This window comes from Pelmatolapia mariae, linkage group LG14 (assembly GCF_036321145.2).
Source record: "Pelmatolapia mariae isolate MD_Pm_ZW linkage group LG14, Pm_UMD_F_2, whole genome shotgun sequence".
NCBI classification, from domain to species: domain Eukaryota; kingdom Metazoa; phylum Chordata; class Actinopteri; order Cichliformes; family Cichlidae; genus Pelmatolapia; species Pelmatolapia mariae.
In genome coordinates, this window is record NC_086239.1 from 20,588,393 (window position 1) to 21,079,859 (window position 491,467).

General features: G+C 40.2%; 6 protein-coding genes across 16 annotated transcripts; 3 read left to right on the plus strand and 3 right to left on the minus strand.

Annotated features, from left to right (window-relative positions):
• The first annotated feature begins 4,158 nt into the window (after positions 1-4,158).
• Positions 4,159-10,671, plus strand: c1qtnf5 (C1q and TNF related 5). Its single transcript, XM_063493247.1, has 3 exons — positions 4,159-4,385; positions 7,173-7,417; positions 7,503-10,671. The coding sequence occupies exons 2-3, from the start codon at positions 7,186-7,188 to the stop codon at positions 8,021-8,023; spliced, it is 753 nt and encodes a 250-aa protein (XP_063349317.1). The 5' UTR covers positions 4,159-4,385; positions 7,173-7,185; the 3' UTR covers positions 8,024-10,671.
• Positions 10,672-17,201: 6,530 nt separating this feature from the next.
• rnf26 (ring finger protein 26) lies at positions 17,202-21,688 on the minus strand. Its single transcript, XM_063493244.1, has one exon. The coding sequence runs from the start codon at positions 21,253-21,255 to the stop codon at positions 19,897-19,899; it is 1,359 nt and encodes a 452-aa protein (XP_063349314.1). The 5' UTR covers positions 21,256-21,688; the 3' UTR covers positions 17,202-19,896.
• A 16,026-nt stretch (positions 21,689-37,714) lies between these two features.
• Positions 37,715-84,153, plus strand: mcamb (melanoma cell adhesion molecule b). Of its 8 annotated transcripts, XM_063493383.2 has the most exons (21): positions 37,715-37,959; positions 66,012-66,136; positions 66,241-66,466; positions 66,987-67,057; positions 67,162-67,249; positions 67,346-67,525; positions 67,823-67,953; positions 68,060-68,195; positions 68,301-68,416; positions 68,627-68,768; positions 68,880-69,004; positions 71,530-71,668; positions 72,734-72,820; positions 73,531-73,593; positions 74,518-74,586; positions 77,032-77,100; positions 78,140-78,178; positions 79,719-79,754; positions 80,159-80,282; positions 82,431-82,542; positions 82,657-84,153. In XM_063493383.2, the coding sequence occupies exons 1-21, from the start codon at positions 37,896-37,898 to the stop codon at positions 82,657-82,659; spliced, it is 2,145 nt and encodes a 714-aa protein (XP_063349453.1). In that variant the 5' UTR covers positions 37,715-37,895; the 3' UTR covers positions 82,660-84,153. The 8 variants fall into 8 exon arrangements, with proteins under 8 accessions (XP_063349453.1, XP_063349454.1, XP_063349455.1 ...); XM_063493384.1 differs by lacking the exon at positions 78,140-78,178 and having other exon boundaries at positions 37,716-37,959; XM_063493385.1 differs by lacking the exon at positions 72,734-72,820 and having other exon boundaries at positions 37,719-37,959.
• Positions 84,154-85,592: 1,439 nt separating this feature from the next.
• cbl (Cbl proto-oncogene, E3 ubiquitin protein ligase) lies at positions 85,593-121,191 on the minus strand. 2 transcript variants are annotated; one of them, XM_063493206.1, is made up of 17 exons: positions 120,521-121,191; positions 120,085-120,353; positions 115,104-115,351; positions 101,682-101,828; positions 100,070-100,226; positions 97,588-97,709; positions 95,707-95,844; positions 94,915-95,002; positions 94,281-94,412; positions 93,884-94,102; positions 92,961-93,092; positions 91,958-92,374; positions 91,459-91,547; positions 91,057-91,254; positions 90,882-90,970; positions 90,281-90,520; positions 85,593-88,993 (listed from the first exon to the last, which is right to left on the minus strand). In XM_063493206.1, exons 2-17 carry the CDS (start codon positions 120,229-120,231, stop codon positions 88,704-88,706), a joined length of 2,853 nt encoding a protein of 950 aa, XP_063349276.1. In that variant the 5' UTR covers positions 120,232-120,353; positions 120,521-121,191; the 3' UTR covers positions 85,593-88,703. The 2 variants fall into 2 exon arrangements, with proteins under 2 accessions (XP_063349276.1, XP_063349275.1); XM_063493205.1 differs by having other exon boundaries at positions 120,085-121,191.
• Positions 121,190-125,932, plus strand: drc12 (dynein regulatory complex subunit 12 homolog). Its single transcript, XM_063493207.1, has 6 exons — positions 121,190-121,496; positions 121,571-121,639; positions 122,107-122,226; positions 122,453-122,545; positions 122,621-122,751; positions 125,451-125,932. Exons 1-6 carry the CDS (start codon positions 121,445-121,447, stop codon positions 125,577-125,579), a joined length of 594 nt encoding a protein of 197 aa, XP_063349277.1. The 5' UTR covers positions 121,190-121,444; the 3' UTR covers positions 125,580-125,932.
• Positions 125,933-129,101: 3,169 nt separating this feature from the next.
• On the minus strand, positions 129,102-471,550 carry grik4 (glutamate receptor, ionotropic, kainate 4). Of its 3 annotated transcripts, XM_063492891.1 has the most exons (22): positions 470,827-471,550; positions 422,421-422,485; positions 383,063-383,245; positions 310,066-310,199; positions 268,853-269,017; positions 262,767-262,864; positions 241,306-241,471; positions 228,199-228,377; positions 223,598-223,651; positions 198,642-198,803; positions 194,094-194,246; positions 193,096-193,200; positions 173,525-173,632; positions 154,428-154,631; positions 148,766-148,879; positions 139,432-139,541; positions 138,270-138,443; positions 137,736-137,901; positions 136,800-137,025; positions 135,805-135,933; positions 135,598-135,716; positions 129,103-133,775 (listed from the first exon to the last, which is right to left on the minus strand). In XM_063492891.1, the coding sequence occupies exons 4-22, from the start codon at positions 310,145-310,147 to the stop codon at positions 133,386-133,388; spliced, it is 2,904 nt and encodes a 967-aa protein (XP_063348961.1). In that variant the 5' UTR covers positions 310,148-310,199; positions 383,063-383,245; positions 422,421-422,485; positions 470,827-471,550; the 3' UTR covers positions 129,103-133,385. The 3 variants fall into 3 exon arrangements, with proteins under 3 accessions (XP_063348962.1, XP_063348961.1, XP_063348959.1); XM_063492892.1 differs by lacking the exon at positions 422,421-422,485 and having other exon boundaries at positions 129,102-133,772; XM_063492889.1 differs by lacking the exon at positions 422,421-422,485.
• Between the last annotated feature and the right edge of the window lie 19,917 nt (positions 471,551-491,467).

Here is a 491,467-nt window from a genome sequence, read left to right on the forward strand (position 1 = left end):
TACCTAATTTTTCAGAGCAGACTTTTTAAAAAGTCCACCCACAGATCAGGAATCCCAAAGTGATTCAGTTTACTCCAATGTAACTTTGAGAATCTGCTTTGAACCACAACAAATGCTTCATTGGTATAGTTGCTGTTTACTAAAAAGGGTAACAAGTATCTATTTTGACCTCAAACTCAGAGTGAATTTGTGATCTTCCACTTCGAGCTCATCAGTGTATTCATTTTATAAGGATGAACCAGATTGTTAATTTGGGCATTCCCAAAGGGTTTCCTAGCCCTCTAATACAGGAGTGTCAAACATACGGGGGCCAGAATTCCAGGGCAAAGTCTCCCAAGGCTCATAAAATTTGAAGTAAATGGATTGATTCTTATTTTGAGCTATTCTACTCTATCTTAGCACTCTATACAACGCGCCCCATTCACCAAGTCATACAAGCACTTTTTTCTAACATACACATTCATACTCTGATAAATGGATCGGAGAGCAACTTCAGGTATGTATCTTGGCCATTACTATAGAAATTTCAGGGTGTTTTGTTTTTTCCATTTGCTTTATGTTAATATAAATCTTTTGTTTTAGAATTACAAGGCAGTCTCGGCAACGAGCTGCTGAAACCTTTCTTCAATTGAAACACTTTTTCTTACAATTTAAGCCCAAAGAGTCACACAAGAGTTTGACATCTCTGCTCGAGATGGTTTATTTTGTGTGCGTCAACATCCCTTTGGACCTCATATTGAGAGTTCCAGTGAACATTTGGACTTTGTATCATCATCTGCTTAATTTGTCCTGAAACAATGAGGGAGCCATGAAACAGGTCCTCAGTCAATAGTCCAGTTATTTTTGAGACTCTGAAAATGGGGGACTTTGGATAATTGACCAGTTGTTTTGTTTGTTTGTTTGTTTGTTTGTTTGTTTGTTTGTTTGTTTGTTTGTTTGTTTGTCTGTTTGTTTGTTTTTGCTTAATTTATCTGTCATTTTAAACAGTGTGACTGTGACAGATTTAACCCCAAACTAAAACTGCCCAACACCTTCACACTCTTACTGAAACTTCACCAGCACTCACTGAAAGCTACATTTGTCAGGTGGTCCAAATTAGGAGCAAATCCTCCGAGCAGCAGTTTATGGATTCTTACAGGAAATCGCTGTAGCAGACCCAGAATGTGCTGAATCTGGCCCTGCTAATTAAATACATGTCCCAACTTCAGTTGCAGCTCCACAGGAGCCGCTTAAACTCCTCTTCCTCGCAGCACCCCGATGACTCAAATTCAAAGGAACTGCTGACCACCCCTCCTCACCATCTTCCCATAAAGACCCATGTGTTTTTGTTCTCGTGCTTGTTACAGCAAAATGCTTTGGAGGGTGTGCTTTCTCTGTGCTAAAATAAGAGGTAGCCACCATGATAATAAACAATAAAATATTGATACGTTAATAATAAATAAACAGAATTACATGAATCCCATTTTTACTTGTTTTCATTTGTCCTTTTCTTTGTTACTGCTGTGTTGATTTGAACTAGTTTTTGTGGGAAATGTGTTATAGTTTAAAAAATAGTACACTTTCCAAAGCGTTGAAGCGGGACGGTGTTATAGTGGTTAATGCTGTCACCTCACAGCAGGTTCAAACCCTGGCCTTTCTGAGTGGAGTCCTCCATGAGCCTGCCAACTGTGGGTTTCCTCCCACAGTCCACAGATGAACATGTTGGGTTAATTGGTGATTCTAAATTGGCTGTGGATGAGGGTTAAACGAGGGGCTTGAAGTATATAGGGTAAAGTATGAATGTATGCCTAAATGTGACTTATTTAAGGAACTTTGAGTGGTCAAGTGCAAGTGCATTACATTATACATCAGGACATAGTTATTAAAAAAATGAACAGGTCTTATAATGAACAGATGACCAATAATGCATGACATATTACATGGTGTCATTGTTTATTTAGCAAAAACTCCACCAAAATGCAGAAGCAGTGTGGGAAATACTGAGTACACCCCGTGATTCAATAGCTTGTAGAACCACATTTGGCAGTAATGACTTGAAGTAATCATTTTCTGTGTGACTTTATCAGTCTCTTACATCGTTGTGGAGGAATTTTGGCCCACTCTTGAGGTTTGTCACATTCGTTTATGCACAGCTCTCTTTTGAGATCCCATCACAACATTTCAGTTGGGTTGAGCTCTGGACTTTGCAGCACCTTGATTCTTGTAGATTTGCTGCTGGGCCCATGTGCAGGACCTAATTTCAGCCAAGCTTTATCTGTCAGACAGATGGCCTCACATTTGATTTTAGAATACTTTGGTACAGAGAGGAGTTCAAACACAAATCCTCTCCCCTCCACCCCAAACACCTCATACCAACTGCTTGACATATCAGGTGTTTGTGCTCATATGCTGTGTTTGGTTTTCTCCAAATCAAGGGTTGTGCATTATGGCTAAACATCTTCACTACTCTCTCCTCTGTCCAAAGGACATTGTTCCAAAAGTCTTTTGGTTCGTAGTTTTGCAAACCAAAGGACTTTAACATTTAACATGAGCCCTGTCGAGTCTGAGATGTAGCCTGCTATTTACCCTCTTAGTTGTAATCTGATGTGTTTGATATTTCCACATTGTTTCTGCATTGTGGCTTTGGTTTTGTTAAAGAAACCATGACAAGTTTTGGTCTTGGTAGCCGGGGATCGGTCCACCAGGGCCTGGCCACCGCTCAGCACACAACCGACCCCTACAGTGCCTCCTGTGGGTGGTGGGCCTGCAGGAGGTTGGGCCTATGTCCCTTTTTCGTGCTGTGCCCGGCTGGGCCCCATGGACTAAGGCTCGGCCACCAGACACTCATCCTCGGGCACCCTCCCCGGGCCTGGCTACAGGGCGAGGCCCTGGTAACCCTATCCCGGGCAGGGTGAACTGTTCCCTTGGTGTTCTACTCATAGAACGCCAAGTCTTCAGAATCGCTCTTTGTCTGGTACCTCACCCAGGACCAATTTGCCATGGGAGACCCTACCAGGGGGCAGAAGCCCCCCCGGAAAACATAGCCCCTGGGAACCCTGGGACACACAAACCCCTCCACCAGGATAAGGTAGGGATTCGCGGAGGCGCCTTGGTGTTGCCCCGGACAAGCTGGAATAGGTGGGTGGGGAGAGAGAGGTCTGGGCATCTCTGCTTAGGCTGCTGCCCCCGCGACCTGGCCCCGGATAAGCGGAATAGGATGGATGGATGGACAATGACAAGTTGTAATATGTCATATGTTGTTGTTAATGTGAGACTGTATATAACTACTTTTGGGAAAATGAATTTATGTGCAACTTTTACTGCATTCTATCAAATAGTTTTTCAGGTATTTCACGTGGACCAATATGTTGACCCTCAAAGTGACACTACCATCCCTCTGCAAATGCAAAAGATCAAATACACCATTTATACCTATGTATTCACTTTGCTCGATGTGGAAGCTAACTGCACGTTGCTGAAAGGCTTCATTCTGTTTTCTCCACATAGATTCAGAGTGCTGTGATTTCAAACTCTACCATGTCCAGTTCTGGCACAGGCTCAGTCCTTTTGGGGTCAGTGCTGCATGAAAACAGTAAATCATGTTGTTTTTACCCCTCTGGAAGCTGCAAAAAGTAACCAGCTCAAATTCCACCTCCTTTTGCCAAAAGCATATTAAGACCTCTTCCCTTATCAACTTAACGCTACCAGCAAAGGATTACATGGGAAAAGAGGATTAATGTCAGAGTCTTGCTTGAGTGGAGGCCTGATATTAGAAGATGCTATCTGGATGGAGAAAATTACTTCACCTTGGAAGCAGATAATCACAGAGGAGGGAGACGAAAATCCGTGTATGTGTGCGTGCCCATCTGACTTCCTTGCATCACATTACATGCCTGTGTTTGCCTTTCTTTAAGGCTCTGTCTTTGTAGGCAGCAGCGTTTTTGTATAACGGAGCTTGAGGACAGCTCAGTTTCAGCTGCAGCAATGCATTCTGGGGACATTTGCCTCTTTTGACCGCAGCCCCTCTGAACTTTCTGTGGTTTTGCCTTGGAGAGTTTCCCCCAACACTGTTATGCAACATCCTAAACACTCCTCCGTTTATCACTCCCCTCACGCTGGTTTTGTCACTTGTTTTTCAGCTACATTTTTCTCTTATTTGTGCTGGACTAACATCACATATTTTCCTCTGCATGTCTCCTCCACCCACGGCTCCTCCTCTCCCACACACCCACCCACCCACCGCAGTTTCTAATTGGGCTTCATTACCATTTCCTTTCAGTTTTTCCCAGCAGGACTCTCTGACCAGGAGGAACAGCTTTCACTGGTCACACATATACGAACATCACCGTCGTCGTCATCATCATCATCAGAAGCAGCAGAACTTCAAGACTTCAGTACATCATCTGGTAAAGTTTTGATCCTTTCCTACAATTAAACAATGAAAGCTGCTTGTCAGTGCTTTCATTTCTCAGCAAAAAGCTCTTTTTCTCCACATATTGCGTCGTGTACTGTGCAGCTATAACTATGAGAGAGAATTACGCAGTAAAAATGCTCAAGTATCAAAAGAAGAAGTACACAGCTGCTACACAGTAGAATATAACACAGTTTTTATGTTGCTGTGTTTACAGTACTGGATTATTATCACAGAAAGGAGGTTTTCTTTATACCTCAGCTTTATTTAAATAATCACAGACTGAATCTGAAGCTGTCTGACACTGTAGTACAGTAAAAATAAAACTATGACAATAACAATGGTAACATGCTGAAGGAGTAAAAATAAAGTAACTAGAATTTGTGTCTACTGTCTCTACCTAGTTACAGTACTTCCCACTATGAGAGAGTCATAATAAAACAGGCAGCTTTGCCTTTAACAGCCTGATACTGAGTTACAGTAAATGTGGATAATATCATCAAACTCCAGCTGGCCTGAAGGCAACGTACCAGACTTTTTACCGAATGGCTGTGGTGCTGCAATAAAACCATTAAACTGCTCTGAAATATTCATCTGAACCACCCAGGTAGCAAAACCTAAGTTTCCATCAGAGCTCCAGTGCAGTGAAGTGGATTGGATTAAAAAAATGCTGATTGCATTTAAAAAAGTACAAAAACAAGGCGGTTACAGAGCTGCTTTGGATAGTGTCTGCATGAAAAAAGGAAAAGATGGTAAGTCAGAGGACTGAGCGATCCTCTCCAGTGAACCTTGTGGTTCACATATTAGTGGCCTATAAACAGCAGATTGAGTTTTTCGTGCTTTTATTGAAACCGTAAATGTTTCTAATCATCTGAGGGCTACTGAGGAGTGGCTGCAGACATCTGCTCAGACTCTCCAGTATTTGTCCTCATGTCTGCTCTCTATTTCTGCCAAGAATGCTGACATGTAACTCAGTATCCCTCCTCCTCCTTCTCCTTTTCTTCTTCTTCTTCTTTTTTTTTTTTATTTTTTTTACAGTTTCTCTCTCTTGACTTTCTGCTTTTATCCCCCCTCATCCTTCTTTCTGCCCCCTTCTCTCTGTTCCTGCAGCTGTTGTGGATGTAACTTCCCATTAGGAGACCAACAAGACCCGACTTTTCTCATTATTGTCACACACCGCAAACGGCAGGTTTTCATTACTAAACCTGCTTTCAGACAGCTGTTAGCTTTCCTCCTCCTCCTGCTCTCAGGCAGAGGATCCAACAGTGCAGCTTTTTATCTCCTCTTCTTCTTTGACTGGATCCTGGATGAGAGAAAACCTGGCAGGAAAAGAAAGATAAAGCCTTTGAAGTGCTGTGAGACAAATATATATATATTTTTAAACAATTTCCACACTTTATACAGAGTAGGCAGCAGAAATTAGCACTTTGATAACCTGAGTGTCTGGGCAGAGTCGTCTGAGGGCCGAGGCCGCTTGTGTTCAGGGACGGGCAGGAAGCAGAGGGAGAGAAAGAGAGAATTTGAGTGTTAGGTGTGACTGTAAGTCATTTCTGAGTAGGCCAGCTGGTATTCAGCGTGTCAACAAACTTTTATATGAAACATCTGTTTAGAGTATTAGTGTTTTGATTTGTAGAGCTCACTAATCTTTGCTAAACGAGTAGTTGAAGATGTTTTCTTTTCCACCTCCTGAGCTGGAAATTGTCTATGATGCCTATCATATTACAGCCTGTGTGTCATACAAACGACCTGTTTAGAAATGACTGTTGCTGTAAATCTGTAAACTAGGCTGTTATGTAAATGCAAAGGGTCAAAGAGTTCAAATTACTTCCCTCTGGTCCGGTCTAATCTCCCTGCACCCTGCATGCTCATGTGGCTTTTTTGCACTGTATACACAAACATGCTCAATTAAGTGTTTTAATATTTTGTTATACAGCTGTGACTTTGTTTTCTGTTGTACATATGAGAACAAAAAAAAAAGTACTTTCTGATCAAACATGATATTTAGTTTGTTTGATAATCAGGTCCAACTAATCCCAAAGGGATTATTTTTATGATTGGAGCGCTGCCTGAAGGGCATTCAGTGAACCCCTCACCATCTTTACTCTAAATCTAAGACGCTGACATGTTGTCCATAAATCAAACTGTGAGGTGGTGAGTGGCAAAATATTATACTTTTTAACAAAAGCCTCTGTTTTGCATTATTGTTTATAATACTCAAGGTCAAAAAGATTTACAAGTCATTGCATTATATTGTTATTGAAGAAGATAGGGTGAAATAAGTTTGGAGCATGTAACTTATGTGTTCTATAGAGATATTCATGGCAACCTGATGTCTTTTACTTTTACTCTGTTTACAGTTTGTTTTGTTGTTATTTGAGTTATAGTTTTGTGACTGATATAAAACTGTCAATCAGTCAGTTAGGTTCAGTTTTAAACGAGAGCTTCCACTCAGTAGAGGATGAGACTGTTTGAATCTACTTGACAGATTTCTGTCAGAGCCTGTCTGATGAAAAAATAAATAAATTTTTACTGTAAGGGCATAAATTGTGTGTAAATTACCCATTTGGTGTTTATGTATGCTGCAGTTTCCAGAAATTACATGTGCCCTTTATCCCTCTGTTATTTTCACAATGTTTTGTTTTAATTTAGTGGGAGTTGTGGTTTTCTTTTGTTTAGTCAGGTCAATATTTCCCATTGTCTGTAATGCAGTGTTACTCCTCCACAGATCTGTTTGTGCTTGTTCATCTGTTTTTTTTTTTTCCCATTTCTCGTTTTCTCTCAGCCTTGAGACTGCAATGACCTCACTCAGACTCTTGTCCCTGTTCCACTCCCTCCTCGTCCTACAAGTCCATCTTTCCAACCAGTTAGAGGACAATAAGATCCCCCCCAGTCTGTGTACTGGCCACCCTGGTATCCCAGGCTCTCCTGGGGTTCATGGCAGTCCTGGTCAGCCAGGGAGAGACGGGAGGGATGGGAGGGATGCTGCTCCTGGGGAAAAGGGGGAGAAAGGGGAGAGAGGGACCCCAGGTACGTACGTATATGGATTTGTGTGTGAGCATGTGATAAATCGGTGCAGGATTCTCATATTTGTGCACCTCCTCCTCCTCTCCAGGTGAGACAGGAGTGCGAGGCCTGACCGGAGACAGGGGTGACCCTGGAGAAAAGGGGGAAAGGGGACAGCCGGGCGAGTGTGCAGTGGCTCCTAAATCTGCCTTCAGTGTCAAACTCTCTCAGGGCCAAACCTCACCCCTGAATGTGGGTGACGCAGTCCGCTTTGACACCATCCTGATCAATGAACAGGGCGACTACAACTCAGAGACGGGACGCTTCACCTGCAAAGTCCCTGGAGTCTACTACTTTGCCGTCCACGCCACGGTGTACCGCGCCAGCCTGCAGTTTGACCTGATGAAGAACGGACACGCTGTGGCTTCTTATTTTCAGTTTTATGGCAACTGGCCCAAACCGGCATCTCTGTCAGGCGGCTCCCTGCTTCACCTCATCCCTGGTGATCAGGTGTGGGTGCAGATGGCTCTCTCAGAGTACAATGGATTTTACTCCAGCACCAAGACAGACAGCAGCTTCACCGGCTTCTTGGTGTACTCGGACTGGAAAAACTCTGCTGTGTTTGCCTGACATGTGCCGCTTTTATTTCCTTACTGAGACATTCTGGACAGACAAGTGAATCATCCGTGACACGATACAGCTGTATTTGTGTAATAAATAAAGAACACATCAGGCAATGTAACCCGAATAGCACATGGTGTACTGAGGCGCACACAATGAACGGTACAGTTTACTCTGTGTCTGTTCTGCACTTTCAGCTTTTAAACTGCTGACAGTTAATTCTTCTAACAGATGTCAGGCCACAAATTCTCAAACAGCTTTTATGCTACTGTTCTATTGCATTTTGTTTTAGTGTCTACAACTCTAACGCGAGACATTAATAAATTTTTAGACTTTTGAAAACACACTAGACTGAAGTATGTCTCTGGCCATGAATGAAAGTGGATCAGGCATTAGGCTGGAGCTGCACAGTTAACTCCAAACAGGAAAGTCGAGACTCTTTCTGATAACATCCCTGCCTGATTTTACGAGGGAAAAGAACTCAAATACTTCACTGAAGACAAAGTGCAAATGGAAAACAGTAAAATTACCCCTGATACTCCCATTTTAAAAAACCAATGCATAAGAATGATTTGAAAAATATACTCTTATAAATGTGTTAAAAGCCCTCGTTCTGCTGTGGATGTAATCTAGTGTAAGATAATAGGGCTGGCAATAATTATAAATGAATGGAAAATCTGGAACCTGTTTTAACTACTTTATATACAGTCTATTCCCTCATTAATAGTTGCAAATAAATGTATGAGGTTGTGAGATGTTTCAAGAAGGTCATAAATACAAAATAAAAGTTTTTTGGGTTTAGTATTCTTAACACAAGTAAACACAAAATGCTGTTTGAAAACGAAGATGTTTATTATAAAGAGGGGAAAAAATTCAGACCATCATGGCCCTGCGTGAAAAAGTGATTGCCCCCTAAACCTAATGACTGGTTGGGCCACTCTTAGCAGCAACAACTGCAATCAAGCATTTGTCATAGCTGGCAGTGAGTGTTTTTCAGCGCTGTGCATTTTGAGCCACTCAACTTTGTAGAATTATGGTCATACAGCCACTTTAGAGGGTTTTCGAGCATTAACCGCATTTTTAAGGTCATGCCACAGCATCTCAGTTGGATTCAGGTCAGGACTTTGACTAGGCCACAAGTCAAAGTTTTCATTTTGATTTTCATAAGCCATTCAGAGGTGAACTTGCTGGTGTGTTTTGAATCAATGTCCTGCTGCAGAACTTAAGTGCGCTTCAGTTTGAGGTCAGGAACAGACAGCTGGACACTCTCCATCAGGATGTTTTGGTAGACAGCAGAATTTATGGTTGCATTTACCACAGCAAGTCGTCCAGGTCCTGAGGCAGCAAAACAGCCCCAGAACATCACACTAACACCACCATATTTTACTGTTGGTATGATGTTTGTTTTATACCAGATGTAATGGGACACAAACCTTCCAAAAAGTTACAATTTTGTCTTCCACAGAGTATTTTCCCAAACATCTGAAGGGATAATCAAGATGTTTTCTAGCAAAACTGAGACAAGCCTTTATCTTCCTTCAGCGTTGGTTTTCGTCTTGGAAATCTGCCCAGTCTCTTTCTAATAGTGGAGTCATGAACACTGACTATAACTGAGGCAAGTGAGGCCTGCAATCTTTTAAATGTTGATCTGGGGTCTTTTGTGACCTCTTGGATGAGTTGTTGCTGTGCTCTCAGTGTAATTTTGGTCGGCCTGCCACTCCTGGGAGGCTCTGACTGTGGTTTGCTGGAGTCCCACAGCTTTAAAAATGACTTTATAACCCTTTCAGACTGAGAGATCTCAGTCACTTTGTTTCTCATTTGTTTGCAAATTTCCTTGAATCACAGCATGGCGTCTGGCTTTTGAGAATCTTGAAGTCTACTTCACTTTGTCAGGCAGGTCCTATTTAAGTGATTTCTTGTTTAAGAAAAGGTGTGGCAGGTGTGCCAGGATGTGGCTATAGAAATTGAACATAGCTTTCCAAAAATGCGATACATACCATGGTTGTCATTTATGTTTTTTACTTGACCTTAATAACACTTGCCTTCATTTAGAAACTACATTTTGTGTTTACTTGTGTTGTCTTTGTCTAATATTTAAATGTGTTTGATGATCTGATACATTTAAGGGTGACAAACATACAAAAAAAAAGGGAAATCAGGAGGGGGCAAACACTTTTTTCACACGACTGTATATTTAATTAAATTTAATGCATTTAATGTAACATCTTAATCTGAAAAGTAAAAACCAAATGTAGTGAAGTCAAAATGTAGTGTTTTCTCTAGTGTAAAGTTGCATAAAGTGCTTTCACATGGCATTTCTATGAATAATGCCCAAGTCCTCTGCTTTAATTCCCAAAGGCAGAAAACTGCTAAAGTAAATACCCAAATGAAAAAGGCTGGAAAATATTCATTTTCCACTGGATTCATGCTGGGTACCTCTGCCTAATGAGTTCACCAAACGCTCTAAGTACCCTGACAGATACACTACGAGCTGGTTGATGTTAGTCAGCATCTCTCTCTCCTCCCAACAATAATCGTGGGTGTGAATTAATCTCATGGTTTACTCAGATGAGCCGCTCCCTCTGTTTGTTGACATCTGGGGCTGAACTGTTTATTTTCTTGAATAAACTCCGACAAGACCAGAGCTCGAGAAAGTCTTGTTAGATGCACTCAGACATGATGAAATGTTATTCTCTTTTTTTCTCTGTCAAACCCCTGCACAATATTAAGCTCCAGATGGGTCCTTCTAACTATTCCCGCTCGGGGAGGGAGAAGGATGCAATGAGTTAATAAGTTTTCCCTTGGCGTACGTCAGTTATTTCCATTAGTTCACAGCCTTCATCGCTATGTTGAGGCTTAAAATTGAGGGTAAAGCAGACAGTGACATCACTCCCTGAAATACAGACTGGGCACTTAAGAAAAAAAAGGTGAGAGTCTGACATTTGGATTAAGATGTAGCTGCAGATAAAGCAGCTACAAATCAAAGCACCCAAGGTCTGATTGATGTCCCAAAAAGAAAAGATCTAAAATTCAATTTTTCTGATTTTATTTGTTCATTGAAGTAAGGTCGTGATTTACTCTTCCTCGTCAGTAGAAGCAGGACAGAATACACGTGTAGGAGGGAGGTGTAAAAGCAAAGAAGAGTAGAGGTAGTTTAAATACCTGGTTTCAGCTATTCAAAGCAATGACAGAGCACAGGAGAGGTAAAGAAGAGAGTGCAGGCAGGATGGAGCAGGTGGAGACTAGAGTCACAAGTAATTTGTAACAGAAAGATAGCAGCAAGAGTAAAAGAGAAGGGTTAACAAGATGGTGCATGATTTGGAGACGGTGGCGGTGAGATGGAGGTGGCAGAGCTGAAGATGTGACCACAACACACAGAGTGCAGGGACAGCTCAAGTGTAACAATTTGGAGACAATTAGAGAGGCAAGACTGAGACGGTTTGGACATGTGGAAAAAAGAGATAGCAGATGTATTGGACAAAGGATGTTGAAGATGGAGCTACTTGGCAGGAGGAAAAGAAAAGGACAGAAGAGGATGTTGCATCTGCTGTGGCAACCCCTAAAGAGAGCAGCTGAAAAAAGAAGAAAAAGAAGAAACGAGTAACATGATTTTAGATTATATTATGCTACACTTTCAGTTGTGTCTTGTTACCCTCTTATGTCCTATTCCCCTGATTACCCCCATGTGTATTTATAGCCCTGCCATTCTTTTGCTCAAAGCTGCGTATTTTGTCTAGAGCTGATGGAAACACTTCATCCAGCAGGGGGCAGTGTTGCACCGCTATTCGGCACCACTGCCTGCAAACTTCATAGTGTCTTACTTCACAGTGTCTGGGCAGTACTCATGATTTCAGCCAGCAGTATTGACACTCCTGAGGTGCCTTTATGATGTGTTCAATAGAAGCTGCTGATGTTAAAATAGATCCACGCCGCACAGGAATGAACATTTTATTAGTTCAGTTTGTGACCCAGTAGCTACTCTCCATCATGTCACAAAGGGACTCCCATAGTTACTAAACATTTCTTCTCATTTTAACAGAATGTACACTTAACAAGCTGGACAAGAGAAATAAAATACTTTATTTCCTGCTCCTGAAACACAAAAACATCATTAGAAACAATGAAATATTTTAAAATTGTAAACATCAGATTATTTAAGACAAAAACACTTGCATGCATGCATACAAATGTATTTATATTGATAGACGGAATCTATATTAGAGTAACTGTTATCACAAAACAAACCCACATCTGTGAAGCAGCTCAGACGTACTTTAGACAGATCAATACGTGAACCTCGCCAATTCACTCTGTGCTCTTCTCTGTTCATTATGAATGTATGAAAGCTGGTGTAACATTAGGACTCTCACTGTGAAAATGTGTGAGTACTAAATGGAGTTTTGAACTGGCTGCATGTCAGCATGTAGACTGAATGATGATTCAACCGCCAGGAGAACTTCATATTTTCACCTGATAACATCCAGGAGTTTATGAGTTTAAATTGCACCGGTGCTTCTCAAAAGTCTCCTGTCATGGTGCAATCTGTCTACCTTGTAAAGAAATTTAGAACTTAAATCCTGTTGTAGAGATTTTCAACTGTAACTGAAGGGGTGAACCAGTGTTGTGTCTACACAATACAGAAAACTTAGCAAACAACCAGTTTTAAATTGTATCTTTAATCATGAATAGTATCTGAAAGTCATGCCCTTAAGAAATGGGAACTAAATCCAGCAAAGACCTGACACAGGATCTGAGAGATGTATTTGACCCTTCGTTTGATCTACTATCTGCTCGATGAAGCCTCATCAGAAATGGTCTCAGTGGAAGGATAGTTGTCAAGAAGCGATTCTTAAGAAAGGGAAACAGGCAGAAAAGGTTTTGTCATGCTATGTTACACAAGAACTGGACTGAAAAATCAGTGGCAACAGGTCTGATGGAGTGATGAAACTTTCCAAATTTGAAAGTTTTGGTTCAAAGTGTCATCACTATGTACAGAGGAGCTGAGGAGAGAGGTACAACAGTGAGTGTCTACAGCCATCTGTAAAACACACTGGAGGCTCTGTCGTTGTTTGGGCATCATTTCAGCCGCCGGTCATGAAAATGTCTGTGAGATTGTGATCCCCCATGCAAAACCATTTGACTGTCAGTGGTTTCACACTTGAACAAAACAATGATCCCAAACACACTGCTAGTGCAGTGAAACACACACAGTGGAGCAGAGTCATTCATGGATTGGCCTCCCCAGAGCTGAACTTCTAAATTATTGACGCAGTGTGGGATCATCTTGACACAAAACAGAACAAAACACAGCCAACATCCAAAGAAGAGCTTCAAATGTCCTTTAAGAAGCCTGGAGAACTACTCCTGAAGACTACTTATATAAATTACAAAAAAAAACTGTCTAAGAGAGTTCAGACTGTGTTGAATAATAAAGACAATCACACCAAAGTCTGCTCAGTCTCACATACTGTATTTCTTTGCATGTTTGCACGTTTCAATAAATCACTGCATCTGTTTTCCCTTTTCCCAGCAACATGTTAAGAAATAAGGAGTGTCTCAAGACTTTTGTACAGTACTGTAATCACATCCTTTATGGCCCTCTTGACCAGAAAGTTTCAATGGGCATAGAAATAACAAACGATTTGAGTGTGTCCCGTCAAAGGGACTTGTACAAACACTTGTACAAACACTTGTACAGAGTCAGTGTTACAAATCGTGGGTCTGGATATTTCTTATAAGAACTACATTTAAATCAGCATCGCTGCCTATTTTTGTTTTCAGTAGTAAGTAAGTGCTTCTCTTTGGTTTTAAGCTCAAGGTATCACAGTATCACAAAGTATCAACAAAACTGCTGGATCTGCTACCATCCAGGTTCCTTCTTCAGGGGTTACCAGCTTCAGCCTCTGTGCTGCCCATACATCACACACTCTGTTTATTAAAGGCTATCGGGATTAGTTGGATTCATTACAACAAATCTCTTAATTACAGTAGAATTAGGGTTAGGATTGAGGCTGAGGCTAATGAGCTGCCCATTTCTTCCTTGTCTCTACACATTACTGCCACACTGGCTCTAAACCTTTATATTCTGTCTCCAACTGTACTCTTTCAGATCATCTACTCAGGAATATTTCCCTGTTGCTCATGAGGGGGTTAAAGGGTCAGGGTCAGCTCCAGATCAGCATGATTACTAGCTCATGTAAATCCCCCCATTTTTGCTACAGTGTGAAAAATGAATTTCCAGTTTTGCAAGACACCAAGATAAGCCCATACTTTATGGAAAAGATGTAGAAGGGAAAGGTCAGAGTGAGGGATGGAGATGGTGCTTAAAATCAGAAGAAGTAGAGCGTGAATGAGTCAAAGATGAGCGTGCTGGAGTTTGAGATTTTCCCACACTGCAAGACCACCGGGGTCAGAAGGAAGAGGTCAGATCCCCGGAGCATTTTGCTCGCCTCGGTTTACTTCTTCTTGCTCCTCTCCTGACATCAAACTTCCTCTCCTCTGTTAACACCACCCTCATTTGCAACAAACATAAACACTGCTGAGGCTGGGCTCACATGTCAGGAGACAACAAATAGCACCCGGATTTGCTTTTGGTGTCTTACAGTGTGTTGAGATTGGGGGTCATATGGTAGCAACCTGCACTCACCTCTCTGTCATTTAAATAATAAGTCTTATTGTCTCCAGCTGAGCCAGAGCCAGAATGATTTAACAGCAACATAGTTTAACTGTGAAAAGAAACATAAGAATTATATTTATGGAGGTCAAGGTGGACTTTAAAAATCTGAGCAGATGTTTAATATGGAGATATTTTTAGAGGGAACATTGGGAATGGGAATGAAGCCTCTGAAGCTGTAAGCCACAAGGCTCTGATGAATTGTAGTAGGATTATAGTAGTATTCCCAGCTGGCCATTAGGACCCCTTTCCCTCCTTAATCCTGCAGCCTTTCTGCAAGCCCCAGACACGCACCCTCATTCACAAAGCAGCTCCCTTATCTTCAGAATCAAAAGATGTGAAAGCTAAACTATCTCTGAACTGTTGCATCATCTTTGCTACCATAAGTAAAATAAATGTGTAACAAGTCTGTATTACTTTATACATACCCTTCCTGTTAAAAGGGAGTTTTTCCTTCTCACTCTCGCCAAAGTGCTTGCTTAAAGGGCTAATATGATTGTTTTGGTTTTCTCTGTTTTCCGGTATTATTATAGGGTCTTTACCTTATAAATAAAGCGCCCAGAGGCAACTGTTGTTGTGATTTGGCGCTAAATAAATAAAATTGAATAGAATTTTCATATAGTGAGAGAAGTACATGTGTGGGTATTAACAGTAATGCTGGCTGTGAAACTTAATGACAGCCACAGTGAACAACACCGCGACTCTCAGTGCTGCGTGTGACTCAGTCATCGATACTTTTATTATTTGCACCTGTGGTTATTCTTTTACGACATGTTTTATTTAATTTTTTTTTAAAGGCCTTTCCTGAGTGTGGCTATTTCCTCTCATGTGCTCCACCTGAATCACAGCTACACTCATTTCCCCAAACCGCCCTTTGTGTCTGATGTGTCACAACAGATATGAATTATTTTTTTCTTGCAGGAAATAACAGTAACCGTCAAGCTTTTTTAGCCTGTCACATTTTCTACAGCCAGTTTTGACCAACTTCATGGTCACAGTACTGAAACATGGAAGAACACAGGATGTTCATTCACAACATTTATTTTCTTTTTAGTTTTAATATATACTAAAAAGAAATACTTTTTTACATCTGTGCTCACTTGGAAACATGTTTACAGAAACAGCATGAGGCATTCAACCAAAGGTGGTACCCTCCTTCCCAAGGCTGGATCTTCCCTCAAAACTCACCTGAAGGGAGATTTAGCCTATTTTAGAGCCTCAGTCCTGAAATGACCGATGTCATCAACTGTCCAGAGTTGCATCCTGTGCAGCTGACTTTGTACAGCTGGCAGATTTTGTGCCTTATGTAACAAGAAATGTATTAAGATCAACGTCAGAGCAAGTTGTCTGTTTCACATTGGTAAATTTAAAAGCAAATCTTATCTTCTATAATTTATCTTACCTATATGTTCTTTCAACTACTGTGTAATAAAAAAGCCCAATGAACAATACTTCAGGTATCACTTATAAGGTATACCTTGGACGACTCATCAGATCAGGCAATGTTTTTTCAATCTTCTGTTGTAGCCTCAGTTTCCCGTTCTTAGCTGATAGGAGTGGCACCCAGTGTGGTCCTCTGCTGCTGTTGCCCATCTGCCTTGACATGTTGTGCATTCAGAGATGCTCCACAGGATACTACACACCTTTCACAGGATGCCTTCCTATCAGTTCAAAAGGGTCTGACCATTCTACTTCAACCTGACTTCAACAAGACATTTTCAGCCCGAGAAACTGCTGTTCACTGGATAATTTTCCCTTTTTCAGACCATTTTCTGTAAATGCTAGAGATAGTTGTATGGGAAAAACTAAGACCGGCTGATCTGGCACCAACAACCATGCTCAGGGTCACCTAAAATGACCTTTTCCTCCATTCTGTTGCTCGTTTTGAACATGGTTGTCAACATGTTTAAACACACTGAGTTGCAGCCATGTGGTTGTCTATAGATATTTGCATTAATGAGGAGCTGAACAGGTGTACCTAATAATGAGTTTTCCATGAAACCACACATCTTTGCACTGCTGGTTGGACAAAACATTTTAAGATGGTCTTGAAACTTCTTTTTGGTGTTCGATGCCATGCTATAGATCAGCGGTCCCCAACCTTTTTTGCGCCACGGACCGGTTTATGCCCGACAATATTTTCACGGACCGGCCTTTAAGGTGTCGCGGATAAATACAACAAAATAAAACTAGTACCGGTACCGAAAAAAAGAAGATTTATTCATAACACACGTGAAAAGACCCAGGAAAACCGAGTTAACGATAAAAACGATAACAAAATAACGCTGAAAACCGATAAAAACCCTGAAAACCATACATTTCGGACCTGAGCCTCAACTCTCGCGGCCCGGTACCAAACAACTCACGGACTGGTACCGGTCCGAGGCCCGGGGGTTGGGGACCGCTGCTATAGATTAATGAATTAATGGGTTGTTTAATAAAATCCTCTGCAGGTAAAATCGTACAAAAACATTCACTTGGATGAAGGAAGATGAAGAGCTTCAGTTTCAGGGATTGTTATTTTATTACAAACACAAGACAGTCACATGGCAATTTAAAAAACATAACACACATTCATGTCGTTAACTCACATTGTCCTTCACTGCTCACATAGTTCATACATTCAGCAATCAGCATGTGTTTCTACCCACTGCAATCTTTAGTTAGGACTGCCATTGGTGCTTTAGAAATACCTGAGAGCGGTCTATTCTAACTACAGGCTCTAGAATCATGAATAATCTTCCAAATTGACACTGAGACCGCTTTCACCCGCAGTAGAAAACGTGACATCATCAGTATTTTACATTACACAACTCGAGCCCCTGCAAATTCTTCAGAAATTGCAATTCAAACTACACAAAATTAGGATTTTTATATGATCTTGTAAGAAGGCAAATCTGATCAAATGACCAGTGGCATTTTCTTCTTTCTCCATATCTGACTCTACACCACCCACCATCAATAACAACACAATAACTGGTGACAAAATATTGTCCTGTAAACTTTTAACATAAATCAATTTTAGTATTTTAAATGAAACAGAGAAAAGGGAGAAACAACCGCAAATTAAATTGCAAAATCCTTATTTGTTTATGGTCCTTTTATACCACAGAAATTTGTTTTACAGCAATGTCAAAAGAAAGAGAAAACCATTTATGGATTACTTGTCAGTTGTGACTGTAACTCACCTCTGGCAGAGGACAGGAAAGACCCTATCAGCTGGAAGAAATAAGATAAAATAAATGGAATCAAGCCTGACTGGAAAGACAAAAATGGTGAAGTGGTTCACAGAGTCTGGTCTAAAGGGTGAAAGCTGCATTTATACATACAACATTCATGCGTACAGCATGTGGAATTATGTGTTCACTAATAAAGTAAAAGCACAGTTTTAGCTTCCTTCCTTCACAGCTTGGCCCACTGGAATCACAACTATTTAAGACATGAGTGGTAGAAAAGCTTTTTGGCAATGCCTGAGGCTCAATGTAGCAACACTGGAACACGAGAGGTGCACTGAAGGTGAAATTTGGACCGATTTTACTTTAATTTAATACTCCATTTGTACCAGGGAAACTTCCAACCCCCCCCAAAATAAAATTTTTTAAGAATATAACAGACTTCTTTACCACCTTGTTTTTGAGCATTCAGTTGACCAAACCTAAGAACTGACTCTGAGTGGTCAAATGCACTGCATCTTAAAAGAAACCCACCAGTAAACTGAAAAGTTCTCACACACAAAACACAGCAGAAACAGAAACAACACTGTTAAAAGAAAACTAAAGGGGAAAAAAAACACTAAAGAAAACTAAAGTGTTTTTGGGAACACAATAACGTGACAGAACAGCTGTGGAAGTGACAAGTTAACAGTAAACGGCTAACAGCAAACATATCTACAGTACTGTATGAATCGTGTGATTAAAACAATTATATTGCCTTGCATTGCTTCTCCTTCACAACATTAATGAATCTTTTGCTTCTGTCGAGTGTGTCTCAGTGCAATCCTTCACGTTTTGGTTTCTGTAACTTCCACAGCTGCTGCATCAAATAGTTGTTTCCCCAGAAACTAAAAACTTTAATTTTGTTTTAGCTTTTGCAATGTTTTTTTTCTATTTTTGTTGTATTTTTGCAGTTTTTTCTTTCTCTATTTGCTGATGTTTCTTTAGTTGCAGTCTGTTTGACCTCTCAGGGCCACTGTAGTTATCATCTTAAATGGGTAGCAGACAGTCAGCAAGGTTAATACTGGCAAACAGCTGATTCGTGGCTGATTAATCAGTGCATCCCTGTGGCAAACAGTAGCAGACACAGCTTACTCTTAAATTAGAGACTTGCCCCCAAACTCAAGACTAACTCTAGGATTTGAGTATGGATTTACACTGGAAAAGCAAAAATTAAAGCAAAGCTCAAAACACACACACACACACAGCTGCACACGTGACTGATATTTAAAGCATTGTAAGCATTGCATCCCTGAACAGAGATCATTTTGATAATTGAATTTTTTCACTTCCAGCTCCTTGGGTATAAAGTTTATATGATGCCTGAAGGAACGGAGTGGAAAATAATGCGTAGAATTAAGCAAGCAAGGCGTACCCACGCTGCTACCTCACCTAAACTAAGGAATATTCTCAGAAGTGAGAACAGAACTAATTCTGATATTTTCCAGGGGGTCATGTGAGAAAAAGAAGCTTGTGTTTACATTTTTGATGCAAAATGCACAAAGAGGTGCTTACAGCTGAAAAAACAAAACATCTGGCTTTCTCTCAAAATGTATACAGCTGTATCACTTTTGTGATGCATCATGGCACAAATATTGTGCACATATAAATATGTTGACTTCTTGCATACTCACAGAAAATGTTTACCATGAGAACTTGTACATACTATGTGTTGTTTACATTTAGTGTATAGTATGGAATCAGGGCACAACATGTGCTGTTAACGTGTGCATGCATCTGACACCAGAAGACAACCTGGTGACTTTTTGTTTTCTTACTATCATTAAATCTCTCAATTCCCAAATAATCCAGAGCTATAGAGTATGTTTAACAAGTCTGGTCTGGTCTTTTCACTTAAGTCCCATTTAAGTGAAAAGACAAAAAAAGAAATCTTTAAATAGTAAAGCTCACTGGCGGTAAAACTTATACATGTAGATACTGATAGGCTGTGAGGCTCCTTGGCATCAGACACCGGTTGATCCACTTTGGCTGGTCCCTCATAGATACACGTCCATGGTGTTGAGGATCATTTGCCGACAGAGCGGGCAGTTCTGCTGGTAAATGGGCTGCCTTAAAAGAATGTGTGTACAGTCTCTACACAAGCAGAGGTGTCTGCAAGGCAGCAGCACCACTGTCTTGGCACAATCCTGACAAATCACACACTTCTTCCTCTCCTCCTGTTCCTTCAGCAGAGTCAGCAGACTCTCAGCTGGCAGAGGTTTACCATCTTCGCCTGAACATGACTTCTTCTTTAGCTGCTTGTCTGTGCTGGAGGAGGGTAAAACTGGATTGAGCACCTCCTGGTGGGCTCCATCTCCTGCTCTACCATCTGGTGGGTCCCGCCTCTCTTCCCCAGGGTCACCGTCACCTCCAGCTCTGTTGTTGCTGTTATTGTTTTGCCTGTGAAGATGTGGTCGGAGCATCAGGCCAATCAGGCTGCTTTGGTGAGACAACTGCTGCCAAAGTCGTCTCTCCAGTCGGTAGATGTGATAGAGGATCCTCTGCAGGTACTGCACGTTACGGCGTATAAAGTGAGGCGTGCACAGTAAGGCTGAAGTGATGCAATTGAGAGCCAAACATAATCTACGGAGAAGTGAAAAGGAGTTTATATAGTCTACAACGCGCACAGCAATCTGTCGGGACAGTCCCGGGTTCAGGTAAGCGGTGGTGGCCAGTGCAATAGTAATGGTGAGCACGAGGCCGTAGATGTTCAGTATGAAGATGCTAATGAACATGTGCACCAGTGAAACCAGGAAGTCCAAAACCATCTTGCAGGGTGTCCATAGCAAAGCTGATGTGCCGGCCAGGCTGCTGTACAGAAAGGTGAAACAGGTCAACGTGAGCTCCAGCGCCTTCTGCAGTGGGCTGGAAACCGTCTGCCACATGCTGACCAACGCCAAGTAGACGTTCTGGGTAGCGATAAGCACAAAGTTTACCACTGTGTTGGTAAAATAGACCACCAGGCTGACGGCGATGCCACAGCCCTCAATCACTGACAGCAGCCCTCGACACAAGTGCTCCTTTCCACGCAGTAGGACGTGCATAGACAGGTAACCCACCATCTTCAAGCTCTCCAGGAGCCCCTCCAGAGCCAGCAACAAGCTCCCCAGATTAGCCACAGTGCTATGAGCTAGGTTTGATGTCGCCTCCGCGGTGGACACAGCGCAAAGCAGGACGAGGTTTCCCAGCTCCAGCACTGAGTTATAAAGGAGGCTGGGCAGGCTGGTTATGAAGGTGATAACTGCCAGGAGAGTCTGCACCACGGTGTGGACGATGACAAAGTTCAGGTCCAGTAGTAAGCAGATAGCATCCAGACATTTTCCTACAGTGGAGATGACAAAGTTCACCAAACCCATGGTAATATTTCTGTAAAGTATTACTGTTTACCACTCGGTGCTCTCAGGTTGTATCCACGTTAAGTCCATTTCTCCTTTCTTTGCTTTGAGTTACATGTTGTTGGTCCTTTAAATCAGCACACCATTCTTCGTGTCGTTGAACCTCAACGTCTTTATTTTTCATGTTTTTCCCATTTTTCATGCACTGAAATAACGACATAACACAGCAAACACGCGCTGCACAGGCGGATGTTTAGTTTCAAAAAAGCTCCATACACTTCCGTTTATATTCCGGGTTTCGTTTTGTTGGGTGTCCGGTCAAACTACCGTCCAAAAACACTTCTTCGGCCCAACGACGACTTTATAAAACGGCCGGACCCATAAACAAAATCAAGAAAAACCGGGGAAAAAACAGACAAAAGGTTTTGGAGTCTTTACCGTCGTTACTGTATCCGCCATATTTGTTTTGGTCGAGTGAGCTGACGTATGTGCGTCGTTCCGCTGAGCATGCGCACAGTGTCCCCGGTGTTTACAAGCGGGAAAAAAGTGGGTTTAGAAAAAAAGTCGCACATTCAAAACATATTATAAAGGTATGCAGGAATAAAATTACGCAATGTCCATAACATTTATAAAAATTGACTTAATTAAACTAAGTGATTCTAAAATCTTTTTAAATGATTTTGTTTCCCTACACTTTTTTTTTGCTTTTTCACACTCGCTTTTATTTTTATTTAATCATTTTTATTTGTTGTTGCTCTTTTTCATTATTTTTAATCTAAACAAAATTTACGACACTGAATATTAATGCAACTTCTAGCATTAGTGAGAACAGTAATAATAATAACTGATAACAGAAAAATAATTAAAAAAAATAAAAATATTTATATATGATATAAATATTAAATATCTGTGGAGTGTATATAAAAGATGGACACATTTCAAGGTCTCATGAGTGAACCTCATGTTCTGCTTTAAATCTACATTCCCTCTCATGTCCAGAAACTTCTCTGCTTTCAAAATGAAGTTATAGTCTACATCTGTGAAAATGACCTGGATCCTCAGGAAGCACATTCCTAATGAGTTTATGGTTTGTCCTGCTAGTTTCAAATCTTACTAAATACAGAATTATTTTAGTCTTGTGATTTATAGTCAGGGGCGTAATTTCCAGGGGGCTTAGGGGGGTTAGGGGGGTTATGACCCCCCCCCCCCCCCCCCCCCCCAAATAAAATTATGAATTATCTTGGATAAATAGGCTGTTGGTTTTCTTTACTCATTTCAGTTATTACCAGCAAAATAGTTGCATGTTTAATCATCTGGGAATTTACCCAGATTTATTTATTTATTTAGGCAGAGATCTTGACCCCCCCAGTGTTCAGCACAAAGTTACGCCCATGTTTATAGTCACATTTAGAGTCAAACAATCAAAATGATTTGTTGGAAGACAGCCTGGAGAGATGAAGGAATATACTGAAGAGGAGAAGAATGAAAGTCTGTGTGAATGAGAGGGAGGCAGGTGCAGCAGTGAAGATGCAAGGAGTAGAGGTAGTGAAGGTAGATGAATTAAAATCTAAAGCATCTAAAGCAACAGGCAATGCGCAGGAGAGGTGAAGAAGAGAGTGCAGACAGAGTGGAATTGGTGGAGATGAGTGATTTGTGACAGAAGGATAACTGTAAGACTGAAAGGGACGGTTTACAAGATGATAGTGAGATCTGCTACGATGTATGGTTTGGAGATGGTGGCACTAACAAAGAGACAGGATGCTGAGCTGAAGATGCTAAGATTTTTGAATGGGAGTGACCAGAATGGACGGGATTAGAAATGAGTACATCAGAGAGACAGCTCAGGTGGAGCAATTCAGAGACAAAGTTGGAAAGGCAAGGCTGAGATGGTTTGGCTATGTGCAAAGAAGGGATAATAGATATATTAGACAGGGTTTTGAATATGGAGATTCATGGAGGTAGTGAAAGACGACAGGCAGAGGTTGGTGTGACGGAGGAGAATGAGAGGGATATTGTGAGATGGAGGCAGATGATCCACTGTGGCAACCCATAAGGAAGCAGCTGTTTATTTAACATGAAAAATGCTTTTTTTTAAAAAAATGTTTTAAAAAGAGTAATTATGAATTAGTATATACGAGCTTTAATTTGCATCATATTTGCTATATCAAATATTCACACTGATGATGTAGAAGTCTCAAAAACTCAAGTATCAAATCCAATAATCCCATCCGGAGCTCAGTGTTTTTCACTTCCACTTGCCAACAGCTTTTGAGCCCTTGAAACAACTTGGTTGAGGTATGGAAAAGATCGTGGACAGGCCTGTTAGCAAAGCAACCCTGCTACTTACAAATGATGCACTGGGATGAAGATCACTTATATCATGATGCAGTGCATCACAGCACACAGGCCAAATGAAACCCTGTGTTTAAATTAGCCACGCCAGCGGCTTTGACAAAGCATAACTAATTGACGCTGCAGGGATTGGGACATGTTGATGATAACACTGGCCACATAGGAGAAGAGGTTTTTTTGAAAGTATTTTTGAATTTGTTTTGTTCAGTTTTTTGGGGTTCCACATTTTTTTAAATAAAATAAAATAATTTTTTTTATATGTGTATCTCTAAAGTTGTGGGGACAAACATTTACAGCCATGCAGTGGAGATCTGTTTCCTTTTCTTGGGACAAAAATAAGTCCTTACAGTATTTTGCATCACACTTTACGTTGAAGATGTGGGTTGTGGTCAGGAAAAGATTTAAGGATTAAGAAAGTCAATTCCAGTTACAGCTGCCTAGGAAATCCACTCTTCAGTACTTTGACCTTTCATCACCATGTCTTGCATTTTCCTCAAGCCATTCCATTTACATTAAGGGATATATCCTCCCATTACATCAGCTACTTCAGTGACAATGAAACAAAAAAAGAATTGCGGTCCTGAACAATATCAAAACAGTTTCCTTCCTTGCCTTTTGCCTCATCCCCTCCATCTGAGCCATTCAGAGCTGGACTTTTTTCCTCGCAAAGGGAAACTCTATCTGATACGATCATGGGAAATCCTGCTCTGAGCCTTTGGACGCCTGACAAACAGCATTTGTTTAAGCATTTAATGATGCAGCAGGGATACACGGGGCAGTGCAAGAAGCTATAAAAGGTCTTGTGCACTACTTTGTCTCTGGCGGAGAGCTTCTAGACCTACTCCTTTTATGGTAGCTAACCTTCCCTCTGGTCCGAAAGCAGACCCTTAGTCAGTTTCCTTTGTTTGTTGACTGGTCAACTAAATCCGTCTCCTCTAAAAGACGAGATGAAACAAAGGGTGGCTTTCATATGGAATTGTATGTAGAATTTCTATAAGTTTTCTTAATGTGCACTACATAGAGTTGCTTCATTTTCTCTCATCAGTCAACAGACACGGTAGATTCCACTTTTTTATATGAGAAAAAAACCCCACTTGCTACCATTTGTCTTCAACTCAGAGCTGTAAGCTGCCTCCTCAGAACTGTTTAGCTAAAATAAACATACAATGTCAAAAAGTACACAAAAAGGTCATGCAGGGACATGGGGTGGGGGGTGGGGCTTGCACAGGATGAACTGGAGACACTAAGACAAACATTTGAGGATCCACAGATATCCAGTCTGGAGCTTCACACCTGCTGGGACATTTCCACCCATTAAAGAAACTCCCACAGAATAACCTTTAACGACATTGTGTAGGTGATATGGATAAAACTATACACATCTATTCACAGATCTATGTGAACTGTCATGAATATCATGTTAATTCTACATTGCCAAAACAAATTAGAAATCAGTGAAAATACTGATGTGGCAGTAAGGATGGACTCGACCACACGTCAACGCTTTTCATCATCTTTATTTACAGTTGCTTGTTCCTTACACTCACAGCTGCAGCTTTCCAGCTGCCAGCCGAACACACACCACCACCACCACCACCACCACCAACAACAACAACAACAACGCTATTCAGGACCCAGTTCACTCTTATAAGCAGGGGAGGCATGATGAGCTGATGCAGCTCAGGTGTGTCAGCATCCCCCGCAGCCACGCCACGAACCAGGCCCCACTGCAACTGACTTCAGAAATATAACCGTATCACAGACAGGAGATAAGTAATCAATGGAGGAATAGTCTGCCTCCTAATCTCTTGTAAAAAATATGTATACAACTGCCAGCCACTTCTTTAGGTACGCCTGTTCAACAGCTTGTTAATGCAAATATCCAATCAGCCAATCATATGACAGCAGAACAACAGTTGTCTCAAGGTGTTTTATATTATAAGGGAAAGACCCTACTATAGTAGAGAGAAAACTCCAACAATTCAGACGATCCCCTGTGAGCAAGGAGGTCAGGAGACAAGGGAGAAGGACAAAACTTTCTCTCCTGTTACTGACGGTGAGTGGTGTGCTTTATTAGATACTAAACTGTTTTGCTTTATTCAGAAAATGTGAACAAAATGTGTGCTGTGTGAGAGTGGTTGTCACTGCCATAGCTGAAAACAAATGAGGCTGGACATGAAAATCTATTACCCATCAATGAACTGTTACAGAATGGACAGGCATGTAGACAAGGCGAAGACGACTTGCTAAAGTTTAAAACAACTAACAGATCGGGGAAGAGTATAGTTGCAGACTGTCATAAGAAGCCTTGATCTGTGGGTGAAAGGCAGCCGTCGTGTCTGCCTTACCTGGGCGGAGGCTACTCATCACCAGTCAATGGCAATACTTAAGGACCAGTGCAGCCATCCAGACTCCACCAGAATATCACTCCCTTAGAGCGGTAAACGGGCTAGTTGTTGGCGATACCACGTCAAGTGTGTAATTCTGTTTCTCCTCTTTTCTCTAGTGACTCAACCAACCTCGGATCACTCCCTGACATTCACCTTTCCAGAAACACCGCTTCTCCTGCCATCACTATGGATCAAACTCTGGATCACCATTCCTGGTCCTCCTGCCTCCCACCTTCACCTCAGTAACTCGCGGATCTAAGGCTTCTCCTCTGCACCTCAGCCCCCACCCACACATGTTTGCACTGAGTAGGAGATGCGCCGTATGTCATTGTACATCTGTATAGTGACAATAAAGGCATTCTATTCTATTCTAAAAATTATTCTACAGCTCACTGTCTTGCCTGAGTCCTGCTCTTGAGTCCAACTAAGTAAGTTGCAAAACATGACAGCAGACCATGTTCATCCCTTTATCACCACACTCTACCATCTTCTGATGGCTGCTTCCAGCAGGATAACACACCTTGTCACAAAGTTGAACTCATCTCAAACCGGTTTCCTGAACATGACAAAGAGTTCACTGTGCTTAAAAGTCCTCTTTTGTCACCAGATCTCAATCTAGTAGAATATATTTGGGATGCGTTGCAGTAAGAGAGCCTTATCATGGATGTAGAGCAACTGTGTGATGCTACGATGTCAATATGGACCAAAATCTCAGAGCAATGTTTACAGCAACTCATTGAATCTATGCCACATAGACCTAATACAGTTCTAGAGGCAAAAGGTGGTCGAGCCCAGCACTAATGATGATAATGATTGTATTTTTCAAACAAAGTACATCATGTCAATGTTTGTCAAAGGCATAACAGACCCTAGCGCCCAGCTTTGAGCATGTCTTCCAAAGTGTTTAGCTAATCTTTGTTTAGTGAAATTACAAAAAGTCATGTGTGCATGATGTGCAGTTTGCTAACCATCACTCCAACCTCTGTCTGCCTCCCACCTACATCACATAGATGAGATGCTACTTGCTGAATGGAAGTTATGACTGCAGAATCATCTAGTATGCGAATGAATGAGAAATCGAATCCTTTTAATTATACCAACAATGGACTATTTTGTAACACTTGTTCACATAGTTTACCCCAGCAGACCGCAGCATAATCACTCTGGTGACCACACACTGTCGTAAAACATCAACAGAAGCTGCCTTTTTTCGTCTCCTGCGTAGTGATTCATCCAAGTGAACTCTCAGGTATTTTTACTGCTGTACCATCGCCACACATCTCCCCTAATGGACAGAGTAGTAGTAGCGTTAATCTTGGACCTCCTGAAGTCCACCACAAGCTTTCTCTGGTGTTGTGCAGCCGACCACCCTAAGGTACTTTTTGCTATCCTGTTCCCTGATGCTTCAACAGCTATGTGGAGAGCATCTGGGAGTAAAACAAAAAACCCCCCCAAAACAAAAAACTATACTGGGGTGTAAATATAGCCTTGTGCAATTCATTCAGATTCCTGTGCTTAATCAGCTTTAACCTATAAGATTTAAATTTATTTCTAAAGTTCAGATTTCTGCATTTTACAGACCTGATCCACTTAGGTTCATTTTAGGAGGCAAACTACATCACTTTCTCCACAGTTTTGAAATGTGCTGTTGTGGCTTTGACTTCAACTTTTGTGTTCCCAGATCCTGTGGTTTATTTTGAGATTCACTGATGTCTTTGGCGGCTGGCCAGTGCACTACACTCACATCAATTTACATTTAGATTACATCTGTTTGTGTCTATGCGTGTGTGTTTTACACAGAGCACAGGGGGTAGGCGGTGGATTTAAGACTTCTCTGGGAAAACACAAACTCCAAACAGTAGAAATCACTGGAGTGCAGACTGGTCGAGACCCAAAGCAGGACCCCACATTCCTCTGTAACCCTCTGCCTCAGGCCTGCTGCCTCTGCAGCTCATTCAATGGGCGAAAGAGGCAGCGAGGGAAAACTGCTAAAGAAGGTGAGACAAAAGAGATGGCAGGAATGTTTCTTATGTGACTCACAGAGACGTGACTGGGATGACCAAGAGTGCAGAGGTCCTTCAGCGTGACGCTGATGGTCTTTCAGTCACATCTTTTCAGGGTCTCTTCTGCACATCTGCAGGATGTCCATCAGTTTGTAGGCAGCAGTAGCAGCTTCCTTCTTCATGACTCATCACTCTGTTCGAGAACTCACTAAGATCCTGCGTGAAATCATACAACTAGTCTTTTAAAAAAAAATCTTTGTATTAGTCATCACTTTAATCATCGAGTCAAGCATCAAATACGTTTTTTTTTTATCACTCCTACCTCACCCAGATGGTCTAATACTTTTAAACACCTCTGCAACTAAGAACAGAAATCCTGTTTAATCTGACTCTTTCTCTGTGTAGGTATCAGGAATTGATTAAAAGATTTTTGAAATTTTTCAGTGTTTCAGTCCATTCAACTTACACAACCAGATCTGATAGGAAAATGCTCGCAGTACAAAATGTACGAAACGTAGCAGCTTCACAAAAACGCTCTCCGACTGTGAGAAGTTTCTGTGTCAGAGCAAAAGACAGATTAGGCATTAACTGACATTAAGACAGATGAGGGGTACCACATGCCCCAAAATTAAACCTCAATTGGAAAAGTACTACATTCTGCACTGATGGAAAAGTGACTGACATCAGCAGAAACAAAGAAGAGCAAAGAACTCAATGGATTCTCCAAAGCTGTAACTAACCAATGTGTGGAGTTTTTTTCTTCTGAGTAACTGAAATGTGATTGATGAGCGATTAAAAGGTGCACCTCTGTGATGGGATCTTCTTTGTGATTAAAGCTGCATCCAGCATTACATCACAGTTTTATGGGATTACTACACAAAGGAGAACAGAAACGATAAAAAGGGTGTCCATAGGCTTGTTTCTCTTTACACAGTGAATCAGCTGTTGAGTATTGGTGAAAGACTATTATCAGCTGTACCCTGACAGAGCTGTGGTCACCACAGCCGGTAGCTCTGCATGTTTGATTTTGGTAGACCTTGTTAAGCAAATGTGTAAAACACTACACTATTGAATCAATCAAAGTATCTTTTGATTCGCGTGTAAGATGCTTCTTTTATCCTCATTTTCATTTCAAATTACTCTATGAAACAACAAACTGAATTTATGTGCCTTCACTTCAAATCAGAAGATGTGAAACACCAGGCCTGAACACTGAAGAAACATGTCAGTGGTGGGTGGATTTATTATGATTAATGCCACCATTACATATAATCACCATGGTGAAGCAATGCTCAGTTCTTGGCCCGTGTGGTTATGAAAGTGGCTCTTTGTCACAATCCCTGTTGTTGTGACGGAGTTTAGAAGAAATTCAGATTACTCTCCCACTCCTTCCCCGAGCCCCCTCGCCATACCAGCCGCTGCCGAAAAGCCCCCCTTCCCGTCCACTGGAGTAACTGACAATAGCTGTCTCTCATGTTGGGCAGACAACCCCCAAAACAACTTGCTCTTGAGTGTGGCCTTCGGAAAGAGTGACTCTTTTTCCTCTCTTTCCTTCCTCTATGGCCGTCTTAGCCCAGCAGCACATCTCTCTATACAAAAGTGATCATCCATCACTGAGGAATGGCGCACACAGGGGTGCAGGGTAAGGGCACGCTCAAGTCAGTGCGTGAGAACAGGAAGTCTTCACAAGCTAGGATCAAGGGTAGAATTAAGCATTAGATAAAGGTGGAGATAAACTGCTTCTACCTTTTAAAGATAAAGCGATAAAGCATCTTATATGTCTACGAAGGAGAACTAGTTTTGACATTTTGGTAAATACATTTTATTCTGTTTTTTTTTTTTTTTTGAATAACACAGCTTTCTTTCTCTCTCTGTACGCAAATAAGGAAATTGTGGCAGCTCATAGAGGGGACGCCAATGGGCTGCCCCTCCATAGGCTGGATCCAACACTTGAGATTTTTTAGTCATGTTTGAAAACACATGTTTTTTTCCAAGGTATTTTAGTATACCAGAGTTAGCCTCTATTCAGCTTTTTTGGTCACTTTTAATATTTTTGTTAACATTTATTGTTAATTTGAATTATCGTATATTATATTGTCTATTATATTTCTAGTTTTCCATTTTTAGTGTTAATTATTTTCTTTACATTTAATAAATTATTTTTGTATTTTATTGACATATTTTAATTGGAGAACCGTTTTAATAATTGATTTAATTTGAAAAAAACAAACAAACAGTAAAACAGAATATTCTCATTCTCTGTAATCAGGTTAAATCCATCCTTATTTTATTTTTCTACAGTTTATTTAAAGGTTAAAAATGACAAACTGAACCATCAAAGACATCACAGTGATATTAAGGTGTGTTGACTGATTCGCATCATCAGCAGATGCTCTGACTAACATGTAAGGAAATATTCCACCCTAAAAGAACTCGGTAGCTGCTGGTCACCTTAAACTCTCCTTTAGTATATGAAAACAGCCAGGTTACCAAGACCAAACTTCACCTGCCAGCATCTCCAAAGAACACAGATTTACACATTTTAACATTTAAACAAACACAAGACAGTAAAAACCAGGCAAGCGTTTTTTCTGTGGAGGTTACGCCAAGTCATTGTTCAAGTCTTGCCACTTGGCAGGCATCTGAGCACTTATTTGGGCTATTTTTTCAAGCATGAACTAAATAAACTTTAGTGATGCCCAGGGCATAAAACTTGCACAAAGACAATTAAAAGAAACACTTAAAATGTTTACCAATATGTCCCATGAGGTTTTTAAATCTTTTCCCAGGTCTAAAAATTATTTTCCCAAAATCTTTGTTGCTGCAAAATTCTGCCATAAACCTCAGCTCGGTATTGTTTCTGTGCCACATTATTATACTGTGATTCAGCATTTAGCTTGTCTGATATATTAACTATTTAACACTGTTTTCACACAAACTCTCTCTGTCTCCCTTTATCTTAAAAAATAATAAATAAAAACAGCTCTATGACTTTCTGTGTTGAGCATTTAAAACATTTTTAACAAGTTATCCATTTCTCAGACCACAGAGGGTTAAATTTTTTCTTTTTAAGAAATAAAGGGCACCAGATGGCCGCTTTGTAAATCAGTATTCACAAATCACACGATAACACATGCCGTCTGTCAATTTTACGTATTTATTAACACAAAAATCAACTGGAGATGTGTTAACGGTTAATTAGCATCATCTAACAGTTACTAGCTGGAGGTTTTTCCCCTGCCAACAACTCTGAAAAATGACCTTATAAACTCTTTTGGGGCTTTTCAGTTGCTGAGAAATTTGTGGGGGAAGGGGTGTGCTTTTTTTTTTCTCCTTCTGTTTGCCTCATTCCCAAACCCAGCGGCCCCCTGATATTCCCAAACGCCCTGTCCAGGATGTATTAAATAAAGGGTGAAGAGGGGACATTCTTGAAATTTGTCCACGAGGAATTTTAAGAGGTTGTTGGGAAAAAAGGGTTTTCCCAATGTTTCTAAGTTTATCTCTTATACTGTACTCGCACTCTTTGTGGCACACCCATGTTGGCAGCCTTAAAGATTCAGTCTTAATGACCTTGACTGGCAAAACAATATAGCTGCTTTGAGAACAGTTAGTTCTCCGTTATCAGTGCAAACCATAAGGATTGTGCCTCACCCTAAAGGAAATGAAAGCATCAACACTGCAGTTTGCATCCTCCTTTACATTAATGTATAACCCTGAACTCTGGCTGGTAATTACTTTAAAAAAAATGACTTTGAATAGATAATAACAGATTTGACTCTCTGATGAAATCCTTATGTTGCAGGAAAAATATTAAGCAACATGCTATAAAGCATATATAGTTGGTCAAACAATTGCAATAGTTTCCTGCTCTGTGGCGGCAATACGACACGTCTGACAGGATGTTGTGCTGAGCTTCCCACAACACAAGACGAAGCTGACACAACATTAGGATCTTACACGGAGAGCGAGAGATGTTGAACTGTGACGTAAAAATCTTTAATTTGTGATGTGCTTTACCTTAAAGCGTTAAAGACGCAGAACTCAGTCTTCACAAAAATGTGAAAAACTGCAGTGGAAGGGACTTTTCTGAGGTCAATTGTTCCCGAAAACCTTATCTGAGAATTTTTTCATTCAGGCAAAGTTACCCTAAGCTCTCTCACGACCTCTTTATTTAGATGCCACCAAATAAAAACAAATAAAACACAAACGCAGCTCGAAATAGATCGCAGACATGGCCGAGAACATAGGAAAACAAATCCCAATTTTGTGAGGCCATGAACACAACCTTGACAAAATGTTCCGGTCCAACTAGAATTCAATAAATCACTTAAAGTCAGTTTTGTGCTGGACAATGGCTTCGTTTCCTCTTTTCGGGTCATATCAAACCACAATAATGTGGTTTGGTGCGACTGCACCATCCTTCTGGGAATGGGAGGATTCTCAGTGTGCTGCAGTGTGTCAGGAGCTTTTTTGAGGCGGCTCTGTCCTGCAGTCAGAGGGAATCTGCTTGGCAGAAGTAACAGCTGGCAGACACGGTGGTATTTTCCAGCAGCAAAGGTTACAGAGATCAGTGTGCACGACATGTCGCACCATCCTTTGATCGGTCTCCAGCTGCAAGGACCGTGATAGTTCACACGGGATCAAATAATACCAAAATTAAACGCCAGTCTGGGCAAGTACTGAAACAAACAGTGATCTGTTAATCAGGTGTTCACTTCTGTATTAAACACCAGGATTAACTGGAACAATATTTTTATTTTGGCTACTCTGGAGGGCGAAGACAATTAGTTTTCTATCATTTTGAAATCATTAGGGGGGCCTTAAACACTTAAGGACATATTTTGTGTTCTTTGTTTTCTGTCTGTTCACATTGTCCATAGTTCTGTTAGGGTTCATAACTTGGCACAGCCTTGTAATTTTAATACTGTGTGATATCAAAGTAATAAGGCACTAGTAGTAAAAGTGACAGGTCAAACCCCATTAAAAACTCGTATAACATCATGAAAATCCTTCACCTGAACGTAGGTTTTAAGACCTGACTTGGAAGTGACCAACTCCGCAAGCCTGACTTTAGTCCAGCAGGTTTTTCCAAGAGCCTCGTGTCCTGTCTGTTCTGTATTAGTTTTCACCTGTAACAGACAAAAGACCTCGAGGCACATACTGGTGCATAAGGTGCATATGGTGCTAAGAGGTCAGAGATGTAGCTGGGAGCAGAGCCATTAAAAGAAATCAATAAAAGCTTAAAATCGATTCTAAAAAAATCCCGGGGTAAAAATGCCAAAACGAGAGTGATGTGATCCCGCCTTGTTACTCCAGCTAAAAGCCTGGCAGCTCACATCTCTACAGTCTGCAGTCGCTTAAGAGTTTTCGTGAAGGCAAGCACAAAGAAAGTTGCAGTGTCTTTAAACGTTAAACTAGAGCTTATTTATAAAATATTTCCAAAATAATAAAAGAAAACATGACATGTGTTTAGTTCATGATGTGAGGTTCAAAGATTAGGTCCCCGTTGAACTGGAGATTTGAAATGTTTGAAATTTTCCAGCACGGATCGAGCGGACTGCGGAATGTGTTCAGCCAGTAACAGTTACAGCAACTTCATGCTTTTTTTGTTTTCGCCCCAGACCTCCCACAGTCCAAAGACCAGGATGTTAGGTTAATTTATGTTTCTGTATTGGCCTTTAGTGTGGATGTGAGTGGCTGGTGTGACTGACGCATGTGACCTGGAACCAATTCAACCCCCCTGAGTCCTTGAATTGGAAATGTGGTAAGGAAAATGGATGGATGGAGTAAAAACATCAGCTACTGTTGTTTCAGCATTATTAGAGCTGAATTTGTACAAACAAACTGGATGTTGACCAATAAACATTCAGACACTGCAGTCCTGAAATGGCTAAGCTACGTGAAGTAATTTGAAAACCACAATAATGGAAACTTTCGACTTCCAACTACTTAAATAACCACATTTATTCAGTCCTGAACAAAAATGTTCCTCTACTTTTTGAAAACAGATGCTGTAGCATAACAAGAGTCACTGATATGAGAGCCTCAAAAATGACCCGAAACCCACTCAAAAGTCAAAGTTTTTACACACATGAGCCGTCCAATGCTTACGTCTGGGACAATCTGGTCAGGCTAAATTCCTAAACTATTTTGTATCATTTTAATCAGGCCAAAACCACATGATAACTTGCCAGTTGTTAGTTTCCCGCTGCCCTCGGTTACTCTGAGAACCTTTTTTGGACTGTGGTCAGTTTGGCAAATGCTCCAAATACCAAAACCACGACACTGAAATGCCTGCATACAGTCCAAATATTTCACCTCATATCGTTTCCATGATACATAATCAGCATCACGGCTGTGATGTCTTCTGACAGACACTTTTTACGTGTTTTTGGGAATCACTCTGATTCATCTTCATTCTTGTGTCCATATTAAGCTCAGGATTGAGGATGCACAAGAGGAGCTCGTACACCTGTGCTGTGTATTTTTGGAAGCATGTGCAATTTTTGTTATTTTAGCTGTGTGCGAAAACTATTTCAAGTTACGGGTATGTGATGAATATGGGCCTAAAGTGCAAAGCTTTAGCTTTAATTTCAGGGGCTTAACAAAAGAAGATGGCATTAACACTAACACTAACATTTATATAATTTTAAAAACATGGGAGCACCGTGCCAAATGTAAATAAAAACAGAAAGCAATGATTTGTAAATCTCATAAACACATTAGAACATAGGAAACATATCAATTTCTTATTTGAACGACAGCCTATAAACATCTGGGATCTGAGGAGAGAAGCTGCAGGACTTTTGGGAGAGAAATATTGTCCCATTTTTGTCTGACCCAGAATTCCAGCTACTCAGCAGTCCTGCATCTTCCTTGTCCAGATGATCCAAATGTTTTCAGTTGGTGAAAAGTCTGGACTGAAAAAAGAAGAAGAAGAAAAAGAAGAATATGTTGAACTTTATGCGTCGCCACTCCTCTCTTGAGCACTGATGGTGCCTTTCCAAGCTGCCAGTTCCAGAGGCACTGATGCACCCACATACCATAAGAAGTGCAGGCCGCTGAACTGAGTGCTGAGCCAGTTTGCCCTCTCGTTTTTGGTCCAGAGGATGTGGCGTCCAAGGCTTCCAAAACAGAATTTCAAATTTCAATTCTTCTGACCACAGAACAGCTTTCCACTTTCTCTCAGTCCACTCTAAATGAGCTTTGGCCCAGAGAGGATGGCAGTGTTTCAGGATCACGTTCACACGCCGCTTCTTGTTTGCATGATAGAGATTTAACCTGCATTTGCGGATGCCACAGTGAACTGTGCTTACAGACAATAATGTCTGGAAGTGACCGTGCGGTTATTTCTATCTTGCCTGTTTTTATGCAGTACCATCTGAGAACCTGAAGATCCAGAATTGATTTTTGGTCTTGTAAATGGCACACAATCTTTTAATGATACTATGCGCTGTAGCTGATTTTAGGTTGAAGAATATTATTCCCTTTTTCTTTTCTTTTTTTCCAATTTATAGACTCTGGGTTTTTTTGTATGTTGATGAATCTCTGCTCATCTTTAATTCAATTTCAATTTTCAATTTTATTTATATAGCGCCAAATCACAACAACAGTTTCCTCAAGGCGCTTTATATTGTAAGGTATACCCTACAGAAATAGATACAGAGAAAAACCCAACAATCATATGACCCCCTATGAGCAAGCACTTTGGCGACAGTGGGAAGGAAAAACTCCCTTTTAACAGGAAGAAACCTCCGGCAGAAACAGGCTCAGGGAGGGGCGTCCATCTGCTGCGACCGGTTGGGGTGAGAGAAGGAAGACAGGATAAAGACATGCTGTGGAAGAGAGACAGAGGTTAATAACAGGTATGATTTAATGCAGAGAGGTCTATTAACACATAGTGAATGACAAAAAAGGGGACTGAAAAGGAAAAACGCAGTGCATTATGGGAATCCCCCGGCAGCCTACACCTATTGCAGCATAACTAAGGGAGGATTCAGGGTCCAGCCCTAACTATGTGCTTTAGCAAAAAGGAAAGTTTTAAGCCTAATCTTAAAAATAGAGATAGTATCTGTCTCCTGAATCCAAACTGGAAGCTGGTTCCACAGAAGAGGGGCCTGAAAACTGAAGGCTCTCCCTCCCATTCTACTTTTAAATACTCTAGGAACAACAAGTAGGCCTGCAGTGCGAGAGCGAAGTGCTCTAATAGGGTGATATGGTACTACAAGGTCATTAAGATAAGATGGGGCCTGATTATTTAAGACCTTGTATGTGAGGAGCAGGATTTTGAATTCAATTTTGGATTTAACAGGAAGCCAATGAAGGGAAGCCAATACAGGAGAAATCTGCTCTCTCTACTGGTCCCTGTCAGTACTCTTGCTGCAGCATTTTGGATTAATTGAAGGCTTTTCAGGGAGTTTTTAGGACATCCTGATAATAATGATTTACAGTAGTCCAGCCTGGAAGTAATAAATGCATGAACTAGTTTTTCAGCGTCACTCTGAGACAGGATATTTCTAATTTTAGAGATGTTGCGCAAATGGAAGCAAGCAGTCTTACATATTTGTTTAATGTGTGCATTGAAGGACATGTCCTGGTCAAAAATCACTCCAAGGTTCCTCACAGTGTTACTGGAGGCCAAGGTAATGCCATCCAGAGTAAGAATCTGGTTAGATACCATATTTCTAAGATTTTCAGAGCCGAGTACAATAACCTCAGTTTTATCTGAATTAAGGAGCAGAAAGTTAGCGGCCATCCAGGTCTTTATGTCTTTAAAACATTCCTGCAGTTTAACTAATTGGTGTGTGTTATCTGGCTTCATAGATCATGTATTACTTCTGAGAAACTTTTTCATGATAAGATGTGGTTTACTTTTGCCATTTTATAATAGCTAAACAGGTTAAAAATGGAGATATTCATTCCAAGGGGGGCATTTTCATTTGGAAAATGTTTCTGGAAAACAGAGAAAGGATTTGTGGACAATTCACCAAAGCACCCGGTGAATACTGTATGTGTGCTGATAGTGCTGGCACCTCCGGTATTATTCAGACTCTGAATTAAACACTTGAGAACTGCTGGGCTTGTGTGGCACTGGCACACAGAAGTTCGGTCTTTATCCTCAGTGTTTATAAAGTGTTAAGAGTTTCGGCTTCTCCACTTGCAGATAAGATGGAGATAAATCCTCATCCTTCTCTCTGCTCCTGCCTCCACACTCAGCTCCACCAGTATCTCCTTTATTACCTCCGCACAACACTGCAAACAGCCCTGATGTCAATCTGAAATGATCACCAAGCCAAAAAACGCACCACATGACCTGAATTCAAACGGCGGGACAACTGCCACACCTTCTCACATCAATTTCCACGCTAAATTATCCTCCACCAGTCACGGTCCCCTATTGAGAAAACATAAGTTATGGCACGCTTGGTGAGGAAATGTATCAAATTTGAGTCTTGGCAACGACAAAAATAGTTGTAAATTATAACTTCACACTGTATTTAACTCCAGACCTCCGCCCTCCTCCTCCGACTGCTGCTCCACTCTCTGAAGGTCCTCCCTTCTATTTGCCCGCTGCAAAAAATAACCAACAGCTCACTGGAGCTGGAGCTCGGATATCGAGTGTATTTATCAAACTTAATGAGTAAAGAAATGACCGAGACAGAGTGATTTAAAGAAAATGAAACAATAAATAATAAAACGTGATGCCTTTCAGAGCAGCTCTCGGATGACTCGTGCGGAAGGACTTTCTTTACAGCGTGTCTCTGCCCCTTTCTGCATCATTTGCCTCTCCACGCTGCGCCGCCACTCCTCTCTTTCACTCTGTACAGTTTTCCAGGAGGACCAGTTCCTGTCAGACTCCTTTCACACACACGCACACACACCTCAGCACGGACATCTGCAGCACCGACCGATAGTCATGGCTTTACCGGACACTGCCCCTCTGCTCGTGGGACTTCTGCTCCTCTGTCATGCTTTTAGAGGTGAGGAACCAAGACATAGTTATCACAGCTGTATGGGATATTATTCGTACATGCAAAGGTGTTTTTTTTTTTTCATGTAAGACAGAAAGGAACTCAAGTAAGATGTTTGTCAGTAAAGCACCAGCTGTTAAACTGTAGTTTGTATTCTGTGGAAATCCATCAGAGAAACCTTCCAAAGAGATTTTAGGGAGCTGAAAAAGTTGCAGCGCAGAAACTTTACTTTCTTGCAGGGCTCCTCATATCGCCTTTTCTTCCAGCTGCAGAGACGTGACGCTGCACAGCCTCCTTCTTTTTGCTTACATTACATTTGGCTAAAAGTAATCAGTCCTTCACACACTTGAGTTGTAGTAACCTGGCTGCAAAGTTTCACATCCCTCATCTTTTGAAAGTCCATACAGAAAGTGCATTTTAGCACAGCTGCATGGCTATAATGGTGCAATGTGTAGTTGAATTGATTTTCCTGTTAATATATGTTTAAATTCATGCGTATACATGTATGTATGTGAGTGAATGGTGAGCACAAACACTGACATTGTGCTCTTGCTGTGAATGAACATGACACTTTTGTCTCACCTATACAGTGAATAAAAATCTATTCTTATAATGAGAGATCATGATTTATATCATGTATGAAGCTATGGTTAGTATGACTTGCTGCTTGCTTCATGTATTTTTAGAGGTGCAGTTGCAGTGAGGTGGCTCTCTGTCTGCTTTCTGTCAGCTCTTGTCTGTTCCCAGCAGTGATTGAGTGGCCCAGTGCCTCTCTGGCAGCGGTGAATGGCTCGGCTGTTTCTCACACAGAAACAAGGAATCAAATATATCCCTAGCATGAGATACAGCTCTCACCACACTGGTTTATAATTTGATATTTGCATGTCAAAGGGACAGCGTACTTATTGTCAGTCGGATTTATTTTAGACCAGTTGTGTGAGAGAACTGTAAAAAGTTGTGAGACCCACAGGGAGGTGCTGATGAATGCTATTTTTAGAGAGCATGAGAGTGTACAGTTGTATGTGGTGTCTCTGGAAGTGAGAAAGGGCAGCTATCTGGGCTTTCCACAGTACGGTTTAGGTTTTAGAGACGTTTCTGATATTCCTGTGTTTTTTACTTGTTTGTTTGTACAAGAAAGCTCTAAGTGTGCTTTCCCCTGAACCCTTCCTCTCTGCAAGCCTCTCACTTCCCTCCTTTAGGAATGTGTTTCTCTCTCGTCTACCCCTTTTCACCTTTCCTTGAACGCCATTTACCTAATGACCTTTCTGTACCTCATCATTGTATTGTGCTGACCTCTTGTTTGACTCCACACCCATTGTTTGTGATCGCTTCAAGCTCTCTGCCCTTATAAAGTCTGTTTCCTGGACTTGCACCTCTCTGACTTTACAAACCTCCAGGAGCCATGCCTGTGCTGGCAGCTCCAATACAATTAAATTGTGCTGATATCTGTTGACAGTAACATGGATGGTGAAAAATAACTGTTGATTCCTAACTATTAATCACAATCATGGATTTATTTTATATAATACTGTAAAATATTGAAAAAAAAGCAGATCATAGTTATCTTTTTGCCCAAGCATCAATAAACTAACCGTGTAGGCCATATTTTATTTACTTATTAACTTACTGCAGGAGAGATGCACAATATGCTTTTTGCCACACCTCTTAATCTTTGATTTCAGGTGTTATCCTATTATCACAGGTCTATAAAATCAAGAACCTGACCATGCAGCCTGCTGTTACAAATGTTTCTGCAAGAATGGGTCGTTCTGAGGAGCTCACTGAATTCAACTGTTGTGCTGTAATAGGATGCCACCGTCAAGTCCATTTGTGAAATTCTTTCCCTTCTAGATAATCCACAATCAACTGTAAGTGATATTAATGCAAAGTGGAAATGTTTAGGAATGACAGCAACTCAGCCATGAAGTGGCAGACTATGTAAAGTTACAAAGCGGGGTCGCTGAATGCTGGGGCACGTTGTGTGTAAAAGTTGTGAATGCTAGCATAACATCAGCACAAAACTGTGTGAAGGGAGCTTCATGGCATCGGCTTTCATGACCGAGCAGCTCCTACAGGTGTAATGTGTAGGTCGCCCAGTACTTTTGTTCATATAGTGTATAATATGATCAAATTGGGCACTTAACACTGACACACACAATAATACTGACTAGCTAACTGACTGAAATAATGGTAAAGAACTGGATCATATGAAGTCAGAAAGAGCTGATTCACTGTAAGAAGATACTGTATAAATGTTGTAAATCTAGCTTTCAAAAAATAAGAATTAACACTACCAGTAGCCAAGGAAATAAAGACTTTTTTATGGTAATGTCACAATAGCAACATGAAATAGCTTACTTTAGCATGTTGCACAGCTAATGTGGCTAATCGCTAGTCAGCTGCTTGCGCACATCCTGGAGCTGCATCAGAATTTTGAAACTGAGGGATATTCAAAAACTGTGGAAGCTTTTAAGACAGATTTGAAAGCAGTAAACAAGAACTAGCTGTGAGTTTTGTTTTCTGTTTTATCTTCTGTTTATCTGCTTCTCTTTTAGCCTCTATAGGTACAAATATCACTACAATATGTAAACAATTTTCTAATTAAGTTATTCTCATATTCATATTTTCTATTGAACAGTCATGAAATATTAAGTGTAAATATTTTTAAAACATCTGTTATGGTCTTCAAAAACTGTGCAGGTGTAAACTGCATTTCAGGGAACTGAAAACTGAGCTTTTGAAAAAACTTCTTCCAGGGTGAAGATTTTCAGAAACTCAGTTTCTGCATGTGGACGAGGAGAGCAAAGACATGATCTTGCAACTAAAAAGATGTGCGCCTTTATCTTCTTTTTTAATGTCATACTGTGATATTTCTAGGGTTCTGATTGGCTGACATTTTTGGATGATTAGGGTTACATTGCCACCTATTGCACTAACATGCTCTCAATCAAGCTTGATATCACTTTTTCATGTGGATCTTTTTCAAAACAGAGATTTTTTTATTGATTTATTTTTTAAAGAAAGAAAGTGGAAAATCCCTGTTTTAAAAAATACACGTGGACACAGTCTGAGAGTCGATCTGTGTTTCAGTGATAAATCTACACCTTTTGGATGTAACTGGAAAAACTCTGAAATCTATGCCATAGCTTGCTTTGCACCGCCTTAGAAATGTTGTGTGAAGTTATCAGTTCTGGCAACAGATTTAGATACTCTACACGGATTCAACAAAGAAGTCTAAACTAAACTTGAATCATAGAGGACCTACTTTAGAGGTTATAATCTCGTGCATTTGAGTTGCTGAGTACGCAGTGATGCCTTGTCTGAATGAATGTGCTTATGGAGATGAATGAGTGCCCGTCCTAAAACTCCATCCAATGACATCAGAGAAAAGTTGCAGTTGTTGCTGGATTTTATCTTTGACTCTTGATAAGGAGAGAGTTCATTTCCTGTGACATCACCTAATCAAGCCAGTTCATGCAGCAGGAAGACCTCTCTCATTTAAAGGTCATCCTTTTCTGCTGCAGCTGAGATGCTGTGCCTCAGTTTCATGCGCTCAAAACAACTTCTGCTCTTCAGTAGAAGAGAGCCGGTCATGTACAATAAACGCCCTTGTTGTGACTTGACCGCAGCATAGAAAATTGAGGCCCAGTAATCTGGCAGAGCATCAGCAGAGTGGAGCACATTAGAAATGGAAGTCTGTAAATTCAGCCTTCTCTGCGAGGACCGTGATTGCTTCATTTCTGTGCATATGGCCAGTTTGTGCAGAGGGACAGGCATTGTATTGTGACATATGGTGCAGTTCGGAGGACCTGGATAGTTTTTTGTTCCTTGCTCCCACTGAGCATTGAATGACTCGTGTTTAATGTCTGAATTTCCTCAGCCATTATTAGTAATTTACAGTAATTTAGTTCTGACATACTATATTGGCAATATATAACACTCCCAATAATTTCAAGCACACCAGTGTCGCATATAATCTTGAAATTTATTTTGGCATACATATTACAACTGATGGAAGAATCACTATGGCCTAAACTCAGGATTGTTGCCTGGAGAAAGTTTGTCATAAGCACATGCTGTCTTATTTTGAGTCTTGAGCTGCACTGTTCCTATGCAACAGACTTATCAGGACACCCCAGAGCAAAGGAGCCATGCACTGCTGGTGCTTGATATGGGCGGTGAGAGTGCAATATTAAACAACATTAAACAACATTAATCCTGCTGAACTTATGGCTGTTAGCAAGAGTGAAAAACAATCTAGATCCTGAAAAAGAAATTATGCAAACAGTAACTTTAAAATGAATATTAGTTTTCAGAGTATTAATGCACAGGGAAATTTTATAGTAAGACATTATATATAATATCCACTGGAATATTCTGCTGAAGATTTCTTCCTGTTAAACGGGAGTTTTTCCTTCCTACTGTCGCCAAAGTGCTCCCTCATAGGGGGGTCATGTGATTGTTGGGGTTTTCTAGGTTTTGTTTGTATCATTTTAAGGGTCTTTACCTTATAATATAATGCGCCTTGAGGCAACTGTCATTTGGTGCTATATAAATAAAATTTAATTGAATTCCCTCAAAGACCAGAACATGCAATGCTCAGAGAAATTGCAACAAACCCCCAAGAGCTGAAAAAGAAAAGACTGAAGGTGCTGCGATGGCCCAAATGCTGTGATGGGAGCTGTGCATAAAAGAAAGCCCCCAAAACCTCAATGAACTAAAGAAGAATGATTAAAAATTCTTCCACAACAATGTTAGAGTCCGATAAACCTAATGTTGTTGAATCATGGCGTGCATTCAGTTCTTTACTGTTCTTTAGCTGAACCCTTGAGTTATTTTTATGCAAAGAAAAACAGTTCAAGAAACAAAATGCATCCACCTTCGATTCTTCGGTAATATTTGTTGGGGTGTAAGCAGTAGCTGATAAACATGACTGTCTATCTCACACCTTTAGGACTTTTTCTTAATGCTTCACTGCATTTTACCATGCCAGTTGGTTTGTTGGTTCCTGTTTTTTTTTTTACTTTCGTTTGCTTTTCAAACGAATATAAAAATATATAGAAATCTTGTGCTACCTTGTAGAGTAACTCAGGCAGCAGTTTCCATTTGTGGCCACAGCTGTTGCACTTGAGCGAAAACTTGTAATACTTTGGCTTTCAGGCGGTGTTAGTAGTAACATGTAGTGCTTGGTGTAAGAGTCAGAAATGTTTTGTTTTCAAGTGTTTTTACGGATCCTGTGTTGATCTGGTGCAGTATTTCCCCGCTGAGCAATATAATGGGTTGAAGCTGTGCACTTGGGAACCTGAATTGTTGAAGCAAAAGGTTTCCTTTTACTGTTTGATCTTCCTATTGATGGGAATAACATCCATTATCACCATTACCTGGGTCAATATAGCAAACCAGCGATGGTGAGGGTGGGGGCCTGTTACTGGTGGAGAAAGCTCCCAGGACTTTGTGCTGTTGTCATCGGGACCATTTTGTGTGTGCTCCTGAGTAGCAGCAAATGATTGTTTGTATAATGTAGCTCCAGCAAAGAAACGTTCTGCAATCCTGCCTTGTTGAATGATATCTTAATATCAACAGTTTTTGTTTCCAGAGCGAGCGGTTTAACTTGTGTTTACTGTGAGAAGCGAAGGGAAGGAAGCAGATATTCTGCTTTGTTCAGGCTTGGCGTGTCAGAACAGGATACAATACAACTTTCTGTCAACATTTTCCCTCAAAGAAGAATGTTTTTTTTTTTCCCTTTTGGAAAATAAGTCTGTAATTAAAGTGATTTCACAACTTCTACTGGTGGATTAATGTTAGACAGCTCAAACGTGCACATTTTCAAAGATTCTTGCAACTTTTTATGTTTCATTTTTATCACATCTGGGGTTTATAAGAAACACACCTTCAGCTATGCCACGCAGAAGGCCTCATAACTCAGCATCGGCCTCATCTGCAGATGTGCAATGAAGCATTTCATGGGATAGCGTTGATGTACCCTGATGTATGGCTCTATATTTGGCTGCGGGGCAAATCCATTCATATCAGGCAGTTTAAAGATCACCTCAGCTAGCACAGCGTTTGAGGAGTCAGCTCTCCTCCAACTATAACCACCTACTGCTGCTCTTATGGGCTTTGAAGTCCAGATCAGATGGACAGCTGCACACACCTGGTCCTGACAACACACTCCTGGACTTGGAGACACATATAAACACACATACACAGAGCCTGCGTGCCCTCTCAGGTTAGCTCACTGCTACCACTTAATGACCTGTTGTCATCGTGTCTTATTTTTGTTAAAGCAGGGTTACTATTTCACACGGGTAACACTGAGTCACTGTGCAGCCTGACTGTCTAAACTCACACCCATGCTGTTTTTAAGCTTTGCAGTTCTTGATCACTATCTGTATCTCTATCACAGTGGGAGCTCAGGCCTTAATTACTTTAGTGTTATAAACATAAAACTGTCCCTGGGGCAGACTGAAGAAATCCTGAAGTGAGCAAACCACTTTTCATTAAGCGGTGAGAAAAGATTAGCTGTTTGTCCTTAAAAGGTTTGTGCTGATACCTCTACTGACCCTATTGGTATTAAAAAGTAACCAGGTAGTTTCCAATTCTTTCAACATGCATAAAAGATGGTTAACTGATGTATTCGGTATATGATACGTGCAAAAATATGACATGTGGGCAAAAACTGGGTTGAAAAAATGCCGATCATTTAACTTGATAAGCTGTGACACGTAACACTCGTTTACCACAGGAAATAAACAAGAAGCTGCGAAACAATATCTTACTTTGTAAAATAGGCCTGTTTTATTCACACATGCTTGCAGCTGTCACAACAGATTAATACATTTGTAATAAAACAAATGTTTTTCTGGAAAAAATCATTTTAGGCTTTGGTAGAATTGCTCATATTTTTGTGACTTCATGTGAAACGGTATGAATAAGTCAGCGCTGGAAGGTGTTTGAGCAAAGACAAGACAGAACAAGCTTTTCATGAAACCCATATTTGTAGCCCGGAACATAAAAACTTTGTAAGTTTGTCTGACTCTTGGAAAGCATGGGAACTGTAAACTCCTCTGATATGATTGATCTCTTTCATTTCTTTAAGTGACCTCTGACCTTTTTTATTGCAGTACGAGGGATTGTGTGGCAGCACTTGAAAAGCCTCGGGATGAAGGGTCGTCTTACATCTTTGACCCTCAGTTTTTTTTGTTTTTTAATTTGCATTCAACTCTGTTGGGAATTAATCTGACCTGTTACACTTAGACTCCAGTTTGAGCACTAGAGAGTAGTTGAGGTACTTTTATATAGCATGCCAACTATACATTAATAACTCATTTATGAAATACTGTTCCTCTTTCTTTCTGTTATGAAGCTTCCTTTCAGTCGGCTCTTTACATAATTATGAAATGGCAGAGTGGGGGTTTTCTTCTTTCTTTCTTTTTTTTATCTTTGTTCCACAGAGCTGAGACATGATTGTGTCTGAGATTACAATCGTGTCTCTGCTCTGTGGAATTATTTCATAGCAAATCAAAGCTTGAAATAAACCCAAAATGTCATGTGGGGATTTTTAGTGATAAATCTTTTTATTGTGATATCTCTTAGCCAAAAACATCAACGCTGATTTTTAGATCACTGAAACTTCTGTAGTTATTGAAAGGTGGGGCAGGAAACCAGTGTGCAGCAGTTAAATTGGGATTTGTTTTCAGATTTCATTGAAAACTGTTTAACTTCTGATTTAGACTGTCTCAACCAGCAGTGCAAACAGTACATTCAAAGTCAACAGTTAATCCTGGAAACACTGTGCTTTCCTTCCCCGCGAGTATGCCGTGTGGATTGTTGGTATGTCTCTTTGGCTGACTTTGATGCACAAATGCATCCAATAATAATTGCGGTTTGCATCGGTTTTTATAGCCTCTGGATGTAAACTGGAAGTATCAGCTGTTTGTCCGAGAATAGACGTGGAGAAGAGAAAAGGTCTTAACTGTTGTATTAGTTGTTCTATCACTCTTCATTAATTATAAGCTCACAGAGAAGGCTTATTAATAGTGTCTGTATGTCAGAAGCATGGAAGCAGCATTATCAGTAAACACTTTAGGAGCATTTTGCCAATGAATTTATTTGTTATAGAAATACATTCACAGAAGCCTGTTTTAATTTGACATATCCTAAATACCCCCCCAAAAAACTCCAGGGTACATAAACATATATCCATTTATATTTTTCACTGTGCTTTTTCTATATACACTTTTTCTCAGGTAGAGTAGCTCAGCTGTTTTTTAACGCAAACATCTAATCGGCCGATCACGTGGCAGCAACTCAGTGCATTTAGGGATATTGACATTGTAAAGATAATCTGCGGAAGTTCAAACCGACCATGAGAATGGGGAAGAAAAGTGATTTAAGTGATTTTGGCTAATTTGGATGTGTCATGGTTGGTGCCAGACGGGCTGGTCTGAGTACGTCTGATCTGGTAATGGTTGTGTGGGATTTTCCCACTCAACCATCTCTAGGGTTTACAGAGAATGGTCTGAAAAAGGGAAAATATCCAGTGAGAGGCACTTCTCTGGGTGAAAATGCCCTGCTGATGTCAGAGGTCAGAGAGAATTACCAGATTGCTTAGAGCTGATAAGATGCTTCCAGCAGGATAACACACCATGTCGCAAAGTTCAGATCATCTCAAACAGGTTTCTTTAACATGAGAGTGAATTCGCTGTAGTCAGCCTCCACTGTCATCAGGTCTCAAACCAACAGAACCTCTGGGATGTGGTGGAACGGGAGATTCACAGCCAACAAATCTGCAGCAGCTGTGTGACGCTGTCATGTCATCACGGACCAAAATGTTTTCAGCACCTTTGCTGAATCACCTGCAGTTCTGAATAAAGTGGCCAGCTTGTACAAATTGCACATTGTGAGCTCTCAGTATTGACCAATCCTGCAAAAACTCTCTTACTTTTGTAAATTCACTTTTTGTGACACTGTAAAGATCTGGTTTAGGAAATTACAAATGTCAAAAACTTTTTTGAGACTATTTAAGAATAAATATATCAATTTCTACTGACAGCTTATTACTTCCAGACTAAAATTCTAGTATGTTTGAATGATTTTTTAAGGTGTGAAGATTGTTGGTGGTCCCCAGACGGCCCAGCTGTTCCTATTTGTCAGTCACACCGACTCTGATGGCAAACTGATGGTTTTAAGCGATCTTCAGGCCTTAAGTAATGATTAAAATTCTCAAGCATTGCAGAAACTTCACCTAAATGTTGAAACTGACACTTTCACAATGTCAGAGAGAATGTGGGATGTGTGATCCGTGGACCATATTGTGAAAGAATTTCTCTCCAACGCTTCATAACGCTGGCGACATTGCAAAACTCACACTTTGCTCATTTTGTAAGGAAATGATTATTATATCATGGTACGCCGCAAAAACCTTTCTACTAATGTGACAACCATGAATCATCCTGTTGTAATGAGTGCACAATCTCTTCTCCACTTTGAGATTCTTGCCTTGTGTATGCACTCCCCATTTCTGCTGTGGGTAACCCAAAACCCGAGAATATGTCTGGGCTACATCCTGGAAACAGCTGGACAAAAATCAGATTGCATGCATGTAGGTTGAACGTATGCATGCTCTTGTCCCTGGATCTGCTTTCATAGAGGAGGATGAGTTGAGCTGATGCTTTGGCCTCGGGCTAAAAATCATGGTGAGACTTTATGAGCCAAATTATATGAGCTGTACTTTATATAAAAATGCAGCATGGCTCTCTGCAGAGTTAGAGAAACTGCACAGTCACTAATGCAAGCACAAGCATGAAGAATCACATGGGTGAATGCCAGTTTAATGTGATGGTGGTAACGATGCTTGGTGCAGAGGAGTCGTTGCTATTAAATGTCTCTTTATGAGTCATAATGATTCTTTTACTACATGAAAACTTTTAGTGCATCTTAAAAATGTGAATATTATGAAAAAGTTCACATTTTTCCAAATGTTATTTTAAAAAGTTTGTTTTTGTGTACATGTGTAAAGAGAAATACTTTAATTATTTTCGTTACTTTAATTTGAACGATTATCTTTTATACTTCATGCAGACCAGAAATCCAGTATCTCCAATTATTGGAATATTTCCTAAGGTCACTCAAAAAGGATTTACAATACAGAGATGTCCAAGTGTGTTCACTCACACAGTCCATACTTTGTTTTGGCTTCTTTATGACAAATCACTACATCATTGGCTTCCTTTGGCCTGCCTCTAATTTTTGAGATGGGTGTTTCTCATCTTTGTGTTGACAGGCCAGGTGGGCTGTTTGGCCAATCAAACACGCTAATAACGAGATCGGCAAACCATTCAGTAGTAATTTGGTAATGTGGGCAGGTGCTAAGTGCTGCTGGAAAAGAAAATTGGCTCGTCCACAGATGGAAACATGATTTTGGACTTGATAGAGCACTACGGACCCACCAGCCACCAACATCATAAGGAGGACATGGCAAATCCTCACTGACTGCAGAAACACCTTGGATTCTGCCCTTCTATACTCTTCCTCCAGACTCTAGGACCTTAATTTCCAAATGAAATGCAAATTTTATTTTTTATTTCTTTTAAAGTTCTCGAATGGATTTTAATTAAAAATTATCTGCAAAAATTCCTGTAGGTGCTTGTGCACTATGTTCTGCTAAAAATTTCCCTTCCAGTCAAATTTTGGTTAATTTGCATTGATACAGCACTCTGCAAACAGCCAGCCTTTGCAGTGCTGACCTTCTGTGGCTTACACTCCTTGTGGAAGGCAGACTTCCAGACCTATGCTGAACAAGAGAGACACTAAAGGTTTAAGGGACATTTTTGAGACACGATCTCAATAACTACCATGAAATAAAAAAACTCAAGAATTCTCTCTTTATAGAGTATAATACCACATTTATATCTCAAAAATCTTATCAAAGAAAAGAAGTTTTAATATGAGCATCCACACAGCTGCAGGCTATCACGCTGCAAATATGTGACCCTGAAAAACATCAATGAGTCATTAAAGCAGGAGAATTAGTAAAACCAGTACCTGCAGAAATGCTGTCAGAGGAGGGTGAGATGGAAACAAGGTGGGTCTATGAGGACGGCCTTTGATTTTCCATTGTTCAAGAGTGAAGTGTGGTTTGCAGACTCCACTGCGGGCACACCTGCAAAGCTGTTGGAGTGCACGTGGAGGAAAACTCTGTGCGACTGATGTAATCTGGCATAATGCACAGTCTAACGTGTTCTTGAAAGCAGTTCATGGCACCCAGGAGAGAGGGGTGGAAAAAAGTGTGCATGTGTTTTAAATTTGAGATCTAAAGTTCAGTTTGAAACCACAGCAGAGATGGAGGCTTCAAACAGCATCAATTTCAATCATATATTGGAGAAATTGTTATGTAATTGGTGAGAATAAAGGTGAGGGAGTAGTAGCAGTGGCTGCAGAGGAATGTGGAATCGTCTCCGTCAAAGGCTGATGCACTGCTGGGGAAACTGTCTCTCTTCCACCCCGATGCTGATTTAGTGCTCCGCCGTCTCTTGTTTCAGCTCTGAGGTCAAACACACACAGTCTCTCTGTGTCTCTGTGCTAAGTGTTGTCGGTGTGTGGGTCATATGTTAGGCTATTGAAAAGGGAAAAACTATAAATCTTTTTTAAATCTTGATTCTTTTTTCTCATGTAGCTCTCATTGGGTGCTGTTACCAAAGGAGTGTGTGTGTGGAGGGTGAGACAGGTGAGACAGGATGATTGGCCTGTGGTGGACAGACTAGTGTGGCCTTCAACTTGGAATTTATTTGGTGAATATCTGGTGGATGAAAGAGATGAAAGAGAATAAGAGCAGCTAAAACTTTAGGTTTGTCCCAAAGATTTGAGCTCTTCAATCTGCACTGAGGAATAAAAACACTCCCCAAGATGTCTCACATTCAGAGACCACAACCAAAGCCAGAAATGCTGTGTGGAACAATAAGAACTAACCGAGCGCGCCCTGACATATAAGATGTTGGTTTGTGGTTCGTGATTTAATTTGCTTGGGTTAAATTAGCCTTTACTTTCTGTGTACCACTGTGCACCTGGTGTCAGTCTGCAATAACACTTAAATCATCTCATTTTCCATGCTTTGTTGTGCTGTTTACAGCACCGACATGATAGCATGTAGAAGCTGCTCACACGCGTGTTGATCCTTGGACCTGAATGTGTCCGCCGGGAGCTGCGCTGGCACAAGTGGAGACTGGAGGCTTGTTGGGGATCTCGGCCTGCTCTCTGTTAGTTCAACACCCTGCTTAATAATGGATGTTGTTTTTGTGCTGATCTAATGCACATTAGGATCCTTTTAACCTAATGCAACCTACGAGCCCTCAGCCCTGACGCCGTGCCGCTGACTCCTCAGAGCAGACTGATGTGTTTGCGGCGGCTTCACAGTGTTTAGTTATGGCAGATAACTGCTGGTTAACGGTTCCACTGTTTGTATTTCCCCCTCTTCTATTAGGCTATGTTTTAAAACTTCATTAGTTTTATCGTTCTAGCTAATTTATTTTTCCAAACAAAGTTCGTTCTCTTCCGATGAAACTGAAATATTTGCCTGTATCTGGGTCACGCTGCACATTCAAGACACTGAAAGTGGTCTGATATGATTCATTCATTTCATTTCAGTCTGCGTTCGAAGTAGAAACAGCTGATGCTCTCAAAAGAGATCATTGTTTTCGCCGCTTGGCTTGCTTCATAATTCAGCACAAACACCGCAGCATGTGGGGCATTTAAAACCGACTTTTTTTTATTTGTCCTGTGATAAGTAGGCAAAGCTTTTGGCGACCGAAGCATGTGAGCAGGAGATGTGTGAGCATCAACGCTGGCGTTGTTTTTGTGAGATCTTGAGATGACGTTAGTGTGAATAACGGCATTAACCAAGAATCCACTTCAGCCCTTTAAAGGCTCGTAATGATATCTTTACCTCTGTTACGACGTACCACCCAGTGAAATGTCTGGATACCGCAGATCGATGAATTACATTTTTATTCGTTCATTCAGGTATAAAGCCGTTGCTGTGTTATATATGCCTTCAAGTGGTAATTCCCATCTATGCAATCTGTCCATGAGATGCAATACATCAGCACTGAAGATGCAGTAACAGAGCACATAAAGGTTTCCCAGTCCATGAGACTTTTAGCTCTTGCAGCATGTGACAAATGACAAAAATCAAACACAGGAATGCTTTTATTATTAGATGCTTTACTTGATGTTCATGTGAAATACAGTAATGTGGAAAAGTCTTGAGCCACCCCTCATTTCTTTATATTTTAGCTTCCAAAGAGCCATTTTTACAGTAGCCTTGAGCAACCCTTCTCCAGGTTTTCTGGGGATCCTTAAAAGTTAAAAGATAAAAGTTTTACAACTTTCAGTAAAACTCTAAACCTGTTTTAAACTTTGTTGCAATATATATAGAAACGAGGGGTGGCAACGACACTCCCCACTTATGTAGATTACATTGCACGCGTGGACCACAGAAGTATAAATTAAGCGTTAAGTGCAGTGAGAAAAATACACTCCTGTCAGTTTTCAGGCTCTAGAAATGGCAGCTGCTAAAGAATTAGTCTTTGTGATACTTGCACTTTAAGAATGTCGTTTTATCTGTTTTACTTATGAATCGTTATTTCTGTCCACCTCAGAGTCAATGGATTGAAAGCTTGAAGTTTGTGTATCAGGGATCTATCTTTAGCCATAATATGCCAGCAGCACACAGCACACATCTCATACTTCTGAAGCCATGTCATGAGACCGCTCTCTGCCCCCCCTGCCCTTCCCTCCTCTCGGTTTCTGTATCGTTACGATCAGCGTAGCACAAAAATATTGTCCCTGTTGGCCTTTCCCATACTTCCAAACTACGTGTGTTATTTTATTGCTGGTTGCTCGCAGAGCGGCTGATTACGGAGACCATTTTTGCAGTCTTGGGACGTGGGAAAGAGGATGAAGGGGGCGCAGACATAAGGAAATGGCCCAGTGAGATTCACTCACTACACTCATAGACAGTAACACAAGTGAGCATCAGTGTGTCAGATTGTGAGAGTAATTGCACAGTGTTTTCTTTTTTTTAATATTATGAGAGTAGTGGAGTTAGACATGGGAAAATGACCTCATCCTACATGAAGTCAAAAGTCACAGAGTGGACACATTTTTAAAAGTCTGTGAGTTTCTGAGTGTGTGGGCATAGCAGAATAGATGAATAAGGAAACTCTGAAAAAGGGGGAGCACGTCTTGTTGAAAAAGTAATTATCAAAGGCCGGGGAAGGGAGTGAACTCTCTTTGGAGCGTAGCTGCGGAGGGAAGACCAAAGAGCTGCTTATCAAAGAGGGGCTGGCCTCAGGTCTTTGAAACCTGCTGCTGAAGGCCTGTCCACAGATCTGTTTATGTTGTGGGACTGCTCAGAAATTTGCGGCACTCTTACACTAATTTAAATGCCCTGATTTTCCTTGGCGTTTATTAAAAAAGCAAAAAATGGGAGTAAAATTTTTCAATGTGACTCGTGTGGGGTTATGAAAGTGTCTCTGGAGCAGCTGGATTGTCAGGGTTATGTTACTAGGCGAAATCATGACAGCAAAATGGGACGAATGACAAAGTAAATGCTGGTGGAAAAAAAAAATGGTGATTCGACGAGTAGGAAAAGAAAACGTTGACTCATTGAACAAACCCACCGGTCATAGCCAGACGATCTTTATGCTTACCTCACCATTGTCAGAGGCCTGGTTGGTAGATTTACGGTGGGGTTATTCCAGGTATATGCAGGTGACATGACAGAAAACATGGATAAAGTAATGGTAGAATCCTCTTTGAATGCTGTGTTATGTGTCATTTTAGTTTTGTGAGGACGAGAGAAGCTGCCTGTGCTGCCTTCACAGTAACAGGGTGGTGATATTCGGGATATTAAAATGCATTTTCACACTTAAACAAGTCTTCGTCTTCTTCTTCTTCTTCTTCTTCTTCTTCTTCTTCTTCTTCTTCTTCTGAGTCACAGCTTTAGTGGACATTGGGCATTAACTTAACATCAACTTTTCAGCTAATTGTTGAGGGAAGAAAGAGCTCTTTGTCTTTTTTAATTTCCTCAGCTCAGTTTAAAACACTTCAAGTGCTGTCAGAGGTGACCTTATAACAGAGCCATTCAAAGGTTTATTAGTGTTCTATTGTAACAGTTGTGAGTCAGCAGAGCCCCCTCTGAAAGACACAGTCTGAGAACCGAGCCAGGTCTAGCTTCGGCTGATCTCTGTAACAGGTGGTCCGCTGAAATGTAATATAAAGTCAGCCTAGTCCCTCGCTATCTCCCCTGATGTGTGGTCTGCTCTGATTCTCTCCACTGTATTTACATTCTTTGTGTACTCCGTCTCCTCTGCCTTTTTGGAAATCGTTAATTCTGATGGCATGTTGAGTGGATCTGGCTGGCATTTGGCTCCAGAACACCCCGGGGATCTGTGTGTGTTGGAGAAAGTGTCTGGCAGGTCAGCGTGACAAGTTGACCTTGTTTTCTCTGAAGCATTGTGAGAACGTGCAATTTGGTTGCTACAGCTGCCACCGTCCATCTCTTTGTCACTGGACTCAACAATTTAAACATCACCTGACCCCGCGCAGGCCCCAGACAGAGGAGTGCTCTGTTCCTACACGCAATGCAGTGCAATATGGCTTCCTCTATCATCTATAATACTTTCAGTTCTTTCTTTGATTAAAAGTCTGTGCAACATCAGAAGGTGGCATCCTGGTGAGCTAAGTCTGCACCTAGTGTGCCTCTGACTTTGTTCAAAAACAAAAAAAACGCCCAGTCTCCTTCTCCACATCCTCTTTTTTTTTATCAGAAGAGCATCTGTCTAGTAAAAGCAGAACCCCCCGCCAAAAATAATCTCATAAAGATGCAATAAAAAAATCACAGGTGCAGTTTCTCTGGACCAAAAGAAGACACATTTTTATATAGAATTAAAGATAAATTGAACTATTCATCATAGTTTACAGTCTGAATGCTGTAAATTGCTAAGGTCTAATTAATGCATTTTAAATGCATTTTCCCCCATTAAAATAGTAGCAAAACCTTTTTTAAAAATAAATATTTTAAAAGTACAATACTTTAATTCTTACTTCCTCTCTCTGTCTTTTTCTATTCTCTTTTTCCAGGCGCATGGCTGTAAATTAATGCAATACTGTGATACTGTCCTTTAGATCAGAGGTGGGCATTTAATTTTCCCAGTGGGCCACATGAGACACTGGGACTGTTGTGGAGGGCCGCACCAGTAATCTTATAAAGAGATTAAAGTAATACTGAGCAGAATTGATTTCAGCTTATTGGTAAATATGTGTCCAGGCACAGCATCCTGTTTCAGTGGATAGAGCATCAATTCTGCTCAATATTACTTTAATCAGTATTAATTAATTTAATTTTTAATATCTCTCGGCTGGCCTGAGAATGCCTTGGTGTTCCCCCGGACAAGCTGGAGGAGGTGGCCGGGGGGAGGGAGGCCTTGTCTGCTTAGGCTGCTGCCCGGCAATAAGTGTAAGAACATGTATGATGTGATTAATTTACTGTCTTTATAAGCTTTATATAACATTATTGGTGCGGTCCTGTATAACAGTCCCAGTATCCCAGGTGATGTTATGTTCTAGGTGTTTATTGCACTTGTTTGTACCTCCTGCGTAGTGTTACTGTTGGTCAAAATCACTCACGGTGCCCTAAAGATTGAATCAGTGCTCAACATTTTGTTAAACAGCAAAATCAATACCTAACCAGATAACTTGTCATCAGCTGATTCAACTCATCTGTTAATGATTGATTTTTGTTAATTGATTGATTGCATATTATCTCATGCATAAAACAATATGCCCAGATGTTTTTTCCATGTCCCAGAAACAAAGGCAGCTTATAAAACCATTTTGCCATCGTCATTACACCAAAACATTTGTAACAACTTGGATATTTTTAACTCAATTAAAAAAAAGAAAAAAGAAATCAGACTGATACTCATTTTCTTCTAACACACACAAGCTGTTATCTTCCTGGATAATTTTCAATCTAATGACTTTAAAGACAAGAAAAAAGACTCTTGTTTGCACCTGTGCAAATAAATCTTTCAGCTGTGTTTCAGATCGAGCAAGTTCCTTCTAAGTGCATTCATCCCGCGTGATTAGCTGGCTATTCAGCATTAATGATCTGAAATGTGTGCTTAGTTTGATACTGATGAGCTACATCTGGTTGAATCTCTCTTGATATGTTCACACTGAGTCCAGTTTTTAGATGCTGCTTCTGTTTGCTGCTGTCGGCAGGTTCTCACAGCTTCATGAGAGCTGCTGTGTGCAGCCAACATGGAGCCATCCGCCTGGCCAAAAGTTGCATCAGTGTCTCCTCTGCATCGGTGTCCTGATTAATTACCTAAAGCCTCACTAACTTGTAACAGCTAATGCAAGCCAACAGGGTAAAAAGGAGCATGCATATTTATGAAGGGAAACCAGAACAATCACCCAGGTCTAAGAGGCTTCTGGTATTGACGCGTTAATGGAGAAATCCTTTACAATTGGCTTCGTGAACTGTGGATAATAAAAATATGAAAGATTATCTGCACGAATACAGCATGCACAATTGTTTGCAAGATATGAGAAATGTGTAACAAAATCCAGTGGTGACACATCATGTATATTTATTAATCTATGCTGGAGAAAAGTCAATCTTTCTTTTATTTGAGTGGATTACTCATGGCATTATGGAGAAATGCGTCTGCTGTGCCAGAGATGTGTGTGTGTGTGTGTGTGTGTGTGTGTGTGTGTGTGTGTGTGTGTGTGTGTGTGTGTGTGTGTGTGTGTGTGTGTGGGGTCTTGGTCTTGCGTGACATGTGTGCATTAAAATGCTTCATGTGACAAGGACTTCACTGTGTGTTTGTAAGAGTTACATTCTTTTGCACCATTTAACTGAGACGAGTTGACCAAACTCAGTTGTCCTACAGTGGATCTGTCCATCTGTCGAATATGTCTGTAGAGAAAGTCAATGTCATTTATTTATTTAGAGATCAAGAATAAATGTGGATGTATTCCTGTTCACTGAGCCCTGTTATTAGCCTGAAAAAGCAGAGAAGAATCTCAGTTATAGACGCATCAATACTTTATTTTTCACATAACATAATCTTGAAATGAAATAGTGCTAATAGTGTAAATAGATACGGATAAGAACTTTTATCCATTTTAAAACTCTTTTTAACGAGATAAGAAGATATTATTGAGCCTCACTAATTCAACCGTGAGTCCTGTGACATGAGCAGGTGCAGTTTAATCTCCAGCTGCACGCGAGATACTTTAGTTGCGTAGCTTATAGCAAGCTATGTCCGAAGAGGGAAAGAGAAAGATGCAGAGGAAGGGGATGGTATCCATAAACAATTAAGGGAACTCGAGGAAGCAATTTTATTTTTAGCTTTTATTTTTTTATTTATAGTCATATCTGCCATTGCAACTAAAGGTAACATCAGAAATTATTTTGTTGCCTCCTTGATCTTAGACAAAGGCACAAGGTCACGCTAACGCAACATTCATTTCTTATTAGTAGAAATATAACTAAAGAGTCTACTGATCCATTCAATGTAATCAGTGTAATCCATCCATCCGCCATCTTCTTTCCCAAATCATTGTTGGGGGCTTTTCTTACCTTTAATCGATGTTTTTAGTGAAGAGGAGACAGGAAAGCGAGGAGAAAGAGAGCACATGGCCTCGGGTCAGAATCAAACCCAGGCTGCTACATTTGGTCTTGCGGCATGCGGGTACATGCTCAGCCACTGAGCTAAAACGTCTTCATTTCTTTGTTTATTTGATAAATAAAAAGATAATCAGTGTTCCTTTTTGGGCCTCTCCAGCTTTCCTCTTGTGTTTATATTAGCCCAGCTGTGACCTTTTAGCTAGCCAACAGGGAGCAAACTATTATAGGTCAGCTATGTCAACTGCATCCGGCAATTTACTTTTCCACTTCAAAAGTTACTTTATCAATGTTTAATAAGAATAAAAAATAATTACAAGCTAAACTAATTTATACAAAGATTTAAAAAAAAAAGACATTTGTGGGGAGTTAGTATTTTTAGTTAGCAGAAAATCTTTTCTTTATGTCAAGATGAACCAAAAATGCACATTATGATCTTCTCATTTAAAGCTGCAATTGTGTGAAATTTCCACCGCTACATGTCATTAGATTGCAGATTCTGTTTTCATATCCCTCAGGATTCAAGGGCGTAATCCCAGCTACGGTAGCTGCTATAGGACAAACGTGTTAGTCAACCAAGAGGGATCAAAAAACATCAGATTTAGCCATGACTGCCAAAACCAAATAATGTCAGCACTTAGAAATAAATCAGGAAGTAAAAAACCAATGCGATAGCTTAATTAAATATTTTGCAGTATTTTATGTTTTCACCCTCAAGTCACCTCAAAAACTCACCGTTCATCAGGAGTGAGTGAACTCCTATTGCTTCAACAACTATTACTTTTTAGCTTTAGCTGCACTTTATACAGTCTATTTGAACAGTAAATGTATTTTATAAACCATATTGAGATCTTAATACGTTGTTAAATATACAAAGATTTAATGTTTAGTGATTTAACTTTAATTCACGGTATCGTCTAAGGTTTTTTTCTCTTTATGTGCGATATCTTCACCTGACGATCTTTTGTTCTTCCGTACTGTGGTAAAAACCTTCAGGACTGCTCACTTTTAAAATTATTAAAAGCCCGACTGCAGCATGAAGGGGAGACAGCTTGTTTGGAAGGTAAAAACATTAAGTAGGCTGATGAAAAATTTACAGAGACTACAGTTCCAACATTTGCAAAGCCATAACTGCCTCTCTGTGATAATGCAGCTACTTTGAATAGCTGTCATTACAAATGCCTGGCTGCTGAGTGGTTTTGAAGCCGTTTCATGACCCGACTGGGAAACTGCACCCTGAAGCTTGTCAGGAGCAAATAAAAGTTCTGGCACTTTGAATGGCTCTCTCCTTTATCTTTAGCCTGATTGCATTTCCTCCGTGTTAGATACAGTAAGTGTGCCGCTGAGTGATTACTGCGTGATAAATGTCAGAGGCCACAGCAACTCTCAGACACCTAAATACAACCTGTACAGCCACCTTGATTCCTCGCTTTCCCTCTTTCTTCCCTCCTCTCTATCTGATCTATCTCATCTATGGTCTATTCACTTTTCTCAGACTTATTTACATCTGTACAAAAAGCAGCCTGGCTGAGGCGCCGTCCTTCCCATGCTCCCTCTCACTCTCTCAGCCTATTTCTGGTGCCAGTCGGGTCAACGCGCCATAATTCTGCTGTATCATATAAGCAAACAAGCTTGATAGGCCATTGTTATTCTTAGATGTGACAGGGCTGGAAACATGTCACCGAGCTGTCGCCTCGTTTCACCAGCACGCATAAGGGAAATTATTTGGTTCACATACACGGGAGGCATGCATCCTGTTCTTCACGACAGAGTCCGGGGCAGTAAATTTAGCATATTAATTATAATTAGATTTAATGTTGTTATTTTTAAGATAATTAAGCTCTCGTGTGCTGTCCTGTTTATTCTGCCTTTATGCCTCTCAGCAGTGCTGTCACCAGACAGGATAGCGCACAGATTATGGCCATTAAAAATAGGACTGACCAGCTCGCAGTACAGATAGATAAGCTCTGCTGCCTCCATGTTACTTCTTCTTCTCTATAACATTCGATGGTCAAATGTCATAGAGTCCGTTCATGTTTTGATCCAGCGGATTCTCAGACTTTTCTTTTGGGCATAAACATGAATCGGGGGAATCCTTGCTATGTAAATATTAATACAGCACCTTAAAAAGTAACCCTGGGACAGAGGAAGCTGATTATACAAGGACACTGTAATGCAAACACAACTGCACTTTCTCTCCTTTAGATAAATGAATTCAGGGCCGTGTCTGCCTGCTGACTGCTGCAGATTCACCGAATTAAGCGTTTGGGGAGCAGCAAATGAGACGTAGCAGAGAAGGAAGTGTGTCATGTGCTAGTTGTCCTCAGATGTTTGCAGTAACATAACGATGTGCTTATTTCATGAGCCGAGGCTCAAGTTCAGGTCAGTAGTTACAGCTTAGTGACGTGTGTGTGCGTCTGTGAGCGCACATCTTACAGACAGACAAAAAAAAACGCCAGGTTTCCTATGTCTGTTTTCCATCGACCTTAGTAATCGTCTCCTCGGCCGCTGCTTGCTTTGATCTGATCTTTTTCTTTCTGTCAAATCTGAGAAAGTGCTTTTGGCCCCTTCTGGGAGCAGACTTAACATCAGCCTGTTCCTCCATATTTGGGATATTTTGACAGATATCGCCCCCATTTCACCTGAAATCTTCTCTTGCTCTTATTTAAAACAGAAAAAACATGCAGTTTTCATGAAGACAGTCAGGAAATATCGGTAATAAATGAATCTGTCAAGTTGCAGGGTTTTGAAAATGAACATGCCAGGCTTTAGTTTCCCTACAATATTTGCTTAGGCACTGACAACACAGGTTAAGGAAGGAAAGCCCGATAGATTATGTTGGCTAAACGTATTCACACGGGCGGGGTGGGGGGGTGTTTTCAGGCTGTTTGTTGGAGTCACGGTCCTGCACTTTATTTCCTGTCAAAAATCTAACTGGAAAACAAAGAAGTAGAATTTCCCTCCTGTGCGGTGTAAGATGAAATCTCCCTGAAACAAATCAGAAGGATGTAATGCAGACTTTTTGTTTTACATTTCTTTAACTCGACAGCAGAGATGTTTTGTTTTCTTTTTTTTACAGAGCTGTTGTTTTAGCTAAAGTTAATTGTGCACTTTTAATGATAATCATCTGAGTTATGTACAGAGGAAAATAAAAAGAGACATTAACTAAGAAAATGAGGAATGGGGGGTGGAGGGTTTCCTGTGGGGCACCGTGATGGTGCACTGTCTGTGGGATTGCATGCGTGTGTTTCAGTTTTCTCCTCTTGGGTAACTGCTGATTTTTTAAATTGGCTGTAGGTGTGGTGAGGTATTTGTTGTCTTTGGCCCGGTGTCAGCTTGGATGAAAAATGAGTGAACGATGGATTTTCCAGCCATCCTTGTGGGGCGCTGTTCCTCACCTAGACCACCATTTTAAAAAGAGCACAGGACAGTTAAGTAGAACGCCAGTGAATGTGCTGAAGGTGTATGTCCTGCCCTCTCCTCTGGCGATCATCTGCGGTCTGGGCTCGTTGCCAGAGAAAACAGGCGGCAGATTCAAGCCTGTCAATGAATCCATCGCGGTGCTAAACGTAAAACAGATTCCGGGCTTTGAACGACCACAAGGACCATTTCTTCTGTGCTCTGTACCTGTCAGATGGAGGCCTGCAGTGTTAAAATGAATGCACCCTGACTTCACTTTGCTTGCTGATTAGCAGCAACTAGACTTTTGTATGTATCCAAAATTGTCTGTACTTGTTATCATAGTCAGAGGCATGAAAGAAAAGAGATTTTGTAGGTGTGGGTAAGCATCCACAGATGCTAAGAGCTCGGCAGGAAACATTTTTTAATCAAATAGTTACAAATAGGAACCAATTGTTTTATTAACAATGAAATCAAAGACTCCTGCGAGTCTTTGATATGACTTCCTCTTGAGCTTATTGTCTCTTGTCCTGTGTGCCTCTGCTGTGTGAGCCTCTTATCTTTAAGTGGGTCTAATTTTGTGTTTGAATACAGTGCACCCTCTTTTGGGATGGACTGTGCTTTGCAGGGACAGTTAAACTGAGACAGCTATCGCTGTAGAGGGAATCACCTGCAGCTTTGACTGGAGCGTCTTTGTAAGAGCTGAAGAGAGATGAGAGCTCTTCGAGGCTTGATTATCAGTGCTGACACACATATGGAGCTCTCATATGCATATGTGTAAGATCCAGAATTCAGTTTTCCTCCTTCTGCAAAGAAGAAAAAGCTTTGAGCTTTGATTTATTGTTGAATTTGAAGTCCAACTCTATTTTTTTCACTCCAAAAACAAATTAGTTTTTATTGTCTGTGACAACTAGTGCAATCACTGATATGATGGCATTTTCAAAAGTAGATTTCAGTCATTCAGGGTTTTTTTTTCTTTTTTAAGTTTTGATTCTGATCTAGTGAAATTATCTGGATGAGCAGTGATCTCATCTTTGGGTTCCTCCTGTTCAGCGGCTTCACACTCGACTTTAAACTGCTCCAATCCCCCATTATTATACATGCTGAGATTGAAGTAGATCAGGTGAGATGAAGGATTGCTGAGAAAGACGGAGAAACATGGTTCTTGTGCAGCACTTTCCTCAAAGAACCTTATGCAACATGCCACATTCACACCTGCTTAAGTGCTTTCTAACATTCCCACTCCAATGGATGCATTGCAGAGCAACTTGTTGCTAGTATCTTGCCCAAGGATACTTTGGCATGCAGACTGGAGCAACCAGTAACTTGCTCTAGCTGATGAGCTACAGCCACCCCGGATGGATGCAGAGACCCCATAGATTCAACAAAGAGCTGGAAACATCCCTCAGTGATTCTGGTCCATGTTGACGTGATAGCATCACACAGTTGCTTCACATCCATGATGCAAATATTCCGTTACATCCCAAAAATGCTCTGTTGGATTGAGAACTGGTGTCTGTGGAGGCCATTTGAGTAAAGTGAACTTATTGTCATGTTCAGAAAAACAGTTTGAGATGGTTTGAGCTTTGTGACATGGTTATATATGATTATTATACTGCAAGCAGCCATGAGAAGATGGAAACACTGTGATCATAGGCTGTGGCACTTAAAAGATGGTCACTTGGTACAAAGGCACCCAAAGTTTGCCAAGAAAATATCCCTCACACCATTACATCAATGCTGGCAGCCTGAACCGTTGATATGAGGAAGGATGGATCCATACTTTCATGTTTTTTATGCCAAATTATGACCCTACCATCCAAAAGTCGAGACTTTTCAGACCAGGCAACATTTTTCAAATCTTCTGCTGGCCAGTTTTGTTGAGGTCAGTTTCCTGTTCTTAGCTGAGAGGAGGGGCACGCTATATGGTCTTCTGCTGCTGTGGTTTCAAGGTTCAGCATGTTGCACCTTAAGAGGCGCTCTACTGCATACCTTGGTTGTAAAAAGTGTTTTTTTTTTTAGTTACTGTTACTGCCTTCCTGTCTGGCTATTCTCCTCTGTTTTCTGATATCAAAAAGACATTTTCACCCAGAAAGTCTGAAACCCTTTTTCAGACTAAAGCCCAAAGATAGTTGTGTTTCATGAACTACCAATAGATCAGCAGTTTGAGAAACACTAAGACCAGCCGATCTGGCACCAACAACCACGCCATGTTCAGCCAACTTCAGCAGGTCATCTTGACCATCTTGCCTAAATGCATTGAGTTACTTCCATGTGATTGGCTGATTAGATTTTTTTAATGAGCAGTTGAACAGCTCTATGTCAGCTTTTGCAGGACTCACTGTTCTTGTTGCTGCAGTATGCAGCATGACAGCAGAGGCCTCCTCAATGGCTTGGTCTGATGCATAAGAGAGAATAAACACCTAATATATCCAAAGTTGACTGACGGTCCTATTGCATGATGGAAAACTGAGTGGATACTGGAATGAAACAAGTCAGGTAAAGTTTCTGACCTTTTCCTCCATCAAGATTTGTGAAAAACATGAAAACACTTTGGTAAGGGAATCGATTTATTTTAGATATAATAATACCAACATCAGTATGTGAAATCATTGTCTCAACACTCGTTAGTGGAAAGAATATAATTTGCAAAGTGGAAACCGTGGAGAGGTCCAGCTTTCTGCTGCGCAGCTTTTTCTCTGTCACGTTTATTTAAGACTGATATCCGCTGCACACCGACTAATATCCGTTCTCTCATCACGAGGAAAGCATCGATCCAATGCCTTGTGGGCAGCTTCTCTGATGGATGCACTGTGGAGATGAATACTGGTCAAGTTACTAATGAGATGTGATTGAGATTCCCATGAGCAAACACTCCAGCTGTCAGACGTGATGGGGAAAGAGTTTTCAAAACATAAAGCTTCAACTGCACAGCAGCAATCTCAATCCCAGTTGTTACTGTAGGTGAGTCCTCAGGTCGGGGATGGGGTACTGCGAGTGAGTCAGCGTTGTCCTTCCGTCGCTAATGGCCAGGAAATGTCTATGTTGGAGAAACTAATTGGATTTCTTTAACAGGAAAGCATCCGTCCAGCTCCATTAGTAAACAGTAACACGCAGCAGAGCGGGAGAAAAGGGGCGGGGGTTGAGAGACAGGAGGTGAGGAAGAGAAGGAAAGTATGTTTGTTGTTGTTGCAGTAGTGAGAGGTTTAGCTCGGGGCAGCTGTTGCTGTAAATGTGCGTTATCCAATGAAATGATGATGAGAAGAAACAACAGGAGTGGAGCAGGGATGTGTGTGGGTGATGAGCTCATCAGTGGACAGTCCTGGTGTTGTGATAATTCACTTTAACTGCCAGACCACACATCTGACACTTTTTCCTGGATGGAGTGTCTTTTGATGTTGAACGCAGGATAATGTCCTTTCTATAATACATATTTGGAGTTTCTCTTCCCCTGTGCTGCGCTGCACACTCATCGTAGGTGTATGTGTTACAGTAGTAGCTCTAGTTGCTTAAGAGTGCCTCAGCAAGTTATGCTCAGATTTGTCATTAATACAAAGAGTGCACAGCCACACGTGTCCACCAATATTTTACTTAAAATGTTTGGGGGGAAAAAAACTGACCGAAATTTCCGGTAATGTATAAAGCTAAAAGCTAAAACCTTTAATATCCTTTTAGTGTCTACGCTTACATCATCTTCTTTGATCATTTGGATCACAGCACATAGATTTTTGTAATGCTAGCGGGGTGAAGCAATGACAGAGCGGAAAGGAAGTGTCATTTCTCTCTAATTTATCACAACTGCCAATAAAATCCATAGCTTCATCAGTCATCGACTTAACTGTGACTTTAAGAATTAATAACAAAGCCATAAAGCTCTGTGTTTTATGTATAAAAGGAAGAAACAGTAGAAAGCTGTGTGATGACAGCTGAACTGTGTCCAGGTTACAGTTATCCGGCTTATCCGGGTAACTTCAGGTTTAACTCTGTGTCTTCACTATTACGAAGGTGATACATCGCCATGGTAACTTATTCTGCAGACTTAACTGGCTCCATAGAAGGTTGTGTTTGAGATTAGAGACCAACAGGAATGAAATCACCACTTAATGACCAATCAGTGCGCCCGAAAATAGCTTCACCAATCCTGTTTGATACCTCAGTAACTGGTGTGCAGAGACTAAAGCGGCTGAAGTCTTTCCGCCATGAGCATCAGTTATAAAAATAGATTATTACAAGCAACTGTATCCCTTATTACAAATGGTTTTAAAACAGTTTCATTTTTCTTAATATATATCCAGAAATATATTAATTAGGTAATTATAGCAATTTATTATGCAGATTTTCTTTTTTCTTTTTTTTAATTCTTTGATCTCAGACCATAGTTTTCCTCACACAGACACACACACACACACACACACACACACACACACACACACACACACACACACACACTTACATTGCTGCTTTGTGCGTGGCTGCTTTGTTGCTTTCATCCTGTATTGTGTACTTGACCACTTCATATGTTTCTTTTAGTATCGTTTTATCTTCATTTGTAAAATCAGCTGCTTTGTGCCAGTGAACTTTTCCAGGTTTGTGTTTGATCAGAACTTGCCAGTGCCACATGCTAAGCTATGCACTTATAGCTAGATTGATAAACTGTTATAAATAACACACAGTATATTAGTAGTATTTTAACTCACATTTAATTTAAGTCTTTTTAAATATGTACTCTCCATGAATCTGGTTATTAACTGTCAGTGGTTCCTGAAGCTCAATCTGCTTATGGCAGGATACTTACCAATCATATTTACATTTTCTTAAGCTTCGGTTGACATAAACTAAGATGTTTCCTGCCATCGCTCACAATACACAGACACTCAGGAAAGATTAAATCAAACCTGGCAGCCTCATGACCTCCAGGCTATATCTCTCATTGGCATCTCAAGCATCCACTGAGACACTGGGATGTAAAGTGTAATTGGGGGTCCCTCCTTTAGATTTAAAGGATGCCTCACATCAGGAGATCCTGGAAGGGGGAAAAACCACTCGGTCTTCAGAGGCAGATCATAAAGGAACAGTGGGGCTACTATGTTGCCTGTAAATTGGGCCTTTCTTCCTGTGAGAGGGTGACATGTTGGAATGCAGCACATTAATGTGGACATGGGTGGGCTTCTCATTCCTGTCATAGCATCTCCCTCTTCCTTTTGACTCGCAACAACTTTCTTCCCTGTTATTTATTTTTGATTCTTTGCCTGTTTGGGTTTGTTGTATCTCCATCTTGTCCGTTTCCATTAGTGGTTAAGCGTTCATTGTTCTTGTTGATATCAGGATGTTATTGCCGAATTTCATATATCTTGGTATGGATGCAAGAAATTCAGGGCCAGAAAAACTTCTTATCCAACACATGCTTTTCTGCCAAGAAGGTATTTGGTGTATCCTCTGGGGAGAGGAAAGAGGACAAGGAGACTTGGTGGTAGAATGAATGTAAGTAGAGGAAAGTATTCAAAGTAAGAACTTAGCAAAGAAAATTGAAAGTAGGCAGGAAAGTGAAGAAAGTACATGGGGGTAGTGGGAGTACTGGGAGGCTAGGCATACAGCAAGGAGAGGGGTAGGCTGGACACTAAAGGAAGGACTCAAATCAACTGGCTAGACAGAGAGAATAAAGTATGTCCTTGTATGAAGTTTGATGGTTCCCTGTTGCATACTGGTTTGCTGAATCAGCCATTTCATTTTAAACTATATTTGCATAAAGACTGACTGTGCCACGAACTGTCATACAGCAGCTGGCTACACAACAGCATGGAAGTCATGTCAGTGAGTCAGAGTGTAACGGTCCTCTTTTAAAAGAGATCAGTTTAAAGCTAAGTAGATAATTAGTTGTATGTGCAGCACCGAATTGCTTAATAATATGGCCAGTTCTTTTAAAAATATATATATGTTGGTGGGTAAGATGTCTCTTTTTTTTCAGCATGGGCCTTAGTGGAGGTGAACATGGAGGACAAAGTGGAGGTAATGGCTGGAGAGACGGCGCAGATCACCTGCATGTTTACAACTGACGAGGGCCTGGGCGGCACCACCATACAGTGGCTCTATGTGAGTTTGGTGAAGCTTAACATGCACAGAAACACACAGATGTGTGATGGGTGTCATGTTTCTCTGTTTGATTGATGTTTGATTCTGTGAACTCTGACCTTTAGGTGCTACCTAATAAGGAGAGAAAGATAATCTACAACAAAGAACCAATGCATGAGGCTGCAGAACAAAACACACCGTTCACGGGCCGGATCAGCTTGAACGTCACTGGAACCGCTGCTGTGCTGGTTATCAGAGATGTAGGAGTGATGGACAACTTGGAGTTTATCTGTGTCATCAAAACTCTCACACCTGAGGAAGCAGAGGGACGAACCCAGCTCCAAGTGTTTAGTAAGACACGGAAAGCTTTTATTGCTTTTTCTATGCTGTCTGCTCTCTCACATTGAAAGTATCAGTATCCTCACTTAATGTATGTTGCTCCATATTTTCCATATATTTCTTACTGCTGCTGCTACAAGCTAACTCTGCGAATCAACTTCAGATATTGTATCTGCTTCATTTGTTTTGGAAGAAAAACACAAGAAGATGGAACAGACCTCACCTGTTCATGAAACTGCTTACTGGTTTTCGTGGCCAATTACCTTTTTTTGTCCAATTTAGGTCCAGTTACTTTGCAAAACCTCTTAAATTAAAAACTGCTTTCAAATCGCATTCAGATTTTTTGATTTAAAGTCCACCGTGTGGCAGAAGTGCAAAGATTGTGTCTTTGTCCAACAAATTATGGAACTCACTGTATTAACATACCTATAGTGTTACAATATTTCTGAAATTTTTAGCTATTAGAATCTATGATTGTTTCTTTATAAATGCTTCCTTTTCTAGTTCTTATCTCTTCTTACGTCTTGTGCAGAATCACCAACCTTTCCTACAATTGAGGCCGTGGAAACAGGGATATCAGTAAATGAAGAAGAACCATCCAAGGTGAAAAGGTTTTGGCGATCACAAATATCAAAGACTAAAATTACAAAATGCCAGGATGAAATTTTATCATTTGAATCTCTTGTCCTGTCCCCCTCTCCCACCAGATTGGGTCTTGTAGGGTCAAAAACGGATACCCAAAGCCGAATATCACTTGGTACAGAAACAACATGCCTCTTCGCAATACTCCACATGGTGAGGCAGATTGATATTTAAAACTGGAATGCCTTAGCTGTTTCAGTTTGTTTCTGTCCTGTTCTTTTATGTTTACAGTATTTTTATTTCTTTCAGAGGTGGATGTAAAGTCCAGCATCACTACTGAATGGAGTGGTCTTTTCTCAGTCCAGAGTGAGCTGACAATGAAAGTTAAGAAAGAGGACAAAGATGCAGAGTTCTACTGCGAAGTCGTCTACTTTGTCCCTGGAGCAACCAAGATGACTGAGACTCAACGCATTAGCATCACTGTATACTGTGAGTTTCACCAATTGAAAGCAAACTGGCTTGCGTTTGGTTTCCAGTTCATCCCATGTTCTTGCACACCAAACTAGAAAAGAAGTCTCAAATTGAATCTTGCTTTTTGAAGTGGAAATGGATGTTATAGTTTCTCATGAAGTTCATGGCGTTAAAATAACACTATTGTTCAAGTATTATAGGATATTATACTAATAACATTTTCCTTAATTTGATTTAACAGACCTCAGAGTTTCCTATTTTTAAGGATAGTTCAGGTTTGCAGTTTAATCTTGAATTCATCTCTCTGTGTTTTAGATCCCCCCACTGAAGTAAATATTTGGGTGGAGTCACCAAAGGGCATAATCAAGGAAGGGGACACGCTTGAGCTTCGCTGTGAAAACAACGGCAACTATCCATCCTCAATCACCACAATCAAGCACCAAAATGTAAGAAAATCAGCACTTCCTTACTCCTCATTCATGTGGAAAGGGTTACAATTCAAGGTTTTCCTGAGCACTTTGAGGACATTAAAGTTAATCTTGAACTTTGCAGAGTGGCTACTCTGTGGAAAACAACAAAATGGTGCGGACTAATGTGACGCGTTTAGACGGTGGAGTTTATAATTGCACCTTTATGGAAACGGATAACTTTGAGGAGATCTTAGGGAGTACTAAGGTGTCGGTTAATTGTAAGTATTTTACTCTGGATGGTTTGTGAGCTTTTCATCAAACACATTTTACCAGTAGGTTCTCTGTTTGACTTGTATGCCTTGTTTCTCTGTCTGTGTGTGCAGACCTTGAATCGGCTGTTATAACGCCTAAAAACAGCATTACGGTGATGGAAGGAGAGGAGCTGAAGGCCAGCTGCAATGCCCTGTCTTCTCTCCAGACATCCACAGCCTGGTTTAAGGTTACATAGATACATACATATATACAATACAACTGCTTGTCTAACAGTAACAAGTAAGATGCACTTGGAAAACAATCATTTCACACTGTGGCAGAGCCGTACCAGCAGTTAGGTTGACTAGCAGACCTCTAACACCTATTTCATCCAGTACTTAGATGCTCATTTAAACGTGTTGAGTCAAACAAGCTTTTTTTGTTCACCTGTGTCTAGAATGAAAAGTTGGTGTCAAAAGGCAACTCTTTGAGTGTGAAGAGCGCAACGTTTGAAACAGCAGGGATGTATAAGTGTGTTGTGACCGTTCCTGAGATGGAGGGGATGAAAACCAGCGGCACACTTCAAGTCAATGTTAAGGGTGAGTCTGACAAATACTTTAAGTTGTATTTTCTTTAAATGAGACCATGTTCAAAGTTTGTGGCTGCATAGTTATTGCATAAGGTTGTATTTCTTGCTGCTCTGTCTGTAGGTTCGCCACAGATTTTCGGGCCAGACGTCCAAGAAGTGGAGACTTATGAGACAACTGTTAATCTGAATTGCAGTGCCAGAGGCTTTCCTGCTCCCACAATTATGTGGTCAACTTCTGATGGGAAGGTACAACAGATTGAAGCTTCTCATTCTGGGCTTAGTCACAGCCACAACAGAGATCTGCTTATTCCAGTTGTGACTTCAACAGGTTGATCCAAAGTCCTCCAGACCTCCAATTTGATAAATGCGTCCAGTGGGACAAATAGTGGAACACAATTTTTAACTTGAATTTTAAACTTAACTTAAATGCATTTTCTTTCCAATACCGTTGTGGTATTTTGCCGTTTACGGCACATGATTAAAAAAGATCTGGCTGGTGGACTGTGGGTGAGACTTCACATTAGTGGAGTATGGTCTTCACTTTTGTACAGTTTTAATAGTCTTAGTAACCACAAATCAGCAAGTCCTGAACAGATTAGCAATACAGATGCAGGAAAATTGAACAAAATGTTTCAACAACTACCGGACATTTTGTGCCTCAAGATATTTTGTGCAGTGATTTGTTTTATGATTAAAAGTGTGTGTTAGATATGTCCATCAGCCTCAGTTATGCAGTTGTTTAGTGCTAAAAGCATTAAAGCATGCTAACTTCCTAGAACAAAATGGTAAAAATGGTTAATTAGCATTAGCATGCTAACATTATCATTTAGCTGACATCACATCAGATTCTCACTGATTTAAGCAGCACTGGTTGGTAGTGGTGCAATGGATCAAAAAACTCACGGTTTGGATCGGATCACGGTTTTAAGTCACGGATCGGATCAATTTTCGGATCAGCAAAGAACGAAACGACAAGAAAAATTAATTTTTTTACCCATTAAAAAACATTCAACTTAATACTCATTCCACGCAATTATATAACAAACAAATTAAGGTGCTATATAGGGCAGTACAGGGCTTTGTATCTACCACTCAGCTGTGATATAATGAGCGGTCACGGTCACGTAGCTTTCCGTTGCCCTGGAGGTCCACCCATCTGTAGTTAGGGCAACAGAAGATGCCTGGGACAGTTCAGCCATAACTTTAGACTTTTCCTGCTCATACATGCTTGGAACGATCTTGTCACTGAAGTGGACGCGCAACGGGATATCATAGCGTGGCTCAAGCACGTTTAAACCCCTTGTTTTGTACAACAGAATAGGACCTCATGTCTGGAGCTATAAACACCCCAATAGCTTTTGTAATAGCTTTAGCCCGGTCAGATTGGGCAGCAAAGGGCTGCTTAAATGCCGCAAACTCCTCTGCTCCTCCACTTGGACCGCTAGCGTTGGCCATGACTTAGAGCTGGGCGATATATCGAGTTTTTTAAAAATATCGATATATTTTTATACGAGATATAAGATGTGACAATATCCTTTATATCGATATAGTGTATGTTACGTTATAATTATAGTTGTGGAGCCACAAGTTTGCGACAAGATGGACACGGCAAATCTCCGTTAACGAGTTACTGCGCATCGCCCCGTGCATGGGGCTGGACGACGTCAATGTGTTAACGAGCTAACCACGCTAACGAGCTAACCACACTAACGCCATGCAGCCAAGAGGGGCTGCACAGCCTAGAATCCTTTCATTTTCTCAAAAGTTGACAGCGCGCCTTATGTATAAATTCTGGTTGTGCTTGATGGCCGCGAACCGATTTTATGTGGTACACAGCGCTCAGCAATCTGTCAATAAATGTTTTAGTACGACTTTGGTAAGCTAGGGAGCTGCACCGCTTGATGGATTGTCGGAGCATTACGGCTACCGAGGAGCCTCACGTAGTAATACGTACTGTGCTTCAACGTAATATTACCGTACTGTGTGTGTATAAGGACCATAAATGGCACCTGTTAAGAGACATGGTTACGAAGCGGATTTCAAACTCCAGGCTGTCAGTCACACAGTAGAAGTTGGGAACAGAGCAGCTGTGAAATCTGTCTGTCTTTGTTATTATGCTCAGCGTCTTTTAGTTTACATTTTGACTGCACAATTGGGAGCTTTTTGTTATGCATAAAAACAACATTGTTTTCTTTTATTTATGGAGCATTATTATTTAATAAATGCTCATAATTTATTTTTGAGTAATTTTTTCATGTACATCTATGCTGTATGTTAATAAAAGTGCCTGTGTGACATCTGGGAAACAGCTTTGACTAAGAACTCTCTTTTTGTTCTTACCTTACGGCTTTAAAAAAAATATCGAGATATATATCTTATATCGCCATCCAGGTAAAAAATATCGAGATATGAATTTTGGGTCATATCGCCCAGCCCTACCATGACTATTGCAGACAGACTGACCACGCCCACCATACACATATTTTTTTTTTCTTTTTCGAATCTTCGGATCACCGAACCATGGAGTGGGATCGGTTCTGATCATGGATCAACAGTGATCCGTTGCACCACTACTGGCTGGTTTTTACTGAGTTAGAAATAAATTTGATTGGACTGACAGAGCTAATGCTAGCTAATGTCTAGTTTACCTGCACGATGATGATGGGCATGCAAACCTTTAGTCTTTGGAAGTCTATATCAATATTGTGCTCAACTGTCTTCTCACCTTGGATCTGCTTTTCTATTTCTGTCTTTAACTGTCCTTATTGCAGAACCTAAATGCATTGCAAACAGAGACTGAAGATGGCGCTCAGAGTGAGGTCACTTTCAAGATCACCTCCAATGTGAAAGTTTTCTGCAATGCCAGCAATGACTTTGGCTCTAAAGTGGTGGAGTTCAACATCAAAGCCAGTGAGTTCTTGCAGCCTGTGCTTCCTTTCTGCAATCTTTGTAGTTAGTAGTTCAGTCAGGTTCGTCACAGAGTTTAGAGTTCATCATAGCGCAGATGGCTCATCATAGATGGCTGATCACAAGATTTTTCTACGGACACTAGAATACACTGTATTCGACGAAATCCACTGCTTTTGTTTGAATCATAGCTTTCTGTTAGTTTTCTGTTCCAGCGATTAATACAAACAAGGATTCTTTCTGACATGGAAAAGTTACTTATGGAGTTCTTCTGTGTCTACATGTCTCTGCTATGCAGATGATGTTGAGTTGTATTTATCAAACGACATGACAAAAATCAGTTAAGCTAGACATAAAGGCCTTCATCTATGAAATATTGGAGAGACAGACTGGGTGGAGTCTCCTGGGTGACTCCACCCAGGAGACAGACTCTGTCTGCTTTTAAGATTTGGCTTCGAGCCTTGTTCATAAAACAGGTGATCCTGGAAAAGCCCTCTGCTGTAGGCTCAGACTGTTGGTGGACTTCATGAGGTCCACTGACCAGTTCTTCTCCACTCCCCTCTTTTCACTCCTGATATGTTCATATGTCAGTACTGTATGTCATTAACTTTAGTCATTTCTCTTCCAAAGTTTTGTCTCCCTATTTTTTTCTCTTCTCTTTCCATTCACCCTCCATCCAGACCACGGGGGAGTTCTTCCTTCCCTCTGTCGCCAAGTGTTTGCTCAAAGGGAATCCTCTCATTGTTGGGTTGTTCTCTCTAATATAAAGGCGACTGTTGTGAAATGGCACTTTACATAAAAATGAACTGAATATGCCTGCATGTTTTTATTCGTTATCCTCACTTGCCACTTTTACTTGTGTCCCTCCCCCCTCATGTCTCTATTCATTTTCATCTAAAGGTCTTGAGTTTTGCTACATGATGTAACGTCTTGTCTGTGATTGTTCAATTTTTATATTTTTTTTGTTGTTTTTCACATTCTTCACCCTGGTAACCCTTATGTTGTTTAATGGGCACCCATGTGTAAGTAACAAAATTACGTCCTTTCTGTGCCTCTACCTGCTTTTAGTTTTAAACACCATATTAACAACAATCACTTCCATGCCAACAATCAGCACTACCACACGATCAACCACTACTATAGCCAGTGACACAGGTAAGACCACAGTTACTCTACTGTGTCTGTTTTTCATCATGCAAATGAAACCAGCTGCTAAATGCAAAATTAAATTTGACTGGGAAAGAGAGATTTTTAACTTGTCAAAAAGCTCCCAGCTCGAATTTGCGAGACAGGCACACTCTCTGTTTTTATGACGAGGCTTCAAACATTTCCTTTTGATAAAGCTCATAATTATAACTGGAACTGGCGACCATGAACCATGCCTTACTTATGCTGCTATCGGCTGAGACTAATGTTACTCCCATGATGCACTGAGCAGTTCTACATTCTTTTCATTCCCTGTGTGTTTATATGTAACTACTGCATGCTATTGATTTTTGTCTGTCTTATATCTTATACTTTGTGTTTTGTTCTTGGCTCTTCATGCTCTCCTTCTTTTCTCTTTCTGTACACTCACTGGCTGCCCCTCCCTGAGCCGGTTTCTGCTGGCAGTCTTCCTGTTAAAAAGGAGTTCTTCTTTCCCACTGTCACCAAATGCTTGCTCATAGGGAATCCTCTTATTGTTGGGTTTTCTCTTCATCTAAATGGCCTAAGCTCTGCCAAGTGCTGTAACCTGTTGTTGTGACTGTGAATATTTCACTCTGTATTGTTGCTGTCATTTTGTCACTGTGTACCTGCGTTGTTTAGTGTGTACCCCTGTGTAGTAACAAACATGACCTCCTGTCTGTGCATCTAACTGTTTTTAGTTGTACACACCACACCAACAACCACCACTACCACATCAACCAATACTATAACTGATGACACAGGTAAGCTCACGATTACTCTGCTCTGCCTGTTTTTTGTTTTTTTTAACATGGAAATCAAATCCGCTGTAGAGCTGTCTTTCATTTTAAGAAGAGGCTTAAAACATTTCTTTTTGATGAAGCTTATAGTTATGGCTGGATCTCGTCATCCTGAACCATCTCTTAGTTATGCTGCAATAATTTTAGGCTGCTGATAGACCTTCTACAATGCACTGAACATTTTTTCTTCAATCCCCTTTTATTATTCCCCATGTCTTTATCTGTCACTGCTGCATGTTATTAATGTTTGTCAACTCTTTTCTGTAGTTTGTGTTTTGTTCTCCCCTTTTCTCTCCTTTTTCCCTCTCACTGGCTGCCTTTCCCTGAGCCTGGTACTGCCAGATGTCACTGTTGCCAAGTATTTATTCATGGAGAATCCTCTGATCACTGGCATTTTTTTGTATAGTATTGTTGTTAAAATTGAACTGAATATGTCTGTGTACACTGCTCTGAAACTGTATTTTGTCCTTCTAGATTTATTTTTAAGTATATTTTTTATCAAATGTTTCAAATCACCAAACAAATTTTAATGTTAGACAAAAATAGTAAGAACAACATGCAGTTTTTAAGAGCAACTGGGTTATACAGCAGGACCATGATCCAGAGCACACCAGCAAGTCCACCTCTGAATGACTCAAAACACAGTGAAGCTTTAGGATTGGACTACTTAAAGTCCAGACTTAATTCAGATGGAGATGCTTTGGCATGACCTTAACATGGCATGTTTAAATACGTTCCAATGTGGCTGAGTTAAAACAATGCTCCAACATGTTGTCTGTGATTGTATTTCACTCTGTGTTGTTTCCTGTTGTCACTGTTAACCCGTGTGATGTTTAATGTGCACCCCTGTGTGATAACAGCAGTCGCCTCCTCTCTACCTGCTTTCAGTTATATACAACACATCAACTACCAATACTACCATACCATCAACAAACATTACCTTTATCAATGACACCGGTAAGATCACAGTCACTCTGCTCTGCCTGTTTTTTGACATGGAAAACAACTCCGCTATGAAGCTCTATTTCATTTTAAGACGAGGCTTCAAACATTTCTTTTTGATGAAGCTTATAGTTATGGCTGGATCTCGTCACCCTGAACCATCTCTTAGTTATGCTGCAATAATTTTAGGCTGCTGATAGACAATGTTCCCTCTAATTTTTCACGTGTCCAAGCGAACACACAAACTCCCTGAGCGGTCCCTTGGAGCTGTGAGCAACAGCAGACGTGTGCACTGTGGTCACGCCAGCATCGAATCCATCCAAGTTACATGGTTTATTAAAATAATCAAATTACAGCATTTACATTTATATTAGACTACTTTTAATTAAGTGCTTTAGCCCACTTACAATGAAAATTTTAAAAAATCTTGTTCATGACCTGTGTAGTATGCTAACACTATTGGAAGTAAAAGCTCCAATTTTGAAAACACATTTTTTTTTTTTTTTTTAATATAAAGCTCTGACTTGTATTATGAGTATGAGTCTGTGGTCTGGGAGAGAGTCCTGTAACTCTCTGTCTGCAAAATACAGTATATAATGACCAATGTTGGGCAATTAATTATATAGTTACTTCTTCAAAAAAGTAACTGAGTTATGCAAACAACAAACTTTTTTGCAGCTGTTTACCTAAAAATGCAGCCAAGGTGTTTTTTTAAATAAACATTTCAAACTCTTTAGAGAACAATCAGGTGTTCTGCATCAAATTTGATGCCACACAAATTATTTGTGCCGCTCCAAAAAATAATTTCTGTCCACTATGAGATAAAGGAGAACAACAGCCTGATACCTGCAGGCCTGACAGCAGATGTATCACTCCTGTAACACCTGTAACATTCAGCAGTCGCCTCATTGTTCTGACACACACAACAAAACTACTGACTACACTACACACTAACTACACAAGATTTGCGCTAAACGTTGCAAATCTCTCACATCTCAAAACACCGCCGTCACTCCTAAAACTTCCCCCTTCCTAAACAACTGAATGCCATGTTGCCATATCATTTTTTGATTGGTCAACATTGTACATTTTTCGACCAATAGGAAAGGGTGGGGTTTTTTTGGTTTCATCTTTGCTCACAGGCAGAGAGTGCATTCGAGCGTTTTCCTTATAAAACGCCGTTTTTACCGTTTCTTCCCGCTGTAAATATAAACAACGATAGTATTCAGGAAGAAAACCAAACATTGCAAATATTTTATCATAACTCTGGTTTTACGTGGCCTATCAACACAATTTAAAAACTGGTATAAAGTCCACACTTTTTCCGTCAATTGTTCCGTCTGTCCTGCTCACATCGCCAATGGTTGTACACGTTGTCATTAACGTGGCTTCACTCCACATCAGCCACGCCGCTTTGCTAGCTAAAACACCGGTGTCGGCACATAAGGACGCTGTCATAGCCTGTCAACCACGTTGATTAGCTGCGTATATATGAATGTGAATCACATTATTGGCTGGACTATGGGATAAGGTGGCATCGTTCTAATCCCATACTGGAGCAGTCACTTACTGACTAACACTGCAAAACAGAATTGTTAAGGCATTTATTTTAATTTCAATTCAGGTTAGATGTTTTTTTTGTGTGTGTGCAACGCAGATTTTCTGTGCGCAGAGACCGTCCCAGCAGTGCGCAATTGTGCACGCGCGCAGCTTAGAGGGAACATTGCTGATAGACCTTCCACAATGCACTGAACATTTTTTCTTCAATCCCCTTTTATTATTCCCCATGTCTTTATCTGTCACTGCTGCATGTTATTAATGTTTGTCAACTCTTTTCTGTAGTTTGTGTTTTGTTCTCCCCTTTTCTCTCCTTTTTCCCTCTCACTGGCTGCCTTTCCCTGAGCCTGGTACTGCCAGATGTCACTGTTGCCAAGTATTTATTCATGGAGAATCCTCTGATCACTGGCATTTTTTTGTATAGTATTGTTGTTAAAATTGAACTGAATATGTCTGTGTACACTGCTCTGAAACTGTATTTTGTCCTTCTAGATTTATTTTTAAGTATATTTTTATCAAATGTTTCAAATCACCAAACAAATTTTAATGTTAGACAAAAATAGTAAGAACAACATGCAGTTTTTAAGAGCAACTGGGTTATACAGCAGGACCATGATCCAGAGCACACCAGCAAGTCCACCTCTGAATGACTCAAAACACAGTGAAGCTTTAGGATTGGACTACTTAAAGTCCAGACTTAATTCAGATGGAGATGTTTTGGCATGACCTTAACATGGCATGTTTAAATACGTTCCAATGTGGCTGAGTTAAAACAACGCTCCAACATGTTGTCTGTGATTGTATTTCACTCTGTTGTTTCCTGTTGTCACTGTTAACCCGTGTGATGTTTAATGTGCACCCCTGTGTGATAACAGCAGTCGCCTCCTCTCTACCTGCTTTCAGTTATATACAACACATCAACTACCAATACTACCATACCATCAACAAACATTACCTTTATCAATGACACCGGTAAGATCACAGTCACTCTGCTCTGCCTGTTTTTTGACATGGAAAACAACTCTGCTATGAAGCTCTATTTCATTTTAAGACGAGGCTTCAAACATTTATTTTTGATAAAGCTTATAGTTATGGCTGGATCTGGTGACCCCTGAGACATCCCTTATTCATGTTGCGATAGATTTAGGCTGCTGGTAGACCTCCCATGATGCACTGAGCATTTCTCCCATAATATGTCTCTAATGCATGTTATTAAGTTTTGTCAGTTCTCTCCTGTAGCTTGTGTTTTGTTCTCTCTTTTTTTCTCTTCTCTTTGTACTTACCGGCTGCACTTGCACCTTTTCCTGTTAAAAAGGAGTTCTTCCTTCCCACTGTTGCCAAGTGCTAATGGGGAATCCTCTGATGTTGAGGTTTTCTCTCTAGCACTGTTGGGTCCTTATCTTTCTACATAAACCACCTCAAAGAACTGTTGCTGTATAAATAAAAATTCAGTTCCCCTCACTTTTCCCTTTTACTCGTGTCCCTCCCGTTCACATCCGTGTCTCTGTGTGTTTTGACTTTCATCTGAAGATGCTGAGCTTTGCCAAGTGTTGTAATGTGTTGTCTGTGATTTTTCATATTCCACTCTGTGTTGTTGTTGTTATTTTTTCACACTGATGTCTTAAGTGCTTAAAAAGAGCAATTGGACTTCTTCAGGTTTGGGAAGACATTTCGTCTCTGATCCAAGAGGCTTCTTCAGTTCTAAATAAACTGGCGGGCAGTCTTGATACCCGTTCCCAGGTATTTCAAATGTGAGTTCCACCTCCAAGGAGACAGTGCACAGTGGGGTTTAAATCTCCGCCAGTTGTTTCAGAACTGAAGAAGCCTCTTGGATGAGATGTGAAGCTACAAAAGTCCATTTGCCTTCTTTTTAAGAAGTCATAGCTGGCATGTCCTTGATGACTGAGAACCTATGCAGACTTTTTGACACTGTTAAACTCTGTGATGTTAAATGTGCGGCCCTGTGTAGTGACCCAAATAACCTCCTCTCTGTGCCTCTGCCTGCTTTCAGTTACACAAAACACATCAACTAACTATGTCAATGACCCAGGTAAGACCACCGTACAATTAAATCAGCTACAAGATGCATAATTAAACTTGGTTGACAGAAATAGGTAGTTCATTTATCAAAAAGCTCCCAGTTTGGATTCAGGAAACAGTCGCCCTCCATCATTTTCACATTAGGTTTAAACTTTTTGTTAAAGTTTAGATAGGGCTTGATCTTCTCCACACACCTTTTTCCACTCCTGATGCATTTATGTGCCGCTGCTGCATGCTGTAACTTTTGTCTACCCTCTTTATGTTCTCCCGTTCTTTTTTCCCCTCTATTCTTCCCGTTCAGCCTACACCCAGTCATGGCAGGTGGCTGTTGCTGATTGTTGGCTCTTTACTTTGCAGAATCAAGTGCCTTGAGATGACCGTTGTTGTGAATTGGCAATATATAAATAAAACTGAATGGAACTGATTGAATTGAAAGCTTATAACCCGCAAATTCAGAGTCTCCAGACTTTCTTTCATTTAGTCTTGTGGGGCAGTTTTTTTTTCTGTAAGTCAGAAAGAAAGAATAAGAGCAAGGAGGCGTGAGGCAAACTCAGAAACACCTGCAGGCCTTATATTCACTGTGGTATGATAGATAGGCCATTAAAAGTGAGGTTTGTTGTTGTTACAGGGTGTCTTAATTATTAATTTATTGTCACGACTGCTGTTCTGCATGTTGGGTTATTATAAATGTAGACGTTTTGTTTTAATGTAGTCTTAAAGTTTGAGATTGAAGTCATGTTTGCAAATGATGTGGAAATAAAAAGAGAAAGGTTCACACACGTACATGCATCATTGTGACTGTCTGGGGAAGCCGATGCTTTAAATGCACTTAGAGCGAATCTCCTGACTCCCATTATGGGTCCTGCTTTGTGTTTTTCTGTGTCTGCTCTCTGTTTATGTCACGCCGGGAAATTTTCAGCCCCTCAGGGGAAAACTGCTCTGAGTCCATGTTTCTCCCAAAGCGTTGATAAACGGGATTAAACAGGGCCGCTCTGGAAAATGACTCTTCTGCTGCTGACCACAGTTTGCATATCAAAGTTGATGTTTAGATTCAAAACACTGATAAGATCCTCTGAAATTAAACATTTATTCAGGACTCTGCTGAACATCAGCAACACAAACCTGGGGTGTCAACCATAAGCCCGTGGGCCAGAGCTGACACAGCAAAGACTCCAATCTGGCCCACTGGACACCTTTGGAAGGAGGACTTAGCTTTTGAACTTTTAACTGTATTTTCATGTTTTACAGCTTTTCCTATTCATAAAGACCTCTTCCATTGCCATTCATATCACTGGGCAATCAGCTGCCAGATCTTTCTCTGTAATTTTAAACATTTGTCATTTAAACGTTTGTCATGTCGAAAATCTGAATGTTGAAACTGCATATATAAGACATCTCGGAGATTAAATGTGACAGAGGCATTTCACTGGTCCGGCCCACTTAAGATCAAAGTGGGCCACGTGTCCCTGATCTAAACTGTGTTTGAGTATTATATGAGGTATTTACATGCATATGCCCACTGATTCCTGTGTTCATTTGGTTTTTCTCAGTTCAAACGCCCACCAAATCACCGAATATCAAGAAAGGTTTGTACATCACTCTGCTGCTGCAGATTCTCTACCGCCTTCCTTCCACTTCTCCTCTGTGAGCACACTTCTCGCTCTCTCGCCTCCTAGCTTTCATGAGAACCCTCCCTGGTGATGAACAAAACATCAAAACGTCATTGGGTTGTTCATCATCTTCACCTCTTCCTGTGCATGTTGTCATGCCATTGTAAAAGCACTGCTGCTACTGCAGCCCTGATAAACTGCCACTTTGTTTCTTTATCTTTCAGGGTCACCTGAGTGATGCTACTGCCACACTCTCTTTAGATGCATTGCAAACTATATCTCCACCTGTATCAGACTCTCCTGTCTCCTGCTGTCATTCTATTCCAAAATCCGGGTGCAGTAAGTAAAGCTGTGGGTGTTTTGTGCTTCTTCTCCAATAGAGAGCAAAGGTTTTGTTATCGCAATCATCATCATCGCCATCCTCCTTCTGGCTATCTTGGGAAGCGTGCTCTATTTCCTGTACAAGAAGGGCAGGATCTGCGGCCGATCTGGCAAGCAAGACTTGTAAGTGCAATGACAGCAGTTCCATGCATAAACACACAATGTGTCCACATAAGGAGACATTAAAATGGGATTTTATGGCTGGACTGTATCACAGTATTGTAGTTCTATAAGATAACAACCATAAACTGAATTTCAATGAGGAGACCATTAGAATGAACTGAACATGATGCATCGATGTAGAAAATTCAGTTATGCTAGTTTGTGATTAGACTCCGATGGCCCTTCACAGTAGAATGAACCCCCCAGAGTCTAGACCAGGGGTGGGCAACTCCTGGTCTCGAGGGCCGGTGTCCTGCAGGTTTTAGATGTGTCCTTGATCAACACAGCTGATTTAAATGGCTAAATTACCTCCTCAACATGTCTTGAAGTTCTACAGAGACCTAGTAATGAACTAATAATTTGATTCAGGTGTGTTGACCCAGGGTAATATCTAAAACCTGCAGGACACCGACCCTCGAGGCCTGGAGTTGCCCACCCCTGGTCTAGACGCTGGTGGTGATGAAGATAGGCTTGGGTTGAGCAGGGCAATTTAAGGTATGCAGAGTGGAGGGTGATTGGCAGAAAGATGATTGGACTAGAACAATGATGTCTGCATTGAGTTTTACAGCAAAAAAAGGAAGTGATGAAAAGAATAGACTATCAGCCAAACACCGGGGAAAGCAGACAGATGATAGATGACCCTTTGATATAAAAGTGTCTAAAAGGAGAAGCCAGTCAGGAAGTGTCTTAAACTGCATTCTCTCTAATGGCCTGCAGGGGGCGACAACTGCCAGTTGGTGTCTATATCCATCTTTTAGATACAGTTTGTGTTCACAGTTGATTCAAAAGTGCACTTAATAACATAAAACATTAACCTAAATGTTAAAGTTGTGAGGTGTGTTGTTCCTAAAGCCAGAGTGTGTAAAGGTTGCTCTCTGGTAAAAGGTGATATTTAATTTAGGGCTGTAGGTAACAATTATTTTAGTAACCGAGTAATCTATCAATTATTCCATTGATTAATCCAGTAATCAGATAAGAAATACTTTTCTGAGCAATAATAAATATGAGCAATAAAAAAAACAGGTTTTTCTAAACAAACTGCTCATTGGTTTCCATTTTAGAAATTGCAATGTTTTAATGCAAACATGTCAGAAAAACACGAAAGAAAACAAGCCTTTGATGACCTGCGATATTAAATTTAATTACTAAAGAAAACATTTTCTTAAATGCAAAAAATATAAATAATCTCAAGTACAGTCGAAGTCAATAAAATAAGATATGTCTGAAATCCAAACTAAGGCATAAAAAAATTTACCTTTACGCTGAGTTTTAATGGCCCATGTACATTTCTGTTGGCTTGTGAAAAAAGCTTTTGTTTTATATTTTTAAATATTAACACAATATTTTATATTATTTCACTTTCAATCTGAAAAATGTTATGAAAGACTTTAAAAAAAAATTTATAGTTCTATTACACCCCATTCCCCCCGTGTAGATTCACCCGTTTGCTGCAGGTATCGCCTCCATGGAAAAAGGGCGGCTGCCGTTCGTTTAAACATGGTATCAGACTAAGTTAATAGATCATCTGCACATTTTAATACAACTTGATGAAGTTTACTGCAGATTTTTCTCTGTGTAAAACAAAGCGGTGGATGGAGCAGCTTCAAAGTTTGCTTTTCTTTTGCTATAATTGAATCACTCGAATTACTCGATCGATGGTTGCAGGCATAATTTGATTTTTTTTTAAAGTGATGTTAGCGATACACCTGACAGAAGTATTTTAGTAATAACACCTGTGTCTTCGTAACACTACCAAAGCCATGCAGTAAAATTACAGTAATACAAACCTGGCATTGTCACAGTTTACACACATGATGCAGAAAATGCTTAAAAACACTGTGGCTGTCAGTCCCAGACCCTTCATTAAATGGATGAAGTTTAAAGTCTTTTTTAATGTGCAGTTGTGATTTTCAGAAATATTCAGCAGCACTGGGAGTACATGGTAAAATCAATACATTTACTGATGAATTTATATATATACTCATTTTATTATTTTTTGTGTGGCTTTAAAGGACACACGAAGTGACGCCCCCTTTTATGTGAGCAGGTACAATGCATAAAGCTTCAGATAGGTTCAGTTATAACTATGGCTTGTTCTTGACCCTGCAGCAGTAAGAGGAAGTCCAGCAAAGATAACATTGTGGTGGAGATGAAAAGCGACAACACAGAGGAGGCGATTCTCCTTGGGGTCAACGGAGAAAAGCAACAACCAAATGACCAAGTACATATCTAATCCTGAACTGAACTCGCCAAATCGAATGGTCTTTCTACTGAATATCAAACTTACCAGTACCCCACCCAAACTGTCTCTTTTGTGTTTGTTTGCTCTCTGCAGTAAAGGCCGATGAGCGTCTGCACGCGTGAAAGTGAGGAGGTGAGACACCGACGGCTGCTCCCGTTCTCCCCTCTCAGCCTCAGGCCCCGCTGCTGCCTTCAAGCACCCACAGCTTTTTATTCCAATCGTGACTATCAGGAGAAATGAAGTTATTCCAAGCTATGGCTTTTTCTCTTTCTGCCCTTTACGTGCCAGCTCCTCTGTTGGAATGCATCTCGAGCTTTAATGAAGAAGGTTTGAAAGTTTCATTTCAGAACTAAGAAATCTCCCTTCAACCCCAAGGAATGCCGTAGATTCTCCTCACAGTGTACTGCTGATAGTCCACAGAACAATAATTAGAGCACAAAGCCAACCAGGGACTATTTTTATACCCAAAAAAAGCATCACCTCAGGCCCCTTCAGTCACCGAAGAGCAGCCTGAAACAGCTCAGCTAATGTACATATTATTATCTATGTATATATTTCTTTATTTAAAGTAACACAATGGGGCGAAAAGAGAAAAAAAAGCAAGACTAGATAGTGTGGTGGGTTTTTGTGTTTTTTTTTAAGAAAGATAGCAAGGAGAGTTTAAGTAGATATTTTGTTTTTATTATTTTGTCTTTACACTGAATTGTTTTTGTAGCTCTAGCGATGCCTCACCTCTACAGCCAGTTCACAGCTTCACCAAATATTGGCTCTGAAAGAAAAATTTGAATCACGTATCTTTCACATTATTTTGATATCTATTCCTCTAACACTCAACTTTCCTTTCCCCAGATTGTGTATTTCACATACACAACCTGCGGAGTGTAAAGTATATTAACCAAAGTCATTTTGTGAGGCAGGTGAACAAATCTATGTTATGCAGTCCAGTTATAAATGACCGATGCCTTAGAATCTACATTCGAAGCCATTTTTGTACTGTTATATTTAATGTTCAGCGCACTGATTTCTTTGGTGATTCATGCAGGCTTCACTTCTGTAATCATTTCTTTTGAAAATTTAAAGTTGGAGGGTAAAACAGAGTATTGGTGTTTGGTGAATACACGTGGGTTCACGGCATGATGTTTCCTTCTTTATAAGAAAAAGACTTTTCTGTGTGATGAATGAAGAAATTCATGTATCGAGCAAAACTTGAAACGCTGTTGAAAACTGTTGGGTCCCAGAGAGACATCAGAATGCCCCTCAGCCTCGATGCCTTAAAACATCAACCACTCCTCATTTAAGTGTAACCAGAGCCTTTCTTTTTCATTTCGGTAACTAGACTAGACTTCACTACTGAGAAGAGGGGACTGACTTTGACTCCGCATATGCAAATCATGTTTGAAGACAGTTAAGCCTCTGTTTTGTTTCTGCTGTTGATGCGAGTGACCACTGTTCAATGTATAATGCCTTTTTAAAGACTGAAGGATAAAATATGTTATAATATCACTGAAGACATTATAACATATTTAACAACAAATCTGATTGTTTGTAGTTTTTTTTGTGAAATTCTACCAAATAAAAATGGACTGTTAAATGAACATAACTGGAAATGTGTCTGCTGACATAAAAATATGACCTTTTTTTATTTAGCCATACTACAAATCACTGCTGTGCCATGATGTGCCTCTACTCTGTAATGCTCAAAACCTTTAAAAACAAGTTAAAACTTGGTTACCTTCCAATTTACACACAGTGTAAAAACATTAGGATGGGTTTGAGCTGTCACTTGAGAAAATATCATGCTTAAAAATAAAAGAAATCAGTTATATAAAAGGTACCACTGGGAAGTATCAAGAAATTCAAAGAGAGCCGCAGAGTACAGAACGAGCGTGGCAGAGGTAGAAAGATAAAGACTCAAAGAAGATGTCATTGGAGCCCTGCACAGCGATGCAGTGTGAGTTTTCAGACCAAGAAAAACTCAACTTATGCATAAATAGACACTTTCAGGCCAGATTGAAGTTTGTCAAGAACAATCTGGAGAATGATTGAATGATACTGGAAGCACATACATTAGTCACATGAGATGAAACTAGAGATGCTGCTTATATTTGGAGAAAGAAGGGAGAGGCATACAACCAAAATAAAGCACGATGGTGGGAGTATAATGCTGTGGGGACGCTTCAGTGTGTCCGAAACTGGAAATCTTGTCTGGTCTGCTAAACATGATAGTGTGGCATTTGTGCACACAACTAAAAACATATAGCTGCTGAACATGGCGTGAATTAAATTTCCAGAATTAAATGAGTAATGTGCGACTCTCTTTTTAAGTCAAGGTGTTCTATCAAAGAAATATATTCTGATTAGTATTTTCTGCATTTTCTGATTAGAATTTAAAAGGGGAGTTCATGGACAGTGTACGCCTATAAAGCGCCTACTTGTAACATCCACACCAAAGCAGGCATGAATAAACGCATTATCCTTAGCAGTCCCTTTACAAACAGTAGGCAAGTTTATTAGGTTATATTAAAGTTTTATTTGATGATTGGTCATGTGATCTACTGGTCGGGCAGCCAAATCACATTTTGGGTTTTAATGCAATCACCAAATGCATCACAATGGAAAATGCAAGAGTATCAACTATAAAAATAGCACCAAAGCACTGAATCGGTCTGCAGTTCTGATCACTCACTGCTCCGCTTTTCAGTTTTCATCTGCTTTGCTGTTAACTTGTTTTAGAGTCTTCTCGGCCACTCCTGCCTGAGCCAAAGGATGAACTTCAAATTTCTATTTAGTTTTACCTTAAAAAGTCATTGCCAAATGGCAGCCAAGTCAAGAAAATCACTGAAGCTCGTGCACTCTGACTGGAGCTACACACAGGAAATGCCTTTTCCCCCAGTTTAAAGATTCTGTCCTTGAATTTTATGTTTTAAGGAATACAAAGCTAAATATGAAAACACACACACACACACACACACACACACACACACGCTTGTGTAAACAGAGGAAAGAGACACCTGAAGGCTTTTGCTTGTCATTTTATTAACAGCACTGTGCATACTTCCAAATCGATATGAGCTTTAAAAACCTTTTTTTTTTTAAAAAAAAAGAAAAAAAGAAAAGGAAAAAAGCTTTTTACTGTTGAGAAGCAATGCAGCCATGTGGAACAGCTGCTCCCTCTTCTGGCAGATAACTGAAATACCCCTGGTTAGCATCAAGCTCAGAGTCTGAGCACTGATCAGGGAAAGGCAAACATACACAGAAAAGCTGAGTCCTTTCACAGATGAGTGCTCTCTACTCATGAATGAGGCCTGATGAGGCTGAAGAAGCATAGCGGACAGATTAATACAAGAAATACCGCATCATTTTGCCTTCGGAGACCAACAGGTACACATCTATACCAACAAACGCTCTTCCAAAAAACATCTAAAAAACAAAAACATATGGCACTGCTCACTGAATTATTCACATAAGTAAACAAATCCTTTGGAACAAAATACATGTACAGGAATGCAAAATGAAATATAACAGCCATTTTTTTTTCCTCTTTTCATATCTAACTCTATACAATTTGCTTTTCTTTAGAGTGACAGTATCAAAGCACAAACTGGTATAATGTGCAAAAACAAAACCAACGGTAAATAATACATGACAATGACATGCCATCCTTAATATATAAACACACACTGGTACAGTATTGATGATATGAGGGGAGCTTCCTGTCCATTTAACATCATTCAAGAAGTTTCTCAAGGCAACTAGGAAGAGTAAAAAAGCCCAAAATGAAATAAAAGAGGGCGAGACAGCACAGACAAAGCTTCCAGTCAACACGCAGAGACACCCAGAATAAGACAGGGCTGACTTACACGATGCACGCACTCCCAGGGTGGGTGAAAACCCCCCAAAAAACATTCTTCATATGCTGGGAGAGGTTCAGTCAGTGTACCTAGAAGCTGCTTGGATGAATTCCTCATAATGCATTTGTAATTAGTACCTGGAAATGAAGCTGCTGTCTTTATAGACCTGCAAACACTGGAAATAATACAAAAAAAAAACAAAAAAACAACTAATGTGCAAGTTATGACAAACAAAAATGAGTAATAGGCTACTTGTGTGACTTCATTACGCGGAAACTTTTGGCTACATGTCACCTGGATGAACAGACAGCTGGACAGGTGAGCTGCTGTCTATGGCAATATGAGTCTCTTCTGGGTTTTTTTTGCTTTTTTTTTTTTTTTTTGGACAGACAAGGTGAACACCACTTGTTCAGACATACATTATTATTCCTGAGTTAGCTCTTACAGTCGGCCCAAACACTGATTTTCTGTAGACTTGGGGGGGTGCGCCAACAAACCCATGAGCCTACGATTAAAAAGCCTCGGCAGTCGCTCCCTTTCAGCAGGACGAACTCCTGCAGAGGAAGGAAACCGATGTGAAAGAGAAGCTTGAATCTGTTGCAAAACGTCTGGTTTCCATGCCCAGAACATTTTGCTTGCGATATTACTGTTCCTCTACAGATTCTACTTACAGAGAGTATATTTTATATTTATATATACACGTTAAGAAAAAAAGAAAAGAAAAAAGAAAAACACTGAAGATTTGCGACCTGATAGAGCTGCATGCTCACAAGTCGCTTGTACTTTCAAGTATGCTACATTACGGACTAGAGAAACACATGATACTGTCACTTTAAAGAAGCAGAATGACGGTTAAACACAATATTCACAATTGTACATTGAAGTCTTAATTGTTTAGCACTAACAACAGTAGCAGCAGTGAAGCACTTCTGAATTAATTATAATAACAATATTTATGATCATATTACAATAATATATTATCAAAGTAAAATCAACGACTTTTTTTGTTGTTGTTTTTGTAACACCGGACTGAGCTGGAGATAGAAATCTGAACCAGTCAGCCTACAAGTTAGTCAAAAAAAAATAAAAAATAAAGAATAAAAAAACAATAATAATAATAATAAAAAAAAAAAAAAAGCGTTCAGCCGCCACGGATCACGCAACACTAGCCTGTCTGGTACTGCAGGGGCGTCAACATTAGTACGTCCTCTAATCTCACTGCCAGGCTCTACAGCTACACTGGGCCCTGACACACAAGTTCGAGCAGTAGTACGTTTACAGAGCACGAGTCTTGAGTACACCGAGTGTAATTCCACATTCATGTTGTACAGGAACAGGGGTTCGTTTTAAGAGCAGGCCATGAGGTGTAGGTCTGGCAGGCACACGCGCGCACACACACACACACGCACACACACATGCAGAGCCAGCAACAGTCCAGACCTGAAACCATCTTCATGCTACTTTGAAAAAAAACAACACGACAAAACAAGCACGGTTTCTAAAACAAAAAAAGTACCAAAGCAACAGTTAATCGAAGGCCATAACAGACTGAATTCCAAATGAAGAAGCTCTGCGGCATGTTTTTTTTTTTTTCCTTTTTTCCTTTCTTTTTTCCCCCCAAACTGCTGCTGACCAACAAACCCGGGTGAGGAAGACACCCCGACTCGTCCTCACCCCGTTACAGAAATCTCCCGACCGACTCTTTAACCTGGTCCCATCTGCCCTTTTTTTGCCTGTACCAACCGTGACCCCCAAAGCTGCGATCATTTTCACATACTATATATGCACGTACTGTATATATTACACACATTTAATATATATTTACTCATATATTAAATTTTCATATAGACATACATTTTAGTTTTATTTGTGAGGTGTTGGTTACATTTTCAGCAAGAGGCTTCAAAATGAAAGGATAAGAATCTATCTCTCCGAGATTCCTACAGAAGCCTTGCAATTATACGGCGTTCCATTATTTGTCGTTGCTCCGCACGGGATGAGTCCTGCAGAGATGTTGTTGAAAACTAAGAGGCCGGCTGCAGCAGTTCAAAGAAGGCCAGACACTGTGAAAGCGCATGGAGTGCAGGGCGAGAGTCCCGAGACACTGCGAGCTTGCTGGAGTAACAGCCAGTTAAAAAATCCACAGGGGCGTAGGGTGTCAGCCAGCACTGGAGCTAGTGCTGCAGGCAGTGGCTTTGGGTTTTGGGCTGGTCTATGCCAGCCTAAACCAAACCAGGCTGGGCCAAGCTAGGCAAAAGAGAGCAAACAGGAGAGAGGCGGGAGGATGTGCTATGTGAGAATGTGCGCGGTAGAGGGAATGGAGACAAATTCGCGCAGGATGTTCTTGGCCATCTCGATATTGTTCTGTGCAATCATCAGTGCTTTCTGGATGTCGTGCTGAGTGTATCCCTGACTCATTAGGTGCTCGATCTCACTACTGATTTGTGGGTTGGCTTCTCCTCCTGTTGCCCCGCCGCCGAACGGAGTGGGGGGGACTGGGCTGGCCCGACGCTCGGAATTGATTCGTCTGGGAAGGGGCTTTGGAGGTCTCTCTGGTGCCTCCATTGGATCTGGGAAGGCTGAGGAAATGGGAAGAGTGAAATCAAAGGGTCTGGCTTTGGTGGAATGAGAACCAACATAAACTAGTTTTAAACATAACAGCCAGTGTGGGTCAAAGACAGAAAATAAAACTGCTGGAAATAATGTGGAAAAAAGATCTTGATCACTGAGGTAAGGTATGAACTTTTTATCTTAACACACATTTGATGTCCTTTCCAGTGTAGTGGCTTTCAATAAACCAGTCATAAGGGTTCAGCTCGAATCTCAAAGTTAATCAGACTGTGTGAGCACTCTTTGATTGATCCTTAGACATGAAGACTGAAGATGGGAACAATCAGTCACTCTGCAATCATCCTCCAGCAGTAAATGTCAAGTCACAACAGAGGCCAGGACATAATGAATACAGTCTCATTCAGCCAACACCTGAACACTTAAACTCAGAGGTGGTGCTTCTAACACGGAGTCTCTCCTAAGTGATCTAAAACACTGCTCCCTTTCGTGAATCTACTCTCTGCTTTAACTTCTTTCTCCAGACCGCGTTGTGTCTGCTGAGGCAAGTACTGCTGTGTTAGCTCCTCGCAGTCTGTGGAGGAAGACGTCTGTGTGGTCACTACGGGTTTCTGATGACACAGCAGGTCATCCCACATCAGGTCGTTTCCACCATTCTGAGGACATCGCTTTGGATTAAAAAAAAAAACTATTTTAAGGTCACTAATGTAACGAAACAGCTCTCTGTAATTACTGGTCTTTACTTTTCTTTGAATCTGCACGCACCCACACATGCAGATGATGTGCAGTAAAAGAAATCAATTCATGACAATCAAAGTCCAGAGCTGAGTCTAATATTAACTTCAGAGCGCTTCTGGAAAATCTGCATGTTTGGCCCCAGACCAGGAAGCAAAATGCTTTAGCTGACTTTTCAGGCTGTGATCTGGTCAAAGAACTTTTGGACGTCGAGTTATTGATTCATCAGCAGTTTTTGCTGATTTTGAGCCAGAAAGGACGTGAAGGCTGTAGTTATAAAATTGCTATATACAAGTGATTTTAAGAGACAGGCACAGTTTCCCTGCAGCTGCTGTCCCAGATGTAAAAAACTCAACACATTTAAAATGTCAAAGCACTTAGCAGAAGTCTATATTTAAGCAGGATAAGCTGAATAACAGATGAAATGCAAATAGAAATACAACATTAAAATCACCTGTGGAAAGCATGGGTATGTTTATTGATAAAGAACCCAAATCATAGTAAAGAGAAAAAAACAAAACAAAAAACTCCACTTTTTTTAATCAATAAACTGTTAAACTTACGCGCTGTCGCTCCAGCGTCCGCATCTAGAGAAAGACGATTGAAAGCTGCTGCAGCACATAATGAGGAGGATGAAGAAGATGAAGACAAAGACCCCCCCATTTCTGAAAGGGTCCGTCGGGCGGGAGGCAAAGGCAGTCGGGGTTTTGGGAAATCGTAGCCGTTCTCCTCCTCTTCCCCGTCGTCAGCCTCATGGTCTCTGGGACCGTTACTCACTGGTTGAGGGGGCAAATCTGAATAGTCTGAAAGGAAATCAGAATATGACAGCACATCAAACAGAGAGATTAAAAGTTTAATACATGCTTGAGACCTTAACCTGTTTAATTTCATATAGTTAAGATTGTCTAAAACAGTTTCAGATAACTCACAAGTGCAGTCAGAAGTATAATTCACATTTATGTCAATACAAAGGTGTTTTTTCCCCAGGATGTGCAATGGTGGTTTTAGCAAATAAATAAAACTTCAGAAAATCCAGATGAGGCTTGTCTGATTAAAACATAAGATTTTTGCATATTCAAAGTATTACGTGAAAGTGAATTGCTCTGAACACTGCACACGGCCCCGCCCCACAAAGCCTAGCTGAGATTAGTGGGTCACAAATACCTGAATCTCTCGCTTGTTGTGACCTGGGCTGGGCGTTGAACATGGCTTCATACATTTGGAGTGAATGAGGTACATCGTCCAGAATCAGCCTGCAAGGCCAAAAGCAAAAATAAATCAACAGTGACAGTTTATTTTTCTTATGTGCTGCGAGAGAGTAATAGAAAGGCCTGAGTACCGTGTGTTCAGTGCAGAGGCCTGGGTCTGTGTCGGGACTGCTGACACGGGCTGTGGGGGTCTTGAGATTGGTGGGGTCTCCCCCATGAGTGGAGTCGGGATGGGGGGCAGAACGGGCCGAGAAGAGGGGATCATGTACTCATCATCACTGTCGTGTCCTTCATCTCCTCCTGCTGGCCTGGCTGTAGCTGGGGACGCTCTGCAATCAGTTCCAAGAATATTATTTATTAAGCACCATTTATATTATGCAAAATGATCCTTAAAAAAGGTACTGAGTATAAATCAACTTCAAACAAGGTAATTTGTACAGCTTTGCGATTGCAAGTAAGCACAGAGCATGTAAGTGATTCAGGAAAGACAAGATCCACTCCACTGAGATGCTTTCAGCAGCACTGAAACGTACCTGTTTGCCAGTGCATAAATGGCGTTGGCTGAGACAGAAGGTTTGACTCTGGGGTTGTCGTAATCTTGACCAACTCCCGTGGAAAAATTCTGAAAAGGAAACAAAAGATGGCATCTTAGAAACACTAAAGACAAATATTTTTATAGGTAAAACTAAGAACCAGAAATAAATTAAACGCATTAAAGGCAGCTCTTAGGATTTAGACCTGCACAGACATGCTAGTAGTAAGGTAGAAGACGTATCAGAATACAGTGGAACCAAAGACTTTAAACTCTCAAAAAAGACTAGGCTGGCTCATCCAAAAAGTAAAAAGCCAACCTTAACTAATGTCATCGTCACTGTTTTTGTGATAGATAACATAATTTACTGGAATCCATGTAAACAGTATTCTGAATAATTTCGGTTTTGTTTGGACAGTTAGTAATAACTTTAGTGATGTGTGTGCCAGCAAATGAATCAAACGGCAGTTGAGTGTGCTGTGTTTTGTGGTTGCTCTGACCAGCTGGTGGTCCAGACTGAGGGAGCTGTTGTTCTGCGAGTCTGAGCGAGCGTCCATGGCGGAGGGCAGTGCCAAGGGGAGGGAGTGCCTATTGGAGAGTTCCCTGACACCTGCTCGGAGGTCCCCGCCCAGACAGGGGAATTGGGTGGACGAAGAGGATACCGAAGAGGATGACGAAGAGGAGGTGGGAGCCTTGGGAACCGGCCTTGAGGTCCAGTCAGACAGGGGCCGGTTTGGGGGTGTAGGAGGGAGTTTATCGCGAGGTGGCTCCCCGGGTGTGCTGGGTAAGGGCCGCCTCTGAAGCCGTCCATCAGGGGCTGCCCCGGCTGTGTGGGGGCGGTCCGGAGGAGGGGGAGGGGGGAGATCACGCAGTGCTGGGGGAAGGGGAAGAGGCTTGTCTTTGTGATGAGATGGTGCCTGGAGGGAAAAACCAAGGAGGAGGGATCTCAATTAGACTACATGCGATATTAATGTGAAACCAAAGAAAGCTCTGTGCTGTTATCTTCTGTGCTGGAAGTAATCCATTTAGCAAGAAAGCCACTGTTTATGCATTAGTCATCATTTCCAACAATACATGCAACTTAGATGAACAACACCGAGCAAAGATGCTGTTTATCATGTGCAGAATAATCAAGCTTTTCATCTGCAGTTTCATTTTATCTACATTTAAAAGATAATAAAAATGTGGAAATATGGCAGTTTCCCAGAGAAGGAAATCTGAACATAAAATGCCCTGATTATTGTGACCGTCATTTTTAAATTCCTTACCTGTATGAACGAGCATTATGCGTAGGTTCTTCCGAGCGCATAGCTAGTCTATTTTTCAATTTTAGGCTTTTCCTCCTCCCCCTTCTTACCTGCTCTGACTCTGGACCCACCACAAAAGTTGAGTAGATTAGGATTAGGCACCCAGTAAGGCATGACACACTCTACTGTACATAGACTGGACATCAATATTAGACTTGTAAGTTTTTAAAATCCCTTCTTGTGTACATTTAGTTACCTTACTGCTGACTCCAGGGCTGGAGGCACCAGGGGGGTTGGGAGGTCTGTGCGGTAATAGGTCTAGTCTGGGAGGCACCGGGGGAAGAGAGGACTGAGGAGTCCCAGACATAGGTGATGGGGGACGCTCCACCTGGATGACGCACAAAAGAGCCAAACACAGATTTCATCTGATCAGCATTATTCAAACACAATCAGACGGAGTCAAATTGCCACTTCTCATTTTGCAAATATCACAAATCTCCTTTCATATCTCTGCAATAACTTCAGGCCAACTGAAAACTCTGATAACCTTATAAGGTTACTTTACAGCACTGTCCAATATTAGAGCTTTATTTTTTCTGCAGTTCCTCAAACGTATCTTGTTTCAACACAGATGAAACAAACAAGTACGCACAAGAAATGAGTAAATATAGAGTAAATGGTCAAAGAGGTCAGGCCAGCAATCAGAGCCAAAGAAATTCCCGGGACCACATCAAAGTGTGTATGATCTCAGGTATTCGCCTGCTCTATAAACAGATTAATGCACACAGAGTTTCTCAGAGGTACATAAAAGATGTAAGACAGGAGAATGCCCCACATATCAAATACAAAGAGGCACAAAAAGCTGCTACCTTGGTGCCATGAAAGATGGAGATGAAAGACTTTAGATAGGAGATGTGAGCTTGAAGCTCACAAGAAGTGAAAAGGCCAGGGCAGGGAGCGTTTCATCTGCACAGGGTCTCTCAGAAAAGCAGGAGATAAGAGGACAGCAGGAACCTGTGAGGTGCACTCTGGGTGTTAAGTGTCTCCACGTTTTATGAATAGAAAAAGACCAGAATAGCTCACCCAGTGCCACGACTGGAAACTTTGAGTGAAGTGAACTTTTTTTTTTCTTCTTCTTTTTTTTTTAAAAGTCAAGTCCAACTCCTGTCACCATCTTACCTTTGTGCAGGCAAGTTTGCTCATTATTAGATGAGGGTCTTCAAGTCTGTCATCATCATCATCGTCGTAGCTGGGTGAGGGTGCACCCTCAGCCCCAAATGTGCTCTTGCAAGACCCTCCGCTGTTGTCCTTTGGGTCAAAAGGATCCACAACTATCGGCTCCGTACCCTTAATCTCACAGCGACAAAAGGGACATCCTGTTCCCTGACCTTCTGACTCCTGCAACACAGGCCAAAAGGTAGATGGTTAGAGCATGCAGAGATGAGAAAAGGTTTTTTTTGTGTCTGACATGTCTGAATAAAAGAGCACTTCAACAGACAGTTCACTTCTCAACAGGTTTGAGTTATGACACATGAACAACCCACACAAACCCCCTTGTATACACCCACTCTTGTACCTGCCAGGCAGTGAGACAGGAGGTGCACATGAGATGACCACAGGGCTCAATCTTCACATCCTTGTCGTTCTCGGCACAGATCTTACAAAGCTGGAAAGTGGAGCCCATCTCACAGTACAGCTCATATTGTTCCTGCGGGGAGAAAAAAAACCCAAAACATGACAAGACAGTAACATCATACAGGAACAACAGCACCTGAGATCCTTTTGAAAGAAAAAAAAAGGAGAAAAAAAAGCCTGGAAGGATCTGGAGCGATAGATAGTTGCGGGGGTGTAGTTTGAGTTTCAGTCCAGTGGCTGCAAAATGAGTCTGTTCATTGTACTTACAAAATTCTGAGAACATTTATGAGTCTGAAAAGATCTTCTACAGTATTTAAAACAAAGTCATGAATAAAGATGTTGATAATACTCAAAATTCTTTAGGACTCCCGCTGAATGCACTGCTGTAAGAGTGTGATCAGTACTGGATCCCATTTATTGGAACCAATCTTATTAACAGATGTATAAATTGTTTAAATACTTTGTTTAGTCATCCAAACGTAACAAACCATTTTAACACTACAATAAAATAAAAAGCACACAAAAAACCCAAATGCACAGGGTTTTCAAGGGTCTTAGAAGAAGGCTGCTCTGACCTGGGTGACTTTGATATGGTCTTGAGGCGAAGGCTCACACAGTCCTGTCAGGTCAGGATTTTGAGTCCGGCCATCAGGGAATAAATAGCTGCAGATGCAGAGACACAACAAATTAGTAAATCTATATAAAGTATCCCTGGGTATTTTGGCAGGTATTTTAATTTAGAAGTAATGATCATTATTAGTTACTGCAATTATGTGGCATGTATACCCAACAGGCTGCAGTAATGAAAACATCTGTTCAGTCCATTCATTCGCTACGAGTTTGTGCATATACAATACGTGAGTGTTTTCTATATGAGTCAGACTCTGTAATTACCATTTGATAAATGTTTCGAAGATAGAGGCGATACAGTTTATAAGCTTTGAAAAGTTTTCAAGATTTCCCACTTGAAATCACCATTTGATTACATGGTGGAACGGACCAACTATAGCTGTTATTAAACAAAGGAATCAGTGCTGGCTTAAAAAGATGAGTTTTACGCCAGTCAGCTAAATCAACAACTCTATTGTGGTTAGAACACTGGAATGATGGGAACATGTAAAATGATATGTCTGAATTGGCTTAGAGCAAATCTCACACACAAAACTGTGCAAGCTTTGTAGGAAGAAAGGACAGAACACGAGAAAGAGAAAAAGAGGCGCTCTGCAAGTAAAAATTACATCGAATCAAGGGAATCAAGACTGTGAACCAGTGACAAAGACAAAAAACAGAAGCTCAGAGGTCTGGATGGAAAGCTGCAAGAAAATGACATGATTTTAGTGAGGCTCACAAAATGCCAGTTGACTTACAATCCTTCCCTGAAACCATCAATGAGAGCCTGGAAGAGGGGTTTATTATGGGGAATGGTCTGGAGTATATTTCCATCTGCAGTCACGTAGCCAATAGCCCACTGGCCCAGTCTTGTGCAGCTCAGTCGGAAGATGTAACTGAGAAGAGAGGGAAATTGTAAATAAGAAGAGCTCGAATGGTGTTAAATGGTCAGATTTAACTCTGAAAAAAGTAATAAAATACGATGAGATGAAGTAGTAGTAGTAAAAGGGCAGCAGTGGCTGCAAAATGTGCACAAGAAATACCTTCAAGTAAGCACAATCCAAATGAAAATATGCAGGCTGCATAATAAACATGCATAACAGAATGTGGCAAAATCAGCTACTTTTTCTAATGTGCATTTTCATTACAATACTGAACACACATATACATAAATATATACTAGATCATGGGATACACATCACAGATACACACATTACATTCCGTGTATATAACACATTATTGAAACATTAAAGCAGCTGCGTTTACACCATTGCCGTAGTTACCATTTGACGTTGCTAAAGAAGACAACTGGGACAGAACTGAGTGTAGGAATGACAAACAGAGACACAAAACCCATCACTGCTTATCAAAATAAAAGATCAATAACTAACATCAACTGCAACTGGACTAATACTGGTTCATAAGAATGACACTGTTGTGGAGCTGGAGGTGAATGTACAGCATGTTAGATCAGATAAAAATAGCCATTTGTGCCGTGGGATGGACAGTGGAAAGGCAAGAACAAAACTGAAGAGATGGACTACTCCCCCCCCCCCCAATATGCACTTCTCTAGTTAACTGCACAAGCTGACCAATTTGTATACATAAATGAAAAAAAAAGGAGACAGCATAAATAGGCTTGCTCATTAAAAATTGGCAAGACTAAGTGTTGGTCACAGCCTCGATGTTTAGAACAGAACTGTTGTACCCATAGTACCAACAGCATTCTCTTAATGACACACAGTAATTTAGAGCGTCAAAAACGCTGCACTCACATCAACCAGTAACTACTGCTCCAATGTCAACGTGGCCCTACATGGGCCAGGCCTGAAGAGTGACATCAGCTTTCAGCATACAATCAGGCCATTGATGCAAGGTACCAGTGCCATGCTGCCCTGGGTTCCTCACACACAAACCAAAACACACGAACACACAAACTTTTACATTAAGTGTGAGTGAATCTGGCATTAAGGTTAAAACTGTGCCCTCTCTGTCCTCTACCAGGGACAAAAATAGGATCTAGGTGCAACTATCCAGTTGCCAATAGACAGAGTGATGATTTGATGTGTGAGACGTGTGTCTAATAATGGACAGAATCATGTTGCTCAGTGCTAAAATATATGCAGATAGAAAACTAAACTGTAAAAATACATGCAATGAAAGGTCAACGTAATGGTAGAGACATTTTGGGTATGAACTGCATTTAAAAATAGGCAGTTATGCTTTATGTATGCACTGCACTGTGCAGTGAATATGCGTTCTGTGTAGGGCTGCATGAATAGCAAAACAAGGTTTTTTGTTTTGGCCCCGTGTTGCATATTCCGCTTTTGCACCCAGCACCACGCCATTTTTCACCAAATTGTGCAATATGTCCAAGCAAAGATCTACAGACTACAACAGACTGTAAAGTTACCAAGCAACCACAAGGTGGTACTGGTAAAAAGAAATGGTGATGCTAGATTAGGTTCCTATACAATTAGCACTTTTTCCCCTTTCCTTTTAAAGAAAAAAAAGAAAATATATATATCTATATATACATATAAAAATAAAGCTAATGCTTTATGAACCATGTTACACATTCAGTGTTGATGAATATTTTACGAAGTGTGGTGTGGATGTCTGGTATCATGATATCTCACCTGCCAGGCTTGTGAATGAACTTTTGAAGCCGAGCTTTGACCTCATCGTAGGTGAGGAAGGCCATGTACCCCGGGTGAGTAACTGCCAAGCTGTTCCAGTTCCGCAGCAGGGATGACCAAGGCTACACACACACAGAGAAAGTGAGTCATCTGATGTGTGAATGTACATGGCAGTAACAGAATGAGCACAGCAAGAGTGAAATATATTGCATCACTGGTGATATTCAAGGTTTAAACAACTGTTCGGCAAACCTCATTGTGATGTACAATGACCGGGATCAATCTGTGCAAAAAGGTATTTTAAGCAAAGCAACTCATTTGGCACCACCTGGAGTCACAGAATGAAGACTCATAGCCTTTAGTAGACTGCTTTCCATAATGTACATTAAAAAGAGAGAGAGAGAGAGAGAGAGAGAGAGAGAGAGAGAGAGAGAGAGAGAGAGAGAGAGAGAGAGAGAGAGAGAGAGAGAGAGAGAGAGAGAGAGAGAGAGAGAAAGGAAAAAAAAAAAAAAACCCTGGTTTATAGGAGCTCATGTTTCTTTCTTTAAAGGCGACTTGACCCACATCCAGAAATGCTCACAATAAGTAGTAAAAATTTAACATGAAGAAGAATAGGGAGAGAAAAAAAAAAATCATGCTACTCCACAGCACACTCACTGAATGCATGCTGTGGTGAGTAGGTGGTTCCGCAATTGCTATCGTTAGTCTGTCTGATGTGTGAAAGGAAGCATTATTAACACATATGACACTTAACGTGAGCTGCAAAATTGAGGAGATGCAAACATGTTAATGGAGACCCATCCAATCCTCTTTCAGCGTCACAATAGTTGCCCAAATGAAAACCTAACACTGCCAGTTGCCTAGTCCAGATCCAGCTCCACCCTCAATCTAACCTTAATCACAGAGAGGGGGAGCTGGACGAGGTCCAGCGCCGCCCATTTGGCTCTGCAATAAGCAGCACTTAACACAGGAAGTGACAAGTCAAAACTGTCTCCTCTGGACTCAATATATTTTATCACATGTCTGTTGTATGCTTTAGTATTTTTTTTCCTAACAGACTGCCTAAATAAATGCAATAAAGTCTGATGAGTAAGGTTATATCCAGCAACTGTACAATTACTTTTCAGGTACATCTTAATGGCATTTGAAGGGCAACTCATCCTAAACCACTCCGTTTTCACCTAACTGCACTAAGAATGCATGTTTTCTTATATGTGCCCATTTATAATCAAATCATAATTCAGCCTAAAGATATTGCATGGAGAGATGAGATATCTGAGAGGGCTTTTAAAGCAATATTTAAAAAAAAACATAAAAAAAATAACAGTCTGCTGCATATCAAGGACAGAGCTTAAAATGGCCACAGGCTCACTTCCTCTTCTGAGTTTGAGGACATTTAGAGGAGGACATTTTTGTAAGAGGGAGTGCCATAGGAAATGTCTGTAATCTGTTTAGGCTTCATTAAGCCTGTCAGTAACATACACATAAGTAGGGGTGATGTCACTGAGGAATAAACATTAGCTGTTGCATACAAGAAATTATGGTTCACTCGAGAGATCAGTGGTTCTCATTTGATACAGTTTTAATTGCAATGCTGATGCAAAGAACTTGTACTACATAATACAGATACGCCCTGAAGAAGGTAGATAAACGCATCCTTTGTGCTCCCCTTCCCAATATCCTTTGCTTTTTTCTTTTTATCTGTCCTCATTCTATACTTAGAGAAATTTCAAAAGTGCTGTGCAGCACCTGCACACCAGAAGTATATGACAAAATGGCACAGAAACAAATGCGCTGCTTCATGATTGTGAAATATAAATTGTGGGTTGCATTTAGCCCTTTACCTCTGACACAGGATGCAAGTAGACAACCAGTAATATGAGCTATAAAACACAGTTAATTTAGGGGATAGCAAAATAAAACAGTTTAATTTCTTAACCTCTCAAAGATTTCATGTCAAAGAAATTCTACTTCTACTATTCTACTTTCAACCTTGCTACTTATTACTTTTCTGGAAGTAATAAAATACCTCAGGGAAGCACATTTAATGACTCCTTGAGAAAGATCGCAGTGTCGCTCTCTAGCACAAACCGACTTATCTAGGCCACATGATGCGACAACAGATGCCTATTAAAGAGTGCAAAATAATTCCCGAACACATCCTTGTGTACTGGCTGAGCAGAGAAGAAGGAAACTTTCATCGTCAGTGCTGTCTGACAGTGTATATACGTCAACAGACATCCTGCTAATAAGTTGATAGAGTTAGCTGGAAAAAAAAAGATGCGGCTGATTAGTTTAAGTTCATTATGTTCTGCTTAAATGAAATTTGTTTCCTAGACCAAGGCTAACAAACCCCTAGGAATTACTCTCTATCTTGGTCTTTTCTGTCTCTCTCTTCCTTTGCACATTTCTGCTTTCATTAGCTCAGGAGACCACTATAAAACAAAGAGAAAGATGCAGTGTGCATCTGTGTGATATCTACCTGAAATAGCCTGGTGAATATGTCAAACTCAAAGACGGAGATGTAGTCATTGCAGGTTAGATCTATGGTGGACTTTAGGGCCATAGCCTCCAGCCCAGAGCTGATGGGATGAAACTCATGGAGAGACTGACGGAATACCTTCCAAGGCACAATGGTTCTGTAACACACAAAAACACACATTGGATGATGACATCCCCTCAAAAAAAAGTGTAATAAAGCATCAAAAATTCAAACCTCATAAATAATGATTCTTAAATGTAGGCTACCTGCATGCTGTCTTGCACAATCAAGGTAAAGGTGCAATAACAGTTTTGGTTTTAACTTGTGAAATGCTACATGCATTTCACAAGAGCATTTTACAAGTTATGGTTGGTATGTCTGCATCTAACACGCAACCCATACCTCGAAATGCAGCCATGAATAGCCTGTGTGTAAAACCTACAGTGATTAACATCTGATAAAGAGGAAATGCTATTATATTCAAGTCATCTTTGTACTGGACACAAATATGAATCTGATGTGAACTTTTAAAGAGACAGCAACGAAACATGCAAATAAGATGAATTTCACAGCCCTTTGACCAACATTTTTAATATACTGAACTTTGCAATATTTACGAATCCCTTTTCTTTTAGGGAAAAATTACGCATACACACTAACAATTGTTCTCTAGGATGATTACATCCCCTTGGTATCTGACTTGTCTGTGTATATAGTGACTGATTAACCAAAATGTGCGCACAGAACATTAGTTGTGTCCATAGTTGCATGTGAATAAATCCACAAAAAGACATTAGTGTTCTTTAGTCACTGGACCAACATTTGTCCCAGGGAAGATATTCATTGTCTGATTTCTGTGAAAGAAGGCAAAACCTTTTGCTCTCAGATGTTCCACAGAGTCATGTGAGAGAAAAAAAAAAAAGACCTTTCCTCAGCAGTGCTCAGCAATCCTGTGAAAAACGGAAAATACCCCATGATTGAACAACTTGTAGAACCACCTTTAGCACCAATAATTGGAAGTAATCTTATTTTTTCTCTCACATTGTTGCAGAGGAATTGGCCTGCTCTTCTTTCCGTCGCCTCAGCACACTGAGGTTTGTGGGTATTTATGAATCCACAGCTCTCTTAAGGTCCCACCACAGCATTTCAATCAACCTGATGTCTTGAATTTGACTGGGCCATTACAACACCTTGATTTGCTGCTTTGCTTGTTGTGATCATTACCCTGTTGTGCGACCTCACATATGACTCTAGAATACTTTGATACACAAATGAGTTCGTGGTGAGCTCGGTAACTACAACGCATCCGGGTCCTGTAGCTGCAAAATAAGCCCAAATTATCATCCCTTTTATAGAGCTGATCAAAGTTGCTGATAATCAATAAATCTAGTTCATTTGAATGGCTGCTATTTATCCTCTCAACTCCTGTGGAAGGGAGCACTTAGTTTTTCACAGAACTACACAGATTCTCTTTTCACATGACCATATATCTTCTTACCGATTTGCACTATTGAATTTCCTTTTTACAATTTAAAAGTGACTCTTCAAGTTTCCGGGAACCACTATGATAATACACAAGTGTATGTAAAAGATAACACACAAATGTGCTTACTTATCCCCGAAGGCGCGTCTCCAAAACTCTGCAGCATCTGCCTTAGTGATGCGGAAGTTGTCACCCTGAAACAGACCATTGGGGAAGATGGCCTTCAGCTCAGCCAGCATGTGGCTGAAGATCAAAGACAGCTTGGTAAGATTCCTCCTGTGAAAGTCAGGAAAAGAGGGAAGACTGTCAGATTTAACATGTTAAACATTGAATTACTGTTAGATGTTCACCAGACCGTGCAAAGGCCTCAAGAGAGAAATGCTGAGTAACATTAGTAACTTATTAGCATCACAGCTGGATTTTATTCAGATTATACCGTGTGTATTATTTACCATAGTTGGAATTTCCAGAAAACAAAATCTGATTCTTTGAAATTCAAAAGTGAAACACCAAATACACAACCTCAGTGTCAACTATAGTTTTAACGTGTCACACACAGTAGTTTATGGCAAATAAGGAGAAGTCAGCTAGTGTCACAAGCTATACACAGAGGACAGTGAGAAAACAATGTTTTCAGCTAACATGAGCGTATTCAAGAACAGTTTTACTTGTGGATAAAATACTGGTGAAAACACTGAAACAGAAATAGTAAATATTCAAATGCACATCAAACATGCAGTTTCCTGAGTCCACCAAAAATAATAACCTATTTAGCATTCTTGCTTGCTCAGCCATCTGTGTCAATGCAAAAAAGAAATGCAGTGATGTGATGTGGATGACTGTCAAGTGTTTAAAAACAACCCAAAACATATTACACACACAAAAAAAACAAAAAAAACCATACAGTGTCACATGGAATGTGACTTTGTTCTTTTTTCCCTCCAAATGGAGTTGAGGTGGCAATAGGATTCAGTGACTTACAAACTGTTAATTGGCTGATAAATAAGCCTACCCTTCCCCCCCATGTCACTGCAAAATGTATACAGCAAATACATCAGAATATACAACGGAAATGACTCTGGTAAAACATGAAACCCTTATTCTTTCTCTTTGTGTATGACTTCTGAATAATTTCCATCCTATTTCATCTGTTTGTCAGCCTGTTATTCAATCTATTTTAGTGAAAAAGGGGGGATACCACCATGGAACTCAAAGGAATTTGAGATTTGAATGCGAAGTGCAGGCTACCACAGAGATAAGAGATTCTTGCTCCTCAAATCTGCAGAAACATGGATGGTAGTTAAAAGAACGGGCTTCCAGGTTTAAATAACAAATAAATAGCAAATCAGCTAAGGACATTCTCACTGAGAGAATGTCCAGAAATAGCTTCAGGTTCTTGCATACATTTCACAAGTACATGCATGCATGCATGCATCTTTAGAGTGACTATGATGTGAAGGTTAGGACATCGTAGTACATAGGTGTGACTTCAGCTGGTCAACAAGAAAGGAGGAAATAACTGAAGAGCATGAGACCAAACAAGAAAATGACATAAGAAAGATGAGAAAATACTTGACTGGGAAATAAGAGAATGAATTTGAACATTATCACCATGCCCGTGCACCACATCACAGCATTACAAGCGTTAAGCTGAGAAAGCGGTGATTTACGAGGCGGCACAGAGGGAGATTGTGCTTGGCTGTCGGGCAGGGTGAATTGACATGCACGAGAGAGACAGCAATGAAAGCGTGGCTACACTGCAGCTGCCCCACACTACAGCACACGCCCTATGAGTGGAAAAGCGGGGAGTGGAAAGAGTGAATGAGGAAGCAGGACAGTGACCAGAGATGGATGAATAAGATTAGTGTATATTGACATCCTGCCAAAATAGAGTAGTACTTGTTAAGAAGACCGTTTACCACGGAGGGGTATACAAGAATCTTTGGGGGGGGGGATGCAAGGCTTGCACAAGTGTTTTACACTTACACCCTCGTGGTAGTAAATGATAATAATCACTCTTGTAGTCCTGATGTCTAATCTTTTTAAATGCTCTGCCCACTTAAAATCTACAGCAAAGACTTGAAGCTAGATGCAGTGACTGCTGTTGTCTTTGAAGTCCAGGCTAGCCTCTTCAGTGATGAAATGTGACAAATGAGACCAACTACTCCCAGCATTTCCCTTAGGAGCTCATGTAGCTCTATTTAAGAGCATCTTCCCTTTCCAGCATCATCTCAGGAAAGACAGACGTTTGTGACACTGCATTTCTGTGTGCTTTCTTCAGCAGCTATCATCTCAGCAGGAGGTCGCCCTCAGTTACTTTGGTTCCTGGCTGTACTGGCCTGCTGAGCCTTAAAGCTGCTGCCTTATCCTTTCTTCTGTCAAGCTCTCTCTACTCTGTACTTAGATCTAAGTTACAACAGCCCCCTCCTGCTTTTCTTTTACCTACAACATAATCATATAAAGACAGTCTTCGTCTCTCTCAAGTTTGTGTGGAATTGCTCTCTCCTGACTCACAGCTTTCATTTCATTTTCATGAGGGTTACTTTGCCATCTTATTCATCTACTCATCCACCCCCTTCATCTCAGAACTTAAAACATTCATGGAGACTACTTAAGTGTTTGAGCTTATAAAACTATCTCTTCAAACCTACCATTTAATTTAATTTCTAATTCACCAAATGTAATAATACATTTGAATATAACCACTTGGGGTGGACACATTTATATAGGCACAATGAGCATTGAAACTTGGATCTTAACAGATTAAAAGTTTGAGGTGAATTTCATGCGCACTGAAGAGGAATAAACTGAAAAGTTTTTGCGGCCAACTTGTGAGACTGAGAAAAAGTAACAAATCCTACCAGGTTCAGCTAATCCCACTGTGATCTAAGGATAAGTTCAGACAGAAGGCAAAGCAAAAACATGCACTATGCATCAAGTCTTTGGAAAAATAAAAGTCTTCTTTTGGTTCAGTCTCACTCTTGTGAGAAATCTGAATGTCGAAGCTGACTGCTAAAGATGCTTTTGGCCTTAAAAAAAATCAAGAAACTAATAAAACAGATCAACATGCAGAAGAAGCTGCTGAGGCAAGTTAATTAAGTTGCCTGAACTACAAAAGCACCAGAAGCTTCATACAGGAAGTGGAACTACGTAACTAGTTCAGTCAAAAAAAACAAAAAACAAACCAAAAAAATCCCCCCCCCCCCCAAAAAAAAAAAAAATGGGACTGCGCTCTTATTTGCCGAGTTTGCAATGATGTTTGGTGCTGCTAGGCATTAGCAGTTTGCTATCCATTAATCTTGTGTTTTGTAAGTAAAAGGTACAGTGTGCAGTGACTCGATTCAGTGTGACTCAGAACTAGAGAAGGAGTCTGAAAGTTAACATTGGTCCTACTAGCATCAGTTTCACAGCTGTCTATGGCACAATATTAGCATTGAGAATAAAACATTGTATATTTTTGTCTGTAATGTTGAGGAACCACTAAAATTAGCTGAGTGAATATTAATATTCAAAGCTAAGATACAAGTTAATTTAAACTATAAACTGATTTAGTATCTCTCAGCCCATCTCACCCTAAAACAGCATCTCTGTACTGTGTGTACACTTGGCAGTAGCCAATACTTCAATAGCCAGCTTTACAACAGTCACTGCTATTTGAAGTGTGCTACAATCATACAAAATAGCATGCTGATATAGACTGTCATATATTTCTATAGTGCTCTGTTTTTCCTGTAGTTACACTGTCATTCTTAACCACAGTCAAAGGCCAAACCTTTTTTTGAACACTAGGTTTTTGTCCTCCATCCCCCTCATGCTATAGAGTGACCTCTGACCTTGCAGCTGGCTGCTCCCTTCCTGTTTCCTGCTGGTTGTGATAAAGTAGCACAGCTAGCCGGCCAGCAATGCATTACGCTACGTTAATTCACCTCAGCACAGCCAGCATGGGTCATCCTCACAGAATGAGAGCTTTTCTGGACTCGCGATAGTCACAAGTAGCTTCGGTATTATCACGCAGCTGTGTTATCGCTTGTGCTCGAGGCCAAAAGGGAAACGTAGATCAAACACAAGCCGTGCTCGCCAAAGCTACCAGAAAGTCGCTTACAACATCATATCAAATAATTAAAACTAGAGCAGAACTAAGTATGTTGAGGACAAATCCAGAGACCCGAAAAAACATAGGCCTATGTTCGCCTCCTCCACTCCCAGTGGATTACAATTTTATGTAATCCAGAGATTTTGGGGAAATCATAAGAGCAGTAAGTTTCTCAATAGATTTGAAAAGCATTTTTGAGGAAATACACCAATGTGTCACATTTGCATCGCATCATAAGATTATCATGGTGTTTTTTTGTTTTTGAGTCTGTGGTTGGCTTTTCAGTTTGAAATATTCCTAAGAGAAACAGACAACACAGCCTCAGTACACCGAGCAGTTACAAGCTCATTTACTACAACATGAGAAGCCACTGCTGTTTCAGCAGTATGCAAAGCGCTGTACACAGGACACAGCCTGCAACTGTGTTAATACCACTGATTAAGATTTGACATATTAGGTATCTACATCATGCAGATAAGTTCCCAAATACAAGTATTTCAGAACAAAGTACACACACACAAAAAAAATCCATTAGACCAGTCAAAGCTCTCTCCAAACTGAAACACTCTTACAGTCCTACCATCCTGTACTTTTCAGGCACTGACAGATCACATTTTTATTGACTCATGATGGTCCAGGGAAATGGGGAGAGCACTCTCCATCAGGGTTAATAGTAACTCCAGCACTGAACTTATAAATAAACAATGTGGTAAGTTGTGATAAAAATATACAAAGACATTAAAAATGAATGTAGCTGTTGTACTGGAGTGTACACAATGTGTCTGAAATTCTGCTTTCCGGTTTGCCTCAGTCATCACTTTTAAACCTCCAGAAACTGGCCTCATTCCAGAGCAATATCAGGAAACGGCCATGACAGCAAACAAGCAACAACCACGAGACAGTGCGCTTTAGCAATGATCCAAGCACACTTATCTGTTTCTGAGCAGTCCTTAATAAATAAAAACATTGGGAAAATCCTTTCAAACGTCTTTCAACACATTTCAATGTATTTCATGTTTCTTATAAACACGTTATCACAGTAGTAAATTAGACATGCTTAAATCCAGATTAGAAATAAATTATATAATAAACAGCTCAGTTTCAGCCAAATCCTCTCACATATCTGAGTGCATATCTGAGCTCATTTATCTCTGTGTGCATAAACAGCAACTGCTTGTTGTACCCTGCGAGGCAGAGAAGATAGTGGGTTGCATCATGCTAATCACCATAATCTAAGTGTGAGGACTACATGAGTCGACTGCTCACTGATATCGCTGCGACATAAATAACCGTGATGCTCTGCTATTTGTGTGCCTGCATATATCCGTGCATAGAGCCCCAAGCTACGAGTGTAGGAAAATGTAATTGAAGCCGAAACACCCGCAGCCTCTGAAGTGTGAACCGTGTTTTCCATTCCCATCACCGATAGCCGTTAGGCTAACCACTAAAAGCTTTCCTTAAATTACTCCAACTACATCAGCACCAACTAACCAACTGTCTCAACAAGTATTCCCCCTGTAGCATCACACAGAGAGGCTGTTTTTCATGTCATATCAGTCTGTACACGGAATTGAGCTGAGAAGGAAGCACATTTGGTGTGATTCATATAAGACTGACTGCAGCACAGAACAGCAGCGGTGGGGAAACTGAACAATGGCTTTCTCTAAAATGACACGTAACGCTAGAGTAAATCGTCTTAAGGCTGTAGAAAAATTCGGTTTAGGCATGAGTATGCAAAAGGAGGACTGAGCCCTATTCCCGTCACCCTGAGCTACACTGGGAGATTTCAGGGTGACTGTTCAATACAGTTCAGGATTAAAAGGTTTTGACTCTTATTTCCTTTCTTGTGAGGTGTAAAAACTAACAAAGACTTCAGTGAGAGTGCGTTTCATTTTCGTGGGAAACGTAATGCCGGAACTACTTCCTCTGTTAACAACTTCAAAATGATTAAAACCCTCAGCAGTACAGGGCTATTAGTTGAGATTAGCAAGTTTCTAACTGAGCTATTATTTCATGTGAAATTGTCCATTTGAAAGAAACTCAATATTTTCAACAGCTATGATAAAAATGAGCTGGTCTAGTTAAAGCACAAAACTAAGGCATGTACTGATTAAGGAGGAATGAATGATATCCATGCAAATTTCTCCTCTATTCACTTTTATCTGACATAACAAAATACACTGCAGAATTTCCTCAACTCAATTCTATACTAGAAACAAACCTTTCCTACAGTATAGTAGCTAAAGTGATAAGACGGGTTTTTAGATAGGCAAATTCAAAAGCTGTGTCCACAGAGACAGACCTTCGTTTCACGTGGATGTCAGGTACAAACCTTCGTTTCACGTGGATGTCAGGTACATTTACAAAAAATAGGAAGCTGTGCTTTAGGACAGCTTTTTCTCAGACACAAAAATAGAAGAACAGAAATGAAAAAACCCCTGCGACATTTTAAAGTATTGAAGTTACGGTACAACACACTGTCATTTTTCTTTGTCCACGAAGGCTCGAGTACATGAATTTTTGACAATACAGCAACACTGTGAACAACTGGAAAATAACAGTTCATGCTAGGATATTTTATTCATTCAGGTCTTATAGCATTAGCAAGATGTGAGCGATGCAGCAAAGAAAAAGTAACTTTGAGATGGATGATTAGGACCAAAACAAATGCAGAGCTAGCCAGAGGCTCTGTCTACATTTGTGTTTTGACCAGAGAAAAATGGACCCAAATCATTGTTTTAATGAATGGCTGTACAGTAGCCCAGCTGCAGGGAACATTGAATGAGTAGAAGCTGGAGGAAGTTGACTGAGCATTGTAATAATATCACTGAAACATGCCTGGAATGCATTTTTCTATTGTGCAAAGGACTGGAGCAATGTGCTGTCACTAAGGGAAGTTGGAAGTAAGCACAGAAGGAGAAAGAGCAATGGGGTGAAAGGCTAAAAGGTGTGTGTGGAATAAAATGTTAACTCCTGAGTGTGGGGCTGCAGCTGAATGCTGTTTTATTATTAAATTATTATTTAAATACTTCTTTAGTCTTTAAAAGGCACTGTTTTTTTATTTAACATTCCCAAGATAAAAACCATTTACCTTACAATGATTTAAAAAAGGAGTATACTAAGAGACAATAAGCAGAAAATTGTGACTAATAAGTGGTTCAGAGCATAAATTAATTAAATTCAATTTTATTTATGCAGTCCCAAATCACAACAACAGTTGCTTCAAGGCACTTTATATTGTAAGGTAAAGATACAGAGAAAAACAAAAAAACCCCAACAATCATATGACCGCCTATGAGCAAGCAATTTGGGAATGGTGGGAAGGAAAAACTCCCTTTTAACAGGAAGAAACCTCTGGCAGAGCAAGGCTCGGGGGGGGGGGACGAAGACACTGTGGAAGAGAATCAGAGATTAATCATAACTAATGATTAAATACAAAGTGCCAGTACAGGTGTTTGACAGATTTATTATTTCCTTGAACTTAGTATGTGTGCAAATGTTGTTAATGTGTACAAAATGGGAACAGGGAAGCAACCTAATCTGTAATACCTCACATGATGTGCAACGCCAAGCACGCAATTCACCTTTTTTGTGCTAATCAACCATTTCTTTTTCTTTGCTTCCTTGTGGTTAAACAGGAAGCAAAGGTTTTTTTTTATTAATGTCTGCTTTACATGAAGCTCTGTGAAACCTGAGCGATACCGTCATCAGTTTACCACAAAATGAATTCTTAAAGAAATCCTAAAAATAGCTCTGCAAATTTGATCCTTTTGCTGCTTAAGGTGGTTTAAGTCAGTTAGGGACATTTCGTTTCATCTTCAGATATGAAAAAGAAAAGGGGGGGGGGGGTGCTCACAGGGGATACTCAGAGTGCTAACAGGGTTTTGTCATAATGTCTCACTAACAGAAGAGTGGTGGAATACAGCTAAGATAAATTAGATCATAGTACATAAACCCCAGCACTGCAATTATTATATTTCTGCATTGCAGACTATTCCGCAATACATGACTGTGCAGTCTATAAGCTCACCACTTCCTGTAACCAGCTGGACCTATCAACGGTGGTCAGGATGCGATGGCAGCTTAGCCCAGGAAGATGATCAAACAGCCTCTCTCAGAGAGGTCAAAGCTGTATCCGGTTAGACCCATGGGAGGGCAGGCAGAGGGGATTATCTGAGGACACATTGATCAACCCTTCTACTGTATGACTATTCTTAGAGAATGTGCCATGAGTAATGTTTAAACACAGGCTTCCTATCCTGTTTGCACGTAAGTGAATAAACTGGCTTAAAAAAAAAAAAAAAAGAGAGAAAAAGAAGCTGTATTAACCAAGAAGAGATTTGGAAAGTCAATTACTTTCAACATAGACCAATTAACAGCCAACAAGAGACCACAGTTACAAAACACTGGGCTGTTAAGTGCAGAAGTAGTGACTGGTCATTTTTTTATAACACATTATGGTCTGACTGTGTAGCTCTACTTCCTGCTTAGAAAATAAAGGAAGCGCTTTAAGGGCTAATCCTACTCTTCTAGCCATCTTGAGAACAGGCAATAATGTACGTTTGGTCTTGGGTTGAAATTTAAAACAAAATTAAACTGTATATTAAAAATCAACTAACAGTGTGGCTCTTTGTGAACTCCTATGGCGGAAAATGTCTCGATTGTGCTGCGTAAAGCCAGAAGAGGAAGTAAGTGAAGCAAACAAGGAGGAAGTGCTGACTGTGTCATGTCGATTCTGACCGAATATGGGCTGTCACTGTTAATTAAGTTTTGCTTGGAGTCGACTCACTTTCATCTTACCCTCTTCGACTTTCAACAACAATGAACCCCCTCTTTTTCCTCTCCTCTGTGACTATGTATGCACCTCGTTTCCACCCGACTCAGCTGCTCCCACAGTCAAAGCCCAAGCGAAAAGTGTTGCGCAACAAACCCAGGCGTGTACTGTGCTACCGCGACTCTGCTTCATCTCTAAAGCTAAACAATCTGCGAGGCTCAGGTTAGTGGGGGGCTGGATAAATAGAGGGCCAAAATCTCCGGGGAGGACACTGCGGAGAAGTCTGCACGACATCGCATCACAGCATATCCACCCACTCTTCATTTGGGGCTCTTATAACACACTTAGATCCTTCACTTTGATTTGAAAATAACCATAAAGCCCAATCATAGACCCTGAAGTCAATGGCTGACAAGCACTGATGTTGGCTGAAGTTAAAGTGGTGGAGATAACAAGTGTCAGTCGGTCTTGCATTTACATTTTTCTATTTGAGGCCCATGTTATCCTCAGCTTCTGTTTAACCAAGTTTCTGTTTTATTAGTTTCCTAGTGTCTCTGCGTCATTGGTCAATTCTATACCATTTTTAAGTGGGCTGACACCCATTGGTTAGTGTCACTGCCACTGCCTTCTCCTTTGAGACAATGGCAGTCTTTGTGTGTAATGCCTGGCTACTGTGTGTGTGTGTGTGTCTGTTTCCTCTCCTTCAAGCACGATTTTTTTTCCTTCTTTCTGCACAGTCTCTTGGTCCAATCAAGCAATGATAAAAACGAATTTCACAGAGAAATTGACACAATGTCTAAAAACAGCTTTATCGCCTCATGTCAAATACAGGAGTGGTTCAAATAGACATTTCCTCTTCTCTCTGGTTGCTTTGGCATTTTTTTGCTTCTATGTCTGCAACATTACGGTCACGGTAGCTGAAAGAAAACAATCTTATTGAGGAACTAAGCATCAAGATGAGGATGTACATCTGACGACTGACTTGATAAAATGATTGCTTAATTTAAAAGAAAAAAAAAAAAAAGAGACTATGTTTAAAGTAAACACCAGGTTACGCCAATGTGTGAAGAAACATTAGAACCGGGTATTTCTGATTTAGTTCTGCAAGTGAGCTAGCCTTGGAGGGAAATTTACTCCGATCAACTAAATTTCTACCAAATTTTAGCAACCTGCGTTCGTTTTTATTGCAATAATCAAAATCTGGTGGTACCGATGAGCCCACTTTTAAGCCAGCTTTTTCTCGCTGTCATTCAAGCCGTACAACAAATCCATTTCCTCGTTGCAGGCATATAAATAATCTAAATCTTCACTTTCCTTTCACGCAAGACTGTAGACTTTTCAGTGCGTTATTACAAAGAGCATCCACAGCAACACTGGAAAAGCAACTATTCACAGAGAACTACTTTGTGAGCCAATTTGCTGCACACTGACTCTGCTCTAGAGGATTTTTTTTTTCCACAGTGGTGAAGCATTACAGCTTTCCAAAGTAAACCACTAGTGGCTTCTTCAATGACATACATTTTTGGGCTTCTATCTCTCTCGCTTTTTGACTGCACATTTAATCTTATCACAAGTGCTTGGCAAAATTATGTTTTTGCAAACTTTGAAACTTTCAGACTTTTATTTCTATTGTTATTATTTTTTTTACTAAGAACAAGTGATAGTCACACTCCTTATTACTGTAACAAAGTTTACAGACTTTAGTAAAGAGTACATACTAGTCTTAAATTATGAAGGGTCGAATAAGTTTACTTGATCTTGAAATTAGAAAATTTATAATGCACAACACAAATAAAAATTTCCCCAGGTCATATAATAGTAACATGGTTATAATTACACTCCAGAAAAGTCTGAAAATGAAGAAAATGCCTACAGCAAAGGAGGGCTTAGCACAAGGGGTATAAAAAAAACAAAAAAAAAAAAAACAAGACGCTGCCACAGTAATGTCAGTCATCATCTCAAGATGAGCAATGAGCAAGGGTGGGTAGCCCTGATATCATGATTGCGGACTTGAACATCACAAGTTGTTACAAATTCTCATATCTTGCATATAAAGACACGGTTCTGACTCTCACAATGACCAAAGTCTACAAAATGTAGTTAATGTTCTATTGAGCATGACTTGAATCATCTGTTAAGTGTTTACTGAGGTTACAGAGAAAGGGAGTCAAGGGCCAATTTCCCACAAACTTATACTACTGGAAGTCTTTGTGTAATTGGAAGAGCAACTCCCCGTTGGCCATTATTTTTTTAAATGCAGGTTTGCCACATTTGGGTGTTCGCTTTTCAAAACTGGAAGCTGCTTCCATCTTATACATACAGCACCAATATAACAAATAAACTACTTTTGATCAACTTCACATATAAGCTTTACTTGGCAGAAATGAACCACCTTGAGATCCCACACTCAGTACAAATATCAGCTTAGTACTGGCCAATACTGGCATAAAGCCCCTATCCTTACTAACAGCTGAAGTAGTTGATGACCAACAGTTTGAGGACGGCATCAGTAAATTTTGTTGAAAACGAAGCTTTAAGTATTAAACAGTTATAATAAATGTTAGCCTAGCATTAGCAGTTACCTGATAGCAACATTATGCTGTTTGTTATCATTGGTAGAAGGTAGCGGCTATGGCTAATAATAAAATGATGCTTGCAAATGTTATCAGTCCCACCCATCTGTAATGTTAATTAGACAGTGTTAATTCAACAGGATATCACAATTATATTTTCTTTAATGTCCTAGACTAATGCTAAGAAAAGTCTATCAGAAACTAGATAAAAGGTTGCGGTCTACCTTATCAGCTCTGATCAGCAAAGAAATATGGTGCCAGGTCACCAGAAGTACAACACTACCACAGGATAAAATATTGTTGTCTTAGAAAATATATATGCAAATCTTACACAATTTCGTCACTATTTTTTCCATTACATAAGACAACTTAAAAACAGTGTTGTTTGGATGTTATTGTTTCTATGGTTCGAATCTTTATTTAGAAAACAATACCTCTTAATTTTTTGTCAATCCACCTCCGGTCTCTGAATCATCCACATACCACTACAACAAAAGATTCATAGTCAAAATGCTAAAGGTCATCTTGCAGAAATATAGTTGCCTACAGTTGAAACTTGGATATCGCACTTATTAGTTACAAATTTCTTGGTGTACAAGTAGATGTACTGTGTCAGGATCCTACATGTTCATTACTACTGATAGCGCCTCCTGCCTTACTGCTGGGATCCACTTTTGTGTCCTATAGAAAACCCGTTTATTCAGTTTGGCGGCTTAAACAAATGACTGTGTTTTCTTCACGCTGCAGAGAACCTTTAGGGTTTTTCGCTTGGAGTTGGAAGGAGGTGCCTTTATGTGTTGAAGGTAATGGAGAAACATGAATAGTTTTGCCCTTTGTGTGGGTAGAACTTGTGCTCTGTCTTCATTAGACTAAACTAACACATGCATTCTGTAATGTGAATTGTGAAAAAACAAATGATGCCTGGAAAACTTTGCCATGGTTAGTTTCCCAGTTGACATCTGAAGCACATGTGTGCTCAGGCAAGACTACTACCTGTAAGTACAATGTACTTGGTATCAGAATGGGTATTATGTCCTTTGACTATGGTCTCAGTTGGCCCATTTTCAAATAACTTCGGGTGATTTAATGACAGACCAGTCCAAAATCTACTGAAGATGGCAGTCTGTCATAAAAGTTTCCTTGACAACACAAGAAATCTGCTGCAAGTCATCTTGCCTACTACCAGTGAGAAAAGATATTCTGGACAAAGTCCTTACAGGCACAAAATCTGATGGCAGTTCATGTCATTTGGAATGATCTGCTGTAAAAGGAAAAAATATTCACATCACAACAACGTCCAACAGCATTCACCCACAGCATATTTGAAATTAATAGGGCGTCTGTAAATATATAAAGAAGAAGATCAGCTTCTTCCAGTATAGTCTGCACCTCAAGAGAGGCTGCCAGTTACCACTAACCTCAGTTTATACTGAGGTTTTTTTTGTTTTGTCTTGTTTTCTTTTTTACAAAAAACAAAAAACAGAAACAACAAAAAAACCCCAAATGGAATGTCTTATCAATAATCTGAGTCTCTCCAAACATAAAGCCATGACAACTCCTTATTTTCGGGACAGACTATACACTTCACTCTGTTTCTAGACAGAGAAATAATACTTCAAGCAAGACAAAAGAAAGAGACAAGCAGGAGGCACCATGTGACTTTTCAAAAAAGTAAAATAAGCTACATGGAGAAACTATGCTCGAGTAGATGGTAGAGATATGGAGGCACAAAAACAAAGCAGCATGCAGGCAGGCAGCTGTAGATTAAGCGCCATTTTGACCACAAACGCTCACATGCTCAAACCACAACACATCTTTCCTCTTGTTTTGATGCTTCTTGAGCTACAGCCAGCCTTGGGGCTGGGGGTGGGAGCAATTGTTCACGCTGTACCTGCATTGTCATAATTATTCACAATGAACTGCTGCATTAAGAAGGTTTCACACCTTGAAATTTCCCGTTTCAGATGCGTTTCATTCAAGACAATGAACACAGCAGCTCAGCAAGGTTGAGAAGAGCATTTGTACTTGAGAAGGCAAATAATTTATAACATAGACACTCTGATACGATTAAGATGGTCATCTATTCCATCTATTTCATCCAGTTTTCTCACCTTGGTTGTGAATTCTCCTCATACATGCGTTCCTTGCCCTCCTTGAACAAGCTAATGGTCTGCTTGGTCTTCTTTGTCAAGTTCTCCATGAAGACCCGGAAATACTCATTGTCACCCAAAGTCTCCATTTTGCCCTCGTAACGAGACAAAATGGTGCGCAGGTGCTGGTAGGTGTCTGGCAGCAGGTCCAGGATGTAGGGAGGGCTGTTCTTCAGAGCCAGTTTGGGGTTTTGGCATAGCCGCACCACCTGCAGAAAGGGAGGATGTGAGGGGGAGGGCAAGATACGGTTAGAAAGAGTACATAAGATAAAACTCAAGCTAAAAGATGTGGTAGAAAGTGAGTGATGAAAGAACAGTTAAAAGGACAGCGAAACAGAAAGATAATCTGCACAATCCATCCCGTGTGTCACTATGCATTTTCACTCTCTACATCACTAAGGCAGTATTTATATCATATAGAGAGAATTTCGCATAAATTAGCTTCTTCTTGCATTAGAGCACTTATCTTTAGTGCAAAGTAGTGTCTGTGAGCCTAGACAGGAGACGTGCAGAACAGAAAAAGCCAATAAAGTTTAAAAGACATAAAGAAAGACTTCCCTAAACACTTTGTGAAGTTAAGAGTAGTCAGAGTGATGCAAGTCTGTATATTATGCAATCGAATATATAGACAGAGTAGCAAAGTTTAAATACCTTGTGACATCTTAAGTTAGTTTACTTATCACCATACTATCAGAATGACCTAGATGGCAAACCTACATTAATTATGTAGCTAGTCGCCTGTATTTTTTATTCATTTACTACAGCTACGCAGCATTCATGTGAAAATATACATTTTTAAACACAACAGACACAGTTGGATGGTGATTTACACTCCCAAGTGTTTATCCAAATTGTGTCACAGGGGGCTGAAGTCTAGCTAACACAACAGGCGGCGGATACCCTAGACAGGTAGCCAGTCCATAACATGTCTAACTCAACGAGAGACAGCCGTTTCCACCAAGTTATAATCATCAGCCAACTTAACCTTTGTGTCTTTGAACTGTGAGATAAAATTGGGCCAACCAGAATAAAACCCACACAATTATACAGGCTCAGTGAGAGAGTGCAAAGAGCTAACCAGCAGATTTAAACTTCTATGAGGCAATAGCGTTCTGCACCTGCTGCTTCAAAATATGCTAAAAGGGCCTGTGATGTGTCACATGTGGCTTTGACTTCTGACTGAACATTAAGTAGAAAATGCATACATATTGTGCATCGTGATTCAACTTTAAGAAAAAGAGATTTAGCTGGTGTAGAGCACAGTCCTAACCCTACAGTAGCTCTCCTTTTTAAGATATTACTTTTTGTAAACAAGAATTCCTGCACCCCTCCCACCCCCCTTTTGACTAGCATGTTTTAAGCATGTAGTCCCTCTATGCAGTGCGATTCTCCACTTCTTGAGCATGTTTACAGAAGCTGTTAATGAGTTTACACTTCCCCATTTTAATTTGAACATCCTATGCTACTTCTGCCTGACAGACTCAAATTCTCTTTACTTAACATTTGGATATGATTGCCTTGCAAATTTGAAAAACCTCAAGTGAGCAACTTCGAGAACACAAATGCAAACAAAAGCCAAATTTTTTTGACAAACACGAGTGTCGATCTACGAACACCGACTCAACCGAACCGTGAACGCGACAATCATCTGTCACATGGGTTTATAAAACATGTTAACCATGACTGTGGTCATACTTGGGGAACCAAGTTTATGACAACGTTGAAGACATTCAGGAGAGTGCATTAACATGTTTCATCCTCAAAAATGTTCAACAAATCTAACTGCAGTGTTGCACTTCGCCGGGTCAATTCATGAATCATTACGAAACACACAGCCAAACATTATGGGTGTCATGTCCCGATTCCAGCCTGAGCTTATATACATCTGTGTAGCCAGGCTGTCAGCTTCAGTTACTGAACAACTGTATCTCAAAAACAGGACGTGGCTTATTCTTTGCAGACCAGGCCAAATTATTGTCCACTGATCATGTGAAAATGTAAGAAAGAGATATGGCAGGAACAGCATTACAAGAATGTCGTTATGAACTTCCTTGCTTCCTCCATTTAAAAGGCATCAGTGTGGCATTGTGGAAGTAATGAGACTTCACAGAGCTCAAAGACTTGGTTTATTAATCATCATCAATGGAAAAACGAACTTTTTAAATGTATTACAATTGTTAATGTAGTTTTATTTTTAGGCATATGAATCTATGCTGTATAGACTACATTGTTCTACCGTGCAACATATTCCACTATCATGATTAAAAAATTAAACTATACAAATATTCATGCATAATAAGTAAAAATAAAAACACCTTGATGATTTGGCTGATAAAAATGATTGAGTCTACCAAACTGAGGCATGACTGTTGGAGAACTTAAAAAAAAAAGAGAGCCAATATTACCAACAATGTGTCCCAGTTCCATTAACCTTCTCCAGGCCTCCAAGCGCTTAGTGCTAACACTTGTACCCAACCCTCAGTCAAACATAATTCATGCATGCGCTGGTACAAGGTCACAACTGCTGAATGCTCTATGTCAGCATGCGTAAAGCTTCTGACTTGAAGTAAAATGCTGATCCCCTCCAAGCTAAATTACATTCCACTGATCTTTCTGTCTGTCTGTCTCTCTCTCAGGTGATTCTACACCTGGCATGATTATGTAGATTTTTCCACATGAACTTCAAGGTATTTTACAGGTCGAAGACAAGTTGGAGCTGGTTGAATTTTGGGGGATTTTAGCTGCAAACAGCCATTTTAAGTGCTTTCTCACACAAATTTAGTACAGCCAAGTGAGACAACGTCCCTTAAACCTTTTCAATGTTAAAAGAGTAATAATGATTCCTCACAGCAGGAGAAGGTAATGTGGTATTATGATCAGTGTCTATACGCTAAATAGAGTCAATCCATGTTGTAGGCCAAGCAGCGATCATCGTCTTGCTACACTTGTTTAGTCCCAAAAAGGCATGAAAAAGAATGAAGGAGACGAAAGAGCTGTGTAAATGTTAAGTACCTTTCAACTATACACCTCCACACTGGCACACAGAGAACAATGTCTTGTTCGCATAAAACTGATTAAAAAAAATTAAATAAAAAAATGACTGTCTTAGATTATGATGTGAAATTCAGGGCTTGATATTGGCCAAAACTTAAAATCTTACTAAACGCATTTCCGTAGCTAATACTTCTGATTTTAGTTTAGAGTATTACTTTCCTAATTAGCCGAAAGGATGTGGCAGTGGAACAACAGAGACAGGAACAGGATCTGATGTTAAACTTGTTTTAAAATAAACCTTTAAGACTGTAACACTTTAACTTATAGTTAATACAGGAAAGCTAAATTAAGAATACTGACGTTACACATTGAAGGTATAAATACATGCCCTAACTGTAAAACCACTACCTGATTAACAATTTGCCTATAAATAAATTGACAATCATTTTCTTTATCCGCCAGAGGGAAAAAAAACAAAAAAAAAAACCCAACCATATCTTCATCATAAAAACATAAAGTGATTTGAGCTCTTCATCGTGCTATCACTGAGCATTCAGTCATCACAAAATTGATGTGACAACAGATAAACATTAGCCACTGCAACAGATACAGATCTTGAAGAACAGGTACAGCAAGTAACAGGGAAATCAGCCTCTCGGTTTTGATCAAAATTTAACTTAGTTCTACGTGGGAGGTGTTTTCAAGGAGAAACTGCGTTATAGTTCTGCAGGTCTTGGTCAGTGGTATCCGTTGGTTTGTGGGTTCACTTTAGATAATACTAAATATATTTCTGCTGCTATTTTATGCAGTCCCATGGAGTAAAATCACTTTTGGCACGTGTGGTATAGCTTTTTTTTTCTTTTTCTTTTTTTTAAAGGTAAGATATTCCTTTATCTGGCTGTTTTTCTTCCAGTCAATCAGTTTCTGTAAAGCCATATTAACATGGCAAAATAATCCCTTCTGTAAACTGCAAGAGCCAAACTGATAGGTGGCAGGTAGTTTAATGTGTGGCAGATCAGATCAGCAGCCTCCCCCTTCTTTCTTGTTTGGTCTGCATGAGACAATCTTTCTACAGAAGTGTTGAACATTCACAGAAAACAAGGTGATAATAAAGATCAACGTTTCATTGCCACTTGTGTTCTTGTCTGTGCTAATTGAGGCCCGACTAAGCAAAACATACTTAAATGTGCTAGTAGTTCTGCAAAGGCATCATAGTTTATAATGCCGTCGCGTTGGAAGTTGAGAAACAAAAAAGCCGTGTGTGAATCTCACAGGAAACTGGGGGTCAAACTGTTGCAGGCTTTTTTTCCGAGAAGTAAAGCTGTGAGATGACTCTCCCCTGGTAAAGAGCATAGCTGGACACGTAAAATGCGTACTTTTCTTGTTCTCTAAACATTTTATTACAATTTTCAAGGGTTGACAGACAGCTGACTATAGATTTTTCATAAACGAGCTACAGGAGACACTGTTGCAGTGCTGGGAGCCCTTGTATTTCAATTTCCTGTCACAAAGTCGTTAGATTCAGCTCTTATGTGGCATATTTAAAGAATACTAGCTTCCTTGTTAGAGCTAAAGATTGTGATATACCTTAAAATATTTAGCCGTGGTCAAACAATGTAACGCTATGCACCGCGGTTTCACAACTAAAGAGTAGTTACCCGAAAGTGTTAACAACCCTGCCAAGTAATAAACTAAGCCTTCCTATGCCAGTTAATATTAAACTGCTACGAAAGTGGCGTGCCACATGACGAACAAAACAAGAGTTCAGGTTATCTGTGAGCTAAAGTTAGCTAACCATATCCTGTACCAGCCTGTTAGCTAACTTAGCAACAACAGACCTTCAGCAGGCGAAGATTAGCTAGCTTATCGCAAGTTAGCTACGGTTAGCTAGCAGTCGCCCTAGCCATCCGACGCGTAAGCAAACGCTAACGGCTTAACGTTGACAAACCTTGTCCATTAGTTTCCAGCATTTCTCCACCGTCTTTTTGTCCACGGCCCCGGGCTGGTGATGGGAGTGGAGGTGGTGATGGTGTGGCTGGAAGGCATCCTTCATCATTCCGATGATCCCCCCGCCTTTCTTCAGGTTCCCAGCCATGTTCGGGCTCGGCTAGGGTCGGCCAGAGCGGCAGACAGGCGAGGTGAGGCAGGGCAGGGGGTCAGGGGGACCGAACCGCCGCCTGGAGTTGGTTGGACCGGGCGATGGTGATCCCGTACCCCCTGTGAGGACAGCGCCCGAGCGGCGAATCCGAGCCAGGGTCCGACGGGGGTAAAATGAGGGAGGAAGAGATGACTATTGGATAAAGGCTCCCATCAGTAAATATAACATGATTATTTGGTAGATAAATGTCCAGATTGTGGATAAAACAAGCCCAACGGTCACTCACACCCTGCACAAGTCCCCCTCTGTGCCGCAGCTAGCAGGCTGCGTTGCTCAGCGTCTCCCTCTCTCTCTCTGCAGGGACCCACGCAGGCTAATTAACGGAGCACCAGACCTGGCTCCTCTCGCCCTCAGCTGGAGGACAATGGCAACGGTTTCTTCGCAGGACTCGAGCGTGTCCTCGCCTCCGTCCAAGCCGCGATGTCGTTCCTCTCTTTTGTCAGCAGCAGCTCTTTTCTGCTGTGCCGTGTCTTCAGGGGAAGTTCAGAGGCTGTGTGACACTGTCAGCACTCCTCTGCGGGCTGCTAGGCTGACGACACAAAGCGCTCACCGACGACCGAGGAGAGGAAGTTGAACTTAAAGCTGCGAAAGCCTCACGGTCATAGACGGGAACTAGGGTGAATAAATAATTATGGGATTTAAACATTGCCCAGCATTTTCTGTTTCCCCCCTCTGACGTGTATGTGCGGCCCTTTCCTTTCCTGTACGTCCCCTTCCGTTAACCCCCACCCCCTCTCTCTCCCCGCTGCCCAAACCCTAAACTCCCCGCCTTCTTTTTAAAGCGCGTTCTCGATAAATGAATGTAACCGAGCGCGCGCGTCTGCCTGTACAGCATTCATAAAATCTCCGAGAGATGCTGCTGAGTGCATCTCTGAGTTCTCCCAGCTCGGGCCTCGGTCACCCCTAGCAACAAAAGACGCTTTCACATATACTGAAGGCAGCTGGCGCTGTGCGCGTTCCCCAGTCATGTGTGACTGGCTGTTGTAAAAGTCACTCAACTATCAATTAAACCGGGCACTTTGTTTTATGGCTGCTCACTCAGCAACCAGTGCACAGCAACAGAGTCTCACCACCATACAGTAAGCGTAGGCCCTGTGTGTCTGTGCGTGTCCGTGGGTTGAACAGGCAGCCTCGCAGCAAGCAAGCAAGCATGTCCCCGAAGAAGAAGACAAAAAAGACCGCAGAGAAAAGTCCAGAAAAATGTAATCGAGATCCCTTTATTTCTTTTGTGACTGCAGATCTTCTATTTCTTACACATATTTCTGTGTTGTTACAGGTCAAAATGACGTGGAAGAAAAGCGTAGGCACAGTATTCTGGATATAGCCATTCTGCAGGATCACATAGGTGAGCCTTGAGTTTTTATTCTTTTATAAATAATAAAAACAGATTGTATGATTATTACATAAAGGGTCAGACTGAATATGACTCTCAGCAGATCCATTCCTGGTCATGTCTGTTCCCTTTTAAATCGCTGATGTCCCATTTTACTGGGTTGTATATAGATTTTAAGTGAGTTATTAAGAGATCAGTCTTTTGGCCCATAAAAGGATAGGAAAAAAAGTAAAAAACATATGCATATTGTGGTATTTTAAAACTTCTAAAAGCAATACAAGTGGAAATGAAAGCCCACATGTTAAAACTTGACTGCATGTTTGGGCATGTTTAATGGATAATTTAGTTTGCATCAATACAAGTTTTGATAAGAGAGTAATTTCCACTTTTGCTTATGAAAACAAACAAACAAAAAACAAAGAAAGCTCCCTCTGGTTTGTACGTTCAGTGCCTGCATGTGTTTGTGTGACTTCCTGCAGCCTTACAGTGTGAGGCTTTAAGAAGGATCCAGTCAGACAGAGCTGACCTGAGGAGACGTGTGAGAGACATGGAACAGAAGCTGCAGCACGAGAGACAAGACCACAGGGACATCTACTGGGGTGGGTACAGACGGGGCACGAATCCAAAATTAGTCTGTCTTTTAATAACCTGATCAAAGTGCGGATCCCTTTGGGAGTGAGGACAAGGGGTGTGTTTGCCGAGGTTAGGGTAATTTTTGAGGAACAAAAAATCTAATTAGCTGAGCGCTTAAGCTGATTGCTGTATTAGCTTTTCAAAGTGAATCAGCAATGAAGTCTGAAATAGCTGACGCAAATGTCATTCTAGACCTCAGTCGCCAGTACAAAACCATGCAGACCGAACTGACCAACAAGGTGAAGAAACTGGAACAGGAAGTCAGCCAGCTGAAGGAAGACCTTGGTATGGTCTATCTATATTTAAAGTATAATTAAACAAATGGATCCATATAAGAGTTTACTCTCTGTATTTGTATAGCCCTATCACAGGAGGAACTGAGCAAAGAGAAAAGTGAGCGTAAGCACGTGGAGCAGGAGAAGGATGCCATCATAGCAGACCTTCGACAAAAGCTGGACAACATGGAGTCAGACTATGAGAAGATCCTTCATGTGAGTTTCAACACAAGGCAGTTCAAGCACACACTCTGGCAACAATACGCATTTGAAAACCTACATGTATACAAAAATACCCATTTGAGGTAACCTTTTGCACAATGTGGGGCAGCTTTGTCTTGTATGCGCAGTTAGGCCAACCCTCAGAGAACTTGATCTCAGAGTTAGTTCCGCCAAAGTCATGGGAAGGTACTAGCACTTCTACTTGTTGGTCAGGCCTGCAGCTTATGTGTGACTCTTGAAAGAGCAGTGTGATGACACCAGTTTCTTGAAAGTCAAGCTCCTGAATGTATGATTGCTTTGAGCAGATAATTCAGTCTAAAATGACAAACTAAGCAAACACTAATAGAGCTGTCATGGATGTTTTATATGAGTTAAGTGACTTAAAAATGATTCTTATGATATTATGATGATGCTGATGAAAACTGTTGCAGTTTATGTCTAATAATGTTAGGTCAGAACTACTAAAAAACTAGATGGAGTGTACAATATTCATGTGGTTTAATTCTTCCCCCATAAAATGACATTTGAATTTTGACACCTTAGTACATATCAATAAAGATGTCCTTTTATGACCATTAGAGTAGTTTGGGGTTTTTTCCAAGGGTAGCTGCACAGGCAGAGAATTCCCTCACTAACTTCTGATGCAAAGTGAGTAATTTTCTTCTATAAGCAGGCCTGAAATATGGTGCTTAGTTCAGAAAAGTTAGTACTCCATTACAAACTTTGCAGCATTGCAGAACTATCAATGCACACAGCACCAGAAATTATGCAATCAACATGACCGAGAAACTGCTGTAAAAAAGAAGCCACAAATAGTACTGTAGAAAAGTATTCACCCTCTTCCTGATTTCTCATTTTTTTTGCATATTTGTGACATTTACATGTTTTAGATCATCAGATTTTAATAGTAGACAAAGATGACCAGAGTATTTACAAAATGCTGTTTTTAAATGATGCGTTTATTTATTAGAGTAAAAAAAAAAAATTCAAACCTACTTGGCTCTGTGTTAAAAAAAAGAATTGCCTCCTAAAGCTAAAAACTGGTCAGGCCACCTTTGGCAGCAAAAACTGCAACTGAGCGTTTGCGATAAGTGGCAAACTGGAGGGATTTTGAGACACTCTTCTTCGCAGAATTGTTTTCATTCATCTATATTGGAGGGTTTATAAGTATGAGTAGTCTCTTTAAGGTTGTGCCAAAGCATCTCTGTTGGATTTAAGTCCAGATCTCGACTAGGCCACTCCAAAAGCTTTATTTTTTTTTTTTAGTTACGATCCCGTTTGTGTACTTGTTGGTGTGTCTACGTATCATTGTCCTGGGGTGTTTGAGCTTCAGGGCGTGACCTAATGGCCAGACATTCCCCTTCAGGATTTTTTGGTAGAGAGCAGAATTCATCGTTCCTTCAATTACACCAAGTCATCCAGGTCCTGAAGCAGCAAAGCTGCCCCAAATCATTACACCACAAAACCACGTTTGTTTGTTGATATGATGTTCTTTTTATGAAATGCTGTGTTAGTTTTATGCCAGATGTAACAGGTAACCTCCAAAAAGTTCAGCTTTTGTCTCGTCAATCCACAGAAAATGTTCAAACAGCTCTTGGGGATCATCAAGATGTCGCTTGGCAAATGTGATATGAGCCCCTCCTTTTTCAGCAGTGGTTTTCTCCTTGAACTCTCCCATGGATGCCATTTTTGCCCAATCTGTCTTTATTGTTGAATCACAAATTCTGACCATAACTGAGGCAAGTGAGGCCTGCGGTTTTTTAGATGTTGTTCTGGGTTCTTCTGTGACCTCCTGGATGAGTCATCGAAGTGCTCTTTTTGGTAGGCCTGCCACTCCTGGGAAGGTACAACCCTGTTCCAAGTTTTCTCAATAAAGTTTTTTTTTCCATAAAGTCCTAAAGCCTTATAATGGATTTGTAACCCTTTCCAGACTGATAGATGTCAATCACTTTGTTTCTCAGTTGTTTTCTGTCAATCGTGGCATGATATGTTGCCTTTTAGCCTGCTACATTTTGTCAGACAGGTTCTTGTTACTTGATTCAACAGCTATGTCAGCAATTTAAACTGGGTGTGGTAGGTGAAACTGAACTCAGCTTTTTGTTTGTTTTATCTTCATCTAATATTAAAGTTTGTTTTATGACCCGAAACATTTAAGTGAGACAAATATGAAAAAAAAAAAAAAACTCCCAGGAAGTGGGCAAACACTTCCTCGGAGTTTTTCTATTCTTGCTGTCTCCTGCATTGCACTCAAGTTTATATGTCCACAGTAATGACATACACTATATGCTGTTAGTAAGACTTGAGGGTTGCAAAGCAGGATTTTCCATTAAGATGTAATGGATGAGGAATGGGGTCATTGTTGACCTTTTTCGCTAGCGCCCGAGTCCGACTGGCTGGCTACAGACAGTGCATGCAAATTTTCAGCGCTCAGATCTTCAAAGGTAAGTGGTCAAGCTTAGAGCCCTGTTCGAGGGCTCAGCCTCTGATCGCAGAGATAGGATTTTAATATGTAATTAACATTATTCCTCTCTTCCCAAGTATGACACAGAATCTAATTAAACCTTCTTCAGTGCACCCTTGCAACTCATCAGCGATAAAGGTGGTTAAGAAGGGAGGGAAATCAGGTTAGACAAGTCGGTGACTTGAAGGGAAAATCTTAGCTTGCATTTTAATGCTGCCCATGTTTTCTGCAGGAGACTCTCGACAGCCTGAGTTCCCAGCTGTCTGCGACTCGACAGGATTGGGAAGACGAAAGCGCAACCCTTCATCAAAAGTACAAGGAGCTGCTCTCTGAATTTGGCCTAAATGCACTGGATCTTTAAAATACAGGAGCCTGACATATACAGTAAGAACAGCTGCTATTGCTCAGTGAGATGTGTTTGTTTAATGCTGTAGCTACAGCACTGACTCTGTTTGATCTGCTAGAGTGCTGTGTATGGCTCACCTGAAACTGTATGGATGTTAATATATATTTTACCAGCAGAATACAGAATAGGAAGTAGATCACCATGTAGTGGCATGTAGCGCCCACTAGATGTAGCAAATGACTGCTTGTGGTCAGGAAGATGGTGGCCACTGACACTCAGTTGCTATTAGAGCATTACAGTGTGTATACTGTATTTTATATGAATATTAGTAGTACAGTAAGTATTTTGTTGTCTATATAGAAGAGCGCAAAATCCAAAAAAGCTGCATAAAAGCATTTGGGGGTTACAATAAAGTGGTGAAAATGAATAAAGCTGATGGTGAAAAAACTGTAACTATTGTGATTTCACAACAAGTATGCATGCTAGCAGAGATGGCAGTGTAGATAGAGTTCTCTGTGGCAGCCTTTGAGAGGCCAAATATGGTAAAAGACAACGAGGGAGACGTGAAACAAATGCACGATGTAAAGAAAACCACAACTAATGCTCAGTATCAAGCAGATTAATACTAAGCAATAACAAGAGAAAGGCAAGGGGAAAAATAGTTAATCATGCAGGAAATATGATTCAGCTGCCCCGCATCAATAAAACCTGACTTTCCCTGCAGGGAGCGAGATAAACACATTTTATTTTCAAGGCTGTCACTTGTGCATCTTTTTTCGTGGCCCAGTGCATTTTTTTTAGTCTCTCATCTGTGGGGTAATGAATCATTTACTCAGGGATTAAGATAATTCTGTGCTCTGACGGCCAATTAACGCAGGAACTCAAGAGGCCTTTATCTGAAAACCAATATTTCCTCCTCAAACCACCAGGAGCTGTTGCCCTCAGAGGGTATGCGTTTCAGTTTGTTTAGGGCTTATTGGGGTCGACTGCAGCCACCAAGTAGTTAAAATGAGAACGGCATAGTGCACCTGTTAGTGGAGGTGCAGAAAAATAACGATTGGCACATTGTGCCTTATCTTCCCATAGTGGAAATGTTATGAGCCCTGCAGCAGTCAGTGATGTAAGATGTATTAGCAAGCACTGATAAGTCAAATACAGTTTAAGCATCAAAAAGAAAAAAAAAATTGTTTTACATGGAATACTGTGCAAAAGTCTTGAGCTACCCCCCAATTTTTGACACTTTCCTTCCTAGGAGTCAGATTTTTATTAAAAGTGGTCTTGAGCAATATTTCTCCAGGCTTTCTGAAGGTCCTTAGAGTTTTTCTTTGGACTTTAGCTGCTTTTTCACTCATTTTCAATCCAGTCCATTTTCAGAAGACTATTGTTTTGTTTGTAAAGCCACTTAAGACTGAACCATGAATCATTTAATCACAAAATTTGTTCCCATTTCTTCAAATTGCTGAAAAGATGCTAAAGATAAGAAAGTTTGACAGGGATAAAATAGTATTTTATTAGCCAATAAGTTGATCCCTAAAGAGCTATTAGCTGAAAACACTGCATATGTCTGCATGATGTGTAGTGTGTCCTTAAAAACTGGAGAAATGGTGGCCCTTCAGTAGATCCATCTGTTGTTTGCTAAAGCCTCATCTGAAACGGTCTCAGTGGAAGGGTGGCTGTCAAGTAGTCATTTTTAAAGAAGGGAAAGAGGGAGATGAGTCTGAGGTATGCCAAATTATACAAGCACTGGAATGAAAATCAGAGGCAACAGGTCTTATAGAGAGATGAGTCCAAATTTGAAACTGATGGTAGAACAGTGAATGTCTACAGCCATCTGCGAAACACGCAGGAGTCATGGATTGGGGCTGAATTTCAGCCAGTGGTGTTGGAAATCTTGTCATGTATGAAGGGAGAGAAGGACTTTCACATTTTAAATCACCATTCAATACCATCTGGAAAGCATCTGATTAGAAGTCGCTTCACTTTTCGGCATGAGAATAATCCTAAACGTAGTGCCAATGCAGTAAAAGCATACCTGGACAGAAAAACGCAAAATGGAACACTATCAGTGATGGATTGGCCTCCCCAGAAGCAGTGTGGGATCATCTTGACAGAGGAACAAAAAGCAGCCAACATCCAATTTAGAGCTTTGTATGGCCTTCAAGAAGCCTGGACAACTATTCCTGAGGATTACTTAAAGAAATGGCCCTACAGCTTGCCTAAGATATTAAGGCTGTGTTGAAGAATTAAGGCGATCATATTGTGCAAACTGTTTTTTGTCTTATATAAGGTATTACCAAATGTTTTTGCACATTCTTCAATGCACCTATTTCCCAAGAAATCAGGGAGCGCTCAAGACTTTTGCACAGTACTGAAGCTGTATGATATATATTGAGTCAAAAGTGAAAAGTGGTATAAAGCAATACATAACACTGGTCTAATGCAGCGGTCCCCAACCCCCGGGCCTCGGACCGGTACCGGTCCGTGAGTCGTTTGGTACCGGGCCGCGAGAGTTGAGGCTCAGGTGTGAAATGTATGGTTTTCAGGGTTTTTTATCGGTTTTCAGCGTTATTTTGTTATCGTTTTTATCGTTAACTCGGTTTTCCTGGGTCTTTTCACGTGTGTTATGAATAAATCTTCTTTTTTTCGGTACCGGTACTAGTTTTATTTTGTTGTATTTATCCGCGACACCTTAAAGGCCGGTCCGTGAAAATATTGTCGGGCATAAACCGGTCCGTGGCGCAAAAAAGGTTGGGGACCGCTGATCTAATGCACAATATTTAGACCAATGCACTTCATCATATATATATATATATATATATATATATATATATATATATATATATATATATATATATATATATATATATATATATATATATATATATATATATATATATATATAGTACTAGTAATTGCTAGTACTATATATATATATATATATATATATATATATATATATAGTACTAGTAATTGCTAGTACTATATATCATTAGCCCATTAATAGGTGTATCTTTTCCCTGTGGGTTTACCTTTCTCTATACATTCTCTAGCAGGCAGAACAAACGTACCATTTTTGTCCTCCATGAACACGATTAATGAACAGATTCTAATTTGAACTCTGGCACCGGAGCATTCGCCCAAAGACAAACGATGCTGTGCAAATGATGGCGCCATTACAGAAATGGACTGATATTTATCTTTGTCATTGAAACCTTCATCCAGGGTCAGCAAAGACCAGCGATCTGGCCAAAACAAATGACTTTTGTAACTCGCTATTAGCAAAAATCAAAATCCAGCCTGGTTTTGTTATTAAGTACCCACGTGACGGATTTCTGTAAGAACAGGATCCTACTTTCATTTTTCTGGTGGGTATGTGACAGAGAGTGCTGTCGGCTATGCTTCCACTGGAATTTGACTTGGCTGTGTACCGCCTTTGTCAAGTATGTGGGTAACAATACAACAAAATGCCAAGGCTGTGATTTCCTGTGTTGCCAAGTGCATGAGAGAAATCACATAGGACAAAAAAACCCAAAAACAAAACACAAAACGCATGCTCTCTCTAACCCACCCACCCACTCGCACACAAATAGGTGATCAATGCCTCCTCTTCTGTGGGGCATCGATCAAGGCAGGAGTGAAAAGTGAGGGAACAAACACAAAGGAAATGAAGCTCCATTTTATTTCTCTGAAAGACAAACAATGTCAAGATGTTTTGGTCAATATGTTCAACAACTGTCAGCGAACAAAAGGCTGTATAACAGCCCTGACAGCATCTCACCTTATAGAGAATTTCTGCACTCTGAATACCTTTTCTTTGAGCACACAACAACAAGAAGCCTTCTGCAAATAATTGCAATCACTTAATTGCAAATAATAAAATCAGCAGGAAAGCGCTTACTAAAAAATGTGTAGCAGTGCCTTTCTGTCTTTATGTAGCTGTTATGAATACTGCCAGCCCTGGAAAATCTGGTGTCTGTTAGGAAAAAGCAATTGTTTGACAGAGGGATGCAATATTAGCAGGAATAAAATGAATAGATTCAATAATTACCATTTTAAAAAGGCAGTAAAGTCATACTAAATGCAACAGTATAGACAATTTTTTTTTTAAAATAATCTCAATATCCCAAAATGTTATAGGCAGGTTCCCCCCAAAAAAGAAGCAAAAAACAAACATGGAACAAGCTATTCTTCCAAGTGTATGTGGATGTTAGCTGTTAGGGTGACTACACAGTACACTGTAATTCCTTAATCCTTGCACGACAGCAATCAACTACAAGGAAACTGGTATTGCTATGTGCTACAGCTGGGTGAGCTCGAGGAGTGAAGTAGATTGTTCACCCACCTCTGCAGGCACTCAATGCTCATCATGTGCTCCATAAATCCAACAGCAGCTAGGCAGAGGGTGGGTAGAGATGCGCTTAATTTATGAACCTGGAGCACCAGGGGTAAAAAGGAAAAGCAGAAGCACGATAAAATAAAGTTGACACAGCTGTGACATACAGGTGGCGGTGAGTGTTTAGTGTGTCACGCTTTTAATGCATGTGTGTGCGTGCTGTGGGTGGTGACAAACTGAAAAGAAAACTTGTCATCTCCAACGCTGCAATGGGAAGATTGTGAGGCAGGCACTCGAGGAGGAGAGGGAGATGCAGTCTGAATTCAAGTATAAATCAGACCAAGGGTGTTGTGTGGCGTTCAATCACTGTCCCGAGGAGACGGAAATATCCACTGAAAAATCACAGTGATAGATGGGCTACGAGTGAGTGGACGCTTATACAGCACATGAGCGAGCTGTTAAACTCATTAGCCTCTGTTAGACTGCCTACCCACACAAATTCTCAGCTGTTCAAAGGATTCACAAGTGAGCAGACGTTAATTCAGTTATGGGGGAGAAACGAGATGTGGGTGCATCAGATCCTTCTGGTTCACTCGATAGTTGTTCTGTGTACTCATCCAGAAACCCATACGTCCCTGATGCTTCTCTGCATGCGTATATGTCACAACAAAGCAGCTGCGTGCTCTGCATATTTCTCCCGGTTGTATAATACCCCCCTCCTCACCTAAAACAAACCCCCAAAAAACCAAAAAAAAGAAAGAAAGTGCACTCAGAAGCTATTTAGCATGACATATCTAAACAGCCCAGAAGGTCAAATACATCACAGCAAAAAAAAACAAAGGAGACAAAGCCAGAAATCCCAGAGAATTGAGGTTGTTTTAAGAAATGTATTTATAATGGAATAAAAATGTCAACATAAGAAAAATAAAGCATATAAAACATAGCAGCCAAACCGAGCCGTCTCTCTCAGTGGTCTCCCAGAGAAGGTCGCCCAGTGTTTCTGAGGGATTTGTTTTAATTCTTACTCTACTGCTCTTCGTGCCTTCAAGGTAATTGGCAATCTCATTCCAACTACGCTTGATTTAGCACCCCCTGTAAATGTTTTGAGTGTTTAAGAAGTTAGCACTGAGAGCAGCGAGAGCCTTCAAACTCTCATGAGTTTCTTAGGGACATTCAGCAAATGGATAGAAATGCCTTTCATTAAAAAAACAATGAATTGTGGGTCTTCTTTCTTTGCCATCTGCTTGGCAATTTGATTTGAACCTGTTATTATATAAGGAACTATAGAAAGTGTACATTAACTGTTTGTGAGGACCCTGGGAATGACTCTGCATGGTGTGTGTCTGTGTGTGTTTAAATGTTTCCATTAAATCATTGCACACACCTAAGTGCACACCTCTTTGTTCTATGAACATAATGAACACCAAATGAGTTTACTGCTGCAATAATAAAACACACATTACCGGGCACCTCCATGATTATATCGATGATTATACTGTAAATACACACAATTCTGTGGGTCGATAACACAGCAGCTTCCTACTGGAGGATTAGATGTACTGTATTTGAAGATGTGCAGAGTTTGTTGCCGTGAATATGAAATGTTCATTTAAATGACAGAGTGATCAAAATATGTTGTGTTCCACTACAGGATGATAAATGATAATATGCATGAATTTCCAAGCATGAAAACCTGCAGATGAAAAAGGATGGAGACAGAAAGCATTCGTGGCTAATAAAAGAACAAGAGACGCTGCAGCGGTACCTTCAAGCTGTGTCGAGTTGGCAGCCTGGTTTTGAGGGATGGTGATTGACAGAACCTGATGGGCAGATTTAAAATGATGGGCACATCAAAGATAAGCAAGAAGCGGAGCAGACAGCTGGATGACCGTTGATTCTCGCTGTGCAACGGTCGGGCTATCGTACAGAAACACCTTCAAACCAGCCGGTACAGCAGGAAAATAAGCCATATGTCTCTGTAATGCAGGCAGAAAGTGAGGAGATTTTAAGACTCCTGTTGCTGGTGGTAGATTCTTGTTACCTCACTTCTTCAAGTTATGGCTGATGCAAAGCAAATCAAGGTAACTGACTTTAATCATTTCAAATACTTTGGTAGTGGGGAAAGGAAAAAGAAGTGTGTTTCAGCTCCTTCTGCATCACTTTGCATTAAATATCCGCCACGTTTTAGCCTGGTTAATGTATTCTAAGTTTGGTTTGGGGTTTTTTGCAAAAATTATAGTATCAAAATGTCAGAGTGCACCCAGGCTGTCTCCTCCGAGCAGTGTGTAAAACATCACTTTCAATAAAAGTTTAACTGCACTGACATTTAAAACAAGCCAAGCCAACTGCTGATATAAAAATCCCTTCACTCTACCAAGGACTTTGTTTTTGGTTGGTTCTAATATATGCTGGGTTTGATACACATACTGAATATGTAAGCTGGAAAAAAAAGGAAAAAAATGATGTCTTATAACTTACAATGGATGTATTTGTAAGCAAGAGAGCATAAAGGGGACTGGTGCAAGGACAATAAATGTGTCAGATATGGAGGACAGATGGAGGAGAAAGTAATGTCAGTGCACAGAAGAGGGATGATATAAGAGGATGTCTCTGTGCATGTACGTTTGTGTGCGTAGACATCATGTTTTTAAGCAGGTATTCAAAAGAGAAAATCCTTCTTTAAGTTCACTTGACTACCCTGGAACCACTTCAGGATGACTCATTCTGTGAGCACTGGCCAACACCTCTGGACATGCATCACTGTCTTTCAGAGATCCCAACAGTTAAAACATTTTTTAATAGAATATCACTACTATAAAAGGAGTCTTTGTGTACGCATGTCTGTCCTTTTGTTTTCTATGTTCACATGAGTTTGCCGTCTTCTCAAGGCTGTGGTGCTTTCTTCAGCCACAAGATGATGCTTGTGGTTTTTGGCACTTTCAAAACAAAAGAACGTGAAGGTTGACCTTGCATTAGTCTGTCCATCTCTGCAGCTCTTCAGAGGCAATATACGTTCCTAGAGTAAATTGTCAGATAAAAAAGGACCTTGTTTAAAGTTTTTTTTTTTTTTTTTTAACAATAGAATAACAATATTCAGTACGGATAATCCAACAGAGGACAGAAATAATTTAAAAAGGAAAGAAAAGAAACAGCACAATGATAAATGACTGGAAATACTGCATAGTACAAATGCCCCGTAGCTGTTTTTGTCTGTCCTGTTTTACACGGTACAGAGGGCCACCAGGGACAGACCACAACGAGACAGACTCATCAGTTTTTCCTATGACCAAGGAAAAAGTTCGCCCAAGGAGAGATTCCAAAAACTCACTGCTGGCGGTCGCCTCAGGGGTAAAAGAAAGTCCACAGCATTGTCCTGTCCTTTAAGAATAAACTCTGGATGGCGGAATTAAAATGCCACATGATCTTTGATCCCTGGAAAGAAGAGAGGTGGCTGCTGGGAAAGGCAGTCCTGCTGGAATTGTGGGGCGTTATTCAGGTTCACTGCTATTTGTGGTCTTGTCCCACTCTATGCTCTCCTCACTGTGAGTGGGAGATGGGAGGGCCCCTGGGCCCCCTGTGGGGCGCATCCTCAGTCCTTGGAAGCGTCTGCACTCGGGACAAATGCGGATGTGGCTGCACCCCCTCGCGACCAGGGCAGCCTCCTGCGCCAGTCTGTGGGAAAGGGGTTCAGGCAGTCCCGTGCCCCCGCACAGTTTTCCGTTGCTGAGGCTGACAGCGGCAGCTCGCGCCCGACGTTCCTCCAGAGGTAAGGGCCGTGGCCGCAGCATCGATGCCGCCCGGCGGCGCCTCGCCTGCAGGCTGTCGCGACACAGAACGATGCCCTGGAGCTCCCGCATCATCTCCTCACACACTGACTGCTGCAAGCACACACACGGGAAGAAAACAAAGATAGGGCAGAGGGGAATAAGAGAGGGAGAGAAAGAGAGAGAGGCCAGAGAACTCACTGACTGATGGACTCGATCAGGACAGACGGAGTGACATCAAAGACACACAACAGATATATTTCAGGGTTATGTTCATAATCGGTAAATTGCATGGGTGACAGAGAAATGGCTGGTGTGGACTGAGCGGCCAGCAGTGAAATCAGCGACACATATAATACACACGGGCTTGTTAAATTTACTTTTCACATCCACAAGTGTAGCACACGCATTTTATCGCCGGGACTGGTGATCGAGTGATCCGCTGGGTGTAACACAAAGATATAAACTCAAATAATCACAATCACAGACGTGACACCGCAGCTCAAGCACAAGACGGAAAAGAAACTCATCACCAATCCACACAAGCTGCACACGAACACTGTACAGATGCACACAAGCGTAAATCCAGATTCACAAATATGAACGATACATATATAGACCCACACACACACACACACACACACACACACACACACACACACACACACACACACACACACACACAGGGTTCACAATTTAGAGTGAGACATCAATCTGTACTGCTCCAAAAGAAGAAATCACATGAGTGGGTTTTTGAATGTTTCTGAATGTTTATTGAGTTAAAATCACAGTGCCAAATAGTATTCAAGTATCTGTTAAAGAAATCACATCAGAGGTAATGATATCACTGCATGCACATTTTTCTCTGATTCTTCAAGTCATCTTTTGTGGTTGACAGCAGTCCTCCCTCATGAATATCACAGGAGAGCCCCTTCCACTAACACTAAACTCATCTGTCTATTGTGAAAAATAAATAAATAAATAAAATCCTCCAAACAGCAGAACATCTGGATGCTGAGGACACTCATGTTGCTTGCTAGTCCTCTCTCTAGATGAAGCTACATTGAAATCATATTTTCATACTGGATTACAATACCACACACTTTCAGCATAATTTTCAAAAGCACTTTCAACTTTCGCCAGTAAAAAAATGCATCTAAATTCCTTCCTACCTAAGTAGAAATCATTAGAAAAAAATATTTTTAAAGTTGCTGTTTAAGAGGTTGTAATAATGCAGGTCTGTCTTCAGCCTCAGAGGACAGCTAATGTGCTGATGCAGTTTTAAATATTTGCATTATTGGCTGGTGATTTTGCTTCTGTATCAGCAACTTTCAAATCATAGCGTGGCACTTTTAAGTGTTTCAGGTGTCATTTATCATTGTTTTGTCCCCTGTTACTTTGAATAACCAACATTGTGTGACCAAGCTGTAGTGACTCTTGGTCCTGACATTTCCAGAAAGCATTGTCTTTTTCTTTTTACTTCCAAAACAAATCTGACGCCCTTGCTTGAAGTCCATTCTTAGCGCAAAGTTCTAGTTGACTGCCACGACTAATCCTCTACTGTCCATATTTCAACTGCTGATGGTGAGAAGGACATGTAGTTTTTGACAATCGTGGACACAACAGCAACTGTGTTTTAAATAAGGTCACTAGATTAAGGCTGAGATAAAGATTTGCAGCACCCTGTAAATATAACTAAAACAAGATCTTTTTTTTTACTGTACAGTTTGATTATTCTGTGTAATATGTATATGGTAAGAATGGATGCTTCTCTGCTATGAATACAAAAAACATACGAGGTATTACTTTGGTTTGTGCTCATAACTTCCTGTCAAAGCTGCGCACTGTGGTAAAGCCTAGCAGCTCCGCGAGGGGGAAGGTGCCAGGGAGGGGAGAGGGAGACAAAGCAGATGCAGGTTAGATAGCCCTCTCTCACCTCATTTCCTGGCGCGTGCCTTAACATCCAGACAAACTCCAGCACTGCCATGAAGATTGCCACCAGCAGGCCACACACCAGCACCACAAAGATGCCACCAATGTTCTCCATTCCTAGACCTGGAGAGACGCCGGGATTGGGCGGGATAAGCTTTAAGTGTTTTCTGGGATCATCAACCAAGATGTGGATTTAACTGCAGAGACAAACCTTTAGCACGGTGGTCCTCCTCTTTTGGACACTTGCCGCCATCCCACCACTTCCTCTTCAGGATCTCCAAACGATTGTCCTCTTGCAGTTTGAGGATGGCTAGGTCGAACTCGTCACGGTACACTGACCCTGAAGGGAAGAGAAAAGTAAACGAGGGACACGGTACAAACAAAGAGTGACATTTCCTTGACTTCTTCTTCTTCCTTTTCCTCTGGTATGCCGTGGCAAATGTGAGAGCGCGTCACTTCACCACGCTTTGCCTGAACCAACAAAACGAAGATTTCAAACCTGAGATTAAAGAGCTCACAATGATCTTCCAATGTTGTACAGGTCACAGCGCCATCATCCACTAAAAAGACGGCTTATCTATCCTTTAAACATCAAAGGAATGGAAATTAATCTTGTTTACTTTAAGGTGTGTTTGACTCAACCTGAGATCAAAGTGTAAGTAAACCCCATGTTTATACTCTCGGAGCAGCGAGCGAGCGTCGCGCAGAAACTGTTTCACATTTCACAGGAACAATATCTCAAATTCCCTCGCTCTTGTCCTCACTTCTCCCATCACAGCATGGCAACAGCTGCTCTATTAAAATCTAGCATTAAAGCTCTCTTAGTTTCTCCCTTTTTGCATCATTTTGCCCCATGATAGCAGCTAATGGTTTGGCTTTGCTGAGGCTTTACTTTTTTATTCAACTCTCCAATGTGACGTTTATGGTGTATCCTCCAACTAATGCTTCTGCTCTTCATTCCCCTTCTTAGTGAAGCTAAGAAGGGGAATGAATTATACAGCACATTTAAGCGAAACCATCAGCTCTCTCCTCCGTTGACTTCGTTTTACACTAACTGCCTTGCCCCCGCATTACTCCGGCAAACTGGCTTCTGTCTCTCTGCGACTTGTATCAGATGTTTCAACTTCTTGACCAAGTTCCTCCTTCTTTTACTTATCCGTCACTTTCAAGTGTCCTCCAATTTTCCACACTTTGTCCTCCACTCACCCAGCGGCATGCCGATACCATAGCCCTTAGTGTCCAACAGTCCTCCAATCTGAGTCAGGTTGCAGTTCCTCTGGCGGTAGTACTCATTCATCGTGCTCTCCAGCAAGTAGGCGTAGTTAGAGTTGAGGACACGGGCAATCCCCTCCTCTGTGCTCTTCACAAACACGCTGGGCTGCTTTGATTGCATGAAGTTCCACATGCGCTGGTACGTCTGGTAGCGGGAGTTCTGCACAGGCGTGAAAGAGCAGATAAGATCAGAAGAAACAGGCACAGAGAGTGAGAGACAGTTAACAAAGCATCTCCTCTTCTGGTTTGGTTTGGTTTGCTTTTTTTAGGACTGATGGAGTGTTACATCAGAGCGCTTTCCCCCCCTTTTTTTCTATTAGCACACCTCTTTCCCATTTGAGAAACTTCAGAACAGAAACTTCACTTAACATCTCCACCTGTCTTTTACTTTCTCTTAGCCTGTCTTCCCTGAGTTATTTAAGGTCCAGTGGACTTGAAAGCGCCAAGGAATACAAGGCTAATATCTCTCTTCCCTTCGCCCAGGATCATCCTTCACTGTCTCTCTCCCCTCTAACACCCTCTTTTTCTCCTGCTCAGTGTCTTTCTCTTTTTCTCGCTGAGGTCAAATCTCAAAAGATGAAAGAGGATAGCGTGGGACCTGGATGGTGCCCCATCTCCCCGAGGAGAAGGATATTGAATGGTTGTGGCAAAAAAGAGACAGGAAACAGATAAAACCTGTGGTTAGAGGAGGAAGACATAAAGGACAGGAGGGTGACGAAAAGGATAGCTGATAGCTGACCACAGATGACCCATTGACTTCCATGTGCTCTGAAGTGAGCCTGTGCCTACATACAGTGTGTATGTATGTGTGAGTGAAGATTTAGGAGGATAAACAATGTGGCATATACAGCAATGTGTGTAACTTCTAACCTGGAAGAAGGTCATCGTGGATCCACCGTGCATGGTGCCATATTCTATCGCCGTCTGATCTGCCAGATCATCTACTGACTCTATCGGTACCTCCATCCTCTGCACTGTTAGGAAGGCGGCCAGGTTGGCGGTGTAGGAGGAGATGATGATTAATGTGAAGGCCCACCTGTGTGGGAAAGGCAGCGGACAAGAACATATGTATTCACCTGCAAACGTATGTAAATGGGCAGGCTGACACATGAAGATAAATGATCTGGGTGGAGGTGTAGAAGGATTAAAATAACTGCGCACCTGAGAGGAGAAGACATGACAGGATATTCAGTAGATGATATGGCGGATGGATTAATGGGTGGATAAAGTTCTAGCTGCAAAGGCGGGCGGACAGACAGACACAAACGATGCCTCGTGTGCACACAAATGCACAATCTCACTCTTGAAATCTGGAATTAAGCTTCAAGAATGCGTTACTGATGAATTGCATTCCATGATGGAGAAACCTGCGCATTGCACCGTGCATCTGGAGCCAATACTAACCACACTCCGCTCACACAACGTGTGGACAGAGCTCTAGGAGCAATGGTGGATCCTTGCTGCATGAAGCCTCCAACTGGGAACCAGAAGCTGTTGCCGAGCGAGTACTGGTTGATCAGCAGGTTGCAGCGTCCCTTTAAACAAGGGTGGGGGTTGTACCATTCATAAGGTGTCAGCCTGTGGGGGAAGAGAGAGTGGGAATGAAAGTTAGATTATGTATTCTGATAAGAGCAAATCTCAAGAGACGGGGAGTGAGAGGAATGGAGATAGGAAGAGGAATGAAGGATGAGGAGAAAACAACTCAGTCAAGTGAGGACAAAGTCACCTTGGCTCTGCAGAGGGAGAACCAACCTGTGCTTCGCTTCTGCCTACTTAAAGTGTGAGGATGCAGGCGGTGTAATTGGGGTGCTCAGATGTAGCTACAGTTCTGTGACAACTCTGTTCTGTGCTGGGTTGAGCCAACGAGCCATGTGACTCACGTGGCAAAGATAGAATTTCTTTCTGAGTCACAAATAATTACAACAAAGTTCAAAAGAAGGACAAAAAACTTTAAATAACCCAGACGTTTAACATATTGCCCACTGTGATCATGGGTGGAAAAATTATTCTTAGTAAACACCTAAAAAAGAAGTACATATATTATTACCTCCAAAACTGCTACGATCAAACCACCTCATCCAACATTTATAAGTGATTTTCATATTACACCAAAGACCACCCGTAGAACTATCTTTAGAAACCTGGTATATTTGAAGGTCTTGGTACTTTTAATTTGATTCTGTAAGGTGCTGCAGAATTCAATTAGCATTTTCTTGCATTAAAGCGTCTTCATTAGATATAGTGTAACCTAGTAATATTTCCATTGCAAAGGAAATTATGATTTTCAGCAGCATTTGTGGCAGTGCCATCCTTGACCAGCAGGTGGCAATGTGATGCTAGAGACCTGCCACTGGTGGGAGAACGTCTCTTTCTTTGTGATGTTCAAGATCAACCAGAGGCTAAAGAGAAGCGAGTGAACAAACACCTGTTTCCTCCGCCGTATATCGCCCAAAGAAACCTTTTTTTGTGTGCTTTTACTCTCTGTACCCAGTCCATTTGTTTGCCTCATTCTTCTCCTGTCTCTCGCTTATCTGTACAGACTGCATTTTATGGTTGAGCTCCTTACCTGGCCACCAGAAAGAGAATGCAACTGACAGCCAAGTAGGCCAGAAGCATGAAGAGCCAAACACCCGGTGAGAAGGGATCCAGGAAGGAGAAGTAGCCTGGCCTACGTCCCTGGAAGACAACATGCACAGAATGACTGGTCTCCTTGGACATAAACTAAAGAAGGAAACATAGAAAAGGTGATGATTGCTGCATTTCAGTTCTGTTTCCCTTTCTTCCCACCTCCAGTTCGGTGTGTGTTGACCAACATTTACTGGTGCCTGTGTAATTTGGAGAAGATGGAAAAGGTGACTGTGACCGCAAATAAACGGATTTTGATGCGATAAGCATAGGTTTTTCCTGTCCTAAACTGATAGCACTTTAATTATACGAATCTCATTTGCATGTAAACATTCAGATCAGCACTGTATGAAAGCGCAAACTCAGTCTCCCATGAATTGTCAATAGAGTGGCAGAGGCCTGTATGATAATACGACATCACTGATAAGAGGTTTATATCCCACATTCCAACACTGAAAAAAAATTCTCACAACTTCCAACAAGCTGTGATAGATCCATTACTAGGTGAGTCGTACAGAATAATCAGAGGTCAAAACTAACAAAAGACAACATTTTTACTCTCTACAAGTCTGCATGTAGAGAGAGAGAAATGTCAAATAATCAGCTAAACCATTAGAACCACATTAAAGACAAATTCATTTCCATGACCTATAGTTGACTTGCAGTATGACCGGGAGTGGGCCGTGTACACAGTGGGGATAGCTCTGGCTTGGCTAAAAAGGCTAGTTGTGCTGAAGCAGCTATGGGGTGTTGCATATAAATGTGCATTGGTAACCAGGAGATAACGTGGCTAAAATGAGGTTGGCAGTCAGTAGAGCGATGGGAATATAGGGGCTAATTCCTAATGTTTCATTATGCAACATTGTCCTCTAAATGAAACCAATTACTGGTGAACCAGAGTCAGGATGATTGGACCCGCTTGTTTATTTGCGTGTTTGTGCCTGCTCATATTTCACACGCGCACGGTAAGCTTACACCCTTCCCGACCGAATGTCAGCAGGGGAATATTAGCCATTTACACACAAGTGCACGTCCGCCGCCTGTTAATGACTATGAAATGGAGGTGGCTGTCAGGGCCAGCAGGACGCTTAGATAATGGAGGTGATCAAACAACCAACTGTCTAAGTGTTGCTATGAGAGGGACACGTTTAGTCGTGTAGAAATTCCTCATTGTCCATTTCTGTGTCAAAGGCACCGCCGTGGAGTCCACGTGAACAAGCCCAAATTGCATTTATGCAAAAAAAAAAAAAAATACTCAATTAAGTATTCCTGCCAGACCTCCTGCATGCCAAAACGCTGCAGTAATACATTTCTGAGGCCCTCCAAAATTTAATTTGAGGCAAAGAGGCTGAAATTATTTTGGTGGGCATTTGTTATGATAAACGAATCCCCATTCAGAGTTGTGCGGAGATGAAAATTCATTAATGCGTCTGTAATCACTTGCATATTAGCCCGACTGAGTAAAATAGGAGTGGTGCAGAAAGCAGGAGAAGCAGGGGGAGAGAGTTGCCGTATAATTCTGAGCAAGATTCGAATCAGCCTGCCACTCATAACGTATGTCAGTCCACGTTATAGAGTGTAATTGCTTATGACGATCGCGATAGCTGTCTGAGAATGGAATAGTGCAGAGCTGAAACACACAATGGCCATTTCAGAGGTATAGATTCATATTGTAAAGTGAGCATCAGTACCAGGCTGCCTTCGGTTGGCACATTACTGGAGTAGCAGCAGTATGTGCTGACATGAGTCCTCCTGTTTTGCTGGTCCAGTTTGATGCATGCTGACCCAGCACTTTGTGAACTGCTGGGCATGCTCGTCCACATGTTAAGTTTTCACCAAGGTGCTATTATTTAGATGAAGATCACTGCAGAGATGTGGGACTAGTGTGCTAACAGATGGCAGAGTGAAGTGAAGGTGCAAGAGAGCATCTCAGAAATAGAGACGGAGAGAAAGCTAGGAAGAGACAACAGGAAGATTACAAGGACAACAGGAAAACAGTAGGAGGTTTGAGGCTTAGAAAGCTTGACTTTGCTGCTTTTATGTATTGGCTTTGAGACTAAGGGACAAAAGTGTTTTACTTTTTTTTTTTTTTTTTTTTTTTAAGAGTTAGAAACTGGAACAATCCATAGCTGGAGTAGACAAATTAATGAGCACACAAAGCTTCAGATAAGCTAAATGGAAACTGCATGAAAATGTTTTAAAATCTGTGTGCATATTTCCAAAGATAGGATAGTTTATCCAGTTTTTTTCTGTATTAAAAACATTTTAGATCAAACTAAGGACTAGAAAGAGCAAGCTTAATGAAACTCTATTTAATGATGATCTCGTGACATGGAAAAACATGGTGTGTGATCACTCGACTAAAACTCCACACAGCTCAGCAGTGCTTTAACACCTTTCGGTGCAGTGCTTTTATTTTACCGTGCCAACTTTACTGTTTTGGCTCACTCTCGCTGATCTTAACTACCTTATTTCCTCTCTGCTCCTGTTCTCATGAATACAATCTGCACCACAATAGCAGAGCGTTTAACAGCTAAGGAGCCATATTTCACCCCTCGGAGTTGGTGTGGACCAAAACAGCGGAAAAGCAATGACTACTGGACTTACATTTGACAAATTGCTGGAAAGGGAAATCCAAGTGAATGCTAATGGTACTTGGGACCTGTCGGATGGGTAAATAGGCAGCTGTTTTCTAAAATATTGGATATACCACCTTTATCAAGTGCTTAATATGTAAATGCTCGCTGTGCTGCCAAAAGAAATCAATCAAGATGGGTTCAAAATTGCTGTGCCACAAACTGCTGTGCGAACCACTAAACATTGTTTGAGCAGAAGTGCCTCACGGGGCAGGGTGACTCAGAATTTCCAGTGATGTAAGGAAATTATAAAGCAGAACATATACAAGGGTTTACCTCCTTTTCATTCATTTATTCATAAATAAATTATGCATGCAAATACTGAATATATTTAGTAATTTCTCAGAGACATTGAGTTTGTTCATTAAAAAAAACAAGAAGTGCCTCTCAGTCTTTACATCACAATCTTATTTAGGTGGTCCAGTCTCTCTTTGTATTGGACGATGAGTCTGTGTGTGCATGACAGACTGTCAAGCACCTATGTGTTTGTGTGTGTGCCTGTGTTTCTAATCTTGTCAGCAGCTGTCTAAACTGTCAGTCATCCACAGCAGGGCAGATACAGTATGTGCTTGGGCAACCGCACAGGGAGCACCCACCACTCAGCACAGAAAAGCACATTGACTGCTGGCTAAGGAAAGCACAGCATCCGTGACTAATCCAGTAGTTACTGTTAAATAGAAGCTATACACTCACTGGACTCTATATGAAGTACACCCTGCTAATACTGGTTTGGACCACCTTTTTGCCAGCACAAGTGCCTTAATTCTTCATGGTGTAGATTCAGCAGGGTGCCTGAAATATTCATCAGAGATTCTGCTCCATAATGACATGATAGCACCGCTAACTTTCTGCAGATTTGTCGGCTGCACATCATGATGAAAATTCTCTATTCCACCACATCTGTAAGGTGCTCTATTGGATGGAGATCTGGTGACTTTTTGGGGGTCATTTAAGTTCAGTGAACTCATTGTGATGTTTAAAACCAGTTGGTGTTTAAAAAAGAGTGCCAAGAAAAATATCTTCCACACCATTAGACCATCATGAGCAGCCTGAACCATTGACAGAAGGGAGGATGGAGCCATGCTTTTATTTCTGTACCATTCGAATATTGCAGCAGAAATTATACCGAACACTGTTCATCTGATCTTCTATTGTCCCTATCTAGTAAGCTGGTGGAAACTGTGGCCTCATTTTCCCGTTCTTGGCTGACAGGAGTGGGTGACCGGGTGTGGTCTGCTGCTGTTGTAGCCCATCTGCTTCAAGGTTAAATGTCTTGTGCATTGGCTGATTAGATATTTGCATTAACAAGCCTTCGAATGACTGTACCTCACAAAGTTGCCGATGAAGTGTAGACTAGAACTAGAAAATAATTAACAAAGTAATAAAATATAAACAGAGTACACCAAGGACCAAATTAGATGTTTACTGGATGAGTGTCTCTTCACAGCATAAGTACTTGCTGCCATATTTGAATGATTTTTATCAGAGTCAGGGGTATCATTTTATAGCAGTTTTATGGCCATGTTAAGATGATATATATGGGACGAGGCAAATCCCAGGAAGTAAAATAATGCACCTGTGGCACAGAGGGCAAAACATCCTTTAAGACCTGCTTTTATGAGTACATCTCAACAAATAAAATAGTGAAAAATTGCTGCCTTTTTTAGTAGCTATATGTCCTTTTTTCATCTCAACACACAGATGAAAAACTCATTCATTTTACCTTGCACTGCCCTTGTTCTCTCTCAACTCCCCGCTGTCCCTCCATATTTCCCGCTTCTCCCCCTCTCTGTTACTCTCGGGGGACTGCCTACATGCCAGGAGGGTGGCAGAGGGAGCCGGTGAGGTTATCCAGTTGAGGATTTCACCTAGTCATCTTTCCTCTTGGTATTCATACCACACCGTTGCCCCCTGAGGCTTCCTGCCTGAACACTGACTCACCGAAGGAGACTTCCTGTTGTCATTTCAACTCTCACACTCTCGTCGCTCGCTAACTTGCTCTCATTTCTCCATCTTTCCTCATGTCCTTCTACCTATTTCTTGCTTATTCTCTTTTATGTTGTCTTTCTTCCTGTCCCTCCCTGTGTCTCCCCATGTTCTGCCATTCCCCCCCCCCCCAAGCTCTTTGATAGTGTGTGCATTTCTAATTGTGTTAGAGCGGATGCTGTCAGTTGTTACGGCTGCTGAGATGGCCGCGGGGGCAATCTGTGGAGAGCAGTTGATTTGGCTAAGGTCACAGGGTCATATTCATAACAACATCCTGCTGCCTCTTGAGCTCACCGGGTTGTCTGGCTTTATGTCTGAGTGATTTGCACACAAACAAAGCTGTGCTTTTGTGTTTGCTGAAACTCTTCTAACATAACTAAAAAAACACATCACTACTAGTTTTAGGGTTACTTTCAAAATAACAGAATAAAACTTCCAGTCTAGTGCAAAAGTCTCAAGACACCCCTTATTTCATTGTATGTTGCTAGGAAAATGGGAAATAGGTAGAGTGGTTTAATGAAATGGGTTCAAGTATCTCGGGGTCTTGTTCGCGAGTGATGGGAGAAGGGAGCCGGGGATCGACAGACGGATTGGTGCTGCACCGGTCCGTCATGGTGAAGAGAGAGCTGAGTGTAAAAGCGAAGCTCTCAATTTACCGGTCGATCTACGTCCCTGCCCTCACCTATGACCACGAGCTGTGGGTAGTGACCGAAAAAACAAGATCGCGGATACAAGCGGCGGAAATGAGCTTCCTCCGAAGGGTGGCTGGCCTCTCCCTTAGAGATAGGGTGAGAAGTTCAGCCATCCGGGAGGGGCTCAGAGTAGAGCCGCTGCTCCTCCACATCGAAAGGAGCCAGCTGAGGTGGTTCGAGCATCTGATAAGGATGCCTCCTGGGCGCCTCCTGGGTGAGGTGTTCCGGGCATGTCCCACCGGGAGGAGGCCCCGGGGCAGACCCAGGACACGCTGGAGAGATTATATCTCTCGGCTGGCCTGGGAACGCCTTGGTGTTCCCCCGGATAAGATAAAGGAGGTGGCTGGGGAGAGGGAGGTCTGGGCTTCTCTGCATAGGCTGCTGCCCCCGCGACCCGGCCCCGGATAAAGTGGAAGAAGATGTATGGTTTAATGAAACACATGCATCCACGGAAATACAATCTAAAAGGCAAAAACATTCCTAACGAGCTTGAAAGTCAATATTTGATATGAACAGCTTTATTCTTCACCCTGAACTTTCTCCTAAGGAGTCTTCAGGAATAGTTCTCCAGGCTTCATGGAAGATATTCAAAGCTCTTCTCTTGATGTTGGCTGCCTTTTGCTCTGTTCTGTATCAAGATGATCCCACATCTCAAACCAGTCTGAGATGATCTGACATTTGTGACGCGAAAACATTATCCTGTGGGAAGGAAACCCGCAGAAGATGAATGCACAACGGTCATAAAGGGATGGACATGGTCAGCAACAATACTCAGTTTATACTAAAGGGACCAAACGATGATAAGAAAATATCCTCCACACCATCACACTACCAGCATGCTGAACAACTGATACAAGGTATGATAGATCCGTGGCTTCATGCTGTTTACTTTAAATTCTGACCGTTCCATCTGAATGTTGCATCAGAAATTGAGACTCAGCAATGTTTTTCCAAGGTTCTATTGTCAATTTTGGGGACCTGTATGATTAATTGGCTCAGTTTCTTTATGCTAGTTGAGAGGAGTGGGACCTCGGTATGGTCTTCTGCTGATGTAGCCCATTCTGATGCCCAGTTTTTAACTTCAACAGGTCTTTTTTTAGAATAGCTACATCCTTAAGTGTATGTAGCTGCTGCCATGTGAGTGGCTGATTAGAACCTGTGCATTAATGAGCAGTTGCACAGTTGTACCTAACAAAGTGCTTGGCAAGCACATATATACACAATTTAATGATATTACACAACCTACTGTTTAGTGTTAAATTTAATATTGATTTATTATGGAAAAAAACTGAATTTAAAAATAACCCTAATAACATAACTGGTAAGTTTTTAAATTCCACGAGCTGCGTCTGTATTTCTGTGCACAGGGTTTCATTTGTTTGTGTAATTTTGTCTGAGGACTTCTGTGGCCAGTGAGTCAATAAAGCTCGTTATACTACGCTCTACCCTCAGGGCAGCTGCTGAATCTGACACAGCTTCTACACACCCCTAATTAACCCCTATGTCTAATTAAGTGGCACTCTTTCTCTTATACACACAAACATGCACACATCCACTCATATACTTTGTTACACAGTCAGCGAATTAATGGAGATGGAACTGGCACAGATTTAAAGACGCTCACAGTGCTGGGATTTCAGCATGCAGCATATGGTTTTTATATTGTACAGATGATGAATGCAAGACAACGAAAGGTTTTTATGAGATGAAGCTGACAGTCGCTTTAGGTAGTGTCTGGGTTCATAACCGCAGTGATTCATATTGCACCAACTTCTCTTTGATTTGTGTATGAAGGAAATCTGTTTTATTTATAGGGCCTGAAGCTACATGCATGTCAAATACCCCACCATATAAAATACACTATATGGCCTCGAATAGCACCCAACTACAAATCCCCAACCAGACAAAACATTCAGGGGAGACAGCTGAAACATATAGACAGGTAGTGCTCTTCTTATGCAGGCAAGATGCAAGCTGTCTGGATTTTTTTTTAGTTTTATTTATTGCAGAGTCAGTGTCCCCGAAATGATATAACAGACAGCGGTCCCTTCAGAGAATAGCACGAAGATACAAACTCATGTGACAGGTGATTAAATGTACTGATTTGCTGCAATTCTGAACACTCCACAGAAAACTTGTCTGTGACAGTTGTTGTAGTGGCTGGGTGGGTGGTGTGGAGGGGAAGGGAGGGGGTTTGGGGTGTGGGTGTGGGTGGGGGGTGGAGGCAGTGAAGCGTTACTTCAAATCTGCACCTGTGTTTCAAACAGGAAATGTACATTTTCAGCAGCTTTGTAACAGGATTACGCCTGACGTTAAAGCTATCGCCTTCACTGAAAAGAATGTAAACGTGTGCTTTGAACGCAACAAACATAAAATAAGAATAAATAATGAAAGCGAAAAAACTGTGTGCGTGTGTCTGTGTGTGTGAGAGAGAGAGAGAGAGTGTGAGAAAGACATGCAATACTTGTGACAAAGAAGAGAAATGGAGATTAAACAGGCGATAGTGTGAGGATAATTAATACCCAACAGGCAGCTGTATTTTATTGCACTCGCCATTCTTATTGATTGGACTGAAATTTTCATTTAAAGTTTGAAATAAGCAGTATACCCCCTTGTAGAAATCACTGTGCCTCAGATCAATAGTCAGTGGATTAGAACTAAACAAGTGCAGTCACAGAAATTCAAATATCGAATTTTAGAGCATGCTGAGGGACCACTCTGAATCGGATCTAAGAAAATGCCAAGGGGCAATGGGAAAGTAAAGAGAGTGTGAGGAAATGAGGGACAGAGAAAGAGACAAAGAGAGATGATACCTGCACTTACGCCTGTCTTCTTTCCCTCTTATCTTTTCACCTTCCTCTACCGACTTCACACATCTTATCTTAATAGAAACCGCTTTACTCAGGAATTTTGGCGTCAACTGGGTCAAGTCTCTGCTAATTCAACTATTTGGCTCTGTGTGCCAACCCTGTGGGACATAAGCTCCATATCATATCCTCAGGCTGCCACCCGCCTGCCTGCTTCCCAATTCAGAGGTCATATGCTGCCCAGCAGCCCATTTAACGCTGCACCTGCTGCGAACATCGATTGATTCTCCCCAACTGTTGCCGCTCAATTGAGTGCCTCACTGCCTCACCTATGGGTACTGTGCACAGGCTATGGGAAGGTGACACGGAGGGAGATTTACAAGTAGTGGAGACAGGAGCAAGATGGAATGGGAATGTGAGTAAAATGCCCCTTTGGGATGCTACACTAATGTTAGCCTGCGCACGTGCTAGATCACCTCAGCACGGACTGTGGCCAGTGCCACTGTGGCCCCCACAGTGTCACCTTGGGTTTTGGGGGAGGACTGATGATTAATGGGCCACTAAGTGCGCAAACACTGGCTCATTTCCACCAGCACTGCTGTTGTTTCGCTGTTTCTTGCTTGGACTTGCTCTCTGCAGAGAATGGAGGGCATTGCTTGTGAGAATAAGATGGTGAAATCCAATCAAAGAGCAAGCAGAAAACAACTGTGAAAGTGTTACATTTATCATTCAGTTCACACCATAAAATGAGCCATCTGGTGCTGGCAGGATGGGGGGGGGGGGGGCACGGAAACAAAAGGAGGAAATGGGTGGACAAAGAAAAAAATGAAAAGAACTTGACACAGAGGAGAAGGATGAAGTGGCAAGTAATGTTGGAGGACAGGGGTAAAGCAGGAAGAGGACCCATGAAAAAACGCAGATGAAAGGGAAAACGAGTAGCTGAGAGGTAAAGAGGCAATAAGGTGTAAAAGGGGAGAAGTTGTGGAGGAATTTAAACGGACTAAGAGAGAGAAAAAGACTCTACAGGCCAGAAGGCAGAGTGCTTCTTTTCCAGGCATTAGACATGCCTGACAGCCTGCTGTGGTTTATCCGCAAGCTGTATGAGAGGCAGTTCGATCAGTTATAATAGGTGTGTGCGGGGGGACTTAACTCACCAGGTGGACGCGGTACATGATGCTGATACCAAGGGTCATGAAAGGCTTGGAGAAGTCAATCACCTTTTCACGCTCTGCTGTGATGGTCAGGCCTGCGACTGCCAGGTCTGCTTTCTGCAACAGGATAAGTAGTATTACTGCATGAAAAGTCCAACTCACACACAGCACAGCTCTGAGGCATGGCATAGTGTTTGTGACATAACCAATAATTTGAAGATTTTGAAAAAAAAAGAAAGATGAGGATGACATAAGAAGTGGGCTACTGGTTTGCTAATTCCCTAATAATGCCCTTTTTGTATCCTCTAGGCTTTTTGTCCACCAATACGGCTATCCGTGATGGGGATAATCCAGCACTGGCATTGTGTGTGTGTTTGTGTGTTTGTGTGTGTGTGTGCAGTGCACGAGAGAGCTCAGGGTAACCATTGTGGCTGGCCAAGGGAGCACTGTCAAGACAAATCACTCGACAAAGCAGAGGCTAGTAAAACACACAGACACACACACACACGTAGAAATGGTCAATGCAGCTGAATGCTGAATGGCTCTGTACTAATAATACAGGCCAGCAAAGTGCAACTGCAAGGGATTTTTCATCTCCCTGAGGAGCAAAGAGTGAAAGCAGCAATGCATTCCTCTTTGTCTGCTGCAGGAGGACTAAGAGGATTGGGGACATAGAGGGGAATGGGAGAATGAGAGTGAGGAGCAGGGAGCTCTGCTGCAGCACTGCAGACACTAGTCAAAATCCACAACATACTGTTTCTATGTCAAGGAACGAGGAGGGCATCTGACATACATAACATGCACACATCCAAGGCGCGTCATCCATTTCGATGTCATGTTTTTCTATAATCACTCTGACCTTCAGAAGAGGCCTCAAATGCTTCATCTAGAAACCCCCAGTCTGACTCTGTCTGTGCTTCAATTAATACTCTGCACTTCACATTTGCATCTCTTTAACCTCACGGCAGCCTTTACTCCACACTGAGGCCTAGTGTCTCCTGCTGCCCTACTCTCAGCCTGCAGGCGCTGACCCGAGATTATCATCTGTTCCCAGCCTCCTGTCTCGTTTCTGACCGCTGTTTGAAAGGCTGATTGCCCGCTCCCAGTGCTGGAAGGAATCCAAATACAGCAAATGACCATTGAGACAATTTTAACAAAGAAAGTAACAGATCCTTTGAAAAATGAACACACAGTTGTAACACCCAGTGAAATATTTATGTGGCGATGGAATATTAATATTGATTACTGGATTCTTCTGCCTCCCTGCTGTTATGCCTTCTAGTATTATAGAAAAGACACAGTGTAATGTCGCCTGTTCAATATTGCATCATACCTGTTTCCACTTGCATTCAATCAGATCATGCCAAGCCAGTAAAAAGGATGCGAAACTGAACGTGAGAGATGAATTAAACATTACCCTTGAGAATGTAGCATTTGACTTAGACTTTGAATTTTGGTCTTTAGAGATGCTGTATGTCTCTGTTCTCTAATCGCAGCACTGTGGATTAGGTAACCGGCACATACTGTACTTAGACTTGTGTCTGGGTTCTTCTTGGCCTGACTCATTGTTAGCTTAGGCTGTCTGACACCCGTCAGACTAATCATCCTCATCCTCAGTGAAATCTTGCTCAGTCTGAAAGGTACTGGCAGGGAGACAGGTATCTGTTGTCCAAAATATCCTGAGGCTGTCTTCCTTTGCTCCTACCAAGTGTATAACACCCCTCTTCCTCCATTTTCCTTTCTTTACTTGTCCTTTCAACTTGTAGCCAAGACCTTTATATTTTCCCACAATCCTCTTACACTGCCATCCTTCCTGTTCTTTCCTATGCCTTTAACCAAACACTCCGAAGCCTTTCTGTCTACTGTGTAACTTCCCTGCAGATGCCTCCTTTACCATGAAAATCCCTCTCAACCATGCCAATCCACGGCTCAAGCTGATGTCAGAGACACATGTCGACTTCACCCATGGCCGTTCTGAAGGTCAACCTTCCAGAGGCAAGTTATACATGGACGTAGGGGGGAGATGGACTGTGACAATAACAAGAGCAGGCACTGTACGCGTTACATACTTAATGGCTTTGCCCTCCATTAGCCCACAGAATTAAGACAGATCACCTCTTAGGACTGACTTAACACTTGTCTGTTTCACTATATTTTTTCTTGCCCTTCCTCACCCCGCCCTCTTAATTTTTTAACAGCTCTTTTACTTCTTTCCCCTCTCCCTCTCATCCCTTATATAACCTTATCTGCCTGTTAACAGCCACGTACAGCAAATAATGTAAGGGCTCACTCAGAGATTTAACAGCAACAAGACTGATCCAGGAGGAAAGTCTGTTAAGGTCAGTTCAGCTAAAGCGGCTGACAGGAAACAAGCCACCAACAAGCTGTGACTGCTTTGAAAAATACAATACTTAAGCTGAAAAGGCCAACCGCTGAATGAAGGAAGGGGGGGTGTATGATATGAAGGAAATGTGCTGTAAACTATATGAAAGCTGAGCAATACACTTTGGGTTTGTTTTTTCTTTGTTTCTCTAAGAAGAACAAGACAGTGGTATCCACACAGCTACGGTGAAAATCTTGTTTTTTTACAGGAAAAGTTGCAAGTTGTAGAACCACCTTTAGGAACAGCTGGAAGTAATGGTTTTCTGCATGACTTTGGAAGAATTTAGTCCACTCTTCTTTACAATGTTGATTCTGTTCATTGATGTTTTTTTATGCACAGATCTCTTAAGGTTCCACACAGCATGGTTATGGCTGACTTAATAACTGCAAGCCCAGGTCATGTGCACTAATCATCACCTATTGATTACCATGCTTCATGTTAGATGTTTGTGCTGATATGCTGAGTGTGGTTTTTGACAAACATGGTGCTGTACGTCATGGGCAGACTTCTTCACTTTAGTTTTGTCTGTCCAGAGGACATTGTTCCAGAAGTCTTGTGGTTTGTTCAGATGCAACATTGCAAACCTATGCTTAGACTTCTTTTCAGAGAGAAGAGACTTTCTCCTGGAAACCCTTCCAAACATTTAAACCTCTACAGCACAGCGTTGCTCTAGAGTAACAGAAAGTTTTTTTAAGCCTCATGACCTGTACATGTGAAGTTAAATGATGGAAACCAATCAGAGTGTTTTGAAAACTATCAAACTTCTTTCCAATAAGATGTTTGAGTCACTATCAAGCATGATTTGAAGGTGGGACATCCTTTTCTGACACATGGTCATAGGCTCGCATGGTGTGAGAACAAGGTAAGAATGGTTCTCCTAGTAATCATATTTAAAATGACATAAACTGTAAATCAAAAATATATGTGAGTGTAAGAAGATGTAGAGAGGGGTTTTCGTTAGGTTTTATGATTTTTTTTTTAAATTTTGCATGCCCAGAAATTCTTTTTGTTGCCTCGGGCAACGTTGTGCGATTAGGGGTACTTTGAGGGAGATTTTGATAACATTGTGTTTGTTTGTGTTTTTGTTTCTCCTGTCTGTGCCTACTCACATCTATATAAACTTCTGTATGCCTCTCCTAGGCTGCTCTTACATCTGTAGATGTGCTGTCAATTCATGAATATAAAGTCATGTTCTCACTACCAGAATTGCTTTGTGGGAAAAAGCTGTGCTTTTCAGTCGACTGCTTGTTTTGTTATTGTTGTTTTTGGTTGTTTCTTGTTTTCCTTTTCTGTTGTAGAAAATATGTAAAACCTTTATTAAAAACTAAGTAATAAAAAAAAAGTGGACACACATTAGTGACCTTGTAACAAGTCAGTCCAAATAGTTTCTGACAAGCATGTTTGTTGACTGAATAATTAAAGAAAAGATTTTCATTTTTCAAAAAAACAAAAAAACCCCATTGTGTTTGTATGTAATGATATGTTATTTCATGCATTGGTGCGCAAATTTGTGCACATTTCACATGTTGCTGATGTGATGCTTCTTGCTTAGTGGGAGGCCATCAAAAGCTTTCTCCATATCAAGCATATCAAGGGATATAAGTAATGAGACAAGATTTGGACTCTCCTAAATCACATCCTCATGAAGCTGAAACAGCTTTCTATGCAAGAGACATGTTGTGGATGAGCAAATGGTGCCATTTAAGTGCAAGAGCAAATTCAAGCAGTACTTACTCAGTAAATAAAAAAAACAGGGTTTCAAAATATTAGTCCTTGCTGGATCATTTCAAGTCAGTTTTAATCATATAGTGCCGAATCACAATTACATCAGATGGTATTCCACACAGTTGTGAAGTTTACATTGGGAAGGCTGTCCAACCACCTGAGCTTCCGAGTTGAAATGTGGTCCAAAATACAAAACTGCATGAAATCGAGTTCAAGCCATTAGTGGGATATCTCAAAAGTATGACGACAGGAGGAAGAAGCAGAGGTCCAGAGCTCCCAGTCCAAATCAGAATCTCATCTCAGACAATATATTATAATATATCACTTTGGCCAACAGTATGTGACAACCCCATCACCCCAACCGATTAAGGCAGATGGCTGCCCCTCCCTGATTCTAGTTCTGCTGGAGGTTTCTTCCTGTTAAAAGGGAGTTTTTCCTTCCTACTGTAGCCAAGTGCTTGATTATAGGGGGTCATCTAATGTCAGGGTTTTGTCTGTATTGTTGTAGGTTAATGGCATTACAATATACCACCTTGAGGTAATTGTGATTTGGCACAATACAAGTAAAACTGAACTGAACCGAACAAGGCAAGATGCAGGGTTCCTGGGTGCACAGAAAAGCCAAAAGTGATGTGTATATAGTGTAATGTCCACCTCAGAAGAACTGTTTTGGAAAGTTTCACACAGACTGACAGTCTCACAACAATATAATCAATATGACATGATATTGGACAATTTGAACCTAAGCCTGCATCAAATCATATATGTAAATATGTTTCACGTCTTTTCAATTCTTTGTTTCACCATTGGTCGACATTTTTGGAAGATGAGGTCTTTTTGCTTTCTAAAAGTTGTGTAATGAATTATGAGATAATAATTTTCTCTGTGGTTTTATACCATTGTTGCACAACGTTGCACCTGGGCAACAAAAAAATATCTTGGCAATAAAATGGCCTGAAATGAGTCAGAAAATGATGTTCAGCATGTACCATCAAAATGTGTGCAGTAGAGGGTTAAGGCATTTAACATGCTAACTGAGGTCTGTAGAGTCTGAGATACAGCTCTTGTTTTCTTTCTTTTTTAAAAATAGTTTCTCTAAGCATTACATGACTTGACTCTGGGGTAAATTTACTGGGATGTCTGTCTGCTCCTGGGAAAAATGGCAAGTTCCTTTTACTTGTGAATCCTCTTTCTCACTGTAGAATGATGGACAGGAGCAATTACTTCTTTTATTGATGTCATTCCTTTTTGGCATTGTGTTAACACACACCTGAATGCTTCAGAACGAGCTGCCAAAACTTCTGCGTTTACAGAGATGCTCACGCTTGCTGATGATCCATTAATAAAACGCATTTGATTAGCAGCACCTGGCTGCTTCTTACCATCTTAATTCTTATGGAAGCAGCAAAGCTGTACTTAGCTTTTCACAGGACTGCATAGACACCTATAAAAACTTTCTGTCTCACACATATGCGAAGGAGAAAACATAATCATTTATAGTGGTATGGTTTGTTGCTGGCAATATTATTGTCTATGCATATGCAAATATTTACATACTCTTGAGATTAACTCTCCAACCATGCCTGTCCATGTTCCGTTAGCTCCGGGAACACCGTAGACGCCATCCCCCACCAGCCGGATGCGATACTTAAACTTGAGAATATCTGCCAGCTCCTTCAGCATGTCCACACAGAAGCCCTCATAGCGGTCATTTCCCTCTAGTTCTTGGTGGTTCTGTCGGAGCATCACATACGGATTCTCCTGAAAAAAACAAAGGATTTGCGTTGCATTAGATCTCATGATTTTTAAGTGTGACAGCAATACAGAATTTTAGTTCTAGTTATCTAGTTATCTCTAAACCCCTTTACTCCTAAATAATGAAGTAATTGCCAGAAAATTATTATTTTTTAACTGGAGTGTTTATTGAACTTTCTGATAAATACAAAAAATAAGTTAGTTATTGTTTAAATTTTTATACTTTTTGGGTAATTTATTACCAAATCACCCGAGTCTTCCTTTAATGATCAATATCATTATTTTACTAAGCCTATCTAAAGATTTTGCAATGAGCAAGAATGGTGGAAGCATCCCACATGTCCTTTAGAGGTCACGGTTCACGTTGTTTACTGCCTTCAATGAAAACTGAGATTTGTGGCTCTGAAGCAGAGCCAGGCACTGAAATCAGGAACAAGGCAGGAGCGTGCTAATCTGTTGTATTAACCAAAAACTGGATACTTTTCTTCTGATATCAGTCATACACATACACCTATTTACAACCTGTCTTTTAGCGAACCAACTCTCTGTTCAGCTGTCTGTTTATTTATGTCTTGTTTTTGTCATTTAGTTGATGCTGTGGGAAGATTTAAAGAGCCCTGCAGTGATGTATTTTGGAGCCAACCTTATTGTGCTATTTTTCAAATAATGCAACTGTCAGACTGGTGTGCTCAGACTCCACTACATCACAAAAAAGACAGTGTTATGTACTTTTCCATCCCACTATCCCTGAACTTAGCTCGTGATTCCAGATAAACTAACTTCCTTTGGCAACTTGGCATCAAATAACGATGATTAAAGGTGTCTAAACATTTTCTATTGCTCCTACTGAAAACTAAAAGCTTTTTACAACAAAGAAAATTAGTATTGTTCGGGATAAATGTGTTATTGAGTGCTTTTAACAATGCAGAAGGTATACTAGTTTTCTGTTTTAGCATAAATGCCTTCGGCGTATAAGACAGCCACACATGTAGACAACTGTGACATGGTTCAGGAGGGTAAAGCATAAACAGGAATAAGTGGTGCTGTATTTCGAGAGCTGTGGATGGTAGTGAAATGGTTTTGTCACTGCCACAGCTGGAAACACTTTGTAGGGTAGCTGGTTGACTACTGACGAATTTGTGCTGGATTTGGAGGCACTTGAAAACTCGGTGCACATCAGGTGGCGCACTATGTTGTCATAGCAACTGTTTGGCTCCACCTGTAAGGAGGGGTGAGGGTGGACATCGTGTTAATACTGTTGATTGAACAGCTTTGCTTCTTTCTTGGAGGAACCGGACAGTAGAACCAACGCTGCACAACCTGCACTGCTGTGATAAGACTGACAACAAAATGACTACTGATCAGCTGTCTTTGTCTGCACCGCTCTTCCCCAAGAATCTGCATATGGATTCATTTTATCTAACCAGGCTCACAGTTTGATTAAACAGACATGCTGTTCACTGACAACAGCCTCCAGTGTTTTATAGCAGCAAAACAGAAAGAGGTTGACACAGACAGCATTACAATATGCAGTAGTGTGAGAGTAAGTGGGTTGGCGCGTTTGCTAAAAGGTGAGACAATATATCTCACGGTGAACAGATCCGGAAATCAACTGATCCAAGTAAAAGGTATTGTTTGCAGCCAAAGCTGTAAAGCTTATTGTTGAATTGCATACTAAAGTTGTACAATTTACCAATGGGGCTCAGTCCACATGTCAAAGTTTCAGGCACTGGACCCCAAATTGCTACAAGTGCACACATCTGTAGTTGTGTGTTATATTAACAAAGTTTTTCAACCATAAAATAAATGCACGTGTGAATCAGAGGGTTTATAGTTCTGAATTATCTTATTAGCCCTCTGTCACACGTCCTAATGACAGATTGGTGACCCCACTCGTAACCGGTGGTTACGAGTGGGGTCACTCGTAACCGGTGGTACGTAAACATGTATTTCCCGAGCAGTTGGCAAGTGGTTATTGGAGGTTTGCTGTGGTTAATAAAGCTACAGTCAAGCAGGCATAGAGTCCAGTCCCTGACCCTAGTAACCACAGTTTGCATGCAAATTGCTGACTTGTCTATAACACTTGCTAACAACTCACTGAGCGGTTGTAAAGTTGTGACAAATTTTACTAGTGTGTGAATGTGTGTGTGTGAATGGGTGGATGACTGAATGTAGTGTAAAGCGCTTTGGGGTTCATAGAGACTAAGTAAAGCGCTACACAAATACAGGCCATTTACCATTTACTACTGCTTCTGTGCTAACCGTGGTTGCCAACCAGTTTGTAGGACTGTGTGACTGAGGCAGGGGTATCACCAAGCTGGGGGTCAATGGGGGGGGGGGGGGGGGGGGGGGGCACTAGCCACCCCCCTACATTTCATGACTGAGTCTGCTAGGCCTCATCCATGACTTAAAGTCAATAAAATGCACCCTTTTGCTGTGCACGTGTGTCACTGTTGCCTTTTGAAGTATTTTTAATTGATTATCTGAGTAATATTACATCAGACATTGGCTAGACATTAGAGCTGTGCATCATACCATCAGCAGGCTTTTATGTGATAAAAAAGTGATAATAACGATATAGCAACATTTAAATTCTTTTTCATTCATTTAAAGCACTTCAATTCCCTAGTGCGCGCACAACAAAACAAGCAGTGTGTCAGCCTCTGATGGTAATTAGTACCTAAAAAGGGACCTACCTAAAAATGAACAGTAATTAGTTACTCTACTTTTTCAGTGGAAAAGTATTTTAATTACAGTAACGCGTTACTGTAATTAAAATACTTTTCCACTGAAAAAGTAGAGTAACTAATTACTGTTCATTTTTAGGTATTTTAATTACAGTTACTTACAATGTACTTGCGTTACATTGTAAAATAATTAAACTCGCTGAATATCATTATTTAATTTCATTAATTTATCTTCTAAACGTAGACGTAAACTCCGCCGCTTTAACATCGCTGTAGTGCAGCTGCACGTCATTTCGCGCCAGTTTGCTGCATAGTCGTATTCTACAGCGGAAGATGTCGGACTCGGCTGAACCGTGTGGCTGTTTTACGAAATGGACATATTCCCGTCTCTTCACTTTTCTGAAACAAGCAGACAAGAATATTACAGCAACATGTAAGCTATGTGCTGGGGAGAAAAAACTATCGGCTGCTGTTAATAGCGCGAGTAATCTACTGAAGCGCCTGACACGAGAGCATAGACGAACACTTCTGAGTGATCCTTGTTCATCATCCATGGATAACACCGCAGCAACTCCTGCTAAGCAGCAAAACGTGATTTTACTTCAGCAGCACAGAAAGCGTCTGAAGGTGAGCTTAAAATATGACTGCAGGCTACATAGCTGGACTGGCCATCGGGCATACCGGTCATTTGCCCGGTGGGCCGATGGTGATCTCCCTCTGTTTCTACTTCAATCATGAAACTGATCAGTGATCAGCTGATCGGCTTTTCTCTCTTGTTTGTTTATCGCTCTGAATCTTACAACAAACGTTTTCATCTGATGTAAAATGTATAGAAATCCATTATTGTACATAGTAATTTTTTAGGGTCCCATCATAATTTCTTCAGAAGTAGCTAAGTACTGTTTATGATGCCAGCATTTTCCCACATTTTCTAGATTCTGTACCAGTACTGTGTGTGAAATGCCATCAAAAAGTCAATTAAGTTTTTCTTTCTCACCTGTCTTTCTGTCTCCTTTCACTTTTTAAAGGTTGCCATGTTAGAAAAAATATTTTGCCCTGCCATGTTGTTTATTGATGTGGCAAATGAATGATTTATGAAAATATATCTAAATCTGTCATCAGTAATCAGTAATGATCATGTCTCACCTCTAGTCTTCTCTGTCTTACTTTCAGGTTTTCACTATGTGTTGTAGATAGTTCAGGAGGTTAACTCGACCAATACCAGAATAGGGAGGATGGTGTAGGTTTAAGTTTATTAGATTGATACATTTATACCAACAAGACAGTGTACATCACTGTGACAACAGCGTTTGTTTTCATTCAAAGGCTTTATGGCTTTTCCTATAATACCTGGTGGGCCCGTCTCTAGTCAAAATGCCCGGGCCGATTTTTTTTGTCCCAGTCCAGCCCTGCCAGGCTACATTGTGGAACAGATGCTACCGCTGCGTACTGTAGCGTGTCCGTCTTTAAAAAAATTTATTTATTATTTAAAGAGTTTAATTTCTATTGTTTGTCCACTCAAGGTTTATATGGATTTTAAGAAGTATTTAGTTAAATACTTATGTAGTAATTAAGTTACTTTTCTGACACAGTAATTAGATAAGTATTTTAAATACAATATTGACTAAGCAATTAGTAATAGTAATTAATTACTTTTTTAAAGTAACTTACCCAACACTGCCTACTTCAACAACCTCCAACAAGATACAGTACTTTTCAAGACATGCAAGAAACCAGTTCCCACTAAAAGGGTTAAAGCAAACTTGTTTCACCACTTCAGGCAAAAGCACACCATTGAATACAACCAGGTTATGACAGCATACAAGGATAAGATCACATCTGGTGATGTGTGACCCAGAAGTAAACAAATCACTCAGCAACACTGGAGCGTTTGCTTTTTACACTCCACATGACAGGAAGTGCAAACGGTGGATAGAATTACTGATGTAGCTACATATTGTTTTGCCAATGATATGATATCAATCCAGGTGGTGGAAAAGGAGCAACTGGTTAAAAAACACGACCAAAGATTGACATCGCAGGGAGGAAATATTTTTCAATTTCAGTTTCAGTAACTCTTCACATCGCAGGCTTGTGAAGAGTTACTGTAATTGCTACTGCTGCTGCTGGCACCTCCTGGCAATAAATTCACACTTTGAATTAGGTTGTCAGTCATCAATGACAATAACTCACTGGAAGAGAAGGATGGGAAATGCCCTTAATCCTGTTTGCACTAATAATAAAAACAACTACAGATTGGGATTAAACAAAACAAAAACAAAACAGGTGACTGAAGAAGACAAACCCTCGGTACATCATGGAAATCCCCCAGCAGCCTAAACCTACTGCAAGAAACTAAGGGAGGATTCAGGGTCACCTCATCCAACCCTAACTATATTTTAGCAACTATATTTTGCTTTAGCAAAAAGGAACATTTTAAGACTAATCTTAAAAACAGAGAGGGTATCCGTCTCCTCAGTTGAAAATGGAAGCTGGTTTCACAGAAGACGGGCCTGAAAGCTGAAGGCTCTGCCTGCCATTCTACTTGTAATAAAATAACTAAATAAGTCCAGAGTCTGCGAGTGAAGAGCTCTAATGGCATGATATGGTAATAAAGTCATTAAGATAAGACGGGGCCTGATTATTCAAGACCTTGTATGTGAGGAGCAGGATTTTGAATTCGATTCTGGATTTCTACAGGGAGCCATTGAAGAGAAGCCAGTATAAGAGAGATATATTCTCTCTCTTTCTAGTCTCTGTCAGTATTCTTACTACAGCAGTTTGAATCAACTGAAAGCTTTCAGGAAGTTTTAAGGACATCCTGATCCTAGAAGTAATGAATGAACTAGTTTTTTCAGCATCACTCTGAGACAGGATGTTTCTAATTTTGGGCATTTCTAGTTTTGAAGATATTGCGCAAATGGAAGAAAGCAGTCCCACATATTTATTTAATATGCACATTGAAGGACATATCTGGTTCAGATTCCTCACAGTGTTACTGGAGGCCAAGGTAATGCATCTGGTTAGATACCATATTTCTAAGATTTTTAAGCCCGAGTACAATAACCTCCGTTTTATCTGAATTATCTGAAGCAGAAAACCAGAGGTCATACAGGTCTTTATGTCTTTAAGACATTTCTATTTTAAGACATCTGGCTTCATGGATAGATAAAGTGGGGTGTCATCTGCATAGCAGTGACAATGTATGCTATGCCTTCTAATGATACTGCCTAAGAGAAGCATTTATAATGAAAACAGAATTGGTCCAAGCACTGAACCCTGTGGAACACCATAATTAGGTAACACTTTGTGCAATCTGTAATCTCAGTGTGTAAAGAGGACTCTCCACTTACATGAACAAATTGGTGTCAATTAGATAGATACAATTCAACCACTTCAGAGCAGTACCTTTAATACCTACAGCATGCTCCAATTGCTGTAATAAAATATCATGTTCAACAGCACTGACCGCTGCACTGAGGTCTAGCAGGACAAGCACAGAGATGAGTCCACTGTCAGAGGCCATAAGAAGATCATTTGTAACCTTCACTAAAGCTGTTTCTGTGCTGTGATGAGCTCTGAAACCTGACTGACACTCTTCAAATAAACCATTCATCTGCAGATGATCAGTTATTTGTTTTACAACTACTCTTTCAAGAATCTTTGAGAAAAAAAGGAAGGTTAGAAATTGGTCTATAATTACAATTGAGGAAAAAGAGTCTAAATAAATATCAGTTGTATGGAAAGTAGCTGTACATAATGTTACATCTGTGAGATGGTTGCAAGTAATTTTTTCTCTTATGGCTAAAATATTAACAAGACAACCTATGTGGGAGTAGCGTTCAGGTAGCTGTTAGCTCATTAACATCTTTTAACTGTAAAACCAGTCTAGCCTTATGTAACATCAGTAAATCCTTTCGTTTAAGTGTGCATGAGCGATAATATTAACTGCTGAAGCTTAAGAGCAACTTATAGTCACTTCACTCCTCCCTACAACTGCATAGCAAAGAAACAGTAACTTGAAAGGATGAATGTATTGGTTGCTGCTACAACACTTAATTAGGGAAAAACTAATTCACTTTCAAGCTTCTCGTTGATTTATGTGCCTTACCATATTTATTATATATGTCTTGTGTCATTAGAAAGCCTAGTCCCTTAGAGTAAGGCTAGAAAATATTGCCTTGTATCTCTCCATCCCACAGCGTTGACCTGGTTAAGTACACACTAATATAATCAGACCTGGAAACATCAATCACTCCAGTAAAAACCCCACAGCAATCAATAACACAACAGGCTGTCTGACTGTTATCTAGCCAACACGTTTCTCTGCTTTTATGCCTCTGCTTTTTCTTCATTACTTTTCCTTGGTTTCAATTTATCATTCTTTCTCTGAGCTTCCAGTTTTTCTATAAAAATGTCCGGTCCAAGCCGTATAACAATCAGTGCTCAGCTGCAGAAATAGAAACGCAACTGCTCTTAAAAGGTCTGACTTGTCCAAAAAAACCCAGAACCCAAACCGACACTGAAAAAAGCGAAAAGACCACTTCCCATAAAAAGTTGTCAATAAAAAAGTCGAGAACAAAATAATATATATATATAAACGATATAAAAGCATGAAAGGCCTATACAAAATTACTAAAGGAAATTCTATGTGCCATCTTTTGCACACCACAGCAAAACAGCCGTATAAAGCTATGAGTTTGAAGCTATAAAGAAATGCAGACTTTTAAAGCAGCCTCTCATTCCCAAGCCATGAGGAGTCTGGTTGCAGACTGATAATGTCAGTGGAGGAAACACACTTTTACATATGCACAAGCAAGTGCGCACACACAGGCTGCCAGGTGCACTGGTGGGTGTTGTTCACATTCAGCTTCAGACACCACAGTGGAGTTTCCACTTTCTAAAACCTCAGGGTGTTCAAGATGTCTTCAGACAGCCCCTCCTCGCTTTCCTCCGCTGTTTTCTTATCCTTCAAAACCTTGCTCTCCTGAGCACAGCAAACTGGCAGCTGAGATATAATTCTCTCACCGCGGCTGTGAAGTCCGTTTTGAAGAGGAGCCGCTGACGCCCTGACAATATTCGTTAAAAATACCGGGTCATTAGAAAAGAGGCCAGGTCACGTTAATTTTTCATAAAGCCACTGCGACAAAACCGTTTTGCTCTTTACAACAAACACAAATACGCCCGAGTTGGAAAAAGAAAGAAGGAGTACACATAAACTTTGAGAAATGGGGTCAGATCTTGTGTCTCTGTCTGCAAATTCATGTGCACATGCCTCAGTGCCTCTGAGCCTGTGCCAGTAAATCTGCCTCCGTGTCTGCTTTTATCAGCCGGCACTATGTGCACTATGTTGAATTTTTACCAATACGTATGTGAGTGGATATGAAAGCACTCAGTGACACAAGGGTACTCTGAAAGAAAACTGAAAAGGATGGCCGAGGGTGCTGCAGCTGAAAAAGTCAGAAAATGACTCTTCCAAAGAGGAACGTGTTGCAGGCATTGAGGACAAAAAAAGGGGACTGAGCTGGGATGTAAATATTGAGAAGTTATGATTTTCAAAAGATTTGATTTTAAAATGAGGAATAAGACGGATTTACAGAACTCTGTGAGCACATTAGGAGCATTTTGACTAATCAAATAAATAATTCAATAACACCAAAGGGTATTTAATTATTTCCTAGTGGTATAACAACCACCTGTAATAAACAAACCAAGTGGAAAAACAAGAATATAATCAGAAAATCTTTTGTATAAATGAGGGCCACAAGCAGTTACTGTTAGATTTTTATGCAGCTTTACAAAAAAATGAAAACCAGATGTTGAAATAATGTTTCAGGTCATTGTTCCTGATTTGCAGCACTGTTTACCTTGCACCTTGTGTACTTGTGTTTGTGTGGTTGGAGTACAGGGTGAATAAAAATGTTCAGTATGTGTGATTTCTATCACTTGAGGCGAACCTTCAAAGACAAACAAGCATAAGTTAAGCTGCTGTGTGAGTCCTGCTCATTGACGCTCGCGTCTTCTCTTCACGATCACACCGGACACGAGCATTAGCTCCTGGTTTGAATCGGGTGCTTGATGCTTCTTGAGAAGTTTCTTCAAAAACTTTAAGGGATACCCACCCATCGGTCTGGCACTGAGACACTTCACAACCTGCGCTGTAGCTCTAGAAACACAGCAGCTACACGATCACAACGGATGTCAAGCGGGAACACTAAGAAGTGATGCTATAGAACAGAAAAGAAATTAATCTTTTTATTTTTTGGTTTGTTTGTGTTTTGCTAGATGATGCGCTACTGTACTTCAGAACAGAGAGGAAATGCAATACCACACATAATATAAAACAATTTTATCTCCAGGTAACAAAGAATTGGTTTTTCTATTGCATCACCACGACGGTGTAAAGACATTTTCACTAAGACCTCAACAGTGCCTGTAACAAACTCAATCAATAATTGCAAACACATGGCTTGTGGCCCTGCAGTAAAGTGATAATCAATTCTGCGACTGTAGTTTTTATTTATTTATTTATTTTCTGGAGCTGTTTTTGAAATTAAAGTGGAGAAGGCGACAGCTATATGTAATGAGACTGCTCTGTAAGGCCCAGGTGGACACGTCAAAAGTTGCATTAAAAAATAAGCTAAAAACGAACGGAGGAGAGCATCCTTAAAGCGTCTGCACAAGTGCACACAAACGCACACATTCTCCCAGGCCGGCGGTACAGGTAAGGAATTCTTACAGAGGCTTTCAGCTGTGGCTCGTCTGCCGCCCACAAGCGAGATAATGGTGACACAGCAATCACACCATGATGAATGAGCTGTGATAGGCACTGAAAATTGCTCCTTGGTGGCTTCCGAAGTTTGGTCCAGGGACTCTATATATCCAAAGTGAAATCAAAGCTCTGCGCCTGGCCAATTCTTTCTTTCACAGCCTCTTTCTGTTGTGAAAACATTGTCTCATTTGTACTCCAACTCAACCTCAACACACACACATCTCTACAGTCCCCTGATGCCGTTCCCTCCTGTGCAAAATGAACCGTTCCGTTTGAATCCCTATCAGTCTCAATGAGACCACTGAGTTGTTCTTTGGCGAATATGGCAATATGTCCTTCCCCTATTCCCAAGGATTGCAGCTGATAAGCCAGTTACAACAACACAGTGGGCCAATTGTTTCTGCTTACAGGGCTACTCTGTGCCTTATCATCTGATTCATCAGCGAGGAGGAGGAGGAGGAGGAGGAGTTGAGCGAGTCATGTCTGTGTTCTGTGTTGTATTCAATGAGTGAGTGAATGACGTGCTGCTGACTAACAATCTGAATCTTTGTATTGTGTTTTTTTGGATTCTTTTTATTTCCTCTTGTGTGTTTCTATTAATTTTACCTCCTGTCATCGCTTTTCTCCACTTCTTTGTTTGCCCCATCCTTTTTAGTTTCACCTCTGTCTTCTGTTCCAGTTAGTTGTATTGAGTATTTATAGTTTCTCAGTTGAGTTTATCCACTTGATCAGCTCAAAGTGTCTCAGTGCTTTAGCACGTTTATTCTCATCACTTTTTGTTCTGGCCGAGTTTCCCTGGACTGATGCTGTATTCAGTTTGCCTCAGAAATTGGTTATCAGTGCTGGACGTGATGTTACTGCTGAGTTGAATGCATTCCAGTAGTCCAGTAGGAAAAGGTTTTGCTCCTTAACAAGGCACAGCACTAGCAGTACAGTGCAATACTTTCTTTCGCACTTAAAGATACAGCTGTAGCAGGTTCATAGAGAGAGCATGCTCTGTGCAAAGCTTATTTGCCGACTCTCAAATATACAACATTAGCGATACAGATAGCAAGTTTTAGAGTTTTACTAATGTTTGAGCTAATGCTATCTTGGACTGTGAAGTCAGGGTTACTGGGGATGCTCTGACTTTCCCAGTTGAAAGTCATGAGTCAGGCACAGGAGGCACAGGCATGGAGGCACATGATTGAAAGAATGAAAGCAGAACCTTTATTAAATATAACCACGCTGAAACACACTAAGGGCTAATGGGGACCTAAACACACCTGAACTAAGTCAGAGTAACGAAGCAAGAGAAGGAAGCTTAACACAATGAAGGAGAGACAGAGAACTACCAGAAAAAAGATGGGACATAACCAAACATCCAACACAGAGATGGAAACTTGACAACAAAACACAGAATAACTGAAGCAAGGAATATATACAAACTAAATCCATGAAGTAAAGCTAGGCAGCAACATTAATTGACCTACAAATGCAAGATTAGCACAAACAAAACAGCACAACCTGCAAAAGTAATAAAACAAAAGCTCAGGAATAATACATGATGTTGTATTATTTATATTACATAACTGTTTGCTTGGCTCCTTAGCAAGGTACAGCACTAGCAGCTGGTTGTACGCATTCATGTTACTGCCACATTAGAGGACACTGTGGAATATCTGTGGATATTACACATTTGATGTGACAATCTGTCCATTTTGCAGAGGCCAATTTGCAGAAAAAACACAAAAGTAGGTAAAAAAAAAAGGACATTTATTAAAAAAGCTGAACATAGCAGCTCTGATTTGAATCAGCTGAGCAAGCTAAAGCCATGTGGTAGTTGGGACTGGTTACCTTACTGGTCCTAGGGATCCACGGGTGCACATTTGTTCTGACCGACTTCAGTGGCTGAGTAAGCTACATGGTTTGTTAGATCAAGACTAGCAACCTTAAAATGGACATCCCAGAAACGTTCCTTACCTGGATAATCGAGCAAAATCTTGCACAAATAGACAGTTTGTCTTTTAAAAGATACAGGAAAGTTTGAAACTTTCTTTTGAATGATTGATAGAATTACTGATCTAGCTGATTCTTTTTTTTTTTTTTTTTTACAAAAACTCACCATTTTTATTGAAACCAGATTGATAAACGACCCCACACTATGTGACAACATTGTGACAAAGTGTCAGAGTGTCGCTGATGGCTAATTACATTTTATTACAATTGCCTGGAAAAATGAAGGGGATACCAATTTTGAGCGACCACCTTAAGCTTTGATTTATTGAAGGAAAAGTTACTGAAAGATTTTTCAGTGATCACCAATTCATGCAGGAGTACAAAGTCTGACAACCAACCCCAGTCTACTGTGCAGTGCAATGCTATTTCTTTTTCTTATTTCTTTTGCACTTAAAAACACAGCTGTAGCACGTTCATGGTTAGAGCCTGATCTTTGTGTATGGCTTACCTGGCGAGTCTCAAATAGAAAACAGTGGGTGTACAGTTCATATGCAGTACATATCATTTACATATATGCGTTTTACAGTTTTACTTATGTTTATGTGAACTGCTGAACTCTTGTACAGTTCGGTGTGTTTGGGCTGCTCCAGCTTTCTGAGTTGGAAGTCACGTGTTTTGTGAAAAATGTGGATCTAAAATGCAGATCTGAGGCTCAGAATTTAAAGAACAAAAAGGGAACCAGTTAAAGCAGGTAGTCCAGCAGGCAGCAGAAAACCAAATCCAAACAGGGGATTGTTGAAGGAAGGCTCATAGACAATGCAACACCAACAGAGAACTAAGAATTGACATAGAATAAATAATAAATTGTGGCGGACCACCAGATGGCTCCACTCACACCCAAGTTGAAGGGAAGAGCTGGGTGGAGATTTTGGCGCTTACTGTATCTTAAGTTCTGAGAGACAGTGTGTGAATAAACAGTTGGAGTGAGACACAGGAACCTCTCGTGTCGTTATTACTTACCTCCACATTGGTGACCCCGGTAGCGAACATGCTAAGGCTCGACGACGAAGCCAGCTCCGGCCTGGAAGCATCGGCTGCCGCCGGATTTGCACCTCCGCCGATGGCTGCGTTTGCTGTGGCGCTTAAATTGCCGGATTTTTGGCTTCACGATCCCCCTTCATGGTTCGTGCACGTAGAAGCTCAGTTTGCTCTTCGTGGAGTTTCAGCCGACGATACTAAATACCACCATGTGGTGGCCTCTCTTGACCCGCTGTCAACCCGCCACGTGATGACTCTCCTCCGGGACCCCCCAGCCCAAGGCAAGTACACCGCTCTCAAGGCGCTGCTGCTGCGGCGTTACTCCCTCTCTGATGCTGAGCGAGCCGAGAAACTCCTTTCCCTCGCGGGCCTGGGCGACGGCACCGCCCTCGAGCTCATGGAGAGCATGCTGTCCTTGTTGGGCGCGGATGATGGAGGATTTCTCTTCACCCACCTCTTTCTCCGACAGTTGCCGGCTCCAGTGCGCGCTGGCCTTGCCAACTCCCCGCTATTGGCCACGAAGGATTACCGCTCTCTGGCGGAAGAGGCAGATCGCATCCTCCTTGCTACCAGGAGTTTCGGCGTCCAGGCGGTTGTTCAGGACTCACCAGCGTTTTCCCCTGCCTCCTCACCGATGCTCCAGGGACCCTCCGACTCGTCCACGGTGGCCGGAATCGCTGCGCGGCAGCATCGCGGAAAAGGGCTTTGCTTTTATCACCAGCGTTTTGGGGCGAAGGCCCGGCGCTGTCTCCTGCCTTGCAGTTTCCAGACCCAGGGAAACGGGCATGTCAGCGCTCGGTAGCAGCCGCGACCGCTGGCAACAAGGAAAGGCTGCTTTTCTTAGAGGACTCACGCTCGGGGAGGCGTTTCCTGGTGGACTCCGGCTCACAGAAGAGCCTTCTTCCCCCGGCTGGCTCGGACAGGCTAGCTGAGGGCTGCGGGCCATTGCTAACAGCGGCTAATGGCTCTCCCATCAAAACCTTCGGTGAAAGGTTGGTGACTGTTTGCTTTCATGACCGTGACTTTCAGTGGAACTTTGTTGTTGCTGCTAGCTCTGTGCCTATAATAGGCGCTGATTTTCTTTGTGCTCACGGACTGCTGGTTGATGTTGCTAATAGACGTTTAATTGATGCTGTGTCATTTTCCTCATTACCCTGTTTTACTCGGGGTGCTCAGCCCGTGGTGCATGCTAACTCAGTGGATTCGGGTGACGTTTTTCAATGTTTGCTTTCTGAGTTTCCCTCACTCACTGTCCCCACTTTCTCGAGCGCTGTGACGAAGCATGGGGTGGAGCATTACATACCTACAGTAGGGCCCCCGGTTTTCGCCTCGACCCTGCTAAACTGGCTGTCGCTCGGGAAGAATTTGCCACCATGGAGCGCCTGGGCATCGTGCAGCGTTCGAATAGTGCCTGGGCTTCTCCGTTACACATGGTGCCTAAATCTGATGGTCGGTGGCGACCTTGTGGGGATTTCCGCCGTCTTAATAACGTCACAGAGAACGACCGTTATCCCATTCCCCACATCCAAGATTTTTCCGCCCATCTTGCGGGGACCTCGGTTTTTTCGAAGATCGATTTGGTACGGGGATATCATCAGGTTCCCGTGCGCGCGGAGGACGTCCCCAAAACCGCCGTTATTACACCTTTCGGCCTTTTTGAGTTCCTGCGCATGCCGTTTGGCCTGAAAGGTGCCGCCCAAACCTTCCAGCGGTTGATGGACTCTGTCTTGCGCGGGCTGCCCTTTGTTTTTGTATATCTTGATGATATACTGGTGGCCAGCAGCTCGAAGGAGCAACACCTGTTCCATCTGCGTCAGGTTTTTCAGCGTTTGACGGAGCATGGACTGATTATTAATCCGTCTAAATGCCAGTTTGGGTTGCCCGTTCTCGATTTTCTTGGGCACCGCATTTCCGCTGAGGGCGCGGTTCCGTTGCCTGACAAAGTCCGCGCTGTTTCGGAATTTCCGCATCCTGCAAACGTTAAAGCACTGCAGGAATTTTTGGGGATGGTGAAATTTTACAATCGTTTTCTCCCCAGGGCGGCACATCTGCTGAAGCCCCTTTACGGGGCGTTAAAAGGTAGTAAGGCTAATGACGCCGTCGACTGCTGTCCAGAAGGCATCCAAGCGTTTTCTGATGCTAAGTCAGCGTTAGCTAATGCTGCCCTTCTGGCCCACCCGTCCCCCTCAGCGCCGATTGCGTTGACCACCGATGCGTCGGACATAGCGGTGGGTGCGGTGCTGGAACAGCGAATCTCGGGTGTCTGGCAACCGCTCGCCTTTTTCAGCCGTACGCTGCGTGACAGCGAACGCAATTACAGCGTTTTTGACAGGGAGCTACTCGCGCTCCACCTGGCGACTCGCCATTTCCGCTTTTTTCTCGAGGGTCGTCACTTTACCGCATACGTGGACCACAAACCCTTGACGTTTGCCATGTCCAAGGTTTCTGATCCATGGAGTGCACGCCAGCAGCGCCAGTTGGCAGCCATTTCTGAGTTCACAACAGACATTCGGCACGTGGCTGGTAAATCCAATCATGTGGCTGACTGTTTGTCCCGTGCGCTGGTTTCTCCTGTCTTTCTCGGCATAGACTACTCCGCCATGGCTGCCGATCAGAGCGGTGACCCGGACATCCTCGAGCTTAAATCCACCCAGACGGGCCTCATACTGGAGGACAGACCCATGCAGGACGGTGGTCCTTTCCTGGTCTGTGACGTTTCCACCGGCCGCCCTCGCCCAGTGGTTCCCGTTTCCTGGCGTCGTCGGGTTTTTGACTCGGTACATGCTCTCTCTCATCCGGGGGTCCGGGCCTCTGTTAAACTGGTCAGCTCTAAATTTGTTTGGCCAGGCCTTCGCAAATCAGTTAAGGAATGGGCGTCGGCGTGCATTCCCTGCCAGCGTGCGAAGGTTCATAAACACATCAAGGCGCCTCTGGAGCAGTTCTTTATACCCGGCAAACGTTTCGATCATGTGCATGTCGATCTGGTGGGTCCTCTGCCGCAGTCACAAGGTTTTACGCACCTTTTGACAGTTGTTGACCGGACCACCAGGTGGCCGGAGGCAGTCCCCCTGGCATCCACTACTGCAGCAGTGGTGGCCAGGGCATTTTTGTCAACCTGGGTCTCGCGTTTCGGCCCGCCCGCGGACATTACGTCAGACAGAGGCCCCCAGTTCATTTCCGAGCTTTGGTCGGCCATGGCTGATGGACTGGGGGCTAAAGTCCACCGCACAACTGCATACAACCCGCAAGCTAATGGGATGTGTGAACGGTTCCACCGGTCGCTTAAGGCTGCTTTTCGTGCCTCCTTACAAGATGGCAATTGGGTTGACCGCCTCCCGTGGGTTTTGCTTGGGCTGCGCTGTGCGGTTAAGGAGGATCTCGGCGCTTCCCCAGCTGAGCTCGTGTTTGGTCAGCCCCTCCGCGTGCCTGGAGAATTCTTGCCTGAGAACCCCCCCCCCCTTGCTTCGATCCATCAGTGCTATCGCTCAACCCACTTTTGCGCTCGCTTCGGGTTCCTGGTCCTGTGCACCATTGCGTGCCTGACACTTTTGTTCCAAAGACCTTAGAGACTGCTAAGTTTGTTTTTGTCAGGCACGATGCCCACAAGACACCGCTGCGGCCGCTGTATGACGGCCCATTCAGGGTTATCGAACCGGGCCAGAAACATTTTGTTTTGGATTTTGGGGGTCGCAGGGAGACTGTGTGTGTTGACAGACTTAAGCCTGCACATGTTCTTCCGGACAGTAATGTAGTGCCGGCCCAGGCCCCTCGCCGTGGCCGCCCTCCTTCAATGGGGTTGACAGACTCTGGTTTCCCCCGCAGGACTACCCCCGGACCACCAACGTTTGAGCCTCCTTCTGCCTTTCCTGCTCGCCTTCACCAGCCTCGTTCACAGGATGGACCTTCCTCTGCCTGTTCTCTCCCTCCCAGGTTCAGTCGTTCGGGTCGTTTGCTTAGGCCCAGGGTCCTGGACTGAATAGAGACCTAACTGTGTGTTCACGGGGGGGTATGTGTGGCGGACCACCAGATGGCTCCACTCACACCCAAGTTGAAGGGAAGAGCTGGGTGGAGATTTTGGCGCTTACTGTATCTTAAGTTCTGAGAGACAGTGTGTGAATAAACAGTTGGAGTGAGACACAGGAACCTCTCGTGTCGTTATTACTTACCTCCACAAAATAATACTAGAAAGTCCACAAATGAAAAATGACCATGACAAGTGTGACTTGAAGGGGTGTTCCAGTCCAAAGTCCTGACTGAAAACTCAAAAATTACAGCAAACTTCAGATAAACGCTTGGCGGCCCAAACCCTGGGAGAGGTGATGGGCAGTAGTAGTAGTCAAATGAACGCACCATAACTCTTTAGTCCATTAAAACTGTTGCATTTAGGTCCTACTTCTTGGAACATTGTGACTGTTTCAACTTGGACTTATTTTTCACTTCTGAAGTTCCCCAACAGTGCATTAATATCAAAGCTGCTGGAAAATACAAAACAGGGGAGCTTATAGAGAGCCTTACATTATTCTCAAAAGGTTTGGAAAAGCCTTAAATATCCTCTCAAGTAGTTAAAGTAGGTATATAATTACTGAAGGTTAATTTAGCACTGTTCAAAATGTGCAATAGCAACTGAGCTTCTGTACGGTTAAATAAATGTCATAGTTCAGGCGTTCTGCACCCTGTATGGCATGAATGACACGGGGAAAGGTTTTGCTGGTTGGAGGTCTGAGATCACTTCAACTAGACTAAGCACCTTTTGCCTGCAGCTTTTCAGTTCACCATTCCTCTTTTGAAATATCTACTGCGAAACCTGCGACATCCATTTTTATGCATGACTCACCGCTAATCATGTTGATATACTCATACGAAATAACCAGGGGTTGATACAGTCAGAGGCATTTGAAGATTATAAGAGTCAGCATGTTTGAAGTTGGGTGCTTTTCAGATTGCTGAAGCACCCTCCCTCATACCTGCAGAGGCCGTATATGTTAACTGTATGAAGGCGACAGCCTGACTTACGCCGCCCACTTCCTCGAGTCTCCATGTGGCAAAAAGTGCATCAGTTAAACTTCTGTCTCTAGGTCTTTTTGACAAACCTTTTTATTCACACACAGCTAATCTTTTATTTATTTATTTATTTACTGTGCTACTAAGCATCTTAAATGCTTTTATGGAGAGACTTACTGCAAATATTTACCAATATCCCCATTTACAGATCATTGCAACGAGACGACAAAAATGCAGAGGGGACAGAACTTTTGGAGAGAGATAGCGAGGGTAGTCGGGCCATGATTGCAGGCATTTTCCGCACCTTCAAGCGTGTCCGTGCAGACAAGCTATAAACTCTTTTCGCCTTAAGATATGGCTGGACAAAATGCCACATGTCAAAGCTCATTCTCTAGTTTATTAAATCTGTTTGCTGTTTGCTAAGTCTGTCATTCCATAGAGACGATTCCAGGAGCCCTGCAGTAACCCAAGCTTTTCCCCTGCTTTCCCAGCATCCACCTTCTCATGTGCTCGTAATGCCATCTTTAGCCCTGCAATATTTATATTAATGCAGTTACATTTAATCGCTTCTGTTCTACTGTTTCTTTTCTTGGACTTTGCTGTTGCTCAACAGCTGCCTGCAAAGATTCTAGTAAGGTGAATTGCTTTATAGTACTTACATGTTTCTCAGCTGGGTGTTTCAGCACTAGATGTTTTACTGAGCTATAACAGCGTGAGACAGTTTGCCTAAAGCATGTTTTTGCTCTGCTAATACAAGACTTGTCTAATTTGTCTGCCAACAAAACTTGTGAGTTGCACAGAATTTTTGTGATTAGTCATTTTGAAATGTGTTTGGCCATTTGTGAAATAACGACAATCAGAGCAAGAGCAGTGAGAGAAACAGTTTCCTTGCTTTTTTTGTTTTTATATAATTTACTTGTGTTTAATTCATTAATTGATTAAATAAGTGAGTAATGAACCAGACACTTGATTTACTCAAGCAGTGATTAAATATAGTCCACATCAAGTGTATAATGAATGTTTTCATTGCAGGAAGTATGTGTTTTTCTTTCTGAACTGTTTAAGGATTCTGATGACTGATGATTGAACAAAGCAGAGGATAAAGGAAGTTGCTCGAAACTGACACCGCACCCCCCTCAAAACAAGTAGTTAGAGAAGTGAGAACTAGTGCTCACAGGGTCTATATTTACAACAAAGGCTGAGGATGGCTGACATGGTAAATTATTAGCTCCTGCTGATACACTCGGTACTCAGGGCAAAACAATTGAGCAGCATCAGATCCTCTGATCCCAAAAGGACTGAGTTTGGAAGTGAAAACACAAAATGGCTTTTTGATATGGTAATTGTCTGTCAACTAGAGAATGTCAGCCACATGTAGATCAGTCTGAGCTGAGCTAATAAAATGGCACAGAATACTGATGCGTGCGTGTGTGTGTGTGTGTCAGTGCGCATACAGTCCTTACCAGTATTGTTGTGATGATAAGAGTCGTGTTGAAGAGGGTGTCCGTCACATTGATAGATGGAAGCTTTCTCTCCATGGACAGTCCATCTTCAGAATGCCACAGGCCAATCTGCAAAGTGAGTGTGCACGCGCGCGCACACACACACACATACACACACACACACATGCAGACAGATCACCTACTAAGACCATCAGTTGGAAAGGGCAACAGAAACAATCTATGCCTAATTCTCCCCCTCCCACTCTGTGTCTTGTCTTTAAAGGAGACTCAGTGTGACCTTCATAAAAGATTTGAGCCAGACAAAAAGCAGTGGACGGATCGCCACGGCCTGAGACTGTGTGACGGCAAAAGTTAGTGAGACGACCGAGAGAGAAACAGAAATAACACTCGTGGCTCCTCGAGGAGTGCACACAGGGCATGTGCTCAATCAAGAGGCAACAGAATGCATTTATTAAAGCAATTACTGGCAAATCCTATGGCACACAGCCACATTCTCATTACAGCTTGAGTGGGACTTCACACCTCCACCTCACATGGTGTCTTTCCTTTCAATCTGTTTCTGCCATCTCCCGTCTCGTTCATTTATTTACTCGACTCAAGGTTGCCAATCCTGAACTCCATGAGGAGAGTCTCTACAAAGGCCTTTGTAAATCAGCCTCACGCTGCACTGTTTTACTGGGACAGACATGGAAAACTATGGTGAAGGTTTTTGGAAAAAAATCCAAAGTGCTGCATTAAAAGCGTTTTTAAACTTGACAATTTACTTTCTTCCTGTACTTACTTGTTTATATTTTTGATAACTTGGTTATTCAAATTCAAATTTGCAACTCAGTTTTGGGGGTGATTTCATGGGAATAATGTTGTGATACTCGTGACACTTATTTCACAAACTGTCATTTCATCCATATGACTGACGTTTGCATGCAGAAGGTAACCCTAAAATCGAACATCGAGATGATGCGATGAATTGTTTTTTTTTTTAACAGTTTGTGTAATTTTTACTGACGCAGGTTATCTGTGGTTTAGATTTAATATGTGAAAGATCATTTAAGAGCTTTTCAAGCTCATCCTGCCTGCGATGTTTCCACACAGTGATTTCTTGTTAAAACACTGTGTAACTGTTAGTTAGGGGAAAAGACAGGGGAAAGGGGAAAATATTCCTAAAAACAAGTTTAGATTCAAACTCTGTCAGCGGCAAAGTGTTGCACCTCCTCTCAAAGGCTGTAAACAAATTATATCTCTCAAAACAATAATCAGCTTCACCTAATTATAAATATTATGTAGGAGGAGTGAATGAGAAAATATAGTAGCTAAATCAGCCGTGACACATTGTTGGCAAAATATAGTCGCATTCCTTGAATGAGCGCTTTGATTACTGAACATGGAATAAAACCCTTGAGAATATTCCTGCTGGTCGGAGTCAGACGAGAGAGGACAAGATGTCAAAGTGATTGAAGTGTGATTAAAAAAAATCCAATAAACAGACTTCTTCAAGCTTGGCCCTGGTTTGTTTCAAGGCTAAATTGCCAAATTTCTCTTGAGATTTCAGGCCATTCATGCTGATCTGTGCTACATTTGGAAGCCATTTAACTACTCTCCTAATACTGATAATGAATTCTGATGTGATATATATATATAAACTAGAAGAGAGAGCTCCCAGAATCAAAGATTTCCTTTGAGAGTATATGATCAAAAAGATCTTGCCTTCCATTTCCTCTGGTATACTTGTTGGGAGAAACAGCACCTTGCTCTCACAAATAGACTACAGCTACCCAAACTGCCCGCACCAACGCACTGCACACTCTGCTACTGATGGCCTCAAGAAACAGAGGGGGGAGAAAATGTGAACATACTGCAGCATGACCAAAAAGGGGCCAGTGAAATATGCTGCTCAGCAATCAGCGTACACAATCAGCTGTCAGAGCCTGTGGAGGTGGTGGGATGTGGGAGTCTCTGGCTTGGCTAGGCTCAGCAGGTGTCACGAAAGGTCTGAGCATGGGGGTGACTAAGAGGGTAATGGGATGAGGTGGCACCGTGACTCCGGCCCAGGAAGTGTAGGTGGAGAGTGAGAGTAGCAGATGAGCAGGGGGAGAGGTAGCCAGGAAGGGAGAACAAACATAAGCTGGAAGCTCAGGAACTGGCCGTTTGGTGGCCCTCCCCTCGACTCTGCTAACGCTGGGAGGGGATAAAGTAGAGATGTACTCCCTGTGAGTCAGATTTCAGAGGAAGGCATATGCATGCATTAGCTAATGTAAGCAGGAACTCAAAACACACTGTGACATTTATCAAAGAGGCTTAAAACATTTAATGCTGTAATTATTCTTAAGACATTTTGCTATACATTACACTTTATTACTGATTTATGCAGCAAAAAATGGTAGAGTTCTCATTATTTGGTATAAACTGGATGAAAAGATGACAGCAAAGTGTCTAAAAGTTAGAGAGATGCTACTAAATAACTAATTAAAGTGATGAAGTATTAATCAGTGAGCACCACAGTCTGCTATTAATCTGCAGGCCAAGAGAGAACATCAGTAACCTTACATGTCATTTCCCTCAATATGCATTTTCTAATAAGTGTGAAAGCTGAGTAATCTGTAAACCAGAGGGATCCCTAACCATTGCATGAATCCTGGTGAAGCCACAATATTGAACCATTGCACAAAACGTCGTTATACACACAGCACAACCCGAGAAGCCATTAGACTCACAAGCTTTTATCGTGAAGAGAGGAAACAGCTCATTGCCATTCACCAGACTGTTTGTGTGCAACACAAGGGGCTGTATCCTGATGTTTCTCATATGCTGTGCCATTAATTTGGTATTTGCACTGCAGTTACCATAAATTAATACTGTGCAGTGCATCCAGTGAATCTAGGAAATAAATTCAGGCTAAATTTGGGCTGCTGATGAAAAGCCTGCACCAGAAATGAGGAAGAACAGGATGTAAGAGAGAAGGGATTGGGTAAGAGCACAAGGAAAAGACACAGAGAGAGAGAGAGACACATAAAAAGATGCAGGGGAATGTCAATCACTTACTGAGTGGGTGTGGTGAGACTGGCGAATGGAAAGAAAAAAAAATATCAATGAGAAAGTATAAGAAGCAGCCACCTAGGGAGCCAGAACATGAGAAAGCGACAGCAACAGGGAGACTAAAAAGAGAGAGAAAGTTGAAGTTGTGTTTGAGTGTGTGTGTGTGTGCGTGCACGCCGAGAGAGAGAGAGAGACACACACAGAGAGACTGACAACGACACTCTGACACAGTGGAACGACACGTCCTGTGAGGGATTACCCACGGTTCATTCTGGAACCTGGAATTACAGCACGAGGAAAAGATTAGGGTGGCTGCTCACTGAAGCGTCAGCATTGGCTGATTTTCCTGTCAGAAAAATGCCGCATCCAATAGGGTGTAGCGAGACTGTGCCGTGACAGACACATCCATCATATATGAGAGAAGCAATAGTACCATTATCAAGCATAATGTCATACAGCCCACTTACACCGAGGCTAAAGCACTCAGGTGTCACAGCGGTGCAAATGAGTTTGGGACGACACTGAAATGTGTGGCTGTGTACTCGCGGGTGTGGGGCTCTCTTTACTGACGAATAGGAGTATCCCCGTGTCTGTACTGCGGATGCAAAGTATTCTCGCAGGAGATGGACTTACATGGCAGTATTTTGCTATCTAGGCCTGAAGAAAATATGCTGAAGTAGATGCAGTTTCTGCCTATCAGCGGACATTGCCACCAGTTGAATCAGCAACTAGCTGCTGGTAAAAACTAAGCAGAGGGTAGTTATATTTAGAGCGTGCTCACTCAGCTTCACAACGACTGCATTGTTCAAACGAAGTACCGGCGTTCTGTGTTTGTGTGTGCAACTGTTATGCATGTTTTCTCTGTGGAATAGTGAGTGGGAAAAGTTTTTTTTTTTCCCTTTTTTTTTTCTTACACAAGCTCTCTACCGTATGACTCATCATCAGCAGGAAAGAGACTAATCAGGGTGGTGCCGTAGGCAAACTTCAGGGGCTAGACAGACACAGGTGGTGGTGTAGGTGGTTGGATATGCCATACATTAAAGAGAGGACTGGGTAAACCACACAGTCGTGACTCTGTTGCCAAGTGATGAAAAGGAGCTACAAACTGTGGCACTTCTTGCTATTATTTATTTCTGGTCAAGAACTCTCTAATCTCTGGCAGTGAGGGAAAAGTGATGAAAAAGTCAATCTGGTTACATTTTTAAAGTCTGTTGTTTCATAATCGCATAAACTGCGATTTGTGCTTTTTTTTTTTAAAATTACTTCTAAACACAAACAAATGCATCGTGTTATTAAAGATTTGGTAATTCATTCCCGAGCCTGTTTGCAAACTCATTATTTGGCATTGTGATGAATAATGCCATTGCTAGTTCAGTAGTCGTAATGAGACACAAGCTCAGGGTTGGAGACGAGCTCCTTCAGTTTGCAGAGCAGATCTTCAAAGCAGTGCTGCATACTCTCCAAGTGGTACATCCCCTGTAGAGAAGTAAACAAACAATGGATGCCCCGGCAGCAACAGTCCCTGCTCAGGCTGTGCACCCAGACACTACGGACTGCCCAAATGTCTTCATCGCTAATGATCACATCAGCAGAGAGGTACCAAAACAATGGGGATGGATTCAGACCTTTAGGGGTGTGCTGCAATCTCAGTTTGTGAGCCAGCTCTTTTCCAGATTATCACTCTTGTGCAAAAGCAGTGAGTGAAGAAGAACAATATGAGTGGAGATTTTATGTTATCTGGAGTTTGCTAAAGCATCCATTCCCATGGGAAATTTCGCAGGTCTTTCCCTCTGCGCGACTACTGCAGCAGCAACACACTCTGAACCTGCCTGTTTCCTTTGACAACCTACTATTTAGTGGTTATTCTAGAGAAATATCGCAAGCAAGGTGCCAACAATTTTAGCTGATTTGAGACTTCACAGGTTCATATATAAGTGGGACTTTTAGAGTCTGCTTAATGCAGGACATAAAAAAATTAAGCAATGTTTTTATGTCCTGCATTTTTTATGAGGTGAACATAGCAGACTTTTGAAATATATCTTAATAAGTTGAAGCATAAATGATTAAACACATTTATAGTTGAGGTTGTGACTTAGGTTTTTCTGAGGTGAAGCACAGAGGAGTAGAAGCGAGAAGCTTGACAGTAGGATTGACTGTATTGGTAGAGATATTTCTTTCATTTTTGTGTCATATATACAGTCCTGTGAAAAAATAAGTACACCCTTAGTACTTCCATAGTATTTAAGATGGTAAGTGATGATAATCACTTTAACACTTATGTGATCGATCATCAGAAAGTGTGAGCAAAAGCACAGGTTTTGACAGTTTGCTAGTCTGGAGCATAGAGGTGTGTGTTAACACCAGTGTTGGGAAGGTTACTTTTAAAATGTATTCCATTACAGAATACCGAATAGATGCCCCAAAATGTATTCTGTAACGTATTCCGTTACGTTACTCAATGAGGGTAACGTATTCTGAATACTTTGGGTTACTTAATATATTATCATGCTGTTTACAACTACGTGAATGTACTATTGCTGTGATTTATTACTGTTACTGAAGGTCCGCGGCTCCGAACGTAGTAAAGGGACCTCTGACTAATACGGTGGGTTCCGTGTCGGGCTCGTAGCTGAAAACTAGCTTTACTTTGTTGTCTGGGTCAACTTTGCTAGCGAGAGACAGAGAGAGGCGTTGAAAGGCTGCTCCAACGGAACTTATTTTTTCCGGAGGAAAACACGAACACAGTGTACAGTCGAGTCTTAATAGCTTACTTACAGCTGGGCTCGTCAGGCACTCTTCTTGGCTGCAGTGGTTATTATTATATTTACATGCTTCCAGCTCCCGTTTTTGCTCCGTGACAGCTCGGACTTTTCCTTTCTCTCCCTCCCTCGTTCACAGACACATAACGTGTATGGTAGTCCATTCTCGCTGCAGCACGGACTACACTGCCCATGAGGCTACATTCTTTAGGGCCATGCCTGTAGCATTCTGCCTTTTAGCTTAGCACAACAACAACAACAACAAAAAAGCGCTCTCTCACCCAGGAAACACGCAGGGAGAGAGAGCATCACCCTGTAACCATGGCAACCGTAACGCTGCCGCCTGGAACAACAGAGCGTAGCTGTCAAACAAACCCAAACAGTCCTGACCCGCGACAATATGAAACAGGAAAGTACCGCCGTGTAATCCATTTATTTCAACAAAGTAACTGTATTCTGAATACCACCTTTTTAAACGGTAACTGTAACGGAATACAGTTACTCATATTTTGTATTCTAAATACGTAACGGCGGTACATGTATTCCGTTACTCCCCAACACTGGTTAACACCATGCCAAAATCTTACCACGAGGGCCCATCCCGGTAAATTCAATCCAAGGTCAGATGGCGCAAAGCTCAGAAACACTTCAAAGACCCCCAAGAGCTACTGACTCTACAGAGTCACAAACAAAGTCTACTTTGGATAGATGAAACCAAAGTGGACTTTTCTGGCAGTAATACACAGTGCCATGTTTGGACGAACCAAACACAACTTGATGATTCAGTCTTTGTCTTGTTTTGCAGCAGCCACAGGACCTGGGTACCTTGCAGGCATTAAACCCACTTCTGTATACCCTTATTTATCCCTTACTTACTCTTTGCTACTAAAGGTGGTTCTACAAGCTATTGAACCACGGGGTGTGCTTAGTTTTCACAGTCTTCTGAAAACTTTCTTTTTCACATGAATTCATAGAGATATTTTTAGGCTTACTCGCTTAAAAAAGTCTAAAGGAAGCATATACTGTAAATAGGTACAGTAGAGCAAATGTCAATGTTATACTGACTTTTACAAAAAGTTACAAAATACTAGAAAAAAAAAAGAAAAAAGCACAGCGATCACGTAGAATGTGAGTATGATATCAAATGGGACTGCTTTGAAGAATTCACCGAGATTGTCTGGAGAGCAGAGAATGCCCGGGAGAGAGAACAAATGAAACAATGCCTATACAGTTACAAAGCATCTTTGGTTGTTCTGCACCTACATTAGAGTATATCGAGATTCTGGGTAGGAATTCAAGGGTGCGCTGGGTAGACTGATAAAAACTTAGACACAGCGGCAAACTTGTCGGCACATAGGCACACAGGCACTCAGGCACAAACACATAAATTTGCATGTACATGCATATTACACACACACACTCACTCACACACACCCAGCCAAGCAACACATACACAGCCTCACCCAGCCTTGAAATCCGTTAAGACTGGGGATCTTGCAAAACAGCTCATCCATTCTGCTTTTGATCTATTCCCCATCTCCAGCCTGCAAAGTGCAAACTGAGAAAAACAAAAGAGGAAAGGGGACTGCTGTACGTCTCCCAGAGACCAAACAAAGGCTAGAACGAGAGACACACAAAAAGGATGCCGGTGTGTGAGTCTCTTCTTCCACAAATTCAATATGAATTTCAATATGCAGTCACTGATTCAGCACAGAGAAGAACATTTTGAGAAGATTCAGGAGGATTGCACTGATTTTGCATTTGATTGCTTACAATTCAGAATTCCTTGCTTTGACTGGTGCCACCAAATGTGCCTGGAACTTGTTTCTTGCACTCAGGGGGTGGGTGCAGCTGTTTTCAATCTTATCTTTGTGAGGCTGAAGAATTCCTTCAAGGTTTCTGATGAATCTTGGCCAAAAAAAAAGTGAAAAGAAAAAATGTCCAGAGGGAGAATATGTCAAAAGACAACAAATGTGACTTGTAAACAATGCTGCCTAGCTTTCCCCTGTCCCAGGCATTTAAATCAACAGCTGTATCATGAATCCGACACAGTCTCCAAGTGTGCTACATCCTTGTGTGTGTGCGTGTGAGTGTGAAAGAAAGAAATAAGCACGTCAGATAGAGTTAGTTTTGTAGTTTTATACAGTCTGCGCACGTGCTCGGTGCACAGATCAGCACGAACCCATTCATGTTAGGCCAGACATTCTAATCACACTTCAAAAGTGATACATTAAATTACATTTGTGACTTGCGATTAGTATTCACCCACACTCGAGAAAATTAAATGAAAATGAAATGAGGAGAAATGTAATAAGAAAAAGACTTGCTAGCAGACAAGTAGTTTTCTCTTAGAATTCATAGATTCTCTGACCTCCAGGACTGTGTGCAGCGCTCATAACAGAGACAGCTTTGTGCGCAATAAACTAGAGGGGACAAAGCTGCTCGTAAACCAATCCACAGTTTAGTGACTGAGCGTTAGTGACATTAGCAAGAGGCCATGTAGCTTTTCTACTGTAACTAAACTTTATGTAACAGGTTCCTACACCAGGGCACTTTTTTTCTCCCCCTACACTAAAAGGCTTTTCCGAACCGTTCCTCTAAGTTTACATGGTGGTATGATAAAAAATAAAAGTCAGTGCGCGCTGATCAGAGAGCATCACTAACGCTGGTGAGATTAAAGCAACATAAAAAGAAGGAGCTACTCTGTGGAGGACTGATTGTTAAAAAAAAAATGAAGAAAGCATGCAAAAGGTTGCTTGAGGAAGTGATAAAAAAGAAAGTGTTTGCTAAAAATCACAAATTTAATTTAAAGTTTGACAAGAAGGATTTAAACATCTAAATGTCCTGGAAAAAAAAAAGTATACTTTGAGTCTTCACAAAAATCCCCTCAAAAAACAATGAAACGAACAACAGGATGTTTAAAAAACTACACACACACACACACACACCCAGCTATAGCAGTTTGATGCTAAGAACAAATATTTGGTCCTGCGCTGCTTGTGAATGCTGATACTAGGATATAGTTTGCAACACATATAGTAAGATACATTTAAGAAAAGCCCTTCCAGCAGGATCTTGGATCCACTCCTCAGAGATGCTCGGCAACATTTCAGGGCCAATTTTATTTTACAGTGAAATAATGCAGCTGCATTGCATACTGGCAAAGAAACGTGAGATTTATACCACAACAATGTGTTTTCCCCTGCTGGCAAATAGCAGCTTTAGCTCAAACGAAGACCACATACTTGCTTTGCTGCCATATTTGTTCCTGTCTGGAGAGCCGTTCTCGTGGATTTGAAATTTCACAGGTTATTTATGGATTTTGAAGAATGATTTGCCTCTATCACAGGGGTGTCAAACACAAGGCCCGGGGGACCAGAATGGGCCTAGCAAAAACACTCCAATCCGGCTCACTTGATGGCATTGTAAAATGTGAAGGGGGGCATAAACTTTGGAAGTTTTATAACTTTTCCTACTGATAAGACCTCCCCCCATGGCTCATACTACACCAAGGTAAGGAAATAATAATTACACTAAAACCAAAACTATCTACAATAGAAAACTCATCTTTTTACAATGGGTAGTTAACACGTAGTTAAAAGAAAGGGGAGTTTCTTTGGTCCGACCCACTTGACATCAAAGTGGGTATGCGGCCAACGATGTAAAAGGAGTTTGACATCCCTGTCAGATCAGGTTTTGAGCCTAATAAAGACCCAGGAACAAAAGTCGATTTGGAGGCCAGGAAATATACAGCACCAGAACACCTTGTTTAAAGAGAACATTTTGAGGACCTTTATTCTATTAAAACAGCTAGACTTGGTGTAAATGCGCTGCTACAAAATAAGATATGAGCGTCCCCTCTTATGTGGACACACACATGCTTGAGTCGCACAGCTGCAGGAGATCAGAGTGCTGCCTCTCTTTGTAAACATACTCTAACCTTAGTGGCAGCAGCTCGAGCAGCGGTCCTTGTGTATTTAGACCATGTATGTCTATCAGACCTGGTTAAGATGTACTCATCTCTGCTGGAGCCTGGGGCAGAAAAAGAGATCCAAGCCACGTCATGGTGTGCTGAGCTACACCAGGCCCCTATGATAATGTCCTTCAAGGAAAGGAAAAAAAAGGGTGGAGGCAGTCTTGAATCTGTCAGCGCGCCCCCCCCCCAATCCTCTCTCCCCCGTACCTGTCCCTTTCCCTCACATTGCAGCAGTGGATGGAAATTGAATTGAGTACATCTGCATCTGCAGCAGCGGGGGCAGCTAGAGTAATAGTGTTCTGAGAGATGGGTTGGGAGCAAAGAAAAGGGGAGGGGAGGTAAAAAGCAGATTGCCATAATAAACGCAGGAGCAGTGCTGACAGAAAATAAATAAATCCAATAGAAAACGGAAAGAAATTGTACGAGCACATCCACCCTTTAACGGGGGGAGGTATTTGTGTAAATAACACAGCTCAAATAGCTCCATGCAAATTGAAGTGGTGCCCACTCAGTACGCGTGCGTGTCCGAGAGTGAAAGCATGTGCCTTTATGCGTCTAGGGTATTCCAGGCACTCAGCATTCCCCTCAGATAAAGGGAAGCAGATGAGGATAAAAAGGGCCTCCTCTTACTTCATCACTTCCGTTGCCTCGCTCCATCTCTAAAGACCTTGACACAAGGACACACGGGGACTATAGTTTATTAAAAAAGCAATCTGGCTGTAAATGTTCGAATGATAATACAGGAAATTGGAAAGGGTCTACGGAGGCTGGTCTGGATGATTTAACAGTTTATTGATGATCTTGCAAAGATTCACTATATGTTTGGCGGGATGAAGAACCAAAAAAATAAAAAGATAAAAAAAAGAAAATCAATATCCAAGATAAAGGAAGGCGCACAGCAACCGAGGACTGTTTATTTACATCAGCAAAACAAATGGTTTGAATAGTGGCTGCCACACATGAAACTGCGAGAAATGAGGCAAAATAATCAAAATAAATTTGACTGTTGTGCCAACGAAAAAAATAAATTAGTTCCATACATTTGGATCATTCACATCACTCCTTTAGCCCAATCATATGTAATCTGACCCGATTAGAAAGGCATGAGTTGGGGAAGTTACTCGGGGTTACCAGCTTGTGCAGATGCTCGGGCTGGGGGCGTTTCTGTTACCATCCATCCATTTTCTTCTATTTATGCAATTCAGGGTGGTAAAGGTGGGGCACACCCTGGACAGGTTGGCGATCTCTCACAGGGTCAACACATAAAGACAACCATGGTCTATTTAGAATCACCAATTAACTTAACATGCATGTCTTTGTACTGTGGGAGGAAGTTAAGAGGACCCAGTGATAACCCACACAGACAGAGGGAGAACATGTAAACTCCACTCCACGATCTTGTTGGTGTGAGGTGACGGTTACTAACCACAGCACCGCCCGTTTCTATCCCATCAGTTTTAACAATGAAAGGAAAGAACTCAATTTCTCAACACGGTTTTGAGTTATGTTTATGGTATGAGTCATGAAAACAAAGGAGAGTTTCAGTCACTAACAGAGCGCTTCAAATTCTTTTGTTGTTCTTTGACCTTTGAAAAACTGAGGCAGTTTCCGCTCAGCTCAAATACCAATACACAGCAACCTTGGAAGCCTTTTAAACGAAAACACACACACCCATGTATAACTGTCAAAGCCAAATCTGTTCTTGCACGCAAACTGTGCCAAGCAGCTTTGGACTCGATAATGAGAACAATTTGCCTTAAGTCATGCTGCAGTTGGCCTTTGGTCTTTCCCACTCACGGCCAACGTGTCCAGGTCTAACATGCTCATAACTGACTTCCAGCATCATGGTCTCTTTCAGCCACCACCTCAACGGTTTCTATTTCTTCCTCCCTTTCCTCCGTCCACCCCTCAGGTGGCTTCCACGCTAAAGAAGTGATTTAAAGCCGCCATTAAAAAGCTTAATTAGCATTATTCTTCCTTCCAAGAAGTCGCCAGGAGAGTTTGCAGCTCACCATGTGTATGTCGCATGTACAAACACATACAAATACGTATGACACCGAAAGGCTTGTGCAGCTTTTATAACACCCTCTTCTGCATTCTCACATGCTCTCACACAACAGAGCCCAGCAGTAACAGGCAACAGCTTGCCTAATCCAAACTGCAATAATTACTCATTTTACAGCTTCCTCCAATTAACCGGCGTGCTGCTGTCATTGAGCTCCATGCAGAAAATGAGGGCCAGTCCACAGAGGCCAGGGGGAGCTGGAGAGAGAGAGAGGCTGGACCGTAGAGTCAGTTTGGTTCTGTGCTGCAGTGTGTTTGTTTTGGAAAGGGTTTGTGCCCCCGCTAAACCACCATAAATGGTGGTGGGCTTGTTGTGTATGATTGTGTACAGAGCCAGGAAAGCGGGCAGCAGGGGATGGGACCAACCCCATCAATGCTTTCACATAAGCTCTCACAAAAACACACAAGTATGAATAAAAAAGGAATGCATGCAGATGAAGACACGCAGGCACACTGGCTGGTGGTTGCTAGATCGGTCAGAGGTCCTACAGCTGCTGTAGCCCAGTATCATAAAAAAAATGGGAACTGATCCTCCAAACAGCAAACTGCTGTAATCCACTCCGGCAGGAAACAGTGTCATCATTTGATGCTCCTGGAGAGAGAAGAAAGCAGCCGGCATTCAAAAGAACAGGTTGAGTCGCATTATCTATTTGTATATATCCAGATTGATAGTGTTTTACAGAGTAACCCCGGTGTTCACACCATCTGGAGAGTACTCCCCCAGAAACATGTTCACGTTAAAATGCAAGCCAAGGAGTTCTTTGTGCTGTACTTCTTCATCTAGCTCATTACACAAGACCCACTGTGGAACAGGATTACCCTGAGTCTTAAAATAAAATGATTAGTCATTTCAGTCAGAAATATGGGTGGAGGTCATTGTCATTGCCTTTAATATTAGGTCTGGTAGAACAGGAATGAAAAAAACAGAGCCCCGGCTGTTATTTTCTGTGCAGTTTATAATTTTACTGTTTCTGATTTCACAGCTTTGTCTTTGCCTCTTTTCTTTCTGTCCTATTTTTCTCTTACGCGCCCTTTCTGTCTCATTTACTTTCTGCCTGTCAGCCTCTACCCTCATCGCTCATTTTTCCTCCCCTCTCTCCCCTCACCTGCCTCTCTCACCTCCTCTGAGCATTAGTGTTGGTGCCTCGGCCAGAACACGGACAAAGTCATGCCAACTTCACCATCATCGCTGGCCCACCTGGCTGCCGCCGCAGGAGCAGCTGGGAAATTTACTTTGCTTGCCAAGACTCAACAACAAATATTATTGCACGAGGCAGCCGCATCATATTCTGGAAATAGGGTAGGTTAACTGAACTGTCATGTGAAATGGTTTCAAGTTTTCATAAATTACCAAAATTTGATAAAATTAAACTCGTACAGTTAACGCGCTCTGGGTGAAACGCTTCTTAGCTTGAATCAGACTCATTCGGTCAAAATTGCTAAAGAAGCAAAATGAAAACTATCTAGTTCTCTGACTTAAGGTTTGAAAGTAAAGTACTAATAAAGTGTAAACATTTGAAATTATATTCACTCTCTGGAGTTTGACTAGTACTAATTAAAACCCAAAGTTGATGCAAATATTATTGTATAAGTTGCTTTTATTTTGTCTTTCAGAAGACAAAGTACATCCTCATTGTCATTCACTGCTACAGATGTGGAGGTCTGACGCATGGGTAGAGTATTTGATGTAAAAATAAAGCTTGATGAGTTTCTCCAAATCATATTAATCATGTGCTCCAGCACATGATCAGCTCTGACTCAATTACCACTCGAGTCAGAGCTGATAGTTTATCATTTATCATTAGGTTATAAAATAATTCAGAAAACAAACCCCGTTTAGTGACTAGGCCGACTGATCGGTAAATAGGCCGATGAAAGACGTAAAGATAGATGTGTAGATGTACATTCATCTGAAAAAGTTTTCGCCTGAGCAATAACTTAAGCCTCTTTTCCAACAGCACCTACTCAGCTTGACTGTACTTGACTCTGTTTGATTTTTAGGGTTTTCCAATCAGTGAAGGTACCTGGTACCAGGTACTTTTTTAGTACCTACTTGACCAGGAAACATGAGAGCGACTTCTTCACAAAAGTCAAACCCACCATTTTTGAAACCCAGCAATGAGGGGAAATAGCTACACACAAATCAACACTGCAATCCAACGACACGGTGCAGATGTTTACCATGAGCTCAGCAGCAGGTGAAACCATTGCCTCGATGTCCTCCGTTGTTGTGTTGTGTTTGTGTCATATGCAAATGATGTCATGGGACATTCAGGCTGCCTTGCTATAATGACCCCACCCATGTTGAGGTGGTACTCAACTGTAATGGAAAACGATCGAACGTAATGGAAAGCGTCTCACATCATTGCCGTTTGCAGGCATTTGATTATGCACAGCTCTCTTAAGGTCCCACCATAGCATTTCAATCAGGTTACTGCCTGGACTGGACCATTGTGGCACATAGATTCTTTTCTGTTGTAGATTTGCTGATGTCCTGTTGCATGACCCCATTCAGTTGTCAGACAGATGCCCTCATATTTGACTCTAGAATGCTTTGGTATACAGACTGCAAGGCCCCCAGGTCCTGTGGCTGCAAGAACCCCCCCCTCCCAAATCATCACCCCTCCATCACTATGGCTACATGGCTGCCAGTTGATCTGAGGTGTGTGTGCTGATACCCTGTGTTTGTGGCTCTGTGTATTATGGCTAAACATCTCTACTTTGGTCTCATTTGTCCAAAGGACATTTTTTCAGTAGTCTTATGGTTTCTTCAGATGAGAGGGAGAAGACACTTTTCTCCCGGCAGCCCTGGAGGCCTGTAAATTCTGAAATGTAGCTCTTGGGTTTTTTGCTGCTTCTCTGAACACTGCATAGTCTAACCCAAGGGTGAATTTGCAGGGATATCCACAAGATTGTTAACACAAACTTGAATGCTCCACACCAACAAACACAGAGGTGCTTACTGATGATCAGTTAATTGAGTGCAATTGATTGGCAGGGCCCTGCTGCGACTTCTTAATTTGTATGGAAGCAACAGAGACAACAAGGGCAACAGGTAAGTAGATTATTAGTAGTTACAGTTATGTTGTTACTTGCGTTGTAACGGTGCTTCTGTTATCAGATAGATAGATAGATAGATAGATAGATAGATAGATAGATAGATAGATAGATAGATAGATAGATAGATAGATAGATAGATAGATAGATAGATAGATAGATAGATAGATAGATAGATAGATAGATAGATAGATAGATAGATAGATAGATAGAAGCAGCAAACTGTTCTAATGTGTGAAATGCCTGCCAGAGAAATTCAATTTGTGACAGTGATTGGCTGTAGAGTGTTGTGCCCCTAAGGAACTGATGATCACATGTTTAGGGATCTTCAGTGCAGCCACAGGACTGAGGGTGTGATGGGTGCCACTGGGTAAAGAAAGACAGAGGAAGCAGGGTAGAGAAATGGAGGCCGGTGGCTGTGCAGATTATGCCTCATTGCTCTCTATTTCCCAAAAGCGTTGGCTGATGCAAGACATTCTTTTTTCTTTTTAGGTTGCATTTTAAATGAATGACCTCTCCCTAATGCACATTCATTGGCGAGACACAGTGTGGGCATCGTAGACAATGCTGCTGCTATTCTATTTTTACAAAACAAAAGACCTGAAGTATCAACTTGTCATGTGCATACTGGTAAATACTCGGCTAAAACTGCGTGTGTAGGTGTGACTGTATGTGTGGGCAGCGGGCCACCTTGCTTATCTCTGCCAAGGCCCTAGCACCTCTGGTGTCTGCCTGGCTGAGGCAGCCCCAACCCAAAAGCATGTGGGAGGTGTTATTCAACAAATCAAACAACACCCCCGTCCTGCCCCCCCCCCCTCCCCCCTCCCCCCCCGTCTAACACCTTGCTTTTTCCCATTACCATAACTGGCAGGGTCTTTATAATGCTTCTGGTTGAAATCATCACATTAGGCTTGATAGTATCCATCCTTCTGCTTGACTGGACTAGTGCCAGTCTAAAAAAAGGGGACATGAGGAAACACAGACAAGGTTAAAAAATACAGATGGGCCAGCGTCACAGTGTCTGACTGTTTCATGGGTTGCTGGGATAAGATTGCCCTCACACTCAGACGGAAACTCAATCTCCGCTTTCAAGGAGATCTTCTCAACTAAAAGGGTCAAAAGATTTGAAGCGCTGTGAAATACGGTGAAGTCTCGTTTCTGTACTATCAAATCTGTCCCTACCTTATCGGTGGCAAAGCAGAGTAACAACAACTACTTAAAATGCTGTAGGTAAGAAAGGGAACAGGAGACATCGGCTGTCAAGATGAAATGTAAAATACTGAGTCCTGGCACCCAAAATAGGGAATACATAATAAGGGAAGATGATAGACTTTAAGTCCATTGGCTGAATAATACTGAGAGACAGTAAGAGACAATAAGAGGAATAGAATAAAAGAGTTATTGCTGCTGTATTTCAAAAATACTGAGCTGGTTTAGACATTGTTTTTTTTTTCTTATTGTTTTGATATGCCTGCTTTACAATTCCAGCTACAGTACAGGCCACAAACCATTTTCCATTAAAATATGATCCACAGGTCATGCATGTGTGCACATTTATGATCTGTTTATTAAATGAACACTTGCCTTTGCACTGGCAAACCATGCCATATGTATATGTATTTCTTGCCCAGCACCGAAGTGTTTATGGATAAAAAATACCCATTTTATTTTTAAAGGAAATGTCATGTCCCTGTATGCATGTATAAAATTTGACTCACTATCATATATAAGCCATTTCATACACAGTCAGAACCTTTTAACTGTATTACGCACATTACTCAGTTTCCTACATGAACCACACTGCAGTGCCTGTCGCAAAACATCAGTGTACAAAACTATAAACTATACTTGTGTGTCTCATGTGAGAAGTGCTATCTTTGTAAATATTCTAAAGCCCAAAGTTACCAGGCTGCTACCATAAAAGCAAACATGACAACAGACAGATTCTCAAAACTTTTGCTGCTTGTGTGATGATGTTTGCCTTTGAATCCTTTTTGCCTCACATATAACCAAGATTTGTACCTGGGAGATCACCCACAGCTTTTTAATGCTGGTGACGGCTTGGCCCCACTGGGCATTTGGAGATGGAGTTGATGGATGGGAGGGTACAGTGGGCTATCAATTTGCTTGAATAAACTTCCCCCCAGCAAGTCTTGAATTTGAAACAGTGTTTTTGTTTTTCCCTGCTTTACCAAACGCTTGGCCAGGGGTTCTTTATCGGGCAGACATAAATAGACAAATTTTATGAATTTCAAATTTATTTTAATATTCAGACATTTTTTCCAAAGATGAAATGTACTGGGGTGACAGTTCTGATTATAGGATTTATGGCTATCCAAACTTTTTGAACAGGTTTTAAAATGAGACTCTGGGGAGTGACAGTGAACTTTAATATGATTGGTCAGCAGATAGAAAAGGAGAAGAGTCAGTGTTCTGCATTTTCCCATTTCTGACAAATAGATTAAGAAAAAGACCACTTACGCTGTAGAAAATTAAGAGCCATATAACAAGACTGGTTATAAAAGAAACTTATGCTAAAACCTCTTTATGGGGTTTTAAAAATTCCTCTTTGCAGGAAAAAACAGTTGCTGCAAGTCAGATATTAGAGATCTGAGGCCTAATGCTTTCAAATTTGGTAATCCTTCAGATGAAGCATCAAAAAGCCCTGCTATAACATCTTTAGCCCCTGAATAATAGATATAGAACATAGCTCAAATGCACCAGAAGCTGTGTTATCCATTCATTAACAGACCATATTCAACGCTGCTAAAAGCTTTTCATCACTTACATTTGATTACTGACTCTTTTTATTCTTTGTAATCCCTGTAAATGTCCTTAATCTATTAGAAACTATATGAAATGATGTACCCAGGCATACACTGAATTGCCCAGGGAGACTACTTTTCGAGACTGTGTGAGGTGGCTCAGGGTAAAGTATGGACTTAAATACCTGCTTATGTACGTAGTTTGTTTTAAAAAGATTGCTGTCTACTTCCAGTGCCCACTGTTTTCATGGTTCTGAGTCCTGGACCCTGATTTTCTTTAAGTATTTCTGTTTGATTGTTAGTTCACTTTCATACTTCATACTTTCATTTATCTACATGAACTTCTTTTGTATTCTTGAGCTCTTGAGTCTTAAGCTCTTAGTTTCAGCTTCTATTTTTCTTATAGTTTTTGTCTACCATGCATTGTCTCTAGCTTTACTTCCTGTCTTTTACCTTAATTGTGTTCAGCTTTGGTTAGTTTCACTCCTGTTTTCAATTCCCTTGGTACCCCATGTGTATTTACAGTATAGCTTCAGTTTGCATATTGTGCATCTGTTCTGTCATTCCTAGTGTGTTCCCTGTGTGATTTCACTACTTTTCGCTACTTACTTACCTTTGGATTTGAGACTTTGTTTTCCCCCGGTTTTTGGATTAATTTTTTTAAATTTTTAATTTAATCAGTCTCAATAATAGCTCACTTTTTGCTCTGCTACTTCCACACACTCCTAGCCTATGTTCGGTGTAACGTGCTACTGTAATCCCACTACATTTTTCAGTAGTTCAGTAATGTAACACAATACTGTAGTAAATTTAGTGATAAATTCAGTAGTTACAGTTATGTTGTTACTTGCATTGTAACGGTGCTTCCGTTATCTGCAAGGTGGACAGACAGACAGACAGACAGACAGACAGACAGACAGACAGACAGACAGATAGATAGATAGATAGATAGATAGATAGATAAAAAATGTAGCTTTTTTTAAAAAAATTTTTTTTGCTTCTTTTATTCCTCAGCACTTGGGCTACAATCACTTGATTTCCGTTCCTATGCAGGGAGAAGGAAAATAGCAAGTGGTCTACAGCTTTTGAGGAGTGGAGATATGGTCATTACGTTTATTTTTACTGCACAAAAGACTGTGATGGTGAAATCCAAACTGCACCCAAGACAAACACCTACATAACACTGCTAACAGAACTTCGGCTGGTTTTCAACTTTGCTTTGAGTTCTCGGTTTTGTATTCATACACAAAGAAAGATCACGTTTAGTCTCAGGTTTATATTGTTAACTGGTAATTTTGTAACAGTTACATTCCAGATATTTTTTTTGCAATTGATCCATATGACATTAGTATTGGCATATATATAGCCATGTTTCTAAAACTAATAATAAAAAGAGCAGGAGCAAAGCTGACTTTAAAGGTGACATCTGTGGTTACCTAAATTTATTTCCCACAAAAATATGATTGTTTCACCTTCAAAGAGGCACGCCTAGTATTTACTTTTGTCCTCTGGAATCTCAACCTTTTTGCAAGTAGGATAATGGAGAGTGTTTGCTCCAAGAGATGTCAGCTGAACAAGCGTTATCACAGCTCCCTGCTGCACGATCCAGCTCCAGTTGCCTTACTGCTATAAAGACAACTGAAACATTTGCCCAAAGTACTGCTCTACTGGGAACAGGACTGTGCCGGAGCGCTTTGTGTTCAGCAATAACATTTATATTATAGCCAGCGTATATCTAAAGAGCAAATCTGTGTGGGTCACTAAAGAAATAATAAGAAAACTGTTTATAAATCTTTTTAACCAATCTCAAGAACATTTTACCACCGCTAGGAAGTGCTAGTGTTAGCTGAACCTAAACCTATTTAATCTAAAGAAAGATAATTTCGGCATCAGATCTGTGTGATGGAGGTACTTTACCTGCCTTAGGCCGTCCTTGCTGTTCTGCATGATCCTCAGGGCGTAGTTAGACCGCTGTCCTTTGCTGTTGAATTCAATGTGCCCTGTTAGACCTTCCAATTCTACCTATCCAACAAAGAGACGGCACACATGTTAAAAGATATCCCGTCTGCTTCCCTCTCGGCGGTACCTATTGTGAATATGACTTGAGGTTACTTTACTGCTGCTGTCTCTGTATGAGCCGCCTGAACACTATTTGTCATATTTAGAATAAGAATATGGAGACAAGCCGGTAACAGCTTCAATTTAGGGCAAAAAAGAAGAGCGATTAGTTGTGCCCTCTTTCTCAGAGTGAGAAAGACAAACGGTCTGATATCGAACACGTGTCACATTTAAGTATTTCAGTCACTTACAGTCATTTCGCCCTAACAGGAAAACACATTTTATTCCCTGACAGCACATCTTTATCTCTCCTCCTCCACTGTGTCTCAGTATAATGTAGAGATGAGATAAACTGACCTAGTCGATAGGGAGCATATCGTTAAAGAAGAAGAAGCACGGCCATTATCTGCTGTCAGTAAAAATATCTAGACTTTAAAATATCCAATTAGCATGCAAAGAAAGATATAAGAAAAGCAGTAATGAAGAGCTCAACAAGTATTATCAGACAAGCTACTTTTTGGGGACAGCCTCAGTGACTTCCAGGAGTTTCTGATGCTTGTCAAGAGTTGACGAAACAAAATTTGTGAGCATTAGAGTTTTGGCAGTACTTCTCAATGTATTACAAAACTTTCATATGTTTACTGACAGCAGATAAAAGTGAATATTAGAGGTGCTGATACATGAATTTTGTTAAATTATTGGACAGAGCCACCTAGCTGACTGATGCCTGTACCAATGCCCTTTCCTAACTCTAGGAAAGAAAAAAATCCAGATTTTTCCAAAATTTTCAAGCATTCCTTGAAGCTAAGCTTGGTCAGTCTTGTAATCTTAATCACGTCCAGCAGAAGCAGCCTTACCATCCTCAGGTAATTCATGAGGCTGGTGCCGTGCTCCCAGATCTTGGAGGACTTGCAGGAGAGCTGAGTGGCTCCGACGTTCTGGCTACGGTTCAACTCCTGGACCGCCGCCACCACAGCGTATACCGCATCAAAGAGCAAAGCTGACGAGAGCTGCAGAGGCAGAGGGAAGGAGGCAGGTGAATGTATTATGCACACACACACACACACACACACACACACACACACACACACACACACACACACACACACACACACACACACACACACACACACACACACACACACACACACAAAACTGCAAAAACCCAAAGCACACAAACTACAAGCGTAACATATCAGCGGTTAGTGGTTAGCGAGGGGTTAACCCATCCCTCGTGTGGCAGCAAGATTATTCCATTAGATCATTAGAAAGACTCTGATCTGCTGACAGCGTTGAAAATCATCTCTCTCTCCCTCCATCTCTCGGAGAGACTCTGTCCTTCCTGCTCTTATCCCCAATGAAGCTGGCACACCCTGACCATTCCAATTACTGCCTGCCTCTCTCAGCCGGGGCCAAAAAACAGTGGGAGAAGCAGCTTTTCCTCTCATCTCCTCTGTACAAACAGCCTCGAAGTCACCGCCACAGCATCCTGCTATGTACGTTTTATTAAAATGCACGCTGCTTTGCATTAGATTCTCGGTAAAATCCCAAGCCTCGGTGCTGTACATCTGTGTAATGGAACTACAGATTAAACTGATACTGATAGAAGGCTGAGGGGGATGGTGCTGCGTAGTAAATCTGGGAGGCCAAACAGAACTAAACAGTCATTAAACAGCACAACTCTGATGCATTACACAGCCTTAAATTGACTAATGCTTTTGGCAAATTGCACATTAAAGGCACCATTCACCCCAGGATTTCCTCCTACATTTTACATCTTTCAAAAAATAAAATTAAATAAAAATTAAACAATGCACAAACCTTTTTTTGTGAGTTGTTTCACAATTATATTATTTTTACTATCTACACCTATCCTCCCACCCTCCAAAAAACTAAAGAGCTAACACTGCAGATCACCTGATGGGGATGTAATTATTGTATCAATGATTATCTTGTCATGCTGTTACAACCACCATCTTCTGTAGAGTGATATGATTGGATGGTGTGGTTCAGCAGCTTCAGGCCAGGCTGCTAAGTCAACATGACAATGTGAATGTATTGCACTCATATCTATAAATATCATCAATCCTTTGTCAGCCTTTACTTTACAGGAGGAGACTTTAGTGCTGCAATTGTGTACAGAAGACAATATTGTTGCTACACATACTGATGTTTCCTCAGTGCGTCTCCATTTTTATTGTTGTGCAAGGAATTGTACTGTGAATTTGATGTAAAGCTAATAATATGTTGGCATTCACCCATATGTGTATCTATGGGGCGCTGTTTGTAAAGTGAAATATGCTGAACTTAACGGCAACATTTTTCCACATTTAGCTCAAAACCTTACAAAAACATGTTTTTTCGAGTCATTTTTTACAACATTTAGTAAAATATTTGTAACTTTTCATATTTAAAACACAATCTTAAATGTTAAATCTAAATATTACATTTAAATCTAAATCTAAATGTTAAATCTAAATATTATATTTAAATCTAAATGTTAAATCTAAATATTATATTTAAATCTAAATCTAAATGTTACAGGAAACTAAATATTTAGTTAACATGCAAATTTAATCTGACCACTACCGGCACACTTTTGCACTGGAGGTTTTCGTAAAGCTTTTATTTTAGTATTTCTGTTGATCCGTACATTTTAGCTAAATATTTAGTTTCCTGTAACATTTAGATTTAAATATAATATTTAGATTTAACATTTAGATTTAACATTTAACATTTAGATTTAAATTTAACATTTAGATTTAAATATAATATTTAGATTTAACATTTAGATTTAACATTTAACATTTAGATTTAACACTTAGATTTAGATTTAAATTTAACATTTAGATTTAACAGTTAAAATTGTGTTTTAAATATGAAAAGTTACAAATATTTTACTAAATGTTGTAAAAAATGACTCGAAAAAACATGTTTTTGTAAGGTTTTGAGCTAAATGTGGAAAAATGTTGCCGTTAAACTCAGCATGTTTCACTTTACAAACGGCGCCCCATATGTATCACTCTTCTTTCTCTCACTTTCTTACCACATCTTTCTTTTCTCTTTATTCTTTAACAGTAACTTTAATCAGCAGGCTATAATTACATGAGCTGAACAACAGAACATATCAGCAGCTTCTGAAATCTGTGCTTTTTTTAATGTCTTAGCCAATAATACACACAGAATTATTTCCACGCTTTGAAGGCAGCTTTCATGAATTTTTTCCTTTTTTTTTTGTAATTTCCCAATACAAATGATAACTTCAGACCTAAAGGAACAAACTTGGTCTTAATTTCTAAACCTGTAAATATTGAAGTGGGGTTTTATGGTCTACCTCAGTACCTAACAGTCCAACTCATGAATGCTGTTTTGACAGTTTGGACCTGTAGGCATCTTCTAGTTATACTCTGTTTGTATATAAATGAGCTGCACTCTCTAATGAAAAATTCTATGTGCAGTTACTTTAATCAATACTGATGTGAGACTATAAATATCAATTGCAAGATGTTTGAATGCAGCACAATTTGTCTCCCATGAAACCTTCTTCTCTTATAAACCTTCAACCTATCTGCCTACATTTCCTCAGATGATGTGGTGCGTGCCTTTATCTTTAAATGCATCAGTGCAATCTAACACACATATAGGTCAGCGGCTGCATTTGTTGTTTATAAGAGAACGTTTAAAAAGACAGCATATTACGCATGTGCATGTTTAAACGGGTTAATCACGTTCTTGCTCCCATCAGCCTTTAGTCTCTCTGGTTATTAGCTAATTAGCCACAAGTCCTAATTGCTGCAAGCTTAGTGAGTATCCGAGTGACCCACTGCACACAGAAGCATTTTTAATGCTAGTTCAAACTATTCTTAACCTATTTCACCATCCAATTTGTGTGAAGCAAAAACGGAGTGATGGGTGCTTGTTTCATTTTTTAATGTCTCTTCACTTCAAACAAAGGGGATTCGTTCATTAATCTGACTTGACTGAATATCTGGCTCCTAATGAAACCCCTGAGCAAACAAAAAATCTGCAGTAGTGGCAGTCTTTTTGCACTCAGGTGGGTTATTAAAAAAACATTTACAAGGATCAAAACAAATCTGCATTACAGCTTTTCTCAATATTGAGAATATATTGAATTCAAATATATAAATTACATCACTTTTTAATATTGTCTTTAAGTTTTTTTTGTTTAAGATGTAAAAATACATGAAATTATTTAATTCAGTTAAATTTTATTTACATAATCCCAATTAACAACAACTGTTACCTCAAGGTGCTTTATGTTATAGGCTACAAACCCTACAATATTAAACCAAGCAAAAATAACAACAATCAGGTAACCCTGTATGAGCAAGCACTTAGCAACAGTGAGAAGAAATTCACTCCCCTTGAACAGGAAGAAACCTCTTTGGTTTACTTCAAAGCTAATAAATAATGAAAATCAAAACTTTGATTTGTTATATCAACAGTGTAATGTGACGTATATTCATCTTTTCCCGGTAAAAAATTCTGCAATAAGCTTTTTTTGTTGTTTTTTTTTGCTATTATCCAAGAGCAGAAGTTCAGTCTAATAGCTGGTGCACTTGTACTACTTACTCTGAGAAGTTGCTTTTTATGAGAGACACTATTGAGCAAATGTGGGAGAGTGTCTAGCCTTAAGAGGGATTACTGGGTAGTCAGATAATAGTCATAAATTTTAGTCTCATAAAGAAACGCTAAACCACAAACAGATAGCACTCATGTTTGTGCAGGGCATTTACAACACTGTATTTAGTGAGTCTGATGTAAAGAAAACTCGATAAGCCATGTCATAAAATATGTCAGAGTCTAGTAATAATAATAGTACGACATGTTCAAGCATGTGCCTCGCTATTTTGTGGCCCCTGCTGAGCCGGCATGAGATTTAAACAAATCTGCAATCACCTTCAGTTTACACATATGCAACAAGGCTTTTTTTGTAGTCACTCATTCACACAGGTAGTGCACACTATTTTAAATGTTGAGCTACAGAGACCATTTAGATGAAAACAGTTGGTGATTTAAGGGGGGATGCTGTGAAGGTAAGTAGCTTTTCCTGTGTGCATTTCCTCTGAAGAAAATTCAACAAGGAAGATGCCATTCTAACGGTAATAAGGAGGGTGCCAAATGCTGCTAATGAGCTGTCTGGGAAACAACAATGGCCTACAGCAACACCTGAAATTACAGCACTTACCTGAGTAAATGCCATCCCTGTATATTTTTCCTAGTATTTTGGAGGCTTCTGTGACTTCAGTGTTTTAATTGGTAAGTTTGTGATAGAGAAGTATGCTGGAACAACTAATTATCTTTTAATTTGGACTGAATTATTCTTCCTGTAACTCCGGTCTTCACTGTAAATAACGTCATGTATTTGTGTTGTGTGAACTAACTGGTGTGCCGGCGAAGGGTGCGTGGTCACAGTTCTCTTGCCAGGAGCGGTTGAGGCTTAGCGCAAAATCCTGGAAGAAGGGATGAGTTTTGTTGAAGACGGAAAACCCAACTATGTTGACTCGCTGGTCCACCACGTCGTCCAGTCGGAGTAAAGAGAATTCCTATAGGGAGAAAAGAGAGTAAGGCACAAGATTATGGGCTCCGCTTAGGCATGAGCTGTCATACCCTGCTACAGTCTACCATAATCTGTTTAAATTACACCAATGATATATTGAATTATTGTCAAGGTAAAAAAGGGCATCTGTTCACTCAACACTTTTACATCCGATTTAATCTGTCCGATTCACATTTCATTAACTACAATTATTCCGGTTGATTGACATGAGAAAGCTGCAGCAATTTGTTCAGAGCCACAATTTTACCGAGCATCGCTGCACAACACCCATGCATTTTTTTCTCTCACTGGCTGTAAAAATGTACAGGTATGAATGCCAGACTGCAAAGCTAATGGGTTACAATTAGAGAGACGGACAGACAGAGAAAGACTCGGGGAAAACAACAAAGGTCACAGAGACCAATAATTGAGATAGAAATCCATGACATATTGAAATCATCCAGGTTGGGAGGAGAGGAAAACACAAGTCGTTTGTTATTTGGCTCTTTTGCTCCAGGGACAAGTTGTTTTCACGCTGCCTGGGGAACAGGAGACAGGGGACAGGGTGAGACGGAGCTGAGGAAGAACAGGGGAGAGAGAGGAGGTGGGGGCGTGACTGAGGACGGACGTCTCCTGAAGGTTAATAGAGGTGTCAAAACCCAGTCCCCCGCCTCAGGTGGCACTCTTCACCTTCCAGCCCTTTGTGCCATCTAACTTATGACAGCCAGACCAAGCCCAGTCTACCTCTGTGCCTGCCACCAAGACAAGTGAGTGTGAAGATAAGAGAAGTTTGAGGGGATGGTGAGTGGGTGGGGCAGCATGTGACACTGGGAACAAATGGCCATATGGTGTCTGTAGAAATGGTAAATACACTGCAAGTAAATAGAAATAAAAGAGCAAAATATGTATGTAAATGCAAGAAGGCAACAGCAGTGGGCAAACAATTACGTGCCAATCTAAAATAATGATAAAAGCTGCTAACTACACCCCTTGAGGCAACCTCCTGCTATGTAGTAACTCAGCTCATGTGTGGCATCAGGATTGGGTAAAAATCTTCTTAAAAAACAAACAAGCATAAATAAACGAATAAATAGAAAAAAAGCTTTATGGGCTCCCGGAGATATCAAAACTTACAAATTCTGAAGCGCAGAACAACAGCAAAATGAAAAATGGGAAAATTGCCTTTTCATCTGTAAGAGGAAAATGGATGAGAGGGGATTAGGAAAATCAGATAATGGACGTTCAGACAAAAAAAGAGTGAATAGGCCAGTGAATTAAATAACTGATAAGAAGGTAGGTGGAAAAAAGCTCTTAGACCAAGAGAAGAACCAGCATGAATCACTCCACTCTGAAGACACTGGTGGTTGACTGCAATGACAGAGACACACTGCAGGGAAGGAAGATGGATATTTAACCTTTAAGTGGAAGGCTGATTATTCCTATTACCAACCTTCCAGGTACCAGGAAATCCCAAATGTTTTGTTATCCTGGTGTACGGAAGAGGCGGCTGATAAAAACAAGCAACACTGATAAACACTGATAAGATAAGTGAGAGCTTAACTCTTTAGAGTGTGAACCATGATTAACAATGTTTTGAAATATCTTTATTTCTACCTCCTGACAAATAAAACTCATTAAATGTATGTCATCTGACATTTTTTTCATTTCTACAGCTGGGGAAAAAAATCAGACTGATGATGTTAAAGTTCAGTCTTGGGCAGCAGAAATCATAACTGTGAGCAACAGCTTCCATGAAGTTTAATTGTAGTAGGGAATCATTCTCGTTAGGAACATGATAAGATGGTCTATCAGGTATATACCGATCAGCTGCTCGTTAACACAAATAGCTATCAACCAATCACATGGCAGGAATTCAGTGCATTTACATATATGTAGACCAGGTCAGGATGACCTGCAGAAGTTAAAAATAAGGATCAAAATGGGGGAAGATAGGTCATTTAAGTGACGTTGAATGTTGCTGGTGCCAGACAAGCTGGTATTTCAGAAAGTGCTGGGATTTTCCAAAATAATTATGTCTAGGGTTTGCAAAGTAAGGCCAGAGAAAGAGAAAATATCCTGTGGTGGCAATTCACTGGGTGAAAGTGGTTGATTCCAGGTCAGCTGATAGGAAGGTAACTAAAATAGTGACTCCTTAGAATCACAGTATGCAGAAGAGCATCTCTGAACATACAACACATCAAACGTGGCAGCAGATGGGCTACAGCAGCAGAAGACCACATAGGGTGCCACAACAATTTACATGGACTCACTAAAACTGGACAACAGAAGCTTCGATAAACGTTGCCTGGCCTGATGGAAGAATCAGAATTTGGTGTAAATAACACAATAGTATGGATTTATCCTGCCTTATATAAACAGTGTTTGAAATATATATTTAATTTCACACTTCAGGCCTCTTAGTACCAACTGAGCGTCGTTTAAACACCACAGCTTTCAGGACTATTGTTCCTGACTATGTCCGTCCCTTTATGATCACAGTCTACCACAATCTCTTCTGATGGCTGCTTCCAGCAAAACAACATGATGTCAAAAAGCTCAGATCATCTCAAACAGCTTTCTCGAACATGAAAATAAGCTCACTTTACTGAAACGGCCTCCACAGTCACCTGATCTAACAGAGCACCTTTTGGATGAACAGAACCTGGAAATTCATGGATGCGCAGCTGACAAATGTGCAGCAGTCGTGTGATGTTGCCACGTCAATATGGACCAAAACCTTTGACGAATGTTTTCAGCACCTTGTTGAATCTATACCATGAAAAATCAAGACAATTCTGAGGAAAAAGTAGGTTCAACAAGGTGTACCTGATGGAGTGGATGGATATGGACTTAAAAATATTTAGACAATTTGACTTCTCCTTCAAGAAATACAGCTTTTTCAAATGTTTGTTTACAAAACTACACGATGAAATAACATAAGCAGAGGAGATAGCAGGGCGTTGTTTGGCTGTTGTATGCGGTGAAGTGTTTGATAAGAGGTGTAATGATTTATATGTTTGTTGAATGCTTTTGTTAACACACTAACTGAAGACAGCTCCTGCAGTTTGTGTTTACAGTCCTGCATTTCCATCACTATGCAAGCACATTTTATTTGCTAAATTCCACCCTGACTGGATTGTTATTCATCCTGGCCCAGTATGACTTTCAAGTTGCAGAGCGTGAAACACATTTAAAATCGCCTTATTAGAGGATGTAGCACCAAAGTTTAAGGGGCTTCTAGCTGCTCTTGAACTTCAGGAGACAATCCTGTTAATGAGTAGAATAATGGTCTAATGATCTTGTTAGGAAAGAAACTGCCTGATCTTTAGTATCTATTGAATTTCAAAACATTTAACTCAGAGAAATTATTAGCTTGGCTCTCATAAGTTTGCGTTTGACTTTTGAATACATACAATGTAAAATGGTCATACAGTAAAAGTGGATTTAATTGCAAGGCTGGAACTAAATATACAGTTCTGCAAGTCCAGGGGAAGAAGAGGAGAGCTAAGACAGGGATTACATGTTCCTCCACAAAGCCTGAGGAATACTTAATCCCTGTCTCAAGTTTAACATTGCATGTGATCATGGCAGGAGAAAAGTCTCCTTTGAACCTATTCTTTATTTATTCATTCATTAATATCTTTAGAAACTTAAAACAAAGTTTAAAGCCGCAGCATTATCGATTCCCATGCATTCCATTAAATACACGGGCTTTTCTTCTATCTTCAGCAGGCCCTTTTGGGGCCTCATAAGCCTTTGGGGACTGTCCATATAATTACTGGTTAAGTGTACTTTAATAGATCATTAGAGTCAGAGCTGTGCAAACGAGCCTATCATTAAACATGCCCCTCAAGGGTTCCTGATTGCATGCATGTGCATACACACGCACAAAAACAAACTGGAGAGCGCATGAGCATGCCCACACACAGGAAAATGAAATCCCTATAATTGAGCAGCAAACACACACGTAGTCACTGAAGACCAAGGTCACAAAAATATCCCGAGGCTGTGTCTGAAGAAAACTGGTGTGCAGCATTTGTGGGCTTTCAGGGCACAGACGCTGACACTTTGCACATGCAAATTCAAACACACAGACACACGGGGAGTTGTGATCCCATGACTTCAGAGGACATTACACAGGCTTGCATTTATATTTGCGAAGGCCTAACGTAACCCCGAGCCTTTATTGATTTACATTATGGGTCTTCTCCCCATAACACGTTTGTGGATATGTGTTACGGGGACGCACAAGCACAGACTAAAGCCCTGCACGCAAGCACATCTTGCATGGCAAATAGTTGGTGTGAAATGGGCAGTGCTTAGCATTTGGTTCCCAGCAGTGGGAGAACAAAAAAGGCAGAGCTGGAGGGTAGAGGAGAGCAGTAGAGAAACCAACTGTCACCACCGAGGGGGTGAAAAGGCCGGCCAAACAGAATGATGATGAGGAGCAAAGAGAGAGAGAAAAAGAGTGAGAGAGCTAGAGGTTGAATCAATGGAGAGGGAAGAAGGTGAGAGATTAGTTGGCACAAGTGAGAGCTTAAAATGCACTGGGGAGAGAGAGAGAGACAGAGCGAGGATGAGAGGGGGGGATGCGAGGGTGTAAGAGTGCAAGGGAATGACAGCCTGGCCGAGGGCCCCTGACACCGGCTGTCACCTGGAGATCAATCAGCAGCCAGGACCCGAGCCAACCAACCAAAAACTGTTGCTTCACCTCCTCAATTCTCACCCTTTTCCCTCTGAAAACCCTCCCAATCTAGTCGCCCCTGTCTTATCTACCCTTTATTTGCAACTCCTTTTTTATTCTCTCAGTTTCTCTTTCATCATTTTAGATGGTTTTTCATATCCTTTGGCTTTCAACGATTTCTCTCTCTTTTCTTTTTTGGTCTTTTCACATAACTGGACCATTCATACATGCACACACACACCTACAAAAATACCCAAATGTGTGACCACTCAGTGTTCATAACAATGAAGTCAGCGAATAATGAGATCCCAGGAGGGTTGATAGTGCTTATAGGTGGACACCCTGTCAAGAATCCTACTCCTCCTTCTCTGCCATCCGCGTCCATGCACAGACATATTCCTTTGCAATGAAAGCTTGTATGAAACCGATAAGTGAATACGGAATTGAATCAAAAACTTCTTTAAGTCAGTGAGCATCCTTCAGGTCCTCTCTCATTGATCACATCTCCCTAAACGGAACAGAAACGCTGAGATTATATCGATTCTTTAGGCACCAGGGATCTCCGCTAATTTGGGATGCATCTCTGCTACACATGGTACAACACTGTGTTACTGAAACGCCGATATCTCTACCAGAAATGTGAAGTTGTTAGATAAGCCTTTCAAATGCAAGTTTGGCTGTATAGAGACTTTTGTATGCATGCTGTGCAGGGAATGTTAAGGAATGAGTGCTGCTTCAATATTGTCACTTTTTTTTTCATATGCTGAATATGAAAGGTCTCAGCATTTCAATGAGCTGGAGTCATCTGAACATTTTGTCTGTTTGAAAAACTTCTTAAAAGAAGTTAAAAGTTAAAAGTGGCATTAAAATTAATGGAGTTTGCTGAAGTTGAGAACTACCGGTCACTGGCGGCAGACAGGAATGCAGCAATAATGCCAAATGAGTCAGAACAATGAATCGCAGTCACACGTTCACTGACTCACCGGCTTCTACATAAATTAAATGAGTTTTAAGGACTGTCGCACAAGTAGATTAAATGTTTCGACTCTTAATAAGCAGAAATACAGTCTGAATAAATAATTTTTGGCTGTTTGAGAGCAACACAACATCACACTGGCAACCAGTAAAGCTGATGTTTCAAATCTGCTATCAAACAGAAAACTATCTTCACATCCTGTAGAAGGATAAAATTAGGATTTGTCACCTTTATGAATGGAGACAGTTTTTCTGTCCTGAAATATTACCTCAAAACTTCATGGTCGACCAGAAAAGTTAACGAAAACTCAAAATTTTATGTGTCAAATGACTTGGTATGGTATTCAGAAAAAATTGGTAAGTTCAGAAACAATTCATTTGTGTGTTTTTTCTTTCTTTTTGTTTGTTTCTCAAAATTTTATTTCATCCAAGAATCATTCATTTGCAGCAATTTTAGCTTTGCATGCCTTTGTCTCACTAGCTGTCATTTTGTTGCAGTAATCTGAAAATGTTTACTTTTTTTTGCAGAGGGAAAATTGCTCCAGTCAAGCAGCATGCACAGGGTATGGCACTGCACTGGAAAGCAGACTGATAGCCTTTCTTGTTTTTGATCCCACTTATCAGAGACTGTGCCAGAGCATATGGACTGGAGGGGCAACCAACCTTGACAAGGGGGCATTTGGCTCAGCTCACTTTGCTATTTCATTAACAACAAATTCAAGCACAGACAACCGACTTTAAACCACATCAATGAACTGGTAATGAATTACAACCATACACACATAGCACGCTCTCACACTCTATCCTTGATATATTTCCAGTTTTTTTTTTATAGTTTTTGAGTGAGATCATCTTTTAAAACTAGCTGCACAACCTGAAGAATGACTTTGTTACTTCTGACTTGCTTAGGCCCAAACAAAATCAGGGTCCTCCTCCTGCTCAGTCATGCTTATGCTATTGTGTTCATCACCATTATGCTATAAATTATCTCACAGCAACAGGTAACATTATTCTTGAAATGGCAGAGACTATGTTTACTTTGCCAATAACACCAAACATGGAGTGACCTGGTTTTCAAGTAGTAATATTCAAACTACCAGCTTCTACTTTCTTCCACTATGCTAGCTATGCTAACTGCTAGTCCCCTGATTCTGACTCCTAGCTGTGTCTACTTGACTCGGTCACATCAGGTCAACAAAGCTGGATGCACTAGGTAATTAAAGTTGCCTGTCACAGCAAATAAGAGAAATCATGTGACGCTAGTGGAAGTTATGTTGTTTGAATGTCTCTCCCTGACACTTAAGGTGAGACCATTAGCGCTTACCAGCTATTTAGCACAATATTTTATCATTATTTTCTTCTCCATTCAAAACTATCTTGGGTATTTTTCCCCTTTCTTCTTCTCTTTTGTCCTCTCTTTTTCAGCTCCCAGAAGGTTCACTACTCCTCTTTATTAAGTGGCTTTTTTGTTGACATTAGCTTTGTTTAAACAGACCATTTGCAATGGGTGCTAATGGAATAAGGTCGGTCTCCCTCAGGGAGCTCAGGTCTATACCACTATGCAAACTTTGCACATTGCCGCTCCTGTAGTTTGAAGTTTGTCAACTTTCAGGGCCCCCCAATGGTTTGGAGGCCAAGGAGTTACCTGCCTTACCTGGCTGCAAGCAACACCTCTTGCTGGCCCCTGTGGCCTGCACACAAGTCTGCCTCTTACCTGATACAATGACTAAAATACTCCCAACTACCACATTTCTCACATCTTTATGTCTCTCAAATGTTTCTCTCTTTGACCAAAACACTTCAAATTCATATTTGTCTGTTCATGATACTAATTTCCATGATTCCTTTATCTAATTTCTGCATTCATTTACTCATCTTAATCTTTTCTTCTTAGTCACTCTCCGATTAGGCTTCTTAAGTTGACTCTTTACTGTTGAGACCAGTGTTTTGTGGGTAGAGCTGAATAAAGACACTGGTTTATGACCTGTGAGGTGTCTCTTTCTCAGGACAGAGACTGTGATGTGCTTGTACTCTTGCGCAGGTGGGCATCGGGACATTCCACTTCTCATTCTGTCTGGTTAGAGGCGGTTTTACGTTGTCTGTGAAGGGAGCAGGACACAATGTTGTAACAAATCAAATTTTTTGGCTTTCATTCCTTGGAACAAGAATACTGTGAGAGTTTGAGAAGAAGGGCGCTTTTTTAAACTACTCAATTGTATTGCTTCTTCAACCAGCAATTGGAAAGACTTTTTCTAATGATGATTTCACTTTCTAACATGATGAACTTGCACTAAGTCACACAATGTGCCACTGGAGTGAAAGCTGAGTACATTTTACATTAAATCATATGACTAATAATAGATGAGTCATTAACTGTATTTCACAACATTTTTGATCCGTTTCTATCAAAACATCCTGGACAGGTCATCAACTTAAAACAGCACCACAAGCATTAACAGGCTTGATCTGATCTCATAAGCTAAGCAGGCAGCTTTATGGCAACACCGTCCAGATCAGTAGAGTGTATGTTTAGCCTTTTGGCTAGCTCAAAAGCTAGCTTCCAGTGTGACTGCTCTGCTTTGTGGTGAGGAAGCCAGTTTAAGGAAAAAAAATATGATTGATCCGATGATTTAACAGACCCAAAAAGTTCAGGCTAAGAGTTGAGGTCTGAGGGCAGCTGTGGAGCAGTGTCATATATCTCTCTGGGTCTTTTATAAAGACCTCTTTTTTATACACTGTTGGTTAAAAATGTTGATCAGTGCAGTTTCAAGTAGGCACGTGGCATTTACCAAAGTTTCTCCGATGCTAAAGGCTTCATTTTTTCTGCTCTGCAAAACGCAGATGAAGTCAGAGCTGTCAGCAGTGATAATCATCTCTGACAATTTTTAAAAAAAGAAAGACAAGTTCTCTCCACCCCTTATCCAGCGTGGTATCACTGTGAAAGAGAAAACAGACTCCAGTAGGCTATGACTGAGTAACATTTCTGCAAATTGCATATTGATTTTCCTAATGATAAAGTGCTAATTAATGACTTCCCTCCTGTCACTCTGGGGAAAGGCTACAACATGCTCAAACCTTTAGGCCTGAGTCTGGCCGTCGCTCTGTGATGAAATCCATTTCTAGTGGCGTACTGATTATTCTCTAAAAGCTGGAATCTTCATGTGGTGTTTTTGGCAATAAGTCATTTCACGCTCGTATCAGTTACCATGTAAATTTAGGCTGAGCTCTAAAGCCTCCTGCTTAATTACGGTGTTCTCAGTGAGAGCGGGATAGGCGGAGAGGAGGAGGCGAGAGGCGGCATGATCGAATGATGCATGTCATGAATACGGACTCGTTATGCACCTGAAATGTAATAGCAAAATTGGATAATTGATTTACTGAATTATTTGTTCACGAAATACTGCTGCTGCTTCAGGGGTGGACATGAAAACTGTAATTGTAGCTCTTCCAATTACTTTCCAGTTGCAGTGACAACGTTGCTCACTGAATGCGGTTGGACTGGATCCAAGTCATTTCTCTTGCACGGGGCGCTAACATGTCACTTACATCATTTCTAGCAGCCACCTAGTTTAATTCACTGTGAGATGACCATGAAATTAACATACCATATATCTTGGTGTAGAAAGCTGGGGTTGATACATGAGCTTTGTTTCAAAGCATTTAATAGCTGCATACATCAAAACAATCTGGCAGCATTCCTGCAGAGTGCTGAAAACAAATGGGCAATTTTATTCCATTATTCATAGAATTATGTCTGACCTGCAACAGTAACAGCTTATTTGTGAGCCAGAGACCTTATGCCCTGAATAATTCTTGGACTGGCGGAGGCCAAAAACACCATGAATATTGCAGGCACCAGCATATGTTTAGAATGTGAAACAGTCTATCTCTTCTCGGTAATCGAAGTCATTTGAACCCCAGCAGAATTTCTAAAGGAACAAAAAAGCACATAAAATGAAACAAAACAAACCCTATAAAGTTTTAAAAATAATCCCTTCAAATTACTTCTGAACGTTTCTTTTAATTGCAGAGTTTCGCCTCCAAAGTGCTGGAGACTCGGCAGTGAGTGGCTGAATTACTGGCACAGGAAAGGGGGGAAAAACAGGAGGAGAGCAGCAGATAATGGAGATGAGACTCCATCTAAGCTCTGCTCATATCAGCGAGGCCTGGAGTGTTTCACATCGATCACCTGAGTGTTTGTCATCAAGCCCAAGCAACCCTCAGCTTTGGGACCAGACGTCCCACTATGTGTTAGAAGATTCACGGCAGGAGAGGAGCACACTTTTAAAAAATGCTGGTATGGCTAAATGGTTACGAATGACGTCTGACACTTTATGTTGAGATTTGTTTTAGCTCACTGTAACCAACACACAGAATTTACTGCTCTCTAGTCAAAACGATATTTAACCATATTTAATCTGCTATAGCTCAGCGCTATAGTGGCTGAATTGATGGTGACGGGGGCTCCCTGTGATCTTTTGTGCCATAAAGCGGGAGATTTTTCTGCCAAGTTCACATTTGCTTTTGCATAAGCATTCTGTTTCTGTTTTATATCTAATTTTCTGCTTCATTATATTGCATGGCGCTCTCTGGCTTAAATGCAAGAAATCTTAGTAATCCCCTGTAGCTGCTTTCTGTCCTCAGTGGCCATCAGTGCAGATTCTGTGTGAAACTGCTTTTATTTCCTTGGTTTACTGTGTTTGGGGAGCTTTTCTTCAGCTTTCTCATTGTAATTTAGAGAGTGAGCATCTTCCTATAAATTCTTTGCGCTACTCTCGGCTCAGTCAAAAAAAACCAACAAAAAAAACCACGCTGCCAAATCTGCAACCAATTTAATTGGATCAGCAGGCTGATGGGAACGCTGTTAAGCTGTTAAGCATACAGTATACACAGGCATTACAAACAGCTCAAACTGAAATGAAAGCCATCTGGTTTAGGAAGTCATATTCATACTGCGATAGCAATACAGATAAAATGAGTTAAATTCCCAAATCATCTCCAGCACAGGATCTTAAGATTACCATCTCCTTAGAAGAGTCACTTTTAGGTGCATCTTCTAAAGCACATAATGCTAAGATTAATAACGTATAAGTGTTCGCATCCATCCAGGCAATTTTAACTGCTTATCTTATTCAAGGTTCTGGGGGTGGGAGCTGGAGCCTACCCCAACAGCTTTACGGGAAAAGGTGGGGTAGACCCTGGACATCTCAGAGCTAGCACAGAGTGACAGACAGCCATTCAGGTTCACATTTAATCAGCAGAAACATCAATGAATCTAATGTGGAAGGAAGCAAGAGCACCTGGAGATGACCCACATATTCAAACTCCACAGAGAGCTCCTTTTGTGCTGACCACCACACCACAGTGGCACTCTATAAGAGGTTTATACTTTTATAATTTTACAGAAAAACAAACTAATAAAAAAAATACCTGCCTTTAAGACAGCATTGTAGGCAGATAAACAACTGGATGTGATCAGCTCAAAGATCAGTTAAGCTCGACAGCATTTAGTGTCTTTGTCACAATAACAGCTATGTGTTTCATCAAAATAAAAGCTCCATCAGACTTATTAAAACAGCAAAGAGCTGGACATGTTTGCTAAGCACATCACTAATGACTTTCTGGCAGGTGCTAAATGGGGTACAAAGCAAAAATCATTGGCAGAACTTGCAGAAATGCAGAAAGACGCATGGGTTGAGAAACACAAGCAAATGCACACTTATTAGGTTTTAATTAAAAACAATCATATGAGTATAAGTAAAAAATAGTATGTGTAAGCGACTGTCCAATAACACATTGGCCTGTCTGCTGTTGATTTACAGCTAAAAAGAAAAAAACAATTAACAAAAAAAAGTTAAAAATAATGATAAAAATAAAGACTAGTTCCTTTAACTTTTAACTGGCAAGACCTTTTTATGTTAAACAGTGCACGTCCTGAGACAAAAGTGCACAAAAGTCTTGGGAGAACACATAGATGGTGATAATTTAGGAGTAGAGAGGAGCTCCTAACTAAGTGGACACGTAAGATCTTTGATAAATTTCACATAAAATGTTATGAAAGGTAAAGGGAGGGATTATGGGCGTGATGGAGGACAGCAAAAAAAAAGAAAGTTATGGAGCACAGAGAGGAAGTCAGGTATGAAGTCAGCAAGCAATTTCAACTTTCCAAATCAGACCCCTTGGTAGGCTGTAATTCAAGCGCTGGGATTTGAAAGATAATAGGCTGTAATACAATTGTCAACACTGAGTCATCCAGACATGGGGCTCACAGGGAGAGTTGGCGGTAATAGGGCAGACGCAGAGTAATCAATACACCATAACTCCCTACACATACCAAGGCCCGAGTTTGGAAAGTGGAACACTACACTAAATTGTTTACTTTCATTTAACAAACACGCCGCTACCGTCTGGCTAATCTCTAAAGATAAAAGGATACTGGGGCACTTCAAGTCTAATAATTTTATGGTAAGCAAGCCTTCTCAGGGTGTGTGTTTTAATACTGTTAAAAAGTTATGTTTAGAGTGATAAGGCTTAGAGGTCTGACTTACATATTAAACACTCCAGGTTGCCGGTAGTCTCTCGCATAGACGCTTCCCAATCTCTGCAGTCGAACACTTTTCAACCAACTCCATTTTTTTTCCATTAATGTGAAGCTTTCTAAACGTTTAAATGTTTTCAATCAGTTCTCCTGTGAGTCTCAATAAAATTATAATGACTTGAATATGAACAGACCTCACGCCCCGACCTGTTAATCCTTAAAATTAGACATAAATGATTAATGAATGCCATTCACGAATGCTGATATGCATGTGAATGCATTTGTCATTCCCCTCGCTTTATGTGAGACAATGGAAAAGTCAGAGCACAAGACTTAAAAGAGATCATTCCCCCTCTGTGAAGAGGTGATTAGCGAAGGGCTGACTAACTAGGTATCTGATTTGTCCTCCAAAGGCCATATTTTAGACTTAAAATAGCTACCCAATGGTATGCTAATCTAAGTGGAATCAAACAGACTTGATTTTACTTTATTTTTGTAGCACAGTAATTCATATAAAAGGTGTCTTTGGCACAGTAGATGTCTGTTCTCCTGGTTCCATCACACCCTACAAAGCCAGCAATAATGCATCATAACTGTAAACCCTTATAGGCGTTTTCCAATTGCTTATTTGCCACAGTTAAATGGAACTTGCGAAAGATGATATTTTAATAAAGTCGATTGTCTTCTCTGGCAATAAATAAATGATTAAGACATGAATGAGACCCAGATTATTAATCGTCTGTGCAATCAGATATAGTGTTTAATGAACTGATTGCAAGTGCGAATGAGGCAATTTACTCAGTCGCCATGTCAGAGAGGTCTGCAAAAATCAACCCATCAAAATTTCCTGTTTTTTGTGTTTGTTTTCACGTAAAAAATGGAAAAAAATGCTGTTTAATGAAACAGAAGATTGCCTGCAACTCCTAAAACTGGATAAAAAAAACTGCAATATAAGATGAATGCATAGTAAGGTTCCCTGGGCCCTGATGCAGGTTGATATTATTACTTCAACAGCGGATGATGACTTCAAGGAAATTACATGAGTATTGTTCTCCCTTTTTTAAACAATAAAATGCATTTAAATCTCGTTTTATTGAGCTGGCTCCATTGTTACACTTCTCACCCACAATACATTTTCGTCTCTAAAATTCAAAGCACAGAATGGTCGAGCCTTTTGACTCCCTTATTAATGACATTATTGGATAGCTAATGGTGCTGAGAGACTGCACAGAATGAACGAGACCAGCCACTCAGGGTATGGATGGCGGTCTTAATAAAATATCATCTAAATCAAAACCACAAGAGGAAAGGGTGCACATTTATTAAAGTATCTTGCTGTCTGCAGCTGACATGTGAAATGTGTATAATGGCTGTGAGCCTATGATTTCCCAGACTGGGCACTTTTGGTTTATAAAGTCATGGAGATTGCTGATAATGAAGAAACTGTTTACTAGGTTTTCTGCTGTTGCTCCTTTCTTTCTAGGCAACTTAAACAATGTAAATACAGCCACTCCACATCAGTAGCTTTTTAATAGAGCAATCAAGATTACCTGGGATTTACTTGATTTATTAAAATTGCAGTTAGGGCCATACGGTTTTGGACACTGACTCTTTTTTGTTTCACTTTCAGCTTTAATTCAAGGGGTTTTAGAAAGATTTTGTATTAACTGTTTAGGAATTACAGACATTTTCAGGCACAGTGCCCCAGGCTCAAAAGTAATTAGACAAACTAATCACTTTAAACATAAGGATTATTTTTAATAATTGGATGAAAATCCTTTGCAATGACTAGCTGAAGTCTAGAACCCATGAACGTCTCCAAATGCTGTATTTTTTTTTCCCTTGAGGAGCTCTGCCAGCTACATTCAGTTGCTGCTTTTTTGGTGTCGTCCTACATTCAGTTTTGGATTTAACAACATAACAGCATGCTCTGTGGGGTTTAGATCAGGTGACTGACTTGTTCATTGAAGAATATTCAATTTTTTTGCCTTGAGTGGCTTTTTCAGTATGCTTTGGGTCTTTATGCATGTGCCTTGTGAGATTCTGTCCTAATATTTTTGCAGCATTTGACTGAATCTGAGCAGGAAGTATATTCCTGCACACTTCACAATTTATTCTGCTGCTTCTTCCAGCGGTGACATCATCAGTAAACACTAGTGACTTATTTCCACTGGCAGCCATACATGCCCGTGCCGTAAAATTGCTTCCATCATGTTTGACAGATGATGTGGTATGCTTCAGATCACAAGCTCGTTCTCTCCTTCTCCATACTTTTCCCTTCCCATCATGCTGGTACAAGTTCATCTCGGTTTCATCTGTCCAAAGAGTTTTTTCTGACAAAGTCTGATCTGGTCTTCCTGTCCTTCAGTGTAACCAGTCGGTGCATTATGTTGTAAACCCTCTGTGTTTCCTGAAGGCCTCTCTTGATTCTAAATGGTAAAATGATTGACTGCTACTTATAAGGTGCCTTTTACTCAGAGCACTCGCAGTGCTTTCGACTACAAGTCTCATTCTCCATATCACACGCATGCTGTATCTAAGCACTTTTACCCAACATTCACAATCCAATGGGTTGCCCACTTCTAAAGATACTAAGCAGGAGCCAAGGACTGACCTTCCAATTCATAGACGACCCTGTTTACCACATCAGCCAGTCCAGAGTTGGACAGTGACACCCCTGCCACCTTGGTCTTAACTGATTTTTTTTTACCAAATAGAAGTCAACAAATAAAAGTTCAATATCTGGAATCAATTCCAGATCCTATTTTCAGTATTATAACTCCTTTCTAGTCATTTTCTGTTTATTTTTTAGCCTCTGAAAATAGTGGACTGTGTATAAAAATGTTTATAATTGTTAAATATTCTTTAAACAGTTCTTTTGTTGAATCACTTGAATTAAAGCTAAAAGTCTGCACTTGATTAAAATCCACTGTGGTGGTGTCCAAAAACATATGCACATAACTGCAAATCAATCTCTGTCCTACAGTCTGATGTATATTCTCCCAGTAAGCTTACATCTGAAACCAAACTAGCTAAGAAACAAACAATACCACCTTTCCACCTTCACGAGGTCAACCCGATCCCGGGAACATTATAAAATGGGCAATTTATAAACATTAGGATGAATGTCTACGTTAGGAGTGCATCAGTTACAGCCACTAAACAATTCCCCCTTCAGTCCGGGGATTACATTTGTTTATGGAGAGTATTTATGCTACCCCCTCCAGCACTAAGTCAATAAATGCAATTGTAAGCAAAGTTTAGATGTCATCTTTGCATTGCAAACAAGTAGCAGGTCAACAATATTTGGTGACACATACTTGTTTTTGACATAATAATGACATAGTTTATATTCTGGCTGGTTGCCGCTCTCTGTTGTCACCGTCCACGTAGCCTATTACCTTTTCTATTACTCAGCTGATTGATTCTCAAACTCTGTGTCTAAACAGGAAAATATGAACTTTACATAAGCCGTGGAGGGGAATTAATTAAATCCCAATCATTTTCACAGTCACAGTGGCTGCTCTCTAAAGCAGTTTGACTGACAAGACCTATTTTGGGTTTATAAATCTTCTGTACCACGGTGCACACAGGAGATGGAGGGTGAGGTTGATGTGAAGTGTTTTATTTATTTATTTATTTTTTTATAGTATTGCTTCCTCCATTCATTCACACTCACAGATATGGGACAAGAAATTTAAACAGAACAATAAACTTGTGAAATTGAATTCTGTATTACCTAGACAATATTTTTTTGTTTGTTATCAAGGCCAGACACGCCCTGAGAGCAGGACACAGCGAGAGACACTCAGAGGGAAAGACACAGAGCGAGAGAGAGAAAGGATGCAGGATGCGTGTTTTTGGCAGAAAGAAAAGAGGTGAAATTATACGGACAGACGGCAACTATTATCTATCACTATTTGTTCAAGCGAACTGCACAAAAAGCAGACGATATTTGGAATAAGAAAGGGAAATTTACAAAATTATGTTTGCGCAGCTGGGAAGGCGGGCGTTACATTTCATCTGCGCTTTAGTGGCACATTCAGTCACGGAGCATTTTATCGTTTGACAGCATTGGGAGGAATAATTAGAGGCATGGAGCATGTCGAGCCCAGAACCCCAACTGGCCAAGAACAAATGGCAGAGAGCACGTCAGTGTCTGGGTAAGAAAAGGGATTAACTAGTGAATAACAGCATCGGCCATGCCTCAGAAGTAAAACCTCACACCCATCATCACCCTTCCATACAAACCTGACAATTAGCTCTTTAACACATATGGATGGAGAATGGGAAGGAAAGCTTTGGATTGCTGTAAGTGTATTTGCCTGTATTGGATCCGAGTGTGGAAACGCAGCCAGTTTGTTTTATCACTGCTGTTGGTTTATGACAGAAACGCCACAAGACAGAAATTACACATCTTACTTCCTCGAGGCAGACAGACAGGCAGGTAGATAAGCAGGCCAAGATGTTACAGCTGTATGTATGTATGAGGGACGGGGATGTCGGGCGGGTGAGCGTGTTCATGAGTTTATTTATTTGAGTTTTATCATTCATGTGCGTGCAACTGTGCGCTTGTGTGTGCGTGTGTGACAGGCAGGAAGTGCGTTGGCAGCTTTTCAGGCATGGATGCATGACAATGACTACAGTGACAAGAGGGATCACGGGTATGCGGAGGGGAAATGGAACATGAAGAACAAAACAAACAGGCGGAGGGGGTATATGTAGGGGGTGGGGTGGGGGGTTGAACTGATGGCCCCCGTTTTGCACAGAAGGATAATATGTCAGCCGGCACAGTGTGTCAAAGTGTGTTTTTGGATTGTTTTGCGTGGATGAGAGTGTGTGTGTGAGTGTGTGTGTGTGTAACAAAGAAAAAAGACAGATAGAGAGAGCCAGCACGCTTGCATCAAGACCCAAAACAACATTGCAACGTGAAAGTGTGTCAGAGGAGGCGCTGCTAGGCCCAATCTCGTGCTCACCTAACCTTCAAATGACATTAGGCGTCCCGTCAACATGTGATGAGTCATTCCCAACCTGATGTGATTTATTCAATCGTGCAGAGTAGCCTGGATCGCGAAACACAAATCACCCAGATGGAAGCCATGGAGCGGGGCTGGGGCTGCGGGCTACGTGTGTGTGTGTCGGCAAATGTGTGCGCCTAAGTGGATTCGTGCACTTCTTGGTTGTTTTGACCGTCTGCGTGCATGCACCGATCAGATTGTAATGTGCACGTGCATGAGCTGTGTGCGTGCGTGCTCCATTACGTGCAAGCTGAAGGAGCTGCATGATGCCGGCCACTCGCGATCCATGAACCACAAAGTTGTCTTTTTCACAGAGAGAAGCCGTGAAAGCCCCGCGGAGCTCTACGGTTTCCCACCCTTTCCATGAATCATGTTTTTCTTTTAATCTCTCCACTCACTGTGACCCAAGGGCCAAGATTTCTATTAGATCTGACAATTAAGGCTCAGGATATTAACAGCTGGTATTAAGTGGACTTAATGGGGGAGTGTGGAAAATAAACTGGCACGGAGAGCTTTATCACGTAAAGTAAAAGAAACAATTTTTGATACACTCTGAGTGATGCCCATGTGCCTTTTCCACCTCATCACCTGTGTGTCTAATTCACCATCAACTAAAGGGAATTTGTGTTCCTAGATTAAACACTACATTATCCAGGACCAGAGTCTCTGAAATCACAGAGCAACATTAATGCAGTGAGCAGCATGTTTCAGAAGCTATTTCGAGGTGGTAATATCTAAATTGTTATGGCTTTTAACAAAGAGACAAAGATGAACAAAGAAGAAGAAAAAAAACCCTCGTACATCAGGCAGCATCCTGCGAATATCATTAGCGCTAATGAATAGTCAATGAATGGCCACTCTTTCACATTTCTAATCTCCAAATAGAACTTACAGGCACATGGACTGTTGCCATTTATAAGTAATGCAGACTAGCAAACAAAGAGCAATAGCTGAGAAGCACGATGGAAACAACTCATGTTGCTTTGATGCATTTGAATTGTACATTGCATAGCTGGAAACATCAGGCTGCGTTCACCAGAATGCAGTACAATAATTCTACTTGATGATGATGATAAGGGGGGGAAAGGAGCATCTGTACCACTTCTTCCTTCCCTAATTTCTCACTCTAGATTAATAACCTCAGCTCGAAACAGAATAAACCAAACAAAGTCAAAACAAAGAGTGAAGACAGTCAAATCCTTAAGTAGGCATGACAAACCCTCCCCTTGTGATGGGTAGCTGCGTGAAGACGTTGATGAGCGTCTTGAGATGATGATTCAGGGAAAACAGATTAGGCAGGGGAGCAGTCTGGCAGGTCGTTAGTCAGGGATGTCAGGACCAGATACAAATGAACTGTCAGCAGAGGAGGAAGACAGAAGCAGGGAATGGTTGGACAAAATAAAGAGACAAAAGGAGCTGAATGGAAAGAAAGAGGAGAGGGAGAGAGCAGACGCCAAATGAATGGGAAATTTAAGAATGACTCCGATTTATCGGACTAACCAATTTGTAAGGGAACTGTGGAGTTCCAGAGCAATAATTTAAACAATTAACAACTACAATGGCATTTATTGTTAGTAATTGTATTAAACATTGTTAAAACATGTATAATTAATCTTGCATGGCCTTCTTTAGAAATCCATACATTTACAATCAATTGTAATAACAAGAGCAGACCAAGACTGCATTCAGTACCTCAAACAGAGCTCAAGATAATTCCTTTACAGCATGCATATAAACGAATCCCAGAATTCACAAAGATATAGCAAAAAATGTCAGATTTGCCAATCTCACTGTGGAAAAGAATAACTTCTTTACGTCACTTCTAAGGTTGGCCGAGCTCCTGCTAATGGACAGACATGCAAACCAAAACCCATCATGTGATCCTCTTTGTGGAGGTAATGATGAATGTTTGAATTTAAGTACAGAGTGTTTCATTCTGGTATCTTCTATAAATATGACTTCTAAATGAATCCTGCCTCGTTCTAAACAGAATCATCCCTCTGCAACATGCATCAGTTTGTGAAACAGACAGGACTGGGGACATTTGCTCGTCTTTTTCATCTGTTTTTTTTTTTATGTTGGTTTAGAAACTTAGGGAGAAGAATGGTATTAGGTACCCATCCATCCATCACTCTGCTGCTTATCCAAGCCATTCTGAAGCCAGCCAAAAGACTTCCCCAATGTATTTTGGGTCTGCCTTCTGGGCCTGCTCCCAGATAGACATGCCTGAAACACCTAAGAGGTGCACTGTGGAGGCTGGGTGGTGGTAATGAGGAGGAACTCTGGCTGGAACTTCAGAGCCCTTAATTGTATGTTATGTATTTGAGATGATTGTGCCAGCATGTTAATGTATTTACTGCATAAGGTGCATGATAAATCAAAAAAAAAAACCTTTAGAAAGATCCTTCAGGGTAAGCACATTTTAACACAGTAACAATAATGTGCTTGAGTCATATAGTTTATTATACTAGCAGAGAGTTCCACCTGGCCATGTGAGAGGAGGAAAGGGGGAGGCTATTTAAAAAATGCCCAACTCGATGTTCAGCTCAGAGTCCATTAGCCAGTTAACGTGTCATGTTATTACAATATTTATATAGCGACCCTCCAAACTCATTTGCTTGTTACCATCTAGTTTCAGCACTGCCTCTGTTGTCTAGACAAGTGGGCAGTGACTTAATACAGCAGGTTACCTCAATTAACCAGGATTTACTTTTTTTTGGCAAAAACATCTAGCAATGCAGATTTATTTATCAGAACATAAGCCCTCTTTAAAATACTAATACGCAAAGTTGTGTGATCAGCGAGGCCACCACATCATGCACCCTTGTAGAAGCTAATTCCCAATCAGCATTACCCTCAGCAACTGCTTTTCACTTGACACGAAACTGCAAGCCCTCTGATTAACTTTCACTTGCTCCACCGTGCAATTATGCGCATAACCAAACTGAAAACTCTTGACAGCAATTTAGACAGATTAGATGTTCTTTTGATCAAAAGACATATTAAATGTTCCCATTCGAGACACACAGTTTTAGATTACGTTCTAGGTTAGCGACACATTTGAACTTTGCTTTCGTTTTTGCATAATTTCAAGTATCATCAGTGGGTGAAACGATCTGCCTGCACAGGATAACTAAAGATCACCAGAATCTAAGGCCATCACCATAAAAAGCTGTTGCTAATTCACTCATGGTTGTATGCCTCTGCCAGTATTATGAGGCCTCAGTTGATGACTTTTGAGCGTTTGGAGATAAAATGTCATTGCTTTATCGCTTTATCATATTTTACATCTGTGTGTAATATTGTCATAATTAAGTTCTTGAGTTATCGCCAAAAATATGATTTGTGACCTTGGTCTTTGAGGCTTGAGTGAATGTTTTTACCAAATTTGATAAATAAATTCCCTTGAGGTGTTCAAGGGAACAGGATGGATGAAGAGTTCAAAAACATAAAGCTGCCAGTGCAGCATATCAAACACATGCAGTCAGTTTGTCACTTCATAAAAACTGCCATCAGCTTATGTTTGATTAAAAATGAATGTAATCATCACAAGTTGACCTCTGACCTCGAGGTCAAGGCCACCGGGATTCAAACTTGTCCAAAATTTTTAGTAAATGCACCTATGGTATGACTGTTAAAGTCCTAGCTGACTTCCTTCTTGAGTTATTTCATTTACTAGATTTTCAAAAAAAACCTGACCTGCGACCATAACCTTGAGGTCGAGATCACTGAGATTTCAAATCATTTGAGATTTTTAGAAGATGCACAAATGGTCTCAATTTAGAAATACCCCATCAGCTTTTTACAGCTGAGGGTTAACAAAAGTGATACAGATGATGTTTGGATATTATTTTTAGATAATTAGGGGAGTACACACATATACGCTGTGCATTCTCACACCCATGAACATACCACCTGTACATACAAACCAAATATTACTGACTCTACCACAATTATCTTTATCATCTGTCTTGCTTCACATGTGCCTGTGGTTTAAGAGCTATCACCAAAATACATATTTAGAAGTTATTTCACTTTTAATAAATTAAACAAGTTATAAATGAAAAACACTTATCGTTTACAGCTCCATTTGGGGTTTCATGTGCCAACTAGGGATGGACAATCTAACCAAATGATCACATGACTGTCTTTTGGAGTAAAATCAAAGGATCTGAAATACAGTGTCAATTACATGCTTGCCTGGATACACTTCTCTGCATTATGTTTTACTCTGAATTTAACCAGAAAGTTGTTAAAGTAGCGATTTTATTCCTGTGAGACTTTTTTGAGACGTTCTTCCTGCTGAAACCAATCACATTCTTGCTTCGTCAATGTGGACTTAATGTATTTACTTAGCTGACAGTGAGAGGAAACTCACAGAAACCACAAGGCCTTGGCGATATTGTGATTGCTATGAAAGGATCAAGGATGTGTTCGGCAGATTCTGCAGACTTAAAGAATCCAGAGTGAAACAAGGCAGGAATTAAGATGGATAACACTGATGCACCTTTCCTCAAATATCAGTGAAAAAAGTATGACCTATTTTCTCAGTCTATTCTTTTATAAGTCTCATATTGAAATATATGAAAATTTACTCACCAGCCACTTTGTTAGGTACACCTGCATTGAGTGAATTCCAGCACCTTGCTGCATCTACCCCTAAAGAATTAATGCACTTTTAAAGTACAAATGGGGTCAGACTCGGTAGTAGAAAGGTGTACCTAATGAAGTGGATGAATGAATATAATAATAATAATATGAACAATTATGCACCTATCAAACTTATCTTGCAGGTCAGTGTGTGTAAGCTACAGAGATGTTTTGTGTCTTTTCCTAATAATTTTGTTTTCATTTTTTAGTAGCAGACTGTTAACCCAATATTACATTTTATTATTTATTGCAGACTAGATATGTGTGATAAAAACATGCTGGTGACAAAACAATTTAAAATGAGAAGGCAGAATGAAAAAGCTGCTGGTGTCTTCATCTACCTGAGTTCATAGTATTTAAAAAAAATTAAATAAATCAAGCGAGCTACGAGAGCCTGCTGCTGTGATCTGAGACTATAAACATAAATAATTAATACTGTTGGACTTAAATGGAAATGACTTTGACCGTGATGTGTAAATAAACCTTTTCATTCCCACGTCCCCACAGGTCGGCTTCGTGAAATGGCAGCATACTTCAAAAAGTACATGAAAAAAACACAAGCATTGAGCGTATTATTGCTATTTTAGAAATGTACTATCACAGTGAGATTGGAAAACAGGCACAAAGAACTGAAGTGCGATGGAACATAATGGAAGTTGTTCTCGTCCTCTTTTGTGTTGTTTTATTTGTATGTGTGTGTGTGACGAACATAATGCGCAATCGGCACGGCCATTAAGAGCACAATAAATAGGATGAATCACTTATTACAACATCTAAGGACACAAACGTCCTTCTATTTTCTCCACTTACAGCTTCAGCATCACATCTCAGCCTGACAGGTATCGTGGTCCTGGGTCCTTAACCCAGTATTTCGAGATCTTTTCTGGACTTGTTATTTATTTCATTAAAGGTATAAGATCATTTATGTTCTAATTCTCGAGTATTTTATTTTCTAGTTTTACTTTTTTTGTTTTATTTTTAGTTCTGCTTTCATTTCCAGTCTGTCCTAGTCTCGTTTCATTGTTTGTTTACCTTTGGTCCCAGTGATGTCCTGCGTCTTTTTTGGTCTGTCTGCATTCTGTCTACATGGCCGTCTGTGTTCTCTATCTTGTCAAATTCACATGTCTTAGCCTGGGTGTTACTTAGTGTTTTATTTTGATAGTCCTATCTTGCATCTGTCAAGTGTCAGTTCTGGTTCCTGTGTCATTTCAGGTAGATTCTATTCAGATGCGTTCCCAGGCGTTTCCACTCTACCCCAATCTCCTCTCTCTGTATTGTGTCACATCCTCCATCGTGGTGTGTATAGTTTATGGTACTCTGGTTAGTTAGTTTGTTACTATTCTGCTTCTGTTACTCTTTTGCCTGCACGATAAAAGCAATGATTTTAAGTTATGTTGTGTCTGCTGAGTCCTGCACTCTCTGTTTTCCACACGCCCCATTTTATGACACCAGGGGCACGATGCTGACCATTTTAATGATGCTAACTGAAACTATTAACAATGCTGTCACTAAGCAATAGCTGCTTCTTCTTCTTTTCTTTTCTTTTTTTTTTTTTTAAAGAAAATGCTGGTAATGGTAGTAAGAGGGTGGTTGTGGTCATCATCTTGTATCTGCCATGAATCTGTGCTTTGTTACACTCTTCAGCAGACCTGCTAGTCTGCAAGTGGATCGCAACAAAGGAAGAAACAGATGACAATGATCTTATTGAGGTGTGGAGGCAAGAGAAAAACAAGCAGGCTGAACAAAGAGAGAAGAGAAAGGAGAGCTACAATAAGAGAAGTGACTATGTCAAAGACTGTGGAGGAAAACATGAAGATGGCAGCAGCCCACTCCTAATGAGTCATAAATCAGCTTGATATGAATAATCTCTACAGCACTATTAGAGCAAAGTGTTTTGAACCTCATTAATTTCTATTAGGGAGCAGCTATCTTCTAAGTTTACTGTAGCATCAAATTTTCTCCAAGCCACTTTCGTTACGATTGTCCTATAACTTTCACGGATCCCTTAACCTTTATGTGACCAAACGCCATCACGCTCAGATTTGAAGTCACTTCCTTTTCATTTTTAGCACATGTAACAAAACATGCAAAAGCTTGTTTTTAAGCATGCCCAGTGGACATTAAATATTTAAGAAATGCCTCTTAGACATTTCAGTGATAATGATTCAGCCGTTGGCCTGTTACTGCTTCGAAAGCATCTTTGTGAGGAAGCCTTTACTTTAGCTGCCTCCTCAGCTCTTTCTCTGTTTGCTGCTGTCACCTCTTTTAAAGGCAGTGTCACCGTAAACAGTATACAACACCTAGTAATGAAGTAACACAATAATCAAAGTAAGCAACTGTGCACTTCACAGTATGTAATGCAATGGGATTAAATCCATGTGGAAAAACGTAAGTTCAGCTTTAAAAGCAGCAAGACAACCCATGTGATAGACTGATGACTTGTCGAGAGAGAGACCCCAGATTTTGCCCCCCAAAAATGCCAAATGGAGGGAAGGATGGATGAATCACAGCAAGACTGATCAGAAAAAAACAAAGAAAGACTCTAATGATGATGACTTCATCATTCATTCAACAGGTCACGTCTGGCTTTCTACAATTATAATTACAAGACAAATGGCAGCACAAACAACACCAGCAGTTGCAGCAGTATGACTTATAATAATTAGTAATATTTATTTGTTTGGTCCAGAAGTGCACTTCACCCAGTGAGTGAGGCCAGAATAGCAACTGTACTCGGTCTCCAATTTGCAGTCACATTAAACGAGCAGAAAAAAAAACTGGCTGTAAAGCCCTGATTAAATGAAGCTCTACAATTTCTCTGTCAGAGCTCTATCCATTCAATCACTCATTCAAGACGGGAGCATCAATTAAAGTACTATTTTAATACAGCGCTCGAAATCAACATGTTATGCCCACGCCATTTTCCGTCTTCTTACCAGAGAGGTGAAGATGTAAGTGTAGTAGACTGACAGCATTCCCAGCTCTGATGCCTGCAGAGAAAAAAAAAAAGACAGGAAGGGCGACAGATGAAAGATTAAAGAAAATGTAAGAAAAGGCAAGGCACATAAAGCAGAAAAACATGTTTTTGAGGAGTGGTTATTGAACAAAATGATATTAAGTTTGAGGTCAAAGAAACACAAAGAGGTGGGAAAACAAAACAAAAAGCAGGGATAGTGATAAAACAGGGTAGAGAGGTCAGTGATGCAGTGTAACTCGAACTCTGGTGTGAGCAGACAGATCAAATGCACATCTCGATAACACCGGGCATATTCTTATCTGACAAAGGTTCTCAATAGAGCAGTTAATTTCTGAGGAGCATTAGTATGCCGCTCGACACTCTGTCTTACAATTTGATTAAATCAAGTCAGAGTGAGGAGCAGTTGTGAAGGACAGGGTGAACTTCTCTTGGTTTCATTTCATTAAAGCCATCAGAAAGGAAAATCATGGAGGAACAGATTTTAGTGCCGCAACGCACATTATCATTAAAACCAATTAAAACCCATAAACCTGTAAATATCAAGTGGTTGACAAACAAAAATGTTTTTAAAAAGTCCCACAGTGAGGAGACCTGATGTCTCTGTTGTGCTGTGCTGTGGGGGGGCATCATGTTCTCGTGGTTTGGATTCTCTTAGAGGAACAGGTCACATTAAATCAAACTTGTTATCAGTTATCTCTTTTATCTTATGATGAAACAGATGTTTGATCCGAATGAAAATGAGAATAATATCCATATAGTTTCCACACTGAAATTATTCTAAGCGTGCATCATCAGAAAGACTTTAATAACAGATATTTACCTGTGAGCCAAACAAAATGTTACCCGTGTGTGCTGAGTGTGAATATCAGGTGTTCAAACTATAGTAAATAATAAATTACTAAAAACATGAAAGGTGCTAATTATTACAGCAAAAAAAAAGCCTTTTTATTATTAAACTCCAAATGACTGCTCAAGATGTTTTTGTACAGCTTGTGCTTTTGCAAACGCTATTAATCTAAAAGTACCCCGAGCTTCTCTATGCACAGTAAATTACATGCTTCAGGGGGGTTGTTTGTTAAGGTCTGCCCTGGGGTTACACGGCAGGTAAGGGTAGCTAATGGTACAAGGCAGCTGAAATGTTCTCTCTTTGCAGAAAATACATTAAAAAACCAGAATATTTCAAGCCACTGCCTCTTTTCTGTGGGTGACCTCTGCCTTTAATAGCACCAAACAGAAAATGACATTATGACCTAAAACGCTTTGTTTGCTACCCACACTTTATTCAGGATGCACAACACCGCCATAGCTAACGGCTGATGAAAAATCCCTTTGGTCTCTTTTGCTACTTTTGAAATAAGCCTTCTTGCGTTTTGTTTTGGGTTTTTCTTTTACTTTTGATCTTGTGGTTGTTCAACCACAGCTTTTGGTCAGAGTGCACAGAGTTTGCACTGCACCATATATACTGGACAAAGCCTTGTAATAAACAGCTGTGCACAGAATTGGGAGGCCTGACTAAACGAGATTACACACAAAATGCTGACCTAAACCCGTCTGAATGCTAAAACCTCAGAGAGTGAGACCTTTGCCTGAAGACGGTTTGAAGTAAGATGTAAACAAACTAATAAGGGGCAATGTCTTGCATGACAAAGGCCATTTCTGTCCCTTTAGACAAGCTTGGCGCTCTTATGATTATCTGAGACTCGTGAATATTCCAGTGCAAAGCTTTGATATGTTTGGCAACCGCGCACTTCATATGAGGTTTGATTGCCAACTTTCTACCACCCTGCCACAGGACTGTCTTTTAACAGGCAGAGACAGACAGTGTGACACAGAAAGAAGACGGGCTATGCGAGAGCCAGGGAGATGGATGTACAAGACCACATGGCGAGGGTGGTGTGAAGAAATAAAGTGAAATCATCTTCACTGCATTTGGGTGCAGAGAAAACACAGAGGGAACAGAGAGTGGTGAGAAGAAAGACCAACTCCATATTCAAACTGAAGAGACAGATGGAGAACACACAGAGAGAAAGAGACAGTCCAGTGTGGACTCCTGCTGCTCTGTGGTCGACGGTTGCTATGGTGACTAGATGACCACTGAAAGACAACCTGAAAACTTTACTTAGACTGAAAACTACTGTGACATATATGTGTGTGTGTATATATATATATGTATATATATATGTATAAATAAGAGGGAAATATTAGAATAATGAAAAAACAAGAGAATCATCTTCTTCTCCATCCCTCTCCCAACCCTCTTCTGCCCCCACTCATTGTCACTTCCACTCTAGCTATCCATCTATTGTCTTCAAGAAATAATGAGGTGTGTATTAATTACTAAGAGACCATATGCTGCTGCCACACACACTCGCTTCTTCAGCTCCAACCTGCACCGATCCCATTATTACTTTTTACAACATAAATGTCCAAACAGGAGGAGCTGTATCAGTAGAAGTATTACATTGCTGTAAAAACAGATTTTTCTTTCTTTTGGCATATTTACCAAAATATACCAAATTAGACAAAAATAACCAGATTAAATACAAAACGCAGTTTTTAAATTATGATTTTCTTTATTAAGGGATAAAAATAACCAAACCAACTAGGCCCAGGTTGAAAAAGTGATTGCCCTCCCCAGACATGAATTAACTGTCATTAACCACATTTTTAGTTGATTTGACTTTCACTGGCCACGACCAAGCCCTGATTACCACTACCCTTCCTAAATCAAGAAATCACGTAAATAGAACCTGTCTGAGAACGTGAAGTAGGCTAAAAGATCTCAAAAATCAACAAATGCAATTCACAAAACAATGTCACTGACATCTGTCAGTCTGGAACAGGGCAACAAAGCCATTTCTATGGATCTGGGACTCCAGAGAACCACGGCAAGACCCACTGCTCACAAATTGAGAAAACCTTCAGAGGAGGCCAGGAGTGCCTGGCCTACCAAAATTACCCCAAATGTGCCTCAACGACTCACGCAGGAGGTCACAAAAGAACCCAGAAAAATATCACTTGCCTCAATTAAGATTAGAATTCGGGATTCAACAATAAGAAGCGCACAAACAGCATCTGTAGCAGAGCTCCGGGGGGAAAACTGCTGACTGAAATGAACACAAAGGCTTGTTTTGAGGATCCACCATCTGGTGAATATACTGGACTGATGAGACAAAAGCTGAACATTTTTGGAAGGTCCTGTTACATCTGGCTTAACACTAAGACAGCATGTCATAAAAAGAACATCACACCAACACTCAAACATGGTGGAGGTAATGTGTTGGTCAATTATTGCTGTAATTGATGGAACCATGAATTCTGCTCTGCACCAGGAAAGCCTGAAGGGGTTTGTGAAGCTAAATGTCACTTGAATGGCTAAAACAAAATAAAATAAAATAAAACAAAATTAAATAACATTTTGGAGTGGCCTAGTCAAAATCCAGACTTAAATCAGATTAAGATGGTTCGGCGTGACCTTACACAGGCCGGTCAAAATTCCTCCACAGTGATGTCAAAGACTCATCGCCACTTATTACAAATGCTCGACTGCAGTTCTTGCTGCCACAGCTAAATATTAGGTTAAAGGAGCAAAATTGTTTTTACACAAGGCCATGTAGGTTTGGACAGACTTTTTGGCTTAATAAATGAAATCATCACTAAGAAACAGGATTTTGCATTTACTCAGGTTATCTTTGCAAAATGTAAAAGCAAAATATTTGAAAACATCTGAAACATCTAAGTGTGACAAATATGCAAAAAAGAAAAAAGAAAGGAAAGGAATCAGAAAGGGAGAAAATACTTTTTTCACAGCACTGCACATTAAAGTAAACGTGTCTAAGGTCGTATTAATGTTCCAAAGCATTAATTACTGGTATGTGCCATTAGCAAAGAAACCACGCAAAGGTCACACTGAGATACTTCTGACAGAAACTGCACTCACTGATGTTGTCAGTTGTTTTTTCTCTGTTTATGTAAAAGAGGAGGAACCAGTAGATAATAAACGGGACAATACACTTCATGTGATACACTGACTTAAAGAAAAGTCACTTTAAATAAAATGTATGAAAGGTACGAAAGTGGACAAAAGGCCTTTGTCTTATGAGTCTGTTCTTAAACTAACCTGCAAAACATTTGGTGAAATCTCACTTCTCAACACTCAGTCATTGGGATACGACTTGATTTTATGCACTCCTTCATGTACAGTAATTTGAAAGGACATGCTTGTTTGGCAATATCGCTTCCGTTCATTTCCTTTTTAATTTAGGCTTTGATTTTGAGCATAACCCTGTCTTTGAAAACCTGTGCCCACTTAAACACAAATTCTTATCATCCATCTTGCAATTCAACACTAAACGACTTAAAACTTTTCCAACTTTCTCCAAATACTGTAAAGAATTACTTTTATCCTTGAACAATTGTTGCCACTGGCGTTCTTCCCTCGCTTTCACTTTTTGAGATTTATATGGATGTGGAGTGGTATTAATCCCAGACCGCAGGCACGAAATAAAGAGAGCGTTATCAGTGCATACAGATCACGGCTATCGTGTGTCCCATACTAACCCGCTCCAAAATGATATGTGACATTGTGGCATTGGCATCAACTATTATGGTGGCAGTCTTGTCATCTCGAATCTCCTTTAGGAGTGGGGTTGGGTCCTGGCTGTCATCAAGCATGCGCACAGACAGAGTCTCCTTGGAGATGAGGAACTGCCTGAGGAGCTGCTCCAGGTTTAATAAGCCTGCCGGTAAGACACACATGGAAAAAAGAAAGAAAGAAAAGAAAAACATGAGAGACAGAGAATTACTTATATTGAAGGAAAGAATCTCCCAAGGAAATGGTACTTTAAATGCATTTTTAAAATTGGGATATATAGCCAAAAAGTTAAGGAAAGTCAACAACATTCAGAAAGTTTGATCCTGCAATGCAGCATGAGCCTAAATATTCAGTGTCCTTATACATTCGTGTGAAAAAGAAAGTTTTCACAGGACTGCAGAGTCCTGTGAAAACTTGAGTACACTCCCTGATTCAGTAGTTTGTAGAACCACCTTTACCATCAATAATTTGAAGTAGACACTTTCTGTGTGACTTTATCAGTCTCGCTCATGGATGTGGAGAATTTTTTCCTTAAACGAGGTTAGTCTTTATGAAAGCCTGCCACAGCATGTCAGTGGGGCTGAGGTTTGGACTTTGACTGGGTCACTGTAACACCTTGATTCTTTTCTTTTTCACCCATTCTGTTGTAGATTTGCTGCTGTGCTCAAAATCATTCTCCTGCATGACCAAGTTTGGGCCAAGCTTTAGCTGTTGGATGTATGACTGCATACATCCAATGACCTCTACTATGAAGCAGTATTTTCTCATATCCAGGTAATGTCAGACTGGCCCTGGGTTTTCTGTACTACAAAGACAAAACTCTCATCATGGTAAGTTATGCTGGTAACATAACCTGCTCAAGAGCAGATCCCTAATCAGGTTCCAGATCAGGGATCATCAGGTATGAAATCACCATCTACTGAGCCTCCAGTTCTCCAGAAAAGCATTACCATTCCCGGGCGTTTGCATGGATAGCAGGAAGCTCTTTCAATCTGAAATCTTGCTGTTTTATACTTTGATTTTTCCAGTTGGAAAAATTGTATTCTTATGAAATAAGTAGTAATATATTATCCTACATTAGGACCTCTGTTTGTACTTTATTTCAAATCTATATGCAGACTAAGGCTGCAATTGAAATCTGCTTTTATATTTATTCTTAACTGGATTAAACACAACTAAGGTTGCTAAGTAACAACAAAAACTTAAACTGTCTAACATTAATTAAATACTCATTTTCAATATATGTATATATATTTCTTAATGATAAGAGTTATGATATCAATAAGTCTCCTAACTTACACAGTTGGTATTAATGTAGCAGCTCTTTTCCAGTTTCACTGATTAAAGTGTTTGAAACACACACACACTCGCACAAAACTTTTAATACTAAATTACTGTACAGTCCTTTTCTTCTCACACACGCACCGTTGATTTGTTTGAAGCAGCTATGTTATTTTCAGTCTGTGTTATGTCTTTAACCTATTCATTTTTCCCCTAATGCTATAGTTTCATGTTCCTTTGTAAAATATGCCGCTCTAATGTCAGTCTACACTGATCCATAATTGCCATTGATGAAATGCTGCCATCACCACCCTTTTCATTTGAATGTGCAAACCTTGTGGAAACCATGGGTTTAACTTAGCAAGCTGATAATCAGCTCCGTGCAAGCGATTATCCTGATTGCTAATGTTAGGTTAAGTGAATCAAAGTAACGGGAAGACTGAACAGGATTTGTACTGTGGCTGCAAAACAATTCCAAGTCGTCACCCCTCTGCCACTGTGCTCGACACTTGGTTGCCGATGTGCATTAGGACCCCATTGGTCTGTCAAATAGACATTATTCTAGAAGTCTTGGGATTTGATCAGAAGCAACTTTTCTTTGTATCATTTGAGACAGAAGATGCCCTGTCTTCTAAACAAGTCATACTTGTTCTTTTTCTAATTGTACCATATGAATTTTAATATTTAATATGCCATTCGAGGCATTCAGAGTCTGAGATTTAGCTCTTGGATTTTTTGCAGTTTTTCTGAGCATTTCATGGTCTGGCATTGTGAAGACTGTTGCATTGCAGTTACCCACACACCTGAATTCTCCAGACCAACAAACTGCCAAAACTTCAGCTTTTATAGAGGTGCTCACACTGGCTGATGATCAATTAATCAATTGCATTTGAATGGCAGCCCACAGCTGCTACTTACCTCCTTAATTCCTGGAAGTTTGTACTTAATTCTTCTCAGGACCCTGTAGAGTCCTGTGAAAATGTTCTTTTTCACATGACTTTACTCAAACAAGTATTATTTTTGTTCAGATCAAGTACACCGACCATCTTTAACGGCGGCTATCAGGTAGCTATCAAACTGAAAGCAATGAACTTCTCTCACACTCTATCCCATGGTAATAGACCATTTGACTCCAGTTGGTTGAGTGGGATTTGCCCTAATTAAAGCATAGCCGACTTAATCATAACACTCCCGGCAGCATTTTACGAGTCACTTTGCATCCATATATTAGCAGACCCAGAGAGGATATGGGCTAATTTTCCATATAGTTGTCTTGGGAAACTTGGAGGTTCAGTAAGAGGAGGATAAATACAGCCTCAGTAAATCTGAAGGGCTTGTTTTGTGGTGGCACAGTTTGGTATTTTCGTGACACTGATGTTTACTTAAACCATCTGTGAGGTATTTTGGTAGCAGGCACAGAGTGCACAGGTGTGAAGAGAGACACAAACAGGTTGAAGATTCACAGGTGGATGAAGCAGCAAAGCAAAGTGAGTTGTAGAAATGTTGATGAACAATGTGCATTGGGACTTGTGAAAAAAAAAATCATATCTGCTTTTTTGAGCAATGCCACACCGCTGGTACTTCAGAAGTTGATGAACAAAGATAAGATGAAAACTTGGACGAGCAACAAAACTGTGCCCGAAATACAAAGAAGATATTTTAACGAATCATTCCCCTGCCAGTGTATCCCTTTAATTTGACATTAAAAATTAATGTGTACTGCAGTTGAAGCGTCATTGTCAATAAATCTGTCCACATCTATATTAATATGAGTGATTCTAAAACTCCACAGATGCTTTGTACAGCAAAGCAAGCTTATCCTTCAGTTTATTGAATCTCCGCAGCAATGTCACGCCAGCAGGACGTGCATAAATCTACCGCATCTAAATTTTGACTAGGGCCACACCAGATTTCAGCAGCATTACACACAGCCATCCATTGCATAGACCTTCATTAAATCACCTGAAAATGATGCCAGGCTGCTATAAAAATCACTCCTGCAAAGGCAACCTGTTGTGATATAATGTCACAGTGTGTCTTATATAGTAAACTTCAAACTGAAATAGTATTGGAGCAATGCTGGTAGATGCTAGTATTTTTATGTTTAAAATACTAGAATAGGGAGGATGGTGTAGGTTTAAGTTTATTAGATTGATCAGTTTTGCTGAACTATGAAATATTTTGGGTGCAGTGTATTTTTTGCATACAGGTATAAGAGAATAGCTTTAGTTTAGTTTAGTTTTTTTAAACTTGAGTATAAACATATACAAAATGCAGCAAGATATTAAAAAAAAAAACGTTTTATTGATTATAAAATACGCTATATCAGATTTATATCGGTATCGGCAGATATCCAAATTTATGATATCGGTATTGGACATAAAAAAGTGATATCGTGCCATGTCTAGTTTGTTGGGCTGTTATCATTACATTTTCCTTTGACTGGCACAGCTGTTTCATTGCAGTGACATCAGCCACATTACCGGCTAAGAAAACATTTATTAATGACACACTCTATGATTTATACCTGATTTCACCAAGGCCTTTCTATGTTGCTCTGCTGCACCTGCTATGGGCAACCACAGTCTGTGCACCCAAGACAACCCAAGAAAACCAAAGACACTGACATTAAAGTTGCACTGGTGCTCCATTCATATCCTGGTAGATCTCATATTTATGTAACATGTCATGAGAAGAGTTTAAAAAGAAGCATATGACTTTGTAGGAAATGACTTGCATTAGCACAGCCTCCACCTGCAGTGTTAAGTATAGAGTAATAGTAAATTCGCAATCCAGACTTTTAGCAGATATTTAATATGATTTATTTCCAAGGCAACAGCCAAGCAGTTCCTGTCACATTTAGGCAGCTTTGGTGCTGCAATTTTAAGTTATCAAGCTCATTCCTCCAGCTTCTCCTGCACATTCTGCACATTAACACAAGCTGCAGAACTGTTCCAGGCATCGTTATCATGTGCTGAGCTTTTGACGTCCGCCTGTTTTTATGGCAGTATATCAGCCAGCATGCTTGGGTTCCTGCACCTGGTGACCTGCATGTGTGCACTCGTGAGACATCACCCTCAGCTGCTGCAAGCCAGATCAGCTTCCTGTGTGGTATCATGCAGAATATCTTTGATGAGTTTGAAAGCAGGTTTAGCTTAAGTGCACTCTTTGTCTCCCTCCTGCAGCCTCTCACGTATCTCACAAGGCTTTCAGTATGATTTCATGATGAGTTCATGACATTAGACGCTACAGCGAACTAGATGTTGCTTGCTAAACACAAATACAGTGACACACAGGAGACTGTTCTCCTTAGTGTTTTGGCTGAAGAAGATTTGAAGGAAATCAGTCTTTTTCTTTTTACTTGGCTGCTTTACACAACCATGTTGTTCCCTCAGTGTTTGTTCTGGTGAACCAGTTTCAATCAAATGAAAAACATGCAGCTGAATGAAAATTTTTCTCCTGTGTAGTTAGACTTCGATAGATCCCTATACAGAAAAAACAAGTTCTGTGAGACTGTAAGTGTGTGTGTGTGTGTGTGTGTGTGTGTGTGTGTGTGTTTGTTTGTAGATTCTGTAAAGTATCCTCTCCTCTTCCTGAAGACTCGGTGTGTGCACTTATAGTTTTTTTTTGACTGATCTTCTCTTACTCACAACACAGTTTGAACCCACAGAATTGGTTATACACTTCATAAATCCTACTACAGTTTCTTTTAAGCAGGGACTCATGTCAGCAATAGACATACAATTCATTTACTTTCTGTTACGAGTTACACAGACGTTTTTCCTTTGAGGAAATAAAATGTGTGCTTATACATCGTTAGTGCTTATAATGGCCTCAAATTCACCTCAACATTCTAATGGAAGAATCTTTCCCATTGCTGCTTCCTCGTATTAACAGTGTTCAAATGTTCAGCCACAAAATGCCTTTTATTCTGAAGCTAACAGACACTGTAACTTTTCCAAACTGTTGTCCAATTACCTGCAATCAAATCTCAAAGACTTAACACTCTTGAATTTAAACTTTTGCTTGCAACCACAGGTTTGCTAAAGGTTGGTGTCCAATCTAGAAACTATTTTATGCATTTCCAGTAAAATATACTGGATCTGACACTGGAACAACATGAAATAATCACTGCACCTTAAATACTGTCACATCTGGCACCAAGATGTTAGCAACAGATTCTTTAGCTTGCTTGCTAAAGTTAAGTCTACTTGCCTTCTTTTCATAGCGCATCCCTGTGACAGGTGTTCCCAAGGTAAACCAGTGTGTTTAATATCGTGATTCACCAGGCAAGACCAGCTTCCATCACTCTGTGGTCCAGTCCTGATGCTCACGTGACTATTGTTAGCATGTTCGACAGTGGACAGGGGTCAACACGGGCACCCTGACTTTTCTGCGGCTATGCAGCCCCAAACTTTGATGCACTGCGTAGTCTGACACCTTTTCATCAGAACCAAGATTAGCCTTTTTGTCAATTTGGGCTACATTAGCTCGTATGTTGAATCGAACCACACGGTCACCCCCCACATACATTAATGAGCCTTGGCCGTCCATGAACCTGTCGCTAGTTCACCACTATTCATACCTTGGACCACTTTTGATAGATACTGACCATTAGAGACCAGAAACACCCCACAAGAGCTGCAGTTTTGGAGATCTAGCACTTGTCAAACTCACCTTTCCCCCCCCGCTTCTAACACATCAACTTTGAGGATAAAATGTTAACTTGGCTTCTGTATATCCCACCTACTAACAGGTGCCATGATGAAGAGATAATGACTGTTATTCACTTCACCTGTCAGTGGTCATAATGCTAGGCCTGATCTATGCAGTCCTTTGACCTATTCTCGTTAGTTTACATCAGCTGCTCCTTCTCACATCCCGTTTATACTGATGGCTGCTAGTTTCATAGTTTAGTTTGGGAAATCACAGACTGGACAGTTTAGAAACATTGCCATGGTCAGATGCATACTCCTCAATAACATAACAGAACACCTTATTAGCACTCACTTCCACATGATTAGATTATTTCAATTTATTGCACACCTAAATGATGATTCAGTAGCCTACATTAGCAAGGCTACTGATCAGCAGTCTGCACAGGGGAAACATTCACTAAACAACCCAATTTAAGGTGTTATTGACAACTCTTAAATCACTACACTGCATGGCTCCACTTTATATCTCAGAACTCTTGACATCTTATTCCACTCACAGATCACTCGGATCAGTTGTTGTTCCACAATCTTGGCTTAGAAGAAAGAGGGATGTGCTTTCACTGTTTTGGACCCCAATGCTGTGGAACAAACTCTCTCTTCCCATTTAAAACTACATGTACAAACATTTTACAATGTATTCTTAATGCTTTGTCTATTGGCATCATTTATTCTCTTCTCAGCAGCTTGTTACTCTGGTTTAGAAAGATGGCATAGAAATAAAGGATATAATAATAATAATTATTATTATTATTTCTACTACTATTATTAAAGGAGTGGATACTGCAAGACATTAACAGATGATTTGCAGATGCAGCCCACAGTTTTTTTTAACCTATGAAATAACCCCAATTACTGCTACATAATGAACCCTCAGCTCTCAAACCTGTCAAAAAAAAGGCTGGTTCTCAAAAGCGCCAAGGTAGAACTGCCACTATGAAAAAGTGTATTTACAGGCCAGACACAGCACACACAACCAAGCCCATCAAACCAGGTCTTAAAGCTACTGTTTAAGAATTCTAACATCCGGATAAAGAGAAGGCTTGTCCTTGGCTCAGATAAGCAGGGTTTGAATCAAGAGAAGGCATTACATCCTGAAAGTTTACAAGTGCACACTTCTGTTTGTGTGTTAGTGAGACCAAACTTCCTCATTGGCATGGAGGACACGTGGCTGTGACTCTCACTCAGACACAGATAAAGGTGAGGGCTGACATTCAGCTATAGCAATCATTCATTTACCTTCCAGATATTGTCGGCACAGGATGACTGCAACAGCACTCTCTCTCTCTAACTCCCATGCAATATAAAACAATAAAATATAACAGAATAATACGTAATGAAAATTTCAATGTCTCAGATAAAGCTTTTTAACATAAACTCAAAAACCTTTATGACAGCTGTACATTAGATTGACTCATTTAGCCTTGAGCAATAAGCAAGACCTAGTTTTATGACTTTGCCATCACTGGGACCATCAATTTAAGGTGTCGCGGACAAGGTGATGTGTTAAAACACTGCATACTGTGGGTGGGAGCATATTCTCTTTTTCATTAAAACAAATAACCAGGAAAGCAGAGCCATTTGTACAGACGTTAATCCACTGTTCTCTCTGCAAACAGCATTGAAAGAGATTGCTAATATGAAATGGGGGACGCTGCAAATATGCAGAAAGGTTAATTTGTTGGTTTCTCAGTATGAATGTTATATTACTGTGTGACAGTGTTTCATTGATAGAAAAAAATCATGAAAAATATTTGTATTTCTTTGTAAAAAAAAAAAAAAAAAGAAAAAAAGAAGAAAGAAATCCATGAAAATGTTGAAGACAGATGAATAGATTAATGAACTAATCATTGGTTTAAAGTCTTATTCAGTGACTGTAGCATCTGTGGACTCCAGCTTCTGATTAGCTAAGAGATGCTAAGGAGGTCAAAGCTCCAGTAACACTTGTGGTATGAAGAGCAGCTTTATTATTGACTAGTGGGTTTTGGCCTGTGACCCTGATAAAGTGTTGCTGAAGCTTCGACCTCTTTAGACCCTTGTTCTTCTCCATGCACCCTGGAAGCAGGTGAAGTTGTGCCAGAGACCTTCATCTTGTTTGCAAAGAGGTACTGCCACACAGTATCCTTGGAGTGAGGAATGTAGATGACTCTCCATTTAAGTGGTTTCCTGTGGATCAATATTTTGGGTGACTTCTGATTATGGTTTTTTTTTTGCCTCTGTATGCACCACAATCAAGATGTCATTAAAGACTTAATTCAAGGAGTTCAATAAAAATCGCTGCAACAACTTTTTGCCATTTTTGTTTTTATACATAGTCCAACATTTAAAAAATGTAAGAAAAACTAAAATTAGCTTTAATATATGTATAGGTTTTTTTTCAGCGGCTTCCTTGAGTCTAGAACCCATGGACATCACAAAATGCAACACGTCCTTCCTTGAGATGCTTTGGCAGGCTTTACTATAGCCACGTTCAGTTACTGATGCATGCTCTAATAGGCTGAGACTTGGTGATTGAAGAATATCCAATTTTGTTGCCTTGAGAAACTCTTGGATTTCTTTTGCGGCCTGCTCTGGATCATTATCAATTTTCACTGTGAAGTTCTTTCTAGTTTTGCCACATGCCCACGCCATAATATTATCTACAACATGTTTGACAGATGATGTGATATGATTTGAACTGATTCTCTCCTTCTCCAAACTTTTCCTTTCCCATCGTTCTAGTTCGTCTTGTGTGTATTTGGCTAAACAATTTTTCCGGCAAAGTCTAATCTGGCCTTTTTGTTCTTGAGTGTAACCAGTGGTTTAAACTTGTTGCAAATCCTCTGTTTCCATTCATATACACAACTATTGACTGTAGACCTTAATAATGATATGCCTACCCGCTTGGGTGGATGTTATAAAAGATTGTTCCTTAATCATGGAAATAATTCTGTCATCATTCACTTCAGCTGTCTTCTATGGTCTTTCAGGCCTTTTGGTGTTGCTGAGCTGGTCAGTGAATTAATTCTTGTTAAAAACGTACAGTATATGATTATTAATTTGGCCGATCTTAAAGTTTTCTCTGTTAAGTTTATATTTAAATATTTTTTTCAACCCAATAACTGCCTGATTTTCTTGCACTAACATCTTTTTTAAATGTCAAATTGACAGATCCACTGATCAACAACCAACCTGAAAATGTAACATTTTGAATCAATTCCAGATGCTTTTTAAAGGTTAGTTTGTAATAAAATTGTCTTTCAGATGTCAATTTACTTTTCAACTTGTGAAAATGAGGACTATGTGTAAAAATAGCTGTAAGTCATGAATAGTTAATGCAGTACTTTTGTTAAACCTCTTGAATTAAAACTGAAAGTCTGCCCTTCAGCCACATCTTGATTTGATGTAAAATCCACTGTGGTGGTATATTAGGCAAAAACCTTACAGATCTTGGTTTTGGATAATCTGTGTCCAGGTAGAGCGTGCAGGAGGAAAAACATGATTCCAGCTTACTCCCTCTGAGCTCTCTGGACAGTTACCTGTGATATTCATGCATGGACTCAGTTGGGTAATTGTACAGAAGTTGAACTATGTAGCATACAGTGCTAATCGCTTGATTTAGCTATTTATGTTCTTTTGTTTTGTTTTTACAAACATCTCCTCTCCTAATTTAAAACGTCTAAAAACTCCCAAGGCTGCAGTTCATTAGCACAGATTTTGATGACTAAAAATAACGTAAAGCCTCAAGCAAAACTGAAAAAAATAAAAATCAGTTAAAAAAATAACACTGATTTGTTGATAAGTGGGAGTGTCGGACAAGGAGTGTGAGACAGCTTCTGTCATCCATTGCTTTAAACAGACCAATCACAGAGCCCTGAGTGAGAAATCTGCATATAAGCCTTTTACCATTTTTTAATTAGACAGACAGACAGGCAGACCAACTTTGCACTTTTCTTTTGTAAAGATAAATTCTGCACATTTACACCTGTGGATACAAACTCACTCTCCACAAATCTAAAATCTCATTATTCTGAGTCAACATTATTTCATAAAGCACCAAGGCACTTTAAATCCTGCTGCCTTCATCTATTCAATGAGAAGATTTTTCAATTACAAAGTGCAACAAAAGAAACCATGACAACTTGCACCACCACCTTTACGCTGTCTACTGACATTGCTGCCTTTTGCATCAGAAACATAAGTAGCCACGACATAATTACTATGATCAAAGTCATCAGAGAGCCTTTCCTCCCCAAGACCCTCCTCTGCATTACTGCGTTCCCATCATTCTCACACCTTCATACACATTCCTGTTGACAGGTCATTTAGATATCTCTTCCACCCGACTAACGCTGATTACAGGTTAGTAATAGTAATGCCATTGCGTGTGAAACATGGAGAGAGATAGTAGTCATCCCTGGAACCTGGAAGAAATGGAAAATTGCAATTCATAAGATGGCATCGGCATACAATTATTAGCAGAGAAAGAATAATAAGCCTAAGGCACACTGAACAAATGAACATATTATAATGGAAATGAGAAGAAGACCAACAAACTAAAGATGTGCTGTTTCTGGTTATAGGAACAATGCAGTGACCTAAAGTGGCAAACCTTGCTCTCCAGCTGAGCCTATCAAAGACGGAAAATAGGCTTTTGCAAGCATTAGTGGACAACTATACGACTGAACCTAAAATTCCTGTACCTGCACTGCAGCTACAGATACGTTTCAGAGTTTATTTGATGTTCCATTTTCAGCTTACTGACAGCTGAACCAATCACTGCACAAATGAAAGAGCAGTGCGGCATACCGGCGAATTCTGTGCATGCAGTTTTCATGTGTTATTTCTTTCTGTTAAAGCCAAAACTAAAAGAAATGAACAACCTGTGGGGCCTCCTGGCAGGTCTAAAGACTCAACAACACTTTGTGTATTACAGTCTCACAGCACCACTGCCACTGTTAGCGAGGGCTAGCTAGATTAATGTTCGTGCTGGTGTGCACCATGCCTTTGGGCACAGCTTCACCTCCACTGCTGCCTCCTCAGCCATTGCTGGAAAATATTCATGGATTGGCCACGCTCTATTAGGCTGTCACTGGCTTGGGTGATTAATGAGGCTGGCACATGTGAACGAGTAACTGACAGCAGGCTGCCAACCGACCAAATGACTGCGTAAGCTGACAAAGAAGGGTGGAGCTGGTGCAGTAGGAGCCAAACTCGAATGAGTTTCAGCTGATGGTGCTGCTGAACACAATCCTCGACCAACACACACACAAATCCAGGCATAGTGCCATTTCCTGCATTTTCTGTTGAATGAATGAGGGTCACATGAGAGAGTGCAATCAATACAGCCGCGTCATGTCCTGGACCGTCTCCTGCCTGTTGCTAATGTATAATTCCAGTGTGGTTACCTCCTCGCTTTCCCTCTCCACACTCTTTCATATCATCCAAGAAGCACACTCCGCTCTCCTCCTCCTCTCTCATTTCAGACTCCCCTTGGTCTCTTCTATCTACCTCTCATCTCCCCTCATTCTCCTTCTTCTCATTTAATTTCCTTTGCAGTCATCTCTTAGCTCACTGACACAGAATAAGAACCTCCCCACCAAGCCCCGCACCCACTCACACGGCCAAAGGGAATAAGAAGCTCAATGTTAAAATTAGTTTATTTTCCCCGAACCCACCAATATTGGAGGGATAGAGTGCCTAAAAGGTTCACTTGTTATCATGGTTCGCACCAGAGCGGCATTAATACGACTCTCTGTGGAATAAATGTCACAGAAACAGGATTTGATCCCTGAACTGGAAAAATTACTCACATATACAGGAAATATGTAGGAAAACAAAAAACAACTAATGCTACATTTTTGACCCCTTAATATTTATTTATATGGGCAAGGTAGGTGCGGGTAAACTACAGATAGAAACACAGGATTGTCTTTTAGTAAGTTTAATTAATGTATACCATTTTTCATCTTGGAAACTGTTCAACTGTTTAAAATAACTAAAAAAAACTTTTTTTTTCTCTGATTCATTTATTGTCCCCGAATTTGCATGAAAAAGTGAAAGCCCCCCCACCCAAACAAAACTAGCATGTTTTGATGTAACACGCCTAGCACACATCTAAGAGGGAAAAAACTCACCTTAGAGGTTATGAATGAAAGGAGACTCCAAAGTATAGAGCCAAAGACAACCAAAGAGAGAAGTTGAAAGCCAGCAGAACTGAGAATTGAGATAGGCGGGGTAGGCAGCTCACTGTGGCTCATTGCCATCTTTACTCTGTCTGACACATGGTTGATATCTGCAGCCTATTTCCTGTCTTCAAAGGCTTGTGCTGATTAGAAAAAAGGTTAGCTGGTGCCACTCAGGGGGTCACGGTGCCTTTGTCTTGGGAGTTGTAATTACTGCATGCTGTACTAGAAGAGGGTGGGAACAAGCCATGATTTAATCTTCCTCTCTATTTACAAAAATAACTCCTCTCAAAGAGATTTTCAATCGTTTTTAAGGTCATTCAGTTAAGTATCTTCAGAACTTAACACGTCTCACTGACAAAGGGGGCGGTCAGATCACTGGTTGTTAGAGCTGCAACCTCTGCCCTCACTTTCCTTTTGTTTCTCTCAACGAGATGTTTTGTTTAGCGCAAAGTGTTTTAAGAGTGCACACACAGTCTTACAGAAAACGCAGCGAACCTGAAGGCTGAAGACAGTTTATAAATCACATACAACATAATGCGCTAAATCATTATTTAGTTAATTTAATAAATGAGAATGATGTTGAAAAGGGAGACGAAATAAACGCAATTTATTTTTGGGACGCAGGCGTCGGGCGTGCCGCTGTGAGGGAGTTGTAGCTGTGGAGTGCAGCAGCTGCTTTAGAAGGAAACGTGTCGCAGGGTGAGATGTTGATAAGAGCTGCATCTGTTGCCAGAACACAGTCGGCGCGTGTGCGAGACCCCTGTGCGCGCTAACACGTGTTAAAGGGTGGCAGACGTTAAACAAAAATGTTTGCACTTTGATGGCAGATGTAGGGGAGAGAGTTTGCGAGTCTTCTCCACAGGTATGTGCATTGTATATTTTGTCACGAGTGTGCGAATGCTGTACTCACAGTCGGCCTGGGCACAGATGAGGCAGGCGGTGGTGCTGTTGAAGAAGGTGAGAAGGCCGGCCACGGCCAGGCTGATGTCGGTGTTTGTTGGTCTCAGGTCCAAAGTGGTGAAGCGGGGGAAATGAACCTTCAAAATGTCCTCTGGAGCCACCTTGACATAGGGCACCTGCACAGAGACACTGATGTCAGACTATGTGTTCCACTTTAATTATTTGCTACTGAGATGTAGGGGTTTTTGCTTTTGAGGTGATGTTTAAAATGCAGCAGACGTCTACAAACAGGAGAAGCGTGAAAAAAAAGAGATTAAAATCAAGAGAATGTGGATGCGAACTGCAGGATAAAATAGCAAGTTGCCAGCAGACAGTCAAAGGAAAGAATAGCTCAGATTAAATCTGTTAAATCTGTTATGATGAACTACAGGCAAGGATAGCCCGAGGGTCTGTGGTAATGGGCATATTCAGAAAACACATATTTTTCAGTGAGTGAGGCACTGAGGCTCGTGTAATGTACTAGTCTGGATCTAAAAACGTGTTTTTGTTCCACCCACGCAAACAAGCCCTCGTTAGAGAAATCTTCAGCGTGGCACCGCCTCATCACCAGTTATGAAACATTTGTTTACCTGGCTCACAGTGGGGCCGCTCAGCTGCGCACATTTAAGTAAAACATCCATAAAGCACACGGGCATGCACACAAATGAATATATAATATATATTTTAGCGCTTATTTATTTATTTTCTTTGTTACCCCATCTCCAGTAATGAAAAGATTTTCTGCGGTATGAGAACTGGCACTGTGTGGTCACAGCTTTCACAGGCGAGGGTGGCAAAAGACAACATTGAGAATGAGATTAAAGTACAGACTCTGAACTTTAATTTGTGAAGAAGTAGTAGACCACAGACCACAAATTTTGAATGAAAAAAATAATTAAGTTTACCGAGAAGGCAGAAGCTCGGTAAAAGTTTTTGGGGGTTTTTGCCATTTGTTGCTCTGTCTTCCAGCAGGAATACAGAGCCAAGTGAAGCGTGGCCAAAGGATAATCCCATGAAATTTTGGTGCAGATCTGAACTGATCGGGAAAAATATCCAGATATTTATGTAGTTTTCACATCACTGAAGAGTAGACTATAGGTCTTGACAGAGGTCAGAACTCTCAGAGCATCTTTCTAGCTGGATTATGGAACATGAACCCAAATAACATCAACAAAACCATGGTATCATCCCTGGTGCTCTGTCAGTTCTCTAATGCATCACCCCACTTGTTTCTTACCTGCTTTAAACATATCAAATTCAAAGCGTTAGTGATCTTACTGCCAGCCCACATCAACAGATGGCTCCGCTGATGGCCTTCTACATATCCAAACGACAAATCTCATATTGGGCATGCTGTTTAAGCTGCTTTAACCTTCCCACGGCTGCTGGGAATGTGCAAACTGCTTTGCAGCCCACTTCCACCCCAGCTCCTTCTTTCATGCTGTGGAAGACCTAATAAATATCACGACTGCGTTGCTCTCTGTTGGGGTCTTGCTGCTGCTGCTCTCTCCGCTTCAAGATTTCCATTTATACATATGGAGTGAAGGGGAGGTCTCAGATTACTGCAGGAGTTGGCTGAAGGTGGATTTTTTTTTGACTGTAGCTGTTCTGACTGAACACAAAATCTTTAGCAGAGGTTAAATGATTACCCTGACCACTTAGAAATACTCTACTTAGCAATAAATTTTAGGAACTGTAGAATAACTGTTATCACAAGCAGCCACAAACACTGTATAAATATAGAGCAAACAGCTAAAATCAATAAATATATCATTCTAAAAACTTAAAAACACAATGTGTGCTTTTAAAAATGGCCATACGCATTCAATAATACCTAATAGAGTTAAATTACTACATTGAGTATTGCATCTTGACATTAAAGTGCATGCTTTATTATACCAGTCCTCCAAAAAAGGAATTGGACTAAAGGTACGAGTACAAGAAAGCCAGCCAAGCATCATTAAAAATCAATAAATATCTAATTCTTCAATTCCAGACTCACTGTGATTCACACTTCTCAATGAGATTGAGTCCAAGGCTTTTATAGCAATGATTTGCTGTAGCTGTATAAATAGCTGTATTCCTTAGCCACTCCTAATGAATTTATCATCCTGACACTAACAGGTCTATCTAACACCGTTCTAACAACAGCACATCCCTGCTGTCAGAAGGGAGGTTAAGTATACCGCAGCTAACCTTGGAGCCATCAGGGTTCTCTGAGTTCAGCAACAAATCTGAACCGGGGCTACCAACAAATCTGCTGAACTTCAGAAAAATCCTAAATTACATTCTCCCTCTATTCAAAAACACGACTCCCATCTATTTCCCTCCGATGAAATCCATCTCTGCTTCAGTTCCCAATGTGATAATGTGAATGGATACATGCTGTCGGGGCTCACAGTGAGACCTGGGAGGAAATAGGGAAAGCGGGAAAGTGCGAATGAGTGTGGTAGGTGTCGGGTTGGTCAGCTGGCAAGGCACTGCAGTAGAGCGCAGTGGGGCTTGAAGGGGACGCAGGAGGACGTGCTGGGTCCGAAAGGAGGAGCAGGGAAGGGAGCCTCTTCATCATGCCAGATTGCCTGTCTGTGTGTTTCCCAGCACCAATACATTGCTTTTCCCCCTTGCACCCATACACCCACGATTGGTTTTCCATCCCTGCCCATCAGGGTGTAATGGAGTCCCTGAATGTCTGAATGGATGGAGGCTCAGCCCCTACTGACATCCTCTGTTCGATTGCAATTCATTCCCATCTAAGAGTGCTAAAATCAGACTAATAGCCAAGCATCACACCGGGGGAAATGTGGCCCTGTTTAGGTGTGTCCTGGTGCATTTTCACAGTTGTTTTTACTAAAACTTCCTCATTTATAGCTCTTTCTCTACCACTCCAGATTGTTTATTCTTTTTCCACGTCCTCCTTCTCTACCCAGTCTTTCCTTCCTTTTCAGCACTGAGGACTGTTGCTATCCGCCCCTGATGACTAAGGGAACCTGACACGCTTCGATAGGCCGTATCTGAAGCAGTGCGGGTTTAGAAAGCTGCTTACAAAGACACACACACATACACAGTCACATGCATACACACGGATACATATACTTTGTCCTTTTCCATCAAATTGGCCCACTGGGCCCAACTGCTATAAACGCTGGGGTCCCAAGGGAACTACTTGGCTCTGAGTCTTGAATCATCATCAAATTCCACAGCATGCAGGCAAGACTCAAAAAGAAAATACCCAAATAGACAACCTAATCATTTCTCATGAATTTACCATATTCATTGGAATAACTTCATTAACACCCATTATTTTATAGTGAAAATCCACTCAGTGATTATTTGCCTTTTCATAAGATAAATACAGTGAAAATGGCTGTTTAACTATAGACTAAATGCAGCTAACAGCAAGGCAGGAGAGGACGTTATATATCATAAACAAATTTCCCTTTGGTCACAGCAACATGATTAATTGGTTGTTAAACAGCAGCAGTCGATGCGCTCATCGTGTGAAAAAGTGTTTAAAATCAAGAGTTTAAACAGGGCTACCGAAAGCAAAGAAAATCAATCTCCACATTACTAACAGAAAGCTGTCAGCCACATCAAAGTCACCTGCCAGACTTCTTATCTGCAACCACCAGCTAGTATCAGTCACTCTGCTGGTCGATTAATCCCCCCCACCAAAAAAACCAAACATCTTTCCTACATGTGTCTTTGCAGGGCACAGCTTCAAACCAAACAGCTGCACCACTTTCAGTTTAGCTTTGGCACAAACTCACCGTCAATTCTGATCTACGCTGAGTTAATTTTGAGCCAAACTGGCAGGTCTCACTATTTATGACTTGTTGATTCTCTCCAACTGACAACAGCAGCAATTGTGCAGATTTGTTGTAATGGTTAAAGTTGCACTTTTCACTCTTCTCTTAGAGTATACAATTAAGCAGACAATTCTTATCCAGCTAACAAATCTAATTTTATAGTCTAGGGGTCACTCCTGTCTCTGTTATTTTCTTATATTGATCTTATTTCCAGTCAGATTGCTGCCTGCATGTACACGCACGCCCACTTTGTTTGCTACACTATGCTAGTTCTGATTTGGTGCCCGTTTTTCCTTCCGAACTGTCCTAATTCTGGCCCACATTGACATGACGGCATCACAAAGTTGCTGATGATTTGTTGGATGCACATCTATGATGGGAACGTCCCATTCCATCGCATCCCAAAGGTGCTCTATTAGACTGCAAAAGCTGTTTGAGATCAGAAAACACGACACTGTGGACAAGAAGAGGCGGAAATGTCAGCAACACTACAGAGGTCGAGGATGCTCCACACCACCAGCAGTCTGAACTGTTGATACAATGCAGACTGGATCCATGCTTTCATGCTGTTTGCAAGAAATTCTGATGCTACTGTCTGCTGCCAAATCACAACAGCAGTGGCTTTGAGGTGACTGTGCTGTTGTGATTTGGGATTCAAACCAGGAAATCTTCTTCCAGTCTGCTATTGTCCAATTTTTAGTGAACCTGTATGAATTGTAGCCTCAGTTTAGTGTTCTTAGCTGTTAGGAGAGGGTGCTGCTGTAGCTCATCTGCTCTAAGGTTCAGTGTGCTGTGCATTCAGAGACGCTCTTCTGCATCGTTTGGTTGTAGTGAGTAGTTATTTGAGTTACTATTGTCTGCCTATCAGCTCAAAACAATCTAGCCAGTCTCATGTCCACACATTTTTACCCAGAGAAGTGACGCATACTGGATATTTTCTCTTTTTCAAACCACTCTCAAACCATTCCACATAAACTCTACACAACAGCTGAGCCACATTCAAAATCACCTTTCTTCCTCATTCTGATGCTCAGTTTGAACTTCAGCGGGTCATTTTGACCACATCACATGCCTGCATGCACTGAGTTGCTGACATGTGATTGACTGATTAGATATTTGCACTGATAAGGTGTACCTAAAGAAGTTGCCAATGAGTCTATGCTAAATGTTATGCTCACCTTAAAACTTCTTAATAGATGCTTACGTTTATAGTTTGTTCCCTCTATGGCAAAGCCCTGAAAACAAGCTGACAATAAGTCACTGTAACTCTTAAGGATTCAGTTAAATATAGGGATCCCGTTCCATCAAGTGCTGGGACTACTTGGGCTTCCACATGCTGAAAAGTCACATCATGTCCACTTCAAGTTATAGCCTGCTATTTTTATAATTAGACTGAATATGAGGTGACAGACTTGCATGCAGACACATCCCCGGAGACACCAGTTGCGATTGTGCATTGGTAAAAGAGAGACTTGAGCTAAGTTGAAAAGAATGGAGACGATTGCTGAAAGAGATACAGACTGAAATGTGTCAGGCTGTCAGGCTTTACTTGCATGTTAAGTTATATTTTTTCAATCATCTTTCAAAGGTAGAAATGATGAAACAAATTATCATCCATTTAACTGATACATCGAAGCAGTTTCACCATCGTTTATCCATTCAGCTAAGGGACAAGGAATTACTCCAAGCAATGTAAACAACTTGCCGATACTTGTAAATGAGCTGTACATTAGATAGATAGAGTTAGACGTAAGCATCTTTATAGCATCTGCTCATTGCTGTGACGTTATCAGTGTGGGAGTGAAAAAATCCTGGGCAAACAATAAAGCCTAATATAACTGCTCTGCTTTTAATAATTTGGGAGCTTCACTGTTGATAGAACTAAATAACACAGTGACTGCTGTGAAGAAAGACAGGCGTGCATCGGGGGAACGAAGGGTGGGCGAGGGGAGGGAGTCGGTGTGCAAATGTGAGGCAGAAGAAGGAGAGAACGGGGGAAAGACGGGGGAGAAACTGACAGTCTGACTGACAGAGGAAGAGAGCAATGAAGTGAGTGACAGAGGAGACAGAGGCAGGGGAAAGTGTGTATAGGTCAGGGGAGGAGGAAAACATAAACAGACGTAACAGACATAAACAGGGAGTGAGGAATAGCAAAGGGGTTACAATCAGCACTCATTAAATGGTGTCATTGAATTTAGCCGCGTGAAATTTGATTCTGTTGTCAAAGGCAATCTGTTTGATGTTTCCCCCGTTATTGGTTCATTTCTCAAGATGTACAGTTTCAGGGAATTCAATAACAACATCAGCATTTAGCTTTGTTACTGTTTGGTCTCAGCGGGCTAAAAATATATTCAGAGTATTGTGGCTTTCATTTATTATTTAGAAGACGCGGACTTTATTGTCTGTTACAACAGGAAGCTGTACAAGCTGCTTGCGCTTTATTCATTATGTATTAAACTGAACCGAGTATTGCACTTAATTACTTTTTCGGTTCTAAGTTAAATATGTCTCTATCTGTAAGAATCCCCAACTGTCAATTCCACAAAGTTTTCAATAGCTAGTGAGAATATTAGTGGATGCTCGAGACTGGAATCGTGAAATGTTGTTTTAGATACCAGCTAGACAGTGAAATACAAACCGCAAACCTCATCACTGCAGGGCCAGAAACAAGTCAAGTGTTTTAAAAAATATAAATATTTATATTTCAAAATAGTCCTTTAGGGACAGCATTGCATTGAGCGAGATTCAGTTATGTTGGACTATCCTGTGTTTATCCCAAACCCTTCTGCAGCATTGAGAGGCAATAAAAAAGATGGATCTAGCTTCTGGCTCTGAAACATGGACCTACTCGGAAGTCCTTTAAATCTACATTCTACTTACTGGCCACTAGGGGGCGATATATGTGGCCACACACTCACTGAAGCCTGACCTCTGCAAACCCTTTCCTGGGCTCAGTCAGTGTTTTCATGTCGTATTAAATAAATTGTCTGCTTGATTTTATAAATTTTGGTCATTGTAAGTGCCAGACAGGATGATTATCCAGGGGACGTTCATTGACCAACAGCACCTAAAGCGATTCATTCACAGCCTTGTAACATTTGGTTGTCAGTGGCTGTTTTTAAATTTGGTAAGATATTAAATTTCTTTTTATATACTGCCCACACTGAAACATATCAGTCAGCAACATCCTTGTCTCTTCATTGGTGGAAGCCTCAGTGCCGTTATTCTTAATTAAGCTTAGTTTGACTGATTAGACATTCTTCCTGTTAAAAGGAATTTTTTCCTTCCCACTGTCGCCAAAGGGCTTGCTCATAGGGGGGCATATAATTGTTGGGTTTTTCTCTATTCTTTGTATTATTGTAAGGTCTTTTCCTTACAATATAAAGCACCTTGAGGCAGCTTTATATTTAAAAGTGAGCTGAAAAATAAATTGAAGTGAATTGTTTTAGTTTAGTTTTTCAGCAGAAAGCATACTGGCAATAATTAAACAAACAAAGAAAAAAAAATCAAACAATACCCAGTCTGAAAGATAATGAGCCAAAGGATGCCACCGTTTGGAGAACAAGAAGCTAAACAGAAAAATGTTGTACCGTTTCTGTTCAGCCCAACCAGGAAAGGTGCAGTTCTGTGTTATGCTTTTACACACAGTGTGCATGACACAGAAACTCCTCAAAGACTCTGCTAACTCTGACTTGGATGCATGCTCGTGTCATATACATGCTCATATATATATATATACATATATATACACACACATATATATATATACATATATATATATATATGTATATATGTATATATATATATATGTGTGTATATATATATATACACACATATATATGTATATATATATGTGTGTATATATATGTATATATATATATATATATATACATACACACACACACATATATATATACATGTATACATATATACACACACACATATATATCTGTGATATATATGTGTGTGTCTGTGTGTGTGCGTGCGTTTCCTGCAGTGTGATAGCAAGGCTGGCAGGTCTGCAGACTTAAGTTTGACAGCCGTTTAATGAGGGAGCTCTCACAGGACACAGGGTTTGCACAAGTAACACACGTGCACACAGCGAGCAGTGGAAAAGGAGGAACCTTTATATGGCTGCAAAAATGCCTTTATGCAATTACAATGTGCTAACTATAAATTACCTTAATTACACTGAAACTACTCTCTGATCTCCTTGGATTAACTATTTATGAACTCACATGCCAGTGATGCACTCTAACACATTTTTTTTTTTTACACATTTCTTTGTATTCTCTCAGCAGTAACCTCTGGCTACCCCTTTTTAATAGAAAATTTGAGCTTACATTCAGGGAGAATAGTTTGAAGTATTAGTGAAGAGACCAGTGCTCTGAGCCGAAGTGAAGGTGAAAGCTAATTTCCCTTCCGGCCAGTCCAACAAGTCCTGGGTTGCCTCGGTTGTTGAGTTTACAAGTGCCCAAGTCATTCTGCTACCTGTCGGATGTGAACCTAACAGGAGCATGACGGGAGGGGGGATCTGGGTGAGAGGAGTTGAAGAGGAGGTGGACGTGCAGTAGTGCCATATGGAGGGCAGAGACATAATCAACAACTACATCTGCTGGCTTGGACTCACAGGGGCATCAGATCAAAACTCAGTTTAATAAAGTATCACTGTACTTTTATGGGTCTTGGAACACGTCAGGCGCTGTGACTCATTTACATTAACACACGTTGACCTGGTCATTAATTAGCATACAACGCATGCTTGGCAGGAAGCTTAAACTGTCCTTGAAAACACTTAGCACTTCTGCCAAGTGGACAGCAGCCACTCAGTCTCAGTGAGCTGAGTACAAGGTCTGCCTAAGCCAGAGGAAGAACAGTTCATCTAGCGTAAAAAGCGACATAGCTAATCAGTTTGGACATCACCAGTTGCAGAAAACCCGCCAATAGCGCAACACAGAGTACGAAGCCTGGCTCGGTGTAACTTACTGCAAGCCAGAGAGTTATGTTGGCCACTGAGCACTGGAGAACAGATGCTGTTGGAGACATTGTCCATCAGTCAGCAAGTGTGATGCCAAGGCCAGAATGCCAGAGAGGAGTTGGCAGAGGTGTTGATCCAGGGTGGCAGGAGATGGAGGAGGGCAGGTGGTACTCTATTATAGCTACCTGATCCCCTCCTTTTGAACCAAAAGGTTTATGAGGGTTTTGGGAGACCAGCTGCTGGCATTCAGAAAAGGCAAAATCTCGTGGGAAAGAAAGTGGCGATGAGACACTGGAGGTAAGTGAGGAAGAGTGTCAATGTTGTCCTCCCAGCAATCTCCATCCATGACCGCCAGCTCATCCCAGTCTCAGGCCATGCAGCCAGATCTCTATTTGTGGTAGTAATGAGCCGGCATCTGGTCCCTGCGGTCAGAGCAGAAGCAGACCAGTGATAAAGATGAAGTGGGCTGTGGATCCCATGGTGCCTTTTAGGAGAGTGGAACATTGACCACAAGATCTCTATCTCATTGATCAGCCAGTTCAGACAGAAAAAAGTTCCTTTCCTCCAGAGAGGCCTGTTCCTCACACCACTGCTCTACTCTCCAGCAAATTTCTTTGTGTGGAAAAAAAAACTAGAGAGATGCTTTAAAACTCCCTGTTTGTTAACCAGCTGATTTTAAGCAGTGATTGTAAGGGGAAAAAATGCTGTTCTGATTTGTGGAGTTACCTCACACCTCTGATTGAACCTCTGATTAGCTGATTAAACTAAATAAGGTATTTACCAGGAAATATGGTCCTAAACAGTATGCACACTCCAAGTGTTTATCCAGCACGCTGAAACATTGTGGTATTGCTGAATCCAGAATTTTCTGCAGGGAGTTTTGATTGAGAAAGAGTTTTTTTTATTTATTTTTTTTATCTATTTGTGGGACTAATCCATTTCTGGGAGTCTGGCCAAATGTTTGAGTTACACCACCCAAAACAAAGCACAGTTACACTACAAAACTGGCTAACTGTTGGGCAGCAAATCTTTGGGAACATGGCCTTTGAGCTGAAAAGAGTTGATGGGGAGACAAAAGATGTGAATGCTCTCGACGGGTCCAGCTCACAGAGTGAAAATTCAGTCGGCTGCCGAAGCAACATCGGCTGGGTGAAATATCGTCTCCTTTCACATGATGCAAAAACTCTGTTTCATCTTTGTCTGCCACGCCAAGTAGCAAATAAGCAGAATCCTTCATCATAGATCAGATCACAGCAATTATCTAAATACATTTTGCTGTCGGCTCTCACCTGGGAGTCGCTCTGTATTGAATCCCAAAGATAAACTCGAAGCGATGGCTTTCAGACAAAAAAAGCAGGTATGAATTTCATGCGCCGGCTCTGCCAGGGTGGCACTGACAAGACAGATCAATGGTTGTTGTGAGAAAAGGGTCAGCATAGGTGCAGGCAACAGCTGTGCTCATCTAATTATAATTAAGAAGACACAGGAAAAAGCACCTGCGTTTTGTTTGTAAGCATACTAAATGTACTGATGCCGCATGTACACTTCATCACACGTATGCATATGAACCTTGAATTATGGTCCTATTATGTATTATTCATGACTGTAATTAAATTACTGGCTCATTATGAATAAATATGCAGCAGTGGAAGATTTCTACTTCTATAGTATTTAATAGATTTATAATGCAGCAGGAAAGAAATGCCAAAGATAAATTGGCATTTGGTTATAGCTAATAGAATGAAATAATTTATCACGCTGACACTGCTTCCTAAACTAAAGGGAGCAGCCTTGGCACCCTAGTACTTTACAAGCCCAGCGACAGATTGGCGACCTGTCGAGGCTCCAGCTTTCCCCCTCCGCAAACCTGAATTGGGTAAGCAGAAGAAAATGGATGAATGAACGGATGGATGGATAGTACTTTATATGCTCTAGTTCGAGGCAAACAGAAAAGCTCTTTAGCAGACCAAAAAGGAAGCGAAATGTGTGAAGGATGATGCTGCTCCACTTCTGAGACTTCTTCAGCTGAGCACCTGCCATTAAACCCTTTTCGCTTTCACTTCTGAGCCTAATATTTAATTCCCAAAACTTTCCAACACATAGACAGATGGACACAAATGCACGCATACAAAAAAAAGAAAAAGAAAAGGAGCTGTGTCTTAATGCAAGTCATTCCAGGTTTTTCTTTTAGCTTCTAGTCTTAAAAAACACTGAAGGGAAGTTTGATCGTTTCATCTAAAGATCCCAGAGATGTTCCGACGACGATAACAAGCAGACGGAGCAGCAAAACAAGTAGATTAAAACTCGAGTACTCGAACCTAAATTGATTTCACAAACAGGGTCAACATCAAAAAACGTTGTACTGCACACAGCAGTGAAAAGCAAATTAGCATTATGCTTTGCTGTATTTCATTACTTCTGAGCGATGAATCTGTACAAATACTAAGCTGTGAGCATCTCTAAAAGTCTGAAATCTTTTTGTGAGATTTCAGCAGGCACCGTGCCGTCTCCCCATTGCTCTGGATAAGCAAGCTGCATCTGAAGTTAAATATGTGTCCTCCTACAGCTGGTTGGACTACATTGAAGTAAAATGCAGATCAGCTCTGTTTAATCAGCTCAGACTCGGAGTTGTGAAGAATAATGTGCTGCTTGCTGCCAACGCGACGCTGTTCGCAGCTGCAGCAAGTTGGATTTTACATATAGTGGTCTTAAAGCTCAATTTCAGTGGAGAACTGAACCGTAAGCTGCCCCCACCCCCAAGCAGAACAGGACCCACATAGCAGAACACATACCGCTACACACTCAAACACAGAGATTTATTGTGAGACTGATGGAGGGTGATTAGGCAGACGCAGAGGGAGAGAGAGGGAGAGTTTGTTTCTGAAAACTATCCCTCCATCTCTCTTTATTAGTTTTCTTAAGAGTGGCGCATCCTGACCCGCTAGTCATCTGCAGCTGCTATCTGAGAAGAACTTAGGTAGAAGGGAAATGGCAGGAAAAGAGACAGGCGGAGGAGGTAAAATGGAAAAGAAAAATAACGTATAAGAGGAGACAGGAGAGGAAAAAGTAAGAAAGAGGTGAGAATGAGGACAACACAGAGGCGAGATCAGCTGAGGCTTGTGTAAGGGCAGTAATAGCAGATATTAAAGGTGGAACAAAAGCAGAGAGGTGAAAATTGGTTAAAGCTGGGATAGGGTGAAAGAAAGGAAGAAACTACTAAGAAACTGGGCAATGACAGGAGAATAGTATAAGACCAGACAGCAAAGGATAGAGATGTTTGGTACATCTGCAGAAAAAGAAAGGTTGCACACCATATAAAGAAAAAATACAACATCAGACTCAGCTTCAAGGATGCGAACAGACAACACACCTTGGTGTTCATGTAATCAGATGAAAGAGTTGCTTGCTATGGGGACTCTGTATGCCACCAAGCTAGCTAGCTTGGTGGCATACAGAGCAGCAGTGGAATCAGGAGAGTGACTGATAAGACTGATACCTTGGATCTGTATTTAGTGCATGGAATGAGTAACAACCGAGCCGCCCCACAGGAAAACAGTCAAACAAAATCAACTGAAGAAACTGTGACATGTTGTTAAAATCACCAGAAGAAAGGAATCAAACGAACAGACGCCTTTCTTCTCGTCCTTAAAGTGAGTTATTTAATTCCCAGACGCACAGCGCCAGGGAGTATTAAAGAATAATAATGGTTATTTAAAACACATTTTGGAGACCAAAATGCCTCCAGCAAATTGCATTTCTTTAAAGCCGCATAAACTATAACGACAGTCCCAGTCATGATGAGACGAAAACAAAGCAAACAAACCAAAAAATACATATTAGGCACAGATGCGTTACAGTGCATGAAATTCATAATAAAATGCATTTTCACTGCATATGAAGTTAAAGGACTTATCCAGTGACAGTTGTTCATAGTGATGGTGAAAGTAAAAGTGCACTCATGATTCAGTAGCATTTAGATCCACCTTTAGCAGTAATAATGTTAAGTAATCATTGCTTTTGCGTGACTCAGTCTCTCATGTCGCTGTGGAGGAACTTTGGTCCATTTTTCTTCACGAGGTTGCTTCAGCTCATTGAAATTTGTGTTTATGGACCGGTCGTCCAAGGATCCGTCACAGCATTTCAATCAGGCTGAGGTCTGGACTTTGAGCCATTGCAGTACCTTGATTTTTTTTCTTAGATTTGCTGCTGTGCTTGAGGTCATTGTCCTGTTGCATGATGCACATTTTTGTCAACTTTTGACTGTCGGCAAAGTCGCCGGGTCCTGTGGCTGTAAAACAAGTCCAAATCACCACCCATCCACCACTGTGCTTAACAGTTGGTGTAAGGTGTTTATATGCTATGTTTGATTATTCCAAAACGTGCTGCTCTATTCAGCATTCAAAGTGCTTTCTACGGAGTCTCTTTTACTCAGTCATATACATATTCAGTCAGTGTATTTATCTATACCTTAGCACTTTTATCTGTTCAAAGGGCATTGTTTCAGTTGCAAGTTTGCAAACCTAAGTGATTCTGCAATGTTCTTCTTTTTTAGAGAGAAGGGTCCTTCCAAACAGAATACTGTAGTTGTTCAGTCTATTTGTAACTGTCCTGTCATGAACATTAACCTTTAACGTGCTAACAGAGGGTTGTGGAGTCTGACCTCGGGGTGGATTTGCCGGGACATCAATACCTGAGAATACTGGCAACTGTCTCGAATGTTCTCCATTTGTGACAAATCGTTCTCACTCGGGAATTATGGATACATTGTTTGCAAATGGCCTTATAACCATTCCCAGTTAATCATTCCTGGTGTCTTTCTTCCTTGGCATTGTGTCAACACACACCTGAATGCTCCAGACCAGCAACCTGCCAAAACTTCTGCTTTTATAGAGGTGCTCAGACATGCTGATGAACAATTAATAAATTGGATCCCATTATCAGCACCTGGCTGTTGCTTACCTTGTTTTTTCTGTGGAAACAGTAACGATGTGCTTAGTTTTCCATTCATTGCTTCTATATTTTGGCTTAATTTTAGTTAAATAAATATAAAACCGTGTAATCTGTCATGTAGTGTAATTCATCTGAAGTTGTTTTCACCTAATTTTAAGACCTAAAATTTTAAGTTTATATACTGGCACAGGGCACGACAGTGTGTAAGACAGTAACTAGTGTGTACTTGTGTGGAAGATAAGCTGACCACATGTTTGTTGTACATGAACATGAGCTGCAGTATTCTGGCTCTGGTATGACCAACTGTGGTGAAACATCTGGAAGGGAGACGTTCTAAAGCATCCAAAGTAAAGACAGCTATCGTGTAAATGGTCTCTGGCCAGAGAGGATTTTCTGCACATGTGAGTGGAGAAACATGTAAACATGTAAACACTCTGAGATCTATTTCAAATATTCAAAGTGAGCGTGAGTGGGTTCTTTTAAGGAATAGTACATAATAAATGACACAAATGAAGCACTGAACCTGAAAACTCTGCTTCTTTGAAAGCAGGTTTTCAACTGTTCAATAACCATATGCAAGCAATCAACTGTGCCTCAGCTTTGTCTGATGTTCCTGTTCAGCAATTGCTTCTGTCTGGCCATGTGGAAGAATCCTACGGATTTCATTTGCCTACTAATAAAGTAATCTTGAGAAATATGTTTTGACTCCAAACTATCTTCCAAATAAAGTCACGCTCAGAAGAGAGAGGTACAGATTCTTTTTTTTTTCTGGTGCCGAATGAGTTTTTCAACAAAAGCACTCCCAATGCACCAAAACACTGTATCACAGGAGACAGGGAAGAGGGAGAGGCACAACATGAGAAGGGGAGAGCTTCTGCAACACAGCGAGGGAGGGATAAAGACACCTTAAAAGCACAGCTAATCTAGCATTTGGGTTAGGTGACATTCAAGTTGCAAGCAATTTTCAGAGTATTTAAATAACAGTTTTCTCAGAGAATACTTGAGTTATTGTGTGTGTCTATGTGTGGATAAAAGCGCAAATCCCTCAATATTGCCAGCATGGCCTTTGTTTGCCCAGCAGACCTCAGGTTCACCTCTAAATCCAACCTGAGCACCGCCCTGCGGAAATGCAGCTGGATAATCTCTCTGTACTCCTACAAGCAGATGGCTTTTCAAGCCTAAAGCAACCCCTGGACATCAGACATATCATTAATATTCATGAAAACGCCCGACACATGTTGAAGTCATAGAGTATTATGTTTCCTCACTCCAGCAGACACAGGGATACAGCACGTTTCATCCTTTACGGTCGAGGAAAGTAGGCAAGGGATAAAAACAGGGCATGAGATCATCAGTGGCATGGAAAAGGTTTCAGATAAAATAGGAGGCATGTAAAAATGTATTCATTGACATTTGCTCAATTACTTTAAAATCTTATGATGGCCAATAGCTAAATGACCTTTATCCAAGCCTTACTATGAAAATAAATTAAAGTACAACACGGGCATTGAATATAGAGCCTCAGGGATTTCTGATAGGGGGATTAGAACTCCTTGAACCTAAATGTAGTTCTTCTAAGTCACCATTTATAAATTATGAATACAAGTCTGATTTCTTATCTTTGAGATTCAAAAGGAAGCATCGCAGTAATACGAGAACCTCACTGCATAGTCGAGCTAAAATACCTGCAAAGCAACAGGAGGCTTCTAACACACGCAACATTAGTCTGCCCTGTTTTTAAGTCCCGGTCCCAAGGTTTGCTTGTTACATTGTCTCAGATGATAAGAAGCGCTCAACCTGCACACAGTCAATCACTTCTCTGCAGTGGCTCCTTTTATATTAGTCACCATTAGTGTGAAACCCAGATGGCTCAGTCCCACTCCCCTGCCTCTCTCCTCGGTAAAAGTGGCCTCCGCAACAGCAGTGGAACTCAGGGAGTGATTGATAGAGACTGGTAAACGATGTGCTGATCACCTAGTGGGGTCTGTCAGCCACAATATTGCTGTCAGTGTCCAAGGAAACCACGAGCTGGGGCAGCAACAGCATCTGTGTCTCTCCGCTCACAGTGAGGGATTAGGTGGTCAGAACCTGGTGTGCAGAGTGCTACACGCCACACACACACACACACACACACACACACACACACACACACACACACACACACACACACACACACGCACAAACCTCTGCTCTAGCAAATACAGCTTCCATTATTACTTTTTTGTGTGCTATTTTTCAGTTATTTCTTATTTTGAATCTGTCTGATCAAGAACCTTTTATTTTTATGAAATATGATCGGCTTCCTCATGAAATGCCTTTGGTGCAAAAATGTATATGTGTTTTGCTCACAAAGCCCTTGATCGTACTGCACAACACCTGGACACCCTTTGGTTTTATTCTCCGGCATCTAATTTACTCCTGTCCTCCTGAGCGGTCCGCAGAGGCGTGCTGCAGACTATTTGCCTTTGACTATTTGCCTATAAGGGTTTACATTATTTCACGAAGAATTGCTGTTTACTCTGCCGCGCTATTGGATGAGCCTGACTTACAGCCGTACCATACTCAGGAAAACACCTAGTTGGTGCGAAATAATGACGTTTTAACTTGGACTTCAGCCTCTTCATGCACAGCCCTTCTTACCAGGGGTCCATTTATGATCATTGCAAAGGTTGACTGTATTCTAACCTATCATATTTTGCCTTAAGTCAATCATTTTCTAACTAAAAGCACTCAATGTGCCAATAACTGATTAATACCTGCTTTGATAAAAAATCTCATTGTTTCTTTAGGGCATGAATCCTTCCCAACTACTACACAGATGGGAGATTTAATAGATGACTGAATTTGATCTTCATTTTGTGAACATTTTGTGTTACAGGATATCCATTGTCTCAATATCAAGATTAATGTGGGTACTTATTAGTAAGCTTACTGTTTTTTTAAGGCCAAGCCGGTGAATGCCATCAACAGGCATTCCCATCAGAATGAGAAAGGTGACCTTCTCTGCAAGACAGATAACACACACACCAGAAGCTGACTAGGCCGATTTGCACACCTTAAGCCTGAGATGAAGGACTTAATCAGCAAAATCAGCTGGTGTAGTGTTTGATTTGAATACAAATCTGCGCACTCCTAGCTCTTGATAACATCCAGGTGAGGGTCAATGAGTTAAAGGATAATTCCGCTTTACGTCATCTCGACACATTTCCCATATACGGGGATGTTGTGATCTTTTCTTAGCCTCCCGTAGACACAAAGCAGGGAGTCAGTGTTCTTATCCATAATGGACAATAAAATAAAATGTCAGCGCCGAGCACATGACATTAATCATGAGTGTAACAATCAAATGTAAAAGGCAGTGACTCAGATACTGTGTATTCCGGTACTGAAACATGTACTTATGTAAGGTTCACCAACCAACAGTGCACAAAAAGCTCCACCTTTACCATCTACAGCAGTAAAACGCTGCTTAGGTATTTATGCAGTAATCCAGTGATATATTGTAGAATATAAACAAAATACGTCTCTCAGTGGGGCCAATGCCCTAAATTATGGGTACTTATAGGTACTTTTAGGTCATGTGCTAATAGAATTTATGTAATTTTATGCAGGACTTAAACTAGTAATGGCATTTTTATATAGTGCAGTTTTGCTCCCTTTGCTTAAAGGATCTTGTTGTTTATCAGTGGTCGAATGGGGAAACGACTCTGTTGCAACACTTGGCACAGTTTTGAGCAGAAGCTTGTTTTATGTGTTGCCATCAATCCAAATGTAAACATTATGCATCTCAGATAAAAAGGGAATCATAACTAAAAATAACCAAGAGTGTTACGTCACGGCAGTCAGTTGTATTTTTGCAGTAACATTTTTGTTCGATATTAAAGAATATCAGTGCAAAAAACCCCTAAATATAGGCTTTAATAAATTAAGGAACACAAGTAAAATGACAGAATCTCAAAGATTAGAACAGAAAAGCTGCTCTCACACATTGCTGTGCCCCCGGAAAATCACAGAAAAGGTCCTGTTCGGAGGAGACAGTTGTCAAGACTGATAGTGGATGTAGGAGTGTTAAATTTACAGAACAGTTGGTGATGGACACCAAACTAGCACAGCACAAGCCCAGTGCAAATGTTTCTATGAAGCTGTCACGCGATGTGGGAGACCACATTATATATTTGTCCCTTTCACTGATGACTGAATTATCAGCCGTCTAAATGCTAAAGCTATTCAGTCTGAAGAAATGGTATCTGAGCTTGCCGAGCTGTATACTACTGGCCGAGGCCCGATTAAAATGACTGCTTAATTAAGTGTTACACGAGGATTAAATTAATATGACAACAGCAGATCTTCTAATCCTGTCAGTCTCTGTGACAAACAGGCATGATTGGCTGAGCTACAAAGTATTCTGGTAATCCAGCCGATTGTGCAACCCAGATCACAAAGAGAAGACATCAATAAAGATGAAATTTGAGCCAGTGTAGGAAAACTGCACATCTATGCGGATGGTATCAACTCCTAAGAGTATTTTATTTCTATACTGCGTTTATCGGTTAACAATTCAAAATGTGCATTTTCTCTTCATGGAGTCTTTAATATTCATACGGTGGTATTATCATAGTCAGTGTTTCAAAGCTCTCTGCACCGCCAGTCAGTGCCGCCAGAGATTTTTAACAGCAGGGCGTCCTGGTCTGTCTACGGCTATAACAGACTGATATCTCATTAGAAAGACAAGCTGCACTGTACCAGAGGACTTTATTGGAGCTAGTATGGCAATAGAGTGTGTTTTAGTCGTTCTACTGATCAGATTCCTGCAGTTAAATAGGCGGCTTCACTGCAGACACAATCTAATTATGGCAGAGCACAGCAAAACACACTGAATGGATAAAATGAACGACGGTTGACATGTTTTTAAAAACTGTAGTTAATAATCAAGCCGTTTCATAATTTACTAATTTATTCAGCAAAATGTATTAAAAAAACATCAAATTTACCGCACCACATCAAGGCTGTCACAGATACATTTTTCCAAACGCACATATCATTTCTTATTTATAATAGATTTTTATCTAGTTTATAGTTTTGTCTCATTTAGAGGAGCGCTGTCTCTTGACATCAGGCAGCAAAACAAACCATGTCAGAGTTCAGACGAGCCAATTAGCATCCAACTGGGATCTGTTTGGTTGCAGTCAAGCTCTGTGCCAAATCCAATCAGTCATGTTTAAAGTGTGCTCAGATAAGAAATTATACATTTTTAAATCAGACCAGTATAATAAAAAAACATCTGCTAAATATCCTCATTTAAAGGAATAGATGGATGGCCGGTTGTTGCTTTCAATAAATGAGATACAGGAGAAACCAAACCAGACTTTGTATAAAACTGCATAGATCACTGTTTTAGTTTCTAATTATTCTGATAAAATAATTTACCGTACTGTATATTTCCAGTTGAGTCACACTGAGAAAATCTGACATGCTCAAGAGTGCAGGAGACAATATAACAACTTTAAACATAAGCAGTCATGTGGCCCCAAAAAAAGTTGCCCACACACTTGTCCACCCCTGCTTTATTTAGTCACACGAAGTCATTAAAACTACTTTGATCTTTTAAAATCTTGTAATAGTAAGAAGCTCTGACAATTTCAGGTCCTTCTGTAGGTTTTTCAGAGAAAAAGGCAGCACATTTAGAAGCACCCCCCCTCCAATTCTGCTACGACACTAGGGACAAGCATTTTTTAAAAATACTGTGAGACTGAAGGCCATGCTCATTTTGGTATGCCATACACGAGCATATGCAGCAGTATAAAGGCTAAAGGATCACTGCTTCACAGTGTTTGGCAGAAAGATTAAAACATTTTGGAAGGCAGTTACAGAGACATGTGAGAAAATTATGTCAAATGAAGTTCCAAATACCCCAAAACCATTTCTGCTTGGTTTGTAGCCAAAAGAACACAGTTGTCATCAACGTGAACAAACATGACTGAACCTCAGGTTTTAAATCCTAAAAAGCTATCAGAAGTGTTTGGGGGGAAAAAGCAAACAAAAATGAAAAATAAAAAAGCACATTGACTAGAAAATACTCATAGAAAAGATGAATCATGTCACATCATATACTAGAAAAAAATAACACATGAAAGGTGATTCAGATCATTTTGAACATGGCATGAGGTCACTGGTACTAGAAGGGCAGTTTCAAAATTTTTTGGAAATTGCCACATGGCCGTCTGTAGGGTTTACAGAGAATTGTCCAAAAAGACAAAACATCCAGCAAGAGACAGTTCCCTGGGTATCTTGGTCATGCCAGAGGTGCCAGAATGCTTTGAGCTGCTACAGGGACTCAAAATACCACCTAGGTATGCTCTTCTGCATACCTTCTGCAAGGTATGCAGAAGAGCATCTTTGACTCCACAACATGTCAAACCTTGAAGCAGATTATCTAGAGCAGCAGAAGACCACACTGGGTGCCAGTCCTGTCACATCAAAATGGACCAAAAACTCTGAGGAGTGATTTGAGCACCTTGTTGAATCTGTGCCATGAAGAATTAAAACAGTTCTGAAGGCAAAAGGAGGTCCAAGTTGGTGTACCTAAAAGAGCAGCTAGCGAGTATATACAAAGATTTTTAAAAAAATGGTTTAACGGGTTTGGGAACAATACTTGAACTATGTAAAAAATGATTCTTCTGCAGTTTGCTCTTTGTTTTCTTTTTATTTGGATATTTTATCATTACTGCAATTCTTTTTAAAATATTAATACAATATAACTGAAAGGGAAAAAATGTCCAGTGATAATTTGACTTGAGTTGTATAGCAATGGAGAAAAATGACACGGTAGAATTTCATCATTTTTACGAACAACTGGGAACTCTTTCCCCGTAAGTCTCCTGCTAAACCCACATAGCCACTAATGAGCGTCAACGTTTCAAACTCTTTGGGGCAGATTTACTAAGTAGGACAGACTAGTGTGAGGCTGCAAACAGAAGAAAAAAAACAGAAGAATAGCAGGGGAAAGTTCTGTGGGTGATCTAATAACAATGTGCACATTTATTAACACAGTCCATCTCCTTTATGTCAATATGAACAATCCAATCTACCAACAGCAGGGAAAATACGCATAGGGACACAAACGAGCAGATCCGATGAGAGCGTGAGTGACTGACCGCAAACATGGGAAAAGTTTAATACTTTAATCTGGCAGTTGGATAAAAGGTGTGACCCACTGTGGAAATTTAAAAAGGTGTCTCATGAGATGCACAAGGGAAATTTCACATTTGCAAGCTATCTTGCTGAGTTTTGACTGGTGGGGTGAATTTATTATTTAAATAACATTTGCAGTCTGAAGGCGGTAGGCATATGACAAATGACTGCAAATGTGAATGAAGCTAAAACACTTATGCACAACAGCACTTATGTACAGCCTTATTAAAGCCCTGCTTGGCTTTCGAATGGTTTATACAGTGTGTTATGACTTTCAGTTGGACATCATTGGTAATTTTTGATTTCTTCCAGAAAATTATAAATTCTAGTTTGTAATGATAAGGACCTTCTGGCATTCCAGATGAGTTACCACACAATAAGCAATTTTCTTTCATGAAAGGAAAACTTTCTGTGCAAATATAATATTTGTGCAGCTAAATCTGCCCCTTTTTTTCTGTGTGGCTGAATCGCACGCCACCAGCCCCGGGCCAGTTGGTTGGAACTTACCTCCTTCTCTCCACATATATTGCTGATGATTGAGTTGGAAGCTGGACTGGCAGATGGACCAAGGACTGCCACCACCCCTTTGGACATGATCTGGCACACTGGAAAAAAACAGAGGAGGAGTACAGAGATATAAGCAGGGGCAATTAGAGGTAACAGAGATAATTAAAGTAAAGTAAGGCAGTTGGTGTTAGGTCAGGCTTTTTTTTCAGGCTAATGTTAATGGATCCATATGATCACTGCCTCAACCTCTGAACAGATAGCAGCCTGCACCAGCATTTCTCCTGTCTCAAGGGAACCAGAAACTACAAGTGTAAGGGAAATGTGCACAAGGGCAGATGCATGTGTCTATGCAAGAGAATCCTAAACTCTATCTGCCTTTGGATGTTTTACTTGTTGGGGATATTAATATGATCAACTCTCAAGTATAAAGACGGAAAGATATGCAGTAAGAAAGAAGACAATGACGGATAAACAGAGTGGGAGTCGGTGAAAAGCAGACGTTGGGAAATGTGACAAGCAGCAATATCTGGAGGGTGAAAATAAAAAATCTGGCATTTGATAATTTGCACATGAATGCAATAATATCCCCAAAGGTGACACACATGCACGCACGCACACACACACACACACACACACACACACACACACACACACACACACACACACACGCACACACACGCGCACACACACACATCTCATCGTGTTTTTCAAATACAACATTTACAAGGATTGATTTAACAGCAGTACCTTTGGGCTTTAAAACATATCTGTAAACAAAAACATTTCAGTAAAAGTGACTTTCTTTCCTTTGCCATGTGCACGGGCCATATGCTTTAATCTCCCATACTGGGAAAGAATGCCGTTTCTTATGTGTTTATAATCCCTGGCTTGTAATTAACACACTGCAGTCCAGGGTGTAAAGAAGACACACATACTGAAGTACTATTATTGTTTCAGTATGTGTGCACCAAGTGTGTGTGTGTGGGTGTTGGTAATTTGGTGGCTGTTATTGGGGAATTGCTGAGCATTAACCAGCCACCAGTGTAAAATAGGCAAAGGGGAAACATTTCCAGGCCCGTGCGGTGCATCCAGAGGCAGTGAATCGAATGATTAATAAGTAATCCGCTAGTCACCCATGGGGCTTGTAAGACATGAATACACTGGCATCTTACATGAAAAAAAACAACACACATGTATACAGTGCACACGCACACACTAACGCATCCACGCCCACACTTTTGTTTGCACCTGTCTGTAATGGCTTCACTGAATTATAAAGCTGAATGATTTGACTGCAAGCCAGAATGCTCCCGGCCCTGGTGACACTTTCATTTGCTCTCTTTGTGCACGGCGAGCTTTTTCTGTGTGTAAATATGTGAGCCATATTGAAAGTATTTGGACAGTTACACTCCTTTTTTTGGAAAAAAACAAAACACTGTGTGGGATTCAGTTCTTTTACTATATTAGGTCTAAATTAAAAGGATTCAAAAACATTGCTTAAACTAAACAATTATATAGGTATATCTAAGTATATGTAAAAGAACTTTACATAGGTTCATTCCTAAAAATGGATGTAGCTCTGGAAGAAAAGGTCAATAGAGTGAAAACACAAAAATCTGCTTTAAAAAAAACCAAAAACAAAACGTTACTCATGGCCCAAATCAAACAATTTCCTGTAAACAGCATTTATAGGCTATCACGCAGCAGAATTAGCACACTACTCTTCAGTTGTGCTTTTACTGCTATTAAAAGTTGATGGATAACTAATGAGGTACAATATATTTCCACTAGTATTCACTCGTCTGCCTTCACATGCATATAGACATGAGTGACATCCCATTCTTAATCCATAGGATTTAAAATGATGCCGCTTTGCAGCTGTAAGAGCTTCAGCTTTACTGGGAAGGCTTTCCACGAGGTTTAGGAGTGTGTTTACAGGAATTTATGACCATTCTTACAGAAGAGTGCCTGTGATGTCAAAAAATGATGTTGGATGAAAAGGCCTGGCTTCCAGTCTACGCTCTAATTCATCCCAAAGGCGTTCTGCTGGGTTGAGGTCAGAACTCTGTGCAGGCCACTCAAGTTCTTCCACACCAAACTCACTCATCCATGTCTTTATGGGCCTTGCGTCGTGCACTAGTGTGCAGTCATGTTGGAACAGGAAGGGGTCATCCCCAACCTGTTCTTGCAACGTTGGGGGCATGAAATTGTCCAAAATGTCTCAGTATACTGAAGCGTTAAGAGTTCCTTTCACTGGAACTAAGGGGCCGAGCACAACTCCTGAAAAATCAATTTACACACTGTTCTCGAGCTAAGAACACTATGCGCCTCAGCATCTGCCGCTCTGTGATTTTACATTGCCTACCATTTAATGGCTGAGTTGCGGTTGTTCGCAGTCACTTCCACTTTGTTATAATACCACTAACAGCTGACTGTGGAATGTTTAGTAGTCAGGAAATTTCTGACTGGACTTGTTGCACAGGTGACATCCTATCACGGTACCATGCTTGGAATTCACTGAGCTGCTGAGAGTGACCCGTTCTTTCACAAATATAGAAGCAGTCTGCATGCCTTGGTGCTTGATTTTACACACCTGTGGCCATAGACGTGACTGGAACACCTGAATGCAATGCCAATGATTTGGATAGGTGAGTAAATACTGGCAGTATGGTGTATATGGGATCTTTCTGTGCTTTCAGATCCAGCTAGAGGATCTGAGTATCCCACATTCAAGGAGTCAAAAAAACCAACAAGACGCTACAACAAGCCATAATTGAAAATGTAGGCGCAGACAAAGTCCAATGAAAGTACAGCGCTGGAGTTCAGGTAGTCACTGACTACCACAGTCTGTTCCTTTCCACATTCATTACGACAATTAATTTTCCTCAAAGGCCTCATGAGAAACTTGGACTGTTGTGAAGGACCACAACAAAAAGATTATTAAGTGATCAAATTAATATGAAGCTGCACTCAGTTCTGCTTGGTATTCATTTTATTTATACAACGGTCCCAGTTTGTCATGTGGCCTTTGGGGGAAATTAATTACCCACCCCTGCTTTATTTGGTAACAAGAAGTCAAACTCAGCACAGCCCCTTTCTGATGGCAGTCTGACTCAGTCGATGACACTGGGGACCTCTGCTATGAAGAGTTTCATCTTCACAAGCCTCAAAGCCAGTGGGACTACTCTTATTCAACTTGGAGGAATGTGCCACACTCTTTTTTCTGAGGGTGAAGGTGAAAAAATTGGATTCACCTTATCTGGAAGAAAAGCTAAACACCAACAGAAACTGTTGTCTCTGACAGCCTTAAAAACTGTGTGACCATAACTGCCATAAACACAAGCGTTCTTTTTCTCCTTGATAATAACTATTTACATAAACATCTATATACATCTCCAGAAATATTTGTTCACAAGATTTCCATAATTATGCATGTCCCTCGAGTTCCTTTGTGGCTCAGATCATAAGATCATCTTTAGGTCATTATCACTATTTAACATTGTTTTTCACTAATCAATACAGGGTAGTATAACCCTGTAAACTCATGTCCTTAAGAAATAGGAAAAAAATCCAGTTAAGACTCAGGAGATAGGGCTCTTCGGCTGAAATTTCTGGTTTATCGGGTGATGGCCTTCAGCTCACACTGGAGCGGTTTGCAGCTGAGTGTGAAGCGGCGGGAATGAGAATCAGCACCTCCGAGTCTGAGGCCATGGCCCTCAGCCGGAAAAGGGTGTAATACGCACTCCGGGTCAGCTAAGAAATACTGCCCCAAGTGGAAGAGTTTAAATATCTCGCAGTCTTGTTCACAAGAGAGGGAAGTTGGGAGCGGAAGATCGACTAATGGATTGGTGCTGCAGCTGCAGCGATGCGGACGCTGTATCAGTCCATCGTGGTGACGAAAGAGCGGTGCGTAAAAGCAAAGCTCTTGATTTACTGGTTTACTATTTCCCCACCCCACGTCCCTACCCAAAGCGCATGTACACTAACTTTAGGTAGTTACCGAAAGAACGAGACTGCGGATACAAGTGGCAGAAATGACCTTTCTCTGATGGGTGGCTGGCCTCTCCCTGAGAGATAGGGTGAGGAGTTCAGCCTTCTGGGATGGGGTCAGAGTAGAGCCGCTGCTCCTCCACAGGAGCCAGTTAAGGTGGTTCAGGCATCTGACAAGGATGCCTCCTAGGCACCTCTAGGTGAGGTGTTCTGAGAATGTCCCACTGGGAGGAGGCCCTGGGGCAGACCCAGGACACGCTGGAGAGATTATATCTCTTGGCTGGCCCGGGAACGCCTTGGTGTTCCCCCAGAAAACCTGTTGGAGGTGGCTGTAAAACATGATGGAGGCTCTGTCATGGTAAGGAGCTACATTTTGGCCAGTGGTGTTGGGGATCATGTTAAAATTGATAAAATCATGATAGCGGAAAAATACCTTCAGATTTGAATTCACAAATCAGTGCCACCTTTTTCAGCATGACAATGATCCCAAACACACAATGGAACACCATCATTCATGGATTGGCCTCCCTAGAGGCTGAACCTTAACTTTATTGAAGCAGTGTGGGATCATCTTGACAGAGAACAGAATAAAAGGCCTCAACATTTAAAGAAGAGCTTTAAATGACCTTCAAGAAACCTAGAGATCTTTCCTGAAGACTACTTAAAGAGAGTAAATTCAGGATGTGTTCAAGAATAAAGGTTGTCATATAGATGTCGCACATTATTATATAGAACAGAAAATCTGTGCATGATAGAATCTTACAGTATGTGGTGGTTATGCAGCAATCAGTCTATGTCCATACTGAACAGCCAGGAAAGGACTCATTGATGGTGGGATCTGACTTTTCTTCCCAGGTAATTCTCACTCTGTGATATTTTCATCTATCCGTGGCCGCTGATCCGTCCCTAATCCAAATCCTGGCTCTAATTACACACTCACACTTTCACACACTAAACATTTGCACAGTATACACAAAATCCAGCTTGTGCACAGCTACACACATTGCTCTACATATACCCACACGCACAAACACAAACACACAGGGACACATGCACGTACGCAAGCACACTACAGGAACCACACTGTGAGGTTTGTCTTAGCCCGGGCAGAGAAAGTAAAATAGTTTGTTGTGGTTGTGGTAACTAAAGTGCTGTTTCCATGTATTAGGCAGGCACCACTGAAGCTCTTGCATTTGGGAAAGTAGGAATGTGTCATATTGAAAATCAATGGCTGCACTTTTTGCAGAGACACACTGTGCTGTATTGATTTGGGGTGTTTTCATTAAAAATTAAAAAACAAACAAACCAATAAACATTGAGGTGTGATGCAACAAGTCACCAGACAGTACAAAAATGTTGTGGGTAAGTGCCGATACCACTGATAACAAATAGCTACTCTGGCTTGTGTTAATAGAGCCACTCTCAGTGTTGCATTTGTCACATCTAGGTTACAAATTAGTGGGAATCCCATGATGGTATGGCCTACTTAATAAAAGCTCAACAACACCTGGATTAGACTGTCCACTGCACCTGGTGGTTTAAAAGTGACGTGTTCTGTCTTTTCGTGCACATTTCCATTTTTTAACTTGGGGCTAATGGCTGATGCATAGAGACACAAATGTATGATTGTGGCAATCTTTATCACCATTTATCAGAAATCCCAAGATTTTTCAGAAAGAGATCTTGGAACAGCTTAAAAAAGATGAGACTTTCTGGAGAAAAAAACACAATTAAATCTCAGGGAATTTATTGATTCCTGTTTCAACTGATGCTTCTATCCCAGCGTTGATGGTGGAGGTTTATTTTCTGAGCCTATTGTTCAGGACTAGAATACAGGAGTACAGGGAGTATAAATGGTGATGGGCCCGCTGTGACGTCACAATTGGCGTGCAAAAACTTTTCAAGGTCATCTCTAAAAAAGCAAACAGCCATATAAAAAAATAGAACATCTATTAACATATGCTATGAGAAACTACTTGCAGAAAGAGCAAGAGAGGCTCTTCATTCTCTGAATGAATAAACACGTTAGCCAACAAACTCACACACACAATCACTTGCTTTTCCTGAACAATGATTTTCTTTCCTGTGCTACTTACTTGTTTCCCCCATCTCATATTCGCTGTCTCTCAGCAGTTCAAAGATGTCCACCTCCAGCTTGCCAGTGGTGGAGCGGTTACTGCTCCTGTTGATGCTGTCTTTGGCCAGCGTGATAGCCAGACGCTCTCCTCTGCTGCACTCCATAGGGTCATCAAGGATGGCAGCTGAGGAAAATGGAAAAGGCCATTGTGTTGTGAGACTGAGAGAAACCCCCACCAAAATAAAACACATTTATTCTTGCTGGTAAGTGAAATATTTCTCAAATGAAGGAGAGTGAAGATGGCCTTTTTGCCATTCAGTTTAGGAATTTAAAAAGACACACTTTTTTCCCTTTCTTCAATAAAAAGTCTGGTCTACAGAAAGCAGCTCCCAAGGTGCACAGGCTTATTAGGACCAGTGCTTATTTGACTTTTTGTGAACACCTTTCTCCATTAATCTTGAGTACCTACAATGGCACAGCATTATCCTTAATAACTCCATACACTTTTCCAAGCAGCTTGTAGAGTAGGGGCGGGGTATTTAATATTTCCAAAAAGGTGAAGTGCTACATAATGTAAATAATGGATCTGTATGGTAAAACCTTGAAATCTTAAAAGCTTTAAATTCTTTCACCTATTCAAAGGCATTTTAAAGGGCAGCACAAACCTAAAAGTCATAACATCCTCTTTCATGCTGCACAAGAATGAAAATCCTCGGTTGTTCAGCATCCGTAAAAGCATGCCAGACACTTAAAACACCAGTCACTGCAGCAGCTTTCCAAAGACGCTACGTACGCCGTGTAGGTTTACAAAATTAAATCAGTTTGTCACAAGAACACTAAAGAATGACAAGACAGCATGTTGTTCTCCAAAATGATTTATGTGCATTCTCTATGCAATATTTGTTGCAGTGTAGTCGCATTATAATCGGAGGAACTGATTCCTGTCTTGTATATGGCTTAGCTAAGCCAATTATAAAGGGATTGGATATAGATGATGCTTTCTTCTCATTTTTATGCAGAAAAAATAATGTAATTCCACCACAATAAGGCTGCAGATGGTTATTAAAAATCATTGCACAACACATCATAACTAAGGAGTGGCACATTTGTATGCATGCTCCGATTTTTTTCTTTTTGGGAATAACATTATGAACTTATTCCGTGACCTTTAACGGCACAGGTGTCACACTGTCATGATGAGCAATTATGCAGGCGCAGCAAACATAATCTGTTTACTGTGCTGTCAGAAAGGAAAGAAACAGAATTGCACACGGCTTCTCATTCTGTCTCTTATTTCTGATTATCAGTCCAACCATTAATGGGCTTTTTTGGTGAAATTGTGTGGCTTGATCCACCGACTCTATGCTGGATCAATGCTCGTTAGAACCCCGACAAGTCAGCAATATATCAACAATCAGTCAAGTGCCTATTCATTACAAAACTGCAACAATTTTGAAATTATATATTGACAACTTAATCAGCTTTCGACTCAATTACATCAACAAATATTTATATGAAATGCAAGACACCTCCAAAAGTCTACAGTCAGGAAAGTAAAACCTAATAAAGTGTGCAGCAGATGTCTGAAAGCAGGCTTTGTAATTACTGTAATTACACTGGGCTAGCACAAAGGTTCTTAAGTTAAATCGATTACATCTGCAGTTAAAGCGCAGGCAGGAGATAAAAGCAACCAACCCGGAAAAGTGTGAAATTAATAAGGCACAAAAAAAATACAATTAAGTACAACATGGCTGAAAGGGAAATGTGCTGTAGGCTGTCCAATATAGAGGAAAACCGTGGGTTGCGTGTCTCATCTTATCAGAATTAAATGATCAGACGTGCATGCAAAGCTGAAACATGTTTGAAGTGACCTTTTCCCTACGGATCACACAGCTGAATAAACATCAGCTAACTCTGACTCGCAAAGATGAGACATACCCACTCATCTGATACCATCACAGCGCCAAGTCACAGCAAGTCAATATCTACAGCCCACTGAATGCTCTGTGAACAAGCAGAGAGTAGCTGTGGTAGGTCATCTGAGGTTGCACTCACCTCTGGCTTTTAAAGCTGTGAACAAAGGACATGTTTGCTTCTTCATGGACCCAATAGACTACTTCTTGATTATTTCCAGCTTAATATTATATTATTTAGACACTATTGTAAAATCAAGAATAAGATGCCTTCAAGAGCGGTATGATGGTGCAGCTCACAGGTCTTGGGTTCGAATCAACCAGACAGCTGGGGCTGTGTTTGCATGTTCTTGCGCTTGTGTGGGTTCTCACCAGCTCCAAAGATATGAACGGGTTAGGTTAACTGGAAATTCTAAAGCGTGAGTGGGAAAGGCTGTCTGTCTCTTTGCATTAGCCCAGCAGTACACTGGAAACCTGTCCATGGTGTATACCAACTTTTGCTGGGATAAGTTCCAACCCTGAATTGGATAAGCAGACGAAAATGGATGGCTGGATGGAAGTATAGAGAACTTTTCCTGGATTTAATTGTGTAGAGAAAAAAAGGACTCCTTCCAAAAATCTTACATTAGCTCTCTCCTCTCTGTCCTAACACCCCCCCATCACACAAGCACAGTCTTTATACAGCTAAAAATGTATCGGTGCTGACTTTTATCGTCACATTGGATTCAGTGCTTGCTCTTCCAGGTGAAACTCGTTTGCTTAAACCGGCAGCATGCCTTGCTTCCTGTGTGGATACTACTCACTTGAAAGTGGCTTGAAACAATATTTGACTGGTTAGTCTCCTGTCACGGGCTCTTCTAAAGCCAGAAAACAGGAGGCCAGTTTCCTCTCAGATACAGTATGCAGGCTATTATGGAATATGGGGGTCATAATAAATGACAAAAAAACCAAAAACCCAACATGCATGTTGACAGAACATATTAAAGATGTTATGAGGGACAGCAAAACTAAAACAAACAAACAAGCATTGTATAATTGTGGCAGGACAATGCCGACTTTAAATAATTTAATTGCATTTTTCAGTTAATTTTTTTCCATAAGTGTAAAACATTTAAAACATTTAATTGATTGGTATGCATTCAGCTTATACTAAGCATATTTTGCGTAATAATTAATTAGTTATTAAACAAATAAACCTTCGATTTTATATATTTCAGCTGGATTTTACTCAAAATGATTTCTTCCTGTTTATGAGAGCAAAGACTTGGTTTTTGGAGTGTAGAATAAAGTATGAACAGCAGGATTCATTCTAAAAAAAAACCCCTTGATTATATGGACTCACTAACTGCGCAGTAATTGCTTTATCCGGCCATGTTAAATAAATTTTGAATCAATGTTGAAATACTGATGAAACTTGTCAGCGTAATAGTAATGACATTGGAATAACATTGATTCAGTTTGATTAGGTTGATTATGTTTTTCTAAGATAAGATAAGATAAGACTTTTTGCGTTACCTCAGCTCAGGTACAGATATCAGAAGGAAATACAAAAATACAAATAAGTACAACCAATGGAAAAAAGTAAGATAATACACTATATACAATGGTAGCATACACAGTATGTGATTATGGATATGGCTGTGGAAATATGCAAGACATAAACTATACAGCTTATAATTGTCATTGTTTATAATTAATTGATCTAGTTATAGTTGACCAAGTAAAAAGTTATGGATTCATAGATGACTGGGAAATTGAAAAGCTATTATCAATTGAACTGTTCCATCACACCCCTCGCAATGTGGTACATCCCGTCTGACCACCATTGGAAAGTCACTGCTCTATGGTTGACCAGGAATTTATATTAAAATATGATTTATTTATAGATGAAAAGTCATGATAGCTGTCAATATAGTTGACTGGGAAATTAAAGTGGTGCATCCCATCTGTCCACTATTAAGATGATATTTAAAAATCTATGATACAGGAGACAATCCTGTATTAGTCGACATCACTGCACCCCAGAGATCTCCTCTGCATCAGGTAAGCATTTACTTATTTTTTAATATTTTAAAGGTGCCAAATGTATTTTTAACCAATTATATTTCATATTTTGTCAAACACTCAGTACAGTGACACATATTGCAGATGTGTAACTGTCACCATGGTCATTATTAGGCACTTTAAAATGTCATTAACTGAAGTTAGCTTGCTAACGTAACTGACAACTTACGCAGATCATGTTAACTAGGATGAATTCTAGAAAGAGGGAGATATATATGAAAATCTCAAATCTTAACAAAGTTACCTTTTTCCTTATTTTGTTTTCATATCCTATTTTCAGCTTTTGGTTTTGTTTTCTTTTTGTACATGGGGCCACTCAGCAAGTGGAGGCCGTGACAGTCTGTGACTCTTTTACCTTCGGGCAGTTCACAGTTTGCATTCACACCAGGTGGAGGCAGGACATCATTCAGTAGGAGTGAATTCATCAAAAATTATTGTAAACTAATCCTGATTTAATAAATTACATAAATTTAACTGATGTTAAGTTGTCTCTTGTTGTTTATATGTTAGAGCCTAGAGTTTAATAGTACACTCAAAAATGTTTCACTCAACATCATTACACCATTTATTATAACATTATATAACTAAATATCATTATTCTGATTTTTTTGTTTAATATCAGTTGTAACAACACTTATGTCCTCTTGATCTTTAGTAGTGACGTCCACATTGTTTCAGTATTAACTGAGGGTGCAAAAATGATCAAGAACCAATATCAGAATTCAGTGATGATCCAATGACATTTAAGTTGAGAGTATAACATTGATTTTACATACGTTCAATTATTGTTTGCTATCTGTGTCAGCATCTCAATAACTGTATATTTCCCCAGTTTGATTTGCAGATCTGTGCGTGTGTGTAAAAAGCCACACTGATTGTTGTTTCTTTAGTGGGTACTTTTCTCATTTAAGAAAAACAAGAAAGAAATATCACCTCAAAGCTACAAGAAAAAAATATAAATGCCAATACAATATTAGTATTTTAGTTAAATGCTTTAATACACAATGAAAGCTACCCGCAGAAGTAAGTAAAATCAGTAATTCTGGCAGGTTCTGGTCCCGGAGGAATTGACATTTTACCGTGGTCAATACATGACAGCTGGCAAACAAGCAGGGCTGTTTTCACGCAGCGAAAACACGGGCTGGAGTTTGATCCATTGAAACCAATCAATGAGTTGCCAGAAGGTATGCTGAGGCATGGTGGCATCTGGACTGTGAAAGAGAGCTTCAGTGAAAAGTAGGTAACAACAAACAAAAAAATTCCTCTGCAGTACCGGCACACAGCAGCAGGCTATGATCCAGTGAGGGTTTTTTTGTTTTTTAAACACCCCTCAGATGTCATCCCTTAATTAACTTGTCACGCTGATTTTAATTGTTACACCGTCAACATCAACGGAGAAACTAATTTGCTTGAACTATATAAACTCTGCTAATCTTGTAAGTCATATAAACAAACTAAAAGACAGATTGAATGAAGCAAGGCAATATTGTAGAAGTGAGTCTTGCTACCCAGCAGCCACCTTGGTCACACCCCTTGGTGGCCATCTCACTTCTTATTTGAATGAATCACTTTAGCTTTGGTGTTCGAATCAAATCTTTGTCCTCTTTATCCCAGAATAAGGTATAGAAGCATTTCCCCCTATTTCTATTTCTACACATGTGAAAAATTACACAATGATAAGACCTTAAGAACACTGTTAAGAGTACAGTATCCTAGGAAAACAGCTAAGGGTGATACAAGCACCATCTTTACAGAATATATTTCCTGTCTGGATTCTTTTCGACCCACGTCTCTCTGTTATAATGTCACTGTTGTCATTAAACCTTATGTCCTTATGAGTCCTGCTTTTAGAGGCTGGATTTATCTATCCTGCAAATGTGATTCGAAGCAAAGTAGAAATGTTTACACGTTCAGAAGTTTACTTGCAGCAGTTTCCTGTCTTTGGAACAACACTTTTAATGACGTAATAATACAGAAGCTCAATGTGTTACTGGAAAGTGGCAGTCAAGGGTAAAAAATTCATTATCTTATTGAAGGATCTGCTTGCTTCTCTATTAACTCAATGGGTGCGTCTCCCTTTCCATCAGGGCGAGTGCTAAATACAGATCAAATAAACTAGGGCTTCTCCTTCTATATGAGGTAATTAATGGTAAAGTGCTCGCCAACTTTGATTGGAAGAGAATCTATTATCCGAGAGGATGCGTGGGGCGGGGGGGAGGGTTCAGTGTGACTTGGCCTTTGATCAAATAAAAGGGTTTTAAAGAGTCCAGATACTCTACATTGATTTAACATGACTTTTATTCAAATGGAAACAAGGATAAGAACATCATAATCCATTTTCATATTGGCAACCATTCCACATATGTGTTCTCAGCAGTTATTATTATGTAGGGCAGATACCCTCTGCTTAATGAGATGGAAAAATCACCTTTAGGGCAAAGAATTAATGCTGTGTCTACAGCATTTCATAGAAACAAACTGTGTTAGTAATAACAAAGTAATTCTTTTAGGCTCAGCAGGTCACAAAACTGATGGAGTTACACAATAGAAAGTGAAAGCATGAAAGTACATACTGGTCCTGTTTATATTTCGGGTCCTTCATGCCTTTTCTTTTGGCAGTAGTCACCAGACACTTTGTTAGGCACACCTTGCTTGTACAGAGCTTTTGTTTACTTTAGAAGTGTTAATTCCTCATGGAATAGATTCAGCAAGGTCCTGGAATCACTCCTCAGAGATTTTGGTCCATATTGAGATGACAGCATCACGCAGCTGCTGCAGATTTGTCGGCTGCACATCCATTCATTTCATATTTATATACTTTATCTTCAACTTACATCAAATAGCATATGCTTGAGTTATTCAGGGAAAAAAGTGGCTCTCTAAATCATTGTTCACATGGCTGTTGCTTGTGATCTCTCAGTGCTTTCTTTTTCTCTTCTGTTTCGCCTCATCCCCAAACTGGTTGTGGCAGATGAGCACTCCTGCCTGAGCCTGGCCCTTGTGGAGGTCGCTAGTTGTTATGATGAAGTTCTTCACTTCAAGCGTTTGACCACAGGGGATTTGATGACTGTTGGAGTTGTCTTGCTAATATTAAAGATAGACAACATTTGTTGTAAACTGACCCTGTGTAACGTACGATGGAAATAAACTCAATTCTGTGTTAAATGTTTAAGTGTTTATATCCAGTCAGGATCATTTAAGTTATTTTGTTCTTTTATATCTGGAAACTAGGGCTGCCACAAACGATTATTTTGATAGTCGACTGGTCACCGATTATTTTTGCGATTAGTCGACTAATCAGATCACGCATCGATTGGACGTAAAACGTCCAGCTTATTGCACCAGCATGCATCTGCTCTTATATAACTATCATTAGCTTACAGCTTTAAGTGTTTAAGGTACAGTTAAGCCCATAATTATTCATACCCCTGCCAAATTTTGACTTAAAGTTACTTTTGTTCAACAAGCAAGTTCTTTTTTGAGCAGAAATGACACAGGTGTCTCCCCAAAGATAATAAGACGATGTACAAGAGGCATCATTGTGGAAAAAAATATTTCTCAGGTTTTATTTATATTTTAGCAAAAAGTATCATGTCCAGAATTATTCATAACCTTCTCAATAATCAATAGAAAAGCCTTTATTGGCTATTACAGCAATCAAATGCTTCCTATAATTGCAGACCAGCTTTTTGCATGTCTCCACAGGCATTTTTGCCCATTCATCTTTAGCAATGAGCTCCAAATCTTTCAGGTTGGAGGGTCTTCTTGCCATCACCCTGATCTTTAGCTCCCTCCACAGATTCTCAATTGGATTCAAGTCAGGACTCTGGCTAGGCCACTGCAAAACGTTAATGTTGTTGTCTGCTAACCATTTCTTCACCACGTTTGCTGTATGTTTTGGGTCATTGTCGTGCTAAAATGTCCACTGGTTCCCAAGGCCAAGTTTTTCTGCAGACTGCCTGATGTTGTTGTTGAGAATCTTCATGTATTGCTCTTTTTTCATGGTGCTGTTTACTGTGATTAGGTTCCATGGTCCATTGGCTAAAAAAACACCCCCAAAGCATTAGGTTCCCACCACCATGTTTGACAGTGGGGATGGTGTTCTTTGGGTTGAAGGCTTCTCCATTTTTATGCCAAATGAAGGCAACATCATTGTGACCAAATAATTCAATTTTTGTTTCATCTGACCATAACACTGAAGACCAGAAATCTTCTTCTTTGTCCAGATGAGCATTTGCAAAGGCCAAATGAGCTTTTGCGTGCCTTAGAAGTGCCTGGAGAAGTGGCGTTTTCCTTGGTCTGCATCCGTGGAACCCAACAGTGTCCGTTGGACTGTCTGCCTTGAGACATTGCCACCAGCAGAGCCCAGATTCACCAGAATGGCCTTGGTGGTGATCCTTGGATTCTTTTTCACCTCTCTCACTATTCTCCTGGCCAGCACAGGTTTCACTTTTGGCTTCCGACAACGTCCTCTGAGATATTCCACAGTGCGGAACATCTTGTATTTTTTAATAATACTTTGCACTGTAGCCACTGGAACTTGAAAACATTTGGATATGGCCTTGTAGCCCATTCCTCACTTGTGAGCAGCCACAATGCACAGCTGCAGGTCCTCACTGAGTTCCTTTGTCTTAGCCATGAATGTCCACAGACCACCTGCAGAGAGCTGCTGTTTTTCACCTGTTGAGTTGATCAAAACAGCTATTTCCAATTAATCAGGGTAATTAGGATGCTTTAGAACAGCTTTGACTATTTGGAATGGATGGAACTTTGAATTTTCCCAGAGACTGTGACAGTTTGTAAAGGGTATGAATAATTCTGGACATGATACTTTTTGCTCAAATGTAAATAAAAGCTGAGAAATATTTTTTTCCACAATGATGCGTCTTGTACATCATCTTATTATCTTTTGTGAGATGCCTGTGTCATTTCCAGTCAAAAAAGAACTTGCTAGTTGAATAAAAGTAACTTTAAGTCAAAATTTGCCAGGGGTATGAATAATTATGGGCTTAACTGTATGTGCTAACTCAAAATAAAGACAAGATGATATTTTATTAAATTTTAATGAAATTTGCAGATTGTTTAGGTGAAGTTCAATAAACTCAGCCGTTTGCTCCTTGCTATCTAAAATATAACAGGACACCGGAGTATATTCTCGAGCATCTCACACTTCTGATAATCGGTTGTCTGCTTGACGTTTATTCAGCTGTGTAAAAACTATAACTTTAATCTCAGCCTTTAATCTCAGGAAGAAATAAAATACAAAAAAAAAGCCAAACAATAACATTTTTAAGTTATCTAAGTGACTTATATATGTTTAATCTGAGTAGCGAAAGACGGCAGTGGGTTTCAAAACGACCTGCCGGGAGCCGGTGTTCTCACCGGCTCTAGTGAGCCTTGAACCCCGGCTAGCTATCGAGCTGGTGGGTAACAGACGTCTCCGAAAATGTCGGAGCGCTTTTGAAAATATGTGGTGTCTTGATAAACTGAGCAGATATTTGAGGTTTACACAGCTACATTCTCGCCTGAAAATATGTTAAACGTTTATTTTGTGAACCAGAAAGAATAATAAGAGTAATATTAAAACTAAGTAGCTGCCGCCACTGTTAGAAACTGAGCAGGGCTGCGCTAGGCCGCGCTATGAATTCTTGGACACAGCTTCTTCTTCTTCGGGGTTTAATGGCAGCTGGCATCCTTGTACATGCAGTGCTGCCATCTTCTGTTTCAGTCCGTTATTACACTTTTAAATCCTACTACTTATTCCTGCGTCTTTTGGAATCTTACAAAGTTTCAAACGACGCGTCGACTATTAAATTAGTCGTCAACGATTTTGATAGTCGACGTAATCGTGACTAGTCGACTAATCGTGGCAGCCCTACTGGAAACTAGCAAGAGTGTAAGCATTTCTGCACAAAGACTGCTCAGGCTTGGACTGTAGATTATTCATTGCAAACAGGCCTCTTTCTGTACAGAGTGGGAGTGACCTCTCCATCAAAAACCTTGTTAGGGGTTTACTTGTTTTATTATGCTTGGATGGCTGATCCACCTTATCCCACCCCTATGTGTTTTCAGGGTGGATCGCATTTGTTTTCCCTGAAAACACAGCAACACACACAAACAGGCTATGCATTAATGCCAGTTTGTATAGGGCTTTATGACTGAATCAACTAAGGTGGTACACTTGGATGCTTTTCAGAAACATACCATAATAAAGCAGCACACTAGCCATTCACAATCTTCTGAGGGACACTGATTCCAGCACTCTCAAGTTTTAAGCACCATTCTTTTTTTTTGTTTCTTTTACTTCATTATAACAGTTTTGAGTCACTGGTTTATGTATGACTTGCTATAAAATACCAAACTAAGTATCCCATGTCTCATTAAAACTGAAATCACACAACTCAACCAGAGAGTGTAATTCAAATAAAGTGCTCAACTTATATAAGAAGTGCAGAACAGTAAATGGGAAGGTCATGGACCTCCCAATTGGAAAATGCAAAGGACTGCCCTCTCTCAGCACCTCCATTCAGCTGCCTTTCAGTCTAATGGGTTTGCCCAGTTTGCCATCTCTTCACAGTGAGAGGCCAAAAGGACTGAGGAGGGTGATTTAAAAGATTTTTTTTTCTGTTTTCATTGTGACATGCAAGTATGGTCAAGGTCAGTCATGTCAATAGATTGTGCTTAATATAATCAAATTCCAGTAAAATCACTCAGTTTGAAAGTTCAGTGAGAAAGAAAGAGCGTCTTGCTTTAATTTTAAATCTGTCATGACAGCAGCCTCAGTCCTTCTGCAATTTTCTTTTTTCAAATCCACATAAATAACAGTTTTTAATCCAACACTTAACTTATTTGGTATTTTCAACATGATAAAAACACAATTTCTTGCTAATTTGATGGTTGCTTTGACATTAATTAGCAGAGAAACTAGACAGCTATCACAGCCTTTTTCAGTGCCATATATTCCCTGTTTATGTCTGAGAGTGCCAATCTGTGTGCATGTACCTGTGTGTGCCTAAACACTCATGCACTTGGGTATGCCAGCAGATGAAAATAGTGTGCATTATGCTTGTCTAATAGGGGCTTTATTCACTTGGAGCAGCATGACTGTGAACTACACCAAAGCCAATCTGTTTGCTTGTCTGACTGCATGGCAAATGGAATTGCTGGTTCCACACTTTAATCAATCTCATCCGCAAGCCCTGTGGTGTGAACTGCCGAAGGAAGCGGAGGTGCTATCTTACATAATTAGAAAACCTTGCTCACGGAAGACCTGGTGACAAGAAACTGATTTCCTGGTGTCACATAATGTAATTATAAAGTACACACTCCAATCATAATGTGCGCGAGTGGACTGATGTGTTAAGTCTCATTAATCTGAGGCTGAATGCTGAGGCCGACGCCACTGGCCTGTTAAAAGTTTGTCAGTTTGACTTAATGCATTTAGACAGCAGTTTATGCAGTTTCTGTTGCAACTAGCGGTCAGCAGAGAGGAATAACTTTAAATGCAAATATCAGTGAGATGCAGTCAGTAATTATGATAAAAGGATGGTTATAACAGAGTCTCTGATATGCAGAACAAACGCTGCCTTCATTTTCTAACCCTGTTGTAAATAGAACCCACAAGGTGGTAACACTAATATACAGAGATAGTAAATGAAGCCCTAACCTGAAGTTCTTGTCAACCATTTGTGATTTTTCTCTGCAGAACTTTTGCTACTTTTGGACAAAAGCGTAAGTTGTCCTGAAGTTGAATAAAACACAATAGAAGTAGAACAAAAACAAAATCTCATAAAATACAACGGAAGCATTTTTGGGGGGAGACAATAACATGACTGACATTTTCCTTTGTGTTGTGTAGGTGGTGATCTATAACATATAATACTGTAGATACATGTGTGCTATTAGCTTATCACTTCTGCACCTGTTCCATCACATTATTGTCTCCCCAAAAACATGTTTGTTACGCTTTTTGAGTTTTTAAAAAAAATGTGTTTTTTTTTTAATTTTGCAGCATTTTTCTATTTGCTGGTGTTTTTTTTAAGTTGCCTGTTGCCTTAAATTGACCTCTCAGGGCGACCTTTGAACATTCTTCTTTTTGAAGTTCCCGCTCTGTGGTTAGTTAGCCTGTGTTTTGCTTCTCCCATACTGACTATGGGCATTCACAGCAAACAGCTAGTGACCAAAACCAATCGCAAAGAAAATTTTGGTACAACACTCTCCTCGACCGTTTTTGTAGCAATTACCCAGCAGCATCTGGCAACCTCGAGCAATCTTTTACCAGGTGGTAAACATATAAGCGTACAGGAGGTTGCCATAGGATCATTCACTGGTCTGAACTGAGGCATAACTAATAGGTTATAAGATTGAAAGCAATATGTGCAAAGTAGTAAAAATCACTGATAAAAATGTAAACATAGGTGCCCCTGTGTGAGTCTGTGAAAGTGACCAATGTGGCTGCAAAATCAATTGGAAATTCAAAAACTGTATTGTGGAACTTTCTATACTCTCAATAAGTTCAGTCATTTCCTGCAGTTATTGAAAAAAACAAGCTCATATTAACGAAAATGAGAGAGAGTGAGACAGAGAGTACTCTGCAATTTTTGTTGTGAATATGAGAGGAAAGGCGACGACAGCTGTCTCATGTAATAACTGTTAACAGTATGTGGAAAAAAAAACTGTTACCATATCCTTTATGTTGTATGCACTCATGTTAACTGATAAATATGTACATAGAATCTGTGTGTGCATGTGTAAATTATTCTTTGCATGATGTCCCTTTATTGAGTTTCTGCTTCACTTCAGCTTATCATCAGTCAGCACTGCAGAGCCACACTGCTTTAAAACAACAGCTACCTAAGTGCAAATTCACAACTAGCTGATGCAGTAAAACAAAGGATTTAGGAGCTGCAGAGGATGCTTCTAAGGTTTAAACAGAAACACTCCCAAATGCATGTACAAAATCGAATTATATTGAACACAAAAACAAAAAAGCATATTATAAAAACCCCCAAAGATGCTATGAGTGAGGCTTGAATTTGTAAACTAACAGATGAAAGAAAAGAAAAAAATAAATTATTATTTCGTGAACTTTGGCACAGATACATGGAAACTGCAGATAGCCAACATGCTGCAGATGTTGACATGAAGCACTAATAGCAGCTACCACCACATTTTCAGTCTCTCATTGTTAATACATTAGCAACAACAGTGCAGCACAATGACATCGGATGAAATGAAAGCACAGAAGTTGTTTACTAAAGGGTTCCACCGACAGGCTGTGCCCATGTCAGCATGCTTACAGGAAATCCACAAAGCATAAAATAGAGTCAGCGGAGAATCTGTCACAGGAGTGCACTGATTGATGAAGGTGGACATGGCTAGGTGAGTCTGGGAGTGGCAGATGCCAAATGAGAAAAATGATGGTGAATTACTACAAAAACAAGCTGAACGGCTGGCTTGGCGTTACCATGTTGAGCTATAAGTTTATTCTCCTGCGTGTGCAGTCAAGTCTTTCACTTCATCCACTGGCATACTGATGCTGCTCTTTTCCAACCCAGTGGGACAGGGATTGAGCAAAGTCTGAAAGCAATTCATCAGCGCAAAGTAGCCTGCCCACTCTTCTTTCACTTGAGTCAGCTGAGCCAACACCAATGCCCCAATCAAGCAGACTAACAGTCATCAATTCTCAGTAGCTGCTGGCAAATATTTTCACTTTAGAATGTTTTATTTTTATGAGCATTCGTTGTCATGGAAAAACAGCAGGGAGTATGATTCATTGTACCCTGGCTACACTGGCACGGGTAAGTCTCCAACAACACTGGAACATTCAGCATTTCTTCAATACATCAAAAAATTTGAAGTCCCTCAGAAAAAGGTATCTTTGCGGGGAGAAGTAACTGCTGCTTCAGAGTTTTAATGTTGCTGTTTGCAAGACTGGTTCAGGAATGGTAGAGGAGAGGGAAATTTGTAATTTGAATATTTTCTTTTGCATTAATTAAAAAAACCGACAGGCTCAGGCATCTTTCAAGGTGTTCACAATTTTCTTTTATGGATTTTTGTTCCACACCTCCATTCAATTTTGCAATGAAAGGCATAGACATTGGTAGTTTTGTGGCTGGCCTTGCAGGAGTCACAGAGGCATACTTGTAGGAGTTTCCCTTTCAGAGCTCAAACTTTTGGGGGGAGAACATTTAAGTCAATCACATAAATGGGATTCGCAAGAGAGATTTGCAAGCATGCAACTGACTCCAAATTGTGTTATATTTAACATACAGACACAAAAACCGTGTCTTATTTTGCACCTGATACGGCTGTGATAGTTGCTGCTAGGAGTGTTCATTTATTTTGGAATGAGAGGGGGAGACATTATCAGAACAAGTGCCTAATTGGTGTGGGTGGATAGCTCAAAGCTATGAGTGTGGTGCCAAAGCTTTGGCTCTGTCCTGCAGATTTTCACAGAGTTCTTACCCCAAACATTTAAAGTCAATTCCTTACATATTTCTGCTTTCATTTTGTTTAAACAGCAGAATTTAACTGTGTCAAAGGGAAGAGAGGAGGAAAGAAGAGGGAAACCCCAATACTGTTGCCTCTAAAACTAAGACACTTCCTGTCAGGGTTGGCTGTGTAGCAGGCAGGAGTTGGGCCCAAACCCAAGACTGGAAAGTTTAAACTATAAAGGACAGAGTTACTGCTGAACTGAAACTCAGTGGAAAGTAATCCAAGCCAAACTGCTACAACTCTTAAAGAACTACAAACTACAACAAAGGACACAGAGAGCCCAACAAAGGGCAAGGGGAAACTGACACAATAAATACACTAAAAGGATACTGAGGGAACAGGCAACAGGTGGGAGGACAGAAGAACTAACCCAAAACACATGAAAAACAAGACTGTGAAAATAAAACAGGAACTAACACACTCACAGACACATAGACTAAGACATGAGAACTTATAAGCAAACATCCCACATAGCAAAACTGGTATGGCCCGGATCTGGCCCACACAATAGCTGTGTCCCAAAACGTTGGCTGCATCCTTCGGAGGACCCGGCCTTCACGGTCTACGTGGGCCGGGTCCTTCAAAGACCGAGAAGGCCGGAAGTGCGAGGCTGTGAAATGGGACGGTCTAGCCTTCAGATTTGCGTCACCGCTGTCTCGGTGGAGTTTAATAAACTCGGCCGTCTGCTCCTTGCTATCTAAAATATAACAGGACACTGGTGTAAATTCTCGACCGTCTCACACTGCTGTTTAATCAGTTTTCTGTTTGACGTTTATTCAGCTGTGTGAAAATCCCGGAGGAACCAACCCGATGGATTAATAACGTTTTATTTAATCTAATAATCTAATAACTTTGATCTCAGCCAAACCGATTTACTCCGGAACAAAAAAAACACCGAAAAAAGGCAAACAATTACATTTTTAAGTTATTCAGGTCACGTTTGACCTGAGTAGCGAAAGAGCGGGGGTCTGAAAACGATGAAGCCGGGAGTCCGCTGCTCTCGCCGGCTCGAGTGACCACTGAACCCCCCGGCTTGCTATCGAGCGGGTGGGTAACAGACGTCTCCGAAAACGTTGGTGCACTAATATGCAAATATGCGATGTCTTGATAAACCAAGCAGATATTTGTAATTTACACAGCTACTTTCTCGCCTGAAAATATGTTAAACGTTTATTTTGTGACCCAGAAAGATTAATAAGACTAATTTTAAAACTTAGCAGCGGCCGCCATTGTTGGCAGCTGAAATTTGGCTGGGCTATGAATTCTGGGATATGGTGGGCCACGAAGGACACACCCGACCCATCCTTCAAATTCGGGGAAATGAAGGACGCATTTGTCGGCCACATTTGAAGGAGTCGACGAATTGGGACAGCCTTCGTCACCTGACTGTGACGTAATCGGCCTTCAAATGCGGCCTCCGGAGGATGCAGCCGACGTTTTGGGACACAGCTAATGTGCTTACACATGGCCCACATACCGCAAAGAATGACGGCCCTTTGGTGGCCCAGATCTGGTTTGCCAGAGGTGGCCCACACATTGACCAGCACAAGGCCAGTTGCAGACACACTGGTGGTCCTTTGCTGGCCCATGAGTGGATTACCTCTGGCAAACCTGATCTGGGCCACCAAAGGGCCGTCATTCTTTGCGGTATGTGGGACTTGTGTAAGTTGTGTGCAGCCATGGGCCAGTTGCAGACACACTGCTGGCCCTGTGCTGGCCCAGAGCAGTCTCAGCTCTGGCCCCAGATGTCAGCCTAATGTGTACCTTAATCAAGCCATGTAATAACAACATGTGCTGAAACATAATAGTGCAAAAGTAACATGACAAAACTCTGTTTAAACAGTGAATGGACTGATTCTTATATAGCACTTTTTTCTACTCTCCCAGATTAATCAACGTGCTCTATACAACATGCTACATTCACCTAATCACACACTTTCTCTAAACTGAGGGCTTCCTAACTACATTCATACTCTTGACATGCAAACTGGGGCAGCCAGGGATCGAACCACTAACCTTCCGATCAGTTTGTGACCTGCTCTACCTCCTGAGCCACAGCCACCCAGCGGTAAATATGAGTAAACCCTCACTAGGTTTTGGATAAAGTGTACACTCACAAACCTGTCAAACCTGCATTTGAAACGTTGGCTACCATAGCAGTATAGTATTGCAACTTGGCATTTGGGTCTTCTAATTAAAATAGGAAAATAGGAACATAAATAGTGCCTCATTGCCAGACCTGGCCCACATCTGGTTGACATACACCCTGCCATGACACCAGTCAGTCAGAAGTGCCAGCTTGATGCCAGATCCAGGCCAGACCGGTTTTCTATGAGCCTGGGCCACATAAACCAAACCATAATTGGGCCAGATATGGCATGCCATCACATAAACAGTCCCATCTACGCCAGGCCTGGCCCATATCTGGATGACATACCTCTTATCATGCCAGAAGTCAGCCAGCAGTGCCGGCTTGACAACCAAATCTGGGCCAGACCTGTCTGCTATGTGTGATGTAAACATGACTTGCTGGGGAGAAAAGACTAACTACAGAGACAGACACAGGGACACGACTAGGGAAACAGGGATCACAAAAAGGGAACTACAAAAACTATAATAACCAGAAATCATTTATGACATCATCAAAATACAACTTAAATCACTGGGTCAAAGATCCAGAATATGGTACTTCCTTGAATGTGTTTCCTTTTACAGTGAAAATATGTGTTTGCATTGTTTCAAGTATTTTGTCACATTTCTACTCGGTGATCAGTGTAGAATGAAAAAAAGCATCTCCGTGTCTTTCCTGAACTGCGCACGGACACAAAGACTTTTATGCAGTTTCATTTCTTGCTTTTTTAAAATTCTCTCTAGGATTCAAGCTATTACATTGCCTATTGTAACTGAATGTTACAATATGACTTTAATGGCTTTAATAAGTACCTGCAGTCTCACACAAACTGGGACACTGAGGACACACACAGTCCCCAGCTATTTCTCATAGAAGAGTTCTCCCATATATCAAAAACATATTGATTTTCCTTCAGCTGCCTCTCTTTGATCTAAATTGCCATCCCATTTACGAGAGAAACACATCCGTAAAACCTGTGCTTACCCCACACCGTATTATTTTTCTGAGTGGATTACTCGCTCCTTCACACTCCCTCATCAGGTCAGGTTGAGTTTGACCCACCACTTTGCACTGCTCTCGGTAGAATGCCGATCGTTACTGAAATTAAATGGCTGCCTCTTTGTTTAAAAATTACCGCATCATTGCTAGAACACCTGCAGAACTTTCCACTCTACTTTCAATTGGCACAGTTTTGCAACTGCAGAGGTGATAATGGCACGCTTAAACAGGTACTGGTTAGACAGTGAAATGCAAAGGAGGTTCAAGTAATAAGTCTGTGAGTTTTGTGGCTTCTCAGATGCAAAAACACTGCTTTTCTGTCGATATTTAATACTCTTGTAAAAACTGCCAGGTAAATAGAATTGCAGTTTTTCTGTTACAGCAGGAAGGTGCGCGTTGATTGGCTCATGCAGCACTATTATCATACAGTGCTGCAGATATTTACGCCTGCACCCTGGTGTGCAAAAGCAGTGGGCTCACCTAAGTTAATGAGGTTGCTGTGTTTTTCATGCAGTAACATGGCCTGCAGTGTTGGTTCCCTTCAAAGGGCAGTGAAATAACTTAAAACATATTCTGCTTACACACCTATTGATAAAGTCTGCGCTGCTAAGAGTGGGAGTGACGTTCATAGGAGAGTTTTAACCATCGAGGTGATGGCCAATCACTCACCGGGGATGATGTGAGCAAATTCTAACCATTAACAGTAATAGCTGTGTCCTTAAACTTAGAGCTGACGCAAAAACAAATGTGAAAGAGTAGTTACCCTTTGCTACTTTCAGCCTTCCCAAAACACCTTACTTACTCCATCAGACAGATGGCTTCAGAAGCCAACCGATCATAAGCTGGCTGACAGCTCTCTCACCGTCACTGCCATGAATGTGACGCTTCAACTGAATTCAGGAATCGGGGTTTAAGAAATGTTGAAGTGGTAGCAGTGGAATAAGGCTTTGAGGAAAAGGAGAAAAAAAACATTCATTCCTTCATGGAAGGATAAATCGCTCCGGGTTAAACATGATGACAGAAATAGAAATATGTATTCGGTAGTGTATTGCCAACTTCTGTCAAAAGTCGGACACAACAGCGGAGATCATTCTGTAAAGGCTGTAGAGCCTGTGGAGGGCCATGACAAGAGTCAGTAATGCAAAAAAGAGGAAGAAAGACGGCACAGATAGATCAGTGCTCCACGATTTTTATGAATTCCTGTGCCGCTTTGATTCACGTAAAACCGACGTACATGACACACAACCACACAAAACACGACATGGGAATAAATATTTTTTTCTTCCTTTTAATTAGACTGTACTGGCAGATTAAGATTTTAATGGAACCAATACAAATATGAGGCTTTGATTTTCTAAGTTACAGATTATTTGAGTGAGAGGGGAAAATATTTGACTATTAATAAATCAAACAAAATGAATGAATTTTTGAGTCTAAAAACTAAAATAGAACACAAAGGATGCAAATTTGCGTACATGTGTGTGTGTGTGAGTGTTAATGAGCCTTTGAACAGTCTCTTTTCTTCCTTTTCTTAGAACATCTCTTAACCTTTGCAAGTGCCTTCACACCTGAATATATATTCAGTCTCTTGACTGCGGCAGCCCGACATTCACGGCAGAATAGCTGTGCGTCTGGTTTTCCGGTGGGGGAAAGGAAAATTTAAACTCCATCACTTCAGAGAAAATGGCAGCACCTGGTGCTCAGCCTAGGCTCCCATCAATTCTCAAGACAACTTCAATGAATTATGGCACTGTCTCCGTCCCTGTCTTTCATACAAGCATACGTGCCCGTACGTCTACACAGACATTTACTTTATCCTCGCATAAATCACAGCCAGCTCATCAGTATCTGTGACACAGGATGAATTAATTCAAAGTAACTGGCTCATCCCGTTAAAATTATGATGAGCATGTGTGGAGGAAAGCAGGAAAAGAACATGAATGGTATTTTAAAATAAGTGAAAGTGAATGATCGTTAATGCTGAGCCTGAGAGTCAGACTGACAGACGCAGGAAGAGGAAAGAGGTTTTAAGGGAGAGCTGAAGATGGATAGAAATAGAAAAAGAGGAGGAAAGTGACAGGAAGTGATGGTGACAGAGGGAAAACCCTGGGCAGACCTGTTGCAACGAGCAACAAACTGACAGATCCTGTCAGAGACAGACAGCGAGACGGCTGACTGTTATACACTGATGTGTACGGCGCAAGGATAATCTGGACGATGATGATGGTGAGGAGGAGGATGATGAGGGTTATTTTGATGAAAACAGCGTTGATGTGGCGGCTGTAGTTTGACTTCTGGACCCCGGGGATTGAATAGAGGCAAGCAGACCGACTGGCAGGCAGGCAGGCAGTGAGCCTGGGGGAATTCCAGCTCTCAGTGGGTGTCATTACCTGTCAGTCAGTATATCTCCCTCAACAGGCCTGGGCTAGAAGATAGAGCCACTGGCATGTAATTGTCTGGAAGGTCAAGGAAGACCAGCAGACATTTAGATGAGTGGAAAGGAGGCAAACAGAAGACATTGGCGTCGACAAGGGAAGAAGAAAGAATTTTTAAGACGTCATCTCCTGTGAACTAAATTAAACGAAAAGCTTGTCCTCTACTTAAAAACTACAGACACACACACTGCATCATATGCAGCAACAGTGTGAAATAATCGTATTGTGTATGTAACCACAGATGCACTTAAATAGGCTGCTGACCACAAGCAGCCACATGCAAGCTGAAAAGAGCTTTCGCCATTTTGACATGATAGCTTAACCTGCTGGAAACTGACCTTTATTATTCCAATAGATTTCTTACAGTGGATGACAGGACCACTTCTTTTATAACAGTCCAATGTACCTTAGACAAGCTTCCTCTAACGCAAAGGTCAATCCAGACTCCAGTTCGGTACAATTATAGTGCATCTAGAATGGGAACAATCTGCCAATCAATTGATGAGCTTTTTTATTATTAGTTCATGGTTATTGTGAGAGTTTAATAATCAGTTTGCTCTGCTGCTCTCTGTTTTTGTTTTGGAGCTTTAGATTCATTTGTTGGCGAGCATAATAAACAGCTGAAGATGAATGAGCAAAGAGATCCAATTTTCTACCGCTCCTTTATAACCACTGTTTACCTTATTCAAGAACTCAAACAGAAGTTAAAATTAAACGTTTTGATAGTAAATCATTAACTTTTGGAGGTAAGTGTGTGATAAATGACAAGCATTACTGGTATACTATTTTATGCTGCAGTGGTAGCACCATAATCTCACAGAAAGGAGGCCCTGGGTCCTTCTGTGTGGAGTTTGCATGTTCCTCCTGTGCCTGTGTGTGTTCTCTTCGGGTACTCCTTCGTCCTTCCAAAGTCCAAATTCATGCATGTTAAGTTAATCACCTATTCTAAACTGGCCATAGATGTGAAAGGCTTTCTGTCCATTCCCCCTGTGGTAGTGGGGTAACTTGACCAGGGTTTACCCTCTGTTTTTGTTCTGTTTTTGCTGGGAACCCACGGTCCCGAACTGGACAAGCAGTTGAGAAAATGGATGGATAGCTACAGTTTAAATGTTGGGAAACCAGCATTTAGCTGAGGTTGAAGAAGTCACTTGGATGACTGCTAAAATGTTTGAAAATGCTGCGTCCAGATGAACACAATCAACTTTTTGAGGTTTAAACGTTGTTAGTTAAAGTGAGAGAAAATGACAATATCAGTTTACCCGTTTTGTATTAGTGTGATCAGAAAAGTCAAATATCATACCGCAGACACTGCTGGAAAAATATTATTTCAAATTAGTAATGAAGCAGAATTTTAGGAGAACATTGTTTTGGCGCAATTTGGGCAATTGGTCTAAATGGGCAACTGTGATCTAGAAGCGAAAGCCCTCTTCTCTCTGCAGAGTCTGATTGGGAAATTGCTACAAACTGTGCTGCAGTTCTGTCTAAAATGGAGGCGTGTAGCTGAATAGCACACAGATCAGATGACAGGTTGACAGGATGGCCCCAGTGGAAGACAGATCCAGAAGCAAAGGATGCCACTTATGCTTGCACACTCCAGATAAAGTGGACAAAAATGACGCTAAGGTTTACAAAGATATGGTCTGGCTCTATATATAACATGCCAACACAGGTTTGCGAGAGGAGAACGATGATTGTCAGTAGAATAGACAGATTTCATTCATAAAGTCACACATAACCACAGGTGAATGGGAAAAAATACATTTTTATAAATATAAGGCTGTATCTTTGATAGCCTTTGATGTGACAGCCTGGAAAATGGTCAGAGATTCATCCACCCCAGTGGGTTAACAGCACACACAGGGCCTGTGTTCATCCTGTTGCTTTAGGGCAATGTTCCAATATAATCCACCACGTGAAAATGACTTTAATAACCTTGCTTTCAATCACTCATCTCCCTCTTCCTCTCGCTGGCCCTCATTCTCTTCCTCTTTCTCTTTCTCAGACACACACTATGCAGCGCATGTCACATGTCCTCACTCTGAGTGATGGGCGCAACACAAGAAGCATCGATTTTTTATCAACATTTCAACAGGGCAGGCAGGGACACGGCTAAAGTCATGGACTCTATGAGTATCCATCACCGGAAGACACAAAACTAAAGCTCCTTAGGCCCTTCAGCAGGATCAGCACAGATATGTAGTGTAGCTCACAGTCCTATTTCTCATTCCGCCTCTCTTGCGCTGCTTTGCCTGTTAAACCTTCAAAAAGACAAAAAGAAATAGTACAATCTTGTGACCATGTTTTCCTTCTAATATTTTCTAAACAACATAGCATCCAAATTCATCTATGAAACTATCACTTAGATTAGATTATAAGCGTAGTTTGAGAGACAGACACTGGTGAGGTTTCTGAGGTTTCTCAGTGAACAGGATGTTATGAGAGACTCCAACTGGGCTTCGAGCTTTCCTCATGAGACTAAAAGAACTTTGGAAAAGACTACAAAGATAACAACAGTGAAGGGAACATAGAGATCCAGGAAGAAAAGATGTGGAGAGATGTCTAGAGGGAGAAACAGCAGGAGAAGTAATTTGTGAGCTTTGGGGTTGAATTGAGTAGGAGCAGAAGGTATCTAACGGCGTTCAAAGTTTCCATAGACTAGCCTAATAAAACTCCAGGGAGAACAATACTGGACTCTGCAACAAGTACAGTAGAGTCTGTCGTCACCACCCTCGCCAGTAAATGTTGTAGTTCATGCTCTCTGCTTCTGCATCTACTAGAACTCATAGTCAGTGTTTCTGCTTTTGCTTTGGTATGTAGTGCTTCAGCTGAGGGTCACTTCTGCCTCATTATACGTTTACCTGAACATCACATGGGACACAGAACACTGCGTGGGGACGTGACCACAGCACATCTACACTGTTAACAAATACACAGACACCGAGCTCCATACTGTAAATGAGGCTGAAAATGCTGAATAGGTGTCTAAGGTTCCTCGCAAGGGTTGAGTTAAAGCAGTGTATAGCGCTAGTTACAATGTAACTAGTAGACTCTAAATGTTTACCACATTATTCTCTTGATGTTGAAGTCTGGTGCTGAAAACACTGCTTAAAGGGGGTTATGGGTGTGTATACACATGTACTTCTACTTCAGTGTGGGTGAAAGAGAAACAAAAAGGATAGTATGCTTTGTGTCCATGAGGTTTTAAGAAGACCAGTGGATATAGAGCCCTCATGGGAGCCCCAGTTGGTGTGCATATGTGGTTGATAAGGTGAGGGATCCAGGGACACTACTGGACACATGTGTGCAGGAGTGGGCGGTAATCCATGGTCCTTTCCTACAGGACTGCACTCTGTGTAATCTGAGGTAAGGCAGAAATACAAGAGGGACAATCTTCGTTGACCCCGAACAGCGAGGGAGCTGGTGATGGAGAGCTGGGAGGCAAAAAAGGAGAGGAAAAAAAAGCCATGCAAACACACACACTAACACACACAGACACACACACACACTCAATGGGACCCAGAGACCTGTCAACTGATTCAGCACAGAGCGAGTTAATAACACAGTTGGCTGCGCAGTGAAAATAGTCAAGCTGTCTGTACACACTTGATAGACTGCCATACTGGCCTGCAGTCCCAGTTATATATGTGTATTTGTGTTTAATTGTGCCTGTACTTTACAACGATGTCACTGATGCTGAGCTATGAAATGTGTCATTTCACCACTACGTGTACCCTGTCCTCCATCTGATCTTTTCCTTCATTTCCACTTGCGTGATTCTTTCCTCACAGGGTATCTGATGACTGGATATTAAGATGCACAGTACAATACAGCAGCCCATTTAAAATCAGCAGATATAACAACAACTAAGTAAACATGAAGAGATTGTTTTATGATATAATCATTAAGGATATTTTTATTCCATTAATGATACCTTTAGTTGTATGCATTTTTGGATTTGGTTTTAGGAATGAACCAAATTACAATTGTATCTTTAGGCACTTTGTTAGTAGCAGCCTGTCTAGTCCTAAATGAAACATCACTGAAACTATTGAAAGAATCAGAGAGAAAAAGCTGAGGTACCCCATATTACAGATGAACTGGACTGAAAGCAGTGGCAGCAGGTCTGATGGAATGATGAATCCAAATTTGACATTTCTGAATCAAATCATAATCATTATGTAAGGAGGATGTCAGGAGAGAGGCATGCCCAGACCTCAACATTATTGAAGCGCTGTCAAATCATCTTGAGTGAGTAAAGAACAAAAAAGGCAGCAAACATCCAAAGAAGAGCTTTGAATGACCTTCAAGAATGCTGGAGAACGATTCCTGAAGGCTACTTAATGAAATGACATGAACGCTAGCCTAAGAGAGTTCAGGCTGTGTTGAACAATAAATCTGGTCAGTCCAAACTCTGACTTTCAAGCTTGTTATTATTGAATCACTGAAACATAGCAAAATACATACAATAAGGCATATCAATTTTTTACAAATTTTCTTTCACAGTGTTATAACTGATGAGGTTTCCTTTTGTCTTCATAACCTGCTATACATGTTGTATGGATTCTGCTTAGAACTGGGAACATCCCCGGTACTAGTCCCTCCCGGGGCTAGTTATCTATTAGTCAAGCAGCGTTCCCTTCCGAACAAACACTTAGTAAATAAGTTTATACCATATGGGGATGAATGACAAAAATAGAACACTAGGCAATGCCACAGATTTACCGGCGAGTGCACACATATGTGTTACGACACAGTCACAAGTGGAACCAGTGCACATGAACACACCACCAGGCATCTGTGTAGCCAGAGGTGGTGCTCAAGGCAAAGGTGGCAGCTGTCGATGTCTGTGCCATCTGATTGTTATGGCAGAGAGTCTGGCAGCAGCTGGGTCGGCGGTGCTCTGAGGGCTCGCCAAACTCTTCACTGTGAGCCATGATCAGAGGTGAGGCATAATGGAGAGGGACTGGCAGAATGTGGTGTCAACGGAGAAGAGTTTTGTGTGTGCTATTATATGCTATTGTATGTATCTATGTGTGTGCATATAGTTTGGCAATGCTAATACAGGTGTATGGATGAAAATATGGCACAAGGAACATTGACCAAAGCAGGATGCGACCAGGCAATATTTTGTACTTGTACATTGTGATGTGTGTGTCTGTAAAAAACTGTATTTAAAGAATTAAATCTGTTTAATGAATAAAATGCCAAAGGTGCCAAATGTAATCAAGCTCAAAATAATTTATCCGTATTTAGTAAATGACCGAAGGGAGTGTCAGGCTGACCCCAGCTGAGATGAGAGATGCTTGCTTTTCACCATTACTAATGGATTAAACAAAATAAACAAAAGTGGCTTCCTTCATTGTTTTGCTAATGTCGGTCCAGCACAATTTTCTGGAGCTCTGAGCTAGCCTAGGGCTGCTGAAAAAAATATAGAAATTGGCCATATTGTTAGGTAAACAGCTGCATTTTTGTGCCCATTCTCAAAAAGTTAACTTTATTTTTAGTTTTTTTGTTTGTTCTGCCTTTTTTAAAATAATTACAGTAACACTCAATAGTGTACAGGTCAGAAATTTTAGTTTATAGCAACACTGCAAGCAAGTACTGAACACTCCCCAAGACGCCTTTCCCCAGGACATCCACTCTCCCATTTTCACTGCACCTTAAGAGATGCTGTATCCCTGTTGTTGGCAATTTCTGCTCATAGGTCAGGCTTTCAGTAGGGGAGAGGGCTCACATACAGGGGGATATAGTGAACCTTCATGAAGCTTCCTGCTGTCAGGTGAAAATAAGCATCTGGGGTCTTCATATGCACGAGGGACACAACTTGATACCCTTTAACCTCCAAATGTCAGCAGTTAAGGTTTGCTGTGCTAGAGGAATTGATCCATCTGAAATGCAGGAAAAAGGCAAGTGAAGAAGGGGCCAATGGGGGTTCCTCTACACCACTGTCCTCATAGACTAAACAGACAGAAATAAAACAGGAGAGGAGGGAAAAAACAGCTGCTTGGGTGTGTGAAACTGCCTGGTAGGAACACTGAGCTTTATCTCATCACTAATCTCAGTTGTTCCTTGTGTTTTCCTGTGGTAATAGAGCAAATCCCAAACAAAGTTTCTGTGATGATCCAAAACCACGGCCATTAGCTTCAGCATAGCTGCCATTACTTTGAGCTGCAGAAAAATGCATGCTTCTGTGGCCATAAAAAAAAAAAAGACTTACATCTATAGTGCAAGGACATTTTCAATGTGTGGCAAGCGTGACTGGTTGATTGAAACTTCTTATACAGCATAAATTGGACTCGGATGTTTCTCTGTAATGGCAGCCATTTGTGATCTACTTTATACCTTACTAACAGTGGTGCACAGAAAAAGACACAATTTAGTTGTGTGTATATATGTGCATGTGAGGTTACAGATAATAGTGTATATACCTGTTACTTATTATTTCGTCTTGTTATTTATACAGTTTAAGGTAATATGGAGATACAAAATAAATTTAAAAATGGTTTATGTTTTAGTTCCAGCTGGTTTCATAATTGCGCATCTCCTTCACGGGCTTCCGCTTAAGTTTTACGTTTCAGTTCAGCTTTATTGGCACGAAAGCTTTCAGAAACAATGTTGCCAAAGCACAAAAATACAATCTTTCTTTTTGCGTGTGTGCACATTTCAATGGAGTAGTGTGCCGCGTATGTCTAGGTCATTTACTGTCTCTGAGGTTGTGGCATGTCGATACATACAAAGCAGCAGAGTGTTCCCCGTCTCCGCCTGACACTTAAGTAGGGATTCTGCATCTGTAATAAACGCTGAGGAGGAAGATCCAAGTGCAGGGTAAACTAAGTAAAAAGCTCCAAAATCCAAACCTTTATTCAGAGGAAAGGCAGAGGTCATCCACAGAAAGCCTGGCAGCGAGGTAAATAATCCAAATAGCGAACAGACAAAAAGGCAGAGTCTGTAAAACAGCCCACAAGGGCCACACACAAAAAGAGCATAAACAACACAAGGAATGACAAAAATGAGCAAGAAAATCTGTTAGAAAACAAAGGAAGCTTAGGAGTGTAGACTATATAGCATACTATAGTATATACTGTTGGATGAGTAACTGATTGAGTCAAAGCACTTTATAATTAAAGGGAATTTAAATGTATTTTACCTGAAATTATAATATACTGTATTTACCTACGAAGGCTTCCTGATACATACAGTAGAATAACAGGGTAACAATTCAAGTTTTCACAAAGAAAGCAGAAATAATTATACTGTAAGTAAATTTAAGTTGTGTATAACTTCAGGGTATTTTACAGGAAACGAGTCACAAATTATATTATAAGTAATTTTAAGTACTGAATAAATCATTTTAAGTATTGCATCATTTGACACAATCTGAAACTTCAGGCAATTTACATTAAAGAAGACTGAGTGTTTCCCCAGTTTTATAGTGTCAGATGCTAATTTATAGTCAGGGACTCTCTCATTGTTTAGGATATCTATTAATATTTCTGATAGATTGCATCAAACTACACTTTGGGATTTCTCTGATTGGTGTTTGGAAAGTAGTGTTGTTGTGACACTGGTCAGAGTATCTCATAGAGGGGGCAGTTAATCTCACCACCAAATATTTCCTCAAACAGTTAAAGGCTTTCATTTACCCAAGCTGCAGAAAGCAGCAGGCTTTCAAGCAGGCTTATATTAGAGGCAGGCTTTTACTCTTGACCCATCTGTGGTCATTACCATGTAACAACTATATGCACTAAAACACTTGCAGTACTCTTTTATGGTCTTACACCGACTGTATATATACAGCACAATATTAAGGTTATTCATTATTTAAAAAACCCTGAGGTTCTCCTTTCAATCTCTTTAATTACTTTCCTCATTTATTATATTGTTTGTTTAAATGACAGAGCAACTCCACCTACCCATCTGTGTTTACACAGGAATAGTCTTCAAAGCACTTAGGCACCGTACTCATTGTGTCAAAGCTTCACTACTTTAACATGAAGGTAAATAATACATGCTCAAACAACCGGAAAACATAGCAGGATGGATATGTAAGGAAATTTTGACAAAACATAATGTGGCTGATACGAATACACAACTTCACCAACAAACACCTTCAAGTAACTACAATCCAAACCTCAGAGAATCAGTTTATTTTAAAAAAAAAATCTAAATCTACAGCTATTGAAATTAAAAATTTTTAGTTGTCACAACCACACCTCTGGACATTATACAAGTCCCAGTGTTTAATTAACTACTGGCTTTTATACTCCTTTTAAACATCAAACAGCGTGATACCTGTGTGTACTTGGGTGCTGGTGAGACATTTCATTTTTGGTTGATGTCCGAATTAAGACACTTTCCACATGGTACTGTATGCTGGATCAAAACTTGATTGTACTTTTCTGGATTATTGATTCCGAATTAGAATTAGAATACATTTTATATTCTGATTCTGAATCATGAATGCAGAAAAGTACATTAAAGTTTGAGAAGATCTGCAAAACCACTGTCTACCCCGCCCACTTTCTGTTCGACCCACTGCCGTCTGCTCGGCGCCTCGGGTCAATCAGGTCCCACACCTCCAGACCGACAAACAGCTTCTTCCCCTGGGCCATTCAGACTGTTAACAAACACTATTCCCCCACACCCCACCTCTCACCAGTCTGACCCATGGCCTGAATAACCGTCATCACTCAGGCCACTCACTCATACGGACTCTATTCAGACCAAGTCTTTTCTTTGCACTACCACCAAACACGTTTGGTGCTCAGAGCACTCAGAGTACGCCTCTAATAAAATTGTGCTATCATAAATGTGGTATAAATGGTGACCACATGCAGTTTTATGAGGCAGCCAGTTTCCCTAAAATTTCAATATAGAAGGTACTGAGACTCAGGAATGTTTAAACGATAATATTGTTGTGTTGAAGACATGCAGTTACAGAACACACTGTAACTGGCAGACCACACTGCTGTAGCCATCTATGCATAAAAAACATTATCTCTGCATCAGACTAACAAGCAGCTCGATGAGAGGACATCAGAAAAGTTTGCTATCATTGCATTTAGGGAGGGAAGATGCTTCTGTATATGATTCTCTGTATATCTGAGCCAGTAAATGCATGGATTTTAACCTGGTATTGATGTTGTGTTTTATTTCACCCTAATCAAAGCACAGCCAACAAAAGCTGTTTTTCCCCTCTAGCTGCCAAGAGATAATAGCTCTCCACAGGAAAAAAGCAGGGCATTTCACAGCATTCATAACTATATTTTAATGAATCGAGCCATAAGCACAATCACTGGCACAAGTTCATGGACATCGCATAGTTTTGAAAAAAACAACTGATATTAATTCCTTTTGAGAACGCAGGCGTGGTGCTCACGTGCTGGAGGTGTAAAATGGTTTAGAACAGGGAGAATAAATTACACTAAGTTTGGGGTTGACATCAATCACAAATAATCAAATCATCTCCTCTAATTCCCTTTAAAAGCAGTGCTCTCTCCACCATGCCCTGACTGTAATGGATGAGGAGAGTCAAGATCTGCTGCACAAACACAGCTACTTCTAAGAGGAAATTGATGTCCTTGTCGAAGAGATGCAGCGCCGTGTGGTGCAAATGTGGGACGAATAGAAATAAACAATGAAAAAAATGTCCCTGATTCCTCCCCGGAGAAAATAAAGGCCAAAGTATTAAGTGTTAGTTATTGTAGATTAAATACCTTGCAGAAACAGAGCTATAGCTTAGGTGGGTGACTCATCATGTATGCCTCTGAGCATTTGAACTTAACAATCAGTTGGTTTATGAATTCTACAGGGAGCCAGTATAAATAGACCATGGCCTAAAAGTGGCATTCTGGACCACTTGCAAGCAATTCAGGAATGTGCTGCTTAAGAAAGTGTAAAGGAAGTAATGTAATTATGAGACATCCAACGTTTTTAGCATCAACTGAGCATCAGTACACAATAACATCATATCTATCTGTCTACTCATGTAATCACTACCTCCCTTTTACAAGATCTCTTACTAATAGTATTCCAATGACATAGTTCACATAGTTCACATTTTATATTTAAAGGCATTTAACAGTCATTTCTGTGTGATAATTTACTTGCTAAATGGTCCAATTTTACATATTTTAGATATAAAATAATGCTCACTTGATTCACACTTTATTATCTGACTTATGTTTCGTAACCTAAGTGCAAAATTGATACAGAACATAAAGATCTTTCTGCTGCAGTGACGTGACAGCTAAAACAGAAATGAATGTCAGAGCAGAGCAAGGCGTGAGACCGTGTCAGAAGAAGCAATCCATCTCTGATGCAAGGACTTTCATAAGATGTAGGCTGGCAGTAGATAAGAAGCTGGTATAGCATTGTTAATGCCATAATCACAAGGGTTATAGATGCTGTTTGGTCTGCTGTTTGTTTTATAGGCTGGCACATGAGCAGATGACAACACAAAACGAACAACCGAGGCCCTGATTCCATTTAAACTTCAGCCAGTGTTCTGGTTATACCTTTCATTCTACATCATCGCATAACTGAAAAGGATAGCAACACTGTTCGCTCTCACATTCCACCACCTCAGCGTGTGGCAGTGCCCCGTTACACATCCGCAAACATCATCCTGCAGCTTGTAATTAGTTTGTTAATAATTCAAGTGCAAATGTTTTTATGTTTGTGTGTAGCTGATAATAGCTAACGTGTGTTTTTTTTTAGAGTGCATATAGAGTATGTGTGCATGCACATGACCAAATGGGCAATATTTATTTCAATTTGTTCTTATCTGTGGAGAACACATTAATTCAGGAGGCTGTGCTTTGTGTGTTTGTTGGGATGTGTGTGGTTAAAACTAAAGTACAAGCGCGCTACGTACCTATTCACTGTGACTTTATCAGATTTGGTGAATAATTTATGCGGTAGGCTCAGGAGCAAAATAGTGTGCATAATTGCATAACATCACTCCTATCTGCCATTCCTGCCATTAACTAAACGATTGGTCTCAGCACCTGCCCCGCTAATTAAAACCTTGGAGATTAATCATAAACTTTCCCCCCTCAGTCAGCGCCTGAGGATGGATTTGTATGCGCATGTATGTGGGATTAATTCTGCTCATAATTTCCTCTCTACAGTCCTGGACAAACATTTTCCAATTACATGATTGATGTATACTATAACAAAGAGCCTTTTTCTTTCTTTGCACATGCGGTATTCTGTAATTAAGCACCGTTTCTTTCTGATATGCCCTCATTACCGTTGTTAGCCTCAGATCGAATCAAAGAAAACTGAGCAGTTCGAGTTGACTCTTGTAACAGGTGGTTGCCGAAAAAGAGGTTTATGAAAATGTACCCTGTGGCTTCAATTCCATGAGTACACATGTCTGAGTGTCATTAACCTAACGGCTCCCATACTAATTAGAAGCAGAGAGATTAATCATTAAATCTCCTCTTGTGGCTCCTCAGCTGGACATCTTGGTCTCTGCTTTAGCATCCATTCAAGCCAGCATTCACATTTTTCACCACAGAGGAACCAATGCTACAATTCAAATGATATGTCAAAGCACTGCAGGATGCTTCCCTCACAGTTATTTACTCTCCTTCCTTTCTGACACGCTATCTTCTCTGCTCTTCCAGTAACAGTGTGTTAAATGAGTTCATAGATGCCAGCTGAAATCAGAGCATGCGAGGGCAGAATGAACCTGACTGGAGGCAAGGGCACAATGACTCAGCCATGGTGGCTCTAGCAGCCAGCCTTAATAAGTCACTGTGAGCATAGATGGGGCTGAACTGAGGGAAGTGACAGTGTGATGCTGCTGACTTGTGGGTATTACCTCAGCAGGGCTAATTACACTATTAGACCCTACCTGTGGGCTTCAATTTTGCTGATCCACCTTACATGCCCCTGGTGTCTGGAGCCACATACAGTGCATAACAGTGGTCACAGATGTGAACAAATACAAGCACACAAACTAGAGCCCACTCTCTCCAGAAATACAGTATTTTTAATACTGGTACTGGTACTGCAGCAAATGATTTATTTCTATTGCCAAAATTCAGCACCAAAATAGGAGGCCATGCTTTTTACCAAAGCACGTTTTCCTACACCCAAGTGCTTTGTATCTAATATTCACTGTACACATTGATGAACACATCTGAGATCATAGGGATCTCTCCCAAGACTGGAGATTGCAGCAGCAAAGGATCACACTACCAACCTTTTGATTATGATAATCTGCGCTACCTCCTGAGCTACAGCCAACCTGACCCAACCCAACCACAGTCACAAAAGCCTAGAGAGCAGTTGGCAACCTGGTTGCAAAGAAAATGCTGCATCAAAAACCTCTTTGCAACTGTTTTGGTTACATGAAAAGCACCCACTTGTCCACAAACACTTGGTGACTAACCACCAGTGATGGTGAAACTTGAGAAAGTGCAATGCAAAGTGTAAGTTGAGAATGTTGGGGTGGTTGTAGCTCAGGAGGCCATCTACTAATCTGATGGTTGATGGTTCCATCCCTGGCTGCTCTAGTCGGCATGCCAAATATCTTTGGGCAACATACTAACCCTAAGTTGCTCTTTGATTGTGGGTGGATGATAGAAAGCTCTTAAGCATAGAAAAAAAAGTCTTTGTTTGAATGGGTGTGAATAAGACATGTTGTATAAGGTGATTTGAGTGCTCAAGTAGAGTAGAAAATATGTAAGTAAGTAATAAGTAGTATGTATGTAAGAACAATTTACCAACATTCCTCTTCAGAGTAAAACTTTTGCCTTCTGTCACTGAAACCAACATATTCCAATACTTTTATTTTGGAGGTGAATAGTCTTTGTTTCTGCTTTGTGTTGCAAATTTGGGTGTAGTGATGGATGCAGACCTAAACTTAGAAAAACACATTAAGACAATAACAAAGTCAGCTTACTATCACCTCAAGAATATTTCAAGGATAAAAGTTCTGATGTCTCAACAGGACCTGGAAAAACTAGTCCATGCATTCAACTTTAGTAGGCTTGATTACTGTAACAGCATCTTTAGAGGTCTACCTAAAAAATCAGTCAGACAACTACAGCTCATTCATAACTCTGCTGCTCGAGTCCTCACTAAGACCAAAAAAGTGGACCACATCAGTCCAGCTCTGAGGTCTTTACACTGGCTGCCTGTCCGTCAGAGGATAGACTTTAAAGTCCTGATGCTGGTCTATAAAGCTCTGAATGGTTTAGGACCAAAATACATCAGTGACCTCCTGACCCAGTATGAACCTTCCAGATCTCTCAGGTCATCTGGATCCGGTCTTTTGTCAGTTTCCAGAGTCAGAACTAGACATGGAGAAGCTGCATTCAGCTTTTATGCTCCATATATCTGGAACAAACTCCCAGAAAGCCTCAGATCAGCTGAAACACTCAGTTTATTTAAATCCAGGTTGAAGACTCACCTGTTCTCAGCTGCATTTGAATAAAGCACCAAATCCACACTGTTTTACTTTTAAGCTTAACTTTCAAAACTTACATCTTAACTACTGATTTTATCTACTGTTCCTTCCTCTTTTTTTTCCATTTTAAATCATGCTTTTTATTTGTTTTTGTTTTTTAATGTCTCTATAAAGCACTTTGAATCACCTTGCTGTTGAATTGTGCTATATAAATACTTGCCTTGCCTTGCATTTTCTACAGTTTGACATCTGCTTAATAAGTAGCTGGTGAGTGTTAGCAGACAAGTCTCTATACAAAGTACAGGCGACCATGGAAACCAAAGCAATCACAAGGAGGTTTTTGTTGCAGCACCATCTTTGACACCCAGCGACAGCAAGCAACATCCTGCATGCTGGGTAAATACACATTTTTCCCTAGCAACCAGTGGTTACCACGGGTCTCTAGACCTACATGACTGGGCCCATATAGGATGCGGTATTCCTTATTAAACATTTAATGATGACAGCACATTTAGCATTCAATACATTTATCTCACAACAAACTATTCCTCACTAAGAGCTCGCATGATGCCAGCCTGCCAGGTAGATGGTGCAGGGTCAGACTCTGCTGCTGGGAAAGAAAAACCAATTGAATTTACCCCACCGAGAATCCTCTATCGTGTTCTCCCACTGACTTCGGAAAAGAGAGCAAAGAAGCAGACAAAGATTCGATTTGAGTTCTTCCTGTGGAGATAGTCCTGTTGCTGCTCCCTCAGTAGTCTGGGATGCTCTGCAAGTGTTTTAGGAGTAATGTAAAAAATCTGAACATTTTATGTTTAACACTCCTCAGACTGGATCTCATGCATTAACTGTGAGAACAGCAGCAACTTTAGGACAGCATATGTGAGTATTTCGTTATTACTATGTATGAAGTTTCATTTTCTCTGATAATGACATTAAGTTGTCTTAACAATGATTCAAATTTGATTGAAGATTATTTACATAAATCAGTTGATTGTCAGCTAAACAAGAATTCCAGCTGTCTTCTTAAGAGTTTAATTGAAAACATTGTTTTATTTAATGCTTAGAACTGAGAAACTTCAGTAACAATACACATAGAGAAATGTTTGCTATTATCTGGTTATCTGGCAAAGCAGATCTATGAGTACCAAGCTAGAATGAGAGCCATTACACCATTTTCTGGATTTTAAAAACTGCTGGTATTTTCGTTGCTGGTGTGCTTTGCACTGACAGATGATAACATTTAAAAACACCTCACTCAAATGGATCGTTTTTTTCCCCTATACGTACATATCCGTATGTTATTTAGATGTTTTGAATAAGCTAAACTGAAAGCAAAACTTAATGAGAATGTGCTAAGCATGTTTAATACCTGGGTTAACCGCGGTACTAAACTGCTGCCTCTCAAAGAAGCAAATTAATGACTTTAAGATAAGATAACAAGATAAGATAACCTTTATTAGTCCCACACGTGGGAAATTTGTTAATTTGTTAATTTCAGGCATTTCTTAAAGTTGCCGTTTGGGCTCTCCCTCTGGACATGTACAATTGGGAGGAGACCACCAGACACATACAAAATGCATGAGGGATTACATATCCCAGCTGATCTGTGATGACTTGGGGATCATTGGGACAGCTGAAGGAAGATGGTGGGGAACATTGTGATCGTTCTCTCTTGTTCTTTCTATTGCACTTTGACAAAATAATAACAAATGTGCAAATAAAGCCAACAAAACAGATATCTTGCCTCTCGAGTTATCCTCGAGGACATATATAATAAGAAACCGATGATTCAATTAAACGTCAGGGAGTGAGATATCTATTTTTCATACCTCCCCCTGCCAGCCATTGCATAACATAGTCAATAAACAGCTGTTCAAGCTGTTTATTGACAAGCTACGCAATCCCTGAAATTACCTTCAAAGACAATCAATTATACAAATTGCTTACTGGTTTTGCAGTGCAATAACACAAAGTTAAAATACACTATATGGAAAAAAGTACTGGGCTCCCTCTATAGTAAGATAAGATAAGATAACCTTTATTAGTCCCACACGTGGATAATTTGTTTTGTTACAGCAGAACGTGATCAGTGCATAGTTACATAGCAAAAATGAGAAAAACACTGGAATAGGATAAGATGATAAGAATAAGATAGTGTACACAATAGAATAGAATAAAATTAAAAAGTATATACAATAGAATAAAAATAGAATACAAATACTATATGCAACTGAGTAAAATACAAGGTTGTCAGAAAAAGAGTATTGCACTTAGTGTTATTGCTATTGCACATGTGTGGATGTGGATGTGTGTGTTTGGTCAGTTGCAAAGTCTTTGTTGTAGAGTCTGACAGCAGTGGGGAGGAAAGACCTGCAAAATCTCTCTGTCCCACATCGTGAGCCTGGCACTGAAGGAGCTGCTCAGTGCTGAGAGAGTCTCCTGCATGGGGTGGGAGATGTTGTCCAGAAGGGATGACAGCTTAGCCACCATTCTCCTGTCTCTCACCACCTCCACTGGGTGCAGTGGGCATCCTAGAACAGAGATGGCCCTCCGGATCAGCCTGTTCAGTCTCTTCCTGTCCCCAGCAGAGATGCTGCCACCCCAGCAGACCACACCGTAATAGAGTACAGTGTACTCTTAGTACTCCTGTAGTACACCTACAGGAACTGCTCAAGCATGGAAACTAATGCCATGAAGCTCCCAGGGCAGTGTTTGTGCTGATATTAATGCCAGAGAAGTAGTTAGAGCCAGCAGATCGTCAGCTACTTTTACATACAATGCAATGGTTGCAATGGTGGCATGCTATTATACCATGCTCAGTGTCAGTGAGCACTTTAGAATGACTCATTGTTTCAAAAATGTTTGTAAAGGCAGACTACATAGCTAGATGCTCTTCATTTTATACACCTGTAGCAAAGGCTCTGAAAATACCTTAAGTGTGGCTCAATACTTTTTTTCATATAATGCAAAGTGACTTAATAAAATAATAAAATAAAGCACCAGTAAAAAAAAAGTGAGCATATATAAAAAATACTAATGTTTATGTGGCATATTCATGTATGAGGGGCAGACAATTTACTTTCATATTCTCCTATTAAACCAGCCAGAATGGAGAGTCTCTGCAGGGCAAGACAATGTTGGTAGTGTTGTTGAATATTGCTCTAATTGTAGCAAAATCCACGTGAAAGACAGAGCTACTAAAACCCTTTTTTAATCATTTAGAGCTGTTTCACATTATGTTCTCGGGGCTGCTGTAAGGTTGGTTTATGTGCGACACGACCTTATGCACAGGAAGTGTGTTTGCCTCTTCCTGGTGAGATTACTGCCTCTAATCGTGTAACGGTTTTGCTCTGTGATGGTGACAGACCACAACAAAGACATCCTGGCCCTGAACTGTGAGGACTAGTTCTTAGTGCTGGGAAATCCTGATTGGTTTTTGAACTAGAAGAAAAGATTCTGAAGAACCACTGATGGTAGGCCAAGCCCAGGGAGATTCAGGATGGTCTTTAAAATGGTATAGCCAATGATATTATTATAGAAGATGTGTAGGAGTGTGTCAAGCCATTCCTTTGGATTTCAGATAAGCGCTATGCACTGTAACGCTTAATATATGGTACCTTGGTTGTGTCTGTTCGTGGAGGTATTTTCCTAAGGAGAGCCTTTTGGGGCAGGTGGTCAGCTGCCACTAAAGCTCTCCATCAAAATATTCCAAAATCACAACTGCACGGTGCTCGTCATGCATTGGTGAAAGGCTGAGATTTGCAAAAAAAAAAAAAAGAAAAGAAAAGAAAAGAAAAGAAAAGAAAAAAAAGCGGCTACAGTGGACACTGTTTTTTCACTTGGTTTCACTTCAGCTCTTTAGATGTAAGAACTTCTCTCTCAGCTGGCTGATGAACCAACAACAGCAGAAGAAAGAGTAGCTTGCAGACAAATTGTACCACATATTTTTGGCTCTGCCCCCAATCTAACAACAGACACTCTCTGCAGGTAGAAAGGCAGTCCAAAGCTGCCCGTGGACTGCCAACAGACTGCCCACATGACACCACTGCTGAACCATAATTTCCCCATTAGTCCTACCTGGGTAGTAGATAATAGAGACAGCACACCGGAAATTTCGTCACAGTCTGGCTATTTGGGCCCCAAGAATCATTAAAGGACCTTTCTCATTTCAAGACAGAAAGAGACTTCATCTTATTTCAGTAAGTTCCATTTCATTTTATCAGTTTTGTCATTTTGATTTCATTCATCTTAACTCATGCTCTAAAAGAGCACTGTCCATGAGCCAAGCCTTATGTTGATGTATGCAGTCGTTATTCATGGGTTATATTGAGGCATTGATTAAATTTCTTTATAAACCCAGCTAGATGTTTAGGGTCTCTGTTGAAATTGAAGTTGCACTGGTCCTGAATAGAGATGCTACAGTAGCTATGATGAGGAATCATTCAGCTCTTCCTTTTTTTCTACATTTTAAATCTCTGTATTACAAAAAGCAGACACCAGCTCATAACAGCAATGTGTGTTTAGAAGATGACTGTCTGGAAATATGCATAAGTACCAAATTATTAGCTGGATAGAATTACACAGGAGACACTTTTTCACTTAACTAATGGCTGAATACCACCCACAGCAACAAGCTGCACCATATGGTAGTGAACCAGCATTTTTAGGCACTGTTTGCAGTTTGTCTTCTTGTTTTCTCATTTTGTTCTTTTATAATTGTATTTTGGCAATTGATTTCACCTCTTTCATTTCTTTTATTTGGTTAAGGCTTCACTTGTCGTTACTTTCATTTTTTTTTAAAAAGGAACAATGAAGGAAAATCAATTTGTACTTTCCCAGGCTGATATCGCAACTCCACTGCAACTTAAACATTGTTTATCCCATAATTCGTTCCCCACCTCAAGGCAGCAGTAAAAATGCCAGAAGGCATGTTATATTTATACAAATTTTCCTGATCAAAATTAAAGTAAATACACTTACTTTGCATCACATGGTTTAATTAATTTACAAACAAAAGTAGATCCTAATCCCTGGATTTGCTAAGAACATTTCAGACACAAAGAGAAGTTCCTCAGTTCACCTACACTGAGCTTGCTGCTGGCTGCTAGCTGGTCCTGGTGGAAATGTGTGAGGGACAGGAGGTTGCTTTTGGCACTCACACATTCAGAGAAGGCCAGACAGTGACATTATGCCAGCCAGGCAGGACTCTAGGGACAGCCATGTTAAATACCATCTCCTGCAGCTCAAATGGCAGAGTTGTAGTGGTGTTTTGGGTTATGTGTTTGTTTGTGTGCCTCTGTGGGTTGTGAAACGTGTATATGTGGCTGTGTGTTCGTACTTTTGCATATCTATACCTTGTACTGGAATAAAGTAGCAATGAATGGGGTTCTGTGCAAAGATGAGATTAGAAGAAATGGACAAAAACAGGCCAAGCACCTAATTATCCATCAACGATGCAACATTGAGATAAATATAAACCACCACTGCTGTGGAGCTGGTACAATCAGGTGGAGGGTGGTAGGGAAAACAGGGAGAAAGAAAAGGCAGGCGGCTGCAAGTTACTTCTCAGATGATATTCACAAACAAGGAATGATTTGTTCTTGGTTGTGTTGATAGAGTAAACTCTGAAACTCTGCTGTTTTCAAAATACAGAAAATGGTTTGGGGCATTATGTGACAATCCAGCAAAAATTCTGCAAACAGCAGCTGTGCTGTGACAGAGCTACTGTATGAGACAGAACAGACAGGGTAGAAAACCAGTGAGTGATACATAAATGCCTTGTTCAAAAATAAGAGATGGTGATAGCGCTCGAAAATGACAGTTTGAACTGATTCAGTTTCGTCAAGGTTCAAAATACTGGAAAGATAAAAAGACTTTTACACACAAGAGAAGTAAAGGGAAAAGACAAAAGATCAAGAAAGGATGCCACATTAAAGTTCCAATGTGCATTTATCAGCCATGAAGCCCTGTGCTTTTTTCTTTTTTTTTTCTTCTGAACAATTAGAATTGCATTTGTACATCATCTAAAGAGGCACTCTTATTTCTAATGCACCCTTTGGGTTTATTTGATGTTTTAATAGTCTTAATATAACCACATGGCCATTTGTACACAGCTTCTGTGCTATTAACTTGCACCCTTCTAACCTGCACACAGATCTCACTTTCAAGTGTTCTTGTTAAAAGAACAGTTGAAAGCTGACCACTGAGAAATCACAGCAGGGAACAGTTTGGGAGAATCAATGTCATTCTGAATCTCTATCTCAGTTTCACTGTATGCTATTAATTTCTATATGTAGTGCACACACACACGCAACCCCGTTCAGCTATCTTAATGAGGACCTTCATTGACATAATGCTTTCCCTAGCCCCTTACCCTAACCCTAACTGTTAAAAATGAATGCCTAACCCTAACCCTAAACCTAACCATAACCTAATTGTAACCCTGACACTAAAACCACATTTTGAGCCTCAAAAATGCCTTTAAATGCCTTCAAATTTGTGAGGACCGGGTTGTGTGTCCTCACAAGTGACTGTTGGTTCTCAAAGTATAGTAGAATGCAGATTTCAGTCCTCACAAAGATAGCTAGACAGGAACACACACACACACACACACACACGAACAAGCGTTTCCAACCTTAGACAAGGGTTCTATACATAAATGAAGAGACAGTCAATCACACTTTTGGTAGACGGGGAGCAAGTGACAGGGAGTCAGAGAGCTGCTGACTGTAGGAGAATAATAACAAGACGGACCAACCTCCATCGGTTACCAGCATACTCTAGCAGTTTATGTGACTTTTGAAGCAGACTTTCCAGTGAAAAATCTAGTCTTGGTCCACCGATCAGCCACTATTTCCAGAACCACAGTATTGCAGTGGTTTTGCTAGATTTTAGCAATTGCTTTAAAATGTTTGTTCAATAGTCCCAACAGTCACAGTCAAAATAGTTGCAGAGTTGCAAGTGCCGCTTACAACAGAGAAAAAAGGGCAAGATTAGGGCAAGATTAGGATAAGAGTCAGATTTTTGCTATGCTCAGATTACTTTTATAGTTAAATATTTAAAAGAGCTGCAATAAACAGAGAGGTAATCAATGTATCTGATAGCTCAGCTGACACGCGTCTAATTATGCACCTTAAATTTCGTTTAATATGCAGGTGGAAGGGTGGGGAAATCTCGACCTATAGCCTCCAGTATGTGCAGAGTTAGAATAATAGGTTTGTTTTGGGTCCCAGCATGGCTTTAGTGGCTAATTGCTTAAAGCTATACTGTATCACTGTACACAGCATACACAGTAAACAACAACAAACAGTAAACAGTATATATTATTAAGTTTGTACCATCCAGATACTCTTAAACTATAATGTTGTCATGAAAGTCTATGGTGCATTAACTGTTGTGTGGCTGACTGTAAAACAACTATAGATCATAGACTGTAGTTCTATAGTATCTTACAGACAATTAGGACTGTGTCACATTCACACATTAATTTTGTAGCCTGTTGATACCTCAGGCCATGTGTTACAGCCATGTGGGGAAACATGGCTACTTTTCAACATTTGTGATTGAATTCCTCCAGCCAGTTTTATCAAGACTGTGGAGACTGCAAAGATTAGGGTATCCAGCTATCTGAGCTGACAGTTCTAAAGCAACAAAATGTCAATTCCCACTCAACAATTAAAAACTTAAACACACTCATTCACTGATATTTCAAGTAGAATGAAAAGCATGCACTGTATAGCGTGGAAGCCATTATGTTTTGCAATTTACCTATTCGAAAGGAGAGCGGGCCACCAAAGGTGCTTCTCACCCACATGGCTAAGAAGAGCAGAAGCGCCCAGGCTGTGAGCATCTTCTATGACTCCTCATGGGTCCTGCCCCGGGGGTGCCCCTGTCACAGCCACCTGAAGAATATACAAAGAAGAGAACACCATTTATACATCAGCAGGCATCAAGTTGGACACGCACACAAGCCACATCTGTGCAGAGTAGTGATAAGCCTTCAGATATACAGTGCCTCATCTCTGTTTTGCTCATGCCATCTCTCATTGCATGCTAGGAATCTATTAGTGTCAGTGCGAGACTGCAGCTAAGTGAATTTTAAGCCTATGGGAGTTTTAATGACTTTGCTGTTTTTTCTGTATTACTTGGCAACAGTCTTTTTATTTTTTTTTAGGTCTTTGTTGTTTTGTTACATATTTAAACATAAAATCCATTTTTTATCTCCCTGGTATTGAAGCAAAAAGTCACATAAGGTGACTTGAAGCATCCTGAACCAAATTTCTGGGTCTGTATTAAACCCTCTGAGCTGTTTCCATCAGGAGTTGTAAAGGACCGAAAACCAAAGGGGATATATTTGACTTCCATTTCCCAGGTGGACAGCAATATGACTCCAAATGAATCATAATGTTGTTCCCTGTTTCCCGCCTGTGTAAATAACTGTTTGCTAAAAAGGTTTGCCATACCAGCGAGTTTTCTGCCCACAAGAGGCACAAAATGGAATTATCGTAGGTAATAGCTAAGAAATAGTTTCATTTTTAGTAATTTTAGTATTAAATTTCTAGCAATTTTATTCTATTTTATTTGTTTTTCCCATGTGCAGTTAATGTCCTCTAGATGTAACTGTTTCCTATATTTTCTTTATATTTTCCCTCACCTAATTGTATGCAGCTCTATCAGGCTAAACACTAGAAAATCAACAGATGCCATAATTAATTCACAACATGATTCACAAATGTAAACCATTAATGCGAATGACGGTATTTTTAACCCTATTTTACCTCATCACACCTTAAAGTGATTCTCAGATGCTTGATTAAAACGAGATCTGTTCACTCTTCATCAAGGTCTGGCGTTGTTCAAGCTGACATTTACGAAGCTTAAAGGAGTGGGTGGTTCTGGTACGCAGCGATAGAGAACGGCGTCTTCTCTTTGACAGTGTTTTATGTTCCAGATCATAAAGAGACTTTCTGTTTTTTTTAAAGGGGGATCTAGGGTGAGGGGATGGGGGTCAGGGACAAAGTCACTGCAACCACAGTGACTGTTTTCTGCTATAAAGTACACTACAGCTGCGTAAAATACTTTATTTTCAACAAAAAACAAGCAAAGTTTCTTTAGGCTCATCCTACCAAACAGAGTAAGCCAGTTTAATCTGTTAGGTGCGTGGAGGGCAAAGCATCCAAATGTCAGACAGTATGAAGATGGCAGACAGCAAGGCTATTGCAGCTGGACTGGAAAGAGTAAGGTCTTCTATATTTATGCAGGCACAAAGCCAGTAGAGGTGCAAATGTTGCCACAATATCATTTTCAAAGGGAGGAAGCTGACAGTCCTGCGTTTGCACCTGTGTAATTATTCTGGATGCAGGAAGACACTCTTTGGACTACAGGACGTGCTTGTCTAGAGTGTCTCAGCTGGGTAACTGGACCAGAGATGGACAACAATTAAAGAGGGAGATTTGAAGATTGAGTCAGTGTCATGCAAATCTTAGTATCGGTTCATTTCAATGTTGTTTCATTTAATCTACACACTTTCTCACAGATTTTAGTGTTTGCTGCTATGTGTAGCATGTTTTTGGTTAATTTATTATGCCATTTCTTAGCCAAGGCCAGAAAAGTAGCATGTGAGTTTAAAACCAGATAAATAAATGAGTCACAATGCAAGTCTTACCATGCCATGAAACTTTCTTAATGTGTTTTTTTTTTTTTTAAATTTGTTTTACAGTACTGTACTTTGGTTAAAGTTGACTGGAATTAGCATTCCAACACCTTAATGAGCCATTAAGTCTGACAGGCAGGTTAATACATATTACTTTCACATATGTGTTATGTGATATTTTCATGTGTTACAACCTGACATCGCTTCCAGTGACAGCATGGACAGCATTGCTCAGCAACAAGAAAATAAAGATATCCCAGGTTTACATACACCCTCAACACATTCCTTTTCTCATTCTCGTGACGCATTCAGGGTGCAGATGTAACTGAAGTTGCAGTTGTGGTACTTTGGCATTTCTTTAAATGGCAGGTTATTTTAAATTCAGCTTTTCAAATAACGCAACAAGTATCACTAAACACACAACTTGTTTCTGCACAGTTTGTCACACAGTTTGTCTGCTAGTTAAATGTACATTCGCTGTATTTCCTGAGAGAGAAAAAAAAAAGTTAATGAATGCCATCTCAGAGATAAAGATGTAAGAAAGAGAGAACAGAGAGGGATGATCAGAGATTATTGACAAAGACAAGGACTCCAGCAAGTGTATGTAATGTCCTAATTCACTTTCAACTTTTTAAATTAGATCTTTAATCTGTGCATGATGTGCTGCTGAATTAGGTTTTTTGTGAAATGTCATGCAAAAGAAACTTAAGTTTACTAATTATGCAGTGGATTTAAAAGTTACATGAAAAGACTGTACTAGGCAGTTTGGTACAGTTTAGTGCAGGTTAAGCTGGTCAGTATGCAGTACTGTGGTAAAGGTCGCAGTGATGTTCACGGTTTATGTTAGGTTGCAACCAGGGTAATAACATCAGTTTACCAAAAAATATACAGATCAGATTCACCCACTGAATTTCACCTCTTACTCTTGCTTTATACAGTCTAGGGTTGGAAGTCTGCCCCATAGCTTATGAAACATCTGCTCAAAATCTGAGCATCTCACAGCAGCAGCATCACAGGTCAGCTGATCACAGCCTGAACACAAACTCACAAAATGAGTTTTTGTGTGAATTATTTCTAATTAATTCTTCTCCCCACAGTGCGCTGCTATACCCGTTCTTAGCATTCCCCACCTACCAAATCAGGCTTTAATAAGCCCTGACTGTACTGTACATGTTGTTTCTGAACTCACTAACTAGAAGGAAAGGAAAGGTAAAGGAAAGTGAAGCAAAGTCCTTTTTAGGAACAGAGCAGACTCACAGATGATTATTTTGCAGATGTTTCTGGAAATGTATGGATTTGTACATTTACTATGTTGCATTAGTGAACCATATAAGCAAAAGGAAAAAAGAATAATTTCCCATCAACTGCACTGGTCATTACATGAGGTTTACCTGGATCTGCATGTAGTGTTTATATTACCAATATAAACCTTAAGCAGCTCACCGCCTAAGATGGCAATAAGACCGTCCCTCTCTGTTTTCGCACTACCTTACTGTTATTGCTCAGGAGCCCAGAGGAACAGCTGGATAGGACTGTCAACACATCAAGATCATTTCACAGACTTTTTCTAGGAAAACTATGCAAATAACAGCTGTCAAAAGTCTTCCCTTGAGGTGTTCAGCAGAGAAGAAAAACAGAAAAACAGCACTGAATGACGCCCATTCCAAAATTAATTGAGTACTGAATATTCCTTGCAGCTTATATCATTATGCACACAGGGGGATTATGGCGCTTTATTGTTCAATTAGACTGACTTTACAGCAGCATGTTTTCAACAATGTAAAATACGTTCATCCAGCTAACACCTGATAACCCACAGCGTAGGATGGGGAAGACTGAACAGGAAGTGAAAGATTTTTTTTAACTACCAAGATTCCCGACGCAAACAACAGCACTGTGCTAGTTAACAATATAAAGCTTAACCGCTTCTTCCAACAGGGTGCCATTTATTTGACTGCATATGAGAATATGAGAAGTGAGACATTAAATTAAAAACACAATGCTGATTCCCTTGATACTAAATATGGCCAATCAATGTCAATGATAGCTTAGATATGTTGCAGAAGCCTTCGCAGGCTAAATCACCGCTGAGTAGAGACAAAAGCTTTGGCAGGCTTTAGAGTGAAAGTCAATGCAATCTGTAACACTAATGGCTTTTCAGTGAGATAAGCTCATTCATTTTAGCGTTCAACACAAATTCCAATACGCTCGATACAGGGGTAAAATGAAAACTGAGCTGAATGATTGCCCTCATTTTTAACACACCCAAACCTATGATATCAATTTCAGTTCAGCTTCTCTTTTCAGAAACACAAACACAGACTGATATATCTTTACTACCGCAGGGCTTCTGTACTGAAGCCAAAGTGGCTAAATTGCATGCTGGCCCTTTAGGTTTTGCTTGGGATGAAAATGACTTTAAAAAAATATAATTCTATTAAGAAAAATACGTAGTAAAAAGAACAGGAGATGAAGAGGTTCAGGAGACGGAGGTATATAATGCTCCTTGATACACCTACTGCTCCAAGCATTCTTCTGTTTAACACCACCAAAAATGGGCAGTAAGGCGTTACTGTAATCCGATTCCTTTTTTCAAGTAATGAGTAATTAGATTACTCAGCGTGCTTACGAGAAAGTAACAGTAATCATTACTGTTACTTTCTCGTAAGCACGCTGCGTTACTAAACCGTGATTTTGTTTATGATAGTGTCTCATGACAATGACGTACAAGCGTGCGACGTCCGTGCCGTGGTAGCAACAGACTTGTGTAGATCAATAATGGATAATAATAGAGGGCGGGAAAAAGTATGACCGTGCAGCGTTTTAAGCTTGGAAGTACTGACATTACTTTGAGTTTGAATCTGTAAAAATCTTCTGATGTACACTCTCCATTGGAAGAAAACTTGTTTCTACAATGAAAATTAAACTTCAAATCTGAGCAAGCACCGAGCACGCTGCAACAGGAATGTGAAGTTCTCAGAGAAACCCCCGGATCCCCCCGCTGACATGACTGCTGCGGCACCAGGCAAACCTCCACCTCCACTCCTGCTAAACAGGTGAAAATAGATTTAAGAGCGACAGGACTTAGTGCCGCTGAATCTTTGATTTTATTTATTTTTTGCTGTTATTTAATCACATCTATTTGAAAGAGGGAGTGTAAACACAAAAAATTATTTTATATGCTGGAATATGCAGAAAATAGGTTTAAAGGTTAAACAAATGTCTTCAAGTCAGAGACTGTTGCATATAATTTAATTTTTGCTTGATGCATAAAGTTAAAGATTAAAACTAATAAAACAAATTTTAAAAAGAGACTTTTTCATGTGATTCAATTTTACATGATGGATTATGCAGAAAAATGAGTAATAATTGAAAATAAGTAATCAGTAAAGTAACAGGATTACTTTCTTGGAGAAATAATTAGTAACTAATTACTATTTTCAAGTAACTTGGCCAACACTGCTCACCACCTTCAAGTCAAATTTTCTTTTTCATTCTTTTCTTTTACTTATTTATTTATTTTTTTGCTTTTCTTATCTCCTTAGGTTTCTTAGGTTAAGGTATTCTGTTAAGACATAAATCTACAACACTGTAGGCTGTTCACATAAGAAAATTAAAAAAATAGACAAAGCAAAAGACTTGAAGCCCAAACACAGGAGAATTAACCTAATGAAGTCACTGAGCACAATAAGTGGTTTGCACAGCAGTACCTCTCACACCAATATATAATCAACTGAAACTTTGTTACCGTAGGTACACCTGTTCAACTGCTTGTTACATAAATATCTAATCAGCCAATCAGATGGTAGAAATTCAATGTAGGCATATAGAAATACTCAAGATGACCTCCTGAAGTTCAAACTGTATATCAGAATGAGGAAGAAAGGCAATTTAAGTGGCTGAACGTGGCACAGTTGTTGGTGCCAGCTGCTATGAGAGCAGCTCATATACTGGGATTTTCTCCCACAGTCATCTCTATAGAAAATGTGTCAGTGAAAATACTTTGTTGATGCCAGAGGTCAGCAGACAATGGTCAAACTACTTGAGCTGACAGAAAGGTAACAGTAACTCAAATATCCACTTGTTATAACCGACATATGCAGAAGAAAATCTCTGATTTCTAACATGTCACCACACCAGCTGTGACACCTGTCTGCTAAAAACAGGAAACTGAGGCGACAATTCGAACTAGACAATAGAAGATTGCCTAGTTTCATGTATCTCAATTTCTGCTGCAACGTTCAGATGGTAGGGTCCAAATGTGGTGTAACCAACAGCAAAGCAGGGATCCATCCTGCCTTCTATCTAGGGCTGCTCAATTAATCGAATTTTAATTTAAATTACAATCTGGGCTTTCAACGATCATTAAAAATGACTGAGCCGATTATTAGCACCTCCCTCGTGCTTTACTCTCGCGCTGCTCCGTGTGGCAAATCGAGCGCACCTCTCTGCGTTTCGAACACGCGTCACAACAATTAAGAGGACCCGAGGGAAGGGCGGGAAGCTCGGAAAGCTAAGCAGAAGTTATTTGGAGAGGAGAGGATAATGGCTGCTGAAGAAAGAATGCCGTTGGTTGAAAAGAGAGGTAAAACGACTTCAGTGGTGTGGAAACATTATGGGTTCGCGGAGTCAGACGTGGATCAAGTAGACATAGTGTGTAAACTTTGCTACGGTGTCATATCTGCACCACAGAGCAACACTACAAATTGACATACCTCAATGTCAGTTTGATGCAATTGTGCATTGTGTGGCTACACAGCTTGCCTTGATGTTTGGTTATTTGTATGTATAAATATTATGCATATATTTTGAAGTTCACTAAACATAGATGTTTACATTTTTCATTTATTTTTTATATTGCAAACATTTGCACTGTTATCAGTATGTGCACACAATTTTATATTATTTTCTGACAATCTTTAAAGCCATTATTCAATACATTGTTATTGTTAAATAAATATTGTCAAATAATCGAGATCTCAATTTCAGTGAAAATAATCGTGATTATCATTTTTGCCATAATCGAGCAGCCCTACTTCTATCTACAGTTCAGGCTGGTGATATAATGGTTTGGGGATATTACTTTAGTAGCAGTTAAGAATACTTTAAATGGTGGAGCTGACCTGAGTATTGTTGCTGACCATGTGCATCCCTTCATGACCAGTGCACCCAGTCACTCTAATGTATGCTTTCAGCAGGATAACACACCATGTCACAAACCTCAATTCACCTCAAACTGGTTTAATGAACATTACGAGTTCACTGTGCTAAAAGCAGTCATCAGATTTCAATGCAATACAAGGTGTACCCAATAAAGTGAGTGAGTGTAGCTCTTCTTACGCTTCCTGCACCTGAATCTTAAAATGTTCATTATAATATTCAGAGTGGTCCATGACACAAACTTTAAATATATTTTACAGTCACCTGCAGTAATGGTAATATTTCAGTTATTTACAGTAACATATTTGGTATTCACCTCATGAAAGAATAACAGTAATTCTTTCATGAGGATCAGAATTGAGTACAAGTCCCACTGCAGAGACCAGATTGTAGAGGAATGAAGAGGACAGTGGCACAGATTACTTCAGCTGTCAGTTGGCATAAATAGGTAGACAGACATACAATCATATTGCATAGAGTTGTACCCATTGCATTTTCGGCATAAGCCTCCCCTGAATACTGAATAGGATTGTATAAAATGTCGGCTATTGTAGCTCTCCTTTTGTTTCTTTGCTCACAGCCAGCGCAGGCAAAGAATGTGAGATGAAATCAGAGAAACTGGACCGCTGTGTAATCATAGCTTTTCTGGGCAGGACTTTAAAGGCTCTAAAAGTGAGAGGGTTTCAGATACATACACTATTATAAAGACTGTATACTGTAATTTCTCTCTCTCTCTCTATATATATATATATATTAGGGGTGCAACAATACTCGTATAGGTATTGAACCGTTCGATACAGTGCTTTCGGTTCGGTACGCATATGTATCGAACAATACAAAATTTTTAATTTATTTCATCAACTTTTCTTCTGACGATGCTGTCTGTGTTGAGAGCTCAGTGGATCTGCGTTCGACTACTCCGCCTAGGCTGCACTGTCGAGCGCAGATCCACTGAGCGCAGCGCAAGCTAGCAAGACAGAAGCTAAGCTCGTTGCAACATGGCAAATTGAACCTCCCCCACCCTCATTCAGATCTGGCCTTTGGAACTATTTTGGTCTTCATGTGAAGTATGACCCTGAAGGTAAGCGTGTCATGGACAAAAGTAAAACAGTATGTCGGATGTGCCACGCAATGCTCAATTACATGGATGGGAACTACTGCGTTAGCGCAGTTTGCTCGTTAATGTGTTGACGCCGTCCAGCCCCACGCACGGGTCGATCCTCGGTAGCTCGTTAACGGAGATTTGCCGTGTTGTGGCGTTAACGTCATTTCAGATTAACGTTGACAGCACTAGTGGGAACACAACGATTATGACTGCACATTTACGCCGACATCATCCTAGTGCAAAGACAAGTGGAAGCAGACAAAAACAACAAGCACGCATGCTACAAACTTTACCCGAGTCATTTAGACAGCCGTTAGCACATGATTCTCCTTATGGAGACCTGATATGTTTAATATGCTGCTGAGAGTGTACCCCAGAAGAAGCGTATAGTATAGCTTTTATTTTGGAAAGAGCCATTTCTCTGTAATAAACTCTCTTTTCCAAAGATGAGGGATTTCTCGATCAGATAAATTAATTTTTTTATTACTTTGTTGTTTCAGCAACATTAAATTTAAAAACTGTACTTTTGAGTTAAAATATATATTTATAATTTTAATAAATGACAAATTCAAAAAAAGCATGAACATTTTTTTGTATCGAAAAAATATCGAACCGTGACACCAAAGTATCGAACCGAACCGTGAATTTTGTGTATCGTTGCACCCCTAATAAATATATATATATTAGGGGTGCAACAATACTCGTATCGATATTGAACCGTTCGATACAGTGCTTTCGGTTCGGTACGCATGTGTATCGAACAATACAATTTTTTTAATTTATTTTATCAACTTTTCTTCTGACGATGCTGTCTGTGTTGAGCGCTCAGTGGATCTGCGTTCGACTACTCCACCTAGGCTGCACTGTCGAGCGCAGATCCAGAGCGCAGCGCAAGCTAGCGAGACAGAAGTTAAGCTGTTGCAACATGGCAAATTGAATCTCCCCCACCCTCACTCAGATCTGGCGTTTGGAACTATTTTGGTCTTCATGTGAAGTATGACCCTGAAGGTAAGCGCGTCATGGACAAAAGTAAAACAGTATGTCGGATGTGCCACGCAATGCTCAATTACATTGGTGGGAACTAGTGCTTAGCGTCCAGCCCCACGCACGGGGCAATCTGCGGTAGCTCGTTAACGGAGATTTGCGGTGTTGTGGCGTTAACGTCATTTCAGATTAACGCTGACAGCACTAGTGGGAACACAACGAATATGACTGCACATTTACTCCGACATCATCCTAGTGCGAAGACGAGTGGAAGCAGACAAAAACAACAAGCACGCATGCTACAAACTTTACCCGAGTCATTTAGACAGCTGTTAGCACATGATTCTCCTTATGGGGACCTGATATGTTTAATATGCTGCTGAGAATATACCCCAGAAGAAGCGTATAGTATAGCTTTTATTTTGGAAAGAGCCATTTCTCTGTAATAAACTCTCTTTATCCAAAGACGAGTGATTTCTCGATCAGATAGATTTATTACTTTGTCGTTTCAGCAACATTAAATTTAAAAACTGTACTTTTGAGTTAAAATATATATTTGTAATTTTAATAAATGACAAAAAGGCATGAACATTTTTTTGTATCGAAAAAATATCGAACCGTGACACCAAAGTATCGAACTGAACCGAACCGTGAATTTTGTGTATCGTTGCACCCCTAATATATATATATATATATATATATATATGCTACAAAAAAGCAAATCTCTTCCTTTAAAGAACTGAAAAAGCACAATTCATTCCACTCTGTGTTTTCTGTGTTGCATGTTCGCTAACACATTATCCATAAACAAAGCTTGTTTCTACCACTTTTTCCCCCCCATACACCTAGTAACAAAAACTCAATTAACGCAGCTTAAATAGTGCACAATGCTAAAAGCACCTAATTAGTTTGCAGAGAAAAAAATCCATCCTTAGAATGAATGTTTTTTTTCCCACAGGTATCATCAATAAATAATGGCAACAATATGCAAACAACAAAGAGATTAAAAATGTGATAATTATGTGAAAATGTGGGAAATGGATAAATTTATGTTTATTCTTTCAGCTTGAAGACAAGAAAATATACTAGATGAACCACTGAAGGAGGTTTTTGGTTCGACTTGAACCATGTTCAAAAACAGCATGGCAATCCTTCCTCATGACTAATTTTGAATATCCCTCTCTCTACTGGCTGGTGCACGCTTGTTTAATAAAAACACAGCCATTTGCACACATAGACACAGACTCCCTGAATGATTTTGGTAAAATCCCTGTTTTATTAAAATCGCAGGGGGACACCAGAATTCTTTCAGCACAGACCGCTGTTAAGTATCAGTGTCATACTTGACAAATAGGGCTTTGCATTTATACAGGGGAGGAAAACACTCTAAAAGCAATACACCAAATTTTCTTCAATCTAATTCTCAAAGCTCCCCCAGTTTCCTGCTCCCCCCTGTTGAGTGAAAAAGCATGCGTGCACGTATGCTCCTCGCTATGTTAAATGAAAATTAAAAGAAAAAAAAAACCATGAAAAAAATGATTATATTTTAGTCATCTCCACTAAATGACACCCATAAGCACACAAACACACTCTTCCAGTTTATATGCTTACTTGCAAATTATTGCACGCATTTTTGGCGGAGAGTAGTGATAGACTGCTGGAACCACCAGACAGACTAATTTAGTGGCTGTGTTTTATTACAGTCAGACATCTGGATCAGCAACTGCCATCAATTATAATTACAAAAATTACAAGTATAAGCCTCAACTTAAACATATTGAGGATTAGGGGAGAGGTGATGGCTTACTAGCTGGCACTATGGTCGACCTTAAATATTAATCCTGCTGACTGTCTGACAGTAGCACTGATTTGTATGTGGAATGAAGAATTCAAGTCCTATTTTATTGTAATTATTAAAGCATTATCTAAAAATGTTGATAATTATATTCTTTACATCTATCGCGAACTCCTATCCTGGAATCAGTGGGCTCGGTTTGACCATTAAGCTAGTCAGACTGTCTGCGGTATGTGAATTGGGAAGCATAAGGAAGGCTTAGCGACTGCTGGAACAGGTTGGTCTGACAGCTGTTTGACTTGTCTTGTCAGAGCAACAGTTTACACAATCCACATATCAAAACTGTCAATCATACATCAAACGCTGTGTTATTCAGTTGCAAATGGACAATTAAAACTGACACTTTAAACCAAAGGCACGTCAGATGCATAATGAGTCTCATATATTAGCATATATTCATGTACTGCTGCAATGGGAATCGCAGAAATGGCACAAAAGCAACTTGTAGATGGGAATAAGTGATGTGTGACCGATGTTCAAGACTGTTTGACTGTCACAAGCTGCAGAAAATTAATATGCATGTGGTACGCGTGCTCCCTGGGTGAATATTTGCAGTGAGTTCAAAGAGAATGTCAGTCCGCGTGAAACGTGTAGACACGAGTGAAAACAATGCACTCAGAAGACGAGAAGGAGGAGGTATTTGTATATGATAAGTATCAGTCACTGCTCCGCTCTTCAGTTCTCTGAAATGACCTGAGACTCTCTGTTCAAGAATGAACTGGATGTTCACAACCAGCATGTAGCTCACTAACATCTCCAAGCAGTAAACACACATTTAATCTGACATCAAATCTCAGTGGCCTACCTGTCAGTGGGAATACAAGTAGAATCACCTCATCTATACTGGTAGCAAGTCTGAGATGATGATACACTAATCTAACATGTCAAAGAAGATGTCTTGACTCTTAAGAAGTCCATTTGAAAACACATATAGTGTTTAGTTAGAAAAATTGAGCGCTTGAAATATGGTTGGTGAGTTTTTCCATACAGTTCTGCAGTTTGTAGTTTTGGAAACGTATCAGAAATGAGATTCTCTTTCCCTGAAGGGCAACCTTTATACAAAAAAAGAAAGAAGGAGAGAAAGAAAAGAGGCTAAGACCACAAGGAAAACACTGAGCACAGCAGTAGCAGCAAAGTTTAAGAGTTTAATAAAGCGGTGTAACACACATAATAAATACTAGACTGAAAGTGTACTGATACTGGTTTAATCTCACATGACTTTGAAAAACACTGCATAGCTTTGCATTGCATTTTCTTCTCGGGGCTTATACACCTTATATAACAATGTGCCTATGAGTACCCCGGTGTCTTCATCTGAGGCACAGGCTTCCATTGTTCTGCCTGTCACTATACTAGATATCTTTGTTACAGCAGCTGAATCAGTCCTGCCATCCTGAAGCTCAGCAGCACCTCCAGTTTACCAGGAGATTGAAAAAAAAATATGCTGTAGCTAAGCCCAATATTAAACAATCCCCAAAATTACTCAAGCTACTCAAAATCCTGCAAAAACTTAAGTCTTACTCAGCATGCGTCAAATAAAAACCAGCCGAAACACAATTGATAACACTCCCCAATTCACTCAAAGGTAGCTCGTTTGCATCGTTCAGACTAGACAAACAGAAGGAGTCCTTTGTGTTCCCGAGAACATATCAGTGTCAATAATTATTCATAGTTGACATCTACGCATTCAGACGCGCAGTAATTAACTACATACTCTTACTAACAGGTTTATTGCACCTCATTTACACCTTATGACTGCACTACGCAAGCTGTTAAACAAAAGCTCACAAACATTTTGTTCACATTCAGTGCGAACTCCAACATGTGGGTAATTTCACAGTGTACAAATAAACAGCACTGTGTGTCAGTAACAACAGGTTGAAAATGAAACGAAAGGCTTACGGGAGCAAGAAGACATATACAGTTAGACAGAGAGCTAAGTTGCAAGAAAGGTCGATGGCCTCAAGTGACAAAATACGGGGGGAGCAGGGGGCTTAGTCAAAGATGATCTTAAGTCTGCCCAATTCATCAATATTTAATAGCATTTTGATAGCCGGTGTGAAAAAAAATCTCCAGGCATTTTTTGGAATTTAGGAGGGGACTTAGCACTAAATGGCTCAATATTATGATGACAGAAGAGTAGAATCGTCCCTAAAGGACAGTAATTTTAATTAAATGATGATGTGAGATATTTGTGCTAATTGCAGGTTGTAAAGTCCCAGTTTCAATAATCTCCTCCCCTAACTGAATTTTCAAAATGAGAACTGCCCTCAGGCTAGTAAAACACTGCCAGCGTCAGTAGACAAATTACCAAAGCTTTCGGCCTACCAGTATTGTCTTTGAACTCATCGTCCTCATACTGAAGGACCAGTTCATTTGTTATTCCGGTCTAAGCATATGTTGTAAAGCTTCTGGCTCAGCCACCTGTCATTATAGTATATATACCATGATTACCCTATTAACCTTGTCTAAGAGGGACTCCATGCTTTTGTTATAGAGTCTGTAAGGACAGCCAACCAAAGACAGCTGCAGTCTATAATGTCTTGTCTGGAGCAGAAATGACAAGAAGAGGTCATGTGCCCATTTTGCTTTGTTTACTTAGTGCTAGCAGACCAAGGAGCAAATGAGAGTGACTAATGGGAGGAAACAAAATGCGAATTAATACCTGTGTTAACGAGGGGAAATGTAGTGCTGTAAATAAAGCTACTCAACACAAAATCTTCAATTAAACATTGTTAGTAAAGTAACTGCCATAATGTGAAAAGTCTTTGTAGCAAGAGCCTGAGCTTTTGATTTACCGAGAATTAACATAGTGTAAACTCTGTTAATGTGCTTTAAGCAAAAAAAGAAAAAGAAAAAGAAAGCAACAAAAAACAACAAGTGAATGCCTTAAGTGCGTACATTTAAAATAAAATCAATGAATTTTATTGGTATTAACAGCTCATAGACTTCCCGTTGCCTTTCCTTGCAAAGTGTAGAGCAGATACATTGGAAAAGCTGTGCTGCTCTTAGTTCCTGACATACAGTAACAGCTTGTGATGGATAATGCTATGGCTCTTTTGAATAACGCCTCTATCTTCACTGGATCAGTTAGATTTCAGAAAGAGTTAATGACTTGGTGACTTATCAGTTAACATGGCCAAAATTACTGGAACTCTTCTACTTAAAAATAAATTAAAATAAATAAATTCAGTATTTAAAATTGAGGCCTGAGTATCAGAAAATCAATTATTCTCCATTTGATATGAACAGACCAGCGTATTTTTTGATTTAACGTGTTGTGCTGTGTTAAATGGGACAAAGCTTGTTGGAGATCTTAATGAAACGTTTATACTTCTCGGGTATTTTGGCTCATGATTCCTGAGCAAACTGCTGAGGAATCAAAGATTCATCTCTTTCTATAGATTTTCAATTTTTTTCAAATCAGGACTCAATGTTTTCTTCTCCTCCAGTCCTGGGTGCTTGTATGTGTCTGCATATGTCATGTCTGCTTGGTGATTAACCTTTGGATATCCTGCAATTGAGACAGAGGTCTCTGACACGACACGCTCCCTTAATAATCTTTTGCTTCTATTTTGCCTTGCACAGATCCAAGTCATCCATGTGCCAGAGACAGCACAAAAACACCATATAACAACTTAGCCTGCTCAAGCTCTCACAAAAAATTTCACAGCTGATGATTTTCTTTCTTTGAAAGAACACACACTTGTGGTTGGTTTCTGTGACTTGGCTAAAGGCATAATTTTGCTTAGTCAATGCGGTACGTACTCATTAACATTTATTTCACCCTAGTCTGAATTTTTAAATTTTTTAGTTTTAAATGTGAAGCTCTTCCACGGTCACATGGAGCCACTTTCATTCAGGAAGGCCAGCCCCTATCTGCTTTAAAATACTGTAAACTATATATATTAAATTAATTCAATCCAGGGACAGTTCTTCTTTTGTGGCAAACCTGCTTGGTTAAGGTCCCATTGTACTGAAACTTCCTAATAATATGAGCATGGAGAGGCTTGGTAAATAAATTTTTCCTCATCTCCTCACTGTTCTTTATTGTGTTTATATTTAGTCTAGGGTATACACAGTTCAATGAGCATCCATTTAAATGGGCTGAATACAATTCTAACATTGAAGAAAATAATTAAACACAACAGTCTTTAGTCTACTTGAAATTTCACCACAATCTGTTTAATTATAACCACTTCTAAGGGTTATCAATAATTTTGTCAAGGCCATTTTATGAGATCTTTTTTGAGTAGGAAATCAGCTTTTGTGAAAGCTTCACATCCAAATTAATGCAAAGGAGCTTTTAATTTCAACTTTTTTAAGGAGGAATAGAATATTGCTTCAAGGAAATGTTAACTACACTAACTTAATATTGATGTTCATTTTTTGTGGAGTTCTTGGTCTAATAACACACCCAGACTATACTGGGGCTATTAGAGTATGTCAAACATGTGGCATTTTGAATAGTTGATTCAGTCTTTTGTATTTATCCATCAATTCATTTCCTTAACTGCTTAACTTAAAGTCGTGGGGGCTGGGTGCTAACCCAGCTGTTAGAGGGCAAGCGCCCGGGTATCATCAATCCATGGCAGGAATACAGAGAACCATACATTTGTATATTGATACCTACTGCTAATTTAGAGTTACAATCCTCCGGAGTAGATCTATTCAGAGACATCGAGGATATGCAGGCTCCACAAACGTTCTTGCTTTAAGGCCACCACTGTTGAGCTCTATGCTTTTGAGGATTCATTATTTCCTTACATGATCCATTTCTAAAATGGAATGGTAAGAAAGCATTTGGTGATTTTTCTCTGGTGAGCTACGTGTGCCATGCTCATATTTATATATGTATATATATATTTATACATACAGAAGCTTACTGAATTTTGAAAAAACAACAACAACAAAAAGAAAATGTGTAAAAGTCGTTCTTGTCGACAAAATAAAGCTTATTTTACTACTGCGTTTCAGTCAGTTTGTGTAGGTACTGGGCTACGCAGAGCCTACACAGAGGGGCACACAACCAACATGAACATGCAGTCCTTAAAAAACCCAACAGCACTGTGCGTGGGTCAAACACTGACCTTTCAGAACAGGAACCGTAGTGACAGCAGAGTTGAACACAAACTGTAGAAGCACGAAAAAGCATCAAAGGTTAAAAAGCACAGACAGTGGCTGAAGTGGACACTTTCTATTGTTATTAACACTGTTTCATTCCAGCTCTTCCCCATTGCTGACCGATAGACCAACAACAAAACAAGCAAGAGTTGCCATTAGAGTGACTATATGTGACCTTGCCCCTTGGCAACAGTGTACAGCTTCACCATAGAAACAACGGTGTGCAAAGTCGACCACAGACTCTGCGCTGCACTAACGCAAAAGTATGAAGAAGCAGTAAGATTCCTGCATGGGTCCTGATCCTGACATTACAGGATCAACACAGTCGGTCTGGGATTAAATGGGGAGACAGAACTAGCTGTGTTAAGTTTTCAAGATGCTTTGAACAACTTCCCTGCCAAGTCCCCCCAAAAAACACACACAAAAAAACACGTTTTCCACTAAGAAACTGTTTTTTTTCTTCTTCGTCTTTTTTTTTAACTACACTTATGAAATTACATCAACTTTTAGTTCATTCTTCTAACATCCCATAATGCCTATCTTTCCACATTTAAAACTGATCGGTCACTATTGAATGAAACTTAACTGCATCATCTGCATTCAAGTTTTCAATAACCCAAAAGAGTACAATCCACAATCAGCCGCAATAAGTTTTTATTATGAGATCTACAATTGTCTCTGATTGGTTCTTTGAATTTCATGGAGGTGCCCAGTGGAATTGCATGGGCAGGCGTACCTCACAAGTGGCCTTTGGAGAGGTAGAAATCAGTGGTATTTCATGAAGTGTAAGAGGAGAAATGAAAGTAAGAGAGAAGGAGAGGAAAAGGGCAGGGGCGGAATCACAGATGAATGGATGTGGAACAAACGCTCAACTGATCTCTTCTCAAGTATCTTCTACTCCCAACGTGCTGCAATACTGCAATCTCTCTGTTACCTAAAGTTGGAGGAGTGTGCATGCTGTCTGTGTGTACACAAAAAGGTCAAAATGTGTATATTTGACCCTGATCTTTGTGTGTATTGTGAGTCAGTGTGTATGATGCCCCTCACAGTCTGTATTAAATGACTTAGAGCCCCAGAATACTCCAGGGGGATGTACACTCTCAATCATACTGTACAACGCCGCAAGACCAAGGGCAACACAAAGGGAGGCGGAAAGAGAAGCAGAAACACAAGTCATAAGCAGACATGCAGTGTAGCCTGAAAATCTGTTCCTTGGCACACTGAGGTAGCTATGGCTCCCAGTTGGCAAAATAAATTGGAGGGAAGCAAACATGACTTCAAAATCAATGTCCCTCCAAATCCTAACAGCTTGTCAGTAATGGTTAAACAGCTGTAAGGGTCAAACCGCAAAGATTGTTTACTGCATAGGTATTTTATGTCCCTGTTTAGTTTTAGAGCATAGTGTGGTGCACATGGTCCCCTAATGGGAATAAATTCACAGAAGACATGAAACATGAAGAGCAAATGTGTGGAGAAGCAACATGCTGTAGGTGCAATAATGAGTAGTCCAAGTCGATGGCTGCAGCTACCCACTGTTACAGGTTTAACTTCTTACATTTAAGCACTAAAGAAGAACACTTTGTTCCTGTTATCTTGCTTTGCTTTTAGTTGGTAAAGTCATGTGTCTATAGTGTATGTGACAGAAGCATAGTGAAACATAGCAACAACTGCTGTACAGCTCTTTAATTTATACAGCTGTTTATTTATAAAAGAGTGAGAATTATAAGGCATAAAGTTATCTCAAAGAATTTGGCATTAACAGCATGAAATACCGGGCCGCGGGAGTTAAGGCTCGGGTGTGATATATAAGGTTTTCAGGGTTTTTATTGGTTTTTATCATTATTTTTAAGCGTTTACTCGGTTTCTCTGGGTCTATGAATAAATCTTCTTTTTTTTGGTACCGGTACTGGTTTTATTTTGTTGTATTTATCCGCAACACCTTAAAGGCTGGTCCGTGAAAATATTGTTGGACATAAACCGGTCCGTGGTGCAAAAAAGGTTGGGGACCGCTGGTGTAGGGAATATTTTTTTGGTACCCTTTCTGACCTTTAAATACCAACTGAGCATCGCTTTAATGCCACAGCCTACCTGAGTATTGTTGCTGACAATAACACGACATGTCACAAAGCTCAAATCATCTCAAACGGATTTCTTGAACATGACAATGGGGGCCTCAAAGGGCCTCCACAGTCACCAGATCTCAATCCAAGAGCACCTTCGGGATGTAGAATGGGAGATTCACATCATGGATGCTCTGACGAAAAATCCGCAGCTACTGTGAGGTGCACCTTGTTGAATCTGCGACGTGAAGAATTGAGGCTGTTCTCAAGTCAAAGAAAGTCAAAGTGGCCAATGAGTGTAGACTGTACATATGGTTGCCTGGAAACAAACCCCATCACCTACACTTAAAGATAATTGCCCATTTCACAAATCTCTGAATCCAATTTTCACACATCTTTTTTTTCTTAATGAAAGTTGTGGCCTGAATTTGTGATCTGCGCCTCTGGCTGTTTCATTCTTTCTTTGGGATATTAGTCAATTCTGTCATCTGTTTTGTCTGCCGTGATGTCTTCTGTTTGCAGCTTGTCCTAATTGTGTCACAACTAATCATGCATATTTTTTTTTAGTTCATGCAGAGTGGAAAAACTTGGAGAGCATTGTTATTTAACTATTTAATGACATGTATGTGCAATTCCTCTGAATAACAGATCAAAAAAACTAAATTCACAATTCAGATTAACCATATAAATAATTAAATGTCTCCTGATCAGTCACTCCTGCACAGCTATTGCTAAATAAAAAGCAACTCATTCACTAAATGAATTGAAGATGGAGGCAAATTGAAACTTGTCCATTGATGCCATCAGTATGTAATTATAGTATTCGCAGACAGGAGTCTCAACTACAGTCTACATGTACCATGCATATCTGTGTGTTATTGTCTTGTGCCTGTGTTTGTGTAGTTAAACTGCTGCAGTACGCTTTCATCCCCATTATGACTAAGCAGTCAATCTGTCTCTTCTTCTCTGTCAATCTCTCGCTCCCTGCCTGTCCTGAAAGGCCCCAAGGCCGCCTCTGCTCTTCCTCTAATGATGTACAACCCAGACCTCCTTCTAATGCCACCGTTATAGGCATAACGGGTTGTTGGGTTGTTTTCTTTGCTGAGTAAAGACACAGACACAAAACACCCAGTGCTCTTACTCTGGCACTTTCCTGTGAGATGCGACATCACAATTACACCCATTAATGATGGCTGACAGGGAACCCTGTTTACACTCCAGCAAGGGCTGGCTAAAACACTGCTCACTTTTGCTACATATTTACCATTTAGCTTGTTTTGCAGTATTAGTATTTGATATATGTAAATGAGCATAGAGATGAAAAAATGCATACAATTCGTTTGATAACTCTTGTATGAAACCAGACATGGCTGGCAGTCACCACTAGTGTAGGAGTGCTTATAAAACAGAATGATTTTGAATATAGACTTTGTTGTCCATTAATTAATTAAAAGGGTTTAAACTGAGATGCCAATGGGGGGTCAAATATCTTAAGTAATTAACTAAAGCCTGTTTGACTTGGCACTTGCACCTAGAGCTAATTGCTCTGTAGCTGTAGCTAAAACTGCAATGACATGAGTCAGTGGCAGATTGCCTGTTTCTTCTTATAAGATACTGCCACACTAACGTCTCTTGAGAATTCAAGTTGCAATTTAGAACATGCTGGTGGAGAGTTACTAGCAAAAGTTCAGCTTTTGGATTCAAAGCTGTGATCAGAGGTTTGTATACACTCATCAGGGGCATGAATGTCGTGGTAATTTTGGGTTTTTGATTTCTTCAAACTGTTCTTTTTCCACGGTGGAATAATTGTGCACCATACATCCTTCTAGTTCATAGCAGGCTTGAGCCTCGGTGGTTCCTGGGTAGTTCCTAAACATCCTAACTGCTTTCCTCTCATCTAAGGATGGCAGTTTAGGTCTTCTTCCAGACCTCAGCAAAGTGGTGACACGTCCAAATCACTTATGCTTAGATATAATTGACTGAAATCATAATCTTGGAATCTGCAGTTGTTTAGAAACTTGTGTAAATCTATAATTGTAAAAAGAACAAAAATCCCCGCAACATGTATGTCAACTCCTTATTAGTTGAACTGATCCATTTAGAGATGAACGTTTCCACCAATGAAAGGCAAACCTTAACTCGTAGAGTTCATGTGCTGGTAATGGAGCACAGCACCTGCAATGAATATAGTGGCTATACAGTGGCTGCTGCAGCCAGTTCAGCGTAATGCCTCTTAATGGCTGACATTCAGAATTTAGACATGTTTTCTCACAATACACCATATGTTACATGGATCTTGCCATAATAGTCAGGTTTAATTCCCACCATTAAATTGAACCCACTCAGCACACCACCCATCACTGAGATTAATGAAAGATGGAAACCAACCCAAGCAATAAACAGAGTGCATCTGCACACAGTTCTTGGATGTACTGCATCTATGGTGTGTAGGTATCATATTAAGCAGCCATGCTAGTCATCCATCATAGAAGCCTGGCTGGAAAACAATCACAGATTCAACCTGCCTCTGTGGCAGTGCACAGCCGGTGAGAGAAATGGCTTGTACCTGGAGGGTGGTGGATAATGGAGGTGAACATCAGAAACTGCAAACAGTGTTTCAGCAGCGGCTCAGACTCTGTCCTAAACCCAACCAGCTCTGAAATTATTCAGGAGGCCTGAGCACATCAATAAAATCTATGTGAAAGCCAAGTTTTTGATTCAAATACTAAAGCAGCACAAGTGGCTGGAAGGGCTGCTTTTCATTCAGCTACAGATCAATGTCTTTTAGAGATCAAGTGCTACAATAGGCCCAAATCACTAGGTCGTGTGCACAAGGACAAAAAGGCACTATAAACAGCTTTATGTATAGCAAATTAATAAATATTCTCAGGCGGGCACAATACCAATTCCACATTTCTTTAACAGCTGTGCCAAACTCACTGGCACATTACATAAATTGCTCTAGCAGTCTACAACAGAATATTGTTGAATGCATACCTTCCTCCTGTTTTGTATATACTCCTCTTGTCTGTTATTTATTCTTGCTGTCCTACTATTTATATTTTTCTATCAATAAAAGGCTATTCTATTCTATTTTATTCTATTCGAATTTCATTTTATTAATGTATTAATTTAAGAATATAATGCTGACTATGAGTTGCAGTAAGTTATAGATACAGCTAAAACAAGGGGAATGGGTTTGGTTGAAGGGTGAGGGAGTAATGACTGTTTTCATTAAGGTCCCAGTCACCCAGGTCGAGAGACCAGTTGGCAACCAGTTGGCAACCACTGGTCGCTAGGCAAAACATAGTGTGTGAGTGCTGGCTGTAGGTTACTGGCTGTCTGTGTGAAAATGTTGTTTGCTAAGCCCCAGTCATGCAGGCCTATGGACCAATCGGTGAGAACATGGTAACTACTTGGCGCTATGTGACTGCAGAAATATGACATAATATACACTTTTCCATAGCAATTGGAGGTTATAAGTGGGTCGCCAACCAGCCTCTACGTGTGTATGGCTAAGGCTTAAGTTTGCAGTATAACACATGATAGACTGAGTAATAATGTCACAAAAATACTTTTTATTTCATTATAATAAAATATTTTGCAGTGCCCATAAACCATAGTAAAATTCAGATTTTGAGTAAATACTTTCAGTTATTTTTTATCTCAGCAAGAAAATATGAATGTTTCCATTTTAAATTCATCCAAAAGTCACCTTATTCTTCCTGACTTTCAACTTGAGAAAAACAGCTTTATAAAATAACAGGAGAAAACAAATGTGTCCTGAAGGTGCTAAATGTGTAACCAAAGCTGCACATTACAATGCAGAAGCTCTAATAATCTTTAAAAACAAGTTTTATACCGACCCATATCATCCTGAAAGAGACAAATTATTGCATTTTCTGAAGTGCCTCTAAGATCTGCAGGTATTAACAAGTTGTTTTGGATCTAGAAGTGTTACTTAGGGTTTCATGAAAATTAGGCTTTTATGATTTAAAAGAATTGAACCACAAAAGTACTGGAAAGACGAGTAAAGACTGCTGTAACTCAGTCATCATTAAAGTGACTGAAAAAGATGACACTACAGGAAAAGCAATCTGAAGCTGTGATTGTCTCGCACACAAAGAGCAACAGGAACCATTAACTCATGGGTGTATATACTATATATAGGAGGTGTGATGAGGGTCACTGAGTGAAACTCTTACATAAAAGAAAGCCTGTCTTAATGAGAGAAGTGCGTACTGAGGAAAGGGAGAAAGAATTAAAAGTTGTTTTAGATAAAGCTGACAGACAATAGAAAGGATAACAGCATCAAGCTCATGAGGAAAAGGGAAAAAACAACAAAACAAGACAATCAACAAGCATTTGAAATTAACTGTAATTTGAAAGGTGTTTTTTGCCTCTTGTCTTCACGCTGTCTTCTAAGCATTCTAATTAAGCAGTCTGTTATAGCAGAGAGGGGAACACGGAGATAAAGCCAGGTTTCTTGTTTTCTGTGATCTCCAGTGTAACCTAGATATGATTCCCAGTCCTACAGTTAAACTGATGGTGTGCAGAAATGAGTTTGATACTTATTGAAAACACAGTCAGGGACACGAGGGAATTTACCTATGCTGGAAATTAAAGCTCCTATGTTTTCGCCGGGCTTTTATACCAAGTTACCTTTTTTTCACCTTGTCTTTCAGTTTTCAGCTCTAAATATAAGGCAGAGCCATTCTGCAATATTATGATATGAAAATTAATCCCTGTGGTTTTCCTTATTGTTATTTTGCTCTTCAGCTTTAGATACATTGTGCTTGGTAATTACCCCTTTGGAAGATCAATATTTACATACTGTAGTTTGTTTAATGAGAAAGAAGGAGGACATGGTGGTGTTGAAGAATTGCTAATGAACTTTTTTTGTGGGAAAACTGTATCAAGCACTAATTACTATTCAAAGCAGAGCTAGCTTTCTCACCAACTAGATGTTGTAGGACAATAGTAAAGCAAGATAGATAGATAGTTTTACCAACCCTGCAGTGGAAATTACTGCGTTACAGCAGCAGCATAGAGAGAAAAAGAAGTATAAGCCACAATAAAAACACAGAGTTAAAAGTAAAAGTACCACAGGCCCAAAGTGAATGTAAGGTAGGGCAAACATTTTAAAGATAATCATGATAGAATGAAATAGTAAAAAATAAAGTTGAAGAGAAATAAAAAAATAAGATTGAGATTTTGCAAAATATAAATCTAGCAAGCAGTAGTGCAAATAGCACTCATAAATAATATGCACACTATAAATCTGAGAAATGGCAGTGAGAAATACAAAAAATGTTTGAGTTTTATTATAGAGAAGGGTAGGAAAGATTTCCCGAAGCATATTTTATGGCAGTGAGGGAGAATGAGCTCTTCTGCCTCTGTAGTATAGAATGGAGGGGAAATGATGAATTGTCTATGATGGAGAGCAGGTTGTTCAGTGACCTCTTGTCCCTCACTGATTCAAATGCCTCCAGATTCTGGCCAGTGATGGTTGCAGCCTTGTGGATTAGTTTGTTGATCCTGCTGGCATCTCTGGCACTGACGCCCTCCACCAACTAGGCAGATAGCAGCAAAAGTAAAAGGGACACGCTACCATAGACTGGTAGAAGATCTCCAACATCCTGCTCCACACGCTGAAGGATCTGAGCCTACTCAGAAAGTAAAATCTGCTCATCCCTTCTTCTACATGGCACCCATATTCAAATGAACAACCAAGTATCGACTGTTTAACCTCCTCACCTATGATGTTAATGGGCTCATTCACTGTTTTTTTTTTCTCTTTTTTTCCCACCAGAAGTCAACCACCATCTCTTTTGTCTCACTCACATTCAGGGGGAGGTGATTTCTCCTGGATAACTTCACCAAAATCCCCACCATTGCCTCGTACTCCTACTTGTAGCTACTCCTAATTCACCAACGACTGCAGCATCACCAGAAAGCTGCTGCAGATGGCATGATTCACTGTTATACTGGAAATCTACACAGTAAACAGGAATGGAGACAGGATCATCCTCTGTTGTGCCCTGGCATTACTAACAACCACAGACAGGACGGCCCCCTGCCGTACAAACTGAGTCCTCTCTGACAGATAGTCAGCAATCTAGGAGACAATGGAAGTGGTGACACACATCCTGACCAGCTTCCCACTCAGCAGAAGTGGAGGGTACTAAAGGCACTGGAAAAATAAAAAACAACAACAACATGATTCACATAATGCCACCAATATCAGAGTGAGCATGCTGTAGCAGGTAAATGATGGCATTATCCAGCCTGACATGAGACTGGTGAGCAAACTAAAGAGAGTCAAGAGCATGTTTCACCTAACAGATGGCTAGAGTGACTATTGGGCATTTGCTAATAGTTAAATGGCTAATTTTAACATGTGGCTGGCAAGGTTAACATTTATTATACCTGTTTAAAACCTTGATGTTGTTGAACCGGGAGCTTTACTGACCTCATGAAATCCCTCATAAATATGGGGTGTTAGCATTTAGGATGCTTCGCACAAGTTTGTTGTGCAGCTGTCCATGTGTTCGTGAACATCATGGGGTGTGTGTGGTGGAGAGGGGTGCTGATTCTCTGCACCAGTTCAGTGTGTCAGCTGGAGGAGCCGAAGACTGTTGGTATCAGCACTGCTGTAAATAAACGTCTAATCCACTAGTAATTTAATATCAATTAGTATCTGAGTACAAATTTCCTTGACAACCTTATTTGGTTACATTCATCATCTACAGTACTTATGATACTTAAAAAAAGCGTATTTAAGTTAATGGATGTAAAGTCTCATATGAACTTATGTGTCCTAATGTGACATCCCTGCAGTTATAATCACTCAACTATTAATATATTTTTATTTTCTTAATTATTTTCCTATCTTGTTATCTATGAATGTTATTCAAACAAGAATAGCTATAGGCCAATTCTAAGATTTAATGGGTTGTCATTCAGTCACTCTTTATGGAGCGATATATAATGATATTTTGATTTACTTTCTGTGTTGTTCTCTGTGGATCCCTGTTAATTAGCTATTCTAGGGCTGTCTCTCATTTGTCTCTCAGTCTGTTCAAGAGTGAAGTTGTACATTTATCACACTTATGTACTTTACGCTTATATTTTAACTTAAGTAATGAATTTTTAACATTGTTAAAAATAATATGAAGTATTAAAACTAGTTTTTATTTGTTTTAAAAGCTGTTAGAGATATTTTGTCCTGAATGTCATGAGCATCACAGAGATCTTCACTCACGACCTTGAATGGCATCCTTCAGCAAAATATAAGTTGTCCCTGGACACAATTTCAAATATGGGTGTGACGGCACAGTATAAGTCAGTGTTTTCATTGACAAATAATATAAAATTCCTACACTTTTAGAAAAGATTATAGGCCTTCACTATGATAGACAATTACGAAATAATGCCAGTTAACAGTAAAAAGCTAATATTAATTCAACCATGGCCAAGACTGTCACTTCAAATACAATTTTAAGATTTTGCGCAGGGTTTAAAAATGTAAATGAAATCAGGTTTTTATTAAATTCCATATAAAACAAAGAAATGCTTAACCGTTTACAGCATTTTATGACTGCTACATAAAACTACCAGGGTGACACATGCTCCAAAGGAGCTTCCTAAGCATGCTGTCTTTTATAAATTTTTCTATTTTTTTTTCCATATGGGAAGACAGTACTAAAGTCTTTTTTATTTTATGACTCACACCTATACTATGTGTGCGCAAATCCTAAGAGGAACTCAAATCAAGTAAGGGCAAGGTAAGAACATCTTCAATGGTGTACGCTGACTGTATAGTGATTTTCAGTGTCAGTTTCAATGTAACCCAATGCAAGTTTTTGAGATTTCTACATTATCAGTGGGATTTTTTCCACCAAAAACAAAAATAAATGGCACAAAAAAGCCTGATGTAGCAAATATGATACGAATAAAAAATCTAATATGCAAATTCATATTAAGTTTTTGTTTTTTTATTTCGTCAGAAGGTAAACTAAACTCTCTATTTTCGAAAAATTCGAATTTTCTAGCAATTATTTCATGGTAAAGTCTTTAAAGGGTTAAGATGCTTTTAGTGACCTCATTTCAACTGAGGGATGAAGTACTTCTTTCACATGTAAATATACATCCATTACAGGCTTTTGCTGAAGAGTTCACACAATGTTGATTAAGTCCAGCGCCAGGCACATCTCTAGGGAGACATTTCACACGTAAATCAGCAATGATGGGTTTGCCAAAGCTGAAGAGGGAGGAATGGGTACATATTGGACAGTAACATAAATGAGGAATGGGGTGGAACCTATAACAAAAAAAGGAAAAAAGAAAAGAAAAGGAAGTGTAATTACGCTCAGTGCCAGAGGGGTGAGGCAGTTTTGAACTGCAAGTTTTGTCTAACTGACCTTTACTGTACAGAATGAAGCATGTTCAGGTTTTAAGAGGGGAAATGGACACACAGACACAAATTGTCATTAATTACTGGACTATATTAGAATCTGACTGGAGGGGATCTCAGAGAGACAAACAATGACCTCTCTAAACTTCCCCTAAAAAAAAAGATGACACACCTAACTTTTACACATAAATAGACATGCACAATTTTAGCTCTTTTATCCATCAGTTTAACCCCTAGATTAATTTTCTCATTAATGAATTAAACCTCTGTGAGGGTCTGTGCGGCTTACAGACGCAATAGGTTCTGGAGGCTATGCACATAATTTTGTGTAGTTACAGTGCACTGCTCCTCTTCAAAGCCTGCGGTAATGTTACAATAATTTTCACAGTGATTCATGTCACGAGTATATGTGATCTATGGTTGCTGTAGTTTATTGTCACTGAAACAGGATTACTCCGCTTAATTACTGCTCAGTGCATGGTGTAGTCAATGACAAAGGGCAAAAGCAATACTGGTGCAGCAGAAGAGAAGAGAAGAGAAGAGAAGAGAAGAGAAGATGTGCGTCATACATTTTCAGAGATATATAGAGCTATTTAAGTGGCAAAAACATATTAGAAGTCTGTTACCACAAAGGAGGGCATGCTGAAGGACTGAAGATAACAATAATCAGACCCAACTGTCATTTCATCTTTTATAACTATTCAATATGTTGTGCTTTGACCTTGGAATATAACTGTAGATACCCTTTTCCCCTATGATATTTCTCTTGCCTAAAAAATAGAGGATTTATAACATTACATGTTATATTTTCCATGCATTCTAAAGGGATAAAAATGTAACCTTCTGTCACTCTCTCCACTAAGGTCTCTTTATATGCAAACACAATCAAGGTCATTGACATGCAAACTGTTGTATATCACAGTCCATCATGGCTGTGTGCTCCAGCTATCTCCTCATGGTCTTCATATTAGAAGCCACAGCTAGTGCCACAAACTGTAAATAAATAAATAAAAATACATTTTAAAAAGCTATAATTACTAATAAAGAAATTCAACTGAAAGTGAAAATTTATCTTTTTCTGGCTCGGTTTAAACAAATAAACACATAAAAATCCAACATGTGCACACTCATAAACATACTAATTAAATATAAGAGTAAACACAAAGATGGGGTTCACTCTCACTTGGCTTTGTTTATTAGTTTGTTTTTGGGTGCATTTGTTATTTCAGTTAAATCCCTGGAAAGTGATTCTAAAGGTTAAATTTTATGGGAGAAAAAGGCCGATTGTAGCTGCTTTTGGAGAATGGATATTATGCGTCTCAAGCGGCTTCACTGAACTAAATTTGCATTTTTCTCTCTGTCTCTTATTAGAACTTTGTAAGAGTAAATATTGAGCACGAAACCTCTTAAGACAAATATATCTCTTTTTTAGACAGATATCACTGTTACCTGTGCTACTGTAACACCAACATGTATGCGTCCATGTATTTCCAGGCTTCTTGAAGGACATTCAAAGCTCTTCTTTGGATATGGGCTGCCTGCTTGTCTGTCAAGATGATCCCACACTACTTCAATAATGTTGAGGTCCAGACTCTGGCAAGGCAAATCCATAATTGAGTGTTTTCCACTGAGTTTTTTAATTCAGGTACTCTTTTATTGTATTGGTTGTGTGTTTGCGATCTTAAAAAATGATGCTGGCAGAAATGATCTGTAGGTCAGTATCAGGTGGTTTAACAAACAAACAAAAACCACTCCAATGAAAATGGTCAGGTAGAAGAAAAAGACTGAAAATGAGTGAAAAGAAGGAAAACTCAGAAAGCCTGGAGAAAGAAAGTCTGGCTTTTCTTAAGCAAAACAGAAAAGAAAGGTGAGGGGTGGATTAAGAATTTTGCACAATAGTGAATGGTACCAGTCAACAAAAAAGTATCATCATCACAGTAAAACCACATACTGCTGAAGACAGTAAAGTGAAGTTGTTCATCCCGTGATTGTACTAAGAAGTGAAGCTGCCTGAGCTGAGCTGGCCCATTTTAACCCCTGTTTGCAAAAGACAAGTAACACTCTACAAATCTCTATAATGTGTGGTGTAGCTGCTGGCAGGCAGATATGTAAGTGTGGGTCAGAGGCATCTAGAGGTAAGTGTAAGCTCAGGGAAAGGATGTAGACCCTAGAGGGCTCAGGGAAGTTGAAAAGTTGAAAGGGGCAATAGGAGGTGGGTGTGGAAAAAGACTATGGAATATGTACGTGATTGAGGCTTGTATCAGGGGAGTACAACATTGTTTGTGCAGGTGATAAGAAAAAAAGAGGAAGGAAGGAGTGAGAAAGGTATGGAACAACTCAAGGGAAGGAGACGGTAACATAAAGGCAAGATCGTAGTGAGGGAAATGGAGGAAAGGGTGAGGTAAAGGGTGCTTAATATGGAGGATCACAGAAGGATTTTGGCATAAGACAAACATGAACACAAAAAGGCATCTCCTAGGCCCTCTGCCAGCTCTCCCTTTTGGTGTGACTTTATCAACATGCACATTTAAGTGAGCTTGGCTGTATAATGAGCTAAGACAGGCGAACCGTTATAAACGAGTTGCTGAAGAAGCTTTAAAAAAAAGAAAGAAAAGCAAGCAATGATACATCAGCACGGAGCGCAAACGTGCAGTATGCACACATTGAGTAGTTCACCAAAACTTAAGCCAAAAATTCTACATCAACACTGATTAAATGAGACTAAACTAACAGCAACGATAATGGGTGAAGGAGAAATTTAGTTAATTTAATCTCACTCCCCTGAGGTCATCGACACAATAAGCACAAAGTGGTCTATCAGGTACTGCTCGCTTGTCCTGGCGTGTATTTTCTTATCAGCAGCCATTCAGCTCGGTGAAAGAGCAGTGGCTGACTTTTCAGACTACAATTGGAATTTCAGTGATTTTCATTATCGACTATAAGCTGAATACGCACAATTAGGAGTGGCCATGAATGTAGAGAGTTTCATACGGGCAGATCAAAAAAAAAAAAATGCAATATGTGTGTTTATAGCAGAGCTATTTTTATAACTCTTTCTGAGATTTGTCAGAAAGATCTTAGCAAATAAACTCCACCCTGTGTCCATGATAACAACAGCAACCACACCAAATACAAGGAAACTGCCCGGCTAGCCAAGTGTACTAAATGTCCTTAAGACCCCTTTTGAGAACTAATGTGTGTGAAGTGATATTGTTTTGTGTTTGATTAACTGGCAGGAGTGAATTAGGAGTGATTGTTTAAAACCTCTTAGTTAAATGTGCAGCTGTGAAGAGGGCATTGCACGCTGTTGCCCCCGAAAATTCCCAATCAGATACAGGGATCGCTAATGCTGTTCAACTGAGTGTGGTCTGAGCTCAGTTGAACTTCCATACAAGATTAAAGTTTGTCTATTAGAATTTAAATGGCCAAATAAATACCCATATGAACAGCTGGCCTAGTAGCGACAGTTGCTCCTGAGATTCTAATGTGATTCACAAAAAACAAAAACAAAATAACAACACAACCATCCTGCATTCACCGGAGAGGGGAGAGGAGATAGAAAGATGCAAACAAATGTGCGCTATTATGCCTGAAGCAATTGTTAAGAGATGCAAGAGAAACATCTGCATATGCCACAGTCTTATAGTCCTTGTGCACTCGAGGCAAACAGGATCATTAACATGGAAAGTACAATCACCCTCTACTAGCTAATCCAGGCCCTTTGTCAAAAATTGATGATGAGGCACTTAGGTCCACACAAGTTCTCTCGCCCCACATGTATCTTTACCACAGTAACAATATATTCATGCAAACTGTGCTGTGGTTTTCATTACTATATTAGATCATATTCCCTTCAACTCACTTTGCAATGCTCAGAGTGGAGGCTTAGTGAGCCTTTCTGCATTATGACTTCTCTAGATTTTTAATATGAATGTAAAATCAAAGTTTATGAGCACCATTCTTTATTTAGAATTAGACCTGAGAAAGAAACAGGACTTTAAAAAAGGTAGAAACACAACAAACTATGAAAGCTAGGAGAACTTTGAGTTAAGCCGACAACCATAAACAACATTCCATTCTCTTCAGTTTATCCCTGTTATCATTATTTAGTTATATTTATTATTTTTTATAACCAGAAGAAGCAATTGTGGATTGGAAGGAGTGAATTTTTGTCTCCTTAATTTAAAATACTGCTCTATAGTTCTAAAATCCCATGTAAGTATTTACATGCTAAAATGATTTCTTATGTCTTAAGGATGCTACTTTTGTCTCAAGGTAATGAATATATTATGTGTTTGCTGTAGCTTCTTAGCTGGAATTATTGTGCAATAACTGTGAATCTGGGCTGCAAAATGTAGACCTAGCTGTTTCTATTTAATGTTATGTTGAATTGATTAAAACAAGTACCAAGAAGTGTAATGATTACTTGATTCAAGGTGATTACTCAGGAATTATTATAGGTAATAATTATATCTCTGGGCATTTGATTTAATCTGTTATTACAATGAAATTAAATTGGAACAGGAAATTCTGTATTTTTCAGCCCTGATTCATGGTTATTACACAGAAACTATATCAAGTGATTACATGTGATGGCCATACTTCCTGATGTTTGTTTTAATCAGATGTCAGCTGTTATGATGGTTGCTGGTTGTCCTGGTTCTCTGTAAAGGATGCTGAACTCCTCAGTATCCTCAGATTCCTCCTCTTTGTGGGATTTTTCTGTCCTTTTGGGAATAAAGCCCTGCTAGTTGGCTTTTTTGTTTTTTTGATAGTTTAGCTTTAGGGAGGGAAATTCTGAGTCCATACAGCTGATTGTCTGTGCGGCCCTGACACCAGCAAAGAATCCACAGCATCACACAGCAAATATTTATATGATTACCTTCAAATAGAGGTGTGTGCTCCTTTGTTTGAAGGTACTGCCTCTGGGCATATGGTTTAATACATTATTATATAATTAAATAGAAGCAAGTGTATTTGCATTTTGTAACCCTGGCTCATGGTCACGATCATGATCACACAGAAACTATCAAAGCCACCTGTTTCCAGGTAATCGTCACACATTTTAAGGTTTATTTTAATGAAATGTTCTAGAATTCAATAGAAATTTAATATTTAAATTATGACCTTCAAACATAGGAGAATGCTTTCATGTCACAACAGTAAAAAGATATTTAAATTGATTTTTGGATGTTATATTGTTACCCAAAACAAGAGCAGAAACGATTTTTATTTTATTTTATTATTTCTACAGTTCAATTGTTCTACATGTATTTGTCACCAGCAACAATTATTTCTATGTAGCAAGCACTGAAGGACTAAGGTAAGAATGGATTTATACTGGAAGGTGCAGCAGATCAGGATGTACCAGTAAAGGGTTGAATAGCTTTGTTGTGCTGCTGCAGTCTCTGGCCTTGCCGCTTTATCTCTCAGGGCAGATAGATCCAGAGCAGAACTACAGTGGCATGTGGAGGCCTAATGTGCCAGTGCACTCGGCTCACCAGGGACTGGATCCTGGCATTGCTTACACACTACTGCTACAGAACATGCTTTTGATTTGTGTTCACATTTTCCTGACTGGAATACTGGCCTCACAAGACTCAAAGAAGGAAGTCCAACTTTACTTCTCACTTATTCTTGGAAGACTGAATGAAGTGACAGGACTCCCAAGAGGTATAAAGATAATCTAACAACAGTCACATATTGACTGGAACTGTTCCACATACAGACAATCTCATGACAAAATTCTTGTTTTTGTTAAATAGTTCAACATATCCTTTCATGTGGTTTCTGCTATTTAATGAGGGTGTGTTGTCTAAAATTCTAAAATTCTAGCATATTAGTATGACTGACAGAATACATGCAGATTCATTCCCATCCACAGCCCACAGTGACTATTTTTCAGAAATCTTCTAAGCTATCCTTTCAGTACATGCTATTTCACTGAATGTAAGACAGTAGGGAAAAAGGAAAAACAGCAAGCAGTGTAAAATAACACAGTGATATGGGTTTGCATTCCCTGTCATCCCCAATTTTTGAGTCGCCATTGCAGATTCCTTCTGCAGGTACAAAGCCACTTTTAGGAAAATGAGGTTTTGATGCAATTACCTCAGGTGCAAGCCTATTTTCTTGTGCCTGTATCTTTTTGGAAATTTCCAAAGAAGAAGACAGTAGACAGGGAAAAAGTTAAGACTGTTGTTACAGTGATTGGACAGTGCAGAACAGTTTGAGTGCTCCTTTTGGCACCAAGGTGTTTTCATTTACAAATCGACACTGAGGTCTTTTTTTTTTTTTTTTTTTTTTGCAAATGTGCATTCAGTGTTGGTAGCTTTTTAGAGGCATACATCCTAAGACCTCTAAAAATAGCTAAAGATTGCTAATATATGGTGGAAGGTGGACTTGTTAACTCTGTTTGTTACACATTCTGTATCTAAAACATGCTAATATGTAGAAAAATCCTTCATTATGTCCATGATGAAGATCCTTATCAAAAATAACCAACACGCTGACGTGATCCGAACGTCAGTGCTGCTGTTTTTGTTGGTGAGTAAGCAGCTAATACCAACATGTACAATACTGGGTTTCTTCCATTCAGCCCATTGAATATCTTTGCCATAAAACAACAGCAGGAATGATTCATGTGTTTCAGCTACAGTCTCTGATTTGAGAGAGGAGCTATGTAATTTGTAAGGATAGCACAGCGGCAATGGCATTAATTATTTACATCTCCCAACACGGCAACAGGATCACTCAGTATCGGAAGTAAATAATGTTCTGTGTTTTTGTTTCTAAATGTCATATTAGAAAGCTAGTTCTCACAGAAGTTTCATATCAAAAATATTTGGAGAAGCACACCTTAGGACTTCAGATGAGTTCTAAGGACTGTCAAATCTCTGCACATTATTATGAACAGTAAGCATATATATATTTTTGACTCATGTCTTGAGGACTATTCCGGTGAGTGTTTCATTTTTGTGGCTTCTGCACTTAAACTCAGTAACAGAAAAAAGATACAACCTGTATGCCTCACAAAAATAGTTAGTGAAAATATAAACAATTTCACATATTCTTTAAAACCTCCAGAGAGCACTGCTCCACAAACCTGTGCCTACCCTACCCTTCAACACAAACTGTATCCGAGCTGACATACAGGCTCAGAACCACAGCGAAGAGAAAAGCTCAGTGCATAGGCTACTGTCAGTGTGTGCAATGACAAAGGGTGGTAAAGAAGTGATAAATAAAAAAACACAGTGATACATGCAAATTCATGAGCCAGAAAAACAATTTATGCCCTCAGTGGAGCATTTTTCATGTCTAGTCCTTCTCAAACCAATGGGATGTTGGAGGATAACACTCCTCTTCAAAAGCTTTTGTACTTTACTCCAACTTGGCCCAGCACAGATTCCTTCTTTAATTATTAAAACATATACACAAGGCACCGGGATTTAAAGATAACTGACCATGTGCATTTTTATAAGTGCTAACTAATCTCCAAAGGACTGTTGAGTTTTGTTCTTCCCTGTTGGATAAATTAGAGCTGACATTTTGCATTAACTGTAGACGTAGGATTATCTCTATTAGACTGTTAAAACATAAATGGGTCTTTTCAAAGAAACAAACAACAAGCGGAACAACTTCAAATGTACAAATGATCCTTTACCAACTGTTGGCACCATAACCAGCATCACCATTTTTCCAGCTGCCTGTTCATTAAGCAGTACATTTGCTAATATATATTGCTCAAGTATAATAATATATCGAATGTGACAGTAACAATAGGGAAAACAGTAGTTGCAGTCCAGGGCATGACCAGAATTATTTTGGTTGCTTCACAATGGGACCAGATCTGAGACAACCCAGAGTCAGTTGCCATCTTTAAATTGACGTTTGCGATTCAAGACAGCAATAAGACAGCGTCAGTCTGTACCCGTTTGCTATCAGTATGCGATGGAGTCACTGGAGTCAAGTTTGCAATTACACCAACTGTGACAAATCTGTAACTGCGACCTGTCGGCAAACATTACAAATCAGTTGTCATCTACGTAGAGATAACTTCAAATTAAACAGTAATTCACATAAATTGCTAACATTCAGAGGCGAGTCGGAACCTCATAGATTTAAAACAGAAAATGAGAAAGATTTAGATTCTTTTTATTGTGTGTAGGGTGAAGATGGAGTCACATGAGTATCTTATGCAGTGCACTCTCAGTCAATTCAGTATAGCAGCACATGAACAAGCCCCGCTGCTTGCTTATGCTGCATGTGCTGGTTAGACTGGCCCTAAACAAGAAGGTAAAAGCTGTAAGATGAGTAAGTGGGAATTTGTCCAACCGCACAAGAAGGTTGTGTTGTTGTGGCAAGGTTGGCAACTGAAATATCGAATAGAAAAATACAGGAAAAGAACTTAGCAGTGACTTCCGCTTGAAGATATTGATATTGAGCTTATCTCTGATATACAGTATTCTTCATATATATTTAATTATTCATACATATACGTGCTACTTTTGGTTGCTCCCTTTTATGCCATATGTAACCCCAAAGGGAAATGTGTCTGCAGCAGGAAACAAACCAGCAACTTTTCACTTGACATGCAACTGTGTAAACTTAAACATAAATAAATAAATAAATAAAGGAACATTTCCGAAAACATAAGCAGGTAAAAATCAGTGGCTTTAACCTGTAAAACGACTGTTTGCAGCTGAAACTGATTAACAACTCGGTCTCCTACTTAACTGATCAATATCAATACCCCAGAAGTTTGACTGACTTGACACTAAACTCTGATAAAAAAAAAAAAATGTTCTTTTCATTTTCTTTGAGCAGTTTGCATGTATATAAATAGAATATCTGATACTAGCCCTACACATAAGCCAAACTTAAAATGTAATCCCAAGAATTTTAAAACACATTATTAACCCGTACGCCTTGTGAGTCAAGTGTCCAAAATTATCCGTGCAAAAAACCTCTTTTCTGGAGGTGACAATTTTCACAGTGTGAAATTAAACTCTGTCAAAGGTACGGCTATAAAGTGAAATTCAAGCCATTCAATAGGTTCTGAAAAATGGATAAACACAGAGAAAATGGGGGGTTGTAAGTGGTTTTAATGGTGATGTCTTAACCCTGCAGCTGCAAAACCATACCTACTTTGCATATTATTATTGAATTGCCCATGATTTTTATCATTTTTCTGTGTTGTATGTGCATTCATGAGCATGTAGACAGAAATGCAAAGACTCACACACACAAACACAAAAACACACATGCTTATATATGTGCACCCATACAGCAGGACTTATGAAATTTCACAGCTCGCCTGTGTGGAAATTTTTTCTGATTAAATTTCATTTACTGCAACTGGGGTTTCATCACCCAATAAGAGGAAGAGAAGCCGAAGTGCCGATACATGCTTGGTTCCACTAGGCAGCAGGAGAATATCAAAGCATGTCACCTATCCTCTTTTTGCACTTTGCTTTCCATCTCTTTTTTCTTGCTTCACTTCTCCCATCCCTTTCACACATCCTTCAACCTCACCTTTGACCTCACCTCCTTTCTCCTTTCTCACAGTCCTTTTATTCCACCAAAACATCACATCCCTCACCCAACACATTGCTTGAAACTCTGTCACATACAAGCAGAATGACAACAGCCCAGAGAGGGGACTACAATATCCTGAAACCTGAACAATGACAGAACATCAGCGGTCAAGAGCCTTCTCTGGGCTATAGAGCACGTTTCCAAAGCTGTCAAATAGTTGCCTTAGTGTGCTTTTACCACACGAACACATGTTTTTCACACAATGAATCAACTTTATCTACTTTATTTAAAGATTAAAGAGAATTTACAATATCAGAAAGTAAGACTGCAGCAAACAAGATTTTGATTAAGAATTCATCTTTGTCTCATTTTCCCTCATTATTTAGTTATTTGCTCTATGATTCTCAAATAACATCTTGATATTTTTTTTGTATGTGTGTATATTTTAAAATACAAAAACTGCATATATTCAGTCTATTATTTCAAAGGCCCAAAAGGAAGTAAATACTGCCAACTGAGATTGCAGGACCAGAAAATCATAGACGTCTCTAATTAAAACACAAATCACAACAAAAGAGCTCTTCATAGCTTTTTTGTTGACTAATAAATGAAGAAAAACGCCAAACTTTGTCTGATTTCTGCTTCTAATTTGTGAATAATGTTGCTTACTTTTTACTCTTAATATTCTGGTTTCTGGATGTGAAAAACAAGCAAGTCACAAGCTTTGAAAATAAGTTACTTTTTTGGGTTTGTTCATAAAGAATTGTGACATTTTATTGAGGGACCTGATTGTTTACCTGACCTGTTTTTTTCCGTAAATGTGCTGATAGGTAAACTTTGTGCATTTGGTGTAATTTGTATTTGATGGAAAGTAAATCCAACTAGCTGGTATAGCCACATGGCTCAGGGTCAGCTTTAGCAGTGATCTAGGTCATAACCAAAATTTGGGCGATACAGTAACTCATCCAGTTCATCATCCATCCGAAGACAACTATAACATGTGAATTAGAGAAATAAGGCTATGCATTTCTTGTCACTGGTTGGCTGTATTAATTAACTAATGAAAATTAAAATTTACTGAGAAATGATGGATAATGCATGGATAGAATGGATTGATGGATTGATGGAGAAGTAATTTTGGCTGACAAACACATCCAGGGAAATTAATCGCTAAAACCCTACCAAGACTCTAGGAGGAATAGCAATTCTGGAAAATGGAAAAGCGCCCATTAAACAACAACTACTACCTTAGGGTCATAGGCTCAGTCAGAGTGAACGCCCATTAGATGGTAAGTTTCAATAAAATCTCAATAAAAACCAATGCCAATGAAGGAGTAGTATTTCTTGTGAAGTGTGAAGCCCAAGGCGGATACCTTACCATCACATAAACCCCTCAGTCTCAAGGATCGATGGGTTTATTTTAAGATAATAATAGAAATTACTGCTAGAATTCAGTACAGCAGATTTCAAAGGGAAAAAAATGAAAGAAAAGACTTGAATGAAGACTCTTCATTTAAAATAAGATGGCGTGACTGAACAGAGTGGTTTCACCTGTGGCCATTAAACACTCTATAAGGAACTTGGAGCTTCCACTCAAGTGCACTTTTTGATTGAAAAAAAATTAGCACTATAAAAATATGCATTTTATTAACGACTTTTTAAGTTGCTATTCATACATACTGGCTTGAGCACTGCTGCCCACCTACAAGCAGTGCAGAGTTGCTCATATTGACGGCCCACAAAAGGCAGAAATTTTCAAGCTGTTAGGATAATACTGGTCAATGGCCACGCGCCAGTCTGGGAGCTAATCTTGACCACAGCTTGGAAACATGAGGCAGCAGAACATACGCAAGCTGATAAACACATACTCACAGCACAACAGAACAAAACAACAGTTCCATACTGAATTGTCGAAAAGATGGATTGATGGTTCAATATTTTTCTTGCATTTATTTCACAATTTTGTCTGAGCTTTAACACAGCACTTTCATGGCGGTTTCTGTGACTTGTTTGTTCTTTCTTTGCAGGCAAAGTTTACTCTGCACGTACCACTCACTGGTATTATATGTGGTTTTAAACAATCAGAACTTAATGCTTATTTGCAAATTCAATGCTAGTTATAAATGGAGCTGACAAGGTTTGCATAATTTCCCAGCTTGAGTCTTTTGTGTTCATAAAATGCTTTGAACAATCAAAGAATGGTACATGAGCTCAACAACTTTTATTTGATTCAGCTCTGCTCATTTTTATTCATACAGCACCAATTCACAGCAGCTGCCTTAATGTACTTTATTGTGTAAGGGAAAGACTCGCCAATATTAGAGCAAAACCCCAATAAACAAGCACCTGGTGACAGCGAGAAGGAAAAACTCCCTTTTAACAGGAAGAAACCTTCAGCAGAGCCATGCACTCTTAGGGTTAGGAGAAAGGAGAGAGAGATAGAGAGAACAGAACTCAAAGAATTCACTAGGAGTGAAAAAACGTATTCATATGAACTTCTTCTTTTTTTTTTAAAAGTATTTCTACGAGTTGCAATAAGAGGCAGAAAATGGCATCTAGTCTCAGATAAGAAACGTTTAAAATAAGTCTGGAGTAAAAGCCCATTTTTATACACTCACCAAGTCATGACAGTCTTTCGGTTGCTCTTTAACATGCTTTCAAATACACGGGTGGCATTCAGACTATGAATTATTTTGTCTAAAGATTTAGAATTGAAGGAAGACTGAGCAAATCAGAAAGATTTTCTGTGGCTTTGCAGCACAAGTAATTGATTCTCTTGCGCTTCTCCATTTGTGCTGCAGCCTTAAATGCCAAGGCATTTTAAACTGCCCTGATTTGCATTTTTTTTTCTTTTCCAGAATAATAAAAGGGCACATGTATCTTAGTTATATAGCCCACCATACAAAAAGCACTCATATACAGCATGAAGATGCTGTTTCATTGGTAAAAGGCGAGCATTGAAGTAATTGGAGGTTACACTATTTTCTCAGGGAAACACTGGAAAGCAAAAAGTAGTTGCTAGGCAACTGCTCATGCTAATTCATTGGGTTATATTGTGTAACTACAATGTGAATGTAAAGTATTTACATGAATAAAAGGAAATATAAAAGAATCTTGAAAATGTTCCTTTATGGTGAGCAATTTTTTAGATGAATTAGATGAATTAATTTAACAAGCAGATGACAAAACAGTCCAAGCTTTCAAAGACGAACTTACAATGGGAATAATTCATATGATTCTTCAAGAGTGCATGAATATTGTATGCCATAAAAACATGATTTCATAATGTTATATCATTAACATATAGAACACAGTATAAAAAGAAAACAGAAATACCACTTTTATGATGTTTAATATTAAAAATACAAATGTAACTATTTTTTTTGTTTTATAGAAGACAGTAACAGCAAGTTTTTGCTTTAATGCTAACTTAACACAAACCATTATTTATATTAAATATAGGTTCATTCTATCAGCAGAAAAAAAGAGCAATTCTCCCTTTTAGTGCAGAGACAGAATATTTCAATGCAATAGTCCCTACAACGAGCGATCGTTTTCCATTTAGGACATCCAAATGTCATTGTATCCTTTGCCAAACGTGGCTCTGAAGTGGGTGTGAATGATGGGTCTGTGTGCCCTTTTTTCTCATCGCAAACAGGCATTCTCCCTTTAAATCTCCTTCTCATCCTGTGACCCACCAATCATATTTGACCGACTGACATTTTGAAGAACCCTATAGACTAGTTAAGTGACAGGACTCAAACCCACACACACGTTGTACACAAACAGGCACGCGTGCCAGTCTGACACAAGAGCGAGAATAATTACAGGCAAAATGGACTGAGAGAGAAAGACGAGGAAAAAAAATATTAATCATTGGATTTGACATGTTTTGCCACTACCTGTCAACCTAATGTTTGTCAAGGTTTAGAGGAGATGACAAGACAGGCACGGTCATGAAGCAGGCATACTGCCTTATTATGTATGACACACACCCTCCAGGTGGGCAGGTGCTTGCACACACACAAAATTAGAAACCCACATTGTCTCTGTTGGAGATGAATACATGTTAGTTTCCAGCCTCCACACACACTAGGTAATGGGATACTGAATGCATGTATGGGCTGCAAACCAATACATAAACCTCTAAAATTGCATAATGAGTCACTGGGATCTATTGTCCTCAGTCAATACGCCCCATAGTCCTTAACCCAGTTGTCAAACTGTACAATTTAGCATGCAGCAAATTAAAAACAAATACATTAGAAATAGACTGTACAAAGCAGGTTCATAATACCATGAACAAATTAAGCAATCAATATTTATAAGCACAAAGCAGCAAATGATGATCCTGCTGTTCATGCAAATGACACAGTGAGAATCATACCCATTAAGTTCAGTGAGGCCAAAACAAAGTAGAATCATCTGTTTGGGTACTTGTTGGTTGTCATCTGCTAGGTTTAATGTGGTTAATATAAACAAGTCAATTTAAAGACTCGGTATCCTATTAAAAGGTGAAAGATGTATTGGATACATTTGGTGGTTTCCCTAAGACATTGGATGCCTTGAAGCATGAAACTAGCATTGCTGGAGCTATGTTGTTGCCTCCTCTTGTATACTTTTCAGGTGGAACCAAAGGTAGGTTTTTCTCCATGAGTAGAAAAATGCCTGTGTAGCAGCTGTCTTTCCTAATAATGCAAGTGGGGAGTCTGGCCATCAAACCAAAAGAACTGCAGTTTGCAAAAAAAACCCAAACAATACTTCTCCATACAACATGGCTCTGTTAAAAAAACAGAAGAAGCTGTATACTGTATCTTGCTGCTTATTGTGCACAGTTTTTGGCTCCAGGCTGGAGCTGCATTTTCCAACTACTAAACGCTTTGCCAGTGAAGACAGGCCTTTATTGTGTTGACTGAAAATTGGAGGAGAAGAAGAGAGACATAGAAAGCAATCAATAGCAATCAATAGCTAAGGCAGCAAGTGCTTTCTGTGTTTCTTTGTGTTTGCACGCATAAATGTACATGTGTGCTGCTTCTTCAGAAAGTGTGTAAGCTGTACTGTGGCCCCTTGCCCTGTCTTTGATCTGTCCCTTCCTAAGAGATTTCAGACTCACAGGCTCTAGCCTGCTAGCTAATGCTGGGCCGGCTAAGCCAAGTTGAGCTGCGTGGGTGCCACCTACACACTGCAGCTTTCTGTCTCTACTTCTTTCAGCCTCGTTTCAACACCTCCTCACAGCACCCAACACTAAGTGCTCACCCTCATCTCTGGCTATGTCACTACTTATGCTTTGCCTTCATTGCGGTTGCTTTTGTTGGTAAGGAAATAAACTTAATGTTGATTCTTTTAATATCGTGTTATTTTCAAAATTGTATTTTCTGGAACAATATCCAACAGATGTTCCACTGATGCTAAAAAAACTCCTAAAAATTTAACTTCGTAACCTAGCAAATTTTTTTTCTTTAAAAAAAGATGAATAAATATGTCATTATCAGCACTTTTTAAAATTTCAGCTCACAAAATGTGCTGATAAAAAGGGCATTCGAACTTTGGTTGTACAATCTACAGGTTATTGATCCACTTACAAGGTCAACATTTCAATTTAATGCATTTTAACCAAACACTTGCAATGGAATTGCATTCACACCAGCATTCCTTGTACTTTGTATTTACTGCTAAAAAAAGAAGTAAGCCTTCTAAAATGCTGACATTACCATTCACTTTAAAGCACTGTTATTTCTACAGATATAAAGGAGCCCTGGCATGGCTGTCGATTCTTTAATAAGTGTTTTTTTTAATTGTATCTGTTAAATGTAACTGCTTAAAAAAGCAAGGTCATATAATAAATACAGCGTTGTTGCAACGAAACTCTGTGAACTTTGTAAAACTGCACACAAAATGTGGTTTGAACTTTATCCAAGTAACAATTAAAGATTAATAAAATATGACTAAACAAAAAAGTTGCACTTTTCACGTCTTTATTGAACACATTTATCACACGCGCCGGAGGCTGGAAAAAGTACACTAATTTAGTCAACTGCAGAACATCCTTTAACAGCGACATCCATCAGACATTTTCCGCAGCTACTCATGAAACAATACAACACTGTTTCTGTTTATATATCTGGGTTGTCTTAGTTAAACAGGCCTATTCCAGTCATGCCACGACTTGCCAATTCAGTTAAGATCAGGGCTCTGACCTGACCATTGCAGAACATGAATGTTCATCTTTTTTAATTAACTTTGTTTTGACGAGCCAGAATCGCACAATCTAACCTAAGGCCGTGGTCTGCTGCCCTGTCATTCTCCTGTAACATTTCTTGATACAAAATTTAACGTATTATTATATCAAAGATTGTATGATATCCAGGCCCTGAGATCAATCCCAAAACATCACGCCCTCACCACCAACCTTTACAGATTGGAGGTTTTGGTCTTGGTGTGCGATGCATTTTGGCTCCAAACTTATTGTGGCGTATTTCTGCAAAGTGTTAAACTTTTGTTTCATCGATCCACAGAACATGGCCACACAAGGTTTATTCATTCTCTTTCACTGTTTTTCTCATAGCGGGGACACTTGAATAAAGGTTTTAGCAAGTTGTAGAAATTTGCGCAGGTGTTTTGTTGTTGATTTGTTTTTATCCAACTCTTTCAGAATTGAACACAGCACTTTTAGTTTGATCTTTGCAGGGCGCCCACTCCGAGGGAGAGCAGCAGCAGTCCTGAATTTTCTTCGGTAGTAGACAATTTATCTGAACACCCAGGCCTTTTGAAATCCTTTTGTAGCCTTCCCCAGCTTTGTGATTTTGTATATTTCTTCTTCTGAAACCTGTAAGAGGTCTTCACTCTTTGTTGAGAACAGCACAATGTGTCAGAAAGCAAACTTCTTATCTATAAAATCCATAGATCCCTTTTCTATTTGCCCAGTTGAGATACGTTAAACATCTCATGTCACGATCAATTGACCTTGACAGAACTTGAGGGGCTCTTGCAAATGTTTAAATTCCACATATTGTCATATGACACTTTTTCATGATACTGCGATTACATAATGTGGGAGGGAACTTTAAGTACTGGGAAAGATGACCAGATTAGCTTCAGGGTAATATAATTCACTGTTAAGTACTCTCTACATTGGAATATAGGTAGCTGGCTCTAAACTGTCCGCATATACTGCCTTTACTAATCATTAGTCAGTGATGTGTACTGGCAATTTCAGTTGTTATTCGCATAATGCGTAGTTTGTCTGTATTTTATGTATCAGATGTTTGAAAAAAAAAAGAAAGAATTGTGGTTCTGTGGGTTCAGTGCATCCTAATATGAAATGCAATAAATATGATAAATGCTATAAAATCATTATTTTGTCACATTTTTTAATGTGGGACCTTGCTCAAAGCTAATAGGTGACATGTACTAAATTTAGTATACTGTAAATACAAATGTTGCATATCGGTAAATACATGCTTTATTAACATGTATTTACAGATATGCATGACCACACATTTCACTGGCAGTTACCGTAAAGGCCCTTTCCACTGCAGTGCCATTTACTGGAGTGGTAACCCACAAAACACTTTAAATTTAAGTGTTTTGTTGATTTTAAAAATTGCTAGTCAGTGGATATTTTTCTTCCTGGTGTGACCTTGGTGGAGATCATTGCCAAAGAGAAGTCTCCCCATGGCATGTCTGCATGCAGGTCCCATGAAACCAAAAGCAAATGCTTGCGTGGCTTCTTTTTCTCGAGGTTGCAGGCAGACACGAGCGGTCACTTTGTAATGAGCGATTGCAGTGTGGGCTGAGTAACCTTCAGATTCGCTGAAGCTTAATGCTCACAGTATTTGGCAACACGATATAAATTACATCTAATGACTTCAATACACAGAGAAATAGAGTTAATGGGAATGGTTGATTAAGCCTGCCAGTCAACACTCAGAAATCACTTGGTTAAATTAGATGAAAACTGAATTTAGACTGAAGCATTTTGGAGGGTCTTTAGACACGTGGATGACAAGATCAGGACTGATTTTTTTAATCAGAAAGTTCTTAAACAATGCTTTGGGTAATCTAAACTAATGTAGGAGTTTTTTTTTTTAAATGAAAGCAGAAACCATTTGCAATATGACTTAAAACTACTAGTACTTTTATTTTCTGCACTATCGACCTTGTGTATTTCAAAGTTCTCTATATAATTAACACCAAAGAGTGGGCTGAGTACCATGCAAAGAAGAAATATTATAAAGCACGTGTGAGACAGAAGCATGAAACTTTTTCTTGTGCTTAACATTTTAATTGAGAACAAGTAAGGCTGCTGATTTAATCTCTGTGACTCTTCAGTCGGAGGTAGCCATGTGAAAAACTTGCATCTGTACCATAACCTGACTCTGTCTCTGCAGACGGTGTTTGCCAAGGCAAGATTTGTGCCTCTGTATGTGTCAGGGTGTATACCACAGTGTCTGCATGCACATATATTCCCAAGCTCTCTAGGGGTGAACCTGCCTTGTCTACCAGTACCTTTTCCCCCCTGAGGAACTGTGAAGTAGCATTGTAGTATTGGAGGTGCTGGGGGAATTCACAGCAGGTGCAGCTCTGTTATTAAATATCACTCTGCAGTAAAAAATGAGGAGTAACTTCAAGTAACAGTTCCCTAAAAGACACTCTCTTTTGTATGAAGAACAAAGTATTAAAGTATAAGTGGATTATGTTCTCTGAGACTTGGGATATTTTGTCACATATAAAAGACCGTATACGAAAACACGAGTTGGGTGCACAGTGTTGCCGCTGTTCTGTCTGCAGAACAAAAGCAGCGATATCAGCACGTGTGGGATGCGGTCCTGGGTAGTACACAGAATTTCAGCTTTTGGCAGTTAAAATCCAATTCATCATTATAAGTAAGCTTGGTCATTAGTCCTGGCAACACCTTTTGCTGTGCGTATTAATCGGTTTTTCATGTTATCGGTCAATTGATTGACCGTTATCTGATGTAATCACCCCACCCTCACTAGTACGCAGCCACCATAAGCTGTTATCACCTTATTTCAGGTTGCTAAAAAGAAATCCAGATTAATCCTTTGAAGCACTGGAAGTCAATAAGTTTCCATTCGTTCACTGTCGTCTCACCAATAATATGCACATGTTGGACAGTTTCTCTAACTAATGGCTAAAAAGTCAGGTTGACACAAGCACATTGGGGCCACTGTCTAAATTCTCACTTCTTCTACCTGCATTTGTTAGAGAAGCAGGCAGTGGCATAGTCTCTATGACTTACTATAATAGTAATGACAGCACTAAATTGGTCAACAGATTCATCCTTAGGCATCAGGAGAGGCTGGGTCTGTGGTGGTGTAAAATCAGGCCATCACACTCACGTTTGAGATCCGTCTGCTGCACTATTTTAACTTTCTGCTTCACATGTTCAAAGGTTCATGACTTGGTTTAGGAAAAAGTTCCTTATTTGGCTTAAAATAACTCCTTTTAAGATGGTGGTGCTCTTAAAAATAACTAAATGAAAATAAATGATGCAGACAGGGAGTTTGGCATCTTAAGTCAGTTCATTCAAACTACCAGGCTGTGACTGAGTTTCCGTTGAGGCCAAGACTGCAGACCAGAACGATCTGAAATCCACAAAAAAAATCTCCAAGCGCTTCCAGGTGTGTCGTTAATCAAATATTAGGAAGCATAGATTTCCAGGTTAGTAGGGTGATTACCAAAAATGTTACAAAATCTGAGTTACTCTACTGTATGTTTACAGATGATCAGAACAGATGAACCCTAGTAAATTATAGGAGGTAGCCTACTGGTCATAGTATGTGAGTGATTACTGGTATTCAATGGGTAGATAACATTTATTAGTTATTCTGACAAAAGCAAAATCTGTTCCAAGAAAGGGCCAAAGAGCTCAAATAATGAGATCTAAATGTCTGCCAGCTGGCCTCTTTAACAGCCCTTACTGTTGCTCACATCCTACAATAACCTCTAAAAGCTCATGTGAAAGCATTTGTGTGACAGAGACAGAGCGAGCCACAGAGAGAAACAGCTTTGTGTATTTCTGAGAATACATCTGTGCAACTGTCTGTGTTAGAATGGAAAATGATCAATTTAAGCAAAGGTTTGCACAGAGGAGGGAAACCAGACCCAATCTTGGCTCAGTTACAGATTGAGTCAATATGAAAATCAGTGAGCTGCTGGGAAAAGGCAACCCTGAGAATATTTTTTCATCCAGCTATGAAAAACGAAAGAAAGAAAAAAAAGCAGCTGCAGCATTTTATGAATATACCACATCTTTTTTTCACAAGGATTTAAAACATCCGTAACATTTACCAACAAAAAATAAAAATGTCATGGCAAATGCTAAAACAATCTAATTTCAATAACCACAATTTTAATTAAAAAAATAGGCAGGAATTTGCCTGTGCTCCTCTAAAACCACGAGGAGGTGACAATTCTATCATTTGAACACCAAGCGCAACACTTGGAGACCAAGTTTACCAAAATCCAACTCAGCATACATTCAGTCCCTAAAACGTGACCATGGCAACGTCAGCAAGAAAGTGACTCCTCTGAAGACACTATGAATGCGCTGTGGTACACCACGGTATGATTCGATTTTGGAGCTTGATTTGATTCTTTTATGCCCCACTTTAAGCCAAACCTCTAAATGCTGAAGTATTTCCTTCAGACCTCGACATACCAAAACAAAAATCTAATTTCTAGGTGTGAAAGCCTCTTCAAAAATCATGTTTGAGTACTTTGGGCTACACTCATTATAGAAGACAGGCATCCTGAATATCCCATGGGGTAGTGCAGCACAAAGAGGTGAGAGAATCATGCTTGTAGTGATCTTGCCATCTGTTACACTATGATTGATTTCTGCAGCATCTGGCTGAACACTTCCCTACATTTCAATGACCTGCATCACACACTGTCTCTCTGTCCCCGTCTCTATTACCGACATGTACATATGCTCGCACACAGACAGCCTTCTGCTCACATGCAAACATGCATTCTTTTGTTAATCTCGTTATGAGGACCCCCGTGCTGACAACAGACGGCATCGGAAAATGTTTTTAGTTTTGATAAATATGGATAGATTTTTTAAAGCATACAGAAATCCCTTAAACCAACATGTCTAATGGCAACCAGGTGGGGAAAAGAAGAGTCTATGAGCAAAGATCCTACTCAAACATTTTTGCCTAATTATGTTTGTGAATTTTGGTTCTATTCAGAGTGAAAGACATCATATAGCAGGTTATTATTTATGGCATGGGCACGCTGTGACTGAGAATTTGATAACATATATAAAACAGAGTCTTGCGATCCTTGGCCAGAACCATCTCTCACTTGACATATTTGGCTTCCAAAGAAAATACAACAGCTTAAAACATTAGTCCACAAACCAACGAGTGACGTCATGTTGGCAATGCTCAGCAGTTATGACTTAGGCTATAACTACTGAATTCAAATAATGTACTGCTGATACAACAAACATTCACTGAGCTACCAATAAGCTAATGAATCATACATCAAATAACTGTCACAGTTATAAATCCAGCAATTATAATGAAATGGCATTCAATAGATCGATAAGCCGGCCTGCTGACCAAGAGACACACAGAGAAAAGCGTTTAACAAGCTCATATTTTCAAAATAGATGTAACGGAGCTCAAAAACAGCAAAAACACCATAAAATTAAATGACCACACATCACACAACTTGATTCAAGTGTTCTGAAATAAATCATTGTATATTACAAATAGATTTTCATAATACCAGGTACAACTGAAAGGGTTTTTAATATGTCAGTCTCTTCCCAGTGCAAATGCCCCATTATAAAACACAATTAAAATGTTGTGTCTGACAATGACTGGAAAACTACACTTTATCCTCAGTACAATATGCAATAAGCCCATGAAGATCTAAAACTGCTCAGAGCTTATCAAACTGAAGTCAGTGTTACTGAGATATTGTCAACAACCACTCATTTCAGAGTCACCATCATTTTACCTTGAAGTATTAATTCTGAGAAACTAGAAATTCAACTATAACTTTATATATATTTCTCTTCTCTTGTCTAAACGTAAAGCATACCAGGGTTCGACATAACCTCTGGACAAATGACCTGAGGCCAGTATGAAAGTCAGACATGTTGATTGGCCAGCTACTAGCTGTTAACAGTGTTTCAACTAGTCTTAGTTTGACCTTTCTTACACAGGCCTGGAGACTAGTCAACAACCCCCTTGCAACCACCAGATGAAAGGGACCCAAGTGGTTGGTGAGTGGTTGTTGGTTGTTGCTAAGTTAAACTGATCATACTGTAAAGATCTTGATGCACCAAAAACTCCTTTTATTTGGTCATTTGCAGATTGCTGCAGTCTCCTGTAGTTTGAATGGAAGACACAGACTTGTCTGCCAACCACTTACCGATAGTGAAACTTGGAAAAATTATCCAGATGCAAACTGGAAAATGAAGAAAGTAAAAAATTTGCAATGGACTTCGTGTAGTTTTACAATCACTTGGCACTCATTTGAAGACAAGTCAGCATCCGCCATGCAAAATATGGGTCTCAATCAAGCTATGATTGTAAGGGGTTCACTCTCTCATCTATCAACCATAAATCATGGCATAGACATGCTGGTCTACCATATCAATTTCACTCTTTGCCACTCCAAAGGATGAATTGTACATGCATGCAGAAGTTGCAGTAAGCTGCAGTAACAGCAGAGGGAGATATTTTATTTCAAGCGAACATGAAAATAATCACATGAAAGCATTTAAACAGATATTATTAACACATTTAAATATATATTAGCTGCCTACCTTAATCGTTTCTGGTTTTGCTTTTGCTCACTATACCAACTTCTTGGCTTTAAATATATTATCTCCCCCTGCTGGTAATGCAACTTCTGCATGCAGAAATGCAATTTCTGCTTGTGTGTTCATTTCACACTTTGGAGAGATAAAGCGTGAATGAGACACGGTGGACTGGCATGTCTATTACACATTTTGCTGTGATACTGGTTGGCTTTTATAGGTCTGGGGTTTTAGCAACAAATATGCAATATGTATATGCAATGTTGTGTAGTGCAAAACTAAAGACCTAGGAGGTGTGTCCCAGGGAGCAGAGCCACACAGCAACTGAGGGCTTTTACAGAACACTGGCACACCAGGCTCAGGCGTTGCCAGTGTCAGTGATTGTAAACAAGCCACACCAGCTCTCCACTGCCTGCAGATGAGACCTGCCACACAAACAGGCCAAAAAGAAGGCAAGCATTTATGCAAGAAAGCATGCATCAGTGAGCCTTGGCCCCCCATGACTCTGTTGCTGGTTCACTACTATACTGATACTGACCACTGTAGAATGGGAACACCTGAAAAGAGCTGCAGCTTTGTAGGTGCTCTGACCCAGTTGTCTAGCCACAATTTGGCCCTTGTCAAACTCAAATCCTAATGCTTGCCAATTTTTCCTGCTTCTAACACATCAACTGTGAGCCCAAAATGTCCACTTGCTACCTAATATATCCCACCCACTAACAGGTGCCATGATGAAGAGATAATCACTGCTTTCACTTCACCTGTCAGTTTTCATAATGTTATGTCTCTTTGGTTTAAATACCCATGTTACCAATTTAAAATACAGTTGTACAATGTTGCATTCTTACTGTATTATGTTCAACTTCTGACAGAAAATGAAAAATATTTCAATAAAATGAACTTAATATTTTCACATCTCACTTAGGAGTAAAACGGAACATTTAACTTTGACAGATATATCTCAATATTGACTCATATGAAAAAAAAATAATTAAAATTATTTGAAAGTCATTTGGCACTTTCCATATTAACCAGTCGTAACTAAAAGATAACATTTTACAGTTAAGAACATGCTCCATGAAATTCTTTATATTTTAAAAGCCAACCGGGTTTTAACAAACAACTTGTTCAACAAGCTTAAATATAAAGAAAATCTTTTTACCCACTCACTTCTTTATTTTATAAAGCAACAGCACAAGAAAGTTAAGAGCAACCAAACACCATATCCACACATGCATGGATATCATAGCTTTTTCTATATGCTCTGGTCTTTTGTCCATACACACATGGCATTTTAGGTCACTGAAAATGGAGCTCTTGAAAACCACCCTTTCAGAAAGTGCATTTATGTTAATGAAAATGAGTATTTTCTCTTGTAATTTCACAGGTGTTCGCCTTTATACCCTTTTTAGATGTAATGTTTGTAGGCTTGTCATTGGCCAACATTTCTATATGATTAGGGCTTTGGTATGCTCTTGATAGTGCCTGATGGAGGTAAGGATGCTCTTAGCCTAAGAATGCCATTGCTGGTAGTGATTGCAGATTTGCATCTGCACATTTTTTGTTTGTTTTTTAAAAAACAAAAGACTGAAATCCCTGTTTTACAAAATAACAGTGTATGTGAGGCTGGAGTCTAAAACTAAATCCTTCTGTTTGCCGTCTGCCAATTTAGTTTATCACAGATCTCTAACTATGGGAGTTAAAACGTAGCTGCAGGCCTACAGTAGATTACCACTCTTCATCTTCATCGCAGCAACATCTGTAGCATACAGGGCCATATGTAAAGTGGGCCAATTACTAATTGCTTTGCAGCTGTAGATAATAAGTATAATTTAAAGAGTCCAGTGGTAACAGTAAAAATCTCCCTATCCTTTTCCTAAAAACGTGTACACTGGGACACATATTCTGTGTATAATTTAAAGGAAATTCACTCATTTCAGGCACTGGATACAAATTTCCACAGGGACTAGTTAAGTTAAAAATCTAAGTTAATGTGAGTCACTTTGTGAAAACACGACCTTATGTATGCGTATGGTTTATAACACATAAATCAGAGAATCAAGACACCAAATCATGATATTATACTACTGAGGGAATAAGCATGTTTAACTCTCAGAAACCTTACTGTTGAGACATCCAAGCAGTTTGCTTTGCCCCGTTCTGCTTAGATACATGATTGTACTGTATTCTTTCCAAGCTTTGGCCACATGGGAAAATGGTTGAATGCTGATCTGAGGGAGCAAGGATGTGCTGTGTGGGATATCGAGTTCCACACTGTTCATGGGTGTCCAATTGAAGTCCTACTTCAAACACAATCTTACCACATGTGGGAGTGTTTGCACATGTACTCCTCTGCATGTAGAGCTATTTATTTGTTTGCTACAATTTTTTTAGCCCATGTGATGTGAGGCAATACAAGAGTTCAAGCAAAACAATGACTGCTTTCAAAGGTCGGACTTGATGGAGGGAAGAAAAGTAGCTTGAAGTAGTAAACAGTCCTTGACTTGCCATCATCGTGAATAAGTGTCTGCAACCAGCTGTAAACCTCTGAAAACAGGATGTTAGGGATGGTGTGGCTATAGAATACAGGCTGTTTCAGTATAGACTGCTGGAAGAGTTTTAAAAGTATTTAGATATAAATGCTACTAAATGTCAGTTGTTTCAACATTACCATCGCCTGCCTATTGTAAAGCACAGAGTGGCAAACAGTTGACTGCTTGATGGCTACTAAGTATCCTAATGAAATAAAGACTTCGAATGTCTCCAGAAGCTAAAACGAATGCACATTTAATGATTACTGATAGTTTAAATTGTTGATAAAAAGGGCCTGCAGCTTAGTATAGGATAGTATGAGAGAGGAAAAGGGGAAAAAAGAACAAGAAGAAGAACAAAAAGAAATTGTATACATTGTTCTGCACCACTGCTAAAGGCAATAAATTGTGAGGATTTAGGCTTTGTTTATATTTGGGGTTGTTGCTATGTTACCTGTTTAATTTTATTGTGATCTGTTTTCACTGTGTTTTATAAAGCATTTTGAAACTGTTTCCCAAAGTGTTGTGCAAATCAATATTATTGTTGTTATCAAACAACTTATTCCTTTAAATTTTTCCAAATTTGTAAAAGCATACCAATTGAGTGGAGTTGTGCAGCGAGCATTTTAATGATCTGATAAACACCTGTTGTGAGATGCATTCAGTTTAGTACTAGTGAGTCTAGCTTCATCAAGCTGTGATGTCCAGTCCAGTGTGAAGCCTCAGGCAGGAGAATTATCACCTCCAAATCTCTGGACAAGGTTCTCAGTTGGAAACGTGTGGAATACCCATTTTAATTGGGTGACGAGTTGCTCCCCCAAGTGGATGAATTCAAGTATCTTGAGGTCTTGTTCACGACCGAGGGGAGAGCAGAGTGGGAGTGGGAGATTGACAGACAGATTGGTGTCTGCAGTGATGAGGATGCGATACTGGTGTGGTGTGTTAAAGATAGAGCTCAGCAAGAAAGGAAACTTACCCTTTTACCGGTCATTCCTGCCCTCACCAGTGGTCAAGAGCTGTGGGTAGTGACTAGAAGAATAAGAGTGCAGAAATAAGTGGTGGAAATGAGCTTACTTTGAAGTGTTTGTGGGTCCAGACTTAGAGATAGGGTGAGAAGCTCGGTCATTCGGAAGGAGGTGAAAGTAAAGCCACTGCTCCTTCACACAGAAAGGAGCCAGTCAAGGCAGGCAGACATCTAACAAGAATGCCTCCTCAGCGAGGTGTTTCGGGCATGCCATACCAAGAGGAGACCCTCGGGGCAGACCCAGGAATCGCTGGAGAGATTATGTCTCTGAGCTGGCTTAGAAACACCTCGGTGTTCCCGTTCAAGAGCTAGAGTAGCTGGCCAGAGAGATGGAGGCCTGAGCATCTCTACATAGACAGCTGCCCCTACAACCTGGAATAAGCGGATCGATGGATGGACAGTTAAGTACTTGTAGCGATTCACACGAGAAATACCCTCGCTGCAGCTGCAGTCTCTGACGTTTGATACACAGCATTTAATTTCTATTCTAGGTCCCGTTTTCTGAAGACAAAAACCAACAGAGGAATGTAAAGAACCACAGAGACATTAGCCAGTGTAGTCTTATTAGGAAATCTCATGACATTTTATATTATCCTTCTTTTTTTCTGCTCCATCTTTGACCTTTGTGTTAAAGAAGAATAAGAAGCTCATGGAATAGTAGAAGATGACACCATTCACAGTGTCACTGGATAGCCATGGCATTTCAGCGGAGTCAACACTTCCCAGTTGTGGCATTTAGAAATCCAGAAAGCATTCTAGCCCCCTCATGATCAGCACTATTATTACCTAGCATGAGATAAAACTACACTGGCCACAGAGAAATAGTTCTTTCTTTCTTTCTTTTTTTTTTTTCTTTTTTTTTACCTTTTTTGAAGTTAATCTATTTTTAATGACTTATGCTCAGCGCCTGTTCAGAACTAGAGACATTAATATAAGATCCGCCCATGGGCATGGTTTAGACAGCAAGGATTAAGACACATTCAGTATTGATGTTTGAATTGGAGCAGAGGCGAATAGTCACTGCTGCTGCAAAGGTTTGTGTTCTTTTACACTTTGACTCAAACATATTAGTAAAATAAGCTGAAGGGTTTGGAGCATGAGATCACTATAATCCCATTTAAATATCAAGAGCTGGCTTGTAAGCCATGAGTAAGGCCATGGTGCTGACTTGCAGCTCGGAGTGTTGCGTTTTCACATGCGCCATGTCAAACATAGCAGATTGATTGGACATTAAATGGTTGTACAGTATCTGTAGGATTTAACGAGTACCCTGTGGCTAGTAGTATTTGCTCAGGTCGTATCGTCTACCATCGTATTTGTTTGAACGAAAAGATAAAAGAGAAGGAAACTATACAAATTTTTCACAAGATAAACAGATAGCTCATAAAACGAACAGAGTTTTTGAGGAGATTGGATATTGAAATAAAATAAAAAGAGCGCAGCTATGGTAGAATCACTATACTTGGTCGATGCCACTAAATTTCAGGCCACTACTCCTTCAGACCAATACAGGTAAAAAGTGCTTAGTTGGTAAAAAGATACAAATTCAGTACTGGACTCTGGCAGGTCGACAAACCAACTCATTAAAAGTGTGAGCTTATCTTATGATGTGCACCATCTATTCTTTTGTTTCACTGAGCCTGAGAAACAGGCACTTTGCTACTTCGCCAAAGGAAACTTCATTCTTTGACGTATCCATTAAAATGCAGCAGTGCACCACAGCTAATAAAAGGAGACAGAGGACAACAGCATGACCACCTAACGGCATCATAAAGTTAGTGAGGGGAGCATAAATAATGGAACACTCATTTTCTCACACCGCCTTGGTCTAGCTGCCAGTACTTTCTCTGTATCACAGGTTTCTGTTCGGCAGCATTGGAATCAGTTTGGAATATTGCTACAGACTCGGATGGAAAATATATGAATGCCATGCCACTGACTATATAAATTAGGTGCATTGGAGCTCTAAAGTAGTTCTGTCAGAAAGCAAAATAAAGTATAAAACCAACAGGGGGAAAAAAATACATGTGAATGGACTACTCTAATGGCATAATGCAAGGTAGTTTCACCTCAAGAGGAATTCAGACTGATGATATACTGTAAATTTTTATAAAGTCACAGACCTCAGTAGTGCAGTTTTCTAGCAAAAAAGTCCCTGAGATGGAAAGATGGGCTATTCTAAAATCTTGTATAAGCCTGGATTTATGTTATGATTCGAGCCCAAAATGTAAGGCTTAAATCAAAACAAGAGTAAGAGGTTTCACTGAATATGTGAGGCTGCTCTGAGCACTTAGGCATAATGATGGTGGTAAAAGTCAGCATGAAACATAACTTTTGTTTCCCAGATATTTAAGATATTCCACTGAAAGGGGGGAATGTGAATCTCATGGCAGCAAAGGGAAAGCTGGGATCACCAGTGTCACCAAATCAGAGCATACTTCCTCTCAAACCCATTAATCACTATGTCTAAATTTTGAGGCAGCTTACAAAATACACATATGAGTAATAGATATTTTACAATGAGATAAGAACCTCGGATCAGCTTATGGTGCTACGTGATGAGGAGAGTCACCAAATCCTGAAGGATTCATGCTCTGCGGGGGACATAAATGTCTGTAAAAACCTTCATAGTAGTTGGACTCCTTGAAATACACCAATCAGATGAAATCTAATGATCATTTATACGAGCAAATAGCCAAGATGATTATCTAGTTACGGCACACATATAAAGACGGTGTTATAATGAATAGGCTGCTATCAATGATGCTGTGCATCTTTAGAGTAAGTAAGTAAACCATCCACCTACACTGGACACTGAGCAGAACAGCTGAACTTTGGAGCAAACGAAGAAGGCATGTTCAGTGTGGCACTTCAGTTTAATACAGCATGTGTCACCTACATTAATAGTTTTGTGCAGATCGGGTGGAGTCCATGCCTGGGCAGATGGGACCTGTTTTTGTAACGCGCTGGCAACACACCTGTTTTTGTTCATCAAAACATTTCAATCTGGACCAAAGACATTAGCTCTCTAAGCTACTAGCACAGCCACAAACGACATAACAAACACAACTGAGAACAATTTAAACAAAGTCTGACACTAATGCTCAAATAAGAGAATTCACAACAAGTGTGCAATGCCTGTCAGTGGGTCTACTGCAGTGCAGTAGCTGTTAGGTTCCCAGAGTGCTAACTGAGGCATGACAGTGCTCTGCCAGACAGCACTCTTCCATCATTTCCCTTAAGTATCAAAGAGAACAGCAGAGTAAACAGACACACTGCAGGGACCAGCACACCCCTCATACATAGAACGCACATCTGCAAACCCCAGCTACTGATTCAAGTAACAGCAAACCTCTGTCCAGACTACAGGCTTAAATCCTTCACAGTAAAGCCAATAAAGCCAGCATTAAAGTATTATGTCCATGCCTCTATTTCCCACTATCCGGCAACGTCCCAAAGCATCCACATATATCTGACCTTCTTTATACAGTACACACAACATCCACCATACTGTATTAATTTAGTAGCTATTTAAGGAAACCACGGAGGTGGTTATGTATGTGTGTGTGTCACTGTATGTTAACATTCATTTCTTTATCTGTGTAGGAAGTGAGATATATCCCCCACGGTGGACTGCCACAGACACACTGATCGGGGAGCGTGCCGTGTCAGTGGAGTGAGAGGGACTTATGGAAGGTGCTGCATTGGTGAGACTTACGGCTAGGATAAATCTGGCCTGTGTGAAAAAGAGCCAGGGGTGCAATTACACTGAGATGGAGGGACAAAGGGATGGCAGTTTGTTTGCCACAGCATGGACTCTATTGCTCAGTGATTGTGAGAATGGAATCTATTTGGTGCAGAGAAAAGAGACCGCGCACGATTTTTGTCTCTCGACGTGTCCATTTGCTGTGCCACCGCACGGTCTCACACACTCTATTGTTGTGGCCTCATTTCTCTCTGGACACTTCTTTGCTTCTATTAACGGCAACCCTACTGTCCAATCTTTCACAGAGTTCTTCATATCTGAAGGTCAGTGGCAGCCTGACATGTACTCAGAGGAGAGAGAGGACCCAGTTGAAACAGATGGGAAGTGCTGATTCGTGTACAGAAGAAGAGAAAGTCAATCAACTTGAAATGGGAGTCCAGAAATGGACATGGCAAGCCAGCGTAATCAAATCTAAAGCTTATGGCAAAGAGAAATGTTCCCGGAATTTAATTGAGATCAATGTGATTATTCTTGGAGGGAATTAAATCTCATTGTTACGCTTTTACTCTAGATGTAGGTTGGTAGCTTAGTTAAAATTTTGTACATCTACCTCCTATCCCAGACTTTATGTCCTTGCTAACATGTGCATAACATTTACCGTAGCTACTGGATCTGATTATGTATGCTGTTCTTTTAATAGGGAATCTGCTAAAACACAGCCTAGCTGGGTAAGTGCTAATATTGCTATGCGAAGAATCACATCCTCAGATTCCCACAATAAATTATTTTGATTGCTGACATGTTTTCATAACCTCTAGTGACCAAAAGTAGAAAAAAACAAAACAAAACTGTGCAGACACATTTTTCATCTTGGGTAGAAGTGCGTAATAGCTAAAGGTCATCTCCCACTTTCTTTGTGAAATATGAAGAAAGTTAGACTACTATTTTCAAAACAGATTAAAAACTTTCTAAAACGTGAAATAATGGTAGATGCTACTAAATGGTGAGAGAAGTGACACAAGATAATAAATCTTTTCAATGCTTTGTGCCAGTGTAATTTGTGGTGGTCAGCTGGCACTTCCCTAATATTCAGCTTAATGCTGAACACATAATACACAACAGTGCTAACACGCTTCATACGACGTTTTCCTCCAAGGTAGATATCGAATTGTACATTTACTAACAAATATATTCAATGCAGAATAACATCAGTAGCTAATCTTGAGCTCAAATTAGTAGAATGATATCAGCTGTTTGGTGGTCGTGTACTGCTGGGTATTAGTTTGTTCTGACAGTGCTAGTGCAAGCTTTGAACATGCTTTAATGTACTAGGAAAACTTTTGGGAAACACAGTTTCTATATATAGAACTGGAGTTTGAAAACAGAACACTGGGTGCTTATATGTTTGTGTAAGAGAGACAAAAGAAAAACAGAGCATGTCAGAAATTCAGAGAAAAAGCCAGCAAGAGTCAGAAAGGGAGTGAAGGGGCGATACAAAGGCTAATGTATCAGAGGGCTCTCGCTTGGCTTTGTTCATCCGAGAAACCTGGAGCTCAAGGACATTGTGTCTGTGTTGTTTGGAAGATAACAAACTCAAGGGAATAAAAAAAAACTACTTTTAAGAGATGACACATCCTGCTTCTGAAAACATTTTAATCTGAAGAGAAAGACATGGTGTTGGCTGCACTGTTATTTTGCTATACAACACTGTGGGTCGGCCCATTCAGCTTTTATTAATGGAAACTTATCAATTTAAGTTTAATCCAAAGAAATTTGAGAAATGATGTTTATTCATTAGGTTGCTGTCACTGAACAGCAACTTTTTAAAACTACCTTTTTCTACCTTTATTATTCGCTGTAAACTTGGACAGCATCTCTTTTTCCACCAGTGGGGAATCTCAAGGGCAACAGTCCCCTTACTGCTTGTTTATATCAGAAAATATAAAAGTAGTCAAGCAAAGCTCAGGTTGACAGGACTGTCATTTTCTTTGAAAATATTCAGTCATAAAACAAAGAATTAGACAAACTGAATTTGTGAAAAGGTAGTGGTGGTAATGAAGGAAGGTGATCACTGAAATTTTTGCAATTCATCCTTTGGGGACCGTGAAGGTTTTAGACAAACCAATGATCTAACCAACCGAAATAACTAGAGGCAAAACTAGTAAACAAAACATATCTATGCACTGATTGAACCCAAACTGAGATGATATATTCAGATACGCCAATCAATGATGAATTCTATGCAGCCACATGGATTGTATTGGTGACAGCATTAATCCATTGCTAATCTGTAAATACAATTAACCCATCATCATAGTCTTGTGAGTCACTTCAGATTAAAGAGTTCAGTTTTGTTTCTGACATAAAATATCTGTTTTAGACATGCAGCAGGCCTACCTTTCAGTGAAAATCAAGCTCCTTTAGACTAATTTTACATCGCTTCAACAATGAAACTTTGAAATAAAACAAGCTGTATTGTCAGCTATGAAGTAACAGACATCTGTCATCTCTTTGCATTTAAAGCAGTTGCTCATGTTTGCTATTGCTGAATGATGAGCTAGCTCTTGCTCAGTTTGCATTTAACTTTTCAGAAGTTATTCAAATGTTCAAAATGTTTCTGTTTTTACTCTAGCCCGGCTCATTAGCTTCGAAGTGATAAGGCAGGCCGAGGGAGAGAGGAGAGAGATTTTCACCACCGTCATGTTTCATGAACCTTCATTTCTTTAGTTTAAGGGCAGCAACAAGATTTTTTTTTAAATTGGATCACTGTTAGGCTGAAAATTAGGCTTATCTATACACTTTATGATTCATTATAGTGGCTTAATTAACGCTGTCGGCAGTATTAGTTGAACACTTCTCGCAACAAGCCAATGGCACCCACAAATTTCATAAAATTAAAGGCACAGACGCTAACAAGAGTTGCCGCTCCACTTCAGATTCCAGCTTTAACCACAAGTGCACGTCATGGTGTTACATGAAACGTGAATGTTTGACTTTAAGAATCACAGTCAAATTAGGAATCTTGCTTTGAAATTCAGGGAGAATTTCTAACTTTAAGTGTTGGTTGCAGAACTGTTGAACCTCATTCTCAAAACTTGAAAAACGAAGCATTTCAAGACATCAGATCTGAGCTTTAGTAAGTACATGGAACGATAAAGCACTTTTAAAAGGGATTAGAAAACCAGTGATCTATTTTGGAAACAAAGAGTGTAAGTGATACACGACCAAAGTTAATCATAAATATGTTGATGTATTAGATAAGCGGAAGAAAATAGTTGGATGGAGACATGGATGGAGAGATGTTAATGCTAAGCAATGCCTCAAGTGGGATGTTGCCAAATATATATTGTCTGAGGTGTCAATAGAGGGCTGCCACACTTGAGAGAAGGTGAACTATAAAATCCCAGAGTTAAGCCTTGGCCTCAGAGCACGGTCTCCTGTCTCCTCAAGGATCCACTCCAGAGCTGGATTAGCATGTTAAGTGAAATCTTGTAGAGACGTAATAGAAACTGCTATAACACAGGCGGCTTAAGCAGCCATTTCACTTCACTAACAAAAGGTTCTCATACTCTTCCAAAAAGAAAAAGAAGAAGAAAAATGTGTCCGGCAATAGTAAAGTATAAATATGAATGTAATAAGTTAATCATGTTAATGATGACCTGCTGCAATAAACTTAAAGATAAACTCTGTACAATTGTACAAACAATATTAATGTAAACGATTTCCTGTTCACGTGTGCATTAATACATACCATGACTGAACAGGTTATGCGGCAGGATGACCATTTTATTACCCTAACACTGTTCCGGTGTATAAATTCTCGACTGACAGGGTCATTTTGCTCATCAGTAACAGATGTGTATGGCTTTGTTGATGCTCTAACAGTGGTAAGTAGAGCAGATGTTAAATGGAGCTTAGCAAATGTGCAATCAGAAAGACGACTTCATTCACTCTCTTCTGGAGCCTCATTCATTACCTCTGTTGGCTCATGTCCATTCATAGACTTCCATGCTTCTCTTTATTATGCTATCGTGTTAAAATCATTTATAACTCTTCAGTTCCTAGCACTGAGAAAGCCAAGAGAACAAACACCTACAAGACTTACAAACAGAGCAAAAAAACTACTAAAACTTGACCCACATGTGGGAGATCATCAGTATACTGCTCCTTGGAGCACCAGCAAGCGCTGCTCACCCACCATCATGATCTAACTGATGATCTGTCTTTGGGATATGTTGCTGGCATTTATTAAGCTCATTACTATAATATATGTAACCAATATCAGCACTGGAAAAAACTATCACCATCATTTATATCTATTGTTGGTTATGAGTTATAAAACTTTTCATGCCGTGAAAATTAAAAATGAAATCAAAAACCTTCAACCAGTTAAAGCAGCAAACAGCAACTACTATTAGTGCTGTTGGAATCTATCTTTCCACTGTGAGCTATTAAACTGCTGCCGCATTCACCTCCAGAAGCTTCTCCACCCCCACCCCCCCTTCGGCTTAGATCACTGCTGACCTGAGAAGCGATCAACCAAGTCCTGATTAATGGGTCTCTAAGCCTCCTTGGAGGCAATCACACTCAGAAGCTTTGGCCAAACAGTAACAAATGGGACACTCAGCAATCATTCTTTATTGCATCAATAACCTCGGTTATCGATTAATCAGCATTAAAATTTTAGAGGAGATACACACCTTAATTGTTAGCGTACAACACATCTTTATTGAACGTTTGAAAATACTTCCTTGAATTTTCTAGACACAGCTGGAAGCAGAGGGTTGAGATCTATGTATTAGTCTGAGGAAACACTGAGTTGCTATGGTGATCAGCATGTGCAGAGGCAAGCTGTGATTGACGACTTTAAGAAATTGAACTTCTAAGTAAGCAGCACAGTACCTAAATTGATTTTGTCACTTGAAGCTAAGGTGGTACTGTGCAGATTTCCCCCCTTTTAACTCTCCAAGGAAGTGTTATGGGCCATTTGGCCTGATAAGTAGAGACTTGTCTCTTGTCTGAATGGTGTGGCGGTGGTGGTGGACACGCTTTTGTTTCTCTGAGAAGAAGGCAAAGATTGCCCTCATCAATCTAATGCCTCTTCCCCTGAGGTAATCATTTCCACAGAGCAGCATGGCATCTCATTAGGATGATTCGCTCTCAGTGTCAGTCAGCCTCAAACACCTTCACAACAAAAACTCTAGTGCGAGGGAAAACACACACTCTCAGATTATTAGACAACACGATGGCACTGGCTCTCACACCTAGAGTACATTAGTGTGATTGGACAAAATGCATTTTCTATTCCTAAGCAGCATTTCATGATAATTTGACAAAGTGAATGCAATCCTTTTCATCAGTAGACTTTATTTATAACAAAAAGCACGTTCTCATTATCATTTCTTCTGCAGATAATTCAATGTATGTACAGGTAATGATAACATGCATTATTATTTAGTGGTGATTCAAGCAAAATATTAAGACAGTTAAGTTACAGGCGCTGCCACTTTCAGAGTATGCAAACAGGCAACATAGCATTGCGGTCACGGGGATGATGCATACGAAAACCAAAAGAATTGAGATTTTAAAAATAAATATATTAATATAATGAAGTTAATGATTGCTGTATGTGTGATGATGTGATGTACATACACATGCATACTCTTGTAGTATGATATCGTTTAGCAACGTGACACTTGTTGCCTCTTTTTCTACAAAATTACTAATATTGCGTAAAAATTCTGGAAAAACCCCCCAATATATATGGCACAGAGCAAAAGTTTAACCGGACCCTTTAGATTAGATTTTTTCTGGCTTGTGTGTGAATGCATCATTTGATTTCAAAAAGCTCAAAGCCACAATTCCTCCCCTGAGAGAAAACCACAGCCAGTGGAAGGAGTCTAGACACTAAATCTTTCTGTGACCTTTATACAACCAAAGAAACAGCCTTGATGCCGTATACGCACACATGCAAACACACATCACCAACCTCAGGCTCTCTATTCTCCAGCATTCGGCGAGAATGGGAGAAGTATAAAAGACCAAGTTGCAATAAAGAAGGAAATCAGGCTGAAAACACAACTGGAATGCTTTTTTCTTCACCTGGGACTTCAATCTAGCATCGACTGTGCCCTTCTGAGGTGGATAAACTCTTGCCAAACTCCCACCAAAATCATCTAATCAAATACAGGTGAGGCTTTTAAACCGAGAGATGAGCTACACACCTCTGATTGTAACCAAACACAGTGATATAGCGTTTAATAATATATCCTCTAATATCAGATGAAGTTAAACACACCTGTTTTTTTTTTCTTCCTTTACCCCGATCTCACCTCTCTCTTTCTTTACCCAACCGTGCACAAGGCGATAAACGAAATGAGGGCTGGCATGCTCCCTGGACATTTTAATTAGCTGGTCTTTAATTCAGCCTGACCCCCTTTCAACTTTGATCAGTCGGCGGGTGCTCTGATAAGGACCTGTCACTCACTTGCAAAGACCGGGGTTATTCAACAGCAAATTGTCTCTTTGCAATTTGCAGATGCTCTCTTCCTGTGCTGTCTTGGAAGAAGCGTTCACAGCTCAGTGAAAACTAAAAGCCCAATGAGAATGGAAATATAACACGTGATGTGTCCTTATTCATCGCAGCTCTTCATTTACTACACCACCACGGACGTGGACAGGGCTTGAATGCAAGTGCATTCACCTGATTAAAACAAGTCCAGAGTTTCCCGGAGGCAAAATTATTGTGTATTAGTGTTACCCTTCAGTTCCGAAGGCGAACATTGTGTTTCATTTAGCTTAATAATGACACGAGCCTTGGGCTTCATGAAAACCAGCTAAGAGCAACGGTGATAATAGAAACTAAATTCTGTATTTATGTAACACTCAAAGTGCTAGAAAAAGTCTGTGGTGTTTCTGCAGACAAAGTGCCTAGGGAGTACTTATTTCTTAAAATACCAAATCAACCTTATAGCTCCAAATAATATCTAGCTTTAACAGTATGCATTCAAGATAGACGCAAAGTTGTGCGAGAAAAAAAAAAACCTCATCTCTCGATGCACACTAAGTCAATCTACTACTGTGTGCTCCATTCACTTGACAGCATAGAGCACAGCAGATTGAAACGCCCTGTTCATATTTGCCATTTCTATTCATTAGGCTTTTTAAAAGATTACTTTTCTAAATTGTATTACTTAGGCCAATAATCATGCATAACAATAATAATCATGCAATGATTTCCTGAACCATCACCTTCCCTACAACGTGCTCCTGCTAAAAAGCATGAAATAGTGAAAATGGTGTTCTCTACCAAAGCATCAGTTTTTTAGCAAGAACGATAATAAGTTTAACCGAGGATTACACGGGCATTATTGCTGGGAACCTAAGCTTCTGAACCAAGCTGAAGCCCAGATTGTGGAGCCGCTAATGGCCTCTAACCAGGCTTAAACAGTCCATTATCCACAGAACAAATGGAACACAGCATTGTTGGGGTTTTTTGTCAACAAAAGATCAACATCAGCACCTCTGGCTTCATGTCGCCACATTGTCACGTTCCAAGTCTGACCTTTTCTGTCCTATTATTACAAGACTTTTCAGGCAAACTGGTCCCATTTATTAGCCAGCTTACTCAGTGACACCAGCCAGTTTCTGTGTAACTCTGACTCGAGGTCTCTCCAAGTTGTAAATGGGATTGGAAAGTGTCCACAATAGCTGAAACAATACCACCCCTCACCACACACCACTGGAGCAGGCAGTACCGTCTAGCCTGTCTACACGCTGCTGCCCTTCAGTCTTGTGCTGATCATATCTGGAGATGCTATGGTGACTTTGCCAGCTACACTCACTCAAACTCCTTCTCAACCTCTTCTTCTGTTTCTAATATCCGAGGTATCATGTCTCTCTCACTGCCTCTGTTTCTCTGTCTAAATCCTCAGACAGTCTTGCCTTCTCTCTGTCTCCGAACCCGTCTCTCTACTCCCTATTATCTCTTATTCTCTTCTGCTGTGCCTCATAGCTGTGCCTTCCTTTCTTCTATCTATCTTTTATTTAACCTCTCCTTAAAACTCCTCCATCTCTCGCCGTCTTTCTGTATTTCTGATCCCAGAAACCTGCACCTGAAATGGATATTCTTTCCCATTCAACAGGCAGTATGGTAACAAAAAGAAGGAAACATGGCATGAAGCGAGAGAGAGACAGACAGAAACTGAATGTTTACCAGCAGATTTGTGCCACTGAGTTTAACAGTGAATCTTAATTCCTTCACCAGATACCAGAAATTACAGTGCACATTCATGACAACTGCTGATGCAAGTGGCAGAAAATCTTATGGAGGTTGTGTATCATGGGTTTGAATTGTCCAATTATGCACTACTGTGTTCATAAAAAGCCAAGCAGCATCTCATAATGCAGACAAAAATCAATGCTTCACGTTCCCCAGCTGCAGAACAGGGTATGCTTTGTCCTTTTTAGCATAAATTATGTGTGAATGAATTGCAAGCATAGTCTGGTCCAACAAGAGTGCCTATATGCATATTTTCCACACCCTCCATTGCTAAATGTCCAAAAATACCAAACCCATGACTTTGAGTTTACATATTTTTGCCTCGTTAATTGTTATAAATTTTTTCAATGAATGCAGATTAAACTACTTCTTCTAATTCCTATAATAGAGTTGTCTATTGCGATGAATGCAGCTCTATACATCTGTTACTTCTGACAGCTACTCACCGACCAGATGCTGCCACTGATTAAGCTCAAAAGCGCCAAAAGCCACCCCAACCTTCACCCATATGTCACTCAATTCTAATTAAGATGGTTTGGTCTTAATTAAAGCAGCACCTAATAAACAAGGTTTTTATATTTCTATTCATACTTAGTTTGGGACTGTTTAAAGGAGCAGCACAGTATATTATGCAATTTTGTAAATATACGCACACCGGATACTTTATTAGATACACCTTGGTAGTACTAGGTTGGACCGCCTTTTAGCCTTCAGATTGAAATGATCTGAGCTTTTTGACATAGTGTGTTATCCTGCTCCAAGCAGACATGAGAAGATGTGGTCGTAAAGGGAAGGACACGGTCAGAGGCAAGGTTCATATATGCTGTAGCTTGTATATGTTCCTGAGCTGGTACTAAGGGGCCCAAAATGGACCAAGATAGTATCCCCCACACCACCATCAGCCTGAGCTGTTGATACAAGGCAGTATGGAGCCATGCGTTCATGCTGTTTCTGGCAAAATTCGATATGACCACCTGAATGTTGAAATCAAGACTCATCAGATGAGCCAAAAATTGTCCAATCTTCTGTTTTCTTTTGTTGAAAACTGTCACTTCAGTTTCTTGGTCTTACAGTAGCAGCAGCTGACAGTAGCAGCACCCAATGTGCTGTGACCATTCAAAGATGTTCTGCTGCATCGATTAGTTGTAATGAGTGGTTATATGAGATGCTCTCACCTTTCTCTCAGCTTGAAGCAGTCTGTCCTTTCTTCTCAATGCATTTTCACTCAGAGAACAGCTTCTCATGGGATATTTTCATTCTTTGTAAGCCCTAGAGACGGTTGCGTGGGAAAATCCCAGCAGATCAGCAGTTTCTGAAATACTCAGACCACCCAATTTGGCATCAACAACCATGCCACGTTTAAACCTCAGCATCTTCTGAGTTGCTGCCATGCGATGTATTGTGCAGTATTTCAGGTGCATAATTATACTATTTCTCATCCACGTAGTTTGTCACTCAGCCAGTGTTATACTTTCTAATTCATAAGCTGCATTTCACCTTGTAAAAGACAGCTTCTTAACTCTTTCTAAACCCTTACATCCCCTCTAGGCTTTCTTCCCCATGTATATTCAATGTGCTACACAGACGAGGAGTTCTGTGTTTAAATCATGTGTTATCCGTTGTACTCTGATCTTGCTTATGCATCTTTTTCCCCCCTGATTTCATTTCCCAGAAGAGCTGTCAGGCATGTGGACAAAACTGCCTACCACATGGTGTAGGAGTAATGAACAATTTATGTTCAGCCATTTGAGACCACAATCAGAGACCATCTTTGCAATTGGCAACAAAAATATTCAAACAACTATTTACAAAGCTCTGATCAACCACAAGTCAAGCAAACACAACAACAAATAGAAGACGAGCGAACTGAGAGCTGAACTTGGACTCTTTGATATAACATGTTCCTAATGACTGATAAACATGACTAAGTATCACAGTACAAGTTTCATCATAAAAGTCTGTAAACTTTCCTGATTTAAATTTGACCCCTTCAAGATCATCTACTCATGCACCGATGGACCACTTCCAGTCCTGCCCATATTTTTACGTCACTTCCTAGTAGTCTGTTATGACCACTTGTACTGTGCATGCTGCCATTTTACCATGGACTTCAAATATGTGCAGGGTCTCTGGTTTTCATACAGTAGTTTCCAGTTGACAAAGGCACATTTTCAAGCACTCCTTATTACCATTTTACAGTATAACGCCTTCTTTCACTTTTCTTTCAAACAATCTTTTCAGTTTTCAGAAAAATACACATTTCTGTTTTCAGAAAAGCGCATGGATCTGATGCAAATGAAGCCTCCGATCTCTTACGAATGGAGACCAAACACTATTTAGATCCTTCTTCTGCTTTGTCCTCTCTGCCCTCACTACCATGGATAAAGTAAGATTTACCGCAATTTACTTTCCATGATGTCTGTGAACTGTTCTTCACAGAAGAAGAAAGGCCTAATTAGGCAATCCCACATGGACCCTGAGCTTTAATCATACCCTAATGTTCACAGCCTGGTGCTCTAAGGGTAAACATACAAAAGGCAGACATGGACTTGCACACACAGATCTATGCCTTCCTTTATAAAAGGTTTTGCTTCTAATGTGTCTTTAAAACACAAATCGAGTATTACAGGCCCTAGCTATGCATTTTAATTTATTTTACAACTTACAAGCATACAATGGGAACAATTTCAAAAGATAAAAAGACCCTTGAGGTTAGCAAAATGGTAATTAGCCAATCAAAATCTTGAGTCATAAAACAACAAAGGCTATAACGACATCAGTTTGCTGAATTTTCCATGAAGAACTAAAAAAAAATCCTCCATGATTTGTTTTCTGTTTGAACTCCTATCACCATGCAAGAAGTGACGCAGACCATATATAACCATGACTATATATAAAAGTTTCTGGTATGCTTGTGACCAATGAATTTTAAATGCAAGCATTAACGATTTACTCATTTTCTTCAGAATTAAAAGACTGGGAGGAGACACAAACAGAGCCTTCCCAAAGGTGTGCCAGTCCCAAAGCCTGGATAAATAGGAAGGGCATCCAGAGTGAAATCAAGCATGCAGACACGTCTGCTGTGGGAATCCCTCTTGAAACAAGCAAGAAGCCAAAAGTGCCTGTAATCATTAAAGTATTTACTAAACAAAAATTGGTGACATCATGTATATTCATTCATTTAAATTCAGAGTTTCTTTTCCAACAGTAACAAGCTCAACACCAATAGCACATATAAAGAAGCCAAATGGCATTCAGGCTGGATTGGTGCTATGGTCAGCTTAGACATCTCCAGTAACTTCTTATTTGGCCTCCAATATACTAGAGCTGTCTGCCAGAGTCCTTGTACCTGTCTGCCTCAGTAATCTGCCAGGGAGCAGACAAACATCAGTGGGCCTTATCTCTACTTCTCAGGAGCAGCCGGGGAAGGAGGCAGGTAGCCCAGAGGCAACAAAGACAGGAGCAGACTGATGCAGGCTCGTGAATTCAGTCAGCACACAAATAAAAGCAGTTAATCAAACGCAGGCATACACAAACATCTATACACACCACAGACATGCCAAAGCACATAAAAGTTATTCTGGAAATAAGGAACTGAGTTCATCAGACAAGCGCTATTTTATATCTGCTAAACTTAATGCACTGAACCTGCTGTAGTGTAGTCCCAGAATAAAAACGTGAAGTGGAAATGAGCTTAATAGGTCTTAATGAGCATGACGTACAAGAACTAGTTCAATATTTCCAATAAAGCTGTGGAGAAGCATTCATGTAGGTGGAACAGAGAATGGTGCAGTTGTCACATACTGAGTGGCTAAAGTACAACATTTGCACCAAAGATTCCACAAGTGGGCAGTGAAATTGAAACCACATGCTCAATCCACTTCCTTTGAGCCAAAGTCAATAAAAAGTCAAATTCTGTTAGTAGTAGATTTCACGGGGCACTCGAGCCTCAAAGAAATTCAATGTCTGTACAGCACACTGTGTGTTCCAGCATTTGTATTCACAGCAAACTGGAGCCGCCTGTGGGAGAATGTGGTGGCTTAAAAATATGAAAAGCGAGTCCTCCTGAATATGAATAGCAATTTGGTTTTACTGTTACTGACACACATAAGAGTTAGTAATATGACATAGGCTAAATCAGTGTTCTTATTTTTGGACCGTGCCTACATGTGTGGGTGTGCACATGTGGAGAAAAGGATTTTTTTTTCCTTGCAATAATTCAAAAGTTTCAAATGGAAACATGTTATTCAACTTGTTTTCAAAAAGGCTGACTATGTAACAGCTTTTACAATCATTTTAGCATGTGTTAAAAGGAATATCTTGCAAATGTAAAGGATTTCAGATAAAAAATCTGTGCTCTTAGAGGGTATAATATAGAATATGACATTACACAAACCATACTGAATTGGTTGTTGATCCAAACTCGTTAACTGTCTTCTTAGGACATTTTCTTTTGGCCTTGATAGTGTACAGCTGTTAGCAGAATCCTCCAGATGACAGTGCATCCTTTCCTTTAAGCAAGTATGACAAAAAATATTCTGATCTCTCAGTTATTTGCTGCACAGCCCAGTGTCATGTGTCCAAAAATACACTAAGCTTTCTAAAGATTTTGCGAGGTGTGAGCAGGACTTGTTAAAAATAAAACAAAATACAAATGTAGCAGAGGTCATGGAGAAAATAGAGGGGTGGCCCTGCGAGGAAAAAAAGAACAGAAAGCCACCACATGGTTAAATTGTCATACCCGCTTTTATGCTGTGCGTGCTTTTATGATCTGTATGTAAGACAAAAGGTTACATTCAAGTCGCTGGCACGCTGTCATCTGGAGCTTTGTTTACTTGCTCAGAACCAAAGAGAATTTCAGATGGGACGTGCTTGGCTCCATCACCCGACATTCACAAAGGTGCGTCAGGTGTTCTGTTGTAAAACTCAAGTAGCCTCTTTTAACACTGCATTGAATCTAACCGAAAAGGTCGCTTAGCTCACGCAAAACTGTTAGATCACACTTCATGTAGCATCAGCATTCAAAGCCACACTGGACGTCTTTCTAACTACAGAAGCCAATATTTTCTTTTAAATTTTAGTGTTACTATCTTGAGGTATAAATACAGAAATGATAGAGTTTGTTCATAAAAAAAAGTTAAAATGTGATTACAAATGAGTTTCTCTTTCTATTGTTGGAGGGGGGAAACTTATAGTATGTACTGTCTACTAACTGTAGCCAGCGTGTAATTAAATCCAGAGCCAAAGAGGAACATTTTGCACAGTAACAACAGTGAGTATCTCAGAAAAATAAGTCCAGGAAACAGGAAAACGTCTGATAAAAAAAGAAAGAGTCATTTCTAAACTGGTGGCTAGAAAATGGGTGTAGGTGACTGAAGTTCATCTACAAAAGGAAAAAAGAGAAAAGACAGAAAATGCATTTTTTATGGATTCATTCTACACGTGTGGACAAAAATGCCTCCGCTGAAGAAATCTCAATAAAGTAATCCCCTTTCATGCAAACAGTGTTGAATTATAGTACAATAAGCAGCTTTTATTGTTACAAGTAAGGCTATAAAAAACATTTTGTGATATGAAATAAGTCCAGTTTTTCCTTTAGTTATTTTGCAGAAAAGAAAGTGTGTGTCACTGTTAGATTGCAGCAATCTGTTTCTTTTATTTATTCTTTTATTTTTTTCAAGGACTAAGGACAGAGGACCTTACAATTTGGACTTCACAATCTTCACAAGCCCTTTAATTACAGTAATTACAGGCACTGTAAGAGCTAGTATCTCTCTAGCAGCTTGGGATTACTTGACCCTTGAACCTTTTCACACTAAAGCTGCTCCACGCTTCCTCACAGGAAGTTTTTATCTAAAATAAATAAAAAAATAAAAAACGAAAGCTTAGCTTCCGACAGCTGATCATCTGCATTTTCACTGCGGTCTAAAGACACTGGAAGATGAGGCAATTTAGTGCACTCTTATCAGAAAAAAAGCAATGTCTGCTCTACATTTGGGAATCTGCTCTGTTCTTGTGTCAGATCTGTGTGTCTGCAGAGCTTGAGCGCTGTAACTGCACAGAAAGCAGAGAGGCCACAGCGGTCAGATGAAGCTTCAGCCACATTCACACAGAATCTGGTAATGTAGCGTCTTCTGCCGTGGTTACACGGAGGTGTGGGTGTGTTTGTGCTTTATAATGCAACCTCTGCTAAGCAAGCAGGAAATAAAGTTTTATTTCAGGCATTCACACCTTTGTTCTCATTAAAGCTCTTCTTGTTTTCCCTTGACTCTCTAGCTCACTCGACCACCATGAACCAACCACGAGGAGGGCAAATATGAGTGTTGTGTTTACAAAAAGAAACTTACAAATACTTCACTATCTTGAAGTAGCCAAATTGATTTTTACCCACAAGATGAGATTGTTGACCATGTGGAAACCTTTGGGGCTGAAAAATAAAGGCCAAAAAGTTCTTCTAGTGGCCACCTGAGGTTGGACTCCAAAAGCAGGTTCATGCCCACTCATCCTGATGTTTAAATATCCAACTTTACAGCATCATCTTTACTGCCTAGTACAAAAAATGGTTTTGATCAGGCCTTATTGGATGTTAACAACCTCATAGTACCGTTAGAACCCAATAGAGCACTTCACTCTCATACTGCTGGTTTACTTGGGAATGGGAGGCAGAGCCTTCAGCTTTCAGTTCCCAGTTTGGATTCAGGAGACAGACACCCTCTGTACTTTTAGGATTGCGCTTAAAAATGTTCTTTTTAATAAAACACAGTTAGGGCTCCTGTAGATATCCTGCAACAGGCCTGGGCTTCTTACCACGACGCATTATTTGTTTTTACTTCACTCACCGTTTTTTACTCACTGTGTTTTGAGTACACTTTGCTTTTAATCATTACTTACTATTAATCTCTGGCTCTCCTCTACAGTGTGTCTTTATCATATCTTCCTCCCCTCACCCCCAACCATTCATGGAAGATGGCTGCCTTTCCCTGTGTCTGGTTGTGCTGGAAGTTTCTTCTTGTTAAAAGGGAGTTTTTCCTTCCCACTGTCTCCAAGTGCTTGGTCATAGGGATTCATCTTATTATTGGGGGTTTCTCTGTATTATTGCAGGGTCTTTACCTTACAATATAAACCACCTCGACACAATTGTTTCTGTGATTTGGGACTATATAAATAAAAATGAATTGAATCTCTATGGACAGTTTTTCTGCTTCTTGACAACTGTGCTGTGAGTACAGTTGTTAAGAAGATCCACAGAGTTTGTGTTTCAAATTTTGGTGCATGAAATTAAAGACTTATAAAGCCTGTTAATTAATAATCTCTGTCTCTGCATTGCGCTCATACATCGTATGGATGCAGCTTGCTAACCAAGCGTCTTAGTGTTTATATATTCATAGTCATAATGATATATTGACCACATAATCCAAATATGGTGATTTCTGGTTTGAAAAAAAAGAAAACTCACATGACAGTGGCAAAAATGCTAATGATGAGGATTAAAAACAAAAAATCCAGCCACAAGCATTAAAGTGGCTTTGTGTATCTTTTATGAAATCCTGAAAACACCATCAGTAGTTCACCACTGAAACTTCGTAAAAATGAAAAAACACTGCCCCGAATTAAACTGGGACATTTTTGGTGTAAAGAAACGAACTGGAACTTTTTCAGACCTGGAAATTTCTCAACTTTCTGCTGTGGAACTGAACTCAGAGTACATCGGAACTGAACGTCTCCCATGCCGTTGTGTTGCTCTGCATGTTATTTCGTGAAGTCAGATTCACCTTTTTGTTACGCACATTTATTTTCTCCACCTCCCTGATCTGCTTCTAATTCAGTCAGTGTTTCTTCTGCATTTTCCAGAATTACTTTCAACAACTCCCAGAGAACTTGCCTGGCCTTTGGCTTACACTTTTATTTATAGATGCAGCGAGCAATACAGCATACTAATCACAATACTAAGAGCAGAAGCGCGTTTTCCCTCGCTGACTTGCTTCTTCAACTCACAAGAGCAACGCAGGGTCTTTTGGAGCTGCTGACAAAATTGGAGACGTGGGCGGCAATTCAAAGGTCTATTCTGGTGTTTACCAGTGATGTTTTAGATTGCTGATATTTTTCCACTTGAATTAACCTCTTGAACCCAGATATTACCCTCAAATAGTGCCAGTATTATAAAAGCATTATACTTCAATTTATAGTAGACTACTGTAGAAAAACAGATTTTCTCTGCTATATGGACACTTTGTTTAAAGGATGCTTCTGTACAAGTTTCTTATATTTGGGGACAATAATCACATGTGATGTGCAACTTTAAATTTTATTGGAAATATGCTCACATTTGTGAACTTTTTTTAATGCAAAATAAATATTGACATTCGTCAAGGTGTATCCCTCTTACACACCCTACAGCACACAGATGGCAAAAAGACCTTAGTCTAAACTCATTGTCATTCACCATTTCCTCTCTTTCCTTTACTCTCCGCGCTGTCATTAAACAGGGCAGGTGAGTGGCGGCTGATTACCAAACATCTTTTCCTACCTTTGATCTCCTGAGGTGTGGGGCTCTAATCCATCTTGCAGCACAGGAGGCTGTCTGATCTAGGTGGTTGTGGTAGCCACTTAGCTCCTCCTCATCTCACATACACATATAGTATGTGCCCCCGGCTCTTGCAGAGGGTACACACACAAGGAAAAGAAGATGGAGCTGCTACTTACAGGCACTCTGTAAGAGAGAAAGGGAGGGGGAGAAGAAAGATACAGGAAATATGAGTCAGAGGAGAGAAAGAAAAAAATGAATAGGTTTATTTGAAGCGCATACACACAGACCATAACCAGGTAATCTAAGCCTTTAAATTGCACAGGGCATCAAAAGATGTATACATTTTTGTTTTTTGTCCTCCTCAGGATCCTTAAGTAACTACATATTTTCAAAAGCAACCACATAATGCATTATAAATCAGGTTTCTGATCAGGTATCTCCCTTCGCAGTCCAGATATTAATGCTGAGGACATCCATTTATCTCGCATACAGTAAGTTTGAAATCTGCACAGTTTCAAAGTTCACAGTCCCAATTTGCTGATGGTCTTGTTTTACTGTTTGTCCCTTACTCAGCTAGATCCCCTTCCTCTTTATAAAGCACATCCAACATTTTTCACACTGTCACCGCACATACTTTGAGCAGCTTTGGGAGTTCATCAGCATTCAAAACAACACCTAGCACCCAATATTCCAAGACAATTTTCGCAGTAAATGAGAAAGCAAATGTCACTTCAAGATGAACATTAATCTCATGTCATTGCATTTTAATGGCACCCTTACTCAGGGGGGAATTAAACCTCTCCCCAGAGATCAACCCCAGCGCTTTGCACCACAGTGAAATTGTCCTCTTTTGTTAGCAGATTCAGTACCTGCCATGTCAACTTTCAGCACACACCAACTTACCATGCTGCCTTTGAGTGAACATAAACATCAAGTCATGGAGAGCACTTGCTGAAAGGTACATTTTCTTTGTCATAAGCAGAGCTTGCAGCAGTCCACCTCACTGTGATTGTCAAAATTCTAAGAAAATTAATTATAAACAATCTGACAGACAGTACTGCATTCAAATGACCTTTGTGCACACTTCTTTTTTTGGCTGCCCACCATAGTGGATCCATTTCCATCTCACCTTATCGTTAGCATTGTCCTCTATCATTCTAACCCTTTGCATGTCCTCTTTCACTACATCCACAAATCTACTCTGCGGTCTTCGTCTTTTTCTCCTTCCTGGCAGCTCCATATCTGACATCCTTTGTCCAAAATATCCACTATCCCTCCTCTGCACATGTTTAGACAATCTCAGCCTTGCTTCTCTAACTTTGTCTCCAAAAGGCTAAACCTGAGCTGTCCCTCTGATACACTTATTTCTAATCTTGTCCATTCTGGTCACTCCCAATGAAAACTGCAGCATCTTTAAACTCTGCCACCTCCACCTCCAGCTCCGCCTCCTCTCTTTTTGTCAGCCAAACCATACATCATAGCTGGTCTCACTACCATCTCGTAAACCTTCCCTTTCACTCTTGCCGCCATCCTTCAGTCACAAATCACCCCTGATACTCCTCTCCACCCACTCCACCCTACCTGCGCCCTCTTCGCAACCTCTGCTGTGCACTGTCTGTTAATTTTGGATGGTTGACCCCAGGTTTTTAAACTCTTCCACCTTCACTTCCTCTGCTCCTTGGATCTTCACTGTTAGAAATGCCCTATGTGCTCACATCTTCCAAAAGTGGAATGAATGGGCCTGTGTCCAACTATTCTAACATTTGGCCATCTGGGCAAAAACATCCTATTATACAGCCAATAGAAAACAATTTGGTTCTGGTAGTTTGTCTCTTGTAGATTTCATATTTTGCCCATTCCTCAGTAGGAACGCTCTACTATATAACAGATACTGCTACTGCGCAATGATAACAGACAAAGAGAGATACTGGGAGCACTGCTACTCCACCAGCTTAGATTTGTCCTGAAAGTCCTCCGGTGGCAAAGCTATTTTACAAAGATGAATCAATTGTTGTGCTCAAAGCGATGTTTCATTCGGCCCGGAAATCCACTTGTCTCTAATTACTTGCAAAAAGTTTGAAAGAATATATGCATCTTATGCATGTAGCTTTAGAGTATTATAGTAGGAGCAGAATAAAAGGTTAGATCAAATGAATATCTGGAGCTCTTGGAGGGGATGTGGGATAAATAGTAATAGGAAAACTTTTGAAGTGCTGACATATGTAAAGTTTCAGCAAAAATGATATTGTTGCTGAATGTTCCTTCGCCCTGCTCTCCCCTCCGACTCATTCCACTCCCTCTTCCTCCTTTTTTATTTCTGTTCTTTTATCTGCCTTAAAGCTTTAGGCTGCTGTATACAAGCCAAAGGTACAGAATCCATTTCCCACAAAAACACTGCCCAGAGGACTCAAATCTCTATTGTACGACCTGCCCTACATTGAATAAACTGGGCTATTGCTCTCAAATGTCATCATGTGGAGATATTTCACATCATGTACTGTGGACTGTGGAATACACTAAATTAAAACATGAAATAAAGAGAACTATGTTCTGAATGCTTAAAAGTTAAAAGGTACCAGAACTACTAAGAGCTTCCCATCAGTAAATTTGATTAAAAAATAAAAACATGTGTTTAATTTTATATATTTATCTGACTAAATCCCCTGAGATAAACATGTGTGCAAATAGCTACACCATGACACGTGCATATAGTATGTTAAAAGAATTAATCCACCATGTTTTGGTGGAAAAATGTTTGTGAGCGGTATGCTTGTGATGTAGTAAAAACACCCCTGATGAGCAAGCTGCAGGGTGTATTTTAAAATATACACAACCACTGCAGAGCAAAAGCTACATTATGAAAAGACCTTATGAAATTGTTCTCATGTATCTTGGACCATCTGCACAGCAAGATGATTACCCTTAGGCTTCAGTTTTCCTGCACGTTCTCAACTCTAAATTTGTAAGTAGTAATTGCAAAAACAGTGGGTAGATAAAGCTCGCAGAAAAAAATGTTCAGAAACATACTGAACATCATAAAAAAAACATGTATATTGTTTAATTAGGAAGTTACAAAGTTACTCGATCCATCCCTTTCTATAACCCCAAACCCAAATGACCCAAAGGCAAGTCAACGCTCCCGTGGTAAAGGTTTATGATAAACATGATCATCTCAGCATATCGTAGCTGTGGAAGAGCAAATAGTGGGTGATTTATCAGCACTGAAAAATAAGCCTCACTTTTAAACTGATCTTTATTTTTACCACAAGAAAAAAAAATCTATTTCAGTCATAATAAAATTAGTAATGGCTGAATTCAATTGAGCCACTTATTATTATTAATATTATTATCATTACAAGTAACATCTGTGCTGTTTCTGCATTAGATTTTGCAAAATGTCAACACTATTTTTCTCCCACCTATTTAGGAAAATCATCATATCTTATGGAAACAAACAAGCGAACAAACTGCTACTTTTATCCCACTCTAACTGCAGTTGCAAGAGTAGTTGCAAACTTGCACCCCAAACATGTACTTATATTGGTGTGTGGCTACCTCAGTGCAATTTAAAGTGTACTCATACATTTTATTTATATCCTGTAAGTCAAAGTCACCCGAAGTTTTTTTTAACCTTACCTTCCTCTACAAATGAGAAGCTGTCCAAACTCAACTTGTAAAAATGCCCTCAAAAAGCAGTTTTATGATAATTTACCTCTGAACATGTTTTGAGCATTGCAATAGTACATGACATATGCAGATTGATATTTCACCACAAAATCAATGCAATATGAAAAGGGCAGGAGAGATGTATGGATTTTTCTGTTTTTGCTTTGGCACGATCATCAATCCCTATAGGTGATCAGGGAAAAGGGGAGAAAAAGGGAAGGATGAGCGAGAGAGCCGCTAAAAGTTGCTGCACTGTACCCACTACAGTGCAGTAAAGCGACCCACCACTCTGACATTTGTTTTAGCAGAAATCATTGCAGCAACAACTATGATCAAAATTTCTAACCTAATGATTTTAGGACATCCTCATGTAGGTTTGGGCAAAAAGCAGGCACACGTATTCTGAGTGTCTGTACCTGAACTTTTAATGAACTCTTGTGGATGTAAGCCTAAGATGTTATAAACATTTTCACTTTGTTGTGCGGACTTTCCCTTCACCCTGTAAACTAGTGTATATTGGTTTTAATGCTAAAAGGATTGGATGATCAAGAGAAAATTACTGTGTTAATCACTTGTGTGTAATTTTGCATTGCAAAGAATATCAACGTGACCTAATTTTAGCTTCTAATTTGACAAATTACTCTCTCATCTTTGGGTGTTTTGACTTTTGGCTAAAAATAAAAATAAAATACCAAAGAATAGCTAGAACAAGATAAGATATTTTATTAGTCCCAGCTGTTATTTGACTTTGACCAGAAAAAAAGATCATATTAAACTCCTGTAATGCAATAAAGAGCAAAACAAAAAAACAAACAAACAAAAAAAAAACAACCCAAAGCTTCATAACAGCTAGTTAGTGATTCTTGGCGTTTTAAAATGAACTGAGCTAAATTTCAGTCTGCAAATGCAAAGATAGAAGACTTTCAGAATAAAGGTATCAGTTTATTTGGAAGCAGACACTCATAACTGGACCACTAGAGAGCACTACTCTGGATGATATATCACAGACTGAATTTAAAGCAGTAAATCAGGAGAATGATGCATCCCCTAAGGCATTTTTTTGTTTTCTAATGTTTATAACTTTGAGATTCTTGGTCTGCCAGTCAGCTTGTGGTCAGATCTGCCAACTCTGTTCTTAATACTGAACTCTGTAGCTTTGCCTCTAGTTATGAAGGAATATAGCTTCCTATCGGTCTGTGCCATGACCCCAATTGGAGAGCCATATTCAATGCAACACACAGGAGAGATGAGAGGCGGCAGGAAGCTGCCCAGGCTGGCTGCCGGGGACAGATAATGCTTTTAGAATTCACGAGCTGTCATCACACCGTCCCCGATACTAACCCATCCCACTCCTCTTCCATCAACCCCCAGGTGGCAAAGGGACATTAGGTGAAAAGTTCTACGCAGCGATACCATAAATATGCAGGCATGAAGAAACAAATCCTCACCGTTTTAGCTAACAACCCACACATTACTGTGTACTAAATATGGCACGGTTCAGGCAGGCAAACAGATTTAATCAAAACAAAGCCGTAATCCTTCCATTGTTTATTAATCTAGCGGCCAGAACGTTTTTGTCAACATTTTCAGTGACAAATTTCTGTAAGAGCTATGTATTTTCACAACTGCATCTGTTAAAGGCAGAAACTGTGCACAGAGAGTGAAATAACAAGAAACACTGGTAAGGTAAAGCAGTACAAATGGAAACTGGGTGACAGACACTGAGGATGGCTGGTGTAAAAGAAACTGGGTTAGTCTACTGGTGATTAGGTATGCGACCATGTTCATTCTAGCAGGATACACTTGAACTGATACATTTTATGGCCCATGCCTTTTTGTAACTTGGCCAATAAGTGGAAGATATTATGACCGACTGGGCCTTACACAGTCAAGTCACAGTCATGCTATGTGAGGTGCATAGAAGTTTAATGGCTAACACCTTCTTCAGCCAGCAGAGGTAAATAGACATGTCCTTCTAAATAAAGTACTGGCTGATAATGAGAATGACACACATGCATGAATTTAAAGAAGTTTTAAAGAGCAACGCAAACACAGCAAACTTAGGAATCTCCTTTGGAGCACGTGTCACCCTGGTAGTTTTATGTAGCAGTCATACCCATATGGAAAAGAAATAGAAAAAACTTATAAAAGACTTGCATAAGATGTGGCCTAGTTCATATAGTGGCCACTTTCTCATTACTTTCACATATTGTTTTAGTAAGTATCCAAAACATACAAGTTTCATTTATATAATTTTTCAAGGGGTCTTATATCTGTTTTCACTCTGTTTTCATACATGTTTCACACAAGACAGATACAAACTTTATAAAATTTATATATATATATCCTTTCCATATGAGATAGCTCAGGTCACTGTATTGTGAACCCTACAAATTTATATGACAAACTACACATCTACAGACCTTGTGACTCTGGTCATCATGTGATGTTGGCATTTCTAGTTTGGACCTTGCAATAAAATGGTGTTAACAGATCAGAGCATAGTCACTGGATGGACTGTGAATGTTAAAAAAAATGGTGACTAAAAGATGAACGACTGGGAGAGATGGTAAAAGTGTAAAGGTGTGTGACTGAAAGAACAAGGAAAGATGAAGCAGCAGGAGCAGGGAGGGGAGCTGGAGAAGTTGAGCAAGTGGCGAACTGCCACGTTGGGCATTGCAGGACAGAACAGACTCATTTAGGCGTCTGCAGTCGATGCTGCTGAATGGCAATAGTGCTTCCTCTGCTGCTGGTTTCAGGGACGTGCCCTGAGTGTAGAGCAGCCTCCTTCCTGTATCCTGCGGCCTTAAATCAGTTCTGCACTAGACACACCAATGGGCAGCTGCACACACGCTCTCTCCCACTGTTTCCCTCTCACTTGCTTTCTCGTGGCCAGCAGTGGTGCCCCATTTGTGCGTCGTCACCCCAGGCTGAGACTTAAGAAGACAATATTGATGCTGAACTTTCAAGGTAGAAAAAAAAAAATACTAAAACAGATTGAGTAACAGAGCCCACGGAGAGGTACCAGTCAATGGGGAACCCTCAAAAAGACATCCAGATATGACAGTGTCAAAGAGGAGCTTAGGAGCTTTCTCACAAAGCTCTAACTGATGCAATGCTATGGACATTTAGGAAACTGATGAGGTAGGCCTGAAGTGCACTGTCCTGCCAGCAGGGAAGGATTTCAGAGAGGCTTATTTGATCCAGGCAGCCAGCAGAGGCGGCATCCACACTACATGTGTGTCCCTGCATCTTGCTTCAAGGCAGATAGAATTACGAAAGCAACATGGCGATGAATCGCGTTGGGTTTTAAGCCTACCCGAGGACACCAGCTGTTTGTGAATCCTACAGTTGTGCATGTTCATTTATAATGCATGGCCTGGAGTACAATATATTTCCCTGAGGCTACACAGGTATATGCATAATTTACTAAATTCCATGAATAGCAGAAGGGGTACAGGACTAACTCGGGAAGAAAATGTTCTGTCAGAAAATCCTGTTGATAACAATGCAGCAGGCCAGAAATGTTTCAACAATTGTAAGAAAAAAAAAGTTAACTACATTTTTCAACATGATTCAAATTCTGCCTGGATATCCATCACTGAGACAAGAACATAGACATTTGAGTTATGACCACCGCACAAAACTAATCTTGCTGTCACAAACCAAAAAATGACCCATACCTGTTCAGACACATAAAACGTCCTGTTTTCTGAAAGACATGACAGATAGTGTTTCTCCTATTAATATGTCATGTTAGCTCGCGTTATGTCATGTTAGCCTATCTTGACTAAGTTTTAACTGTCCAGTGCAATCACACTGTTGACAACAACAGAATATGTCGTACTTCTCAACACTTCAATTTGCAAAATAAATCCCAAAAATTGTTCTGGTACAAGACGTCCTCAGCATCTTACATGCATCATAAGTTATGTGTACTTCCACACATCATCCATCACAAACAGGATTCTCAACAGGAACACCAAAGTATCTCACAGCCCCGTCTAAAGCTCTGCTCACTCGGTTGAAATATCCACCCATTATCCAATGGAAACAGGGTAAGAGGTTGGGTATAACCTGGACAGACTAGCTGTCTATGGCTTTCTCGCTGTTGGACCACCACCTCATCACCATGCTGCTTCTATTCAAATATATATATATGTTTCCTTTAAATTTACATGAAACAAATAGTTTTCCCATGTGTTCTTTGACATTTTGGTAATTAGATATTGGATATATATTATATTTTTAATATTGAGACAATATTGCATAGTTAAACATGCACCAATGATAAAACTATCTCAGTTCATTTCAATTGCCACAGTGAATATATTTCATTATCGTGTGTCTTCTCCTGCTCCCGGTCTCATCTCCCTTCTTATAAGCAATGATTCATTAGTGTCTTTGTGTGCCATAAGCTAATTTACACACTCCTGTGATCATTATGAGCTGCTTGCCCTAAGCGCTTCATAAAGTATCCATCCCTTCTATTGATCCAAGTCTGTCTGTTATTCAAGTCTCCGGGTGATTCCAGCTTTGTTTTCCAGTTTCCTTCTCAACCTGCTTGCCTATCACAGCCACACAGACAACACACAGTAATGACTCTTTGATGAGACGCTTGACCATGAAGACTAGCTGACACTGAGAAAGGGCCTTGAGAGAGACATGCTAGTGTAGGCCAGTGGCCGCAGTGCATTCTGAGTTTAATTTATTAATGTATAAAGAGTTCTCATGTAAAAAAAAAAAAAAAAAAAAAAAAAGGTCCTTGCGTTTGCTTGGGTTGTAAATTAAATCAACACAATCACAAATGCATGTGAGAGCATGCACGGACTTGTGGACATGTGACAGCTCAAGGACAAAACATTTATTATCAAACATAATGCTTATTTTACAGTTACAGATTGTACAGCATGGCCAAATACAACAGTAAAGAAAATAATTCAAAGTTCTAAAGAGCAAAAAACTTGTAATATGAATTTGATATTATGTCTGCTAGATAAGTCGTCACATATAAGTCACCGATGCCAACTATGTGCTTCTTGGGCTGTTTAGAGTGACGAGCTATAAACCTAAAATGGACAGAACATTTGCATTTCATCAAAACTGAAAACAAGCTGGTATTTAAAGAGTTAAATCAAATATTTGCTCGATTTCTCTCAAATATTGCAATCAATGGAGACAATATCATTGAGGCTTCAGGGTGTAATATTTCCTCTGTTCATTTTGTTTCAGTAAATTTTCATAAGCCTAATCTTTTTTGGTAAAATTGTCTTACCACGACAAGCCATCATTTTAATTATTATTTGAACCTTCAGGCTTAGACTGTCTGGCCTAATCTAAGCTAAAAATCAATCGTGTTGATGAAGTGTGGTAATAAAAATGTGTTTTTAAAAGCTGTTGTGCATAATCAGTTGTTTGGCTCTTCTGATGATCCTATATCCATGCCTTGGATCAAGTAAGTCAAGTTTCGCACTTTCGGCAATTGGCAGTTTTCATCCCAGTGTGACCTTGATGTTTTTGATTTAATGGAAAGTAGCTGAGATATTCGTTTCTCTCTGAATGACAAGTGCATAAAGGTTATTGTAACTCTGGTTTAGAAGCCATGAGGGGGGAAACAAATTGGGATAAACAAAGTTATATTTAGGAAGACAATAAAGGAAAAAGAACAAATAATGCAGTGCAGAGCAGGCTGATTAATCACATTTTATTTTCAATTATGATTTCGGCTTCCAATGATTACAAAAATAAGATAATCGAGAAAAAGTGATTATTATGCTGCATTCAGTTTTGCAATGATGCTATCCTTTTGTTTTGTGGTAAAAGCTCAGCCCAACACTTTTCTGTAGAGGAATGCATCACCATCCCTCTGCAAGAGCCTAAATTCCCCGACTGCTAAGTAAGTGAATTTGGGCATTAGAGAGCCACCAGATCCATAACCTGTAAGGTTTCAGGCATCCAGGCTGTTCTCCTGCTGTATCCCACACATGCACTCACCCAACTGCAGAGAGCGGGATGAAGGATGACTTGACCGTTTGAATTTTCTCCACACTATATCCCAGAGTCATTGTTTTGCACATGTGAACTTTCATATGTGTGTTCGTTTTTGTAATGAGGACTTTACGCAATGAAGCCCTACGTTATTATCCCTTTTTATGTAAACGTGCACAGACTGTTCTTGCAGAGACACTCTGATCACATCCTGCATTAACAAACTCACCCGTGAGACAATTGTCCCATTGCTTTTCTTTGTATATCACACTAATGCATGCTTTACATTTAGATGCATGTCTTTCACATGAAACATCCATTTGTGTCACTATAACAAATTTTCTTTGGTTTTTTCCCCTTTTGCAATCGTGATACTCAACATTTGTATTCATGCCACAGAGTGTGCTTAGATGATGGCTGTTTAAGGATTTCCATTCTCCATTAAAAAGATTAAATAACATGTATTTCCTTTGTATTTGGATAAAGGGAAAACAAAGGAAGTCCATCACCGGTTCCTGAATTCTTAATCGCCATGAGCATTCTTGTTCATTGATCAAAAATCAGTCTAGAGCAATTATTGTTCTTTCAGCTTATGTTTAGTAAGCGTGATTAAGAATGAATTTCCCCATATGGTCAGAAACCTAAAGAGCTGAGAAAAAGCATTTGCCCCCTTTTTTATTCATTCATTTACTTACTTATTTATTTGCATGTGCCACACTTACATGTTTCAGATCATCAAACAAATTGAATATTAGATGTAGATAATCCAAGTAAATACAAAGTTCATTTATTAAGGGGAAAATCTTTACACAAGTAAGACTGAAATTACTTGTGTAAGTGTAAGTAGCTTACTTTTTTTAAACAAGCTCTCAGAGATGTGACAGGAAAGAAAACCTCGTGTATGAGATTAGAGGTGAAGACATTACAGTTCACAAACAAAATCAGGGGCTCAAACAGAGCAGGACCAGCTGACATCCTGGCCTTGTTGCTCTCTTATTCGTCCGACCTAACTGGATTCTTCTCTTTTTCTGCCTCTGGTTCCCTGCCCGGGCTGCTAAATTCATCTTCTCACATCTCTTTCTATCCCACCCACACTTTCATGACTCCCATCCTCCTTCAGCCTCAAAGTAATTTAATAATCTCAGCTGTGTATTGTCTGGAAGTAATTGTTTTCCTCAGAGAAAATTAAATTGTAATTCATAACAGAAGTTTGTGATCTGCAGCTCAAACTTGGAATAAAGCCTCTGACAAAAATAAACAAAAATGAGGGGTTTTCAACACATCTTCATTTACCATTTTATCCACTTGTACCTAATCCTTCTTTCTTTTTTTATGCACCTGAACTACAAAAAGAAAAATAAAACAAGTTTGGGCCAGGAAATTTCTGTGGGCAAAGCACAGATCAGGAAATTAGAGTTGGAGTAGCGGATAAAACACAACACAGATTTAATGAATGTTTCATTTTACTTGAAAAGCACTTCCCAACGTCTCTTAGCAGCACACCACTGATTCAACTGAAAACATAGTAGCTGTGTTTAATATCCACCATCAAGCAGACTACTGACAAAGGCTGATGGAATAGGATCAATAACACGGTACCAAGCATGAATGATGAATTTGATGAGCAGCTGATAACAGATGTGCATAACCAGTGTTCACAAAATACAAAATACAGCCAGGCCTTGTTATAACTGGAGCAGGGGGTGGTAGGGAATAATTTAGGAGTATTGAAAAATAATCACATAAGTGAGAGTTTTGCTAACTTCATGTTGATAGTGTAGGACAAAATTAGCGCGTTTTTCAAACATTTGATCTCTTCTATCTTCCCACAATGTGAACCTGTTAATTAGAAGAAAAATGATAACAAAATATTAGTTTTGAAGAATGTTCATTCAGCAGCTTGTTCCAGCTCTATTTTTTCTTGTCAGACTACACAGGGAAATCAAGCAAAAGGAGAAAATTAAAATCTGTGTAAATAAAGCTTTCCGATCCCACGCCGGTGGCTTGTATGTATATCTTTTTCTGAGTGTTCTGACATGAGATGAATATGCCTTTCATTTGCTTGCCAAAGTAGAATGAGGTTGTTGTCTCCATCAATCACCCTCTACCCGAGCAAGCCAGCCATCTCTGGCGCTGCAGGATTGTGCTGATCTAAGGCCTCAATCAGATCAGGTGCACACTGAGCTGCAGTGATTTCACCTCAGGACACACAATGATTTTTACCTTCATAGGCAGCTGATCCACTTTTTTCTCCCTATGCTCGTCTTTCCTCATGGCATGCACAGGGCTATGAGAACAAGCTGTTTTCTGAGGCCACTGGCTCCCGCTGTCTACTGTCTGCTTTCAGGTTTTAGCCATGCTACCGGCAGGGCTCTAGGAGAAGCTATGGTACTACATCGGCTGGTCGACCAATTTTCTCCACAGACAGAGTCAATAATTTCCCAATCCACTGACTGGATTTGTGTGAAATTTGTGACCTTACACTAGAGAATAATCAACCACCTATTCTCAAAGAAATAAGTACAGTGTCATGTTTTGCTGTGCAGGATGTAGGACCTAAAAGCAGGACTCACGGAAAACGAAGGCGTGAACTAAAGGAGGCAGCTTTATTTAACACCAACTAACAGAGAACTTAAACACACAAGCAAGACAACAAAGGAATGGGGAACAGGTGGTAACACAACTGGGACAAATCAGACCTAACGAGACAAGGGAAGCAAAATCAGTCATGCTGCACACAGGACAGAGACTATCAAAATAAAACAGGAAACACAGACCGAAACTCAGACTCAGGACACACAAGGGGCCTATTAGGGGTCTAAAAGGATGAATCGCTATGATTTTTTACAATCCCTAAGTTTGGCTTTGGTGTTTTTGAGTGAAACATGTTTAATACATATTTATCCGCAGCGATACAAAACTGTATTAACCTTATGTTGAACACCTTTCTCAGGTCAAAACTGTGATAAATGGTTTTTCTTATACCCAAAGCTGATGATGCTTTATTTACACTTAGAGAAACTGTTAGCATTTTCACAGACATGTCAGTATTCTCAAAAGCTGAACATGTCTGTGAACTTTAACCCTGATTATGTACTCAAACTAACATGAGACCATAGACTTAATAAAACATGGACATAATATGAAACATGTGGTTTCAGAGAAAAATGGAGCCAATGTCGAACTACCTTTGATATGAAAGAAACCAGATAACGATAGCTGACCTTTGTAAATAATTGCCGGATCAGTTTATGAGTTTATGAGTAAGTCTGTTTTGTAAATCTTAGCCAGAACATGTTTCAAAATAAAGGATTATCAGTAGTGTGCTCTCTCTGGTTAACGATTTATAAATGATACGATTTTAAGGCAGTTTCAAAGACACACCTGGCCCACTATTGTCACATTTGATTTTTTGAAACCAAGATGGAGGTGGTGAAAACACTAATCTATCAACACAAGTCACTGCATGACTTCACGGCAGTTATGCCCATGTTTTATAGTGCCTGCACAGGCCCTGAAAAAAGTTCTCCTTCTACCTCCCAGCTTCACTGTGCTGTGCTAAATATACTCACTGCCACATAATGATGATTCCAAAGGAATAGGTATTCGGAAAAACCTGTCAATTAAAGTTGCCTCTAACTTTAAGCAATATCAAAATCCAAAATAGTTATAAATAATTCACCCCACAGAGAGCAAAACAGGTTTTTTTGCCAGACTATAAACATGTTAATGCCGTTGGTAAAGTTGTGAGTCTGTTGGGATTTACTCTCTTTTAGAGTCAGCCTCAAGTGGCCATTGGAAGCCGTGGAAGTTTTGACATAACTGCATTGACTTAGATTTTCAACCCTGGAAGCTGCTGCATGCTAACAAGTAACCTGAACTGCCAAAGAGTCACCAAACAAACAAATAATATATAGGTGTGTATTAAAAAGGATATAATTTAAGAATATAAATACATATGCATGTGCTTACCCACATATACATTTATACACATATATAGTTACAGATACAAACTCACTGTAATGCACATTGCGTGCAAATAAATACAATTTTAAGGAATTTGATGGACAGCAAACATGAAAAAAGTCACGATTTACACTAGAAAGTAATCATTGTAAAGCTCTGTGGGTTGTAAAAGCAAAACTTCTCGCACCTGTAGATCCAACCAACATTTTTCTATTAGAAACCCTACTTGGAGGATCACTGTGAAAATCAAATTTAACTCTGGGCTTGACATTTCTGATATTTGTCCAGTTTATTATACAAGTGTAGTCTTTGACAAGAGGCCATGATTTTTCCTACTTTATGTGCCAGCGGCCCCTTTCGTGCCCGCCACGGCAGCAGCTGTGATGTCTGTTGCTTGGACCTCAATACAGCAGGACATCAAAACACCTGCTCTTACTATAACACATGGCATGGGACAGACACCCAGTACAGAGCCTGAAGGCATTGCTCAGAAATGGTCAAGCAGGAATGGTTTCCTTGTATGCTCTAAAACCGCATAAAATCAGATCCACAAAACATGAATTGAGTCGTTTCTCAGCTAGTTGAGAAAAGCCATGTTAGCTTCTTTACCGCTCTACTTTAGCGATTAAAGGGGATGACACCCAGGGAGAGACAGCTATCACACTCCGAGCCTGTTCTCCCAGCAACACCCCCTCCTGTGGCTCCTCTGCTGTTCTTTCCTTCCCTCTGTTACAGCCGTTGCGACTACTCAGTGACTTGAATTTAATCAGCCTTCATCCAAACAGCGCGGTGGCCCCAAGCAACAATGGCAGAGTGGGGAATTTGTGAACGAGAGGAACATGGTCCGATTTCTAATTATCAAAGCAGGGCGAGACAGACAGCGCTAACATTGTTGTAATGGTCAGCTTCACCCAGAGCGTGTGTGTGTGTGTGTTTGGGAGAAAGAGGGAAAAGATGAGACTGCCAAGTGGGGTGAGGCCAAGGCCAGTTCATCTTAAAATTCCAAGAGCTGATGAAAAAAGAAATCAAACTCAGTGACTAGAACGTCATCATCTCTCCTATTTAACAGGCTATTATCTCACACTTACATAACATACTGCCCAGAATAATGAAAATAATAACAATTCTGCAACACACAGATTTCTTCTGTCTCATTCGTACTTTTTAACCTTTCTTAAAATCATCAAACTGACCAAAGCCTTGTGTATTTTATATCCTCTTTGCTATATGAACCTTACATTTTCATATGTAGTACATTTCGCTCAATTTCTATCAGTTTTAATTGCATTAGCCTATACTATGTTTACCTTATCTTTTTTTTTATACAATGAAAAGCCTCCATAATTCCTATTTTACATCCCATCAGATAAATGGTAAACATCCAAAGCTGTGTTCATTAGATAGCATTTTTCAATGTTTTTACTTGTTTGCAAACTTTCATAATCCAAGAAATGTGTCAAAACACATACAGGAAAAAAGAACAACCTGTATGCTTTAACCCCCCCTCAAAAAAATTTACATAAACATTTGAATAAACATGATAAAAACAAATCTTCCCAGAGCGAATCCACCGCAATAATTGCGCTGAACGAGATAATGGCGTGCTGCCTTTTTCATCCTGTTTGAAATTTAAAAACAGTCTGTAGAATCTCTGAAGTTTTTCAGCCTCGGATGTAGAGGCGTTCTGCTGACTGCCCCACAAATGAAATTCATTGGAATCTCCACCTCTCCAAGACTTTCACAGCCACTCCATCACATTATATGTGATAAATAGTCCCACTCTCCTGAAAAAATTCTGTTGTTTGAAATGCCCAATGTTTCATTTTCCTGCATTTGCATGACATCAAGTAGATGGATGCCATAACTAAAACGGGTTCATCAAGGCTGGCTGCCATTACTGTATAAGAATGTAAATTTCTTTTGCGACCATCGGAGTGGGCTGCGTTTGAACAAAACTGCATCCTGTGGTCTATTCCCTTTAAATAGCGACATGCCCCAGATCACCTCATCAATCCATTGTCTGCATTTTCTAACCCACAAGAGCTTGATGAACAGCTACGTCTCCAGTGGACCACATTTATTTATTCAATTTGTGCAGAATTTTGAGTAGGAGAAGCTGTTGTATTTATAATCTTTGACAGTTTCAATGAGGTTACATTATTTTTAACTGATCATTCAATTCAGGTCAATTCAATCTTATTTCTATAGCTCCAAATAACAGCAACAGTTGCCTCAATGTGCTTTATAGTGTAAGGTAACGACCCTAAAACACAGAAATGGAAAGAAACAGATACGTGTGCTGATATCATTTCTTCAATTCAATACTCTGAAATTAAAGACTGTCCTGTTATAGCTTGTGATGGTTTTCATCATCAGTGTCAGTGTATGTGGGTGTGCAATTTAAACATGTCCACATAACCCTACACTGTACATGAGAGATGAGAGCACAGGGCTAGGACTTACAGTATAGCATTTAGTTAAAAGCAACCATTATTTTTGCCCTTGCACTTCATCAGTAAGGATACTGAGTTAGTTAATGTATTACTGATAGTGTGCTAGCTGAAGGGTAATACGTACATATCGAATGGCAAGTATTGATTTCATAATCGCATATAAAACAAGTCCATTAGACATCTTCTTCCCTGTTTATGTGGAGATCTTAAATTATTTCAGTTTCAAAGTTCAGATACTGTATTCAGAAAACTCTTGTCTCTCACACTTGGCTCCTTCTTACACCCACCTCTCTTTCACTGTGTCATTGTGCTCTCTCTGTACTTAAAGTGCCCATTAATATCTATAACATTGGATACCATCCAATTTGCTGCCACGGGAACAGGATTGAACTGTAGACTGCACCAGTACTGCACTCACATTGAAAGTCAAATTATTTTCCATTACAAGACAGGGAAACTGGCTGCCATCATGAGATTAAAAGTTATGGCATCATGAGCCAGTCCCATACAGGATTTTCACTTTGATCCTGCTTTCATTCAGTCTGATTATTTCTTGATGATAATGAAATAGTCGGCCATATCCCTGAAAAAATACTTGGGTGACATAAAGTTGTATTTGACTGTAAACCTAACTTAATTTTCTTGGATATAAACTGGAATAAATTGGGTATCCTCTATCAGTTTCTTTTTTAATTAGTGATAATTAAAAAACACACTGGATTTCTTTGGGTCGATGTTTTACTAGCGCAATTGCAACTGGGCTTTCTTTAATGAACAAATGAAGGCTAATTAGAAATAAGTGCACGCTGACTGGGGGAAAGTAGAGATGGCATACAGCCTTTCTGCATAATGAACATTCAAGAGCATTTAATGCTACAGTCGCAGCTGGGAAAACAGTGTTTGGAGAATGTAGCAAGACCAAAATTATTGTGCAGTCAACTCGCGAGCTTGCTGCCTTTGAAATGATTGCTTCAAAGACAGGGACCAGGTCTGTGACTGCGCACGGTCAGTTGCAACTGATAAAAGTTTGCTGCATCAACACAGCGTTAAAACGGCAATAAGATGGAGACATTCTGCTTTCAATCTGCTCTTAAATTGTCACTGAATGGGGTCAGATTGGCAATTACATGCAATCTGTTTATGATAATATGGTAATGCAAATTGTTGTGGCAAAAATGACAAATCTGTTGCTGTCTTTTGCAAATCTGTTACTGTCTACACATGCAGAAATTCCCAGATAGGTCGCCTCCCACCAGGCAACCTGTGCGATTGGTTGAGGGTGTTGCATGCAACCAGTCGGCCATCACAACAACTTGAAAGGGTTAGGGTTATTTGGTTGCCAGATGCAAAAAATTGAGTGAAATCATTGATTTATCCTAGTCGCAAGGACGTTTTTGTGCTATTTTTTTTATTATTTCTAGTATAGCTGATCCATAAAATACCTTTTACTTAGAAGAAAACAGTTGCAGTTTACATTTAAGTAAAATAAGATAGATAGTTCACATATAAGTACATATACAACGCTGGCCATGCCTGGGTCTACACAGACAAACAAATGGGCAGACACCTAGGTCCCTTGAAACCAAATATTTCATCACAGCCGGTGACCTCACTACAAAGTACACCTGACTAAATACAAAAACAAGTAACGCATCCAATAGAGGACTACGACTAAAGCAAACATCACATACCTCTAGGATTTCACCTTGACATATTTCAGGGCCTGTTTTGTTTACCCAGGGAGCCACTTGCACTTGCAAAGCCATTACCTGATGTCACAGTGGAGAAAACAACAGAGGGGAACAATAGCTATCCAGCCTGTCAGAAAAGAAAACTAAGACGGCTTATAATGCAGGTGAAATGCAGTAGCAGCAGCAATTCTCTTATATGCTGAAATGTTACAGCTGCTACCGGTGTGTGTGTTTGTGTTTGTGACTGAAAAGGAGCATAAAGATTTGAATGAGAATAATAACATATCAAACAGCATGCACTTAAAAACATCAAACCTTTCATTAGCAATGATTAAATGCTGTTGTTATACCTTTGCAATGCTTAGGGCTCGATGTAAATCCGTTGACTATAATTCAGCTCATTGAATTACAGCATAATTATGATCATTTGCGATCCTACTTATTGAGAGCAGAATGACCTTTTACCTGAAACCATTGCCTCTCATATTGTGCTGTTCCTTGACTTCCACCACCAGTCTTCTGTTTGAGTTTGATATGTCCTTGGCAGCCTTGATTATTTTTCTGTGAACATTTTTCTGCCTGGACTATTATTCAGGCTTTGGCACAAAAGAACAAAATTTATGAAAAATGATGCTACAGTAGAAACCTCAAAAGTCACCATCGCGATATAAAAGCTGACCTTGGAGCCAAATTGAGGCGTGTTCTAATTCAGATGCATTGCACTGAGAATAACACTTCTGTGGAGTGATTCATTCTGCATCACACATCTCAGACCAACTTATAGGACTGTCTCTTTACGTGCCTATACCTGTATCTAAGTGTTATTATGATATTTAGGCTCAAACTAAAGTTAAAACAACAAAAATAACAAAAAGTCTGAATGTGAACAGCTGTGTCTGTGTAGAGGCGCTACATTACAGCCTCTGTCTTCATTGAATCTGCATTTTATTCACAGAGATTTTAAATGACTCAGGTCATTTTAAATTTATCATTCGTGCTACCAAATTCAAAGTTAAGGTCAGAGATTAACATTAAAACACGCATAAATAAGATGCTTATAAAACATGTAACTTTAACTTTAATTCTAGATATTAGAACTCTACCCAAAACATACTAATGATGAAATGAAATATGGGTTTTATGAAGCGCCATAAAAAAGTGCCTTTATAAGGTGGTGACCTCCAGCCGAGTGTGAAGCAGTGGGAAAGACAATTAGCACCTCCAATTCTGAGGGCATGTTTCTCAGCTGGAAAAGGGTGGCATGTTTCTCAGCTGGAAAAGGGTGGCATTCCCTCCCCGGGTCAGGGATGAGTTGCTGCCCCAAGTGGAGGAGTTTAAGCATGTCTGGATGTTATTCACAAGTGAGGCGAGAGCGGAGTGGAAGACTGACGGACGGATTGGGGCCATGTCTGCAGTGATGTGGACACTGTACCAGTCCGTTGTTGTAAAGAGAGAGGTGAGGGTAAAAGCAAAGGTGTTCATTTAGCGGTCGATCTAGCGGTGCCTACCCTCACCTACAGCCATTAGCTACGGGTAGTGACTAAAAGAATGGGACTGCAGATACGAGTGGCAGAAATGAGTTTTCTCTGAAGCGTGGCTGGCCTCTCCCTTCCAGGTGAGGGTGAGAAATTCAGTCATCTGGGAGGGACTCAAAGTAGAGTCACTGCACCTCCATATCTAAAGGAGCTGGCTGAGGTTTAGGCATCGCATTAAAATGCCTCCTGGAGGAGGTGGCTGACGAGATGGATGGATGGATAATGAAAAGTTCATAAACAACTGTTCTCCACCCACCTTATTTTACAGAAGAGGGGTGATAGAAGTGAAGTAGACCTGCACAAGGAGATTAACTGGAAAGGAAACATTTTGATCAAAAAAAATATATATATATGCTCATATTTTTAGTTCATTGATGAGAGCCTTGATGAGAGCTTGGCAAAATTTTCACCAGCTTCATGTGTGCTTTGTCGCACTTGGTGTAATTCCCTTCTTAATGTCTTTTAGATGATCAGCTGTGTTGTGCCAAAGTACTGTTGGCATACAGCTAATTATAATCAAAATAATGGAACTGCTCAAATTTGTAAATGGAAACAAGCCCATGACTAATTTATCATGTGATTGTCAATCAGTCTGTAAGCTGGATCTCAAATGAGCTCTCCCAGGGAAGCCAGACCAACAACTTCTCCTCTAATGCTGCAGAGGAGAAGTTCTTTTAGAGTTAGCAGCCTCAGAAATTGCCAATTAACAGCACCTCAGATTAGATCCCACATTAATGCGTCCCAGAGTTCACATAGAAGACACATCTCAGTTCAGAGGAGACTATGTGAATCAGACCTTCATGGCCAGTTCGCTGCAAAGACACAACACTGTGTGAACCCAGTAAGAAGAAGGATCCCGTATGGTAACAAATGATATCTACATGATTTGATTCAATCAGGGATGTTAATTCAATAATAAAAATAATATTGTGATGGCAATATGAACTGTCATGAATAAATATTGTAGTGTGTGTATTAGGTATTCCATTCCTAGACTTTCTGCCTTAATACGTGCATGTATATTCTAATGAGTTTGAAAGTCTATATTTTGTATGACCACCTTTATTCTTCAACACAGCCAAAACTCTCTTAGGGAAGCTTTCCTGTAATATCTTTAAGTTGTTTTCAGGAATAGTTCTCCAGGCTTCTTGAGGGACTTTCAAAGCTCTTCTTTGGCTGTTGGCTGCCTTTTTTTCTCTGTCAAGATGATCCCACACTGCTTCAGTAATGACAAGGTTTGGAGTTGGGGAGGCCAATCCATGACTGATAATTTCCCAGGTATGCTTTTACTGCATTGGCAGTGTGTTTGTGATCATTGTCATGTCAAAAATAAATGTTGTTTCCAACCAGATGCTTTCCAAATTGTATTTCATGGTTTATCAAAGACTGATGATCTCCAACACCACTGTCTGAAATGCAGCTCCAAACCATGACAGAGCCTTGATCTTGTTTTGCCTCCCCCCTAATTGTACCTGAATTGAAGTTCATTTGAACCAAAAATGTTATATTTTGAAAAATATCTTCTCAATTTCCCTTTCTTAAGAATGGCTTCAACACAGCCACTCTTCCAGCTAGGCCTTTTTTGATGAGGCTTTGGTGAAGAGCAAACTGATCAGCTGAATCTTTCAGATCCTGTTTAAGGTCTTGGTTGGAGTTTTTTTTTCCTATTTCTTAAGGACATGACTTTTGGATCCTGTTCAGCTTCTGTAGATAGTATTTTAGACCTGTCATGTTAGAGTACCTGGGTCATTGACCTAGTGTTTTGTTTTTTTGGTGTTTTGGAGTCTTATTTATTCATTATTATGTTCATGTGTATCTTATATTTCCTAGTTTAGTTTGCTCACGCTCTTGAGTTTATTTAGTGTTTCTAGTTTAGGTTGTCTTTGTCTGTGTCCTTCCCTCAGCATTCCCCCAGTTAAGTCAGTTCTGTCTTCATGTTGCCTGGTTGTCTGTTTCTCCAGTCATGTTTCCGTGTGTCTCTCTCGCTCTCTCTCGTTCCTCGCTCTTTTCCCTGGGTTTCGTCTGTCTGCGCCCCAGTGTGTGTGTGTGTGTGTCTCTGCTTCCCGTTTTAGTTTGACAGTCTCTTGTCCTGTGTGTTCCATGTTCAGCTGTGCTTTCCCTGTCTAGTTTGGATTCTGTTCAGCTGTGTTCCCTCCTGTGGTTTGTTCCCTCATTTGCCCTCATGTGTATTTACGTCTGCGATCTCCCTCATTCTCCGGCTGTGTGTTCCACCTGTTTGTTTAGTTTTCCTGTTCCTCTCAGTTTCCTTTCGTAATTCCATAGTCCAGCAATAGAGCTGCTTTTTAAATTTAGTTTTGGCTGAGAGTGTGCATTTTGGGTCCTCAGTCCTGCCAGCCTTCCTCACACACTACATGCCACATCACTTCTTCTTCTTTTGTCCTGTATTAAACCAAAGTATAATTCATTTATTTATTATGGCTACTATTAATAAATAATGTGTGTCTTGAATTTGTTGGTTGTGGAAAATCCTAAAAATGGCACTAAGAGAAATACAATAGCAGGAAAAGTTCTCAAAATAGTGTTCAAGCCTCACCATCAGCTATTTATAGTCCATTTTCTGACATAGCTTTTATAAATGTATCTATATAGTGGAGATCTATAAACTGCAAAACTAGCACCGTTACCAACACTGTTGATGTCCTCCAAATTCTCCAAAAATATGATGCTTTTATTGATTTTAAGCTGGCAAGAATGACCTTGCCAAATAACTCAAGACAGAGTGAGCACAAAGGAAGTTACTGAACCCATCAGTAGAGGCTCCGTAGTACTGTACAGCAGCAGCCATTTCAAATAATTTGTTTGCTTCTACTCACCCCCCTTCAACAATTCTGGCATCTTTGCTCTTGTCATTATTTCAACCACCTAGTGAGCGAATCCCAGACATTTCAGATCCGCTGTGTACTTAAAAGCTTGTCTGGAATTGAATTGTGAGGAAGGAAGTCATAGCTATGAGATTCCCAGTGGTCTAACAAGAATCTATAGCCAATTGAATCAGGGGTGAGAACCAAATCTAGTGTATGTAAAAAATCAGTGTCATTGGTTTGGAAAGTACTCTTGCTCCCCTGAGAAATGAAGTATTTAAATGGACAGGCTTAAACACCTACTGCTTGAACTGGTTAAAGTCAATAAACACTTTCATCTAATAAAGTCTGCATTTCACCTTCAAGCAGCAGGTAACAGAGATAAAGACTGAAAGAGACAGACAGAACAAGCTGGGGGGTGCGCAGATGAAAACAAAAATCTGTGGCACTTCAATTTAGCAAGAAGAGTGTTTGATTCGAAAAAAATACATTTAGGCCACTGAGACTTTGGTTTAGAGAAGAGAGTTTAGTGTTTTAGCAATTCAGAAAAACTGTAAACAGATCAAGAATGCCACTGAAAAAAGTTCCCTGTCCTCAAACCCTCGATCATCTCCTATCCCTTTTTATGTTGCCAAATAATTCTACATCATGGTGTGGAGACCAAACAAAGTAAGCAATACTATAAAATTAAATCGAAGTAACCACACTGAAATAATCCCCAAGGATAATGAGATTTTACAAGTTAATCTGCACCGTGACTTCTGGATTTTACACTTGGACAAAAATATGGCAGTCACAGCGCAGTGAGTGTTTGCAGTAAAATGAGTGTTATGTTAATTTTAATTGTGTTTGTTTGCACATCAAACAAAAAATAGATGTCCAGGGAATGGACAATTGCTGGTTACAGGAAAACAGTGCACTGGCGACACCATCATATTATCACATTACATCAGCATATTGTGTACAGATGGGTAATACTGTGCATACTTCAATATTTAAAAAAACAGCTGGTTGGAAGAAAATCTTCATTAGATCTGTAACTTTACCTTTGAAAAATATTGATGCATGATTATGTTATTGTTCTACTCAAGGGCAAGCTGGTTATTAATACTTTATAAACAGTCGGTCCACTCTAAGGTAACTGCTTTTACTGAGGTATAAATTAACATTAAAGAGGGAACATCCGATAACAATTCAGGTGTCTCCTTAAATTGTTGTCAGAAATGCATTCTCTCTTCAAGCTCAGTTGGCATGACAAATTAAAGTTTAGCAAACCGCAATATTGAGACTGAGCCAGGTTCACTTCAGTCATTCGCTGGTTGAGTCCGTGCCAGAACCTACCAAAACAATAAAAACACCCTCTAGAGCTGGCATGATTAATAGATTACAGATACCTAATCACTGATTAATCACTGATTAAAATTTATCTTTTTTAAAAAAAAAAAAAATACAAATTCTTAAGCCACAGGATTTACTTCTAATGTTTGAATATGCTTTGACTTTAGACAATTTGTTAGACAAGATTAAAGTTGTGTCAGATTTTACTATTTTTGACATTTCAGGGGATTTGTCAAAAACTACTCAGTGAGATGTTGTGTATCTTTTACTCCACTATATCTGTTTGACAGTTGTAGTTGTTAAAATCTGACTGGATAGCTTAGGAAAGGGTGTCTAATCTCGAACACCCAAAATACTAGATGTGTTTAGGTTCATGGACAGGATGCACAAACTCAATGTTTAACAGTGGAAAAACAAGGGAAATACTTTTAACGCACGTTTTGATGTAAAATCTTCACAAATATTTTTAATGTTGTGTAAAAACGGATGCTTCTCAGTAAAACATTTTGTGAAACAGTTCTGTTTTTGTCTTCTTTTATCCTACACCACTTTTTTGGCAAGTATTCTCCGGCAGGTGAATAAAAGCAGAACAGCATGAGTCTGAAATTCAGTACTACTGCAGGAAATTGTTCAGCAGGACAGAGCACCACATACAAGCGGAGGATCAGAGCCGAGAACTGTTGAAACAGGTGCTATAAGAAGTCAATGAAAGAGGGAAAAAATAAATAAGTAAATCATGTTTCTCCTCTTTTGTGTAGTCGAAACACTACCAGAGAGCTGACCTTTACAGGTCGCCACAGTGTAACATGATTTTCCGAAAAGCTCTAAAATATAAAAATACCTCGACAGGATTATATATTGATCAAGTGTTTTTTTAAGCACTGTATTGTTTTACTTTATTTGTAACTTCATTTTTTTGTGTTCTCATAAGTAAAATTCATTAGAAAACTGAATTGGCTCATTCGCTCTGGCTTGATCCTTCTCTGATAAGGAAAGATCAGAATATACTTCAAATAATAAAAACTGAGACGAAAATAGGAACCACAAAAGAGCGACAGGTTATGCAGATATCTGTTAGTTCAAGTAATTAGAAAGAAGGAGAAAAAAGGGGAAAAGTAAAGAACAGAATCAAAATAATGAACCTTAACTATACTCCATGTTGTCCTGATTAGTGAGTGACTGAGATACTGCTTTTCAACAGCATCTAAAAATGGTTATACTGTTTATATCTCATTTTAATCCAACCACAATCATGGGGAAGGCTGCTGACTGGACAGCTATCCAGATGACAATCATCCACAGAGGGTCACTACTGAGAAGGCTGCCTGTTCATAGAGTGCTGTATTGATGCATATCAATGGAAAGCTGACTGTAAGGAAAAAGTAAGGTAGCGAAAGGTGCATAAGCAACAAAGAGGACTGCAACCTTAAGAGGACTGTCAAGAAAAGTTTATTCAAAAACTTAGGAGTGAAGTGAGGCTGGTGTCAGAGCATCAAGAGCCACCATGCACCACTACAACTGTTGCATTCCTAATATCAAACCCCTCCTATACCGAGGACAATGTCAAAAATGTCATACCTGGGCTAAGGAGAAAAAGAAGTAGACTGCTGATCAGTGGTCCAAAGTATTTTTTGCATTTCATTTGTAAGTTAAGGTCCCTGATTCTGGAGGAAAGGTGGAGGGAAACATAACCTAAAGTGTTTAAAGTCCAGAGTAAAGTTTCTGCAGCCTGTGATGATTTAGGGAGTCGTGTCCTCTGCCGGTGTTGGTGTTGGTTGATCCACTGTGTTTTATTAAGTCTCGAGTCAATGCAGCCATCTACCAGGAGATTTCAGAGGGCTTTACTCTTCCATCTGCTGACAAGCTTTATCAAGATGCCAATTTTCTTTTCCAGCAGGCTTCAGCACCTGTCCACAGTGCCAAAACTACTACCGAATGGTTCTCTGACCATCTTATCAGTGCATCTGATTGGGCAGCCAACTTGCCTGACCTGAAGCCCTCAGAGAATCTGCAGAATACTGTCAAGAGGAAGATGAAAAAACACATACAGACGACTTGAAGGCTGCTATCAAAGCAACCCCGGCTGTAGTGACACCTCAGCAGCGCCACAAGCTCACTGCCTACATGTCATGCTGCACTAATGCAGTAATTGGTAGTAATGGAATGTAAATTTAACATTCTTTGCAGAAGCCGGACATTTTTGCATTGCAAATCCTTTTTTTGATTGATATATAAAAATTCTAGTAATTCTAATAATTTGAATTCTAATAATGGGTACTGGATACTGGAATTGTCATAATATTAAAAAAGGTTTAAAAAGGCTCACTTTATGTGAAATAAATGGACTATGCGAAAATCTATCCATCTATCCACTACATGTGTGTGGCTGCTGTGGAACCACTTCTCTGTACCTGCATGTTTCAGTCTCTCCCCTGGGTCCCATCTCAATGATCCAGGAACAAGCCATCTGTCATTGTCATTGTAATTAATCTGCTGCTATTTAGTGGATAATGAGATGCTGTCGTGGGTTTTGTGCAGCTTCACTTCCCAGAGACTTGTTTCCTGTCTCTGTCAGAGCAAAGAGAAGAAGGAAGGGCCAAATGAAGGAATGCAACTGGGCCATACTGCAGGGTGGCTGTTGATGGCGTACAGATGGCTAGGACATTTATATAACAACGTTCCCTTCTCATGAGAACACCGCTTATGACATGAAAATCCAGCACTCCTGATACGAGTGTTTAAGCAGTCAGCAACTCGGATTCCGGCGGTGTTTACTTTCTCGTCTTCGATCCACAGACGAAATGTCGGCCATGATGGCCGTGGAGATGGTTTCAAATTACTTAGATAAGTATAACTGGAGTGAGTGTTGCATATTTACCACATTATTTATGGGAAAGGTACCAATTTCACTGAAGCTAATCTGAAAGAGTCTGAGCACCAAGTTGCTCTCAGAAAAATCCTTTGCAATCACATGTGAAAATTAAATGCTGGACTAGAAGAGCTGCTCCTGCTTGGGATGGAAATTACCCTGCCACATGTAATATCTCATGCTAAGGCATTGCTTTCAGCATTCACACAATTTTCCTACTTCAGTCTAAAAAAGAATTCACAGGCATATCGCAGTTCTCGGGAGATGAATATATTTTCACTCTGACAGGGATGGACAGTGTCAGGACCTGTGAAACTTCACACAAACACTGTAAATGCATGTGAGCCTCAATCTTTCAGTTTGAATCCTATTTATTACCTGCCAGAGTGTTTTATTTTTATATCTACACTAGTTTCATGACACTTTACAACAGGTCTGTGAATTGATCATGCCTACAGAACACTACAGAGTAATTTGATGGGCACAAAAATGGGTGTAGAACTCCTTCTTTTAAATGTAACATAAAATCGATCGCTGCTGTCAAAGAAATAGAGCGCTACCAACGGAAAATAGAATGATGAAGGGAACGTGTGAATTTTGACAGTTAAAGGAATGAAGTTATTAAACGCAATTTACTTTATTCAGTATGAAAGGCTGGGTCACTTTACTTTTCAATCATGTCAGATGCTGACAGCCGCACCCAACCACCGTGATCCAATCATCTCAAGGAAATGAGGTGAGGACATGACTTAAGCACAATCTCAGCAGAATTTTGAGGGGATGAACAAAAGATCTCTGTAAGCCCTGCCCGTCTCTTCATTTTCTACCTATTTACTGCCAAGGGCTTCCATTATCAGTATTTGTTACCAAACTCATTTCAGTGATAGATCTCACCCACTCACTGTTTACCAACAGTAAGGTGACTAAGCTAACCCTCTGTCAAATCAACAACCGTTTCACACATGCAGTAAATATGGTGCACTCCAAAAAAAAAAAGCCTAAAGTAAGGTGTAATTTAATAAAACGGGCAGCTGATTTGTCTACAGCCAATATACCTGAACTCTTGTTGGGCAGATTGATGGTTGACACTGGAAGCTAGTCTGTGGGTGCAGGAGTCAAGCATCATTACTGCGGCCAAGCACCCCAGGTATGTGGTTAATGGCAGTAAAGAGAGCAGTCTGCATGTGTGCCAGTTGCTCAATGAGGCTCTGCGGCGTGTTGAGAAAAAAACAGCGAAAACAAGTGCCGTTCACTCCACCGAGCTACACTGTAAAGTGATCATCCAAAGTCATTCAAACCTTTGAGCTGAATTCAATTATATCATTAAAGACTCACAGTTCTCATTAGTACTACATTATAGCGTTCAGAGAAGCTGCAAAGGCGCCAACTTTCATTGCCCCCTTCCAAACTCAATTTCTCTACAGTTTTAGGTAAAGATTAGACATCAAGTCATACTCAAAATATGAGGCAAAGAGTTTTGAGGATTTCTACTGCATGGAGAATGGGGGAAAAAAAACCCACAAACTGCCCATAATGACTCCAGTCAGGGCGGTTTCATTCAAAATAACAACGCTACAGGCCACCTATCCTAGGTGAACTGGAGCCTGTGGGCTGATACAAGGTGACATGGACAGTTCTTGCTGTTTGTTAAATAGACTCTGTGCATTGCTGTTGCCTGGCATAGGCAGCTTGCTGGTGTCTGGGCGCATTAATCAGAGTGTCACCACTGCAGATGAGTTATGAATGAGCTAGAGTACAGTTAGAGATGGGGGCCGCTGGGACATGTACAAACCTGCTGCTACCCTCTTGTAAGCGATGGAGGAGGGATGCTACTGCAAATATTGTGTGCTCAGTTTTTTTGTTTTTTTTGTTTTGGTATCTGCCATGATGCATTGGACAACAACACCGGGAAGCCTTTGTCAAATAAATCATTCATCTCAAAGTCTGCTCAGTAAGAAAAACACAATTATCTATCAGGATACACAGATTTTCAGGTTGTGGGCACCGAGAAAAATCCACTGTGAAAAGTAAGAACAAATCACAAGATTTAACTAACGTCTAACACTGAGCTTGTAAATCCAAGCATTGTTCAGCCTTTCATTCACAAAGACAAAGCACCTGGCTTGTATAATAACTCATGTAAACTCTTGTTTACAAATTTTTTTATTTCATTTGTTTTCTTTATAACTACATGCAAGACCTGGAGGCAGGTAAACAGGGTGATGTGCTCAGTTTCTCAGTTGGTTTTGAAAACCTTTATTTTTGACAAGTACAAGCAGTTTTTTCCCCCAGTCTTCTGTTGTGCAATTTTGGTGAACTTATGTGAATTGTAGCCTTGGTTTTCTTTTCTTAGCTGACAGGAGTGTGACCCAGCGTGGTCTTCTGCTGCTGTAGGACAACCGTTTCAAGGTTCAAGAGAGGCTTTTCTCCATACGTTGGTTTTATTTACTGGTTATTTGAGTTACTGTTCCCTTCCTATCAAATCATAGCAGTCTGGCCATTCTCCTCTGACCTCAAGACATTTTCACCCAGAAAACTGCCGCTCACTGGGTAATTTCTATTTCACAGACCATTCTCTGTAAACCCTTGATAAAACACAGGGAAAATCCCAGTAGATCTGAAATACTCAGAAAAGCCCACCTGGAACAACCAACAATCACAGAACATCCAAAATCACTTACATCCTTTCTTTCCCCATTTTGATGCTTGGTTTGAACTTCTGCCCTGCTGCCATTTGACTGCCTGACTAGATATTTGCATTAAAGTGTGGCTGAATAGGTGTACCTAAAGAAAGTGGTAGTGAATGTATTTGATATATACAAAACCACATAATAGTTAGCACACAAACAAAAATTACAGCACATTTTAATAGGTCTGCAGTAAGCATTGATGCAGCCCTGAGATTTTTAAATGTCAAGCATCTCAATTAACACACCATTTAAATGCGTAAAAATCATCCACTGTTATTTATCCATGGCAAACCTGCCTGATCTTTCAGTGTGAAGCCAAAGTAATATTCAGAAGTCTACTAAACCAACCTGTAGATAGCAACAGAGTCAAAAAGGCAGGTGAACACACCCATCTTGACACTGTGGAGTTTAAAAAGTGTTTTATCTAATCAGACCCTAAAGACAGAGGACAGCATGTCAAGATGAGGACAGCCAATGCCTCAGCCTGTAATCCATTCTTCCCCCTCTGTTGCAGTTATCATTGCTTTTGTGGGATGAAATGCATGAGGTGATATTGCAGCCATTAATAAGGACAAGGAATTGGATTACACTTAATCGATCTGTTTGTAGTCCAGGAGCAGTCTGGCCGTAGTTAACATTGCAATTACATGCTAACGGCAATTATCTTATTAATGCAGACTAGAACAAAGAAAGAGATAAGGGGAGATGCTGATGTCCATTTAACACAAGGTCTCACACACACATACTTCTATGTTTTGTGATATCCTGAGGCCATTGTCAGATCTCGATTGGAATAACGTGACTGCGTGAATGTCAACAAGCTTCATAGAAACAATTTGTACAAAACAGTGATTATGTGCACGTGTGTGTATATCTGTGCTGATAAACGACACAATGAATGAATACGTTCAGTGTGAAATGTGTGTGCAAGTCCAAAATAAACATTACAAGTGCAGTGTGAAAAATGGAGTGATTCTGACGTTTTTTTCTCACCGATTAGAAAAGCTCCTATTAGCGTATTTCATTTTATACATTTTATAAGGTCAAATATGTCAGTTAAGATGAATAAAAATGCATTTTAATTATCTCTTCTTTATCCAGGACAAATATGCCTGACCTTTTACTTTGAACACAAGAGCGTTCAAATGATTGCTCAGGTCAATAATTCTGTGATTTTTTTTTTTTTAACCCACAAATCTGGTTTTAATTCATGTAAACGTGAAAAACATGTTCAGTCCCACCAGAATTTTTTTCTGGTTTAACTACAACAATTATTAATAAACAACTGGGTTACTGCCAATATGTTATTAAAATAAGACTCTCAAACACTGGATTTTGTGCATGCGTTTGTGTTTGTGTGTGAGTGAGTGTGAATAAGCAAATGTGCTGCATTTTTTTTTTTAGATAAAAGTGAAAACTCACCTCTCCCCTCCATCTCCAGATGAAAGCTACCTTAATGACATCTGATTATGCTTCTATGAGCTTTGTGTACTTAAAACATCAAATGAGTCTGCATCATCATAATGGAAAATGAAATCTCCAGATGTTTGATGGCTTTTGGAGCTTAAGACATTTATCTTTGCTATCTCAGCTGTTATTTTTGTTCAGCTAAGAAATGATAATCTATCAGGCTACACTGCAGCTAATTAGTAATTAGTTTTAACAATTCTGTCTAACTAACCTTCACCATTGGATTGATCATTAATCAAAAAATCACTAAAGGTATTTTTTAATGGAAGCACTTAACGTTGCCCATTTTCACTGCACTATTTCATATAAATTGCACATTTGACAGAATTATTAAACATGTAAATAATCTGACTCAAAAAACGAATTAAAACAAAAACGACTAAAAACTGCTTCTATTGCTTCAGTTGAAATAATACTCAATGTACAAAAAACATTTAAAAAGGTGAAGCTAAGAGGCCTTACAGGTGGGCAATTAACATGTTTATATGTTTGTTTCTTTGTCTGAAAACTCCTCCTAGAGCCGGACTTGAGAAGCCAGTCTTGGCACAGGTACGTCTTAGGCCTCATGAAGGTTTTTATCTATATCTAGATATTATGCTGTCATCGTGTTGCCTAGCAACCAGCTATCAACAGATTAAAATGAACCATTTCCGGGCATTTCTGCACCTATAACACCGTAGAAAAGCATTGTATCATTTTTATGTCACGATAGTATCATTTAAGCTAAATTATGCAGGAAGGCGATGCCATCATGTTGCCTGGCAACCACCTAGCAATAGGCTAAAGTGACATTTTTTTTAGCCTTTATGCAGCTACAACACCTTATGAAAGGTTTCTATCATTTTCATTTCACAACAACACAACATTTCATTTATGGACTATAAAGCTAAATTATACATGCCTGGCAACCACCTAGCGATGGGCTAAAACAACCCATTTTTGCCATATTAACAAGATCTACCACTCCTATGTTTTAGCCTTTTCAATGTGATTAACTAGATTCATTTTCCAATAGCACAAACAGACCAAACAATACTGTAGCATGGGCATGTGCTATTGTTTTATAAAAGTAGAAAAGCACCTCAAGGCCTAAAAGTTGAGCAGGGGATCAACAAACTGGAGGATAAATTCATGACAAAACAGTCTTTTAGGGAGGAAATCATTCTTTGTACACGTAAACAAAGCAGAAAAACAGCAAAATGTTCTGCTAGAGGAGACAGCTGCAACTTATTCTTCATCAGAATACAAAAAAATTGATGGTATGTTTACATTTGGGTAATGGAGAGTGCTGACAAACATAAGCCAAGAGGATTTATTCATTAAAATTTACACGAATTCCGATGTTGCTCAGTTCATTTAAGCATCACGGAATGATCCGCTTGTCCTGGGCCAAGAGCCAGAGTGCACATGCGATACTAGACTCATGCAAAATTAATTGTAACAAGCGGTCTGAAAAATGTCTAAGCAACATATTCTACTATTGCCTCCTGCACACTCCTGTATTATGCAGTAAACCTAAGGCAAGGTGAAAGAATTAAAAGCGATGATGATGAGAGAACTTCTGCTCCTAAAGAGTGGTACAATTCATTTCTTAATTAGACATTTGTGCTCAGCATTCCTGCTCTGGATAAATAGGTTAAGAACTGGAAAACCCTTAAGGGACTGTAAAGGCAATAAAAATGAACACAAACTCGTCACAAAGAACCAGTGTTTAAAGGGAGGAAAGGGATGGCGAAGAACTTTGTATTTCCACATGTAAATCACAAGTGTTTCATCCAGATCAACCAACTCGTGACACCCCTCTTTAGGCAGCAGTTACAACATGCAAACAAGAATTATTGCCTTGAAACCCCATATGGAGATAAGGCGAGCTGGTGTTAAATGGAATTTAGGAGGAAATGTCAGCTGGACTCATTTGCGTGATAGAAGCACAGTGAAGTGGCCATTAAACAGTAAAACAGCTCTCTTTATTTGGAGCCTGATAGATGGGGCAGTCATCTTTATTCACAGCCTTTCTTGTCAAACAGAACAAATCTTAGTGTGGCCTCTCTTCTTTCTCACTTGTTTTCCTCTCTTTCTTTACACATATGCAACACCATTATGGGATAGAAGAGCCTCTCAACAGTGTTAATTAATAACAATGGTGTAATCAAATGAAGGGCTGTCCTCTCCTCTCTTTTTTTATTATTGCAGTGTGATTATTCTGCCCTAACGACTTTGTACTTTTGGCTGCGCCCCGTGTTGATGTCTAAACCCAACTGCAAAAGGCAGGGATCTTCTGATAATGAGTCTGAAGGGAGAGCATGGGTGAATCATCTAATAGGGTGAGGGTGACAGAACAGCTGGAAAGAACAGCGCCATTAAGAAAAAACTAAGGTAAGACAAGTCAGGGAAGTCAGTGAGGTTGAAATAAAACAGAAAAAGAATGAGGACTGAGGTATGTAAGTAATTATGGTGACATGGGGGGGAAGTGAGAGGTCAGGTCAAAGATTTGCGACAGCCAAGAGCGTCACGCAAGCTGAGTCAGACAGCTGGGGATGCAGATGTATAAAGGCACAAAGCAAAGGCTCTCACTAAAAGCTAAAGGAGAATTAGACTTGGCTATCTTTAGTCTCCGTGTTTCTGTGCAGAAAACACAAAGGCCATGGTACTCAGTGGCCTGCAGAAGCCAATCATGCTTACGGGTGCACACACTGTTACAAACCAAGCTCAATTCACTTTTAGGGATCATTAAGCAGATCATTGCATGTTCAGATAAGGATCACATGATTTGGATCCAGTGACCCTTTCAGCCCCCACTTCCTCTTCACATCTGGCTTCAAAAGTAAGAGGACAGTGTCAGCAGGCCTGGCTGGTTCAGAGTATCGTGTCCAATCATGGCAGTCTCTTGGACAGACCGGAGAGGTGATGGAATTGATCATCTGACAGGAATGGTAATTTATATTCTCCACATAGTGTACGCCCATTAAAGGATTCATCTTAATAAGGTTCATTCAGTAGCAGAAAGTAATTCAAATTTCCTACTTTCTATGATCAACACTACACATGTCTAGTAATGCAGAGGTGCTGGAACTCCTGAAAAATGGATAGCTCTGTTTTTGTAGTAGATTGTAAGAAAAACATTCCAACTGAAGTTAATTTCCTCACATGGCAAAGCCACTGTTTTATATCACAAAGAAGCATTGTACAAGGCTGGTTTCTAAAAAAAAAAAAAAAAAAGAGAGGGACAAAGACAATGCAACATTTTGCTAATTATTTAAACTTCATATTTAATTTGAAATCCTAAAAAGGCCACAAATCAAGTACTACAACTAGGACATTAGTTGGGTCTTGAAACATAAATTCTCAAGCTGAATTTGATGCAACACATTTCAAAAAAGTTGAGACGGAGAAGCAAAAGAAAAATTGATTGAGTGTAAGAGAGCATCCTTGAGATATCTTTCAGAGGTAAAAACTGGGAGAGGTTCACAGTTCTGTGAAAGACTGTGAGGGTAAATAGTTCAACTATTTATGAATGACATTTCTGTAACTGCAAATTTGTGGATTTACAAAGTATTATTGAAAGATAGATGATCTGGAGAAATCTTTGTACACAAGGAACAAGGCCAAAAACCAATACTGAATCACAAATGCGAATCTAAAGGGTGGTTTATTGCACATAAGTCATCCTTGGAAACTGTTTGGATAAGGTCACGCGCTTTTAAAAAAATATGAGGCAGGTGACCGAATCAACTGTGTGTCTATTGCCATCTAACTAAGGCTAACTTCAGCATGTCAGAACCACAGAATATAGACACTGACAAAGAGCAAGAACAAGCTGCAGCACCAAGAAGCTTTGAAAGTTACTAAGCAGCAAGCGCACTGAGCTACATAGTTATCATGAATGGCATATTATATTTCTCTTCTTTGCATTGATGTCTGGGGGTGAAGGGAATGCAGTCAAAAAAAATCCCTGAAAGCACAAGCAGTTTACAGACAGGCAACAAGTCTGCACCACTTTGGAGACTCAGTCATTAATGATCATTGCTCCTACTACAGATGTTTTACTATTTGAAATGTGATATTTCTGTTTCTGTCTGACCAGTATGGATAGGACTAAAGGCAAAGCAATGGTAATGGTTTGGACATATGCAGAGGAGGGAAACTGGATATACTGGACAAAGGATGTTGAATATGGAGCTGCCAGGCAAGAAGAAAAGAGGAAGACCAAAGAGAAGGTTCATGAGGGAGGACATGCAGAGGGCTGGTGTGATAGAAAAGGAAGCTAGAGATAGAGTGAGACAGAGGCAGACAAGCTGCTGTGGAGACCCCTAAAGGGAGCAAGAAGAAGATTTCTTGTTTCTTGTTCTTGCCTGACATAAATAATTTCGCATCTCATTCGTAATTCTAACAATAAATCATAGATATTATGTAGATGATTCTTGTTTTTCAGCTTATAGTTTTGTTGCAGCTAATAGTGAAGTATACTGGAGCACTAATATAGGCTGATCTCAAGACACATTACACAGTTTTTCTTATTGTCTTATGTCCAGTATATATTGAGCCCGTTAATTAACTATTTCAGTATTCTGCAGGTGATGCCAAACACAGCACTTTTTAATCTGACCATAGTGTGTGTGTGTGTGTGTGTGTGTGTGTGTGTGTGTGTGTGTGTGTGTGTGTGTGTGTGTGTGTGTGTGTGTGTGTGTGTGTGTCCATTAATGGAGTGTTTATTTTCTCAGTTATGCATTCCCTGCAGTACTCAATTAAATGTGACACTGACAGAGACTTGAACCCAATCAATGTCCTCTCTCTCTTTTAATAAGTGTTCCTGATGATGACACACCCACACAGTGAACTCCACAGTAATTATCATGGCCAAGAATCTCTCTGAGAGAAGATAATGAAAAGATCAGAGTTGTGACTAACGATCTCACTTTACTTCTGTCAATGACCCTCGCACTGATCCTTTACACCTACTATGCATATATGTATGCAATACACTTATTTTAAGTGTTAATAGTATCTTTGTCGCTCGCTATTTGCCGTTGTGGGGGAAAATAAATGAAGAAGATGATCCAATCACAATTCAAATGCATTGGAAAGAAAACAACAAGAATCGTTACAGCCAGCTTGTGAGTAAGATAGCATAAGCGATTCAGAAATATACTGGCGAAGACATGCCAAATAATTTCTTTGTTGACAACATAAACTGCTCCTGGGCAATTTACATGCAATAACAACACCCATTCGGAATGAAATCTGCACTAGAAGATGCAGGGCCGATGAAAGGCCATTAATGCAACCAGCTAAGCCGACTTGATTGAAACTGCTTTCAGAATTGCTGTCTGCCTTGGAAACTTACAAAACCAGAGACAAGTTAGGTAGAGAGTCCAATTAGAAGGTGCGGACCGAGAAACTGACCGGGCTCAGACTGAAAGCGCTACAGCTCGCTCATGATGCTTCTAATTAAAGGAGCTTTTACGTTTTTTATTGAGCAGATTACAAACTAATGACTGGTACGGTGACAAAAAATAAAAACAAAAATAAAAACCCATAAGGAGGAAAAAGCACCTTGATCCTGAGATATACATTCATCTCTTGTGCAGAGTATTTGAAAAGTAATGAAGACAAGACGCGTGAATGGGGGAAAGAGAGTTGGGTGATGAGAAAGAGATACAGAACAAGATGAGTGGGAGGACGATGGGAGAATTCAAAGCAGGGCAATAATGCAGATTCTTGGAAAGAGAAGAGGGAACAATAGACGGAGAGTATGAAAATAGACAGAAAGCATGATGCAGTGGTAAAGGGAGACATTTTTCCTCTGTGTTTTTGAATGAGCAAAGCCCCTGGATTAATCAAACTGAGTCACATTGCCATAGGGGGCATCTGTTCTGTTTAGCCCTATTCAGTCTGTTGCAATCGCCAGTGGGCTAAAAGATCCACTCATATTCAACCCGAGGCCTAATTACAATCTGCAAAATTGCCTCACCAGAATGTGCTTCTTATGAGAAAACATATGAGATACAATTAAGACTTTGCTATTAAAACACACACACACACACACACACACACACACACACACACACACACACACACACACACACACACACACACACACACATACAAATCTCTTGCATATTGCAATACTGATAAAAATGTTTCAAATACAATGACATGCAGTTTTGTCATACTGGGTAGATATCAACTAGCATTCAATACATAAGAATCACAAAATGGACTTAGAGGTGAGTGCCTTCATGTGCGTTTAATTTCTCACATTAATATTAATACTTTACTTGTGTTGGTTAAAATATCTTTTGAAATATGGAGTTTAGCACAGCTATATAAAGTGGCAACAGCCCGGACATAAACATGCATGCCCGTGTCCGTTCTTAGCAAAGGCATCCGCTTTTTACAAGGTCGTGATCCGTCACAGGCAAGATTTACTGTATTCATTTTAATGTTGTTTTATTTATATTGCTATAATTGCAGATTAAGCTTGCAGTAAAAACTGTGCATAAAGACACCAGTTACGCCCAGATGGTCAGAAAGGCAACTCAGCTACAGTGTGCATATTTGTGGTGAGGAGAAATCGTTGTAATCGGATTAAAGCTTGAAGTTTTCAAAGTTCAGTATGACACTCCTCTATGTAACACATACATAGCCATCTCTTAAGAAAAATATGCTTAGTTAGAATTATTCCTTGGCTTCCAAAAAACTGTACAAAGCTCACAATGATGCACCATAATAATACAAAATACCTGATAAAAGGGGAATAATTTTCTGTTTTTTCCTCCTATTCCTAACAAATGATGGGTTTTCAGTAATGTAAAGGTAAATTATTGCAGTTCCTCTATACCAGGAGTGTCCAACATATGCAATCTGACCCACCTGATAGTTTAGGAAAAGGTGAAAATTGCAATGAACAAGAGCATAAATTTGTCTGGTTTCTAAATTTAATGCATTACTGACTAAGAAATTAGCCAGCTTGGCTTACTACTCCAAAAGATAAACCAATAATTCACAGAAAATGAAATTTAGGTTTTGGGAGGTGGGTTTTGCTTGTTTGTTATTTATGTGACAGAAGATTAAAAAAAAACAAAAACAAATCTTTCCTGCTTTTTTTCCCCCTATTTACTATAAAATGCTCTGATTTTTCACAGTGTATCCACAGTAAATAACACGGGACGCTTTTTGTGAATTAACAGAAGTCAGAGTAATGAGCCGCTTCTTCATTTTCTGTAATGGTAATTTGTTTCTGAGAGTGTAATCCCAAAGAGCCACCCTGACTGGTTTCAGTAGAATTTCTCAATAAGACACATTATTGAAATTACACTTATTTTTCTCAGGGTGTTCATCCCTAGTTTTATAAATGGGTGGTTTATTAAATGTATACTTAAACTTATTTACATTAAAAGAAAGAGAAACAAAGTGTGCTTTCCTTTTCTTTCCTGGTGGGAAGGGCTTATTAGGCATTTCAATTATTGGATTGTATCTTTCTGATACACTACAGAACAACTTAGACTGTATATGGCCCACAAAGTAAAATGAGTTTGATTCTCCTGCTCTAGTTATTGATTTTCTGCAGTGTATGTTGTGTCTGCAAACTCTGTTCACTAAATGCTAATGATAACACATTGGACAGCTTAGATTAAAATCACTGGGGGTTGTCAAGTGTTCCAGCAAGAGAACTCTGTAGACTCCTATATGAAACACCTGTGTTTATGTCACTTGTTGGGCTTAATGCCATTACTGTCACAGTCTTTTTAAGGCTCATTTGCGGTCATTTGATATACTGAAATGCTACACAGGAGGGTGTGTGTGTGTGTGTGTGCGCGCGCGTGCGTGCGTGTGTGTTAGAGAGAGAATTTAATGACTTTTAAAATAAGCCTTGGTATCAAACTTGGCTGGGAATTTATGGCTCCAGGTGCTAAGCCTGTAAATTATCAGTTTTACTCAGATGTGAGTGTGTACAAGTTGGTGCCGTGTGTGCAACACTGCTTTTTGAACATTTGCACAATATTTCAACAATACTGCAACAATAACGACAACCACAATAATTTTGTTCATGATAATCCGAGTCCAACAGTATTCTCAAGAGTTCATCTCAACAGTGCTTACGTAAAGTTCAGTGAGAAGAGGAAAGCAACTTCAATTAACGTTAATGAGCTAAAATAAATCATGTTAGCAGAGCTTCATGGTGGTGATTTACAGACTGGAGCTTTTAGCACAATGACAAAAAGCTCATCATCACCCATGTCCTAGTTCACATAGTCACATACTATGCTATAACAACGTACCATAGAACAATCGCTTCAGTAAGCATCATGTCAGTATAGTATACAATATTTAAAACTAACTTCATTTAGCTTGAATTTGAGCTGTATGAGCTTTCATGGATGAAAAGAGTCTGTGTAACAATAAGTCTCCACAGAATCTGCCACCCCGGGCTCTAAAGCCACATTCTTTGTCAGACAAAGACAGCAGGCAGATGTAAATAAACTGCTGTCTAACTACTGCATAAACACTTCAATTTCAGCATTAGACAAAGATGAAAATAATGTATTAATTGCCTGTCTTGCACAAAACATCTACACCCACTTTTAGAGCAAGACACCCTGCGATCAAACATCAATATCTTCACAGCAGGAATCTTGTGCCGCTGCTAAACTCCTGCCTACAGCAGAAAAGCCCCATGCAACGTTTAGCATCTGAAAAAAGTGTTCTTCTGGAAAATCTTCCCTGATGTCAATTTGAGAATTAGCCTCTTGAGGCCCCCCTGTGTATGGATTCACATACACACACACACATAGTCTGTATATTTTATAAGTAGACACAGGAACTGACAAGCACTGAGGTGGGAGGAAGTGGTAAATATCTGAGCCTACCTCCCCTTCGTCCCCACCCTCGCTCTTGGGTTTCGTTATCAATCGTGCCCAGCACTCCCAGGGCTCTGTAATTTCCAAATAAATAAATCATTAGTGGCTGCAGCATGAGGATTAATCACTGGCTGCTGCTGCTTCTGCCTCTTGATGGGAGTGTACCGTCACTCCCACCACATTCACATCAAGCCCCATCAGCAGCAGCTAGCTGGGCTACGTCGATTGGCAGCGCCGACTGTGGGGGATTAGAAGCAGCAGCCTGGAACCTTCGTGAAATGCTCATTTCAGCTCTCTTTTTCTCTCTCTATCAGACATGTGTTTTCAGTTTGTGATCATTGTGCTCCTCAGATTAAGTCAGACTTTATATGAAGGACTAAATGCAGCAGAACTATATATATACTTATCTTTAATGAAAATCTGGGATTTGCGGCTGATCTAACTATGAGGGACATGTGTTGATACCCAGAGCTCTGAAAATGGCTAATTGAGTCATTGAGTAGCGAGGGATGGCAAGGGGAAGACACGTTAGAGAAGGATGGGGAAGAACAAGTGCTCTGCTGGACTGAAGTGGAAGGGAGAAAGTCCAGCTAATCGGTCACAGAGCACTCAGGCCGCTGAAACAGCTAATGGATTGTTTGTTTTCTCAAAATCAAAGAGACCTTTCATGTAACACAGAGTTATTATAGCTGCATGCAGTCATTAATATTATAATGAAGTTTCTGTATGATGCACTTCTTAAGACCTGCTTTTTAAAGTGAGGTACAAAAGAAACCATAAAGCAGTTGGTTGAAAATTAGGGTTGCCACCAAATTGCTTTTTTTCCCCAGCTGAATTAGATGGACCGTTCACTCCGATAGTTTGAATGTTCATTCCCTTTCCTAGAAGGCTTTCTTTAGGTTTCAACAGGATCAAATTAAGGCTTTTTAAATCTGAAATGAATTCAGTTCAATAGTGTTTCACATGCAGAGGCTGGTGTTAGCAATTCCAAAAAGAGGGAACAAGATTTGAAACAGATCCCCTGTGTCTTTTTCCTTTTAACTGATGCTCCAGCATGTATACAATTCAAAGCGCTTCCAGTTTGTGGAGTAGACTTGGCCTATAAGCAAACCCCATGTCATCATGCTTTTTGACTTGATACACACTGTACAGCTATAGAGTTTGCATTAGTGTCAGACATTTTAAGATTTAAAATATGAAACAACTGAATATAGTTAACTGCATTGTGGGATTTGAAAACACTGAAAATTCTCAAGTATATGCAATTTTCCTATTTGAAGTAGTTGTTTACATTTATTGTTGTTAGAGAAGATGCAAATTCTTCCTCATCGAGTTTTCATCTCTTTTTTAATGTTCTTCCAAAGTTTAAATTGCTGCTGTGTTGCTGCTGTGCGATTACTTTTTAGGCTGACTCATTAGCTTGTAACCTTTACTGTTCAGACCACCTCAGAAGTGATAGGGAGGAGGCAGAAAGAGTACATAAGAGCTGTTACACTGAAATTTAGACAAATTTGCATAGTTTATGGCTTATTACACTAAGTACTCATGAAGCAGTCTAGTGGCTGCTGCTACATGCTCATAAAATAACTCCTCACTTGATGTGCAAGCAAGCGAGGTAGAGACACAGACAGAGAAACATGAGACATCCTTGCTTTAGAGCTATCATTTTCTTATTTAAATATAACATTCAGCAGGTGTAATATTTGTCTGTACTCTACATAATGGAAGACTAGGAAAATGTCTCGATTTCTTCTTTAACATTTGGACGGTATGGTCAGAACTTGGCACAAACAACAAGAAAGCATGGCTCCATCCCTCCTGAGTATTGTTGCATGTTCATCCCTTTATGACCATAGTGTATCCGTCTTCTAACAGCTGCTTCCAGCAGGATAACAATGCCACAAATATCACATTATCTCAAACTACTTTCTTGAACATGACAATGAGTTCACTGCACTCAAATGGCCTCCACAGTCACCATAATGCAATCCAATAGAGCAACTTTGGGATGTGGTGGAAAAGGAGATTTGCATCATTGATGGATAAATCTACAGCACAGTGCGATGCTATAATGTCAATATCCCTGTATAATGTTTCCACCACCTAGCTGAATCTACACCATGAAAAATTAAAGCATTTATAAAGGTAAAATGGGTACTACCAATCTTTACCTGGCCAGTGAGTATATAGCATATTATTACAATCGTCATCAGGACAATAGTGTTCATGGCAACTTACTTTATATAAGATGTAAATCAGTCATTGTGGCATGTTGACGGCACCGTCTGGATTACAGGCGGAGGAAGGCAGAGAAATGAGGCTAAGTGGCATAAAAATCTGAATGGTGTAATGGGTCTTCAACTAATGCATCCACTCTCAGAGGGCAGCCCTAATTAAAATAGCGAAAAGAAAAATAACAGTTCTAGAGTTTACAATAATAAAAGCAACCAAAAAGCCAAACCATGCTGTTAAAATCTCAGTGTAAGACTATTTGTGATACAGTAGTTCAAGATGCAGAACCCAATTGCTGGGAATGAGGTCTGAAATCAAAGTCTTTATTAACAGAGCCAGAAGGCCAGTCACCATGGCAAACAACTTAGCCAGGGCGCAGAGGTAAAAACCAAAAACTGTTCATAAGCCAAGGAGAAATTACTTGACACATGAGCAAACTAGAATACACAGGGAAATATCTTAAGTGATAAAAAGAAAACACAAGAAATTCAAACTTGAACGGGTGTAACGCTTGACTGCAGAAAGTACCAAGACAATCTGTTTACTGATGAAGAAACAGCAGGGAGTATACAGTATATACTGGGAAGACTGAGTGGATGATTAGTGATAGGTGCTACACATAACTGATGGGAAGAATAAGGAACTGCATAAAACAAATCACAATGTATGGAAGTGAGTGCTTTATACAATAATACAGCAGTATAAGTAAGTGGCGGCAAGTGGCACAACTTAAAACAATGACACCATTTCAGTCAAGGCCACCATAATTAGAGAAGACTGCTATTTCCAGCTCCAGAAATTTATAATTTGTGATATGGTTCTATTCTGGTACATCCCCATCCTTCCATGTGCATATATAGAAAGCATGGGGGAGAGCAGCAAGACAGCAAATATGACACTGATTATATCAGACACACCATAATAACGGAGCTGGGGTGGAGATAGGTTGATAAATAGCTTGCAAATGTGCAGCAAGTGTGGGCAAGGCAAAGTTACTTTGAAAAGTCTGCCCAATATGTGAAAATTTGAAACTGGACAGGCATCAACCACATCCAAAAACAACACTGTAAAAAACTGCAGGTCCATTTTTATTTTACAAAATATTTCAGATGTAAGTTCAGGTAATATTTAAAAAGGGTGAATTTCAACACACAGGTTTATGTGGTGTAAAAAGATATATGTCACATGTAGGAGAATGGAATTCAAAATAATACACTGAAAAAACTGCAATAATTTGATTTTGTCTTTGAATAGTATCTGTTGCATTGTTGTGCCTCAGGACCTTTCTATACTGGTATTATATCATAATTAGCCAGATTTGCATGCACTTGTGCATTTAATATGCATGTGCAATAGATTTTTTTTTAATCACAATTACTATGATATTGTGATGAATCATTTGTTGGAAAACAGAAACTGGAACACTTGGATCTATATCTAATGGGTTTATCTCAGTCACAGGCAAAACATTTCATAGACACATTTTTTTACTTGGTGTAAATATAAAAGTAAATGGATTTAATCAACAATTTAACAATAAAATAATGTTTAGCCTGCCCGAATGTGGTCAACATCTTTTTAATACTAATTATAGCCCGATTTTACTGGCAAAGAAAAAAAAAAGAGTAGTGTTCTGTACTATCACAAAACTCTATATAATCTCTATACTGTATACATACACATAAACATACATTACAGCCACTAGGACTGAGCCAACATGTTGACTGGACTGCAGGCCCAAAGTGGTTCAGCATCTACTCAGCCAGATTAGGATTTCAACATCAATCATTTTTCTTGTCTTGAGGATGAGAACAAGCAGTATTGACCTCTCCTGTATTCCCCCATCACTGATGACTAATTCTCTCTGAAGGGCAAAACTATAATCATGCTTTTAGTGCATCACTCAAATGTCATCCTTTTCATCATAAAGGACAAAAAAATAAAGGTTTAACTGGTTCTATACAGGTGAGGTCTTTATTGTATTTTTAAATATTGAGTTAGCATTACAACTATTTCAGTGGCATCTTGGCAATTCCACGCAATAAATGTATTTGATTGTGCTGAAGCTACGTGACTGCAGCAGTGTATTTCTTTTGCAGCTTATTTAATTATATTCTTATAACTTTTCAATATCTAGGAAGGAAGCAAATTATTTTTTAAAAATTAACAATAGATCCAACAGGTCTGTAAAAACATAGCATTGAACATCTATTTTTTTCTGCAAACTTTAAAATATTGTATATTACTGGACTGATCCCGAATACTGTGTCATGTTGTAAGAAAACTACATAGAGGAATGTTAACTTGTAACATTAAATATCTGCAATACAATACAATACAATACAATACAATACAACTTTATTTATATAGCAAATTTAAAACGGTATACCGAAGTGCTTCACAATAAAACAGCAGGTTAAAACATTAAAATTTAAGACCATTAACAAAGTACTGAATTTGCTAACAGGTCAGTGGCACTAATTACACAATAATAAAAGTGAATATCAAATCAAACTTGCTAAAAACACACAGGTTTTAACGAGACGAACATATGTAGAAAGATAAAAATGGAATTAAGTATAAAATACAGGCATTAACTAACTGGGAAAGCAAGGTTAAATAAGTGATTTTTTTAATCGTGATTTAAATGATTGGATGGAGTCAGACACGCGAATAGCAATGGGAAGGTTGTTCCACAGGTTAGGTGTAACCAGGGCAAACGCCTGGGCAACTCTGGTTTTAAGCCGAGATCTAGGCTGAACCAAGAGTAATTGGGCTGATGATCTGAGGGCTCCCCCAGGGGTGTATGGTCTAAGAAGTTCGACGAGATAACTAGGTGCTGTACTATTTATAATTTTGAAGGTAAGCAGCAATATTTTAAATTTGATGCAGTATTTGATGGGAAGCCAGTGCAAATCAGCAAGGACAGGGGTGATAGAGGCAAAACTTCCGGTTCCAGTCAAAAGGCGTGCCGTGGCATTTTGGACAAGCTGTAATCTATGGAGAAGAGCAGCATGGAGACCAAAGTAAAGGGAATTACAGTAATCCAGTCTAGAGGTCACAAAGGCATGAATAAGGTTCTCAAGATCCTTATGTGGTACCTAATGCTTAGCCTTCGAAATAAGACGCAATTGGTAGAAGCTAGATTTGACTACAGAGGACACTTGTTTGTCAAATTTGAAAGAGCTATCCAGCAGCACACCTAGATTACTAACAGTGTCAGAGAGTAAAGTGGCGAGGGATCCAAAGATATCAACTAGTTGGCCCCGGGGGATATGACTGTCAAACACCACAATTTCGTTTTTCTTTTCATTTAAGATAAGAGAGGCGCCCAAAAGCTATTTTTTGATTTCTCTCATGCATTCTAGGAAGTGCAGTGACAGAGCAACATCATCAGTTAGCTGGAAGTAAATTTGTATAACATCAGCATAGCAATGAAATTACATATTGTATTTTTCAAAGATTAAGCCTAGAGGTAGCATAGACAGTGAGAATAACATTGGGCCCAACACAGAGCCTTGAGGCACACCACAGCAGAAGGATGCAGCAGAGGAAGAATAGGTACCCAGAGTGACAGAGGAGGACCTGTTCGAAAGATATGATTTAAACCAGTTAAGGGCGTCACCTCTAATGCCCACTGTATGTTCTAACCTTGTTAGTAGAATATTATGGTCCACCATATCAAAGGCTGAGGACAAGTCCAATAAGACTAAGACCGCAGAATGACCTGAATCGGCAATTAGGAGAAGATCATTAAGGACTCTCAGCAGAGCTGTTTCAGTGCTATGACGTGGTTTAAAGCCAGACTGAAATTTATCACTGATGTTGTTCGTATCCAGATAGTTCTCTCGCAACTCCAGGCCTATCTTCTCCAAGATTTTGGACAGGAACGGCAGTTTGGAAATCGGCCTGTAGTTCACAAAGTCATTATGATCGAGGCTCCTTTTTTTGAGAACAAGCTGCACTACAGCATGTTTAAAGGCTGACGGAACATGGCCGGAAAGCAATGATGAATTCATTATAGTTAAAATACTGAGCCCAATTGCATCAAAACCATCCATGATAATGCGTGATGGGAGAATGTCATATACAGAATTTGTATTTTTCAGGTGTTCAACTATTTGCTTAAGGGCAGGGAGTGACACCGGCTCAAACTGATGAAAAGTTGATAAACATCCAGGGGTGAAAGCAGGGCTCACAACTAAAGGGTGTGAAGACTTGAGAGATAAAATTTTATCTGTGAAGTAATTTAAAAATTGTTCGCAGAGAGGCGGAGAAGACACCGTCGGCATTTCATGACAGGGATTGACCACTGAATTAAAGATTTTAAACAGCGTTCGAGGATTATGGCCATTAGTCTCAATAATTTCAGAAAAGAAAGCCGCTTTAGTCATTTTAGCAGCATTTTGAAACTTCAGGCGGCTGGTACGTAAGATATCAAAGGATACCTGGAGCTTATCTTTTTTCCACCTCCTCTCAGCTCAGTGACACACACGTCGTAGGGCACGTGTAGAGTCGTTTAACCAACGCTGGGAATGGGTTCTAGGACATTTCATTTAATAGGTGCTACAACGTCAAGGATAGAGGAGCATGTGGATAGCAAAGAATTAGCAAAGTCACCAACTGTATGAGGTGTGGGACAATCAATAATAGTGGGTGCAGAATTAAGGAAGGCCACAGAAAAATTTGCCACAGTTTCAGAATTAATACCTCAGGGTGCAGTTCTGTATTGCATAAATCAACATCAAAAATAACTGGGAAGTGGTCAGAGATCACAACATTGTCAATGTCCTTAATACAAATGTCCAGGCCATATGAAAAAAACAGATCAAGGGTATGGCCTTTAAAGTGGGTTAGTTCATTTACCCACTGAACAAGGTTAAGGGAGTCAGAGCAAGAAAGTCTTTGGCTAATGGATCATCCTTGCAACAGATATGAATATTAAAATCACCAGTAATAAGAACACAGTCATATTTAAAAAGAACAGATCCTAATAGATCAGCAAAGTCTATGAATAAAAGCCTTGTTGTATTTCGGCTCAGGGGGCTGGAGCCTATCCCAGCTGTCTTGGGTCAAGAGGCAGGGTACACCCTTAACAGGTCACCAGTCTGTCACAGGGCTAACATATAGACACAGACAACCATTCGCACTCACATTCACACCTATGGGCAATTTAGAGTCACCTATTAACCTAACCCCACTAACATGTCTTTAGAATGTGAGAGGAAGTCGGAGTACCCGGAGAGAACCCACACAAACACGGGAAGAACATGCAAACTCCACACAGAAAGACCCCAGCCTGAACTCAGAACCTTCAGTTTCCAGAAGAAACTGTCCTATTTTTCAGCTCTGAGTCTTGAAACCAAAAAAAAAAAAAAATGTTCCCTTCATATTTTCTTTGTACCGATGCAGATTTAAAAACATGCATTTTGATTTTCTTCCTTGTTAAGAGACATCAAGTCTTCTTCTGTGGTCTTGCAGTTATTATGGTGCTTTTGAGGTATAAAAATATCCAAACACCCATGACCCACAGTCCTGGCATTCTGAAGATAAGATTTGAAGAGACATTTCCTGGTGAACTCTAGAAGAAAGATAGTCTATTCTGCTAAGAAGCCAGCTGAAATGGGACACAAACAACTCGTGAATCAAGGGCATCACTTAAAACTTACTTCATATATTGCTAAATTTATAGTAGGGATGTCTAATCCAAGCAGTGTTGTGTTGGTGACTAAAGACCTCTGATTGGTGACTGTGACTGAAAAGTGAATGATCAATTTAAAACAAATGTTTTCCTTTTATCCATTGAAAACTAACTGACTTGTCTTAAAGCTAGACGTATTTACAGCATACCTTAAAAAGATTAAGATTAATTAACTAAATTGACCAAACTAGATGTGGCCAAAAAAAGTTATTTTGATCACTTACGCTTGCTTGGATAAATGCAGTTGGTCTATCAAAGCCTATGTTATCAAAGCCGAAAAAGGCAGACAGATTTCAAATTTACTCTGAGCCCCTTGAGCCATAAGCTGCGCTTTGCCTGTCTGTTTGCCAAACGTGATCCAGCAACACTTTAGGATTAGAATTCTGCTAGTGTAGAAAAGCTCGAAGTTGAAGTGAAGTCTTGTTGATGAGAAGAGACACTGACAAGGACATGACACACTCATCAGACCACATTTGAACAGGGAATAAAGGGTTTGTCATATTTCTGTGTACATGCATTTGAATAGTATGCACACTTGTATGTTATGTGTTTGCATCAGTATTCTCATAAGAAGGGACAGCCTGTGTTTGCACGTGCAGACAAACATGCTGTATATATGATGTTGACATGCTATGTATCTCCAGCAGACCTTGTCTACACACTAGTGATCCTATTTGTCTACTTTACATTGTGTGTAAAGTAAATCAGAAGCAAAGAAACTTCCATTTTATTTTAATCCGGTCAACTTCTGTGCTCTGCTCCCTTCATTGGTCTCGTTCCCCTCACTGTGCCCTCTGTTTCTTTCTCTGTCTGCAAACCTCCCTCTTTGGCTTTCTTTTGTTTCCCTTTGTTCCCATGCAGACGTCAGAATGTCAAATGATCGGGGAGGAGAAGAGACAAAAACGATAGCCTCCATTTTAAGTGAAGAACAACGGCAAGTGAAGATCTAATTACTCTTATAAGCTTATGCCAGCACACTGTGTGAATCCTAAACACAGTCTTCCAATAACCATTGACATTCTGCTCTGAGATGGGAGCCAAAAAACATGGAAAGCTCGGGTGGGGGCAGACAGAAGCGGTGAATGAAGAGAAACTCACTGAGGGGGAAAAAAAAGGCCAAGAGGGGAGAGGAGAAGGGTGAGGAGATAGTGGTAGCAGGGGGTTGGAGCAACAGAGAGAAGAAGAGAAGTGTTAATGGATGAGAAAAAACAAGAAGAGTAACTAAGTTGGAGTGACGAGAGGAGCAGTTTCAATTATCATCATCTAGCACACAACACCAAGTCAGTCTCTTTGAGTTGAATAGCAGAGCAACTCTCTTTGATCCGTTGATGGAGCATGTATGGCAATCACTAAGAGATGTCACTCAAGTGGAGGGCCTTGGCAATGTGGGGGGTTTCTACACACTTATGCCACATTTGTTGTCGTCTATGTTCTTTTAAGTTGCAGATAGCGAGCAAATGAGTGTGTACATAAACATGTAACCCCCTCACCTCAACTCCACTGCTCCCACCTACACATGCAGGCTATTCAAGCATAGGTCATTCCTCCTCTATATTTCATCCAGAGTGAATGCATGATGTGTCTTAATGGAACTCTGGCTACATTGTCAATTCAATCAATACTCTTGCAAGCACAGGCACATGCCCTGGACTAGCAAGCTAACAAGGAGGCTCTGAGCATGTCTAAAACATACAGACGCACTTGGATAAAGAGCACTGGTTCACTTTTTGTTTGTATTACTTAAGGCCAAAAATATAGGATTTCACATCGAGATAGCAAAGTAGCAATATCCTTCTGCCAGGTAGTGACTCTAGGTCACTACCTGGCAGACAGATATTGCTATCTATTTATGGGAGCTAGTTCTTTGTCAAGGTGGCTGAATTATATAAACAAGTTAGAAATATTACCGCAAACATACAATGCTGTATGATTTTACATGACTCTTGACATCAAATCTGGTCGACAAATCACTGACGTTTTACTGAAAGATTCATGTAAAGGATATTTCTCTCAACACTTGCCTCTTTTGTTACACAGCAATGAGGAAGCCAACAAAGATCAATCATATAACAGCTCCCTAGCATTTTTATCAAGGATCATAAACAAAAGTTCCAAAAGTTTTAAAAGAAGTGTAGAGAACTTCAAGACATGTTGAGGAGGTAGCCATCTAAATCAGCTGTGTTGGATCAAGGACACATCTAAAACGTGCAGGACACCGGCCCTTGAGGCCTGAAGTAACACATTACTTTTCTTGAGTAAAGACCCCAACGCTGATTTTAGACTCCATATCTGGAAACTTATTAGTCTTGGTGGCCGTGCTGATTTTTTTTGAGTCAGACAGTTTTTAATATGGATCAATGTAATGTCGTGGTAATTTATTAGCTAACACTAGCTAGCTTGATTAGCAAGCTACATTCACAAACTGTACTAGTGCAACACATAAAGGCACACATACCAGCTAATTAACTAATAAAACACCAGAAACACATTTACCAAAACTGATGCACAAACTTTTATGGATGCTCCGAGCCAGCAGAATAACAATAAGATAATCCTTTTAAAAAAACAGAAAAGACTAGTTTAAAGACTCTGGCAGCATAAAACATGGACGAAGTTTCTGGGATACAAAAATGGAGCCAAAGTGGAAGTGCCTTAAAACCTCTGTTCTCTCTGACAGCCATAAGATGGTGATACCTCTGATTGCAAAAACATTTCCAGTCCTATAGAATTAGCCAGTGAGTATGTAGATTCACAGTCAGACCCACGCCTCCACATTACGTCCGTTTTTTGGCAAACAAGATGGCGACAACAGAAATGCTCATCTTGAGGATTCAAACAGGACTTCAGAAATGTGCCTTGACACAATTGTTGTGATTTGTGTTCGAAGTAGGATGAATTCTGGCAGATGGGTAGCTTGGCTCCAGCTGTTAGCACAGCGGTTGGGAACTCAAGGCCTCAAGGCTCGGTGTCCTGCAGGTTTTAGATCTCACCCTGGGTCATCACACCTGAATCAAATGATTAGTTCCTTTGCCTCTGGAGAACTTCAAGAAATGTTGAGGTAATTTAGCCATTTAAATCAGCTGTGTTGGATCAAGGACACATCTAAAACCTGGAGGACACTGACCCTTGGGGCCTGGAGTTCAGCAACCCCTATGCTAGCAGGACACTCGTGAATCAAAGTGGCCATGCACCTCAGTCAAGTATCCAGGTAAAAGAGTTACAAATAAATAAACGGTTGGATTTAGCCAACTCCTTTAACCAGTTGGAAGAGCTGGGGAAAAAATTTTTTAAACTCCATTTCAGATTATACAAGTAAGGGTTGTTCTTGTATGATAAAAGACAGAGGTGCAGTTTGTTCATGATCTCTTTAGACTTAATCCACTTAAAATGTATGTGTTTTCACCTTTATTAACAACAGTTTACCATAAACAATAAGGTGATTGAACACTGGATTTTATCTCTATTTGTGTAATTATAAAAGCATGTGTTTAAATATATTACTAAATTGACCAAAAGCTAAATGAACTTTAAAGGAAATAAAGATAAAAGTTTGCACTTCAAAATCCCAGTTAAACTATGGCTTAAATGTTGAGCAGTGTCCTCCAGTCCATTGCAGAGTAAAGTAAGACATCCACTTAGTCACCTTTTTGGACAAAACTCCAAGCAGGATTTTTTTTTACATGCTGGCCGATGTAGCACAAAACCAAAAAGCATGATCAAAAGTATGCTGGGAAAAATTAGTCAGACAATTCACTTTCAAAAGAGAGCACTCAAATTTTTTAATCACCTTATATCCAGCTTCCCCCGGGCACCCTTCATCCCAAAGCCATCTGCCCCAAGTGCTGAGCCCAGAAAAGACTAACTGCCCCTTTCAGACACACTGCAGTCAGTCACACAACATCCCTCTGTCCAAACACGAAACACAGCAAACTTAATTAATACAAACAACAGAAGCCTATTTGAAAAGAGAGAAGAAACTAACAGCAAAAGCTTACTGGAATGTTATTTTACCCTAAAAGACATTCTGAATTGGCAGAATATCACTCCACTGTCAGAGATAAAAAAGCAGAAAAAGATCCTCAACGATAACAAGCTCAATGACCACAAATTGGCAGTCAGAAAAGGATGACACACACCAAAAAATTCCAGCTAAAAGAAAACAGAACATGTGGTCACTGTTCAACAGGTAAGGGTCAGATAGATAATGAACATTAGCTTTATGAAGGTCAAACACTTGGATTTTTATGCACTCTGAAAGTTAGAAATGTTTCTTTGAGAAGGAGAGAGAGCACATCTTGCTCCCTGGTATATATTAACATGCCACAATCTGAGGGACAGTAAATGGCACATACAGAATACACAACGGTTTAGCCACAGACAGGCACACGCTCATTTTTCATACACAGATAATATATATCATTGTTCACTGTTATTATTTACATTTTAAATTTAAAAAATGCATTAATGTTTTTGGAGCCTTTTTATGCTCTGTTGCATTCTAGCCTCAAACATTCATTTAAATGTGATTTTTGTCCCCCCCAACTCATCATTTTACCACTTGTGTAATCAAAATACAAGCACATCCCATGCAAATGAGCTACTCTTTTAGGCATCTTTATGAATGGTGCAAGATTAGATTAGTTAGGTACCAAAGTTTGTTTGTTTTTTCTGCACAACGACGTATACTGACAATGAGTCAGTATACGTATACATTCATTGAAATATAGCATTGACTGTGGGGTTTTTTCCAAGACTGTAACAAGAGAGTCTATTTTGGTGTTGTTTTCAGGCACTGATATTTGAGCCATGTCACGTTCTTCATTCTGGTGAATAGTTCAGGCACTCTGCTTGGAGAGAAACTGCAGTTTTGGCTATCAAATGAGTATCTTGTTGTGCATTATTATGTTCAAACTGTGATATTTACATTCCCTGGCCAGCACAGTGCTTAGTTTTTATTCTCATGGTCCACAATGAACTCATGAATCTTTAAACCACTGTAAATATACCTTCATTCTATCAACACACATAAGCCATCCTTAACAATAACCATAACACCTTTCCTTACCTAGACACAGCAAAGAAAATGTCAATGTGTCTGCAGAAACACCAAGATTCTCGTTAAAATGGAAACCTCAGTCACAAGAGCTTTCATAAGGTTGAGATTATTTTTATTTTTCTACATGATGGATTTCACAGCTGAGGCAAAGCTGTCAATTCTCAATGATCTTCTTTTATTAAGCAGATTTCAATTCAAAGGTAAAAGAATAAGATTTTAAAAAACAAAAAGAAATGAGTCTAAACGAAAAACAACAACTGGTAGTTAGGCTCCTTTCAAGCTAGCACAGAAGTGACGTAAACCTGTTGACTCTTGTTAATGACAAAGCAATGTGAGCGAAAACACGGCTCTATCCCAGCGGTGCCGTGAGCATTCATGTGGACGACCACCCTATTACAGGTGTGAGATGGGGCTAAATGGAGAAAAATGATGTCCAGTCAGGCGGGTAGGACCCTGTCCCCAAGCAGTTGTTCAGCAGTTTGATCTACAACACGGGTCACCTTGTCCGCCCATTTACAACAAAGCTACAGCACAACTAAACCCAATTCACAAAACACAGGGGAAGGCAAGATGAATCGTTGGGTCAATGTGATCAGGCGGCCTTCTCTCACCTCTGCGCCGTGTCCTTATAACAGTTAACCTTCACTGGGGGGGAAAAAATGGTTTGAAATGCCCCCGCAGGAGAAACCAAGGCGTGAGGCAAATGATCACCCTTGGGTACCGCAACTACATTATTCACAATTATCTTTGTATGCAGAGACTCTAGCTAATTAAAGTCATTGTGTTGTGTTTGGCTGGGAGCCTTCAGAAATGTAAAAGTGTAAGAAATATCACCACAAAGAGGTCCATGAAACATAAACATTAAGTCTGTTAGAATGAGCATGCTCATCAGCAGAAAAATGTAGCCAGGGAGGATTCATCTGAAGTGCTGTCGAGGGCATTACAGTCTAGCAGCATGAGCAGGGTTGCATCATGATACCCTTGTAAAATCCTAAGCACATAAAGTATAAGTATACAGGACACAGTAGAGTCTTGCAAATAAATCGAATGGACAGTTCTACCATATTTTATATAGAATAGCGATGTCTTTATATTCTTTATATTTTGCTTCCAAGGAGCCAGACATCATTTTGATTTTTAAAGGTCTTGACCAGTAGCTCTCCAGGTTTTTGTTTCAAAACAATGTTTTCTTGATTAATTAAGCAACTTAATACTGACCTATGAATCACACAAGCATAAGGCATCTAACTCCACCGATGAACCAGTGTTGCACTGACGTAACACAACCAATGTAAAATTATCTTTAGCGGCTTCGTTACTAGAAGCCTGTCACACAAACACATCATTGGCAAGGTTAAAGACCTGACACAGGACCTGAGGGATGCTGCTGGCCCTTCAGCTGATCAATTTATTGTTTACTGAAGAAGGAGATCAGAAATATTCTTAAACCTTTAAGGTAGGAAAACAAGGTGGAAATGCTGAGGTGTGCAGAAGAACTGAACTGAAAATCAGACCTTACAGGGGGAATAATCCAAATTAAAACATTTTCATTCAAATCATTGGCTCAGTTTTAACCAGTGGTGTTGGATCTTGTCAATTTTGATGGATGATGAAGGTAGAAAAGTACCATTAGATTTTGAGCCATCGTGCAATACCATATGAAAAGCACCTGAGTGGCAGCAGCTTTTTTAGCATGGTGATGCCAAACACACTGTCGGTGCAGTAAAAACATAACTGGATAGAAAAACACACATGGATTGGTCTCCCCAAAACACATAAGAACACTGTGTTAGGATTAAAGAGCAAAGTTATTCTAAAGTAGCCATCATTAGCAATTTGCATGACTTGGGTTTAATAATCAATGCAGCTGATTATTAGTAGCTATATCTGTTTATCAGTTAAGAACTCAGAATGGACTAAACACAAACCACTACCTGTGCATTTTTGTCTAGTATCTGCAGTACTGGTGCCTGCTGACTCGGGCACTTGAATCGTCATCAGGGTTTTTCTGCCAACGAACAGATAACAGGTGCTTATTAGATAATGGTTCACTAAAGAGCTACCAATAAAAAAGGTTGAATTTAATTGTTTTAGGTGCTGTTAACAGCAAGGATGAGGTAGATCAAGGTGAGCTGCTTTTAGTCAGGAGATAATAAAAAAAAGGACTATAATGAACAGCAGATGTGGTTTACAGCAGTAAATAGCACTTTTGTCATATACAACAGTCATCACATATATAACTTTATACAACAAAAGAAGCACGGATGACTGGATAAAGCTTGTGGCCTATGACTTTAAAGAACCTGTGAAAGGAAAAAGAAGTAATCGTTTTTAAAATTATGTTAGTGTTGGTTATCACTTCAAAGGTATTTGTCTCAAACTGAGCCCTTTGTTATGACTAATATGTCTTTATTGAGAACTTCATTTAACAAATGCCATTTTCTGAGCTTTACATTGCTTTTGATTTATTGCGCTGGCATTACAATTAACCCCGAGATAATATCACTGCACACTGTGCGAGAAGAAGGCAGCTAGGAGCTTCTTTCCATTTTTTTCTCCTTCCGTCATGGTAAACCACACCATCCCTGCAGTATAATCATTATAACATTGTGCGGGGGGACCTGACATGCTTCTAATGAGATGTCAGCTGAAGAAGCAAAGAAAGATGCTGGATGTACACTTGCCTCTGCACATGTTCCAAATGAAGTGCTGACCTGACAGAGCCATACTTCATGCTGACAACCTCATAACCCCCCTTTAATGATTATGTGAAGATATTCAGTGTATTTATCATAAGCCCTACATGTACCTAATACTGTACATTTGGATGTAAAAGGTTAAATATGTCACTGTTTGTGTGTATTCTTTAAGAATTAAATTTCGATAGGAGAGAAATTGGATATATGGGGGGGTCAATTGTACAAAGCACCTGACCCATATTGAACTCTGACTTTATTAGGTCTGCTTTTTTATAGCACAACTTGGCCAGATGCCCTCTCAACCACACACTACCTTTCCCAGAAGGCCCACAGGCAATCACACTCCTAAGTGATTCATTATGGCATTACTAATACAACTCTGTACGTGTGATGAAGAGCCAGGAATTAAGAAAAAAAGAGGACTTGACCATTCGGAAGCTTTACAAGTCATTAGAGTTCAGACATAAAATTTGGGATATTTTCACATGCAATTTGAAACTGATGGTGTCTAAGAAGTATAGCAAGCTGCCCATACCTGAGGCCTCGGAAACTGCCAATCAAAGACTCACAGCCTTGGCCAGCCCCTTGAAGAGGTATACCAGAGAGATAGAAGGCAGGAGAATAAACCAGCTGTTCTCCACAGACCCATCCAAGGTGTACTTGGAACAGTATGGGAACAGCCCTATTAAGGGTGGAGACGGAGTAATACTGGAAGAGCATATGGAAGAAGGACACAACCCCTAACAGCAATGCTCTGTGGCTAGTGGATCTAACAGAGCACCACAGTAACCTCCGTGAACAGGGGCCAGTAACCATCATAGTGGCTGACATCCAAGAAAGGGTCTCAGATATGAAAAGTTGGACAGCACCAGGCCTCGACGTGATTCATGCCTACTGGCTGAGGAAGCTGACTGTACTCCATGAGCATCTGGCAGCTGAACCAGTTGCTAATTATCAAGAGACACACAGAATGGCTAACTGAAGGCCGGACAGTCCTGATCCCCAAGGATCCCCAGATAGGACCACTACTATCCAACTACCGGCCAATAACTTGCCTCAACACCACATGGAAGCTCCTGTCAGGCATAATAGCAGGTAAGATGAGCAGGCACATGGATCAATAGATGAAAGGGGCACAGAAAGGATTTGGCATGAATACCAGAGAAGGGAAACACCAGCATTCGCCCGAGACTGCAAGGCCAGACTGACCAACCTGTGCCCCGCCTGGATTGACTACAAGGAAGCCTATGACTCGATGCCCCACACATGGATCCTGGAATACCGAGAACTATACAAGACCACCAGGACCCTAAGAGCCGAACTCAATGGGGATGTGGCAAACAACACTAGAGGCCAACTTCACCTATAACACAAGTCACTATCAAGCCCAGGATCTACCAAGGAGATGCCTTCCTATGGTGGTTGAGAATGACTTTCAGATACAGGCGGACAAAATGGTGATGGCTAACCAACCGGACATAGTAGTGGTGGACAAGCAGAGGAAGCCGTAGTGATAGATGTACCAATGCTGAATGACAGTAACATCAGGAAGAAGGAACATGAGAAGCTGGAGAAGTACCAAGAGTTCAGAGAACAACCCAAGAAGATGTGGAGGGGGAAGGTAATAGTGGTCCCAGTGGTAATCGGAGCACTCGGTGCAGTGACCCCCAAATTACCCGCGTGGCTCCAGCAGATCCCAGGAGCAACATCCAAGATCTCTGTCCAGCAGAGCGCAGTCGTAGGAACAGCAAATATACTGCGCAGGATCCTCAAGCTCCCAGGCCTCTGGTAAGAGGACCCGAGCTTGAAGGATAAACCGAACAGGGGCAAGAATTTTTATGTCTAAAACCAACCATTTTAATAAATGAAATACTTCAGTGCATCACTATTTACAGAATATAATGGGATTTCACATTTTAAACAAACAAAAATATTAACTCAGTATAATCTATATATTGTTGTACAGCCATTAATATCTAATATATGATAGGTATAATTGCTTTGCCACATGGAAAGTAAATAATTAACCTTTTATTGTCATTTGTGATTTTTTTTATTCTTACGTGTGAATAAATTGTTCAAATGTATTTATTTTCTAGCATGCCATGTCCTTTGTTGGATGTTTAACCTTCCCTCAAATGCTTCCAAATATTTGCTAATTTGTTCTTTGACTGCAGACTCATAAAATACTGTGTTCTAGCAGCCTCACTGTCCTTGTCCTTTCTGCTCTGTCTTTTCTTCTGTGCTGCTGATAAGTTTATTGAGTGATCAATAATTAAACAAACATTATTCAATAAAGCACAGTCCCACTCATTTGATAAACTTGATTGTCAATAATGATAAAAAGTTGGATATTAGCAACACTGTCAGCCTTCAAAGAATAATAAATTAGACAGAGCAGGACTGCTAAATGCGATACATGCATATAAATTGATCTTTTCACAGTAGACAGATGAGAGCTCATAATTACAGAATGAATGTATTTGATAACACAAACACAAAACTTGATAACGACAGTGTTGAAGAAAATCTATTTAGTGTGGATTGATTACACCATGGCTATTACCCAATCAACTTAAAAATGTTAGCTTGGATAATGATACCAATCAGATTTCTCAGTGCATCCTTGGCATAAATAATACCTTACATGCAATCTAAGTTTCACATCATGTCATGACACAGTCAAGTTAACAGGAAAGTATCAAATCTAATCAAATTTAATGCAAAAAGTGTTAACAGGCAACATGTGGCAAAAGAAACAGAGTATCTGTTAGTTTATTAATTGCTGTCTATCCGTGAATTTCTTTAAGCATACTAGAAGTCCTAATTGCAGTAACGGCTAGTAATCAATTTTCTAGTGTGGGACATTGGAACTTCACAAGATTCACATTTCAGTGGTGTCATCACTTATCCGTCTAAATCACTGAATTCTGTAAAATATACACAGGCAGCAGCAACGGATAAAGTTACAGACAGACCGATCAACACCAGAGACTGAAATCGCCATTTATAGCATTTTTGATCTTAACTGGTCAGGTGCACATGTGGCCAATCATGAGACAGTCAACTCAAATATGAGTTGAGTTTACAGCAGCTTATTTTTAGTTAATTATTTAATTGATTATACATCTTTCTTGTAGCAGAGCACTTTGTTTTCAGTTGTTGGATGAGTGAAGCTACTGTAAGTTTAATGATTTATTTTTATGATCATCATCAACATTATTATTATATTATACACTAAAGAAAGCATTTTTTGCTTATTTGTGCTGCCCAGTATAGTAAGAAAAACAGATCAGGCAAAAATTAGAGGAAAAACTGGAAAACAGAAATGGACAAGAAAACTGCAATTAGTGCACATCTATATGAAATGTTGACTTTGATTAGCCTGCATTTATTGACTTTGCTTTGTACATTCAACACACAGGGCTGTCTGTAGGATTGGGTGATTGAAAACTATATTAAATACGAGCCCACTAGCTCTTTCTTTATTGGGTGGTGGGTTTGGAATGGAGCCTTGGAGTATGTGTGGTAGGTGAGAGAAAGAAAGAGCAAATGTAGTCACAATGTGTAGCCAAGGACTGCTATTAAATCCACATTAAATCCACTGCCACAGGTAAATTTGGTCTATTTTGTTCAGGGGACAGGATAGAAGGATGAATGAGTAGTTAAACAGCTGCACGGGCTAACAGTGATATATCTTTTCCACTGCCTGTATAGAGGCAATCAAGTGATGTAGTAACCATAGCAGGAGTTGCTGCAAGCATCCCACAGGCAGATGACATCAGGGTTCACTAATCTCTGTCTGCACCTTCCTCCTTCTCTTCTTCCTCTGCTTGTTTAATCAATACCAGACTCCACAGCACACACCAGGTTTGAACAGGCTACTGGTCCACTGATCCCAATCTCTACCCTTCAGGAGATAAGGCCAGTACAGGAAGGACGGTACAATAATTGCCTGCAACAAAATCGTCAAGAGTTTTACTTTTTTTTCCCCCCCTCTCAGCTCGACTCATTAGGCTGATTAAGATGTTAACAGGGAAGAGAAGATCTGAGGAAACCTGCTAATTCTAGTCAAACTAGACCTAGCAGCTACTCTGAAGCACAACAGACTAGATAAAATACTATTGAGCATCACTTGTTTATGACACCTTTCAGCCTCTAATCTGCCCCATACCTTTTCATTCCAGGTATCAACATTTTCAGCTACCCAGACCACCTCCAGGGCTTACATAATCACCACCAGTGTTTCAAGTGGTACACCTAATACCGGAGTTCAGTGGAGGAATGGGGGGAAAATTGTAGCAACAATTCCAGGAGGCAAAGAAACCGGTGTTTCCTGTGGGTGAAAAAGATGGCCCAGTAACAGATGTAGCCCTGTATCATGTAAACAAGGCAGGCAATTTCACAAAACAGATGTTGCTCAAGCAGGACCAAGCGAGGATAGATTGGGATGATAGAAGTTGTCCATCAGCAAGTTTACAGAGTTGCCTCTCAAGCAAAGAAATGATTCTGCACAAGCCATCCTGTATCTGCCCACTGCCCAAGTGACTCAGCAAAGAGATAAGAAAGGAGTCAATCAGATTATATAAGATGACAACAGAGAACAACTGATTGTGAAGGTGTTTTATACTTGCAGTTAAGAACAAATTTGTAAGGTGTGTACTGAAACGTAGTGTACAGAAGTTAGTACTTTGAGATAAAGAAGAATTAAGAAGCAGGATCCCACTTCAAAGTCCAGCAAATGGTTTAGACTGTCCTAAAAATCCACCAGTGGCTTTGAAATTTTGTAGAGGAAATTATGCTTTTCTCAAACCATTAATATTCTTTACTAATTTATCACAATGTAAGTCCTAATAAAGACTAATTTGCGATGTACATATTAGGAAATCAGAAGTCTTAATAACTGCTAATAAAAATTGATTCCCCAGCTTTGAGAACTGGTTTTGAGAGCAACCCGGGCCCTCACTTTTTAGAAATAATACTTCAAAGCATTCCTGGTTTCAAATATTACACAAACCTAATATATGTAGCAGATCAAATAATTGGGATTAAGTGATCTGATTAAAAACAGCTAATTAACATTGTGCTGCAGACATCATTAACATGAGGGGGGTTTCTTTTTAATTTACTATCTTAATAATTGTGGTTCTCCACATCAAACTGCAAAGTCATGAAATGAAAGCCCAGAAACTTTGTCAGAACAAGGGAGAGCAAAGATTCATTTAGCAGCAAAGCAGTGGTGGTGAGGCAGCAAACACAAGTGGAGGGAAATATAAAGCTTTAGTAGAGTAAACAACACATATTACCATAAGTGGTTCAAAAAAAACTTGGAGTGTAAAATCCAGATAAGAGTCCTTTATCGTACCACCTGTTCTGTAAGAAAACAGATCTCTTCAGCTGGTCCTACAGAAGGACTTTATGTTTTACACACACTTGATAAGCTTACATGAATTTTTAAGAGCAAAAGCATAGCAAAAGCTGTCCATGTGTAGTTTAACTGCAAGCCTAATTTCTGATGCATCTTAAAATCGATATAGGAGTACGAAAAAAATATTCTTTTATATGTGACACAGCACGGGAGAAACAGGCCAAACACAAACTGATAATCCCAGGTTAACACAAAACAGCTAAGCAATGACACAATCAAAAAACAGTCGCACTTTCTAATATTTCCAGCGTTTTTAATATTAACCTTCATGTCTGCAGATATCTCTCATAAACGCCAAACAAACAATGCTCTGTTCTCTCCAGCAAACCTCTCAGATGTAAGGGCGCAGCCCCCACACTGCCATACACACCCGAGGGTGCAAACTGGCCCGTTGTATAGCAAAATTTGATCATTTAGTGATGCTGGCGACTTTTCCATCTTTAGCCTGTGGACTGTGATCGATGACAGTTTTATTGAACGTGCTAGAAACAAGTATTTATCTATTTGCACTGTCTCTAAACTTCAGCAATAAAAAGATTGAACACAGCTTGAAATCTTTGATAACGTCAGCCTTGATTTCACACGCTGCATCACATTTTTATACCTACATCTCACTATCTCATTTGGTGCGGTAGAAAGAAAATGCAGCAACTTCAAAGCAGTAACCTCATGACATTTTACACTCAGATGCTTGTTTAAGACAGAGAGAGCAGTCCATCCGTGACGGATAAAATGTCTGGCATTCACTCATAAAAAGTGAGAAGGACATCTGAGTAAAATGCGGTATTTAGCTCTCACCCGTAGCCCCATTCTGATCACCTGCATATGTGAGCAAATTTATTTTTGAGCTGAGAGAAAAAATGTGTTAAACTGACCTTCTGTTGGAGGATCATCGCAGGTGATGAGTACTTAGTGCCACTACAATCCAAAGGCCAAACAGTAGTTTTCAGTTGAAGTGTATATTAATGTTCAAGCTCAAGCACAGTGCAACAAAGAGCATGCTCGTCCTTTTTAGACATTCTCAGGCTTGCCAGTATGAATTCGTTGTGCATGTTACTGCAAACCAAATTCATACAAATGGTTTTCAGTAGTAGTCTTTATATGCTGCATGAAGAGCTTTTACAAATCGTGGAGCTGTGTACTGTCACCAGGAGGCAGTGTAAAAAAAAACATGGTCCAATTGGCAGCTTTTTGTTTATGTTTGTCCTGTAGTCGGTCCTTTAGCTTTGCCCCTGCTATATGGATAACTGTTTTTTTCTTGTTTGCAGTGGACTGAAGAGTGTTAACCCTTTTAATGCCTGAACCATGAAAAAAGGAGAAAATTATATTTTTGATTTCATTTTCTTTCATTTTTTTATGAGGCGTTAATTAAACATTTTTTTTAATTAATTAATCAGTTGCTATTCTTGGCAATTTTGTTTTGTTCTTTTTGTCACTTTGTTTTGTTTTTTGCAACTTATTGTTTAAAAATGAACTGTGGAATTTATTATTAGTTTATTAGTGCTTTTTAGTTTGTTTTGCTCTGTAAAAAATCGTTTTCTTCATGGTGAACTCTGTTGCTCCTATTCCTCTTCTCCAGCTTTTCGATGAATCCCCATTTCATCTACACGCGACATCATTACCACTGAATACACTTTGTATCCAATGGTAACAATGCTATGTGTACACTGTGTATCCAGTGGTAACGGGATCCAACCTCTACATTGGTTGGATCCTGCAGTTCCTCTCTCTATATAACCATAGATCTATGTGTGAAACCAATGAAGGACCACATATCCAGTTTAATGGACAACAATACTGAAGATGACTTGAGCTGCGACATGAGCATCTGATCACAAAGCAGTGGAATTTCCGGAGCTCTTTGGCCACGCCAACACAGTGTATCACTCATTACCTGACCTAAGGGTCAGAAAGAAGAAAATCCATATCACACAATGCAGACTTTCTTCCTAACATGCAACATGCAAGTCCATGAGACACTGTAGTCTACACATGGACAGAAGTGAGCCTGACTCTTCTGTATACCAAAGTATTCTGGAGTCAATTGTGAGGCCATCTGTGCAAAAGCCTAGCAAAAACTAGGTCATGAAACAGCACAATGATCCCAAGCACACCATCAAATCTACAACAGAATGGCTCAGATGGAAAAGAATTAAGCTGTTGCAACGGTCAAGTCAAAGTCCAGACCTCAACCTGACTGAAATGCTGTGGCAGGACCATAAAAAGGCTGTGCTAAAAGCAATCCCTGCAAACCTCAATGAACTCAAAAAACTTTGTAAAGAGCAGTGAGCCAAAATTCCTCCACAGCAATGTTAGAGACTGATAAAGTCATACAGAAAACCATTACTTCAAGTTATTGCTGCTAAAGGTGATTCTACAAGCTACTGAATCATAGCAGTATAGCATAGTGTAATATGTCATGTTGTTGTTCATCTGAGGTTGTATTTAAATAGTTTTGACACGAACCATATGATTTTTTTTACTATATTCTGATACCTAAAACTTTCTTTTTTATCACGACTATATATACAAAAAATGTAATTATCTACAATTATAGCCACATTTAAATTCTGTCCAGCTCATAGTAGAGGGGGTTTTAACCATATTTTACCCTGCAACGCCATCTTTATATCATTTTGAAAATGACTTTGAAATGAATGAGAGCCCAATTAGGCAGTGAGCTGACAAGTACACATTAGAAACTCTTTTTTGCAACACTTTTCTTAATGCAACGGCGAAGACTTAATGCAGGCTATGGAGAAGAATTATCCATGCATTCATGAATATCATGCTTGAAAAGGTCAGGAAAAATGATTCTGTAATGATAAAGGATCTTACGCAGTAGAGGAGCAAAAAGTGTGTGTGTGTGTGTGTGTGTGTGTGTGTGTGTGTGTGTGTGTGTGTGTGTGTGTGTGTGCGCGTGTGTGTGTTAATGTAGCCCACAGTGTTGGCTAAATCATAACCTTCAGTCTGCAAGACTCTAATTTTCCAGTCTCCTCCCCTTGCAGGTTACATAATGTGATCAGCATGAGCATACAGGTAATTCTAAGCAATCTGTTCCGCACCTTTTTATCTCCCCTGCATCTCTAATTATGAAACACATGGATGAAAGAGAAAGCTGTAACAACCCAGACAGGTACGACAGAAAGGGCAAGTAAAAAAAAAAGTCTTTTAAAAGGATAATCACATATGGATGTATGCAAGAGTAAAATCTTTGGGTTGTTGGGCTATACACAGGTAGGAGATGTGCATTTGCATGTGTGTTGGGATACAAAAAATCTACAGACTTATATATATTGCACACATCTTCTGTCCTTGCAGTAAGAAAGAGTCCAGCATATCTCTGGGGTTTGGGGTTGTGGAGATAAACCCTTCATCCACGTCATTCACATCCACTCAACTTTCTTTTTTGAAGACTGTCTCCTCCAGCCATGGGATATTTTTAGAAAAATAGATGCAAAAAGCTTCCACTCTTAAGTTCAATGAGTTACTCAATCACAGGGACTGCATAAGTGTGGCTGACCATTGCTTGATTTACTGACTCTTCAGGCTAGTGAGTTACAATGATTTAGAGTTTCTTTCTTATCAGCTCTCACCCTTGCCTCTTCCATACCTCTTCCACAAGTTAAACACACTTTCTTTTTTCTGCAGATGGCATGAAATATTTTGTGCGTGTGATTAGCTGTCGTCTATTCAGTCTCTTTTTGTGTCTAGCCATTACCAGAAGATACACTTGCATTAGTCCAACTTGGTGTGACCAATGACCAATAAAGCTATCGCCAGTGTTTTCAAGCTGTTTCATGAAGCAAATATACACAAAATGTACATTTTTTTTTAAAAAAAATGCATTTTGGGAAATGTTTAAGCGAGCGTAAAAATTGAACTTCGACTTCTCTGAACATTAAGATAACCGACCCCAGTTCTGCTTTTCCAGCCAGTTAATTTTTGCATGGCCTGACATGCAAAATGGCTGTGCTATTTTTAGGCTTTTTTGATCTCTCGCTCTCTCTATTTAGTGCCATTTCTCTGCAAATCTGATAGAAAGCCTAGAAACCATCAAGAAGGGCACGCAGTCACTTCTTTTCACACCTTTTACACAGAAACATTGCCTCAGTTCACATCTGCGCTATTCATATATTGAAAATAAAGTGAGAACAGAGCTTTAAGGTCAACCAAGCTTATCACATCTAAAATGCTATTAACACCCTTACTGTCATCTGCTGTGCTCATCAGAATGGAATGAGTTCACAGATTACACACAATCCTAAGGCGTTCGATTTGAGTTCCCTGACGGAGTGAGTCTCTCTTCTCCATTCCAAATCTCTCAAGTACCTCTGTAACCCCCTGAGGAGGCCCCCATCTGAATACTGATGTATTCATTCTTCACGTCAGAACACAGTGAAGAGCCATAATCCCAAGGCCCCTGCGCAAGGACGTCCTCCTTGAACCATAATCACCCTTACATCTCTTATCAGCCCCAGCCTGGAGAACATGATTAAAAAGTGGCCAGGACATACTGCCTCTGCACCTGGGATATGATTAGTCTTCCCTGCCGCATGTCAATCAAGCTGAGAGGTGCAGATTTGCAATGACTCGTGACCCCAACCAATTAGAATGACTGGAGAGTCACATAGCACATGCTGTACATTAAGTGGACTTAGCAGAAATAGCCAAATTGCACAAAGCTACAGGTTTGTGTTGATGAAGACACAGCTCTACACTTTTGACTACACTTCGGGAGGCAGGCTGAAATCAGCTGCTACTGATCAGTTTCTATTCAATTCAGTTTTATTTATATAGCGCCAAATCACAACAACAGTTGCCTCAGGTGCTTTATATTGTAAGGTAAAGACTGTATAATAACAGAGAAACCCCAACAATGAAACCACCTCCTTTGAGCAAGCACTTGGCAACAGTGGGAAGGAAAAACTCCCTATTAACAGAAGAAAGAAACCTCAGACAGAACCGGCCTCAGGGAGGGGCAACCGTGTCCGGTTGGGGGTGAGAGGATTAGTGGCAAACAAGTGAGGCCCAAATCTGTAAGGAAAACCAGGATAAGGCAGAGGAGAGTTGAAAGAAATTAAAGTGAAGGAAGCAGACAGAGAGAAGGAAAATAAAACCGGTGCAGGGCGCTCCACCGTGCAACCAGATATATCTAGGGTTAGAAACCTGGAAAGCATAGTCGCTCAGCATTTCTCCTGAGGGACACGTGAAACTACAGACATTGAAACAGTAAAACTCGCGAAATGGAAATCAGATCGAAGGAGGGAGAAGAGGCAAAACGGAGAATAACACCAGGAATCGTTCAGATGTATGTTTTTCACATCATGTCTCTGAGGGAGTTTTGGTCCATCTTTTGCACAGCTTCACGTTACACCAGGAGCATTTTAAGAGCGCTGCATTCTGCATGGGGTCTTTTATTTTTGAATATTGACAGGTTCATTATGCAGTTCCTTAGTCTGACTTCCCACCCTCCTGTTGCATGTGGAATTGCAAGCTTAGTATTGAGTGGATGAGATCAGCTCCTATGGTCACATCGGGTCTAGAATCCAATGCAGTTGTGCCCCATGTATTCACAGCATAAGGCAATGAATGAGCTGCAGAACAGCAACCGCAAGAATGGCAGTGTACTTAAGACCACCATGTTTAGCTTTAGTTTTAGTTTTAGTAGTAGGACATGACCTGATCTGAGGGGTTTTTTGTTGTTGCTGTTTGCTTGTTTTACCCCTATGGATTAAATGGGCCTGAAGAATTTATTGTGCACCGGTGTCTCCCTCAGTCTGCATGGAGTATCCAACTCTACTGGGAACGGCTTCCAAGACAACAGGTTGGACTTTAATAACAGCAACACAATAAATATACAGTATACTACTCCGATTGTTTTGCTGTGGCCAACAAAAAAGGCAAGTGTACTTCTAATATTCATCTTAAAGAATTTAAGAGAGGAGGTGGTCTGGCAATAAGAGGAAGAACAGAGTATTAAGCAGAGAGCACGTTTCTTGTCTGCAGCACTATAAAATACCCATTTGGATATGATTCAAAAGAGAATATTGATGTTTGATAAAATTCACATTCACAAATCAAAGTGAAGTGCAAGGCTGCCAGCCGAGCTGGCTGGCATACAGGTCGGAGAGGGGGAATTAGGAATGCACGGAGGGCTGGTTCACAAGATGGGGAGCTTTAGGAATGATGTACCAGGATCAATTCTAACAATGTTCATTTTCTGCATGCACCATTGGGAAACATAGTCAAACAGAGATAGATTAATATGATAGTCTTCAGGCCTGAGACCTGGAGTGGAAAACTTGAGTTTTCCCTGAATAAATATTAATGTTATGCGATATTGTACTATTTACCGACTCTGTGCATCTCACATCATAGTCTGTGTAATGGTTTTTATTATCAGTACATGGACGTTATCACACTTGTAATAGAAAAGAAAATGTAAGGACTACAACTAGAATCGGCAGTTTTCCTTCCTTGTAGGTTAACACTCAGATGCCTATGCTGAATGTGGTTATACAGCATGTATTCAGGAAGAGTGGAAAAATGCCAGTAATTTGATGGAACTTACACACATAATTAAGTTTTCAAAATTCGGCCTAATTGCATTGGTTGGTTTTCCAAATGTCATCTATTCCACTTTTTGTGGTCATTCGTGAGTGCTTGAACCCAGAAGAGACTGTATACACTGCACTTGTGGTTACACAACAGTATACTATTCATAAAATTTGAATAATTGTTTTAATCACCTAGTATGTCTTGTGCCGGCTAATCGTTTTGTTAAATGATCGCATATATCATTGCCATGGCTGTATACACTGGTGAAGTGTCATTAAATAAAAAGGTATAAAACATGCCTTTGCTCACTATTACTATCATCATCATGTAGGGTTGAAGTAGAATTTCAAACCTGGAAATTTATATAAAGATTAGAAAAACACAAATGATAACATGAATAATAACACGATTGATAAGTTGTCCGTCTACAGCAGGGGTAGGCAAATTTTCTGATGGCGAGTGCCGTTTAAAATTTCCTCAGAAGTCAGAGTGCCATATGATTGCATTAGCAATAAATTTAATAACACTCTATATGAACAGTTACACAATATATAGAACCACTTTATAGAATTATATTAGTTCGCAGATGTTTGCAGCTATCAGTGATTAGTTATCAGCTATTTTGAAACAAAAAAAGACACTTTTTATCCATAACAAGAACTCCATAACAGCAAATGGACTGTACAACAGAAAATACAAATGCTATTTATGGTCTCCTCACAACAATGACAAGAAAAATAAACTGGGCCAATATGGCATGTCTGTTAATACAGAGACACACATGTTAATGTGATCTCTGGTCTCCCACTCAGAGACACAGGTCTTAGAGTGTCCAGCATACAGACGGCTACTTGAGGACACTCATGTGAGAGAAAATCTGCTCACACAGATATGTAGAGCCAAATACTGTCAATAAGGCCTCTGTAATGTTCTGAAGACAGTTAAACTTGTCAGGTAGTGATGTCCAGCAGGTGAAAATGCAAGCTCCATGAACACGCACAGCTGTGGATTCCAGCTGCTTCGATGTTGCATTAACTGGCATTAACTCAGCCAGCATTTTGACTAGAGACCGGCCCACCAGGTATTAAAGCCATAAAGCCTTTGAATGAAAACAAACACTGTTGTGACAGTGATGTACACTGTCTTGTTGGTATATGTATGATTTCTATACATTTTACATCAGATAAAAACTTTGGTTGTAAGCTTCAGATAATTATTTAATAACAGCCAGACATTTTAAATGAGAATAAGAAAGTATTTCTTTGTGCCCCCCTTTCCCTGTTAATGCCCTACCTGGCCCCCTGGCAAAACTTTGCTAGACCCGCCCCTGCACAGTTACCAGCTGTCAGCTACGTAGAAAAGGATCCTGGTGTTATTTGTCTCTCAGAAACAGTTCATAACTTCCCTTCAACTCATTCATGTCACCTAAAAGGTAAATCTGTTTCTCCATCACCTGTTCAGCTCTGATGATTCAGTAAGGACATCTCCTGGTTTCATCTTCATGTTTTCCTTTCACCAGATATACAAACCGATATCATGACCAGCAGCTTTTACGGCTGTGGCTCCAGCAAACATCAGCTGATACTAAAAATTAATATTAAATAAATTCTAACAACAGCTGACCAAGCTTAAACGTGCTGCTGTTGTTTAGCGCGACATCCGGCGGTTTCCTCTTTCTGGCGCAAAGTGGGCGATAAACAAACAAGAGAGAAAAGCCGATCAGCTGATCATTGATCAGTTTCATGATTAAAGTAGCAATAGGAGAGAGAGGGGAGAGAATGAGAGAAGAAGAGGCAGCTGTGCAGCGTAACGACAGAATAAATCCACCTTTGTGTCTTTTTCCATCCTAGCTGAAGTCCGGGCCAAACTGCGTCCCTTCTCAGCTCAACATGAAACGCGTAATAATTTCTCTGAATGCGGGACAATTCCATCTTTTTACGGGACAGTGGGCAACTCTACTAACTAACCTTATGAATAAAATAAAGTTTACTATCAGTAACATCATAGCACCGACCCAGCTGTATAGAAACTCCGTCATGCTAGCTAGCACACAGTACGAGTTATTGTAACTGACTGTAAAAAGTCAGCACAACGAAAATAAACTACACCTAAACTTGGTTTATATCTGACCCAGATAGACTGCAGGTCATAACTTCTTACCTGAAGTTCAGTTCACCTGACACTCGGACCGGTGTTGTGCCAAAAAGTGATTGCCCGCCAAAAAGTGATTGCCCGCCAAAAACTGATTTCCAATGTTTGTGTGTATTTTTTATGTGTAATATCTTTACGTATGTTGGTAAATAGACTTCGGTGAACAGTGTTTACAAAGGGGTTATATATAGAATTAAAAAATTATCTGTTTTTTCAAGTATCTTTACAACTCTGTGTTATTGTACTTACATTATAACCAATCCGGTCCTTTATCCCCACTTAAAATATTTTTACAGAACTATTGTAATATTTGCTGCCATTTCTGCTGTCCTCTTGGCCAACTTACTCTTACAAAACACATTTTTAATGTTAATGAGATTTTTTTTAACTGCATAAATAAAGGTTATATAGAAGTCGCTGCCAAAAACTGATTGCGGCTTCTACCTTGTTACACTAATGTTGTTTGTGGCTCAGTATGACTTTATGTCATCCATGAGGGATGCATTTGACATATGTTTCACATATTATAGCCCAACAAGTTACTTATAGCAATTTAAATACGAGCAATCAGTTTTTGGCAAATACCGGAAATCAGTTTTTGGCAGACAATCAGTTTTTGTCACAACACCGGCCCCGCCTCGGGTCTCTGCTCCTCCTGCCTCCCTTCTCCCTCATCCACCTGCTGGCCTCCACCACTTGCTAATGTTACTGAATCTGTGGAAGCTCCGCCATAGCCACCACCAAACAATTGAGTTATTTTTACACACCGGCCAACATCTGGCCAATCCACCACCTTTCATTTGACAGTTGACACTTAAATCCATGACAGTTGAGTCATGGATTTAAGTAATCAGAGGCTACGTCTACACAAATCTGGATAAATTTGAAAACGGCATTTTCCTCTAAAAACGCTCCACATCCACACTATTGTTTTCAACCGTTTCCGAGAGTTGTTCGTCCACACTGAAAACGCGTAGGTTCCTGTACTGCGCATGCGTGAAACGTAAGACGATGCGTCATTTCCGTCTGCCGTTTATTTATTTTCCGGCTCTTTGAAACGCTGTGGCAAAATGACGAGGAAAAGCACCGAGTTTTTTAAATGGACTGACAATGAGGTGGAGTTGTTGCTGCGAGTAACACAAAAGTACAAAGTTGCTGAACAACAGCTCTGAGTAGACATTCCGTCTTCTGGAGCTTGTACAAACTAATATTAGTCTTTAATAGGGCTGTCACAATTGAGAGCAAACAAAACACCTGCTGTATAATGCCCTCCGCCATCTTAGTTGAATTGGTCACATGACTGCAGCACATGACTAAAATGCGTCATCGTTTTCGAAAGCCTCCGTTTTCGCAGTCGACACTGCCACGCAAAAACGGCGTTTTCAAATTTATCCACTTTGGAGAGCGTTTTCAAAAACCTGTTTTCCTTGACCAAAAACGCCGTCTCAGTGTGGACAGAAGGCCAAAATGGAGAGAAAAAGATGCGTTTTCAAACTAAAACATATGAGTGTGGATATGGCCAGAGTTACTATTCTGCTAAGTTCTAATAAAAATGTATATTTTTCATCACAAGTAAAAGTTAGTAAAAGATTGAAAATCGAGGCAATGCGTATTTGTCCAGTTTTTATACTACCCATAGTTGTGTTTTGCCCAGCACAAGCAAGGCCAGGGGGAAATCTGGTTGTACCAGAAGGTGTCCAGACACATTCCCTCACAGCAAATAAAACCTGCGTTCTCAGATTTGTCTATTTCCCTGGTTACTTGTTGTGTATGTATGTTGTGTCTGCCTATACACAGCTGGTACTGCTGGCTGGATAGCAAAAAGTTTTGCTCTTTGTGTCTGAATATATATGTATATACATCTATGGTTCGGCATACTTTCACCTATCCATGATATTTCCTTATCTAACTAGACAATAACCACAAACCTAATATGATAGGCTTATATGTTAAGTTAAGATTTTGTGGCTCATCTCTCGAATGACACAAAATAGTAGGTAGGTACTGGCTGCTATGGCAACAAGTGTCATAAAGAGGCAATCACCGACTAAAATGTGCAAGCCAAAGTTTTATTTATGCAATGCTTCAGTTTTAGAGGTCTTCATTGGGAAAGCATGTTCAGACTTGCTCACCTGGCAAACACCTTGATCAGAAAGTTGCACTAACGAAAACTTGGAAAGCTCAAAAAAAATCAGTCTACTAACAGCCTCTTCTTTTCATTAGATGCCCACACAAACTGACTTTTTTTTCTTTCACAGGAAAGCGCCAGTCAATATGTTTTAGGTTTTTCTTTCTTTTTTTAGTGTAAGTGTTTGCTTAACAATGACCTTGAAAATCAGAAATATAAAGGAGCAAATTTTAACTGACGCAGTAAAGGAGGAAGGAGCGGTTTAAGGGCAAAGTGGCACGGGAGAGCTGTCCTGCCACCTTCCATACAATATCTAAAACATCCACTAATATACAATATTTGTATAGCATGTCTTCACCAATATTGTCAATACTGAGACAATATGAGACCACATTAGTCACTTCTCTCCATGTTATCCTCCAGTCCGACCTTCAGCATTCTCTGAAAATGCTGGAAATATATTTTTATTTTTGGTTTTCAATCCAGTTAGGACTAGACATTATGAAAGAATCTTGCATTGCGCTTGCAATGAATTGTACAGGTAAACAGCCCTGAGCAATGATGGCAAAGTTTCAAATGGTAAAAATGTTACCTGCCTTTGTGGAAACATGCTTTTGACTCAGTTTGCAGCGCACACTACTATACTTTCCAGAAAGTTCAGTGGAAGAAATGTTTTGTCACTCATCCAAGCGACTTCTCCAGTCTGACTGAACTCATTTCTCCCACTGAAAATGCAACATGCAGATGAACAGAATCAACTTTTGGGGATTTTCTTTACCTGGATGGCTGAGCATTCATCAAGACCCTACTCAAATAATCAAAATATCTTCAAACTACTGAATACCTCTGAGCCCTCTTTTCAGCAATGTCCTTATCTTATAAGCCCTGGGTTACATCCGTTGGGGTGTCATGTTCAGTAATGCTGACCGTCACATGTAACATTACATTAAATGGAGCGTGCAAATAATAGTTACATTTCAGAACTAACATGCGATATTTAGCACAATACATTGCTATTGTGCAACGCAACTCTCTCACTTTCAGTCACAGTTAAGGCACACATTGTGCTCCTTTCTGATGTTATTCGTATACAATCAACTCAAAAATTACATTTTCCTCCATCAGTTCATTATTGTTTCATTCTCCAAGCTGAGCAATTCAAGATCCAGGGGAGACTCAGGCATAGCTGCAATAATGTGACAACATGACTTCAGATTTAGGTATGACCAAGGAATTCTGCTGTCACAACTATTATGAAAAAATGAACAGGGTGTTCATTCAGACATGAAGCTGAGATGTTCAGATGCCTTCAGATAAATGGAAAGGAGTGCACGTCTGAAAGGGGCTTTAAACTTAATCCTATCACAGCTGACACATATCCAGTCTGACAGTCAAAGTTGCAGCCTGCTTTTGTGTAGACCCTGTCCTTGTGCTATGTTAGGGTAAGTAAAGTTTATTTATTTGCTAATTCAATTCCAACAAATCCACCAGTGCAGCTATAACCCAAAGGCTAAAAGTTGTGGATTCAAGCAAACTAGTGTTTAAGACTGAAAAGCACACCTCAAGGTCTTTTTACTTCTCTTTACTGACAACCCAACTCAGTAAGTGGCAAAATTTTCTTCCAAATCACATCCGCCGATGAACTCCATTTAGCAAACAACTTTACCTTTGGCTAACATTTTAATAATGGACATGCTTTCATTGTTGAATCATGCTTTGAATGAGCTTCATTTCTAACTAAACTTGGTTTGAGTTAAAATTGTTTGGTTGGTGTCATTTGCATGATTGAGAGGAGCTCAGTCATGCAAATGACACCACACCGTGCTCATCTCAAACACAAATCCCTGGCAGTTTAAGCCATCCGTGAAATTAGAGGTTAATCATGGATGATTACCTCAAAAAAAGTGTTGCAAGGTTTGTTCAGTCCACTTGTATGTCCTTTATTGGTTCCCAACTTTAATGTGTTATTGATTTGTAGTAGTGAAAATCTAACTTCCCTTGTAGCATAATAATGAGGATGAGGCTAACACAAGAAAGCCATTTATCTGGCTCAGCATAGCACAAAGAGAAATTATGCATCTCTCCTTCTTTATGAGTGTCTCAGGCCATTTCTGAACCCGTTATAGACGTCCTCTTGGAAATCCATCCTGAGCTAAAGTGACCTAAAGGGCTTTGTGACACTGTGTTAATAAATGACTGCATACTGCCCAGGTCAATGCAGCAGCTTTAGTTTACCTTGAAAGAAAATGATCAATATGCCATCTAATTTGTACACTTGCATGCCACTGAGTAGTACATGAGGACTTAAGAGTGAAAATAAAACAAGATTGCCCTTCTAACCTCAATCTAAGTAAGTTCTTTTTTTTTCTTTAAAAAGTAAGTTATCTGTTTTAGGTTTCATCTCTCTTCTAACTCAGATGTTCCATGCTATAAGAAAAGAACATGCTCTCTCTGTTAATTCAAAGGGTCCTTACCAGGTCTTAAAATTACATAAATACAACCTCAGACTAACAATATGTGAAATATTGTGCTGTTATTATTTATTTAATAAAATGCAGAAACTGTGTGTGAAAAACTAAAGTGTGTGAAAAGTACAACCTATGATTTAGTCGCTCGTAAAACCATTTTCAGCAACAGTAATTCAGAGTTATTATTATTTCTTTTTCTTTTTTGTATGACTTTCTCTCACATGGTTGTGAAGGAATTTTGATGCATTGTTCTTTTATAAAGTTCATTAAGCTTTGTGGGTATTTGTTTATGCACAGCTTAAATCAGGTATGTATCATAAGGCCCATATCTGAGGAGCTAAGAGTCCGACTTGTAGTACTGGGGTGGAGTAATTCAACAATGTAGGTGGTGCCCCAACCCAAGAAGGCAATAAAACTGAAAACCAAAATTTTAAAATGACATCAAAGTTTGACATTTAGCCAGTGCAAAAGCATTATGTGATAATGTGTGATGATTTATGAGAGCTAAAAGCCTTGCAGTAGCCTTTTGGACAGATTGGAAGTGATTAATAGATACTTTGATCACACATGAAAAGAGTTTGATAATCGAAAATGTGAAGAGATGAAAGTATGTAGCGTCTCCAATTCATGTTTTGGGTTTAGCAGTATTTATTAGATCAAACAAAAACAACAGTGGGTTAAAATCTTGATGTGAGAATCAAATCTCATAAAAATGATCAAAAATGACCTCAAGGTTCTGCACATTACCATCTATAGTGGAAGAAAAAGACTGCAATCTCAGTCTGACTTGGGCAGTGATGCTGTCTTTGTCTGTTTTGAGCTGCAAAAAGTTATTTGCTGTCTAATCGTTGCTTGCATTTAGAATAGGTAACTTATTCAGTTCATGAGGCTTTAAAAGAAAGGTATGGTTGAATGTCCTCATCATGCAAATGATGAGAAGTTATGTTAAAGCTACTGATAACATGACCTGATGGGAGAATATATAATGGAAAAAAGAGATCCTTGTGGGACACCACATCACAGGGCAGAAAAATCTGATTTAAAAAAAAAAGGTCGAAAAGGTTCAAAGAAAACTAATCCAGACCTGGCCCAGAAATCCTGTGAATTAAAATCTGATGGTTGACGGTATCAGAGGCTTAGCTTGGGTTCAGTAAAACAAGGACTGAGCAGTCACCGTTATCTGCAGGCAACATTAGGTCATTCGAGACTTTAAGGAAGACTGTTAAAGTGTAATGTATCTCACTGAAATTTATCAAGAACATTATGCTTCTGCAAAACTTTCCTGAGTTGTGCTCCAACAACTTTTATAATAGTTTAGAGATAAAAGAAGGCTTTGAGTTGGGCCTTTAGTATATCAGGAAGGGTCTGGATTAATTTTTTTCAATGTCATGTTTAAAGCCAAGGAGGCAGCTTTAAGAGACCCACGGAGAGTTTATTAATTGAAAACCTTAACAGATAGATATAAAATTAAATCTGATAATAAAAGTTGATAAAAGCTGAAACAAAACCCTCATTGAGAGTTTCATTTGACTTCTCTTACCCTAACACCGGCAGTTCTGCTAAGCCAAACCTTCCCAAAGTGTGGGGCCCGCCCCCTAGGGGGGGCGCAGAGCCATTGCAGGGGGGGCGCGGTATGAAAAGGGGGGGTGTGAAACAATGCTTGGACACTGCTAGCACGGGGCTCCCACACAAACGCAAAGCAGGAGATGAAGCATAGCTGAATATGTTTCCAAACCAACTTCATTCTAAGCCAAAGACTAGAAAATATGATGAAGCATATCTTCCCTTTGGTTTCACCTGCACAAGTGCCGAGGTAGGTCTCCCCTACAGAATTGGTTTTCCCTTCGTCGGGAGCAGCGCTGGGCTGTTCAAATCATGGACAAACAGTATCCCACAGTTGTTTATGTTTTTAAACCCATTTTGCACAGAGAGGCATTTTTTGAAAAATGTATTGATAGCAATGTTGAATATTATTACACAGTAAAAAAAAAAAAACAACTACATGTAAAATAATTACACCGTGACGCCTCTGCCTTTCTAAGTAGAGGGACAGTAACTGCGTGTGTATGTAAGCGTGTAAAACCTGAAGACAGAGACAAAATACTGTTAATCTGAATATCTGCCATTCTGCAATTCATCTCATTTAAACCATAACATGGCGCACAGCATGATGTGAAAAAGGTCACATACCTTTGACGTTGCGTGACGAACTCTGTATTCCTCGTCCACACGTAAACGCAAAAAAGGAGTTTTAAAAAATCTCAGTTTTCGGTGATTCCAAACGCCGTTTACGTGTGGACGAAACAGCTGCGCTTTCAAAATTACCCGTGTAGGTGTGGACATAGCGTAAAAGAGTTAGTAGTTTACTTTCTTACTACCTGCAGATTACTTGTATTTGCTTAATTGTTTACTAAATATTTTTCTTGTAAAACAAAGGGGGGCCTAGCAAAAAAAGTTTGGGAAACACTGTGCTACGCTGTCACCCGAAGGTCATTTTTATTTGATTTATCAACCCAGAGCTTTTCAGTACACCTAGTATTCAAATAAATGGGGCTGTCACGGCAGCAACCACAAACACGGACAGCTGTACTGGCAGTAGATTTAAATATTTTACAAAGATAAAGTTGTAAAATTGAAAAAAAAAAAAACATATGAAGAGGTGGATTACATAATATATACCACACCACGGCTGTTTCAGCCAAAGTAATGATGCGTGAATATCTGTGATGGGAACAGCTCCATATTAATGTATGTGCACGGGAATCACGATTTGGTCAGCAACACTAGAAAAGTAGAAATTTAGTCTAGGAAATCTGTTAAAAAAAAAAAAAAGTCCTGACTGTGTCTGTTATTAGACATATTCATTCCTGTATCTTTATAATGGGGCAGTGATAATAATGAGTTACATAAATAAAGTGTTTTTCATGGCGATAATTTTAGCATTTTGTCTTTCAACTACAGCAAATAATAACTACAAAAACATCATTTACACCTGTAAGTACATTTTACATGAGAAGTATTTGCGTTTTTGAAAGCTTATTTATAGAAAAATAAACCTCTATTAATTATAGCCAACACTAAAAAAGCAAGATGTAAAACTGCTCCTGAGAATGCACTCGCCAAAGCTTATCAAGGGAAAGACAACTTTTGACAGTCTCTAAAAACGATTTATCATCTTGTTCTATTCTTCCATGAACAGTGACAGTATTTTTCAGAGAAACGATTGCTCGGTGAACAGTGATACTCTCTTATCTCAAACCTAGCCTGCTCCGCAGAAGGTTAGGTTTGCAGCAGTTTCCATGGCACCCCATTAAAAAGTAAAGCACCTTTATGACACTTCAAACCTGGGCTTAAATTTAAGGCTTAAATTCTGCTTTGTAGTGCCAGGGACTCACCTACTATATACACAGCCTTTATACTGTCCTCCAATGACTCCCATTAAGGTTTTATAAAAAGACTAAAAGCTTCCTGATGTAAAAGGCTATTTTAAAAATTCCTCGTAGGTGCTCCTTGACATGAGGATGCCACAATATGATGCCTCAACCTAGACAGAGACCAATTGTTATGTTTAATGAGAATGCACACACAAACTGAATGCAAATAAATGGTGAGCTTTAATTAGCACGGCTTGTACTTAAACACAACTTGAGCAAAACCTGAGAATGCAGGAAAATAAAAGGCTATATATACAAAGCGTTCATTGGGAGCTAATGGGGAACAGGTGGACACCATGAGGCCGACTTTTTTTTGTTGTTGTTTAGAAAGAAAGTTTCAAAAAACACACACACAAGGAAGTAGACTGAGAAAATAAGAAGTAATAACTACCAGTATATATAAAAAGAAGTGACAATAAAACTACTATTAAAACTAATAAAGACAAAAAACTAATATAAAGAGAGAGTAAATTAGAGCATCTATTTATAATAATCAAAATGATAGTGAGCGCATATTTCGTATTGACAATCAGTGGCTGAGGGTAACTAGCGCTCTGACTGAGAGTACAATAACCAGACAGCCAATATTTTCAGTTTGTACTTGAGCCAACTCACTGAATTAACATTTATTAAATGGCTGCAACTGACTGGGTTTGCCACCCACAGTTGTCATAGCCTATGAAATCAACAGAGTAATTCTTTCACTTCATTTAACTTAGGCAATGAAGTTGACAGCTATAGCTTTGAATTCCTGTGACTTCCTATTTAGGAAATGCACTCTTTGATCTAAACTTTGATTTAGAACTAGCTTGCTATGGATGTAAAAACTGTGGCACTACTTCACATATATATATACACACACACATACACACACATATAAATGAGCTGTATCCATTCAGGTTTTCTCCTTCCTATTGACAACAGGTAGATCTCGATTCTTGAAAGCGTTTTATCTGTGGCCGCCTGCTTTGCACATATTCTGCATCTCATTCATCACTGTCTAAACAGTTGACAAGCAGCGCAGTTGATATGGATCATCACAGACAGACAGATGCACTGCTCTCAAAGTCACACTGTGCTCACAGATGGGCAAACTGTTGTAAGAAAACTGATTAAATAGAAAAGGTTAAGTGAAGTGCATGCACAGATACATATATGAAATGGCACTTTTTAGTGCATTGCTACAGCTGGGCCACAAAGACACGAGTACAACAGAAATGTTCTGCAAAAAACCCCTAAATTTCTGTGCAGCCTGTTCAGCTTTTATCCCTAATGATTATGTTTTTAGAGTAGGTCTCTCATGTTCAGCGTTTCCTGCTGTTACATTGTGAAAACGCTGAGGAGAATCTGAAGGAGGATTTATCTTGAGTGTATTCTGAGGTTGTCAAACGCCTTGTGCATACACCCCATTGAGTACAACAGCATGCGAGTAAATGGCATGTCTTTGACTTTCACTATCTCTAGTTGCTGTGTGAAGGCTTCAAAGGGTAAACGATGGATGTGTGGCAGCTGGTTAACCTTCACAACTTTGGAGAGTTGGGCTCCCCTGTCCAATCCATCAATTGATCGAGAACGCAACGAGACGATGAATCATACTTCACTTTTTCTTGTCAGCGCCTCGCAAATGGCCCTTGCAGATGTAATACCGTGTTTGCTCAGCCTGGTATTTATTCACAATATACACAGAAATTTCTCTTTAGCACTTTTCCTTCTATAACTTTTTTTCTTTATTACATAGTTTCACTGTTTATTTATTCATTCGTCTGGCTTTATAGAAATCTTTCCAATAGATAGATTCAAGCAAACAGATCAACAGAAAGCCTGGCTCACGATTGACTTATTTGAAACCTAGGAATGTGTGCTAAAGATTTAGCTTAGAAAATACACTCACTGGGTACACCTATAGGATGTAAATCCAGTGAAACAACCTAACCCCACTGATAGCATGTCTGTGGAGTGTGAGAGGAAGCTGGAGTACCCGGAGAGAACCCATGCAGATATAGGGAGAACATGCAAACACTTTATGGCCCCAGCCATTTGATCATATTTCTAACATTTAGCAACTTGATAACTTTAAAAACAATAAAAGTTTCTTTTAAAAAAGGCCAGTTCTAATTTCAAAGTAAGTAAAGTAAGCTAGTGGTGCTGGCAGAGAAAGCAAGCAAGTTTGCCAACAGCAAGTTTGTGTTCATATATCAATGCTAGCCACCAATTACAAGCATAATGCACAGACACAGGCTGCGATGCAAATAGTACAACACCTTCTTTATTTACTGTGTAGACTCCACATTTGGAAAATGTGAAGAATCACTTACAGCAACGATAAACAAAAATGAAAATATTCAAAAAATAACCTTTGTGCATTTGTATTATCTCGTTTATTCTGTCAAAGCCACAGGGAGCCACAGGAGGTGGACAAAAGAGTTTTATATGTTCTGTAATTTAAGTGTTTTGTGTTCTGCATCAATAAAAACTGGACCGTTTGGGTTAATAACAACTGTTATCCCTCCTCCGCCTCTTAAATGAATCGTGGGTCAAAGCCTGTCCTCCTGTGCTTGACGAGTGGTTCAGCTGTAACACAGCAGGAGAGCTGCTGGTGCTTTGCTATCAGACTTTCAGACGTCTGGGGCTGGCGTCTGTCCTGCTTTTGTTTTAGATTATCTGTTTTTGGGAGACTTTTATTGAACTTACAGTAAGCAATCGAGTTCTCATCGACTCAAATAACATTGTCTTTTGTCTCCCCTCTCTTGAAAGCTAGGGAAACACTAAGGTGTTTTTAAAGAAGGGCTGAATGTATACCCACAGTATACATTGTTAGAAAATTTACATAAAGAGATTACATCTAAAGGGCATAGTATAAAAATCAATGATTACTGTCTTCACAGACACAAGAAAGGTGTCCAGACAGGTGTGTAGTACGAGTAAGAACTAACAGGTGTTGTATTTTTAAGTATAGATGGAAATATCCAATCATAGGATACTGTATGAACTAGGCTACTCACAAGCTGTTTCCTCCTAATTACTTTATGTCATCTATAATTACAATTCTCATTTCACTATAAAATCTCACTACACAGCAGTTAACAGCATGTTGTGAGCCATAATTAAAAGATTCATTGCTTTTTCCTGCTTGTTCACTTGGAAAGTCCATGAAATTGAGCTGAAGGCTACACGCTTACAGAATGTGACTCAGTATGATGACCTTTGATCCCTGCAAAGGTGGCTGCAAATTGGGCTTTCCTCCGGCGCCCTAGCAGCAAGATTTGTCTATTATAGTTTTTTTTTTTGTTCTAAATGTGACCTTGATTTTGTTTTGACAGAATATAAATCTGTTTGACTAAATCTTGACTTTCTATTATTACCTTAATTAAATTAAAGCTGTCTGGTGGGAGCTTGGATGACAAAATAAAGACACCCTTTTCATCTCAGAAATAATTGTCAGAAAGAGTGAGAAATTACCACCAGGTTTCATATTGTCAAGTGAATCTTAAGGCCTAAAGCTATGATTTTAGAAGTTACAAATTTGGAAAGCTGATTGTGTTGTTCTTTTGTTGTTGTTCTTTGAACTTAGGTGACAAAGTTAAGATTAACCTCAAAACTTTCCAAAGTGCCTTGAGTAGTTAGATTTAGTAATTACAAGACAAAGTGTATATTGGCTTGGAGAGCTGTCTTTGTTCAGTAAGCTAACACACAGAGATCAATGACACCATCAATAATGTTCTCTCTTTAAGTTGGCTTACTCACAGGCTAAACAAGAGTTTAATACTTCCATTATGGTTTATTGTGTAAGTAAATAACAACAAATCTATTTGGTTCCAGGGTATTCTGTCCCTTTTGACCAATGGTCACTAGCTTGAAAAATATCAATCTGAAGAAAAAAAAGATATACTGATTTATTTTTTTACACCACTTTCTGTAAATAAACCTTAAATCAATGTTTCTTCAGTAGAAGATTCTGTGTTAGTCACTTCAACAAACAATTATCACAGCTTCTGCTTTGTTTGAAGAAGAACATTAGACGGCAAAACTAAGCAAAATACATCTTTTCACACATAAAGAGAAAACAAAATTCAATGTCAGATTGAATGATCAAGTTCGGCAAAATGGGAATTTAATCTGGCTCTCAGCCCGAGTAAAGTTTAACTTAAAATGATGAGTGAGAGAAGCTAAATGAGGGAAGCTAGTCCAAAAAAACTAGAAACTGGAAAAAGGCAGTGTACCGTACTAGAAGTAGTTGGTAAGTGACTTTTCTCCAACTTCAATAATTTTGTGGATCTGTACTCAAAAGCACTGAGGTGAGTGCCTCGACTACTGCTCACTAGTATGGGTGGAAATTAGAAAAGTGGAGAGGAATACCTGAGTGCCATTAGAATGCTGTGTTTACCGTGAGAAGGACATTGTTAATGTAACCTTGAGTGAACAACTCCACCAGACATATTAGCACAATGAATATGCTAAACATGACCCATGGCTCCAAGAATGAAAACAGGAAGCCTCCTCAGCTGAGAGACAATATTTAACCTTTTTTTTTCTTTTGTTTTAAATGCATATTTAATGCATACCGACTATGTGTGAGCATTCAGTCGTGTGTGTGTGTGTGTGTGAGCAAGCTGCAGTGAAGACTAAATGAAGTGAGGCAGATGCAGAGCACGACAGCGCTGTTCCTTCCTACTCGCAGGAAAAGAGACTTTGTTAAGGACTAATGATTGTCACTCTGTCCCCTCACTGAGAGGCAGAGAGTACCTGATGATAATTAACCTTCAACATAATCAGCTAAGACCTCAAAAGCACCATCAAACAAACCCTGAGGGCTGGGTCATGTATAAAATTACAGTATGCAACACACCTGTAAACTAAATGAAAATGAATACCCAAACATCTGTGATACCCCTCACTTCACTGAACAACAGTTACTCATAGTTTTAAGTTACACCATACCAGTACCAGATTTGACCCCCTTTTTGCTTTCAGACCTGCCTTAAATCTTCATGGCATTGATTAAACAAGCTGTTGAAAACACTCCTCAGAGACTTTGCTCCATATTGACATGACAGCGTCACACGTTCCACCACATCCAAAAGGTGCTCTTGGATTGAGATCTGTTGACTGTGGAGGCCATTTGAGATAAGAATGCCACACTGTGGTCATGAAAGGATGGACATGGTCAAAAGACTACTTGGGTATTTAAACAATTCTCATTTGGTAGTAATGGGCCCAAAGTGTGCCAAGAAAATATCCCTCATAGGATGGATGGATCCACGCTTTTATGTTGTTTATAGCAAAATCTGATCTTACCATACGAATGTGGCAACAGACATTAAGACTCATCAGTTGGACAATCTTCTATTATCTATCTAAGCTGACAGCTGTGGCACCCAGTGTGGTCTTCTGCTGTTAGAATACATCTGCTTCCAGCCTGAACATGTGTATTCAGAGATGCTTTTCTGCATACCTCGGTTGTAACTAGTGGTTATTTGAGTTAGTGTTGCCTTCCTATCAGCTCCAAGCAGTCTGGTCATTCGCCTCTGACCTCTGTGAACTGCAGCTGACTGAAAATTTTCTCTTTTTCCAGACCATCCTCTGGAAACCCTAGAGATGGTTGTGCAGGAAAATCCCAGAAGATCAGCATCTTTTGAAATACTCAGACTAACAACCATTCCCCATTGTAATGTTCAAGTTGAACTTCAGCAGGTCATCTTGACCACGTCTATGTGCCTAAAAGCTTTGAATTGCCACCATGTGATAGGCTGATCAGATATTTGCATTAACAAGGAGATGAACTTGTGTATCTAACAAGAAGGACAGCAAACACAAGCATCCCAGTAGATTTAAACACTGTCCATATAAACACTGACTGACCACAGTGTGTGGAAATTCTTAAAAATTAAAAACATGGGTCACCACATAAATTACAGAATTGACGATAATAAATTTTTTAGTAGATGCTGTACTTCCTTCCTCTGTCTGACCTCTCACTGATCCAATAACAATAATTTCCAGCAGAACTTGTATCCATTTGTGCCGATGTGTTCATCTGTTAGATTACAATGAACATTTCAATAAATAGCAGGCTCTTGTTTCTGCAAATGAGGTGTTCACCCTTCCCTCTACAGCACTGCTACCATAATAATCATTATTTGTTTTGCTAGTAATCATGTGCCCTTTAAAAAGCTGTAGCAAAAGAAGGCCCTTGAATTACCATAGTCATAAATATTCATCACTACAAAATTCTTAATTTAGGAATTTCTAGAGCATTATCAGTGCTGCAGCTAACTGGGGCGGCTTTTCAGTAATTGGAGCCCGTGTTAGAACATAAATTCACTTATCCTAGTCTAGAGGTCAGTGAATAACAGTCTGTGAGAAAAATGTGGGTCATGGCCCAGCTGTAAATGTTACATAAATTACAGGAGGTATGCATATAAAATGGATAATGTGAGAGCTATTAATAAGTGCATAACAAACAATAAGATATATCGACAGTAAAAAGTCAAAATTAAGGTCTGCAGTGTGTCTCCACCGCAACAAAAGACCAATGTAGACCCAAAATATACTGAAAAACTGCTGCAAAACTGCCCCGCAGTGCGCAATAAAATCGTTGGAACTGTTTTGTAATGCACCCCGCCGCAAACAAGCGAACTCCGGAGAACACATACAAATAAATAGAAGCCAGCGAGAGGTGAAGTGAGCTGCACTCCACCCATCTCAGAAATGAAACCATGAAGCACAGCCATGAAATTTACAAACGCAAGCAGAGGAGTTGAATTTGACCAAATAAAATTGTGTAATCGACCAGCATGTGCACCTTCTCCTGGTGCGACACAAAAACAGAGCCATCACGCCTTAACCCATGCCACTAAAAACAGAAATCCAGCATCTGTGACAGAGACTTTACCGGCCACTCCTGTGCAGCTGGTCTGGGACCTGGAAAAACCTGGTTTGTGGAGACCTGAAGCTGAATTGGGTAGGATATAACCAAAATGAATTCTTTTTTTTCTTTTAATCTGTAACAGGTGGATAGTTAAGCTTAACAGTAAATGGAGACATTTAAATAAATTAAAGGCACTGCTGAAGTCCTACCAAGCCAAGTCGTAACAAAATTATACCCAACATATGCTTGCTTTTCATGCATATGAGGCTGAAGGAATACAGTTTGGCAGTGCTGGAAGATTAAAACATTTTAGGAAGAGGTGAGGGTGAAATGTAAGAAGATTATCTCAAAATAAATTCCACTAGACCTGAAGATGTTTCAGCTTGCTTTGTATGCATAAGAGGGCAGTTATAAAAAAATAAAATAAACAACAATTAATGAACATCAGTTGGTTGTTTTAATCTCTAAAAGCTTTTAGCATTGTTTTGGCAATAAAAAACAAACTGGATGAAATGAACAACCTTCCACTGTAGCATATAAATTATATATATTAAATTCACTATAGTCAGAATATGTGCAGCTTTGCTGCTAAATTTAGCTAAATGCTTAGCAAGATGCTAATTGCGGCTAATATTAGCATTAGCCCAGGAGAATGCTTACGGCTAATTTAGTCATTAGGGTTTAAAATGAGGTCAGAATAGGCAGTCATACACTCACTAGATTCACACTGAACTTTTAGTCTGCAGGTGATGAGGGGATACATCTCCAGTATAAAGGCTGAACATAATTTTCCTAAATTTAGCCTAATGGGATAAGCTTTTCAAACAAAATGTGCATATCAACCACACTTCTTAAGTGTTCAAATAATCTTGGTGAAAATGACACCTACTCTGCTGAAAGCACCTGAACATGTCCTGCTTGATTTAATGATACAAACCCACAGCAAATTAGAGAAAATGCTATACCCCAAGCCTAGGAGTGGAACTTACATGAAGTGTGAAGGTTTATAATCCAAGTATACTAATAAATGCTTATTTTAGCTGAAGATCAGTGTCTAAAGGTTTGTAAATGTGTTTGACAGTCTTTATCTGTGCAATAAATCCTGAGCCACCTCTCATTACTTCTAAGCAGACATTTTTGTCATTTTTTAAAGCGGTCTTCAGCAGTAATTCTCCAACCTTTCTGAATGTTTTTCAAAGTTTTTTCCTTTTTCAATCCTTGCACATGACCCTTTTTAGAGGAAATGTCTGTCTCTTAAGCCACTTAACACTTCACTGTGAATAATTCAAAAACAAAAAAGGCATCTCATCTGGAGCAGATGAACAGTGTCTAAAAGTCATGTCCATAAGAAAAAATCAGACCCAACACAGTCCTGAGAGATAGACCTAACCCTTCACTTGGTCTACCTACTGTTCACTTAAGCTTCATCAGGTCTCAGTGGAAGGGTGGTTGTCAACAAGCCATACTTAAGAAAGGGAAATGGAGAAAAAGCAGCAGTATGCCAAATTACACAACAACTAGACTAAATCAGTGGCAACAGGTCTCATGGAGTGATAAATCCAAATTTGAAATTTTCAGTTCAAATTGTTGACAATTGTTATATGACGGGGGTATGGAGAAAGGTAAAACAGTGACTGACTACAGCCACCTGCAAATCGTGGTGAGTGCTCTGTCGTAGTTAGGGCTACATTTCAGCCAGTTGTCTAAATTGGTGGAATTATGAACAAAGAAAAGTGCCATCAGATTTGAATCCACCGTGCAATACCATCTGGAAAGTGCCAGACTGTGACAAGCTTTTTTCAGCATGACAATCCCAAACACACAGCTATGCAGTAAAAGCATACCTGGACAGAAAAACACACAGTGGATCAAGAGTTTTGTACGGTAAGTAATATACAGCAATCCTTTCTGTGTGGAGTTTTCATGTTCTCCCTGTGCCCCTGTGTGCTTCCTTCTACAGTCCAAAGATGTGCAAGAGTTAAGGCTGGTGATTCTAAATTGGCTGTAGATGTGAATCTTTCTGTTTCTCCATGTGTCGGCCCTGTGACAGACTGGCAGCCTGTCTAGGGTGGATGTGTATGTATAATTTAGCTACCTGGCAGTACTGACCAGTTATTTGTATGACTGTTTGCCTCCAAACACTATATCACTTGAAATAAAATCTCAATTATAACTTGCAGCACAATAAATAGTTCATATGTACCCAGTTTGTGATTACATATAAACCTTTCATCACCAATCCCGGTTTTGGGCTGTCAAACTAAAGTGTTCTTTTCAGGCATCAGCTGTAGCACTTGGCATCCAAATCCCATGAACTTGAATTGCCAAGCTACAGATAAACTTATGAACGTGAAATTGATTCTGTTGCACAAATATCTGACTTATAACAAGAGGGAGAGCCAGCAAAGCAGTTTGCGGTTATGGATGAAGCATTTACTCATTCTGAGATCAACAAAAAGTACTTGAGCTTGCAGAAATGCAAACATCAGCAGGCACAAACAGGTGGTTATCTTGTGCCTGCCAATCAAGTTCTCAGGAACTATTTTATTTTACAAAATGGTTTAAAAAAAACTCAGCAGAAATTATATATTATATATTTTTAAAAGAAAATAAAGTACAATTTATCATAAATTACTTCTCAATGGGTTGCACTGATGCTGTGGAAGGCAAGGCCAGATAACACAAGACCTGTGGAATTGAAAATAGACGCCTGTCTTTGTGACTAAAGGAGACTGTGAAGTCTTTAATGGACAGAAGCAAAACAGCTCTTTTTTACCCTGTTTGTAACTGTGACCCGCCATTACCTCTGGTCACACCGAGCACACATTTCAATTAAGCACTGCATCACTGCACATCACATTAATTATAAGAGACTATATTAAGTCAGGGTTTTTCCTACCATCATGCTATAAATAACATAAAAAGTCTGAGGATGCTACGGGCAGAGCCAAAATCAGGCACCTAACTGAACCACAAGGTGGAGCCAAAAATGAGTGCGTGTGTTTTCTCAGCCATCTGTATCTGTGTATCTCATTTCGGCGTCACGTTCATCCGTCCCTTCTTTATTCCCGTGTAATTAAAAATAAAACACTAACAAAAAACGACCGAGTACAAGTATATCACTCCGAGTCTGTAAAGAGCATAAATCAGCATCTAACTGGAGTAGAGCAGCCAGCCTATTGATCACACCCTTGGTGAATTTAACACTTGGTCTGAATCAGCCCACTTAAAGTGAATACTTTATCTCCTGTCATTCGTCACGACTGAAACGTCTGCGACTTCTGCCTCGTATCCAACAAATGATGTTTGACTGCTTATTGAGCCGCGCTCTCAAGTCACTGCTGCACAAGGACAGTTTCCATTCAGCCCAGCGTGCAACAATTAGGCTACAGTTCACCAACGCCACTGGCTCAGTAAAACCAGTATCATACAGACTCACAGGGTACAAATCGCCAGTTTAAGTATTTGGTATCAGACAGGTTAAACCCCCCGTTTAAGTAGTGACCACAGAATAGTCCGTGCCTTAACTTCTGCATCTACAGATCCAGCAGCATTAAATGTTTAGTCATTCGTTGCCGCAGCTTACAGCTTCTTCTTTTTTCCCCCCAACTGCCGTTAAACCCGTTAAGAATGGTTTCTGTTGCTGCATATATTGCTCTCTTCAAATCTTAATAAGCAGTTTCCCTTACCTGTGCTGCGTCTTGTCTGCGTTTCCAATATTCTCCCTTACTTTTATATTACGTCCGCTGCCCAGAAATACGTCAATTTGCAAGAAAAAGCGTAATTGAAGAGTAACTCAGTTTTCCTCTGTATAGTTCTCTGGATCTTGCTCCGCGTCTCCCTCCACCACCGAGACTCCCAGGGCAGATAAACGGGCAGATAAAATGCGTTACTGATAAGATCAAGAGCAGTCCAGTTTAAATCTGATCTTTGGATGACCAAATCATTTCCCGCTTTATAGGACAGTGGAAAAACAGCCACATCCCCGTTAGTTGGAAAATCCCTCCTCACTTTATCTCCCGGAGAAAAGCAGTGTCTTTTTCTTTCCCCACACACACACACCAGCGAGCAGTTTTACTCTCCCTGCTCAGCCTTTAGAAAACCAGTTGCCTTAAAATCTGATAGGCCCGCTGAACTGCAAGGTTTATCTGTTGGGATTATTCTAACGGCACCGGTGATGCTGCGTATCCCGCATCCCACTTAGGGGCTGCCGCTGAGGTAAGAGCGAGCGCGGAGGAAAAAGCCAGGGAACGATCGCGCTTTGTGCGGTGCTCCTCCAAACAAACGTACCTGTGAAACCCTCTCTGTAGAAAACACCTCTTTTACATTGTGCTGTATGTCAGACGCATTCGTGTACAGTCGGCTGTATCCACTGCGGTCCGGTGGAAAGATGCAGGGCAGACTGATAGAGGTGCGGGCGAAGTCTCCCCTTCTTCTCATACGCGCTGCCGCGCACACGTTCACAGAGGGGGGATTTTTTTTTGTGCTGTCCTCAGACGTGGAAAGGAAGATGCTCCTGACTCTTAATGTATTTATAGCAGAGTGTGTGTGTGGGGGGGGGACCTAGAGTAACACAAACTACAGATGACAAAGAAAGGGTCATCCGACATTACAGGAACATATATAAAAGAGGGGAAAGTCTATCTTATTCATGTTCTAGCTTTAATATAATCTTAAAACTGGACAGGATTAATAGGATTAAGGAAAAAGCCTAGGAGTGAAACTGATTATTTCTAGGATTATTTTTCTTACCTGCTCACTGCTCTCATGGGTCATGCTATAATGGAAGCACATTTTTAACTCTTTTAACCCAGTCAGCTAGAAAACATCCGCATGAGACTACCAATACGTTTTCCCAACCCTCCTGAGCAGGTGGAAATTGTTTTGAAAAGTTCCCACTGACTTTATATCCAATCCACAAACAACTCTACAGCTTTGACTTGCACTTTTGCATCTGCCAGTGTGTGTAAGTGCTTCTAATGGATGAACAATTTAGTCACACTGCTGCTTTGTCTTGCTCTCTGTCTAGACTGGTGGGTAAGAATGTTTTTCAAACATCTCCAGCACTCATCAAGACCCCACAGAGGCCACCAGTTCATTGTGGCGAGCTGTGTTTAAAAGGATGTCAGTCCTGTAACCCCTCCAGATGAATCACAGGGCCCAGTGGCAGTAAATGTCTGTTTAAACACCAAACGCTTTAGTGCAAGGTGAAGGTTGATGAAATTGCTCATGGGAGCTGCGGAGGGACAGACGAGAATAATGTCTTGACATTTTAACCCCACCCTCATTGCGTCCACCAGTCATGCTGTCATCAAAGTGGGAAAGCTGCCGAGAAATGCTAAAGACAATTTCCTACAGTCTCACAATTGTGTCATATACAAGCATATAGGAGGGACAGAGAGAGAGAGATGTTCAGGGATTGTTTTTCGCAGGATGGGAGCGATGGGATGCCTTTTTAGTTGCATTGCTTTCGGATCTCAACTTCTCAAGGGCTTCATTTCTTAGAAATCACTTGCAGGTGTGTTTAGATGTAGCCCCAGGAAGAAGAGCGACTGAATGAATTTTATGCACAAATACCACAGTAGAGTTACCACATCCTGAAGTGCATTATCACTGGTGCAATTTGCATACCACACAGTCAGCTATGTGTTGAGTAATTTTTGATCTATTATTGATGAAAAATGAAATCAGCATGCCTAAAGTGGGACTCAATGAAGTGGTACCCGTCATCCACATTCCATTATATGTGGCCAGAATGGAAATCTAATAGGATATTTGCGTCGAGTAATTCAGGCTGGGACTTGATATTAATTTTTCATAAGCCCCATGGGACAAACACAAAGCTATGCCGAATATGTATTTGCTACTCTCTAAACGTATTGGCTAAATCATTGTTATTATCTTACGCCTATCAGGAGTTTGTACCTGCTAACACAAAATCCAATCAGGACAGGCTGATCTGTCATAGCATAGGTAAACCAGTTCTTTAGACATGTAAAGATGCAGCAGGACCTGCATCCTTTTTTATTACATGCACACGTCTTTTTTGTGTCACAAGCCAGCTCATAGCTAGTGACACATAAGGCAAGACAAGACAGGCTAAGATGCCATTTATGAGTAAAGATTAGGACAAAGAAAAACAAACATGAGGATGAGTAAGAATATGGTGGTGGTGACAATGGAAAGCAAATTACAAACAAGCAACAAACCAGGAGGTGGAGATTTTAGGAAGGAGTCAGAATGATTACTAACTGGAACAAATGATGAGTTAAGACCCTCTTCTGAGGGCGTTTATCATAGTTCATCATAGCTCACGTAAAAATAACTGCAGTAATAGTGATAATAAATGTATTTTATTATTATTTTCTGACATTGTCTGCTAATGTGTTTTCCCAACTTGTCTACTGGAGACACTCGAGGCTACAACGACAACAAGTTTAAATTTCCAGCATTGTTTTTATCATTATGTTACAGTGCACTCACACAGAGGCGTGTCGTGAAAAATGAGACTTGTCTCACTGAAATTGGACAAAGAGTTTATTTCAGGACACAAGTGGTGCAGATTCACACATTTTATCTGAACATAGTAAGGAAAATGGCAAATTCTTCTAATAATGCGGGGTCATTCATAAGACCAAAAAAATGTTGGGAATGTAGGCTAGATGCCAGAGATTATTAGCTAATTTTAGCTTTCTGAGCCATAAATCTGCTGCCGTATCACTAGCTGTCAGCCCAGGAGCTGATGTACTTCATTATTTTTCTGTTCTGGTTGAATTGGGCGTCATTGTTTGTTTACAGTACCGCAGAGCTCCAGAGAGCAAGGCAGAAGGATGTCGCCTGTCAATGGCCAGAGGCAGCTTATATTCAATTAGAATATTATTATAAAATGATGTAAATCAGCCTTTTATTGGGCTGTAAATTCTGTTCCACTGTTACATTTACCTTTTGGTGACAGCACAAAGACAGAGGGAGGAAGATAGAGTAGGTATAGGGTGAGAAGGAGAGAAAGGAACTTAAAACAGGCAAGCATAGACATGCCGTCAAAGTTAACAAAAGTTACAAAGCCAGGGTAGCTTCAGTCATCGATGTTGATTTTACTTTGTAAGTAGAAGATACTAATGGACATGAATGGTGCCATTTAGGGTGTAATTCACATCATCTAAACAGGATAGCTTCAAATCTGTTCTCCACTTCTGGAGTTGTGTAGCTGACATCCTGTTCTCACATCACAATAAAGGGAGAGTTTGTAAGAATTGGAAAACTTTAAGGTAAAGTAAAATCAGCTCTATTACCAATTCGTTTTTCCAGGTGTTCGGAGTGGCACTGTAATTTTTCATGATGCGCTGCATGTTTCTCCTCTAATCTACCATGCTACAAATTGTTCTTCAACTTACTTTTGAAAATTATAGTCAACACAACTGAGCCTTTGCCTCAAGTTTGATAACTAAAATGTCTATCCTAAAGGCATGTATTATACACTGCAATAGGTCATCCAACTAATTAGTTTGCTTTTGGTGGTAACATTGTAACGCGTACCCAGTTGAATTGAGGCTTGCAAAGTGGAAAGGGATTGTATATGTTTGCAAGCAGCATACTCCATTAATATCATGAATATTAACTGCAAGACACTGTATGACATTATGATTGGGAGCTGAGCCCCTCTAAAGGTCTGATCATAGAATCTCCCCTGACTGGAACCCATACTGACCTAATGACCATCCATTCCTTCAGAGTCCTGCAGGAGGAAACCCTGCAGTGACAACAGGAATTCAAGTGGCCATAATGCTCATCAGCCTGGCGTCTACTGTACAATTCCTACAAGACAAACTCAATCAGCAACAGTTTGGCTGGGGATTTATGCTAGCAGTAGCTAGTAAAGCCCTGAGCCACTAGCCTCGAGCAGAGATGGAGGTGATGAGTGAGCTGCAGAGGTCTGGTCTTGCTCATTGCTCCAGAGATTGTTGGTTTTCAAATTTGTAGTCCTCAGACTCACTTGACTCAACTGATATCTCCTGAGGGAATTATTAGATTTCATGGAGCTGCCTCCACAAGCATTGAATACTTTTCCACATAGCTCATGCAGTACCACTTCCAAAGGCCCATTGATGGTGGGTCAAACTGGCAGAGTGCCTCTTTAAATTCCCACAAAATGTTGTATGGGGTGACTTGTTCTAGCATTAACACAATGTTTGGGCTTTCTCCTTGATTAAGAGGAAAAATCCTATCCTGTAGACCAATGTTAATGTTAATGAAATAATCGCTGTTACACTTCTAGTACTTCCATAAATTACTAAAGTCAGGATGGTTGTTCTCTGCAGTGAGCAAACATACACATAAGCAATGTTTCAGAACACTTACAATATTAAAACAGATCTCACAAGCAAAGATCACAGGTCTGCAATGAGATAAAATATGTTTGACTGCGCCTCTCACCTAATTACTCTGCAAACTCCTTAAGTTTGTCTTAATTATATTGATTAAAGTATTAGCATTTCTATCAGTTTGACCAAAATGTGCACTAAAATGCAGAGCAGTCATTTCATACACAATAATAAAATAATATTACTGCAAAGAGGGCAAAAATAAACAAAATGAAAACATTTTTGAACAGGTTTAAGGGGCAGTTTTACTCATATCGTTGGATCATATTGATAAAAATATCCTAGTGACTACTGGTTTCCAACACACAGCAGTCCAGCCAGCACATTTCAAAGTTCCCATAATCAAAAGCTGTAGAAACAGCACTATTACATTTTTAAAAGCAAACTTCAACATTCCCATGCTGTCAGAATCTATTTTAATATCTTATTGATCACTTTTAAAATATCTGTAGGTCTCCTTTTTGCTACATTTCAGACCTTTACGCCTCATTCGAGGTAGTCTGTAATCTTTGGGGCTGAATTTCCTCAGGCTAAACTGAAAACAAAAAGAGAACAGGGATGCCTTTAATCTTCCAATATTGCTTTTTTCCCCCTACTTTGCTGTATTTGTCTTTCATGCTTTCGTAGAAAAAAAAGAGAGTATGTTTGGATAAAATGCTCTGTGAATCACATTTGCTGGTTTAAAATCCAGCTGTGCCTATAAAGCAGCGGCTCACGCGGAGTTTGATTTAAATAGCACACTGAAGTCAGAGCATGAGTTAAATGGCACTATATAAATGTGTCTCAATATCAATTTCCCTTTCCAGCTAATACCGAGAGACAATTTTTAAAAACAGAATCAAAATTTAAATGTATATTTTTAATGGAAGAAGATATTTTTGTTTCTTATTTTCAGTTAGGACATTTGGTTTGTCACTAATCTCATCTATGAACATACTGGTGCAGTCACACCCACTTCGTATTAGAGGCCATGAGAAGGAGCAGTTCAGCATACTGACACAGCCAAACGCTGAAGACATATGAAAATGCACTGCCAATTTTTCCACAGGTCACTGCAGTGCTAGATAGCAATTCAGTGTCCAAATAACCACTGAACAAGACTGATTTTCTGCGCAGAGCTGTAGCTTAAGAGTGCTTAAAACTTGAACCACCATATCTGATGTCCCATTTCAGCCACAGCCGTAGAGGTGTGCGTCTCCTGAAGTGAGATAGAATGTTAATGGAGCATGGGGGGAGAAAAAAATCCTTTAACTGTGGCTGAAAATCTGACTTGTGGAACTGGCACATTGACAGCTGCATAGCATTTGCCGAGACATGGGGAAGTATGCTTTAGTGACTACGTTGCACCAGCGCTGAGGAACATAGTCACTGAAGCAAGATGGAAAATCAGCCCTGTAAAAATAGACGTGTTCATACATATAATGCATTCAAGGAATCTGAGAGTCTCATCCATCTGCCATTAATGCGAGTGAACTCTGTGCACCTTTATTTATGTTTGCGCGGCCACGTGTGATTCCAAACAAGCCATATTTGCTTCAGAGCCATTTTGTAATTAGGCAGTACACTGGCGCTGCAATAAGCATTATTGACAGTCTTAAATCCCCAATGAGCTGCAGGAAAGTGTGGGTGGGATTGATGTGAATAGGGCTGCTGATGCTGATATGGCAGGACAAGGGTACAGTCACCTCGCTATGATGCGAACAAGGGTGCGTGGTGCGAAGCACAAAGAATGACACATTTATGCTGAAGTCAGGCTGTGGGTGCATCCCCACTGGTGTATTGATTGAAGGAAGCTGGCGAGGTGCGCTAACAGGGAATAAAATTTACTGACAAATCAGAACATGGATTGTCAGCAATTTTTCTCATTAGCATTCAAAGCGTCGTTCTATTGACAACTGCTTTGGCATCGACTCCCTTATACACTTGTCAGCCCGAGAGGTTCCTTTTCTGTGAGGACTGGAGTGAACTCTGCACTTAACTTTGCTAACTAGAATCAAATACCGCTCATCATGCTGAGTGAATTTGGTCTGCGCTTATTCTGCGGGCCGATTGTGTTCTTTTCAAACAGCTTCTCACTATGAGCAATGGGCGCATTCGTGAACTGACAAAGACGAAGCACTTTTGGTTAGTTAGCTTAACAGATTTTCTGAAAATGCCATTAAAGAAGTCACACTTTTTGATTATTTTAAAGGATTTAGACATATTTGATACTATTTGAGTTTTTCGCTGGTAAAGCCCATCTTATACATTATACAGGGTGGGCCATTTATATGGATACACCGTAATAAAATGGGAATGGTTGGTGATATTAAAGTCCTGTTTGTGGCACATTAGTATATGTGAGGAGGAAAACTCCTCAAGATGGGTGGTGACCATGGTGGCCATTTAGAAGTCGGCCATCTTGGATACAACTTTTGTTTTTTCAATAGGAAGAGGACCATGTGACACATCAAACTTATTGGTAATGTCACAAGAAAAACAATGGTGTGCTTGGTTTCAACATAACTTTATTCTTTCATGAGTTATTTACAAGTTTCTCTTTGTTCACAGCCATTGACTGTCACGGCGAGTGAGATGAGCCGTGTGGAAAATAATAAAGGAGGATCCAATCGCAGGCAAGAATGAAGGTGAGAGGGTGGTTTATTAAACACAAAATGAAATGGACAAAACAGCAAACGGGACCGAAACTTATCTAAACTGAGAACAACTAAACTACTGACACAAACCAGGACCTGAACATGAAGGAGGATGAGCGGAGGTAGCAGACGACGGACAGCAGGGAGACACACAGATGAAGCAGGGTGGATATGCAGACGGACCAGCAACAACAATGACTAAAGACGCGACTTAAAAACACAGAGAAACACAGGGAGATTACACACAGGTGGGGAACACAGCTGGGAATAATCAACAAGACGAGACAGGGGTAAAACTGAACACACTCACATGAGACGCGGACCTTCACAATAAAACAGGAAACGAGAACACTACACCAAGACGCAGACCTGACACAGAGACAGACAGAACATGACACATAGAACTAAACCCACACAAAACATGAGAACACAAATCCTAAATACCAATAAACAGAAACATGGAACTCCAATAACAATAATCATCATCACCATCACCACAAAATGAGAAAACAATCCAAAACACCAAGATAACTGAAACACAAAGTGCCAGAGAAACAAAGAACAATCCATAATGCAAAAGTAAACCAAAATATAATAAACTCAAAATACTGGGTCCAAACTGACCCAGAACCGTGACAATTGACATGTCGAAGAGGTTAACACGTGAGGAGCGGATCGAAATTGTGTTGATATCTGGTGAACGCAGTAACCGGGTCATTGCAGCAGATTTCAATGCAAGACACCCTACGAGACCACCCATCTCCCATGCTACAGTTAGCAAACTGCTTGCTAAGTTTCGTGAAACTGGTTCAGTGTTGGATTTGCCAAAATGTGGACGCAAGAAAACCGTCACTAATGAAGAAACATCAGTGGCTGTCCTAGCTTCATTCAGCAAGAGCCCACAGCGTAGCACTCGCCGCATGTCACTGGAGAGTGGCATTAGTCGAACATCCCTTCGGCGGATATTAGCTACTCACAAATGGCACCCTTACAAACTCCAGCTACTGCAGCATCTCAACGAGGATGACCCAGATCGGTGCACAGAATTTGCAGAATGGGCAAAACAAAAATTGGAACAGGACCCTCTGTTCATGCAGAAGATTTTGTTCAGTGATGAGGCAAACTATTATGTGAATGGTGAAGTTAACAAACAAAACCACCGCTATTGGTCTGACACTAACCCACATTGGATGGATCCCTCCAAGATTGTTGGAACAACAAAAGTGATGGTTTGGTGTGGTATATGGGGTACAATGATAGTGGGTCCATTCTTCATCAATGGAAACCTCAAGGCCACTGGATATTTGAAATTGCTACATGATGATGTGTTTCCCTCTTTATGCACTGAAGCTGGCACGTTCCCTGAGTTTTTCCAGCAAGATGGTGCACCACCACATTATGGGTGCCAGGTCCGAGCATTCCTAGATGAACAGTTTCCTGGAAAGTGGATTGGTCGTCGTGGGTCAGTTGAATGGCCCCCAAGGTCTCCCGATCTGACCCCCTTAGACTTTTATCTTTGGGGTCATCTGAATGCAATTGTCTATGGTGTGAAGATACGAGATGTGCAGCACCTGAAACTACGGATACTGGATGCCTGTGCTGGCATTTCTTCTGCAGTGTTGTATCAGTGTGTGAAGAGTGGGAGAAGAGGGTTGCATTGACAATTCAACACAATGGGCAGCACATTGAACACATTTTATAAGTGGTCAGAAACTTGTAAATAACTCATGAAAAAATAAAGTTATGTTGAAACCAAGCACACCATTGTTTTTCTTGTGACATTACCAATAAGTTTGATGTGTCACATGGCCCTCTTCCTATTGAAAAAACAAAAGTTGTATCCAAGATGGCCGACTTCTAAATGGCCACCGTGGTCACCACCCATCTTGGGGAGTTTGCCCCCTCACATATACTAATGTGCCACAAACAGGACTTTAATATCACCAACCATTCCCATTTTATTACGGTGTATCCATATAAATGGCCCACCCTGTAGTTTTAGTGATGCATTTTGATTGTTATTGAGAAATACTTCAGTTTTAAAACCATAATTTTAGAGCATTTGAATACACTGTATATGCTCATAGCACACTTTATTAGTTACAGCTTGCTTGAACCGAGTTGGACCCGCTTTTGACTTCAGAACTGCCTTAATTCTTCATAGCATAGGTTAAACAAGGAGCTGGAAACATTTCAAAACTGAGATCTGGTGAAGGCCATTTGAGTACAATGAGTTCATTGTGGTGTTTGAGAAAGCAGTTCGAGATGATTGGACCTCTGTGACATGGCAGCCATCAGACGATGTGTGCATAAAGGGATGGGCATGGTCAGCATGTAGGCCCTGTTCTTTAAACGATGCTCAGTCAGTACTAAGGGTTATGCCCCACACCATTACACCACCAGCCTGAACTGTTTATATGAGGAAGGATGGATCCATCCTTTCACGTTGTTTATGCCAATTTCAGACTAGACAATGTTTTCTTCTATTGTAGCCTCAGTTTTCTGTTTTTAGCTACCGAGAGTGGCACCTAATGTGCTCTTTTGCAGCTGTAGTGCATCTTCTTCAAGTTTCAATGTGTTGTGCGTTCAGAGATGCTCTTCTGCATACCTCAGTTCTAACTAGCTTTTCTTGTTTTGTTTGTTTGAGTTACTCCTGCCTTCCTATCATCACCAAGCAGTCTGGTCATACTAGTCTGACCTCTAGTGTCAACTAGACATTTTGACCGCTCACTGGCTAATTTCTAATTTTTAATTTTCAAACCTTTCTCTGTGATCTCCAGAGCTGATCCCAGTAGATCCCAGTAGATCAGCAGTCAGCCGGTCAGGCAACAAGGTCACGTTCAAAGTCACTTAAATCACTTTTCTTGCTCAGCATGATGCTCATTTTAAACTTCAGCAAGTCATCTTGAATATGTCGACTTGCTTAAATGCATTTAGTTGCAATTTGCTGATTAGATATTTGTGTTAACGAGCAGTTGAACAGGCGTACCTAACAAAGCAGCCTTTGAGTGATGTCCCATACTACTTGTGGAAAAGCAAGGAAGAAGTCTCTTTTGATGCTATACAAAGTTTTCATCCTTCATCACTTCAGACTCCTCCAGCTGTCCTTGAGCTGTGATGTTTTCCTTTTGCTTGGAGTCAATATGTCTTTTATTGAGGCATATTTGTTCCAGTAGAATCTTTGCAAATAAATAAATAATCAGAATCCTGTTGCACAGATGGTTATTCTGTATTTCATACTCCACGGGGATGATCAGCTTTCAATCACAGTCCACCTGTCGGAGCCCTCTGGGAATAGGAAAATGTATCTGGTGCCTCAGAGATAAGCACACATCCATAAATACAAACAGGTGACAAATTAAAGAAAAGATCACCATCGTATATTACTTAGTAAGTTGATGAACCAGCGCAGGACACTAGAGCAGCTGCAGTCCACAGTTTAATCAATTCTTTAAGGTGTTTTGATGATGTTTGTGGATAGTACGGACACAGTGGTCCAAAATCTCCCACTGGTGTTGCTTTGAGATCTGGAGACTGCAAAGGCTACAGCATATTTTCATACACTTCACATTCAGTGACCCTTTGTGAATGGTAACTTTGCGTTCGTGGAAGAACCATTACTAGCACGTTAGAAATGTTAGATTGTATTGATTTGCAGTCACTTTTCCTACCACCATCGGGAGATTGCTTTTACTTTAAGGGTTATGATTTTTCCTTAAATTTGTCACCTGTCTTTATTTGTACGTACTCTAAATGTAAAGCCTTCAGTACGCACTGGTGCACGACAAACACACACATATAGCCAGTGAACCCTCCGCCTCGGCAGCTGCTTGCAATAGACATTTACAACTTTCAGCCGCTAGTGGTTCAACACCTCTGTTTCCCCCTGTGTGCCAGTACAGTTTTAGACATGGCATGGCCAGCTGGTAAATATTCATCAGCTATGAATCAGACCACTGCTGCACCGGTGCAGCACTGCTGTGTTGATGTGTCAGTGTGAGTGGGTTGGTGTCCATGTGTGTGCACACGAATGCTCTTCACACCGCATCACCTTCCATCCCCAAAGACCGCCTGTATTGTGCATTGTGTGACCAAGTGGTGCTGTTCATTTCACATCAGCTATCAGGATAGATCCTCCTCCTCTCTCAGAGTGACAGCAGGGTAATGGCTCTGGCTTTCTTCCAGTGGCCAGTGAGAGATGAGAAGACACAACATGAGGGATGGCAGAAAAAAAGGAGAGAGTGTGTAATAAGGGATAAAGCAGCGAAGAACAGTTAAGTGACGTGAACATGGAGCAGTCGCCCATTTTAGTGCCAAAGCCAGAGGACTCCAAGCTCTGAGTCTACATGAGAGTTTTGAAAGTAATCATACAGTAATACTGATGTCGCCTGGGTCTGAATTACACATGCTACAGCGGATATGTCTCCTTATAGAGTTAGCTCCTGTGGAGTGTGAGGAGGGACGCCCAGGGTTACGTGCTCTGCTTGGACAATTTCGTCGCTTGTAGCAAACCATTACCGAAGCGCACAGAAGAGCTGTACTGCACTCAGCTAAGGAGAACGGGCAGTTAAGTGTTTCGCTTAACTGGCAGGAGAAATGAGCAATGAGGACAGGTGGGGGGATTTAAGTGACTGTAATAGTTTGAGGAAGAGCTCCAATCACTGTTCGGGGGCACCTGGCGAGTACACAAGCACAAAACTCTCACTACTGTCCTTGTGTATAAGTCAGATCAAATACAGATCTCTGTTATAAGTGCTGCTTAGCTTTTGCTGCCCCTTTCAAGAGTAATCAGATTACCTCAATGAGCCCAAACATTATGATCACACCTGCCTGATATCCTGCTGCTGGTTATTTGCGTGCAGCCCAGCAGCTCAAGGCACGCGGTTGTCTGGCCCTGTTGGGTTCAGCACACTTACTGTGAGAACTGACTGTTCACCTACTGTCTAGTAGTTTTATCTTTGGCACGCATCACAGAGATGACAGATGTGATTCACTTCATCTTTCTGCGTGGTCAAAAACTCACAGCTCATCTGTGTATGACTCAAGTAGGTGCATCTTTGACCCCAGAAAAAAAGAAAGTCAGTTTGAATTTAGTAAGATTCACCTACAGGTTAACATGCAGATGCATCAGTACTGACTCTATCATCCATATTTTCCCCTCCCTGTGGAGAGAGGATATTTCTTTGTAGTCAGAAAACAATGCAATAGGCAGTTGCACTCTCTGACCGTCAAGTCAAGACCTCCATAAACAGAGACACTGAAAAGAATCATTCCATATCAGATAAATGTGCTGTCTCTGCTTGTTTAAGGGAAGAGTGACGTGAAGCGTATCGTTTCAAATACCTGGATCCAGCCATTTTCTTCCACTTATCCAATTCGGGGTCGAGGGGGTGCTGGAGTCTATCCCAGCTGCCAGAGAGCGAGAGGCGGGCTCCAACCTGGACAGGTCTCCAGTCTGTCACAGGGCTAACACAGAGAACACCTATGGAAAATTTAGAATCCCTAGTTAACCTAACCCCACTAACTCCATGTCTTTGAACTGTGGGAGGAAGCCAGTGTACTGAGGCAGAACACACACAGATATGTGGGAGAACATGCAAACTCCACACAGGATTTGAAACCAGGACTTTAATGCTGTGAGGCAACCAGTGCTAACCATGCACCACTCCACTGTACTGCACATTTCAAATACCTTAACATTTAAAATACATTCAATGTCAGAGTTCTTTTTAGAGGTGAAAGCACCTTTTATTCAATTTTCAAGGTGAAAATGTTAATGCCGAAGCCTCTCTGTGGGCTGCAACTTAATAATCCATTCCTCACTTCTTCCCCTCTGTCAAATAGTGCCCTTGTGAACTAGTTTGGCCAGATTAGCAGGGCTCTTGACTGGAGTCATTCTCTTGCCGAACCCCTGGGTGAACTTCTGCTCCAGTAGGTCCTGAGAGACAGCTCACCTCCGGGCCTTTACCGAGGATTATTAGCGTCCACTGAATTCGTGCCCTTTTCAGAAGCCAGCAGGATGCTGTCAGATGAGTTAACGCTGACGGCAGGAGACCCTCTTCGATGTTCCAAATGACTGGTTTAGGGGGCCTCGAGCCCATGGAGAGAATCACAACAAACGACCAAACAAAAGAGTCATTTTCAATTCCAGTCAGGTTTTGTCTGCGCTCACGTAGATTTTTTACTTATTTATTTATCTTTTTCCTTGAAGTAGATTCATTCCTTCCTGATGGTGGCATTAGTATGGGAGCATTATTGATTAGCACTCTGCGGGAGCATGTCTGCTAGATTAAATCACCTGACCCCAGCTTGGACTCACAGCATCCACGCCAGTTGTGCATTGCCGCTGCTTATCTACAGCAAAGATGCAGCTGGAGTTGTGAAAACTTAGTGAGGTTAGGTCAGGCCTCCAAGTCACACTGAAACTGAAAGGAAGCAAGGGCCCGGATTTGTCTTAAAAGTGCACTTTGACAATGAAGCTTGTGTAACTTTTAAATGTTTTAAAAGCCCCAAACATTAAGAAATCAGTATTTGCAGCACCCCAACATACTCTCCTGCAATAGCATCAAAGTGAGAGATAATAGGAAATATGCAGGATTAGACTGGGGTCAGATGAAGTGCTCCAGGTCCACATTTTTAAACTCTCTCTATCTCAGTTTCTCAGTTAATTTCACCTTAGAAATTAGCTTCTGGCTTCTTGAAAAGCTTCACCACTACCTGGAAAATATGCTCTCTTACATTTTACATGACCTTTCTTTTTCTTTTTCTTTTTTAATCCACTGTTTACAAATACTGCCGATGTAAAACAAACCTGTTCTGCTTCAAAGCTCATGCAAAATTCATGCTCATGCCTAAAACATAAACAGAGCCAGTGGTGGGGTAGAAGCAACTCGTAAGAGGACAGCATGTTGTAATTATGGATGTGGGCTTTAAAGAGCGCTGCCAGTGCGCCTGCTTGTACTGTACATGCTCACCAGGAATGATCGCACAATTAAGGAAGCAGTGTAGGCTTCATGGGAGAAGGAAAGACTCGTGATTCCTAGATGACTCACGCTCAATGATTCATGATGACTAGAATTGTACTCTGCAAAATTAAAAGAAAAAAAGGGGGGGGGGCACCACACACTCTGCTTTCAGTACAGGCAGACAGATTTTTTTTTAAATAAAATGTGAGCACACCAGCAGCTTAAAGGTGCTATAAATATACAGATCTGCTAAGACAGATCCATTGATTTACATAGCTTATTTGAAATAAATAATGTGACATTTTTCAAGCTATAAGATAATCTGCTGTCAAATACCTGTTTACCATATAGATCTGGATTTGGCATCAATCGTCATCCATCCATGTCTTGGGAAGAAAGGGAAGAAATATCACATTCTCCTTTTAATTCTAGTTTTCTGGGCTCTGTTTTGAATTACTCTCCTCCCTGTGTGTCTTGATTATAGAAGCAATGAATTAAGGATAATGAATAACTAATCATTTTCTCCTCTTAGCCAAATCAAGCATCAGTGTGAGCGTGGCAGCCTCCATTCATTGCTGTCACATACTGTAAGAGAGGGTTCGTCTCACGCCCAGAGGACACAGAGCAGCTGACTCCAGCCATATGTCCGTTAGCCCCACTTAAACTTTTTCCACATCTCACTTTTGTTTCCATGTCTGAGAAAAAGCCTGCCGCCTGACTGAGCCGGCCAGCCAGATGGGGCAGCTGTGCACCTCGTCAGCTCTGGTTATCAAAATCAGCAGAAGCGTGGCTGCCAATAGCACCATCGATTTCTGCCGCGGCCCTGAGGTTCTTTAAGCCCGGGTGTGGTCCCAGGTCACAGCTCAACAGCTCAGCGCCCATGTGCTCCTCTCTCTCCGGTTTCTCTTTCACAGCAGACTGAACCAGGGAGCCCAGTGCCAGCTGGCCCTGCCTGGAGCTTTTTACCCAGATACTCCATCAAACCGCGGTGTCGTAATTAGACAGGGTTAACACTGAGCCAAGCCACGCCGAGCCACAGGTGCCTATTCATTACTGGACAGGTTGATTAAAAAGCATCCCGCAGCAGCAGCAGTCGCTGAATGGGTTCAGGCATCTTCTTCGTTGTTTGGTATGCATGGATCTTTGCTCTCTCAGTTTTTTTTTAAAGCATATTGCTTTCATTTAAAGGAGTCAGTTCATTCATCTCTTTGCATTGGCTTAACGCACCCTCTCCACGGCTTGCCTGGCTCATTGTTGTGCTTGGGACACAGATTACTCCAGAGAGGCTATGGATTAACCGGACTGCGGATGGCACATTGATCTTCAGCCCCAATCCATCCGATATTGGCTTCTGCTCGATGAAAGGAGAGAAGAGCAGCATGAAAATCAATCTTATAAGGTCACGGGCATCGTTTGTGGAAACAGCTTATTATTGAGGTGACTTCTCTGGGATAAAAAAGGAAAAAGAAAGAATTGTCTTTGATTGACTTAAATAATTTCCAAAAACATCTTGTTTGGATTTGAATAAATGGGGAGGGCATCCAAAAATGCAAATATTAAAAAAAAAAAAAAAGTTGTTAAAACCCGGTGGAGGTGGTGAGGAAAAAACAACCTAATTATTCTGGTTTGACAAGCAGGTGCAGACACCATCCCTCTCTCCCCCTGGAAAGTGGAGAGAGAGTGGCCGTAGCCATAAATCACAATCTGAATAGCTGATTTTTTTTAAATTCCACTATAACTTTTTCTAAGCTGTTCACATTCTTTTCTTCTTTATTTATTTATTTCCTCCACGGTTTGAAATATAATAGCCTTTGATGAGCACCACAAAACTAGTCAGTGATATATTGCACAGAAAAGGGAAAAGAAAGAAAAAAATAACCCCGCTGTGCCTCTGCTAGAAGAGCTACACAGAAGTAATGGAGGACTATGACTAATTATTTTGTTGACTGATCTTAAGTTTGACCTCGCACAATCTTCACACTGGTGACTGACTTTATATTGATAGGAACAGCGGCTGACGCTCGTGTGCGTCATGCTGCCAATGAATACTGATGAAGGGATTAAACAGGAGCAGCATTATGTTTTTACGTTTATTATTGAAACTTTTATTGGGTGGTGCTGCTGAATGCCACCAGCTGTAGTAACAAGTTAAGCACCAACTAACTAGCCCAATTCCATACAATGATAAAAAATGAGCACAGGCTGCTGACAGACTACCTGAGGTGTAAATACTGATGCGAGTGTATCCCCACTGGAAACATTACCGAGATACATGAGAAAATCTTTGGGAAGGATATTGATTATCTTCTCGCACAACCGCCTATCAAGGTTGTGTTGGGATGTATTAGATGTATCAGCTACCTCTTGGAGTTTACTGTGGCAGCTGAAAACTGGACCAAAAAATAAAAATCTGACTCATTTTAACAAGCGCCAAACTCTGATAGTTACACAACTGAGTCATCTTCAAAATGCAAGTCTTGCAGGCGTTCCTGATTTACAGTCAGTAGCGTTTGCCAAAAGTGGCTCAAGGAAGGACAATATGCACGATGCTCTGAGTACCGGCTATAATAGGAAGATCACCATGATCATTCAGCGGTCATGTTGACCTCTGTCCACCATCTAAAGCACCTATGATAGGCACATGAGCATCTAACTTTCCTTTAACATCGTGCAGATAGCCTTGTGAGTGTGTTTCATTTACCTGCGGAAGAGATGAACTATGGGAAAGTGGCAACGTTTTGGAGGCGTTGTGTGTTATGTTCTGCTGGGAAGCCTTGAACCCTGGTATACGTGTGAATGATGCACTGCTGCAGACACCTCTTCATGTTAACTATTGCCAATAGCAGTGAACCTCTCATTCTGGAAGTGTTCAGAAATGGTTTGAAGGAATTCAAGGTGTTGACTTGACCTTGAACTTAACCGATCCAATCAGTCATCTGTGGGATGTGCTGGAACGTCCATCCATCCATTTTCTTCTGCATACCCATGCCCGTGTTGAGGGGGCTGCTGCCTAAGCAGAAAGGTCCTACCTTTCCCCAGCCACCTCCTCCAGTTTATCCGGAGGAACACAGAGATGATCTCTCCAGTGTGTCCTGTACCTCAACTCCACCTCACCATGCTGGAACAGCAAGTCAGTTTCTTTAAAGCCTCTCAGCTTTCAGGTCATTACTGGGATGTCTTAAGAGGTCTTAAAGAGACTCCTCAACAGGTCAGAGCTGTGTTTCTTTGAGGGGGAACTACACAAAATTAGGCAGTTGGTTTTAAACATTATTTAGTTAGCTAACTGTGGCTCAGGAGGTGCAGCAGGTCATGTCCTAATTGGAGGGTTGGTGGTTCAGTCACCGGCTGCCTCAGTGTGCATAACAAAGCATCCTTTGGCACACTGAACCTTGAGTTGCTTCTGATGTGTAAGTATTAGATTGAAAGCACTTTGTCACAGAAAAATGCCTGGGTGAATGAGAGATGTTGCATAAAATGCTTTCAGTGCTCGTGTAGAGTAGAAAAGTCGGTGCATAGAGGTTCACACAGAACCTTGATTTTAGGAGCTGTTCAGAATACGATGTTTGCAGTGCTGTGTTCCTTATTTTTGTGGAAGTGTGGATAAAAAAGCCCAGATTCTAAAGAAAAAAACCCCTCCTGTTTGTTCCTGTCACAGCCGAGTTATTTAGTCAAGCATCCTTATCTTAGAATTAAGCCCCGTGGCAACAACCATAATGATGCGCTCCACTATAATCATGAGCTCGAGCTCTTTGTGTTACACAGCATCAGGTAAACACATCAAATCCTCAACTTGATTTTCAACCTTGAGCATGTATGCAAAATTTATGCAAATCAGCATCCGAAACCATGTGGGTAAGTGTGCTCTGTTATGTTTTTATACTATATTTAAAAGATGGCACAACTCAAAATGCCTAGTGGGTGAAAAAAAAGAGAACAATGACAATGCAGGACCTCTGCTTTTGGATGGGACATATTTTGGATTCCTCCGCAAGGATAAAGCTTCATTTTCCCCGCCCGTCTCCTCGTGACACTGTTGCGTAGCTGAAGGTGCTGAGGAGAAAGGGGTCGTCTTATCAGAGCTTGACCTGAATTGCCCTCCTGGAAGGCTCCACTGTGACTGACACCTCTCTCCTCTTTGTCTTCGCCACTCCAATTAGCTCGGTGACAGGTGCATGTGGAGAAACGAGACAATCAATTACCATCCCCTCTCGTCTGCCTCTGTCCTCTCCTCATCTTCCCTGTGTCTTTATCACACTCTGCCCTCGCCACTTCCTTTCTATTACTCTTAATTTATTGGCTTTTCTCCTTCTTTTTCTTTCACCATTTATACCTCATACCTTCACATTGTCTCCTCATAAGATATCCTCTCCTCTCTCTCATTGCAGCAAGCCAACAGTTGGGCTGACGGAGAGAAGGAAAGAGGGAGCGTGTCATTCGGGCTGCGAGGCTTCATCCTGCTTTCCACTCAGACACACTTTGCAAAAATCACTGCCAGACACAAGACAGGTAGCAGTAAACCTGAACAAAGTCACAATAAATGCTACATAGCCCTCTGTGGGATTCTCTTGACTGTGGCTTTGTCTCATTATGGAGGCCGGCAAGATGCATTTCTTGGGTCATTTATTTGTTAGACTCTGGAGTCAAATGTATGTGGAAAATCAATGGGCACCCTAGGTTATTTAAAACACTGATGTCACTGCAGGTTTTAGGGTGGGTCTTCTCCACATGAAGTTTAATGGTGGAAGTTTGCCACCTGCTGGTAATGAACACCTTTTCTGGCGTCTTTGATCAAAACCTCTCTCGTGGTTTCCTTTACGACGGCTCACGCACTCTGACATTTAGTGCTGCCGAATGTCTAGGAAAATATACTCTGTTTAAGGTCAAACGTATAGTTGACTATGAAGGTAACATTAAAGTGGTCCACACTGCCTGTGCTGTCCACATTTTCAACCCAGTTTTCAATTGTGAAGTTGCTTCGGGGGGGAAAGAGATCTGTAATATTTCATGTGTCATCCAGTTTTCAGTTACTTGCATACAGGATGTCATCTGTTGAGTGGTTGGAAAGTTCAAGCCTTGAATTCATTCACAGTGCAGTGAATTCCTGCAAGTATCCGACTGTCATTTACACAGATTAAAGTGCAGTTTAGTTATTTTAATATTAAATTGATTTACCTAAACTGTATCTGAAAGCAAGAGACTCCAGAGACTACAACTATAGCTCATAATTAACTCAACAAAATTTGTTGGAGCTAAAAGAAAACACTTCTGAAACAAAGTATAAGGCTTAGCTATAACATGGCAGAAGGGAGCGAAATCAGATCATTGGAGCATTCTTACAACTGTTACCAAATTAGACACACTTTGACTATATTATACACATGATGTATCTTAATGCAAACAACACAAAGTAACAGAACAGCTGGTTCAGTTTTGTTCACAACCTAAAACTACAGAAGTAAAAATCACTGAAAAAGGAGTGAAAATCAGAATGAGCCTCCAGACTATCTAAAGTAGCACAAACAGAAAATTATTTGCTTCCATTGATTTATTCTCCACCACATCACTTAATAAAACACATTTATTCATATCAGTTAACTCATAAATTCATTTGCCATTTAGCTTGGGTAGTAATTGTTTGCTTTCTGAAATAAATGAAAAACTAGCACTACTCAATCCTGAAATTCTATTAGGAAACTTTGAGGCGTCTACAACTCGAATGCTGCATTAGGCCCATATTAGATAGAATAATTAACCAATTAAAATGGCACTACTGAAAAAAAATTGAATAACATTTAAAATGTTAAAAACATAAAGTGAAAAATAACTTTTTTGGTCAAGAAACCAAAAATTAATTAACCTGATCACAGAGGAAATCCTCCAGTTCTTCTTTTCCCCCTTAAATATTTGTCAAATTCACTTTGAGAATTTTCTTTCTAACAAATTTCCTTAGTGTATTAGGTTACACATTTGCTGAATATCCCTAGATATCACACAGACGGAGCTACCCCGTGTCAATAAAGAAGCAGCTTAAACTAGCTTTAATAACAACATACATTTAGATTTTTTCTCTATCAAAAAAAGACTATTAATACTGAATACTTGTACTACCACTAAGTCCTACTGTTGCTTTGTATATACTGGATATCTACATAGAGGTAACTGTCACTGTTTTCTCTCCCTATATCCTGCTTGAAAGTGGCAAAAAGTTGCTTACTGTAGGTTTTAAGGTGTAACCTTCTAGAGAATTAAGTTACTGTAAATGAATGAATGAATTTGCACCCATCATTGCAAAATTAATATATTGGGACAGCATAAATTAGCAGAACCATGAAAAATTTGTGCACAATC

Coding starts and splice junctions, on each gene's coding strand:
- c1qtnf5 (XM_063493247.1), top strand. CDS start 7,186: ATGACCTCACTCAGACTCTTGTCCCTGTTCCACTCCCTCCTCGTCCTA. Junction 7,418..7,502: donor AGGGGAGAGAGGGACCCCAG/GTACGTACGTAT, acceptor CCTCCTCTCCAG/GTGAGACAGGAGTGCGAGGC.
- rnf26 (XM_063493244.1), bottom strand. CDS start 21,255: ATGGGTTTGGTGAACTTTGTCATCTCCACTGTAGGAAAATGTCTGGAT.
- mcamb (XM_063493383.2), top strand. CDS start 37,896: ATGGCTTTACCGGACACTGCCCCTCTGCTCGTGGGACTTCTGCTCCTC. Junction 67,526..67,822: donor CATTAGCATCACTGTATACT/GTGAGTTTCACC, acceptor TCTGTGTTTTAG/ATCCCCCCACTGAAGTAAAT. Junction 78,179..79,718: donor TAACTATGTCAATGACCCAG/GTAAGACCACCG, acceptor GGTTTTTCTCAG/TTCAAACGCCCACCAAATCA.
- cbl (XM_063493206.1), bottom strand. CDS start 120,231: ATGGCTGGGAACCTGAAGAAAGGCGGGGGGATCATCGGAATGATGAAG. Junction 101,829..115,103: donor GAGGAGAATTCACAACCAAG/GTGAGAAAACTG, acceptor TGACTTTCACAG/GAGGAATCTTACCAAGCTGT. Junction 94,413..94,914: donor ACCATATCAAAGTCACCCAG/GTCAGAGCAGCC, acceptor TTCTCCCCGCAG/GAACAATATGAGCTGTACTG.
- drc12 (XM_063493207.1), top strand. CDS start 121,445: ATGTCCCCGAAGAAGAAGACAAAAAAGACCGCAGAGAAAAGTCCAGAA. Junction 122,546..122,620: donor CCAGCTGAAGGAAGACCTTG/GTATGGTCTATC, acceptor GTATTTGTATAG/CCCTATCACAGGAGGAACTG. Junction 122,752..125,450: donor ACTATGAGAAGATCCTTCAT/GTGAGTTTCAAC, acceptor TGTTTTCTGCAG/GAGACTCTCGACAGCCTGAG.
- grik4 (XM_063492889.1), bottom strand. CDS start 310,147: ATGCTCACAGCCTGGGCGCTTCTGCTCTTCTTAGCCATGTGGGTGAGA. Junction 269,018..310,065: donor CCCGCTCTCCTTTCGAATAG/GTAAATTGCAAA, acceptor CATTTTCCTCAG/CTGCCATCCTTGATGACCCT. Junction 135,717..135,804: donor GGAGGACCACCGTGCTAAAG/GTTTGTCTCTGC, acceptor GCGTCTCTCCAG/GTCTAGGAATGGAGAACATT.